General features: G+C 42.4%; 10 protein-coding genes and 7 long non-coding RNA genes across 43 annotated transcripts; 10 read left to right on the top strand and 7 right to left on the bottom strand.

Moving 5' to 3' along the window:
- Window positions 1-25,828: 25,828 nt before the first annotated feature.
- LOC311443267 lies at window positions 25,829-33,569 on the bottom strand. The gene is made up of 3 exons (XR_014697166.1): window positions 33,414-33,569; window positions 32,161-32,299; window positions 25,829-26,258 (listed from the first exon to the last, which is right to left on the bottom strand). It is a non-coding gene; the product is annotated as an uncharacterized lncRNA (long non-coding RNA).
- Window positions 33,570-46,558: 12,989 nt separating this feature from the next.
- IRX6 (iroquois homeobox 6) lies at window positions 46,559-50,281 on the top strand (the record flags this gene model as incomplete). Its single annotated transcript, XM_084533441.1, has 7 exons — window positions 46,559-46,603; window positions 46,920-47,030; window positions 47,518-47,739; window positions 48,282-48,394; window positions 48,479-48,762; window positions 48,842-49,473; window positions 49,581-50,281. 6 exons carry the CDS (start codon window positions 46,559-46,561, stop codon window positions 49,333-49,335), a joined length of 1,269 nt encoding a protein of 422 aa, XP_084389567.1. The 3' UTR covers window positions 49,336-49,473; window positions 49,581-50,281.
- A 47,947-nt stretch (window positions 50,282-98,228) lies between these two features.
- On the bottom strand, window positions 98,229-426,596 carry LOC311443265. 9 transcript variants are annotated; one of them, XR_014697156.1, is made up of 10 exons: window positions 426,484-426,596; window positions 423,044-423,185; window positions 422,549-422,636; window positions 420,362-420,507; window positions 417,165-417,263; window positions 259,038-259,228; window positions 172,299-172,385; window positions 166,535-166,673; window positions 98,634-98,736; window positions 98,229-98,535 (listed from the first exon to the last, which is right to left on the bottom strand). It is a non-coding gene; the product is annotated as an uncharacterized lncRNA (long non-coding RNA). The 9 variants fall into 9 exon arrangements; XR_014697163.1 differs by lacking the exon at window positions 420,362-420,507 and adding an exon at window positions 423,248-423,357 and having other exon boundaries at window positions 426,484-426,534; XR_014697157.1 differs by lacking the exon at window positions 420,362-420,507.
- Window positions 130,140-134,949, top strand: LOC311443659. The gene is made up of 3 exons (XR_014697385.1): window positions 130,140-130,219; window positions 131,177-132,175; window positions 133,167-134,949. It is a non-coding gene; the product is annotated as an uncharacterized lncRNA (long non-coding RNA).
- On the top strand, window positions 198,632-234,104 carry MMP2 (matrix metallopeptidase 2). Its single transcript, XM_084533319.1, has 13 exons — window positions 198,632-198,985; window positions 203,672-203,898; window positions 205,963-206,111; window positions 208,204-208,332; window positions 209,928-210,101; window positions 216,041-216,214; window positions 218,272-218,445; window positions 219,588-219,743; window positions 221,180-221,333; window positions 225,923-226,059; window positions 227,979-228,138; window positions 231,826-231,935; window positions 233,094-234,104. The coding sequence occupies exons 1-13, from the start codon at window positions 198,842-198,844 to the stop codon at window positions 233,195-233,197; spliced, it is 1,992 nt and encodes a 663-aa protein (XP_084389445.1). The 5' UTR covers window positions 198,632-198,841; the 3' UTR covers window positions 233,198-234,104.
- On the bottom strand, window positions 208,203-253,392 carry LOC311443268. The gene is made up of 3 exons (XR_014697167.1): window positions 253,330-253,392; window positions 208,665-208,921; window positions 208,203-208,399 (listed from the first exon to the last, which is right to left on the bottom strand). It is a non-coding gene; the product is annotated as an uncharacterized lncRNA (long non-coding RNA).
- On the top strand, window positions 262,235-291,825 carry LPCAT2 (lysophosphatidylcholine acyltransferase 2). 2 transcript variants are annotated; one of them, XM_084533322.1, is made up of 15 exons: window positions 262,337-262,472; window positions 264,172-264,356; window positions 267,301-267,440; window positions 267,981-268,198; window positions 269,440-269,552; window positions 271,870-271,930; window positions 272,901-272,959; window positions 274,241-274,275; window positions 276,421-276,475; window positions 279,558-279,640; window positions 280,183-280,308; window positions 281,009-281,162; window positions 287,855-287,953; window positions 289,772-289,913; window positions 290,172-291,825. In XM_084533322.1, the coding sequence occupies exons 4-15, from the start codon at window positions 267,985-267,987 to the stop codon at window positions 290,414-290,416; spliced, it is 1,386 nt and encodes a 461-aa protein (XP_084389448.1). In that variant the 5' UTR covers window positions 262,337-262,472; window positions 264,172-264,356; window positions 267,301-267,440; window positions 267,981-267,984; the 3' UTR covers window positions 290,417-291,825. The 2 variants fall into 2 exon arrangements, with proteins under 2 accessions (XP_084389447.1, XP_084389448.1); XM_084533321.1 differs by lacking the exon at window positions 264,172-264,356 and having other exon boundaries at window positions 262,235-262,472.
- CAPNS2 (calpain small subunit 2) lies at window positions 281,176-283,865 on the top strand. Its single transcript, XM_084533323.1, has one exon. The coding sequence runs from the start codon at window positions 282,570-282,572 to the stop codon at window positions 283,437-283,439; it is 870 nt and encodes a 289-aa protein (XP_084389449.1). The 5' UTR covers window positions 281,176-282,569; the 3' UTR covers window positions 283,440-283,865.
- SLC6A2 (solute carrier family 6 member 2) lies at window positions 312,074-379,177 on the top strand. Its single transcript, XM_084533320.1, has 15 exons — window positions 312,074-312,187; window positions 313,956-314,238; window positions 334,240-334,371; window positions 338,153-338,390; window positions 350,463-350,601; window positions 351,442-351,576; window positions 355,701-355,804; window positions 357,546-357,670; window positions 358,395-358,507; window positions 361,815-361,943; window positions 364,091-364,190; window positions 370,339-370,439; window positions 373,815-373,982; window positions 376,534-376,605; window positions 378,250-379,177. The coding sequence occupies exons 1-15, from the start codon at window positions 312,158-312,160 to the stop codon at window positions 378,271-378,273; spliced, it is 1,893 nt and encodes a 630-aa protein (XP_084389446.1). The 5' UTR covers window positions 312,074-312,157; the 3' UTR covers window positions 378,274-379,177.
- Window positions 426,597-435,261: 8,665 nt separating the features above from the next.
- On the bottom strand, window positions 435,262-485,445 carry SLC12A4 (solute carrier family 12 member 4). Of its 4 annotated transcripts, none has more exons than XR_014697151.1 (25): window positions 485,100-485,445; window positions 465,030-465,124; window positions 462,717-462,848; window positions 456,558-456,704; window positions 455,944-455,998; window positions 455,520-455,650; window positions 454,860-455,101; window positions 452,758-452,972; window positions 451,620-451,784; window positions 451,433-451,531; window positions 449,481-449,538; window positions 448,858-449,032; window positions 448,306-448,424; window positions 447,746-447,844; window positions 447,269-447,388; window positions 445,771-445,875; window positions 444,675-444,843; window positions 443,326-443,521; window positions 442,151-442,320; window positions 441,817-441,948; window positions 441,612-441,719; window positions 440,614-440,798; window positions 437,775-437,908; window positions 436,256-436,432; window positions 435,262-435,526 (listed from the first exon to the last, which is right to left on the bottom strand). XR_014697151.1 is itself a non-coding variant. In XM_084533297.1 (25 exons), exons 2-25 carry the CDS (start codon window positions 468,767-468,769, stop codon window positions 436,341-436,343), a joined length of 3,315 nt encoding a protein of 1,104 aa, XP_084389423.1. In that variant the 5' UTR covers window positions 468,770-468,875; window positions 485,100-485,240; the 3' UTR covers window positions 435,262-436,340. The 4 variants fall into 4 exon arrangements, 3 of the variants coding, with proteins under 3 accessions (XP_084389423.1, XP_084389422.1, XP_084389421.1); XM_084533297.1 differs by adding an exon at window positions 468,598-468,875 and having other exon boundaries at window positions 435,262-436,432; window positions 485,100-485,240; XM_084533296.1 differs by lacking the exon at window positions 485,100-485,445 and adding exons at window positions 468,598-468,875; window positions 473,597-473,801 and having other exon boundaries at window positions 435,262-436,432.
- Window positions 478,738-494,824, bottom strand: LOC311443256. Of its 2 annotated transcripts, none has more exons than XR_014697152.1 (5): window positions 494,601-494,824; window positions 491,805-491,849; window positions 489,080-489,146; window positions 487,616-487,713; window positions 478,738-479,517 (listed from the first exon to the last, which is right to left on the bottom strand). It is a non-coding gene; the product is annotated as an uncharacterized lncRNA (long non-coding RNA). The 2 variants fall into 2 exon arrangements; XR_014697153.1 differs by having other exon boundaries at window positions 487,616-487,708.
- LOC311443257 lies at window positions 487,617-491,177 on the top strand. The gene is made up of 2 exons (XR_014697154.1): window positions 487,617-488,578; window positions 490,649-491,177. It is a non-coding gene; the product is annotated as an uncharacterized lncRNA (long non-coding RNA).
- A 2,040-nt stretch (window positions 494,825-496,864) lies between the features above and the next one.
- Window positions 496,865-542,995, bottom strand: LOC311443253 (dipeptidase 2-like). 10 transcript variants are annotated; one of them, XM_084533308.1, is made up of 14 exons: window positions 511,485-511,738; window positions 506,270-506,650; window positions 505,958-506,067; window positions 505,831-505,889; window positions 504,170-504,314; window positions 503,286-503,412; window positions 502,648-502,777; window positions 502,189-502,330; window positions 501,256-501,325; window positions 500,771-500,947; window positions 500,272-500,359; window positions 499,546-499,621; window positions 498,461-498,596; window positions 496,865-497,331 (listed from the first exon to the last, which is right to left on the bottom strand). In XM_084533308.1, the coding sequence occupies exons 5-14, from the start codon at window positions 504,301-504,303 to the stop codon at window positions 497,137-497,139; spliced, it is 1,275 nt and encodes a 424-aa protein (XP_084389434.1). In that variant the 5' UTR covers window positions 504,304-504,314; window positions 505,831-505,889; window positions 505,958-506,067; window positions 506,270-506,650; window positions 511,485-511,738; the 3' UTR covers window positions 496,865-497,136. The 10 variants fall into 10 exon arrangements, with proteins under 10 accessions (XP_084389434.1, XP_084389432.1, XP_084389431.1 ...); XM_084533306.1 differs by having other exon boundaries at window positions 505,831-506,067; XM_084533305.1 differs by lacking the exon at window positions 511,485-511,738 and having other exon boundaries at window positions 505,958-506,166.
- Window positions 504,233-517,305, top strand: LOC311443258. The gene is made up of 2 exons (XR_014697155.1): window positions 504,233-504,361; window positions 516,857-517,305. It is a non-coding gene; the product is annotated as an uncharacterized lncRNA (long non-coding RNA).
- LOC311443254 (galanin receptor type 1-like) lies at window positions 526,364-548,157 on the top strand. Of its 3 annotated transcripts, XM_084533312.1 has the most exons (4): window positions 526,366-526,582; window positions 527,682-528,671; window positions 530,297-530,362; window positions 543,788-548,157. In XM_084533312.1, the coding sequence occupies exons 2-4, from the start codon at window positions 527,964-527,966 to the stop codon at window positions 544,103-544,105; spliced, it is 1,092 nt and encodes a 363-aa protein (XP_084389438.1). In that variant the 5' UTR covers window positions 526,366-526,582; window positions 527,682-527,963; the 3' UTR covers window positions 544,106-548,157. The 3 variants fall into 3 exon arrangements, with proteins under 3 accessions (XP_084389437.1, XP_084389439.1, XP_084389438.1); XM_084533311.1 differs by having other exon boundaries at window positions 526,364-528,671; XM_084533313.1 differs by lacking the exon at window positions 543,788-548,157 and adding an exon at window positions 532,462-532,762 and having other exon boundaries at window positions 526,364-528,671.
- Window positions 547,646-549,085, bottom strand: DDX28 (DEAD-box helicase 28; the record flags this gene model as incomplete). Its single annotated transcript, XM_084533440.1, has 1 exon — window positions 547,646-549,085. One exon carries the CDS (start codon window positions 549,083-549,085, stop codon window positions 547,646-547,648), a length of 1,440 nt encoding a protein of 479 aa, XP_084389566.1.
- Window positions 548,110-571,160, top strand: DUS2 (dihydrouridine synthase 2). Of its 3 annotated transcripts, none has more exons than XM_084533299.1 (16): window positions 548,110-548,722; window positions 549,641-549,780; window positions 551,239-551,284; window positions 553,613-553,704; window positions 554,609-554,652; window positions 555,459-555,519; window positions 557,102-557,149; window positions 559,328-559,393; window positions 561,173-561,243; window positions 561,737-561,823; window positions 563,571-563,739; window positions 564,700-564,821; window positions 567,304-567,447; window positions 568,660-568,747; window positions 569,358-569,431; window positions 570,662-571,160. In XM_084533299.1, the coding sequence occupies exons 2-16, from the start codon at window positions 549,658-549,660 to the stop codon at window positions 570,897-570,899; spliced, it is 1,473 nt and encodes a 490-aa protein (XP_084389425.1). In that variant the 5' UTR covers window positions 548,110-548,722; window positions 549,641-549,657; the 3' UTR covers window positions 570,900-571,160. The 3 variants fall into 3 exon arrangements, with proteins under 3 accessions (XP_084389425.1, XP_084389424.1, XP_084389426.1); XM_084533298.1 differs by lacking the exon at window positions 548,110-548,722 and adding an exon at window positions 549,020-549,357; XM_084533300.1 differs by lacking the exon at window positions 548,110-548,722 and adding an exon at window positions 549,304-549,357 and having other exon boundaries at window positions 549,645-549,780.
- Window positions 571,161-576,716: the final 5,556 nt, after the last annotated feature.

Raw genomic sequence — 576,716 nt, 5'->3', positions numbered from 1 at the left:
TCATATGATCTTTATCTCATAGGCAAAATGTGCTTCGCAATGCCCACCTTCTTCCAGGCAGTTAACCCTTTTGTTGGCTGTAAAGAATCCAGATCAAAACAGATTCAGTGGCCTCATTTCTAAAGCTCCTAAAGAGGTCCTGTCTTTAAATTACTATTCATTGAAAGGAGATGTAGCTCCTCGAGTAATTTGCTTTCCTTTTTTTGATGGCTCATTCTATCCCTCTCATACACATGCACAAGCAAAGACAGACATATGCATTTTAAGTCCAGTTCCTATAACTAAGGTATTTCAAATCACCATTTTCAACTTCAGACTAGAGTTTAATAAAATGTCACTAATCATGTGGAATATTCCAATGCTGCTGTGATTCTGACATACAGAATTAGATTAATGAGACCAACTACGAAAATATTTTATGCTGAACTGAGTAATTGGAGATTGCCATCTTCTGTAAATAAAGATTTCTTCACATTCCAGGTAGCCCTGTTGATTTATGGCCATCTTATTTACGTTATTAAGTGAGCAACGGAGACCAAAATGTTTTCAGTGATTTGATTGCTATCATGGCACATAATGGGAAGACCAAAACTGGAATCTGGAATAATAAATGTGTGCAAAAGATTTCCTAGTATTCCATTTTCTTCTATGTTCACTATTCTTTGCTGACGTCTCTCTAGAACTCCAAGCCATGCATGTGAGAACCCATCTAAATGCCTTGGTGGAAAGGGGTCCAAGAGGTTATGCTTGCATGTTAGGGTGGTTCTCATTAAATGCCTGAAGCTATTTTTGATGGACAACTCTGTCAAGTGGATACCTTTGGAACTATGATGGCAAACACCCTCTCAGTCATTCTTCTTACTAGTCCTGGTAATGTGCAAACACACACAAGTTCTACTGGTTAATAAATCCATCACCAGCTGAGGGCCAACCTACTGCCAAGATTTTAATAATCCAATTTTATCTTCCACATCAATCTTAATATTAAAAGATTATTATGGAGCAAGAAAACACATGAAAATAAGCAATGTATGTAATGCTTTCCTTTTACTAAAACTTTTCATCATTCCCTTGTCTTGGATAAGAGAAGTGGCAGGCTGTCTTGCCCACTTCAGTAAAATAGTTTTTCTTCCCCTGTTTGAAGCATCTGGGTTATAGGACAATTGCATCCCCAATACTGAACAGGTGTATTTTGGTGATGACTAATCTCCTAGTCTTTCAGATGTGTGGAGTTCATGAATAAAATTTCCACCCACACTGAAGTATCTCTCTGATAAGATTTATCATCCTTAGGATAAAACTTACATTTGGAATAGAAAACCTGTGAGCCATCTGTTGGAAACAAACAAACAAAAAACCAACAAAGCCCGTCCTTTTCCTTAGCAGAGGAACTCAAGTCTACACTGCAGATGGAAGACCAGATCCAATTTTTATACCTAATAAAGGGAAACTACCTTTTATATAATTCATTATTCTACTACCAAAGAGAATACTGAACTCAGAAAGTGCATGATCTCCATATCACAGTGGGAGAAAGGTTCCTGTGCAAAGAGATGGAGGTTCAGATTCAATAGCTCCTTACATCTCTCTGGCTTGCAAAGACTTCACAGTCCGCCTGAGCTGGGTTCTCATGCCCATGCTAATCTGCATATTCCTTTTACCACTATTTCCCTGAAATATTAGCAACTTTACTCTAACAATGGAGGAGGCATCTTCAACACAGGGATCAACTCTATTTAACTCTGATTTGAAACTCTCATATGGAATTAAACTGACCACAAAAATATAATAAATCAGCTTTAGTTAGTCATTTAATTACTAAACTTGAAATTACATAATAGATATATACTGTAGAAGATTGATCTAAGCACAAGAAACTGAATCAGAAGCATGTAAGGGGCTAAAAAATGAATTCCAACAAGTTAGTAAAATTCCATTTTTTTTCCAGCAGAAAGGGAGACAGTATCAACCAAGAGGTTAGTCCTAACTTGTTTGTTGTTGTTGTTGTTTTTTAGTTTTATTTTAACTATTTATTAATATATTTCATTTCCTAGAAGTCAAAAAAGTAAGACATCTTTCACACAGTTACCCTCAATCTGAACCAAAAAATACTTAGAAATTGGCTGCATGGACCTTAATTGTGGTCTATTACATTCATAATCGCCAAATCATTTCATTAGTCTTTCACAGATCTTTGCAGTTCCAGTTTCAATTTGGACACTTCAGACCTCAGAGAGCAGCCAAGACCATCTCTAAATGTTACTAGAGGTACTCTTGGCACTGCTGACATGACAGCAGATATATTTTAGGAATGAACAATAATGGCATAAGAAAATTACTTTTTGCACTGCGGTCACATCTTTCTCCATCCAATCAATCTACCTCTACCTTAGGAAACAGTTCATATAAGCAACTGGGATGCATCAAACCTGAAGAAAATGACTCGTCAGAACTTCATTGCCTATGAAAACAGAGCTATGATAAGCACACACCTCGGCCACACACAGAGCTCCCACCTGCAGACAACCACTGGAAGAGAAAGTTTGAAATTAAATTTGGTGGAGCTAATGAGCTCTATATAATCGAATGAAGTAATTCTTCTCAAATAGATCCTAACATGGTAGATAAGAGATCTCAAAGTATAAGGAGGACACTTCACCTCTTTGAGAAAAAAGTTAAAAACAATTCACTTCAGCGACATTGCTTACAAGTCACTGAAGATCACCTGTGGCATGACTGATTTTCTAGGTACCTCTGTCTTTCAGCACTTCCTTAAATTTTCTTTTTTTTTTTTTTTCTTCTTTTTCAATAGGAATTTTCTAAGGTCTTATCTTTGGCGGGGAGGTTGGTTACTTTTGTTGTGTGTAGGGTTTTTTGTTTATTTGTTTGTTTTTTTAAGTACAGCTTTTACTTTATCAAGGCAGGCACTAAGGCCCAGACCCGCAAGCCTGTAGGCCTTGACCTGAGATCTGCCCCAAATTCAGGAGTCTCCCAACTAATTTCAGCAAAGTCTGAGTGTCCATCTGAAGTACATAGCGAGTACACCCACCTGAGTTCTGAAATCCGCCAGATTTCTGCAACACACCTAGGAGCTGGCAAGTCCTCACGTCTCTCCAGGCCCTCATGACCCCACAGGCTAGCTGGGCCTTGCTGCCCTGGATGCCAGAGCACACTGATGATTTTTAAAGCCCCCAACCACTGAATTCACCTTGGATGAGACTTCTCATGTAAATGGCAAGCATTTTAGAGGTTCTCACCAAGATCAAGTTGAATAGAAAGGCTTCCTCACAACACTTGTAATTCTCATCTTCAGTACTTTTATGGCTTTGGGCCTATGCTACTGCAAAGCCCTGTAACGCTGTGTTCTTTTTGGGATACTCTAAGCAAACAAGCAACCGATTCTCCACACCCTCTGTTTCTCAAGACTTTGTATGTAACTGGCTATACAATAAAAATAAATTTCTACCAGAAAGCTGAACAAAATCCAAGGTTTTAGCTAAATTCAATCCATTTAGGCCAATGCAAATACAGGAAATATAATACAGCTTAGCAGTGTAAAAGCACATAAAACCTACAAAATATTTCTGGAGGCAGTGATCCATGCCAAAACGCCAAGAATAATATGTCCAATAATACACATACCAATTTTTTATGTAGACAACGCAGCCCACAAGAGTCGCATTTGTATATCTAAATTGGTATCACCAGCACTGCCTATTCCAGAGCAAAAGGAGATTAGTTAGATGCTATGACATATGTATACATCAACAGTGAATTACGTCTGAGTAGAGTGAAGTGCTTGGCAATAAGATATGCCTGAAGACAGCCAACTCGATAAAAATCATGGGCCCAGATAGCCAAGGTCCTGACTGATTTCTTCAGTCGTGCAACTTCATGAGCATACCAGTCATAATCAGACCGCTGCCTTTGTAAGGAGACCCATTAAATTGAGGGCCAAGACCTCAAGCACTCTTTCAAACACCTAACAATCTGACAGGCTCAAGTAAATAAATGGCCAGATTTCTATTTTTATTTTTTTTTAAAAACGTTTTGGCTTCTGCCTACCTTGTCCCTTGCTTTGCTCTTGGCTGGTACCACACGCCTAGATGCAATAGGCACTAAGTGGGTGCCTATAGTTTCTTGTCCCTGTCCAGGACAAGCAGTATAACCACAGTGCTTGCCTGCAATGTGTCGAGTGTAATCCTGATTTCTGTGATGAGGGTTTAACCAAACCTCTGTGACAGACCAAGATAGACTGAAACACGAGCCCAGCAGTTCTGGGATTCGCAGGCCTTGGCTACGGCTTCCACAGAGCTGTGTGCTCAGACCCACACAGCACCAGCATGCAGGACATAAGCCTGGTTAGTGCTGACTGTTTTCTTACTTTCTTTGTTAAACACTGAATTCCACTAGAATTACAGCCAAAAATAAATAAATAAAATGCAAAAGGCATGTACTTTTGAAACAAATAAGCAAAGTCAAGTTAGTTTTCTGACAGCAACATCTTAATTGCAGTTATCCCATCCAACCTTCTCCAGACTGCCAAAAAACTGTTTACAGAGGCAGATTACACACGCAAAAAAAAAAAAAAAAAAAAAAAAAAAAAAAAAAAAAAAAAAGTGATAAAGTTTCCCTTTCTAGAAGCCCTATCATCTGGCAAGAAGCAACTCTGAGCCACTACACAGAGAAGGTACCTCAGGCATCGCTAGCCTAGCTTGTGCAAACTTCAGGGAAAAAGAAGTAGATGATCTGAGCTCCAAGGTGAAAGCTGCCAACACTTTCTTACCAGGGGGTAGAAAGCCATATGAGCTTAAATACTTCATGTTCAATGAGAGCTATGCCTTTAAACTGTTGGCACAACTGGTCCTTCAGGTTGCTGAAGTTAAACTACATTGGCATTGCCAGAAAGCAGCAGCAGCATGTGCCAAGGAGTCGTTCCCTGAGTAGGCTGATGAAATCCAGCACATGCTAGCAGCAACACCAGCAGGAGTGAGGCCACTGAATGGATGCAACGCTACAAAGATGAGTAATGAGGCTAGAAAGAATGATTTCTCCTGTAATTTCAGGTAATTCCTGGAACAGAAGAAACAACTGAGCATATGAAATAGATGTATGTAATGTGATTGAATAGCATTACTAAGCTACAAAGCTTGCATGCCGAAGGGATTTGAAATTTGCACTGGATTCTGGTGTGGTGCAAAACAGCACGATTGCACAATGGCAAATCCTCCCATGTATTTGGGCTCTTACACTTAAATCTCAGTGGTCGCTGGATAATCATCTGCCTTCTGTTGTTCATATTCATGCTAGAAAGAAATATTTTCTCCAAAATGTCTTTTAAAATGCAAAAAGAATTTCATTTAAGGGCCAGAATTTAGTCTGTAAATAAGTTCAGGCATCTCCTGTCTAAATCAATACAAGTTGAATAAGAACACATACCAAAAGGATTGTCACCTTCCTGCCTTTACAATACCAGGTCCTTTTGTTTTCGTCTATTACTTCAGTTTTTGGTAACCTGATAATCAATGGTAAACTTAAGATTAATCTTGGTGACTTTAAGATTATCCAATTTTAATCGTGCATTTGGATTTGGAGTACCATTTGGACTCCACTCTCCTAAGCCCACCCCTGAAATACTCCAGTGTTTGGCTTTTGATGCAATAGTTTCTTACAGCATAGAGATAATTTAGCAGAGGAAATAAAAGATATTAACATACTCAGTTGGAGATCTGGATGCTCAGGGCTGAGCTCCTAACAGAACTGCACCACCTGTAAATGCAATCCTGTAAGTGCATCTGCACATGTTGTAACAAGGGCAGCATCCTGGAGCAACAGGCAATGTGTTAACCCTTGAGTCCTGCTCCGCAAAATTCACAGGAGAAAGTAAGAGGAAGAAGTTAGGTTACCACGTTCATCAGCATCAAACTGTATATGGACACAGACTAAGTTCTAAAAATTGAGGAAATAAAGACTAACTGTATTTTAACATACTTACACAAGTAAATATACAAAGCATGTATCTCCTTTTTTCTTTTTCTTTTTAACTAAGATTTAAACAAATTTTCTGCCCTGCCATAGGCAAAGACTTATTTTATATTTTATCTAGGAGGCAGCAATGCTAGCATACATATTCGTGTATCTCACTGTATCGCAGAATCAGCTCATGAGGGGAATCCTTAAATGTAGTTACCAGAGCACCACTGGGAATCTTTTATTAGTTACAGTATAAAATTCTTAACTCTACTGAGATCTATCCCCATAACAGACTAGCAAATTTGTTGGGAAGAATGAAGGCCTCATCCTTCAGCAGTGGGTGTTTTTGGTGCAGAGAGCATGGTTACATTCACCCTGCTACCATGTTTTCTTTTCTATAGCACCAATGAACCTGGAAAGATCCATCCCTAAATCATATAGGGAAAACTGCCAGGAACGCACCAGCCCACAAACGTTCATTTTCCTCCATAAATAAAGTTTTCTGTGACAAACAAACCAAAGCATGATTATCAGTTAGGATCTGAGGATCTTCCTCTCCCCACCCCTGCCATCTTCCAGGTGAGGTTTCCACCCCGTGCTTGAATGCCTCGCATGGTGCCACGGCTGCGTTCCCTTTTCCAAGGCCACAGTGCCAGGAACTAACGATATGTGAAATGTTCCATCCCTGCAGGTTTTCCTGCTCAAACATCTTCTAAATAAATAAATAAAGACAGTGGCGCACGCCACATTCCAGCCCTGAATTCCCGAAGCAGCTCAGGTCCTTAAACTGAATAATTTGCCTCAGCTTGCGTATTGCAAAACCCATTCAGCAAAAGATTATGGGCCTTTAAGTGCCATCCAGGCCTGAAATATGACTCTAGGGCTTTAGGATGTCAGAATTGAGAATTGCTAGTGAATATTCTGTTCTGGCAGTACTAAAACTACTGTTATTTAGCAACACGGGAGCAGGCAAATGGGGGCAGGGGAGAGAGACGTTCTGACAGAAGGGAAGGCTATAACTTAGCAGAAACAGAGGTGCAGTTTTCATATGTGGCCACATGAATTCTTTATGGAATAAAATGCATTTGTGAATCAAAAAGCGGATGCAGATTTATATTCCCACTTAAATCTGCCAAAAGCAAGTAAATGAATACTGAGAGCTCATTTTAGTTCAGGAAACAATTTATGAGGATACATGGGTGGGTGCAGGTACTCTACATGAGCAGTCTCAAGGGGAATTAGCAGCTGCTTCTGCTCCTCATAAGGAAGAATAAATAGACTAAACTGAAAATTAGCAGCACCTCATTAAATGCAAAACCATCCATATATAAAGCAGCTAGGACTCAATCTTTAAAAAATTCAGAAGGTGCAGTGTAACATGAAAGCCAAAGGAGCTTTTGTCTTTCCATCACAAATTATTTAGGCTTAGATAGTGGAACCAAGCCAAAGCTCAGAGACCGAGCAGTTTGAGCCACTTTCCCTGGTGCAAGTTGCTTTCTGACCTGAGGTTTTTTAGCCCTCTTCAGCACTTCTTAAGCTGTCTCACACCCACAAGACCTCACCTCCCTTTGCCCTGGTGCAAGCTGCATCCCTACCAAGGAGACCTAGTCCTGCAGACTGCCTGGGTCTGGTCAGTACATAGGGACTGCTGATAACCCCAGTTATCTCCAAGAAGGTCCAGGAGCTCCCATGAAAGTTTGTGCAATGCCTTTGAGGCTCTTCCTGTAAGCACTCATCACTGGAGCTCAGCTCAGGGCCTGTAAACACATTCGAACACCCAACAGAAACCACTTTCCATGGGTGTTGGGTGTGTAAGTGGCAATTTGGTACCAAGAAGTCTGAAAGGATCTGCAGCTTCCACTCTAACTCCTGTTTTCACCCTTTTTCTCCCCTAAGAGCTACTCACAAGCTACGTGAACTCATAGGACTGTCCACTAGTGGCATGGGTGGACCAGCTTGAGGTCAGAGCCACACAGTGACAGCACCAGCATGCGTGCAGTTTTAGTATTATGGAGCCAGAACTTCTGTACAAGTTCCCTCCTGTGCCTTTTCGGATGGACGGCAGACTAGGAAAGCCAAAGCAGAGGCAAAGGGCAGCCAGCCATCCCTCATGAGTTTACAAGTGGAAATCTGTTTTAAGCACACCACACAGCTTCCTTGCTGCCTATGAACAACACTCCTTAAACTCAAGCATCAGAGATTATTGATAGGAAGTATCATGGACGCTACAACATCTTAGATATTCTGCATGCATATCCGTAATGAACAGCGAGTTTAATAGTTCTGTTGCATTACTGGGGTATTGACTATTCTGATTCTACTGACCTTTACAGGATCCCTTTGATTTCTCATTAAGTCTTAATCTTAATAAGGTTAATAAAAGGAATAACAAGTCCAAAAAAAAAAAAAAAAGTTCTATCTAAAATTACATAGAATAGTTGTCTCTCCTGCATGTAAAATGCAACATAAACGTGCTAGTTACTAAGGAATTTCCCTGTGTCCTTAGAGCTTATCTTTAAGAGGGTCTTTATCACTGACTTGCTTTTTAAGTGACTTTTCAGACCATGAAGAATCTCTATTTCCATGCTGAAATTTTCAAATTTGAGCAGTCTTTTCTATCTGAATGTAGGTGACTGGTTTCAAGTTGTTTCTTTTTCTGGAGCTTTTTTTTTTTTTAAATGAGGATACTTTCCTCATTTTATGTTTAACCTCCTTTACACGTCATAGTTTCCATAAAGGAATGGTGCAAATTTTAGTATCCCCATTTTGGAGCCTCCAGCCTAATGGCTACTCATGGGTTGGACTTCCAGTGACCTACAAACACATCCTTCTGCCATCAGGCATAGTATCAGGGATGTCTCTGCTAGGGCTATTATTTTACTGAGGTTAGGTTCAATATGCCAGTACCCCCAGGTGTTTTCTGCAGTCAGATCACAATGCTATCATCACTCAGTTAGAAATTAGAAATACTCTCCAGCATCATACAGGTTTTACACCTTTCCTAATTCCTTGCCACAGCAGAGATTGCTCCCCAGTCTAGAAGAGCTCTACCAGTAAAGCATCTAAGCACAAGTTTTTATGTATGGCAAGCACCAGAGAAAGGGCAGCACCAGAAAAGTCATCTTTGGTACTATTTACTGTTTCATTTTGGTTTTCCTTGGAGAACCAATATCCAACCACTCTGCTTAGCTTATGAGATAGGATAGGAATTACAACCCAAAGCAACTTTTGATCTACCTACAATTATTAGAGCTTTATACAGAAAAGACAGAAATACATGCAACTATCAAGAAAACCTAAGGTAGAGGATACGTTAGGGTTTACATCCAATATTAAATTAATCTTCATAAGAGAACCAGTAACTTAGTTTCATACCCTTATAAACAAGAAAGTCATTAAATCAGCTCAGTTCTGGCTGCATATTAAATTGAAACAGAGAAGATACGATCTTCTATTCAACTTTTCTCCACTGTTGTTTTGAGTTTCCTTTCAACCCCTACAATAGGCTTTTAAGAAGATTGTTTTTTGACATTACTTCCTGACACTGATGCATCAAAGCAGTTAACGTGGAAGAGGCATCAAGGGGAAGGCACATCTTACAACCCCCTAGTCATTAGTAACATCCTCAGGTGACAGAGAAAGCTGAAAGTGTCAGCTCCCTTATGGAGCAGATCCAAGGTACGCGAGTGAAATACTAGTCCAAGGCTCATGTTTTTTATTGGGATGGGAGCAGCAGAGAATTAGATGTGAAAAATGTGAGCCACCATCAAAACCACCTCTCCCTTTAGTAACTGCTGGAAGTTGTAGATACAACGTGTGAGATGACAGGGTACGAATGCCTTTGCTACGGGGCTGTAAAAGAAGGAGAGCTGGGGATTCACGTTGCAGCAGACGGAAAGTTTCTCTCTGGGCCAAAGACATCTTCATTACATGGCTTCATGCTGCATTAGCAGCACATGTCTAAACAGACATGATCAGGAGAATCGAGGCGTAACCTAAAACCAGCCCTTACAAAAAACACATGTAAAATTTTTTGTAGCTTTGTATTCTAGAAGTAAATATTTCAGTTTAAAGAAAGAGTGAGAGATACTTCGGGTTTGAATTTCCAAATATTTGGAGATAACTTTACCGGGCCCTGTGGTTAATGTTACTGAAGCCACCTACTGTAGGGTAACGCACGCAGCTGCCTGAGTGGCTGCAGGATGCGACCCTTCCCTCGCGGCGCTCATAACCGTGAAGGCCAGCAGGGACCATTAGTGTCTGCGCTGACCTCCTGCATAAAACAGGCCTTCAAATTTCAGATGTAATATAATTAGGGTTCTCAGGTTTAACTGATAACAGCAGCAAATACCCCACGGAGACTTTAAAAATGTGTCAGGCAAATTTACACATAGAAGGTATGCTTTGATGTGTGTCACCGAACATCACCAGAGCTAAGCTCATTCATGCCCAGAAGTTCCCATTTCGCTGCATTTTTACTTTTAAAGCTATTCCTGACAGCCTTCCTGCTCCTGCTTCAGGGAAAGCTACGAGGACTGTTTATTGTTCTTGTCTTTCCTTAATATTTTTAAGCCCGTCTCCAGGCAATGGCCTAAGATATTTTTCTCTTTGTTATTTACTTGCCTGGAATGACTGTGGATATGGTGCCTGAGGGTGCTACAGGCTCTCCGAGGACAGAAACTGACACAGCATTTTTATTTTTTAACCCTCACCAATGCCGATAGCCTCAATTATGTTGGTTTCTCTCCATTTTAATTACTTATAGCTAAGTGGGCTTGAAAAATAAAAGCCCTCCAATTAACCCTTGCTAAAATATTTCATTTTTTATTATTATTTAAACCACTGAATCACTTGAGCCATCACCCAAATTGGCTGTGCTATATTTTTCTCCCCAGTGAAAAAAATTATTCCTCTGTAATCATTAGTGTCATCAAATTACAATTCCACGGAGAGCCAGATCAGATGAATACACCACCAAACACAAACAAAATTGCAAGAGATGAATAGCAAGCTGCCTCAGCCTTGGTGAGGTACAATATCCCGTCTATTTTGGTGTATTTACCTATTTTCAGGTAATTTACCAAGATCTAAGAGGTAGTGTTGTGTGCTGAGTTAAAGACAGACTGAAATTTCCTTAAAGAATCAGCAAGTCTTTTTTATTTCCCCCCCATGATGATACTGCTGATGCACAACCAGGAGACTAAACAACAAGCCCTGTGCAAGCAGAGGTCAAAGCCCTGCTCAAAATGTGTCCAGCAGCTCCAGACAGATACCACAACACCGATATTCAGGGTAATCAGTTTGTGTAACACTGCAAGGAATTTATGAGAGTGGGTAAGTGATGTATGTGATAGCGTCGTGAGACATGAGACACTCGATACTTCCACTGTGGAGGCACCGATGCTTTGGGCAAGAATGTGGGAGCTGGGCTAGGGAGCTGAAAGCAGCACAACCATGTGAATTATATTAGTTCCCACCCATTAAATATTCATGAACATGGGCTGGTATTCATGAGTTTGGCTCAGATCAAGCTGCCCTGACTGGATTCAGACTTCTAGCCAAACATTTCTTACAGCTAAACATTTTCCTAAATGTGACGTGATTTATTTAAAGAGATGTTTTCAAAGTGATCCAGTTACTGAGACTTTACATATCATGTTGCAGCTTTAAAAACTTGGCGCCCTCCCCACTCCCCCCAAATTTGCCCTGGTTATGAACTCCAGAAAGTGTGCTTTATGGTGGCACTGCTGAGACACGGCTTCAATTAGGCTACAGCAGTGCTGTCAGGTGCTGCAGCCAATTACCTAAAATGTAAATGTTTTAAGAAAGGCAGCACTTTTTGTCAGGACCAAAATGATTTCCAGCCTCCAGTTCATTGTTTCAGAACCAGAGGCACATAACTCAGAGAAACATTAAGCGTACAGTAAAAACATCACACGTTGATTTACACACACGCTATTGACCAATGCTATCAGTGGAGTATTTACCTTAATCAATACTAAAAGATCACACCGGTAATTTAAATGTTGAGTCCTCTCAAATCAGGCGGTATTTTCATTCATAAGCATATGAATATCTGTGAGCTGCTCACTTTTCTTACCAAATTCATCCACTGGGGGGAAAAACATTCCTACTAAACATCTTATCTCCAATTACGTTCAGGAATCATTCATTTTTTTTCAAAGTGACATTCTAAATATTGTAACCCCTGCATGCAGCCACCCGTGCTGTTACATATAAAAGCATTCTTGAAAGTTACCGCTATGGGTTAGACCTGGGCACTCAGTACTAATGATTAAGAAACACAGAAGCTGCAACAGGCTGTACCCAGGGACAGCTCCCCCCATGTCCCCAGTAAGTGGAGATTTCCATCTTACACCTTAATACAACTCTTCTCCAAAACCACTGCCATGTTTAGTCACTGCAACGTCAGCATTGAAGCTTATTTCAGGTGTGCCTTCTCCTTTCCTTCATGGCAAACCCCATGCAAATCATCACCTGGTATCATTCCTCTTTCTATAATGTCATTTTCCCTTCACTGTAAGTGCTGCCCAAGTCATCAGCCATCACGACTGCAAATACTTTGTCTGAGAAGGAACATAATTAAGTTTACTTACACTGTAGCATCAGATTTTAAAAATTATTTTTGACTAGATCAGCAACCAGGACAGTGCAGCCTCAATTGCTGCACTGGACTACAACTACTCTAAATACGCTATTTAATTTACCTGGCAAATTGTTGGGATTATGTTGCTATTATTTACAAGTACTTAACAGATAAGTTATTCCTATATTGAGAAGTATGTTTGCTTTATGTGCCTTCATATGTTCTCAGTCATAACCACATTACAGAGCTAAATAGTAAGAAACAGAAGAGCATTTTTAACTAGAATTTCACAGAATCACTTGCATTGTCAGAACCTTGCATTACTGCATGTGCGGCCAAAGCTTTAGCTCCATGTTTCCTGATAACCTGCATACACAACTGCATGCCTAGCTAACAGATGCAGATCTTACGGCCAGTGCATGCAGCCACAGCTGCCTCACCACTGGGAGTTTAAAGTTACTGTGCTAAGCTCCCTGTCCCCAACCCCAAATACCTACACTTTGCTTGGACACCTATTTAAAACTACCTATTTTTGCTCTTGCAAGGCAGACATGCATTAAAAAGGCTACTACAACCGCATAGTTTCTTCCACTCTGAGCAAGCACAGATCAACAATATATCCACCTTATGCCTATTTTTTTTTTTATGAATATTGAATCCTGCTACTCCCACTGATGTTCCCATAAAAAATTAATTTGGTCTGTCTAGCAACCAAATATTCCCAAATACTTTGCAGCCCATATGCTTCACAGACCTGGGGTCCCTGTAGCTTCAGGCTGTCATCAGGGTTTAGCCTTATACTCCTGCCTGCCTTTCACAGGCACACTGAAGTCCTTGACCTTGGGCCATAAGAACTCCCCATACCTTCAGGCTGAGGCTGCACACTGGAGTTTCGTCGCTTTGGCAAGTACCCCCATTTTAGAGGAACTCAGAAAACTGATGTCTTTCCTGCCTTTTTGCCTTTTCTCCCCAACTCAACCTTAATGGTGATAAAAAAAAAAAAAAAAAAAAAAAAAAAGTCTCAATATTATTAGATTTTAGGCTCTCAGCCTGACCAGGAATATCTTGCCAAGTAGTATCAGGGAAATTGCTCAACCAATATCCTTACAGCATTTCTTCAAGGAAAGGGAAAGGGAGGGGGAAAAAAAATAATAATAATGTTATTGCCAAAATGTTAGTCCCTCCTGCAGCTCTAGCAAGGCAGGGAGCTTAAACACAACTACCCAGGATTATAAAAGAACCTTTTTGGCAGGACTAGACATTGTACACATCAAAATGGCAATACACCATACTTCTTGTAAAGCATGTCACGCTCCCATCCTTGTGTGAGCTCACTTGGAAGATCCATGAGCCTCAGGACTTGAATCCACACTTCACATTGGGTGATTTTATCCAGTTGCTTTCTCCGACAGCAAGAAGCAGCTTCCTTACAGTACTAGCATTAAACTGCATAGTCTTGCTCCTCAAGCTTCTCCTGTTGGCCCCACTTTTGCCTCTGACACGCTGGTTACAGCCCCCTGGAACCGGCCACCTTCCTGTGCTTCCCGTGGGCGCACCAGGCCGAGCCCTTCTCCCCTCGCCCCGCGGTGCTGAGCGCACAGCTCACCCTGGAAGTTGGGCTCTTGGAAGCAGCAAGGATGCAACACTCATCTCTGTGCAACTGCCCCTTAAACTTCTGCTTAATCTGCTCTAACAAACCTCCTTATTTTCCCTTGATTTAAAGGACTGTTCCGCACTGGAGCTCTCAGATACATTAGCCTGCGAGCGAGGGTAGCGAGGATGGATAAATCACAAAAATGGATTTCACTGCAGGTAATTTACATGGGTGAGGGAAGCGTGCTCCTTATTGTCCTGAAGAGAACACAACGGGAACGCATCATAAATCTTCAAAATGTTTGTTTATGAATTAGGTTCTAACTTCAACTGATTTTACAACTGTAAATTGAAAACTATTTATATGTAATGGAATTAACTCTTGTAAAGGCAAGATTGACTTATTTGTAAATTAGAGTATCCCTTCACTTCACATTGCATTACGTGCAAATAAAGACAATTTCCTGCTCAACTACTGTGCAGCAGCAGGGCCTGAAAATACCATATTTATTAGGCCCAGAAGCTGTGTATATTACAGAGCATACACAGGAACACAAGCTCTGGCCCAGTAAGTCCTTCAGTTTAGTTTTCGTAGAGAAAATTAGGTTTTTGCCATTTTTAATGAGTAAGCTTCAGTTGGGTCTCCTTGCCAGAGACTTGTCACTTCAGTATCTTTGGATCTTTCCTCACTTTTGAGCTAATAGTAGAAAAATCATCCAGATTTAGTAAAGCACACACCAAGAAAAACTAAATCACAGTTTAATTGGGTGCCTATGCTAGATACTTGGCAACACATCGACAAATCAGAAGTCTGAATCTTCAACATCTATACACATCACGAAATCATTCTGCCAGCAGTATGGAGTGAAAAGTGGCCATAAAATGCTCCCATATCACAAAGGTAATAGCTCACAGCACAGCAGGTACTAAATCCAGTATTAACTACTTATTGCATGGGGGAACAGGCTAAAAATACCTTTTAGAGAGAAGCAGCACGCTCCAAGCCCCATCCCGGGGTATGGCCCTAAGTCTGCTCATAGTTACGGTTCTAAGGCAACCAGGTAGGAACGGGATGAAGTAGCCTAGCCCCGGTCATAAGGATTAACCTCAAAAGCAGTTTTGAGAAGGGACGGGATAGAAGGTAACGTCAGGTAATCTTCCAGGTACGAGCATTTCTTCCCATTCAGCACAGAAGGAAACTTGCAGTGCAGCGCAGGCACCTAAGTGGAAGGATGGATTCACAGCAGGGCACACCCAGGGATACTCTCCTTTATTTGGACCCTGGCCCCACACGGACTCAGCCACATGCTTCTGATTAGACATTGGAAATAATCCTTTCTGACCTCAGCGAAGCTGTGCCATGTGTAAACCCAAGGCAAGGCTGCGATCTGCTTGCTGGCGTGCTCATCTCATTCCCGGAAATGTGGGAGTGAGAACTGGGAGAGGACAATTAAAATTCTCCCTAGTCAAAGGGTCTACTTTGTTGTTCACAATTGCTATAATTGCTGTGGAAACATCTTAGACGAATAGCAGTCAGACCTGCAGCAAGTGGCTTTCCCATGCAATGAGGCCGGGCTCTCAGCACCAAGCTCAGCACCGCTGAGTCCCGGGACAGGCTGCAGCTGCACCCAGCCCCCTGCTCCTGCCCCAGGCCAAGCTAAGACAACGTTTTCCCCAGATATCAGGTAACCCCTCAAGTTAGAGGAGATGGATTTGGTCTCCAGACAGAAGACTCCTTAATATGAATAATATACGTGCACCCATTAATAGCAGGTGTTTAATCCACACGGGTTTTTCTGGCCAGTGGAAATTCTATCGCATTCTTTCTTCCTTGTCACCGTTATAATACTTTTAAATGTTGTTTTTCTTTCCCCCATTAAAAGGAAAACATTTCTCAGAAACAGTAGTGGGCTGTTAGGGCTATAAAACAAGTTTGCACAGACATGTAACACATTGAGCTGCAAGACACGACAGAGCGTGTTTTATGGGGCAATTAATACTTGCCTTGGGAGTGCTGTGAGGTATGAAGCACTGTCAAACACACCCTGGTATATCTGAACACAACTGGTAAAGCTGCATTTCCAGCCTTGAAAAATAATTCCCAATTAGTCACTGATTTTTAACTTGCACCAGTTAAAGACCAGTGCCTTCCCCCAGGAGCCGTGCTCAGTGCAGGAGCAGCACAACAGCAGAAGACTGGCCTCAGCTTCCAACCCAGCCGCTCACGTCCATACTTTGAGGTCTGGGTTCTTTGAGGTCTAGATTCCTGTGTCAACATCATTCTGCTGGCAGGCACACCCTCCTTTCCCTAAGCTCCCCTGTTAAGGGTCTTATTCCATCGGTTTGCCCGAACCGTTATAGGAATTTCTTGGAGCATTTCCTACATGCATCTCCTCAGTGCTCATGCACAGGGATGTCTCTTCTGTCTGCAGTAGCTGCAGCCCTGTTAGAACAGCTGGGCATGCTGCACATTCATATTTTGCAGTCCTCATTTTAAAACTTGCTTTCGCTGCTCCAGTAGGCGGCTGGAGCTTGGCAGGGGAATCCTGGAGAGCCTCTCCCTGCACGAGGGAGCCAGGCTGGCACGACCCCAAGCTGCCGCCAGCTGCGGTGTGTGCAGGCAGAGCGGAGTTCCCACAACCGCTGCAAGTCTCCAGCAGCAGCGTGGCCCCGCTGTGCTGCACGGCGTGGGCTCTTTCCACACTGGTGGCATTTCAGGAGAGCCCAGCAGTGCAACCACAGCTGGCAGCACCACCCCACTCATCTCTGCCCTGCGAGGGAACTCAGCAAGCAGCTGGCGTTACAGGGATGGATTCATTACACTAATGAACTGCACACACAAGTGTACAGAGAGCACACGCAGTAAGGCTTCTGTTCCTGTTTTTTTTTTTTTTCTTTACTTACAGTAAGCTTCAGCTTTAACACTGTGAGACTTGGTTCCTCCTCATCACCTCTGTTATAACGGCAGAAGGAAGAGGGAAGCTGTAAGACTAAGTCACAAGGGGTGTCAGGTCTGCACAAGCAGTTCAAAGCTGGAGCCTCCCCTGCTATAAATCAGCATCATTCTACAAAGTTCATATTTACACTGAAACCAAGGTCCTGGGCTTTCCTGCCTACAGTCATGACCCTTACATGCCGGTGTTTGAGATTAAACCTCTACAGCTGTGAAATAAATGGTATTTTCTCCTGGATCTCATCTAGTCCTATTTTTGAAACCTAAACTTTCTTTTGAAAAATCATTGAATACAAAGCTTCTTTAAAAAGTGGTAGAAACAAATGATAGAAGGCCTTTGATATGAGAAAAATAAATCTGCCTCCAACGTTTAATTAAATGCAGGGAAGTTTTTCATCTGAAGGCTGATTTGATGGGCATGAGGGGCAAAATTAAAATATTTGAGTATCAATCACAGCCATGCCTCCCAGCTTCTAAGTTGACCAAATCCTTCCCTTAGTATTTTAGCAGGGATCCTATATCTGAAGTACAGGTGGTTTGCAGTGCAGGTCTGTGACACTTTTCAGTGGCTCCAGTTTCCTGGCTGGCTGCAAGAATCTCCTACAGCACGCACCAGTGCAAATCTCTTATGCCAGAAATGCAAACAGGTGTAAACTCTTTAGTTTACACCACATTTAAGAATGCATTGCTTTGTTTCTCTCAAAATGGAGATCTTTAAACTAAATACAATGTAGATATCAGTATACCTGCATATAGCTTTTAATGATTTTTCATACAAAGTAAAACTTAAATGTTATAAACTAAAGCAGTGGAGAAAGCAAGTATTCCAGAGAATAAATCAGACTTTTTTTTTTTAAAAAAAAAAAAAAAAAAAAAACCACAGTGAAACTTTCTTGCAACTCCTTCCACTCTCCTGCAAAACACACCAGTCCTACTTGTGAAATGGATGTTTGGGAAACACTTGCTAGCAAGGTTACTTATTGTTTTGTCTTATAAAAAAATTAAAAAGAGACTGGTAAACTCCTTTGTAGCTGCATTCCCAACTCAGTTTGTGGACTACCACACGTGTGCATGCATGATGGCTCTTGATACCATCATTCTTTACTGGCACATACTTCAGGGAAAGTTTCCTACGAGCTACTTGCAACTCTGCAACTCCGGCCAGCCATGATGCATGCAAATATCCATATGCCTGGTTAAAGTACAGGAAAGTAAGAAGTGAAAGTATATTTTATTACTGTTTCAGTCCATAAAAGTGAATTATTCTCTTTGGAAAAGCAGAACAAGACCAGGGGTTGGGGACCACACCACCTTCCAGTTCCCACCACAACACTAGAGGACAGACTTCACAGGCAGTCTCTCCCAAGACTGGCTGTTATTGCAGAACTTAAAATACTAGCGCTGACCAGCTGTTCTTGCTCATCTCAGACATTTTCTTTAGAAAATACCAAAGGGCAATATTCGAGTAGCTCAGGCAGAACTCGAACTGTGGCAGGGTCTGTTGTGCTGACTCCTATCAGTGGTTATTTTGTGACTGGGTGCAGGAGATGTTGGCTTTTAGTCTAAGTTTATTTAGCTAATCCCCATCTTTACTTTATTCAGGGCTTTCTACATAGCCAGGAGCCTGCGTGCCATCCTCTACTGGTAATAACGTGGTTATGAAGATAGTGCAAGTTTCCAAATATGGGTATTTGTCTCCATTAATCTGCCACCACTGCTCACTAATCACAGTCACGTTAAATAGATGTCAGAATATCAATTCCTTTGATTTCTGAGATCCAATTAAAACATAAAATGTAGGCATAACAATTACAGCCCTTTTCCATACCAACACAGCATCTCCATTCCGCCTGCATCCTATTAAACGTTTTCACACCTATTAGGGATGACACACTGTGTACTAAGGAGGTCAAAAATGTAAAGGCAACTGTCCAAAAGTCCAAGAACAGTGAAAACACTGGTGGCATTTGACATAATTTATGGTGCTAAAGAGCTGGGGAACAGGAAAAGGTTGATGTAGTAATAACATTAGCAGGAACTATAGTCCATGCAAGCCAGTGCTAAATAAAGTGCCAATCAATAGCTCTTTTATTAGCAGGTACAATCAATGTACAGCAGGCAGGCCTGGCCAATTAAGCTTATCGACTGACCAAAGAGTAGCAGGAAGCATTCTTTCCTCGGTTTTGTTTTCCTTTCTGTGAGAAATGAGCTCCAGTTTTATCACTGGATTCCCACCAAGGCATCTCCAGGAGTTCCTGTAGAGTGGAAACGCTGACAAAAAGCAGGCTCGAGCTATCTTGGTATCCTTTAACCTAGGGTCAACCACGAGAGCCAATACAGTCAAGGGTCACTTACAAAGCAAGGTTTTTTTCCGAGTGACTGTATGAAGTAAAAATGTTGTTGTAGGTGAAGAGGAGAGAACTGGTAAAGAAAGAAGCACAATCCCCCAGCAAGGCTTAACCATTAACAGTCGAGAAAGACCTGAGGAAATTAAGCCTATTTGTTTCTAATTCATGTATGCATTATGTGAACTCAGTAAACCTCCCACTGTGGAGCAACTTGAGTGTCTTTCTTGGAGGAAAACACACCAGAACTATAGCTCCAGTAAAAATTAAACAGCATTTCAGTCTCACATTGTAAAGGCTGCTGAAAATCACAAGGTGCTGCTTTAATATTCCAAGTAACAAGGGCTTTAATATTCAACTGTGACTAACTGTGCAGATGCAACTAGGATATTTATCCACAAAAGCACTCTCCCTCCCTGCTCTGAGCCCCTCTTCCTCTGTTATCTCTTTCAAAAGGGAGAAGTTGAAGCCCAGATAAGATGGGGGTTCTCAGCGCGAGCAAATAAACACTGCGAGGTGGCCACGAGGAAAGAAAACACATTGTAGGAACGAATGGCAAAGATTACATTTTACAAAGAATCCCATAACCAAATTAGCAGCCCAGACGCTGCTTTCCCACCGCTGCAAGTTGGCAGGGAATTTGGGGGCCTGGCCTCTCGGCAGGCCGCGTGCTGCATCCACCCCAGCAGGGCAGGCCGCAGCGCGCTGCTCCTCCCCGGGTTGGAGCCTTCAGCTCATTACTGCAGTTGAGCGGAGGCAGCCGAGCTCTCCAGGTTTATTTTCCTTAAGGTCTGGCACATTCAGAGCTTTACAGGTATCAACACCTCAGACGAGCTGGGGGGAGCAAGGAGCCTCTCAGCATGTTTGACCACAAGCATACGGGCCCTGCAGGATAGGTCAGCTTTCAGCTCCGTATCAAGCAGCTCCCGCAGCTGCATCCAATTCACAAAATATTTTAGCAATCTGCAAAAGCTGCCTTAAGTGTCAGACGATCCACTGTAAAGCTACAGGGAAGTATCCCTCTTGCTATATTTATTCTGTTTGCTGTTACTCACTTGCAGATGATAATTTAATCTAGAAGCCTAAGAAGAGCAAACCAAATAACTTTGCATCCTACCTAAACATCACAAGGTCCAGTCCTCCTGCTGCAACTCAGAATGGCTCAGGCTGTGACTCCACCGGGTGCTCTACAACCCTACTTTTAGCACCGAGGCCTCTGCTAAAATTCACCATAGTCACATGGGCACCAGTTGTTTACATTCACTAGAAAAAAAAACAGCTCAACAGTAACCTATTTTCACAGTTTTGTTCGCCTGCCTTTGAGACATGAAATATCTTAACTCTTGACCCACTATATTATGACAGTTGAGGCAGTGAAATGCAATGCAACACAAAGTTGGAGCCAAAACCAAAGCAAATATTTAGCTTTTTACATGGCAGTTCATGGGAGCTTATGGAAGACAAGGCAGGAACTTACTTGGATAGCACTAACAACCAGAAGTAAAGTAACCAAATTTCAGAAGGGTTTATCGCTCAGCCCTCTGGTTCAGCTTTCCAGGAGCTCAGAGGTTACAGAGCTCCTAACAAGTGCATCTTGCTGCTGCTTTTGGCTGAAGACATGGCTTACTGTAAGCCAATCTGAGAAGCAGTCTCCACTGTGTCCACAAGCCAATTTTGTCCAGGTTTGCCCAATGTCATCCAGAAAGCCTTTCTTCAATCTGATGTGGCTACCAGGCTCAGGGCTCAGCTTGTCTTGTGGACAAGGAGAAGCTAACCACTCTACAGCCTGGGAGAAGTCTGTTTTGCTGGCAGAGAGCAGGCTCATTAACATCGCTAAGCAAGTCTGGGATGAAGATGTACTTCAGGAGTGGGGGCCATGTTTTGAACTGGGAAGAGGGCTCAAATATACCCCACAGCAAGGCCAGAAACATCTCCTGGGCTTCTTCTGATGTAGAAGAATTGCTGAGAGGCAACGTGTTCTCACTACGCTGCAGGCCTGCATCTTCCCACTCAACATGTTCACAGCTAGAATCTGGAAAGCTGAAGCTGGACATGTGCTACAAATCCCACTTGGTTGTTCAGCAAAATCCCATTGAAATTCCCCCTTTATGATTCTGTTTCACTTACAGAGGAAAAAAACAAGGACCAAGATACAAGAGCTTCACACGGAGGCCCTTCTGTGAGCTGGGAAGGAGGAGGCCATGGAGGAGCTCCCCACTCCTCCTGCTGTTTGCCAACCCTCTGTGCCTCTCCCACTGTTGCTTTCCCTTCTGAACCATGCAACAGATGGCAGCAGTTGGTTTTTAAAAGGTTTTTATTTTCTGATTTCAATTTTTCATGTGTTGTTTGAGTCTGGCACAATACCATTCTCTAGTGAAGAGGAGACATTGTGTTGAGCCTAATTATCAAAGGCTGAAACCCAGCAAGCAATCAATCATTTAGTGACACGCTCATGCTTTCACTGATTTGAAAAAATATTTTCTTGTGGCTATTGAAAAAAAAGAAAAAACTGTCAGAGACAAAAACAGAGTCACTTACTCTGCGGCATATCAAAATATCAGGGCTGTGGGGAGATGAGTGAAGAATGTTCATTTGTTTTTTCTGAAACTAAATCCAACCTTTGGCATGTGAGCCCGGAAGTCCCGTAAGATGCCTTTTACTGCAAACAATCTTTCTGCCGAGGCTTGTGTAATAATTAAGGCTGATTTGAACTGTCACAAGACTGTCCTTTCTAAACTACTTTTCTTAAGAGTCAAAGTTGTTTTGGTCTTTATTTTTTTTTGACTTCCCCCCTTTCCCTTTTTTTTTTTTTTTTTTTTGCTGCCAGATAAGTGCTCCAGCAGCTGCATTCCTGGGGAACACTGACATCCAGTGGAGAGCTGGGGGCATCCCCAGAGCCAAGGAAATGGACCCCAAGTCAGCATCTCCTCGGAGAGGAACACCCCAGCAGTCCACCAGCTGGAGATGCCTTGGATCACAAACTGAGCCTCACTGCACAGGCAGCATCACACTTCAGTGGCAGCCCGAGTGACCTCGAGCTACAATACTTATTCTGTCTTCTAAATTCTCATTAAGACGATCACATTTCTAGCCGTGTTATTTCTAGTGGTTTACTTGTGAAGCTTAGATGTGGGGTTTTTTTTTGGTTGAGGAAATGTTGAAAGAAAAACCACTTCTATCCACTGATTAGCAAACACAGCAACCATTGCTCACTTCTGTTTTCTCAGTGATAGAGGATGACATGTCTCCTGTGTTTGGACAGCATTGTATTTTAAATGATAATGTACAGTCAACAATTAACATTGTTTTTCTTTGGAGAAACGGAGCCTAAGGTCACTCATGTTATCACCTAGTATAAAGGCATCTGATATCATGAGCCTGACTCCAACCACCACATAGATGTGTTTGCAAGCTTGCTCAATAAAAACCTACTTAAATGCAAACATCAGACCTAACTTGGGCTGTGAAACGGCTCTGTAAAACCTACAGTAAAGCGTGATCATCTCCCTGCTCCTTTGTAACAGCCCAAGAGATGAACTTTCTGGAGTTCCCATTTTCATGTTCTGCTTTGTTCAGGAGCACAGCAGATCGGCAGCAGTGAGTGACTGCAGGAGGTAGTGCTGGGAACACTGCCTCTGAATCCAAGGAAACTGAAGCCTGAAGAAATAAAACAGTTGTACTGCAAGCTACAAAACAACAACCCTGTTTCACAAGGAAATGTTTGAGGTTTCCAAGTTGGTTTTCACTCCACATTGCATTCCAGTACAAAGCTTCAGAACATGTCATCCTTCCATCCCTGATGTGGCGCATTCACCCCATCATAACCACAAGCCCAACCACAAGCCTGACCTGTCAGAGTCCCACTGAGAGAACTTGAACCTGGGACTCCCACACCCCAGGGGACAGCCTTGAGACTACTTCAAGTATCCATTAAAATGGATATTCCCATTAAAACTGCTTCATCACAACAGCGTTTCCAAGTAAGCCTTTTATCAGAAATTCCCAAGCAGCTCCAGTCAACTGCATTGACCTTCTGGCCAAGAAACAAGCCATGCTGTGCTGTTTTACATTAGGTGGTTATAAACCAGCTCTAAAAAGGCTTTTGCAAAGTTCCTCCAGATTTACACCAGTATAAATGATACCAAGTTGTGATGCATATTTCTTAGCTTGCTCTAATAAAAAAAAAAAAAAGGTGCAATTATCCTTTACATCCTACTCAGCGTGTGCACCACGAGCATCTGTCAGTGTCTCCCTATTGAGAGCACTACTTCGGGATGGCCTAACCACAATCACATTTGCTTCAGAAGGACTTGAGCATGTACTTAAAAATAGCAGCAGGGAGTGGAGACACCCTGGCTGGGGAGGGACGCACCAAGAACAGCAGTGGGGCAAGTCCCTGCTCCAGTGCTTTGTGCAGCTGGGACCAGAGACCATGCCAAAGCAGCAACCTTTTTCTACCAAAAGGCAGGGACCCAGCTCCAAAGGTGAATAGGAAACACCTGTTCATTTCATTCCCAAAGGTATGAGAAGATTTATAAATCTCCCTTAAGTTTATGCTATTTTAACCTATTTTTCAGAAGAACAGAAATTATAACGCTACCAAAGTGTTGCTTTATAATGCTACCAAAGTGTAGCAAACCAGGCAGGCTGTGTCTCAAGGCAGGATATCTCCTTACTGCCTGCTTGATTCTTTTTTTGTTACACAGGTTAAGCAACGAAGAAATACCTTTAAGAACACCGGTTCTTAATGCATCCTTCCAGAGGAAATAATAGGGGATGGCTCTTGTTTCTGCAGCTAGCAAACTATGTGGTTTCTTTTATGAGCTAAATGAAAGGAACATACAAAATAATCATTATGGATTTGTATGAAATTACTGGGTATGGAATGCAGTAAATCCCCAAACAAGCTTTAACTATAGCTTGTAAGATATAATAATCAGGTAAAACTGCACACTATCCTTTTGTAAGATGCAGCAGAAACCTAATATTTTATCGGAAACCTTGATTTATGTTTAATAGCTCTGCTACCTACTAAAAAAGATCTTGTATTAGCAAATGGGTACAGATCCAGTCCATTAGCTTAGGACAACTCAAAAACTCAAGGGTTTTGTGAACTAATGCAATAAAATATCATTAAACACTGTAGCATGACAAGACAGACAGAAGGTTTGAGTTGAAAGTCAGGAGAAGTGTTTGAAATGAAGTAAAACGTACAATAGATATGTTTAGGTACATCTGGCTTACATTTGCAGTAGGTCGTCAGAGGACCTTAGTGTCTGTGATGTAAATGAATAACAGAGCCCTCAACAATTTAACTGTCATCAGTATAAATGCTTTAACTGGCACAGTAAAGCAAAGCTCTGGGCCTCTTTCTAAATCTCCATAAGCTCCTGGTCTGAATTATAAACTGGGGCTGCATTACCTGAAGATGAAAGCAGCCAGGTCAATTCACTTAAAACCAGAGAATTACCACTGCGAAGCTGTGATGAGCAGCAAAGGAGCACGCATGTGCGGTTGCGGTTTCCATGTAGTTTCATGGAGACCAGAGGAACATCTGACTGCTCACAGGGACCAGAGGAACATCTGACTGCCCAGACACTCAGAATCCACATCCAGAGGTCCAATGGGAAGGAAACTGATTTCCAATTAGTCAGCGCTTCCCAACAGCGAGGCCAAAGATAACCCACCAAAATTGAGTCTCGAAGGGGGAAAAGAAGAGCAAGGAGCTTCTGCAGACAGCTCCCAGCCAGGCAGCACCATCACATCCATGGCCATGCACATGGGCCAGGATGGAGCCTGGCTGAGCAAGCTTTGCCACCAACTTGCGTGGCTTGGATCAAGTCCTCTATCTTGCCTTATGTGCCTTTCATCCCTCACCTTCTGCCAGTCTTGAGATCAGCAGCTTTGGGAGAAGGGATTATCGCCCCATGTGCTGTAGGCTTGTGGCACAACAGTGCTGCAGACACCAGGTGAGCTCAGAAGCTGCAATAAGCCATAGAGTAGGTGTACCTCCCCTCCGCCTGCATCACTTTGGCACTCATGGCAAGCCCCACAGAACTGCCCAATATCCAGAAAGCTCAGAAAACCAGCTCCCACACTGCCAAACCAGACAAAACCCAGATATCACTGCTCAGGAGCCTTGCGAGGAGGAAACACTGAGAAGAGCTTAGTTGGGTAAGTAAAGGCAACTCAGCTCAGAAAGACACAAGAGCAGACTGATCACGTTTACTGTGATGTGGCAAAGTTAGCATACCGTCCCCACAACCTTCTGGGCTCAAGATGAAATTGTTTCCCTGCCCCCGTCAACAATTGCATAGGATGTTCTCTTTCATAATAAATTCCAAACAAATTAATGGATTCCAACATGCATCATCAAATTTATATTTCCTCCTCCACAGAGTCCTACCCCTGTAAGTAATCCTTAAAATTCGTCATGAAGCTTTCAAAACAATTTATGCAAACAAACATCAAGCGGAGCTATTTGTATTGGCAGCACATTTCACTTAACAACCTACAACAAGGAACAGATGGTCTGAGCTCTGGAAACAGCTACAAAGAAAACAGTAGGAGCAAGTCCATCAGAAGCACTTTTTTCCCCCAATTTTGTGAAGATTACAGACTTGTTCTTGTTTATTTCTTTGATTAGGCTGTTATTTTATGTACTCATGAATCCTTCCCCTGCATTTCGTGGAACAAATCCACCAGCAGCACATTCCCCAGCCGCGCGCAGCTTCCAGAAGCGCTGCTTTATGAACCGAGCTCTCTGCTCCTCACTGATCGGAGCTCTCTAAAGTGGCAGGGAAGGAAGCAAAACGACATGCAGATGTTATACAAGGGATTGACAAATTTAAGGCAAACGTCTTAACAGCTCATGTTTGTCTTCATCCCTTTGCCCATCCCTTGGTCTCTAATAGTGAAGCAAGCAGAAGCAGATGCCTGGCGGTGCCATCCATTACACACCACTTAGCACTGCCACGGGTACTGTAAGACAACTGCTTCCCCTCTCCCCCCTTTTTAAGGGGGGCTCCATCTCACAGGGATGGCCCGCAGACGCTCAGCCCCAGCAGGATGCTGCAGCATGAGCAAAGGAGGAGCCAGATGAGGAAAACCTACAGTACGCTAGCTGGCGACACATCTGCTGACACGGAAACCTGGTTTGGGCTGGGGTCACGACCGGGGGGCTCTCCGAGGAAAGGGCAGACCACAGCCACTCAGGGCAGTGTGGGAAGCAATCTAACAAGCACACGTCAGTAATGGTACTGGGGAAAAAATTAGAGGTGTCATGAAAGTGAATCAAAAGTGAGCCTGATTCCATCTGTGATGGAATTGCAGTGTTTTTCCTCTTCAAAAGCAGTAGAATTACTATTAGGAGTAGAAGCGATACTCAGCTGTACAGACCTCAAAAAAAAGAGCTGTTCCTGATGACCAGTTATCTTGCATTCCTCATTACCACCATTAAAATCACTGCCAGGTCCACTAGTACCCATGCATAACTTACAAAGACTCCTATGAATTTATCTGCACGAGGACTCTCACTCAGCCTTGGATTTAGTCTGAGTCACATCAGCTGGGCAGCACAGCAGCTGCCCCTTACAGCCCAGCAGCCATGTACACCCCTCCTGCCAGAATTCGGGGAAAAATAATGCCCTGGAGGTCCACGGGGATTCGTATGGACCATACTGCTAAAAAAAAAAAAAAAAAAAAAAAAAAAAAAAAAAGATGAAAAACAAGTCCCTCACTCCCAGAGAGGCAATCATGACATCTTGAAGTAACAAAAATCCTTCTGAAGGGCATTAACCTGGGTGGAGACAGAGGTCAGTCTGGAAGGGTTTGGCTTTGAGAACTGAAACCATGTTAAATTTTGGCAGAGCAAGATCAGGGACAGAGCAGACCAATCTGACAGCTTAACGGGGCCTTTGAGCATCGCAGTAGAATAAACTTTGCTTGACACAACACCATGTAATTTCTGTTCTGCTAACGGAGAACGAGAGCAGCTTGATATCAGGATGGCCACAGAGCTGTTTTCACTGGCTGCCTCGGTGAGCCATGGCTGCCAGTCCTCACATAGCAAACGCCCCTGGTGCTGCGCCATGTAACAGAGTGAGAACACCGAAATACTGCTCAGGAACAAAGCCCAGCGCCCTGGAACAACTCTCTGCCTTACACAGCATCTCGGGCCCAAGCTTTCCTCCTGGAGCACAGTACAGCTAGGTGCAGCAGCAGGAGCCACTGCAGCCAGTGCAGACTCTGGACACAGCTTTTCCCGGTACTCTTCTGGCTGCAGGAAGAGGAAAACAAACTCACTTGATAAAGCTGAGCTAACTGTGCTGTTGAGAAAAGGCGTCTCAGGGAAATCAGCTGGAGCAGAATCTGGACAAGCTTCATCACCTAGGCATTGCTCCTCAGTTTTACTTGCAAATAAAAAAAAGTAAAGAAAACATGAAAGCTGATTTTTCAGGACTTGAGCTGTCTGCCTGCAGTTTAAACCAATTTGAGCATCGGTACAACTCCGAGCGCGCGATGTGACCCTGTAAGGCGATACCCAAACCGAACAACCAGCTTGAGGCTCACTTCAGATTTCTTCATTTGGAGGATTATGATGAAGTGTTTCCTGAGATGTCACGCTTTGAACAGCTAATGGCATGTGACAACCAAGTGCTTTTACCTTTTACATTCTAACATTGCAAACGCCTGGCCTCTCCCCCAAGCAGAGCAGTATGCAGCAGCCCAGGGGTTGACATCTGGGGCCCCACCAGGCTCTTTTCCTCTCGCAGGCACTGGATGCAACCAGGAGCCCATCACTGCACATGGATAAAGCATCTCTCAAGGGGCTACGACACCAAGAAAGCAGAGAGCTGCTCTCTGCCAGTGACACGGTTACACCACAACCCCGGCCCACTCCAGCCTCCCCAAACAAGCTGCTTTGTGCCTTTTTCCCATGGCTTGCTTCATAACATGCATACACAGTGATATGAGAAGTCCTGAGATGAGGAAGAACTCCCAAGACACAAAGAGAAGGTGCCCGGTCCCTCCTGTGCCTCTGGGGCTGTCCCACCCACATCGTAAGGACAGGGAGCTGACCAAATAGAGCAGCACTGGGCCATGCAGAGGACAAGCCTGAAAGAGTCCCACCTGGGGAAGGCTCTGAGTTCTGGAAGCATTGAAGAGTGTACGTATGTATTATGTACATTAAAATAAAAACTAAGCCTCATTGAGGACCAGTAAGGTTTTGTTTGCTTTAATTTTTACCATTTAGTTCCCAAACCTGCACACATACTGCTATTTAAATCAGCAAAAGTAATGGGTCTGGATCACCTGAGACAGAACTATTCCCAAATGCAGTCAAAAAAATCAGGATGCGTGTTATTAGGCTTCAGGTTTCCTTCTCGGGGAGAAGTGCTGCTTCAGCTGAATTTGGGGGAATTGCAGGAGCTGATGAGGTTAACCACTGACTCTTTTTCCTGAAGGGCATCTGAGACCATGCCCTGACCCAAATTATTTAATCTTGGTCCAGATTCAAAGCACTTGAAATTAAGCTCCACAACTCAGGGAAACAAAAAAGATAGCAGCAGTCTGAGAGCAGCTCTCGGGCTTGGGAGGCAGCAAGGGCAGCGCGCAAACCGACTGCTCGGGGCAGCACAAAGCAGCACCAACGCTGCACAGGGTGAAAGACATCAACAGAACAACTTGTGGAGAGAGGGGACAGGGGCTTTAATGCCAGCTCGGCACCAGCTGGCTGCTTTGCAGAATGCTGCAGCTCTTCAGGAGTTCAGCTTCAGGACCCAGGTGAAATTTCTGGCCAGAAGGATGGAGAGAAGGGAAGGGATGCAGGCACAGGAGCCCCTCACTGTGCTCACAGCCTGGGGCAGGGACTGCAACAAGAGCCTCACCCCCTCCACCACCATCTGTCCCCAGCAGAGCTTGGCCATCCCCTCTGCAGTTCTGACCATAAACTCCAGCCTGGCCCCGAGATATTTCCTGATGAAAGCATCATTAAAAGATCCCCCAATTACTTCTGCTCAGGACATTCATTTTTCAGACTGAAGGAAGCCAGCCACACCGTGTCAATAATAATGAACTTATTAGCCTGGAAAAGATAAAGTATTGATCAGCTTGCTCACGCCTTTCAGGAGCGAGCTCAGTAACAGCATCAGGAGATGAATTTAAAGGAAAATACCTCAACCTTCGCTTGAAGGGGATTTAAATAGTGCATGTGAAGCATACAGGAGTATTGCTGAACTGCGCGATGCTGCAGCACACAGACACATGTAGCACCTCGTACAGAGCTCACTACAGTACTTGAGGAGCTGCACAGCCCTGTTAGCAGCATCCCCAGCCCTAATTCACCCAGGTGAGAAGCAACATTCACGAATTCAGGCCAAACAGCCCAATATCTTGGCTGTATCCAGTTTGATACCTTTCAACAACACCACGTTCTGCTACGTACCTTTTAACAAGTGATTCTCAGCTGGGCTCAGCTCGGCACAGCTTAGCCTGGATATTTCCCTACAAGCCCTATGGGGGAAAGGGCCAGGTAAAGGTGGGGGCATTGGCTTATCATCAGCTTATCAGTGCGGGCAAGGGGCTTGGAACGGGATGCTGCAGGCCCCCAAAGATGATGCTGAAGCTCGCTGCTGGAGGACACGTAGGAGCTGCAGCCAGAGCACAGCAAGGTCTCACCGGGCAGTGCTGCCCCACAGCAGCCCCCAGCTCCATAATTACAGCCTGCTGTTAATTACACCTGGGCAACACAGCTCAAATCCTGAGCACGCTGAATGTTTCAGCAAGGGACAGTAATTTTCAGTCTTTCCTCTCAGTCCTTAACCTCAGCCAGGCAATTCTGAAAAAAGCATGTCCTGGCGGAGCAGCCGAGCCCTCTCCCATACACTCCTGACCTACATATATGCTTAATATGTTAATTTCTGTTTTGGTTTCAGAACAAAACCTGTCTTTTAAAGAAAATTTTAACAGATTTTAAACTAGAAACACTGCACTCCCCTGAGGCATTAAAAAATGCAAACTGAAGACTTCCCATGTGTCGAGGTTATTACTTATTTCCTTCCAAAAACAGAAGAAGTGTTGCAACAGTTGTAATGCTCCAGCTCACTAGGCCAAGAAGATGTTTTCTTTCTGCACACTCATTAACCATAGTGTGGAACTCAATAACTGGTCTAATTTCCTACTTTAAATGTTTTTCTTCCCCCCAGTTTTCATTTTATGTTTTCCATTTACATAGGACTACGCTCCACCACTTACCTTGAGAGTCTAGTTGCTGTCAAACACAATAAAAGGAAAGGAAAAGTGTCTGGAATCACAGAAGCTTTAGTGTTGAAAATTGTAATTTAATTTCTAGAAATGAATTTAAGCACTCAAAGCTTTCTTTGTCAGCTGTGGATTAGAAACTGATAGTCTTTGAAGGCAAGCAATGTTGTTTTAGTCGAATCTCTCAAGTAAATATTTATGTTAGATATAATAAGAGATGTTATTTCACACCACAAATTAAATACCGGCTGGTTATTAAATCAGGTCTAACGCTCTGCATCTCCCGGCTCCTGCTGCCCACAATGGGTGCTCTGTAATTAGGCTGGCTCAGCCCCAGGCCAGCTCCTGAAGCCCCCTCCAAACCATCCCTCAAGCCACTTCCATGCCTCAGGAGCCCTCGGCACCGACCCTGCCCCAAGGACAGCTTTACTGCGTGGTTTGGGGAGTTCCTTAAGGCTGCCCTGCCCCTTCTGCTTTTCTAACAGTGCCTTCGGGGGCCAAATGCCATTGAGCCACTCATGGACAGCCCCACTCTTACATCCTGCCGTTGGTGATGGAGCTGGGCTGGATGCAAAGGCTGCTCTTTTCCCCTGTAAGTATCTATCTGGCTGATTGCACAATCATAAGAAAGCTTCAAAGCATGCCAAAGAGTAGGATAACACCACCTCGTAGGAGAAAAAGCATCTCACTCCTTTTCTTCTAACCAGCGCTGCTGATGGACCATTATCTTACCTCTCTCCCTCCCCTGTTGTGCCTTAATGCATCCACTTAAGGAGATTGCTCATTAGGCATCCACCCTGCTGGACTCATAAGGTGAGGTCATTAATTTTGGAAGTCCTGCTTTATCTCTTATTGCTGCCTGCTGCCTTGGCAGAGCTTGAGGGCTGCAAACAGTAGGGCCAGGGCAACGGGACCTGGCACACCACAGCAGCTGTTTTGCGTAGGGTGGTCACACATCATGCCAAAAGGTCGGAAAGGAAAGGAAAAGGTTTGGCTAACAGCAGGGAGGGATGGAGGAAACGCTGGGGTATCACCCACAGCCCTAGCTCAGTGAAGCTTCCTGGGCTGGTTAACGCGCCCGGGGGCATCTCCTTCCCAGGGTGCTGGGACCCAGCAGGAGACAGCACAGAGACATGGGATCGGTGGGAATCGGTCACACAGCAACACATCAGTTCATGATTTGGTGCCCATGAGCAGCATGCTGAGCTCAAAGGTAACACAATGCGCTTGAAACAAGGACAGCAGCTTCCAAATGCAAGTTTAACAAGACAGGACAATTCCGTCCACCCATCCCCTCCAAACAGGAGGGCAAGCACCAGCCTCACCACCACTCCTGCTGGAGAGGAGCACACCATCCCACCTGCAAGCACCACCACCCAGACCATGAAAAGTGACTTAAATCAGGTGGTCATATCATCTCCTCTTACCCCTGAAGCGTCATCAGGCTGGGAGAACTTCTAGACAAGGTCACACAACCCCAAGGGCACACGGAGTTACAGAAGCAGCAGGGAGAGGCGCACGGTCAGGCTCGTCCTGACTCCTGGCAGGCCACTGCAATATTTTCCTCTGTTCATCAGCATAAGAAAACAGAGGGTAAGGCTCAACACACACAAACACCAGGTAGAAGTCTCATTTAAAAAAAAAAGGGGTAGGAATAGTACTGTATTTCACCAAATATCTCCCACTGAAGAATACAAGCACGCAGTTTCTAAAGAAAGAGCGCATCTATAGTATGCTAAATACAATAAGTATTAATTAAATCATTATTAGCAATCAAAATCTAATTTCTTTCTGTCACTTTTTGATATCTTAACTAAAGGCATATTTGCAATACTATTATAACGAGTTACAGCTCAAGCAATAGAGCTGCTTGCAATAATTCAGAAACATGTACACTTTCATATGAATATATCATGCCTAACTAATGAGATTGCTCATTTCATAACTTCAGTTCCATTTTTATTATTTCATAAAACTGGAAGTCCTTATCCATTTTATGAAAAACACCAAACCTTTGTGAAATTCATTAAATAAGCATAAAAAATTCATTAAACAAGTGAATTGCATTCATGGCTGCTTTGATGCAAATGCCCTTTAAGCAATGTAAAACTCCATATTGATTTAACCTTTCATGTTCTGATATTTCCATGTGGAGATATATATACATATAAAAATCTTTATTCAAGGAATGAAATTAAGTGCTGATCCCTTGATCTCCAGCCAGGGTGAGGTAGATTGGTCAATTTAAATAGTCACTGCTGATCAGCAAACAGCTGAGGTTGTATTAAAACAGAGCACTAGTATTTCTGTACCTCTCCGCCGGCAAATAAATACACAGATAAGATCCTGGGCCGAATCAATACGATGCCTGAAGTTTCCTCCGTAGCAGTCAGCTGCTCCTGCTGACCAGTTACACAAGGCCACACTGGTCAATACAAGGTGGAAGAGCTCATCCCAAGTACCCGGTGAGGTTTAGCTGCTCCTTCCCATTGCCCTCGTTCCCCCCCAAGCCTGCTGTGAGCAGCAGGGCCAGCTGGGCTGCCCCCGGACTCACTCCCCATGGCATTTCTGATACATGGTACTACACGGGAGGTGAGGCAAAGATGTGCCCACAACAAAACCATACACCTGCTGCCCCAGATGCCCTGATCAGACCTGGAGTTGGCGTGGAATCAAGTACCTGTAGTCATCCAGTCATCCCCAGCCCCTGTTGATGCATTTGTCATTTCCTCACAGGGTCTGTAGCAGCCCTGCAGCAGCAAAGCAGGCAGAGGTGAGAAGACACCAACCACAGCCCAAAATAACCATGCCCACAGCTGGGCTTCACACCCCACACAGGTAGCACAGGTGCCAGAGCACCCATCCCACCACACATAGCCAGGGCCAGCTGGGAGGATGCTGCACAGCCCTACCACTGTGCTATGGAAATCAATGCAGCTTCAAGGCTGCTTAAATATCATACCAAATGCTCCTGAAGTGGGCCTGAGGCATGAAGGTGTGGGAGGAACAGGCCTTGGTGCCATCTCTTGCTTTCCATCTACCCCAGGTGCCTCTCCCATGCACCTCCTTCTCCCTTGGCTCATTTAGTTCCAGCAGACTGAGCCAGGAACAACTCTATTTCCATTTATAACCATTTAACTTATAAACAATAAATTTTCACACACCAAAACAGGTCTTTAACCCTCATATTTCCCTCCAAAATATACCCAGACATCCCCAGTAGGCTCAGCCAAACCAAACTAATTAAGTTTCTAGCCTGAGCTTCTCACAAGTTAAAAAAATGAGCCCCAAAGCATTAAAATAAATTTTAAAAAGAAAGGTACAGCTAATTTACCCAAAGCATCTTTTTTTTTTTTTTTTTTAAAGTCTCCCCAATTTTTACACAACATCCCAGAAAATACTGCTTCGTAAGGAAAGATACTACAGAGTTTTTCAGAATAGGGAATCGCACTGAACCCCACGGAAGGATTTCCTACTGGCTTTCTGATAATTGAAAAAAGTGCAAGCCATAAAAACCTTGGGAGCTTTTTTCATGATTACTAATTTAACATACAAACTATGTTTTATTGATAGTTCCAATAGCAAACTTGCCTCTGTTACATGCTGCTGCTGATGCCTAAAATAAGATGTGCAAGAAAAGATAATCTTGTGCCTCAGGCCTCTTTTAGGATAATACACAAGGAAAGCTGGCAACAACTCAAGCAAGAGATATTCAATAGAGGAGCGCTCAGCAGGGGTTTAAACCCGTGCACCTCTGGATCAGAAGAGGAGCTCCTCTTTTCTGTGCATGTAACTACTCACCTCTCCACTCTGGTGGGGACAAACTCAAGTGTCAGACCCACGGGTTCGCTCAGAAATGGGGTTCTCATTTCAAAATCCCTTGGTGTGACAGCACAGAGGTTTTTTTAATTCAGCTTTCCACGTGATGGAAACAGAGGTAGAGACTGCAGCACAACCACAGCTCACTTGTCTGGAGCAATATTACTCGGGTATAAAAATTAATTCTGGATGTTTTGAGAAAACATGGTTTTCCCTAAATCTTGCACATCACTACGTGGAGCACGTGGAAGAGCAGACCTGGAGCAGCTCGAGGGCAGTGGGGCCACCCCGGCCACCAGCACGACCTGGGAGCTTCCCAAACCCCCCCCGGGTGGAGCAGGGCCCTGGGGTACCCAGCAACTCTCCTGGGCACCGGCTCCCAGAGCAGCTGTCAGTGGGGAAGTTATTGCAGCTGCCAGTAACCAGCATGCTGTTAATCTGCAAACACAGCTTTCTGCAGCCCTTTCCTCGCATTTAAATCAGTTGCGCCAGAGTAAAAAAAAAAAAATAAAAAATTGTTTGTTTAAGCTAGGCTAACTAGTCAGTGATGTGTTTGGCTGGGAACCTGTTATGTTTTGCTATTTTATCATGTTGCTATTTCCATGTTCAAAGGCTAGTTAAATTATTTACACTACACTTCATATATTGTGTACAACACTCGCCTTGACACAAACAACAGCAACTGCAGAGCCCATTTCCTTGGGCGGGCACTTTGCAGGGCCCCGCGCCTCGCAGGGAGGGACCCGTGCAAAAGCCTCAGCTGTCCTCCCCCAAAAAATCAAGGGCCACACGGACACAAACTGCCTTCAAGGTTTTAGGCAGTGACATTGATTTATTCCTGGAGACTATTACAGAATACGGAGCAGAAGGTGAATAAACTGAGTGTTAGCTCAGTGCAAGAAGGTGGCTACACCTAAAATTCAGTGTGAATGATGAATTGCTTTCAGCCATAACACTCAATGCAACTTTAGGGTGTATATTATGGAGTAGGGACTTGGGGAGGCTCTGGGAGTGTTTTGTTTTACCACCCCAATCACTTACAGCCTGGGATATAAGCCTCATTGCAGCTGTGCTACCTTTAAGGTCTGCCTGGACTCCCTCCCTCTCTATCCATCCATTCACTCACAACGCAAACCCCGGATCCTTGCCCAACAGCAACCAAAATGGGTGCAGTGTTGAGAAGCCCCCAGAACCCCGGCAGCACAAACCCGAGGTACAGCAGGAACCTGAAACCCTGCCTGGTGGCTGTCCCTCGCCTGGGGGCCCTGCCATCCCCACGCACCTGGGCAATCCAGGAAGGGAAGGAGCAAGCCCTGGAAATATCACAGACTCCCCCATGGGTCGGTGAGCCCGGTGAGCATTGAGCCTGGAGCTGCCACACTGAGCACTGAGGATGAAATTCCTACTGAGAGGAGCCAGGTCAGGGCCTGAGCACTGCCTGCAGCTCAAGGCTTGCCATTGCACATGCCTCGCGAATCGAGCCACAGGTACCAGAGCCATTACAAGCCAAATGGATGTTTGATAGCCTCAGCACCCATCAGTCTGAAACCTGATCAGCACGGCGCTCTCAACAGCAGCACTTGCAAGAGCTAAAATAATTTGCACTAATAAGGCACTGACCTGTGCAGTCCTTAATGATCATTTAGCTTCAGCAATGCTCTTTGCCGTTATCGAGTTGCCTGGAGTTGGGTTTGTCAGCAGAAAACTCCTGCATCAGATCGAGGATGTGCACGGAAACCAAACCACAAGGCTCGGGCTTGTTCCTTGTAAATTCATTCCAATTATATAAACTGCTAAATTAAGAAATGAGGTATTTAAAACACAAAGGGGTTATAACAGAGCCACGAATACACAAACAAACATCACAGAAAGTCTTAATTCTGTTTCTTGCCTTGCTTGCTTATTGAAGTGCCATATGTTGCTGCAAGTGCTATGAAAATATCATAATAAGATCATAATTATAAGGTTTGTTGAATTATAGAGTAAAGAAGCCACTTATTTACATTTAAATATGAACACTGGTAATTGAAACGTTACATGCTTCTCTGTTCTTGACTGCAGAAAAATATTTATCTACCAACAGCTTGATGTGCTTTTCAACAGCAGCCTGGATTCATGAAAAGGACTGTTATTCACCCCGGTTTCTTTTTTTGGTTTCCTTCCATTTCTACCTCCTGATTTATGAGCGCAGGCACCGAGGCAGCAGTGAAGACCCTGTGGTACGGCGGGGTCGGTGCCCGGCTGGTGCTCAGTGCTTCCCCGAGCTGTCGGCAGGGGAAGCCCCGAAATGGCTTCAGGGAATCAATTCTAAATCGACCCCATCGAACCGATGCAGAATCCAACTGCAGACGCATTTAAACAGATTAGCTCTTGGTAGAGTTGGTTAGCAAGCTAAGCTGAATCAGAGTAAGGTTGAGTACACATCCAGAGGGTTTATGTGGGTTTAAAGTGAAAACTACACTGGTTGAGCCGGGGAGCACTTACAGAGCCCCAGGGAAGTCCCTGCAGTCCCACACAGGCTTGGCTGCCCCAAACTCACTCATGAATTAGACCTGAAGCTTGGCCATGTCTCCCCTCCTGACAGCCCTGCCCAGGTCCCCAAAAAGCCTCCAGTAGCCCAACTCCACTGAGGGAGGTGAAGAACAGCACAACCCAGGATTTTATTATTTATTTTTCACACAAGCATGGTTTAAAAGCCCCACACCTGGTCACTGAGTTAATGGTCAAGCCCGCAGCTAACTGAAGCAGTTCTAGGCTAATGCCAACCCCATGAATCTCAGTCACCTGCTCCACTTCCCCACACCTTTCCCAAAACACTCATTGTTTCCTGGTTTAATAATTAAATGTCCCATGGAAAAAAAAAAAAAAAAAAAAAAAAAGCTCCAAAAAAGAAACCAGGCTGCTGGAGTTCAGTGAGAACAAGTGCCATTCGCAGGCAAATGGAAGAGGGGGAACAAAACACTTGGGGGCAGCCCCAACTCTCATAAACACCGAGAGGACTGTCCGTGGATTTCATGGGGCTCTGGAGGAGCTGGGCTGTGCTGGGTCGGGTCCCTCGGATGGTGGGAAAGTGCCCAGCAGCAGCGGGGACAGCCTGCCCCTGCCAGTGACAACAGCATCTCCAAAGCAATGGGTCAGCAAGGAGCATAATGAAATGTGACAGTCGCTTCATTTGTAAAATATATGCTACAGCTATTAGGGTAAAAGTGCTAATAGCAAGGGCGACATTTGCATAATTACGCTCACTGGAAGGATCTGGGTTTACATTGACCTAACAGCAGCTCTCAGGGGTGCAAAGCGCAGTCGGCTCCGCAGCTACGGGGCAGTTCCTGCCCTGGGCATGGGCCCACGGTCAGCATCCCTGGGCTAGGGCACAAGGTCTCCGCCCCTGGGCTCGTGAGGATGTACAAGTTTCACACCACAGTACACAGACCAGTGACCAGATCTGATTTATGCAAGATGCTTTTTCGCATCTCTGGTATCAGAGAGCTTGCAAATTACCCTCCCTTTTACCCCTCACATCCCAAACGCTAACAGCTCAGCCCTGCTTCATCACACAATTAGGCTGAAGAACAACTAAGGGACAAATTAGCAGCACAAAAGGAACACAGAGCAACTGTGGGGAAGCAGAGCAGCATAAGACAACCGCAGCTATCTTAAAAAGGACCGTGCTTCAGTGCTGCAGGGACATCCCTCCTGCACCACTCGGAGACATTTCCTCACTCACTACGCCTACAATTAGTGTTTTTTTTCTGTTTGTTTGTTTGTTTGTTTGTTTTTTAAATGCAAGTTCTGCATTTGTTTTTTCCAGCTGCGACCACGCCTGTTCCCAGAGGCACAGCAGGGCTGAGGTGGGAAGGGAGCCCTGGAGGTGCTGAGGCCCAGGGCCTGGCTCAGGCAGGGCCACGTCCCACAGGAGGCTCTGATCCAAGGGGCTGAGGGCATACAGCCTGTACGTGGCATTTAGCCCTTCTGAACAGAATTAATTTAACACTTATTAAAAACCACTAGTTGCATCATGGCACAGCATTCAGCTTTGCTCGCTGCTGCCCAGGGTTTGTTTGTCACAGCTGACCCGAGGCACAGGGACAGAAGGCGGCTGCTGCACGACCCAGCCCCAAACCTGGGACACCTCCAGTGCACAGGGAGGTGAGGAGACAAAAAGAGTACAAAATGGCCAAAATAGCCGAGGTGGCTACAGCCCTTCCCTAGGAGATAGTGAAACACTCACACAACACCTTCATGTTAGCCTCTTCCCTGAGAATAACAAGCATGGCAGCTTCCCACCTGGGTTACATTTCTGCATACTTTGCTTCGCGTCCCCTTTCCAAATCATGAAGGATTCATAGATGAATAACAGACTAGGAATAATATGTGTCTATATTTATACAAATATAAAACCCAGCAGCCTGCCTTCCCTCCACCAGGGCAGGCTGCTGAAGCCACACGTGCCTTTGCCGAGCAGGGCAGCAACTCCTGCCCCTCCTTCCCTCTCTGGGTGGCTCCCCCAGCACAAAGGGGGCCAGGGGCACCCACCACATCTCACCCACCTCAGTCCTACAGCCCCAGCATCCTGCTCCCACATGCACCTCAGCCCAAGGTGCAACAACCCCACCAAAATAAAGACTTGACACACCCCCTCTGTTCAGTCATTAAATAGAGGAGGAATTGCCCTCATCTGGGAGCAAAGGGAAAGGGAGCGGGGCCAGGTCCCAGACCCACCTGTGGCTGTGGTCACTCACATCACATCTGCATTTTAACCTTATTTGCAAAACCCACAGGCAAAACCCTGGCACCTTTTTTTGTTGTTGTTGTTCTTTCAATTTTTAAGGTGAAAAAGAGTTCTCTAAGGTAAACGTGGGTGTCATTGCTCTGGTATCACACACGTCTCTGAAGCAAAGAGTAGCTCAGTGGCAGACCCCCCACACAAGCCGGTGCCCTGCTGGCCTGCTCCACTGTGCCCAGCATCGTCCCAGCGCTGTTTTAAGCCCACGTGGAGCAGCCCTGCTCCTGCAGACTCCCGGATGCATGACAAGAGGAGGATTAGGAGGACGGGTGTGTGAGATGCTGGCAGTGTCTTGCTGCTAGATCCCAGCACATGGCATTCAGCGTGCAAGGAATCCTTCAAAGCATGGCTCAAGTTTTTATGCAAACCCATTTAGGAAACCACTTATCTCCTCCGTAGATTCTCTCCTTTCTGTTTTCCTTCTTTTCCTTTTTTAAGCACTTTTGAAGAGGTGATCTCCACTGAGAGGTGGGTAGGACAGAAGAACAAGCCCTTGGCACACAGATTCTGTGGATTTGCAGCAAATCTCACACCCTTAAGTCACCCCAGGAATGAAGACACCCCAAGGACAGGCCTGCTGAAAAATTATATCCACAGATATTTCTACAAAAAACAGGTCATTGCTGACTAGTACTTCCTAATAGCAGCAATGGAACCTCCGCACTTTGAAAGTCAACTGAGGAAAGCACGCACCCTTTCACGAGTTAAAATGTTTGCAATAACTTTTAAAAAATTACTCAGCTCCTCTGAAGTTTCTTTCATGGGATTGAAGATTTTTCTTGTATCAAATTATCTGTATTTCTCATGGATTATGCATTTCTCAAAAACTCACAGTTTGCAGATTAAAGAGAAAAAGTTAGAAAGGACACAATAGAAAAAAGATCAGTAAAGAAAAATATTTTAAATATTAATGACCAAGGGGGAAATGGAAACACATTAAAGGCAAATGTGAGAGCTTTTAAATATGTTATTAAAATTGATTTATAAATGAGACTCTTCTTTAACCAAGTGCTTCAGCCTTCACTACTTATTTCCTTCTGCTGTCTCTCCAAGCATTGGTGTCACTACCCAAAGCCTGTGGCATTAAAGAAAGGTATCTGCAAAATAATTAGGCTGGCAACAACTATGGGCCGTCTAAACAGGAAAACATCATTACATGAAGAATCTCAGATGGTGAGATGAAACATGGCTGTTGTCAGCTGCTGCAAAACTACCTGCAGGACACGGTCACTGGTGCCCCATGGGCTGCTCCGCTCTGGCCCCTGTGGGAAGGGAGCAAATTTGGCATGAATTTGCTAGAAATTTCCAACTTTGGAAACACCTCCAGCGATGGACCAAAATGGGAGGCTGCAGACGGGTGCTGCTGGCGTGTGGGAGCAGAAGGCGCTGCAGGGGGTGGGTTTGTGCTAGCCCAAACCCAGCAATGAACAGTATTTGAAACCTTCTGACTCCTGGGTCACACAAGAAGCACGTTGTAGTAAAGGACACAGCAGCAGATTTGTATTGCTCAAACTGCCCAATTAATACACCCCAAGTAGTGGAAACTATCCTTGAAAGGAATAAATTTTGTGAATTTGTGTAAAAGGAGAAAAAGTGCCAGTATATATTTAACAAATTAGTCCCTACGTATTTAATGTTCACTTAGATAGGCAAAATGCTTTATTTTAAAGCTGCTATCCATCTTAAACAACCATAAAGTTATAGGTGAAGACTCTAAACAGAAACATAAAACATCACTGGGAACTACAGAGCTCGTAAGTTTGATTTTGTGGTGAGAACGGTCTGCAAGACTCATTCTGAATGTCCTCATAAGATCCTTTTTATAGCAGGTTATGAATCATCACAAGATATCTTTAAATGGATGATCAATACTATATTTTCCCATAAAACGTTTGGTTTGAAATCCGATTTTAAGTGCATTAGAGTTTTTGTGCACTGAACGAGTGAGTGTCATAATAAATTGTCATCAGATACGAAAGAAATATAGCTTAGATTAATTGCCATATTTATTTATGAGTCTATAAAATACATTGTGAAAGTCCTGGCACATTTTTTGGATACCAGCTTGAACTTTCAAGAAAGTTAAAAGCATTAAGCGAGACTGAGAGTAGATTTATTATTGGAATGTTTTTAATTGCAGTTTCAACCAGACACAGGTATTAGAATGGCTGTGCCCTTAATGGCCACGTCTCGTGTGCTTTTTCTTTAAAAATGATATACTTCCCATATTTTTATTGATTTTGTAAGATTTATCGTAGATTAGCGCTGCCTGTGTGTGAACTCACAAGTGGTCCCAGGCCCCGTGAGGCTGCCGGAGGGGCGGCAGCAGCGGGGCCGAGCCAGGCGAGGCTGGGAGCAGAGGCCAGCGGAGGCCCTGCCTCGCTCCTGCTGTGATGGAGAGTGGAGGCTGGTCGGATGGGGGTCCCAGGTTAAGCGGTCTGGAGTTTTGGAATAAGCTCCAAGCTCTTTTGAACATGCAGCAAACACAACTGGGGTTGGGTAAATTACACGTGGAAGTAAATAAGGAAGGGATCCTGATGCCCACGTTTAACGGGGCATCTATGTCGGTGGTAACTCACGGGAAATAAGGCACCGTTGCATGTCACTGGTGCTCTAATTAAAACACAGATCCTGGAAATCACAGCGAGCAGACTAGGAAATGGAATAAAGCTGTCATTCACTGCCACAGAACAAAAATGATGAACGATACCTACGGTAACACTGAATTAAAAGCCCTCAGCTTAGACCCACGCAGGCTCACCCAAACGGACAGCTGATACAAAGGGCACGAAAACCCGAACGCATCGTGCTGCTTACTGGCACCTGGCGAGCCCAATATCCTGCTCAAATTGTGGCAGAAGGGCAACCACTCTAAAAAATACGTATTCAAAATTATTCCTGTTGATTTTACTGGGAGCCCAGTCCACAGAGGGGTCACCCTGACGGAGAGCAGCGACGCGGCCTAGCTCCTGCCGCCATCACACAGCCCCCGGCTGAGCAAGCACGAACGTCCTCAGGGGTGAAGCCCTCCTGTCTGCGTGTGGACGTGTCCGCAGTGTGTGGTATAACTGCTTAAAACAAACAAACAAACAACTGTCTAACACCCAAAAAGCAGGTACAGAAGCTCTGGATCACCCTGCCCCAGAGCGCTCTTCCAGAAGGAGTTCCTCAGTGACCAGCCACGAGGGCAGGAGCTGGGTTTAGGGATGGCCACGGATCCTAGGGAAAATTCCCCCCAGGAGCAGGGGGAAGGCCTGGGGCTGGCCATAGGCCCAGATCCTGGTTTTACAGCGAACACAGCGAGGATCTGACATGCAGGGGGTCCACGGGGTGCCATGAAGGGGGAGCTGGGGCTGGGAAGGCGAGGCAGCAGGGCCTGGCGTGGCACAGGGATAGGCTGCATGAAGGAGTTGGCTGTGGGCATCCCTGTCAGTATTTTTACTGCCCTCACCTCTCTCTTAATTTCCTGATGAATTTTAAATTGATTTTATTTAGCCACCCACCTAAAGGAGAGGGTTAGAGAAGCAAAGCAAGGTTCAGCCCAAGGCCAGCCACGCTGCCCCATTGCCCCGTCAGTTATCGTTCTCCTTCCCCTCCCATGGTACACGGGGATTTTCACAACACTGGATTTTTCACAGATTTTCTCCATCACGGAGAAAACCCTTCACAGACACCACCAACAGAGCGACACGGGGCGGCTGCTCAGCTGAGCTAGCCTATGTAGGTAACTCCCTGGCAGCCGGGTGACATCTTTTTGGATGTTTCCTTCTGGAAGACAAGTGGCCAGCGGCAATCAAAGTTATTCCTGCTGTATTTCAAAAGCGATCTAAAAAAAAAATAATCTGTTACCTCTCGGGTTTTGCCTTCAGCTGACAAGGTAGCTCCCATTATCTCTGCAATTACACCTCGCCTCCTAAATCAGCGTGCGGCCCGGCTGCACTGAGCCAATTCTCCCGTCTGTCCTGAAGACAGTTCTTTCTATTTCCTGCTTGTATGTTAAGCAATTAAAATGCTTTATCTTCCACAAGATATTAATCTTAATATTGTCCTAATTTGTTTAGTCTTTTTCTGCCTCTCATGCAGAAATCGGTCTTGACAATAGCCACTGAGATAAGGACAGAAACCAGCAAGCTTCACAATAAACCATCATATACACTATTTTAGTTTGTCAAAACAATTAGTGTTCGTTTTGGCTTTATTCAGTTAAATCTGCAGTGACTGATCAGTATAAATTATGTATTAGGCTGCCCAGCTGTACTTGTTTATTCATGCATGGACTTGAAGAATTTTCATTTTCTCAGTACAAAAACACTGCAGCCAAAAAAATTCCCCCATATTCTAAAATATAAAGAGACTTTCTTCTCAGCCACGGTTCTGCTCCATGTTTTTGAAGCTGCTTTGTTCCTACCCCTCTTGGAACGTTATTCTTCCTTTCCAGAAATGACACCCTAACGCTTATTTCAATTAACCTATTATTTCATGCACAGTCCGCGGCAGCTGCGTTTGTGTCAGCGCGAAGCACGTAGCGCTACTTCCACCCCGCGCAATTACCTCCGAGCGAAGCAGTGCCAGAGCTAAGCCAAACGATGGTGGTTTTAAAAGCACCAAAAAGCACATTGCGGGCTGCGTCTGAACCCTGCCTCGCTGCAAGAGGAGCTGCTCGGGGAAACGCGGACGTTTAAGCTCTTTCAAGAACCAAAGTTGGTGAATCAAGAGGGATCGCGCTCCGGTTCTGCCCGTGTTTGTAGTCACAAAGTCCTCGCTGGGACGACTCGGTAAAGGCAACGTGCGCTGTGGGTGTGTGATGATGGGGACGGGGATGACACGGGCTTAGATAAAGAAAAGAGAAAAATCAGCAGCGAACTCGTGCAGCATCAGTTACGCTGCTCCGCGAGGCAGCGTACGAGCGGAATGGAAATTGGGTGTTGAAGCCGTCTCCCTGCAATAAAGGCAGCCAAGCACACGCTGCTTCCCCAGACAGGAGGTAACCGAGGTGTCTGCCAGGAGCTGCGGATCGCAGCAAGGCGATTCCACAGCATCAGGCGAGCCGGGGAGCCCAGTGAGGAGCACGCAGAGACAGAGGCTGCGGCCTCCTCGGGAGCTGGGGCGGACGGTGGGACTCGCTGCCTTACTGTCCGCAGCACCCCGCGTCCCAGGGTGAATGGCAAGGGTCACGGGGTGGCTCTGGGGCATGGTGGGTGCAAAGCTGGCTGCAGAGACACCTCCATAGGGCAGCGTGGAGCGAGAGGAGGCTGCTGGGGTGCGGGAGGCCACGCTGCGAGGCTGGGCTCTGCTGTGGCACCCCTCTTGGGGCAGGGGCTCACTTGCAGCCCCCCTGTGCAGCCATCCCCCAATGCCCACCCGGCTGTGGGGTCTCAGTGGAGGCAGGTAGGGGGGCACGGAGCCTCTCTTCGTTCTTTCAGCAAACAACAGCTCAAAAATCTTAAAAAGACTAAATTTTTGCTGAATTTTTGCTTTAGAACAAGCGGGTTTATTCCTTCCTAATTAGCACCTCTCCCCCCGGAGAGATTCCCGCAATTAAATAATTAGCACCCGGTTGCGAGGGTCGGGAGGGGGGGTGGTGGCGGGGGGCAGCGGCCCCGTTCCCCGCGGGGGAGCCCCGAGGGCGCCCGCTCCGTCGGGGCAGCCCCGGGCCGAGCCGGGCCGGGCCGGGCCGGGCCGCTCCGCTCCGCCTGGCTCACGGCTCGGCAGCGCCACCCGACGGGGAGCGGGGCCGGGGCCGGGCCGGGCCGGGCCGGGCCGGGCCGGGCCAGGGGCACCGGGGCGGCCGCCTCCAGGGCACGGTCCCCGCCCCGGGACGAGAGAGCCGGGGAAAAGTTGCTTTGTTTTTCGTTTTTCCTTTTTTAATTGGTACCGAAAGGAAGCCGCGGCAGCCCCCGCAGCAGGGGGGTGGGGGGAAATCCGCGTTTAGCTGCCGGGGATCTCGGCTCGAAGGCAAACCAGCGATGTGCAAGCTGCTGGTTAAACGAGGGCATCGCCGTTCGGTGCTTGGGGCGATCAGGGTCGTGGGCATCCGTCCCTCCATCTATCCATCCCTCCATCCATCTGTCCGTCCATCTATCCATCCCTCCATCCACCTACCCATCCGTCCACCTACCCTTTAACCTTCCCTCCTTTCCCTCCATCCCTCTGTCCCTCCATCCCTCCATCCACCAGCTCCCAGCCACCCGCCGCCGCCACCCGCGGGGCTCCTGGCGGTGCCACTTCGGGGCATTTCGTGCCGTGCCGTGCTGTGCCATGCCATGCAATGCCGTGCCATGCAATGCCGTGCCATGCCGTGCCGTGCCGTGCCGTGCCGTGCCGTGCCGTGCCCCCTTTGCCCCCCAGCCCCACGAAGGGCAGGACAGCAGCAAAGCGGGGCGCGCCACAACCGGCCCGGCGGCGCTCCTCTCCTCTCCTCTCCTCTCCTCTCCTCTCCTCTCCTCTCCTCTCCTCTCCTCTCCTCTCCTCTCCTCTCCTCTCCTCTCCTCTCCTCTCCTCTCCTCTCCTCTCCTCTCCTCTCCTCTCCTCTCCTCTCCTCTCCTCTCCTCTCCTCTCCTCTCCTCTCCTCTCCTCTCCTTCATCCCATCCCATCCCACCCCATCTCCCCCAAGCCCAATTCGCATTGCATTATAAAAAAAAACCCCAAGCAGCAGGAGCGCGACCCCCCCGCGCCCCGCAGCCCTCCCGTGACGTCAGCCCCGCTGCCGGCCCCCCCCGGCCCCGCCGAGCAGAAAATAACACAACTCGCCCCGCACCCTGCCAGCCCCGCGCGATTTTCCGCCCCCCACACCCTCCCCCCTTTGCTTCGGAGAGGGAAAAAAAAAAAAAAAAAGGAAAAAAAAAAAAAGCGAAAAAAAAAAAAAAGCCCCTTTGCACTTAAACCCTCTATACATGTGGGGTGGCTTTTTCAACTCTCTCTATCCAAACATATTTATTGCGAGAGATGGGAAGTGGGGGGTAGCTTCTTTTTTTGTATTATTTTATTTTTTTTATCCAGGCACCGACCCCCCCACCCTCCAGCCCCCCCACCGCCTCAGATGTCTGGCGGCTTTTCTTAAGTGCAATCATCTATAATTGAGCAAAAAAAAAAAAAAAAAAAAAAAAAAAAAGCCATACGTGGAAATGTGTGTGTGAGAAGGTGCATCGTGAAGCGGGGTTTAGTTACAATCGATCTTGGGGGGAAAATATTGCCTATGGTCCAAAAATAAGGAGCGGCTATGTCCTTCTCCCAGTTCGGATACCCCTACAGCACCACCGCGCAGGTAAGGCGAGTGAGCAGCACTCACTTTTGTTCCCGTTCCGCTGCTGCTGTCCAGATGTCTTGTTCCCCCTCCCTTTTTTTTTTTTCTTCTTCCCTTTTCCCCTTACTTCGAGCCTTTTTTTTTTTTTTTTAAAAAAAAAAGGGCACATCTGGAGGCTTTTTTAAAAAATGTGCGTGTGTGTTTCTGTCTCGTTTGTGTCGTGCTAGGCTTAAACAAATACCTCGCAGTTTGCCCAGCAAAAAGGCGCTCAGGAAAGCGGCGATCCCCCCCTCTTTCCCCCCCACCTCCGACCCTCCGCTCCCCTTCCACCGTGTAGTTTGAAGAGCAAAAACCCAAAGAAACCCCAAAAGCCCGGCTCCCAGCGCCGGAGGCGGCTCGGCTCGGCTCGGCGCCGCGCTCCCCGCCTGCCCCCGTCCTTCCCCGGCGGGTGGGGGGCTCCGGCAGCTCCTTCCCACCCCCGTCGGGTTTTAGGGGCACGTCGAGCCCCGATTTCTTTGGGGTTTCTCTGAGGTGTGCCTGCCGTGCTCGGGGAGCTGCTGCCCCCCGCTCAGCGGCTGAAATCCAGGGGCTCCGGGGGCACCCTGCGGCACCCTGCTGCGCCTCGCCCCTCCCGCATTACCCGGACCCCAACTTCTCGCCTCGCCCCCGCTGCGCGCCGGCCGGCCGGGAGGGAGCCTTGGATCCGCTGCCGTTTTCGGGGCCGAGCATCTCCGCCAAGTTCCCACCGCTTTTTTTTTCCTCGCGTTCCCCCTTCCCGGGGGCTCCCCCTTCCCCCAAGCCGGCCTCGGGTCCTCACCCCCCCCTCGGAACCCCCCCCCCCCCCAAAACCACCCCCAGGCGGCTCCAGCCGCCCCCCGACGGGGCTCCCCGCTCTCGGCGGCTCTCAGCGCCCCCCTGCTCTCTCCCCTCCGCAGTTCCTGGTGCCGGGCAGCCCCAGCACGACGTGCTGCGAGGCCGCCCCCCGCCCCGGCCCGGATGCGGCCTCGGCCCCGGCCTCCGCCGCCGCCGCCTCCCTGTGCTGCGCCCCGTACGAGGGCCGGCTGCTGGGCATGTACGGCGCCCCGTACCCCGGCGGCCAGGGCTACGGCAACTACCTGCCCTACAGCGCCGAGCCCGCGGCCATCTACACCGCGCTGGTGAGTGGGGGGGGATAGGGGGGCCTGGGGGGGCGAGCGGGGCCGGGCGGGGGGCGGACGGGGCTCTCCTTCCATCTGGGGTTCCCCCTCCGTCTGGGGCTCCCCCTCCGTCTGGGGCTCCCCCTCCATCCGGGGTTACTCCTCCATCCCCAGGTTCCCCCCCGCCCGTGGCTCCCCTTTCATTTGGGGCTCCCCCTCCGTCCGAGGCTCCCCCCATTCGTGGCTCTCCCCTATCCGGGGCTCCCCTCCATTTGGGACTCCCCCCACCCAGGGCTCCCGTCCATTTGGGGTTACCCCTCATCCCTAGCTCCCCTCCGCCTGGGGCTCCCCCTCCACCTGGGGTTACTCCTCATCCGTGGCTCCCCCCCATTCACGGCTCCCCTCCATCTGGGGCTCCCCCCATCCGCGGCTCTCCCCTATCCGTATCTCCCCCTCCATCCGTCTCTCCCTCTCCATCCGTGTCTCCCCCCCATTTGGGGTTCTCCCCCCCCATTTGGGGCTCCCCCCTCGGTCCGGCCGCCCAGCGCTCCCTCGCCTCGCAGAACCCCCAGTACGAGCTGAAGGACGGCACCAGCGGCCCCCTGCCCTCGGGGATGGCGCAGCCCGCCGCCTACTACCCCTACGAGCCGGCCCTGGGGCAGTACCCGTACGACAGGTAACAGCCCTCCGGGGGGGCGGGCAGGGCCGGGGAGGGGGCACCGGGCACCCCCCGTTATCCCCCCACCCCTCTCCCCGGTAGGTACGGGACGGGGGACTTGGGCGGCTCGGCCCGGCGCAAGAACGCCACCCGGGAGACCACCAGCACCCTGAAGACGTGGCTGTACGAGCACCGCAAGAACCCCTACCCCACCAAGGGCGAGAAGATCATGCTGGCCATCATCACCAAGATGACCCTCACCCAGGTCTCCACCTGGTTCGCCAACGCGCGGCGGAGGCTGAAGAAGGAGAACAAGATGACCTGGGCCCCCAAACCCCGGGGGGGGGACGAGAGGAAGGGGAGCCCGGCGGGGGGCGCGGGCGCAGGTAGGAGCCGGGAGCGGGTGGCAGCGGCCCCGGTCCCCCCCCTGTGCTCCCTGACCCCCCCCGGTTTGTGTCTGGGCAGAGCGGCGGAGCTGCAGGCTCAGCGACCTGGAGGAGGACGAGGAGGAGGAGGAGGAAGAGGAGGATGAAGACGAGGAGCAGGAGGCGCGCAAGGCGGACAAGAGCCGGCCCGGCGGCTCCTTGCTGGAAGCCCCCAGCCCGGCCCCGCGGAGCGACTGCAGCCTGCCCGGCCCCTTCCGAGCCCTCCCCTGCCCCAGGGGCCCGGCTGCAGACACCCCCCTGCCCACCCCCCCGACCCCCCAGCCCCCGCCGCCCCCCTACGCGCCCGCGGAGAAGCCCCGCATCTGGTCGCTGGCGCGCACCGCAGCGCGCAGGGGCAGCCCCGAGGGGGGCGGCGGGGCGCCGGAGCTGCCCCCGACCCCAAAAGCGCTGCGGGGCTCCCCCCTGGGGCTGCCGCAGCTCCCCGCGGCTCTCCGCCGCCCCGGGGAAGCGGGGGCACCGGGGGGACCCCAAGGTACCCGCAGCGGCGGGGCCGGGGGGGGCGGCGCGGCCTGAGCCCGTGCCCGGGAGCCCGGTGAAGTGGCCGGGCCCCCCCCCGCCCCCCCCGAGCTGCTTGTGTCTGTGCAGGCTGCGGGCGGGGAAGGCGCCGGGAGCGGCTGCGGACGGCTTTCAGGCCGGTGCTCAGGAGGTGAGGTAGGTGCCGGTGGTGCCCTGCCCCGCTCCCGGTGCTGCCCCCCCCTCCCTGCATCCTCCCTCCCCCCCCTCCGGGGGTCGCTCACCCCCGCTTCTCCCTCCCGCAGGGCCGCCTGCCCCTTCCCGAGCGCCGCCGGCGGGGTCCCGGCTGCAGGCGGCATGGAGGAGCGCAACGGGCTCGGCCCTGCCCGGCCCGGCTCGGCCCTGCCCGGCCCGGTTTGGCCCTGCCCGGCCCGGTTTGGCCCTGCCTGGCTCGGTTTGGCCCTGCCCGGCCCGGCCCGGCCCGGCCCTTCCCCGCCCCACGGGGGGCCAGCGGGCACCGTGCGCGCCTGGCCGGGGCGGCGGTGCCAAGCCGGGGCTGCGCTCCTCTCCTTCCCCACGTCGTGCTGTCGTCGTTGTGCTTTCGGTTTGTTTGTTTGTTTTGTTTTTCTCCCCCCTCCACACCTCCTCCTTTCATTTACCCCCCCCCGTTTCCCCGTCCCGGCCCCCCCCAGCCCCGGCGAGGAGCAGCGCTGCACTTTACAGGACAGGCGAGAAAGGGAAAGCGGATCTCTGCTTCGTCGCTGTTTAATTAAAAGTGTCGTCAAACACTTTGTGTTCAGACTAATAAACCACGCAGGGATGAGGAAAGAATGTTTCTTTGTTCCCGTGTCTAGAAGCAGTGGCAATAATTTAAATTAATAACTGTGGTAATTAAGAGGTCATCTATAGATCAACCCGATACCTGCTATTTCCAAGTTCACCAGGGTCAACATTTACATTAAGTCATTTGTGGTCAATAGAGTCCGATGAATTCTGCCTTAATAAATCAGGGAAATCAATCTTGACTACCGCGTGGACTCCTCTGTGGTCACCGGGAACGGGGTGCCCGGAGGAACGGGGTGCCCGGTGCTGGTGGTAATAGGGTGCCCAGAGTAACCAGGTGCCCAGTCCCAGGGGTAATGGGGTGCCCAGGACTGGAGGTAACAGGATGGTCGGTCCCAGGGGTCATGGGGTGCCCAGGACTGGGGTCACGGGGTGCCCCGGTTGGCGGTGGGCGAGCATCGCCTGGCGCAGTGCCCCCGCAGCTCGGGCTAGGGGAAATTAAGCTGCGAAAAGCTAAACGTTATTTCAAGGGGGATTTGAAGGATTTAGGGCTTGTCATAAAGAGCATTAGGGCCTTCCGGAGGGTTCTTGCGAGGAGACTTCGCCTCCCCTCCCCTGCCTCTGCACGGCCAGGTACCGCCCGGCCCGGGAGCAAGGCGCGGCCTCCCCACGCGTGGCCTCGCAGCCCCCGCGGCTCCCCCCGGCTCCCTTTGCCCGGGGGGAGGCTCCCGGGGAGGCTCCGGTGGAGGCGGCCTCGGCACCTGCCCCTCGGCACCTCCCCGGCCCTGCCGGCTTCGGGGGCTGTGGACGGCAGCTCAAAGGGAACCTCCGGGCGCCCAAGACTTCATCATTATTATTATTATTATTATTATTATTATTATTATTATTATTATTATTATTATTATTATTATTATTATTCCTTGGACTTTGGGGTATTTTCCTTTTCTTGTTCCCTCGCCTCCCCTTTCATTAAAGGCCAAGCGAGCGCGCTGCAGATTATCCCGCCCGGCCAGGACACCCTGCAATCTGTCGCGCCGTTCAGATACGTATCGCAGAGCTCTCCCCCTATAATCTCCGGCGGGCATCTTCCGAATACCCTTTTGATTAAAACCCCAGAGCCGGGGCCGGGAGAACAGCGGGGCCGCCCCCAATTAGCGGCCGGCCGGGGCGCGCAGGGGCCGGGGCCGCGCACACTCCGCTGCTCCCGCTAATGAACTTTTCTCCAAGACAATTAGGGGCCCCCCGGGGCCGGGGGGGCCGCTCAAAGGGCGGCTTTGTGCGGCCGAGACGGAGCGGCTCCCATCCCCTGTCCCCCCCCCGGGCTTCCTGCGGCCCCGCCGTGACCCCCTCGGCGGCCCGGCCCCGGGGAAGGCTGCGGCTGGGCGAGGAGGTGGGGAAGGGCCGGGGAACAGGGGAATAGCGGAATAGGGGAATAGGGGAATAGGGGAATAGGGGAATGTCCCCCGGGCCCCCCAGCACCCGTGCTGTGAGTCCCCACCCTCGCCATCTCTGGTCCTCGGGCACCTGCTCCCAGCACTTGTCCCCCTGCTTCTCCACAGGATCGTGGGTGGGTGTCGGGGGGCCGGGCACCTGGCTCGGTGCTCCCAGGCCCTTTCCAGCCTCTGTTGGGAATGGGGGAGAGGAAACCTTCTGCTCCTGCACCAGCGCATCTGGAGAGCGGGTCTTCAACAGGGCATCACCCCTTGGCACTGCTGGTGCTTGGCCGACCCCACAAAGTGGTGTTGTTCCTCCTGCCCCGGAGGGACAGAACTGCCCCAGGACAGCAGGACAGCGCTGGCCGTACCATGCTGCAGGACAGGAGGAACCCGGCACCTCCACCGGGTCATGGTGAGGAAACTTTGGGTGATGCTTCCAAGCCAGTTCGACCCATCCTTCCCAGCCAGAAGCCTGACAGCACAGGTCTTCCCATTCTGCCCCGAAGGGATGATGTCTCCTGGCCTGGCAGCAGTACAACCCTCGGAGATCCCGAGGAGATCTCAGAGAGGTGGCTGCAGAAGTTTTACAGCTACGCAGCTGCTGCGGCCATGAAGCAATGGCTTGGAGCAGGCATTTCACAACAATCTCTCGAGCAGCGTGAGCAGCTCTTCAGGCCAGGTGCCATTTCTGGACCAAAGCATCTGCTAGGGGAAAGTCATTTTTGTCATTGTATTACTTTTTTTTCTTTTTTTTAACCTACTATTCATCTGAAAATAAATTACAGGCCAGAACAGGTGGATAACATTCGGGAATGATTTAATGATTTATTTAATCTGGATTCTCTTTCAATCTACTTAGCAGGATGAATACTTTTTTTTAGCCTGAATCCACAAGCTGGGTTTTTCATCTAAAGAAGAAAATACCCCAGCCCACTGCTCTGATGCCACCCAGGTGTGCTCCCCAGTGCCGCCACTGACACCTCAGTAACTTTGGGTCTGCTCAGAGGCCTGAGGGGAAAACCTCGAGAGAAGCAAGCAGAAGATTCTCATTTCCTTTTCCTCCTTGCCAGCTGCCTAGAGCTTTAGATGCTATCTGCCCTTCTCCATACAGCATCCGGGTAGCACACAGCCACTGTCCCTTAAATCTTGGCCCATGCAGGTTTGGGGACTACGAGGACGACCGCCCTCCAGCTCTGCCTTCGGCAGGGCAGCCTCGTGCACCAGCACAAGTGCTGCAGCAAAGCACAAAGGCCACGATTCCCTCCTGCGTGCCTGCCCAGCTGAGCTTAAGGAACCAAATTAAGGTAAACGGGACTTCAGACTCGCTTTAAATCCATCGGACTCAGAATATGCAGCAGCAGAACCCTACTTCCCCCTCCCCACATGGCCACCTCTGGAACTGCTGCGATGGGAGGGGTTGCTGCTCCCCTGCAGGCGGCCAGGTCGGGGCACTGGGCAGCCCCTGTCCCCGTGCCAGGACACATCGTGCATGCAAAGCACCAACAGGCACCGACTGCCCCAGGGCTAAGCACACAGCACGGGAAAGCTGACTCCAGCACGAAGCCAAAAACGTGATGCTACAGTCCCAAGCCCTTCCACCTGCCTCCTCCAGCAGGCTCAGACGAGCCACTCAAGTAAAATTCTCTCCTGGCTGCTCGGTGTGCCCGTCGGCCACACGCAACACCCGAAAGGTGCCTCGGCAGCCAGCTGCTCGGTGAACGCCGTGCGCTCCGCCAGCAGCCCCGACATGAGCAGCGCTGGAGCTCCCTGCTGCCGCAGCTGATCCTGCTGTTGCTCACCAGAGGTGACAGACAAATGCGACCTGCACATCACTGCCTTTGGGTTCTCCCCGCGCAAATCATGTGAGGCACGGTGTTAATGGGGTAGGCACACGAGGGACCGGCCGAGGAGGAGCTGAGTCAGCAGCCTGCCAGGGATTGGCGCTTCCCGGTGAAATCTCATTTCCCTGCCCGTGTGCTCGGCAGCTCCGCGGCTGCTCAGCTCGTGGTCTCACGGCAGCAATTCCCTCCCACAGCAAGGTGAGAAACTGTGCTGCCGGAGGCCAGGGCTGTGTCATGGACTCGTATTTACAGCTCTTACACTGGTGTTACTACCTTGATTTCAGCAACAGTGAAGTATTTCTGTAACGTAACCACTTAAGAGAAAGGAAAAAATGCACAGAGCAATGACTGCACCCATCGCACCAGCAGGTTTCCATCACACGGGTGTGTTTGCACCTGACCCAGCGAAGCCCCCATCACCACACCACGTGAAGCAGCAGCACACATCCCCCAGAGCGTGCAAAGCCAAGAGCAGCACGGCAACCTTCCCAGTGACCTGCCTAGAAAACCAAAATGGGCACAAACCGAGGCAGGTCTCCACCACAGGGCCCATCCCTCCTGCTCTTCTTGCTGCCACCACGGCTGCCCAGTGAAGGGATATCAGCAGTGCCGAGATGCTCGCCCTCCAACTACCTGAGCTCATTTGCCAAGGGCTGTGAGATCAGGGCATCCAGCAGACCTCAAGTGCTTTTCTTTCTAGTTTATTTTTTTAGTCTGTATTTGGCATTGCACAGAAACAGAGGTAGCTGGAGACTTACACAAACAGCGCAATGAGGGGATGAGAGAAAATAATGGTAGGAAAAAGTCCACACAGACCAGGGTAAGGTATGTCCTCGAAGGGAAGTAAGTCCTCAAACCAAACAATGGATTTTTTAATCAGATAATCCTACGCTGAATATTTCTGTGAACCTTCAGTGCTCAGAGTAATTCAGCCCCAGCAGTGCTAGCTGCCTCAGCTGAGGGAAGGGGAGCCTGTAGGGGCAGGAGTTCCCATTTCCCGTTCCTCACCGCCTGCCATTGAGGAGCTGATGGACTTACTGCTTCCACTCATCGTGCCCTCACTGGAGGCACTGCATTTGGGGCACATCTGCCTATCAAGGATTTACCCATAGAAAAATGAATTGCCAGTAAAACTCTCCCAGTATCCCGTGGAATTCAGAAATGTAACATATATTACTCTTCCCCCTGAACTTTCCCATAAAATATTGGCTTACTCAGTATTCCGTGGCAGGAAATTAATAAGACCTGTCCTAGTTCCTCTCAATTACAGCAATAATATAACCTCACTTTCTCTCCACACACATTTAAAACTCAGGCTACAAATATAATACATGGTACTCTATAAATGAATCAGATGTAATTACAGTGTGGGAGTGTAGTCTTGGGGGCAATTGAACTCGGAGCCCAACTCCGAGTTAATAACGGAGACGGTTTCCAGGTCGCTTTTCACCCCAAATCCTGGGGCTGACCTAGCGCTGCACCCCTTCCAGCCCCACTCAGGGTGGCGTTGGGATTGGTTTCCCGTGCAAAGGCTCACATGTGATACCTTTAGGGCTGGGGGATGCAGCAATGATGCTGTCATCCCACATCTTTATAAAGCCACACACCCCACGCGCGCGTCTCTGAGCGGACCAGGGCCGCCACAGCCCAGTGATCACACCTGCAGGCGGCCTTACAGAGTTACCTCCAACTACACCGCTACCTGTGAAGTCCTGCACACCGTGGTGGTCTGCACCTCACTGCTCTGTGGGGCTTTTCCCTGCTACCCACTGTCACTGGGGCTGATCCCACCTATCCCCACAGTGATGTGCGTGGTTTAAAACATAGCCTGGGAGACGTTTTTATACGAGCCTGTGATATGCAACAGTGGGATGGAAAATATTTCAAAGGACTGAAATGATTTTTCAACAAAAATTATTAGGGAGAAGGTAGGGGAAATATGGAGGGGAGCAAGAAATGAAGCTCCCCAAACCAGGAGGCGTAATGAAATCTGCTGCGGAGCTCTCCCATTTTCCTTCTACACCACCATGTCCACAAGACTCTGCTAGCTATGGTTATTAGTCCAAACCCCAGATCACAGTTTTACCCTGTGTGAAGCGGAGAGAAAACCCATCCCTTTCCCTCTGTCATATGCCTGGAGAGGTGAGCATGAGCTGCCACGCTCCCACGGGCTTGCAGCATGCCAAAATCCTGCATGGGCAGCTCCGTGCCCAGTAGCACTGCCTGCAGAAACGAGCACTGCAGAGAGGTCCTACGCAATGCACTGCAAAGGATGTGGCTTGTCTGCTCGGAGGGAGGGTTTCAAGGGGGTTTCAAGAGAGCTGTTTGGCTTTGTGAATGACATACCTGTTTATTATATTGATAAATGACACATTTTTCCTACTTGATTTGTTGGGGACTGAGTGACCTGGCAATAAAACTGACTTCATATCGCCACTTAACTCTTATTGATGTCTTTTCCTGTTCACCTTTTACTTGCATAAATGAGAAGCAGAAAGAAACCCCTGTTCTTTAACAGAGCCACATGGGAATCCCCCCGAGCAGCAGTGGATGTTGCAGACACACCTCTCCCCACGTACCGAGCCGGTCACACTTCTGTCCCCACGTCCAGCTGAGGCAGCGCTGGCAGCAGCTACTCAGACATTGGTTTGAGTCTTTAACGCATGAAGTTTGTGGGGTAGTAACCTAAATATACACCTACTCTTACTCTAAGTAGGCATTTTTATAAAGTCAAAGTCCTGTGAAGCCTTCTCATGATGGAGTGAAAGGGACTGTTTGCAAAACACAGAACAGAAAGGCTGTGGGCGCTCACGGAGCTCAGGGCTGCAGCTGGGGGGTTTGTCTCACTGCTCCAAAGATTACAACAATATTCCACAGCTGTATTTCACTTTATATTTTAAAATTAGAAACAAAAAAGAAAAAGAAACAGTGAATATGTGAACATGAACTTCACCCACCCCTGTCTGCTTCGTGTAAGCGAGACTTCCACCAGGATCAGGATCAGACCAAAATCTTCAGAGACTCTTTCTCAGAAACTTGATCACCACCGTAAAATGTTAGTAGTTGGCCCCAAACACCCAAGATTTCAAACATTTCAGAGCCAGATCCATATTACCCACTCACATCTTTGCAGGAAAATCTTGTGGAATTAAACGGAGGACAAAGGGAACAGATTCATTTCTACTAAACTTCAAGATGTACTCCATGGTAGTGTTTAATATTAGATAAATAAATCTATTGAATTTTATCAGTTCCAAAACCTGAGCAGAAATTCTAAGTGTCTTTATAATTCAGAGGACTTTTTCCCGTAAGGCTTTTCTCTTCCTTTTGTTTATGTTTTGGGAGGAAACGTCAGCAGTACAAAGAAATGGTGCTGCACAAAAAGAGATGCTGGAAAACAACAAAAGAAATTAATACAGCCAGGAGAAAGATCTGTAAGGGGGTCTCCGGTGGAAAGAAGTGAGTGAATGGAGCTTTACTTACGCACACACACTCTTACGTTTATGATAACCAAAAAACCATTGTTTTACTATTTCTTTCAATTTGAGTCCTCTCATCTCTTTTTGTTTTATGCCAGCACCTGCCCCGGGGCAGGCAGGTTCTGCCACCTTGCTCCTAATGTTCAGAAGCTCACCTGATTTAAAAATCAAACCAGGATTTAAAAACCACCACCAAAGAAAAAGCCCCAAGTTTATTCATGTCTTCTGGTGATGTCAGCTTTACCCCGACCCATTTCTCTATGAATGTGCATTTCATACTTATGGGACAGAGGAGTAATGAGCACTGTGACCTCTAAAAAGAGCAAAAGATGGGTGAAAACACCTGCATTTACTTTCATATACATATTAAAATTATTATTTATGGATAAAACGGAATGGAAGGGACTGGGCCTGTTTATAGTTCCCTCCTAGGAGGGCTTGCAAGGATGCAAAAAGGATTTAGAGGGTCCGAGCGCTCCCCACCAGACAGCTCGCTGCACCCAGGCAGAAGCTGCCTCACAGATGAATTCAGCTAATTTAGGATTTATGACTTTGGCACTCTGCACTCATTTGCTATGTCCTTTTTGATGTTCCCCAGCCACATCAGGCGCTGATATTCCAGCGGGAAAGAAACCAGGGGACCCACATCCCCGCCTCGCCGGGCAGTCCCCACACGGACAGCAGAGCCGAGCGATGCGGGGCTGAAAACAGGGGGTAGGGTTTGGTCTCCTTGGGCTTGGCAATGCCGGGAGAGATGTCAGCGCTGCAGCAGGTTGCAGCACTCACTGCACAAGCCCGCCCACCACGCGGCAGCTTCAGCCCTGTCCTTTTGCTGCCTCCGTCGCCTCTGTTGCTAAGTGGAGCGGATTAAAGGCAGCACGGATGCACCGCGAGAGCCGCTCCGATGGCTCCTGGAGGAACCGGGTGGGTTTGGCTGAGCTGGAAAGGAGGCAGAGGGAGCACAGGGTGTCGCTGCCAGGTACCCGAGAAAATCCCAACAGGCTGGGGTTTAGCCAGGCAAGAGGATCTGCAAAATAAGGAAGGCGTTGTAACAGAGGAGTAATTAAACGCTTGATGGGATGATCAAAGGGGGTGGTAAATTCTCCAGTTCTTGACATCTCCAAATCAAGACCAGGGTCTCTAGAAGACGCCTTCCAGCAGCTTCATCCAGCTGCCAGAGCATCATCTGGCCCTCCACCTACACAGGACACAGACGTGGGAATCCAACTGCCCTTCCTTGCCCGAAAATACCTTGCTATCAACTTTTTGGGAATTACTGTTCTTTTTTTCAACCTCTCATCCAGCAACCTGCACATACATTACAAAACACCGGCACTCCGCGCTCATATGAGTTAAGGAAAGATTACTTCGGAGGGCAAATATTGCAAAGGATTTTCCATTTGGCGTGGGAAACCCATGCGTGCAGCTTGATGGACGTTTTTGCAAGGGCTGCAGCAAATGCAAATAAATGGCAGGAATATCTGTGGAAGCGGCGGTGCTCAAGCACATAATGAAAAACCTGAAGGAAAGCAAGATGGGAATGCGTACTTCTGCCCATTAGCCCCGGAGTCATATTTAGCCATGCAGCGAACAAAAAAAGATCGAAACCGATTGTTTACTGCTCAGACGACAGCCTATTAAACCCCCCCTCGTTACTGCAGCAATAACATGCATTTCCAGGGATTGTGGCTGATTCTGATCAGTCATACCAAGCCATGCCTCAACCCATTTCAAAATGATTAGAGTCTGGTCATATTTTAAGTGTCTATGAAATTATGCAAATGGAATCTGTACCAGAAAATCAGATTGCCAGATAATTGACCATTAATCTTTGATAAAAGTTTAAAAAAATTAAAGCAATCAGAAATCAGCTTAGCGTACAGTCTCTTGGGCCTTATTTTGGTCTGGTAAGTCTGTACGCTAAGCTGATTTCTGATTGCTTTAAGTTGTAAAAATTGCTTTTTAACCCACGGATATCAATGAGATTGCACCTGGTGTAAGTCGGGGCTGCACTTGATCCGCTGTGCGCCTTAATCACAGTATATTTTTGTTAAAACCCAGTATTTGTGTGGATCTGGGGATGCTGATTTGTTCAAGCGCACGATAATCTCCCCTAAGCCCGTCAGGATACAGCAGGTTAATAATGCCGTAAGGAGAATCCAATTTATTCATAAAACACGGGAGCGCCTGAACCAAACTGTTCTTTTGTGGCCGGGCCCCTCCCCATTGGCTGCGGCAGACAAAAGGCTCCGTGCGCAGCCAATGGCGAGGGGGCAGGATAACAATAGCACCGCGTCTGCCACGCGGCCGTCTGTCCGTCCGTCCGTCCGTCCAGCGGGACCACGCGCACCCTGTCCTGCTCCGCCACGGGGGCTTCCCTGCGCGCACTGCTGGCGGCAGGACAGCGCTCCTGAGGCAGCCTCCGAGCTCGTTAGCGTCGCCTCTTCATTAGCATGTGCAGCGCTCGCTGTCTACCTGAGCTTAATGAGCACATGCTGAAAAGTTGTGCTCTGCGGGGCCGGGCGCAGCTCCAGCAGGACACGAGGTTTGCTTCGCACCAGGGGTTCTGTCTGGAGGCTGACACGTTGAGGACTGCGAACTCCGGGACACCTCCCGGAGCTGTGCTGCCACCTCGCACGGAGCCCTCAGCCCTAACGAGGGAACAACAAAACCCAGGGAGCCAAAACCCTGAAAGCAGCTAAAGCCCCATAAAGGTCCTCGAGCTGGCGGGGACAGCCAGGTTACCGTCTCATTAAGTTAGCAGGAGGGCGGTTTATGATGGAACTTGGATTTTTCATTAAGCTGGATTTTAGGATATTAACCAAACACACGTGGGCGTTCCTGCGCTGCTCATTCGTATGCGGGGCCACAGAGCTGCTCGCGAGCCGGGCCGCATCCCGCTCCTGTCCCCCTCCTTTTCCCACAGGGGCTGGTGGCAGCTGTAAGTGGCCTGACGGCAGAGACAGGTCCTTGTGCGCTTCTTCAGGCCATTTACTGTTGTCCAGCCCCGGGATGAGTCCCGGGAAGCAATGTCAGGGTGGTGAGGACTACAGCTGTCCGTGTGTCCTGGTCTCCAGGGGACAGGTACCCGGCCCATGAGGGTCATCCTGGCAGAAACACGGCCCCGCTGCTGCGGGCGGCCCTGCTGATATGCAGCCGATATGCAGCACAGGCATCGGGTTCTGCCAAAAATGAAAGCCTCTGATAAAATTACTGGTGGAGATAATTAATCTATGGAGCAGCCTGACCGAGGAGGAGATCGGTCATTCAACGTGATCCTGAATCCCTACAAAATAAACCACCCAGCGTGCCTTAATTCAGCTCAAAGCTGGGGGTGCTCAGTGCAAAGACAAAAGCACGCCGCGTTATACAGATGGCCTGTGGATCTAGGTGCTCCGAGTATTTTCTCCCTGTACAATTGCTGCTTTGCTGATGCGATGAAATTTTTGCAAGACCCAGAAGTCGAATCCCCTTCATCTCCCCAGGATGCTGCAGTAATGAAGTTTGTCACAAGCTGGTCGGGATCCAAATGTGATAACACCGCTGTGAGAGCTGTGCCCAGCGACACCATTGCACCTGGCCAGCATGGGCAAGCCACGAGAGCAACAAAAACCCCAACAAGTCATATTCAGGACAGGCAGCCCAAAGTTTCTCTTAGGTTAAGATCCACTTGTTTCTGCTACTGCACATCAGTAATGGCTTTGAGAAAGATTTCTTTTCCTTTGCATGAAAATAAAAAGAGAGAAGGGGTCCAGATGCTTCCTACAGCACCGCCACTGACCAAACGGGAGGGAAGGACCAAAGCGACACGGGAACGCAAAGGAGGAGCGATGGCTGCAGTGACAAGTACTGCAGTAACTCAGCCACCCATACGGTGCCACATCACTGCTGGTGGCTGCATGGCATGGGTCAGCGAACGCACAGGTGTCGAGAACGTGCCAAAAACGTCAAAGGTTCATTAGAGTGCAGGGCCAGGGGGCTGAAATACTCCAAACTGCCAACTCTGAAAGATTTTAAGTTTGCAGCACCAAAGTGGACGAGTGTTCACCACCTAGGGTTTGCTACGGGGTTTCTGTCCACGTTTCAAATAACGTCTAAAATAACTGTACTACTACCAGAATTTTCTCACATGTACAACAAAGACTAAAAGGGGAAACATTGCCAAATATTCCTGAGACCTCGAGACCTTAGGGTCAGCAACCACTGACTTCAAAGCGCTTTCCCCTTTCTCACTGATATGACATCTTTATTCCACCTCTGCTGGGTTGCTCCTTTCCCCTTCCTCCATAAAATCGTCCGATGGGTCCTGCAGCAGTCGGTCCATGCACAGAACAGGGGGTGACTGCCCACGGTTCCCCCCACCAGCTCAAGCAAGCCCCTGCAGGCAGCACGGCTCTTGAAACAAAGCTTTCTTAGAGGAGAGGGAAAACACAGGACCACAGAGTGAAATTCTACAGGTAGAGGAAAAGGTTCCCTGGATTTACATAAGCCTGCTTGGCAGCCAGTCTGGGGGAGCTGACCGTAAGTGTTGGAGAGAAACAAGCTGCTGGGATGCTGGCAGCAGGATGACTGCTTCATCCAGTTCCTGCCGTGCCAAGCGCCTCCACCCTCTCTCCAAGCAGCATTTAGACAAATGCCAACATTTTAAAATTAAGTGGCCCCATCATTATTAATTCATTCGGTATTCATCGTAACAGCATTAATCATAGTAAACGGCGGCAGCTTTATTACACATGTAATGTGTACTTTCCTTGATTTCCCTGTAAAAATCTCTGACATTGCTAACAACGTAAAGACAATGAGACATTACAACCAAGCAAAACAATAATAAACACACAACTTAATAAATCATTATTCTGCCCGCAAGTGTGTTAAAAAATAAACTCGTTTCAAAACCGGAGGAAAAAAAAAACCAACATGCAATAAGTGACATCAGTGAGTTTGAGGCTTTTGGTTGCAACAAAGAAACAAAACAGCATGCTAATATGACATTTACAAATAATACCTAACCGCAGCCTAATTAACTTATTGTGTGCTTACTAAACTAGCATACATATTATATTAGAAGAAAAACACTTATTTGTTCTGTTGCTAAGAAACTTCAGACATTTGCATATTTAACAAATTGTTAGAATGTTTTTAACCAGAACCCATCATTATTTATAAAAGACAAATTTAAAACATGAGATCAAAGACACAACATTAATTTTTCTTTTGTCAACTGTCTTTGTTCAATGGCTCAAAGAAGCAGTTTTATAGCCAGCTGATACATAATGAAACATCTGGCATTATTCTGAGTTACAGCACAACCCACCAAGAGTCACGGGCTTCTCTTGGTTCCTCGTACACCAGCCAGTGTCCTGCGGGGAGCAACCCTCCGGCACCCACTTGAACAACACGCCTAGGAAATTGGGGCAAGCCTTTTCTGAGCAAGCTCCGGATGTGTCTGCAGACCAGGAATACCCTCACTTTTATTTTATTTTTGCCCTCCAGCAGCTCCAGATGCCAGCCCGGTTTCCTTGGTCTCTCGGAGCTGTGTGATAGCAGGGGAGGAAGCGCGGGACTGGGGATGGGGAGGCTGCGCTCGGAGGAGGCGTGATGACTTGAGGAGATTTAACAAGTGCAAGGGAATCTCAAAGCCACCGTCTGGCAGACTTCAGGATGTCCAAAGCTGCCTTCAGAAAGGAGCCACAGGGACTGCCATCCTTGAGCTGCCCTGTCAAACCAGCCAAGGCAGGGACAGGCTGAGTGTCCCCTCTCTGCTCCACTTCTCTCGCGAAAACTCTGGGAGCAAGGAACTCCCATGGCAGGGCACCATCCTACCGCACCCTTGGGAATGAGCTAGTGCACAGTCAACCAAATACTTCACCTTGCTGCCGTCGGGCAGCACGCAGACCATCCCGCGTTGGCTCAGCACACCACCTGGCTGCATCCCGCAGGTGCTGTGTGCTCGCTGGCAGTGCAGCCCGCAGGGAGCTCGCCTTCTGTTTTTCAGAATGACTTAGTCCAAGTTTTGTGCTTCAAAGAAGTAATACCTGCCCACTGGGGAGCACTACAGGACCCCTAACCTGCCTACTTTACTTGCTTTCATCAGAAAAGCGAGTCAAATTTAGGTTTTGAGCTCGGTGGGCAGCTGGTGGTGCCAGCGCCGCGAGCAGTGCAGTACCCGAAGGGAGCAGAGCACCAGGGGTAACCTCAGCAAGCTGCACGTGTTTCATTTTGCATTGTCAGCACACAGCATACCACACCCTAACAGGTTTCGAAATAAAATAAACCAAGTCAAAGCAGGTCCGCTTCATGTGTGGAGATACAGAGGCAAGCATCCCCCAGGGGTTTTGGAAGGGAAAAGGGGGTGCCTCTTTTCCAAGAGCTCTAATTGCCACCCGCTCCTGAGCTCTCTGATCTCACATCCAGCTCTCCACCCATTTGGTTCCTACAGGAGAGGATAAATTTCCCTTTTTAAAAACTTACCGGATGCTTAGTAGTACAAGGAAACAAGTAGCTACTGACTCTGAAGCAGCCTATGGCTTTCCCTGTCAACAATCCACCTTATCAGACCTTGACTACAGAACACACATCTCACAGAGCTCATAAACATACAGCCTTTAAACTGACCACAGCGGCACCTTGATGATAGCCCAGCTCGGGCGGTGCTCTCTCTTTTGTCAGGATTCCAGTCTTCCAGGGAAATTTCCTTTTATTTTAACCTTTCATAAAGCTCCCATCCAGCCACTGGGAATGTGGCTATAATATAGCCACAGCACTGGCTATAAAGCCAGATTCTGGGGGAGAAGAGGGCTTGGGTGAGGACCCAGCCTTAGCCCTCATTTGGAATCAGCCTCCCCGAGCCCCGCCAGCCCTGCACACCTGCTTCTAGCAGCATTGCTACTTTCAGTTAGAGGTGCAAAGCCCCAAAATATGGCTATGCCATTACTATCTTGCCAGTGCAAATGTATCCATACAGGTATGAAGGAGCTTCATGATATTTCCACTTGTTCTCCTTCCCTTAAAAGGCTATTTGTATGATCAGCTTCATCCCCATCCCAGATTTGCAGCTCTTTACAACCAACACAATGAAACCTCTTTGTGCAAGCTGTGGGACTGCAGGGCTCTTGGGCACACTGCTACAAGGGAAGGGACACTCGCCACCCAAAGGTCTCAGCTACTATTTACCTAACCCTGCCCCATACACCCTCTCATCCTGCCGCAGCGAAGCCACCTTTCTCTTGCAAGCCCCTAATTACTACAGACTAATTGAGGTGAGTCTGCAGGTCTCCGTTATCTGCCCGGTTTTGCAGTAGCTCTTGTACCCTCAGGTGGATTAAGTGCTTGGGTGCGGCGCTGCCACGGCAGAAGAGGCTCTGCGATAAGATCTTCTCGTGCCAGCAGCACGGTTTATTGCTTCTTGAGACAGGAACGGGATGACACGCTGCATTTAATCAACTTTCAGTGAAAGCCCAAAATGAAACATCTCTAAGATTAGTATCAAATACTTGGCCACTTTTCTCCTAGCGTAAGGCAGCGTCCAGTGAAGACAATCCTATGGAGAAACCCACAAATTCTGGGGTCAAATTCAGGCAGCATTATAGGGACATACATTGTCAACCCGGTGCTTAAGCAAATAGAGGCTGGGTCTGCTCCTCCACCCAAGAACAAGAGGAAAACAGTGTCAGTGGCTGGATGGCATCACACAGCTCTCCATGCACCCAGCAGCACGGCCAGCCGCAGGGAAAGCCCGGCTCTCCACCACTGGGTTCAGCCCTCAACTGCACAACCTAAAGCTGTCGGGGCGGGTTTAATTTATCCCTTTAGTGCTAGTGCATAATGCATTTTTAACGGGGGGCAGGTGACAGGGCAGAGAGAAGTGGTGCCGCCCGGTTTCTCCTAGAAGCCTGCCTCTTTCCTACCTGCGCTGAGGACTGCGTGTGGCACCACCAGGGAATCGCACGGTGCTACCTGAACCATCACAGCCCAACACCAGGAGAAACCAAGCCCCTGAAGTCCTTGCACGTGGAGGGCAAAACATTGACAGCAGCACAGAGCGAGGCTTGTGGAGATCAAGACACTTTTATATAGCACGCATAGGTGAAAACTGAAGTTAAAATAAAATCCCTCAGGAGGCTGAGGAGAGAAGGTAAGGTGAAAAGCAGCTCACAAACCCGGGCTGACAATCGCAGGAAAGCTGCTGGGCTATTTTACAGAGGTTCAGCTGTCATCAGCACACCCTGCCTGGTTGAGACCTCCCAGCACTGCTCTGCCTGCTTCTGGGGCCCAGCATCCCTCAGCTCCATTTCCCCACTCCTTATCGCCCTCGTGGAAAGGCCGCCCTTTGGCACACACGAGCAACCCCACCGGCCGTCTAGGTTTCCTGGCAGAAGTTTGGCTTGAAGTCCCTCATGACAGGCTTCCTGTTGCTCTCCATCAACCCCTCACAGGTACTGGATTTTTTTTAATTTATTTTTTAATATGAGAAGCTTCTAAACATTCTGTACTCAAACTGACCTTGAACATTTAAAATGTTTTGTTGTAATTATGCAAACAAAAGCCACTTGATAAACCCCTGAGTTCCTTTCATGAGTTCACCTGTGTCTTACTTTCAAGTGCTGCTTGCACACCCACGCGCACAAGCTTGGGAGCTTGCCTTCTGTAAGCGTTTGGCAGCACACTTTGGTCACTGGACTGTTCATAGGCAGGGGGCAGCAGGGCATCAAGATGCCACAGCCAAGCCCATTACAAATCTTCTTGAATATTTGTGAACAAGTGATGCCGCCAATCAGTCACACGTAATCTCCTTATAATAACCCTTCCCCGTTTTTATTTAGGCAGTTTATGATGTCGTTACGGTTTTCTGATGTTTTGCATTATCACAGGAGCAAATATAACTTTATATCAAATCAATACATTGAGTGGTTACACAACCACTTCCTTGGGCAATATCACCCACACTGGGCCCAAGAGCTTCAAGCAAGCGGATGACACTTCTTGTTTCGAAATGAAAAGCCACGCTGCACATTTACAAATATTTGTAATGAAACCTTCATTACAGAGACATACGTCTCCCCATCCATCATCTCCCAACGCGCGGGCTTGGAAATGAAAACCTGCCTGCGCTGAATTTGATGGGCTGCACGTGCGGTGTTCCCACCCTGCCAGGGGGAGGACAGCAGCACAGTATTTGTTGCCATCCCTGAATGCAGACAGGTAGAAGCAGGAGCATCAGCTTCCCTCAAAACCCTGGAAGCACGTCTCTGAAGACACCTGAGCCACGTGCACTTGTTTCCCACTGCACCGAGGGCTCTGCCACCTGCTCCAAGCAGTGCGGTGGGCTTTGTGCTGTGCTCCCCTTCCACGCTATGCCACAACTACAATGTTGTTTTTCTGTCACTATTATTATTTTTTATTTTATTTCCCCAATTTTGATGCTAATCTCTGTTTCTTTGTGGTTTCCTGGAGCCCTTCTGACAAAGCCACATACTCTGTTTCTGTCCCCCATGGCACTGGAGGGCACCGCAGAACACGTGAGATTTGTTTCTAATTTTACCTCTGCCAAAAAGCATTCCTGGGTTACAAACACAGGCCTGCAAAATTGGTAGGGCCTACCCGCTAATGCCACAAGACAAACAAAGCCGAAAAGAAACCCAAAAGACTAAAATACAGCACAAATATTTTTGCGCTTCTTTTAGTCTGTGAAACTTTTCCTTTCTCCCCTCCTTCTCCCACATTTTACCCAAATTAAGCGTTCTGATGTTATGTATTTATCTGTTTAAATTTAGAAACAAATAACTACAATACAGGAGCATTGGTTAAGCCCTGAGGTTGCCTCCAGCAAGGGCAGCCCCATGGCAGAGCCAGTGCGGCAGCCGCTGCCCCATCACCTCGTGCCACGGGTCTGAAGCACGGGGACACCTGGCAGCTTCTTGCTGCACCCAAATTTCACCCGTGCAGGAGCAGCAGCTCCCAGCCCAGCACAGGCTTCACGACTGTAAATGTCAACAGACCAAGGAACACAAGTCCGGGTTTATTTTCATTAGTAGCAGTAGCACGGTGTCGCGGTATTTCAGTGCTCTGCAAGCACTAATTAAAGACCTTGCCATAAGGAGCTTGACAAGGACGTCTCCAAGCTGCAGCGCGGGGTTATCAGGCTGAACACAGTAGCGCAGGTACGCCGGCACCTCCTACAAACCACAGCAGAGACTCCTGCATTTTCTCTTGTGCACAGCTTCGTGCTAGGTAAGAACCAGCAGTTTCCAACAGCTCTTGCCTGGCACGGACTGGTGGCACCCAGCTGGCTGCCCACAGGCACCAGAGCTGCACCCAGTCTGCGTGCCCAGCAAGGAAAACCTTGCCTGAACTCTGCAAAATCCATCGGCGTGTACACCATCCCCATCCCAACTCTCCACCAAGTTTCCCCAGACACCTGCAGACGTGATCCAACGTCTCCGTTTAGGTTCGGTTCCGAGGAACATGCTGTTTTTCAGACTGAATTAGTGAAATTTTGCAGGGCCAACGGAAAAAGCATTTTTCCCCCCAGTTTTATTTGGCCCTTCATGTCCTATATCCGCTTCCCGAGCAATTTCTCTTGGTGAGAAATTTCAGCTATGCAGACTTGCTAGAGACTGCTCTGCCTGCATGCGCACATGCACAGCAGAGCTTGTTCTGTACAAATGTCTTTTCCAATATGGATTACGGGCTAATAAGCTATATGGTTCTGCAAATCTTCCTGGCCTTTACTTTTTAGCTGTTATAGAAGAGTCATATTTCCTAAAAGGAGAAACATATGGATCGTATCTACCCAGCGCTAGATGATCACAGAGGCTGCTGCTAAAACGTATTTGGAGAAAAATGAAGCCATCTATAGGAGAGCTGGGAGAAGAATTGATTTTTATTTTTATTTTTCCTTTTCTCCTGTCTGGGCTGAAGAATACTGAAGGGAAAGAATTAAAAAAGGTTTGTGTTGGAATAGGTTCACCCTACTCATCCAATGCCTTTACGTCCTTTTAGGAGTATTTTAATTGAGCTTGTTAGACTCTGAAGTGAAAATGTTATCTCAAAATACCTTGTTTGGAAAATACTTCAGGCTTTTAGGAAAAGGCACTTTCTGCTCAAAACAATTCAATAGATCTCCCCCACAGCATTTCTCTCTTCCCCTTCAGTCACCATTGCATTTTCAGTGATTTTACATATCATTTACTGTAAATACAAGGGGAAAGACCACCAAGAACAACCCACCAGCAAGTCTAGCTCCAGTATCTAAAATAAAGATTTTAAAAAGACGCAAACCCCAAGACTTCAGCTAAATTTTTATCAGTTACTACCCATTATATGAAAAGCTGTCCTGGTATGGGCTTCTTATACTAACTTTGACACAAATGTATGCCCTTCTGCTAACTATTCATCTCGATTTTCTGATCCGTGCCACAGGGATAATAATGCTGGCTATACTTGCCTCGGTGGAAGGGATTAGTTGGTATCTGCATGGATCCTGCCCATATAAAGCTCTCAGATTATTGCCTGAACGTTGATAGCTCCTCCACTAGCCTTTGAAAAAGCATCATATGCCTTCTGGGCTCAGTATTCACAAATAATGTCAATATTTAAAATATTTTGGTCTTGTTAGGTCAAAGAAAACCTGCAGCTGCACAGAAGGTGCGTGGGGTGCCCAGAGCAGGAGCGCTCAGCACCCGGGGGCAGGGAGCACAGCTCTGTGTCCAGACACATCCGAAGGGATGGGTGCCAGCCCGCGGCCGCACGAAGCAGTACGCCTGCCATATTTCAGAGATATCACAATGTCCAGGGCTGTCCATTTGGCAAAGAGTAAAAAATAAATTAAATAAATAAAAAAAAAATAAATAAATCTCATTTCCTTCAACGCTTGCCTACTCATCCTAGTTACTCCATCTCTTCTCTAATGACTCGCTTACAACCTGTGCCTAGTTTTGTCTTGTTTAATACCGCTGGGTATCGCTGTGTCTTTTCATCCGCAGCCTTGGTTCTGGATCCCTGGCTTCTTGTCACCTTCTTGCAGCCATGAGACCCGAAATATACACATTTTTTTATTGATAGAGATAAACATGATTTGTAAGATGAGTCAAATTAACAATCGATTACGCACTAATGGGCTCTAATCAATACATTCATTTAACTAAAGGGGGGGAAGGGGAGGAAAGCTGGGAGAGTAATTTAAAATAACAGGCCCGCTCCGCTGGCGCAGGGAAGAAAAAAAAAAAATACAGTGTATAAAAGAAAACCGAGCAGCCCTTTGTGGAAGAATGCAATATCCTCTCGACCGCTGCCTGCCCTTGTTTCTCGCTCATTAAAGCACGAACGCGCCGCTGCCGACGCTGGCGGAGCCAGGCTGCGCCCTAGCGGCTCTTGGAGGCGCGGCACCGGCACCCAACGGGACCCCACGGGCACCCAACGGGACCCACGGGCACCCCACGGGCACGCGTCCCTGCCACAGCACCGGGCTGGGGATAGGGGAGCAGCTGTGGCTGCTGCAAAGGCACCAAGTTGCTAACTCGCAGCATAAACTTAGAGAGCAGGCAGCAAGTGCAGCTTTCATACTGCACTCTGGTAGGGAGAGCACTGTAAAGGCACAGCTAGTCTTTGAAAAAGAGATGCCGTGTGTGATTTACCCTCATGTAAATCAAGAGAAATGCAAGCGGAGCCACTCCTGCTGGCTGATGCTGAAACCTCAAGCCCGGGGCTTCAGCAAGGCAGCAGTAACAGCGCGTCCTCCGGGCACCGGGTCAGGGAACGGGACTCAATCAGCGCCCTCGTGGGCTCTCTGGAAATGGCTCCGCTGATTCATTCTGAAATCTGTCTTCTTTTGAAAATAGTCAACAGCAGCTTTAAAAACAAAAACAAAAATAAAAATAAAAAAACAAAGCCATGAAATATGGGAAAGTGCCTACACAGTGCTACATGCCTGAGCTCTGTTAGAGGCAGCCACGTATTTACTTAGTATCTGATGTTGGTGCCGCACAGGAAAGGTGAAATTGAGGCGGGTGTTCAGCAGCACTGCTGCACCAGGAACGCTGAACATGAGAAGTGGAGGCCTGAAGATGACACGGCAAATTCTGCTCATCTAGCTGGTGAGAACGATACGGTGCTCAAAGTGCAGGTACTGAAGATGCTACTTTTGGCTGAGCTCAGTCACAGAGCAGTCACAGACAGTTCGATTAGGGCAACCTAAGTTTGCTCTGTAGTAACAACTGACCTGATACTCAAATACACCACTTTTACTAATCACTATTTTTATTGTTTGTTAACAACAGGTGATGAAATTCATAAGCTAAACTTAGCAACTGGCTGGTTAGTTTAAATTAACTTACTAATTTAAACTAACTGTAGTTACTAGTACTTTGAATTACTATTAAGGGTATTGTAACCCACACAGACTTACAACCACACAGGCTAAAAACACCGTCTGCCACCATCAGGCTACGTACAACAGCACTCGTGATCCCCTGCCTCCCGCCAGCTCGGCTCGCTGAGCACGTTTTGCATAAACTGTTTTCATAGCTAAAAACCCGAGAGCTTTTAAAGCAGGGAGCAGAAGCCTCTTGGCATGTTTGCTTTACTGCAGGACCTACGGGGCGTTATTTTGATTTGTCTGACACTGGGTAAACTTCAGCAATGTCGGAGAATTCTGACCCTGTGTGTGGGGGTATTTTCAGGATACTCTCACGGTAAGGCAAGTGAGACCAATTAGGACCAAGCGGAACATTATGGCATAAAACCAGTATGCCTATTAACCAATAATCTTCAATTAGCAAAAGAAAACAACTTACCAATATAAGTTTAAAGAAAACTCTTTCTTTAGTACTATTTTATTTACTAATGTATCTTTTCTGATGTATTTTCATGTTGTGCTGAGGTTTATTTTCCAGCAGGGCATGCCTGGAGCAGCCTTATATGTACAGTATGACGGCGCTGGAAAGTTAAATAACATGATTGCGCCCTGCACACCTTGGCTAGGCACCCAGAATATGTCGCCTGCTTCCTAAATCAATTAGTGTTGTGTGATGCCACTGTTACCATCGGTCCCTGCTGGCAGCTCTCTTGCCTTTCCTGGTGCTCTGAGTGCTTCGCAGGCACCCAGCACGTCCCTGCAGGTGCACGGCAGCAGCCCCCAGCTCCGCAGCTCCCTCTGCACTCTGCGTCCCAGCACGGCTGCCTCTGCAGCCTCCTGAGCTCTCTTTCAGAGGTCAGAGCACAGATCAATATAAACGGGGAAAAAAGAGCCATGTAGTGTTGTCAGAAAAGCCAGGAAGTTCAAAGTTATAACTGATGGTCTGGATTTAACTCTGACAGATCTGGGAAACAAAACCGAAGCAGAGTGGTGACGCGAATGAAGGATGGAGTGTCAGGCTGCAAAGCACTCTGCTTTATCAATCTCAGTCAAGCCCTTACAACGATGAAGCCCAAATTTCTCGTATTACACATAAAAAACAAACACAATGAAGAAATAACAGTTTCATAACTGTTTACACGAGAGCCCCACAGCTCTCAAATACACGGGTAGTTCATCCACTTAAAGACACACCGAAGCATGTCCCATCGCACCGCCCACAGCCCGGCTGTGTGGCACTGGCGATCCCATTGGGGTCCTGGCTCCCAGCTGGCCCTGCTCGGGTGCCAATTCCACCCGAAACAACATGCTCAACCTTTCTGAGAACTCAGCCACAGGTCCCCACGTGTGAATTTGTTATTTGGTTTTCCACGGGTAGCCTTTGGGCATTTCGCAAATGGATCATGTATTTATTACTCGGCAAATAATTCCATTGCTATGTCGGTGGGAGGAGATTAAAAATCATCCCAGCTTTTATGCAGCTGCCTCTGTTTCACATGGTTAAAGGAACCTCCTGAAAGAGTCCATTGAGTTTCATGACTCAATGAATATTTATATTGTTTTAAAGAAAAAGAAAACTTGAGAGCCTTGTTTTGCAAGATTAAGCAACAAATGTCTTATATTTCAAATGAACTGCTAAGACTTAATCCTGCAATTCTTTGCTAATCCGAGCACTCCTAAGGACTACCATGAGATCAAGGACTCCTGACAGGAGTGCATTTGCAGGGTCAGGGCTTTCATTTGTGCAGAACGCATGCAGGCAACCCCTAGGTGAACTCATTTTGCCTAATTTCTAATCCACTTGAGTATCGCGAGTTTGAAAGTTCAGATAAAAATAAAATAAAGAAAATCAAACTCTATTGAATTTCCCTTCCACTAAGACAATGAAATACCTACAGAAAAGATGAAACAAAAATATTCAATGAGAGTGTGATGAAAGACGCAGTAGAGCCCAGAACTGGTGGTGCTGCTCTTGAGGGGAAAGCAAGTACAAATCAAGCCCAGACTTTCCCCCCTTGGCAGAACGTGGGCATCCATCCACGTCCACTCACACACTTAAAGCTCAGCTGACCTGTGCAGGAGCCAAGTGCCAGCATCTCCATCCCTGCTCTTTACCTGCCAGCAACCAGACTCGTGCTCCTCCTGTAATGGGAGACCTTCCACAATGGGGCTGAACATCTCCTGTCCTGCCCTGCATTGGGGTTTTTCCTCCTGGGCACAGGGGAGAAGAGAGCAGAGAAGGAAGGGCACCCCCACACACCCCTGTTTTCACAGCAAGCAGCAACCAGGCAGCGTTGGCCAGGCCCCCACAGCTCCCCCTGCCCTGTGGTGCCACAGCAGGGCTTGGCCCCAGGATGGCTGCATGAGCATGATCGAGACCAGACTGGGACAGGAAAAGAGAAGGGTTGGTAACGGGACAGCAAAACCTTACCTGGGGGAGGGTGAGGGCAGACACAGCGTGTTTGGGTAAGTGGGGACCACCCCTTGAGTCGTGGTGAATGGAGCCAAGTCCAGTTGGAGGCCAGTCACTAGTGGCGTCCCCCAGGGCTCGGTGCTGGGGCCGGTCCTCTTTAATATCTTCATCGATGATCTGGACGAGGGCATCGAGTGCACCCTCAGTAAGTTCGCAGATGACACCAAGTTAGGTGCGTGTGTCGATCTGCTTGAGGGTAGGAAAGCTCTGCAGGAGGATCTGGATAGGCTGCACCGATGGGCTGAGGTCAACTGCATGAAGTTTAACAAGGCCAAGTGCCGGGTCCTGCACCTGGGGCGCAATAACCCCAAGCAGAGCTACAGGCTGGGAGAGGAATGGTTGGAAAGCTGCCAGGCAGAGAAGGACCTGGGAGTGATGGTGGACAGTCGGCTGAATATGAGCCAGCAGTGTGCTCAGGTGGCCAAGAAGGCCAACGGCATCCTGGCTTGTATCAGGAACAGTGTGACCAGCAGGGCTAGGGAGGTGATCGTCCCCCTGTACTCAGCTCTGGTGAGGCCGCACCTCGAGTACTGTGTTCAGTTTTGGGCCCCTCGCTACAAGAAGGACATCGAGGTGCTTGAGCGGGTGCAGAGAAGGGCGACGAAGCTGGTGAGGGGCCTGGAGAACAAGTCCTACGAGGAGTGGCTGAGGGAGCTGGGCTTGTTCAGCCTGGAGAAGAGGAGGCTCAGGGGCGACCTTATCGCTCTCTATGGGTACCTCAAGGGAGGCTGTAGCGAGGTGGGGGTTGGCCTGTTCTCCCACGTGCCTGGTGACAGGACGAGGGGGAATGGGTTTAAGTTGAGCCAGGGGAGTTTTAGGCTAGATGTTAGGAAGAACTTCTTCACTGAAAGGGTTGTGAGGCACTGGAACAGGCTGCCCAGGGAAGTGGTGGAGTCACCATCCCTGGAAGTCTTCAAAAGACGTTTAGATGTAGAGCTTAGGGATATGGTTTAGTGGAGGGCTGTTAGCGTTAGGTTGGAGGTTGGACTCGATGACCTTGAGGTCTCTTCCAACCTAGAAAATTCTGTGATTCTGTGTGATTCTTGCAGCTGTAAGAGCTGCTCCAGCTCCAGCTGTGGAGTTTACTGCAATTTATAGAATCATAGAATCATAGAATATCCTGAGTTGGAAGGAACCCTTAAGGATCATCAAGTCCAACTCTTGACACCGCACAGGTCTACCCAAAAGCTTATCAGCTTTTTTTTTTTTTTTCCCATTTGCCACCAAATCAAATTTATTGTCCCAGTTGCAGCATTTTATTTTAAACCCACCATTTGTATACTCTCAGTAGTTCCGCTACCTGTTCCTAAAGTGAAGCGAAAATGATGTTGTAGCCAGATGTAATTGTTTTTATAGGTTGTGGTCTTTTTTAGAGAACTTACCTGATAACCCAAGTGGTTTGCTCTGAATTTCCATGCATGAAATCAACAGAACTGTGGCAATTTGGGAGGTTTTTGTGTTCCTTGGTCTTTAGAAACATTAAGAGGAACTCATAGGTAGCTCATTGTGAAGCCAGCCCCTCGGTCTGTGGGTACAGCTCCGCAGGCTTACCCTGAACACACGCTGGGTCACAGGGTAAATTCATTAATTAGAGTATGCAATAAATTGGTATCAATATCGTTCAGTTGTTTGTCACAGCCCCAGATGGTCAATAACATCAACCACAGGAAGGGGAAGGTGGCACGAGCCGCCAGCGCTCACATAAATTAGCCGAGGAAAGCGCGCAGTCGAAGACGGGGGCAGCCAGGCAGCGAGGGTGGGGGAGGAAGGAGAAGGGCAGAGGATTTCTGCATCCTGAACAACCTCAAAGATAGAAAGGCTTGGGATGGAAGGGAATTAAAGCCCTGCATCCAGCTGCTACCTCGGGAGGGGCTTCACAGGCAGAAGGAGGGGACGGGCACCTCGCGCTGTGCCTGAGGGACGGGCACCTCACCCTGTGCTCCTTCTCACCCCCTTCCACCAGCGATGCCAAAATGCTGCTGGCGGCCCAGGAGAGGCACACACACCTGGACTGGGCCAGGGCTGAGCCCTGAAGGCCTCTGCTTGTCGCTTGTTGCAGGAGCCAAGCGCTCCCCAGGGGCACAGGTGGCAGGGACAGGGAGGGGAACACCACAGCCATCGGCACCAGCGCCGACACTGGGGCGATTTTGCAGCAACAGACAATATCGGTGCCTAGCTTTGTGTTCCTGAGAGCCACAACCAACACTGGGGTCAAAAAAATCAGATTTATGCATTTTAAGTTTACCAAGAACCATTTTTTTCACCCATCTATTACATTCCTTACGGTTCCCAGAAGGAAATGATCTTTCGTACTCAGAAATAGAATAGCCTGTCATAATTACTCATACCTAATGAAGGGTATTTATTGCTGTCACCAGCGGCTTAAGGTCTAACAATCCCATCACATAAAAATAAAAAAAAAGAATTTAATGACTTCGCTGAAGTACATGGGGAATTTGGATTAATTCACACGTTAAAATTGATAAAATGTGTTGGACTGACCTCCGCGGCTGCAGCGGGGAATAGCTGGAATACTGGACATGGACACAAGCAGGGACTTGAGCACAATTTCTCTAACTCGCTGCCAGTTTCCTTCTGTTTGTTCCCACAGAGCTGATGCAAGGCTCGTGATGATGCTAAATGGAGAGTTCAGTAGACCAAACGCTGGGTACTTGGAAGTCCCACCCATGTATTACAAATACAGCCACAGGTTCAGGGGGTTGAGATATTCTGGCTAGAGAGTTTGTGGTGTGTTTGGTTTGGCTGTTTGTTTGCTCTTTGTAAATGGACCATGGAAACTATTTACACAGGTGAAGTTGTTTTGCATCATTTTTTCTTTAGTTAGTAGCAGAGACAAGACTTCCACGGCACCTATTTCTTCTGCTCCCACTTCTTATTGCCTTTTACTTCATTAGCAATGTTTCATTTATACTTTATTTTAGATGATAGCTTACTTTGTCCTGCAGGTGACCAATGGGGGGCCTACGTCCATTAAAAAACTTTAACTCAGCTATCCACACACACACGCAGTTATACAGACACATGTAAGTACTAAGATTCTGCGTCCCCTGAGATGCTGGGGGATGACATCCCCAGCTGGAGGACTTTCACCCTCTTACCCTTGGCCAGCATGATCTACTAACTGGGGGAGTTTTGATGCATGGAAGTCAAAGGGCTTTGGATCAGGACAATAATTTACTCCATAAGTCAGTGACTTCGGTGGACCTGCACTCATTCTCCGTGGGTCCTGTGCTGCCAGGCCCTGAAATACACACACAGCTCTCATCCGCTCTCATCTGTTCAGGATCAGAGCAACACATGAACTCTTTTCATCCTTTTACCATACATGTCATTCCCTTTTATCTCTAAAAAATATTTTCCTGTTATTTTTAGCTCAAGTCACAGCTTAGTTAAAAACAAACAACCAAACAAAAGAAACAGTCTACACTGTTGTTTTTTTTTAGTAGTACCCCAAATTTAATTTCCTGGGCTGCAAAAGCAGGCTGAAAAAGGAGAAAACACCACTGACTTTTGATCAGTTTTAGGTAGGAGCATGCCAGGCTTCTCAGCTCCAGCTGATAGTCCTCCCTCTTTTAAGTACCTCAAGGTAAAGGATGCAAGTCCCAGCTATGTCAGAACACGCTTTGCTCACCTCTTCTCCCTCCCTCAAACCATTTCTGACCCTGCTTTGGGGGACAATATTGAAAACAGTGAAAATATAACCCTGCTAAAAACATGAATCAAAAAGTCACTGCTTGTGGACATGTTTTTAAAATTGCTTAGTTGCATGGAAGTCCCTTTAGTGCTTGAAGGACTTTAATAAAATTGATTTTCTGAGTATAGCCTTTTAGCAGCTACTGTATAAGCTTGAAATATGAACCCTTCATTGTTGAAAGTGTTTCATTTTTGCCCTGTAACTAATGATCAAGGGAAAGAATGTGTTCAGAATTCTCCATGGTTGCCATTTTCATAATTAAATCGTGCTAATAATAAAGCTTTGCAGACTTTAAACAAACTGGCACTGGAGTGGAATGTGGTTTGCGGTGTTTCATTTAGAGACCTCTGCAATTAGCCCTTAATGAATAAGCATACCACAGTGATAAGTAAGACATCTCTGTGAACCGGTTATTTACCAAAGCACAAAACTGTGACATTTCCATTCCAGAGACTGAAAATTATTCACCGGATTTCTTCTGAACAGCTTTCAAGTAATTTGGGGAGTTAAAGCCCATTAATTGTCTTTAATACCTGATGTGCCATGCCAGCAATACGGCAGCAGCCCCTCCATTGTTCATCCTAAGTGCAGCGGCTCAAAAATAAGCAGCCAAGCCAGTGAGACACAGCTGAATACGATGCATAGGTTGCTGCTAGGGTGTATCTACTGTTCTCAGTAAGCCATACAGACCTTGGAAATCCTAGATTCACACTCATCGCAGAAACAGATGCAGGTTATACTCCCTCCCCTGCTCTGTATACTTACTTAAACTTAGATCTACACATTAAAGACTCTCTTATATTTGCTCATTAATAAAATATAATTTCTAAAAACAACCCAAGCTATACCCATCTCAGGACATTTTATGGCAAAGCCGGAGCTCTGCTGACTTCCAGCAGTGACGAACCCGACGCCCAGACCAGGGAGATTCGGGGTGGTGCAGCCTGCACCTTTCTTACAGGAGTGACACACGGCCTGTAGGAGGCACCCATCATTTGCTGACAAAACTCATTTCGGCATCTAAGGAACCAGAGGGAGTGGGCTCTAAAACCCATGCTTTGGCTCCTGTTGCCCAGCAGTATATGGATCCCAGGAATTCTTCCATGGTCTTCAGCAAGTATTGGGTCAGGCCGCAGAAAGAGAAATGCTGCAGTGCTTGCTGATAAAAGGGAGCATCAAGAACAGAGAGAAGACCCGGCCCACTGTCAGCAGACCATTCTCTCACATCGCTATCAGAAGAGAATCAGATGATGATACGGTATTTCTGAAACTAACTGTGCTGCAGCCTGGGTAATCAAACCCAAGTTTTTCTAAGTCACGCCTTCCTGGCAGCATCACAGCCCCGCTGATCCTCCAAGCATGTTTCCTGCCTCTCCAATATTTGGGTAGACAACTGAACTGGCACGTTTCAATTCCACTTGAGAACTTTTTCTTCCTTCACACTGTCACCCTTCTTTTCTTTTGTAAAAAAAATAATGCAGGGATAGCAGGAAAAAAATGGTGCACATAAACCCACCAGAGCCTCTGGTAAGCGGCTCCCCTCCGTAACACTGCTACAAATATTTTCCAAGAAGAAACATCAGATAAAAACGTAGGGGCACATGAAATATGGGAAAGCTGCAGAAGCACAGACTGCAGCCACCAGCTTCGTTCCCACAGCAGTGACCGGGGCAGAAGCCCAGAAGACAGGGGCTGGGCCAGGAGCCCACCGCGTCCCAGTCCTGGCAGTGGTGGGCAGCCCACACTGCCCTTGGGCTGGTACAACAAATACTGACAAAGGCAGGTATGGAACTGTCTGTCTGGATGCTTTCTAAGCAGAAAATGTGAGACCATGAGGTCTCTAGAGTCACTGCTGCCATTAATAACTACTTTAAGGACCTCAGATGAAGCAATCTCATCAGGCTCCATTGGAAACAAGGGATGATAGGACGGAGCGTGAAATGGGAAAAAGTAGAAAAAATAGCTATTAAGGGACACGGTGCAGCTCATGGAGCAGAGACAACCCAGTGCCTCGCTATATTGAGCTCAGGTCCAGCAGGGCTTAATTAGCTGCAGCTCACCACCGGCAGCAGGATGGCTGTGCTCACACCATGGATGTCCAGCCTGGTCGGACACGACCTGGCTCTTCAGAGAGCCAGCTCAGATGCCTCTGTGTCTGTAGTAGCATTGATCTGAAACTCAGATAGTTAACCCGTGGATAACTAAGTTCGGGCTGCTGTTAGGCTTTTTTGTTCCTACTATTCCTCTTGGAGTTATCTGAACTTCATTCCTCAGATAAGGAAAAATCTGCTGTAAGCTTACATCTACACCTAGGTCATCACAGCCAGTTATTATTCTGCCAGTTGTGACATATTCTTCTCCCTTTTCTCTGTTTTTGTTGTTGTTGTTTGGTTGGTTTTTGTTCATTTGTTTGGTTTTTAAATTATATATATATATTTTATTCCCAATATGTTTGAATACAGAAAACCTAAACCACATTTGTTAAATGCTGACTGACGTTCCGAAGCATCTTAGCCTAGAGCACTCCCCTGTTAGATCGCCTACCAGGAGCATACGGAAAGGATGAGCTGTAAGCTACACACCCCTAAATGGGCCATCACTGAAAAACTGGCCATCCTCAATGGAAAAACGTCTCTCCTGATCAGGGGTGGGTCACCTGGTGAGGACCGGGACATTACACCTGGGCATGAGAGGTCGCTCACTTGCTGTGATGGCACGTGTGAGAAGCGTCTTGTCAAACCTGCAGCCAAAGTCCCTCACGAGGAGGCTCCTCTAAGGGGCCGGGTAGCAGTCTCACCAGATGAGCCCTTTCGTGGGCATCTTCAGCTCAGTGTTCAGCAGGTCCTGGGAGTCAGTTGGGTGGGAAGGCACTCCTGGGAAGGGTAATCCTAATCAAAGCTCAGCCCCATTTGCAGGGTTATTACTGGAAGACTGATTCAGCCATTAGGCCTTCAGGTACTGCCTTTGTAAAAATTTTTGTACGAAAGAAAGATTTGGGGAGATAATGAAAACTGTTAAGACTTTGAAGCAACATTCCCACTGTAAAGCTGGTAAAGAAGCAAGAGGCACTAACAGCTATAGTAACCTCTTCATCCCTATTATTATATACAAGGACTTTATTTCTATTTAAACTTTATACACCAGACTAAAATATTTAGCACACAGAAACGGGCCAAGCAGAAGTGCTTTTTTCAAACAGAAACCTCAGACAGTCGTTCATACAGCAAATCAACTGCATCAGGCAAGGAGAAGACAACTTCAATGGGCCCCGGTGAAAAAAGCAGAAGTAATACATTATGTTCATTAAAGCAATATTAAAATTAAATTTAATACAAAGTACCTGAGACAAAAACCCAAAACTATTAACCCCAAAGCCACTAACTATTCATTAGCCAAGTCAATTTTGCATCCCATTATGATTCACAATGTGTAAATTCCCATTGAAATTGATTTAGTAAACCAGCTCTTTGATGGGCCTCAAATTAAAAGGATAGAAGAAAAGATACAACTAATTGAACAACATAATTTGATGCTTGTACAGGGTGTGAAATTCACGGTGAGCAGGCTGGAGCTTTAATTAAAGACAACGGGACAAATTCACACCTGGGATAGCGATGGAGGGATTTTGCTGAGGTCAGACCTGCAGCCACGCCTGGCAGGCCGGATGCTTTAAAAAAGGAGTTTGGGAAAAGAGGTTTAAAAAGGAATCAAGGAATTTCTCTGGTCTGGAAGTTACCATGCCTTGTTCAGTCTTGTTCTGCACTGAGCAGCACTCACTGCTGCTTGCACTCCTGAACTAAGAGTGATGCAGGAAAGATACCTGTCCTTTGCACGGGGAGCAAAGAGATAAGAACCCACAGTAAGCCAGAGCCTCATGAATAAGGCTTTCCATTCCCTCACCTGCTATTTGCTGTTTGAAACAATTTCCTAGCTTCTGTTTTGTCTTTTAAAATGAAGCGTCTGAGCACAACATGGCTCACAGCTGCTTTGTGATTAATATTTCTTACAATATTCCTCCCTGGGAATCTGAAACATTTACTGATTTAACATAATTCAGTTGTTTTCCTACAAATGATCTCACCTTTATGGGAAAAATTAAAATAATAATAATAATAAAAAAGAACAGCTGAAGAAATGAGGATGTCCTGAATAGTTTTGTAGAAGAATATATAGCAGGTTATGAAGACACTTTACAGTAACTGCCAAGGAATAGCAGGACCCAGGACAATATTACAATTAGCAATTTTGAAGTATGAAGACCAGCATTAAAAATTGTAGTTCAACTGCTTCCTTACTGAAAAAGGGAGGCTTAAGGCACACTTACTAGTTTGGATGCATAGCTGCTTATACTATTCATTGTAGATGTAGATGATGAATTCTATTTTTTTTTTTGCAGGTAGACTGTAAATAGGCCAAAATTATCTCTTAACTTGTTTATGATTTATAATTTTTAATGAAATCATGTACCTAAGTTCAGAATTAATCCATGTTCAAATGCTCACTAGCAGAAATCACTATCAATCAGTGCATTGGCACCACTGGTCCCCCAAATCAGCTGAACTGCAGTGTTCTCAGTGAAGTTGTGTCTGGTTTAACCCCAAGCTTGCTCTTGTTTTAAGGTTGCTTACAGCATCCCATCTTGGTCTGTCTTGGCCAGAGGACTGGAATGGTCCAGTACAGACCCGTGGAACAAGTTGCTGAAGAAGAAAGTTCTTTTTAAGAGTGATGCTAAATAAATAGAGAATTATAATGCTGAACTTTGAAATTTCATGAATAGTCCAAGTCTGAGATACTCCACCACATGGTACAAGCTAATTCAAATTCAGTCTTGCCCACATTCTTTTATTATTATTATTTAATTGCCCCCCTTGACATCAGAGCTTGCAGCAGGCCTTAATGACATGCATGACAAGGAGCAATCTGCACTTGTACAAATATGCTCTGTACCTGTCCTGTGCAGCTTTGGAACACCCAGCTGAGTCTACAGAAACACGGCCTTAAAAGTTGGAGCATTTGGAGCACACCTGGAGGGCCTACAGGCTTTGTGGCATGAATCCGTGCTGCCACGTACGTGTTTCTACCTTTATCTGCTGGTGAGGACTCACCTCCACTGTGAAAGAAGGTGTTCTTATCCAGAAAGTATCACCAAAGTTAGGGACGGGCTGAAAGGAAGCCAAATTCAGTACCAAGCAATATCTGTTTGAGCTCCATCAACAACACCAGCATAAAAGCTGTTGTGCAGGAGCAAATAAGAAAAGTTGAATTCTTTGCCTGGTGTAATTCACTTCATTTATTGACTTTTTTCCCTTTCGTTTGTCAGTGGTTCTGAGATGCCTGGCATTCAGGATGATTTGTAATGTAAATTATATAATTGTACTTTCACATATTTTAACATCAAATGGAATGATTGACTACAGAATTTGAGCTGTCTACAGGTGGGGGTCAATTATCATCTGAATAATCACACTGCCACACAAGAATAGCATGGCCATGGAGTGTGACATATTTTTATCTCTATGCATTTCAATGAAGTCAGGCTGGTACATAAAAGGTTATCACCTAGGAAACATATTTTCCTAAGCACAAGTTAAACATGCAAGCGAGATCAGCATAGATATTCAATTTAGCCAGTCAACCCTAACCTATTAATATTTTAACAAAATCCAGTGAGGATAATTTTTTTTCTTTGATCCCATTTCATTTGAGCAGCCTGGAAAGGGAAGAAAAATTAAAAACAAAATAGTCAAGCATACAGAATGAGGTTATGTATTAAGTGGGCTATTTAATGTTTTTGGCATATTATAGCCCTAGGGAAAGTGTGGATGGATTTAACAATCAAGATCTGTGTTCCCTGGGCCCACAAAGTTCGAGAAACATAAAATAATCTATACTTCCGAGCTGACAAATCTTACCTGACACTCCGCTTCATCTCACTGGGACTCTCCAGCTCAGCATTAATCATATGTTACAGGGAGTAAAAAGAAAAGTAAATCACGCTAAGCTGGAAAGTGAGATGGAAGGTCTTTGGGCAAAGCTTTTAATCAATAATATGTGGGATAATAACCAGGAGCTATTGTTTGAATCTTCAGATATGAAAAGGTAGCAATGCAAAACACAAAGCAACTACAAACTGCTGCAGCTTCAAAGGGGACTGATGCAAACAAAGTCAGCTCGCTCTGCCCTAAACCCGCCTCCCCCCCTCCTCCCCCCAGCCTGTTTGCAAAATTCTTTACTCACAGTTCACCGGTATTTTGCTCTAACTCCAAAACTGCAATTAAAAGTGTCTGCCTGATGCTAGAGAGTCAGGGGCTGCGGTGGTATCGGGTGCATTAATTTGGGGGTGTCTAATCCGAGATCCTTTGCTAACCACTGAGGTTCAGAGAATGCTCCCCAAATACTTCTCCTGTCAGACAGCTTGCCTCAGACAGCCTGCCTCTTTCTGCACGAGCCTCTCTTCACATCAGCACTACCAACACCGAGAAGAGGCAGTGTTCAGCTTCAGAGGCTCAATCCCCCCTAGTTTCCCAAGAACTACACCTACCCGCACTGGCTGTAGCTTCCCATCCCTCCGCTCATCCCCATACGTTAATGAAAGTAAATATATCTGTATGTTTCAATTACTTATCTCCTAAATATCGCAGAATCCTTCGGTTTGTGTATTTCTTTATGTATTTCTAGCTATTTACTTTACTCGGTGGGTTCAATTAGAAGAGGCAGCCGAAGGCAGCCCGAGCGGCGCGGGGCCAGGAGCTGACCTGCAGCTCTTGGCGCGGCGCGGTTCGTGCCCTCTCACTTTCCTCACCCCGTCAATAATGTATGCAATAATATTTGGTTTGCTGGGCTATGAACGGGAGGTGGAGACGCTAGGCCTATCTCATACTTTTGTAATTATTATTATTATTTTAGGGGGTGGAGAGAGCGAGTTAGAGCTCAGGGTGAAACCTAACCCAAATCCAGTTCAGGCTGCCCATTAATGCAAACCAGTCCTCAGACTGTGAATGGAGCTCCAGTAATTCCTGCGCTGCTGCTCAGCGGGAGCCCAGCGACACACAGCTTGCATGACCATGTTAGAAAAAAAAAAACGTCTCACAACCATGAAAACATTCAGGGACCGTTTTCACAAACAATCCTATCAGGGAGGCAATTTTTTTATGGCTGAGTGTGTGGTCACATTCTTTTCCTTTCACTTTGTCTCTTCTTCAGAAGACAAATAGATTTGTTCTCCCTTTCATGGTTGTTTTTCTGTTGTTGTTTTGTTTTGTTTATTTTATTTTTTTTTGTATATGAGTAAAATGAAAGATGCTCAGTAAAAGTCCTGCTACAGCAAAGAAAAAAAGAAAAATATTTTTTCTGCTTTAGACAGAGCAATATTCATAGAATTTATTTTTTTAATAGCTCTCCTGTTAAAGTCAGAAAAATATTTCAGTGTCAGGATTTCAACACTTATTTAACCTCTTTGAGGGAGACTTTCTCACTCAAACTAAATAAAACAATAACCAGAATTTCTGAATTCTCTCCAGGAAGCACCTGTCTCCCCTCCGGGACCCCGGCAGGCTGGCAGGTGCCAGCTCTTGCTGTGACACCGCTCCCGGACCAGCTCCTGTGCCCTCAGCCCCGCGAGAGCCCAGGGAACCCGTGGCTGCTTGCAGTAAGCCAGTTTAATGCCCTAATGAACCCACTCCTTCTCAGTGGTTAAAAATAATTCGTACCAAAGCGGTGCCAGGGACTTTTCCTCTGCTCATCATCCAGCTCTGCGAATGAACTCACCTTTGCTGCAGGGCAGATCGGGGTCCCTGCTGGCTGGCTGTGAGCGCTCAGGGTACCAGGCACGGCCCTGAACCACTGCCAGGTGGAATATGAGTTTTGTTAATTTTCCTAAATGAAAATTGGACACAGGGATGTCAGAGGCATTGGGGCAACTTAGAAGCCTCCAGTTCTCACCAGAACTTGCATGGCCTCCCCACGCGTTGGCTGCTCGCACCCCGATCGGTGAGCCACTTTTTTTTTCTCACGTCCCGGCTTCAGCACAAGTTCTCTGACGGTACGTTACAGTAAGAGCTGGCAATTTGGTGGTCACTACTATATATTCAAAGCCACCAGTTCTTGATTTGCTAATAGGTATCACTCCCCTGCAGCCCTGGTCTCATTTGTAAGAAGTCCAGGCTGCAACGAAGCACTCAGCAGGGTGGGTGCAGGCAGTGGGCATGGTCAGAAACCCAGCCTGGCTTCTGCAGGTGTTTACCGTGTGTAAAGGAATACCCAAAACCCACTGATGTATCTGAAGCCATGATGAACTGGTTACGGTGAATAGATACCCAAAAAATCAGTTTCTTTATAACACAATAAGCTTTTGTATACCCTTTGAGGGAAGTGATAGCGCTGCCTGAATTTTGGCTCAGCAAAATGCTGAAGCAGTTGCATGTCACGGTGTGTCCTGCTCCCGTCTCTGCAGAACTGGACCTGGCAAAGACTAGTGAGCAACCCTTCGAACCTCCAAGTCTCATAAGGTTGAATTTTTTATTTCTGAGGGGGGGGAAAGCATGAATAAACAATGAGAATAAGGGACATGGCAAGCAGAGACGATTCGCCAATGCCATTTACATATACGGCACGGCTACCGAGTCCTGGAATCACTCGTTACCATGATACTACAGAAAAGATTAACCGAAGTCCAGGACGACAGCTGAAACCAAGGGGTACTGTAATCCAGAGTTCTTTTGAAAGGCTCACAGTGTTCCCTGATGCTTTTTAAACTCTCGAACATGTAGAGCACAGAGAGTTAACACAGACGGGGGAAAGCAACACCAGCTGAAGCCCGTGCTGGGTTAGCAGTCAAAATTCACCCGGATAGTGGAAAGAGCAACAGAACAACCTGCAGTATTTTTCAGAAAGCATCTATTTGCGGGAAATAAAACTTTCACAAGAACACAGCAGTTCTGGCAATGCCTCTTGCAGGAGGTTTTTGTCAGGACTTCAGCTGAATTCCTTTTTTCCAACCCAGCGCCGTTGTAGCAGTTGGAGCGATTGTTCAAAGCGTGACAAATCTGGGTTTAAGTCCTCGATTCAGACCCGGGACTTCAACTTGGATCTCTCCCATCCTACACAACTGCACCAGCAATCAGGTTTTTGCTTATTCTGGGCTATAACTATGCATCTCTTTCTGTTGTTATTTTTTATTGTATTTTTAACATGTATCTCTGTTCCATCCTTATAAAAAATATCTGCTATTTCAAAATTGTTTGAAGATGAGGAAAGCATTTCGCAGGAAGAGCGAGCAGTGCAGGAAAGGCAGTGCTAGAGCTTATTTTTCTTTTCTTTAAATGCTCTGTGAGGCAGTGAAAAACCAGAACATTACAATAGTGTTGTAGGAAGAAGGCTTTGCACACAAAGCAAATTTTCTTCCTGAAGAGCAGTTTATTGCAATGTAGAAAGCTCACTAATTGGATTTACGACAGGCAAGCAGTGATGGTAAAAAGGAATAATGCGAACAGGGGAAAATAAATGGATATTAAATCTTACAGACACCTACACATTTCCTGTGCTCTCCTGAAGAGATGCTAAGTAACCGGTGCTCCCAGACTTCCCCCGATCCTTAGTTTAGTCGGCAGAAGAAGGACTGTGGTTACACGTGAGGTAAATAACCCGAGAGCAGGATTGCCCACGATCAGCAGAAAGCTTATCTGAGCCGATGCAGCGATCGCCCTGCTGAGCTCTAGAATATGCAGCCCGCCGAGCCGGGAGAGGCGCCGTGCTGCTGGGCCGTGCCGGCTTTTCTGGAGCCGAAGCGTGTGCTGCACCGCTCTGCTGAGCCAGGTGAAATGAAGGATGTAGGAACCGGCTAATTGAAATACCTGAGCGGTTTTAATGAGGCTCTCCTTAGATGGCACTCTGCAAATCTGGTATTTATTTGCTTCACCTAACAAGTCATCTGTACGTTACAGCCTCCTTTATACACTCCGGCAGAACTGCATCAGCTGCTAAAATTTAGCTTTTCATTTGGAGGGCCGCCGTATTTTTCCTGCTCAGTGCAGGGATGAATGAACAGCACGGGGCAGTGTGCATTATCTGGAGCGGCAGTGAAACCTATCTAATCTCGGCAGGCATAAATGTTTTAAAACGTAGCTGAAATTCTGCAAAGAGTGCTACTGAAAGAGTGTTACTGCAATAGTCACCCTTGAAATCCTGCACTTATTTCTCGCTTTCATTTGGTGTCATAAAAGACCTCAGCATCAATCATTAACAAGCTATTAACACATGCAGCTGATAAAAGTGTTCAAAGTCTGGTCAATAACAATGACGGAAATTCCTGTTTTACAGCTGGTTTAATCTGAGCAGAAGGAGCCCACGTCGGTTATTTTCTTGGCTAAAAACCGCTTCTCGGGGCTTTTGCTTTCATCTCTGCCTGCGTAACAAGCACGGAGGCTGCGAGTTCTCCTCTCTGCCCTGCAAACCCAGACACCTCGTCCTGAAAAGAGGCTTGCACGCCAGCACTCAGGAAACTACCACATCCAAATACTACCTTGCAGTGAAGGTGCTATTAAAATCAAAAGAAGGTGAAAGCTTAGCTCCATCTGCAATTTGTAAACACAGGGAAATAGTGCTTATTAATGGCAGTGGCTGGGCTTCAGGCAGCAGCATCCTGAGGAGGTGCTTCCCTCCATTTCCCCAAATTGTACCGAACCCCAGCCACGCTACCACGATGAGTACAGCCAGCACCAGCTCTGGCTACCTGAGCAGTGTGTAACTCACCCTCTCTGATCGCTCATTTAATGAAATAAAAGCTCTGACGTCGTGCAACCTGAGCAGCAGCCGAACTGGCTGCTGCGTGTGCCGCAGATGTCAGCCCGGCTTTGTGCGCGCGTGTGCGGTGCCGCGGGGTTTGTCACCGTCCCCTGCTGCTAGCAGCACTTGTCAATAATTACATTTACCCAGCGGTAGTTTCTCGTCCCTGTGTAGAGGAATTTAAGGAGAGGATCTGTATAAAAGGACTCCATAAACAAAACACAGGTTGAGAAAAACACGCAGACACCCAGCCTCCATCTGCTCCGGTGCGATACACTTCACAGCTCCCATTCCCCATGTAGAACAGAATGTGATTTATAATTTATACCGACTTGGTGCAGCCCTTCTTGAAGAAAAAAAAGATCTTTGATGAAATGCTGGCTTTATGTTATCACAAAACTATTGAGAAAAATCACAGAGCATTTGGCAATTTACCTCCACTACCGTATCTTTGGAGTTTGGGTATTTACATTTCATGCACTTTTCTAATAAAAAAAAAAGTGTATGTACTGCTGAACACAACTGCCACAAAACCCAAGTGCGAGCCCATCCTGAAATGTAATTACAGCATTAGCAGGGGTAAACCACTGCAGAGATTTCTAGCCCTCCAGGTAACATTTAAGGCCCGGCCCAAGCTAAGACGCAAATACTCTGTGCGGCGTGGAATCGGTGCGCTCTCCTCGCTTTCCTGAGGACCTGCAACGTGTGAAGAACTCGCTGAACAAAGGCAGAGGCAGCACAGCCCCTGCCAGCACCACTTACAGTGCTGCTGCTGCCGCCTCCAGCATGAGCCCAGCCCCAGCGAGCTTTCGGTGGCTGCTGCCCTTCTACCTGGGATGCCAGCAGGGATTGGTGGTAAGAGGGGAAATTTGATTCCCGGTAAAATTACCTTTAACAGGTTTCAGTCAGACTTCTGCTAGGTCACGGGCTGAGACTCTGCGCGGAAATTAATTACTGGTCTGAAAAGCCATTTCAAAGCTACAGGATTATTTATGAAGGTAAAAGACACACAGTCGAGGAGCAAATGGGGACGCAGGTCGCTGAAATCTGCAAGGATCAACCTCTTGAGCATATAGCACAGCCACATGATCCTTCACTTAAACTGTGTAATTTTCAAAGCACCTGTCCCGTGGTGTCTGAGTTATCACCTGGCTGCTGGGCTCCAACAGGCAGGGCAGTCAGCGCGGCTCGTCTCTGCCCGGATGGGCTCACCAGCTGAGATCACCGTGCTTCTGCTTCATTTTCAGTCCGATCACTACAGAAATGCCTCATTCTGGTGCGACACAGCACGATACCGGCTCATTTCTAAGGCTGTGCTGAGCATTCAGCAGCACTTTAAGACAGGACCAGGCCGGAGTGGTTCGCAAACACCTCTGCTGCTGCTTGTGACAGAAGGAGGCAGAAGAGCCATTTGGGAAATGTCAAAATATTGTGGGGTGGTTGGTTTGATGAAAAATGGTGTTTTCATACAAACGGCACACTTGAAAAGCATCAATTAAATTTCCTTTAGTGAATCTGCAGATTTGTGATGATGTGACATCACCCTTTAATACACTCACAGGATGATGAACTTGCAGACTGCCAGACTGCCCAAACCAAATTATGTACTGCAGTAGGGAAAGCAAATACACGTTGTAAAAGCTCAAAAGCAAAATTCAAAACATTTTTTTTGGTCTGACTTCACAGCAAATTTCAGCTTTTTCTTTAAAAAAGCTCTTTCAGAGCAGGTGAATTTTTTTTTAAACGTGGATCTTATGCAGCTTGATGGGCAGAGCACAGCACCTGCTCATTTATCAAGGGCCTGATCAGCCCGAAGGGGTGAGGATGGGCTCCTGTCCCCCCTGTGAGCTGCACACTGTGCTCCCAGAGGCACCCGCTCCCTCCGCAGATGCTGCAAGGCTCTGGGCTGAGAGCCACCGGCCCAATTTAGCTGAAGATGATTACATTGCACTGAAACTGTAGTTTGTTCCTGTTTTACAAAAACATCTCTTTATCGATGCAAGGAGTTGAGTAGTAGCACAGGAATTCCTGTTACTTCTGGCAGGGATTGGATTTTACCAGATGCATCCCATCTCCTGCACGGGGTGGGATGGACAAAGCGTCCTGGGAGGACCCAGGCACCCAAACCCTGTCTATGGTCAGTGACCTCTGCAAACGGGCTCTGACAAGTGATCAAATTCGGGTGTCCTCAGAATATTTTACGCATTGTTTAGAAGCTGCCACCCGCTTAGCTGGGGGACAGGGACTGCTTTTCAGGCTTAGTCCATTGCTAGGTGAAGTAAAACAGACTCACAAGTGCTTTCATTATGCTTTGAAATCTCATCTGCAGTCCCCACAAAATCGGTGAAACTCCTTGGAGTTGTAATAACCTAGCAGTATTAAGTGTTAGAAGGCCAGCCAGCCTGGAAAATGAGAAGGTGCACAACTTTTGTAGCCAAGGATTTTATACAAGACCTGTCGGCATTTGCTTAATGACTTGGCGGCTCCTTTGCATGAAGACTGAAGACACGACAGGAGCTGACTCTCCAGACAAGGCTTTGTGGCAAGGTACAGAAGCGATCCATTGCCTGCTGAAATTGTGATGTTCAAACACAAGCAAAAGCAACGTTTAATTCTTTACCTCGATGGGCAGCATTACAGCAAGAGGAAAGGGACTGCAAGGGGGAACTGCTGCAGCTTCTCCTCCTTTTCCAAGTGTTTCAGATATTAAACCCATCGTTCACGCACCCGCGGTGATTCCGCTGAATGCTGCAGCCTTGCAGAGCAGCAGCTTCTTGGAGAGCCTGAGCTACGGTCCTGGGGGCTGCAGCTTCGTGGGAGATACAAACAGCTCTCAAGGGGTGAGGGGGGGACGGCCTGAGGGACAGACAGCCCTCAGGACGGACAGCTTGGGAGCCTTTTGAGCATGTGTCCCACTTACACTGTCATTTCTGGTCTGTGTCAAGTGAGTGTTTCTTCCCCATAAAGAAGCTCCAGCTCAAAATCACCTTCAGATTGCACGGGCAGCTTTCAGCTGCGTGCTTGGCAGCTGGGTATTTATGTCAACGGGAGCTGCAAGAACCATGAAAGCAGCCAAAGTGCTCCCATTGGTGGGCAATGGCTTCAGGAGCTTTGCAAGGGGCTCTGTTTGTTTGCTTCCTCTATAAAGCAAGAATTTATTCATTGATTTAAAGAACCTGAGTGCTAAAGGGTATGTCTGGAGCTCTGCACATGCCAGTAGAGAAAGCAAGGATTTTCACTCCCTGTGCATTTGATGCTGAAGATTTAGCTATAGTGATGATTCTTCAGGGGTTCTTGCTTTCCACTAATACAAAAAGTCAGTCTTGGCTGAGCACGAGATCTCCACCAAAACCACATGGCTGATTCCCTCCCTACCTTCTAATGCAAGTAAACCTCAGTCAAGTCGGTGTCTCGTAAGGCAACGTGCCCGTTGTGGAGGGTGCTGGTCCTGTCCAGCCCCCCTGCTGCCCCACTTCCACCGTGAGCAGCTGGCAACATCCTTGAGTTCAACTTTTGAATCCATCCACAGCTGTGCCCAAGGAGCTAGATTTTTTAGCAAGTTTTTGAAAAGCCAACCCAAAACAACACCAGCTTAAAGACACTAAGATGACATTAAGCAAACTTTTGAAGAGCACATGGTCAGTACTTAAATATTGTTTGTATTTGTATTTCATAAAGAAGGTGGCCTTCAACATTACAAAACCAGAAAGGGGAAAAGGTTTAAACTCACTGTGCTCTTCAAAGCTGTCATGGTTCCAGTTTCCTGGGGACTCGCCATTGCTAATCAGAGATGTGCAAAACTTCTGGATGGAAACTCCAAACCAGGAGAAGGTCATTTAGTTTAAATAAAATGCTATTTTTACTGAACCTGTGCTGATTCATTCTTTCAAGTAAAAGTTATACAGAACTCATCGGTTGCGACACAATTTTTTATTTCTCTTTAAAACAAAAAATTGCCATCTCCATCTTTCATCTCTCTCTCTGCTCTGCTCAGCTGGTTTATGGGGTCTTTTGAGACCTTAAACCAGAACCAAAGTCACGGGGAAATAAAAGCAGCAGTTACTTTAGCTGAGGTTGCCAGCCCTGCTCTGAGACCACACCAGGAATTTTTTAAGCAAGCCAGGTAGCCCACTGTGCCTCAGGAAGAGAGAGCTTAGAGTTATGTACCTGAACACTTTGAACTTAAAAGAGGTTTTATTCAGGTGAAGAAGAGAGCTGCATTTCTGCCATTTACTTCATTTCAAAATAAATCCAGCTACCCAGGGTAAAAATGTAATTTTTCTTATGCCGCTAAAAGCAAAGCGACATCTGAAAAATATTACTAGCCAAAGGCCAGATTCTTTAAATATTTTGTGAGAGCTAATGCTATTATGGTTACTTATGCGAGTATGCTTGTCACAAGGGTGACAAGTTTAACTCACCCAGCTGCATTTCAGCTAACAGTCGCACCAGACAAAAGCTAAAGCCCCAAACCTGCTCTCACATCTCCAGCTCTCATTGATTTTAAATGGGTGCATGTGTAACTAGAGACAGGATTTGCCCCTAGCTGAGGACAACTATAATCCGTACACTAAGATGCTTAAATCATTTAGATCTTGAGTTTAAGCAGCCTCTTCTACCCACACAGATCCGTGCTGCTGTACCGGCGCGCTGCTGCTCATTTCAGGATTGTCATTTCAAAGCCCAGGAGTTCTCCTTTGTACCCATTCCAATGCCTCTAATTTTTTACATTCCCTTCTTTGCTTTCATTTTATCCTCCACCTACACTGTACCTGGCAAGTTCTGTGACACAAACACCCAACTAAAGCTGATTTCATATGCTTGGACAGGGAAACTAAATATTACCAAAAAAAAAAAAAAAAAAAAAAGAAAAGAAAAATCTGAGAAACATCAGGCATGCATAAGCAAAGACAACTGATCTAAGTCAGTCCTTCTGATGCTAATCTTACTGCAAATAATATGCGGGGTACATGAGAAAATGTCAAATCCACGCTACCTCACAATCGCTGGCTTTCACTCCAACTTGAAACTAATCCAAAGAAAAAATACAAGGGAAAGGCTGAAAGTTAGATCGTTATTTAGAAAGTTTAGAAGAAATAAAAATGTAGCTCCCATGAAACTACGATAGATGAATAATCTCACAAACTCCCAAAATAATATCAGTGTCTACGGCTATTAAAGTTTATAGGTGCATAAAGAATGCATTTAAAGCAGGTTATATTGAAATCAAATCATTCCTCCTAATTAAAATGTGGAGAAATATCTTATCCAACAGGGAACGCTCCAGATAATTATTGTTCAAAACTGGAATTCTATGATTAATAAAACAAACCTAGACTTTCACCGAAAAACAAACCCGTCTGACAAGCACCAGCCTCGCATCCAAACCTCCTGTCGGTGTTTTAACGCGATCCCATTCCCCTGGAGTTAAAGGGAGGCGAGTGTCTCAGCTAAGAGAAATCACAGCACATAAAACACTTGCACTTCTGGCATCAAAGATGCGTTTACTGCAAACACAGAAACGTGAGGGAAATTAGGCAGTGAACAGGGTTGCAGCAGTTTTAAGGATTTATTTTTAGACCTCTCACACCAAGACGTACTGGCCACGCAGGCTAGCACACTCCGCGCACACCCGCGTTTCATCTCCCCTGCCAACTGGATGCTCCTGCGCGTTTCCCATCCCCAGAAAGTTTTACAAAGGCAAAGCGACCTTTACGTGACTGCTCCCCTTGCCTTGCCGGGTCCCATCCTGCCGACTGCCCCAGCCCTGCCGGCAGCGGGGGGCAGAGCGGGTGCCGTGCGCCGCGGCCTCGCGTCCCGCTGCTGCTCGCCAAGGTGCAGGATGGGGCCCCTAATCACTAACAGCTCCTCTGGAAACTCTAGCAGAGATAAAAAGTACAAAGACACTGTTGGTTCCAGTCTCCTTATTGAATTTTCATTGCTCCTTTTATTGTAACTATGAATTCAGTCCATAATGTCACGTGTTCTTTGTTCTCCAGCCTGACATACATTTTAATATACAGCACAATATCTATGCAAAGACTAAGTGTGTTCATGTGTAGGGGAGTTAACACTTCGCTACAAACATGGTTATAGTTAGAGATTAAAAGCAACACTTTCAATAACTCTGCTGCTTAATACTTCCAGCTCCCATCTCCTTCTGAAGGTCCTCCTCCTCCTCTCCTCTCCCCCTACAAAAACCAACGCGCAAGAAATGCTGAGCATACAAATTATGTCACTGACATCTGGAAAGAGACATGACTACCCGAGTAAAAAATAAACCCAGCAGAGGTCATGGCTTTAACAGACTGTCGCTCTATATTTAAACTGATTGATTCATACAAAGACATAATTATAGAGAACATTGGAATCAGCAGCTCACAGCGCTCGCGATTGCAGGCACAGTCATGTTTACAGGAAATATGTTTTAAAGGCTACGTCTGGCATAAGCTAATTGATACACTCGACGTTACGATGCACAACAATTTAAACTTAAATTGTGAATAATGCCTACTTATTTTCCTACCTAGATAATAACAACTTTCTTTCAACTATACATGATCGTGTAGCATTTTTTTTCAGGATATTCTTTGCATAAAATCTATTGGTTATGCAAATAAAAGGCTTTGGAGAATAATGTACAGTAACTAATTTGTATAATCAGTTTCCCTCAATTCAGCGTGATAATGATATGTAAAGCACATCACTACAGACTGTCTGTGAAATGAATTCTGTCTTAATATGCTAGTCAACTAGCCACTCGACCTTTGCATAGGCTCACTGTAAGAGGAGCAGAAAAACCCACACACATTCTTTCAATTTCTAAAGGGAAATTCGACTCTAGCCATAGAACAAAGAAAGAAGAAATAGAAGTAAAAGAAAATCAAAGAAAAAGTGATTTGGATTCAAGGGGATCAGATGTTTCATTTATTGCAGGTTGGAGACCTTCAATCAGTCAAATGAAAGACACATTTGTATTAAAATACCTACAAGGCAGAGAGAAAGCCTTGATCAGGTGTATTAGATTTAAGTTACAGCTCTCTTGCTGAGAGATGTGAACCTACCTTCCAGTCTATCTGTTCTCAATATTGAAGGTTTTCTGTGTTACAAACGTGAGATGAAAGGTAGCTTGCTTGCCTTCCCACGTATCTGCTGGATACGAACAGCGCGTTGGAAGGAGGCGAGGTGAACCCGCTGCGTGCCTCGAGCAGCCTCCCCTAACGGGGACACGGGACCCGCGCTAGGGACGTGACACGGGCTGCAGCACAGCCCTTGTTTGCTCAAAGTGCGGCGTTTCTGCAGGTGAGCATCCTGTTGGGGTTAGGAGGAAATGCCTGACTTCTGCTGCCGTGGGGCTGCGGGCCCTCCTGCACAGAGGGCAAAGCAAGAGCATAGAGAGAGCCCCGGCCCTGGCCCCGCTGTGCCAGGACGGCAGCGTGTGGCTCGGCTGCTCGCTGGGTACCGGGCAGGTGGGAAGAGCCGAGTGCTGCCCTCCTGCCTCGCCTTCACAGCAGCCTCTCCACACAGGCTCCTCACCCCCTGTGCTCTCCCACGAGCACTGCCCATGATCAGGCCTGGCAGCAGGGTCAGGGTAACTTTGGATTGTGACTAAACTTTGGGGAATATCAGTTGGGTGCAGAGCGAATTCTCTGGCTTGGTTACTGCCAGATATTTCTCCTCTAGATTTGGGAAAGCCAGGTCCAGCCCTTCCCCTGAGTGAGCCAGAGCCAGGCTTTGGATCCCTCAGAGCAGTGCCAGGGGCTCTGGTCACTGCAGCACCGGCAGGGCACATCCTTCTCTCTTTTACTTGGCAAAAATGAGTGGAATTCAGCACATCCCTATGCAGAATAATCCAAACCCTACACAGCCAGGTGTTTGCTAAAAAGGAGCTCTCCTGCCAGCCAGGGTTAGGATGCTGAGAGCCTACAAGGGGGGCTCAGTGCAAGAAGAAGCGGCCTAGAAGACAGGCTCACGTCCTCATGAAGTGAGGAGGTTTCATCTGCTGCATTCACTGTTCGGCATCTTGACATGCTGTTTAGGAGTGCCCTGTAATCCAGGCAGGACTTCTGTATCCCTGTTATAGTTTAAGGGACTTAAACACCGCACACAATGGAGAAATTGTCCCTCAGCCTGCCCCAGGCCCACCCAGCCCCACACTAGGACACAAACACCCCACGGCGGGGCCAGCCCAGCCCCACGACAAGTCCTTCCTGCCATTTTACAAGCACTTCAGTAACCTAATAACGAGATGAATCACACGGATGCCAACAATGGGCCCTGTGGCAAGAAAAATGAGTGACACAGACAGACAGCAGCGAGAGCCGCTGCCATCCGAGCCTCACAGCAGCCACTGCCACATCCCGGAGAGAAAGAGCCAACAAAAGTGCAGCCTTAGCTCAGGCCCCGGTTTTAAAGATTGGCTCCTGAGAGCAAACTGCCCTTCTAAGCAAGCCCACGGTAACGCTGATCCCTGCTTTCATGTGCCCGTATCTGCAAGTACTGCAGAGAGGTATGAAAATTTTAAAGCCATCCGGCTTGTTAAATAAAACCCCTGTCATTCTGAAGTTTAGCTGATCTTTTTGTTTATATACCCATAAATTCTCCATCAGTCCAGAAAAAAAAAAAAAAGGGGTTATTTTTCTTTTATTCCCTTATTTTTAATATTTTATTTTGAAATAAAAATAAGTATGTTCCCAATAGCATTTGAATAATGCAGCCTATCAGTGAAATGTAGGCTCTGTTTCGGAGCTGGTCAAAGGGTGAACAGGCATAAATAGAGGACTGGAATAAAGTTTATTTTCCTTTTATATCAGCTTTTTTTTTTTTTTTTTTTGATTAAATGAGGGCCTCTAACAGTCTGACTTTTGTGGCTGAATGGGGGAAATCCACACCACTGTTTGTACCCTCCTTATGTACGATAACACATCACACAATTTTCACAAGTGGATTACAAAGCAGCAGCTAGTACACAGCCCTACAGCTGATAGACTAAGATAAATTCTACATCGCAGATACGGTATTTCATGTACAGTTAAAATCTGCTCAAAAGGAGAGGAGCTATAAGGCGAGGCTCCCTTTCTCACAAAGTGAACAAAAGGACCCAATATCGTGCCGTGAATTCCGCAGAGGTTTTGCTCTATTTATAGTGAAATCTCTTTCAGCGCACGGACATTTAGTGGGTTAGCTTGATACGTCTTTTTTTTTTTTTTCCTCCATTTACAAAAGATCAAAACATGCATTTCTCTGTCTAAAGAGCTTTGTATTTGAGGTTAGGGGAAGGAGCCACGAAAGCAGAGTGCAGGAATCCTCGGTGGAGAGCGCCGGGGCGCCTCAGCCCCCCGCTACGCTGTTCTGAGCCGAAACGCGAGATGGCAGCAAGGGCAGCAGCACACCGAGCCCTGGGCTCGTCGCTCTGCTCTGGGCTCTGTACGTGCACAGCACTCCCAGAGTGCTGAGAGCTCTGCTCCATAGCTGGGTAACAAAGGCACGAGCAGCAGACAGTGCTGCTCCCAAAATTAGGGTGTGGAAAGCGGCGCCGTGCTGCCCAGAGGGGAAGGAAAGGGACCCGAGCAGACAGCCAGTGGGATCTCCCCGAGCCAACCAGCTCCTGTGTGATGCTGCAAAGCTCTTGGTTAGAAATGTATAGGGAAACACATGCTCTGCTGTGAAGTGATGCACATTTCTCTAGGATTGGCTTGGCCAGAGCAGGGCCAAGCCCCAGTACAAGCACCGCTCTGAGATCCTCTGCAGCAGCACCCACTCGCAGCAAAACATTCACAGCTCTTGTCATCTGCGTGTGAACACCTGGCTCTAGCAGTAACAAAAGCAGCAATGCTGGAGCTGCATTTAACATCCCAAAGCAGTCTTACTATGTCTTGAGCAGATGCATTATTTTCACTCCACTTCACACCAGGCAGAACTATGTGTTCTGAATACCTTAGGTAACACTTTTCAGAAACGTCTGGAAACCTTACAAGGCTGTTGCCCAGAAAACATGAGACCATCTGCCTGCCAAACACCCAGGGAAGCAACTACACCCAGAAACACCATGCCCTATGAAATCACCATCGAACTGCTGAGATTTGTAAGGAGGGCTGGTGACAGCCTTGCTTCTGAGTTACCTGCAAGCAGCTCCCACACACGAGCCTCAGCTGGCACTACCTATTGAAGGCTGTAGGATCTGCATCCTCCCCTACAGGTAGGAGAGCTGAAAAACAGGTAGGAAGTGACTTCAAACTGACCTTCTGGGTTTGAACAAGGCCATTTAAACCTGTGTTAGGAGATCACAGGCTTAATTGGCTCCTGTTTTCGGTAGGGAATATGAAATCCTGGCTCAGGCTCCACTCACAAAGAGAAAGTGCAGAAAAAAAGGTTTGCCTGAACAGGAACCTCAGGATTTTACTCCACCTCTGAACTTCTCTTGATTCACACTGAGTTCAGTGAAAACAAGATGGTTCTCAGAGTTTTTAGTGGCATAACTGACATTCTGTACCAGTTACTTCACCTGAGGCACCGCGGCAATGTGAAATGAAGAAAGAAGTACAGGCATGGTGTTCATGGAGGGCAAACACTGCTGTGGTGTAGCAGAGAGGTACAGGCTCGCTCCTGGGCTGAGGTTCTGGGTTTATTTCCATCGCCTGCTCCCCCCCGGACAAGCAGAGCTGCTGCCTCCTGACTTCATAAGCAGCATAACATCTGAAGGGGAAGACTGTGCATTTGGCAACTTTGCTTGACTTTCATCTCAGGGGGAAAATCTGCTTCTATCCCATGTGGACATTGATTGCTGGAAGGATGCTCTCATAAACAAAATGCTGGAGGCCATTTAATCTTCTGCCTCCCTTCCTCCCCAGCTCCCAGCAAACCAAATAAAAACACATGAAACAGGGACAGAAGCTGGCAAAATGTCCTCAAGTACAAAGATGTGCAAAAACATCTTTGTGCAAAAACACTAACACGAACCAGCAATTCTTGCTAATCTGCTCGCATTGGTTGAGGGAGGCAGTTAAACGGTAAGGATGGAATAATCATTTTCTAATCACAGCCTGCCCTAACAGGGCAGAACGACAGCTCAGACAGAATCTATCACCTAATTAAAGGTGAATCCAATATTTTATTTTATTTTTTAGTGAATATTAGAGAGTTTCAGAAGGCTGTGACCTGCCCTGACATGTGCCTCCAATTTTTGGTAAATAATCACCGTCATCTTTGCTTTGACCACATGGAGATAGGTGATAAGTAAGTAATATTTTCCAATTCCAGTTTGTTGAAGTGGAAACCAGACTTTCATCCATGCCAAGCTGCTGTATCAGATCATCTCAGAAATATCTCACTTCTTATACTCTAAAGGTTTTAGCTGGACAAAGTCATCATCTCGCTTGTGGCCACTGCAAAAACAGACTAACATGAAAATTAAAAAACAGCGTTAGAACCTTGGACACAAGGGGTGTTAGACCTAAGGAATTCATTTATATCTGAAAAATAAATAAAAGTCCTACTGAGAAGTTGCTGAAGATCACTGCCACCACGCTGCAGAGCAGAGCTATCACATGCTGTCCTGTCACTGCCACTGCCACGCAGAATGTCACATCTCCTGTACTCCTGTACGTAAGAGATACATTGCATAATGTTACAGATGGCACAGCTCATAGCAGTCGGGATTACATTTATTAAAATCAGCTGAGGTGGTTCTTACTCAGATTCTACAATTTCCCATGCAAGGTGACCTGAGCTTCCTTTTTTTTTTTTTTTTTTTTTTTTGAGAAGCACCACAGTAAGATTTATAGAAAATAGCGACAGGTAGACTGGAGCTATCACTGTGCATCGATGCCAACTGCTGTAGGCGTCTGCTATAAAACTACATCCATGGACACTTGAGTTTGCAAATGAACTGGATTCTCAGTGTCACTCTTTTGTTCGCTTTCACCATGGCCATTCGTGCAGCTACAGCTTTATTTATGTGGGGCTGGAGCAGCGGCTGCTAGCTTCACCAGTCCCGCTCACACAGCAGTGCTGTACACGAGCGTCATGGTGGCCTTCGATTTTATGCCATCTCCAACTAACACAGCTGTGGGCAAAGGTGGTGGGGGGAGAACCAACAGAAAATCATCTACAAAATCTTCCATTAGCTTGGACCTTCACCCTCAAATGGAAAAAATAAAAAATAAATTTTTCAGCAGCAAAATATAACCCTAAACATATTTATGTACTAACCAAATAGTTATACTATTTGTATATGTTATAATATTATAGTTATAATATTTGTATAGTTACAGGACAGGCGTTTATGAGACCAAACCCCTTAGCTTCATGCCTGCTGCAAAGCGCTGCCCTCTGCAGCCAGCCTGGTGTCAGCGACCAGCGGCACAGGGCGCACCCCAGCAGCACACAGGTGCAATTCCTGATGCCCTCGTCTACACACGCTGCGTGTAAAACCACACACTGCGTGTATGTTCATACATGCTGCATGTAAAATCACACACACCTATCACCACTGAGTTTTCAAAACCATTGAGTTGAGCACAGAGGAGCAGTTGGCACTGGGCACACACTTACAGAGCTGTGCTTTTATACCAGAGAGGTAAAGGTACAGAGCAGTAAAGGTACATAAACTGCAAAAAAACACCTGCAAGACTGAGACCATGAGCACGCAGCACTGGATATTCTTCTCTGCAAGCCCTGCAACGTGCACTCACGCAGCCCTTGTTAGGTGTGTGAGCATCAATTCACTGCAGTTGCTCCCGAGCAGGAACGCATGCCCCCCAAAAACACGCACTGTGCCCCAGACCAGGGCCTCGGGAGCTCACCGCCCGCCCAGCCCCAGCGCCCCATTATTTTATATTTATATTTTATATTTCTCTCTCTCTCCTCCTTTGTGGTGGCAGTTGTAAATCTACCTTTCTCAGAATCCAATAAAAAATTAATTGGAAAAAAAAAAAAAAGCCATTTCATCCCTAACAATAAAAGACCAATTGACTTCTCAATTTTCTAGTGGGCAGGAGAAGAAATCAGGCATACAGCAGGGAGAAACTCAATTCTCCAAAGCTCTCCCCTTCAGGACTTCCAGAGCGGCAGTCTCAAGGGTGCTGTGTCCCCTGCCGCCCACGCGCTCCCAGCCGGGTGTTATTTTCTCGGTTCTGAAGGCAGCAAGAATTCCTCCTCCATTATTGATGGCTCGGTGCGCCGCTGCTCCAGCAGCCTTTGGCTCAGCGCTTCCTGCTGCCTGCCACTCATCTGCTCCAAACGCCCCCATCCTGCCGAGGCACGCGGCTTGCTCCCCTCTCTCCCCAAACCTCTCCCGAGCTCCCCAGTACCAAACCCCACACCGGGGGATGTGGCCTGGTGTCCAAGCTCTCCCCATGAGCTCGCGGGCTGCAGGCAGCCCGGGGACAGGGATGGTGCCAAGGGAGCGAGCCCTGGGGCTGGTGAGCCAGCAGTGTTTGCACTGATCCCTCTGATCCCTCTTGCTAGGACGCCAAACACAACGCTGAGGCCCCAGCTGTGGGACAAGTGGGTTGAGGCAGCCCCAGTTTTCTGAATCCTTCTAAAAGAAGGAATAGGATCCCAGAAACAGCAAACAGAGGGATGGAGCACACGGCAGAGCAGGAGAAGAAGGGCACATGCTCCTGACAGGGCTGGATTTATCTCTTCCTCCTGCCCTCTGCCTCTTTCCCCTCTTGCTTCTTAGCTTCTTTTGCTTTATCTCTCTCTCTCATAAATAACTATTTCATCGTTTTAACATTTCTTTAGGAAATCTGGGCACGTAACAAGTGCAGAACCAGATGCACCTACAGACAGGGGGGCAGCACCATCACCACAGTGTGCCTCGAGCAGCACTTGGGGGTGCCAGGGCTACTTTTAATTACTGAGCGAGCACCAGATCTGGCAGCTACCAACCACAACTTGCAGCCACAGCCACAGATGGTGCAAAATACCCGCAGACGTTTTGCAGAAATCAGCTCTGTCCATCAATGCAGACTTCGTTGCAATGCAGTTGAAGCCTGGCCCCTACTGTTTCCCAGATGGTCCCTGACCCATCCACGTCCCCATTCTGCCCGGCACAGCCTGCTTGCTGGATCGGGGCTTTGATCCAGGAATGGAGCTGTTTACAACACATATGCCACTTCCCTTGGCTCTAAGAAAAACAAAACCAACAGTTGTCAACAACTTTGAAGTAAGAGCAGGTTCACAACTCAAAAGCAACTGCAATGACACACCTTGTCTAGCCTCTTCATGAATTAAGAGAAAGCTCAAGTTCATTTTCGTGATACGGGTCCAGCGTGACGAGTGGTTTCTTCTGTGTTTTCTTACATAGTCATCAGAAATTTTGGGCGGATAACCTTTATAAAACTATAGGTGGGCAGTAATCAGACAGCATTGGATCTTAAGTATCAAGTACTAAAGGAAGGAAATTAAAAATTTGTATTCAGGTTTACGCTTTTCTCTTTCCTAGAGCTAGGGGCTTTGAGTCACCAGCTCTCCTCCACTGTAGTAGTGCAAGAAAATGACTTTTAAGAATTCTGTAATTGTGTCTTTATTTCTGGGAGCATATTTGCGTCTGCTAAGACAGTCCCTGTGTTATTTACAATCACAAAGGCTGAGTGAGAACAGTAGAAGTCCTCCTGGCTGCCCAGTCTGGGGATGGGGTACATAATTGACTTCTGATTGTTTGCCAGTGAATACTCGGGAAAGCTTTCTGCCTTTTTGCTTTCCCACCCCAGTGTACCCTTTGCACCCTGTGCAATACCTCAACAGCTTGGGACTGACCTGTGAGCCCGTCCTAACTTCTGACATCATCAGGTTTAACCCTCAAACTTGGATACAAAGGGGAGAGGTGGGAGGTATTTGAACTGTTCACCGAAAGACAGCAAATTCAACTTTACAGCGAAAATCTGTCTTACCCCAACAGATTCAGTGATTGTGAAAAAAACACCTAAAAAAAAAAAAAAAAAGTTAAGCAATTTCACACAGTGGAAAACAGCCCAGGGCACAAGAAAACTAAAACCAAACAGTTTGCCGTCAGTGCTGTAGACTGTGTTCAGTAAAAACAAAAGATCAAACAAGTTCTGTAATCATTATATAAAGCACATTTGCTATGGCATGTGAAGAAAACATACTTCCTTCCTAATACTAATTAACATTAGAGAGTTGTGGGCTGAAACGCAGGATAAAAATAGCTGTTTAAACTAATCACTCAGCAAGATGTAAATGTTACATATAAAGTATACCTAACGGGTTGGAATATTTATCCCAGAAGTAAAGCAAGCTTTCACTACTTATGAATTATAAAAGTTTCTCTTCCTGCCTTGCTGCAACAATATATGGGCCCTCTGCAAGTCTGTGACCACGTCTCATAGATTGTAGCAGCCAAAGCTGTGGGGAGTGAAGGGAAGCAGGAGCAAGGGGCATTGCCAAATTGTTGTATAAAGAGCACAAAGATATTCTGATGGGGTACCATACTGTGGCTACCAACCCATGGGTAGGTTTGAGGGTTGCAGACGATGCAGAGGAGCCCACAGCAACACCATCAGCTGCACCTGTGCAGCATTTCCATGCCCCTTTCAAAGCGCATTGCTAACACGCACAAATCAGCTGGCTCTGCCTGACAGGGAACAGCCTTCTCAGATTTAACCAGTTGTTCCTGAAATTATGTGTTCCACCCTTCCACAAACAAATCCAGGACAAATGTTTGCTTCTTGTCCCTCCTCGCTATTCCTTCCCTTTTCCCCATCATCACCTAAATCCCCGCTCACAGGCAGCAGCCGGCACTGCTGCAAGGCACCCATGGCTATCAGGACACCAGGGTCTCCAAAATATTCCCGAGCAGAAACTGCATGAAAAAGTTCAGGATGCCAAGTGTTCTTGAAATAATACTTCAATAGTTTCCTGGCTATAACAGTTTACAAGTTTCTTTTAATTTCCCCTAGCAAGAATTCATTGTAGGGCAACAACTGTAGAAAAGGTGTTGAAAAAAGCCAATTCTTCCGTGTCTCTTTAGAGAGGTGCCGTATTCCCGTTCTCAAAGATTTGTAGCCACCTGAGGAGCTCCCCACCCAACACAGACACCACCGACAGGTATTAGTAACACCGTTGTGCTGCACAACCTGCTGAAAATCGTGAGCACAGCCCATGAAGACGTCCTCATGGTTCCTGCCCCTCTCGATGAGCGTTCCAGCGTTGGGCTGGGCCCAGGAGCACTGAGCTGCTCAGCAGAAATCCACCACAACAGGGTGCACTTGGCTCTGGGGACACCCACCCAACATGAGCCGAGAAGGCAAGACTGTCCATTGTGTGCTAGGCTAAAGAACAAGAAAACTGTAGGGTTTTTCTTCATCAGCAAAGGACCAGGCAAAAAGAAAATCCTCCAAGCAACTTCTACAATCCCAGGCCACAATCAGATCCCAAACTCAAGCTACCTGAGTCTCCGATCTCCTGCTGTGTGTCACAGGAGTACAATTTCAGCCTGCAAAGATTAAATAAAGCAGTCCTGAAGAGACTGAGAGTACAGCCCAGGACAGCAGCTCTTACATCCCGCCCCAGTAATTTGTCAGATGCCTCAGACCAAGGGCCAGCTGCAAAAGAATAAAATAAAATAAAATAAAATAAAATAAAATAAAATAAAATAAAATAAAATAAAATAAAATAAAATAAAATAAAATAAAATAAAATAAAATAAAATAAAATAATAAAATCACTGAAATCAAAAAGGCAACTTGTCATAACGAATCCCAAATTCCCGTGACAGACTCAATGCACTGCAGATGGAACCGTTCGGGGCACCACCAGCACCACCTGTGCTCCACCTTACAACGTGCCTCATCCCACTAAGTGCTTTGTCTCCCCCTTGTAGCATGCAGTGTTTGGGCTTCCCAGAAGGGTCATATCAAACAAACGGCTACCCCTTGACTCTACACAGCGAAACAGAAAGCTGTGTGCCAAACCACGCTCCAGAGGGGACTGGCTTGCAAGCGTGCCATCCTCTCCTGTAGAGTAAGGAGGGGAAGGAGAGCTGTGACCACCTCAAAAGGGCCAGCCCCAAAGCCCACAGCTCCTCCCAGGCGTCTCTCAGCTTGAGGGAGAGCACCCAGGGTGCACCCACAGGCAGCTCTCTGGGTGCCGGGCAGGGGTGCCCGCGGAAGTGCTGGGGGAGCCGGAGATCTGCCCACAGCTGATCCTGCTGCACGGATCAGCTCTGGGACAGGGGCTGTGTGGCTGTCACAGCTCACTGGGTTTCCTCGTCTTCACCTGCTGCAAGTGTTTAAAGACAACCCCGTGTCCCCATGTTTAAAAGCAGTCAGTAAAGCTCGTGTAGCATTCAGCTTCTAATGGGGAAGGAGTGGGAAACAAAAAAAAAAACAAAACTTAAAATAGCATTAAAGATTAGTTTTCTTCAGAAATAGGTTGTGGAGAGGGTGATCTCTATGCTACAGTTTTATAATAGGGCCCTTGCCCACAGGAGGTTAGAGTCCAAGACAGAAACGACGGGAAAGCAGGGCACCAAGCAAGCGGAGGCGAAGCTGCTCAACACGCCGAGCACCAGAGGCCTGACCCTTCAAAGCATTATTTGGGAAAAAAAGGGAGCAATTTTCAACGTAGGAGGATGGAAGAGTTTAAAGGAGGATGAGAGGACAGATTTGTAGGCTTCTGAGGAAAATCCCCCTTACTCCAGCTAGTCCTCGCTCCACAACTATTTCTCCACTTCTGTTCTCCCACCTTATTTTGCCCTTAATCTCACAGTGCATTCTTCCTCCCAACTCAAAGAGCAGCCCACAAGGGAGCCAGATGTGCTGACCATACGGATATAAAGCAGCAATCTGCATAACAACAGGAACCACGTGAAATAATCTCATTTTTACCATCTTGCTTCTATTTTTTCCAGTAGAAAAAATAACACATATATCTAGTTTGGGACTTGTTCTTTTCAAAGCAGTTTCATCTTCTTTAATTCCTTCTTCCACCTTTCAGGGCTGGGGTGCAATGTATGCTGATACAGATAATTCCCATCCACATACACGCATGCATTACTGTTTTGCAGCTATTTTACCTTTCTCTCCAAAGGCTATCATCACATGTGGAAGGGAAATGCCCCGGTAGCAAAATTCCTGCAGGAGCAGCAGTGACTCATTTCTAGTGCTTCTGAGGAGAGAGGATCGAGAAGGGAGGAAAAATAGAACTATGGGTCTGCTAACTGCATGAAGTATTGCTGAGTTTTGATCTGTGGTGGTAGAAGCCCATACAAGATCCTGACTAGAGAGATGGCTCTAAGTCATGACATGTGGATATACAAAGTGAATGCTAGTTTAATGTAGACTCAAAGCTCCTATTTTCTCCCACTACACAATGAATGCCATCCACCAGCTTCCCAACCTCAATGAGCTGAACCCAGGAGCAAAGGGAATCTCCGCCGAGGAGAGTTGCACCCAGGGATGTCATCTGCCTCTAGCAACAGTCAAGAGAGGAAAGAGGCTCAAGAGCAGAACAGAAACTGGATCTTAAAGTCAGGAGCTGTGAGCAGCCTCTAAGCCCTTCTCTCAGTGTCACTTAAGGAGACTGGACCTTGCACATAACTCCCAAGCAGCACCACGGACTCTTAAGTGCTGAGCACCCATAAAAATCTGGCCTCAGCTGCGGGTGTTGAAGACCTACAAACTTATCCAAAGAAAATCTGGCCTGCTGGATCTGACCCAAAGCCAATTGAATCAAGCTTTGGATTGGGCTTCATGAATTTTTCTTAGAAGACGTAAGAAGCTGGACCTTCCCCTCGTGCTATGCACCGTGCAAGCAGACCCTGAGAGGCAGCCAGCACCACAAGGAGCTAGCAGGCTAAGGAGGGATGGGGAGAGAGGGACGAGAGAGTTATGGTCACAGCACACTGGTCACAGGGCCACGAGCAGGGGGCTGTATCTGTTTTAAAAGCCATTAAACATCAGATTTCAGTGCCTCTGATCATTTTGCTGTTACCGATGTGCTGCTTCTACCTCCAACCTATTTTCTTCTGCTTGTTGCTCGGAGCCGACCACCACTGAAGTTGTCATTTTAAAATATTTTCCACTGTGATTAAACAGCTGCTGCAGTCAAGTAGTTCTATCTCCTATCAAAGTTTGTAAATCACAGTATAAAAAGATGCGAGAAGCAAATAATCTGGTATATAATAGTTATTTGATTTTTTACATATGTGTAGAGAAAATAAGCACATTAGATCTCTAGCCTTTAATTAAAAATAGTTGGGGGGAGGGAGTAATATCATAATAAGTAACATCTGACCAAAAACTATTTAGTAAATCATACCCTAAGTGTGGCCAAAAACTGTAAGATTTACTGCAAGTAAATCATTATTGCTATCTGAGTCTGAATAGCTTCCATCTGATTCCATACGAAAATACGCTCCATGGAAGCACAGCCCCGAACTTCAAAGGACGTACAGGATGCTACTAATTTCTGTATCTGACAGTGTGATGCAACGTTTGGATTTGCATCTCTGCACTTCAAAGTGTGCCACTCTCCAGATAAAGTCTCCATTTATTTTGACATGGATTCACAGAGGTGAACGAAAAAGCAAGCACCCAAAACGGACAGTGAAACCCCCCAAAACAGAAACAAAACAAGACCAAAATGTAAAAAGCTGCTCTGTCTGCTTCTTTCTATATTCAGTAATGCCCCAGAGAACAGGGATTACAGAAGAGTACAAGTCATGGTTGCGGTACTTGAAGTAATCTCCAGTGTCCAAAACGCGGTGTCAACATATGGTACTCAAATGCAGATTTAGAACATCTTTGAAGTAATATTGAATCTGACTAACGGGTAAAATGTAGACCTAGCTGCCTTTTTTTTCCTCCCATACTGAGGTTGTCAAAAATTTCAAGAAGGGCAGCTGGAGATTAGTGGATCTTTACTCTGTGATTTACACAGAATTTTGTCTAAAAATCCCCACCAAGATGAATTCTGATGGTCTGCATTACTTTTTTCCTACCTGGCAACGCTAGGATCCTATGTTACGTTGACAGAGAAGTTTCTATCCTAATAACACTATGATGACACTTTAAAATGCATATTGGACACATACACATTCTCTGTAAAGTTCCAGACCTAAAAACCCTAAATGATGGAATATGATCACAATTGCAGCACCTATCTTAATCCCTCCGTCAAAATACATTAAGAAGCCTTATGCAGCTACAGCTCCTGGAACTGTTCTCGCTTCCCTTGTGTAAAACATCAAAGTATTTTCCAATACCAACAGCTGCTGACCAGGAGCACACATACAACCGGTATAATTATTTATTTATCATTAATTAAGCACTGATCATGTTCAGCGTAAGCATTCAAGACAAAAACATATCTTAAAAATCTGACAGAACAGAGGTTCTGGAGGGGCAAAATTGTAAAACCTTCCAGGTGAAAACCCAGGAGGAAACTAGCGGCGTTTCGAAGCCCCGAGTAATGCAGGTTCAAATAGCTGCACCTACACCCGCATTAAATAAGATACCACTGTCACTACAGTTTCTAATTGAGGAGTAATTACCAAGTATCCCATACCCTAGCTATATACTGTCCTTATAATTAAGTTTGCATAATATGCTACTACATTAAAAGGATTGCCTTTGTATTTAATTATCTTTGATTTTTTTTAAGAGAAAAGAGAAAAAAAAATCTATCAAAGCTAACAGGACTCAGAAGATTTGTGCAATAAATATCATATGCAGATTTTTATTTCCCAATTCAGCTGGAGACCAATGTAGTATTTTGAAGTTTGATTAAGGCAGTTCAGCTCCTCCAAAGTTCCTCTTTCAACAAGAAATAGAAGTTGTGTGGTGCTATTCCGTGATTTTTTTTTAAAGGAATAGCAAGTTTCATTTACTTGGTTAAATGACCAAAAACCAAACAGTGTTCAAAGAAGAGATTCAAAATTAGTGTGCTACTACTTGGTTATTATCATTCGGTGCCGTTTGCTCGGTGCTGTATTTACACATACAGCCAAATCCCCCAGTCCTTACTTAGGCGAAAAAGGTCAGCGGGAGTTTTGACTAAGTCCTTCAGGATTTGGGCCATATTGAATTAGAAACCTATATAATTCCAAACATTTTCTCCATTATATAGAATTCTTACATACTTAAGCAACTTTGTATTTAGAGCGAATCTCGGAGCTTAAATGCAACTCGCATCTGGATTGGAGGCTGTGCTTTATATTATACAATCTGCAGTTACTGGAAATGTTTGTATCCTTTACTGAGAAAGAATGATTCATTTCATAGAAATTTTCATCTGCTATTAATCTTCCAGGATATAGTTAGTGTTCTGATATTTTCAGATATTGTTTTATGGAGGGATTTAAAGTAGCTCTCCCTTGGCAGCCTGCAAGATTACTCAGTGATTATAAGCAACTCAATACTGTATGACAGCATTTCCATGCAAGGGACTTACAATCATGTTTCATTAATTCGGCTTGAATGAAGCCTCATTTCAGGCCTTGAGGAGCTTAAGATTTATGTGAAATTAATAACATAACAGATGTCTTCACAATTTGGTTCCTCTGAAAAAAACTGATTACTTTGAAAACTTCAATGCTTTAAAATGCAGACTGAGGGAGTTTTTACTCTAGGGTAAAGAGTTATTCGTTTATATCAACCGTATCTCAGAACTAAGTGGAATTTAAATGTCAGATTTATATTAAATAGTCATATTCACCATTATTACATGTAATAAACAAAAGCCTATTACTTTCATTAATAAGCTGTGTTGGACATTTAAACTAAAGCTTAGAGAGAGGGAGTCAGCACCTTTGCTAAGCAGTAGGAATAAGTGAGACACAAGGGAGGGAAAAGAAGAATATCCAGGAAGCCCTGGTTTTTTATCTTTGTTTCTGATAATTTAATCATCTTTCCCTCATAGGAAAACAAAATGCATCTGTGCTCACACAAAACTCCCCACTTTATAAGAGTTGAAGCTGTCTCTTGTGGATGCACATGCCTAAGGCCAAATGCCTCCTTTCTTCCACAGGACACTTTAAACACCGTCTCTCTTCTTTTTTTCATTTTTTTTTTCAAAAATCCAATTCTTTTATCTAGGCTCCAGCCACACTAGGTGCCTTGCAAGCTGAATTTTAACGCATGCATGAGCAAGGGGTTTATCTTTAAGGAAACTGTCTATGCGATTACTTCTCCAAGTCCAAAAAAAAAAAAATAATTGAAATAAAAATTATCTCTTAGCTTTGCTTTTTGATCCGATATGCTGAAGGGCACGGGGAACAATGCATTTTTGATTCACATACTCAAGTACAGCTGATAGGATAGTGACTGCGATGCTTCGATATGCAAATACGCTACATTAAAGGGCTGAAAAATTGACACAGAGCAGGATATTACAGCTAAGACACTATCAGCAAAATCATAACAATTAGCTGTTTGATTGCCGCAGACACGGTTTGTGCACCAGCCTCCCATTTATAATGAGGTATCCCCCGATCCCTTTCTTGTCTCGCCCCACCCTCAGCACCGTGTCCACATTGATACGATGCTTCGCCAAGAGGTAAGGGCTCCGAGATAAAGACAAAATATCAAAAGCATTAGTATAAATTACAATTGTACATTATTAGCTATTTAATTACATGAGATATCGGAGTGGAGCTTGCTGATTTCATGCTCACGTTAAAAGTTACCATGGCAGTGTTCCTCCCCTGTGAGACGGCATCAGGAATTATTGTTAGCACATGCTAAAACAGACAAAGCAATGTATTCTCGCCGCATTCTCTCCCTGTCTCTAAGTTTAATACCAAGGAATTCCTTAGGCACATAAAAAAAAGCACATGTCTGGCATGGGGCTGGGAAGCAGGAGATGTGAATTTGGAGATAAAGCCGGCATCCTAGGCCTAAGGCGGGCGGCTGCGGCGCTGACTGCGAGGTGACTTGTTGTGCTCTCCGGGAGGGACACCCGCTCGCTCCCCGCGCCCGGCACCCCCGGGGATGGCATTAGCGCTGCCTCCGCAGCCAGCTGCTTATCAGCTCCTCCGGAGGGGAGCGGGGCTGGCAGCAGGCGGCGGGAGGGGGCCGGGGGGAGAGGGGAAGAAAGAGGGAAAAGACCGAGGAAAAGGAGGAATTAATAAGGACGGAGGGAAAGGGGGGAGCTGCGCTCGACCCAAACGTTGATGCAGACAAAGGCCTGATGAGGGAGCAGCGCTGTCGGCGTAACGCTGACTTCTCCAAACACACCAAAGCATCAGATAATGCCTGAATATATATATTGGCATACCAGAGAAGAAAGCAAGGTTTAGAGATGTCTTTTGGTGTCTTGCCTCTTTTTAATGGAGGGAAATCAGCGTTTTATGCAAAAAATCTGAAGAGCTCCTCCATGGCGAACTGCAGCAAAGGCTGGGGTCGCACAGAAGTTTCCCCACCAAATCCCCCCGCTGGCACCACCGCAGGGCCTGTGTGCCACAGCTACACAAAGCCATCCTCAAAGGTGCCGGGATCCTCCCCGTCTGGCAACAGGGAGCTGTGTCAGCGTGACTCCATCGTAAAGGCTCCAGTTTAATGTACGGCTTTTGCTTCTCTTTGGTCTCCTGCATGAGGTCTCCGCAGACGGTTTGGTTAACAAGGCCAGGCGCTGACGGATGCTGTCATGCACCATGGCAGAAACCTTTCTGCTCAGAGACAGATTTAAAGCTAAATTAGCAATATGAATTGAATCAATTATGGAGCCACCGATAGCTGAGATGGGAAAGGCTGTCTCCAGCCCTGTGCCAGGGAAGTATTCTCACCCTTTCCCAGCAGAAGTATGCTGAAGCACATCAAAAACCTCACCTGGAAAGGAATCATTTCACCCACCGCTGAACTGCAGACAAATGGACCCGAAGGTTCAGTTCTCCTTTTGCCTCATCAATTTTTGGAAGGTTCATATAGCATTAGGGAGGAAAGTAACACAAAACTCACCACTTGTATTTGATGTAGGAGCAATATGACCTCAGGTACCTGCTGCGTCAACAGGAGCGAGGCAAAATCAAAGGGTTTGAAGCTGTTGCTGTGATCAGCCCAGCCCAAAGAGGTTGGCAGGACCTCTGATCAAAGCTCTCACCCATACATTGTGGCTGTAAAAGGTAAGAGCAGGGAACATTTCAACCCCAGCCCAGCAAAAGGATGGGGCCTCTGAAGAAAGATGAGCCAGCCTTTGCAGGAAGAAGCTCTGAGGGCCACCGGGTGGATGGGGAGTGTCCCTTGTCCACCCTGGCCACTGAGGCAATGGGCACAGCCAGTGTCAAGGCAAGCAGCACCCCAGCTGGCTCCAGTTCCCTTACCATTACAGAGACGTGGCATGCCCCAGGACAGGGGTTGTCAGAAATCTGCCTTCACCGAAGTGCTCATTTTTGTTGTTCTTGTTTTGGTTTTGTTTTTTCAAACTTGTTTCTCATGATTTACTACAAACAAGAACATTCATTTCTGAGGAAAAAAAAAAAACACAGCTTCTTTACCCAAGCCATTAAAAAAAAAAAAAAAAAGATATTAACTTGTTTTCTGCAAAATCTTCAAACATTTCCAGTCACTCCCAGTTAAAATAGAAAAGTTTAGACACAGGGACAGCTGACATGCTTTCTGTATACTGGAAAGTTTCAGGAGCAAGGCAGAGACTTACCTGATGATGACTGACTGCAATTACTCCCCCAAATTTAAAAACAAACAATGAAAACAAAACAAAACCCACAATGTTTTCCTTCTTGCACATCTATTGCTTAAAGAAGGAAGAAACGTTTGTGTTTTTGTCTTGGCTTTTTGGTAGCAGTTTCTGGTGTGCTTGTATGCACTTTTCGATGGGTTTATCCCAGGAAGTCATCACATAAAAGCCTCTTAAAAGTCAGTAATTTTTTCCTAGCTGCATCTAGCCATTTCACACTTATTATGCCAGTCTGATGTATGAATAAAAAAGTAACAGAAAAAAAACACACTCCATTTTGTATTAAAATAGCCTAATTTTAGTATTTATTCCCCCATCTCTGAGCACATCCATCGGTAGCCCCAATGTGTGTGCACTCTTCCTCTGCTCCCTTCTCCTCACCCTCAGCCTGCAGGTTCCAAGACAGCTCTGTGTGATGGGCCTGGTACCAAACATTCCCATTCCTCACCATTTCCCTGAGTAGTTTCACCTCATTTATCAACTTCTCTTCTTTAAGGTAAACATTTATCGCAAGTTAACACTAAATACAGCAGTTTAATGAAGCTGGCTTTCAGGGACAGGTAGAGCAGCACTATACCTGGGTGTTAGGGTAATCTGGGAGTAAGTCAAAGTTTGCTGGAAGTAGCAAAAAGCATTTAACATGGAAATTGCAATAATAAGCTGTAAGCCCCTCTGCTGTCCACCTCCTGCAATGCAATCCCCATGCTAATGTGATTGCTACCCAGAAATGGTTATTCTTGCACTGGGACTCTGTTTTTCCCACTCCATTCGATGCTGGGCAAACAGAAGTCAAAATTTGGAAACGTATGAATGAATCGTGTCAGTCTCCATGGACAGCTGCACCATTTCATTCATACCGTAAGAATTATCCTTAAATACTGACATATTTTTGTCTCCAAATCTTTTTCACCTAAACTAAAATTTCAACATTAAAACCTTCTTAGTGCAAAAGGAATGGAATACTGAAGACCTTATTCTTCCCAAACCCTCATCAATGCTAACTTTCAATGCTAGCTTTCCCCACAAAGTTTCTGGCTTGCTGAATCAGCATTTTTGGCAGACTCCTTTCTGGAACATCTCCCCTCTGTTACCCTCACCTGTCCGCTCTTGTTCAGAGATTGCTAGCAAGATATGGAGGATGGCTGCTTTTACTGACATGCTCATGAGAGTCTGGATGTGTCTCGTTTCAGCTTGGTCAGAAACAGACTTTAATGACTGAAGAGTCTTAAAATAATAACAATTATGATAATAATAATAATGGCAGGTATCAGTGTTGTGGTCAACAGACAGCTGTGGCCAGGACATCCAGCCTGCCACACGTGCCCCTCATCCTAAAACTTTGCCCCTTCCCATTTCAGAGGCTTCGTGTGATGCTCTGCTAAGGTACACGTTTGAGCTGCCTCCCCTTAGTCCTGGACAGGTATTCACGCTTTCTCACGTTGCTTCTAGGTGGGTTTACAACTCTGTGTTACTCAAAGTCTTCAAAACTCCAGTCAGTAAGCATCCTAGAACTACATTTGTCAGCCCTGCGACATACGGCCCTGTTCCTGGGTCCAAAATGGGACAAATAATCTCCTCTCTCTTGGCTTGCTGGAGTCCCCGGATATTAATGCTAGATGCCAACATGTCTATTTAGAACGAAAAATATCCACAGCTATATCAGTGGTGCAGTTAAATGGAAAAGAATTCATTCAGATCAATATTATCAGGGGAACAACATCCTTTCAGCTCCAACAACTTTTATTAAAAAAAAAAAAAAAATCCAGCAAACAACCACCCCAGCCCACTGTAAACGGAGCCAAGTGATTTCTTCATATAATGCTTGTTATAGTCACTTTAAGGGGAAAAGTAAATGAAGACTATAATAGGAAAAACAAAAACAGGCAGATCTAAGTGTACAATAAATACCGAACGTGGCCTATTTAATCTGCTTACAGTAAAATCCACTGAGCAAAATTATAATTTGATATGGCTCAGCTTAGCCAATAGAAACTCATAAAATGTCTTAACATCATAATACATTGTACAAAAGAATCACTAAGTACCATAAAACATATGGGAATATGGGTCTGTATTCATCCATTACTCTTTGCCAGTGTAGCATATTAAAATGGTTTCTATTTAAGTGCAGAGATCCCTGAAGTATACTACAGTCTTAATTAAAATGTCAATAAAATGCAAAAGTGCATTGGGGACCTTATCTGATTCTTTTTTTTTTTTTTTTTTTTTTAACTCTTTCAGAGAGTTATTTCTTAATGGCTTCATTACACTACTGAGGTTTGGAGCAATTAAAAATAAACACAAGTAAGCTATTTTTAATAATTAGCTGCCGTGAAGTAGGCAGAGCTGAGCAGGAGCAGCATCCTTTCTCTCTAGCACAATTCCCTGCAGGAGTCGCTGGCAGGTTAAGTCAGGACTGAAAAAGTAGGTCCTTGTCTGCAGCCAGGAACCAGCACGTCAGGTATGCTCGTTCCCGTCTTTCAGTTCAGTTCAGCACATTTTTTAAAAAGGACAGAGATCTTTTGTGACCCTTCTGCTGCGGTCAGACACCTTAGCCAGGTAGCAAGGTGCCTGGTCCTTGGTGGCGGGTTGCCTCCCAAGGTCATGGCCTGCCTTCCCATGGGGTATCAGATACATCACAGATGGAAAAAAAGACAAGAGCTGGCTGAGAAGAAGTTATTTATTTTTCCTTTTCCTTTCAATTAATTTAAAATTTCATTAGAAATATTCTTCTCTTTTTAAAAACAAGACCAGAAAAGATGCTTTTCCAGAACTTGATACAAAATTCTCTTTCCAGGAGTAGAGATCCTGCCCTTGCCTTTTTTCATACCAGAAGGATGATATTTCACATTGAAAGGACGTCAGTGCAACAAGTAAATAAGCTTTTCTAGCTTTTCTCTTTCTGTCTGTTCCGTTCTCCCCACCTCTTGCACCAGATGTATTTTCACAGAGAAACCAATTCTCCCCACTTCCCAGAATGCTAAAATAGATCTCTAAAATCTGCGTTCCCAGTTGGAAAGAGAGCACCTCCCTGCAATGGAATTTGCCTCTACTGGCAGAGCGCAAGGCCTCTGCTGAAAACCCTGCCACTGGAACGCCGGCAGCGTGCCGCGCGGGGCCACGCGTAGCATCACCGTCCCATGTGGGGTGAGCCCGGGCCATGGCTGCTTCTGCTCCGAGACCATGGGGGTACGGGCAGCGCTCTCAATTCAGTGGCAGCGTATCATCTGCCCGAAAAAACAAACCGAGGGCTCAGAGCCTGTTCTCAGATCCTGTAGTGCAGAGGCTGAATAAAGCACCGCTGGCTCGGCCACGGCTGCTTGCTCTTTTGGCAGGATGGCAATGACATTCCCTGCACCAGGGCAAGGCAGAAAACAAAACGTGGTTGTGAAAGCTGTGCTTCGTGCCGAGATACAGCACGTTCTTATCTTTTGAGTAGGCTAAAGAGGCAAAGAAGGGAAACAGCAGAAATAAGAAAACCAAAAGCATTTACCAGATAAACACGCCTTCGGATTGCAGCGCGATCTGTTTCTCTTTCTACTTCACCCCCCTCTAAATCCACTTTATGTTAAGTGACAAGCAGTTGGCAGGTTTTGCAGATATATTGACAACAGCAGACATATGATACAGCTGCGAAGATTTGTCTAACCAGGGTTTCAGCTGGTTTCTACTAGCTAACAGCTAACAGCCAGATTTTGGGGGTTATGACCTCCAGTTATTTGAAAGAACATAGGGGGAGGAGGCAGGCAACACATTTTATGCACTACTCCGCTGTTCTTTTAATATTTTTAGGACTTACATAAAATTAACTCCAAATAATGGGGGGGTGGGGGTGGGGGGAAGTAATTGGAAAGGACTTATCTTGTGAACAGAATTGAGAAATTTAAACAATTAAGGGGCCCTACCTTGTATGGTGCTGAGCAAGCACTTCCTGCAGTGCTGGATGTCCTTACCTCCTGGTGAGTTATATGGAAGGAGAAAGTATTTAGCTCTGGATATTGTATTCCCTTTGGTGCAGATAGACCACGTTATGTTTCTCAGTTCCACATGCTCTATTATTTTTTATTTTTCAGGCTGAAATAATGGACGATTTGGACTTCTAAGAGCAGAGATGCTTGACTCTCTTTTTTGTCAACCTCTTGCAGGCATGCATATTCTGTAACCCTACAGGTCCCACTTAACTTTATGGACATCTCTTCAATGTGACACCACTGTAACCATTTGGTGGGCTGGGGGAGATGTTCCAGGATGGACCAGCAGCATCAATCAAACCCTGAATCTAGTTTCAACTTAAAAATAAATCAAAATAAATGAGTGTCAAAGAGGTACAAGCTCCCACAAGGATGTGGATATTACATAATGACTTGACGAGGTTACTCCTGTAAAGTACAGAAATGGTGGAAAACCTGAAAAATATATTAACTGTCCAACAAGTAATTTAGCCTTGTGTTGAAATTAAACACTGGATTAAGCTCAGTGGAGCTCCCTAACCTACTTGGCTCTCCCTGGGGAAACAGGAGAAGACTCAAAATATCTGAATTAAGCTTTTGTTGTGACCCGTCTGGCTTTTAGAAGACATGGGGGGAACCAAAGCTTGACAGAAACAAAAAGGAGGAATCTCCTTGTTGATGTTTGTGTTTTCATTTCTCTCTCTCTAAATCAGCCAATTCCTCCTTCTTTGCTAATGCCAAGAATTTTATTATTACTGGAGGACAAACATACCAAAACCATTACAAATTTTCTATTGAATTAGACGTGTGGAGACTAGCTTATGGTAACTGTGGTGTAATTGCCCAAAGTAACTAGGAATATAAAACTAATATTCACATTTTAAAGAAAATGTACAGCATTGAAGAGGCTTTCAGGGTAGGGTGTAGCTGCATTACCTGAGCGTTCCCTAGGCTCCCAACCTTAGATGCTATCCGATGGGGGGAACCTGGTGTGCTGGCTGTAAGGAACAGCACAGAGCACAGGATGGAGTGGAGACACCGCGGCTAGGCTCTGTACCAGCTGGGGACTCGATTGTTCTTGTGCACACCGAGACCAATAAGCTGCACTTTTTGCTACCCTGAGCCAAGGACATGTCATGTTTTTGACAAGATGCTGTACCCTAGTGTACGTTTGCTCATTATAATATCATTATAATACCAAAACCCACCTCCATCCCAAAAGCTACCCGCCTCCAAGGTGCGACCACCCCTCACGGAGCATGTGATCTGAATTTCTCAGAGCCTATTCCTTTAAACGGAGACGGGAAAACTTTTCACCAGTCATAACTCAGATATGCTTGACTAGAGCCACTCGAGCTCCACCTAAAAGATAGAAAACAACATACACTGGCCCAAGACAGAGGGGATGTGAGGGAAGATATCACCATCAGGGGAAACACCATCACCAAGGAATATACCATCACAAGGACCTCCTGACTTCTGGGATCAGTCGACGGGCTGAGCCTCTCTTCCTCCCTGTTGGGATGCCTTTGGGTGTGATTTGAAGACTTGGTTGTACCAGGTGTCTCCGCAAATACTCAGAAATCTCTATAGAGTCTTTGTGCCTTTTAACACATTAATTTCCAGGCTGTGCACCTGTGTATTTCATGCATGCTAGCTTGCTTTTGCAGACAGTAAATTATTGCCGGCAATCCAAAGAACCCGCGTACCTGTTGCTGTAAAAAACTGCACTGAACTGCATTGCCCCTAGCCATGATAGTTCTCATTGAACGTGACTAGAGGAAGGGTGTGATACATTATTGGTGCATCCATGACCGTGGTAGTTCAGTGCTCTGAACCCAACCAGACCCACATCAGTTACTCTTAATGCAACAGTAACAGGTTTGTATGATTGGCTTCTAATGTTGGAGCTCATAATAAAAATAACTTGCCTGCAGCTAGCTTATACACGCCTATATTTAAATAAGACTTTTTTGGCTTACTAAGAAGTGGGTTAGCAAAGACAAAATTGCTGTTATTTAATGTTTATTAATAAACTATCAAACTAAATGCAGTGTGCAAATCTGTTCTTGCATCTTTAAATACACCACAGTCAAAAGCATTACAGCTAGTATGTACAAAACATTATTCAGGAAGGGCTTGTGTGCAACTAATTTATATCCCATTCATATCTGAATTAACATTCAACAGTAGACAAGTGAATAGAGACCTGTGCTGAAGTCTCATAATCGCAAATGCTGTCTTGTCAAATCACAAAACAAACCGAGGGAGCCCAGACATGTAAAAACCTGCCATTAACATCACACTGATGCTAATCCTGTCTTGAAAGACCTCCACAACAAATACCCAGCAGCGCCTGTTTGCTGTATGAGACACTGTCAACAACCAGATCTCGCCGAAGTTAGCATATTGCTGGGAACCTGCAGGAAGCACCGAAGGAAAACAATGTTAATTAGTCCTCATTCCCCAGTCCCACACGCTCAGAGTGAAAAGTCTGGAATTTGAAGGCCGTCAGCTCCTCCCCTTCCTTGCACCCTTTAATAGAAGAGAGGCAGGTGTATTTTCTTCACCCTCAGTACTGCTCCAGCCCTCCTATGCAGCACTATCAGAGTTTTTTGCCAGCAGGATGCACACATTTCAGAACATGCATTCAGCATCTGTCCTCAAGGAGGGACTTTGGCCACCAAACACCACGGCTGTGTAGGAACAACTCCCTGACCCGTCCTTACAGCAGCTTGTGCTCCAGAAAACAGAAATAACCACAGCTGGGATGCTACAACACTGCACGGCTCCTTCCTGAGTAAACATTTCTTTCACTGCTTCTCAACAGCAGATTTTAGGAACTTTGCACTGATAAATCTGGGGAAGGGATATTTGCACAGACACTTGCCAAGACACACAGTACAGCCGCAGAAAAAGTTCTCACCCACTATCTGGAAAATATGTGACATGTTCCCTGGCCATATCAGATTTTTAGTAGGCTTTGATTTGAAAGGCAGCATCTGTAAGTCAAACACTTCCATTTGTTAAGAAAACAGATGCATTCGTTTCCCAGCAAAAATAAGGAAAACATTGTCAAGTTCAGAGGAAGAAAAAAAAAAAATTGTGAGCATTTTGCCAGAGTGGAATTTCAACATTTTAGACTGCATCAAAAGGTATGAATTGCCTTGATGTGCCCTTGATTTTCCTCCAGTACTCAAATAAATAATTGACAATTTTCCCAGCAGAGTATGTGATGCTCCAGAAAACTATATGTGAATTCCAGATTAAAAACACAAATATTTCTGGGTCTGCCAGCCCTGTTTTGGGAAGATAAGTATATTCTGTCTTTGGTGGAACCTTTATGATGCCCCCAAGGCTGATTTGCTTCTTGGTCTCGAATGCAGGAAGGCTGGAGCCTCAAAGTCCTACAGAAGTCAGTGGCACCCAACTCTGGCATAAAGTCTAACTGAACCTTGTAAATAGTCATGAGAGAAACTGTGACACCTTTTTTCTGATCCTGTGTTACACACTATGATCTGTTGTAGAGCAGTTTCCATCAAGAGATTTGACAAAAGAGTTTAAGGGTGTTGTTTTTGTTTTATTGTTTTGAGAGGCTCAGCCTCAGGCTGAGCTCCTGTTGGCACCAGTGACCACAAAAAGAAACAGGCAATGGTGAATCCAGAGCAGAAAGGCAGGAAAGCACCTGCTCGCAGGGGCAGAATCCTGCAAGATGCCGAGGATACTGTGAATATTACTGGGATTTGCAGGTGTCCTCTTTGGTTAGCAAGGGCTCGGCTGCTTTCGGAAAGCAATCAGATGCCTGGCAATCACTCAGAGCATGGTGAAGGTGGGAATTACATTTCATTTCATGTGCTTCACCTGCAGCCCTTCAGTGTTAAGTAGCAGATCTCTTGTTTGGGTTCTGTTTTAAGGCAAATCACAAAGGTAAAAGAGAAGAAAACAAACCAGAAACAGATAACAAAATCCCTCAGCTAAAGCAGTGAGTCCTAGGTAGTGCTGTTTATGCTACCTGTGCAAGAACAAGAGCTACTGCAAAGCTCCTTGCCTCTCCCCAGCCTCCAGCAAATCTCCATGCAGAGAGGCCAGTGGGCACCCGCGGGTCTCCATGCCTAGGGGCAGGTTGCCAGCCATGGGAACCTGTGTATGGCCTGTTCTTGTTCTCCACTATTGACGTGCCCTTCAATAATCTTTGTCACAGTATCCTGTGCCCATCGGCAGGGAGGCTGTCCCGTTGTGGCACTGTGAGTCTCCGGGAATAAGGATTTCTATTTCCATTCCATTGCGCTACTGTACATCTTGAAGCAGATTGGCAAATTTTAAAATATTTGCATGTATCTGACACACCGGCAAATGCATTTGGGGTGGTGGTGGGGGAAGGCACATCTGCAATCCATGTTCTTAAGTATGAACGCTCAACACGAGGAAAAATATGTTTTTGTTGTTGTTGAGGAAAAAAAGACTGCTGCAGCAGATACAGCTAGCTCCTCCATCCTCAGTCATTGCTAACGTGTAGCAATTGCCCAGCTCCTGGGATGTGCGTGAGTTATTTGTTCTGTACTTCCTGGGAAATCCTGTTCTTCAGTGATATTCTATTTTTATTTTTATTTTTGGTAAAGCCAGATTAAGCAGCACAAAGCAGCCATTAACACAGTATTTCCAGCACAGTTCTCATGTGAGAAAGATCCTCTATGTCTTTTCAAGGAGCCAAAGCAGGTTTTCAGGATTTGGAAGAAAAAATAAAAAGCCACACAAGCCTTATAACAAATTTAGCATGATGATGTGATACATTATATGTCCAGAGGAAAAGAACACAGGAAGAATGTGATCAAAAAGGATGTGAAGTGATAATAGCACTACCACTGACAAGACATTGGTAAGGGTGGATATGATCCCATGTGCACACATCCCCAATTATTCACACCTTCACGTGCTTGCTTGCTGAGACGCCTGGTCCTGCAGCCACCACAAACACATCACCTCCTGAGCCTCTGCCCTTGTGCTCAGGGAGCAGAGCAACGACTGCTCCGGGAGTTCACAACTCCCCCAGAAGACAGCCAGACGATGACACATGGGTGTCTTCTCCATCTGACCATCAAACACCTTATGTTCTAGAAACAAAGCCTTATTTAACTTAAACCTGATGTCCAAGGACATTACACCTTTGCCAAACCTTGAGCTATAAATATTAGGAACAATTTTATCACCTACATAGGAATCCACGTCCAAAAACGAAGCAGAGGACACTGCTCATTGCTCACTCCTCCCCCTATGCTTGCCTGCACCTTGAAGCCCGAGGTCCCTACAACACGACCAAGCAGGACTGCCTCGCTGCAGGCCAAGCTGCCAGCCTCCCCCGGCTGCCACGGCCGTACCGCAGCTGGATGGTCCAAACCCTACACCTTAGTACCTGCTTTCCTGCTCTTTCTAAACATATCCCATTAATGGCTATTTTTAGTAATGGCAATTGTATCTTTTAACAGCGCTTTCAGCCTCCTAACTAAGCGGGCAGCTTAGTGACAGATAAGCATCCATCCTTTCAGAGCACTAACTTAGCACCTCCACGGCCTGGGCTGTGCATAGACCCCAGCTCCAAGTTCTCTCAAGGAGTGCAGCCTCAGATGGGCTGGCTCAATTTCTTTTTCCTACCTGTTTTTGGTGAAAAATACTCTTTCAGCACTTGATCAAACATACCCCCGCACTTTCTACTGCTTATGCTGTTACTGATCAGTACCAGGTTATTGGCGAACCACGTAACTGATTTTGATTTTACTTAAATTGTATGGCGAGGTTTATTAATGCATTATAAAAGGTTTATTAATGCATTATTAAGGGTTTATTAATGCATTCCATTAGGATACAAACTCAAGACTGAGTAGAGTGAACACATGAACAAGCTGTCCCTAAATGACCCTGGTTTTCATACACCATTTTGCTCGCAGACCAGCACGCATTAATTTGGGATGCTCCATCGATCATTACAAACAGCCCCTGAATTATTTATTTACTGCACTTGCCTGCTGTCTGTTCTCTCTCAGCCTTCGAGGAAAGGCAGGCTTGTGAGGAGGGCTGGACGGCTCGGTACACAAGGCTGGTGGATAGGAGACCATGGTTACAGATTCCGTATAACAGCTAATTTCATGTGGCACTTCACACAGGTCATGTTCCTTCTCCAGGCCTTGGTCTCACCTGCCAGCTTCACCCTAAATGATCTCTGGGGTTTATAAATTCTTTGAGGCAAGGACTTTCTTTCAGCAGCTGGGTGTTTCTACTGCTGTGACAAAACACAGAAACTACCACTGTTTGCTGTGAGTAGGGAAATTGTTCAGCATGATATGGCATCTTTATGCAATGGGTCACAGGAGCGCCAGGTTCCTTCTCTCTCTCCCAATCCCTCCTGCTCTCAATCCTTTCAGCCTTCTCACTCTCCTAAGTACGCCTCTTCCAAAAAGCTTTCAGCCCTAACAGGACAGCCAGTTCCTAACCCTGTTCAAATCCATCTGCCTTTGTACCAAAGCACACATAAAATTTCAGGCTTATTTGCAAGAAAATTAAAAAAAAAGCTTTTTACATCCTTTTGGACTGGTAAAGCAATGATTTTTTTATTATTATTATTTTCTTTTTTAACTATTTCTCCTACATTTCCCATTTGTAGGCTGATTTGGCACTATTCAACCCCGACTTTACTCAGTACTTTACACAGTTACTCTTTTACTACCTTCGGTCAGGGAGGCTGAATCAGCCTGAAGGTTAGGGTTTTAAACAGAAGTAAAACGTTACTGCTTGTACGGGGAGCAGAAAGTTACAGACCAGTTGCTAACTGGCCTAAAACCTACCCAAGGAAGGCAGTTAAATGGAGCTGCTGCCTTCCTCCAGCCCGACAGCAGTGTTTGGATGTGAATGACCTGCTTTCACTGAAAATGTTTCATCTCTAAGACTGCAGCTTCCTATTGACTTTGGACCATCCCGCAAGCTTTCCCAAGGGTAAGATGATCTGCACATTAAAGGTTAGCTGTACAGCTTCACATGTACTGATATAATTTGATACCTACATGCACTGAAGGAAAATGCCAGGGAATCAAACCCGCAGCCTCCTAGCCAGATCACACTTACTAAAACGAGTCGTGAAGCTCACAGTCTGCTCCTCTCCTAGGGCACGGGACCTTACAGACCCTGGCTGTGTCCTGGTCATCCTCAGGGGAGAGGCAAGTGAGAAGGGACGGGTTTGCAGGTCCTGGGGAAGAGTAGCAACGCTCAGCTCCTCTGCAGCCCACGATGAAGTGGGAGGTAGGGCTCCAGGACACCAAACCCAGCAGTGATTTTGTCCTCTGATGCTCTGAGCTGCCCCAACTACACAGAGGAAATATGGTTTTCTTGTCTGTGCTCTTCAAATAAGCACTGGGCAGAAGAAATGACTCTTGTTATTCAATGCATGCAAATCTAAAGGGTTATACATAAATCTGAAGGGTTATACAGCAGGGGAGCAGCCGCTGGGTGAGCACCCTGCCAGCTCCCACGACTGGGTGAGGATCTGACCCACTGGCTTTAAAGCTGAAATCTGAAAGCCTGAGCTTCTGCCTTAGTGAAGTAACTGTGCAGTCTGATAATAACGGTGAGAAATACATCAGGTTCTTAGGTATCTTATTAATGAGAAACATTAAGCTGAAAAAGTGATACACTTTAGCTTTTATTGAACCAACATCCACAAATAAATATACTTGTTCCCATTAATAGGGATTCATTCTTCAGTTGAATGAGTCTATAATTTAATCCATTGTTACATCCTAACCAGAGCCAATATTTAACATCTTTTCTAATCGAGCTATAATTTAATATTTTTTAATTTCTTTTAAATTAGTTGAAATCCTTTCATTTCTTCTTTTATGAAGGAAAGTTCTCCTTTTTGCCTATGATTGAGTTTGATCTGGCTTTGTTAGAGCCCTCTTAAGATATACAGTACACATTTTTGTTCTTCTTATCTAAGTTTCCAGGACTTGATCAAGAGTGGAGCATATTTTTCTATCCAAGAACTAACCAAATTTATTCAACAGATTATACATTAATTTTACCATTAGAACATAATATGAACAGATAATCCACAAAAATGCTTCAGATTTTCTGAAAGTGAATTTAATTATAACTAGTAATGTGCATTTGAGAATTATAATTATGAAAAGTCATGTTCTATAAATCTGAAATGACAGATTATATTTCAAAGCCTTATTGCAGAGGAATTAGAGTACCGATTTATTAGTTGTAAATGTCTGATTATTGCAGCTTTGCTAAAAAACATGATCACAGCATATTCTAGCTGGATTTAACACGTTTAATCCTTCCGACAAGAATCATATTTTGAACAGAAAGCAGCACTGTGTTAATTTGTTTATGAGACAGATTTAGACAACTAATCTTTGTCTTATGATCCCTGAACAGTAATAATTTAAAAACACTTTATATACTTGTATTTTTCCAGCTGCAGACTACAGCTGATTATGAAATTTACGTTCCTCTATAAGCACCACGATTACCACTTGGCATGAGGAATGGTGCTTCAGGTTATTTGCAGTTTCCCTGTTGCTGAGGTCCGCCCTGTGCACGCCGCCTGGATCACCTCCACTGCAGATCATTCAGCCGGGTGGAAGGAAAAGGCTGCGGGGAGCAGCCACGGCTTTGGGATGTGTCATTCCTGCCCCACGGACACGCACTGCAGCTTCCCGGCACACCCAGAAGTGACGAGCAAACTCAGTGAGTTGGCATGGACTCAGAGTAAGGCCCTGTGTTTAATTAGCCAAGCATAATGGGGATGGTATAGGATACCTTTCCCTCAAACCCACTAGCGTTAGAGTTTCTAATGAGGTTCCCTCAAGGGAAAGATGTGCTACGTGTTATAACGCCAATTGTCAGTTCTGTGTCTATCAGCTAGTAGAGGTTTTAACGAGGAGAGTCACTGATCCAGACTGACTTGCTACTTAATTATTTGATGTATACCATTCATTGTGGTTAAAACTTGATGCTTTTCATCACACACCTGGGCTGGGGGAATCAACTGTTTCTCCAAATGCTCGTTAACTTTTTTGTTAGGTATTACAATTCATCTCAAAAGAAGTCTGTTTAAACCTCAGTGCACTTGGGAACCCCTCTGGTGGTTATTTCCCTGTCCCTTTGGGTAAAACCTCAGTCACTTGTGGGGAGCTCCATCCCTTAGGTGACCCAGCTGGGCCCAGGTTGCTGTTCTGCAGGGCAGACAGCAGGAACTTGACAGCATGGACCTCCTGCAGGCTCCCTGGGCTCCGAGAAGTTCCCAGCCCTTGTACAAAGCAGGGTGCAATCAGGTGGTGGGACCATGCTAATGTGGGTTTACATCTTTGTTCGCTTCCCTAGGCTACTTCCAAACCCCCACTCGCAATCAATAGCTGCAGAAGTGCTACGTGAGTCTACAAATACTCCAAATTCTGCTCCTTTCTGAACATGGAAAGCACATTTCTGCTGTGACAACTACAATATTGAAATATGCTGGTATAATCAGAATTAAAAACAAACAAACCACCAGACTTTATTCAGTAGGAACTGAAAGCTCCCATTACAGCTTTGCCATTCAGTTGTCTATCAACCTGCACTACGTGGCACACAGTCATTTACTGTCATACAGTTTCTAAAAATAGATGAATAAATAAAAAATCTGATAAGATGACAGCCTGAACTTCAAATAAAACCTCACTTTAAGTGAAATCCGGCAGCACTTGGCAATCATTAATTTTGTTCATTTATCACAGGTGCCACAAACTGAGCTGCCGGAGTAGGAAGCTGACAGCAAGCTACAAGCAATCCAGCACGCTTGGTGGTTGTTGTTGTTTAAAAAAAATATTACAGTATCTCATCAGTCAGCTGTTACCAGTGAAAAATCAGAAGCAACAGCCCATTTGCTCAAGAACAAAACTCGTGTTCTTTCCCAGAAGTCTTTCCCACGGCATCTTTCCCTGCTTCTAACATTTGTCTCCAGCGGAGGCCGCGTTTGTTACAGCACCACGGAGCTGTACACCTTACCATCAAGCAGCAGCCAGCCTGACCACAACCAGCTCTCCTACCAATGTTATAGGTCACCGTCACTGTAGCTAATGTAAATGAAGAAAATCCCACCCAAAGGACAGTACTGACAACCTCGGCTCTCTAATATGGACAGTCAGCCCAAATGGAGGTTGACTCCATTCAAACAGCTCTGTCCGTCCCTGAGAGGGTAACGAATGCATTTCAGCAGGCCTGTTTGTCACCCACAATGCTGAACTTGGAGAGAAGCAGCTTGAAGAGACCATGAGGGACTTGCACCCACATCACTCGGTGCACAAGGAGTTAGAAAGACATGATTTATTTTTTTTTTTACTGAACCCTTCACTGAAAGATTAAGATATACAATAAAAATGAAATACACACTTGTCTTTCACTCACTGATTTCCCTGATGTTTTTATACCCACATATTCAGCCAGAGAGTAAAATAGAAATGCCTGCATCCTTCTCCTCAAGCACTCCTACCGCTTGGAGGAGAGCCTTTCCAGGTTCTCGAAACCAGAGCAAATGTCAGAGCCAGACCTTTTTTCCTCTCTTAACATGAAGCCCTGCACGGCTGCGCAGCCATCCACATGAACATGCTGAGCTCTCTGGGGGTTGCCAGTCCAATTCCTACTAATAAACTCAAGGGCTTCGTTAGCAAAAGAAAAACAGGGGTAGACGGGAGTTGAGCAAGTCTTACAGACCTACTTTTCTGCCAGGTTTAAGGGACGTGCTCACCTACCTTTTACCTTCATTCAAATCTGACCTTTTCTCATGCTGAGAAATTTTGAAATAATTGGTGCGTTGGGAAGCTAGTAAAAATGTAGTGAGCTGATGTTAACAAGGCCTGTATATGGCTCATGTATTACATTCAGCATCTCTCAGAGCTGAAAATAGGACAGAAAAGCTGCTACAGTTTTTCTCAGTCCATGCAATTGGGTTACTCTGCTTCCCTTCAGAGAGTCCAAGTGTATGCATGGCAGGCCAAATTGCTCCCTGGGGTTGTTTTATTTGCTTCAAGGAACAAACTTGGCCAGGAATATCTTAGGACAGCCTCCAAGTACTCTAATTCTGCTTGCATTATGTTCCATTTGCTTATTTCGGTGTTTTCAGTATTCATTTCATCCTTCTCCAGCTTCTTTTTCCAACTCAGCAGTTCTTACACTGATAGGCTACAAATATCCGTGCCCCTGATCTCCTTCCACAAGTCAAGGCCTGTAAGAAGTAAGGATGCTACAGCTTCATCCCCTCCACAGGGGAATTCAAACAACTAAAGCCAGTTTTGTGTGGGAAAGATGGAACCTACGGGGGAAGGGATCTTACGGGTGCCTTTTCCAGCCCTCCCATTTTGCCAAATAAGCCCTGATCCAGTACTAATCCTGGATGCTTTGCTGCCTTTTGTTATTCTGCCCTTACTCACTTCACCCCAGCAGCAGGGGTGAAGCTATACTATACTATTCTATTCTCAGCTTGTGAGCAAACTAAATGGGAATAGATTTGTTGTGTTATCATTTCCTTGAGATAAGAGGATGGTCCTTTGGGACAGCTACTCAACTTGTGCAGGCCATCACATCTGAGTTCTGGATATGAGGAAGACACATTCTGACCTAGGAGCTAGCATGAACTGACATAGTTTTATTGGTTCTCAAGAGTTTAGAGGAAACCATCTATTAGTGTTGGACTTACCACAACTCCCTCTGAGCCTCTGAGCATCTGGAGACCACTGAAGACTGGAGAGACTGATGTGAAGAGCAAAATACAGTCCTTTCCAGGAATTACTTAATAATAAATAAATATGCCACATTACCAGCAATCTAGCACGCATGCCAGGGAATGCCTCCCCTTCCCTCCCCAACACTTGTGAGCAAAGGAGGCTTGTCAGCGTGGCTAAATCCAGACACTGCCTTTAGACACGTTGAGCATCCTGGTTCAAGAGTGGTTTTGATTACTTGATGCATAATAAATTATCCAAAAGCAACCTTTGAAGACATACAACCCCTAACACTTTAAAATTAAGACTAAATTCAATTTAGAAAAATTGTAAAACAGTTTCCCTGAAATTAATCTTAAATGAAGTTTCTTGCTTGGCCTCTCGCTCGCTGCAGATAATCAATCTCGACACGACTGTGTGCGAAACAGAGGCTACTGAAAGGGAGGTGAAATTAAAGAGAGGAGCTAGGCCAGCAACATGAAAAGAGATATCTAATTATCAGCATTTTATTAGAAACAATTAACTAATATTCAATTAGTTGCCATCCCTGAAGCAAAGTGACAGCCAGGAAAACAAAGAATGAACCTTGACAAGGTGTTCATTTTCTAATAAATGGGAGATGAGGGGAATCATTTATTGGTGTTTTACCCCCGGTCGGAGCCTTGGGGCAACTCGCCCAGCGTGAGGCAATGGGGCTGGCTGGTTGCCAACATTAACTGTACTTATTACATTCATCCCATGCAGAACACATCCATCTCCTGCTCTGCCTTGACATCCCATTTATTCTGAGATTCATTTGTCATGTCCCCAATCACCAAAATGAATAGAAACTTTCCAGCATGATGGATTGTGGTTCTAATTAGGACTAAAGAAAAGATCCACACTCAAGTAGAGCCCTTTTTCTTTTTCTTCTTCTCCTAATAAATAGTATTCCTAGCCAACTTTGTGACTAATGTCCTTTTCTGGTGGTTGTCCACCGTAGGTCACCCAGTCAAAAAGAAACAGCAGTCCTTCCAGGAGGGATTTTTCCTTCCCTGACGACCACACAAATTACTGTAGAAAGAAATCGAGACACACTGGAGATCACGCACACACACTTTGTTGATGTGCAGCAGATGTTTAGAATACCAAACTTCAGACAACATTTGTCCCTTTTTGTCCCTGAGTTTCCCTGAACAAAATGCAGATGAACAGATAGCAGGAATAGCCGCCATACCCAGAACGAGGAAAAGGCTATAATTTGTCTGGCAGTCATTAAAACTGCTGATAAAGAAATCTAATTTTTGTTCAGTGAGATAAGTTTGAGGGCAACATTTTAAAGTACTAGCGCGGTGTCATTTCAAACCCCAGGCACAACGCACACTACGCTGTGTCACCCCCCCTCATTACCAGCACCCGTATCAGCAGTACACGTATGCCCAGATGGGATAGAGATTTAAAAAGTGTCCTCTGCAGTCTATCGCATGCTTCTCACATATCAGCTTGCATTTTCAATAGACTTGATGTTAAAATTACTGTCTTTAATCTGATAAAAATGCAACTCGTTTTCATATGAGTCGTAAGTTATTTTCTATCCATTTGTACGTCTCCCTGCTTTGGAAGAATACCAAACTGTGACACCGCAAATTGTTGGGAGTCAATGGAGTGCAGGACTAACAATTTTGCATGAAAAGCTTTTTAAGTTAGGGATAACCTCTTAGAGCTAGTGATAAGCTAAGCAAAAGTAGTAATGCCACAAGCAGAGGACCTTAACCAACACAGCAATTTGCATGCACTAAAAAATCACCCGTGCTAATTTACATTTAAATGTCAAAAGAAAGCAGACTGCAAATTACAAAAGTGTTCAGGAATTCACAAACACAAAGAATATCCAAAATCGTTAAAATATCCTAATGACTATTTAAAATCATTGAGAAGGATGGAATAGAATTACACGTGCTTGTGTAGAGACACTTGGTACAAGACAGACTGTAAGCATTAAGTCCTAACAACCCCCTACAAAATTTCTCATATTTAAGAAGTTCAATATTCTGTCCAATTTATTTTACCATCTGTACTACTTTACGTAGCAGAATATAATGCTTTCATTAGAAACAACAGAAACATTTCACAGTCTATTTTAATATATACTACTTCATATTACATTGAATAGGGAAAAGAACAATTTTCTCTCTCTCGCAAATTAAAACATTTCAATTTATCCTGAAAGTTAACTTAGCCCTCTCTGTAAAGTTGAAATAAGCTAGATGCTGAAAGAAATTTCAGTGCAAAAAAAGGATCCCCTGGCATTTGACTTTGAAGAAGGCTTGATGGCAGAGACCAAATTTCTTTTGGCAGAACTCATCATGGAAGCATTACAACCTGTAATATGCCTAATTTCTCATGACCTTGTCCAGAAGCGTTACGCCTACGCCAGTGTTCCAAGCCAAATAAACTCGGAGCACACGGCAAACCCAATCAGCACTGCTGGGAGAGCCGTGCAGCTGTTACTCGTAAAAGTGGGCTTAACCTTTAGCTTAACCTTTAGCTTGAAGCAAGTATGACTAACATAATGTGCTGGACATAGGCTGATTTTCTCAGCCATAAAAAGCCTACCTGTAGGAACACAGAGCTAGTTGGCCTTCCCAGAGCTCGCAGACACACACCGAGTGCGTGCACATGCAGCCATGGCTACAGACTTTGCTATGGAAAACAATCATCTGCTCACAAGGGAAATAGGTGATTACATTATTGTTTAATTTTATTTGATTTTATTGGAAAGCTACCTATGAACTTGGCTAAGCATTTTTAAAATGTCTACTCTAAACTCACATGCTATTATGTGCATGTTATTAAATGTGCATATTATTAAATGCATAGGGAATGACAAGGTTATTAGGTTTTGCTAAAAGCACAGTAATTTAAGCAGTGCTTGCAATAAGATTTGTATCCTTTTTCCATAGATGCTTGAACCCCTACCAGTACTGAACTGTTTCCCACTGAAAAACCCTCCTGAATCAGGATTTTATTCTATTTCTTTTCAGCTACTCCATGTAACTTTGTGAATATGTCACGGATTTACAACAACGATCTAGAATGCAGCTAGTTGCTGCATCATTCGATATAACGCCAATGTGTTTCCAGACACAGCAAGGCAGTCTGATTTTACACACATTTCAAATAGAAAAAATATTAAAGAATTTTGTCCAAACAGAATGGAAAAATGTATTTGTAGGCCATTGATCTGATCTGTCCTATATTGCAGTTTGAGCAGATCCATGGAGACATGGCATACTCTGACTCAGACTAAGATTAAACAAAGAAAGCAAGGCTCTCTGCAGCCTGTCTATCCCCCCAAGTTAGGTGGTTCTGGAAATGAGAGCAAAGTGTCTACCAGCTGGTAAAGGCACTGGGGCCTCAATGGCTCCTGTGCCGGCTTTAGCAAGTTCCCAAAGCTGTACCCTTCATATATTCTGAGAATACCACCCCTGCATAATTTAAATGAGCGCTATAAATTGTCATTCAAATTACATGAGAATCTGAGATAAGGTTGGCAGAAGATCCAGCAAGAGCCCTTGAGTGTCAGATTAACACAGCAGGCAAGAGACAAAACCAGGCACTTTCTTTTTCTTTTTGACTAAAAATCTTTCTGAGAGAAACTCAAAAGCTTTTCTAATTTCTGACCTTTCATTTCAGTGAAGAACAAGCGATCTGCAGTCTCCTGCTATAATTGATCGTGTTTAAAATGAACAAATTGTAGATTAATATAATATACTCGGGCCAGAAAAGCAAGATCTTGAAGAGCACTCTTCGAAGCAGATCCCTCGCTTCCACAAAGATGGATAAGTTAATCTTTGTCATTGGCCTGTCTCTGTCAAAGAGAACAATGGATAGTCTCCTCGCAATTGATGACTATATAGAAATTAATATTAGTAAAAGGTGTCCATTTAGTGCCTCACCTTCTGCGCTAAAGGTGACATCCATGATGGATGCATCCCAAGACAATGGATTTATCTTTAAAATGGAGTAATTACACAGTGGATGCATGGGTGACATAATGACATTGTGGTTTTATATTAATAAAAGAAAGAAATATTCCTTCTCAAGAAAGAAAAAAATATGACTAACATGGTCATTTACAAGATTTTGGCAGCTACTCTGTAACTGCAATGAGCACTTTTGTTTAGCTATAAATTAGAGTCCTACATGGCTTAAGTAATTCCTGATTAGCTTGCACATGGCAAACCCCAGTTGACAAAATGTAAGGTGCCGATGGACTCGTGAATCTCCCACCTTTGTACTGTGGCCTTTAAAACAGGAGCCCCAAGTTACAGAAATGAGAGGTGAAGTAGGCAAGGTCTGAGGGCAGGAATAAAGGGATGCGACTTTACTTCCAGCTCTACCACCGACCACTGCTTCCCTCACTCAGCAAGTCACCATCTCAGCGCCCCCTCTGCTGTCCTGCGAACCCCAGCCTTGCCTCAAGAGGCGTTTTCAGAATGACGGGTCACTGCCAGAGCCCTTAGGAAATGAACTTGGCACAGCTGCTCGAGGACAAGAGGCATGGGTTACCCATTCAATACCCACCTGTACTAGCAGCCCTGACCGCAGCCTTACTTGTCACCACCTCGTGCTAATGCTCAGAGGACTGACACCCACTTGGCGAGGTGCAGTTGAACTCAGCAAAGTTTATAGGTGATTTTTTTCCCCCTATCAAAACGCCTAAAATTCCCCCATTACCTAACAGAAATCTGAAATGAGCTTGTTTAGAAGCTTTCTCTAGAACTGAAAGCCAAGTTTAGAACTCAAACCAGTCACTTTTTTATGTTGGTCCTGTAAACCAAATATTTTGACCTAAATAAGACTTTCAAATTTCCCCAACTTTGTCCTCAAGAATAACCAGCAAATTGAAACCATCAGAAAAAGTCATTTATACAGATTAAAGAAGCTGTACAGACCGTGGTAATCTCTGGGACTTCAAGCAGTTTAAAATGTCGTCTTTGGCAGGCGCTTTCACCACTGGAATAATTTAGATTCAGGGTTTGATGGGAAGGTTTTATTTTATGCATATTAGAAATATATATCAATTTTAGTGTTTTAAAATCTTAAATAACCTAAAGCAAAGCAAACAAAAACGAGTGCTCCTGTTAGGACTGATTAAAATTGTGTTTAAATTTGGTATTTATTTAAAAGCTAGTAAAATGTCACATTATATTAAACAAGAAGCCAAAATTCCCCCTCTGTAACTTCACTGGGTTTCAGTGAGAATTAAGAGCAAACCTCAGATGCCAAAATAGGGCAATTCTGAAGGATGGGGAACAATATAAAGTTCCTTTTTAATAGCATATCTTGTTTCTTGGGTTAGTGTTCATTTATACACCAAACTGCAATAGTTAAAGAATAGCACACAATCAAACAACAAAATTAAGTTTTCTTTGTACAGTACAGCAGAAAAAAACATCACCTATCTCAAGAAAGTCACACATTTTGTGCATGCCAGTCAAACTGACTGATGGTGCTTAAACAAACCGCTGTTAAGCTAGGAAAGATTTACCTTAGGAGTCAGTCCTTACACTGGACTTCTGAAAGTGTTTGCTCTGGAGGACTCCCGTTCCCAGCCTAAAATGTGTTAAAAAGGCCCCTATAAACTCTCCTTTCCAACTTTTGCTTTCCTATTAATCCACAGCTATAGCCGCCACAGGGATTTTACGAGTTCGGCAATGAGATGGGAGTGGACCATGAAAGACTACATTACGATGCAGTCCAGAGTCTGAAGGCATTTGAAATCTCAGTTTAAGAAGAGAACAAATACTGGCTTTGAGTTTAAAGGAAAAATTCAACACCATTTCTCTTTTTAATTTTAATTAATTTGCTGATCCATGCTTCATATACTTTCCTTTCAAGGCTAACTGTTAATTTAGCAAAGGACACATCTGCAACTGCTCCAAGAGGAAATGCTTCCAACACCAGTTAGACACTCAGCCACCTCTTCCCAGGTCGCCAGGCTCGAGGCGAGTAACTAAACTCATCAACTTACTCTGCTTTTACGAGTTGATGGGCAATGGAATTTTCTTGGAGTTTTTTTTTTCCCCTGAAATGCAGCTCAGGAAGCAATGTATAACACAAGGACCAGCAAGACTGACTCGGTGTTTCTCCAAACAATCTTTCATTTCCTTCATGCAAACAAATTTAAGTACAATTCTGAAATATTTTAGACATCTCTCCTACTTTCTACCCATTAATAATCCTATTAATGCCAGTTATTTAAATGCCACAAAGCAGTTCAGGTCTTTAAAGGAGACATTCAGTGACAGCAACTAGGAAGCAATTTGCAAAGACAATCTGTTAATATTGTGAAGATTATAAACTACAAAAAAAACACCCAAATGATGTGGATTGTACAGCTGTAAGCAATAACTAACAAGACCATAACAAAGGTACACAAGAGGCATCAAGATATCTGAAGGAATACACGAACAGCTTACGAATTCTGGTTCAAATTACGCTGCTCTTATGATGAAAGTGGTGAATCGTGGCCTAATGATTCAGCCAATGCGAGAAAAGCTGTGCCATTAAGCAAGAAGAGAGGAACAAAGCTTTTCAGTAGGGAGAAATCAACTTATCTGAAGGATCAGCCAACCTCCAACTAGTGCAACTGCGGGAAAACTACGAGATGAAATCCAGGACTGGCTTATTAACATCTTCAGCTATTTCTCACTCCCCAAGTTTCTCCCTCCCCAGAAAATGAGGAATTCTGCTCCCAAACCCTGACCATATGTATTGTCAGAAGCAGTCTCTCTTAAAAGGGATACCAGAGCTTGGAGAAGTACTAGCAACTCCACACAACTGTTTCTTATATTTGAAGTTTTATATGTCCAGAGTCAAAGGCAAGGTTTGAACATTTAGAAAGAGGAACCAAGGTCAAGGACGGGATTTTGAGACCTAAGGGACCCAGCTTTTAAAGTTCCATTGAATCAAATTAAACTCAGTGGCAATTGAATCGATTTAATGATAACGTTTAAAGAATTCACCTCAAAACACCTACTCTTTTGAGAGTTTTATCTGAAACCTATTTTATCCCCTTTTAAGTCCTCTGACTGGAGGGCGCCGCTTCAGTACCAGTATTTCAGATATTCAAACACCACACATTTATGCAAAGATCTGCCTCTGCAGCCTTCAGCCATACTTTTGTGTTTACTGGGGTTACATTTTGTTAGTTTTGCCCATTAAGTCACCTACCAGGAGAATATAGAAACCTCTAGGGGACAAGAGATTATTATTTTTTAATTCAACTGTAATATTCTGGATTTTAATGAATTAGCTTGCTTATTTACATGTCTTGTTTAAATGCCGTGCTTCTGCAGATGTTTCTGGCACAGCTGGCAGGATGCAAAGGGCCTAGGAGACCTTGCCTTTTGCATGCAGTTGGGCTATAAAATACTATGACTTTTTCACAATCCAAAACAGCTTTGTTTTATTTGCAAAATAAATCCTTTGAAATGGACTGGTCTTTAGCTCATCTTTTTACTAGACTTTATTCTTAGCCTTTTTTTTTTTTTTTTTCTACTGTAAAAGGAAAAAGGCTAGTGCAGTACACCTAAAGCCTGGGATTAGGATGACAGCGTTGGGTCTCTGTTGTTTTAGGGAGCCGGGCACAGTGCCCCAAGGCCACTGCAGTCCAGGTAGACAAAAAAAGTACCTAGCATTTGGGGGACCCTGCTAGTGCTGACCATGCGCAGACTAACCACGCTCTCCAAATGGCGATAAGCAATCCTTCTGCTTCTGCCTCCTGGGCAAGCTCCTCACATGTGCACGTGCACTAACAGCTCAGGCAGCAGCTTTCAGAAGTCTCCTCCACGAAGGGCACTTTTTTGGAGCTTAGGGCTGGTGCACAGACACTCGCTGTGCCCATTCCCCTAGGATCTAACAGCCCTGGGCAGCCAAGGCTGGAAAAGCAGCTACTTGAGCCATATAACCGGACTGAGCTGCCTCAGTATGCTGAGAGTATGTGCACCCACCCTGGTTTTATAGCACCCTCTGTCCCCTGTAACAGTACAAAGCACTAAACCAAACTGGTAACGATTTACACTCACTTTATCCCAGCGTAATCAATGAAATGAGGTTTAACACTATGAAAAACTGGGGCCTGGCTCTTTTTTCAATTCCATTTTCAGCCAAAAAGATAACCACTGGGAAAAATGCAGTCACTGATGAAGTTCTGCAGTCTCCTTTTACTCACTTCCTTCAAAAGTTTTAATAAAGTTGTAGTTATCACAAACATTTGCCCCACAGAGACTTTTCCCCTTTGAAAAAAAGCAAAGTGCTCCCAGGCTGACTCTTATCCTGATATTTCATATAAACATACAAAGTGCAATCTGTGACACAGCACCAGGGGTCATTTAGAGGTCTTGTGCCATGCTGAACTAATTATAAGAAAAATTGGCAAGAAACTAACACACGACAGGCTTATATATTTCAGAGATACCTTCTGCAGAACACCGAGAAAGAGCCCAAACAAACACAAACCACCATGCCGTAAGTCTACATGGAAAATCTGACTTCTTCTCAAGTTTTCATAATGATTATTTCTCCCCGCTATCAATGTGATGTACTCCTGGGCAGCTTCTCATCCAAGCAGCGTGGCGTTATTACCACCAGCAGCAGGCCAGATCCACGCCCCCACCAGTCTCAGGCACACTGGGTGTAACAGGGAACAACTTGCACCGACTTTGCTGCAGCAAAGGGCCAGGCAGCATGAAATGTGTTGTGCTCTGCTCGTTTCCCACCTCTCAGCCCATTATTAGAAGGATCAGCCTGGCTGCCAGAAAAGCCCTGCGCTGGTCGTTGGGTTACCCCCTCTCCAACAGTCTTGTCACAATTCAGGGCTGCACAAGGCAAATTCTTTTTGTCAAAACACAGGGGTTTGCCTCCTTCCCTTGATTTACTCTCCTTTTAAAAGCCTTCCTTTAAAGCAAGCTCCATACAGAAAGCTGTACCCTCCCTGTTTGGTGCTGCAATGCTCCCAGCCGTGAATCCTGTCAGCTGAGGTGCCTGGCCCTGGGGTCACATCCTGATGGCAACGTCTTCCCAGACAGGTGACCCCCAGGGTTAGGAGCTGCAAAGCCCTGCTCAGCAGTGCTTCGGGGCCTGATGCAAAGCACCTGCCCATTTCAAGGGAGCCTTCCCGGTGTCAGAGGAAGCCTCCTGAAGTTTGGTTGCTGCTGGTGATTGAAGATGTCACTCGCAAAGAACTGAGCGTTTGGCTAATAGGCCCGGACGGACGCTTTTTCTAGGCAATTGCAAACAGATCAGTGTAATGGCCTCCGACCTTCTATTTGCACACATCCATGTATTTTGCAGTGGAGATCCTAAAAAAAACCTAGGCTTTGAATTTGTTACTTGAATTATCTTTTGTGAGCACCCCGGAGGTGACCCAGCCCAGACTGAAAACCGCCAAGTAGACTACATCTACCTCTCCAAATACACTACAGGCTACCTGTATCTCCAAATACTTCCAGACCAGAAACTTCAAATGAGAACCAACCATCCAGCCTGTCTCAAAACCAGAAGGAGGTGTAATTAGTGTGGCCTAAACACTGGCACCTAAACTTTTGATTCCTAAGAACAAAAATAGCAACTTAATCTCTCACACCCATTTCAGCAAAAAGAAACAACTCAAAAGTTGAAGTACCAGTTAGCTGAGAACATAGATCTTTTAAAATGTCTGAGCTTTTCAACACAGATATTCATGAAACTGTAAATGCCTTACCAGCTTTGCAGCTATACGGCCTGAAACCAGAAAGCGAACATCGTATGATGGAAGGGAAAAGAAGGTATTTTATACAAGACAGATGTTAAGACATGGCTCTTTTGGCAGCCTTTTCTCCTGTGATCATGTTTGCTTTCATACCGACAGCTAGGCAAGCCAGCCTTTCGGAATATTGCTCAAAGCCCCTCCTAGGCCTACTGCTACATCTGCCATCCAGAGCAGTCAGCACCTCGGCAGCTATCCATCCCAGTCATAAAAATGCACATATTTCACATTTTCAGTCCTACCAGAACGTACAACTTACATGCAGATGGTTAGAGGAACCCAACAAATGAGACACCCAGGTCCATAAAACAGAAAGCAAACAACCCCCCTGAGAGGAGCGCTTCTTTTCACCACTTTCCTAGCAATTTCCCTGTTCTCTGGATTTTGAATGGATGTGATTATACACATAATGTGAAGCCATACATTGATAAGAGGAGTAATGCTTGTAGAAAGATACCAGGATAGCTGATAGAGATTAAGAAAATGGATAGTCTTCGGGGATAGTCTTCATTCATCTCCTCATGCTTTATACCTTTGACACTGAGTTACAACACCACTGGTACACAGGTAAAGAGCGTGTTGAACTTGGGGTGAAACGTTTATAGCAAGATCTCGGTGCTGATCAAAGCAGCAAAGACCCACAACTGCCCTCCTTCAATATTAGGACTTGGATCAGGGTTTTGATACAGAGCATGAAAAGGATTTACTCACCGCTCAGATACAGATGTGGTTTGCAGAAAGATCACCGACGTCACATATCACTAATTTCGCTGACAAATAAGACTAGCAGCAGCAAGCCAAAGCAAAGGCACACCCATACATTACAAGAGCATCCCAGCCAGACATCTGATAGCTGGATTACACGGTGATGTGGTGTGACCAAGGGCAGAAGCTTCTGTGATGGAGAGCCGATCCCAAAACTGCCTTCCTGCCCCACGGCTGAAAGGCCACGCGTCTGTCGGCTCCTTGTTCAAACACATCTCAGCTGCTGGGTTTCTGCTCAAAATAAAGCAGTACCTGCGCAGCCTTCAGGCCTCACAGCTCCCTGATAATGTTACTTGTGAAAGATGCTGTAATAATCGAAATAGACCTTATAAAACTTATTTACATCCACTTTGTTATTAGATAGAAAGGCTTTTGGTTTACTTGATGGAGATTGCTTGATACAGTGTTTGCATAGCACAAAAAAGCCGCATCAAGCAGTACCTGCATGAAATCAGAGCAAACCCTCCTAACACGGAAGAAACAGCAAGCACTCGCTTCAGCTAAGACCTGCACTCACCAGCCAATTTTATTTTTTTCTAGTTGACTGTCTTAGCATGTGAGACAGAGATACTGCAGGCAGACAGGAACAAAAAAAGCCTTGATCTTGTGTGGAAATGCAAGAGGTACAAGTAGACTGAAGGAAACATGAGGATTTGCAGCATTTGGGGACAGCACTGTTTCACTTTACTGATTCTTTTCAGCTAGACTGCCTGCACAGCAACCGAGCGAGGGAACTTCAAGAAGAGATACAGGCCCCAGCAGTCAAGGTGCAGCATTTGCAGACAAAAATGAGAGCTTCGTGCAAATATTCAAAGCTGCAATGGGGAAATGAGGTTTCTTTTCCAGATGATCCCATAAAAAAAGAAAAGGGTTTCCTTTGAGGAGCGGGTGCCCATCCTTAAGTTTTACCCATTAATAAAAAGTACTAAAGGCTTCGTATTACTATCGGTTGTAAGCAAACTGATGCAGTTAACATTTCAAATATATGTATGAGACATGACCTGAATGTTATCACAGGCACGTCACCTGAATGCTATCACAGTCAAGTCTTTTATGTTTCCATTTTCATTTACCTTTGATACAGAATAAAAGACATGAGCATACAAATGCAGAAATGTACTATTAAATTCATAAAATACCACGCTCACTTTTGGCTGGCTAACATCATGTGCAAAGCTATAAAAATTGAATTAAGACAAATTTGAAATGCTCTTTGTTTTTCTCTTGTTTTAATTTCCATTTTTCATGTTTTTTCCAGAGGCTGGTTTTAGCCTATTACGCACAATACCTGTCGGTTTCTTGCCCTGTCAATCATTTGGCCAGATATTTTACTGTTCATTGATGCTTGCAGATCTTAAGGCTTTGTATTCTGAAGCAAGCAATATGAAATAGATTTGTTGATCTTAAAAAATAAGTCTTTCATAGACATGTGCTCCAGTTAAATCAGAGATACGGTATTAAAATTTCTGCTAGCTTTGTGCAGCAGGGTACAGCATGGGAGTTTTTCAGACACTAATGGGAAGCTGGTGGCAAGCCCTGCAACCATTATCCCCAGCAGATCGAGATTTTTAAACACATCGCTTCTTTTTCAGTCATTAGTGTCTTCTTAAAACAACATCATGCTTTGTTTTCTTGATCAAAGCCCCAGACTTAGGAGTTTGAAAATAAATTTCACTTTGGTGTTTTCCTTTCAAAACACGTCAGTCTCATAAGCAGGTTAATCTTCGGTGATATATTATGATGGATTGCACTTACCCATGCAAATTGTCTAGGTAGACAGCTTGCCACTCATTAAAAGGGACTATTCTCCCCCCACGCCAGCACCATGGGTGTGCTCGCACCCGGGCGAGCTGGCCCCAAATTCTCACAGATGAGCAAACTGCTTCTCCTGGATCAGTCACCAGCAGCCACAGCTCGGACGGTGCTTCGGAGCTCGCTGGCACTTTGCAGGCATCGGACGCCAGGGATAACTCCAACGCCTGCAACGCGCATTGCCACGTGCCCACGGGAACACCCAGCGACTGCAAGGGCAAATCGTGGCCCCGAGGGACAACCCTGGCATCTCGCTGCCACCGTGCCAGGTCCATTGCCTGCCTCCAGGGCTGCCTCTGCTGCACCTTTCCACAGCGATACCTATCCACCAGTGAACTAACGCACTTCTTGTCGCTTCTGGGGCACAAACAATTACGCCTGGACTTTGGAGGGAGGTTTGCAGAGGACGGTGTTACCCCATGGCTGCTGCGGCAGCGCAGGAATGTATCTTCAAATGTATTACAGCTCTGGCTTAGTTTTGTGGGCTTCGGGTTTTGTTACTATTATTTGTATTTTTAAAAAGGTGTAAAGGTTTAAGCTACCTGTATACCCACGTGATTTAAAAATTCTTTCCTTTATTTCATATGTGCTTCCTCACTACGATACACAAAAAAGGACCACGTCGTGCAAATTAGGGCAGAGTTTGATATTCCAGAAAAAGGCAGAGGCCTTCAGCTAGAGAAGGAAAAAAGCTATCAGTGAAATTACTAAATACTGCTGATCTCCTGTTAAATCCCTATGCAGTCATACTAGAACAAATACCCGATTAATTATATTCTTGTGTGCTGTGATCCAGAATACTTTATTTATCGCCTTAAACTGCATCTTCAGCTAGACATCTAATGAGCAGTAGCTTTCCCCAGTAATACAGATAATCTCTTTGCAGAGAATTAGTTCTTGGAAAGTAGATGTGCACCTTTCCTCAAATTCCATTTTATACTTTCAGTTCCTGAGGGAACGGGGAGTGGATCATAAGGAAGGAAGGGAAGAAGGAAAAACAGATTAAGGACGTTACAGTAATATTCTTTTGTTCAACATCTGCATGCTAGAGAGATTACACAATCTTCAGCAGATCAGCAAAAGAAGATTTGAAGCGACTAGTGCTAAACCTTGCGAGCAACAGCACGCTCCACCTTCCTCTGTACCGCCCACCCCAGCCTCTCCACGTCCACAGCTAAGAAATATTCCCAATCCCACCCAACCATAAGAATATTCTTTCCAATCTTCTTTTAAAAAACACCAAAAAGGCCACACACCCCTGACCTCGGAGTAGGCACAGTGGCAGCAGCACAGAGCCTTGGAGAGATCCCCGGCTGGGAGCCCCTCCTCACCCCCAGAGGATCGCAGGCAAATCTCTGAGAGGAATTTAAGTGTCACAAAGCACAGCCAGCATTTTTTTTTTCCAACATCGTAAAAGCAGAACAGTTAACACAGAAGTACAAGTTTCCACGCTTCTCATCAGGTTGTTTAGGTGATGCATTAAAGAGAGGAAATGGCAAGAGACTTCCAGGCTGCAGCTCTCTGCCCAGGCCCATCCAAAGCACAAAAAATGGCTCAGCTGGAAATCAGTGGCTGTGCCCCAAGGCTTTGGTTCCCAACCAGGGAGCCAGCACGCTTCACAGCACCTGGAACAGGGGGGCGATGGCTGGCACTGCGCAAGCATTGCAGGGTAACACTGCCCAGGACGCATTTTCAGGTGAAAACCCATTTTCTACCAGGTTTCTGATGAAGCAGACCTGCTGCTCGCTGGACCACGAAGGACCGCTACGGCTGCCCCTGGACATCTCAGGCCCTGAGATGGCTTCATGCACGGAGGGGTACAGGAGTTAACCCAGGACACCTCTTTATTGCTGGCCCCACGCAGCTCCTGCCAGACCCAGCCAGGCGGCAGGGTTGTGAAGCGTGGCAGCCCCCTAGGGTTGTCAATGGGATATTGTAGAGGGAAATGGAGGGCTCGGGGATGAGGGATGCTCCTTCTGCCTGACTCAGGACAAGAGCCCCTCGCAGCAGGGACGGCAGTGATCCCACACGGGATCTCTCCCCCACCACGTTCTCCCTCCCTGCTTTGCAGCCTGTGAACGCCGCAGCCCCAGCAGCAGGAGTGAAGATTTGGGGCAGAAACCTTCGTGGATCCAGCTGCGGTGGGATGAAGCCCTGCATCACTGCAGCAGCTCAGGCCATAATGCATCAGCGCAGTGACCCTACTTCCCTTAACATAAACAAAGCCTCAAGCCTCCTAAAATCCAGCGAGGCTTGCCCTACAGACACACAAGATTGACTTTACTCTGTGCCTCAGAATCCATTGATTATATTCTGAAAGTGTATTCATAAATGCTAACTCTACCAAGAAGAAATTCCTGAAGATCCACCTCCGAAACGGCTCTTCCACCAATTTTTTTGTGATTTTAATACTTGCTACCTAACGCTTTGCATCCGATCAAAAAAACGTGCTGCTTTGACCTGCTGCATGGTAATGTGGTGTGAAGCAATGGGAGTCAATTTGCCGGGCATCGCTGAGACATAATGTGCTGGAATACGAGGTCGATTTGCAAAGTGAATCAAAATGCCTCAGCTTTCTCTTTTGTGCTATCTGCAAATCGCTGAATAATGTGGTTCACTGACCAAGTGAATTATTTTCTAGGAGTTTGGCACATCTTTAATTACAAGATATGTAAAGATGAAATGGAAACATGCTGTGCATATTTCTGTATGGCTGCTGAACTTTTCTTACGGAAAAGCACCTGTTTTTATTAAACTGTCTCTAAGAGGCAGAAAATGTACAAGGTAGAGGTTGACAACATATTTCTCAATGCATATAACTTAGCAGCTGAGCAAGCCTATAAGGTATAGATCATCCATGTATACATATTGTACCTACACACACAAAGCTACAGATACATACAAACACAAATCTGCAGAAAATAGATTTATTCCTATTATGAATGTGTTTAAATTTAGGCAGCATACCAACAATATCATAGTGTTTCTTTTGCAACTGAGAAAGACTAAAAAAATGCACATCAGGTCCTCTTTACCAAACATTTATGTGCCCTTTATGCTTCAAAAATCAGGAATTTGCATGCTGACAATGATTATGCAAATGCCCTGTTTTGAGAATCAGGTCCCAGAGGATTCCCCAGCTGAAAGCAATTCTCCTTTAAAGGTTTCATCATGGTCCAAATCAGTGGTTCTTAAGACACCATTTTTAGTACTGCAATAAATACCCTGTAAGATGATTGCCATTCGCTTTCCTCTCAAGCTGTGAGCCTTCTCGCTTTGCAAGAGCAGCCCCAGGAAAGGTTTTCCTTTACTTGCTGATTTTGAGGGGCTGTGGCAGATAACACGCGTGTTTTAAAACACCCTGGGTAAAGCCTTGCACTCTGGACTCAGCTGACCAAAACACACAGCAGACCGTGCCTGGTGCACGCAGTGGGTGGAGGTCACCTCCTGCAGTCCCTTGTACCCTGATTATTTCATGATCCTACAAGCCTCAATAGTCGAGTTACCAGGCTCAGGCAGGCACACTGCAGGAACACACATCTAACAGAACTGTGGCCCCTTGGGGAGCCCAACTATTTTGGTCACTGAAGTCAGGGCTGCCAGGTTTTACCTAAACTGAAGGTTCAAAGCACGCATGCCATCGGTGCTATTGAAGCGTGCCTTTAATTTGGTAACAATAAAGATTTTGAAGGAAGCACAATTTCACTGTACTTGTGACTGAGGCACTATGCTTGGAAATGCCTAAACCTTATCACCAAGGCTTTATCCCTACCTACACGCTTAGACCAGAGATAGATGGAGATTCAAAACACTGCTGAATTCAGCAGAACTTTTGGCAACACACTCACAGCTGCATTCTACAAAAGAAGTTTTATACAGAGAAGTTGATGAAATGGTTGTGGTTTTGTTCTTCATTCATAAGGCACCAACATGAGGCACCTAACACAAAAGCGGGCCTCTAAAATTTACCCACGTTCAGCAGAAAGATCACGAGCAATGGATGTGAGAACGGCCTAACCAAACTGGAAGCTGTGTGTGTGTTTTAAGCTGACTGCTGAGTTACCAAACCCCTGTGCTCGGGCTGGCAGTACCTGGCAGGGGAGGCCAGCCCCAGGCTGAACGTGCCCCCCCTCCCTGCCAGAGGCACCACATGCCCAGAGCAGCAGCACAGCGCGGTGACGGCGCAGTCTCGGAGCATCCAGCTCCTGAGCACAGCAGCCAGGCTCAGTGCACAGCCCCCCGTGCTCACCCCAGGCCACGAACAAGAGGGCAGCAGCTCCTCGTGGGCTTTGATTTCTCTTGGATAGAAACCAAGGGGCAGAGAGGCAGGGAACCGCCCCGCGCTCCCGGAGGTGCCGCAGTCAGGTTGGGCAGAGGACCAAGGCTGCCGGCAGCCAGCGCCCCCCCAGCCCAGGCACACGAGCACGGGGATGTGGTGCTATTCCAAGGAATCCTTTTATTCCACCAGCTGCTACTACTGAGGTCTGAAAGTGAGACCCAGTATGTGATCTCATGGATGAGTGCAAAGCTCACAAGCTCTCATGTCTTAACAGAGGAGAAGAAAGGCTCTGTTTAGTTGTGCCAGAACAAATGAAGTGCAAAGGTAGCTTGGATGCATCTTGAAGCTGTTTAGGGCTGGCAGTCAATTTGAATCACTCTGAAGGAAAGCTTAAGATTTCTTAGGCAAAGTACTATGCCTCAGTGACTTTAAACTCTTTTTGTGCTTCTGTGATCCCAGGCTGCTCTGTATTACAAGAAGGGGAACGGCTGCACGGTTCCTCTGTGTGTTTCCTGCACACTTCAGCTTGAGGACCCTGCCCCGAATGGCTGCGGGGCTCTTCAACCTCTCTGCTTTTTCTAGAGCCTGGGCACGGTCTGCAAGGGCTGGAGCAGGGGCCGGGGGGGCTCACCCAAGGTATTTCATGGCAAGTTTTCATATGGGTCATCTGGAAATGTCATTCAAACTGTGCTACTGCTGTGTTCGGACTGGGGGAAAAAAAGGTTAAAAAAAACAACAGCATCTGCGCAGGACAGTGACCAAGTGTTCACGCGAGTTAATCACTTAAAGACAAGTTTTCAAAATTGTTGCAACATTTATCTGCCAGGAAACTAAAAGAAACTGTTTGGAGAACAATGCAGGTCTGCATTTTAAAATTCAGAGTTACAATAAACAACCAAGACCTGTAGAATACAACCTTGTAGCTCTTCATTTAGGAAATTTATTCATAAATATATACATATAAATTCACCTGCATGAAACCTCTGGGTTTGGGACCAACCAGCTCCACACTACGCTCAATGTGACCACAGCACAACCCCTTTGAACCAGTATTAGCACAGCCCAAAACAACCAACGAGCTGTCCCCCTGCATCCTTCAGTTCACACACCCTGCAGGAATTTTTGGAGGAGGTGATGCAAAAGCAATTCCCCCCAGAAGACCGCTACAAAACACGATGCCTCAGCTTCCAGGGCGAGCACTGATAACGATAAAGGCACGTCCTTCCCTCCTCACAAACCAACGGAGGACAATTACTGGGTAAAATAAATTCCTTCATCGATAATGATCCATCAGACATGCTTCCTTCTTTCTTTCTTCCTGTAATTTATTTGTAAAATTAACGGCACCACATACGTTGCCTCCTAGAGAAATAATTGATCCCACTGCCCTGGATAAGAGCCATTTTATTGGATGCTGGCAACGATTACAATTTCATGCATATTATTTCCATGTGCAGAAGGCTGACGCCAATTCACACATGCAGGCTTATGTGAGAAGTTCCAGTGGAAAAGAAAAAAAAAAAAAGGAATGAAAGAAGGAAAACAAACCAGAAAAGTTATCGTACGATGTAAGACTTGTTGATTTCCTCGCCACCTTTTGTGCTAAGGAAAATAAACCATTTACTCAGTCAACATGTGCTACCAATAAGTTGGTCTAATTAATGGCAGACTGCTGCGAAACCGAGAAGTTCAGGGCCGAAGCACAAGCTGGCTTCTGACAGTTAGAGTTCCTTGCAGGGAACTACCACGGCAGGCAGAGCTGCAAACCCTGCCGGGCTTCCAGAAGAAGCAGGTAGCACTGGTTTCACTGCAGCTAATGCCAGGGCACAGAAGCAGCTATGGTAAGAGCTTTGTATGAAGGCAGCATGATGTCTTTGCTTCTTTGCAATGGGTTTTCTTCCCAACACCGATGGCTGATATGAGTATTTCGAAAAAAAATGTTAATCCAAACATTTATTTAGGAGGTTGAAAGCATAAACAGATAGTGTTATACTTAGTTTTTAATTATTCTGCCAATCAGCACTTCTGTGTTGCTTAAGAGCTGCACATCGGGCGATGATTCACAGTGCAAATGGCAGCTGGTACGATAACCTGCAAGTGACACAAATCAGCTACGTACAGGTAGGGTAAGCCTGTCCTTATTAACTATGCAAAGCTCTTGCCAAAAAAAGAGAAGCACAAGCAATTTAATTAAAGTGGTTGTGTCCTATCATCCAGAATCTCAGGTTTATAAAGTAAAGATTAAAATCAAATTAATGGAGTCTTACGGCTGGTTTGCCTTCACACAGTTTGTCAGCACAGCTAATAGAGATCTCTCCCTGTACCAAAATGTGTTTTTCCCCGTTCCCACACCTAAACCTTCCCTACAGAAAGCTATGGCATCGACACTGCATAAGCCTATGCTGCTGCAGACATTCACTGCGGTACCAAGATGCTGCAGGCGTTTAAGAACTTGGCTGGCACAACTTTTTTTTTAGGAAGGGGGAGATGCAAGAATATCAGAAGAAAAGTCCATTAACACCGATGAGTCACCATCAAAGCACCAAGCATCGACAATTCCCATTTCCTGTGGCTTTCAATGAAATTAAAGTATTAACTCCTCAGTTTTGCCTTTCTCTATCTCCTAAAATAGTAGCGCTAACAAAACTGGAACTGTCATTCTGGAGTGCAAGGAAGGAAAGTAATATTAAAACCGTAATATTAAAACCAGCTTTCTCCCCACAAGGTAATGCATACGACTTCTTTCAGGGGAGGATTAACTTCTTCATGCTCAAAGAAAACTAGGGCAAGCAGAAATGCAAGCATCGAAATCTAAAAATTTTCTTAGTCCACAGAAAAATAATTCCATACAGAAGCCGTGGGATGGGAAGTAGAACACCTCCAAAAGAAACTTGCACACGTCGGAGACACGGGCAGAAGTATTTCTTTAGCACTGAAGTAGTGGCTTGAAACCCATATATATATTTAAAAAATATAAATGTTGTTATGGCCGAGTCAGGTATTATCTTGAAGGACACAGGACAGCTTCCCACACCCCACCCATAAATGATGCTACCAGCCAGGCAACACGTCCATCACTGAGCTGAAGCACTTCAGGAGTTTTAACCCCAAGTAGAAGTACTAGTGAGCACATTTTTCCAGGGATTGGAGGAAAAGAAGGGATATGAAACAAGAGGAGACTTCCTTAAAACAGAATTTTCAGTGGAGGTGCACAGACAAAGCTCTTAATATTCAAAGACTCAACTGTGGATCATTACCACCGGAAAACCAATGACCAGAGAATGAGTTTCAAACTGTCCTAGAAGGAGCAGTGTCGTGCTGCACGTCTCATCGGAACCGATACCCGTCCCCTAAAAGCCCGCTCCACAGCGCCTGTACTTCCCCGCGGGCAGAGTGACGCAGGGCGAAGCGTGGCTCTGGCCCCAGACAGAAGGACCGGTTGTGATTAACCCGGAGCTTTATGCAACTCAAGACTGAGTTTTGTCACAAAGGAAAACAGTGTTCTGGTTTTAATATCTGCCTAATTTCTAGTTTAATAGTTTTCCCCTTGAAATAACTTTTCAGTAGATTCCTGGAGCAGGTGTTATCTTTCCTCCATAAACCTTGAGATAATGTAACTATAATGATTTTCCAAATAAAAAGTGAAAGGCTATCAGGACAAATATCTCCATTTTTATTCCATTGAGATATTATTATGGTGATGGTAATAATTCCACAGAGGAATTACTTAGAATACACACTCAGCTCTGACCTGACCCAGCTATAACTCAGATGATACCTTTCCTAAGTTGGAAGAATTTATTTTCATTTTCAACTGAGCTCATCTAATCAAAATGCTTCATTGTGACAAAGAGTTCATTGTTCCTGTGCAAATTGCAGTTACCACTAAAGCCCTGCTATTAAGAACCAGACACCGCTACAGCAAACCCAGCCAACGCGGAGCTCAGGTTGGGAAGAGAATTTTCGGATGAACAAAATAAATACCACATGATATTTTGTTACCAACAACATATGCATTTAACATCCGCTTTGGGTAATTGCTTATGTTAATTGAACATACTGTTGTAGACTGTTACGGCCCCAATAATGAAGGGACACAAGGCAAGGCTGGCAAAGAGCAGAAATGTGTTTTTTGGAGCCGTTTTTCTGGGACACAAGGTTTTTCTCAGTGTTGGGACTTCAGACTTAAACAACAACAACAACAAAAACTGAAGCTTTGTCTATATCCTGCAATGACACCGATAGATTTAACAAGACATTACCCTTCCTATAAGCATTGTCTTATTTAGGTTGTTACCACCAGGTACTCAAGAAGTGGGGACTTGGTTCTCGACACTGCCTTGCTGTCAGTTGGGCTGAGGCGGTTTGTACTACCCGGGCATCAGCAGTCTGCCTGCACAGGGCAATGCACTGTCCTCCAGGAAATAGGTGCAGTAGGTCAGCAGCCACCAACCAAATTGGTCCTAGGAGGGGAAAACCTGTTGGGATCTTATGTGGGGATCTGGACACAGCAAGAGAAACTCCAGCAACACCTGAGACTAGGAAGAGAATAGCTATTTAGGAGGGAAGAAAAATTAAAAAAAAAAAAAAGAAAAAGAAAAAAAACAAGTATATACATTCTTATTACTTTTTCTGCTATTGACTAGTCCCCAGATATATCAATAGACGACCTATAGAAGCCTTGACTGATGTGAACTGGCCTATTTTGCTGCATCCAACACAATGGCAGCTGCCTCTGTAACATAGCACATATACAATCACTTACAGACATACACAGCAAGAGGTAAACTAATTTACAAGTTATTTTTCTCTGCTCAGTGTGTCTGAGCCGCTTCTTTATACTACGGAAATTTATGCTTATGTTTTTGCAGCACTTAAGTTATGATTTGGGCCAAACAGTTCACACAACAACACAACCATAGCTTTTAATAAATGGTATCATGCAATTATGCATTTAGAACTCGATTTCTTTTCTCTTCTTCAGAAGGCAAGGATGTTAACAGCAAAACTCAAAACAATAATCAATAGTTTCAGGGAGGAAAAAAAAAAAGAAGGTGAAGTGTCCCAAACTGCAAAACAAGTTTGCAGTACGGGACTCACTTTGTGCATTCTCTGCTTACTCAATTTTCGGTCCCTAACTGCTAAGTGGGTAGGTCAGAGCTGCCTTGTCCTCAGTGCAGAGGAAACAGGAACGTTACTGGACTGAGTGCTCTGAGAAGGGGACTCACTCCTCCAGATTTGCTCAGTGCACGGGGATTCATTCATTCAGACAGAATCAAGTTTTAAGTCTTGGTATAAGTCCTCACCACACCCCACCCAAACAAAGTCCTGTGCTAAATGAGGTGTGGCAATAGTTTTCAGCTTTGCACAGCTTTTCATAGACTTTTTTTTTTTTTTTTAATAAAAACTCCTTTTTAGACTTCCCTTACAAGAAAGTCAGTGAGAAATGTTCATCCCCTGGCATGGCTAGTGCTGGCCACTGGCACCGCTGCCTCCAGCTGCCACCAGCCGCAGCTTCCTCCTCGCGGTGTCACTGCTCAGCCCCTGTCGCCAACACGTTACAAAGGACTTGGAGACAAGCTACATCAGAGCCTTGAGTAACAGCGATCAGATTCACCATGATTTATGTCCTTGTAATTGCTGCCTATTAAATGGATGCTCTGATGAACCTGCTGGAGTCCAAAGCTCCCGGTGCCGCCACCTCTGCTCCTGCCAGATGGGATTTTTCACTCGGCTGCCACCTGCTGCTCTGAGCTCTGCCACCGTGCCAGCAGCAGGACATGGGCCCCGCTCCTGGGTGCTGATCCCCGGAGCACAGAATACTCTCCAACCCCAAATCGAGCTCATTTTCTACCCTCTGCTCCAGCAGATACGCTTCTAAATGAATACTGCTGTGCTTGCTGATCGTTTTATGGTTTGTTTACTTCTCGAGTATGTAATATTGTTGGGGTAATGTTGTTTTTAATTAGTTGGAAGAACTATTGTTTCAGAAGGCTGAATGCATTTGCTAGCAAGGGGTCTTTATAAATACAATGCCTGTTATTGGTTATGCCTCCGCAGATGGGTACTGACAGCTGCCAGCACGCTCTGCCCACGCTCCGAGCCGGGTGGGACCCACGCCAGCTCCAGCTCTGAAGCCGCAGTAGTTGCACGAGCACAGTGTTGGGCCCCAAAGCCTCTTGGAAGAGTCTAAGCTAAAAAAAAGGAAGCGTTTCATTTCTTCAAAGAAGTCTCATTTGGTACAAGTTATCCCATCAAAATGCCCCAGGTTTTCATCGTTTCAACCATACAGAATGGCAGAGCCCAGAAAATAACCATGAAATACAGAGCCAAGGCAGCACAAAGTTAACCTACAGATGAAGAGATGCCGTAAGCAGAGCCGGGAAGGGCGATGGCATATAAGCAACATATGACAATCTGAACAGGACAGCTGGGCTCCTTCCCTGCCAGCAAAGAGCGACAGCTCTGAGAGCACATCTCTGGCCAGGAGAGCCCTTGGTAGGTGAGAGCCTCCTGCAGGTCATGGGGCTGGCAGGGGAGCACGAGGTCCCCCTGAGAGCACCACAGGCTGCACAGGTCCTCCGGGAGCACTGCACTGCCCCCCATCCTTCTCGCAGCAGAGCAAGGAAAGGTGATGCAATGGTTATTTCCTTCCTCTTGGGTCTGTGCTGCAGGTTTGCCTATAAATACTACTTTGCCCTGGCTCTTGGAGCAGTTGATGTGAATCTCAGTGCCTGGTCTAGCTTGCAACGAGAAACAAAGCAGCAGGAGTCTGAAGCACACGTGTTTTCTTCAGCTCTGAGAATTGTAACCTCTACTTGTTTTGCTCTGGTGTATTTTATATATACAGAAGTGTAGATTATTATGAATAAATACAGAACAGGATAAACTATCCCATGCATGTGTCTACTCTGTTCTCTCTCAGTAAGGAAATAACCCACTGCTGGAGTCCAGACCTTCTTGGCAGCTTGGGAGCCATGATAATGCAAATTCTGTCTAAAGGCAAACATCTGGTATCCTCATTATACAGGGCTTACACTTTTCTACAAAGAGCAGGGATGCAGAAACATGTCTCCATATGGGAAAGGAACTATGACTGAGCGACAGCTCGCTCTTCGCAGGTCACAGCACAGAAACTCCAGGCCAGGACTAATTCTCCAAGAACATGTGTTCGCTCACTGAAAGAAGAGAGCAGAGGGATCACCAGAAGAGGCTCTTGACTTGGAAGAAGAAAGCAGGTGGAAATCCATCTTTGGAAACAGTGTTACACAGAATAAAGTAGACGTGGACAGGATTAACGTGATATTTTCAGGTCTCCAGTTCCCCCAGGTCATTTTCTGTGCAGATATAAATTACAAGGACACCTTGTATTTCTCAAGAAATTAGTATCTTAAGCATCCGGTTCACAGCATTTACGTCACTCTTGCTGCCCAGGAAACATTACATTACTGTCGGCGTTGCCTGGAACATGTCTTTTCCCCTTTCTCTCTGCTAGAATGCTAGTACGGTTATTAAATTCTCAGCATAATATTTCCCCAAATCAGAAAGATAAGCGGAGATAACACAAAGGCGAGTTCCGTGAACACATTCTTTAAGAAAAGCAGTATCCTACAAATCCCACAACAAGCACTTATTGGCACTTCCACTAATGTAAATAAAATCTATTGGGTTCTCAGAAAAACAATCACTTCAGTCTTGTTATCAGAGGACAGAATCTGGGTCAACAGATGCATTTTGGATATGTACCAATTCTTAAATGATTTAGTATTCTGATCTGTGGATACAAAAAGCAATTTCCTACATCAGCAGTACCCTTTGCACAATGGGCAATTTCATCCTACCACCTACACTGTTGTAATCATTAAATGTTCTAAAACATCTCCGATAAAGGAAAAAATTCTGATATATGACTATAATGTAAAATCAGTGCTTTGGATTATGGTGTGATACTAGTTCAGTTATTTATATGTGTTTCAACTAAAAACATCCTACTGGATTTCAACTATCACAAGATTAATCTCACTAATACTTTATATATACAGATGGTCAGACAAGAAAAATTAGACAAATATGAAAAATTAATATATTCTTCTTGTATAATATAAAATATGATTTGTCTCCTAGAAGATTATAGCTGGAGCTCCTAGTACCAAGAATAACCAGAGCGACCGGTGCGGGCCCTCTGCTTTGTGGGAAGTCTCCTGTTCTGCCCTATCTTGAAAGTTATTGTAAGACACCAGAGGTCTGCAGAGCACAAACCACAGAAACACAAAATAAGACACGAAGCACGGAGCCTGCTTTTGCTTTGAGATATCTTATTAACTACTCAGAGTTGTTTATAGCTGGAGACTTACATTCACCCAACAAGTCCCACAGAAGGCAGCAGGACAGGTCCATGAATTACACATTCCAGTGCTGTTGCCTGATGTCTGAAAACACCGTGTGAGCGTCCCCTGGTCACTGAATTTAATTAACATCCCCCATCCAGTAATACACTGCCGAGCAGTGTCATCACCAAGCAAAGGCAGAGGACCTACATTTGGGTTCAACATGGACCACCTACCGTCACGGCTTACAAATTGATTTACATGTTTGAAAGCACGGGGAGGTCTCTACAGAAACAGGTGCCTAAGAGATGTACGTTCTGAAGTTGATCAAATGCAAGACTGATTTTCACAACCTGTGGAAAAATAGTTGATCCGCTAGGAAAAAAAGAGCACGGCCAGAGCAAACATTTCTGGCAGCACGAGGATCAAAGAGGTCTCTGATAGCCAGAAAAAACAAAGGATGCTGACATCAAAATATTGGCAGCTTTCGTTGTTGCTTTTCCTTCCAAATGGGCAAAGAAGCAGACTAGCTTTCCCATCCAAGCTCAATTCTCCAGTGAGCAGCATTCTGTAGCAGTAATTATAATCTTGTATTTGTGTGCACACTAACTAATTTCCCGGGCAAGTTACATTTCAGCTTGAGCTTGTTGGCATGTAGAGACCAAGCTCATAACAAAAATAGCTGCTGAGTTCAGCAACCTGCAGCTTTTTGTGGTTGACCTTGCAGCGCTGCACGACAGCGGCTCTGGGCCACTCGGTTATTTCAGAGAAGGAAGCGTGGCGCTGCGAGTCTCACGGGGACTGACGAGACCCAAAAGATAAGTGGTTTCCTGGCTCAGTTTTTTCAGTTTGTTTTAACTTGGTTGTTCTCATTTTGAAAGTATTCTGGTCCTCCAAATATTCAGCATTCTGCCCCTGATTGGTGCAGCTAATCTCACTTGCACAGTTTAATGTACTGCTTGGACTTGTCCTTAGTTTGTGCAGTTGGTCCTATTTGAACTCTTCCACGCTGCACTCCAGCCCCAGCAAGCAACTATCAGTGCAATTAATCACACTTCAGTTTGACTTCAATCCCCCAAATGACTCCAGAAATAAAATTGCATATATTGACTAAGAACAATGAATAAATGCTAAGCAGTTTCAAGCCAGCCTGATGCCGCAAGTCTGCTTATCTGCTCCACTGTGTGATTCTGGCTATTAGCGTGCCCAGCTGGCTGTAAATGTGCAGTGGCAAAGGAACATATAGGCTTTGGTACGGCTCCTTCCCATTTGCATTTGAGGAGGAAGAAAGTTAAAGAAAGCAGCTTGAACTTTCCACTAGCAGTCTGACTGCAGCAGGAGCGATTTGCTGTTGGTCCACTGCAGGCGTGAGCAAAAGTGGACCAAAAGCAAACCTCAAAGCCTCCTCTTCTCCCCTCCTCAGAAAAGGGGTCAAACAGGAACAAGCCTTGGGGTGCCCACACTCTTGCGCTCACATTTACTCATTCTCACCCCTCTTTTGCTGAATCATTTAAAAAAATATCAAAATAACATTAAACACTTTGCAGTTCTGCTGGTGGCTAGAGAATCCACATCCCCAGCCATAAATGCAGACATCAGTCACTCCCACAAAACGCTCACACCGTGGTGTGCTCATGCTCACAAAACTCCTTGCCTAGAATGGCCACCTCAGAAACAGCACAAGGAAACTGGAAAGGGAGAGGAGCAGCATCTTCTCTGCTTTTTTACACATACAGCTATTAGCAACCACTGCTGCCCCCAGCCCCAGGCCTGCTGGCACTGGATTCATTGTGGACACCCCGCACAGCACACGCAGAGGGCTAACCTCATTGGAAAATAACCAGTCTGCGTGTTCTCTCGGAGGATTACCATTACGAGAGCCCCACTTTGGGTTGCTGTTTATCCAGCACACTCTCTGCCTCCCGAGGAGAGGCTTTCCAGCTAGCAGGGCTGCAGAAAGGCACATTTCCATTGTCCGAGCTCACAATGTTTCATTTGTGTAACGCTGAATCCCAACTTAATTAAACAGCTCCAGAGAGCAGGCAAATCTCAATGTACACGGGCAAGTGGTCGAAGAGCCCCATTTACATGTGTCACAGCTCGCTGGGTATCGCTCCAAAAAGCACCTGCCCCGACAGCCTCCTCTGATTCTTACAGACAAGCTACACTTTGCATTTCTGAATTTCACAAAGATCACACAGCTGCCAACACACTAGCAAGGCCTAAAGACCAAATAAATGTTTGGCTCCCCTCCAACCGTCCTTGCCGTGGTATTATTACTGACAATAGAGCCAGAGCAGCAAAAGCAATGAGATGGCAAATTTACACATGTGCCATGGTTTTATACATTGTCTACATTTGCTGCTACAAGACTCTAAGCAGAGCACTGGTGAGCATCTTCTGGGTGCAAAACGTGACCTATTTCAGGGCTTTCTGAAAGCTGTATGATGTTACTGGTGATTAAAAAAAAAATTGCAGATGGGCAAAATGATCTAAGAAAAACAATTCAAAGATGTTTTGTTTATTTTCCCATGTGGGTATTAGAAATAGATCAGAACTCTGTGTTCTCTGGCTACTTTTTGAAGAAATAGTACAACACCAATAAAAACCAGAGACCTGACAGTCGGCTTTTCCCTTAGCATGTGCATCTCCCCGTTAACACACTCCTTGGGCTTCACAACGGCAGTGGCATGCCTACATCCAGGGGCAGGGCCCACATTTGACCCCCGCAGGGGAGCCTCGCTGTGTTTTGCAGCACAGTTCATCTCCCAGCCACCCTCTCACCAACAGCCAACTCGAGCGGCAGCGAGGAAGCCCTTCCCATGAGACAGCAACACAACTTTTTGATCTGTATTGGATGATTAGGATAGCAAGTGAAGATGATTTCTCCTTTAGCACCTCTCCTATTTGGTGTATTTCCACTGCACAGAGCTATCTGCAGGAAGCAAACAACACAAAACGAAGCCAGAGCTTGGAGGGAGCTCACGTTACCTGCAACAGAGCCTAGGCCTGGACGTGAAAAGCATGTGGGGTGAGAGCCTGAGCGCTCACAGGACCCCTGAGCTAGGGGAATGTCAAGTGTCCAGCCTTCTACTTCCTTCCTCAGCTCTCCTCCTGACCTTCAGATTCCCCACTGATTTAAATTAAGCTTGCCCAAGGCTTGCAAGCTTGTAAGGACCTCAAAAAGAGAGAAAAAAACAGGAACAGTGTTCTTGCTCACCGGGCAGCATTACCCCACGTTCTAGGTTGACTTCACTGCATTTTGAGAGAAGCAGCCCTTGGAAAGAAAGACAAAGAGAGCAAAAACAGACTTGGGTGCTCTTAGAAATATTTGCTTCTGACACCTCGTTATCCCTAAAAATTTTCAAGCTTGGGATCACCGCCCCCCCCCCCCCCAGCTTCTTTTAATGTACTCCTCGTTCAAAGTTTGCAGTATCTGTGTACTTTTTCAGTCGGGGATTAGAGGGGGATTGAACCCTTGCTAGCCCATCCGTCCCAGGAGCAGTGCCTTCACATGCATGTTTCATGCACGTTTCCAGTGCCAGTGCTCACACTTCACAACAGAGGTGAACAGCAGCTTGTGTTATCCACTATAGGATAAAGTCAGGACCTGCCCAACTGGGCACATCCTAGAGCAAGGCTCCACCTAGAGTAAGGTCTCCCTGGCCACCCCACACCTACACCAGAAGGAAACTTCCCCGCTACCCTCCTAGGTCTGTGGATGCACCAAGGCTACTTGCTGCGGTTTGATTCAGATCGTGCTCCCTCTCGCATGCATGTTTCCAGAGAATAACACCAATCAAACACGATTTTGTTTTGCCTCCGTATCTCCTCTATTAAATTTGTGGTACTCTGATTCCGCTCTCAAGCAATACAGAAATAAACAGCACAGAGAATTCACAGGGACAGAGTCAGCTTCACTCCTATCGGGCCACACTTCCAGCTAAGCAAGCAGCTCTGCTCGATACGTTCCCACTAACTCCAGCCAGCCAAAACAACTAACAGTATTAGTGACAAGGCAGTCAAAACATCTAATCCAAGACCACCAGAGTTGCTGGAGCTTACATGGAAGCCTCTCCTGCTATTCCTACATTGCTCTGGTTAGCCACGATGTCTGGATGAAACCTGACGTATCCTTATCTGCAGACATGCCCACATTCTCCATTTCCCTGAGGTTATTCCATATTTCATATCCACCATATTCTTACTCGGTAGGAGCTTATTAATTAGGTGCAATTGGTCAAATAAATTTGCCTTTGCTTATTATTGCCTCTCCTGGGCAGATAAGTATATATTGTTCCTGGACAGCTCAGGTCTGCTTCATATGGAAGTCTGAAACAGCAAATTAAACAAATGGTTACTGAAAATTACCATAAATATTAAAACTGCCAAAATGAATGCCTTAAAACAACCACATATTCATGAAAATATTTGTATTCGCTCACTCTCCTATAGTAGAAACAGTACTAATATGACTGGAGAAGACTACCTGCCTGAAAAACAAAAACTTACGGACAGAAACAGTACTCGCAGGAACTGATGATCATGCACCTCCTCCAAGCTTCTCTATAAATTAACTTAAATATTAATTCAAGAACTCGATGTTTTTAATAGTGCAGGAAAAAAATACTAGTTTAGATCATAAGTGATGGGAGAAAAAAAGTTGCTCTGGTTATGTTGCCCAGACTTGAATTCCTTTATCATTTGAGATCCTTATTAAGTCACTTGCATGGTATAGATTACAGTTCAATCCTAAAATTCCTCTACATTTATGTTTCTTATGTTTTTTACTTTGATATCCTGCCTGTTTTAATGAAGAACAGGATGTGCAATAGCTTGTTACTTACGGCAGTACTTTGACAAGGAACCTGGATCTTAATAAAAAACAGGAAATAAAATCCTTCATATTAAATCAATTCTTTAAAAAATAAGCATGTGAATGTCATATTTAAGATTAAAGGTATTTCTCTTTCCAGGAAAGGATCATAATAAGGTGGGCATGTGGCTATTTCAGAAACTGCACACATTTGGTAAAGAGCTTATAGAAAACAGTGTCAAATCCCATATTGAACCCAGCTGCTGGTACTTACTTTTTGATGTAAGGCTTACTTCCTGCAGATATACATCAAATTAAATTCTTTACTAAGCTCACAATGGTGTTTTCCCTTTAAGCAGAAAGGCAATACTTACCTGAATGAAATATTATCTCTCTTTAATGGGTTTCTACAGTGAAGCCACATTTTACATTTTAAAAGGTGCAGTGACAGTAGGAATGAAGAAGGAAACTTGCTGTCTATTAAACCAGTTTATTTTCTCAAAAATAGCTTTAACAAAGCAAATTGGGGTTCATTACACCAATGATATATCAGTGTCCTAAGAAGAATTTTGACAGGACTGTTCCTGCAATGTACCTTGGCCAACAACACATAGTTAGGAACACTGAAGATTTTAAGATGCTTCTCTAAACAGAAGTGTGGAATGCTGTAATAGCAGACACACCTCCAAAAATAAGGGTAATGGATAACAATATTGAGGCAAAGAAGCAGACAGACTTATATACGGACATTTTTCCAGGTTTTGTTTTGAGCACTAGAAACATTCAACATTTTTGATCACAAGAAATAACTCCTACTAGATATGAAACAGCAAGATTTAGCTTCTAATTTTGATTCGGTAACATCCGCAAATGTCTGTTTGGAGTGATAATACAGTGTCTCCTACCAAGAAAACAAATGAGCGAGGCATAATGGAGCAGAGTCAACAAAGAGATGCAATATGTTATATATTAGGCTCCCTTACATACTGTCAGCCTGCTTTGCCTGTTGGATATATTTATCGGATACAGAATTCTGAGGAGATGTCAGAAAGTTATAAGGTTGTTCAAGAGCAAGTTAAAATACAGAGCAGTGCTCCTTGATCTCTGCTTTATTCAATGCACACACTTCCTGTGGTCCTTAATTTAGGTGATAGCCCATTTAAAGCTCCAGATATTCAGCTAAAATCACCTACCAGTGATGTGGGAGGAAACATGAAAGCAGTACAACAGGGGGTAACAATGAGCTCAACCAGTCTAAGGAATTCTCCAAAATTTACAGCACAGCCTTACAGGGTGCAGAAGGCACTGGACAAAGGTCCCAGTAACTCCATTTTACAATAATGCTTGCCTGAACCTTTTGCAGATGTGGAAATTCAAAAAGAAGATGGCTGGCTGGCGCTATGACCCTTCGACACTGCTGTGTAACTATTAGAGGGGGGAAAAAAAAACAGTGAGAAGTGCAGTGCTTCCACCAAGAGTCTCCCACATGCTGAAAGATTTTAAGAGTTTCAAGGCATGTTCATTTTTAAAGTAGAGTTGATCTATAAAAAGCAAAATAAAGTCCTTTGGGAGATTTCTGCCTAGCAGTTGCTGGTCATTTCTGCTCCTAACAGCCAAGTCTGGATGCAACACTGATAAGTGGGCTCTTCCGAAATTGGAACCTAGCTTGGAAACTCTCACAAATACCATTTTTGGGTTCCAAATTCAGCATTTTGGAACGAAATAACCTCATTGTGAAAGTGCTCATTTCTGACACTAAGTATTCATATCTGGACATTATAGCAACCCATACAAACTGTACGTATCCCGGAACAGTTGCTCAAGAGCCATGCTGTCATGCTATTAATCCGGACCTTTGGATAGCAAATAAATTGCCAACTATTGAAATCGTCCTGAAAATGTTGGGGCAAGCTCCAGTCCAAGGGCAGCTGCCGGGAGCAGGCAGCATGTGATGAACCCCACAGGAGCTGGCCTGGTTTCATGCCCAGCTCTAACTCTCTGCTCCTAGCCCAGCATCTTTCGATTAACTCATTTCACAGGTAACCTCCCTGAAGCATTCAGGCCAACCTCTGTTAAAACAGTAGCCAATGCCTTCTAAGTGAAGGTATCAATCAGAGCTGCTCAAGAGCTGTTCGTTTTCAGCATTGACAAAAAGCCTGTAAGATCAGACCGAAACACAGAAGAGCATTCTGCAAAGCTCTTGCTGCTGATGCCACTGAAAAGCCAGAGCAGAACAAGACATCGTAAGGGTAACAACCAGCAAGGATTTGGTCCAAAGAGCTTTTGCCAGACAAACTGGATGGGTGAAACTGACAGCCTCACTGAAATATATCACCAAGATTCTCCTATCTCACACCCAAGGTCTGGACACACTATTTCAATCCCAGAGTTTGACTTGAACTCTCTGGATCCCAAACAAACGCCACCCTCCCAGCAGCTCTGAGGATGAACCCCAACCCACTCTCCTTTGGAGGCTGCCACAATTACGGGGACAGCCCGTGCCCAAGCCACTCGTGGGAGCACAAAGGGCAGCCAAGGCTTTTCTCGTTACTTTCTTAACGTCACCATTTCAAGAGCTAACTTTTCCATAGTGCTGGCTTCCAGCTGCAGCAGAGATGAATGCCAGCTTGGCATCAGCCTACATACAGAGCCAGGTGGATTTACAAGGGCCTGGGGGCTTTCTGTGGCTGAGCAGCTCTTACTGTAAGCCAGCATCTCTCCCTACTTCCCCTGCACAAATGGCTCTGCCCAGGCTGCTGTATGCAGTTGCATTTCTCTACGATACACAGCTGGGGAGAAGGCTGAGATCTGGCAAAACCAAACACTGGCTTTGCTGCACAATTTTCTTGGGTTAGTTTGATTGGTAAAGCAGACTTCTCCCGGCCCTACAGGCATTTGGCTGCTTTGCCTTGAGGATTTCCGATAAGACTTCTCCAACCACTACTTATCTGCTGCAGACAGCCATTTTTTACCCTCACAGCTACTTTTTTGTCTATTTTCTTTCCACAGACCAACCGTCACGGCTGCTACAATGCCAAAGATGCTAGAGTATCTATTTATTTACAGTTCTTACTATATCTGTGTATACATACACATATAGATATATACGAAATACTGTTAAAACACCAGCCAATGCCTTCTCAAGGTGGTACACATCTGGTTCCCCAACTTCAGCGTAACTTGTAGCATTTTCTTCCAAGCAAGACCCACTCGCTTGAGTTAATCTCATTTCACGTTTTCCAGACAGGCTGCTTGCCATGCACATGCCTGGGCAGAGGCAAAACTTAAAGCTTCTTGTTGCTCGCAGGGGTGTAGGCAAAACCCTAAGCCGGAGCCCCACAGGGCAGTATTAGGCACCATTTCATAGGAGAAGTGTGATTAATGCAACAGTGCCAAGAAAAAAAAACCCTGGGGAGGATCTGTTGTAAAATCCACCCAAAAAATAAAAAATAAAAATGAAAAAGCATAATCTAGAAGAGGATGGGGGCAAAAGAGAGAACAAAAGTAGGACTCCCTGCTAAGCCACTGACACTTCAAAACCGTGGAGGAAATATAATTTTTTTTTATAAACTTGACTTGACCAAAGCTGGTATCAACCATCCCTGGTGAATCTTACTCCTGCTGCGTTTTAGGATCACCAATTCAGATGTGCGCTTGCACCTTTTGCGCCTAAGAATACTTTCTAAGCAGGAGAGGCTTTGGGCACATTGTAGCAGCCCTCAGCCCTGATTTCAGACGCGCTGTAGAACAGAATTCCCCCCAGACACAGTGCTCACAGGGCAGCAGACAGGAGGACCTGGTGGAGCGTGGGGTGCGGGGCCACGAGCTCCACGGCTGCCGTCCCAGCCCCGTCCCAGCTGCATCCACCCACACGGCAGGGGCTGCGTGTGGGGCGCCACATGTGAGGCTGTTCAGCTCCGGGGTGGAACTGCGTGTGAAGCTGCTGCTGCATCACAGGGGTTCGCAGAAATGTTTTTCTTTGGTTCCAATGCATTCAATATGGGCTTGACATCCTGACATTTCACGCCGAAATGAATCTAGACATCCGAAGCAGAGCCTTGCGGGGAAGAGCTCAGCCCAGAGTCACGCAACGCAGGGACAGTCGTGTAACTCGCAGATGGTAAACGTTAACGTCTTCTTTTAGATAACAAAGTGTGCAGAACAGGTAACAGCAGTCTGCACATGATGCTAAGGCAGCTTTGCAAACCATTTGACAAGCTTCAGGAGCCTAGGAGCCCCAGGAAAATATTGACCAAATGCCCTCAGTGCTACCACTGACCTGCCCAACAGCCACTGCAGGAACCAAAAAGAAGACGGGGCGCTTGAAGATCACTTCATAATGAGCGAGTATGTGTGTATGAAACAAAACCACCGCTATCAAGGCAAAGCCTTCAGGAAAAGAGGTTCAGTTCCTCCCAGCAGAGCACTGCAAAGCCAGCCCAAGGACTTCTCCTAATCCCCACGTTGTGTGAATGCTTCTGGACACCTCCCATCTCCCAGCACCAGGCTGGGCTGGGGAGCCTGCTGCTGGGGCAGCACTCGCAGCAACAGCGGCTGAGGTTGGGCCAGATCTACCCCACTCCTCCTCTCCTCCCCGCAAGGCCATCTAAAACTACAACAGCAAAACAGTCCCCGTCCTTACTGAGGATGTAAAGAGGAAGACATGCAGGTCTTCATAAAACAGTGAACAACAACAACAAAAAAATGTAGCTCAGAAACTGAATGTTTTTCCTTGAAATATTTCATTTCAATACCATATTATTAATTTGAATGTCTAACCCCAAAGTTATTGCAAACCCATAAGAGTTTTCCAACATCAGCTGTTTTGAAGCAAAGTTAAACTTATGCAAAACTTTATTCTACCTCCTTTAGAAATAGGAAATTCATTAAGCAAAGCCCTAAAGACTTCTGGTTTGGGTCCTATTATCTTTTTCAGGAAAACACATTCCATGAAATTATTTCCAGCCAATGCTAATTACGCTACAGTTTGTTCCACAATAACACAACTACTCCCGTATCCATCCCAGAAGCCAGCTGTTATGTGGGAAAGAACAGAAAATAAAGAGAATTTTTGCCGCCTTTACTAGAAAGTAAAGCAACCACAACATTAGATCAATCAGTGATTTTAAAGAAAAAAAGTATTTCTACCAGTGTTACTACAACAGCACATACCTCTTCACATGTCTTGCAACTGCAAGACCAACTTCCAAGCCATTGACTGATTTATTTTACTTTTTCCCCAAAACGTAGTAGGGCGAAGCACATTGCTGCAGTTTGCTAAGCTGGCGTTCTCTGTACCACGACCAGTACATGTTCTCAAAACAAAGGCCATCTTCTCAGAGCCTATTTTTTCCTCTTCCTGCATGAGGCCAGGTATGCTCGAGTGTACCTGCTTCTGATCAAAAGATCTTCTCAGCTGAGGCAGGAACATGAAATGAGCCTGACTGATTTTCTGTGTTAATACCAGGTTCTGATCGTAAAATTTGGCAGAGATGGAAGCAGTATTAATATGAAGAACTTGTTCCTTTTCTCAGAAATCTTTGACATATATACACATTTCCTTAAAAATTATTCTTCAAAGGAAAGTGCTAAGAAGAATAGTGCACGGTGTGTGAAGAACTGAAGAGAAGAGTAGCACACTGGGTTAAATTTGGTCTCTGCTATTCTAGAAAAGGAATAAATCCTTCATATGATGCAGTTTCAAATGCAACCACAGACTTGTTACCCAGACTGGCCCTGAGATACTCTATATTACAGTAACAGAAATGCTTTACATTGCTTGTTATCATAGTAACATGCAGAATACTTGAACTTTTGTCAATCTGAATTCAAGAGAGAAACTTACAGAAATCCTAAATCAATGACTTTTTTTTTTTAAACTAAAAAACAAATTGAACATTCAATGCTACCTTTTCTCAGAAAGAAACAGACATTACAGTTAAAAGAACAAAACAGAGTTACAAAAAGTACGGTAATTGCTTCATTTGAAAAGTATTTGATGATCCCTAGATGAAAGGTACTATTTTATATTATGACAAATCATAGCAAGGAACAATGGTTATAGAACCTCATTAAATGTAAATGAAGCCTAACCTTTGATAGGGAAAAAAAAAAAAAAAAAAAGATTTTCCTAGCCTGTAGTTTCCTCACAATTTCTATTTTCACATGCTAAAATAGGTGAAAACTGCAAACTGTATTTCAGCATGTTCGCTAGCACCAGTACCATAGGTGATTGCACTTAATTCCTTCTTATCTGTCTACATTACCACAACAGTGAATTATCATGTTGCATCAGGAAGCCCAGCTATCATCCTAAGTAGGCAGATGTAATAAAAATGTTTTTCTACCATTCTGTCATACAAAATCCCATTTAAAGGACAAACGTGTTTAGCGTACTGCTGGATGCTGCCAGTTGGTGTCCCAGAACTCATTGTTCCCACAATCGACATTTTGTGGAGAACAATATTTGAATTTCTGTTTGTCTATTTGAATTTCCACCGGTTCGTGGCAAATGAGGGGATGTGTGGTGTCTATATAACGGAGTCTGCGAGATGGATTGGTATGGCTGCGCTTCTGGTAGCCTGTTCCAGGATTTGGGTGCACTTGGCCACTAGATGGTGCAATGAAATAAAAATAAGGGACTGAAACTTCAGTGCTTACCGTTTGATAGCATGGAAAAGCCTGTTCCAAGTATTGTAGTACTCATTGTAGCTGATGAACATAATAAACATCATGTAATTATGAATTGCCATACTGTAATTGCTGAGTTTTTTGAAAACCCTGTGGTAAGAATAAATCAAGTTCTAATGCTCCTTCAGTGTGAACACCACAAAGGCTGCTTTTGCCCATTTGAGGACCTCACAAAGTGAACTCTTTGGGCCTAACCTTTAAGTACTAAAAGGCAGCTCTCTAACAGAAAACAGCAAAGTACTTCTAAGGCACTGCACCTCCACAACAAGCAGCACATCTGGAAGGGCTGCCAGCTGACACCTGGCACACGTACTGCCTGCACCTTCCACATACAGCACCCAGGTGTGGCTCAAGGCACAACAGCAGGGATGTGAAAAACATCCCTAACTCTGTTACTGGCATATAAATTAAGCTGCTTGGTCAGAGCTTCTCCATCTGCCTGCTCGGGTGTAGGCAAACTGAAAAGCATCCACCAAATATTTACAAGAATATATCTGGATGTGTATTTGCTTTGTAAAGTATCCCAGTCGGCATCAGTTTTTATTGTGCTGACAACTAGTACATGAGAAAAACAGGCCCTTTGGCATCCCTTTAATGAAAAGTGAGAATACATTTTATGTTACTGCTCTCTGATGCTGCTCAGTAAGCCTTCCCTATCTGTGCGTGCATCGGCTAGAAGCACGGGACTCACAAAAGTAAGCACCTTAAAGCTGCACCAAGTTACTTACTGCACCAAGTAATTTAAAAGGCAGTATGGAATTCAGAGGGGATAACTGGAGGCCCATTCTGGCACTGCTGCCCACAGTGAATAACAACTCTTCTCTCACAGACCATTCAATTCACGGGTGTCACTTCTTGGACTTTGTAACCTATTGTAACTTAAAACTTGTAAAACACTTTCATTACATAGTTCTGAAACATACATCTCTTAAACCTCCACAGTAACGAAGTCAGCTCTCAGAGCTGGCTTTGCAGCTCTGGCACCTGTGGAAAACATGCTCTGGTTTTACACTTACCAGGGGTGTGACTCCCAGCAGCACCGCGTGGCTTCACAAGAACCTGGGAGCTGCTCCAGGCTAAGCGCAGCGCCACCCCGCGTACCTCCCCCAGCCTGGCATCAAGTTTCTGATGCAAATCAAAGTATGATCTTTCCAAACCATACCAGCTGAGGAAGTGACAGCTGTATCTACTTGCAAACTCCTCCCATGATAACAGCCAGAATGTGGACATGTGAAGCCTTGGCACCTCTAGTTCCTTAGTTTCCTTTCCTGATTAAATGTAGTTGCACAAACTCCTTTAGCTACTTCTTTCTAGGTTGTTTCCTTACATTCTCAAACTTCACCAGAAGATACCTGGCAAATATTAGCCCATTCTGACACGCAATCCCTACTCCTGTTGTCTGTGCTGCAGAGCTCCAGGGCAACAGATCTCAGTCATTCTCAAAAGGTGACCCGGCTCTAAAGGTCGCTTCCCTTCCAGCTGAGCGTATTTCAGACGCTTCCCCCAACACACCGTTTGCCACTAGAGGGCACTCAAACCAAGCTGTCATTCACAGTAAAGCGCTTTATAAACGTGGAGGGTTATACGAGGCCCAGCAAAGAGTTCCTCTGGCACCTAGTAAACGTGTACTGCATATCTAATGAACTTTGCTACTGTAAGGCAAACATCAATTTTATTTAGAAGATTCCAACATTTGGAGAGCCAACCTTGATCCAGACTAATGTCCTGCAAGTCTAGAACGAGGCTGTAGGTAGTATAAAACATTTTTTATTTTTTTAATAATTTGCAGGAAAACAAGAACCGAATCTTTCTACTCATTGTCATGTAACAGATTCAGTCTTACTACAATAGATCAGCAGTGCTTCATCCTGCCCTTGGGCAAAAGCTAAAACATGGGGAAAGCAAAGATTCCTTTCAAAGTCCAGATGACATTTGACTTCTGCTCGCTACATAAACAAGCAGCTTATTAGTAAGACAGTAGGGTAGATAGATTACCTGCCAGTCCTACAGAAGTGGGAGTGACCAGCTCCCTGCGGTTTAGTAACATAAACACTAGTTGCCCAGTGGGCTGGAAACATTAAGTAGGCTGACTCTTATTTCTTAAGGAGGGAGGGGGTAAAAAGGGAAAGAAAAAAGTGTGTTTCTCCAGAAAGTGATTTTCTAAGAAGTAGAAAGTACATCTGGAAGCTCAAACACACACATTAGTAAAAAGGAGAACACCATAAAATACACTGAAATTAAACTGGTAAAAGCACGTCTGAAAAGCTCAAAACTGGTATCACTGTCATCCAAGTGGCTTTCTCTTGGTTTATTTTGTAGGGGGACCCACTGCCTTTTTTTTTTTTTAATTTATTTTTACAGTCTACACACAGAACTGGGAAGTGTTCAGTCATTGCTGCTTTTCAGTACTGCAAATTTTGACATGACACCTTTATAAAAATATGGGGCCGAGAAGGAAACCACTGAAATTGCAGTGACAATTTTTCTAAAGTGAATTATGATGCCCTTGGGTGCATCTAAAGTGAGTTATTTTCTAAGTGAGGTACCTTACCTTGGTAGAGCAAACTTGTTTCTCAGCAGCATATCACTCAAGTGCCAGTGTTGATCAAAACATCAGTATATGACAAAACTTGTGTGTGACTTGAGAATGCGTTCTGTGTTTTCAGGCCTTATCCAGAGAATCCAGTTCCCTAGGAAGGAAAACAAAAAGCTTTTTGAATAAAAAAATACACAGGACACATACGGTTGTTGTATCTATAGAAATATTTTATACATTCTGTAAAAATACTCCATGTAGTCATTAATGTTTATCAAATCAATTTCATTTTAAAAGCTCAATCAACACAAAGCATTGTTAAAATTCCTATCTTTCTAAATTATTAAAATGCAAATAACTTCTTAAAATCCCATTTGTGTTTTGCCATATGCTTTGTAGTTGTACTGTTCAGCCTCAATGAATTCCAAAATTAGACTGGTCAGTTTTACTCTCTGGCCTCTAACACCAGCAAAACCGGGCTCAGCAACTGAATAAACATTCTACAGAAGAATGGTTAATTGAAAATGAAAATTAATTCCAACTTTTCATGGCTTAGTTTATTTGGCTTGTCATTTGAAGAAAATCTGTTCATTTAATTGCCAATGCAAAATTTGACTGTCGCTACAGCAGTATTTTTTTCTGAGAAGACCCAGCTTCTAGAATAAAAGTACCACATGAGGCTGTTTTCAGCTGATGTAGTTTTCAAGGCATTTAAGCATCAATATTTTTTGAAAAGCATAAAAACACGCATTGTGAACACTTAAAACGTGAAAACGAATTATGAGATACAAACCCTTATTGCTTTCAAAATCCTATGATTTTTGATGGCCAAGTCACCATTTGTGGATACTCTGGGTTGGCAACATGGACTCCACCACAATGTTTTCTGCTCCTGAGCAATTTATCCCAGACCCACACACTGAATACGTGAGACATGATCAAATTTAGGGGCAGAATAACTTTCTTAGAGACCTCTAAATGGCTGTTCAGTATCTAACTTAAAGATGCTTCGCTTTCTGGTAGCACTTTGTTATAGTCGGGAGTGGATTTGTCTTTAGATTAACTTCTACAAAACCTGCTGCCTACCTACATACCTTTCATCAAGCTCAAAAATAGTTTGATTCTATATGTTCTGCCAGTGCCTCTTTAAGTAAGCATTGCCTGGCCACAAGTAAGAAACTGAGCAGTCACAGGCAAGATGGCAGTACGCTGATCTGATAAGGCTTCATTACAATAGGTAGCTCCATTTGATGATACAAAAAATTAATTCCATTTCTAAATCAAGTCATTCAAAAAACAACAACAACAACAACAAACCACTAACCGTAAGGCTCAGGGGAGATGTGGAATATCAAAAAAATAAAACATTAGAATCGTAGAATCATTTTGTGTGGAAAAGACTTCTAAGATCATCTGGGCCAACCTCTAACTAGCACTGCCAAGACCACCGTTAAACCATGCCCCTAAGCTCTACATCTACCTGGTTTTGAAGGCCTCCAGCGGTGGTGACTCAGCCACCTCCCTGGGCCTGGGCAGCCTTTTTTTGTGGAAGCCAATTCTGTGTGGGAATTTTACAGTTAGCAACTTGGCAGCTATCGAAGAGTAGTGACAAAACATAAAATACCCAGTTTAAACTTCACTTTTTTGAAAACATCCTCATGGAGGAAATATTAACCATCTTCCCCAAGATTCCAACAGCCGCTTGGGCTTCAGAGCCCCTACAAGCTTCCTACCAACCTCCCTTCTTCGTGTCCTTCTTGCCCGTAGCAGGGAGCTGAGAACAGGACCAGGGGACTTCTGGGCTGGGTGCCACCAGGGCCAGCAAGAACCACAGAGGTGGGCAAGCTCAAAAGGAAGCAGCTCTTCTGGAAAGAGCACCTGAAGCCCCTGCAGAAAGCCTCTCCTGAAGGAAAACCTGGGAGGCCGTAACCTGAGGGCGCGTTGGAAGGCCTCTGGGTGTAACTCCCGGCCTCAGGGCCACTCAGGCCGAGTCACTGCTCCCGTGGCCCTGACGCTCTGCAGGCAGGGTTACATCCAGAAACCAAGTACATTATATACTACTTTTTTCCACAGCATAATTCTGGAAGAGCTCTCTCAATAAACCTGCAATACAGTAGCACCTACAGGCTGTTACTTCCTTACATTTCTGCTGCGTCCCATCTCACAAGAGCGGGATCCTGTGAGGCCTAATGGCCGACCGGCTGCTGGCTGAGGAGGTGTTTCACCCAGCCAGCCAGACTGGCACTTCTTCACACAGACGGGAACCACAGGCTGACTTATCATTAGCAAGTCCTTCACAGCACACCCCAGCTTTTCTATTTTAATTACAGATGCTGGAGCTGTGAGTGGAGGTGAATGCTCTCATGTCAGTGAGCGATGCCCTGAGGGAGTCTGGCAGTGAGCTGAGGGTGGCTGCAGCCGCTGCTTGGTGGGACTGAGATGGACACAGAGGGCACGGCTTCGGCCTCATCACATGCAACCTCTGCCACAGACACTAAAGCCACAGCACTGAGCACTCCTCAGAAATTGGGATGGCCTTGCAGAGATCTTTGCAATAAAAGCTGCTTTGGGCTAACAAAAACATCACTGCACACATTTAAGACATGTTGGTTTCTTGGCCAAAGGACACAAACAAGAAATTGCAATTCTAGACAAGACCCAGACTGGTTTGTGCGCAGTTAGATCAGTCCAACTCTGAAATCTGAGTAGCAAATAGCAGGATTTGGGACTAAACACTTGCACTTAATTGTTTTTATGAACATTGCATTTAATGAAGGTTTCTTAAATATAACAAACAAACTAAGGTTAGTTCTATTCCCAGCAGATCTGCAGCACTGGATATGTGTTTCTGTATAAAAGCAGATAGTTTTGGTGAAGCCTTATAAAGAAATTTTGACATCAACCTAAATAACCCCAAAGGTTATTACCAAATCATGCACATTTTCTTCCTGCCAAGAATCAGTTCTACTGTGCCCAAGTTTTTTCCTATGTTTCCTAAATTCAGAAGAATATTGTATTAGACACCATATAAACAACTGGTCAGGCAGACTTGCTAGACATGCATCAGAGATATCAGGATGTTGCTGATGTGCTGGTCACTGAGCTGCCTCAGCATGGAACAGGCATTCCTGCAATTCTCACGTCAGTATAATACTTTGCTCTTACTGCTATTAACATTTCATCTATTTCTAATGCTTCTGATTTTCTGGTCATCCAAGACGCGAACAATTCTCCTGTCTCACCAGCAGTAGGAAATTCCAACTTTGTCTGAATATAACCAACATCTGCATTTAAGTTAGTAATTTAAAATAAAATGCATGAGGCAGATACTGGAGGAACCCTAGACACGTTTCTATCACACACACTGGTCACCATGATCTATCTTCCTGCAAAACCTCTAGATGCCACCTCAGCCTTCATTCAGATAAATTTACTACTTCAAATGAAGCAGGTTTTTGAAGTTATTTCCTACAATCTCGAAAGGAAAAAAAAAAAAAAAAAAAAAAAAAAAAAAGCAGAGATGAACAGTTGAAAATTTTAATCCAAAATTGAACCAGACTTTACCTGCAGTCCAAAATTGTTTAAACAACTACTCTTTAATTCCTCATCCTGGTTGTAGCTAACTCTGTGAGGAAGAGTACCAGTACAGGCTCCAGAAAACTACCAGATTACTCTGGAAGGTAGAAGATATTGGTGCATTTCAATGAAAAGTCCCAAATACTTATTATCACCCCTCCAAATCTGATATTTACCTATTACACCATGACTGTCTTTGCAGATACGTTTGTTATCTCATTATGGTTACTTCAGCTGAACTTGTAAATTACTAAATCCTTAACTTTTGGAAGGAAATCAAGGAAGAATAAAATTAATTTAGCAATATAAATACTGGCAGTAATAAAGGCTTCATGAGATGTTTGACCTCCTGATAAACTGTGCTGCCAAATGACTCAATTTCAGAGCAGTGATAGTAGAGTTTGATAAGTGAGGGATCGCATCTGTAATGTACCCATAGGTGAAATCATTTCTTCACTACATGTGGACTAAAGTCAGGCTTGGGAGAGAGAGCACAGTAGACTAAAAGGGATCAGTTGCTTATACTTTATGTATCTGCATCCAACCCATCATAGAACGCAGTCATTCTTCACAGGATATGACCCAAATGCTGACACACAAATCCAGCTGATATTATTCCTCAAAAATTTATCCTAAATCCCTACAGTACCTAGCTTTCTTATAAGGCTATCTTATCCATCGTGGTGGAATACAGAAGGATGCTTGTGTGAAGTTCGTTCCATCTTTTGTCTACTACAGGCTCTGCATCACACTTCTTGACAGCAGAAAGAGGTTAGAATTTCCTTAACAAGGAGGAAAATATATATGAGAAATAAAAATCAAAACAGCTGGGTTTTCCCCCATTTTTTGCTATCAGATGCAAGTCAGGAAGCAACAGGAAAGGAGAAATCGCAAGTTCAAGAGTATCAGGTACAAAGAATTAGGACATGGGACCAGTAAGTCTAGGGTTCATTTTTTCCTTTAGATTTCTGGAACCAGTAGCTTTGCATTGCCCAGGAAGTCAGAAGCACTCCTTTCAAGTATGCAAATAGCACTTCCACGTGGGAATCAAGTTCAGGAGAAACTTTGGTCCTAAAATGCAGTGGAGCACTGTGTGGGAACTCCGAAGCAATCTGGATCCCAACCTAGGTCTGCTTTGTGCCCAGATCCCTTTTATATCTCCTGGTGAACACAGTTACTATATGAATGCACATGGCAACCCCCATCAGGATGAATTTCTGGTCAGAAAGTCCCCTGTGGACCAGCAAGAGCAGCAGTGAGGTCAAACTTCCTCCTCCTTCCCAGATTATTTTGATTTCTTGCTATTTCAGCACTTCCTGCACACAGATCTTAGGCCTCTTCTTCCCCCAGCTCCATCTAAGAACCAAATTCCAATTGAGTTCAACAAGGACTCTCAATATAACGTGTGATCTATCCTCAACAGAACCAGCAGAAACAAGTCTAAAAATATCCCTTAAAGATTCCCAAGTATTCTCTTTCTGAAGGTTATATAATAAAACTAAGGGTAGTCGAGACTTTTAACCTTTTAAAACTTCTCTCTAGATGTTGACCAGATTTGTCTGATACTATTTATTTGGGAGTTCGTTAAATACTTTGAAACATCCTGTTAGTGGGAGCCCTTGAGGATGTGTGAAGAAGAAAATGGGTTAATAAAAAAAAAAAAAAAAAAAAAGTGAAACCTTTGCAGTTAACCTTTGATCAAATGCTGAAAAAACTCAGTTTCATGATGTTGTCTGAGAAATTACAGTACTTGACATGTGCAGACATCAAATTTTATTCCCTAAGAAGAACGACTTTAATATTGAATTTTACAAATGTTGTGAAGACAAAGTTATGCCACGCTTTGATGTTATCTCTTTGTTATAATAAATTCCCTGAATTCATTTAGGTGACCTTGATTTCTTTAATCTATAAAAAGGGCAAAGTTCCCCCTCCCCATCATGTTTTAGCCACAGCACATAGCAGATTTACATGTCATTTCCATCAAGAATCCTCAGAATACCAAAACTCTTGGAGCTCAAGGCTCAGACATTCAAGGATGTCCTGACCAATTGCTCTTTCATGGTAGGATTTAGTTAGGAATCATTCCACAGAACACCAACTTAGTAAATACTTTAAAGAAGAGTTTTCTCCCCTTTTCTTAATGTCTTTCCCATCTGGACATGCATGTTTTGAAAGCTGGTGGAACGACACATCCTTCTACCTTTATTTCCATTCAGGATGAATCAGACTTGTCAAACTGTAATGAAGCCTTCAGCATAGCTCAGGTAATTAAGGCTAAAGCACAAACCTGAAAAAGAGGAAGGGAAGATCAGTATTAGCATTCTCCCCATGTGCAGGAGCAGCTCTCTGAGATGTTAGCCACCGTAAGTGGAAACAATGAGAGCTCCACTGGACCCATTCAGTGTTATGAGTGCTGGAGCCAGCTCCTGGCAAAGCAGCATCTCTCGTGCCACATCTGCCTCAACACACGAGCACTGCAGTGCTCCTCAGCTGTGTGGTCACTGGGCTTTTAAGGTCACTAGCTCTCTGCCCCATGGCGTTACTGACTGCCACACAAGTTCACAGTGCCATAAAGAAAAGCTTTTGCTGCTATCTGGGGGTCAGGCAGCCCGCACAGAGGCGATTTGAAGAAAGAACATGAAATCCACCCTACAGCCCCCGGCTCTGGTAAGAGCTGAAATCCCACTGACATCTCTGGGACAGACAGCTGTTTAAACACTTTTACACCGCTCCACGATGCCTGGTCGTGTTCATACTTGAGATCAAAAGTCTTCCTAAAACTCTGCTGGTTTTCCAGTCAGGCTGTCTCTGCTTGCAGCCTGAAGAGACCCAGCCACTCACAGAGGGGTTTCCCTGCCACCTCTGGGGCTGGGCCTACTCTGCCCCACCAGCAGCCTGCTATCTCAGTGAGCCCGGACCTTACAGCCACCTGCTCATTACAGAAATGACCAAACAGCACTTAAAATGCAACATCCTTACGGGGAATTAATGCAAGATCCATGGACATTTCCACCAGCTGGCAATTGGAAAACCACGAGAGCAGCCGTGCTGGGTCTGCATGGCCCCCAGGCAGCAGCACATCACCATCACTGGGAGCAGCGACTAACCGGTGCTACCCAGCACTTTTCAAAGCCAGCCTTTGTTTTCTGAATATTTGTGAAATAGCACTGTGGAGCTGGCTGCAGGTATCTGACCTTAGGAAGGGCATTTCAGAGAATTTAAGATGTGTTGAGCAACCCTGTACAGAACTGCCAAGCTGCAGTTTCGCTGTGCTGCACTGGTAGGGGACTCCAAGTCAAATGGCAAAGCACCAGCACTGCTTCTTCCTCACCTGCCTGCAATTCTTATCAGGAGGCTTGGGAAGCAGAAACCAACCACCATGACACAAGCAAAGGAAAAACTGCTGCACTTCAAATATGGTTTTTGTTTTGCTTTTAGTTTTTTGCTTTTATACACAAAAACAAATACACACAAAGGCTCTTCGCTTTTAAAAAGAAAATAAATGCACACAAAGGCTCTTTGAAGGTCTCAGGAAAACACCCAAACAGAAAACAACTTTGGATCATAAATATTTACTAAAACAATTCTGTGCCTATGTAAAGTCCTTAAGCCTGGGATTTGAAAGCACTGGTTCCAGCAGTAAGCGTCATACTCAGCTCTGCTTTTCCGTGCACACCAGCATCCCTTTCTGAGGTCACCAATTTGTACCAAAAACTACCTTAAGTTTAATGTGACCTCGTACCTGCCTCCCTCCTTTTCTTTTGTTTTTCTGAAAGAGCACAGAGGTCACATCAACTGCTCCAAGTAACGAGATGGCACTCGGGTAACGGAGCCCCTTAAATCCTGACTGCCATTGTAGCCATTATGCCAAATATTTTCCTCTGCATTGCAATAAAATATTTAAAGATAGCCTGTGTTTAAAGTCAGGGAAGGGAAGTGTGTAAAATAATCCTGAAGATAAACTAAATCCCTCTATCCCATACTAGCTTTACACCAGAAAAAGCCACATCTGACTTGAATTGTCTGAAAGGCTGCAATAACAAACTCCAGCAGCCTAAGGACAGGCCTAAATCACACGGCTTGGATTGATGTTAAACAGAGCCAAGGTTTCGGGTGTCCATTACGGGACCCTGAACTGTCAGGCACTGACCTACATTTCGGAGAAAAGAGAGTTGTGGTTGTACCGGCCAATTACTGAAAATACACAAGTACTCCAAGACATCTCAATTCCTCTGTCTCCTTCATATGCGAACAGTCATGGAAAAGTGCCATTTAATTTCCTTCACGCCTTTTTTTTTTTTTTTTTTTTTTTTTGCTGCTGTTGATAAAACAGCTTTTAACATTTCCCCGGCTTCGCAGAGGTGCCTTAAATTGCTTTACAGTTTTGGCAAGCGTGCAGCAATTTATTGAGCTAGACATTTGTCGCATGTTGCCCAACACCAGGACATTCCTTCCCAATGAAACACCGTCTTATGCCTCCCACCCCAAAAAGCAGAGCTAACTGGGGGGGGAAACGCTGCCACCTCGTAACCTTGCAGGCTGTGGCACCACCACCATTACCCCAAGCCTAGGGGTGTCTCTGCGTCCTGAGCTCCCAAGTGTTTACGTTTCTGCTGAACTGCTGGGGTCAAATTAAACAGAGGAAGGGAAGGCAACTCTATAACCTAGCTATAGCCTGCAAACAAATACCCAGACTTTCTTAAAAGATACAGCCATTTGACAAATAAACCTTTTTCCCTTTTGACACTGGTTCTTCCTTGCAAAAAAAAATAAAATAAACCTGCAAGATCTGTCACAGCCACTTAAACTCCTCTAGCAGCAGATCAGTAATAAAGCTAAACTAAAATGTGCAAACAGCAGAGTAATTTGTCTGCAGGTCAATATGGATTCACACAGAAAATAGAAGAAAATGGTAAGGTACAATTACAGAAGATAGAAATTGCACAGACTAGCAGCTAGAGATCTAGAACCTGATAAACCTACTTTAACTGGCCCAGCAACAGCAATAAAAAGATGCAAAAAATCACAACGGTCTTAGGGTGCATTGATGGACCGACTGGTTAACTTCCCTAACTGAGCTGACACTCATCTATATCCCCAAAAGGCTACAGCTGACTTTTTAAAATAAATAAAACCCTCTAAAAAAAGTGTTGTATAAGAGTTTGATTTTTTTTTCCTTTTTTTTTTTTGTCTGCAGAATGAATTGCAGCATTATTTCTTGCATGGTTTCAGGGGACTGCTGATGAAAACTTTCTAAAAATTAATGTAGGGTTATGGAAGATTTATGTTTCTGAGCATTATGTTCAAGGAATTGCACCATAAGTAGGCAACTGGGTCTAACGGGGGCGTCCCTGCCCACGGCAGGGGGTTGGAACAAGGTGGGCCTTAAGGGTCCCTCCCAACCCAAACCATTCTGTGATTCCAGGAAATATAATCACCAGCAGTTACCACAGTTTACATTAAGGTATCTGTAATTCCTCTGTGCTGGAATGTACCAGATTTGTTCAGAAATACACAGGTGACTCCCATAAGCTCTGGATAATTTCCATAGTTCCCAGTTACACTTAAGTCCGGGATGACCACGTAGTGCCAAAACAGACAGATCTACCGATCGACTCCATTGCTACAAGATTTGATCACTTAATGCCTTGAAAGACCCAAAGAAAAGAATTTTCTGCAGGCTCAGAAAACTCAGTTTGCAACTGGCAGCTTTCCTAACTTGAAAAACCTCCAGTTGTGGAATTCTCTCCTCTCCATCAACCTAGGTTCATAACTTCGCATTTACACCACCACTTGAAGTGAGATCACTGAGCTGCACATCAGCTCCTAGTCACCTTAACGCTTATGGTATCCACCATAAAACCATACACAAATACTCTTCAAAGCATTCACTGCTAAACTAAACAATATTTTACATCTGCATAGAAATCTGCACCCCATGGTTAGCAGAGATTACTACTTATACACTGTAAATCACAAACAGAGTGGTAACACAACAGTTTTCAAGAATATTTCCAAGACAATGCCAGAACTATTGTCGAAGCTTTGCTTTTCAAACCAAGCCAGCACCAAAGCGTTCAGTTCAGCTCCACAACTGTAGGCATGCACTTACTGACAGGGCTTTAGGTGAAGCCAGCTTCCCTTACGTGGGCATTGTGAAACTGAAAATACAGTCAGGAATCCTCCCAGCTTTGTTCATTTCATGTTGAGAATTTAGGTACTTAGCACCATTAAGAAATCTGCACTGAATTTATGCTTCCCAAAACCCTGCAGTAATTTGTGATAACTTTCTCTCATCAGAGAGCTGAGTCTGGAAGCCAAGCTTGTTCCTAAGGAAGGCAGAGGAGCCTAAATTAAGGTTTGTAGCAGTGGCGGGGAGTTCATCATGGTATCACTTAAGTTGCCTACATAAGCAACCTAGTGGGGATGCTCCTACTCATTAGAAGTAACCCAAATAAACTGCATAGAGGAAATAAGGAATAATGAAAACACGTGGGTTCAGAATCAGCTGCTTTGACTGAAGTCTGAACTTTGCACTGAGATTACATCAATCTCCCTCCCCAGTACAAGACACAATTTTTAAGCAGGACAAAAATACTTGAAACATTATATTTTGTTAGGAAAGATTCAATTTGTTTTCTTCTCAAATGTTGAGAAGTTCAGCTATAGTGTCTGCAGTACCTCCAGGGTCTCCTGGCAGAACTGCAATGTAGGATAATAATCAGCCCAGGCTCAGTTATAAGAGTATTATTAAAATAAATAAATGGCCACAATCATGATTTATCTTTAACAAGACTCGCACACTGCACAACACTTAATTAACCTAATGAGAAAAATTTAAAGTTTTCAAGTTGCCACGTCAGATTTTATTTTCTGAGGTTTGCTTAAGGTCACCCAATGGTCAGGGCAGTTTATCACTGAGACATCACAAGAGCACCTAAACCCAGAAATGCAGTTACTCACCTCGTCTCAGGTTGCAGTTTTGTTTAAGATCTGCTAAGTAGGAGAAAAAAGTAAGATACCTACAAACTCAGCCTGCAACCAAATGCTTACTTTTGAACGAATGACAATTGCTACCAGGAACATCATTGTCCCAAATGTAGTTTATTAGTCAGTAGCCTTACATTAGCAAATAACAATCCACTTCACTTTATAATGTTGATCTATAAAATTTATTATAATGCATTTAGAGAAACATACACAGTTACCTAATTTCTGTGTTTGGGACAAATGTTTGAGACTGGATTTTTAACCAGAATAAACTAGCGTGAGGCTGCTGACCTTAACAAAGGTATGCTATATGGCTTCATTCTCATAATGGTTTTCAGTGTTATATAGGCACCAACTTAATCCCAAATCAAAAGAAAATATTTTTTTCAATTAGTAACTGAAGAGAAGAACTAGCTTCTATTTAAAACCAGAAATACAGAATCTCTCTGTTTGAAATTAAATTTTATTTTAGAGATGTGTAGAAGTCTTTTGTTCTCTAACTGGAGAAAAGTTGAGCAAAACCCCTCTGAAAAATTCTACATACTCATGTTGTCTTTGAGGCACACAAGAAAACTGACACTAAAAAGAGCCATTACTGAATAAAATCTACTTTTAGCAGATATTTTTTTCAAAGGCACAAAGTCTCTCTAACTTTGTGAAGATGAACTCCACCCAAGTCAACACAACCTTTCTGGAAAAAGGAAAAGAAACCTTAGCTCTGCCTAAAATACAGATTATCACTTAGATTTTCAGCTGCTGCAAATGGAGGTAGCTCAAGTGATTTCAATTTCCTTTGACTTTAATGGAGCTCACGTTGAGATAAAGCAGCTGAGGACATCCCTGTAGATGTACTTACTCGCTGAGACCTAATGCAACAAATCACCTGGGGAACAATGGTCTCATCTGCCCTGCTCTAAGTCAGCACAGTGCCATTGTCAGCTACCACAGGGATGTTCAGGAGCTGAAGGCATTCGTGCAGTTCAGTTCTTGGTCATGTTTGGTTTATAAGTGTCTTGCTTGCTTAAAAGTCAATGCTTTGTTGCTTTGTAAGAGAATTGTTCTATTTCTCCAGAGAAACAGATAGCAAAAGAAGGCAAGGAAATCTTAAGCACATCTCCCTCCTCACTGATTACTAAGGATGTGGAGCAGATAGCACAGAAGAGTGCTCTTGGAGACATAAGGCCTCTGTTTGCTTCTGTGAGCTCACTGATAGTTTCATCTAGCCAAACCTCCTTGCTAGGAACGTACCTACCCTCGGCTTTCTATGCCAGAAGTGGCTCCAGACAGGTTTGGTTTAGTCCAGCAAATGGCTCTGCTATCTTTTACCTGGAAAATAACTTGATTGTTTACTTAAGTTACTCCAATAATGCCTAAAAGATCTAGACGGTCCTAATGTTTACATGAAAACTCTAAAAATAAACCTAACAGAGAAGATGTTTTGTTGAATTTCAATAAACAAGAGACATCCAAGGCTGAGTGATCAGCTCTGCCTGCAATTACCCTGATGTAAGTGAAGGAGGGGGGATATTTGGATGATATGACTACAAGCTAGCCTTGATCTCATCAGATGTAACTGAGAACAGAATTTAGCCTAAAGCTACAAATTGTCCAAGTGAAAAAATAAAATCTAACTTTATCCTCACAAGCAGCCTGCACTGAACAGACAAAAGCAATAACATGTAGATTTGGCAAACAAGGTACTACTAGAGAGGGAAATGTCCCAGAGCAGCCCACAATAACAAATTGTCACTGTTCAGGCTAATAAGAACAAGCACTTAGCAAAGTTGATGCAGAGGAGCGGAGTGATCTTTACATGGCAGCAAGTGACTGCAGCAACAGAGACGTTTATGGCATTTGGAACAGTGCAGGGAACAAGGGGACCGCCGTCCTCCCACTGTGCGAGTGCCTTAGGCTGTACACAGAAGCATCAGGCTTTAATCTCCTCCGTCTTGCTCAGAACTGAGGCCATAATCAGACTTAGATAAAGAGGCATTTTCATATTTATTTATGTTCTGGGTGGCAGAGAAATGCATGCCATCATTTGAAGCCTTAGAAATCAGATGTACTGCGGGTTTTGAGTGTGTCACCAAGTATTAAAGAAAAGGATCTCCTGCTAATTTCCTAAACGCTACACTAGGCAGTTATAAAACAATTTATCAGCATCTGTTTGTGGTGACTGCTTTTTTTTCTCTTTGATGTTGCATCCAGATAGTACCCGACAGCAGAATACCTAGTGGGATCATCATCTACCGCATACCTAGGGCTTGTCTGCTTGCTTTTCTATGGAGCTACTTATAAGCTGTGAGGCAAGCCTTTGTTTCATTCATTTCTTGGTGCAGAATGCCTCTCTTCGACCTATAATAGCTATATTTATTATAGGCATTATACCTATCCTCTCAGGTCTGCTTCCAATTTGTGCATTCATACAACAGAAAATGGTCTTGATCTAAAAAGATCAGTGTGGTGGGTTTCTGCTAAGCCTGAGAAACTGAACCTTTTTGCACAGTAGTGCTGCCCCCAATGAAGATCACAAAGATGCATGTAAAAATGTTCCCCACTTCATGCCAAGAGGCATCTCCAGGTTCCCAGTCTTTCTATTCATATCCCTGCTTGGACCTAAGCTTAAATTTAGTGGCACCTTTAGTTTAACAACTTAAGAAATGCTACAATACTTAAAGAAAGTCTCATTTATCTGTTTTGGCTGTCTCTGGTAGTCTACAGCACCTTTTAGAGAAGTATATCAGAGACAAGAAATGTACAGACCAATTTTTCCTCGTACAAACCTTATAGGCTTCTAAGAGTATGGTTCGGGGGCTGCCAGAGCTGGAGGATGCATTTAGACCACTTTGGCAGCAACTGATTGACCTGTCTTACATGGACTCGGTAAGTTTCGCACTGGAGTTAGGATCAGATCTGGCATTATTTATCACAACTCTATGTACACTCATTGACATAAACATTTCTTATCTTACCTGTGGGCTGTGAACACCAACTGCATAGGCTGTATTTCACTGCTTAACAATATATATTCAGCCAGCTCACCTTGACACCCTGATTTTGAGGTGGTTCATAATCTTTCTTTCTCAAAAGAGCTCACAGACCTGTAGTGTCAGAGCTTTCATCACCATACGTGCTCGCAATGAGCAAGTCAAGCACCTGAGAAAACACAGCCTACTTGGCAGTTCTAACCAGCCACCACTCTTGGATCTCCTCATGGTTTGGTGAAGCAGTTTTGCACGCTCACCATAAGACAATCAAAGGAAGCACAAAATTTCCAATGTAGCTTTCAGGTCACAGGAGAGCTTGCAGACCCGAGGGGCAGCAGCAGGCACTGGCTGCTCTCTAAGCGCTTTCCCTTCGCTGTGTGCATGTTTGCGTGAGTCTTCCACAAGTAATTCTGCAGTCAGTGTGAGCGGAGTACAGGTCCTGTTTGTCTTGGACTAACTTTGAGTTTTTAAGAAGGAGAAAAATGTGCAATTTCCTTCTTACACCCTACTCCGTTGTGTCACCATCGTTTACCAAGTCTGATAACACTTACCATGGTTCCTTTCTCCTGACACTTCAGCAAAGAACCTTTTCAGAAGAAAGCGTGACTCAGATGCCTCCTAAGAGTGAAAGCATTAGGGTTTTTCAGCTACACATGGTTCCAGCTGATATGCACTACGCGTGTTGGCAGGAGAGGTGGTTGGTGGCTGAAAGTCACCCACTTTTGGCTGTAACAAACTTCGAGAGATGTTAGCATCACTTCAGATGTTCGTGATGCCTTCATTAGTACTTACTGCCTGTAAACTGTCTTGCACTGGTTGACACAGAGGACGCAAAATAGATCGCAACAGTCAATCTTTAGAAGGTCTCTTTTTCTGCCATTGCTATAAATGATCTCTGGGTAAATACAAGTCTGGAAAATATATATTAACTGTAACTTCAGCAAATTCTAGTAAGAGAATGGGGAAATTAACTTCTACCTTTTTTACTTGCCAACTAACTTCACCCACGTGTTGGAAGTATTTAGATGAATTTAACATTCTTGAATTATTTGGGCTCCATATTCTTATAAATATTTATACTCAGTATGAATCCAAGACAGTGTCTCCATCTAAAAATAGCATTCTGATTTGTGGTTTTGCAAACATGAGATGAGGAGTCAGAGTATTACAAACCACATACAGTGAGTGTGTGTGATTATGTTCATTGAAGTACTTTAAGTGGAAAAATTGTCATTACCCTGGGATACAAGAGGGCTGATAACCCCTGGATCCTGGTTGCAAGCAACTTTTGCCGAGACCGTGGAATCCCTTCCTTATTTCTAACAGTTTGCTTGGACTGTCAGGGACCTGCTTCTAGCCCTGAAGCCAGAGCCTGGCTGCACGTAGCTGGGGCAGATGCACTGCCCCTTCCTGAGTAACCCCTGGATAAGTACTCCGTGGTGTCAGGAAGGCTGATGGGGGAGCTCTGGTCTGGACTTCGAAGTGTCAGAGTTGGAATTTGAAAAATGCCATGGAAAAGCTTGAAGCAGGACATTCTGAGTCCTGCTCTTTCTAGACTTGCTGTTTAAAAAGCAATTTGCTTGACTGTAAGTGGAGTATTAGTGTCTAGTTAGTGTTGCCACTCAATGGATTCTGCCTACAAGTGGAAGCTTCTGGAAGCAGAAGTATAAATGAAAACATCACCATCCCGTAATTGCCATGTGTCTGATGTTCTACAGCTGCCTTCATTAGAACAGACATTTTGTATTTATTCTACTAGTGTCTGGCTTAGCTTTAAAAGCATCTATCTCCAGTACACGTTTTATCTGCCACACATTTAGACTTTCTCTCTTTCCCCTCCAAACACCTTCACACCATTTCCCAATGATCCCACTACAATTCTGCACTATGGAACAAGGGGGACCAGGAGCAGTTTTACTTCTCCAAAGGAAAGCATAGCAGGAAAAGCTCCTGTAGTAATGTTTATTCAGCTGTGGAACAGTCTTCCAAAGGAAGTAGCAGAATTGCTAACACCTGAGTCATTTTATCACAGTGATCCAAAGTCTTGCAGAATGCATGTCCTCCGCTAGCAGGGGCAGTTTTGTACTGTCAAACCCAGTGTGAAATCTGTAACCCCACGCTCCCTTGTCTGGAGAACACAAAATACGACACCAACCAATAAAGCAGAAGTTGTGCATCAATTCTTCTTACTAGGGAACAAATGCTTTGTCAAGCTTCTGAGCCTTGTTCTTTTCCAATCCAGGCTGCATGGAAATGCATTTAACATCTCTCCTCTTGATAGGTGACTGCGCGCAGCTAGCAGGAAATGGACACTCTGGAGAACGCATACTTACTGAATGTCTTAGAGTAATGAAGTGACTGGAATTTAAGACTAAATTTAATCCTTCAGCACACTTGGCCTGTAAGTACTTAGTTATAAACTTAATCTTCTTGGTAAACTACTCTCTCTTCCATTTGTCAGGATGTCAGATACGTTTTTAATATATTTACTCCTTCCACTGGCACAGATATGTATCTGGAGGAAACACGACAGCTACAGCTAAAGCAATCACAGTCCTGGTGCATGTGTTAACTATAGTGCTTCTGCTACATTGAAGGTCTAGTTCTTTGGCATGGAGCAGAAGCAGAGTTGAAAGATGGCAAATGAGGAAACGTGGCTCCATAATTCCCCTTGCCAAACTCCTTCTCAAGGTCTCACCCATTCTCTGCACACACATGACATGGGAGCATACACTTACTGACGGGTCAGCCTGTAGAAGAAGGTCCTGCTTGCATTACTGGATTGCTAGTACTGCTGTGGCAAACATTTTAATGACCTAAATATAAACATTTTGGAATGCATTTCATGTTGATATAAGTGCAGAAACTTTAGATTATGTCTGACTTTTCCAATTTGAATCTTCAGAGTAAGAAACACCACCCACAGTCGCTGAACCAATTCAGACTCCAAATGGTTAATCTCTTCCAAAATAAAAAGCCCTTCTGGGCTTCCTCACTATAGCTGAAACTGAAAACAGAAGTGCCAGAGTACCACAATAAAGGCTGTTCTTACCGTATTTTTGAACTGACTAAAAGAGACAGGAAGATCAAGAAACCCTGTGAGAGATAATAAAAGACAAGCACTTGAAAACTGAATTGTGATGTGGCCACCAGAAATACCACTCTCAGAAGCAAAAATACTTGAAAGTGCATCCCCAGAGAACGGACTGCCAAGCCCTGGCTTGGCAGCTCTGCTCTTTTTTCAAACTAGATTATGCAAGAATTGTCTGCGAGCGCGTGGAAGGAGAGGAGAAAAGCAGCAGTGGCTTTTGTCAAGCATCAGACTATCATGAAAATCTAGGAATTACCATATTAGATTAGGCTGTGCCCCCTATCAAGTTCCTCTTAGCAGTCATTAGCACCAGATGCTCCAGAGGAAGCCGAGACAGTTCTGGTGTATCATATCCCCCAGGAGACGTTTCCCCCTCCCTCTCGTGGTCAGCATTTGGATAAAGCACTGCAGCACCAGAGCACTGCCTCCCTCTGCGCGCAGAAGAGCTCGGAGGAAATGCACAGAACTTGGCCCCTGACTGGTAGGTCTCTGGATCCTCTCAGAGCAATTCAGGGTTAGCTCTAGTCCAAAGAACATTTCAGTGGTGAATGTTTTCAATAAAGTGATGGAAACCACCCACACTCTGCTGGGACAGTACAGGTTTGTGTTTCTGAGCTTTTGAACCTCTCCAGTGAGGTGCTTCCCTTGCAAGAAGCTGCCACACGCTGGCACCCTTTCACATGTCCTATCAGGCAGCAAGGGACATTTGCACGGGGAGCTAATAACTTTTGAATAAAAAACATGCATTAGCTTTTATTTTATTTTTTTTCTACAAACACACACAACAGCAGCCTCAGCTCAAATGTTTATGCAGGATGAGTACACAGCCCACTTTCTTCCCTATTACCTTTTGAGAGGCAGCCTCAGGCAGGCCTCTGTCTCCTTGGGAACGTCACTGGGGAGCTGTACCACTTCAGACTCCTTCAAAATAGGAAAACATTTCAAAACCAACCACACACTTTAATTACTGGCAATTAGAAATTCCTGGTTTTGTGTGTTTACAGCTCAAAAATGTTAATGTGTGCCAGTTGTGTCAGAAAGTTTGATTAAGCTCTTTAAACTGAGCTTGAAAAACTTAAAACGCAACCACTCCGTGATCAGAGCATCTTGGGGGCCTTTCCAGAGTGGCTGGTGGAAGTCAGAGCCGCTTTAATGGTCTCCTCGCTGCTCCCAGGGGACCACAGCGTGCCTGGCAAAGACACACAGCCAGCGTATTTGGCAGAAGACATTTCTATCTGACAGCTTTACAAAGGCTGGGCAACATCTTAATCACGCTAGGGTCGCTATCTGAATGGTAAACTGGAGTGACTGCCCAGGTTCGAATGAGTATACCTGGTGTGGACGGAGGGATAAGCAGCTATGAAATGACCTAAAGGTGGGCTGTACGGGTTAGTTTCTGGTTTTATTAATCTTAGAAAATTAACACTTGAAAGAAACAGCATCATTAAGAACTTGATGTTAGACTAAGTCCATAAGCAAAACACCAAGCGAACCAAAGGTGCATTTGCTGGCCTAACAGGGGTGGTATGTCTGTGGGTATGTAAGGCTGATGATGAATGCTTGCTAAAGAGCTCTCCAAGTGTCATAAAATATGAGCAATAAAATAGAGTCAAAGAATTGAAAAGACAAATGACAAGCCTCTGTGCATCATTAATGAATGATGAGGGGAGAAAGGCAGAAGATAACCCTCCATGCATATAATAACGATGTCTTTGACTGGTGGTGCTTCTCCATGCTCACACGTTTAATAAGATGTGTTAGAATTAAAAATTTAAAAATCAAGTTCATGTGCTCCATAAAATATGAGGGAAGAAGCAACTCCAGGCTCAGTAAGATCTCAGCATTGTACATCTTGGTGAAGAGTGAGATGTACTGATGTATGCAAGTGCTCCTATGTGGAGCATGGCAGCATTCTCTGCTGGTAACACGAGTGACACCGTCAGTAACCTCACGTCTTGTTAAAGAAGAGTTTTGATACACAGCAAAGGGTTGGTAGTGCACAGGAAACTATCTATCACTTCACCTGCTGACATTTTGCCAGTCACTTTATACCCAAAGCCGCTACAGACAGCAGGCTAACTAGCAGGGTACTCATTTCGTCCTGTCCATGCATTAGAGAGTTCCCATTTTGCTTGTAACACTGTCTGATCCTCAGACAGAAACATCTCCAGATGTAAAAGTTTTGGGGACTCCTGAAAAGCAAGCCTTCAAATGCAGATGCCAAAGAACTGGAGGAGCAACGGGCAGATTCCTTAGCACTGCCTCGAAAGGCAAGGAGACATCAGCCATGGGAGATGTACTTTGCTAGGAGGCAGAAGTACCTGCAGCTCTCTGCTGCTGGTGGCAGGGGACGCAGAAGACAGGCAGACTGGGCTGAGATTGCAGATCACAGCGTGGCTAAACAGGATGAAGCCCTGCCCGTTTGCCTGCATTTTACCCAGCACAGCGAGGAAACAGCATCATGAGGCTCAGAACCTATAAAGCCGTGATCTTAGGGGGACAATGGCACCTCTGCAGTGCCCAGTGACAGTGATCACCACCCCCATGAGACCAGTCCCCATCCCACACCGCAGCACCGGAGCTGTTAGCTCCACCATTTACAGAGGGAGAGAAATGGCCTCTTACACCTCCAGTAAGCTGCACAAGTACAGCAGGTATTTTAGCAGCCTGTTGGCTCTGTATTTAGTTCTGCCCCAAATGTTGCCAGTTAGACCACACCAAACAGTACCTGCTGTTATCCCAATCACCCCCTGACCATGCCACGTTGTTTCTGATAATCCAGCACCATGGCATGTCGTGTTTTTTTTCTGTTCTCCTTATGGGTCAGTTCAAAAAATGTTGCGTTTCACGTTCTTCTCTGTCTGTCTTGTTCATCTCCACACAGCTGGAGACATCTCCTAAACTTGCCTTTGTGGCCTGTCATATTACTATCGTCCCTGCATCTTGTTCACTCAACTATTCAAAGTTCAGGTAGGAAGAGGCAGAAATCTCCAGTAAAAACAAATATTTCCTGTACTGTAGATAGCAGGACAAATAAGGGTGTTGGTATTGCTCTCTGGGACAGATTCCACCAGCCTTGGCTGCTCAGTCACCATAACCTCAGCTGAACTGGCTGAATAAATGGCACTGACAATTGTTTTGCATTACCAGGCAGGAGAACAAAAAAAAAAAAAAAAAAAAAAAAAAAAAGAAAAACGACAACAACTTGCCAGATCTAGCCCTGTGTATTTAAAGAGAAAAGACACAGCAGATACTTCCTGCCATGTCCACAGTGTGGGAATGGCTCAGCTCCCCTCAAAGTTCGTTTGATGCTGTTTTCAGACTTCGGGCAGGTATTCTGCAAAGCCTGAAGCACGGCTGGCACCTCCCAGTAACACGTACATTGGAGAAGGAAGATGGGGAGCTTTGGAAATGCCGTATCTGAAGAAAGCAGTGAGTGCAGGTTGTTTAGATGGCTGGGATGTGGCTGCCTTATGGAGTGGGAGGCCGCTGGCTCACCTGGACAACCCTTCAGCAAGTGCTTTTGACTCGACTCCTTACCAACACCCCAGTGGCTGGCCCACAGCAGCTCAGGTGTCTTACAGCCGGTGCAGCCCATTCAGAACAAACTCTCAGGAACAACTGCTCTGAATGCTTCTGTCCCGTGACCTTTGCAACAACAACATAAACGACACATCATAAAACAGCTAACGGAGTAAGGGCATGATGGGCTGTCCATCATGGTTTCTCTCATACCTTGACCTCTTTTTCCCCACAACCACCATTAGCAACTCTTTTTTTCTCCCCTCCAAACTCTGTTTGGACTTAAAAATGGAAATGTGCTTTAATGAACCATTAGTGTCTCTCGATGTATTCCAGGCTAAGTCTACTCAATTTACAAAGCAAGCCATTTAAAGCAAGCCATTTTCTTTTCTCCTTTTTTTTTCCTTCTTCGTGCTGCCAGCTCCTTAAACGTAACCTGGAATCTGAAGTCCGATCCTAAGAGCTCGAGTATCATCACCAATAGTAAAAATCTGGTAACTGAAATCTACCTGAGAGCGATGCTGTTGATGTGCCAGACAGAGCAGAAAACCAGGTCACTTTCCCACAACTCTATTGTCCCTTAATTGTTAGCAACAATAAAAGCTCATCCCCGTTAGGTAAGCAGATATGTCAGACATCTGGGGAGCAGGTCTGTGGGGCTGAGTGCCGCTGCTTTACAGCCAGTTCCCTTGCTGTTACGGCATTTCAGAAGAAGTTACTTGTGGCATGTGAAGGAGAAGTGGGATACGTATGAGGATGGTGTGTCTGAGACAGCTGGACTAAGACAAGCATCTGGCTTCTATATAATGGAAACCTTAAACCTTAACGCAATCAAAGTCTCTAAAGGAAGGGACCCTGTCCAGCTCCCCAGAGAAATGAATGCCCAGCCTTCTGAGGCCTCTGAGAAGAGTCCACCAACAGGGCTGCAAGGACCTTAACACCTTTCTGTTTCACCACACTTTGAAAGTTCTTGGTCAAAACGTGAAGATCTGTGCTGTGAAGAACTCATAATGTTGGGTTCTTCGTTACGCATTTTTCCTGAGGAAATAATTGCAGAGTTCACTACGTAAGAAGAACAGAAGTATTTTTAGTAGTATATTCTACACAAAAACAACTGTCAAAAATCCACTCCCAGACTTACAGAGGGGAGAGAGGAGCACCTTCAGCACCTTTAGACTTGGCAGCCAGTATTAGACAGCAGTAAGAGGGGAATGGCTTTCCAAAGCCTTGCCTACTCGCACATTTCTTTTAGCAGTGTACTACCACTGGACGAGTTGACTTGGCCAGTCCAAATTTAGTGCTCAGCCAAAGCAAAAACCAGAATGAACACAATAAAAATTTAAATCCACTGCTTGGTGCTATGGGAGCGGAAAAGGCAAACTTCTTATTAAAACCAAACAAAACACTTGGAGAATGGTAAGAGCTGTTCTGAAATCGTATTTTAAAAATATTTTCATCCACTGAATGACAGAGCTTGTCACTTCTATACAGTATAAATGACTGAGGAGATGGGATGAGCAGTAACACCGTGGCAGATTGAGTCAAACCAAGATTTGATTCTTAGCTCTGCTACCAGCTGATGCAGATAAATCATTCAAAGTCTTTGTACTTTGACTCTGCCATCCGAGAAAGGAGATATTCAGTTTAGTTCACAGAGGTGTTGAAATGTTGATCATTTTTATGCATACAGCAATGTGAACTCATTGGGTGAAAGGTGCTTTGGAAGTATTAAATATTCTTCGTGCCATTCCGCCTGCTTTGCTCTTCACACTGTTTATGAGCAGTGCTATTCTTTTGACTGAACTTCAGCCCATTAGAAGTTGACAGTAGAGAATTTACATCCTTTGCAGTGATAAATGCATTTAATTTTCTCCCAGCAAATACATTCCAATCCAGCATTTAAATATATGACTGATCTCTTTTGTTTCACATGAGTATTGAGTACAAACAAGCGCCCAAGTGCTCTGTCAAATTGAGGCCATAAGAATAAAGTGCCTTTGGCAGTCAGACCCTGTGATTTGAAAAAAGTTCCAAATCTTGAATAAACTGTTAATAATTTGGTTACCATCCCACAAGGATGGACATGGTGTAGCAAGTGGCACATACCGTTTAAAAAATAAAAAATAATAAAAAAAAGAAGATAAGAAAATAAATAACCAAATTTCCGATCCATCAAAGTCTTGATTCTTCCCCTAAAGCTGCAATATTCCCTGTTACAGCTTGCTAAAAAGTTTGATGGAAGATACAGATCCTTCCCTTCACCATCTTTACCAGGGCTGGGTTTTCTTTCACAGTTATATCAGGTGTGCTGCATTTCCTAAAACTAGGAGAATTAAATACATCAATGTATTTGGCCTTTTCTGCTGCCTGCATGTAAGAAAAACAAGAATTACTGTTGTGTAAAGCAATCCAAAAAAATGAACAAGGATATAAGGAGGCTTGTGCAACCTACGAGGTGTAAAGTCATCAATTCCTCTAGAGACGTGCACTGAAATAAGCCATATCCATGCATGTTTTGTTGGTTCACATCTGTATATTCGCATTAATAACAAAAGATTGCCATGAATCAGTTCTCGTGATAACTGCAATAAAACAGAAAGCAGTGTAAACAAAGCTAAGACTTGTTTTCCTGAATCACTGTATTAAGTCAGAGATTCACTGTGATGAGGGCAGCATCTTGTAATCTGCAACATCACAGATTATTAGAATTTCATCTGACTTCAATATAAATAGTTTTTCTTGATTAGAATTAAATCCAGAAGGCTGAGGATGATCTTCCATTTTTCCCCCATATCAGAACTCCGAAATCCTGAGACATTACAAGCCCCGGCTCCATACACAGTGCTGGGAAGCCTTAAAGAGCATCTTGCAACTATTTCATCAGCTTTACTGGAAACACAAACTTGAGGAGCTTAAGTAAATCAAACAAAAATGGAAGTTTCTGTACTTACAAGCTATTGTACCTATGAAATAGCTTAGTGCAAAGCACTGTAGAAGTAAATCGTAGTAAGCAACATAAATGCAGCTGTTCCTTAAAAGAGTGAATTCTGGGAGGAAATCTGGGCCTGTTTTCTCTGGAGCAAAAAACTGGAAGAGCTCATGTGCACAAATCTCCAGTGGACACAGTGCAAAACCTAGTAAGGCATCTGAGAAGCTGGGACAACTAAAGAGCCCTCCTTCCCCCAAACTCAGGTATCGTTAAGTTGAGCAAAAAATAAATTCTGTCTTCACAAAAGGTATTGGATCAGTTCTCTAAGAAATATGTTCCAGATTACTTTATGCATGACCCCCAGCAGCAAATATGAGTGTCACCGTGCTCCAAAAGGGTTTGGGTCTCAGACCAATGGTGTAACAAAGCTTCTTGTCTTAATTGATGAGATCTCTGTAGACCAAAATAAATAGTCTTATTTAATTCCCAAAAGAAGCCTAAACATCCAACCTTCCCCCTGAGAACACAAGGTTGTTTTTTTAAAGGTTACAGACTTCTGATCTGCGAATTACTCGACAGAGCTTTGCAGAGGGTGGGCACAAGCCACCAGAGCAGTGGACAAAAGCTCGGTAAAGCAGCATCCAGAGTAAAACCAGCATTGGCAGTAAAACATCGTGTCTCAGCCCAGGTGACCTGGGGACTGCTCTACCCAAAGCTCTTGAGGAGATAAGGAGTAGAAGAGGATTAACTTGGACTGCTGAGGCTGCAGAGCCTCCCCATGTGAAGAGCTGAAAGCGAGAGGACTTGCTGGATTTTGAAGCATATCCCTTCCTGGAACAGGAAGATGACTCCATCAATGATGGTAATACTAATTAAAAAATAATAAAAAATAAAGAAAACTTAGTAACACTGCCGCGCCAGCATAGAGGATGGCCTGCTTTCAGTAATGCCTTTTAATCCATCATAGAACACAGAAGTTCCTACTGCTTATTTTACTTTCCTCGGAAAACACAGATTGATTTACTTATGATCATAACTGCTGATACAAAGCCTTGTACATGACATCATGGCATGGGGGGGACCAGAAGAAATAAAAACAAAGTAAATTTCCATTTAGATCACAGAGTAAAACCTTAAGCACTTTGGCTCTTTCTAAACACAGAAAAATGTGATCCAGATTTTGTGTGGAGCAGTAGCAGCATTATTTAAAATTACCTTAAAATAAGGAATAAAAAACAGCATCAAACCTGTGCAAATGGCCCTAGAATCAGTCTCCCTGTCAGGAAAATGTAGACATCCTCTATGGCCCATCAAGTTGCCTCTGGAAGTAGTTTAGCCATTTATTTGCCCTGTATTAATAATGGTCAAGCATGAAAGAAATTAACAGCCCATAAAAAGCATCGGAAGAGTAATAAAAATGTTAAAAGACAAAAAGTTGGAATTTAATCCCTTTGCAGCAACATTCCCACTGCCCATTAAAATGCTGCCTTTATTCCCTTCCCGCATTAAGGGCCGTGCAGACGGCTGAGGGACAGGCAGGTGGTGCCGCTGGTGCAGGCTGTCGCCTGATGGAGGTTTCCTTTGAACTCAATACCCCCCTTGTAAGCAGACGGGGCTCTTAGGCTTTCCTCACTTCTCGCCTTTGGGATTCCCACTGGTCCCTTGGTTTTTTCCTCCTTTTTGGCATCTCTGAGGTTGTGGTGCTGCTCCTGAGCGCTCTGTGATGGACCAACAACCTAGCAGTCTTATTAAAGAAAAATAAGTTGACCTTGATGCCTAATAATACCAGAAAGTAAGTCAGCAAATAAAATCCATGAGCCTCCGTTGGCTAAATAAAATCCACAGTTTACTCACCAGCCAGCCCCTGTGATTTGTGCAATGCCTGCAGCTGCCCAAACAGCCCTGGTACAGACAGCGAGCACACTCCTGCATATCTCATCTGAAAGCAACCCAAAGTTTTTCTAATACAATGCCACGAAACGTTGCTCAATCAGTAAATAAGCTGCAGTTGGATTACACATACTTTAACACAGCAAGCTGCCGATACAACTCAAAGAAAAACTCCAGATAAACCTTTTCCCTCCAGTTGCACCCAGGATTTAGCAGCAGTTACAGCAGCAGGTTGAATTACTGTGTGAGAAGTCAGTAACATAAAACTGACCACATTTTTGCAACATTACCAGGAACAACCACTGAGGAAATCAGGTACCTTCGCCTTTCCAGGGAAGTTAGTTTGTAAGATTTATTTCTATTTTGGTATTTATAACAGAAATTATTGCCGCTGTAAAGATGTCAACTAGAGATGTTTGAATTACGTTCAAAATATATTAAATCCATTCCATTTTTTTTTTATCAACTGTTGAAAAATTATTTGTAAATTGTAGTTTCCTACTGTTAAACCATTTCCATAGCCAGTAATTTCTGCATTTTCGCCAGCTTGCAGTGACTAACTTATTCAAATGCTACCTTTTCCATTATTCATCTCTCAAGGCAATTTCTTCTGTGAAAGATCCTGATGTGACTTATTGATCAATTTCCCTTAAATCTGCTCAGCTGTAAATTCCGTTCAGCCTATTAGCTTTTGTATATGTAACAGGTAGTTTAGGTTTCTTGTTTCTGGAGGTAAGATCACGGACTGGCCTCCATACACAGGATGGGGAAACTCAGCAACCCCAAAGGAAGGCCCACCCCTTAGCAGAGCAGACAATAATCCTTAAAACACAATACTACAACTATAAAATCAAAGCCACAAACGTCCTCTGAATTTTTACCCTAAGAAGGCAAAGAAAGCAACAAGAGTCCATTCTAAGAACTTCACTGCAGTAACGGGACAGCAATGTACGTCCCCTAGATAAAACATACTTGACATGAAATTCAGGTGAATCACAGTACACAGTAAGACCAAACTGAAGCAAATTAACTTGCCATAAGAGAACCACATTCTGTAGCACTACTTATGATCTAGAGGAATGTATTCTGTTACATATTTGCCTAAGTTCAGCTAACATAACATAGGCCAGAAAAAAATGTAATCAATCACTGCACTATGCTGAATTTTTCAAAAATACATTAATTTCCCCTTCACTGGCTGAAAACGGTGGTTCAGTTTCCCTTTATGTGCAATAAGAATTCACTCATTGCCTTCACAAGAGTCCTAGAGTGAGTACCTGATCCATACACAGCATTTTTACACACCATCTGTATAAATAAGGAGAACGTAAGCATTTTACAAATTTATGTCCCTTTTTTTTTTTTTTTTTTTTTGACTAATACAGACATGTAAAATATATGAGGATTTTAGAAAGAGGGAGCAAGGAGGGGGAAATCAAATGACTACAGGCCCCTTGGCCTTACCACTTTCCAGAGTCTATAACAACAGGGAGCTCTCTGTTTTGAAAAAAGCTCATTCTGTTCTCCGAGTGCTGTAATGAAACAGAATTTGCATTCAGCATACAGCGCTGGTGGTCAGAGGGAATCACTTTCTCCATCAAAGATTGTGCACTTTAAATCCTTTGCTAGTTCAACTGCTATATATTTGATTTTAATTAAAGTTCTGCCATGAATTATAAAAGACCAGATCTTCAAAGTCATTAATTAAGGCCCCTCGGTGTCTGAGTCGTAGCATTATAATGACAAGTGAGACGTACAGTGCCTATCAACAAGCGGCGGCTCGGCAGCGGCAGCAAAGCCAGCAGACCTGTTATTCTGACCTGCTCGGGGTTGTTCCAACAAAGATCTCGGCCATGAACACGTGAGCAGTGGGGAACAGCCCAGCTTTGGCGTGGCGCTGTTTGTAGGTAACGTGCACCTTCCTGCAACCTGGTAATTGGGTCACTCGGGGGCGTGCTCCTTGGGGGCTCTCTGAAATTCAAGCAGCCGGAATTACGTAGCTCTCCACCAACAACAAGCCAGCATCAATATGGACAGCAGGATCCATCCCCAGTGCTACTTATGATCACGCTGACTTTACCAAACTTAAGCAAATACTGCAGCATCAGGACTTCGGTCTTGATTCAAAGCTCAGCAGATGTCCCTTCATCCTAGCACATACTTGAAATAAAAGTACTTAAAACATGCCAGAAATACACCAGGAAAATGTGCAGGGACAAGAGTGGAATTTACCCAAGGAGCTGGCATTTTAACCCTTCTCTAGGATAGCTGGCAGTGCTAAGTAGGCACACAGCAGTTTGTATGGGTGACACACGTACGCCTGGGTTTTGACCAAGGTAGTTCAGCATGTCTCTGCTGAACTAATTCACCCAACAGGAGCTTTGCAATGCCAGTTAACACCAGCTGAGGTCCCAAGCAGGAATTTCTGGTTCAGGCAGAAGCATAATGAACAAATGTAGTGCAAAACGCCTTGTCCTGAGGTAACGGATTTACTAAAAATTCATTTCTAATTTAGCAGCAAGCTAACAAACCAAATCCATGTGTCAAAGGAACTTCACGTCCTTAGGACCCAACTTCCCAAAACGGAAGGGATGAGAGAAACAAAAGCAACAATGTAATTGCTACCTTAAATGCTGAAAATCACATCTGGTACCAACTGCTGACCCTTTGTACGTTTTTCCGTGCTCCCCCCTCCATGCACGCACACACACGCAGGCACCGATTTCCCAAGTTTAAAGACTCCCTCGTGTGGTGGTCAGATACGCTGAATTGGATCACAGGGGTTGAGCCAGCCGCTGAGCAGGCAGAGAGGGCACATCCAGATAATAAATGATGTGGATGTTTAAGGCTTACGCTCTGTTAGGATCAACTCTTCACCATACGTGTCTTACAGGAGCTCACTTAACTGCGGTATAAATTAATTCTTGCTGAAGTTATTAATCCCTTTAAACTCAAATGGGCACTGCTGTGACTAACCACTGCTTTCCGGAGACAACTTGACTAAAACAGACAAACTGCTAAGATTGTCTTTCTCTGTTCCTACATGGCCACTTGTCTCCATCAGTCATCTGCCGCCGGCACCCCCCACTTCTTTTCCAGGTGCAGAATGGCAGATGCTTGGAGCTCGGTGCCTTCCCTGTGCAAAACACCAGAGGAATGTATTCCTTGTATATTAACACCACCTGCATAGATGGTCCGTCTTCAGCCGAGGTACTGCTAGGAAATAGCAGCGAGTGGATAAATGAGCCCTGTGTGCCCCAGGTTCAGGCTGGGGGGCTTCACGCTGGCACCACCACGGGAACCTTGCAACTTTCTACTGCAGCACCCCACAAGTCAGACATGTGGCAAGAAGCAATTTAAAACATAAAAACCCACTATGAATAATGAAAAAGCCACTAAGAATAAATCCATCATCCTCCTGTGGACTGTGCTTGCTGACACTCTGCCTAACGTTTGCTCTGAAACCACCAGGAAATCATCAGCTTTTGATATAATTTCGGAATTAGTGACAGGAGGAATTGCTACAGTGTATTTCTGGAAGGTTGACTACTCTGTCAGCAAATTACCCAGGACACCATCTGAAGTCTAATCATGAAACTGTTGAGTGCTCCTGAAACATTTAAAAAATAATATTCTGGAAACAGAAAAATCCTTTGATAAAAGCAGCATGTTCATGCATAATCATGTGTCTCTTATCACAGCCAGATCTACTAAGATATGTAGCTTATGGCTCAATAACACAAGACATCATGATTCCCTTTTTACTGTTATTACTGAAGTATGCCCTCAAGAGAGGCATTTGGCATCTCAGAATGTGTGGTTTCTGCCATACAGTTCCTATTAATGCATGAAAGTAGGCACTTAGAAAGCAAATCTGGCACCTTACTTATAAAGTAGATGGTTTTAAAACCTCAACATGGAGTGGTTCTGACCTGAAACACACACAATAACTGGAGAGCGGCTCTCTATGACTCAGGAGAGATAAATTAATGTGTATGTTGCATAAATGTCTTATCTAACGTGGAAGTTATATGCAACATTGGCATGATTTTTTTCCAGAAGCACATAAAGCTTGTAGATGTGCTTGTAATTGTGTTCGCTCTCTGTAGCTAATCCAGAGGTAGCAACTCTGTGCATGGACAAAAGTATCTTGCAGAGTGAGTATTAAGGCAAGAGATGACTCAGCTCTTCCATGAAGCAGGTAGATGGCCTTATGGTACCTTCTCAGGGGGGCTTATTCTTCTGCCTCTTCATTGGCTTTTTACTGTTTTCCCCTTCCTTTTACCTTCCAGGAATCAGTTCACTAATTGCCAGCCAGCATAAGAGGAAACCTCTTCAGCGCTTGGAACGACAAGGAGTGGTTATGAAGTAAACATTAACAGCAGTCAAACTGTACTCTGTAAATATCAGAATATATCAACTCAGGTGTTTCAGGGCCTCCCTCCCTGGTTTTGAGCTTACCTGAGAACAGAAAACACAGCATAGTGTGCTGTTTCAAATTCAGCAGACTGGTAGGACCATGGAGTAATTCAGGCTGTAAAGCAGCCCAAGTCATCCGGCCCAACCATGGGCTCAAAACAAAGGCAGCCCTGAGGCGCGAGAGCAGCAGGAGCTCCCTGCTCCCAGGACTTAGCAGCACTGCAGTCCTTGCCTGAAAAATCATCACCTCCATTGCCCTGTGAGAACAGGATGGTCCTGTGGAACTCAAAGAGAAGCGTAAGGAAACAGGAAACATTTTATCCCAGGCTTAGTCATATAATGCTAGGACTTCTACTCTTGGCTAGGATCTCGTGAATTGCTTCTGATCCCATGTGATAATGGATGACACCACCTTTCAGGGAACAGTCAATGTCCAGGTTCTCCCCAGTGCCCCTAAATCCAGTATTCCATCGCCCATTATGCTTCCTAATTGCACATAACTCACGTAACTGCTCGCCAGCTGAAGCTGTCCCAGGAAAGCAGTTTGCCAGCAAACTCCAACTGAAGGTGAGAAACACCGTTCCACAGCAGATCCACATCTGTTGCTTTTTTTTTTAAGAAACCGTATTTAAAAGGTGCCCTACACCTACTGCTGGCAAAGATAAGAAACTAAATACAGCGAGATTCTCAAGCTGCAGGGATCTCACAGCCCATTCACAAGTGTCCCCATCCGTTTCCGATTCCTCATTCACTGGGACACGTGGAGAATGTCTGGGAATTCATGAGACTTCAGGGAGGCCTACAAGCACAAGGGGAAAGTGCCAGGACACACTTGGCTTCAAACGGCTTCACTGCAGTACCCTTCAAAGCAAAAGCTACTAAGCCATCTTACAAGACATGAAAGCTCCTACAGAAATGACGTGGCTTGTATGCTTTAAGATTTACAGCAGCCCTCGACCTACTCCACAGCAGAGATAACTGCAGAGCCTTGCAGCATAGCACGCAATATTTTTACTTGCTTCATTAAGGATAAGATAAGAGTAACTTGGCACATCTAGTGAGTCTTTCCTAGCTTTTGCTCTCCTGCAGTTTTTGTGTAGCCAGACCCAAATAGAAGCTGTCATCACAAACAAGGCAGGAGAGCCATTCCCCACAACAAAAAGCAGGGCTGTGGAAAAACGTGATCACATTTTCAGAGCTGCCATTTATTAAGGCAACGCTTGGAAAAGAAGAGGATGTAATTTCAAAGCTGAACCATTAGGGGAAAGTCGTTCATTGTAACTCAGGTGCTTTTAGGATCATATGTGAAGGGTGGGAGAGCTACCTGCTTACAAAGAGAGCCCCACTCATGTTCAAAGCTCCTGCAGCTCCTTCTTCTCCTCGAGCATTACGTGCTGCTTCCCACGGCTGGTTCAGCCAGTGGCTGGCCGTACAGCTGCAGTGCCTGCTTTTCACCAGAGCTGCATGGGCAGCAAAAGGTCCTGGGAATGCTCCTCCCTGAAGTGCTTGGCCCCCAGTTTGAAATCGATCATTTGGTTCACAGGCGATGGGCTGCAGCTGGCAGAACAGCTCCGCGTTAGTTAAGTCGAAGAACTGTCAATATCAAATCCCAAAGTATTGTTAATACATAACCGAACACCAGCAAAATATTTCCTTTTCATTAAGAGCCCTACTTGGTAGAGATCGTTGTATCCAGATGCATTTTGCTCAGCAACATTTAGGGGAAAGGTGCTGCAGCCCTCCTGACATAGGGCTCAGAGGAACCCTGGTGGCTGCACTCGAGTTTAATAGGAACTGCTCCGTGCCAGCTGGCTGGCCAGAACACAGTTTGCATTCATGCAGAATTGCCAGCCTCCCATCTTAAAAACTCACGAGGAAAGCCCCTACGATTGAGGACGTTCAACTAAAATAACATTTAGCTTGTAATAACACCTCCAAGCTGGCGATATTGTGAAGGATGGAGTAAGAAGCTTAGCCATAACAATGGCCATACTTGCACCAAAATTTCAGATGAAGGCAGCTGCACCAATGGGCCACACTCACGCCATAAGCCCTGAATTTGGCACAATTCCCCCAACTCCAGCCATTGAGCACAACTTCTCATTGCAGAATTTGCCCGATTCTCTCTTACCCCACAGAGAGTCAAAGGTGACACACCATGCACATGGTGGCAAAGCCTCGAGCTGGCTACAAACACCGCACCGATCCGGCCCCAAGAGCCTCACCCAGAGCTCGGCACCCACGTTCTGCACCGAGCAGGGAGGGAGCGGTGCCAGTGCCCCGTGCCGGTGAGCCCCACGCACACAGACCTGGGGCTTGTGCAGCAGGAGGGGGACGAGAAGCCTCGCACCGCTCCATGCAGGGGCTGCCTCAAAGTGCGTGATCCAAATGGTTACTGAGCGGTAGGAGTGTAACCACATATATGGCTAAGGCAGGTTGTGATGTCTGTGGCAAGAATATAGGCTAAAAATAATGCAAATGCTTAGGCAGGAAAACATTTTGTTTTGTTTTTAAAACTTAAGATTTACATCGGACACTTCAATATGAAGTATGGTCTTGCCTTTTGCTGCTCTCTGGCATTACTAGCTGCTCTCATACATGCAAATGAGGAAAAAATAGCCTCTTTCAGGAGTAATGAGTATCTGCCTGTTGCTACCTTAAAATCACAGCAATCACATCTGGTAACTGCCTTTTCTCATGTTTCCACTAGTTTTCAGACTTCCTCTTGTGGTAGCTTGAGACTGCGCATCTGGATGTTTTAAACATACAAAGGAATTGCTAGAGCAAGCAAAAGAGAAAACGGTGCAGAGAGTTAAGATGTGTATATAAGCAACTGGTGTACTGTGCAGCTAAAGTAACTGACAGGCAGTCAGGAAAAAGCTTTTTCCAAAGAGGACAGCACAAGTTTAGGCAGAATGAAGACTCACATTGTCTTTGGCTTAGTTTTTAAAGTCCTATTAATCCAAGTGTATCTTTTTAGCAAAACTTTAGCTGCACCGTCACCAATCATTAAGTTTCCGGGAGACAGCACTCCAAAAACAGACAAAGAACTAGCAGTGGTAAGTGTTGGTTTCATCTTTGCTTCAGATTTATATTGTTGTTTCATAAGCAGATGTTTCTTTCTTCTTTCAGCTGGGGCTAGGAAATGACTGCAGCATTCTCTCTCTAGAGTCTCTGGAAGTGCTCGCTAGCGAGCAAAGGTATCAGCTTTCAGAAGGGAAAACTAGAGCCAAGCAATGTTTCCTCTCTTAAAAATTTTAAAGACAGCAAAGAAAGTTGGTTTGTTTTGTGGTTTTTTGTTGTTTTTGGGTTTTTTTTGTTTTTTCTTAAGTCTGAATGTATAACGTACAAAATAATGTCATTAAATCATCATGGCTGTAATCAACAGATTCCAATGGTAAGAGGGGAAAAGAGCAAATAGAAATGTCTGATTTTTGACTTAAATCAAACAGAACGGAGGGCTGTTGCGACTCACTTATGTAAACCTGGGCTTAATGCATGCATCACCCAGCTCTCAGGACTCTGCTCTCAGATTGTTTGCTGTGCATTGCATAAACAGCTTTAAGGGACAATTACAATTGAAAGCTAGCTCGAGTTTCATGAGCCATTATGACTACTTCTGACTTCAAAAACCAAAAAAACTCAGACATTTAAAGAAATAGTCTTTTCTAAATTCAATCTGGAACAAAAAAAAAAAAAAAAAAAAAAGGAGTTTGGATTTTTGAAAGTGACATTAGCAAATTATGGCCGTAACTCTACAGCGTTTTATTCTAACCTGATTTTAGCCCTGTGGACCTTCATAAAAGTGACATTATGGGAAAGTCCATTTAAGGGGAGATTGAGATGGATTAACCTTATTTTGGCATGTAAATTATAGATATCTCTCTTCTTCAGCAGCGATCCCATATTAAGAAAGATTGAGATAAATTATTCTTATTTTAGTATATAGAGGCTTGAACGTTGGTCACTTTTCTTGAGGAGCTGGTGTGCATCCTGGGAAAGCTTGCCAGGTTAAAGAAGGTCTGGGGGAGGGTAGAGAGACTTTCCAGATGGGGGCTGTCGTGGAAAGTTTAAGAAAAACAGATGAAACAGACCCAAAAAGGGCACTCCTCAGCCCTTAACTAAACACATTCACCCAGGCTTTTGTCTTGGCAGCATGGCAGCCAGGGGATGGGGGGCAGCATGTGTGGGAGAGGAGAGTGGGGTCAGACATGTCTAATGGTAATTTAACCACCCTGAAATAATCTATTTTCTTAGACACAGTCAGGCTTTTATTCAATAACAGCAATCCACATCTCCCCTCGTCTCTGTTTCTTTCAAACAACCTATTTATTATGTGTACTCAGAGGAAAATTACAAGCTGCTTTAACACTGCACTTCTTCTTTGTCTTTCTGGTTGTGTCCCTGGGTAAAGCTCACTGGCTGCCTTTCTCTCACCCCCTCCACCCGCACAGCCCCAGCACTCAGCATCGGGACACAAATTGCTATGTTGCAGCTGGACCCCGTTTCATTAATGGGCTGGATCAAAATTCCTCATCACCACAGCTCCCTGCTGACTCTGGGGAAACTGAATTTCGCAGCCTAGGCCAAGATGTGGTTTACACAGACACTACATTTCCTTCAGGATTCTCTCCTCATAGAACAGCTGGTTATGTTCATTTCTCATCTTCACTAAAATCTCCATTTTAGGAAAAACTGAGAGGGGGTTAGCTTGTTATTTAGAATCCTACCAAATACAATTCTTTATCATGCCTCATTTTCTATTTTTTTCATTCTATACCATGCCTGCAAACCTAAAATGGCAAGAGCAGCATCCTGCTTCTTCAGTAAACTTCAGTTCTGATGTACAGTCTGTGCTATGTCATGGTACGTCATTGGCAGATACAAACAGAGGGTAAGACAAAAAATATCAAAACTACATTACAACCAGGATAGGAGCAGATGCTCTAAACAGGTCTGTTTGATCACGTTCTTGGTGCATTGCACAGAAAGCCACAAGGCCCCACTAGCTCTGAGCAGAGACTTACTGGTAGCAATGGTGAAACCATTACTTGCCAGTGCTGCAGCCCTCACTGGAGAAATACCACATCAGAAGACATTGTTATAAAAATCATAAAGTCTTAGTATAGTCTATGCTTAGTCAGGAGGTGACTGGAGGACCTCCTGAAGGAAATGGTGTAACATCTTGATTAAATCCTTTCTCTGAGTAAACTCCGAGCCATTTCCTAGGCAGGGTAGAATGAGGTACTCCAGGACTTAACAAAAAGGTTGGTGCAATCCATGTCCTGACCAACTGCAATCATCAAATATCCTCTCCTGTTTTGCTGATGTAGAGGTCTTACCCCCCACCTTCTGGGTGAAGTTCAGTCAATTAACGACATAAAGTAAGGTTTCCCTCGGAAATAACTCAAATCACAAGGATTCACATGTGCTGTCATTCTGTCAAACTTCTTGGATTCCTTGGTTAAAGATAATTCTCTATAATATTTCAGATACATTTTTGGAAAGTACACCTTTACCTTATCTATTTGGGTTTCTTTCCTGCCATGGATTTGTAGTTAATATGTTGGGTACAGTACCTGCAGCATGCTTCTTCCTCTCCTGTGTTACTGGTAACCTTTCTGTCTAGCAGCATCACCAGCCACAGCATCCCTGAGCTCTGTGCCTCGCTCAGCACCAGTGTGGGATGCCCTCACAGCAGTTTGGGAACACCTGCCATTGGACATGGCTGTAGCACTCCCTTTAGAGCTAGGCACACAGTAAAGCAACCCTAAACTGCAGCCTGCGGTTCCTGAAATCTCTGTGCACATAGAAGAGAATGGCAAAGTTCACTGTTGGATAAAGCCTACAGCACCAGACTGTTAGTCAAGCTGTTTGGACTCTGTGAAAGAAAATTATTAGATGGCAGTAGGTAATTAGCATTCAGGATGCTCCCAAACTAACATCTTCACCTGAAGCCATTTATCTACTCTTCAGTGCGGATGTGCATCCAGCAATCTAAAGCTGTACCTGTGCTGAACAATGTGATTGAGCTGGCCTTTCTAACAGTCCAAGCAATGGCAACAACTTGAACTAGAGGTTTTCCGAAATTCAGTTTGGATCCCAACGCTGAAGCCAACACCCCTAAGTAGCCAGCAGCCTGTTTGGCCATATCTGTTAATCTCCAGTTAGGAATAGAGTTGATTAAGGATTTTACACAGTTGCTGGAGATATAAGTGGAAATTTTCTTGTTTGCTTTGTGTGAGGGGTCACGCTGTTACTTGGAATGGCAATGTTTTCATGGCAGCTCTCACCACGTGCTAGAGGCTGCCAGACATTCCTGCAGGGTTGGTCTCTGCCTGAGGAAGTTCAGTTATTCTGGCAGTCAATGCTGAATTTAAGGAGAAAAAACTACTAAACCCTAAATTGTTTGTGTGAGCTCACTTGTGTACTGCACAGAAGGTGGGGAACACGTATGGATCCTCAGGGCCACAGCTGCCTACCTTCAGTTTAGTTTAACATAAATACAGCGTTTATCAGCACATATTTGAAAAGTAAGGCTGCTGAACTGTAACTGCTACCAGGGAACAGACTGCCCCCCTGCCCCTCTGGGATCACAGAATCACAGAATTTCTAGGTTGGAAGAGACCTCAAGATCATCGAGTCCAACCTCTGACCTAACGCTAGCAGTCCCCACTAAACCATATCCCTAAGCTCTACATCTAAACGTCTTTTGAAGACTTCCAGGGATGGGGCAGCACATCACAGGAGGCAGATTTAACACAAGTGGAACCACAGTGGTGTGTCTGCAAACTGCATCCAGAGGCTCAAAGGCATGAACTGATGCCTCACCTGCTCTTTGCCTCATTTCTTTCTTTCTTCCTTTCTTCCTTTCTTTCTTTTTTAACTGAGCTACATCTCCTAATTAGGTGACTAAATCAGGTGATTGACAATCAAAATGGGAACTGAAAAAGACTTGGGTGGATGTTATTTTGGAGAAGAGATCAAAGTAATGGACTTCTGCTGCCTTTTTAATGCTTTACGACCACTGTTTTCTAAGGAGAGAAAACATGGTCATCTGTCACCACAGACACACCAAAAGGCCCAGCCTAACAATTGCTGGAGCACTCGATGGTTTTTAAAGCATGCAGATATTGTTTGGCCACTCTGTCCAGGCAACTGAGATGTTTCAAAAGTCTTTGCAACAGCTGACTCAAAACCAAACACACACAACATTTAAATAGCTTTATGTGGTTTGAATAAACAATGCTGTTTTGTGTTTGTTTGTTTGTTTTTTCCTTTTCAATTAATGTGCTCTCATTTGTGTGATTGCTTTGATACCTTAACTTGACAAGTTTCTCAATAATCCTCAGAGTCTTCCAGGAAAAAAAAAAATACACCAAATCTAAAACTGTAAGCAGATTTATACATCATAAGGAAACCAAAAAAGATAAACTCATTTTTACTTTGTAGTTTTACATTAAAGCTCTATGCTCTACTTATTAATAAAGCAATTCATTAAGTAAAGGTGATAGCTAAAAGTGGAAATGATTGCTTAATTAGCAATGTTGCGTGATCAAGGATGGTTTGTGTCAATTAAGGCGATTCTGCTGGTATCTCGGTTACTAATAGGAATTTTGAAAAGAAAACTTGCAAATTACAGATGGAAAGCTAACATGGAATCACAGTTTGTATTTGTAATGATTACCTATCACTTTTATGAATCTTAAAGTTTTTGTTCTGTGCCTATTTTTTTTCCCTTCAAGCAATACCTGAATAAGTACTATGGATGCCCAAAAGACAATTGCAATTTATTTGTACTGAAAGATACCTTGAAGAAAATGCAGAAATTTTTTGGGCTGCCCGAAACAGGAGACTTGGATCAAAATACAATTGAGACGATGAAGAAACCCCGCTGTGGTAACCCAGATGTGGCCAATTACAACTTCTTTCCAAGAAAGCCAAAATGGGAAAAGAACCACATAACATACAGGTACTGCCTGACGATGCGGGGTGTTGCTCGTACGTAACCAGAGCACTTTTAAGAAGTAGTGCCTTTGAACAAGGCACTTTGAAGCAGGGAAGTTGTTTAGCAGCCTACAGAGGATTCCTTGAATTATGATCTCCTTGTGTTTGGACAACTCCTAGATGCTTGAGCAAACATTGAAATTTCTAATTGTAAAGGTTCAGGAATAATCATCTAAAACTCAGTTTTCTGGTTCTGGATGGAACTGAAGAGATTTTGGTTTTCTCTGCTCTGCTGCAAGCATCCTACGGGATCTAGAGCAGCAGTCCCATGTGCTTTGTGGGACTGCAAGACTTACAAACTGTAGAGGATGTGGAGGAGGACACAGTCCTCCACATTCAGCAGCCATAAAAATGGAGATCACCAAATAAACTTTAAAATAAAACAAGCATTATTTGCTTATCAGCTTACAGTATTAAACAATCACGAACCCAATGAAATGAAATTCACCTTCTGTGGCCAGCCAATAAGAAAAAAAGTAGTATGCAACAAAGGGAGCAAACAATTCTACCAAATTTAAAATTAAGATCTTTCCCTATTAAACAGATGATCTAACAACATGAGGAACATGAAAACTTAGGCAATATAGTATTAAAATTTAGGCAACATAGTATTAAAATAGTATGCCCAGTATATGCATTATTTCTAAGAGTTCAGAAATGCCCACTTATGAACACAGAAATTTCTAATTGCTAAGCTGCAGTCAATTGCCACAGCCTGGCAAAGCACCACGCTTAATTAATCCACTGTTTCCATACCCTGTACTATGGCAAATGCAAGGGATTTCAGCCCCAATGAAAGAAGGCTGTGCCATCACACCGTTGTTTGGGGATCTAAGCAGCCTCAAAATTGCCTCACAGACCAAGCACATAGATGTGAGCAGCAGTTAGAGGTCAGGTGAAATGATTTAAAGCAAACCTATTGCAATAGGTTCAGCATATTTTCATTTTTAACTCTTGCCCTAGAGGGTTATGGACCAATATAGCTCTTACTGAAGTCCATAATAAAAACATCCCATTGGCTCAAGTGGGCTAGGACAGAACCTTTGGCAGGACAGAACAAACAGCAAATTTGTCTTAGGTGCATGACCTGGTGTGCTGCTGCCTCACGAGTTACGACTCAACACATCCTGCATTCTGGGACCATTTAATGAATGCTGAAAAAACCTGTGGCAGCTCTCACAGCTCCATATGGCTGCTATGCCTCCTCTGATAATGTTATCCCTACGCGTGAAGTAGTTTCATCCCTTACACACAACAGCAGAAAAGGGTCAGAAACTTTTCTTTACACAGCTGTTAGCTGGCTGTAATACAAGGCACTAATAAGTCCAATCAGCACATATAAATTAAAATACATATATATATATTTATGAATTTTCCCTTTTTTTAAGTCAGGTGTAGGGCTTTATCCCACATGCTTTAACCTCGTGCTTCCTCATATATCCTACCACCAGTGTAACCAACGCACTGGTGGAGACTTAATATTCACTTGGCATAAAACAATACATAGCTAGTTATGAAGGTGAGGGAGAAGGGCTGCTTTTTTCTTGATATTAGAGGAAAAGCAATCCAGCCTTGAGACTTTCAGAATTATATTGAGCTTTTTTTTCTGGCAGCTAAATCTTATGAATCAGGGATGTGCTGGTATGTTCAGGTCTAAAGTGAGAGCATGACCTGTGAGCTCATTATGTAGGTCCCAAAAATGTCAGTCTCACATCTAACCAAGTGAAAGAACATGAGGTGTTGTCTTGCCAGCACCGATGCAAATCCCTGAATATTTTGTGCACGGCCAATGCCACGCAACTTTCACAGCCTCTGTCTAAATAATTCATGGTGCTGTGTCGATTCCAAAGGAAAATAAATAGTAAGTGCCACATCTAAACACGCCTCTGAAGCAGCGTGAAGTCCAGACCTCACATGGAGCAGTGTTACCTCTTAACCCCTTTCCAAGTCTGTTCAGCATTAAGATCAGTAAGCAACAAATACTGGGAGGAGGCTTATGTGTTTCTTAACTCTTCCTTTTACCTCGAAGGATTATAGGCTATACCCCGGATTTGGATCCCGAGACAGTAGATGATGCCTTTGCCCGAGCCTTTCAAGTCTGGAGTGATGTCACACCGCTGAGATTTAACCGAATACATGATGGAGAAGCAGACATTATGATTAATTTTGGCCGATGGGGTATATTTTTCTGTTTTTCCATATGTTTTTGGTTTTGTTCCTTTCATTAATCCTTAGTATTGGAATGACTTACCCTCAATAAGTAGTACCCGTGAGCCTTTCTGGCAAACCTTGTCCTAGTTTGCACTTGGCTTACACAGGCTAGGATCTAATTTCACTTTTTTTCTTTTTTATATGAGAGTCAGAGAAAAATATTTATACAATATCCTTATTCTATATTTATCTTTCCAAAAGAGAATTGCTAGGGGCAACGTTTTATTTCTAAATTTACAAATCAGAAATAAAAACAGGAAATATTGGTACAGATCTTCAGATGATGCGAGCTGGCATCCCGCCACAAAAAAGAATGAAAAGCCATCGTAGCCTTCATTTGTAGCTCCATGCTCAGTTTTCCAGTAGTAGCGGCAGAGGTCCTAACGTATGGGACCTTAAAAATGGATTTGATCCTTTCAATTTTAACTCCATAGCTGGTCTCTGTTCTTTAGCATAGCAAACTGAAGACTTTCAATACATTCTTTGGTTTTGAAAAATTTCAAAACATGGATCTTAAGCTAAATTCTGGCTTTTGCTCAGCTGATGAGCAACTTGATTCATTTTAGTTGTACATGCCTTCTCAATTATTTTTGGTTTCCTCTGAAAGAGCATACATAACTGTTCAGTGTATACCTGAGGCATTTTAGCTTCTTACAGGCAGTCATAGAATTTTTAATACTAATGAAGATACTTGTACAGCCAGTCACTTGGGAGGTAGACTTGGGAAGTGAAGTGAACAGTTCAAAGAATAAGAGAGCTCTTTGTAAAAGCCTCCATTTCAAGCTGGTTTTCTTTGCTTTAGCTACTGATGAGTTGACCTCAAAAGCTTCAGAGATTCTGTACAGAACCCAAAACTTCAGATCCTCATCCAGGCTGGCTTGGTTCACAAGAAAGAAGTCTTACAAAAGCAGAAGTGTTCCTGCTGATTTCAGTACTTGCTGATTATACTCAGCTCAGAAATAGTGGGGGAATTTCTCCCACATTCACTCATCCTTATCACCTTACTGCCTACAGATTCACAGGAGTTGGGACATCCCCAATGCTGTTCATTTTTAAGCAAAGCATGGGAGTGAAGTATCTAAATTCATGTCAAAATCTCACTCCCTGAACAACTGACACAGTAGCCTACTGAAATGAATGAACTGAACTAGTATTAAGAGGCTGACAGCAGCATGAAATCAGTGTAACAGAATAGAGAATCAAGCCTGTGTATTGAAGGCTTCTGCTAAATGGCAAGCCATCAGACCAAAAGGCCTGAAATGATGCAACTGGAGATGCTGGCAGCCAGCTTTGAAGCACAGGTCACTGCGGTGGGGAAGCTATGAATACCAGGGTTATGCCCTTGCCAGCCTGCCTTACCCACATGCGGTGTACTTCCAAGAAAAGCCTACAGTGCAATTACAGGAGAGCTACTTAAAATGCTGTTGCCCTGTGAGCAGCCTGAGTCTCGGAGTGGTTGATGTGGAAGAGGGATAGGCTCATTCAGAGGACGCAGGGCGCTGAATAAGAGCTAGCTTTCCAGATGCTCACTGCTGAGAAACATGCAGATCATTTGCTTTCCTGCTTAAATAGTCGGTATCCTGTGCAAAGAAAAGAGCACAGCAGTCTGAGGCACAAAAGCAGCCTGCAACAAGAAGCCTGCCTTTACCCTAAAGTCTGTGCTAGGGACCAAAACAAGTACTCCAAAAAATCTCTCTCATTCACAACATTTATTTTATAGCTCCTACCAGTCTCCACAGAGAAGTAACAGTGTGCATGCAGTCGTACATCCAATGTACTACATTTCACTGCTCTTCTCAGCCTTTGAGTCCCTTCCACAATACTTGTGATATATAAAACAACACGCTCTGACAACCACAGGACTGTCACTTCATGTTCTCTGTAAGAATTGGCTTCCTGTCTTCCAGTTCAGTCTTGCCAGCCCAGCCCATACCACTCACTAGAATATTCTGCTGCTGCCTTGGGTGGGAAAGTACATACGATAATCATTATTCATGTACACACTCTGACAGAGTTGAGGTCATTAGAAACTGCTTTATTTGTCTGCTTTCTCCTGCAGAACATGGCGATGGCTATCCATTTGATGGCAAAGACGGTCTCCTGGCTCACGCCTTCGCGCCGGGGCCAGGAATTGGAGGAGACTCCCATTTTGATGATGATGAACTGTGGACTCTTGGAGAGGGGCAAGGTACCAAACTTAAATGCTTCAGAACATATGGTCTGCTGACTGCTCTGCTTTAGCGCTGCTTCAGGCACTGCATTAAAATGTTTTCATTGACACAACAATAAATGTTAGGGAAAATATTCCTACAGATGAAAATTAATTCACACAATTTAAATTGTTCTCTACACAATGCTTATGTAATTCCTGACTGTTCCATAGGATTTCCCTTTCTGTTCCTGTACCATTACCCCTTGAAAAAAAATGAATTAATAAGAGGCCTGATGCTGCACAAAGGGTGGGAAAAGTACAAAGCCAGGACTGTGATTCTGAATGCTTCAGTGCACAAGCGGCAATACCTTGTTCACTTGTAAGAGGCGTCCAGCGCTTTTCTGCTGACCTTCCCTTTATGATGACTTAAACTGTGGCTCCAGTCTTTAAAAATGGAACCATCTGCCTGAATAAGAATGTACATACTCATGGCGTTTGTCATAAACAAATGAAATATAAATCCCTCATGCCAAGTGGATTAAGAACAACTCCAAGTGTCCTTAGCAGGCAGTTGGCCACTGCCTTTTACAATGAAGCAACTGAAGTCCAGAGACCATCACCTGACCTAGACAAACAAGACCAAGCATTAGTAGTTTGGAACATGTTTTATTCTGCCTAGACTTCACCACAATCATATATTACTAATTATATTTCTCTTACTGTAAAATAAATTGGAAATCTTAGAATAAGAATGCAAATTCATGTTTACTTTTCATTTCAAAATCCAGTTTTCTCAGCTCTCCTCCCACTGAAAAAATAATTGAACTTTAATACCAAAATAGTCAAATTCCCTCTGTTTGGCTTTCTTTTGACTTTAGCAGAACCTCAACTGGTGTCTGTAGTAACTGGGCTGGATTCCTGCCTCAGAACAATAACGAACAGGAGGAAACTGTTTTCTGTATCACTGGATATACTGCTTAGGTAGTTCCTGCTACTAGAAGTGCTATGGATAAGCGAGTTATTTGTACAGTAACGTATGCTAGAGCACCAGTACGGCAGTCTTAAGAAAAAAATGTTTACGTGTGACAAATGGAAATAAAACCTGGGAGCAGGGTGTGCCTGCATTACCACCATATCCCCCAGTGCAGCAGATCTTGTTCAAGTCAAATTGCAAATACCGATGTGGTTTATGAGGCACAAGGCATAGTCAAGCTCATGCTCAACTGGAACCTTTCAAACTATACTGAACACTTTAGACCACATTACCAAAGAGGCTAAATTACTAAATGTATTAATGGCATGTTTAGAAGTTTGCATTGCCATAGTAACAACAACATATATATTTTTCTGGGCTGATTTTAAGGCCTGTTCGTTCTAACACTTCACCATGAGTAATATCTATGTAATTCTCTCAAAATTACCAGTTATTATTTCAGCTCTGATCATCTTGCCAACAGAGAGACTAACAGCATACAGAATTTCAAAGTGGAAATCCACATTACATTTCTGTATCAGTATTCTCCAGGAAAAAAAAAAAAATACAAAAAATAGGAGAAAGAAAAACAGGTCCAAAGACTAATTTTGATATTGGTCAGTGACTAATTTCCCCATTGCATCTGTTCTCTTTGCAGTGGTTAGAGTGAAGTATGGAAACGCAGATGGAGAATACTGCAAGTTTCCCTTCTGGTTCAATGGTAAGGAATACAACAGCTGCACAGACGCAGGACGCAGTGACGGGTTCCTCTGGTGTTCCACAACAAAAGACTTTGATGCAGATGGCAAATATGGCTTCTGTCCCCATGAGTGTAAGTAGAAGTTTTTTTTCAAATGTTTTGCTCCCTGATAGGTTGGTCCCTACTTGCTTTGTTTATCTCTTCTCTCTGTACTTTTTCCAGTTCCTTTCTGGTAGACCTAGATTTATTGATCTTTAGTATCTCCATTTTAACACTCCCTAAAGAATCCCTCAGTGTAGAAGAATTTGTAACTGACAGTGACGCAAGACCCAGTCCTCTCCTTAAAACCAAGGACACACTGAAGACGTGCCTGAAGCACACAGGCCCCCCGTACACATCAGGGATACAAAGGTTCCGTTTCACAACCCGGGAGCAACCAACCACATTTTAAAATAAGGATAGGGACAAACTCAGAGATAAAGCACACTAAAGGACCAAAATCTCTCCCCAGATCACAAGCCATTCCACTAACAATTGCAATGGCATCTCCTTCAAGAGCAGCAACTGAAAAAGCCTGACAGTTCAGGAGGAACCCCGTTAAGCCAAGTCTCTGTAACCTCACGTACCAAGTGACCGGTTTTAGCAACTGCTCGCCCAGGCCACCTGAGTCTGGGAGCCCTCTTTGGGCAACATGACACTGTTAGTGTCACAACAACCCTTTAAATGTCCTTTGACTGCTTTTCAAAATGAAAATGATTGAATTGCAAGTGGATGTCCATGCTGGTACAAAGTCATTAATAAATTGGCGCACTACTAATTGCTAGCTAGGAGAGCACTCACGTTTTGAGTTTAGGGTTTTGTTTCAACGTCTGCCTTAGTACTCTTACTCATGGAGCAGCTCCAGTCGTTCACTTTAGGTACAGGAACACTGTCAGAAATCCTAACTCTGTGTCAGCATCTGTACAAAAAGTGGGTCTAAGACAGCTAAAATCATACTGAATTTTCAGCTTTTTGAAATCTGAACAGAATCCTTGGCTTTACAAGCAATTTATTTTGCAATCGGACTTTTAGGAAACACTCATTTGCAGATTAGACAAGTTGTGTAGTGCTGTCATGCAGCCGTAACTTTATATAAAATACACATAATATCATTAACATGAAATTATATGATAACGTGTTTCCTGCTAAGCATCAGGAGTGTATTCATACACTTGAAACTCTTGATGACCCCACTGGATACAAGATTTCAGCTAATTCATTACTGTGCAAGCATTACTTTGATCTTCTGTATAGCACACAGCAGGAAAACTTTAGAGAAGCAATGAAGTATAACTAGCTGTAGCTGCAGTGCTGACTTACCAGAAGAGAGAAGAGCAAAGACTCGAAGGGGCTTTTAACCATTTGTGCCATCTCCTGATTGCCAGCTCCAGTGCTGGCACCTGCATTGCCGTACACTTCCCATACTGCAGTTTCCCGTATCCATTTTTGCCCTTTGTACACAACCAGTTGCTATCAGCTTTTGGCAGCAGGCAGTGTTTCCTCACTCCTGTTACCTGACGTCCTTAGCAATGGTCCCACAGCATCACTAGATCTCCTGCCTGCTACTGCTAGCGCATAGCAAGTAACAGCAGGGCTATGAAAGAGATCAAAACAGAACAGTGGAACTTCTGTTAGACTTGTGCTAATCCTGGTTGGAATAACAGTGCTAAATTTATTTATAAAGTTATGGCTACATGAAGTAGGAGGAAAGAGAATGCAGATTGCTTAAAGAAAGTTAGTGATGCTTAAAATGCCAAGATAACAAAATGAGACATGGTCAGGGTTTTGCCAGGACAAGAATGCACAAGCACAGCCTGACACGTCCCAGGAAGCCTCAGCAAATACTGTAGAAACACGTGTGTGTTACTCTGCATGTGTCAGTTAAGTACACTTCTTTTTTTTTTTTTTTTTTTTTTTTTTACAGATCACAAATATGCATGTGTAGAAAAAGTTTGCATACCCTGTTTTCAAAAGTTCTTTGCTATCTCTGGTTTAGTGTTGTAGCCAAACACTAAACAGATGGGGAATTTCTCAAGTTTAGTTTCAGGATTGTACACTTTCCAGTATAAGTTTTTCTGTATTATCATGGCAGCAGTTGGCAAAGAAAATCTCTTGTGGAATATAATCAGTCTTCTAGCCCTACTATGATTTAAAAAAAAAAGTTTAGTTTTGTTTTTTATTTCCAAAAACCTGATTGCTCATTATATGTCACACCACGGTAGATCCCAGCTCTCGATAACAGCTATTTAGGACTATAGCAGGTAAACAAGCAGGGGTATGAACTTTTAACAGATTTCAGTTAATCAAAATATATATATGTAATTATCTACATCCCTTTCAGAACTAGCCTCTTTAGCCTAACATTTACTTGAGTACATTGCATGCATGCACGCAACCACAGAATCATTCTTTCCTCAGACTTTGTCATCTCCTTCGTTCCCCATATTTCCTCAACTCTTCCCTCTCAAAGGTTAATCCTTCCAGCTTGAAAAGTGCAGAAGTGGGTTTATTCTTTTAAAACACATGAAATTGTATCTTCATTCCTCAGATACTGTAGGAATGAAGCCCAAATTATAGGTAGCTGGACAAACAGGCATTCACACACCATGACTGATACCTTTGTAAAACCCTAGAACTGGATGAGACAGAAAATGTGAGCAGTGAAGCACTCTCAGTAAGTTGTTCAAGAGTTGGTTCAAAAAATTGGTGTTCCTGGAAATGCTTGTGTCAAGGTTTCTGAAACGGAACAGAAGGGTTTCAGCCTTTTGTTTCTGATGTAATTGTTTTGCAAGATCCTTGAGCAGTTATGCACAGATGTTTCTTATTAAATTCAGAGCAGTATTGTTCACTCATTATTCCAAGACTCCATTTGCTAACCCCTGCTAATAAATTCAGATAGGGAAGGATTTACATCATATAGCCTGTGTTGGGGGCAACATTCCTAGTTGTCAGTGTTTGTTCCTCCGCCTTTTAATTCACCAAAGTTAGTTTCAGTTCTTCCCAATACGCCACACTGCACATTTGGAAACACTTTCCTTAGGGCTGTGGTACTGCACCAGGCCTTTCTAAAGTTAATCTCTGGTCTGCATCCTAATTTTGTAGCCTGATTCAACTATGTTTCCAAAGCAGAATAAGGGAAAGTAGAAAGTTACCCACCTACTACATGAGTCTTACATAGATGTGTGGAACCTCTCCTTTGCCATATAGGATCCAAGGGCACTGAATCACTCTACCAAACTCCACTAACACTACAGGGAGTTTGGGCTCCTAACTTTTGTCCTCCGACACCTACCATTGCTGCTAACTGCCTAACTCCACAACCTCCCCTATGAAGGAGAGATGCCCACCCTAACCCTAATCAGCTGGTCACACATTGCCGAGAGGTGGCTGGGGTTTAACCCAGCTTGGTTTTCCCTGTTATGCCATCTTTCACACCAAGACCTTCATTCAAGGCAGAAGGCTGGCTCAGACCAGTTCAGAACCCCAGGCAGCGTCCTGAATAGGAGCAACAGAAAAAGGTGGGCTGCTGGGCTTGCAGAGGAATCAAATACCTCCCTTGCACTGGACACTGATCGCACAGCCTGGCACTGCTGCTTGCCTGCTCTCCCAGGCAGAGCCCTCACCTCACACAGCTGCAGCTACCTCCACCTTAGGTCTGTGCCACTGGGTTTTGAGCAGCCTTCCAGCCCAAGGTTTCCTTGCATCACAGGAGGCTGATTTTTCTGGGAAGAACCACCAGCACAGCTCACGGATTAGCAGTGTCCAGTCTGAATCTGCTGTCACAGCTGTAGAACTTTACTAATTCTTAAATTGTTGAACTTGGCATGATGCAGAGCAAGAGTCAGGCCCTTTTAAAGATCTTACACGTCACTAAACCTTTTGTAATGTTTTGGGGGAAACTGATCTCGTCTCCTTAATTTTTGTTTATGTTAAAGCAAAGCCTCTTCCAGTTAATCAGGGAGCAGGGGGGCATCTTTGCAATCTTAAACCACGGAGGTTACCATCACATGATGTTACCTCAAGCAAAATTAAAAGTTGTTTTCTGACTGTGACTCAGAAGGACTCCTTGCAAAGCAGCATGAGACCAACTTTCTATATGGTCTCTGCAACTGAGCCATGTTTAAACCAATCCTAAAAAAAATAAGCCATTAAAATGCAGAGCGTGCCAGGTCTCGAGCTGGAAGCAGCTCATGTGGTAAATGAGTCATCTAAACAACTCAGCTTAATTTTGCTTTCCAAATCTATCATTAAAAAAAAAAAAAAAGCATTTTTCCAATCAGTATAAACATAATTCTAGTTAGTATGTTCCCTAACTTGTTTGTATTTTCCTTTTATTCTGTTACATTTGCAGCTTGTTCTTTGAGGAAGGCACAGTGTGTGTTGCAGTTACACTGATAGCACCTTTTGCCTAGAGACAGGACCTCTGAGGCTGCTTCCACGCGAAGGATGCTGGACACAGAGCTTGGCAGGATCAGAATTGCAAACTCACCCATGTGAGCCAGGCCTGCAGGGTCCAAGTCCTCTCCGTACTGGGACTGGAACTTATTTCAGTAGCCTGCTGGTTCATGCCCCTGATGCAGTGGCCAATTACTGATTTAAGTGGAAAAGGCAAAGTGAATCAATCACTCGTGTCACAACATCCCATCATCAGAACCATTCTCAGTTGCCCTTCAGCCTGGAAAGGTCTTGACTTTTTATTTATCCCTACTCTAAAAAGTGAAGCCTGTTCATAAACAATGTCTCTTCCCAGCAGTGCATCAGACTAAGCAAAGACAAAAACCATCAAAACCTACACAAAGACACTGGGGCTACAAGAGCTTTTTGGTCATCAGAAATGATAACAGCAAAGTTATAAACAAATTAGCAAGCCTTCCTGCATATGTGTTTGGGTTTTAGCTTTGGATTTAAATGGGGAATGAGAGAGAGGTGACCCCCTGGGCACCTTAAAAAGGCCACATTAGGTGTTCTTTATACTGGGAATTCATGCAGAGTTATTTCTTTTCAGGGTGCTGTTCTTAAATCTCAAGGAGAATTAGCATATGGCTGTACGGAGGATTTGTTTTGGTCTCAGTTCAGTGCAGGGCCTGACCCATTTTGTTGCCCTGAGGGCTTCCTCCCACCAGCATGTGGCACTCACAGACACTGAGGATTCCTGAAGGAGTGGCCAGGAGAAGAGACAGGCAGATTCAAAAGACATCAGATGCTCTGAGGCATCTGCATTTTCACAGAATTCCCTTTGGACTTTTTTTTTTTAAACCAGTACAGGATTACATGTATATCTGTCTTCCACTGGATATGCCAGAGAATTTACTAAAATCCCCAAACAGGTCCCAGAACTCCTGGCTCAGGCTAACTTATCCTTCTTCACCCACATGAGAGAATTGTGATTCTCAATGGTGAGCCCTGGGGACCTGTCTGTGTATGTGCATGAACAACAAACACCCCCTAGAAGACCTATGGCTGCTTCAGCTACACTGGGGACCCTGACAAAGCAGGAGGCAGGAGGAGCCCCCAGCGTTCAGCTGGTTCGCAGGACTCCTGTTCTTCCTGTCTTGCTTATCTAGGGAGCGCCTGAGCCCAGCTGCAAGGACTCTGGAAGTGAGAAGCAAAGCCTAGGGGAAATGCCTCCAGGATATATCATCTGGCTAACTCTGCCATAAGCCAGCATCTTAAAGAAGCAGAAAACTTAAGCACAAGACAATTAGGAAAACCAATCTAGCCTGTTCATGGTTTTGTACGATGTTTACCATCCTAGCTAACATTCCAACAGCTTAGATTTTCTTCATTCTGAGTTCACTCATAGCGAGGTCTTCCTTTGTGCTCTTTATTCCCCTACTTGATAGACTGTAACAGCCCGTCTTCTCAAAGCATTTCCTTTTTGGTGTAAAATAGAGGTTTTAAGTGAGCAGCACTGCACACAATGCATAACTAATCACTGTCAAGACCTTCACACATCACCACCGGCACATTATGATTCCTTGTGGATATTGAGCATTGGGTATTGACATCTCCACCTTTTGGTTTCCCAACAGCACTTTTTACGATGGGTGGCAACGGCGACGGGCAGCCGTGCAAATTTCCCTTTAAATTTCAAGGCCAGTCCTATGACCAGTGTACAACAGAAGGCAGGACAGATGGGTACCGATGGTGTGGAACCACTGAAGACTACGACAGAGATAAGAAATATGGATTCTGTCCAGAGACTGGTAAGGGGAACGTTGTTTGTGGAACAGTCTCATTTGTCATTGGTTTAAGTAATGAAAATTGAAGGTTTTTGTTGTTGTTTTGTTTTACACATACACCAGAGCATGTAAAGGTCAATGAGTAAAGCACAGTTTACCCATTGGTGGCCAAGGAAGTAACTAAGACAAGCAATCTATTTAAAGGATACTGCATGTAGCATACAGCACTACACCAGACTTACAAGGGACACACGGAAGTCCTTGAACCATAGGAATGTTCATTGAGTAGACTACAAGTTGTTAATGGCCCTGGAAGAGAAGTCTCATGTGACAGAATAAACCATGACTGATATTTTAGCTTATACCTGTCAATAAGTAACACTTAACATTTACATTGGAAAAAAAGGTAATCCTGTTTAGTATGGTAAGCTCCAGCTAATAGATCTTCTGAGCAGTTCAGGAGAACTAAGGGAAATGGTTTACCCAGAAAAATAAACATCTGCTTTCTTCACAGTTTTTGATATTTTGAAACTTGAATTTTACTACGTAGAAGAACAAAAATAATTTATAGCTTGGCAGGTGTTCAATTTAGGATATAGGCTATAGCCATAGCTATTTAGCTGCTGCAGTTCTAAAATCTCAGCCTTTTACCGGAGGCAAGGCACAGCTACGATCGTACGTGACAGACCATAAACTTCAGCCCACCGCTGGCACAAAGGCCAGCTGAGAGCACACAGATGCACCCCGTATTTCAAGTCCTTTGAAAACAGCCTAGCAATTTCAACTGTGGATTTGTATCAGTGTTTGGTTTCTTATTAATTCTGACATCCAGGTTTAACCCTTTAATTTTACCTTACAGATGATTTAAAAAAAATAGAAATATAAAGGATCAAACTCAATATAACTTGCTACATAGTTAGGAAGGTAGAAATCTAAAGCATGGTCCAACAAGCAGAAGAACCAATGTATCTGGAATCAATACATCAAAACTCCTAGATAATAGAGTCTCTGTTACTGGAACAACAAAAGGGTTTAAGTTGTTCCCCTCTCCTCCCCCCCGGTATAAACTGTTATTGGCAGCTGTGCTCATTATTTCCTGGCTTATTAATTAATAGTGATCAATAAATAATAATAATCAGGGAGACAACCAGCTTTACCTTTGTGCTGCTCTTCTGTACCTTCTAAGAAGACAGACTATAATTTGAAAGGAATTGTAATTCCGAAGAAAGTAATTCCTAGGTTGTATTCCTATTTAATTAACTCAATTAAATGAATTTCATATTTCTGTCATATTTTTTGTGATACCTACTTCAACATGTAATTTTTGATTTAGTTTCATGCTCTTCCCTCCAGAAAATATTTGTATGTGCACATAGGCAAGTGTTTTTTCCTATATATTACTGCCATATGCTATACAGCTGAGAAAGCAGTTGCGGGAAAGTTCTGCAAGTTTTTGCATTAGTATTATCAAAAGAAAAAAAAAAAAAAAGCCACCCTATTTTATAACTATTCTGTGAGAGAACGTTTGAATGTTTTTAACTATTCTGTGAGAGAATGTTTGAATGTTGTCTCACTATTCTGTGAGAGAATGTCATCAATTATTAGGAATTGATGACATTTTGACTACTCTTCAGGACACTTTTTTCCTTGAAAGCTAGTACTTCAGTGGGACAACTACCAACCAGTTGATACTCAGTAGCCCTTTAACCTTCCTGACACTAAACCTAGCTGAGACACTTCAAAGCATTGTGAGGAAAGGCATTATCAAAGTGGCCCCACAGAAGTACTCACTGTGCAATCCTCTTCCACAGAACACCACTAACTGCTTCTTTCTCTAAGCTGTGCACCTGGGTCCCGGGCTTGTTCTCTTTCCCACCAGAACTAAAGGCAAGTTCATTGCAGTGGCCTCTTTCCTGTGTCAGAGGATTTTGTTCTTCACTATTAGTTTTAATCATACTCTCTAGTTAAGAGGATTGCAGATTTTCTCTCTCTTTTTCACGTGTAGCTTAGGAGAAGATGCATCAGCTTAATCCTACAAAAGGGATTCCCTTCTCAATGTGTTTTCCGATCGCTTTCCACAGCCATGTCAACAGTCGGTGGAAATTCAGAGGGAGCCCCTTGCGTGTTCCCCTTCATCTTCCTTGGGAACAAGTACGACTCCTGTACCAGTGCAGGTCGCAATGACGGCAAGCTTTGGTGTGCTTCCACCAGCAGCTACGACGATGACCGCAAGTGGGGCTTCTGTCCAGACCAAGGTAACTCCGCTTCTCAGAGCCATGCAATGGGAACAGCACACTGAGCACAAGGACGGCACCACGCTCGTTACAATTTCATTCTCACACCTATCACTCCTTTCTGTTTATGGCACTTCTCCCCCACCCAGTATCTGAGCAAAACCCCTACATTCAAATGGGAGAAAAACCTTAACAAGTCATCCCAGGGCTCATCTGCCTGAAACACTAAGTTTTCCTAAAACTGCAGTGGAAGTGTATTTCCAAAATATAAAAACCACCCTCCCCCCCTTAAAAAAAAAAAAAAAATTGAAAAAGTGTTTCTTTCATGACCAATTTTTCCCTCTAAATCCAAACTCCCAAGGACTATGGTACTTCTCTAGTTATGCAAGAACGGACAAACCAGGAACAAATGCTAAATGTAAACAATGAACACTTGTGACAGATATTGCTAAAGATGAAGAAAAATGTTTAAAAAAAGAGAAAAAAGGAGGGAGCTTTATGTTGTGTCTGTGTGGTGAATATCAGTATTTAAAGTTATTTTCATGAATATTAGCCTTTATTTGTAACATGGATAAAATTAAATAAAGCAAAAGGCATTTTACACATCTACAAACAAGTGCTAGGTTCAGGCTTCTGAATATTTTTCCTTTCTCTTTTAGGAGGAAAATAAATGCCATATTTCAGAGACTGTTTGGACATAATTGATTAAAAGCCATCCTATGATAAAAGATTTTTTTTTAAACTTAGTATTTGGTACAACAGTGCTGATTCAGGCTTTGTTCAGAGACAGAGGTACACAGACCTGTTAAACATTTCAGTACCATTTCAGGACAGAAGAAGATTTGAGATCTAGATTGCAAGTTTAATTCTTCTGTGCTTAAAGAAAAATCTCTGATTTGATACACTTCCTTTTTTCACAGAAGTACTAAGACAAAGTCACAAGTGAGGCCGTAGCAAACATCAGCTACAGCAGAGGTTGTAGACTCTCTCCACTGGAATATTTCTGGGTGTATCTATGACATACATAATTAGAGACTGTAATTACTAATTACCATGTTTATGATTAGGAGATTTTCCTGGATAGCAAGGAAAATAAGACCATGACTAACCTGTGCGGTACATTTTTGACACAAAGCAGCTGATACGAACTCTGTGTTACTCAGGATACAGCCTCTTCTTGGTCGCTGCACACGAATTTGGCCATGCTATGGGACTGGAGCACTCCGAGGACCCGGGAGCTCTCATGGCCCCCATCTACACCTATACCAAGAACTTCCGACTGTCTCAGGATGACATTAAGGGGATCCAGGAGCTATACGGTAAGGCCTTCCTCAGCAGCAGATTCAGCAGAAGAGCACACAGCACAGGCTGAATTTTGGACTCAGAACTTGCAGGGGATTTCATACTGCCCAATATCATGAATGCCACAGACATCCTTTGTTTCACACTACTAGCAGGGCTCCTACTCCAAGCAAGTATCACAGTTTAAGGATAATGAGTCACCAAATTTAGTGAACTATCCCCAGAGCTCCCCTGATAAATTCCCAACTTGTAGATTCCAGTTCCTCTTGCCTCTACTAGGACAATGAAATGTTATGGTTTTCTCTAGCCTGAAATACCCAATGGGGGTGTTTTTGTCTACATCACCCTGAGCTTCCCAGACTGCAACTGTCTGTAGGAGGGGAAGGGGTTTGCTTCCTCTCCCAGCTGGAAAAGAGATCCCATTGACTTCCCACATTCAGGTTGTACAGGCACGATAACGTTTGCAGGTAATGTGTGGAAGGTGATAGATGTATGTAAACATATTTGGCAAGCTCCTGGAGAAGACAGTGTTTTTATGCTGGTACATCTTTAAAATTCATTACTTTCTCCACAGACACACTTATATAAATGGAAGGTACTTTAATCATAATCATTCCTTTGCATTTTACTATCTTCCACGTTCTGAAGGCAAAAATATACTACGGTCAATTAAGCAGCCTAGGAAAATCCATACCATTTCTCTTTCTGTACTTTTCCCTTTTCTACTGAGATATCTTCCTAATTGTGACCACATCCTACAGTATTTAAGACTTTAAAAATGATAAGAATACACCAAAATGATTACCGCAAGAGACCTCTTTATCAAAAATCTGATATCAATCTTTTTTTTTTTCCTCTTGTTCTTAGGTGCTTTAATTAAGAGTGGGAATTGAGACATGGGCAGGGTTAAGTGAATTTCCTAAGCTTGCACAGCATATCGCTGAGAGAGTTCAGAATTTAACCCAATTTTCTCAAGTCACACCTCAAAAACCAAGACAAAACTGTCTTTCATGCTTCTTTGTACCTGAAATAACCCTTACACAAATGGCTTTCTATATAATACAATTGTTTGGGGAAAAAAACTTGGCTTTTTTCCATTCCTATCACCTTAAACCCACTACATGCACATTGTGTTTAGTGAAGTAAAGCAGACTGATGTCTAAGAAACAGCCAAAAAGTAGAACAAAATAAAATAAACCTGATGGCAAAGAGCACGTTCTAAAGAACACATTTTGATTAGTGATAAAGACACAGAGGCCACATACAAATTGTTCCAAATTCATCTTCATAACTTGCAACCACCCTTCTTTATTAGAATTTTTAATACTGAAGTTGTTTCCCCCTTTGAGCACCACCTCAGAATCATTCCCCTTCTATAAATTTTGTGAGTTCACGTGTTACCCACCCAGCACTGCCTTTCAGTGTAGCAGGCTCTCTCTGTTCACCATTACAGAAGTATCCACTGATGTCGAACCCGGACCAGGGCCAGGCCCAGGCCCAGGCCCACGTCCTACCCTTGGACCTGTCACTCCAGAGCTGTGCAAGCACGACATCGTGTTTGATGGAGTCGCACAAATTAGAGGAGAAACATTTTTCTTCAAAGACAGGTAAGTGAGATACGTTGTTTACTGATGGGCCTCAAGCAGAGGAATCTGTCAAACCTATTTGGCCAAATCTAGAAAGTTATCATCAGGCACAACCTCTGCCTTTTCTTCTGTGTGCTCAGGGATAGCAGCGTGTCATAATCAGCTCCTAGGGGAAAGAAATGGCAAATTGTGATGGTTTGATTTCTGGCTTCTGCCTACACTGGGATTGCTCATGCCAAGATGCTATGACAGTGACTGGGTAGTAGTTATAGCCAAGATCAGAACAAAATGCCAGTAGCCTTTCAAAAAGAGTCTGATCTCATGGTATCTTCAACCCAATTTAATTATTAGAGTGCCAAAATAAACCTTGGTGCCACACTCTGCTGGTTTCTGTGGAATCACGCAAGGGTTGCAACCAGCTCAAAAGGGTCAAGTAGCTGGGAAAAGCATCCAAACTTCTAAACACTTATGCAAACCACATCTGACCCCTCCCTCCCCCCAGATCCTTAGAGATTTATGCATCTGTAATATTAATCACAAAATTAGCAATGGAAGAGATGCATTAGTCAGTCTGTTGCCTGCCAAACAAGGATTCACTCCCTATAAAATATTTCCGGATGCTGACTGTAGCAAGAACTGCAAGGACTGTTAACTCGGCACTGGAAACCCCATTACTTCTGGTGAAGTAGAGCTCTGGAGGCACGATCCTTCCTGATTTCATTCCATATAGTCTGCAATCTGGAGGAAAGTTGCAAATCTGACTGCAGGAAAACTTCTAATCTGAACTTCCAAAAACACACCCCAAAAGAAGCACACCACCAAGGGCTAGTGGCAATGACCCCTAATGCCTCCCCCACCAGAGACTGTTTTAGCAAAACTTCAGTGTAGGCATTACGATGGCCTGGCCTGAAGAGGGCCTGGCCTTTTCCTGTGTTCCTAAAGACACAATTATGGACATCTGTCAGCAAATCTTGTCCTTGAATCATTTAATACAGGACAAGTCCAGAAATCATTAACAACAGCATTCTGCAACTCACGGCTCCTGTAACGACACATCAGAGATGCTGATGATTAGGATAGGGAGCAGGAGGGCAAAGGCCCTAAAGCAGAAGACACAAGAGGCTTTTCTTGTGCAAGAGCAGAGGTGTTCCTGAGAGGACAAGGTGGCTGCACAGCTGCAGCTCCTTTGCCAGGGTCCTGTTATTGCCCAGCTGCTCAGCACTGAACAGCTTCTCCTAAAGACTATGAGACTTGGCAGCACCATGCCCGAGAGACACGAAAGCTCTTTCTTCCCTGCCATAAATCAATGCCCAGTTTTATATCATTTACCCTCAGCTGCTCTGAACGTTCTCCCAAAGCAACTGAAGATCTGGGCCCATATTATGTTCAATGCATGTGCCCATATCAAACATCTCCTAGCATATACAAGCATCTGAGGCTGATGGACATATTAAAACTCACCTTTTCATTGCTCCTAGACAGATTGTTTTGGATTTGAGGGTTTACAATCTGTACTGCACTCTTGGTGTTTCAGCAATGCAGAAACCAGGATTCTGTTCTTCTAACCGGGAATTGTTAACGTAACCATTTCTATTACAACCACTATGTGCTAAAAGGATTCATTCAACACGTCCATGGGGACACCTGGGAAACCGTCTGTGCTATTCCTCTGGGCCCCATCAGCAGCAGGCCCAGATTCCTTACAACCCAGTGATCCTGGATCACTAGTAATGGCTAGCAATAGCCCTCTCTTGGCCCAGAAAGGGCCCCACTGTACCAGCAGATCAGCCTCGCAGGAAACCAGTGCTGGGCCCCTCCAGTAAGCAGTGCAGAGCTGGTCCCACCACCCTGGCTTACCAAGTTTGCCAAAAACAGTGCAAAAACATCTGCTAGCGTAGTCAGAGAGCTAAATTATTTACCTTATCTCAGTGCTTTCAAAAGGAAAAACACATTCTTATAACAATAAAAAAGCCTTGCAAGTTCCACAGTATTCACAGCATCCTGATGTCCTTTTGCTCACTCGTGGGCCTTGATTTTCAGCCCTTGCTTCTGCTTTGATAAAGTGGTAACCACGTACAGCCTGATTCAGCAAGGAACCATTTGAAAACTGTCCCTAAATCAGCAGAGCAATTCGGTGTTCCCTGTAATCTGAACAAAACAGAGGTATTTCACATTCAGCTGGTCGAAGAACTACACAAATACTAAACCAATCTGTTCAAATTGGCTCATTCTCTACCCAACGTTCAGCAAAAGCAGACAATTGTTTAATTGTTTTCCTCTGGAATGGGTTTGCCTGTCAGTCTTGCAGCATTCAAAATACCAGGCAAGCAACATTATGACTCACTTTTGGAATCCAAAAAGCAAAATGTCTATCATGTCGTGTGACTTCTATGATTCACTGAAATGACCCCAGCACCCAACTGTCACATTGCACAGCCATAAGGAGCAAGTAGCAAAAAGGAGGTCGGATGAGATGAATTATTTTTAAAATTGTTTTTGTCTTCCCCTCAAACCACATCTCAAACCAAAGAAATCAAAGGGAATACACACCCAACAGTTGAGCCTTTCCACTGGGCACAGGATTCTCCAAGCAACCAGTGTCTAAATACAACCCACTGATTTGGTCCCTTTACATAGCTGCACATAATCATAATAAGTAATAATAACGACATTGATTATGTTACCATATAAAATTAAAAGTATGAATTCTGTCTACAAACCTAATATTAAAATATAACCTGAACGACTTTAAACATTTTAATGTTTTCAAAGTGAAATGAGAAAGCAAAATTTCACCATTTCCTCAGTGGCATGAGTAGAAATAAAAATACCTCTTACCCAATTAAGAAACAAAAGAAAATTCAACTTCGACAAAGCTTCCCTCCCCACAGAAAACCTCACCATTTTAAGAAGTTCCTTGAAATGTGGGCTTTATTGAAAAAACCCTGTGTTCAAGTCTCCATTGACTCCAGAAAGTTTTGAATTCATGCAGATAGCAATTATTAGTGCTGACTCAGCCATGAATCAGGTCCAAACTTGACTGAGAATCCTGTAACCTGGCTTTTCACAGGAGCTTTTTTTTTTTCCTTCTTCCTTTAAGGAGCTACTTTTAGGAAAGAAGTGTTGTGAAAATTTGTTACACAGATATCTATTTCATATATTGGATCTGCTTTTCTGTCTAAGATGAGATGTACAAAATATGTTTTATCATTACCTTTTACAGTGTTTCATGTATGCCGAAAAACTGTCACAAATAAGAGCAATTAGCAAACTGCTCTATTGTCTCTTTTTTAAATGAAAATCATGGGATATGCTCAGATTTTTTTTTACATGTTAAAAATAGATTTGTGCATGCAAAATGAGAATAAGTTTATCTACTATCTTAATTATTAGTACCATATGTCAGGTTAAATTAATATGTATTTATTAATTAAGAGAAAAAAAGATGCACTTTGCCAGTTGCACTCTTCTTCATATCAAACACTGCAGATTATCATAATTCAGTATGCAGCAGCTAATTATACTTGCAAATGCATTTCAAAATGTTTTATTTGTCCTAGCTAATGTTGTTTGTTTCAAGTCAAGTTTCTGTTGATAAAAACACAGCAATTTATTGAATGAATTTAGGACTGATGCTCCAACTTTTAGGCAAAAGCAAAAATCAATTTCAGCTCCTGGTTTCTCAAGCATTTGCTTATTCTAGGTAGGAACGAGTAATGACTACTTGCAGTCTGCAAAAAATAAGGTGCCAGTAGCATCTTGATCTTCAGAAACATAATAATGGTGAGAGCTGTTTGACCTTATAATTTAATAGCTCCAGCTTGATGGTATGACTATACTTAGTGGTATCACTAACCTGCTGAGTTTCATTTATGACAACAGCAAAACTTTTGTTCTTCTGAGGGAAAAAAGTTGTTTGTTTTATGGAGGAAGAAACTGCAGAGCTATTTTTAATACCAAAAGCCCTCAGTACAAAGCTCTGCCACTTAAAGATAATTACAGCTTTTTAGAGCTTAAATCAAATGATGATCCTACTTATCCATAAAGTAGCCAATAAATCACCCTTTGCATTTCTCTAATGAACATTTTTAGAGCTGGCAGTTCCTTTTACAGCCCAGCTCACTTCCAAGCAGTTTGATATACAGTTATTAAATCTGAACTTTCAGTCACTACAACAGCCATTGCAAGAGCAATTCATGGAATACAGATCTCTGCTTTTGTCCAACACTCATCCATCTGCTCCATACACAACAGCGGGAGAGCTTTAATAGTTTAAATGCCCTGTAAATGAGTTTATTTATATAAACAAAGCACAGACTGCATTTTGCTCTGATGCAAAAAGCAATGCGAACTCCAAAGCAATCAGCGTAAGCAATTTCATCCGCAGTCCAGCATGCAGCTCATCGTGCATCGTTTCAGCAACACACATCTAAGTGAATGGTTTGGCTTTCCAGTTGCTGTAGGAAAACAGTTTTAAGTGTGTGTTGCTGCTGATGTGGGCGCGCACACATGCGTGCACGCGCACCCGGCCTTTGCCAGGAATGATGAGAAACAGATGTGCTGCTGAATTAGTTCATTGTAAATCTCGTACAATTTTGTGTTCTGCTCAGATTCATGTGGAGGACTGTAAACCCTCGAGGAAAACCCACGGGTCCTCTTCTTGTTGCTACATTCTGGCCTGATCTGCCAGAGAAAATTGATGCTGTCTACGAGGCCCCTCAGGACGAGAAGGCTGTATTTTTTTCAGGTACTGGTTTTTAGCTTTAAAATGCAAGTAGTCATTTGCATAAGTGTTGTGTTCGGCTTGGCTTCCTCTGACTTGTAACCAGGCCAGGGCACGGCCTGCCTGGGAGCCAGTACAGCCGCTGGTAGGGGTGGCAGATCTCAAACGCCCCGTGCCAGCAAAGGCCGGGTCTAGAGGCTCTGACCAGCATTCAGCCCCGTTACAGCCACAGCACAGGGGAGCCACAGGCCCCTGGAAGGATACATTCACCAACAAACAGAACTAAACAGGGATTAGGACTTCAAACACAAAGCAACCCAACAGCAACAGTGGGAGCTCTGTTTCACCCTGTGTTTCTTCCTTTTCTTCTCATTTTAACCTATTGTCTGTCGGGGTTGCTTGAGAAGACTGCATCCTTTTTTCCCATGCCTCCCCCTGCCTTCTCCTCCTTTGCCAGAGGCTGACTTCTGCTCTGGCTCCCCAGGACCTGCCTCGGTGGCTCTCCAGCAAGGACAGAGGCAGTCATGCTCGCCGCCTCCGCGGGAGGGGAGGAGCAGGGGAAGGGCTGCCCTGGCCACCCTAAAGCACACACATGGTTCAGCTGTGCTGGCCGAGTTAGCAGGGCTGGGAGGCTGCTTTCAACATGACAGACTGAGCCAGCAAAAACTGGGCTGCAGTGTCTCCTAAAAACATGACTAAACATCTCCAGTCATGTAAAAACCACATGGCCGATGCTGCTGTACGTTTTCTGTACAGGATGGAAAAGAGTAATGATAATCTGTTCCACATGGCTCAAAGGCTATTTGCTTTAGTTTACATCGGGAAAAGAAACACTTTAAAATGTTTTATTTCAGCCAAGTCAAAACACTTTCAATAATGCATATACTATACATAACCCTATTACATCTGCATCTCTCTCCCCCTCTCTCACCTATGTCAGCCCCCTTGTTATGTTTTCCAGAAAAACGTAACTAACCTGCTTTAAGTAAATAAGAACTATCAAGCCATCAAAGATTGGTTTGAAAGTCACCTGAAACCCAGCTGTCTGAAAATACTTGCTGGCGAGAGCCACCCTTTGCTCCTGAATGGTTGAAGGGCAATTTCACACCCCGCTTTTTTTTTTTTTTTTTTTTTTTTTTAAAGTATTTCTCCAATCCTGCCCTTTACACCTGTCTCATTAAATATTTGACTTTCCTTCCCACTAACTGTATCGCAGGATCCAAGAGACATCCCTTCATGAACAAATCTTTCCATGGTGTTAAGTGAATCCAGTTGGGGTGTTTACTAAGGAAATTACAATTCCACATAAAGAATGCAAAATCAGACCATCTTCCACCAGTACATATTTGGAGAGACATTAGAAAATGTCATATGACAAAAGACAACAGAAGCAGGAACTCTGGGCAAAAAATTCCTGGTAATTGCTCAATAAAATCACTAAATAAAACAAGACAAGGAGACAAATGGCTTAGAAAAAAAAAAAAAAAAAAAAAAAAAAAAAGAGTAGAAAGTAGTGAGTTTCTGCATTTAACCTCCAGGTGCCCATGTCCAATTTCAGCCCATCTTCACCATACAAAAATTTACCAATATTAACAATTTAGTTTTACAATATGCCAACTGTTGTGTTGTGTTTTGTTTTTAAAAAGGTAAACAGCTGTACTTTAGAAAGACTTTCCCCAAGAGTTCAGAAAAATGAGACAGACAAGGAGAAAGAGGAGGCAAAAGCACACTGAGGTGATATTTTACTAAGATCAAGCAACAATTACAAGGCAAAAGCAGAAACTGTGATCACAGTACAACTGCACTCTAGTGTTTCATAGATGGAAAAATATTAGAGTGTCTAGCATTACAATTAGAACAAAATTTCCCATATCATAGCACAAAAGAAGAAATATTCCTCTGTATTTGATTAATAATTAGAGTTTGTTTCTTACTTTTCTTAGGAAATGAGTACTGGGTTTATACAGCCAGCAACTTGGATAGGGGCTATCCAAAGAAACTCACCAGCCTGGGACTACCGCCTGATGTGCAACGCGTCGATGCAGCTTTTAACTGGGGCAGAAACAAGAAGACGTATATTTTCGCTGGAGACAGATACTGGAAGTAAGAGGCAAAGAAGTGGCAGTGGCGGGACGTTGTTAGCCAAGCTTGGATCTCTAGGGCTGAATGCACACTCACGTGCAGGAGGAAGGAGTCAGTCAGACTCAGGGGTTTCATCCTCCGGGGGAAAAAAAAAAATAAAGGAGGGCTGCTGAGACAGCACTGACAGTGGTGGTGGGCGAGGATGCTGAGGCAGGGATATGGTTGGAGAGCACTCCAATACAACAGTGGGAATCTAGTGCGTATTTGAGCTAACAACTTGCTAGGGAAGAGGAGATCTGGTGTCTCTGCCAGGCTGCTCACCACTAACAACCCATCCCTCGAACCCTGCGTCCCAGCAACTGTCCCACATCAGTCCCAGGCTCCTACAAGGGGCAAGTTGGTCCTATCACCAGCTCATAACTAGGAGAAAGCTCTGAAAGGACTTCAAAAAAAAAAAAATGCTAATCATCAGTCACTTGAAGCCAGATTGCCTTTGAAATTCTTTCACTAAGCCACCAGGTCTGAAGGCGCTGTATGCAAAAGAAACACCAACCTGCGGCTAGCGAAGCTCACTGGAGATGTGGGGGTGACTGCAATCCTCTCGGCAGCTGATGTACCAGTCACTCACTATGAGCTTTACTCATAGAGTTGGCACTGAGGAGATCTGAACAAACTGCAAGAAGGCTGTTAGTACTTCAGGAAAGAAATCACAGCTTCAATGCATTTTGACAGTCTCAGCAATCCTTTTCATGTTTCCAGTGCATGATCAGGGAAGATTTGTTGCAAAGAAGTCCACAAATACCCACAAATGCCTGTAAATGTGTATTTACACTAGGGTTCCTGTTAAAAGACTGTTTGAGAAGCAAAATATGATGCAACATAAGCAACTAAACTCACACCTTTTTATTAAAACAATTATCATATTGCGATGGGGCTGAGACACCCTAACCAGCATGGGATCTGTGTTACTATAATCATCACCCAATAATTCCACCCAAGGCTTTATGTTTTAGATGGGCAAAGCATAAAAAAGAAAGATGCACAGACTTGACTAAGCTTATACAGCAATCTGTGCCAGAGCTGGGCACCAGGCTATATTTCTAAGTAAATTTCAAGATATCTAAACTGCAATCAAGATGCAAGTGACCTGCTACAAGAACGTGCTCTGTCCAGGAAAGGTATCAGTCTCAGAGATTAAGAAGGAATGTCTTGAAAATGCCCCAAGACTACTGCAGTGTTAGAAGTAAATACCCTGCATTGCACCTGATGAATAGTGTACTAAGCTTATTTAATGGAATTTTACCGTCTTAGCTGGCAGGAAGACTTGGCACAAAAGATGGTCTTACAAAGCAGATGTGCCTTGGTGCTTTGATAACTGGGTGAATTACCTCTGTGCTGCCTAGCAGAACAGTGTGAGACCAGAACAGAGACACTAACTCCTGCTTTTACCATTCGAGGTCTCTTCCAGGAACAGGGCTGTACTCCAGGAATACCACCATTAAGCAACAGGCTGAAAATTGAACCACCCATTAACTGACAATTTAAAGGAAAGCTAAAAAGTAGAAACAGCAAGAGAAATCTAAAAGATTCTACAAGCTATAAGGGGCCCTTCTGAGAGATGATCTATATAAAATATCAAAGGAAGTATCAGTAAAATTGAGTCCACTTTATATGAACATTAATTTCATGTTATTATCAAGTTGGATGAATGTCTTTTTTATATCCTAATGGCTGTGGAGTCCTGTAAGTAAATAAAATACCCTTTTACAAGTGCCACTTAATCATAACTTTCTTTCAATTACTTTGAAGACTCTACTCTCCTCTATAATTTAAAGGAAAAAAAAGAACTTAAAAGCTAAAGAACATTATTCATCTTTTAATGTCACAGAGACCATCTTGTTAAATTATTTCAAGTAGTTTTAATACAGCCATTTGCAATACTTCTGATTTCTATCAGAGCCTACAGACTATGAGGTAGCAAAACTGCCGGGCTCCTTTGTACCAACCATTGTTGTGATTAACTGCACTCCAGGGCCTCCACGTAATTCACTACTCTAATCTCAGACCGTACTCCTATGCATTCCAGAACGCATAATTTATTGTTAAAAAATCAAAAGAAGCTTAAGTAATTTCTATATGTTAAAGATGAAAGCAAGCTGTTGACAAATATTTGAGAAAAAAATGCATCAGATGCAGTAACATTGAAGAATGTGCTTGTTTCATTTTATACAAGGACTTTGCCACATAGAATCAAAATTGTTTCATGCCATAATCCTTTCTTTGCTATTATCACACTTGCTTTTAATGGATTTTTGGAAGCCTCCTCCTCTCCCTTCATCCAGCCCTGAGCTATTTTAGCGTTATTGTAACAAGATTGTTGAACAAAGAGAAGTTATGTGAAGGAGAAGCGGAGCTGGCTCAGATTCCACAGCTCAAATTTTAAAGCTGCGTAAGAAGACACTAAGCTTTTCTTTAAATACCCAAAGAAAATATAGGAAGTAATTTAAATTATTTATATAAATTGATTTTAACCAACCTACTGCTCAGTTGTACTAGTGTACCTTTGGATAAAATCCAAGTAGTTTCATAGTGCACTAAGGGAGAAGTGACCCAAGGTACCTACAGATGTGAGAAGCAGAACACACAACCATAACACTTCCCTCCTGCCAGCGCTGGTCCCAGAAGAGCTGTCTGAAGCCTGCCCTTTTTGAAGAGGTGCTGGTGGAGGGACTGAGGTCTCACGCATTGGAAGTCTGCTTCAAAGCATGTCCTGTGTCACTGCTCCTCAGGACATCTCCCCTGCTCCAGCCCAGCACTGACTGAAATCTATACGCCAGGAAAAAGGGGAAACCAGGCTGCTGTCTTGCTGCTTTCCTCTGAACAATTAAGGACCTTGCATCTGTGGGACATTTATTCCCTGTGTATGGAAATGGAGATTCTGGATTACCTGGGGGTGTGCAGAAATGACTCCACACCGATCTACCTTCACCATGTATAGCGGGAAGCAGTCAGTGAAACAACTGATCGTCTGCCAACATGGATGCACGCAGGTCCACTCACTTTTGAAGGACACTGAAATCTAAACCCTAATTCCTCGGAGTTGTGTGGATTAGCATCAGATGAGGTTTTCTCTTCAAAGCAGTGCACCAAAGCCATCGTGTTGTTCAAATAAATGCACCCATTTTAACATGGCATTTACCTCTTGAATATCACAAAGAGAAAAAGGACTGTGAGAAATCAATAGGGTTTTTTAACAAAAAGTTAAGGGAAGAATTAGGGTGGAATTTGTAATTTAATAGTAATCCATCAGTTACATGGACTACAAGCTTAATTTATTTAACAAGTGTTTTTTTTTTTTTTTAATATATTAATTTCTCATTAAAATCTGGTATCTCCATATGTCGGTTGCTGCCTGAAAACAGTCACCTTTCCTAAAATTGTCTTTGGAATTTTAAAGCTCGATTTCTGGAAAACATTTTGCTTAGCAAAATTTCAATGTAGCACGAATTACAGTCCCAGAAGGAAGGATTTCACAGGGTTTAAAAGGAATTAGGAGTAATAATAATAATTCAATGTAAACAATGTTACAGTCTTGGTTATCTTTTCTGTTTGATTGTTTTATACAGTTACATGAGGACTCCCTGAAAAATTATGCTAAATTTCTACATTAAATACAGATATGTAATGCAGAGATATAATTTGCTTTAGGTACAATGAAGAAAAGAAAAAAATGGAACTTGCATCCCCTAAATTCATTGCGGATTCCTGGAATGGAGTTCCAGATAACCTAGATGCTGTCCTGGGTCTCGGTGACAGTGGTAAGCTATAATCCGATCTAAGTCTCTAACAAGGTCTCTTATTTGTCTCCTGTGACACTTACTGGATACTTCAATTCCTTGTGGTCCATAAGAGCCACTGCTGCTCACATCTGCAAACTACTAGATCACACTAACTTTCTGGGCTCTCTCTTTTTCCATTGAACATCAGTTGACAAATACCCTATTAATCACAGCTCAAAATACTTTAGATGAAACTTTTACAGAACAGAACCTCTCCTGGAATACTTTTATACAAATAAATAATAACAGTTTTGCTAACAGCCTTTTTCACAAAGGTCATTGAATTTCAACCTGCTACTCTTCTTTATCATTTACTTCCTTGATGCTGAACACTTCGCAAAAACTTAACAGGGCAAAAATCAGCATTCAGTTGGATTTTTCTCCTTTTCTTCCTTGCTATTTTCTTGAAAATAGCAAAAGAGATAATAAGGCTATGCATGGCTTGTCAAAGCACCTTGAAGCATCTTAGTACTTTCCATTGCTTTGTTGTACTGGCCTGAAAGCCCACTACACAACCGTCAGGCTGTTATGTAAATGGAAAAGAGCTACCGATGACACAGTCACTTGGATCTCCAGACATCACACTCTTCTGTAGGCTGCTCAGGATCAGCACCATTTCAGCATCCTTCTGCTCTAGCATAGCAGGAACTAGAATATGATGTTCACCTTGATCACAAACAGGTGGTGTTTTGCTCTCTCTCTTTTTTTTTTTTTTTTTAATATTTTTTTTTTTAAAAAAAAAAAAACAACACTCCTAGCAACTTCAGCTGAGGGCCTGGCCCACAGCACGGCCTCATATTGTTGCACAGGTATGTGTAGAAGTTTGGAAACATCGCTAATATCACAAGTCCTAACTTGTTTACAGTTTCAACAGCAATTTTGCCAGCAAATATTTCTGTCCAGAAAATTCTGGCTCACAAAATGGTAAAGTGACTTCAGGTTCTATTTAGGACAAGACCTTTGTTCTCCAGAATGGGAATTTCTATTTATTTTTTAAATAAAACTTTTTTAATGTGTGCAAATGCTTCAGGAATAAGCTCTTATAGTTCATTAAGCTTTGTGAAATCAAACAAAGAACCTTTGATCAAGAGTCCTGCGCTCCATAATCTAAGCATACTGTTTTATTTGCCTTCACAGGGTACACCTACTTTTTCAAAGACCAGTATTATCTACAGATGGAAGACAAGAGCTTGAAGATTGTTAAAATTGGCAAGATAAATTCTGACTGGTTGGGTTGCTGAACTGTATGAGATATTAATAACCAAATATTTACTTTTTTGTTATATGCCTTATCTGTAATTAGAAATAGATCTGAATGCTAATTACTGGACCAGTCTGGTACTGGCACCAAAACATTAAGTACCAGTACTGTACACATCAGATAATTTAAAACTGTTTGCCTCCTCAGTATACAAGAGATGTTTACGTATATATTCTGGTACAAGTTTTCAGTTTTTCATGCTAGTAATAGTAATGCTAGTAACAGAACACCCGTCGGTCTTTATTCCCCTGGTGCTTAAAGAAAGCATTGAAACCATTGCAGATTGGATCAGGCCCCTGTGTTATCTTACATACATCCCCAATAGCCTCAAACGAGATGTACCAGCAGTGCACTTTGATATATATTTTTTTTAATACAACTCTTTTATAAATAGATGGTTTGTCCTGATGTTTTTCACCCTCTTGAGAGTTTGATCATTACTTCCATTTATTTACATACTACAGAAAGACTGTCAAAGGCACAGGTTGCCTCGGGATTTGATTTGTGTTGATGCATGATGGAATCATGGCAAGAAACTGTATTAAAGTATTGTTTTAAAGTACTTTTTATTTTAATACCGTAGTTAAGTCTAGCAATTTGCTTCATGCACTTTGTTACTACTCTATAACTTGTTTATATGGACAGAAGACTCAGATTTTTGAAGTCAATGCGTTATACATAAAAGCCAAGTATTATTGTTTAACTTGTTTTATTTTTCCATTCTTTCTAATATTGGGTTTTTGTTTGGTTAGGTTTTCTGCTTATGCATTGGGCAACAGAAAGTGTTCTCTTCCCATTTGATGGAATGTTTCTCATTTAAAAACAAAACAAAAATGTCCCACACATGAAGTGCCAATGATACAAATAAAATCAAATTACACTGTCAACATTTCTCATGGCTATGCTTCCTCGTATCATTTGGAATCAGAAGTTCAGTAGCATGTTACAGTGGATACCGCAAAGGGTGGGCAATATTACCCCAGTATATAACTGTATACTGGACTTATTTAGAAACCTGGGTTAACTTTTCTGTTTGTTCTAAGATGGAAGGCAGCAGCTTGCATTAAAGAGATGATATGGCCCCGTATACCATAAGGTTGGAAAAGACCTCCAAGATCATCTGGTCCAACCATCCCCCTACCACCAATATCACCCACTAGAGAATTGTCACCTGGATGAATCACTACTACTGCCAAAAGAAAAGATGGATATCTCCCTTCTGAGCATCCTTGTTCCCTTCAGCCACCGTTAACTGCCTTCCTAACTAGTTCTGCATCACAGTTAACAAGGTAAGGCATAAATCAGAGTAATTGTAACTGCAAAATGCTAGAATTTCAGTTTTTGCAGACCCCTGGAAACCTTCTCAGGACCACAGGACCTGACGACGCATTGCAGGGATGTATGGTCTGCCACAGACATCTTACACCAGTGGTGGAAATACTCTACTGTGTTCGGACTGCCAGGAATTCCTCCTGAGTGTTGCAGTAACTTCAACCCAGGGAATTTAAGCACTTACTGCTTTAAGCATCCTCAAGTAACCACTCCTTCAAGACTTCTGGGTTCTGTGTCAAGACTGCCCCAAACTGCATGCTCTAACATCTGTATTTAATACAAAGGTTTCCAAACATTGATATACCAGAAGAACACTTGCAATGAGTCTTTCCAGCTCTGAGCTTGCTAAATCACATTTCTACTGATGACTGCAAGAGTTTCCTGTTCGTCTCCAACTTACGTGTATGTTGTGCAACACTGGCTGATCCACCAGCATACCTTCAGCAACAGTAAGACCGTAAACCTACAAAACTCTGCACATCTGGTGGGTTTAAAAGAATTCTGCACAGCTTCTTGTTTTGTTCTTGCCTGTGTAAATCCATTCCCCAATGACTACATCACTGTCAGAAAAACAGAAACAGATTTTCTATCCTTAAACCTACTTACTCTTCTTTCAATTCAGTTTCAGACTGGCAACCTTAAGCTTATCATAGCTCATTTGTAAACACATCAGTTTCTGTTCATGAACTGTTATTTACCTAGGTGACAACCTAGAGGGTATCACACAAGCTGGAGGAATATACTGACCCTTCCCATTAACATTTCATAATTGACCACTGAAATGCCAGAAGTCACAAAACATCCTGAAAAAGTCCCTGGGTTTCATTTCACTTGAGGACAGCCACTTTTAAAACTCACTGTTGGAACCCAAACACAACCTGCTCTGTCTCTCAGGTGTCACCTAGTCATAATCACAGAGAAGCAGCTCTAAACTTACTTCAAACCATTTTCCAGTTAGGGATGCTATTTTCTTCCCTATGGCCAAAACTTAAGAAATCATAAATTTCCTCCCTGATTTTGGAGGTCTTTGCAGTGAGTAAGCCATGAGATAGAAAGTCCTTTCCCAAGCAGCTCTGGCCGTGTCCCACACCAACCCATCCAGCTCACTTCCCTGGTGGGTTTTGGAGTTGCCCCATCCCCATAGGTTTTTCTGGATGTCCCTGCTCCTGGCTGAAGCTGCTTACCCTCACGTGCTCTCTTCACCTTGCTGAGGCACTGCAGGACTGCGCCCTTGGCAGCGAGACCACTGCCCCTGCCTGCCCTGCTGCCACACCATCCCTTAGGGAGCAGCCCGTTCTTCCTGCCCTCTACACTTCTCCTAAGACACTGTCAGAACTGAATCAGCATTCTCACCCTCTTTTTTTTTTTTTTTTTTTTTTTTTTTAAACAGAGGAAGAAACAAATGCTATTCTATTTTTTTAAATTGAAGTCCTGTAAAACCCCAGCACAAAGCTCTATGAGCCCCTTACCTAACTTGCTCTGCTTCCACATTCCCATTAAATGGAAGTCAGGCTCACTTCAGCCTCCTGGTGTCGGGGCAGGCTGCACACGTGCTGCACAGGGGCTCGCTGCTCCTCCAGCTGAAGGCAGTTTTCCACCAGCTGTCTGCAGGGCAGGCTCCATGCCCCCAGCAGGGCAATTCCAGTCCAGTGGAGTAAAGGGCAGCGGTTTGGTGCAATACAATCTGTCACAATACATACAAGGCAGCCAAGGCTCCAGAGAAACACCACAGTCTGAACACTGAATAGAAACCCCAGCCCGAGCCGTGAGTCATGCTCAACAGCTTGTACCTCACTAACCCTCTGGTTTTGTTAAAAATGCATTTTCTTCCTGCTATTTTGCCACGACTTTACAAAGCAGTAGTTACCCATAAATTTAAGCAATTGACAGCAACTGTGCTGTTCTTTGAATCAGGAGGAAGTACGTCCTTCGGGCCTGGTTTAGACAAAGTATTTCTACTGACAAACACAGACGTGCGTGCTTTTAGCAGCAAGGACGGGGTGAATGAACATTCAGCTGCTTTGGGAAGTGACTAAGCCAACACATGACCAGGCACCGGGCTCTGGGGGATCTCTGCAAGTGCAGAGTTTTATGCCTGCAGGGGAAGCTGCCTGCTCCACACTGGTTATGTGGAAACTCCTCAGTGCTGAGGTATTTTGAGGTAGTGAATTGTAGTAAGGGCAAAAACACAGAATGGGAACATACTCCCCAAAATAACAAAACCCAACAACTCAGAGACTGACAAAAAATAAGCCAGGGACAGGGGCAGCAGGGTTGCTGCACACCAGGCCTGTCAGAGCCACGTGCCGTTACTTGCAATCCATCTCCTTCTGGCACTGCCTTTCAAAGTAGAACTGAGAGCAAAAATGGCATCTTCAGGCAAATTCTGAGATGTACATTTGCACACGATGGCTAGGATTTCAGGCACAGCTGGCAGGGAAGCTGGCTGCCACCCCTCTCCCAGTTTAACAGCAGGCCCCTACTTGCAAAGACATGGGCTCCACTTCCCCAGCCGCATGACATTCAGTATAAACCAGACAATTCAACAGCATCCATGCATTCTCATCACTACATGAAAAATGTTTGGGGTTTTTAGTAACATCTTCCATTAGTCTTTTCTTAATGGAAACAAATATCCAGGAACTCACTGTCTCAGAACTTCTTAATCTAATGGAGAAAGATATGACCAGAATCTGAACAAACAACAGCAACCAAAAAAAGCACATTAGAGCTAAGAATAACAAAGAAGAATGACAAACCTGGGTACCAGGCTACCAAGAGAAGTCAATTTTTTTTTTTTTTTTTTTTTTTTTTTTTTTTAATGTCTTTAAATCAAGACATTACTTTTTGGAGAGAATCTTTCATTTAAACATAGTATTTCTGGCATTAATCCAGCATAACTTGGAAAAAACACCTGGCCTCAACAGTCTGGAGACTGAATTCAGTGAACCAATGGTCTCTCCTAACTTTGGACTGTCTTTGGATATAAAACTAATTTGTATATACATCTTTAAGTTATATAATACATTTTCTAAATTATGTATTAAATAGATGCCTGCATGTATACACGCATATACATGCACAAAAATAATTTTTTGCTATACTACGTTCTATTTTATATTAATAGGATAGCACAAATACTTTGATTAACTGCATGCTAATCAACCTTAATGACCTGCTCAGCACATCACACTGGTTTCTCTCTCCTCCCCAGAACACACCACGTGCTGTGTGAAGGCCAACAAGCACACTGATACGGCCACCAGTACTGGCTCTGCACTGAAGGTGTTCCTCCTTGGAGGCACTGGTTCAGATAACAGTTGACAACTTCAGGCTTCGAGGCTCAGTAGTTAATTTGCCCATAGTTGCACTAGCTCAATGTGTAATAGCAACTTCGGGGGCAGCCTAACAAGCCCTGGGAAGGCTTTACCCACATTACCAGCTGATATAATCTTAGGACCATCCTTTCACCTCTTTTTCCAAGTCCCCAAATTCCTGTTACACTTCTAAAGCCATGCTTTAGCCAACCTCATCACTCCCATGCTCGGACTCTAGGAGACAACCAACAACCACTCTGAAAGGACAGGGAGGAATGAAGGCAGCACATCACTCCAGTTCTGTGTGTCCCTTGCAAACCCTGCTGCAGACTCTGCCCACACAATGAACTGGAGGGTGACAAAAGAGAAGTTGGTTGAGCTTTCAGCTTTCTGTTATTGCCCAGCACTTTCCTCTGGGACTTCTTAGAACTGCTTCTGAGTGACTAACCCACTTTGCAGTTAAGAATTTCCTACCATTGCCAAAATAAACGTAAAGTTTTAAGAGGATAATTGTTTTAATTTGTATTCGCCTGGAGCTTGGCAGCCTGTCCCTGGAGTCACTTGGAGGTGGTCTCCCCTTCTAAAAGACAGGAATTCACAATATTAACCTATCCAAGTGGGCTTGTTTTGGGCGTTTGTAACCACTGCTTCAACCTTAGACCGCTTCACAGCTTTATTCTGCCTTCCCTATGCCCCTTAAAACAACCATAACGCTGCTGCCAGAAGGGCTGAAGCTGGAAAGCAGCTTTGCACTTTGTAGTTGGAGGCCAGACAACGATGAAGACCCGGCACCCCCACAGCAGCAAGCTGCTAATCACCACGAGCCAAAGAATTAGGAAATTCAACCGCAGGTCTCCCATCCAGTGTCACATCACACACTCAGTTCAGCCACGAAGCCATGACTTCTCCTCTTGCATTTATAACAGATGATTCTGGCCACTGCCTCCCTCCACTGCTCCCTTTTTCAAGTTCCTTCATCCAACTTACGCTGCGGCAGAGTTCGCTGCCCCAGGCAGCAGCTGACCATAGCATTGGGCAAGCTGAGCTGAAGCAATTCACCAAGAGGCAAGGCTTGCCTGCAAAGGGAGGCAAGTCAGCCTGCTTTCTGCCTGGGGTCAATGCTGTAAGTGTTGAGCCAAGTCTTCTAAAGAAAAGGAGTGATTTCTCACTGTTTGAGGACTAGGCAACTCTCATTACATTCTCCTATCTTGCATTTCCATGCTTTTCTTTTCCATTAAGAAACTCTGCCTTTTCGAGGCCACTGGCAGTTCTCTTCAACAGCTCAGAAGTATGAAGGAGGATGACTTACCCCCAAAACCCTTCTTCCGTTGCTTCCCATGTGGTCAAAGCAGTTTGTATTTGTGTCCTTTTAAAAATGCTCACCACCGCTTTGTAGCACTCTGTTCTTCCTGAATGATGCCTTTCATCCATTCTTACATGTAGATGCCCTCCTAGGGAGCACCGTGTGGCATTCTCAGCCCTCTGTCTCCTCTATCACTGATTACAGATGTCTAATTACGGCTTGATTCTATGCTCAAATAAGTAAATTCCAGTTCCTCTCACTTTCGCACAGCATTTTGAGTCTAGGAACATCCTGAAGCTAAAGGAAATAAAGTTTCCAACCCAAAGGTAGGACACCAACATAGCAGATCTTTAGGCTCCAGGTTTTGCTTTGGCTCTTGCTTCAAGCAAGTCCTTTGAGAAAATGCATAATATATCAAAGCCTTTACAGATTTTGTTTTGGTTTCACTGCACTTTCATCTCCTGTTTACTCTTTTGTTCTTTTACCTTTCTTTCTAATGTAAACAACTGGACACTGGGAACAAAACCAGAAGCTGGCAGGGAGGAATTAGCAATTACCTGTAAATTCTGAGTTCAGACCCACTCTAGGAAACAAGGCATGTCACTCTTGGAGATGAAACAAGTCACCCTCAAATATTTTTGTCTGCAGACACTATTTTTGCATGTAAATTCTGCACTGCAGACAGAATAACTGAGAAAGTAGGGGCAGAAATTGCAAGAAGGGTAGATTCTGTGCTAGATATGCTATATTTTTATTTTTAGTGAACTCATGATGTCAGTAAATAGAGCTTTTTTCATTTAAATCTCAGTATTCCCTTGGCTGTCTTAAGTCTACAACATACTCTTCTACTTTTCATTGAGAGCTCAGAATAAGGGAGTTTCACCTATATGTATTAAAGCCTGAGAGACCATGTAGTAGTTTTAATTACAACTTTTTATTTCATTATATATATATATATATATATAGTAATGAATGTGATGGTATTTATGTATATTTATACTTCCATAAAACATTATATAACAGCATGAGACAGAAATTCACAGTTGTAAGTGGACACTTGTTATGCAATGTAAGGTAAACAGACAGAATAAATGTCTGCATGTCAGAAATCCTGACATCTAAAATAATCAAGAGAAGTAGCATTGCAGGAATAGGAGAAATTAGGTAGTGTAGGCCTTAGATGTTTATTCCATCTAGATCTCACAGAAAATCTGCTACAGGCATTGGAAATCAATAGCACATCATCGTTTAGATCACATACTCTGAAATATTTAGGAGCCAAAAAACTGCAGATTAGCCTAAGCAAGACCAGATAATCACCTCCTGCTTAACCCCCTAGAGCATTTTTAAAAGGTCTGGCAGGTGTCTACCCACATCATGGTATTTTGGGATTTTATACACAATTACACACACTGATGTGGTTGCATTAAACTGAAGACTTCAAAATAGCATTCCGTTACATCCTTTTGAAAACTATTTACTCTTCAACATAAACTGATGCTTTTTGGAACAAGGTCATGCTCCCAGCAGGTACTCTGCACTTTATCTACTATGAACACAGCACATCTTACAAACAATTTGATGGCAAGCATGCTTTTCTGAAAGACAACCAGGCATTTAATAAAAAAAAAAATCAACCAAATTTAAAGCCTGAAATCTATAAAATCGTCACATGAAAATCACAGAATCACAGAATTTCTAGGTTGGAAGAGACCTCAAGATCATCGAGTCCAACATCTGACCTAACGCTAGCAGTCCCCACTAAACCATATCCCTAAGCTCTACATCTAAACGTCTTTTGAAGACCTCCAGGGATGGTGACTCCACCACTTCCCTGGGCAGCCTGTTCCAATGCCTCACAACCCTTTCAGTGAAGAAGTTCTTCCTAACATCTAACCTAAAACTCCCCTGGCTCAACTTAAGCCCATTCCCCCTCGTCCTGTCACCAGGCACGTGGGAGAACAGGCCAACCCCCACCTCGCTACAGCCTCCTTTAAGGTATCTGTAGAGAGCAATAAGGTCGCCCCTGAGCCTCCTCTTCTCCAGGCTGAACAAGCCCAGCTCCCTCAGCCGCTCCTCGTAGGACTTGTTCTCCAGGCCCCTCACCAGCTTCGTCGCCCTTCTCTGCACCCGCTCAAGCACCTCCATGTCCTTCTTGTAGCGAGGGGCCCAAAACTGAACACAGTACTCGAGGTGCGGCCTCACCAGAGCTGAGTACAGGGGGACGATCACCTCCCTAGCCCTGCTGGTCACGCTGTTCCTGATACAAGCCAGGATGCCGTTGGCCTTCTTGGCCACCTGAGCACACTGCTGGCTCATATTCAGCCGACTGTCCACCATCACTCCCAGGTCCATCTCTGCCTGGCAGCTTTCCAACCATTCCTCTCCCAGCCTGTAGCTCTGCTTGGGGTTATTGCGCCCCAGGTGCAGGACCCGGCACTTGGCCTTGTTAAACTTCATGCAGTTGACCTCAGCCCATCGGTGCAGCCTATCCAGATCCTCCTGCAGAGCTTTCCTACCCTCAAGCAGATCGACACACGCACCTAACTTGGTGTCATCTGCGAACTTACTGAGGGTGCACTCAATGCCCTCGTCCAGATCATCGATGAAGATATTAAAGAGGACCGGCCCCAGCACCGAGCCCTGATTATTAATCACAGATTAAGTCACCACAGAAATGACAACTCCAGAGCTTCAGATATCCTACTCAGGGTCTGAATCTGTACTTCTTTGCATTACAACCCCCAGTGACTTTCAGGGGTGAGAACGTAGTAAGGAGCCAGATTGACCAGTCCCAGTGGTTTGCACCTGAAGAGGTGCGGACACTTCCAAACAAAGATGACAACATTAGATACAAACAGATTTTAGCAGGGAAGTAAAGAGTAAAATCTCTTTGCTCGTAAGTTAGCTCAAAGTTAGAGCACTGTGAACACTTCAGTATATAAAAGATATCTATATCTATAAAAGATTTAAACATAGATATCTTTTGTAGATATAACAATGCGCTCATGTACCAGCCCCATCTGAAAGACACTTGCAGATGGCATTCTTAGCAGGTTACTTTCAGTACAATAAATACAATTGATTTTTCCACTGCGTTAGCAGTTCTTCACTTTACATTATTGAAAGCCACACTCACCAATACATCCAGAAAGCTATTAAACATGGATTGGTTATAATACTATCAGATCTTTATTCGCCCACAAAATGAACACCGCAGTGGATTTTAACCTGTTGAAGGCTTTCAGGGCTAATAACCAAACCCTGCAAAAGCACCCAATCTGTTTTCACATGAGATTAAAATGGGAAGCAACTAGACAGGCAGGGTAAAACTCTGCAGGCAAACTCTTGTCCAAAGTGGGAATCTCACCTGGCAGTACTGCCAGTGCTAAATAAAACTATTTGCACTCACCAAATGACTTCAGAGAAATTAATTGCACTAATTGACAGAATACATGACTCCAGCATTTCAGCCTGGTTTCAATTAGGGGGAAAATCCCATAACTCGATTCAGGAATGTGAGAAGTTCCTGCAAACACAGGAAAGAATATTCCTAAAATTGAAAGGTTTGTGGATTTTGCAACCTCACAGGGCCTCTGTGTGTGAAAAATGAAAATATTTCTTTTTAAATAATTCTAGTCCTTGAAAAGTTCTGCTCCATAACTTCTAGCCATGCATAACTGGATGTGGTCTCTGGAAATTAGAACTATCATTATAATAAATACTGCTAAAATATATTATGTTTCTGGGGCACACTGGCAGCTTTTAGTGTTTCAGAGAAAACTGTGTCTCTGTTCAAGGATTGCTGCACACAAGCAGCGAAGTCCTGAATTCATGGGGAATTTTTCTTTTATGAAGTTGAAGTGGTCAAGAGTCAAGGAAACACATTCTTTCTCACCTTTTTAAACCTTACAAGTAAACACTAAGACTAATTCACCTTCCTCATCTCTCTTTGGAATATTTCATTCCTCCTTATTAGTATTTTAATCACTGCTGGCAAAGGCAATGCTCTGTGGAACCCGAAGGGCTTAAGAACACACACATTACATCTTTTTAGGTGCTCAGTTTTGAAATTAACTTCAGCTTTTTTCAGGTGTTGAACTGGCCCTAGTTTCTCTACTTCAGAAATTAAAGATCACGATTAATACCTTGTCTGTAAGTCCATCATGAATCCTACCTAAACTCTTTGCTACCTATGTGCACAGATCTCTCAAAGCAGTAAAAGAATCCAGACTCCCAGCTGCATATCCCTTCCTCAGCACAACGCAGCCCCATAGGAGAGGCACCTTCCCATGTTTCCTAATCCAAGTTTTATAAGAAAAGAGGCCCTCCTGAGTTTCACACTTTGTGGGAATACACTGCAGTATTGCAAAAGGGAAAAAGCACCCCAAACAGACCAACAAGAGATACACTGTTGTTTTCAGGCACATCTGGAACGTGACATATGCTATCTGTAATTAGCAAACTCCTCAGAATTTCTGTTTAATTTTCATTGTGAGAAAATACACCAGTAAAACTAACTGCAGCAGGTAAAGAAGTAGCTCCCAGAAACAACCACTGTTCTAATACCTGTATCTTCACAGAAAACATAGCTCCCTTGCTCACCAATGTTAAAATTATTATGAATCCTATTTAATTAACAGAGTATGACCTGAGCTGAGCTACTATAGCCACCACATGGCCCACCGTGAAAATGCCACATGAACTTCTGCAGAAATTAGAGTGGAAACACTCTCACTGAAGTTCATGCGACTTACACAGCCCTGCTCTCTCCCAGATTTGGTAACAGGCAGCACCCTCCTGAAACCCTACATACAACCCCAAGGTATCCAGCTCATTCAGAAGGGTATTTATGAAATGTGGAAGTAAACTAGAAGTGTTTCTGAAGTTCAAGGCAAGAGAAGATTTTGCAGTGCAGAGAAGCGACTTTACAATAATTGATGGGTTTTAGAGCAAGCCGAGGGAGAGCTATTGCAGTTGACACAGCATCACTTCTAGCTTGGTTTTCTTCCCAGAGCCAGCAAACAGGCTGTCATATACAAACACTTGGAAAGAGAGAGCAATGCTGAAGCATTTCAGTTTATGTAAGGTTTTCAGATAAACCAGGCTGCCAAGTCCAGTAACCGGACAAACAATGCCACTTGCAGGCTGAAATGAATCACTGCACCCTACAGAGAGCTCAGAGCAGTAAGGAAAAGCGCCGTCTTCAAGGCCCAAGCCACACTGCCCCACAGCAAACCCACAGCCCCAGAACAAGCCTGGTGACCAAATACAGCTCAGAAAGTAGCTGCATCCCTCCAAGCCCTCATGCAGAATGAGAGACTGCCAAGCCGAAGACTTACAGGACTTGGGTCTCTTTATGTCACTTTGAGGGAATACAAGCTATTCAGGAAAATAACAGGTATTTAAAACAAACAGAAAACATTTTTTTTTTTTTTTTTTTTGGGGGGGGGGGGGGGAAGTAAGTGTGAAAATGCATTTACAAAGGCATCTCTTTAAAGAGAGGAAGAAGTCACACTATCTTCCATGACTCTCCCATATACCCACCATTTATACTCCATACCTACGTAGGGGAAGGAAGCTGCTTCCCTGAGTTTGCCCCTCTCTCCTCCCGGTTCCCCTCAGGCTGTGCGTTTTAGCGAGCAGCCCTTCCAGCAAAGCAGGAACATCATCCAAAGCCGCACAGCCCTCAGCCAGGAGAGGGGGGAGAGCGACTGAGGCTGGTTCAAGGCATTTCCTCGTTGCAGGAGGTGAGTCCCCCACAGTAATTCCTGCCAGGCTGAAGAGCAAAGATCGTCTTTATAGCAGCACAGTGTGCTGCCAGTAAACCGCTGCTCTGGCCCCCGTCTCAGCAGTGTCTCAGCCATGCACTATTTATACGGATAATGGGTTGGAATATTTGTTCTTCCAGCCATGCACACTGTTAGACTTTATTTTTTTGAACGGGCACCACCTGAATGCATTTAAGTGGTCGTCTTACTGTGATTCTCTATGATAACACAACATATTAAACTGTTTATTTAACTCTGTAATTCTGTTTCCAAAGTTGTTAGGGTTTGAGTTTGTTTTTTTCTGGGGGGTGTGTGTTTTGATTTTTTTTTTTTTAAAGCAGATTTTGGCATGTGACTAGCATGACACACTCTCAGCCAGGAGAACAGTGAATTAGGCAGGCCATGCCTCTACAAATAAAAACCACGGCACAACTATGACACCACGGTGAAAATGTAGCCTGAAATACTTTTGTGTGCTTGGGAATGGAGTAGGTACAGCAGTGTGATGATTGCTGCACATTCACAGCCCTACACATATCTTGGGGAACGACTCTGGAGGAAAGGCAGTGCCAACCCATCCCAGGTTAACAACGCAACCCCAGTGCTACAGGCCAACCACTTCTCAGGGGTGACCGATAGGTGTCGAGGCCTTCAGTGAAGATGACAAGCAAATGGGTGTCAGAGAGAAGCTCCTGCATCTCCTTAGAGATTACAGCTCTGTTGCATCTTTAGAAAGCCAGCACTGGTCACATGCCCCCAGTCATCCACCCTATGCATCGCCCAGCACTCACTGTTGGGTCCTGTGGGGCACCAGCATAGAGTTACACTTGGAGCCCAAAAATCCTTCCTCTGAAACCAAACATTATCATCATTAGAGAGGTAATTTTTCTGCTATTATTTGCAAGAAGAAAAAAAAACAAATCACCAGAGAAGGAATCATCACAGGCCAGGTAAGAGATAAATTATTACTGTAACAGAACTACTGAATTCCATTCCAACACTCGGGCATGTCTCACACTGCCGTGGAAAGTTATTGGGATACAAAATCAATTCAAAACATAGACCACGCTCCTGGCAGGCTCTTTACTGCAGCAGACGTTTGTCAATAAACAGAAATTTAACTGTACCTCCATGGCATTTTGTTATCTAGAGCCGAAGAATACCACTAAATATTTCACTTCCATATAGATTCATCTCTTCTGCCTTAGTTTCTAGTATCCATCATGATCTAATCTATATTGGCAAGACTGCTCCACTTCCCTGATGGGGTAGCTGCATTTTATTAATGTGAACAACTTTATCTGTATCGCAGTCCTGGTGGCTATTTGCAAACGTACTTTTGGTTTACCAAAATACAAGACTCTTATTTATTAGGAGGAAAAACACTGATCTAGAATTAAACACAACAGCCTTACATTACAGATAAGGCTGGGATGTTCTTTTCTTCCTTTCCACTTGCACGGCACTTTAAAACTCCTCCATCTTCATGCTGACTTCGGCGAAGGGAGGGTTAAAGCAAAGCCCCTCTCCGCACCCCAAGTGCTTTCAAACAGTACATGCCCTTTCCAACCAAGTGTGCTCCACAAAATTCTGACTGTGCTTATGCTCAGTATTGGTTTTGTAGCTTTTACTCCTGAAGGAATGCTGTGATAATTTAGCCTGAACTCCTTCAGTCTCCCCTCAAATTTCAGCCACTGATTACTACAGTGCTGTCACTTTTAGATAAGCAACAACTCTTGATTTAAAAGGCTACAAAATATGAAGAATTTACCACATCCCATGACTGTCGTTTTAAGGAGCTCTGTTTCCACAATGCCATGAATGACAGCTTATTTTTTTATCCAATATAAAGGATATGAGGAAACCACAGGACATGACTGGGTTCCAAATCATGCTGTTTACGAGCTACGTGCAAACATACAAACCCTGGTAGCTGAGTGTCTATCCAAAGTCCTGTATCAGACCTCAAAAGCCTAAGAGTTATGCTGTTTATACAGAATTTCATCCCCAGTATAGACTTGCAATGCATTTCACTATAACACTCTTTACCCTTCAAGATAATCAACTGCAGATGTGCTTCAAAACATGCTTCACATTAGTTGGTTGATGGCAACTTCATTTTATAATATTGACTAACTCAGGCTTCCACTGGTGCCTTAAGCAGAAGCCAGAACTACTTGATCTTCCTAGAACCAGGGGATTCAACAGCATTAACTTCACATTGTCAGCTGGGCAGGAGAAAACAGAACCCTATTCCTACAAATTACCACCTGTCAGAAATTCCTATACTACCATTTAAACTTGGATCCTGCAAGCTTGCACACAAAGATCCCCTCCCTTGCAAGAAGAAGTGTTTCCACAGCACTTCCCAAACTACATCATTTCTTCATCCCCTTTGCAGCTTGGCTTCTGGTGGCTGATCTGTGCTCTCAAACCACAGAGGCAGTTGCATTTTGACACACTATCCCTCTACCTTTGTGTGTTAGACTGTGCTATACTGTTACACTTCAGGACATCATGTCACCTGTTATTCAAGTTCGGTGAGAATAAATTAAACAATACAACTATTTCTATTTAAAAAGGAAGAAAAAGTGTGCTTCCACAACGATACTGTGTCCATCTCTTCAGGCAAAGATGTGTATGAGGTCTGGACCAGCCTTCAGAGGCTCAGAGTCCTCATTAGAGGAAGAAAAAAAGAAGCTCCACTTTCAGCAGCATTCAGTGTTGCATGTGATCAACAGATAGCAGAATAAATAATTTCAAACCAGATGGATTGTCAAATGCTTCATGTTAATCCCTGTTCCTTTTATCAGGTCCATCACGTGTCTACAGCAAAGCCTACTTCTCACCTCTCCAATGCTCCTGCTTCAATGCAACACAATGAATCAGAAACACAGATTACATACAAATTCATTTTTACTTTTTTCTTATTACTTGGGGAGTCAGTAGCATTTTCTTTCCAGAGTCTCAACACCAGATTTACTCAAATAAATGAATAAAGGCTGTTTTCATTAAATGCATTATGGTTAAGCAACAGAGACAAACAATTTCCTGAAGAGCTGAGCACAAACACAAATACCGTCTACAGGCATGGGTTTCATCAGTCTAAATATTTTCAGTCAAAGCAGCTCTGTATGCAATTAAAAATAAAATCCAAATAAATCCCAGCATTTTACCATCAAGTAATGTCCAGTCTAAAAAAAAAAAAAAAAAAAAAAAAAAAAAAAAAGCACGTACTTAAGAGTCAACTGGATGGCAACAGGAAGCAGAAGAAAAGCTCACAGGAATTCAGGTAATTCAGTAATACTCATACATTTCTCAGCGTAAGTATTTTTTATAACTAAAACCTGTTTGTCTTGCATCTCTATACCAAGGAGTCATTCAAGAGCTCTAGGTAATAACAACACAACCTTCTTCAAGGCACATTATAAACATGAACTAATCAGTCTACTGAGCATGTCTGGGGGTTTGCTGGGGAGATGAGCCTGAGAAATCTGTTAATCCCCCCCTTGTATGGCAAGTCATGGGTAGGGCACGGTGGAAAGGGCCACAACCCTCATAAAAATGGAGCTTCTACATTTTGGTGCAATTAGGGGTGGCTGGTGCTAGACTACTAGTGCTAGCCCAGAAGCCAGCAGCTTTCTGATCCAGCAGCACCAACAAACTAGCTGGCGTCATGACTCTGCCTTTGGAGAACATGTAGGAGAAAGAAAACTGTCTCCTTTTCAGAAAGACACAGTCAGGGTACCCGGCACTGAAAGTTATTAACAGAAATTGGACTATTTTTTATCGGACTTCTCTCCAGAAAACATGATAGGAACTTCTGCACCTGTGGCAGCACGTTCTAGTTTATTAAACAACACGCTCCCATATGGATGACAATCAATTCAGCATGCAGGAGCACAGCCCAGAATAGCAGTTAGCTTCTTCGTTATGTCAGAGTTCCACCTGTGCTGCACCATGGATATGCTCAGTGGCATTCAATAGGACCACTGTGTCACAGGACATCAGCAATTCTTCACATTGCTTTTTTTAAAAAAAATAAATAAAAGAAGAAGCACAAGCTAGAATGCTGTTGTATGACTGCATGCCAAAATCCCTGATTCTTCATCTGAAAGTTCCTTAAATGTGATTATTCTTCCCACAACAGAGTTTAAACTTGGCCAGAAGCTCTGTGCTCAGCCATGCTGTGGCAAAGGGACCTCCTTATGCTCAGGAGAACCTCTTCGTTCCAGGCTATGCAACCATTTTTAGAGGTCTTGACAGACAATCCCCTGTATATACACAAGGACAGAATGTTTCAGATAGAGAACAGAAAGCCAGAAATCAAGAATAATCTAAGATTTCTCCAGTGTTTCCTGTCCTCCTTCATCAAGCTACTTTCTTCTGTGATTATCTCCAAGGGAGATGCCTTATGTCTGTGTAAAACAGTTTAAAATTCTATTTAAAACACGTGTGTAAAAAAAAAAAAAGTGACTTGGCTTTCACAGATAAGCAGTGCCACTGCCAGTTTTAGCCCCAATAGATTTCCTAAACCAGCTTGGGAACTGATCCAACCTCACAGAAAAAAACACACCAGCAGATTTAACAACATGACAACTCCAGTTTTTATTCTTTTTTTTTTTTTTTAGTCTCTGCATAACTACACAATCCACACAGCACTGAATATAGTACAGGTAGCAATACTAACATCATTATCCTACTCCCTTACAGCGTTCTCTCTGGAAAGAATAAGGAGGGAAAAAGAGAGCTCTGCATGACAGGTAACGGTTTCCTTACCTGAAAAACTCTACCAAGGCTCTCAGAAGCTATGCAGAGGAGGGTAGTACAAAAGCATAAACAGCATATAAAACCGAAGTGGAGGCTATGCCCTTCATTCCAAAAACATTATTCGAGTGATATTTCTTGTGATGGAGTTACAAATTGGCTCTGTTATACTGTTCTTTTTACTTGACCTGGCTACTAAACTGACCTTAAGAGATCTAAGTGAGGCATGTTGAAATGGCTACCAAGGAAAACCAGGCGTATTTGCAACATTTGTCAAACAGTTGCAGATATATTTTCAAAAGTTCCAAGGCTGTAAGCCTGATTTCTGGGGAAACTAAAAGCAGTGACTGCAAAAGTTCAGTTACCAAGGGAGATTTCAGACAAGGACAATGCTAGCCTTGCATTTAAGAAAGGAAGTCCTTTGACACCAGAGATAGCTAGCACTGAAACACAGCTGGCAGCAAAGCATTAACACCTCCAGCACCCAGCTTGGCTGCACTAATGGTTACACTTACCCTCGCCAACCTCTGAGCAGCGTTCTAAGTGATACTTCGCGTCCAGTAAGTGGATAAAAATGCTATCAAGGAGAAGGTGAACAGAAAGCATTCTGATGGAAAAACTTAAATGCCTTCTACTAAGGCGTGATAAGCACTCAGAAATAAATCTTGTGCCGTACCAGATCTGCTAAGAGTGAAGTAATAAAATCTGGAGTAAGACATAAAACAAGGAGGAGGCAAAATGAGCTTATTAGTGCCCTTTTGAAGGTTTTGGCTTCCTCCCTTCTCTCATTTTCAAAGCTTGAAGGTATGTAAAAACATCGCAAAGATCAATTCTCTATGGCATTTTTGCTCTACGGCCATGAATGACAATCCTACAAGCACAGAGAGGTTTTGGAGATTTTATTCCATATCTCACGGCCTCAACTGTGTTTTAGTCTGCTTGTAGGATTTACCACTGTGGTGAGAATACATTTTTTAAAGAAAAGGCAAACACTGCTATTTACATAGAAAACACATTTCCCTGCCTACTGAAACATAAGCTCTTAAGAAAAGTGTTTACTGAAATTTCAATATAATAAGGCAGCAGTTCAGTAGATTTCAGATATTCATGGCAGCACATTTTCCTTGAGAGGTTCTTTGTTTTGCTTTATCATTCTTGACATTTCATATAGCACGTTATGAGCTTTTGCAGAGGAACACCACTTCTACCAGAGCAGCACAAATTGCAGGGGTGGGGGAGGTCCATGCTAAACGTTATTAAAAGATCTTCCTTTTCCAAAATCAGAAACGAATGCAAAGGCATAAAGCTGTCTGGAAGCACAAATCCTTTTAAAAACATCAGAAATGAGGGATACTCTCATTTTTATTAAGAAAGTCACCTGCACACCTGTCCTAGTTCTACTTATTATACAGGTCTTCAATGGTCAGATGGGCACTGCACCCTGATTTACAGAGGAAGTACACAGAGTTTAGTAAAACTTTCTAGATTTCTGTCATTTATATGTCAAAAGAATCCAGATGACATGGTTAGAGCACAGCTTTGCAAGGCCAATTCCAAGGAGTTCAGCCCCACACTGAAATCAAAATCAGATTTTATTTTTAAAATATACATTAATATTCACTTTTGTAGCAACACTGAGATTAACATTACTTTTAAATCATGATAATGGCAGCTTCTGGAAGTGATTTGTTGCTCTGCCTCTCCAGCCCATTTGGTGACTGCTTTGATATATAAATTGTTAGCAGATCTACATACTCTGAAATTCTTCAGAGCAAAAGCCATGCTTCTTGTTTAACTTAATAACTGTCAGAAACATCTCCCAAATATCAATACATATTAAACTACACTTATGTTGGGATAAATCTCCACAAGTTGTTTCCCCCACACACTCCCCCTTTCTTTCTGTTGGGTTTCTCCCCACCTACCATCATTTTTCAATCAGTGGTGCACAATATTTGTAACTTCTTTCATGGATCATATGATACATTTTAATGGCACATCCTTTGTTCCATTAACTTACTTTATGTTCACTTACTGCCAAAATCCCTGGGCTGTTCAAGTGTTCTTCACTTTTTTTTTTTTCCTCCTGTAGATAGCGCTAAGCTAGCAGTTTCCTTAAAATTTTGAGTTAATAAATCCCTAAGTAATTAACTGACGTATCAAGCTGTACTACACCATTGGACTACTGGAGTGAGGACTGGCACTGCGTAATTTAGCCTTACAGAAGTCCCAGATCGCTCGTTTTGGAAACTCTTTTATTTCCCTAAAGCTTCCTGACAAAATGGCATGATCCTCTTCAAAGCAAAGTGACAGAATTGCCACTGACCTCACTGAGGACAAGGTTCCACCACCAACCCAGGGCTTTATGATTTCAGATTGTTTCTGTACAAGTCACGGGCATTAAGAAATGTGTCTCCACCTCAGAACTAAATTACAGAATCACGGAATGCTTTGGTTTGGAAAGGACATTAAAAATCACCCAGTTCCAGCCCCCTTCCATGGGGGGGATACCTCCCACCACACCAGATTGCCCAAAGCCCCAACCAGTCTGGCCCTGAGCACTGCCAGGGATGAGGCAGCCACAGCTTCTCTGGGCAGCCTGTGCCAGTGCCTTGCCACCCTCAGAGTAAGCATTTCTTCCCACTATCTGATCTAAATCTACCCTATTTGAGTTTAAAAACACTACTCCTTGTCCTATCACCGCACCCCTATCAAAGAGCTCCTCCTCAGCTTCCCCTTTCGGTACTGACAGCCTTTGGGTGTGCAGCAGTAGATAAAACCACTTGGTACTGAGCTAGCACTTTTTATTTCAGTGCATTTTACAATCGATTATGCCTTTCAAGCCCTTCTGCAAGACAGCCACACCATACTACAGACTAGAAAACCAGCCCAGAGTTGCAGTCATTTACCCGGGGAAGCACTGGTGAAACTCCAGCACCCAGCCCCTGTGGGCCCATGCTCCTCCGCTGCTGGGAAGAAGCTCAGAGGTCTCCATAACTAATCGCCGTTTCTCTTTATGACAACTGAGCTACAGCTCCATCATCCTTTGTTAACATCCACATTTGTCATCTGATTCTACTGGAGAAAAAGAGGTTGTTATACTGTTCAAGACACAATCCCAGTCTGTTGAACCTGCCTCAGTGCCCCCAGATCTCTTCCAAGCCATCTGGAGAGAGTTTAGGCAGTATTTCTAGTCCTAAAGCACATTTCCAGGCTGAAATCCTTGAGATGAGAAGCTCCAATACAAGGCACCTGCAGCCAGTAGCAGAAATTTCCCTGTCACATTCATGCTCTTCCTCAGAGCTTCCTCTGCCACCAACTTTGGCTACAAGCAACAACAAAAAAAGCCCAAGGTTTATTCTTAATGCCTGACTAGCAACAGGTCCCTACAAAATACCAAGTTTTCTACCAAGCCTTTTCCTTGCTCTTCACTCCTACTTTCTTGTAAGAATGTCATTATTTCCAACCTTCATGCTGTTTTCCTCAGAAAAATAATAATAATAATAATTAAACCCAAAAACTTTTAACCTGTACCCAAATGTTAACAGTACCTCTCTGATATGTACCTGATAGCAAAATTCCATCCTGATCCCTACATCATATCAGCCTTATCTGTGAGTACCTGTGTAGAAAAGATACTGCCGTAGTCCTCAGAGCTCCTGGGATCCCAACTGCCAAACAGCACCTGCACCTGACCTTGCTTTAAATTACCCAGCTTTATCACCATCAGCACCACATTTGCAGCACTTGAGAAGTCAGGGTGTGCTTCAGGGCAGGTTACGTTACCGTTATTTGAGCTCACCCACCTGAATCTTGCTGCTGCCCTTGTAATCTTGCAGCCACACCTGTCTTACTGATGGCATTGTGATAGCCTCAGTGTTAGCACTTTAAAAGGTATCCAGCAAAAGTTCTCAATTTTTTTTTCATCTGGCCCATTGTAAGAAGCCCCCAGACTTCAACAAAACTGCCTGAAGCTGGAGGACATCTTCCTAGAGTTGCTAGATAAAAAATACGTATTGCATATCTTCCTTTCCCCCTTAATCATAGTTTTAACATCTTACTTGCCTAGATGCCTCAAGCTGAGTTGCAGATAGTGAGTTGGTTGGAAATGCTTCTTCTTGATTTTTCCCTCTCAGCTGCTCTTGATGTATAAAAAGAGCTGACCCATCTGCATACTTGATCTCCTACTAGTGTGCTGTCCTTAGATCTTTAAATATGACACAAATAGAATTTAGGTATCTTTCTGATATACAGATGAAGTTCTAGAGGGCATGCAGTCATGGTAAGAATCACAGTTTAAAAATAAAAATAAAAAATAAAAATAAAAATTAAAAAAAAAAACCACACGATCATATGGTTCTGGTATCTAATTTTGGTCTTAACTGAAATAGCCAAAATGCCTGACTGTACTGAGAGAACCTCTGTGAAGAAGATCATGTTTGGAGTTCCGAACCTGGGAACTCCTGACTGTGACCAGATAGCCAGCAAAACCCCTTTGGCTTTGGAGCTGAGAAAACGCAGTGAGTGAAGAGGTCATAGACCTTGTCTGATGATTAAAAAAGGAATGGAGGAGGCTAATTTAATTTAAGCAGACCGAGTGAGATAGGGGTTTCCACCCTAAAATTCCTCTCTGCTTCTCTTCCAAGCTCTGCTCGCTGCCCAGCCACATTGGTGCTTGCATTTTGGTAGCCAGCAGTGCAGACTTGGTGCTATGCTCAAGGACAGCTCTGTCTTTACCCTGCAGAAACCAGCGGTGAGGATGGGTGATGGTCAGCTGGGGAAGTTGCTCTGGGCAGGACAATACAAAAGAAATGAGCTGGGGATAGCCCTGCCTGCTAACAGCTGCTTCCTACCACGGGCCTGAGGTAGTGAGATGCTGGGCAAGGGGCCAGACAAGCCTCTAGATTCCTGCAACCCAAGGCTGCTTAAAGTTGGTGAAAGACAATATAAAGGTGGCTTTGTTTCAGCCATTTGAGACAGCCCCAGAACTCCATTCAGATTGTAGAAAGAGCCCCAAGAGCCTTGGATTTGTCTCCTTATTTAAAAGATATATTGGAAGTCACGTCATTTGAGACACTGAAACTCAGATGGACACTGTACTAACACCTCAAGCAAATGCCTCAGTGTGTTGCTAGAGACTTCAGAGATTTATTTATTTTTCATATTAAGACACAGACTGAGAATATTCTTCAGAGGCCATACTATACCATAAATAATTAAGAATTTGTTCTAATACCGACAGCTTAAAAATTGCATGGGCTGGGTCATTGGAACTTGAGAGCTGGAAGGAATCCAGCCCCTCCAAATAAAGGAGCTGGAAGGAACTCAGGTAACATCAACAGAGACACAGTAATTTAGTATATTAAACCAGTTATTTTTTCTTTCCTTTTTGTCTCTATTCTACATAAAACTCCTGAAACTATTCTACCATACAACATAAAACAGAAATTACTGCAGAGAGGCAATGGATGTGAAGGTGAATAAATATACATACTTAAAAGGATAATAAAGTGCTCATAAAATTGTTTACACAAATAGAGAAACCACAGTGCTAATGGCAGCTCCCCATACTGATATTATCAACACATACAGACTTCAAGTTGTGGTCTTTGCATTTAGATGAGATAACATTGCATTTGGTGGGGAGATTTAACAGAAGAGATACTTTCATTGAGGCAAAATATTAAAGTTAAGAAATAGAAAATTCTGATTACCAAAGACACAGTTTCACCATGAGGAAGAAATATGCATACACAACAACATTTAGGCTATAGAAGACTCTCCTGAAGAATACACTGAAAATCACATTATTTGAGGCACTTGACATTAATCTGAATGTAATACGTGTAAGTATACCACGACAAAAACATTTACAGTAGGGGATTCCTCTCAATAACCTTTCCACATCCAGTTTCTACCAACAATAGGATCTATGGTGCCATGAAAGGAAGAGAGCCTAACCTAAACTTCCCATAAAATGAAAGAAAAGGAATCACAATATTTTATACAAGTCTCTCTATGTATCAGTTATCTAACACCAAGCTGCTTTCTGTGACATTTTACACTAGCCTACTGCTCACTTGATCGCTTTATAGAGGCTGAATAAAGATGACTAGGGATTTATCGCCCTCTTGTGAGTGGAAAAAGGTTGCAATCTCTCAGAAAAATGAACGTGCACAGTTGTTACCACTAATGAATCCTGTGGTAAAAATATATCTGTATAAGTAATAAATATAATTTTGGATTGCTAAATGTAGACTCACTGGACTGCTACCTTTAGCAGTGCAAATTTCTGTTTATTAGCTCTACAGATATAACGGTAAACCAGGGGGTCAACCTTTAGTAACCAAAAGAATTTTATCAGAAAAGGATAGATTACAAAATTAAAAAACAAACTGAAATCAGACCAAACCAGGTATTTTTTCAATTAAGTAGGGAGATAGCAATCTAAATTCCCCAAAATCACTGCCTACAGCACTGATCTCAAAAGGCATGGCTTGCTCAAAGGTGAGTTAACCTTTCCCGACTACAGATGCAAAATATCCTTCAATGTCAAAGCAAACAGGATGATGAAAAAAAAAAACATCTATTTTGCCATGCTGGAGAAGAGGTGGCCTTTCAGTGACAATAAATGATTATGGGTCTGAGTCCACCTTTGTTGCAGTCCCTACTGAAGTCCCCAGAAAGAGGTGTAGGTACCTCTTGGCAGGCATAGGCCCTTGCTGGGTGCACACACAACACATCGACTGTATTAATACAAATTAATTCTACTTTTCTATCAGCACACCAACTAGCCAAATAGCTTTCTTCTGTAGTTCTTCAACAAAGAAATCTTACCAAAACTCTCTCCTGAGATTATTAGCAGGCTGTAATACCAATAAGCCAAGTGCCATTTGATCATGAATAACAGAGGACTCTCATTATGAGAAGCAAAAATAACACTGTCTTACAGTAATCCGAGAGCATGTGTCTTGGTTCTACTGCCTTCCCTAATTTATAATAAACAAAGCATAAATCCTATCCAAATGAAGGCATCCACAAGTCCTACTAACACAACATAATAACCATTTCCACAAAAAGCTATGTATTAATACCACTTAGCATAATAAATATTTAAAGTGTTACTGCAGTAAGGAATACAAATTCACCTATGTCTTTCCTGTTCTTAGTTGTGACACTTAAAAAACACAGCTTTATAGCTACTATATTTAAATGCAATTAGTTCTATATATTTCCAGCCTAATAAGAAATAATACATATTCATTTCTGCTCATTAACAGTCAGTATATAACTCTTAGCTAATGAACATTCAATTACGCTCCCTGAATACGTTGTGGGATAAATTCTCTTTTTGTTGCTCATATCAGTTCACTTCAATTCAGTTGCTTCTAATTAAAATTCTTTTGCTTCATGTAGACAAAACTAGTTTTTTCTGAGTCCCTTGAGACTTCTTTAAGAGTTGTTTTATCTTTATGTACAGTCAGCTCCCTAATTAATGCTTTAAATAGGGTAAACTTTACTGAGGCTCCTGGGTTCAGTTCAAAGGAAAAAAAAAAAAAAAACACGTTAATTTTATATCTCATTCTCACGCAATTCACTGGAGTCTCTCTTTTTCTTGTAAATCTACTTTTTTCTTTTGTTTTCAAGTGAATTCAATAATCAGGGAAGGTACCAGCTTGAGAGCACTGGGAGTTGGAGATCCCCCTTCATCAGTCTAGAGTTTTCCCTACCCAGAGAAACAGAAGAGAAATTCTTGTCAAGTTGTCCAGTTTTGCAGCCACCGCAGGTGAGGAATATTTACAGGAGGATTCTCCAAGGGGACAGCCCCAGTAGATTCCCTGAGATAAATACTACCTTTATTTTCAGCCAGCATCAGCAAGGCCCGATGCTAATGTATGTTTTCCTAACTTGTTAACTGAGCTAGCTCAGCAATCTATCTGCCTGTCTAGGACCTAAAATCTAACGCAAGCCCTACTTACTCCACCAGAACCAACAACATGCACGTTAAGCATCTGCCTTTGCAGAGGTCATTATCAGGTATGACTTGCAAACTGAAGTGGCTAGGTTCTTGCCTCTGATTTTATCTGTCTTCTGTCAGTTAGCAATACAAAGAGAAAGGAATTCAGTAGAAGCAGATTCAGGGCACTCTTAGAGGTTCCTCTCTCTAGTGCAGCATGCCAGGACACATTCTTGACTATTTTACCTATACCAGAGAATGGGCTGGACTCCCATACTTAACAGGCTGGGGATGGCAACTCCCCTCTGACAAAAACATCTAGAAATAACTCTCAAATGCAATGACTCATTTACAAACTTACCAGGCAAACATTGTGTGAACTCTATGTGCACCAATATAAGAGAGAGAATACTAGGACAGAAAGCCCAGTGTTTACTGAACAAGGGAAAGTGGCAGAGAAAGGAATTCCTGTTAAAAGAAACATCTAGTAATACCCAGGAGAATCCTTAGCTTTAGAGGCAGTTCAGTTTTATTTAACATTTAATTAAAACTCCAAGATACATGCACCTCTGCAACTGACTTGAAAACTGAAAAACTAAATGGAGTCAAAGAGGTATTATATATACACGCACGCATATGAATGCACATGTGTGTGTCTGCTTGGATGGACTATGTATGCCTGTCAGCACAACCTCTGGTCCACAACTACATGAGCACTGTGAAAGGAACAGGCCAAATCTGCTTCCCTTGTTTGAAGTAGGAATGAAACAAAAAATTCTATTGAGGGATGTGCAGATCTAGATCCTCAGCAGACTGAAACTGGTTGATGGAGCCCTAACAAATTACACCGTACATTATCCAGCCCATTGAATGTTCCCATGGACAGCATTTTTTATTGAGTAGATATTAGGAATAGCAACTGTTCAGTAATGTTGGTTTCACTTACCTTCCATAATCAGATATATTTTTTTCCCCAAGGTCTGCCACTTAATTTGTCAGTATAGAACTTGAAACAGTAGAGGGTGTTTCTGATCCTCTCTCATGTTACGTATGCTGTCTACTATTGCAGCAGATACGAACTGCACAACAGGCCATGTTTACTGCTGTGGACATCATCAGGGAGACAAGTATGTCCACAGTGCTTAACAGTAAGCCTAAGTCTGCTTGGAGCCTCATGCAATGCCCTTCTGACTCTGAGATACAATTATCAAAAATGTTTGTGTTGTGTGTTTGTTGTTTGTTTGTTTTTGTGTTTTTTTTTTGTTTTTTTTTGTTTTTGTGGCAGCCTGCCACAGTACTATTAACATAGCATGTTACTGAGGTTGTGTGTTGCATGACTAAGGCATGAAGACTTTTAAGGGTATATGGCTTACCAAGATAACACTGGAAGACTGTGCCAGGTGGAGAAAAACAAAGCTGATGTGTCTCGCATTACACTATTTGGCTTCACTGGTCCCTGAAGAAAACATCCCATCAGCTGCACCCAGATTTTCTCTTGGAAGGAATTAGTCAGCATTCCTTCAGGAGGGAAGCGGAGACTGAACTTGCATTAGGGGACCATGGCCTGGAAAGAAAGAAAGGAGAAGTTAAACCAACAATGAAAACACACTAGGAATCTATTTCTGTTCTCATACCCATTTTGCACACGAAGTTCACATTTTCTATCACAGAAAGCAAGCCAATAATCAGGATGCTACTTTGCACGAAGAAATTTTGTCACTTGTTCTTGAGGAAGGGTCGTGGTTTTTTCCTCACGAGCAGTTTACAGATACTGGGCTAAATTTTCTGTGCAGAAATATTACACGACCGTGGCCACAAGAGGGGGCATTTTGGTCAAAAGCAAACGGAACAATTCAAACACGAAGGAGGTTTTCAGTTTCTGTATCAAAGAACGCCTTTGTGTGTTTTATAAAGTTAAGACAACAGGCCTAACTGAAGAATTGAAGATAGAAATGCTAAAAAAGGGCAACTTCATTTAGCTTCTGGTTCAGAGTTGGAATTGCTAGTGGAAGATTTAGTTCACAAGAATTCCTTATTCTGCAATGGATGATTTAGTCTACCACACTTTACAGAACTGATAAATACTGAAAATACTTATAAATTACTGTAGCTTTATTAAGATCATTACGATAAGAAGATATGTTGGAGTATATTTTTACAAATGCAGGGGAGAATAAGCTGTTCCAAAGGCAGTTCTGATGAGAGAAAGATCACAGTCCAATTTAAGCTGTATATATAATTTATACTAAAAACAATAAAGTTCCATAAACTTTTTTAAAAATGTGACAGTTTATATGAAAGAAGAATCTCTGCCTACGCTGTGGAAGTGTTTACTGGGTTGTCCTCTGTCACTGATATGATTCACTTGGATTGCATACAGAAGCTACACCTGCTCTGGAGCCACTATTTTTACAGTTTCTGAGTAGAATCAAGACAGTACTGGGTAAAGCTCTTTAGGTAAATCATATGCTTTCCTACTGACCTGCAAAACTAAAGGTGTGTGCTCAACCTACAAAAATAATTAGTAATAAGCTAATGTTATTGTTCCCACGTTGCCAGATACATATTCCGGTAAAATAAAGATATTGAAACAATTCCAAACATCAGTATCATAATAGCTTGGTGGTATTTTGTGTTAGTGGAACAAGGATCAAAGTTCATTCCACCACAGACTCGCAGACCAAAATGGATTTATTATTCAAAAGAGAAACTGATGTCAGATTAGGCAAAGGATCACACCTTCTCACATTCTGAACGTTAACACATTTTTCTTGCACTGTTTGTATCTTGGTGCTTGCTTAAGCCTTTTTCATGATGTTACGGCTGACCAACCTTAGATGAGTAAATATTTATAATCAATATCACTGTTTCTTAACAAATGTACAAGTTACCAGAAACAGATTATTTTACATAATAAAAGCATCATGTCTTTAAAACTAGATGCTTTATTATTTCCTGGTTCTAGAGGTAAGATCATTACAACCATTTAATAAGGACAAATGCAGTGTTTTATTCTTAGAACTTTGTGTTGTAAATGACAAGTAATTACTCAGAAATGGATCTAAGAGTTATCATGACTTACAGTGTGAGTCACAAGGCCAGGCTACTGCAATAAAAGCAGGGATATATAAATGTGTTAGACAGAAATCAACCCTTCCTGCCCAATCAGTAGCACTGGTCAGTCCTCCTAGTGAGTAGCATTTCCAGTTTGGGTACTTCAAGACAGGTGTGGACCTATTGGAGAAATGCCAGAGAAAGGCATTAAGTATAATCAGATACCTAGAAACTATGACCTGGGAGAGAAAACCTGAAAGCACTGAACTGTTGAGTCTAGTGAAGGCTTGAGTAAATCACAAAAGCACTATACAAGAGTGCAAGAAGTAGCTGCAAAGAGGAAAGAAAACAGTTTTCATACCCACCAAGTGAATAGAAATTGGAAAGAGACTCTGCTCAGATATAGAAAAAATGTTTCATAACATAACCAGAGAAGTGCTGGAACAAATCCGCGAATCATCTGTCAAGAACGACGGAGGCAGAACTGATCTTTCTGCTCTGGGGTTTCCCTCTAGCCTCACTTCCCATGATGATCGTGCTGCACTGGTTCATGCTCTAGTTTTTCAGAGGCTAATTCCAAGGTCAGGCAGTCACAGGGTGACCCTGGAAGCCCGCCAAGGGAAATCCTACATTTGTCAAGTTTCCACTATACGCAGGCTTCAGTTAACCCAAATATATTATTTTGATTATTCCTTAAGCACCTGCACATCAAGCCACAACTGAAAAATAATTTTATAATAATTAATAATTACCATATTTGAGGAAGTAGTCGTGCCAAACTGGGAACTGAACTGTGAGGTTTCTATAACAATTTTTTAAAGGAAATGCAAGCAGTCCAGTGACAGACTAATGTTGTGTGAGGAAGTGTCCATGTTTTTGTGTGAAGAACAGGTGTGAGACAGGAGGGAGTGCCACAGTGAAGTGTCTGAACCAAGGTCATGGCCTGGAGGCCAGGAGCCACCCGTCCCTGAGCGCAGCGCTCTGGGGGCTCACCCTCACAGTCACAGCAGATCCAGTGCAAGAACCCACAGGCTCACCTCCTCAACACCATCAGGCTGAAGCTTCCTTCAGTGCTGAAAAAAGAAGCAGCCACATGAGCATGGAGTAACGTGAGCAGCGGGCAGCACCTCCGCCTCAGCCACCCTGCCTCAGGAGCACAGCCTCCCACCCGCGGCCGTGCCCATGGATGCAGCTCACGGTGTGTCTCCACACCTCACCTCCTCCTGACCTCAGCGCGGAAACGCACCCTCCACGCGAAGAAAAAAAAATAAAAATAAAAAGCCTCCTGTTGTACACCCTGAGCACATTTGCCTCCCTTATCTCTCAGATAACAGCCGTGGTGCTTGCCAACAAGGCACACCAGCCGCCCCTCAGCAGCCCGGGCTGGGCAGGGGAAGGAGGACACGGGGCTGGGGGCGGCAGGGGGGAGCCCGGCGCCTTCTTGCTGCCACCTCAGGAGACGGGCGGCAGGGGCGGGCGCGGCGGCTCCATCTTGCGGCCCCTGAGGGCTCCTTCCCCGCGGCGGGGCCGGGCCGGGCGGGGCCGGGCGGAGGGCTGGGACCGGGGCAGGGACAGTGCCGGGGACCTCGCGGCCCCCCCGGCGGCAGCTCCTGCGCAATCAGCCGCCCGGCGCTGGCGGCCGGAGCATGGCGCCGCGGGTGCTGCCGCTGCCCAGGCAGCACTCCTTCTGCTCGCCCGTCGTCCTCAACCCCTTCGTCCACCCGGGCCGCCTGAGCGCCGGGGACAAGCTGCGGGTAAGGCCGGCGGTGCGGCGTGCCGGGAGGGGAGAGCTGCCCTGCCCTGCCCTGCCCTGCCCTGCCCGGCCGGGCTGGGGAAGGGCTCCCGGCGGGGGGCGGCTGCCCCTGCCCCAAGGCTGCGCCCCGCGGCCGCCATTTCGCGGCGGGGCTGCGCGGCCCTGAGGCGGCTCCCGGAGCCGGGGGGCAAAAGCCAGCGGCCGCCTGAGGGAAAGAGGGAAAAATGGAAGGGCTCCCGGCCGGCCCGGGCTCCCCCAGGGCTGTAGGGCAGCCGCTGTTGTCCCCTGTAAGGGGGGAAAGCCTCCGGGTTAGCAGGGCCTGGTGTGCTCAGCGCCAGGTTTGAGCTCCTGGTGCGAGGTGTGCAGCGAGCTCTTGGCAAGGGTGGTGCTGTCCCGACAGTAACACCTCGCTGCTGGAGGAAACGGGAATCCCCGCGTCCCCACTCGCAAAAGTGGGATGCTGTCCGTGGTGCCAGGCGCCTCTGGCGCTAGTGGGAGGATGCTGACAGCCGCTCTCTGAAGTGATGCACTAAAATAGAAAATAACGTGCTCTTTTTACAATAATCCCCTTCAGACACATAACTTGCTGTAAGCTGATTTTAAGCCTGCTTTGGGGGAGGAAGGAGGCCCCCCTTCTGAGTTCCATATCCCCCCAAAATGGGTATCCCCCCCTCCCTGCCGTACTGCTGCTGTCGCTGGGTGAATTGAACCAGGCTCCTGCAGTCCCGCTGCAGTGCTGGGCTGTGCTGAGGGTACTCGCACAACTCAGAAAGCAAACAGCGTTTCTGGGCGTTGATTTCCAAACATCTCCACTTTAAAAACTGAGGAGATGAACCAGCCATGGAGTGGCATCTCGGTGAGGACGAGGTGCACAGCAGTGTGTAGGCAAACTTTCAGCGCTTTCTGCTGATTGTTACACATACCTAAAGCTGATGTGCAGCTAAATATTTTATGTTCCATGTAGCTCTCCCTCAAGTTATAAATGGTGTTTACCCTGAAGGTAGCTAGTTAGAGGAAATTTGAGAGATGTGGAAAACAGTTTCAAATCTTCTTAACCCCTGTGTTTACCAGCAGCCTGCAGCACAGCTCAAGTGCACCTGAGTCAGAAGCTGTAGGCACAAACCCTGAGGTACCGGCAGCAGTTCCTTAATGAGGTTCCAGAAATGGACAGTTCTCTCTGCTGCCTGCTCTTTGTAAAGGATGCACAAACTACTTTTAAAAGCTTGCAATTTTAAGCTTCAATTACCATTTGATCTGTAATAAATATACCCTTTTTCCTTCAGGAGGAAGGGATGAAAAACATGGTATGTTTTAAAGCAAGATACCCTCTATGCATAACTCCACAATGTACCTGGAAGGAGAAGCAACCTAACTGGGACAGGACCCAGCAGTAGTGAGCTTTGAAGCAAAATTGCAGTCATCACTACTGACTGCAGTAGTGAAAGGTCACACAGTTGTTGTACACAACTTAAACAGAAAGTACCCAGGTGATCCCTAATTTGGGGAAAAGTTCTTCGGATGACTCAGGATAGCTTTATCTTTGTAATTACTGCATATTGAAATGAGTAGATCTGATCCGACTTAATAGTTACTGAACTTTAAGCCTGTCTTTTCTTCTGTACGTTTTTCTCCAGAACTTTTTATTTTCTAACCTACCTTGACCTTTCTCTTTTCTGTCCTTTTCTTACCCTACTCTGCAGCTGATGGAGCAGGAATCAACTCTGCCTCATTACACAGTGACCTAGAAAGCCAATAGCTTGCATCAGCACATCAGTACCACCTGTGCATCTGCCTAAAATAGATTAATGAATTTATTAAAGTTTTGAGGGAGGAATTGTTTTGCTTTTGCTACGGCATCCCTGCATCCTTTATTTTTTCATTGTAGGTCAGTGCATACATTTACTTTTTTTTTTTTTTTTTTTTTTTAATAAAGTAAAAAGGTATTTTAAGTGAAAACATGCTGATTTATGCTTATGCTGCCCCTTCCACATTATTGAATGCAGCTGAAAGGTTGAACTGGGACTCAAGATCATGTTACAAGAGGACATGCATGGTGGAAAAAATAGGGATCTGATTTTGGGAGGCAAGCAGGGAGTCTTGGTTGGTTTAACTTGCTACCTGAATTTTTCAGATTCACTGTGACCTGTGCCAAAAGAGCAATAAATCCCCAGGGCCAAATTTCTTACAGCCAGCTACTGAATCCATTTCTGTGTATCCAGAGTACTGACCTTGAAGTTACTATTAAATTTCCATAACTACTTCTATATACAACTTCTAGGTAAAAAACATTGTATACTTCAAGAAGGATCAAATGATACCTGAATGTCCATCTGCCCTGGAAACGTTATGTGGCAGTGCTTAGAGAACATAAGCTGCTGCACCTGCTGCCTCTACTTATCCTAATTTACACTGCATATCCACTGTCAAGTTTGGTATGTTGTTACCGTACCTTTTGTAACACAGAAGAGAGTCCCGAAGGCCCAAAATTCCTGTTAATCCCTGTCACTATCACAGGTCTAGAGCCTAAAGCCAGAGCCTCTCCTGAGTATCGGCAAGAGGGCAGTAGGAGGATATGACAAAGGAAGAATGAAGAAGTTGGGCAGCCTGCAGGAGGACTGTGTCAATGAAAGAAAAATTAAAACCAAGCTACTGTATCTAGGAATTGGATTAATAATACTTGGATTAATTGGATTAATGTAAAGATGCTTATATTTCAAATGTCCTATAATCATTTGTTCCTTTGGAAAGGAGAGAGGTAATTTAAAATCCTCTTGCTTAATAATCATCGTTCAAGTATTTAAGTACAAACAAATTTGGAAAACTCATTTATTATTCAAAGCCTTGCGATTCCTGTACAGTAAGTAGTCATTGCTGAAAAGATGTCTAGAAAGGCTGAGTTTGCGAGAGGAGTGCTGCTGTGCAGCTGTAGGCTTCCTTTTAAAATAATAAAGCTCACAACTCAGCTAGTCCAAACTCATTATCTGATCTGGCACGACACAGAGAAACTTGTGTGTGCCTTCACATCAAAATCCACTTGACTTGCTGGCAGTTTGTGACTACAGACCATTCAGATTTAAATTCCAAAAGGGGAACTTCGCAGCTCTCTCCTCTTGCAACTATTTATTTGATTAGAACTGGTATTAAACTTAGTGAATCAAATTATTTTTGTAGATTTATATAGGCTGATACATCCCTAAAAGATGAGATGAATATCATGCAGGCTCTTTACCTAAATTCAAAGGTGTGTTATATATTATTAGAAGCTGCACAGAACAACAGATGTTATTACAGAATTACAAGCTAAACACTTATCAAAATGTGTACGCTAAAACTACCACACTTCTTGACTAACTTCTGCCGTGCTTCTGAACTGGGGCAGCTGTCAGTCTGTGAGCACCGCTGCAGCCATATACCAAGTTCTGAGGGACTTTTACAAACACAGCTCAAATAAAAACAATTATTCACTACAATAACTCTGCTTGGGCGTGCGCTGCTGTGTGCGTACACGCGCAAAGCTGATACTCAGCATGCCCCGAGCCAGCCAGGTGCCAGAAGGCGTCGAGCTGCTCGCAGCCTGCCGGGAATGCTGCGCCGGGACTTCCGCAAGGTATCGCAGCTCATCTGCCTCCCAGCCTGGGCTTGCTCAGTCCACATAGGGCTGTTGTTACGCCACAAAGGCCAACCTTCGGGATATAGTTTCTAAATTAATGTGCTGGGGTAAGACAGCTGAGAATTTCTTCCTGCCCTGCACCGCAGGCTGCTACCAACCTTGTGCCAATGCACCTCCTTCCCGGAGCTGTGCGCGGAAAAATGCAAGCTGAATATTCATTAGTAAGGGCTGAGGGTAATAATTGAGGATTATTTGCAAGCAGTGTTATGTTAGGTTTCTCCTTCCCCCCCACTTCCCTTACAAGTGTCTGTAAAGAACTGAGGAAGTGGTGAGGAGCAATGTCAGCTTGGGGCAGTTTCAGACCGGCTTTGCTACCCAGTGTGGTTGTCTGACCGTAGCAGAACTCTCCCAAGAGTTTCTTTGCTTTGAGTTAAAGCGAGCTAATAACAGCTTCCAGAATGTGGGGAGAAAAGGGAACTAAGATTTTTCAATTCATTCTGAAGTATTCAAGGAGATCCCGGCACAGAGTTAATAGCCAGGATGCTTCACACAGACAGGAGGCAAGAAATTAGTCCCCATCATCTGAAGGGCCCTGCTGGATGTGTACTGCAGGCGGTGAGCAGACGACTTCCAAAGGCCGTCAGCCTTGAGCTGCTACAACAGCACTGTAAAGTCCGAACCCATGCCTTAAACCACACGTATAATTTTACCAAAAAAAAAAAAAAATGCCGAAGTCCTAACTAGGGGCAATGAAGTTATGTGGCCTCTGCACTACTCCAGGCAGTGGTACTGAGGATCACTTGCAGCAGTCGTGTGACTCAGCACAAGGTCTGTCATTTTTAAAGGAGCAAAAGTACATTGTGATCATCTTAGCAATCCCGCTTGGCTTGTAGACAGGTGGCAGCTGGTGACAGAAGGCTCTGGAGTGGAGATGCACTTCAGCTGGTCAGATGAATCTGACCTTGTTGTATGCTGCAGAACAAGCCAAACTATAAACTAAGGCAGGCAAACTCTGTTTACCCTCTCTGTCTAACAGCATCCGAGCTAAAAACCCAAACAGTCAGATGTTCTAATTCCAACCGAAATGGGAACCCAAAAATATTTTCTGAAACACTAAAAATGAGTAATGTAAATATTTCACAGTCCATACAATGTAACTGCATAGATATCAGTAATTCCTGTTGATGCTATTTCTTGAGATTTTCCCCTCTTTTTTCAGACCGTTCTTCTGGGGATTATTTTGCTACCTCTCCGTGTCATATTTATTACATTCATTTTATTGCTGTCATGGCTGGTTGCATCAATTGCAACTTACCGTCACCAGGGAGGAGGAGCTGTGCCATTAAAAGGATGGAGAAGGTAAAGCGTGACCAAGATTTATAAAAAGTCTCTACTTTTTTTTTTTATTTATTTTTTTTAAATAACACAAGGCCAAGAGATTATGGGAAGTCCCACTGAGGGAACATGTGCCAGGAATGGGAAGATTGTCATTTAATTGTTTAAAACTGATTTCAAAACAAAACAAAACAACAGTATCAGAGTGATAAAAGTTCATAAAAAAAAGACACTGCAACTGCTAAGTACTCTCCCTGCCCTCCCAGTAGCATCATGCTAAAATGCTATAAAATATGGCCAGAGAAATAGCAGAACTTGTTGGGGAGGGATGTTGTTAGGAGGTGCTGTACATTGCCTTATCTTTAAAATTGTATCTGTGAAATTGTAAGCTCTAACACAGAAGGTGATGGACCTTCCCTCACCCTGCTTCCTCCCCTTTAGCCCACGCTCTCCTTGTGAGTAGTGTTCCTACCCTGTGCCTGGCCACAATGCTGGTGAGATCTATGCATTTGTTTAGAAAATGAGCTGTAATTTGGATGATATTTTTGTGTTTCTGTTTACCAGGAGGATGATCCAGACAAGCCTTTCATGCCTAACTCGTACCTTGTTCTTCATAATGGGGTTCCAAGTTGAAGTAAAAGGGAAAGTGGCAAGTCTGCTGGAAGCCCCCATCATTGTTGCAGCTCCTCATTCAAGTTTTTTTGATGCCATTGTTTCTGCCTTAACTGGAATGCCATCGATAGTATCTAGAGCAGAGAACCTTTCAACTCCAGTATTTGGCAGTAAGTATTCATGAAAAAATAAAATGTTAAAAGTCTTATCTGTGAACCTGATTAAGGGACAGACTGTTTTAAATCCTTGAGTTCCAAAGATACTGTCAGATTTTCAGTAAAATCACTTGGGGCAGCTTATCTTTCAGAATTGGTCAAAACATTTGAGAGTATGCTGTTTCCTTTCAGGCATGGAAGATAATACCACTTTAAATGTGCTTTACATCGAAAGCATGTTTCCTAGCTGCTCAGAGCACAAAATTTATCTGAAAATTCACTCAGTAGGTAACTTGAACAATCTGTTCAACTGCTGTCTTTTAACAGTATGGCCCACAAACACAGAACGTGTTTTGATAAAGGTTATTTCAAAACAGCCCTGAACTACAGCAGTCTGGAAAATACCATATTCATAAACTTAAACTTGCAGGCACTGTTATGGATATTTTTTAATGGGAGTCAAACCAGGAAGGAATAAAAGAGAAGTTACTCAAAAAGGAAATGCAGAGAATGGGAAAGATAGATGAGTCATGCTTCTATTATTTTCTCCTCCTTTTGGCACAGAAAGAATCCCAGTTTGCATTATTCTTGGAATCAGCAGCAGCCTTTCTGCTGGCTGTATCTCTCTTCTGTCCGTAGGACTCGTAAAAGAACAAGCCAACAGACAGAACTCAGTAGGCAACACAGACAAGTAGCTTGGTAGGAAATAAACTAACTGGTGATATAGTGATCTTGTCTTAAAAACACAGGAGTGGGATGCCAAAAATAGTTATTTCCCCAGTTTCTCATCACATTTCAGCATGTCCACACATTCTGATGTAGAGTTCTGATAAAATCAGTTTTGTTTTGTTTTTTAATTACTCACAAGCTGTGTCTGCTCCATAACTGAAAAGCACTCGCTTCTTCAGCCTGGGCTCAAGGTACTTCTTCAGTGCAGTCTGGATGCGTTGGGCCCCAGTGTAGCCTGTGAGCAGATACCTGAGCAGGTCTCTTTCTTAGAACTGTGTGGAAACGCTCGGTGAAGGATAACAGTAATATTAGTAGAATGGGTGCACGTGAATTTGATAAGTTCATATCTACTGTCAAGCTCCTCAGCTTGAGCACAATAATGATACTCTTATCTATTTAGTCTGAAAGCTGTTTGTACAGTCTGTTTCCTAGTATGAGCATAACAAGTTTTTGTTACAGGAGAGCCCTGAACACGTGTTTTCTAGGCACTAGTGTAAAACAAATGAACATCTGGATCTCTTTCACAGCAATTTTAAGTTCCCTTCAGCCTGTAGCAGTTTCTCGTCAAGACCCTGATTCACGAAAGAATACAGTCGCTGAGATAACAAATCGGGCATTATCAGGAGGCAAGTGGCCACAGGTAATAAAGATACCACTACTCTTCTGTAATATATCCCAGATACACTGTGCATCATAATGTCAGGCAGTGCCCAGATGAATAGCATTCTGTTGGCATATAAGGTCAGCTCTCAGATCTGTAACAGGTTTGGGAAAGGAAGAAAAGAGGCTGGTGCCCAGAATGAGTTTTGTCAGGACAAACGAATCAGTTAAATCCAGACAATACCAATTGCTGTTCTAAAATGCAGATGCTCTTGGATTTCATGCCCTATTTTAATACTTAACTTGCTGTCCTCGGGGTAGTAGTTGACTTGTATTGTTATATGTGAATCACTTTTCTCAGCCAAGCTCATGTGTGAAAAGCTGTGGTGCAGAGCTGCGCTCACAGTGGTTAATGAGTAACCCAAACTGTGTGAGCTCCATCATAAACAGTACTTAAGCTTAAAACATTCATTTCACAGGTGGAAAATAGCTGAGCTGAAGGTCAGTTCACTCCTCAGGGTAACAGTGCAGTAAGAACAAAGCTTTTAGATTGGTCTGGACACAATAGTTGGTGATTCTGCACATTGCTTCCCACGGTCATTCCTCAGCAGCAAGCTGCTGTTGTGCTTCTAGGCCTTGGGTGGCTTTCCATCCTGAAAACCTAATGGGGCAGGGGCTGCTCTGAAGGAGAAAACAGTTGAGGCAGCAACTCTGCTGCCTTTGGACAGGCAGAAAGCTGGGATAGAAATCTGCATCTACTGGCATCATACTTGGCATTGCCTCTCCACTTTCTTCTGATGTATTGGTTGTGGTTTCCTGTCACCTCTATCTTTATGCATTTATCAACTGTAGGGAAGATTTTAAATATGCACTTGTGAAAGCTAGCAAGGCTTTTTTTTTTTTTTAATACTATGCTTAGACTCTGCATTGATGCTTATGACTTGTTAAACTGTTGTGGATAAAGTGATCCCAGCAAGGTCCAAATACCTAACCTCTGCTGAAAACAGCAAGGGGAGAAAAAGGAGAATTGGCTTTACACCAATTCTGCAGCTATGTTATGGCACAAAGAGCCTATGAGTCAAGTAATCTGGGAATCTCCGAGACTGAATCAGCTACAGCTGGGGGTATCAGAGGGTGATTCCTAGTCCTGTGCAGCGGCCACACCTTCCTCCTTGACCACAAGATGATGTCTCTGATACCCTCAGCAGAGTGCCTGGGCTGCATTCTTTTAGCACAACACAGAGGAGTAGCTGGATTCCCAATTCCTTCCTCCTGAAACCGAAACACGACAGGCTGCTCAACACTCGCACTTATTAATAGCATAAGCTCCTGATTATTGCTTCTCCCAACCCTGTACCAAAAGAAAAGGGGAAGAAGGGTATGATAGCTTACTGCTTGGGCAGTCACTAATATGTTTTCTGGGGCTTATGATGTATGCTGAGCAGAAACATGCCCATTTTTGTGCCCATAGCACCGGCATATCATATCTTAGAACGGCCTGTGTCTCCTGAGCAACAACCCCTCCTTCATCTAGCCTTGACCTGTTAATTCGGACTGAAGTGGGAGCACACCTTGAGCCCTCTCAATCCAGACCAGTTCTTGTACTGAGATTCTGTGGAATGCTGCTTATAATCCTATAGTGATAGGAGAAATACAAAGCTTCTTTGTATTCCATAGGGGGCTGAATTCAGTGTGTCACATTGCAGCTCGCTATACATCTAATCTGGTATTTTTCAGAAGCTAACTCAGAGTCCTTCTGGGTATTTGCTGTGTCTGAATCATTCAGAGGCTGTGTAGTGGTGTGTAGTGCCATCAGAGCTCTGCATCAGAGATACACCTACACTCTCTGCCTTTTGCTGCTACCCCTTAAGCTGTGATCTTCTCATCATAGCTGGCATCTTGACTCATGTTGATAGCATCTGTGCCTGTAAATGCTCAAGTGCCTCACGCACTTCATGTCAGTCCAGACTCTTGGTGATAATACGCTCAGCAGTTCAGTAAGAAACTGCTGGCAGAGAAACAAAGAGAAGCAATTCTCCTATCATTACCAAAACTAAACATCTCGAGTCAAACACTGGAAACATTTTGTACTGTATTTCTGAACTGATAAAGGCCTGTCCCCAAAATTCCTCTCATACAAAGCATTTGTTTCCAAATCAAGATGAATCAGGTTGTTATTACTGTGGGCATCCTTTACTAATTCATTCTATTCTTGTTGAAATAGTAATGGTATTCTTGTGATGCAGTGTAACACGTTACAGACCTGGCATAAAAATTCAGCCTTCATATAAACTGATGCTGAATTATAATCCTTTTATGATGTGTATATATTTGCTTTCTTTCTCTTTAAATCCAAGATACTGATTTTCCCAGAAGGCACCTGCACAAACCGATCTTGTCTGATCACATTTAAACAAGGTGAGAAATTTTGTCACATCTTTGTTGGAAAACAATGTATGAAATACTAGTCTGGTAGCTCTGGTATGGCTTTCTGCAGGTACATACCCACAGCAGCATTGTGGTGATGTGTTCTGTTGTTAAAGTTTCAGTGCTGCCTTACATCACTGATGTTTCCATCGCTCTAAACCCGCTACTGTATATTATCGTTTGACTTTTCTCATTTTTGGTATTTTGTAGGTTGCAAAATATCTGTGCTGCATACTTGTTTGTAGTTTTTTGTTGTTGTTTCTTTAGTTACCCAGAAAAATGACTGACTACTATGACATAAACTACCAAAACGCATCCTACTTACGATGTTCCTTTAACTCAACCTACAGTTGTGTGAACTTAGTTTCCTGTAAATTTTGTCGTGCAAGACTTAGCAACTAAACTATGAAATCTGTTTGTGTGTGGCTTAGCAAGATAGGCCAATAGATTATTCTTAACACGGAAAGGGGCTTGATAGCATCACTGACCATTAGCCTGTTGTGCCGCACTTCAGTTAAAGCCACAGTGCTCTCCTTTCTTACTGTTGTACAGTGTCTTTGGTAGCAAAGTTGCAAAACCAGTACTAAATGCTCAGATTCCTATCACTTACCAAGATGATCAAAACAGAGAAGACTTCAGGAAACACTCAACAGCCTTGTGAGAATCTAATCCTTTGAAATAAATGGCAATCAAGTGGAGGAAATACACAGAAAATCAGTTTGAACAGTCCAGGGATCTGAGACAGCTTTCTCCTTGCTTTTTGTCTGTTCTGACATCTTACTAGTTGCACTGATGATTTTATGGGAAAGAAAAAAAAAAAAAAAAAAAACAAACCTTTTCCATTCCTCTGGCCTTGAAAACAATCTTCTTCCAAATATCCTATCTTACTTGAATCTCTTAGAACTTCCAACTGCTGTATGAAGCTCAGTCTTAACAACCCATACAACTTTTTTGGTTGCAGGTGCATTCATTCCACGAGTTCCTGTGCAGCCTGTGCTGCTCCGATACCCCAACAAGCTGGTGAGCAGAACATTCTTGTATCACTAACTGGTAATCTGGAAGTCAAAATACTGACTTAGAGTGTACCTAGGCTAAATATTTTGCTTTGTAACTGAAGAATCTATTGCCCTGAGCTTATCATTGGAGAATTCCAGGCTTCCCAAGAATCAGCATGATGTAATTGCTATTCTGATTGCGAAAAACTTACTTCTGGGCATCTTAGCTGTACTTCAAGGAAGAGGAAATGTAAGAAAATATTGCAGCGGAAGTTAGAAACTTCCTGCAAAGTCACAGAGTCTGTGCTTGGAAGTCTAAAATGCACACAACTTCCCTACTAGTTATCCTTTTTTGGTCAAGTTCTCTTACTGCAGGCAGGCTTTCTGAACAAAAGCAAAGCTGAACCATGCACTACTTCCAACACCCCTTTCTTTCACGCAGCTCAAGAGGGCAGCTTTGCAGATGGTTCTTTTTGTGTAACTTTCATTTGTTTTGCTGGGTAACTGTTTACACTCCCTGCCAAGTATAGGGGTAAAGCCATATGGCTCCATTTCACTGACAGGTGTAATACTGGGACACAAGTCTAGCGACTGTTAACGTGTTTTTTTAATTCCCTGCTCAACACACAAATCCAGAAAAGACCAAACTTTTAATTTATTATTTACAATGATTCCTATGTAAAATCCTTTTGCAGATCAATTTCAAAACAGTGAACCACTTAACAGGGACTGGAACTGCATTTCACTGATAGGATGTAAGGATCTGCAGCACACGCTGTAAAAATTATATATAGGAAGTAATAAACATAGAATAAGAAAAAAATGCAAAGCCAAAAAAAAAAAAAAAACACAAAGAAAAAGCATGATAGATTACCTATGCAGAGATGTCCTTGAAAACACATTTAGGGACAATATAACATATATATTTACGTCCTTGTCCAGCGTATTTAGGAGGCTGCCTTTCTAAGTGGACTGTGAAGTCCACTTCAGAAGACTTATCAGATACTTTTTTTCTACTTCTGTTGTTTAGATTAGAATGAATGAGAATGAATGATTTAAAACATCTAAATAACCACTGAAGTTTTATTCCTAATTGTTGATAGAACACAAGTCTGCCATGCTTATTTCCAATTTTTTACAGCAAGAAATCCTAGACATATGGTCACCTTTATTTATTTTCACTACAGCACTATAACACCATCATCTGCTTTTACTAAACTTGTGCCTGTTTTATGTTGTAACCTATCTGCTCTCTAACTTTGATCTCATTTTGTCATACATTTCTGTGTTTTATTTTTATCCTTAGGATACTGTGACCTGGACATGGCAAGGCTATTCACTGTAAGTTTCTTAATCCTACTAAAAATTACACACATTTTTTTCCCCATTGCTAAACAGTCTGCCAGACAGATTGGGCAAAGTTAAGACTCATGATCCTCTATGTGGCTTTTTTTATGAGGGGGAAGTTCTTGGAGATAATGCTGTCATGCAGTAGATTTCATATCTGAACGGGTAGAGGAGGAGTTTTCAAACAGGAAAACATTATTTCCATCTCTGCCACTGCTTTGTTTAATTTTCTCCTATGTTTTGCATATTACATTAGACCAAGGGAAAACTGGAAATTCTTTTTCTTTTGGGAACAATCAGTGGCCATCAAAGACCACTGATATTAACAGTTTCCTACATGGTATAGAAAAAAGAGAAAATAAATGTTATTTTATCCCCTCCATCTATTTTTTCCACACTTTCCTTGAAGAATAACATGACAATAGGTGAAGAAGACAGGCAAAACAATTATGTTTCCCTGTCTTTCTATTCTGACATGTAGGATTATTTTTGCTTTTACCTGACTCAACAAAAGCAATTGCTTGAGATGCCAGTGATGAGGCTAAATATAGTTTCTGACAATTAAACAATGAAAAATGTTTTAACAGACCATTTTGGCTATGGGTCTTGTTTTTTTGTTGCTTTTTTTTTGTTGTTGTTGTTTTGTTTTGTGTTTTTTTTTTTTTTTTTTTTTTTTTTTTGGCAATACAAGTGGTCTTCTGATATGATAAAATATTTTATTAAAAAACTTCCATAAACTGTACTGAAAATACCAAAACTACTGTCTGGGAAGCACTTTTCAGCTCATAAACACTCACTAGAACATTATGTGGATTTGCAGAATTCATAGACCATACTTTCATGTGGAATATGTAATGCATCTAAGTGCAGCACTACTGATTTACGATGTGACTAAAATTTTCAGACAACTGATTTGAGACATATCTGAACTAGCGAAGTGGAGCATTTTAAATGCTCTACTTAAAAGTGTCTTTTAAGCTATCGTTAGTTAATCCTACCACTCACAAACTTATAGAATGGACATTTTGAAAGCTGACTTAGATGAAAATACCCATCTTCTTTAGTTTAGATTTTTCTTGTTATTGCTGTCAGTTATCAGCACGCTGATAGTAATATATAGTACAGATTCAGTAGCATGCTATAGATTACTCCAACGAAGCATTTATACTCAAAGATTTAAAATAATTGTCTTTAGTTGTGAGGGAAAATGCAGAACTTGCAGTCTTCATAAAACATCTTGGGTATTGCAGCCAGAATGGACAGTACCAGTCTCCTTCTCAGAAACCTCCTGACCCAGTTTCTGCTTTCACTTGTTACTTTTCTATTTTTGTGTTTTACTGAGTGTCATGCCTAAAATTACATACTAGGAAATCAAGCATTAAGGGTGGATTCCTGCAGAGAGCAAAAAGGATCACTTAGTTCTGCATTTTTTCTCGTTTTTATTTTTTCAAATTCAGGAACAGAAGAAAGATTGCTTTAAAGTTTCCTACTCTAATTTACATGATTTAAAGTGGAGAGCAAATGTACATTTCTGCTTAAAAATCTCAGTGAACAAGTCATAAATAGAAGTGGATATGCTTATTCTTTTTCCCAGCTTCTTCCTCTCCCTACCTGTTAAAACTTGTCAATTTCTTAAAGCACTGAAGGTCCTGGACACACTAATTAACATATTTGTGTAAACATGACTATAATTTGCAAAGTGGGTAGCAAATAGTTACAGATCCTTGCTTCAGTTCTGCAGAAGGAAGTTACTGGCTGTTTTGCAGATAAGAGAATAAAAGATAGGGAAGTAAAGCTGCTTCTCAGAATCAAAGCTCTTAAAGCTTCAAAATCCGTTATGTGTTCACCTCTTTAAAGATAAAATAACACATACACGTTTTGCTAGCCAAAGAATTGTATAGTATTGTTAATAAGTATGACAACTGATAACAGGATGCCTGCCCAGTGAGCAGGCAGCCAGTGTATGCAGAATCCCTATAGAAAAACATTAAACAACATTTCAGGAAACTTTACTGCAAGGTACTTAAAAACCTCGCCCAATATTGGCTGTGTTTTCATCAATGCTTCAGAATGTTTCATCTGCAAATATTTTTTTTTAAAATAACTGTCTTTTTTTTTCTCTCTCTTCTCCACCTGCAGAAAAGAGCTATTTGTAATGACGATGTGTCAGCTCTTCACAAGAGTAGAGGTTGAGGTAAGAATTAAAAATAATCTTATACTAAGATTCAGTAACTCCTACTGAGTTCGTACGTCAGCATAAATTCACGTTCTTAGTCACTGCTAGTGATCTATAAACAAATGTCTCAGCAACAAGAACAGTACCACGGTGAAAATATATTCAGATCTGTCGTCCGCATCTCTGTATCACTTAACCTGATGCGTTCCTAAATGAAAGCTGGCAGAAAAGCCTTTATTTTTAAAGCACTGTGAAATCATTGCTAACTTGCTATGTCCATTTAACAATTATAATACATACTGGTAAAGGTAACTTGTCTTTTTTTTCCCACCTTCTCATTTCCCTGCTGCCTTGAAAACCTCTTTGTCTTCCTCACCACCTTCCCAGGCTGAACTCTAAAAGGCTTTTGCAACTAAGAGCTCAAGGACTCCGGTGTTTGTACTGTGGAGAAAGCTGAGCCTTGATCAGTAAAATCAGTAGCAGAGCACACAGACAGACGAATGACAACTGACATAAAGTACACACTTCATAACAGCAGTACACGTACTCTAACAGCTTGCTTCCTGTCAGAGTCAACGTTCAGAATGCAGTCGTGAGGAGCCAGATAACAGCTGTGATCACTTTAAGGGTTGTACTTCACATTCCATGACAGACCCCAAAGATTGTCAGTATCAAGCAATTTGGTTTAGGGACCTGAGTAATGGGAGAAATTCAGACAGCTTTTGCTGCTTATTTGAAAAATACAGAACTCACAAAGTTGTGCAGAGCTCTCTGAACACAAGCAGTGTTGCTGCTACTAAAATCTAGCAATACAGTCTTTGTTGTCAGTTAAATTCATTTTAAGGGAGCATCTTGTATACTATAATACATGCAGTAAACAGTTATATTTATGGAATGTGTACTAAAGATAGAATTCTCCCCGTGATTTTACACAGAAGGACATACCTGTGTAATTCATATACGTGGGAACAAGAAGTAATTAATGTAGCCCTTCCAGTAGGAGGTTTATTTCCTCCTACTTCAGAATGGAACTCAAACTTGCCTGTTAGAAAATAAATTCTGTTCCCAAAGGTGAAACCAAAACATGAAGAAATACACAGCTTTCACAGCAGCACGTGTCCCCAGGGTGAAAATAATTGCAAATCATTGATGCAAAAGTCCTACCAAAAGACCAAAGAGAAGGGGCAGATTGACCTGCAGAGGGAGGAAATCAGACTACTCCTTTTAGCAGTGGACTGCCACATGCTGTGAACAAGCAGCCTCTCCATTCCCATCCGTACTGCTCTGCCTCTTCCTACAGTGCATCAACCATGATGCAGAATTGCAGTCCGAGGAAGTATCTAGCCAAATTGTGTATATTGACAATTAAACAGTGAACGTGGCCGTGAGTTTTATGGCTGCAAAAATTGCAGCATTTGGAAAATTCTGAAAGAAGATAGACCAGGTCAAAAGCAAATCAGAGAAGAATTTTTGATACTGAAAGTGCTGTGAAGAATTTTTCTTATAGGATTGCAATTTGACAGCAAAGGTATACTTAGTAGTCATCACCCGATAAGCAGCTGGGTGTGTGTGAGATCATGCATGCCTCCTTGGGAGGCCAAGAAACCAAATTCTTTACCTCCTGTTCTGGTTTCTGGCAAACTGGTTTTATGAATAATTAGTGGTAGGCAGGTTTTTTGAAAAAGAGGTGGTGTTTCACCTACCAAAAATCTAAATTGCTGCCTGAGCAAGACCTCAGCCTCAAATGATATAATGACCACCTACAAGACCATAAACCATGTTTACACAGATAAACTTCTCAGATTTGTTTTCTCATCTTACCCAGTGATAACACTGTTCTCCATGTGTGTACAAAGTATCTGTGTTTCCTCAACCTAAGGGTTACATGACTTCTGCAGGGGAGTTGTAATAAGCAGGGACATGTGTCAGCCTTGAACAGAGCTGGAAGCTCCTTGTAGAAGGAATGAAATCTCAAAACTTCGTGTGAACTGCTGGGCCCCTGCTGTCCTTCCGGGAGAGAAAACTCCTGGCTGTAAACAGAGAATTGTTATGGCTATTTGACAGATAACTTGTTCCATGAACTTACTGGTTTTGGTCATAAAGAGGCAGCATACTTTAAAATCAAAGACAAAAAGGCTGGTCAGGATGGACTGTATCTATAGTTACCAGTTGGATGTAGTTACCATTATGGTAGTGTATCACCAACAACTAGATAAAAAACTGAAGAAACATGTTGACAGCTATTTAGCAACTGTGTCTGCTAATGAAGTGTGCAACATCTTACACTTCTAGCATTGCTGTAGTCTAGGATTGAAGGGCAGGACTGCGGGATTAGAGGAGCGTAAGTGAGATAACTGATACTCACAAATGAGAATTGGTACAGGAATCTGAGCTGCAGCTGACCACTCTGTAGACTGAAGGAGGAAGAACAGAATACATACCTGCACACACACCTGCTGTAATAGACATCTGCTTAGATATCTGCTCTGTTTTCCGAGCTTGGGAAAAGAGTGGGTTGTTTTGTTGGGCTTTTTTATTCTCTGCTTGGGGTTGCACAATTTTATAGCATCAGTATCCATTTAGCGCTCTGTTGGTAATTCAGAGCTAAGATCCCATTTTTACCACAGAGGAGAAACTTACAGGAAACTTATCGATCACATCCTGACAGATACAATTAACAGGTACTGGGTGCTACTGTGGCATGTATGGAAAAAAAACTTACAAATCCTACACATACTTTTCCACTAATAACATCATTTATAAGGAATCTTTAAAAATGATTGTACAGGATTTCAGATGTGCATTCTTATAGACACAGCATTTAATTTTCTAACTACATATGTATTTAATTTTCTTCTTTGGAGTTTTAATTTTTCTTTTTTAAAACTGCTTCTACCAACCTTTAAGAAGCAGTTTGGACTAATCTTGTTTGTGAGCCCGAGTTGTTTCTAAAGCAGTTGAGACCTCTAGTGTCCAGTTCTTTCATTGCATGGCTGACCTTTTCTCCTGTTTTTCCCCTATTCCAGACAATAATAAGAAACTGTCCGTGTTGTTAATAAAGTGGTGACTCTAAATTGATCAGATAACTCCTTTCTTTCAGTTTTTGCCTGTTCATGTGCCTACTGAGGAAGAAAAGAAAGATCCCGTTCTTTTTGCCAACAGAGTCCGACAAACCATGGCAACGTATGTAATGTCATAAATAAAATCTTAGAGAACTTTTCTTTCATATCTATCCATATATCCTTTGATATATGCTCATACACATCCTAGCCACGTACTCCAGGTACACTGTCACACAGTTAAGTCCTATGTGCTATACATAGGTGTCAAATTCCTATACCAAAACACCCTTGGATTGCTTTTATGTAGAGCATAAAGCAGATTATGTTGGAACATAATATGTTCAAAACATGTAAAGCTGAAGTAAAATCCTGCCTTACTTGCTTGACAAGAATATGTAAATGGTTCTCTAAGGTTACTGGAATGCATTTACAAGACTGTAAATCTTAAACCATCATGACACTGCCATAACATTTCAAAGTATGGCTTCACAAAATGTATTGCTCTATCCTACCTTCAGCAAAGCAAGAATGAATTATCGTTTTGTGTTTTGTATATTAGCAAAGCCAAGCTGAGGTGGTGGGAACAGGAACAGTCAACTCAAGGTCATTTTTATATAATAAGTTGATTTTCTTTTTCCTTAATTTTCTTAATTTGTTTTTCAGTGCTTTGAACGTGCCAGTCACTGATCATACTTTTGAAGATTGCAGACTGATGATTTCAGCAGGACAGCTAACTTTGCCCATGGAAGCAGGGCTGGTGGAGTTCACCAAAATTAGCAAGAAACTCAAGTAAGGGAAGTTAAGCTGTTGGTGATAATAATTACTTCCACGTTGCAGTTCATTTGTCATCTATAAAAAGAAAAGTGACCTGACAACTGACCTGGCATGGCTGTGGTCAAATATAAAGTCTGTGCACTGTGAATCTAGACTTGTTACATATGTGCCACACACTTATTTATACAACTCTGTCTGGAAAAATCTTCAGTAGTTACATGGCAATCATAATTATTCTTACCAAAGTACAGAGCTGTAATTTTATAGAGAGATCAGATGCTTCCCAGGCTGCAGCAATATTAGTGTTTGGGTAGAGAGTTAGCTAACAGAGTTGCGATATATACCCTTCTGTTAAAGAAATATTCACAGTAACACCTAACGTAGCAAAATAATGTTATACCTGAATTTATGGCAATGAAAACAAAACATCTCCACTGGACTAGCCTGTTGATAATAGGTTTGGGAAGGTAATCTAAGGAATTCTGAAATACCCAAGGATAGAACTGGCTGCTTTTAATACTAGTGGCCATGGGGGGGCAGTCCTTAATTGCTGATTTCATACAAAATATCAGCCTGGAAGTACAGCATTTCCAGTGCTGTACACTCACACTCTTGGCTATTTTTTGTCTTTGAACACTATAATAACTCCTACTGAAATTCCATCTGTTCAAGATCTGCTGTATAGAAAAACCTCCTTTCCTTCATGTTTGCATAGCCTAAAATGGAATCACGTCAGAGAGCAGTTGGATACCTTTGCTGCTATTGCAAGTGCTTCCAAAGGGGGAAGAATTGGAATTGAGGAGTTTTCAGAGTACTTGAAGCTGCCTATTTCAGATGTCCTCAGAGAGCTGTTTCACCTCTTCGATAGGGTGAGTAGTCTGTTACCTGGCTGGAGATTTGTTGGCAATGTTTTGTTAAGAACTACATCCCAAAGGATATTTAATTCATTACATCCAGCTTAGTAAATGCTTCTTGGTTAGCAATTCCACAAGCTAGACGGGTGACTCATACAGTTACCATTTTTTGTTTTGATGGAAAGAAATTGGTCAGTTTGGAGTTGTGAGTTAACAGCCATGTCTTGGAACAAGTTGCTGCACCACCATCACCAGATGATAATCTCCACGCTGGTAGTGGCTGAATATTTGCTTTTGCCTACTGAGATTTTGCTCTCATTTACATTCTGACAGCTTAATTAAGTGCTGTAGTTATAAGTAGATAATTTAAGGCAGATTGAAGCTAACTAGAGTGTGTTCCTGCTGTGTTTGTGAAAGGTGCTATTAGACACTGTAAAAACTCCTTTTGCCTGTCTCCAGCCATAAAGAAGGCATGTGCCAGTGCTAATCTGATCATCTAGGCTTTTCTTCAGATTTTATACTTGTCCCTGAAGATAGGGAAAATTGCTGTGTGGATGTGCCCCTCTGACTACACCAGAAACCTAAGTAACTAGAGTACAGTGTAGAATTCATCTTACTGTATGTGTCCCATATGTGCTACACTGGAAGCAGCATGTTTTACTGGAAGTGCTTATGAACCAGTTTGTTTCTCATCTTGGGAGCTTTCCTAATGCAGCATCACTCTTCCTAGTCAAGTTAGATCTAGCAGTACACCTGTCCTTGGGAGGGCAAGTTGTTGTGTTGATTTGAACTTCCAGGATTTTCCCAAATACAAAGGATTTACAGACTTTAAAATAGATATGTCAAATGTATTTCTGTAGTTGCTGAATGCACAGAAGCTCTAGCAGATAAAGCACTCATCCTTTTTCCATTCCTGCCTCCTCGCCTTGGACTGTTGGCTCCTATGAGCACATAGCTGAGTTCTGAAGCACAGCACAAATGTAAGAGAAGTACAGTGTGGCAACCAAAATAATTAAAGGCAATCAAGACTCTTTTCACCTCCCCTTTCTGGCACAACTGCTTCAGTGACTGGAATTTGCAACATAATGCACAATTCACCAAAAAGTTGAAGGCATAAAATATTGCAAGAACAGTTGAGACTCTAGTAAGCTTTCCCTGTATTCATCTTTAGGAGAGAAGCTTTACAGAGAAATGGTCACACTAAGGTGGAGGGCTCTTTTCAAACTGCTTCAGTTATGAGAATATGTTTCTTGAGACTTGTCCTTTCTGGCTTTCAGTCTCTTCAGGTTTTTTGCTAAAAAGATTTATCAAATCTCATAAAGCTAAATATGCAGACAAGAAGAAAGAAGCAGAGGCATATCAACGACTGGCAGAAACTGCTGAGATCTGCGATAACTCTGGCAGCTGAAGACATGCACAGACATGGTAAAGTCTAAGCACGCAGATAAGCTGTGTTCTGCCCACACCCAGCTCAGACACAATACGGCTTCGGAGAGTTACAGAAGCACTGGATCTCTGAGTAACTCCCTTCAGAAAATCTTTGCAATGTTCCTGGCTAAAGCTTTGCTGAGTGGAGGAAGCAGTAGTGGCCGTGGAGGAAGCCTCGCACGTGGCCTTGGAGGTCTCCTCACAGGAGGCGGACATGGAGGGAATCTTGGAGGACTTGTTGGAGGTCTTGTCAATCTCATAAGTGAAGCAGCAGCTCAGTATAATCCAGAGCCACCTCCACCTCCTTACAACCATTTTACAAATGTTGAAGCTCATGAGAGCGAGGAGATTAGACGGTTCCGTCGCCTTTTTGTCCAGCTGGCTGGAGATGATATGGAAGTATCTGCTACCGAGCTAAGGGACATCCTGAACAAAGTGCTTTCCAGACATCAAGACCTGAAGACAGATGGCTTCAGCTTAGACACATGCCGTAGCATGGTAGCAGTCATGGACAACGATACAAATGGCAAACTGGGCTTTGAAGAGTTCAAATATCTGTGGAACAACATCAAGAAATGGCAGTGCGTATACAAGCAGTATGATACCAACCAGTCAGGCACTGTTGGGAGAGCTCAGCTGCCGGAGGCCTTGCGGGCTGCTGGGTTCCACCTGAACGAAGAGCTCTGCCAGGTAATCGTGCGCAGATATGCCAGCGAGGACGGTAGCATGGATTTTAACAACTTCATTAGCTGCTTGGTGCGCCTGGACAGCATGTTCCGGACCTTCAAGTCCCTGGACCAAAATGGAAGTGGGCAGATCAAAGTAACCATTGACGACTGGCTGCAGCTGACCATGTATTCGTGAAAGCATAGCAAAGAAGAATAAGCTTTATCTGAAAGATCCACATGGAAGACTGCAATCCTGTATTATCAAGCTGTAGTCTTTTCCTTATTCTAGGGTAGATGTAGGTAGAGGTACTTAGCTTAGATTTAAGTGCTGTGATTCCTCTTGTGCATGTGTTAGTCTGCTATTCTGGAGGGTTTGTGCAAGTTATCAGTTGTGCAGATGCATAAGTCTGTCTCAGAAAGCTATGTCTAGACTCTGAAATGAGGGAATATGTTGAAGGATCAAAGCTTAGTTATTTCCTCACATAAAGCAGGCTTGCATAGGAATATAGCCATTATTTAAAAAGCTCTAAGTTTGGTGGGGTTTTGTGATGTTACTGTTCCAATTTGTCAGCATTCAGTAAGCTGAAATAAAGCTCTGCTTGCCTGAAGGCAGTCACCAGTAGAGTTGAATGAATTCATAAGTTGTGCAGTTATTTCTAACAAGGGAATAAACATTAAAGTTTCAATGACTATAATGATCAATGAATTTACATAATCATATTTTACTTCCTTCGTATTTCTGCTTTTTCATGCTTGTCTGCTAAACAAAACCTGAGTAGAAGCGCCACTTCTACCTGCTAGCCAGGGCAAAATTGAAGGCATATAAGGCTACTTTTACAACCTTTTTCTCCTTCCTACGACTCTATTACCGTATCTTTTCTCTCTCTCCTTGAAACCTTATTATAGTTATAATGAAAACAACTTAAAATATTACATTTATATTTAGAGAAGCTTGCCGTAGTAATGCAGTCACACAGCAGCCAGCCAGCCAAAATCAACCTCTGGCTATCAGACATAACTTTGCATCAGGGTGCAGCATCCCACTCAGGCTAATGGCAGAGTTTCAAGATGTTGAATTTTGAGTAATACAACAAGAAATAACACCAACTGCTAAAGGTGTATTTTTCTGAATTAAGGAATACATAGTTGAGGATAAACAGTTCTTGTTCTGCGAACTAACGAGGAAGATTTCTCAGCAGGGTTGCTTTAAAAGCAAGTTGGCTAGGGTGTGTGCTGCCCGATGGGAATGTGATACCAGGAGTGGAGCAGGCAGCAGCTGCGCACAGCCTCCATGTGTAGGAGTCCAATGCCCCTGCTCCTTGCAATGTCTCCATCGGTGACTAACAGAAATACCACACAATACCTGCAAGGCAACTGGATGCTAATGCAGTACTGAGGTTTGGTTTGGTTTCTACATTCCCATACTTTTGATTTTTAAATCTTAGAGTTGCACTCGGCCAAGTATTTTCCAAACTGATCAAATCTCCTCCCTGGTATGCTTGCAACAGCTTTTTACTTGCAACTTAGGAAGAAACTTACAGCTTTTGCTCTTTTTTTTTTTTTTTCTTTTTCCTCCTGCACTGTGTTTAATACCAAGCCAGGTAACACAAAGAGTAAAAATACTTGTGTTGGCTCAAACTGTGATGAAAGAAGTCAGTCCCTTTCAAATGACATTCACCCTCACCCCAGGTATTCAATGGAAAAGTGCAGTTATCCACAGGGGCATTTGGGCTCTCTGAGTAACAGAAAAGTGGGTGTTGAGAGAAAACGTGATGCCTCCAGGGGAGCACCACCCTACCAGGTTTGCTTCAGAATTCCCTTTCTGACAAGATACAACTTGCATGTAGCAACAGGCAGTTGAAATTTTTGACTGAGAGCAAAAGCCTCTTATATAATGAGCCTGGGTGTGAACACGAGCCATGCAAGTGCAGTTCCTCTCCAGGTGGTCCAGTTGTGGCTTCTCTCTGGTAGCCCTGTAGCCAGCTCGAGGTTTACTTAGCTAATCAGAACAGGAATGACCACTGCACATGTGCACTTCATTTTTCCTGTCGCCTTTGTACAATACGAGTTTCAGGGCAGTAGTATTTTGAATTTTACTGACTGCATCTGTCTTGCAGAGAGCTTTGCCAGCTGCCTAAAGCTAACTGGTTATCTAGCTTTGATCTCCTTGCGCAGCCATAAATGGAGACTGTTTATGGCAGTGGAAACTTCCTTCTCCAAAGAGTAAGGTTCATTATATTATATAAAAACTACATCAAAACCCTAGTTACCCCACATGCTGTAGCACAGATAGTAGCAGAAAACTTGTTTGCTTTAAGAAAACCAGGGCTGTTGAGGCTACACTCTTTTGGTTATTTTAATAATATAATTAAAAACACATAAACATGTTCTACTTTGATATTTAGAGAATTGGAGCTTAGTTCACGATTCCTTAAAATACGCTTGGGTGTATCGGCTGCAAACACAGCTAGGTATGTGTACAACAACTGTTGTAGTTGCTCTTTTGTGCTGGTGCTACAGAAACATGGAAGGTTTTCCAGTGTTTTCAGTTTTATTTCCATCTCTCTTCCCAGGCAACAAACCCTATCATTTCTCCTTAACCAAAATGCCAGAGCATATGGAAGTTAGCCAGCATCCTAGGGCTTAGTAAACCTAGTCACAACATGATCTTACAAGTATAGTAATTTCATTTCATACTCAAGCTGCTGGCGTTCTCTGTATCAGATTGCTCTCAGTTTTGATTATTGGGTTTTAACACTTTAAGTAGAGTAACGTGAGCCTTGTTAGCTCTTGTCATTTTTCCATGTGCAGCCAAAGCTGTGTTTACCAATTTCAAAAGTTGTTTTTGAATTAATTTTAAGTTTACTGTCCAATTCTTTTTCTGTGATAAATATTCTTAACTTTGTGTATGTTTATATATTCTAATGCCATCAAACAATCCTTTGCTAAGAATGAAATCTATAAAACTGTCCAAAAATAATATTCCAAAGCCCTTTGGACAATTATTATCTACATTGTTGCTTCAGTTGTCTTAAGAGTTTAAGTTTATAATGTTACATTTCAAAGCTAGGGCTTTTATAATTAGGAGAACTGCGACACGGCCAAAATACTTAAAGTGAACCTCTGCTGCACAGTGACACAACTGACTATTAAATAAAACAGCATTTAGGAGAGAATACTGCCCTTTTCCAACGATTAAAAGCTGACAAAAGTTGTATCCCTTGACACGCACCAGACTTAAAACTATTAATATTTTTGCTAAACAACTATCTTAAGATCTAATCCCACTAACAGAAATCCCTGTTTTCTAGAGCCCAAGACTTCCAAAGCACTCTACAGAGCAGCCTTAGCATTTCTCCACTGGGGAGCTCCATATTCCACTAGTCATCAGGAGAAAACCAGGAACAGAAAGGTTAAGCGTGGTATGCTGAAGTGGGCATTGGAAGCTGGTGGGAGAGCCAGGAATAGAAGCGAGTTCTGGCTGTTCACTACAGATTTACCCAGGAGACCACCCCTCTTTCACTTGGCTGAAATGTTTTGTGCTGTTCGTTCTCAGACTTAGGGAGTCCACTTAAGAAAAAAAAAAAGTCTTGAAATGTACAGCACATTATCCATGAAAGGAACTCTGCTTTACATTTTTGTTTGCTTTTCCAATGTTTTTGACGAATGTCCTTAACTGTGAATGTTCCAAACTATGAGCTGCGAGTCATCACAGCTATGCTTTCATTAGCTGCTCTGGGTCTCATCACCAACGCTAACATATGGCTGCTTCCCTAGGCTGGATGTTTCCCAAAACCATCAAGAAAACTTTCAGTGTGGTCACAGGAACATTACTGACTTAAACATGTATTCCAGTGGGCGTCTACTCTTTTCCCTGTCTGGAAATACAATGCAGCTTACATGGAATTAATCACAAATCCCATCAACGAAAGCTCCAATTGAAAGAGCTGTGTAGTTACCGTGTGGAAATGTTCATTCAGGTCAAAACTGCAATTATCAGACAGGCTGCTACAATTAACTCATTGCATTTCTAGCTTACAATGTATTTGCTTCAAAACAGCATGTAGGGCAATGCATTTGCTTCAAAGAAAAGCTTAAGATAGACCATGTTGATTTACTGCGTCGTCAGGCTGTACTTTTGCTGGCGTATATTTTATTGCTGAAGGTTCTTAGGAAGAATTAACTCAAGGCAACAGCCTCACTGCTGCCCTTTTTATTCTAGGATGTTGCATTAGTCTGAGATAGTGCTACATGAACGGTTCCATTTCCCTTAAGCACCTGTATTCCAGTTCTTGTTAGGGGTTTCTTGGAGGCCATATGCAAAAGAAAATCTCCTTGTTTTAAGTTGTTTTAAATCTTTTCACTTGTGTGTTTATAAGATAGAAATTGATACCTATTGATGCCCCAAATTGGGGATCAATTTCTATTTTGCTACTTCATCCCTATGAAGGGGATGAAAGTTTGAAAGCTGTTAGTATTTTATCCAGGAAGAAAAAAGGCCCTTAATGTTGTAGCTGTCTTAGTGCATGTTGCATAGTTGATTAGTACAACAGCTTTTAAAGTGATTTGCACTATTAGCCATAACTCCTGCCATATATATTTTGGTTTCAGAATGGAGATGGCACCATCGACTTCAGAGAGTATGTAATTGGTTTGTCTATTCTTTGTAACCCAGCCAACACAGAAGAGACTATTCAGATGGCATTTAAGGTAAGTTCAATTTAGTGTAAATCTACAAACCTGACAAATCAAGACTGACTGTGAATCTGTTAGTTTTCAAATCATAAGTTTATAGCTTCAATCTGTTATGCAAATGTGAGTAATTCTCTTAAACCAATTGACATTTAGAGTGTGAAGGGGAGGGCGAGATTTGCAGGCATCAACTTCATAGAAAAGGGTTTCAAAAGCCATGTGAAGGCACTAATGAATATGTAACTTGGCAGGCTAACTCCAAAAATGATTCAGCAGCACTTGCAGTTTTTTCCCCTGAGGTTTTTTTCTGCTGTGATTCTTCAGTGTCGCAAGTAGACAATAGTTGGAACACTATTGGAACAATATCCTCTTGAGTCAAGCACTCAGTAGAGTCCCTCTTGTTAACAGCCTAGGAGGTTGGGGTGAGAGGAATCAAGAAGGGCTATTCAGGACTAGCACATCCAAAATTGGGCTGCATCAGAGATCATATATTTGCTTGTCCTATGGTTTCCTGATAGTTTGGGCAGTTGAGGAGTGGTAGCACCTTTCACATCCCAAGTACAAGCATGCAGCATGGAACCAGAGATGCCCATTTTTGAATCTTTGAACACAAAAATGCCTAAGTGCCTTTTTTTTAAGTAGATATTTGACACAGATTCAGGTATTTTACCCACCACTGTCCTCTTATGAACAGCATTGAACATTGTATTAAGATATTGATCATATTTATCTTAAACTGTATACATTTTAATATTGATTCTTATTCAGGAAGTGCCCATATTTTTATGGCAATCCATTATTATGGTTGTTTTGCAGATAAGTGCCACAGCTGTTCAAAGTTGTTGATGCTTCTGGAGGATGGTTTATTACTATAGATTCCTCAGAAGAAGCAAGCCTTTGGTGCTTTATTCTTTTGTTTTCTAGACTACACTCTTCAGTACTGTAACAGTTGCATTGATTATAAAAATTGTAATTCATTGTCATTCCCAATTTTAATGTGAAATGACTGGTTCAGCTGGTAAAAAGTCCATTTTGTCCTGAAATGGCACTATGGGTTTTCTTTTGCTACTTGTTTTCTTTGCCACTAAATGTACTGTCCTTCATAATGGGACTCTTTGCCTGTAGCAAGTGCTTAAGAATTACAGCCATCCATCCCTTGTATTTCTCAAGGGGGTGATTCATAGCAGATGCATATTGTCGCTGTGCTGGGAAGGATGGTATGATCAGTGTACATGCACTGCCTGCATTCCAGTCACCAAAATTCCTCTTAATTATAATAATTACTTAGTGGGTGACAGGTCAGATATACTAGAAGTTAGGTATTTTACATCAGAGCGTAAACTATGGCAGGTTTATCAGATGCCAGATGTGCCATAACTGGAAGACTAAATTGGAAGGCTAAAACCTAAGATATGCTAGTATAGAGTGGTTGAATCCAACAGACCCTCAGTATAGCTCACAGTGACAATTATCATAAACCTTTGTTTTAAAGTGTTGTATAAGTTCTCTTACAGAGCTAATGCTGTGAGATTTCTTTACTCTCACAGGTTTGCTGCATACTTTTCCTAGTACAGAATATTCTAATCCCAACTACAGCATGTACATTGCTCTTCTAAATTTCTGCTTAGTATTATTCCAGAGAAAATACATAAAAGCTCTTGTAAGAGAAGGTAGCTGAGGTGGAACCAGTCAGCTGGTCAACTTTTCAAATCCCAGGCATTGTTCACAAATCATCTCTTGAATACTTGAATACTTGGGTATGGGTGGCTGGTTTGTACGCAGAAGGTTCACAGGCATACGAATGCTAAAGCATTTCTACACCTACATCTTTTCCAGCTCTTTGACTTGGATGAGGATGGCACTATAACGGAAAATGAGTTTGCTTGTATCATTCAGTCAGCTCTGGGGGTTCCTGAACTTGATGTTTCTAACCTCTTTAAAGAAATAGATGCAGATGAAACTGGGAAGCTGTCCTACGGTAAGTTACATCCTTTTATAATGAAGAGCACTCTGGTGGTCATACCAACAGTGACACCTCTTTTTCCCAAAAATATCTGCTGGTTTACATATAGTTTCTGGGGAAAACTGTTGCAGCACAGACCCAGATACTTTGCATATGTCTGAGATGCTTCAGAAAAACCTAACTGGAGATCACCTTCATTAAAAGGAGCAGGCTCTGAAATTTTCTTTGGTTCTGTTGCCACACTGTAGTATCTGTGTTTTTTGTATTTTTCAGATGAATTCAAAGACTTTGCACTCAAGCATCCAGAATATGCCAAGCTGTTTACTACATACTTAGACCTACAGAGATACCAGCTAGGTATGTTGGAGGAAGATGACATTCAGCCACCTGAAGCCAAATACACTCCAGTTGGAAATGCAGTCCCAGTCTCAGAAACAAGACCAGTGGCAAGAAATAAAGTCTGTCCTGCAGACAACGAAGAGGATAACTCAGGTACCTCAGACAAAAAGGATGACTGAGAACAGTTGAAGAATTCATCTCTTGAATTCTACAAGAATGTTTTCCCTACCTATTCATAAGCACAACTGAGAGAAAAAAGAGATGAAAGTTGCAATTCAAAAATATATATATATATAGTTTCATTATTATTTTTTTTTACTTTTCGTATCTCGAAGAGCTATTCCTGTTTGAGTGTAAGGGAAAAAACACTGTAATTATTTTGTCCTCTATGCCAGTATCACACCATTGGGAATGGTTGCTCACTGTCTTCCAAGTTCATGCTTCCACAAAAGCAACAGATGTACTAAGAGGGTTAAAAGGCTCCAGCACTGACAAGACCTTTCACAGTAGAGACTGAGGAGTCCCAATGTATAAAAACAGGTAGAATTTTTGGTGCTGCTCAATTCTTCTACATCTTTGACACGTCTTAAGGCAAAAAATAATTATACCAGAGTGTTTTAATTTGCAAATATCCCTTAGCCTTTCTTCAGAGAGACAGAAATTAGTTACAGGAAGCTGAGAGTTGAAGCTGGTGTTTTCTTTTAGTTGTCCTTAGATTTCCCTTAACTACTTGTGAACTGTAAAGCCTAACCTTCTGAACAGGACATGCTATTTCACTGAGATGTTAACAGTAACAGCTTTAGGCTTACAGGCTAGTTAGAGATGGAAGTGGCTGCATTTCTATACAACAGAAAACTAATCAGAATTCCAAGATAGCAGTTCACAGACCACAAGAAAATGTAGACAATAAGACCCAAGAATTAATGGACTATTTCAAAATAAATAGAATATTGCTTACAATAACAACTGTTCAGGACCACATTAGGAGGAACATTTCAAAACTCAGCATATTTTCATTCTAATAGTTATCAACAGAGGAATGTGACCTTGCTCTGCAAAACTTGAAAGGTAAATATGCTGTCAAACCATAGTTCCAGTAGTTTATACCTACTCTAAAATGGTCTCCTAGAAACCATATTTGCATTACTGTGCCATTACTCATTATGGTTGTAGGGTCTGATTCAAAACCAAGCTCTTTCTGGTCAATGATTTGAGTATGTTTTGCCTCAGTCCCGTCTAGTGCACTGGAAATGGAGCCTTTTCCTTTTTCTGTCCTTCACTTGAATGCACTTTATACAGCATTTTAAATATACAGGTATTTATGCAAATAGCTTCTAATAAAAAGTTGGAGTGGAATGACAGGATATTTTCAAACTAAAATTGAGGTGAGCGAAGTCTAGAATGTCTAGTACCAAAAAGAACCAATTTTCAGCTGGTTTTCATATTTGAAATGTCAAGCTTTGCCTCTAATTTATTGTTTGCATTTTCTGGCTCCAAGTGTATTGCCACATTTAATCTTTTCTGTATTTATAACTGTGCCTATCCTGATGTTTCACGTGCTTAAAATAAATCTATATTTTTACTTGAAGACTTTACTTGAACAATGCATGTCTTCTTAGTACAGTCGGAAGGGCACTCCATTGTGAGGTGCTGGGGGGATTTCCAGGAAATCATCCTTATGATGTCTTACTTTGCTAAACACAATGCAATTCCAAGTGGGTATTTTCAGTTCGGAGTATGAAGGCACTTTTCCTTATGCTATGGCTAAAAACGTAGGACAAGACTGATGCTCTTCCAAAGAGTTACTTCTGCTGACTGCCTCAGCAAGAAGCGATATGATACAAAGTAGACTTGCAGGTATCTGGAAAGATCTCCCTCTCTTCTGGCAGAAAATAAGGCATCACCATTTGTATGTAAAATGAGCGACTCCAACCACAGTTACTGAGAAGTAACTAACATGGCTTTGTGTGATTTGAACATCAGGAGAGAATGAGAGGCAGGGGATACCCTAACCTGGCTGTACAGTTAAGTGAAATGCACGTTAATTCCTTGGCAAGGATGCTTTTGCCTATCACTTCAAGTGAATTCCTCAGCTTCTCAACCAGCTGTAACCTTTTCAAATAAGGCTTCTGTTCCTGCCAGTAAGAAAAAGATGGGTGGGCAAAGATAACAACTACTCTTTCTTACTGGCAGCATGACTGCTGATGCTGCCTTACACGTGTTGCTGTTGAATCCAGCCACGTTAAACAACTGGAGCACTGTGCTGCCCACTAGTGCAGCACATTGAGGACTGGTGATTTTATAAATACATGCAAGTCACACAAACGCCTGGCAATTAAAGCTAAAAATACCGTATATATAAATCTACATCTCTCTATAGTTAAAGGAGGAGAGGCCACAAATGGGTTTGGTACGTAGCAGTGATTCAACTATCCTCTGGAAAGAACTCAGCTAAACGTTAGAGACACTAACTCAATATACACACATCTGCTTGATGTGCGGGAAGGGAATACATTAATTTCTAGGCATCATTGTGCCTCAGGAAGCTTTTAAAAGGACCAAACTAAAAGCAGGCTGCAACAAACAGGCATTGCATTAAGTGGCAGAGCAGGAACTGAACAGAAAGAGAAGGCTAAAAATACTAAACAGAAGATGGTTCTTCATCAGGCGCTGAGGAGTGACACCTTTCTGCTCCTGCACAGAGCGTTGCCTCGCTGCCTGAGACTTCCTGACATGTGAGATCCCGTCTAAGCAGCCCTGCTTAAGGATCATTTTGAGTCCCGTACAGTAGAGTTAGAAAGGTGTCTTTGGTCTCTTGCCACCATAGGAAACATCATGGATTTAAATCAGTACTGCTCTGTCCTTCTGTAACATGGATTTGATGACAATACCTTCTCTAAGTATGACACTGTGAACCTTACACAAACTCCATCAGTCTCAGCAAGGGTGAGAATCAGACGAGGACAACTGTCCACTGCAAGAGGAAAGAAAAACTAATTCCCAAGAACAGATGCCCATGGGCTGCTGTTTTTCACGTTTTCTGATAACAATGTGCATGCAGTACATACAATCAGTCTGAAGAGATCTTATTTACATTTTTAAAGTTAGATTCCTGCTCCTGAACACATGACAGGCAATGGATGCTCACCCAGAAAATCAGACCTTCCTTGTTCACCTGGAAAGAGAGAAGATACTAATACCATAAATCCTGACTAACTTGTTTAAGGAGGGTGAATTAATAGGGTCTCTACTGGCCATTCCAGAGGCTGATTTATTAGGGAAAGGTCTGATCTGAGAAAATTAAAAGTGAAGGGTTCTGTTATCTGCCCTAGCAATTCTCATCTAAAACAAAGCATTTCCTGGGTATCAGAAGTCTCAAAAACATTTGTTGAGATCTTTTTTATGGTGGTCAACAGACCAGGGCCCTACTCCTGGGTAATCCCTCAGGCACTATGCCAATGCAAATACATTTACCATTCTCCTGCTCCTGGTGGTGGTTGCATAGATGCCAAGGGCTACTCCAGATACATGGATGTGGCAGATCAGGGCCTGAAGCTTAGAAACTAAACACGACAAACACACAGACTCACACTGCTCTGTGGACAGCCTGAAACATTTGAGCACAGCCTTCAACAAGCAAAGCAGCCCTAAGTTGCGTGCTGAGGCTTACAGACTTCTCACTTTGAGCATGCCACAGGAAAAAAAATTACATCATTTTATTTTGTGAAAGGCTTGGGAGCTTTGTGGTTACGTTCAGTACGGTTTGCTAGGACAGCTGGACCATGCTCACAGCAGCCTTGGGCCTCTGTTTTGCCTTACTTGGAACAGCCCACCTTTCCCTCTACTGTCTCCCTCCACATTTTCCCCCAAAATATGGGCACCACCAACAAAAGCTGTATTCCACAATGATTAAAGTTAAGAAACTGTGAGATGAAAACATGAACCATTACTGAACGGCGTGAGATCCTGGCTGCACTGACACAGCACTCAGGTAGCTACCTTTACTGGTCTGCAGTGAGATCAAACTTGTCAAAGGTTGTAAGGGATTGTAATGACATTTAATTAATTAATTTTAAATCTTTACTCAATGAAATAACATTTATTAGACCGACTAGCAGCAGGGAGACGTTTGTCAGCAGTGCTTAAGTTGGCAGACTCTCTGTTACTATACATAGCCAGAGAGGCAGAAAGTAAACATTTTATAGGATTAGCAGCTATGTTGATAGCTGAGATGAAATTTGGACATTTCATTAGTATAAGATTGATTCTGACATTTCCTAAAGCCAAAATGCAAACAAAAAGTGTGTCTGATATAAATACAGTATGCAGCACTCATTCAGATAAAGTTCAAGAAGCACAGCAGGTTTAGTGCCGTGACAAAGGAAACAGAGAAGGGTCATGTAAGGACCCAACTTCTGTAAGCACTAAGTTTATGCTTATCCTGTGGCCGTCACTGAGACCCTCTGAGCTTATTAAAAGCACACAATACTACTAATAATTAGAAAACATGAAAAAAATCGATGTAAGCCATTGCTAATGGTGGTAAGAATTAGATCCCCCTCACCAAGGAAAACAGTATCACCATTAATTAAACTTTATGAAAGTTTTCATTTTTTGTGCCATCCTCCTAGTTTAAGATATTCACAGCCTGACTGGTGGGACTGTAGAGACACGGGACATGTTATAACAGGAAATCGTTCATTACCTTAGCTAGACACTACCTAGTGTTGTCTTTGTTCACACACACGAACCCCAGTGCAACAGGTTGAAAGAAATATATGTCCCTTCTCTGTTCTCACATTACAGTTACTTTGCATTTTAGTATTAATAAATCCTGAAACAAAATACTGCACCCTTCAAGCCAGGCATGACTTTTATACAGGAGCTAAGGGAATCTGTGTTTTCTAGGAATTGCTAGCAAAATTGAGGCATTTTGGAAACGTTACACAGCTTATTTTTCACTTACTATTGGCAAGAATACCCAGTAAACATGTGCAGAAAATCATTCCCTTCCTATAACCCAGCAAACACAATTTTTCTGCCAAAGTGAAAATTCATTAGGTGAAAGCTGTCACTAAAGACCTGCAGAGAGGACGACTGCACAGCCTTGCCAGCAACCTAGTGCCTTGCATAACCACTTGGGCTGCTAGAAAAGCTCTTCTCAAGGTCAGGCCTGAACTCTTCTGCACTGAAGGCATGAGGTCTTGTTCACACCCTGCTCAAAGAGAATCCATTTTCTACTTCATTGCAGAGCATCTTCCTTTATATCTCCGTACATCCACATATTCAGAGATTAGCATCACGCCTGTTCCACTCTTGTATCTCCCAGCCTTCTTTTGCTAAGCCAAGAAGAATCTCCTTCATTCTTCCCTCACAGCTGGCACTTTCCAGACCTATGTTATTTGCATTTAGGTTTTCTGGAGATAGCACTTGAGCTCTGGCCCTACCATTCCTAGGTAGAGGAGACAGATTTCTTTACACTCCGTACAGTTTGCAGACAACATCTCTGCTTCTGCATGCCCCGTGTAAGGCTTGGCTTTGCTGAAGCAACATGGCACTGCCCGCTGACGTACAACTACCATCAATCTGTGAGCCCCAGATCCTCCTTGAAGGAGCTGCTACTCAGCCACAGTCCCCTTTCTCTCTTCTTACAACCGCTTGTTCCTGCTTAACTGCAGTGTCTTAGCATTGTCCTTACTGAATGTAAAAGATCGGCTTATCGAGAACTTTTTGATCAGTTCAGATTATCATTAAAGAGAGCTCTCTTCTAAATATGTATTTTTTTTCCTTTTGTTAAGGACATTATCTTCCTAAACCTTCACCAAGCATCTGACAGGGCACTAGAAGCAAAGCGCTACAAATTGGAAAGCCATGATGAAAGCTTAGAGTCCAGAATTGTTCAAAAAGAATAATTTCCTTTCCAAAGGTAAACATCAGCCTTGCAGACAAAGATAAGGCCAAGTGCACAATTAGATACACAAGTCTGTGTTTCTGCTCGTATCTCCCGATATCAAAGATTGCAGGAAAATTCTGAATGTTTTCCTAAAACGTAAAAAAAGAAACGAACAGGAAAAAGTGCAGGAGACTAGAAGGAGTCAGAGCAGCTCTGCCAGCAGCTTTTAGGAGAGCTGTTTTCCTCCCCGACGGAAGTCTTTTTGAAACTGGAGATAACCAGCCAGGACGGACAGCAGCTATTCAAAGCAGAAATCAGTTCAGTGTTTAGATTTGGGACGCTGCTGTTTTGAATGAAAGCATGCCAATCTCCATCATGTTATTTAATTACATTTCTTTGACAGCCTGTCTCTTGTAAGCAGAAGAGTGCATTGTCAATAGGCGCTGCGGAGAGCGACGCTGCAGCACTTTCACCCCTCCCAGTGCAAGTTTGGACTGCCACTAACCCCAAACTAATCCTAAGCCAGCCCTTGAAATAAATACAAGCAGGAGCTCTTGTCTCTGCCTTTCCTACTGCCAATTTTGAAGGCCAAATCCTAGGCTTTCTATAGTGGAAACTTCTCTTTTAGTAGAAATATTGTGCTGTGGAGAAAATCAAGCCAGTTTCTTCAGAAAACACCTAGTAATGGGAAAGACACCTCTGACAAAACTCTTGTATTGTTTGTTGTATTACAGTGGGCCTCAGCATCTCTAAAAGATGAAACAGCCACTGAACTAAGTACTGTATAAAACACATAAGAAGAGTTTCTATCCCTCCTGAACGTTTACCAGTTTACAAATAGGCAAGGAAAAGGAAAGAGACAACCCTGCCTAACGCTACTCGTGAGGGTATGTGGGAGTGGAGATGGAAATCCAGGTGCTCTGACTCCTCATCAGGAGAAGTACCCACAAGTGCTCACCGTGCCCCTAACCCAATAACCGATTTGCTATTCTTTGCTTTAACACTCCCACTGATGGCTCTTTTCAGAGGCAGAAAGGCGAGCTCAGCATCCAACCATGAAAAGAAATGCCGAAATAGATGTGACGGGTTATTCAGGCCATGCCTTTAGCATCTGTCCCCATGGCAATGCTCGTACTGCTCTCCTGCAGCTCTCTCAGACCTGCTTGCTATCACCGAGCCTTTTCCCTGATACCAAGCCTGATTCTTACTGGCATGACTGTGGTGCACACCCAGATGCAAAAGCACGCCCTGCAGTCTCCATATGGCCATCTCAGAGGGCACACAGGCAAGCCCTGCTCTTGCAGACACGGCCCTGCCAGCACCGTCAGTGTCTGACCTTCTGCTGGAGTCGGTCAGTCTCGATTTACTCTTCTTCCAGCCTAATGTGAATAATTTCACAGCAGACAAAAGACCCTCCCCTCCACCTAATCGCTTATTATTCTCCCAAGTGGAGTTCATCTAGCTCACATCAAAGAACTGCTCTCGTTAAACCATTGTTTTATAAGTCTGCTAATATTTTCCTGTCCATAAGACAGAAGACACCGCTGATAGAAATATGTCAACAGGAAAACAAACAGGCAGCATTTGACATGCTATTAGTCCGAGTCTGGGCAGACAAATAAATCATAGATCAAATATTCATGAGGGGGAGAAATGGTGTTTATTTCCATGGGGTTCATTACGCACACATCTCCCGTACAGCGTGGTGGCAAACACATTTCTCAAAAAGGATGTCACGACGCACCCAAGGAAGGAGTGTTGATGCTGAGAGGACAATGTATTCCCTCATTAGAAAGCATTTCAGTCTCTTGGGGAAATACCAGGGTGGTCATACAACACCAAGCCAGCTAGAAGTGTCTCTAGCTCAGGCGGGTGCAAGGCAAGGCCTTGGGATGAGAAGCCCTCCCTGCTCCCATCGCCATCCCTGCACAGCCCCTCTCAGCTCACCCACACCGGCTCTGGGGCTCTCTCCTCCTCTTTCTGGCAATCCGTGCCCAGGCTCTGGGTCTGCTCTATCCTTAAGTACTACTTGCCCTGCACTGAGAAGTCCAGCTCAAAGATAAAGCCCTCATCATGCCCTGCAGTGCAGAAACCCCAAACAAAATTACAGCCTGGCCCAATTCAAACAAATAAAGAGCACAAACTCAATCTGTTGAGACAGTCAGAGTTCAAAGTAACAGCAAAAGGCATATGGGGGTAAGCGCTGCCAGAGATGCATCTGTTCTGTTGCACAACATGACAAATTACACTTTCTAAAGTAAAATGCAGATATGGAGGAGAAAAGGAGGTGGAACCAGCAGGCTGCTGGGAACCAGGAGCCTGGGAGCACCTCCTGCTTACTGAGAAAAGAGCCAGCCTTGTCTGCTTGTTGCCAGAGCTCCCCACCTGGCTCCTTACCTGTCAAACTGACTGGTCTGCTGGAAACTGCATCTTTCGCCCCCAGCCCTTGCACAGAGACACGGGACTGCTGGGGGAACAGAAGGGGCCTCTGGAGGTGACCCAGCCCAGCCCCTGCTCCAGCAGGGCCACCTCTGCCTGGCTGCCCAGGACTGTGTCCAGACGGCTCCTGAACACCTCCCAGGAGACAGAGCAACACCCCCACTGTTCGAGATGAAAAATGTATTCTAATCCTACCCTGGTCCTACATCTGGATAGTCCATCAAGGTATCCAACCTTCTTCCAAACTGAGAAAGTATAAAAGAACAGAGAAATAAAATAACAAAGAAAGAACAATGACATTAAGGTGTTAGGTGTCTACATATATTTTGGCTCACAACGCTCTCCATGTTATATTATACTTGACATAGCAAAACTGAACCCAATTTCTTCTGGTGATGCTACCTAATTAAAAAAAAATCATTAAAGAAACCACCTTGACAATCAAGTGTGTTCTAGCTGCAACCTCAACTGTAATAAAGACAGGATGATCAGGTTAGCATCTCTTCTCTCCCAGAAATGCAGTACAAATGCAGGTCACTCAAACAAACTAAGGAATAAAACAGATACAGATGTCTCCCCAGTTACTGGAGCTCAGTACAGCTCATGTCTTTGGTGGTGAAGCAAAGCATCAAATGAGAGTGTTCACTGGGTCAGAAGTTTGCAGTTCTTTCAGAGGAAGCATCTCAGGTAGGTAAAGACTTACCCAGATCTCTAGATAAATACCATACGGAAAGCGCCCAGAGACAGAAGGTCATTTTGTTTAAAGCTCAAAGGTATTTCTCTGCCTAAAGCACCATTTTCCAAAAGCCACCAAAAGCCACAGTTCAGAAGACCAGGTGTCATTAAAAAGTTTTTTTTGCTCTGATTTTTCAGCACGCACAGCCCAACAAACTGCAGAGCATGAAGAGGTGGAAGCACCAGGCTCTGGTTCTGGTAAGCAGGCCCAGCAGCAGCGTGACACAGCCCTTCCGACTTACAGGTGCCTCCTCCTGCCAAATGCCAAGGGATTTCTAATCAGCATTGACACAGGGAATATGGCAGGTGCCTGGCACCCAGCACAACAAAGCCGGTGTGTGTTCTGCTCTGAGAGCCTCCTTTGAGCCCAACGAAGCTCTTCTCACTTCCAGCACAGCAGCACGCCACCTTAGTGAGTGCTACTGCAGGCTGCTGCCTGCGAGGAAGGCAGCTCTGTGTACGTAGGCTTTTTTCCAACAATGGTGATTTCTGTTCCATTATTTTATTATTCAGGGCTGGGTGAGAGAGCACGGCCACGGAGCCATATTTTATTAGGAGCTTCTACTACCACTGGTGAGTGTTCATCATCATACTCACTACAACCTTGGTCTCTCAGCAATTGATAAATAGTCCAAAAGCCAGTGATTATTTTTTTATAAACTACCCATTATTAGAGAGCATCTAACGACTAGTTCTAATCGAATGCATTCAGCCCCTGGTTAACCTGCAGACCTTCTTGCACAAGCTCAGCCCTATTTACCACTCCTACCACAGGGTCCTGACCCCATGGTGTGCTCCCTCCTCTTTGACTGGATTAAGCTGTTTAAGAAAACATGGACAACCCCAAAAGAGGAGGGAATACAAACCACCAACCTGAACAGCAGCTTTCCAGGAAATATAAATGCTCTTCCAGAGAGTATTAATGCTAAAATCAAGGTAACTTTAGTTGCGTAACTGTTTCAATGAATGTCTGGCAACTAGCAATATGAATCTTGTTTGTATCTACAGAGTATAATAAAGTGGATTCAGTTCTTTTAATTGCAAACCACCCTTTATTTCTCCCAGATTTACTCCTCCCAGATCTAGTCAGCTCTCAGTCTGAAGCCACAAAACCATTTAGGTCGTGCCTCTTCCCCTTTACCTTTACTCTCTCTGTTTCCGCATCTTCTCTGCACAGAACATTAAACACTGGAAGTCACCCAGACATGTTTGCATTTCAAATAACTACACTTGAGAACTGGAGGCAAAGAGTATCTAGTCTCAATAAAAGAATGGCACAGGTCAAATCTGTACTTCATAACATCACGTGAAAAATGAAAAATCAGTGAATCAAAAAATGCAGCAAAGGCTCCGCTTAATGTGAATGTTCAGTGTGCCCTAATACCCCCTCTTTGCACCTTACTAAATAAGTTTCTGGAAGAAGTGAATGGGCTGGGGGTTTCTCAGACAGATGAAATCAGATGTGCTCCCTCCAGGAACAGGTCTCCCTCATCTGCTGGTTTAAGAATCATTATGCAGTCCTAAAACTCAACTGCATCCTTCACTTCCAGGGTGATTTTTTCTCTTATTTTACATAGTACAGGCAAATGCTCACCATTAATAACAAATGCATGGGGATTTTTCCTAAGAAGCCCCAAATAAAGTCTTACATCAAGTATGTTATCAAGGTTGCAGGTCAGAGAAGGATGCATTCCCAACAGCTGATAATGCAGCAGATTTTAACAAATTCAGCAAATTTCAGGGGAGATTCAGAGAATGGCCACTTAATTCCTACAAGAGGAACCAATTAAAAGCGTGGTGCCAAAAGGAATTTTGAATGTATTGCTGTTGAATTAAACAATGTTTGAAGAAGGAAATGAATTTGTTTATGAGAGGCATTGTTGGCTTTGCTGAGTTTTACCACCGCAGTTTTCCTCCAACAGGAAATACATTATTAAACAAGAGGAAAGCCTCTATCAATCCCAGTAAGGCAGCCTGAAGTTAATGTCAGCAGTGACATGATAAGGCTCTTCTACCAGAGTTTTATTTGGCATTTTTATCTATAAACCCTCCAGAACTGCCAAGTTCCAATTTACATCCAAATTCCTTCAAAAAGGTTGGGATTTTGACTTCAGCCTATTACATACTCTTATCTGTGTGGGATTTCATTTAAAAAGGAAAAAAAGGCTTGAGTTCTTCAAGGCTTGGGCTGGCTTTACATTAGCCATTTTACAGAGCCTGTCGTAACAGAGCACCAAACCCCACCAAACCAGAAACAATAATTTATTCAGCAGAGCGATCTGACTCTTTAATGTACATTTTTTGAAGCTGCTATCAGATATATCTGCCAAGAAACAGGCCCCAGAATCTAGGTCCAAGACTACAAACCTTACCAGAATCGTATAATTACATTGCATGATAATGAACTAGCACAGTTAAGGAAGCATCAGTGCTGCCTTCGTGGTTGCTAACAGTGAAAGCAATGAATCAGTGTGCCCTCAGAGCTGTTACTGTACCAGAGCACTGCAGTGCTGAGCTCCCAGCGCTGCTCTGCTGCTGTCCTCGAGCTCGTTCCAGGAAGGCGGCCGTGCCCGGCTCTGTCCCGATTTCTCCTTTCCCCCCCAGGGGATGCAGAGACCTGTGCCACAGCGGGGACCAGAACGAAGCTTTGCTGATACTGACTTGGAAGAGGGGAAAAAAGAACGAGGGTAAGAGAAAATAGGGAAAAGCATAAGATAAATAACATGGGAGTGAGCGGTCGGCGTTTCTGATCGTTTTTTTGAGAACACTGAAGTGCTACAGCTGCATTAAATCCTGCTCACACCTTACAGACACACTGACCTAGAGTTGCAGGGGCTGAAGGACCCTCAGATGGAGTTGGTGAAGACAACTGCAGCGATTCTGGAGCTGAAGAAAGCAGATGAATCAGCAACTGACCTGGACCTAGTGAAAGACCCAGTGAAGATGTTTTGCCTTCAGTAGCTTTCTCCCTGATGAGGCTACTACCAGCCAGAATAACTTAATTCAGCTCATTCTCCTTATTTTCTCTCTTCCAGTCTTGTTAAGTCAGCATGTGCAGACCTAACTAAATGCACAATATTCCTCCAAAGTAGAATTTGCCTTTCTGATTTTATCTAGGATCACCTAGAGTATTGCCCTGATCAAAAAATGATGCACGAAGCTTCAGAGAAGCCCAAAATGAAAACAATCCATGCTCCAGTCCTCAAACTCCCCCATGATTTCCTCTGTAGTTGTCAATCTGTTGAACTAGCTCCCGTGCTAACCAGAGATCACAGTCCAACAGACGCTCCAGCCAGTTCTTGTATCCTGCACAGACCAGCTCTCAGCAGCCAGCACATCCTTGCCCTGACCCAGCAGCACCTACCTCTTTTTCTCTCTCTCTCATAACGAAAAAATAAGAAGAAAGGAAAGCCAATTTCCTAACTTCCTCTGAAAGTTTTGAGTCTCACTCAATTCACTTGCCTCCCTGGAAGGGCTCTGAACTCCTGGCCAGAGCTTTGCAAACCATGCAGCTGGGTGGCCCAGCAGGACTCTGAGCTGCTGGTAAAGAGGCACTGAATACATTCTGCACTCCCTGCACCGAAAATCTGCAAACTGCTAACGAGATGCAGACTTTGTGGATGAGGCTGACCCCTTGATTTCCTTCTGCAGCTTCTACGGAAGCTCAGGCAGATCCTTGTCCAAACCTCAGAAATAAAATTATTAAAAAAAAAAAAAAAAAAGGCAAATACAGAAAACCCTAGGATCACCAGAATGTGTTAAGAACTAGAACTGCCTACGTTAATAACATGCAGACCAATAATTAACAGCAGCCTGCCACTAACAGCAAAAAATTTGGGGGGAATTAGGAGTGAGCACAGAACAATGAATTATTCTGCTCTGTCGATAGCATGTGCTGCTCTGTTCAAGGCATGCATCACTTTGCTTTTGCCCTGACATCCTTTCACACACACCCAGCTCACTCTCCCCACCCTCCATTTTTTGGCTTTTTAAAACTTCCACGTGCTCTTCTGTGCAGGAAATGTCTGCACTGCTCAGCTGCAGGAGAGCACCACCGAGTAGGGCACTGTGTAGTTAGGGCCCGATCCCATTTGCTTCCTCACATCTACCTCCCTCCCACGGCAGAGCTACAGAAAGTGAAGGATCTCAGAAAGCTGCAGGGATGTCTCCCTGAATGCCCGGAGAAAGATGCTTAAGAAGTTTCTCTCTCTAAAAAATACTGAAAAACACACACACACACAAAAAAGAAAAAACTCTTAAAATTATGTTTGTTTTTCTCCCAAAAGATAGCAAAGCATTTATTCTTGTTCTCCTTCTGTTTCTGTGACTGTACGATGCACATTTTCAAGCCTACGGGCTAGGAACGTCTCTTTCCTGAACAGAAGCTGGGTTTCTCATCAAAATGAGTGCTTTATGAGAACACCCCAATACCGTGAGGTGCGGGCAATCCCAGCCTCGGAGGAGGAGCTGCAGCAGAGCAGCCCTGCTGCACCACCACCACCAGCAGCCCTCCCTCCCCAGCTCAGCTCCGACCCAGCCCCACTGCCAGCACGCACTGGGGCTGCCAGGCTCTCATTCTCTTTCGAAAGAGACACCCTTCAGCAGAAATCCCTTCTCAGAGCATGCAGGACTGTTCTGCCCTGCACTCGTTCCTCTGGGCTCCTCTGTATGGCCAGAAGAGCAGCTACAGCTGTCTCATCCCCATTCCTCCCTGCACGCTGGGAAGGCAAGCCCAGGTCCCGTCGATTCTCACTGCACTGCCCTTCCTGCGTGACCAGTGTCACTTGTGTCACTTAACCAGGGGAGAACAGTGTCACTCGGGATCCCAAATGTGCCCGAATCCTAACACAACGGTGGCTGCAGCTCCCCAGAGGCAAGGCACAGCTGAAGGGTGGGCGGGCGCGCAGCACCATGTTCTGCCTGCAGATCAGCCGTGCAGCGAACAGCTCGGCCTTCCCAGGGCACAGGCACATTCCCTATGCCTGAATTTGCAAAATCCAAATTGCAGACGTGGGGAAGGCAGGCAGGAAACTTTTCAGCTGAGATTACATGGATTAATCCCAGCTAATAGTGATCTGTGAAGGGCTATCAAAGGCCACTGGTGGGAGAGAGGAAGAGGAGACTGGAAATGCAGGTGTTCAGTAAGGCAAGGGGCAGAGCTGCCCACTCTTCTTAGCAGGGCGACTTCTCCTCGTGCCTCACAAAGTGAAAAGGGGCTCTGGTTATGAGGGGTCCCAGTGTTACCCTACTTGCCACCGTGAAGCCTCCTGGGAATGACAAAAATTTGGTACCTTAATGTGTAGAGGAAGAGTTACTCCTGGGTGTTGTGCCACCCAGGAGACGGATTTCAGGTAGAACAGACAGCACGGGCTGCAGACACCCTCTGTCTAAAGAGAGGGCAGTAATTACCATTCAGGGATCTGATTCTGGTCATGGACTTACAGCTGACCTCACCCAGAGCACAGTCTGAGCCAATTCTCCTCTCCTTCTGTTTCCATCGTGATCCTCGGTCCCTGTCTCTAACCACACGTGGGCACAGGACCAAGTCCCCTGTGGACCTGTCATTACAGTGGGGCTCTCAGCTCTACCGTCAAACAAACCATGACTGTCTCCCAGAAACAGCACAGCAATTGTTAACAACCATACAGAGCTGAGAATACTCGACCTCCCCATCTTATTTCCCCAGTGGGAGGTCCTTTCGGACCCTGACCACGAGGAATTATACCCTCTCTCGTTGTGACCTGGACACAAACAGAACGCAACGTGCAAAGCTTCAGAAAGCAAGAGAAATGTTTCTAATGTTGAAGATGCATCTGAATACCCCATCTCTCCTTCAGAGCATACCAGCTCACAAAGAAGCTCTCATGCTTATTAATCTTCCGGTGTCACTGCTCTCTGAGTACATTAAACCTGAAGCTTTTGCTGGTCAAAGTATCATATTTTTCATTAAAAAAAAATATGTTCATCCACTACTATGCTTATGTTTTATTGAGATGCAAGTAATACCAAGTAGAACCATTTGAAAACTAAACAATCGCAGCAAGAAGGGGTGACTGCGTGCTTACCTGCTGGTTGCACCTCAGCTCATTCATTTGAAACGAACAAAGAAACCAGTTCTCCAAACCCACATCTACCTTCAAAATCTGAGTTCTCATTCCCCTTCCCTTTACCTCAAAGGTTCTTGTCTGCTCAGGGCAAAGAATGATCAGACGTGTGATACCGGGTTTAGGAGATCTGTGGCAAAGCCGTAGGTCCCAAAAACTTGGTTCCCTGGAAAAGGCAGAGAGCCAGAAGAGGGCAGGGGCTGACGGCAGGGCGGGCAGCACGGGCACCTTCTGAGATCTAGCACCAGCTCTGCCCCCTACTTGTTCCAGAACAAAATCTTAGCTAAAACACAATCTTGATAGCATTTCTTACACTTTGGTTGCTTGACTTTGCAACAGGGACAAGCTTTTAACCTTGCCATTCGTAGCTCTCAGACACATGCCCTACATCAGCGTATTTGCTGCATCACTAAGGAAACTTGTGTTGTCCTTACCTTCCAAGCAGGTGGCTTGAAATTCTCTAGAAAACCACTGAGCTCTGGTTGTTTCTAGAGGTCTACAGGACTTCGCAGGAGCAGCAGAACAGGCACACCAGCCAGGATCCCACTGCTCTTAAACGAGGTTTCTGAAACGCAGCAGCTGAGCAGGACGGGACGGGACGGGACGGGACGGGACAGGATGGGACGCCTGCACCCCGCCGCTGGCAGGGAGCATCCAGCAGGAGGAGCGTCAGGGCAACGTGAGCCAGACCTCTGCTCAGAAAACAGAAGCCCAAGTACAGTAATTAGGATCTCTCTGAGCACTTGATCAATAACCCTGATCTAGACGAATGCGACTCATCCTGGCTCCTGTTTTTGCCCATTTGCTGCCTGTCTCCTTTTCTCAGTTTCAGAGCCATGCAGCTGTAAGGTCCCTTTACTGTATGTACCCCCGAAGCAATAATGTAAGTGCTTTCTCCATGTCTTTTCATTTTTTCTTTGTAAAACAAGGTTAATGTTGATGACTCCATATGTGCTTAGTCTGAAAATGTAGAAAAGGGATCAGAAGTTGAAGTAATGGTGGAGAAAGCCTGTCTTCTGCTACCTTTCAGTATTGCCATCTACATTACCACATACACGCACGTCTGTCTGACGTTGCTCTCACTGTGTAGCTTGCCTCTGACTTTTCAAAGAACAGAAATAGCTACAAAAGTATGTTTGCCTTCTCTCTGCTCTGTAGCCTCCCACCCCTGTACAGCTCCACCTCTTGGTGCCCAGACACCGCACATCTCCAGGTGTCATTTGCTGTAGCCTGTGTTACCAGCCAACATTTGGGCTTTAATCCTCTCAGATACATTTTACTCTTAAAACATCTACTGCTCGGTGCAGCGGTGGTGTCACACTGCTGCCTCCCCTTTCAGTCCTCCAGCTGAAACACACTGACACAAAGAGACATAAATGTGTGAGCAAGCACCCTGTGTTCCCCACAGTTTTCAACATCTGATGATTTTAGATGCACAAAGTAACAGAGAAGGGTTTGTTTGTTTGTTTTTGTTTGTTTTTGTTTTGTTTTGTTTTGTGTTGTTTTTTGTTGTTGTTGATTTCCTCTCCTCTTTCCCCCACTTAGAAAATATGTCCCTTTTGCAGGGCTGGGCCATTTGGTGCCCTGTCCTCTGCTCTCCTCAGCATTCCACTGCTTTGGAAACTCACAGCCAGTGCACGTACAGAGCCCAGGTGGGACTCACAGTCCCTGCCACATTTAGGACCTAAAAGTTAACTTGTTTCACCTAGACTTGCTTTTTCCCAGGTCCACCTTCCTTCAATTCAGCTTCTTGCTTCTAACCTTTCAGCTTATCAGCATTGATTTATTTAATACAAAGTAGTGAGGTTACCTTAGATCAATTATACCTTTTTTCTGTGCAATTTCCAATGCTTAATACATCTGTTACTGCTCAGCCGCAGGGACAACTTGTCCAGCTGGATCCTAAATTATTTCGATCCTTAATTCAATTGTATTTTTGCCACAGCCCAGCCAATGAGCATAATTCTTTTATGGCTAAGAAGCCTCTTTAGAAATAATCCAATAGCCCATATTAAAATATAGGTCATTGTGAAAACTGCCAAGTGCCTGACTTGTCATAACTTCGAAGAGAGGCTCCGAGTCTCCTTCGGCATTGTTGATTCTTTCGGTGCTCGGAGGCTTAATTTTAAAACAATCAGCTCAACAAAAACAATTTACTTATAACTGTCCAAACTAGTCAATGTTAGCTGGGGAGCTAATCTGCTACTTGGTGCTGCGCCTGGATAAATGCTACAACTGAGGGCAACCGGAGGTTTCCGAGTACTCAATCAGTTCACAGCTCAAGGATTTACACGGACCTGTTGCTGTAGAACTGCAAAGGCTTTGAACAGTAAAAATAAGTAAAATCCACTCAAACCTACACAAGATGGCCATGTGAAATCACCTGCAAAACCAATGTGTAAACTCACATAAGGCCAAATATATAAACATTGTTTATTTATAAACATTCTTAAACATTGAGAAGAAATTGGTTTTGGCTCTTCAGCTAACACCCATGATGAGATTTGGGTCCTTTTCAGCATGTATATTTATACAGATTGACTTTGCTTTCAAAAGAAATAAAGAACTGGTCTCATTCGGGGTTTAGGAGGAGACTACCTTCAATTATCTATTGTTTTTTTCTCCTGCCTCACAGACAGGGAACCAGAACATACCAAGGAAAGCTTAAGGAAATCAGTGGCTTGTCTATGAGTACCCTTAGGAAAAAAATAAAAATAATTAAAAAAAAATGACAAAATGACAAGTGGAATTTGGATAAGTGAGGCTTTCATTTTCCAAAATCTCCACTCCAAATCCGTGCACACATTCCATTATCACCGGCCACAAAGGGAGTACTGGTTCTATACCAAAGAAAATAATTTTGTCCCAAATGTTAATATTAGGGCTAAGAGAAAGCTCCACCATCGAATAACTGAAATGTCCTCGCTGTTTGGTTGGGCTTTAGTGCAATCAGTGCAATCAGATGTTATGCGTTTGGAAAAAGAATGACCTGTCTGTCCTATTGTGCCTTCAGATACAGCTGCACGAGGACTTAAAACGAGTGAGGTTATGTAAAGACTGGCTTAGAATGCCTCCAATAATCACTGCGGTACACAATAAACTTAAGATCAGAAACCAACATTAAGGTGCCTATTTCTAATTAAGCGAGATATCAGTGCTCATTCTCAGCCTTTTTTGCAGCCCGCACGAATGGGCACATTTTACGAGCTGTACAAGCAGAGATAGCAGCGAGAGACTGGCACCAGGAGAAGGGACAGGTTCTCCCAGCACGCAAGGACAGATTGCTTCTGGGTTTTTGTTTAGTCTTCTCCACAGGAGAAAAATAATATCCAGCACCTTGTCATTACCAGTACAGTAAAAAAAAACTCTAGCCTTAGGGTCAGCTGAAATTCAAGGAGTTTTCATTAGCAGGATATATTTTGGGCCACCTCTCAGTATGGCTTTGGACATTGAGCGAGGTGTCTCATCCAGGCACTGCAAGAAACTGACCTTATTATGTATTTTTATGAAAGCCTTGATTTAGGGAGATGCAATAATCTCCCAAAAATTAGGAAGGTGCACGTGGAGTTCCCGCTATTCCTACAATTAAGCGGTTAAAACCCTCTTCACATCCGCAGGCATATAAAACCAGAAGAGTTGGACAAGCAAAATGAGCTTCCCAAGGGAAGGCAGATTAATCTGGTATCTTATTCTGATAACTGCCTTTATAAAGGCAGGGAAAAGGGGGTAGATATTAATCTCTCATCAACTCAGAAAAGCAGATGCTACGGTGACACTTGTAATTGTAAACCTCAGCAGAGGAGATAGGATAAATAAAAGAATTGTTAAGACAGGAAAGGAAGTAACTAAAGAGGAAATAATAGTGTTGTACTGTAAGTATAATTATCAGCTTGGAATGAGGTTACACAGCCCGAAATATTTGCATTTATAATACGCACACATAAAAGTTAGTGTTTGCTAATGAAATGTGGAGATGATGAAGTTGGCAGGTAATATTAAAACACAGAATGGGACTCACTCAGGAAAAAAGGATGTTCTTAAATCCTTGAGATACAGAAATGGGATGGAAGTGAACAGGATAAAATGTTAAACTTGGAATGAACCTGGGAGCGCTCCCACTTTCACCCAGCTTTGCAAATTGCTCTGACTCAACCATCTCCAAGACAGAGTAAAGCAGAGGTTAAAGCAGCAGCAAGAGCTAGCCTAGAGATTCAAAACAGGTAACGACAAAGAACATCCTTGAAGCTGAGACAACTAATTCTGGTTTGAAAAGCCCTAAAGCAGATTTATAATATGAAAAAGAAAGTAAGTGCTAGTAAACTGGAAAGGGAGTGAAGTCAGGTGAAGATGGTGTGCCCACACAGTGTTGAATTGTGAGGGCTAAACCCAAAACTCTTCACCATCATCCTCTACACACACACGTACTTTATGTGGAGGCTCCGACCACCTGATTTTGGACCCCTGCCATGGGTTTTCTCCACAGAGTCCCCACCTGGACCTAGCCAATACTTCTAAAATGAAAAAGATGCCCCAGGGTACCTTGCTTGGGTCACCCTGGTGCTCCCTTGAAGAAGGCAACCTGACGCCATGGGTAGCAGATCCCAGGTAGGCAGCTTGGGAGGCGCGTGGTGGTGCCAATCTCAAGCAGCTTGGTCAGGAGGAAGCAAATACTGCCATTGTAAGAAAGGGAGGAGAGGCCTTGTCTTCCCACAGAGCTTGGCTTTCTTGTGTAAAAGGAATACCAATGCATCATGGAGAGCTTTGGTAGTACCTGGTTGCAGCGTGAAGGCAGTTTGTAGCACGGCAGGCTGTCAGACTGCTGGCTTGGACCAACCTGAACGGGCCCTCTCGTGGAGATGTGTTTCTTTGGCTCTAGGGAAGAGATACTGTGAGAACAGCCTCCTAAACACAACCCAAAGCTTTAAATACTAAGTAAATGCTACATTTGGAATAGCGACGTGGTTTTAGAGATATTATAAAGCAAAACTGCCCAACTCACTCCTAACAACCCAAGGAGCTGGAGCTGACACATCTGCTGTCATCAGATGTCATCAGTCTGGTACAACACGGTGTCCTTTCCCTGCTAACCGAGAAAGATGGGCACCCCTGCCACTGCCATGTTCCTAGCACCAGGAAATTGCTTTAACATTGATTGGGTAAGAAGGCTGTCATCTACTTTGCTCCCAGTTCCTACAGCAACTGCCTGGTGCCCGAGTTTCTTTTGTCACGGACTGACCAAAGCTAACTGCCTTCAGCTTCTGCAGTCCGTGTGAAAAACACGGAGTCTTTCACTGCTGGTCAGCCCCACGGCTAAACGAGCTTAGAGTTTCTGTGGATATACCAGGATGTGAAATTACGGAGGTGGTTTATATATCCCCTGCCTCTTTTTAATCTTTTTATATGTGTTGAATTACAAGGAAGTGTTGTCCTGGGCCTTGGAGCCCAAAGCCCAGTTCTCACAGGCAACTTTACCATACAACCTCGTTTGTAAAACAACATCCTAAAGCAGCAACATCCCTCTTTAGTTCCAACCATACTCCCTGCTCTGATAGTTAGCACTCTTCTCTTTGTCCAGCTAAATTTATATTTTTTTTCGTTTGCACTTTGGTTGAATGCTGCTGTTCTGCTGTTCGTTTTCTGGTGACATTTGCCTCCCTTTATCACGCAGCCATATCCCTTCAGTCACTGTTTTGCTTGACTCACGTGCCGAGCTCTCCCACCAGGAGCTCAGAATCAGCACTAAGCAAGACCTTTTCCAAAAGCACCAGGTTCTGCACCCTTGGACACGGTTCCCTAGGGCCCTCCTCCGCAGGTGCTTTGTAGGACGCCGGGCAGCCAGCGCCTGCAGTTCTGTCGGCCGGGTGGCAGAGGGCTGTGCTGTGCTGCTGAAGGCTGCGAACACAAGCCCTGCTGCCAGCGAGCACAGCCAGCCTTCGCACCAGCAGCTAGTGCAGGGCTGAGCTGGTGGTCTTTGGGGTTTTTTCCTTCGTAGACACTAAGGTATGAGAGTGACAATCCCAGCGTGCTACTATAGCACAGAGGGGATTCTCCCGTACCTTGCAAAGAGAGCGATAGATGTGAATTTGATTGGTTGGTGACTAACCCAGCAACACTGGACGAGTTTCTGAAGATACTGCCTGTCTCCCAGCCAACTGTGGGACAGCGCTGACGGCCTGCCATCTTGCCTGGCTCCATTGAGGTTTCGAAACACAATATTCCCTTCCCCGCCTGCCACTCTACCCGCTGTCAGGCTCCATTAGGCGTAACGAGATCCAGACAGATTCAAGATTAAGCAACTTTTTTATAAAATCCAATTGAGGACTTTCTTACCTTGAGGGTGCAGCAGATATTACATTAACCAGATTGTGCACACTTTCCATGCAAGAACTAAAGGCAAATATATATATATATATGCACAGTGATTTAATTCTCTTCGGAAATAAGCTGGGGCTTTCTAGATTCCTCCCACCACCGACATGATCAAGCTCGGCTAATTGAGACCGTTGTGGGGAAAGGGTGTTCCTTAGCAAGGCCTTATTTTCCAGAAGCAATCTGTGAGCACTGCTGTCTAGCATAGGAAGTCCGTGCAGATTAAGACAGTGATAGTCACGTGGAGAGAGGGGAGCCAGGTTTAAAAAGCTCCTTAGTGCATAGGCTACAGCTTCAGCTCCCAGCGAGGCTGCAGTCCCGGAGCGGTGGAAGAAGGAATCCCCCTCCAGTCACCTGCCCCTGCCCGTAGGTGCCAGGGAATGGGACAGAAACACCCCCAGTGCTACCTGGTGAGTCCCCCGGGAAGGTGGCTTTGGGGCTCGGGGCAGGGAGAGGGGCTCTCCCGGGACCAGGCACAGTGCCCATCCTTGGTTTGCCATGCGAGCTCACTGAAAGGCAGGGGAGCGCAGGCACGCTCAGGGACACCACATGCACCTGGAAATGGTGTGTTTGTGTGTGCATTTAGGGGAGGTGACTGAGGGGTGCTGCGAGGAGCAGGCAGCAGTGCATGGGGGTAGAAACATGGGCACAGGCAAACCCCGGGTGTTCACAGAGCGCCGTGCAATGACCGTGCACAGAAGTATTTGCAGCGTGCACGGCCTGAAGTGTCAAAGGGATACAGAAAATGGCTTTCCGTGGTGTATTTGGAGACGCATGAAACCGTGGAGTGACGGAAGGAGAGCAGAAGCCACGTGTTCTGAGAATGCAATTGCTCTGAAACAGTCTAGACACTGCTCAGATGGTTTTTCCAGACAAGAGCTTTGGGAACCAAGTTGCAGCTGAGGAGCATGAGAAACCCAGTAACGCCAAGAGCTTGTTGTGAAGGCAGAAAATCCCCAAATTATCAATAGCTGTCTCAGTAGCAGCTTCACGGTCTGTGCTCTGGAGAGGAGGGGAAGGTGCTGATTTAGGAGCTTAAGTCTCAGCTGAGACTCTTCTTCACACTGCAAATCTGCAGGGGAACAGGGGATTCCTTGCAAACTCTGACTAGCACCTTTGCACCCGTTAGGGTTATAACAGCAGAGTTTCAGTCCCAGCAGAGCAAGATCATCAGGCTGTTAAGGGACTTTTCTGCAAGCTGACCTGTTCTCCCTGATGCCGGGCAGAAGAGAAGCTATTTGGTACCGCTGGTGGGGAGCTGCCTGGTTCTGCCTTCTGTGCTCAAACTGCATTGCTTAGCGAGCAGCCAAGGGACAGTTTCTGCTCACAGCTGTAACAGGAGGGGCCCCGAAAGCCTCCTTCTGCAGCTGTATTTAGCCAGCTTTTGGCACCAGGCACTGTTGATCTGCTAGCTAATTATTTGCTCATTTTACACCTAAAAGAGCCGGGTCCCATTTGGAACAGCAGTAAATACTTAACGCCCTGCAGATACCACAACCTGACAGCTGAACGCTACCAGCCCGCTGCTTTCCAGGAAAGAAAGAAAAGAAAAAGAAAGCAAGCGCCGGGCATCCACCAGCTCTGGCGCGGGACGCCCAGCAGCGTCCAGCCCCTCCGGGTTGCGACCCCCAAAGCCAAATTGTAGCGTTTAACCCGAGGCAGGCAGGGGAGCGCAGGCTCCCTCCCGGAGCGGAGCAGGAAGGGGAGGATGAGGCAGAGCCGGGCGGCACCTGCCGGGGCTGCGCCTTGCACGGCACGGGCAGGCAGCGCTCCGAGCGCCCCGAGGGCTCCGGCAGGATGAGTGCCGGCGGGGACAGGGACAGGGATAGGGATGGGGACGGGGCCAGCAGCAGGACACGGCCAGAGGCAGGACAGGAGCGCAGTGAGCCCGGGCAGAGCCGCCCCAGGTGCGCCGCTCCCCGCGGCGGAAGGGCGCGGGCACCGCCGCTCCCCGGGGGCTCCCCGGTTCCCCCCCTTCTCCCCCGCCCCGGTCCCCCCCTTCTCCCCCGCCCCATTTGCACGGCCCCTTATTATTCCGGCTCTGCCGCCGGCCGGGCCTCGCTCCTGCCTCTCTGCAAGCGCGGAGCCGCCTCCAGCGGGCTGAGCTCTCCCCCCCCTCCTTCCTTTTTTTTTTTTTTTTTTTTCCCCCCCCGATCCTCCTCTCCGTGCCCGTTCCAGGCGAGGATGAACAAACAGAGCCAGCCCGAGCGCAAAGTGTCGGTGGTGGCCCCCTTGGCGGAGCGGCCGGGGCCGCGGAAGGACGTGGAGCTGCTGCTGGTGAAGGAGCACAACGGGGTGCAGTACACGGCCAGCACCATCCTGCCCGCCGCCCCCCGCTACGGCGGCCCCGAGCGGGAGACGTGGGGCAAGAAGATCGATTTCCTCCTCTCCGTCATCGGCTTCGCCGTGGACCTGGCCAACGTCTGGAGGTTCCCCTACCTCTGCTACAAAAATGGAGGGGGTAAGCCGCCCGCCGCGCCCCGACCCCAAAAGCCGCAGCCCCCCTGCCCCAGCCCCAGCCCGGCGCCGGGCGGGTCGGGGGCTTCGCCTTCCCCTCCCTGTCCGCTCCACCGGGCTTTTCGGTGGCAAAGTGCGGTGTAGGAAAGAAAAAAAAAAAAAAAAAAAAAAAAAAAAGAAAAAGACAAAAAAAACTTGAGCGGTGTAAAACAGCATCTAGAAAAGTTAGCGCCGGGCTAGGGAAAGGTGGATCTGCGGTGATTGCAATGGGGGATTGGGATGCGCGCACTTCGGGGGCTCTTTCCCCTCCTTTGGGTAGGCAGGGGACTTGTTGCCGACAAAGCCTCACCCCCTGCACGCCTGGGCACCGCCGGCCACAAAAAAAAGCTGGCCCCGGGTACCCAGAATTAGCCCAGCTCGGGGCCCTGCGCTCCTGCAGCCCCTCAGCCCCTGCAGGCAGGGCCCCGGGGAAGGGCAGGTGCCAGGAGCAGGGGTGGGCAGGAGCAGGCAGGAGCCCCCCAGAGCCCCCCAAAATGGAGAGCCCCCGGTGAGCCCTGCGTGGTGTGGATGGAAGCTGCCGGGGGGCGAGCGGGTGCTGTAGGGTGGCCGGGTAGGGCTTGAGAGCGTGGTTGCCTGGTGATAAAGGCTGAGGGTTCATGCTTGTAGCATGGGAGACTTGCTGCCCAGGGAGAGAGGAGGGTGGGATGGGAAAATCCCTGGCAAGCAGGGTTACGCCGGTCCTCAACTTAACGGGGTGCGAGACGGGGCTGGTGCTGCAGCACTCGGTCTGAGCTGGGACCTCCAAACTTCTGAGGAGGGGCAGAAAATCTCTGCTCACCACCCAGACAGGCTGCAGGCGGCCAGTACCGACACAAACCCTCTCCTTAGTTCATTATGTCCAAAAATAATTCCGGCAGCTCACGGTGCAGCAGCACAACGCAGCAAGAAGCCGGCAGGCTTCCCTGTCAAGCGCAGGTGGAGCAGGAGCATCCCTCACACAGCTCCGTGCACACACACCCCTCTGAGCTCCCTCTTGCAAAGTTTAGGGACACGGATATGGTGCCTATATAGAAGTGACGCTCACGGTGCTCAGACTTTCTATCATTCTGGGTCACTTTTAATCACAGTCCTAGCCTGCTTCCTTTGTAATCTGCTGCTAGCTCAGGCACAGGAGGTGACAGTCTGCATTTTGTCCATGCATTATGTCAGTTCAGCTACAGAAACTGGGATATCCATATCCACTCGCCTCTTTAATCTCAACACTTCCGAAGGGAGGTGGATAGCAAGCCACCTACTTCACACCTGCAAGAGGCACCTTTCTCCTTTGCACCCATTATTCCATACTGTCAAAGGGAAATCAGGCCCTTTACTAGCAAAGGTAGAGGGGCCCTGTGCTATCAAAGTCTACACAATGACCGAGAACTGGCTATTGGTGCAGATTATAAACGCTTTCATTTAATCTGCTCGTCAACAGAGAACAAACAGCAGCAGGAAGCATCACAATCAGTACCTAGGATGTCATTCTTGAGCACACAGATAACGTAACAACACCCTTTGCTAGCACTTAAGAAGACTTTTTTCAGTATAAAATAAAAGGTGGGATAACCCTGATGGTCACAAGTCAGCAGCAACAAATGAGGTCAGGAAGACAGAATGAAGACACATTAGCTATGGCTATTTAAGGACAAACTAACTTTTACAGTTAGCTTGTGTTTGGCTTAATGAAGTTTAATCATATTGAGATTGTTTTTTCCTTTTCCTATCTATTTGATAGACCATGGCCACCACCACCTCAGTATTTAATTAGGACAATTTCCAGGCCAGACCCTGAGCTGAGAAGTAGGGAATGCAGATACAGGCAGGGTCACTGACTCCCTTCTCTCTTTACAAGACTTGTCTCTATGCTACCTTGAACATCTCCCATCCACTGCCTCCATGCTGTAGGTATATATCAGTTTCATTTAGCAGAAACTCCTGTAGGAGATTCAGCCTTTGAAAGTGCTTTACTACATGCCATAAAAACAAAGGCACTACCAGACATGGAGAAAATTTAATTACATCGTCTTAGTACTTTTGTTAGTAAACTTTGCCAACTCAAGCTAGTCGAGGATGGGGTACGAGCTTGTGTGTCTTTGACAGATTGACACAAAAAAGGCAGTGAAAAGGAAGCATCTTGTGATGCCACAAGTTCTAAACCACGAAGATATTTTAACACTTTTGTTTTCAGCATAGCTGGTGCTATCTAGTAAAAAAAAAAAAAAAAAAAAGAAAGTGTTATCCTTCCAAAATCTACACCCACCAAGGTTCTACAACTGCTTTTAAATATTAAATACGAGTGTTTAAGGACACTGAAGTGGTAGAAAAGGGCATCTCCCTCTACATCTGAAAAAAGTGACATGTGGACTGCTATGTTCCTAAGACCAGCTATGATTAATTAGGGATGCCAGCAGACACACACACTAAGGGCCTTTCCATGCTTGTAAAAATAGGTGGTTCTCAATCAAGCGTGAGAACTTGCAGGACCTCAGAAGGAAGGTATAAATACACACTGCATTCCCTCAAAGTTGAATTTTACAAGGAGATAGACGCATATACACACCCACGTCTTACTAGCCAAATCCTCGAGTTTCTTTCTTTGGTAAACTCCAGGGAAGTTTCCTGACTAAAAACTAGAGACAGAGGCTTTTGTGTTAGATCCTGAAGTCCCACACAAACAAAACTCCCATTAGTTCACTGAGTTTTACTGACACAAGGCATACACTGCCCAGTGGTACCTTTATAGACATTTTTATGGTATATAACTTCAGAGACAACACTGGTTATGGTTAAAAATATATAAATATGTATTTGTATTTTAACAAAAACAACTGTTTGTGGCTCCCAGTAACAAAAAGCTAGAGAGTAGGAAGCATCCAGCAGCAGTAACCGCTGAATGAATAGCCAGAAACATCTGTGTTTTGGGATTTGCCTGCTGGGACACCCCAATGGGACTTGTGCACAAAGATAGATGGCAGAATGTAACCCTTCTGTGAATGACTGGGATTTTTGGAAACAGTCTTCAGCTATTAAGAAAAATAATCCCAAATCTTAAGTAAGATTTAAGAAGCTAGAGTGTTTATCCTTTGTATCAGCTACCTCCTTCCATAGGAGTTGCCTGCCTTACCGGGGCAGGCACAGATCCAGTGGCTGTACTGTAACATGAAGCCACAGGAAACTTCCAGGACAGTTTTGTATGAACCAACTGGACGAGACCTTGCCCTCACGCACTACTTGGAAGCAGGATATGCCCACTGTGTATCCTGAGAGACCTTATAAAATGACAGGGAGGCTCCGTACAGGAGGTGAATTTCTGCAAGCTCTCATTAAGCAGATAAGGGGATACTCCAGAAAGGGGGGAGAGTCTCAAACATTGCCTTGTCAGTTTGGCAGATGACCAAACACCACATCTGACACATATTCCGGCACCCCTCACAAGACAAAGGAAAAGCACCCTTTGCGGCAGATCAAGGACTTGTTGTGCAGTCCAGTCCTGAGAGTTCAGAGCAGCAGGGCATGTCACTGGAGAAATCAGCAGCCACGGCTGTTTCTGCTGCCTGTTCTCACAAGTGCTCTTCCCTCATTATAAGACATTTCTGGCAACAGCCCCTTTGCGGTTTGTGTGGTTTTTGTTGGTTTCAGTAACAACGACAAAAAAAAAGATTCCCTAGCTCTATGAATCTGTTTGTAAGTGGACAACACAAATGCACTCAAGACAACTCCTTTATAGCATGTCCAACCTCATGAGTGTTCCCCCGATCAGTACGAGGCGATGCTGAAGCACAGAAGAAGAGCATTAAAATTAGACTCGTGGCAGTTTAGGGAAAGATTTATCTCGGTAATTTGGATTACATCTAAAACGGTACTGATGCCAAGTGAAGTTGAGTAATGCCTGGTATGATTAACTGATGTGCTCCCTGTGGGGGAGGATGATGCTCAGCCTTAGGTAACCACGCTATTGTCGATTCTGTAACAGATACTCTTAGCATTAACATTCTTCATTTTCCTTCATGGTCATAACAAAAAATAATATTTCCCACTGAAATTTAGGGAAAAAGAATTTACCAACGTAAAATAGTCCTTTTTGTGAGCCAAAGTATTTGCAGTCATGTTCAGACTACTCATTAGGAAGCATGTAATTGTCGGATTAGTCACCAGAGACTTATTGTATCATAAGAATCAGATTAAGCTTTTCATGAATTTACAAACAGCTGCAGATAAATATTTTAACAGTTCTCTAGCTGTCATAATATACACTTTTAATCTCCTCTGAGATGTTATTTTCTTAAACGTTTTTAGACCACATTATTTCTAGGAGAAATCGTTTGCTTCAAAGAACAGCTCACCAGCAATCAATGCACTTCAGAAGAGAGGTATCTTACAACTTATCCTAACGCTCTGTTGCTTATCCATACTTCCACAAGCTCTAGTGCGGGACTTAGCAATCCACAAGCACAGGTAGCACAGACAGCATACAACCAAATCCAAATATCCCCTACTGTACAGATTTTATATGTATATATAAATAAGTATGGCTAGTGCACCATTTGACGAAAAGCAAGATCTGATGCTGACCTGCAGCACCTTGCTTTTCAACCAGGCTCTGCTCCCTGCCTTACACCAAGTGTCTGCCAGTAAATTTAATCACTAATTTGAGAAAGAATACAATCTGGCACTTTACCTTTCAAAGGTGGCTGACCTTTGCCTTGTAATACCACTGTTTACATTACAAAATAGCATTGATGATGGTAATAAGTGAACTTTGAAGCAATCTCACAGCAAGGACTATGCCAAGAGTATGAGTCATTAATCAATCAAAGCATCGATGCAAATTGAGCGATTCTGGTTTCCTAATTCGGGTTTTCAATTCCCATTATCGCATCGAACCAGGGACCTCAGACAGGTCTTGAACTATTACACTGACCCCCATGCCATGGCTAAGAGCTTTGTGCTGCAGGGCTTCGTGTGACATTTGGGACAAACTCTGCTGTGCCATGTGACAGTCCCTTCCTCCCACATTCAGTGGCCAGCTCACAGTTGCTCTCTCCTTTTTGCACATGACTTCATCACTCCTCTTTCTTCCCCATGACAATCATTTCTCAGCTGGTACATACAGAGCATGGCTTCAGTGAGGCTCACCAGCGCCATAGCTCACATGCCAGCAGCTTCTCTGAAATTCCCTCTTCTCCCTCACTTGTCCATCAGGCTTGCTGGCTCTACAAAATAATTCTTCAAAACTGTAATTTCCCCAGGGCTACAAGCTACTGTATTTTACACCTACTGCATATGAAGCATCATGAACACTTGACAAGGAAAAACTGAGTATTTCTTACCCACATCTTTTATCAATTCTAAAATTGTGGTTTCTGGCTCTGGGGTAAGATACCATGAACCAGCGTACAATTGGTGCACTGTATGCACCCCCAGCTAAATACCTGGCTTAACAGGAGTTCTCTGTCCCTGAGCAATTCTAACAACCCTTAGCTTGACAATTTTACAAAGGTTCTAGAGCAGGTTGCTTGTATTTAGCTTGAGGTCAGACCACATGAGGACCATCCTGTGGTTAGTGCAGGGCAAGCGTTCAGAACTGACCTAAGAGATGCTCTGATCAAACTGGTGTTCCAGCTTCGCTCCTCCTTCTGACCAAGCCGATACAAGAAGCTGGTGTGACCCAAATGAGCTGGTTTTCTGACAAAAGCAAAGCCTTTTTCTCACCACGAGGAATGAACACACTTTGATTACCACTCAGAACTATTTTACTCTGAACTAAGAGGAAGAAAAGGCATCAAGTAGCAAACTGCTATCTTAGTCCAGTTGTTTGGGAATCTAAAATCTGCTTAGGGCTTTTTCTTCCCCTCCATTTCTGGTGCCCTTCTCAATTATGCTAAGCAGCTGAAGTTGTGAAATACCCCTGGAAAGCCATTCTGCCAGGACAGGTATCCTTCCAAAACAAGTTCTCTAAGTCACGTTAGCAAGCTTTCAATGTTCCTATTAACAGATCCACGAGTTTCTTATAGTTTGCCCAGGGATACTCAATCAAGCTGAGACAGCAGGCATCCAAGCTTCATCTGTTCCTAGGCTGTTTCTCACTGACATCTTTTTAAGCTCCTTACTGACTTCACTAGAAGCAAAGGAAAACAGCAAGGCCATATCAGGAGAGCAGCAGCCAACAGCCCGTCTTTACCAAAGAACCCAAAATGTCACCTGTTCGGTGAAAATGTGAATGCAGCTACAGCAGCCTAAAGAGAGTTATTTCAAGGCAGATTACTTTCCTTTCCAGACTTAAGTATGAAATATGCAACAGGATGCTAACAGAACTACTTACACGTAAGATGAGAGGGAACATACAGTTTTAGCAAGTGTTTAGATATGCTACGAGGGAAATTATGATTAAAATCAGTCCACAAATTACTGAACCTCTTGCTGTGAATTGAAATGGAAACAAATAGTTTAGGGAAATCGGAGCAGTTCTGAGCACCAACATCAAATAGCCCATGCCTGCAGTTCTGCTGTGTGTAGGGGGAGTCTCTTCAGCTGTGCTCAGCTCTGAAGCCTTTGTCCCAGGTTCACCAACCGATTAAAGTTAACTGTAGGGTGCGTCTCTATTACATTTGTACTGTGAGCTCCATAGCATTTAAATATTACAATTACTAGATGACATTGTACCTAATTGCTCTCAGCGATGTTATAAAATAATAAAGCACCACTCTATACTTAGAGATATATTTATATTAACATACTGTAATTCAGGAGGCAGGAGACAAGTTTAAATGGAGTCTTGTTGTAAGGCAGCTCCAGATCTTTTAGTCCTACCTCACTCTTTGTATCTCCCAGCTGCACTGTACGTATCCATCATACAGAATATACAGAACCGTGGTACTGGGCTTCAGGGAATCTCACACTGACAAACAGCTGTTGTGATTAATTTGCAGCTAACTCTTGTCTTCTCAACTTGAAATGTGACAAGAAATTTTTATTATTATTATTGAAGTTGAAATAAGTTCATTCACAACAACTCCCCCGCCTCAATCCAGTTTCAGTGAAGATGATGTAAAGTTTCTGGGATAATCACACATACTGTAAACCTTCGGTTTCCCTTTCTCAGGACGTTTGGAGGCAAAGCATCCATGTCAGCAGCTTTACGCATATCTTGACAACCAATTATTCCCTCCTCCAACTCCTTAATCTTCCCCTTTGCTGCCTCTGAGTTGTCTTGGACGTGGCACGGCAGGAGTCCATCCTAATTGCGTACATCTTGTGCACTGGTGCCCAGCTGAGAATAGTTTCCTATGAAAGGCTCTCCTGCCACTCAAAACTCTACTTCCTAAAGATGGACATCTGGGTCTGTTGGGAAACTAGCACCAAAAGTGCCCAGCCCAGCCCAGTTTTCGTGGAAGTCCTAGAGAGAGAACTGTTGTATAATTCAGCATCTCAGCTTCTGTAGGGATTCACCATACTTTGTTTAAGCCTTGCTGATTTTGAAACTTTTATTTCATAAAGGTGGGGAAAGGGGATGGTTGGAAAGGAAAGGAAACAGTTAAGGTCCTTGCACTGTGACATATTCTTCATGATGACCATAGGAAAAACAAAACTCTAAATTACTTCTCAAGGGTATCCTTTGTTTTACTCTCACTCCTCCTTCTCCTTTCCCCTATTCTGTATTTAAACAAGTTTTGCAATCTCCCTCTAAAGCATGACAAAGGTGACAGCACTGACTCCGAGTTGAGAACTAGGATCTCCCATTCAAAACCAGAAACTGTCAGCAGGGACTCCTGGCTACACCAGCCACACGTTTCTTTGCACCCATATTCATCCACAGCACACTCCCAAGTTTCCAGCACAGAACTCCGTGATAACCCGTTAATAAACACAACTCAGACAGGAGCGGGCAGGCAGTTGTCTCTTGCCAGTCCATAAATGCTTTCTGTGACTAGCGTCCTGACTGCTGGTACGCAGTAAAACAAGCTGCCCTTATTATACAGGAACACTTTTTATAGAAGATTGTAATTTTTCCAGTGCTCCTGCCCTTTAAGGCTTTATGAGCGCCATCACTCACTTCCAAAGGCACAATTAAGTGCAGAAGCTGGGCTATTAATGTAGACATTAACTGGCTGCTATTATCTGACTATCTCTATTGTTTAAGAATACATGCTAATTTAAGCATCCAAAACAGGATCCAGGGCTATCAGACTGGTGCTGCCAGACTACGCAAATATGGAGCCTTTCTTGGTTTGTTTGGCTATGAAGTGCTTCCCTAGAACACGCGCCTCACACTGGCCTGGCAAACAGCAGCAGAGGAGCAGGGCTTGGTCCCACCCCACCGAAGTACACCGGAGTTGTGATTCCAGCAGCAGCATATCGCTCTTTCACAGTTTTATTTCAGAGCTGGAGAAAAAAACGTGTGATTTCCAAGCACTGCAGTTAGTGACAGAGCGAGCAAAAAGCCACGTCTTGCTACAGTGCTCGTGCTAGTTGGAGAACCAGCGTTTGTGGAAGGATCAGGGCCGGGCTGTTGCATGGCATCTGCCTCTGCTGAAGGCTGCAGAAGGGTGGGAAGCGAGCAGCGGGTTTCTGGCCGCGGGCAGCAGGCAGGAGGACAGGCTGCCTGCCTGCCTCGCTGACCGTACAAACAAGCTGTTACCAAGGGCCCAGCATATGCACTGAAATACGCAGCCGAGTGCTGGGTATCTTATTTTGGGCTATTTATAATTTATTCTGCACCTTCTGAACTATGCATACTAAGTAGCACTCCTCACTGATTTAACTTTTGTTTCTCCTTCTCCCTTTCTCTCCTCTGTAATCCAACTCCTCTTGCAATGCCTGTCCTTAAGTACACCAGAGATGTCAGCCCGTTAAGATCTGCATTTCTTGAGGGAACTACCATACTGATGTCAAATTCCAGTTTAATTTTAAAAAGAGAGAGAGAGAGACAGAGAGAGAAGCTGGACTTTTTCTGGCTGGACTTTTTCACTTTGCGTAGCACAATGACACAAACTTTCTTCAGACCACAAGGTGGAGCAGTAGACCCTTACAGACCTTAGTAGATCCAAACCTGCCAATTCACCTGAAGGCAACCTACTGCATTTGTAGGAAGGAAAATAACCGGAGGACCTAACACGGTGCTTTGTGACTTTCAGATACAGAGCTGCCCAGTACCAGCAACGATCACTCCAAGCAGATCCTTCTTGGATGTCCTGATCCATTTCATTTAGCACGCAGTTAATAGGAGTGGCTTTTAGTGATGCCTGATGCACACCCAGGGGTTGCCCTGTCAGCACAGCCACGGAGATGGCAAGGAGAGTCCAAGGAGGAAGGAGAGAAATGAATGCAACATTAAAACAGAGATACTATCCATTCCCTCCCAGGAATGCTACAGGAGAAAACAATCTCTCCAAGTTTAGGGGGCTGTTTGTTCTTTGCAGTACCCCCACACGATTTAGCTTTGTAAAACCACCAGGCTCCACACAGGCTGTCACTGCAGTAAGAGCTGGTTTGGGTTTTCTGTTCTAGTATTAATGTAACACGCCTGCCAGCAGGTCTCAGTGCCTTGCCTTCTTGGTAGAAGTATTTCAATAGCAGTAACAGAAAGCACAGAACAGTATATTGGAATAACTATGATATTACAAAGTTTAAGGCCAAGCGTTAAAAAACACTTATCAAAACATCAAGATCACAGGTCAGGACTACTCAAACAGCTGCTATCAGGATGCAGGACTGTCTGTCCACTGATAACCAACGAGGCTGATGCTAGAGAAAGCTCAGAAGTTCGTGCCCCCGGCCAAGGAGCCATTCTATACGCACATGGGCATCCTATTTACTGGGTTTATCACAACACTGAGGACTAGCTCATGCTGAGGAGTGCTTTTGTCTCCTCTCTAAAGAGAAATGCAGATGTGTCAATGAGATCATGAGGCAGGTGTTGGCGAGACCAGAGACACTCCAGGATTTTGTTTTGGGGAAGAGTTTGATCATTTGCTCCTTTTCTGCAGTTTGTTTCTCATTTACGTATAGTTCCCCAGCCTTAGTTAAAATCAATAGATTTGTAAACCACAAGGGAGAAATCCTGACCCAGCTGAAGTCAATGGGTGGTTTTTTTCCATTGACGTCACCAGAGCCAGGATTTCAACCCAAATAACAGACGTCTCTCTCTTAAGGACTCCTAAGTAGACAGAATTTCCAGACTAAGAATTATGTGAGAAGAAAAACAGAGGAAAGCAATAAAAAACTATTCCAACTAAACTGATACAGGAGACTTCCACTGACCAGTAGCTGATCTGCGCTCAGTGCAGCAGTACAGCACTTCAGCAGGCATGCAGCACGTCAGGGCTTCCATAGATGATGGTCATTAACACACACAGCAAATTTACTCTGAGACTGAGACTGTGACCTCGGCATTCTCCTGCACAGTGCTCCAGCGGTAAAAATGCACTATTTTAAGAAGTGCTTTTTACTCACAGTTTCATAGAGACAAATGATTAGGCAGGAATCTTTTTCTAGCTCTTGCAGCTGAGAAGAAGAGCTGGGAAAACACAAAGCAAGCATGAGACTGATAGACAGAAGGCAAACAAAAGGAGTGGACTAGAAGATCTTACATTTTAAGATACTTTGACCTATTCTGTAGCCTAATGCATGGTTTGGGAATTTTTTGATTACCAGCTGTAGGAATAGAACTGGCATTGGTTACTCTCTCCCTCTGCTCTTCCCTAAAACAAAGTGACAGAAAAGTGTCCAGGCTATCTTTAAATTGCAGCGTGACCCTTCACTGGTGCATATAGAAGCTGCTGACAAAATCCCTGTCTCTAACTCAAAATTAAGATATTTGGACATCTTCAAGATCACCAAGTTTCCCTCCTAAATTCTGTTTTACGATCGTGGGGTATTACGTGCTCAAAAGCTGTTTAGAAACATGAAAAAAAATAGAGCTGTGATCCATCCAAACCACCAAACTCTGCCACGCTGATCTCTCATGAGGTCTGTGTAACCGGTGAACAAGATTGTCCCCCAGCCTGCAGTGACAAAACAAGAAGGATTTTGCTTCAAACTGTTCCTAAGCCTCTGCTTCACCTGGGCAGCGAGCTGTGATGGGTCTCAAGGTCATGCTCGCCCTCTCCCCCAGCATTTCAGCCAGGCCCACGCAGGACGGTAGTGTTGGAGTGCCCACTGCACTGCTTGGCCTGAGGGGGAAACTTACTTTGCTGCTTGGTCCTATGTCAGGAATATAGGCCCTTAAATGAGAACCACCCTAAAGCTTACATTTCCAACTTAAATAAAAACTTTAGGATGATTGACGGCCACAGAAGAGGGAGAGTTCTGGGACAGAAAACGAAGGATGTGGCTAGCCAGTACAGCAGGACTGATGTAGCAGTGTGGTTTGGTAGTGGTTCCCTTTCAGAGCAAGGGAACATCTAGGGAAGCAGTTCCTACCATCCTCCTGTTGCAGTGATGTTACTGAAAAGCTTTGCTTTGTGCCCGCAATGCCCAGATTCTCAGAGAGGCCGCTTGCTGGCCATGCCTTGCATCTGGAGTATTACCAGCATTGCCTGAGACCAAATGCAGTGTGCTTTTTGGTTTTTCCCCCAGACGGAGAGGTTTCCCATAAAGAATGTTGTGACACAGCTTGTGTTTGTCACTGCTTACAGCAGGTACCAAGTAACGAAACCGCAGCCACTAGGGAGCCACCCTCATCTAGGCCTCCTGAAATGTTAGCGCAATCTGATAGCAACCAAAATTTTGGTAAGAGGGCAGAGGTCTTGCATTGCTCGTGGCAATTATGCAGTAGCATCCATCACTGTAATGGTAAATATACCCAAATATTCAAAGCATCACACCCCCATAAAGGTTTACAAATAGTGATGCAGCACAGAGCTTACAAACAAAGAAATATTATTTATGGCTAGACAGCACACTGCGTCATTTCAAGGCTGGCTGTGTGAAATACACAGTTTTACACTGCATACAGCATGCCTAGTAACTACGTACCAGCAAACTGTAGGTAAAATAAACACCTCCCAGTAGTGCTGACAGAAAACATAGGTGGGTTTAAATACAACACAGAGAACAACTTTGTACTGTATGGAACTGCGTTCGCCTTCTACTTTCAAGCCCCGTGTCAATATGCATTATAAATAGTTTACAGTAAGTTATTCCGCTTCCTCTAGAGGCATGAGGAAGAGCATTGATCCTGAAGGCTTTGTTTGTAATGGCTGAGAGTAAAGCTTGGATTGATTAGATTTCTTAGAGATAGGAACGCACAGCGCTGCTATACCTCTGCTTTATTGACAAGGAGAATTTAGCAGATTCTGTTATGCAAGAGTTCATAAAAGGTGAGATAGCACAGAAAGTATTAACAATAATAAAAAGTATTCTAAATAAATCTCTGATGAAGCCGAGAAGGAAAAGAGCACTTTGCTTTGGTCATTGTGCCCCAACGAATTGGATTTACAACCTCAGATTGGATTAATCACTAAACGGTACACCAAGTTTTAAGCGTACCTCAAGATGTTTATATTTGATTCTTCTCTAGCAGAATTTTGAAGCATTTACCTCCTGTTGATTCACACATTAATCCTCTCGAAAGCTGCCTGGCACTTGTCTAGAGCTGATTTAAGATGTCTTAAGCATTTTGTTTCACCTTGGCACAATTAGGAGTCTCATGGTGCCTAAAACAGGTACTGCATCCCCTCCAGAGGGTGCTTAACCTGGGGCTGGTTTTTATTTTGATGACTAAAGGCAACCTGCAAAAGAGAAGCAGCCTGAGAGGAACACCCCGCATTTGAGGTTGTGCTGTGAACCATACACTGTACTGCTACCCACGTAGAGCAAAGTACACTGAAGATACCCCATCCCACGGTGTACATCAACTACTGCTATGGCTCTAATCACTGTGGCTCTAATTAGCACACTGGAGAAGTCCTGTCACCTCCCAGCAGGCACCCAGTGCAGATGCCATAGGCAGGAGATGAGTCTCCCTTTATACACCCCATAAAATGTACCCCAAAGCAAGCAGCTCCCACAAGGGCATTTGTTGGCTGGGTCTTGACTCCAGACTGGAAAGACCAAAGCAAGGACTAACAGCGCCTAACCGAGGGGCTGGAATCCAGCAGCTTCATCCCAGGCTCTGGAAGCAGGAGGCACATCTCAGGGATGTAATTTGGCACATGTGCAGCTCAGAAAGTGGGGAGGTAACATGGGTACAGGTGCCCACCTAACTCTTCACCCTGTCAATACGCAAACCTGCTACACCAAGAAACACCTCTAAGTAAGGAGGGAATTTTAGACAGAAAAGCAAAACAAAAAAATCCATGACATTAATTCATCAGCTTAGTTTACTCGGTCTGTTCAGACAATGAGAAGGCTGCAATGCTTGGATGCAGCACTTGCACACCTTCACAGGATGAAAACAAAGTAATGCAGGGCGTTTTAATTTCTCAGGGAAAGCACAGGTAGAATCAAATGTCATATATAAAACAGAAATATTATTTTATTTTTTTTAACCACCAAAGGTGAAGCAATAAAAGGATCTGCCTGGTGTCTTCCAGTCAAAACTGTACGTTTCTCTGCATGAAGGTGGCTTATGTTTTTCAGGAAGTTGGATCAAAGTACCTAACAATCCCTTCCAGAACCAAAATCGGATCCGTGGATACTGAAAACATTCATTTCAGTATACAGCACACTGAAACAAAACAAACAAAAATGAACATAGAAGTTCATCAAGGAGGGAGAAAAAACCATGACTAAGCCCGTATCTGAACCAAAGTAAAACAGTAGTTGCCAAAACCTCCCTGGCACCAAGCAAGGCCTTCCCTACACTTAAAAGAGACAGCTAAAGCTGAGGAAGTATTTCCTCTCCTGCACATGACTGTATTCTGCACATTACAGAAAATTCAGCACGTTTCAAGGACAACTTGTCACATGGGGTTATGTTATTAGGGATTTTCCAGTGCAGGAATCAAGCAAAACCTGCTGATCTTGACCTATAAACTCACAGCAAATAGCTTCTGATGTCTTCAGTCAAAAATACTCTTAGCCAAGGATGTTCTGCTACTGATAAATCAGAGTACATTTTGACAAACACTTTGATTTTCTACATCTCGAGTACAGCCTACACCTTACAAGGGTGGTTTTGTTGATATGATTCAGTTGCAGGTGAATATATCCTTGTGTCACACCTAATAACTGCAAAGTTAGGAAAAACTGCCAGCAGTGGAAAGCCAGTAAAATGACAGATAATTTGTCCCTTGATTTAGCACCTCTTAAGCTTCTAGTCATGTCTGTTACGAAGTAGTGTCCCTCTCCAGCTGGGCATCTGCAGGCTGACCCAGCAGCTCCCCTGACCGGCACCATCTGCCCAGCCTGGGAACAAAACCCCCATGTTTGCACCTCCTGCAGTCACACTCCTGGCAAATGGCAATGGCCAAATCCTCTTCCCAAGCCAGCAGCAGTGAAGGTCAGCAGCAGAAATCCCCTCCCAGAGCCACCCTGGACCAGCCTGACTTGCACTGTCCCAGCCCCATCTTGTTTCTTTATTGATTCTTTCGCTTCCCATCCAAGAGCACAGGCCAGGGGTCTGTTCTTATACCTCCCTGTGATTATCTTTGAACTACACCCTGTTGTAAATGTGATCATTTCATTAATTTATGTAAATAGGACCTTAGCCAAGGTCTTGGGTGTAATTTATGAATGAATCATGCTGCTCTGAGTGGCTGGGTATATTTAACTCTCATTAATTTGTTCAAAATAGCTACTAATGGGTTTCTTGAGCTCATTACTCTTGTAACAGAAGCCAAAGAGATGACTGGGTTTGCATGGAATAGTGCGGGTAACCCTTTCTGTTACATCCCAGTGACCAGCTTATAAATAGACTGCACTTCAAGTTGCTTCAAGTGTTTTCAAGGCAGCAGCAGGTTAACAGCTCAAGACAAAAATAAATAAATAAATAAAAGCAGGCTTCAGTTGACATCAGCCCGTGAACAGCATTGAACCATTTCTGGAAACTATTTGTTTTCGTTTTCTTTGAGTGAAAGGAACACTATTAAAATTGGAATTATGGAAAAACTGAAGGGTCTGAGCCCAAACAGAGCAGGAATATAAATAAGATCAGATCTAGCAATGGTTTTTGTTAGAGGGAGTAGCTAAATATAAGGGCTTCAACAGAAACATGCCACTCACCATGGTATAGCTCCACTGGTTTTATGGTGCAGAAATACTTCCCATAAAAATGTTGCATACTTGAAGATTTTATATGTGCAAAGTGCTGCTGAAGTTTTTATAGCATGCCATGCGATCTGTTTTGCAGAAAATTGTTATTTTTGACTACTATCATCTACCACTGGCAGGGCTCAACATCATCATACAGCTGCTGTTAAAATCATATTCTTGGCTTTGACACAGGGGTTACGTCATGCTCCTCCGCATCTCTGGCTTCTCTCTGTTGTGCTGTGCAAACCCTTTTTGCTTTTACTCCGGTCAGTAAACACTTGGGTCTGCCTGCCCACCCCCAGGAAGAAAGGGGCAGGCAGCAGCAGCCCCCGCCAGGGCTCAGACTTCAGCTGTGACAAATCCCAGCCTGCTGCACGCTGACCTCCCCCGGGGTGCTCTCTGTGGCTGTGCTAGCCAGCTGGCAACTGGTCCCAAGACCCAGAAGTAATGTTTGTGTGCTCAGAAATGCCTACAGTTACCTTGTTTTTCCATCTCTGGTGGTCTTGTACAACCTAGATTTTGAGATCTCTGCACTGGGGACTTCCTATTTTATTCACTAGAGGCTGCACGGATTAGCTGCCACCCACCTTGATGTTGTCCAAGCAAGCTTACTGCACTGTCAGCTGTTGGCTGATGTTGTTCCAGTTCTGTTTACTTACAGGTTGAAAAAAGCAAGCGGGGTTGATACAGAGATTAGCTTGTATTTGAATTCACCAACTGGAAGATCTTTGTTTTTAGACTCTATTCTTGCAGAAATGCTGGCAACTCTCCTATCTGAAAATATACTGCGATACTTGCCCAAAGTTTGTTGTTTTAGCAGACATCCCTGCCAGTTAACGTTTTGACTCAAATATCCATGGTAACAAAGGCAGAAGGCTAATAACAGCCTGGCATGAATAGTTCAAGATTGTTTCAGCTAACCCTGGCCCGGCCTCCTTCTTGTATGGGCATCGGCAAGTCCTTTTAGGACAACAGCAGCTGTTTGAGTTACTAATGATTTAAAAAAATCATTTTGTGCTGCTTCCTTTCTGATATTCGGGAGTGAGATGAGTCCTTGTAGGACAGGGGAGCGTTTAGGGCTGTCTTCCTCTCTGCTCCCTCCTTAAGGAGGTTGCAAAGAACAGAGGGAGGAGACAAACTCTTCAGGTGGGTTCTGTTCTATCCAAATGAGGAAGTCCATTTGGCACTGAACTCAAGAATGCAAAGCCTGTCTTGTAATTTGTTAATGAAATATAATAGATTTAAAAAAAAAAAAAAAAAAAAAAAAAAGCAAACTTGTGCAGCTTTCCACACGAAGTTTCACACTGATGGTTTTGTAGAAGTGGAGAGTCATCTCATCTAGTTTTGCCTGAGACATATGGTTTTCTAACTCCATATATACACTGGTACCTTATGGGAACGAAGCACATGGATCTCGTGACATCTGCTAACAGAGACGTAGCGATGTGCAGCACTCAGAGGCCCATGTGTGGCTTTTGGGCTGCACGTGACTCAGTAGCAAGTCAAATACAGCTCTCATGCCAGAGCTGTACCACAGATGTCACTTACTCCAGATTTTTAGCTGGGAGGGGAAACCAGGACCCTTTAGGGATTGCTGAGAGCAGTATTGCTTCCTGGGGTGCAGCTGTGTGCTCAGCCCCGTGCCATCACACCGTGGAGGAGTGCAATCCCCTCGAGCGCTATCAGCACCTTACTGCCATTGCAGCAGCCCCACAGCTCTGTTCCCCCAGCTCAGAGGTAGGTAGGCAGCTCTTGGCAAGCTACTCAGCTTGTCTGAAGTGTCAGCCAAACCGTGCACCCCTCAGGAGCTCGGCCTTCTGGGCTATGCAAACCTGCCCGGCCTTGGACTCACGGAGATCAGAGCACAGCAGTTCCCGTGGCCAGTGGCACAGGCAGGGGTTGGCATCACGTCACCCTAACGTGCTTTGGCTTCACAGCCCAGGCAGGCATTAACTCCTTTGGAGAAGTCTGGTTTGATGCCCCAATTCACAGCCGTGTACCTACAGCAGGAGACCCACCAGGACGCTGGTCTGCCTCTGCAACGCCTGCGGGATGCCAGAAACAAGCATGCAGGGTGGTACAAAGCCTCCTTTCAGAACAGTAGATGAAGTCAAATGAGAAGAGCAAATATCAAGATATTGACAAAATATCTGACTTCTGGTATTTGTTACCTAGTGAGAAGCAGCTAAACAAAAAAGGTCCAGAAATCTCTGAAACGTTTTTGAGTCGACTTATGTCAATAAGAACCCTTACTTGGGGTGCTTTTTATCTCTAATTTTTTTATCTCTAATCTATCTCAATTTCAAAATACTTCACTCACCATCCTAGTCCCCTGAAGGACAACCCCAGCTACCGACCTGTGCAACTGCTCCATGCTGAAAACTGCACCACACCTTGGTAATCCCTTCTGGGGGAGGGAAGGAAAGGCAAAAAGAAAAACCTCCTTTAACTAAAGCCCGGGATGATTTGGAGCCAAATATACGATGTTTAAGCAAGCATGCGTAAGTACAGTACACTTCACAGTTCATCACGCTATTAGTCATACTGGAGAACACATATTTTAAACTACCATTTCATATGCGTGTCCGCTACACATCTCCACAATTATCTCATACGCAAATTTCCCTATTCAATTGGTGGCATCATTTTTTCCACGGCCTCTCGATATTAAAGCTGCTCTCTGCACCAACTCTGATACATCCCAAATGCAACATGCTAGGTTTGTGAGTCAGCTCTGCACGCTGTAATATTATTGAAGCAAGACAAGGGAGGCACTTAAAAGGCTGTCACTTACAAGACCTACAAAGTAAGCCCACCTAAAATCGTTTTTCTGGATATTGCATTTAACAAAAACAATACGGGCTCTCCCAGCTTGAATTAGCTGAGTGTTTCAACACTGACCATAGCTCAGAACAACGGAGTATCAAGTACGTTGAAAAACAAATACTTTTTCCTCTACAGTATTTAAACAGTTCAAGCAGTGCAATAATAGAAGAAGGCGTATGTGTTACACTGAAATGTTATTGAAGCACGCACCGTTTGTACTGTAGCAGCTCCTGTGGGTGCAGGTTGCAGTCACACTACGCTCCTTATAAACAGCACAAAAAAAGAAGGTTCCTGCCCCCCTCAAATGATACAACCAATCTATTTCAGCTTTTTGACTACATTTGCCAAGTTCTATGCTACTCTTTATTTCTGGTGATACATTGCGTCACTGTTTCATGGCAAGATTTCAACTTTCAAATACCCGAACTTCACTGAATGGTGAACTCGTCTTTACCATTAGGTTACAGGACGTTACTTTTAGAACGTGGATTTGTGGTATGAAGGGAACAGAGCTCGGTTTTGCATTCTTATTCTCCAGCGTGTACTCCACATTCCCTCTCTGAACAGTCACGCTGGGCAGCTCACACTAGGAACATCTGTGAAAAGCAGAGCTGACAGGTAGAGGAGCACCAACTGTTTGGACAGCATGGCAGTAAGTTCAGAAGTAATTTTATAATGCCATTCATTCTGCTTACTGGCCTCGTGTAGATAGCTACAGTCAAACTTAGCTTTTATAGACTACGCATACCTTCTCTAAGTTTAGAAGCAGGGCAACTTAATTTCCTTTTGCAAGGAAAGTTTTCAAATTACTAAACCACTACAGCACACTTTAAAGGTTTGCGCAGGCTCCTACTACTTGCTGCTAGGAGAAAGGGAAACACAGCTGCTGCTGTTTCGTTTCTCTTTTTTTGATTTGTTTCTTTTGCTGAACGATTTTAACTAGGATTTACACCTAGTTTCTTTTCAATAAGTAACCCCAAGGAGACCAACCAGTCATTTACAATAACTATTCTTTCAGCTCCTCATTCATCACAACAATCCAGTCATTTTAAACAGACATGATACGTGAACTTAACTCTTCAGAACCAAGTAAACTGTAATAAAGCATATAACTACAGTTTTGAAGAACCTTAAGACAAAGGACTGACCAAGTAACCAGTTAATCAGCACAACACCAACTGTGATAATTTCTATCATCATATACAGTCCTGCGTTTTGGGGGAGTCCTCTATCTGTGACTTGGATTGTATAAAACAGCTAAGACATTCTCAGATAATTTCTGCATTAGGTGATCCTTCTGCATTTCACTTGGCACAAGTGTTCACTAGGTTGGAGAACAGGTGTGTTGTCTAATGCATTTCATAAAAAGAAGGGAATTTATTGTACCACCAACCCAAATATGCCACAGAAGCTCCATATGGTGGACCAGCAGAGATTTATTTTCGAGCCAGAGGTGCCAGCAGACAGCTTACACAGCATGATTTAAACTGCACTTAGTGGAGCTTGCATGGCATTTTCTTCTCCATTGCTGGCCTCCATATTCTGTCCCTTTTCAACATACTGTGCTAAAAGAAACTTAACAGATTTTTTCCTTGTCCCTTTCCCTTGTAGCTCTGCAGGTGTGTTCTGCATCACTTCTTCAGTTAAGGACTCATTTTCAGGGGCAGTTTTTTTCTCTTTGTAGTCAAAATGAAGAGGGAAAATTGGGGGGAAATAGGAGGCACACTGTACAGCTTTGTTCAGGGACGCTACCTCTGCGACTTTAAAAAACGTACAGAAGGACAAGAGAACAGGGGTTCTGCTTTCCTGATATTTCCCTTCTAGCTCCCAAAAGCAGTGGCTTTGTCTTTAGCCAGTTAGAAGCAAGCAATGGATAAAACTTTACTTAGAGAAAGTAAAATACACCCAAAATCCAGCCTACAACGTCTAATCACTCTGTTTCCAGGTGCTTTCCTTATTCCCTACATCCTCTTCCTAATCATTGCTGGGATGCCCCTCTTCTATATGGAATTAGCCCTGGGACAGTACAACCGAGAAGGAGCTGCCACCGTGTGGAAAATCTGCCCGGTGTTCAAAGGTAGGTGTCCCTCTGCTCAGGGGAAAGGCACCCAAAGGTAAGTGTCCCTCTGCCCAGGGGAAAGGCACCCAATACGTGCTCCTCTGCTCAGGGGAAAGGCAGAGCCAGGGTGCCGCACGCCTGCACCAGCAACGGAAAGGTCTCTCTCATCTCGCCCCAGACAGCCTGATATTTGCTGACCTTTCCCCAACCCTTGGAGTCAAGAGCCTTTTTGTTATCACACGTGGAGCAGAAAATGAGAAAAAGCCAGAGAAATCATTGTCAAGGTTATTGCTGAGGAGCACAGTGAGCAGGAGGAGCAGCTCAGCCCTGTGCCCCTTTCCCCTGCCTAACAGGGATGGGGGCAAATGGCTTTACCTAGGGGGAGGGAAGGGCTGGCAGTGCAAAGATTAGAAATATCAAATCCCACCCAGGTCAGTCCTGTGCTGTCTCCCTACGACACACAGCCACTGACCCTGTTCAGCTCATTTTGTGGAGCTTTCTCTGCCAGAGCGCGAGTCGAGGCAGGCTGAAACACTGAAACGGAGCTGTGAAGGCTTCAGTTCGGCCACTAGACCTGTGGCACTGAAGCTTGGCTTTCCTGGCTATGAAATGAGGGCAATGATTATGATAGCTTTTTTAAACTGGTTTTCAAATCCAGCAACGAGAAGCATTTATTAAAACCTGAGCATTATCGCTACCAAGTGCTTTCCTCTAGCATTAACTCCCCAGCATCACTGAAGTGAAGGCTGCGCAGTGCTGCTTTGTGCGCCGAGCTGCAGTTGTTGTGCAAGGAATAGCTGGGGATAGGTGTCCGGGGGCACCGAGCTGGGGTAAAGGGATGTCTCTGGGTGAAAGAAACCGTATATGCTTTCTGTACATGAAACGTATCCTTTAAAGAGCCTCAAGATTTTTCTTAAGCATTGCTTACCAGCAGAACTCGTGAGCTACCCCTCTACCAGATCATATGTAAAATCTTAAGCAAAATCTTTGACACGGAGCTCTCTGAAATAGCTGGAATGAAACCACTCAAGCTTGCCTGATCCTAGAAGCTTAAAATTCAGATCATGTTCATCCCGTGACTGACAAAAGCTGAAGAGCTTAACAATGGCAATCCAAACTTGGCCGATCCGGTGCATGGATATAGGTTACACTGAGTAAATGTTAGACTTCTTCCTCAAAATAAAGCTTTTCTCTTCCAGGAGGCTAGCTCTGCGCAACAGGAGAACTGCATTTTTTTTTCATATCAGTCAAACCCCAAAACATTAAATTAGAGATATAATAAAAGATAGATAGGCAAGCTAAAAAAAATATGTGCCCGTAAATTTACAAATGAATTCACCTAGGTTTACCTAACCCTTCTGTAATGCCTTCATGGGAGCCAAAATTCATCCCAGCTCCCAGGAACATGCAGCCCCTTGCTCAAAGCTCCTGGGGGTGTTGGTTAATACTTTTGGATAGCAACAAGGATTTTGAAAACCTAACTACAAAAATTAGACCACAAGAATCTCAAAGTGTTTGAAAAAGAAAAGCACTGTGCTCAGAAGTAGTCAGTCTGTTGACTTCAGGACTGAAAAGATGAAGAGAAAGGAGAATAAAGTGCATTGCACGTGTAGCCTTGTTGACATTCCAGCTGTGTTTTTAAGCGGACGTATTCAAGGTAGACTAAACATACCTCACTGAGAGCTTTCAATGGTCTTCAGAGGATATAGAATAGCATCAGGTATTTGACTCCTTAAGTGTTGAATCCTATCTGCATCTCAGCACTAGTATAAACTCAGTACTGTTAAAAGCTCTGGTCAAATCTGATAAATTGCCAATATGTTCTACTGCTAAATTCTACTGCTTTTGTATTTTTTCTGGTTTAATTCAAAAAGCAAGCACAGTCTACGCAAATTTGTAACACCTCCTCTAAAAGAACAGCACTGTAGTGCTAATTTTAAATATGAATATTATTGCTGTGAACTCTAAGGACTCAACTACTGCTCTCCTAATGCATGCAATTAAAAATATACCCTGTAACCTTTGCAGCAGTGTTTTCATCTCTGCATTTTTCCAAGGCCTATTTTAGAGTGTGGGTGGTGCAGCACTACTTTAAAATAAAAGTTCATTCCTGAATATTCTTATGATTTCAAAGAAGTGACATTTAAGATACAGTTGATCCCGTATTTTTGAATCTTGATACCAAATATCCATCATTGTCCTCCTGAACAGGAAGAATTTCAGCAATACTTTCTTGAACAGAGATCATCCAATTTCAGTGCAACATACAATATTCACACTTCATATTTTACCATTTGTGTTAAAATTTAAGAATTACCCTCCTGGCTGATTTTTTTTCCCTATTGTTATCTATCCCTAGAGTTTGAGTGTTACCCCACTGGCTTCATTTAACCACCAAAGATTTTAAGATACAGTTTCATCTTTATTTACGCCATCTTTTCCCAATATTAGGGATGAGCAAGCTGGTTTATCTATTTCAAAACTCCCAAAGAGTTGGTGTATAGAAGTCTCTGAACCCTTTCAGGGTCAGCATCTGTTTCTTACACAAATTGCAGCCCGAGGACTAATAGACAGTGTGTGCTGTTTATTTGTTCTATTAGGGAACACAAAAGCCTAATAACACCCAACTGTTAGGCCCCCAGTGCAGTATTTCTGCATATCTAAAATGGAGAAAAACAAAAATAAAGGTTTACACTAAGGTGCCGTGACAGTGCAGGGGTGATAGCCATAAAGCAGATGTAGTCTCTACCTGTAACACCAAATACAAATAACTTTGGGACAGGATTCAGGGATCAATGCTGCTCACACATTAATAATAGAACGCATTCAGACAGGGTAAAACAAGCTTCCCCAAAAAATCTGGCAATAAACTTTTATTCTGTTCTAGCATTAGTATCAAAACTTCCTCCCAAACTATTTTAAAATGCACATTTTATGAGGAGAACGTGCACTCTCTGGGATTCTTTCACTTAAGAGGCGCTCCGAGCACACCTCACAGCATGCAAAAACACAAAGCAGATGCTCAAAGCCAATGGAGAATGCTTACGGGGGATTCACCAAGTGTGCCACCCAGCATTTACTAACCCTAAACCCATGTTTAGGGTTACATTTTGCGATTATTTCAACTCTGTAATCCTGGGGAGGCAATGAATTGATCTGAGGGTCCATGCACAGCTTAGCCCCAAGCCTGATATTCACTAGGATTTACTGGCAAGCTCCTAACCCATTGGAGCCCCTCAGTGGAACAGCAGAGGCTGTTCTGGGCATGTTTTGAACGTAGTCACAAGCTGACGGACGCCAATCTGGACACTAACACTGGGAACGAGGCGGGAGAAGGATTGGTGCCTGTTCCAAACTAGCTCGGGGTAGGAGCATGAGGCACAGGGAAACCTCTCGTGCCTTCAGCTTTACTTTCCAAGGCAAGTTGCCAAGGACTCTGACATTATGAAGATGAAGCAAGTTTCACTCCTAACATGGGCTTGCAGTTCTGTGCATTGGAAGAAAAACAGCAACGGAGTTGTACAAGAGCAAATTTTGACATTGAGCTGCTTCATTTCTTTCTCTGGCAAACACAATTGGATTTCCTAACGGCTGCTCATTTTCCAGCCTCGTTCATGTAATTATTTGGTTTAAGGTCAATGACTCGTGTATGTAAATGACAAAAAAAAAAAATGTTTTATTTGTCTGAAAACTTGCAATGAATTTGCAACTATGTGTGTGTGAGTACTCCACTAGTTGTGTTTGCATGTGCTGTTGCATGTAAAATGCAATGTATAATCTACTTCTCCTTTGTCTTTAGGTGTAGGCTACGCAGTGATACTCATAGCTCTTTACGTGGGTTTCTACTACAACGTTATCATAGCTTGGTCTCTGTATTATCTATTTTCATCATTCACATTTGAGCTCCCCTGGACGAACTGCGACAACAGCTGGAACAGCCCAAACTGTACAGATCCCAAACTCTTCAACGCATCAGTGCTTGGCAATGGCACCAAATACTCAAAGTACAAGCTCACTCCTGCTGCTGAATTTTATGAGTAAGTGTTGACTTGACTTTACTATTTATTTAAAATTCTGTGTCTCAGTGTGTTTCCTCTGGAAGGTAAAATAGGATAGCGTCCAGCCTCTAAAACAAGCATCAGAACTAATCCACTAAGGTTAAAATGCAGCTGTAATGTTCATTTGTATTCCTGTGTGATTAAGCCCCCTGCCTCTGCAAGCTTTAGTTTCCCTGGTACAAATGCAGCATTGGCCACTGAGCAGTGTGGGGTTCCTACAGGAACCACAAATCAAGTTTGCCAGGGCAAGGAAACAGCAATATTGTGAAGACCACTGAGTGCCAAACGGAGCTGGCTCTCAGGCTTTAAAATAATGATTCATTCAATAGACTTTGCCTGGTTCTCCACTTACAAAACACCTCAGAGCAGACCTGTTTGCTCAGCTGCCTCGGCAGTTCAATGAAGTGAGATGCAGCACTGAGCAGACGGGAGAGCACCACAGTTAGAAAAAGCCAGGCTTCTTCTAAATCCTGAGTGAAAGAGCATTCTGCAATATGGGCCAAGACAGGCAAAGACACGCTCAAATCAAACATTCGAAATCAAAAGCAAAAAGGTATACGAATAAGTATAAAACAGTAATATTCTGTGTATAAATAACTGCACTGTGGGTCCCCAGAGAAAGGCAGCATTTGGTTAGGAGAAAGAAATGAGGGTGGGCATCAGGCTAACTGAATCAGCTGTTGAATAAATCCCAATAATCACTATTTCAGTGTGGGGAATGGAAGGCTATCAGGGCACACATCTGCTGAGCAATGAGCCCTGCCTTGCAGGAACAAAGGGACACCACTGTTACCATAAACGTGGGATTCAGCAGGGAACTTAAGGTCTGAGTTCAGAACTGTGAAACGCTTGTGGCTGCTTGCTCTTTGCTGGACACAGCACAGTCCTCAGGAGCGGGACACAACCTGTTGGCCAGGCCTTGGGTAAACTAAATTACGTGCTTTGAAAACAGTTAATAAGGGGATTTGAGTTTAAAGGAACTCCCCAGAAGGACAAATAATGACTGCTAAAAAAAGTCTACTGCCCTTACAAAGACAATGTATGTGCTCATAAACCAAACGTAAAGAGAGCATTTAGAGCAAGAGGCGGTGTTGTGTATGGACAAAGAACATGACTTTGAAGTGAATTATAAAAAATTCTTCAAAAAAGTAACTATTATTAGAGAACTTTCATGTGAATGGCTTTTTTTTTAAAAAAAAAAAAAGGTTTTCTTTACAGTTTTCTTGTGATTAAGCTTTTTTTAAAGCAAAATGCAATCCTCATTGTCTTGCTTTGCTCGTTTACTCTTTAAAGTGGTTCTCTGCATTTTCAGTTATCACATCATGCTTGGGGGACAATATTGTGTTTGTACTGGGTGGGGTGGTGGTGGAAACTATGCCCAGCATTTTAAGTTCCACTGATCTGGGAACAGCCCAGTCTGGGATTCTGCCTCCGCATCAACACTTGAAATATCAGGGTTCTTTCCTGACCATGAAATATTCAAGGTGCAGTTTTTAGAAGGTTAAAATAAAAAGGGAGTCTGATGTTTCATTATGATTTGATCCCTGAATTTTGGGGCAGTTCTTAATTCCCTAGGCCCCATACTCATAAGCAACTAGATTACATAGCAAAAATGAGAATAAACACCCAAGTAATGCAATCTATGACATCTGCTTCCCCATCTGTAAAAACAGGGAATCACAAGGGGCATTATGCTCACTTTTCCAATATTTGGATTAGCTCATCAAGTCCAGCTGTAAAGCTCAGGTGTGGACCCAAACACGCAAAGTTTGTGTGTTCGGATCGACCCTGAGAAAGCCAGCCCAATTCAGAAAACAGTGTTTCATCTCTTCTATCAAATAACTGCACTCACTCCCGTCATCTTTTTACAAAAGGGAGAGCAGAATCTTCCCATTGCAAAGCTTCATATTACACACAACAGGGTCAGGAAGTAGGAGCGATGATGTACATGTTAAATTTGCATCAATACAGCAGGCTTACAGAACGCTGCACCATTTCTAGATGCAGTAGATAAATAACTGATCCTTCCTCAATAATACTGTGGACGTGTAAGAGGTTTTGTTTGCTTGTGTTTTAAATAACAGCATCATGAAGACACTGCTTTCCAAATCATAGAATTGTGTTTACTTTCTTAATGTCCATCCTGCTATCCAGTCTTGTAGGATGTAAGCAAGAGCAGAAACAATTACTTTGGGGGCAATAGATTTAACAAGGCTGATTTCAGAATTTGAGTTTTTAGTAGCTACATAGAGAAACAAGGAAACAGAACAGCTACTTTTATACCAGAGGGAAATCATGACAAACTATGCCCCGTGAAACATCAGTGGGATACCTGTGGAAGCCTGGCCTCTGCCCCCACACAACACAGCACGATAGCCAGAAATACCAAAACAGGGCTCAAAACCAGCAATAGCACTGGTGCCCAGAGTGAAAATGGCAGAGAAAAGGAGTGATTTTGTCCATGGGTGTGAAAATACTGGTCTGTTACTTTTCTCGGTATTACCCAGGTATATGGGAGACCCCCCAGCTGGGAGCATTCAGGGGTATGTTTTCAGCTGTAGCAAGCAGCAGAATAAGAGCACGCTGCTCTGTGTTAGAGGGATGCACCACAGCCTGTGGGAATCGATATGGAAAAATTGTTAAGGATGCTAGATGCTCAGGCACTTAAACCTTCAGCCTCAAGACTTCATGGGAAGGGGCACAGCTTGAACCTGTTTCTTTAGGTTGTGTGCTTACATCAGGAATATATGCAGAGTGATGTAAACAGGGCGATCTGAAACACTAGCCATCTATTTTGCAGTGGGAGGTCCTTCCAAAACAAGCCCCACGCAGACAGCTGGTGTGGTTTCACTTACAGGGAAACAGAGACTTGTTCTCTCTTTGGGATGTGAGTCCGTCACAACACAAAGCTGTTCTGACCGCAGAAACAGAGTAGATGACTTCCTAAAACCATGCAGCTGCCAGGGCTGTCTCTCCTTCTCTACCTCCACTGGCGCAGGAAAAAACTGTAGGAAGAGGTGGGAGTGCTGTGATACAGCGTTTCATCCAGTGCTTCAAGAAAAGCACCTCTAAGTTCAACAGGCACACACTGATTCTCACCGCTTGTATTGAAGGAGAGAAGGGAAAACTTGCTAAGGAGCGAGGCCAGACCTCTCAGCTGTCCCGTGTTTGGCAGGGAGGGAGAGCAGGGAGAAGCCTCTAAGCCTCAGACTTGGAAGAAACCACTCCAAATTGTAATTTCCGTGTCAAGGCATGACAGAAGCACTCTGGAAAATGCGTCTGGATTTTGTTTTCAAGCCGTACGAGTTGGGCAATAATTCGGGTCGAAGCGGTTCTACCCATATGCTTTCTAGAGAGCATTTCGTTCCCCTGTCTGGTTTCAGTCACTCGGGCTCTCTCCAGGCCAAGATGCCATTGACGTCAGTGGACAGTTGCTTCAAGCAGGAGCACAGGATGCAAGGGGACCTCTCCAATACCTCATCAGGGACCGTTAAAATCAATTACAAAGTATTTGCACACTGCAAACTTAGCAAAGCAAAAACTCCAAAATCTGATAAAAACTGGTGCCCTTCTACTCATAACACTCAGTCATAACAAAGACCCAGCTAGGACTGAAATGCCAATTCCACGTTTCTTTGAGATGCACGTTAATTACTCCCCCTTTCGTGGTTTGGAACTAAACACACACAACGCTAAAGACATCCTATCCATTCAGTACATGTTAAAGTAATTCATAAAAAAACATTTTTGGGAAAACCGAAAGCCCATCACTCAAAAAACCATTCCTCTATCTGTTCCTTATCTCTCCTGTGTAAGTATTTGATCTGAATATTGGCATACTTTATATTTGTTCTCCATTCTTGTGCCAAGGAAGATTTTGTTACCATCTTGCTTTCATGTATGCAATCAAACAACGCCAATCTGGAGGAACAAAAGCACTATTCTGCTCACGAGGCACTGTGCCTGTTAAAAACCCGTCATCTGTTGCAGGAATGAATCCGGACAGTTTCTTAAACAAAATATTAAAGTAATCACCAAATGCATTGAGCTACAGCTATTTTCCTCTGACAGGACTTTTTCTCAGCACTGTAATCCATTCCTCCTGCGTAAGAAATAAAACATTTTTATAGGGAAATTTTCCTGCCAGACTCAGTAAAGGAAATTAGCAGAACTCACAAATGTGCCCAGATGTGAGTAATTGCAAAAAGGCTATCTAAGAACAAGGAACAGACAACATTTAGTCACAGCAGTCATATCATTTATAAACATTAATTTCTGGGGAGCGTGTGAACCAAGAATCCCTGCAAAGATCCTCACCGTGTCCAGCAAAGGTTACTTTTAGAGACCTTGAGCTTTGTGCTTTGGGGCACCAGTCTTCCCAGGGATCACCACCACCGGCCAGCCGTCACTCAGTGCTCCAGTGGCAGACACAGACATCTCCCTGTATTAACTGGGGGGCAACTGCTCCAAATGAGAGAAAACACCAGTTCAAGAGCAAACATAAACAATTCTGCTTAAAATAAGAACTGAATCAAGGAAGACCTAATGACAGTGGGTAGCCCTGTATCCTACTAATGATGTCTGGTAAAGAAAGACAAGCTTGTGCTAAACCTGACCAGCAATTCTCAGTGACGTACTGCTTCCCAGGACACCAAACCTCCTCTGACTACATCTGTCAGCTCCTTTAGGAGGTTTTTCAGGCAGCACCCACACCCTATAGACATGTCTGAGAGCTTTGGTAAGCAATGAGAAAGTAAGAACCTCTGCAGCCATCTAGGCTTACTCATCTTTTGAACCTTAATTGCAAGAAAAGAGTCATCAGATGTTTCTAATCTCTGGGTAGCAGTCATTTGTTTACTTTTTCTCTGAGATCACGCAATCCAAGGCTAATGATAATTCTAGCCAAGCTCTGGGCATTCACCCTCAAAAATCCCCTGAACGTAACTGAAGAGCTCCTCTGATTTCACCAGGCTTAGAATCAGTTACACGTAGGCAATATATGAGCCCATCACTAAAATAGCAATGGACAAACTACTTTAGATATTAGTGTATTAGCACTACGTTAATTTCACAGGTATACTTAGGAGGTGTTAGAGTGCCTCGTTTATATATCCGTAGTCTGAGACTAACACCCGTGCATCCCTGCACATCATGTATTTGCTTTTTGGCTGTAGATGTTTTTGGACTCAGCTAAGTAACTCAGCAATCTTTCTCTTTTTGACTCAGTATACAGAAATTTCTGGTGCAAGTATTTATGCAAAAAAAGGCTTATGAAAAAAAGGCTATTCCAAAAATATTTACATGCGCAGCTTTGAAATTTGCTTTTCATGTACGCTCACATCTTCTCCATTTGTTGACCATTTACTTACACAAAGAGAAAAGAAATGAAATGTGAGAACAATGGGAGTCAATCCGTGTAAGTGTGTACACATGTTCTTAGGCTTTGGACAGCTTTATGGAAATGATTCCTAAACCACAACAAGCCTTTTTACAACAAGTCCGGAAGACTGGAGGAATAACAACTTTGCCAACTTACATTTCCAGAGAGTTTTCTTGAGATATTGCAAACGTCAGGAGCAGCACTTTGTGCTGCATGCAACCGGCTTGCTTTGTGCTAGCTTGTAGGGGGATTTCTAACAGCTCATCTGCACACAGAGAACCCGATACAGCTTGGTGGGGGTACCAGACTCTGAGCAACAGCAGCTGAGGACACTGCTGCAGCACCTCTCCCCTAGATTACCTTGCATTTGACATCCTGGCAAGCAGAGGCAGAGCCTGTGGAATATTTCCATCTGCGTGTGTGTTGCTCAAGGCAAAGGCAGCAGAGGTGTCTCCTCCAGCATCCTACATTTTGCTGTCTGTAGGGGAACAGAAATGCTGAACCTGCCAGTTAGGGACTCTGGCAGCTGGGGGAGCATGAGTGCTCTGCTTTGCCTATAACCTCAAACAACAAACATTTTTTTCAGGAGTTTTGTACTTGCTGGAGCTAGGAAGGGGTAAAATTCAAGCCTTTCCATTCTTTATGCAAATCTTAATATAATGGGTAGGTTTTGGAAACACCTTCTTCAGAGCACTGTGCGGACTTGAATGTGCTGAGCTGTGGCACAAACAGCAGGGGAGGTCACTATCATTAGGTTAATGGGAGAATTAGGTAGAGTAAAGGCTTCAATGAGTGGAGATAAACATTCTCAGGGAACGAGGAGTTTAGTCCTGGTGGCCATTTATAATTTCAGAAGTATGGTGATTCAAGAAGAATCACAGTTCCATTCAGTTCGAATCACAATGGGCCAACGAGGGTTCCACTGGCAAATCATTTGTTGTAAGTGATTCCCCAAACCTAGCTTGAAGTCCACCATAAAGCTCCATTCTCCAACACAAGAGGGAGCTGAAATATCTTGAGGCTTTGCTATTGGGCTTTGCTGACTTCACGTGGAGCCATTCACCTCTCCCTGCACCGCACTGTAGAAGTGCAGCCCGCAAACACCCCGTGTTCAACCTGGATGAAGCCAGCTGAGGCCAGCTGAGGTTGTAGCAGAAGCTCAGCCCCACACAGCTGCAGATGTCTGCCTTGTGGATGCAAACTGCAGCAGAAACTGTACAGCTGAACTTAAGCAGTGCTGTACTTGAAGTTGTAACACCAAGAGCCTGGCTAACTTTGTGCAAAAAGAATGCCATCCAAGGCTGCTTCTGATAGCCTTCCACAGACAGAAGGAAAACCTGTATTTTATACTCTGAAGGAAACTGGCAGCAATGATGATTGAACCATGGTTGCACAAATATATAAAATGCAAGAGATGTATGTAGGAGAGCCTTCTAAATGAGCCAATTACCATGCCTCAAATTGCTTTCTAAATCGAGTATGTATTTTAATTTCTATAGATTGCACACCGTATACACTGTCAGTCCTTCTGGAATCTTCAGTCTATAAATTTGCATTAAGTTTTAAATCATTAAAACTAGCCTACCTACTGGAATAGAGAACAGAGCTCACGAGATCAGGACGGTATCTATTTATAGCTCAGCCAATTTTCTGCTATTTATTCTATGCAAGCCATTTGGGTTTGATCCCTCAAAAGTGACTGCTAGCTTGTAAAAGTACTTGGCCAACTCCCTGCGTTTTATTTTTGAAAGCCATAGCCCATTTATTTTGCATTCACAGGTGTTCATGTCCAAAATGTTCTCATCTAAAATTGTGGGCTAGCAGTCATTTCTGAGACAACCCTGCACTCAGAAATGATGTCTACAAACACTAAAACCAAAAGATTTCATTTCTAATCAAAGTTTTCTGTTGGAAGAATCTCAGTTTGCCAGACTGTAAAGTAAATCTGTAACTTAACTTACTGATTTACTGATAAATCAATGAAGTTTTTCCAGCTAAAATCTGATACAACACATTTAGAACTTGTTTGGATGAATGACACTTCTATTGATCCCATCCAATTGATGCAAATAATTTTTACATTAACTTTAAAAAGAAAGAATGACCCTATAGAATTGTGCAATCATATTTGTATTGAAACCTAAAATTATATTTGATATGGGATGAGAAGAAGGCTTACTCCAAGACCTTTAACTTGACCTGTTTGTATAAAACCTTTTAAATTTCCACAACAGTCATGGAAGTCTCCCCAGGGATGAATTACATAAAAGGCTCCTTAGAAAATCCTTAGAAAGAATCAATCTGACAAAGTAATGTAGGAAAATGCAACATCTAAAGCTCTTACCCTGTTTTCTGGCTATGGATTGCCAGTTTTGGAGTGAACAACACAGAGGAGTTTTCAGATCAAGACCCTTAGCATTTCTTTTTCCTTTGTGTGGTTCCTTGTCGATACTTAACATTCACCATTTCCATATGGAATAAATTCTAAATTGCTGAGAGTGGAGACAAAATGAAGGATTGTTATAATCCTCATTCTATAGAAGGGAACACCAAGACATGGGGAAGAAGTGGTTTGCTCCTAGTCAGACATTATTGTAGCTATGATTCCATCAGTTACCGAGTCCCTCTGAGCAGCTGCCCGCTGCCTCCTTGATGATTTGCCTTTTGTAGGGTTTATATGTGAATACCCCACAGCTGTTGGCTCTCTGGGATCTGACACCAGACTAAAGAGGAACCAAGCTCTGCACAAAGACAAAACAGAAGACAGGGATCCAGCAAACAACCTGCCATTTGCTGATTTCAGCAGAGGTGAACTACTTCCCTTTGGCTGAACGTGGTGTGAAAGGAACGCAAGAACTGGTGCCAGAGCTGTGAGCTGGCTTGGGGAGCCTTCCCAGCAGGGAGCACTGGGCAAGAGAGGACCAGAATAAATCTCCCAAAGAGAGAAGCCAGAATGCAGCTTCAATCTGAAATGCCTTCACATTCACGCTCCTCTTGCAGATAGGCAGACAGACTCTTGGGACCTATATTTACAGTGATGTACAGTCTCAAAGTCATTGCAAATGTAATTTACACTGCCTTACAGGGAAAGTGGTCTTAGCATAAATCAGGCTCCTATGCACAAATGCCTGATTAAAAATTTTTTTAAAAAGTTCATTTCTTACTAGCTCCTCTTTTCTTTTGCTCAGCACTGTACGTCCCTGTTCTGTTTTCATGAGCTCATCTGTTAGTGGCTGTTCTCCATCCTTCCCCCTTGTAATATTTTTTGTCCTTTTTTGCATATATGTCTCATCTACTTTCATTCTTCTTCTCAACAATGAAAATCTGCAGGCAAAATACTAATTCTAGGTACCTTACTGCCTCTGTTTTTGCTTTTTCTCTGATTCAGAATTATTCTAAATTCACAGATTCTGTGAATTACGAGTTTATTTTGTTAGCAGATGTGGACAAACTCTCTATGAAACAAGAATCTTTACAGCACTGGGCAATGGCACAATCCTGCAGTAAGACAAGCTCAGTTCAGGAATGGACACTGGCCGCCTTGCACCATTCTGCTGTAATACCAAAAGGCTGAAATCTCGGGTGTTTTGAGCTCAGAGCTTCAGGAATGGAGAACCTTGCAGTATCCCTCACTGCCACTGTCCTCTTTGGGGCCAGTACAGGGGAAGTGCCTGAGTACAATCCGAAGGAGCCTGCCAGGGATCTATCACTCCACCTGCCCTAGCAGAGACAGGGCAAAAGCAGCTTCAGCTGCTCCTGAGATAAAGTACTACTTGACGTGAAACAAGAATAACTGTAGCATATCTGAGCTGCTGACTGGATTTTCTCTAACATCACTGATATCCAGTAACTGATGAACATGATGAATGCTAAGCTCTTTTCCAATTTGTCCTCCTCAAAAACAAACAAACAAAAAACCCCACTGTTTTTCAAAGAACATTACAGAGCTATCCTTCAAGCCAAGAAGGTTTAGTCTAGTAGTTTGCTGCTTCTCTCCTCAATCTCTTCAGATGTCAGCACACCTTAACCCAAATCACAGTCCAGCACCAGACTTCTTTGCTTTATGGAGCAACTGGAACACAAATGTAGCCTCTAATGGGTAAGCACTCATGAACTACTTCCCAGCAATTCTCAAAAAAGGCAGCTTTCAGAGGTCACAAGGGAAAAAAAAAAAAAAAAAAAAAAAAAAAAAAAAAGGAAGAGGAAGCAAAACCTGCCAGGATTAGAGCTCAGACACAGCAATTGTTTATGAAGATTCCTTTGCTTAGCTGCTCAGTTACACAGCTGTTTTGACTGGTTACGAAAGTATTTTTCTCTTCTTTTTTTATGATCCCTTACCCTGATTACGGGAGCAGACCTCTTATTTTGGAGATTCTCCTGAAAATCCTGGGAATCCCACACTGGAAATGGCAGTTCTGGCAAGTGTTCCGAACAGCAAGACAGAGCGCTAGCTGCTTCTTGGAAAGCAAACAGAAGGAAGCAGGCTTCTTTACGAATCCAGAAAAATATTTGGGCAAGAAGAATAAAAAGCTAAACGGGCACAAAGTATGCAAGTGCAGATTCAGTTTTTCTGTGGGTACATCTACACAGTGTAAGCCAAAGGACTTTCTTTACAACCTCCAACTGTAATAGTGATAACGGTGTGGCTGTGGTAGCAGATTGCCAAATCCCTCCCAAGACTCTGGACAAATGATCTTATGTGAGGTCTGTGAAGCTTTTCCCAGCTTCACATATTGTTGCCAGCCTGGTTAAATGTAAAATGGAATCAGGCATCTGTGCCCAGAACCCATTTACACCTCTGCATCCCCCATGAAAATACACCTTGCTAGTAGAACCACAGGTAGCTTCTGTTCATACTAAGGAAAAGCTGAGCAACGTCCACCTACTTATTTACATGTAAAGATACAGGTTTCTGGGTGAGATACCAAAAAGCCTGGCTCTCTCACTGTTTTACTGTTTCCACAGGTACCAGTTGGTGACAGCTGCAGTGTTGTACGAGTTAAACTGCTCTCATACCTTCTAACCAGGAAGGTTCTTTGACTGGATGCCGCAGACACATGGTCATTACCCTTTTAAAGCCTCACGTGTTATTAGCCTTACAATGCAACAGAAACATATCAGCTGCCTAATTTAGGAGGATGCTTTCTAAAAGCATCTCTTATTCAACTGGGGATAAATAATAGAAACAGACCAAGAATACAGCATTCCTTATTAAATGTCAAAAACTACAGAAGCAGAACTCTTACAGTTCTTAGCTGATCGTACCTTGATACCTTAGGGATGAAACAGGAATCACACACAACTACTTCATATTACTAGATGGATGGCACCAATAGGCCTTTATTTTCCTAGTGTGTTTCTACAGTTTCAGTAGTACAGAAACATTTTTGCGTTTTTCCCACTTAAGTTGACACAGGTTTGGCTCTATCTTAGAGCTCATTCAGCTCTATTTGACTCATCTCTGGCTCGGTAAGACAAGTGCTTAAGTTAACTCTGAAGTACGTGGACAGCTAGTGGGGTGGGAACGCCTCAGGCTTTACATGTCTGCAGTAATGCAGGGTAAGTGACTGTACTTTAGTTTCTCCAAACTGTAATTATCTTCATAAAATACACCGGAGTCCACTACTGAGCAGGAAGTCTTTGACTTGTGTCGTCACAGTGCTAAGAGAAGCCAACAGAGTACAACTGTCTATTTTACCCAAGCAGTGCATGGCAAGTAAAGGTAACAGAGACAGGAGAGGAGCCAAGGTCACAATGATTTGTTCTGAATGGGCACTGAAACACTAGGGATTGCACCCCCAAGCCAACCTCAACTAGATGCCTATCAGAATTAGATTTGAATAAGCAGCAAGAAACCCTTCAAGTGCATAGAAGGGAGTTGAAGGGAGATCCACTCTAACATCCCACTCACACCCCTCAGCCTGTTGCACTCAATGTGTTTTGACATCTCTTGTAGATGTCACCAGCCCTCTGGAGAAATACTCCTTTCTACACTTCATTTCACACTTCATAGATCCCCAAAGAATTAGCCTGCCCTGGTAAGCAACAGAATTTCTTCTACTGTTGTTCCATTACCTCAGCAAACAGCACAGAGCACTAATACCAATTTTAGATTTACCAACTGTTGCTTTTCCTATCTGACCACTTCTCCCACTTGCAGCCTTACAACAGCCTATCCAAGACATTGAAAGTAACTTCAGAACTGCCCAAGGTGCAGAAAGCCAGCTGCTGCTTATCTAGAACCACAGAATATTTAGGTTGAAAGGGATCCGTAAGAGATTTCTAATACAACTCCTTACCCAAAGCAAGGTTAACTTCAAAACTGAAATTACTCTGCTCAGGGCCTTTACTGGCCAATTTCCAAGGGTGGAGATTCTGCAGCCCCTCTGGGCATCTGTTTGGTGCTCAAGGAAAAAAAAAAATAAAAAACAGAACAAAAAAGAGAGTGACACTTCCAAAACGATGGTGCTAAGCAGACACTGATGTGCCAGTGATAACATAAAGGCAGCACAACACCTGGCTTCATAAAAGAGATTTCTCTAACTGCTAGCAGTGCCAGTAGGGCAGCTACTAACACAGTGCAGCAGCTATTTGCACTGCTCACAGGATGCGAGAGATAAAAGCTTTTTCCCCCAGTGACTTCGCTTTGTTTCTGTGTATCTGGTATGTAGGCGAGGAGTTCTGCACCTGCATGAAAGCCGTGGAATCCATGACCTTGGCTTGCCTCGCTGGCAACTTTCCCTCTGCCTCTTGGTGGTGGTAATCATTCTTTTCTTTAGTCTGTGGAAAGGCGTGAAGACTTCAGGAAAGGTAGAGATAACATTGTCCTTCTATCTCAACTACATTCTTTGTCTCCTTTAAGAAGTCTCCTTATTTTAGGAAGCAAGACACTAAATCACTGCATCTGAGGGATCCTCAGGAACTAAACCATGTGAGAGGCCTTGGTATATGTACAGTGTGAATACACAGTCCAGATTCAGCCTTTATTTTATCTACAAATTCTGGTTGCATGATGTTCTGACTGGGAATGTTATTAGCATGTTATTCTCAATTCAGCATTGGTGGTCTCATCTAGAAAATACTTGGGCAGACAAAGATGTTTTGCATCGTTTCTAACGTGCCTCCAATTCCTAGCCAACGTGTTCTGTTATTCATAGCTAATGGGATGTTTTGTTTGTTTAAGATGCTTTATTACATAAAATGCCGTGGCCAGAAAAAAAAATATTACCTAAAGAAAGGAATTTGAAATTACTCTTTGACATCCCTCAGAAACCTCACCTCACCAGAAATTCTAGGGTTAGATAGCTGAGAGCTCTGTGTACAGTTTCATGAAAGTAGCACCTAACATCAGGCAATGACTGCATTATTTGGTAAACTAATAGATGGCTGAACAGCTAATGAGCAGTCTAACACACACTGGTAACATATAAGCACTCCAAGTCTTCTGCTAGTCAAAACCATCTCCTGCTGTAAACACAGATACGTAGACTCTTTGTTATACTTTTTGTTATATTTCCCCCAAGGCATCCTAAAAAGAGCTACTGCATAGAACTGAATGGACAAAACCAAGGAAGTCCCTGCTGTATTTTTCACTCATTCCTAAATCTTCTGTAACAGCTCATTAACCTCTGGGATCTCTGTTGTCTGCAGGTTGTGTGGATAACAGCCACTCTGCCTTATGTTGTACTATTTGTCTTGCTAATACACGGAATAACCCTGCCCGGTGCATACAACGGAATAAATGCATACCTGCACATAGACTTCAGAAGATTAAAAGAAGCCACAGTAAGTGTACTCTTCTGCTTTCGTTCCATGTTATTGTTAAACCTGTTACCCTTGTTATTAAAACTGAAATTATTAGAGCTAAGTTCTGAAGATATATAGCCACACTTACAGTTTTGCATAAGCACTAGCCCGCTGTCTCTGATAGCACAGATTTCCAACGCTCTCCATAACAGGAGTATCTCAGCCTGAACCCAGATTATCCTGATTGCTAAAAAAACTGTACGAGGGCAATGTCAGGTGTGCCAGTCCCTTAAAAAGTCCATGCTTTGACTGTGCCCCCTGTAAGTTACAGTATTGTTTGCACATGGAAATTGAGTCACATAAAAATTCAGCTCTCCAAAGGCTCAGAGTTACCTCAAGCAAAAAAAAAATCCTTTTTAAATCACTAAGCTAAACATTTACTTGGTAAACAAAATTCCAGGCCTATGAACACAGTAGTAAACATACTAAGCCAGGACCATCTCCGTTCATCATTGTCCTTCATATGAACAACAATCTCAACACTATGGTGCTCTTACCTTCCTATCAAAGGCAGTGTACATTTCACCATGTCATGTAACATTGCAAGATATTCTCATGAAATCCATCCAAACCAACCCAATTTGTGGAGTACTCTGGAACTAAGGATTGAGTTATTTTATCCTTTGTAAAGCAAGACCTATGAGTATAGGCATTACTCACAAAATCAGCAGCATTTCAGATCTACAAAGAACAGTGATGTGGTTAGTAGAGATAGATCGTACCATGGTTCTACTACAAAAACATCTCTGTCTTATAAACAACTCGTAGTATCTTTGTGGATAAGTCTCCAGACCATTCAAATAGATGCAAAACTGAAAAGCAAGGACACAGTTTTACAAGTATGACATGAATTCGTGAAAATTCACAGCTTTCAGATATGCCTCTTTAGTCTGTACATCCTTGCACTACACGTTTCATATGCACATTCTAACTGGATCTTTCTAATTGTTCAGCAAAACCCACTTCAAACACTGGGCTGTGATCCCCCTTTGCCATCAAAGCAGCAGCCACCTCAGTTGCTCACATTTACGCACGTACATAAATAAATACAAAGACGTGAGGATGAACAAAGGAGCTGCTTAACTTTTTCTTATATGTTCTAAGTGCTGCTCAGAAAAAAACATCACATGTTCTGGACGTCCATGGAGCAGCGCCAGCTTGCATCAGCTCGGAGTCTAGGCCTCCATGCTCAGAGCTGCCTCTGGAAGGATACTTCTGTGCACTGCTGGTTCTTGGCTTAATGTTTCTGCAGCTGCTACTTGGCTGACCCTGAAGCTATTTGTTGCTAAGGCTACATTTTTCAGATTACTTTAATTTTTATTTTGTTTCTCTAGAATAATAAAAGTCAGAAGATCAATTATAAGAAGTTTCTCAACCTGCTTATCATGTCAGCCTTCCTCCTGCTCAGTACCTGGGCCACCTGCTGCTGCAATGGCTGCGTGTCTAATCTTTGTCTTCAGCCCCTACAGTTCCACGTCAGTGTCCCTGAATCTGATTTATTTCTTTCACCCAAATGATTAATCTAACCAAAAAATGCCATAAGTCACAGTGATGACCTGCAGTGGGCTCTGCTAATGCTCTCATAAAAGGCATTAGAGCATCCTGATCAATGTGAAAGGTCCCCCATATTTTCTAAGCGCACGTACTGCACAGCTCTGAACAAGCCCTAAGGCACCTCAGTTTTCAGAGATACTGTTCCACAAAGGGTCCCTCTTCCAAAGAAGGGAGAAGGAAGGCGCTGGCTCCTTCATACGCCTTAACAAGTCTTCTGAAGATTATGTAACATCTAGGGGTGCACACGTTTCCTCTCCACGCAGCACAGAAATTCTTTAAATCTACATATGTGAGAAAGAATAGACACAGAAGATATAATGGTATAAACAGCCACTCAAAAAACTAGAAGGATTGCTGACAACAAACTGTAAAATGTTTGTTTCTTCATTTTAATGCATATAAAAAACAGTATCTAACAATATATTAGATTGTGTATTAATCAGAAGATGTTCAGCTGAAGAGAACAGAGAATATGGACGTAAACTGCAGAAGAGCCAGCCCCACTGACCACTTCCCATCGTGTTTTGTTACATCAAAGGGAATGCTTTGCATTTAATCTTAGTTCTAATGGAACTTCTGGTTTCTGCTCTTTTTTTCTTTATCTTCAACTTCCTAGGAGCTGATAAGGAAACAAGTTATGAGCCAAGGCTCTTACTGAGCAGACATAGTCCAGGATCTTAGACTTAACAGATAGTTTAACATCCATGTAGCTCACTTGCTAGGCAGCAGGTGCTAAACCCTTACTTGAATCAACAGAATTTAGGCAGATACTTAACAGTGCTTGAATAGTAAGAGAGGGGAAGTATGAGCACAACTCCATTGGCAAGACACAGAAGAGCTAGAGAGCCACTAAAAACAAATGCCCTGTGATGGAAACACACATTTATTTATAGTTCAGGCAATTTTTTTTTTTTTTTTAAATCGTGTACTTTAGCAACACAACACAAGTTTTGTGGGTTTTGGTGGTGGTGGTCGTGGGTTTTGTCTTTTAAAGAAAAAATATAGGAGGTTTTACATTCCTCCTGAACTCTTATACATATAAAACACACTTCAGATAGTAAAGCCCTATTTGATCTCCACTTTTGTATGGAAACAAGGATGTAGCTGGGTATAAGAGGAATGAACAAGGAACACAGTTTACAGAATTGCACTGCTATTTAGTAAAAAAAAAAATCTGTGATCCTAAACTCTATTTGAACAGAAGCTTGAGAAAAAACATATCCACCTATCCAGTGGTTTACAGTAGATGCTCTACAACTTGTTGTTCAGTTCATCTTTCAAATCATTGTCAACTCTAATAGTTCTCTCCAAATCCTGAGTTCAATAAAGAGTTCAATCTTCAGCAAGCATGAGTTGAAAGTATCTACATTGAAGAAAAATAGATCACCAGTATAAATGCTTTCATACATCATGTTAAAATGGGTTAAAACTCCCTTTCTTTGGAGTAGACCAAACACGAAAAGCTTAGCATTACCATTCCAAGGCAGGTGGAGCTTGCACCTTAGATCCCTTAGATCTAAGATCCCTTAGAGCCTCTGCTGATGCATTGGGGTCTGATTTTACAGAGATGGATGGCAATAAAATCCAATGCTTATTGTAGCCTCAAGCACATGGGAGATTTTGCCAAAGCTGAAGATACCATTTTAAGAAAAGTTGAGGATTATTCACACCATTGACTGTTACCCTTGTGGAATTTAGAATGAAGACGTTTATTTAAATAAATACTTCTGTGTAACAACTGAATAAATGAAACCCTCATTAACCAGGGAGGACTATTTTCAGGCTTCTGATTCAGCAGACCAGCACCGTGGCATCGTTCCTGACTGCTGTCTGCACATTGTGAGTGGATGTTGGGCTGGAGAGTCACTTTAGAAAATGTTACAGCATTGAAGAAGTTTTCCCTAGTGGCCAATTCTTAAAATGACTGAGCTGCGTCTAAACTGACATTTAACAAAGTTTATCACAGGAATAACTCCTTCTCCAACTAAGGGGGAAAGAAGGTGACAAAGCTCGAATGGTTCTGTTCACAGCATGCAAGTCCTGCTTCAGCTTCTGAAGCAAGAAAGAATCGTATAAAGTGTAATTACAGTCCCATGAAGAAAGCTCTCTTATGGGAAAGAAAATGTCCTGTAACTCCTGACCTGCAAACTATTTTTAGGTTTTTGGTTGTGCATTCCAAACTAACTTGGAAAAAGAGCAAGTGGAAGTGTATTTCTGTCAGCCAGAAGAAAACTCGTGTAATCATTTCAGCACTCAACAGTTGCTCAGGAGTCCAGATCCAATCGGTATACCCCCCAGACACAGCAGCACGCATGCACTGCAGGCCTGTCCACCACTTTGGCCTTTCCCAGTTCCTGTTGAGTGATTTCAGCCCAGAAGCGTGCTCCATGCAACACTTCATGGGGGCTGCACAGCGCTTACACTCCCACAACCACGAGTACTGATCATTTATTTTCAAAAGCCAGTTTTGCCTTGTGCCATTCTCTCATTTCCCTGCTGTATCTTTTGGACTGAACTGACCCTCTGACAATGTTGGTGTCATTATGCAGGTATGGATTGATGCAGCCACTCAGATATTTTACTCCTTAGGAGCCGGGTTCGGTGTTTTAATTGCATTTGCCAGTTACAATAAGTTTGACAACAACTGCTACAGGTAAGACAGCCTAAGCTTTCATTACTGCTTCAGAATGATGCTATTTTACTCGATAAATGCAGCTGGAATAAGCAATATCTTTTTATCTTCGGTCGCTTATTAATGATGGCCAGTCTTGCGTAGACATAGCAACCAACCAAAACTTGAAACAGTCTTACTGAAATTTTGGCAACAGGAACCTGCCAAGATATCTGCTGCACTGCAAAACAGAATGGGATTAGGCTTAGACTTTAGACAGCTGTGTAAACTCTGCTTGTGTTTGCCTTTCAAAAGTACCGTTAAGAGCAACAGTGAACATGGGATGAAAGCTTATTGGTCCAGGAACTAAAAGCAGAAGGATTCCAGTTTTTAGAACTGTTTTTGTGCTTTGGGCTTACGTTTCTGATATTTTATGTTGAGCTCCAATTTAGGAATGTATTTTAAATCAAGTTGGTTTATAACTGTTTTGCTGAATCACCGCCATGGAAATTCAACCACAGCCGCTCTGCACCTTCTGAGAACTTCCAACTTCCAGAAGGTTTGTTAACATAACGCTTTGGAATGAAAACACTTTTATTTTTTTTTTTTAATTTCCCATGAAATATAAATTCAGAAAGTAAATGTAGTATAAATACATTGTGAACTGATGGATAGCAAAAATGTTCCAGTGAAAAGATGCAAGAAAACATTTAGATTTGAGCAGCTTTAAATGGATCAAAAGCCAAAATCCTTGAATACTTCCTTCCACTGACTTGAGAGAACTTTGTACTCAACACAGAATGACTGCAGAGCCTCTGATTATTCACAGTAGGTGATGTTACTGGGTTTGAGAACTTAGAATGCTAACCCCAGCAATCTTCCAAAATAACATTTATTGTCTTCTGCAGATTTTGCATTAACCTGATATAGCAGCTTCCTGTATAAATGTTTCCTCAGTCTATATCCTCAGTAATTTTGCTCCAAAATGAAAAAAATACACTTGAAATCAAGAAAATGCCACAGACTATATGTGAAATGGTATTAGTTAGTTCTTAGTTTACTGTATTTGTGCAGTGTTGCTTCACAAGACTTGCCCTCCCTGTAAGGCAAACTCTTCAGGGTTTTCAGATTGTGGCAGTATCCAGAGGAGGGTAAAGTTTGGCATATGGCACCTGTGGTTTTGGGTAGTAGAAACGATGAAAGGAAACATGCTTACTCTCTTTAAGCCAATTTGGCTTAAAAGGTTGTATTATGTAAAACGTGCATTTACAGTAACATTTGTAGAGACTGATAAAGTAGTATTTTTTTTTTTTCTGAAAAGCTGAGCCAGCTTCATAGATGAAGGAACCTCAGTACTGATTAATGTGTCATCCACTGCCATTACTGTGAATGGCTACGCAGCTTGCTAAAACCACTCCTGGACCTATCTGAAAATATTCCTGAACACCTACACATGTGAATTGCTCCTGACTAGTGTAAATACTCCTTAGTGAGGCTCTTTCTCTACAAGCCACTTCTTTGCTATGTTATGGGTACCAGGTTGATGACATCATTCCTTGATACCTTCATATAATTTTGTTCATCTTCTTTTTGAGCAGAATTTAGTTTTAAAGCAAATCAGTGAACAGAAGTAGGTCCTTTCCTAACACGGTACGCTGATACGAGCTTTTGATCATCAGGATAACTGCAGAAATAGCATTTTCACAAGAATCTTCCTATCACTATAACAATCCCCACCATAATGCTCTTGTTTTAACCGGGCTGTTCTTCTTTCCATCACTAGGGATGCTTTGCTGACTAGTACTATTAACTGTGTCACAAGCTTCATCTCAGGATTTGCAATTTTCTCCATATTGGGCTACATGGCTCATGAGCACAAAGTTAAAATTGAGGATGTAGCCACTGAAGGTAAGAAGCGAGTTTTATACTACTTTTACTCCTTTTCATTCATCATTTCCTTGCAAATATGCTTATATTTGTTTCAAACAACTGTTAAAAATTTCATGGAAGTGACCCGAATGAAATTCCTTGGAACTCAAACTACGTAAGAGGGCCCCGCTAAAATGTGAACTGTAAATTATATTGATTCATCTCAGCTCTTCTGACTCGAGATTCCCCAGCATCGTGCCCTGCACAAGTTCAGCCTCTGCAGCAAACAGGCATTTACCACTGCCTAGTATCCTGGGGACGTGTTGCTTTTCAGTGCCATAGATAACTGTTTTGAATGCTCCTGGGGAGCCCAGCTGTAGTCCTTTCACTGGTAACAGGTGACCTGTGCTTTCAGTTCCTGTATCTCCCTTATCACATCCAAGAATTCTACTGCCAAACAGCAGAGTCCCTATCCACAGGGATCTTTCTTTACTACATAGCTGAAAAACAGCTAGAAAGATCATGAATACCATAAAAGATTATTTAAAGTGCAAAAGGATGTTATAGATTTTATATGCAAAACTTTCATGAGTACATTATTAAAGTATTTTGGGTGTATTTTTGGTATAATGCAATTTTTGTTCTAACAGCTACTCAGTGTGATGTGGACTGATGTAGGAGTCAACTTAGTCATAATCTATCTTATTAAAATACACACTTCTGTGAAACACCTTTCAGTATTACTTCTACTTTTCTATTTTAGGAGCTGGTTTAGTCTTCATCCTCTATCCAGAGGCAATTTCAACTCTTTCAGGATCTACGTTTTGGGCTGTGGTATTCTTCATCATGCTTCTTACCCTTGGCATCGACAGTTCTGTGAGTAGTTTTTCTTTCTAACTTTGACACTTTTCCTCAAGTGTTGCAAAATATAACTGGAGAAGTGTCAGCCTTAAATAAGGGTTTTGTTGCACTTCAAATAAACATTCTGTACACTCCCTGAATCTGTTTTCAGTCACAGCCAACATACCAACAGCGTTACTCCTTGCAGTGTATTTAATTAAAGACTCACAATATTTAAGAGGTTTAGGAAGAGATCAAATAATTTACAAGCCAGCAAACAATTACTCACCTCTTCTTTTTTATGACCTTAGGGAGGGGCTGTTCATCAACTTTTATTATTATTCCAAGGTATGACCCAACACCACTGCTATGAACAATTACTACTAGGAACCTGTGATAAGATTTCGGACCCAGCTTGCAAAACACAAGCCGCAGTACAGCACTCAGTAGAGGGGTTTTTAGAAGAGATTTTCACATGTGCTGAAATTCATTAATCTGTTCAAGATAATGTCTGATTATAGCCTGGCTTTTTTTCTTTTTTCCTACAGATAGTGAGAGAAAATTTCCTGTAAATTTAATTTAATAATTGCATCAGAATATTTCCATAGTCGTTTGATATTATATTACAATATAATTCCTAACTATACAAAATGAAGACTGGGAAATACTGAAACACCTCTGTTTTCACAATAAGGACGTAACAATTAAGAATGAGCAGTGCTGTGCTTCTCTCTGCAGCTAAACTCAGTATTAAGCTTGGCTTTTTGGCTGTTATTCAACACTAAAGGAGTGCATCTGGTATTTCTAGTGTGATGACTTGGTTTGTACCATGACATTCAGGATCACAGAAACTTCAGCCCTACAGAAAATATCCCAATGTCCCATAACAACACTTGCACTGCTTTGTTCTTGCCAAAGAGGTGAAGACATCCCATTATATTTAGCTTAAAAGTTTATTAATTTGGGGGAAAAACAAACAGGATCTTTGAAGAATAGTCAACAATGAACACTCATCATTTTTGATAGCGTGGGGGGTTCTGTCTAAGGCACAAAGCACTGCAGTTCTGAACATGCAGAGCTGATCTAGGAATTTACTGCTGGAAGTGACAAGTTCATTTTCAAGGACAAGAAAGGCAAAGAATGAACTCGCATGGAAAAGAGCAAAACTATGATGAGATTACAGAAGAAATCCATGATAATCATTGGCAAATAGCTGAATGAGATCTTATAAAGTGAGATCTGAGTTGTAAATGTCAGATTCCGGTCTAAATGTTTCTCAAGTGTGTGGATTTGAGAATTCCAGCTCAGGCTCAATGAAGTTTATCTTAACCTACACACTAAAATCTCCTTTCCTCTTTAAAAGTTTAAGGCAAGATTGCAGCTGGTTTTGTAGCTTGGACATTTTTCAACTATAAGCAAGCATGAAAGAAAGGAAAGCTTCAGCACAGTGGAAGGACATGAATGACCAGTAGAAACAGGGCAGTATTGAGAAAAATGCACATAAGAGTTTAGATCCAAGACTATTACCTGCACAACAGTAGTAAATTCAAGCAATGTTTAGAAACATTTGGGTGACAAAGATGAGGATTTAGATTGCAGAACACACTCTTCCTACAAGTGGAGAAAACTGTTTCTTGGGGAGATAATTAAAATACTAGATGCTGAAAACCTGTGGCCAAGTTAGCTGTGTCTTCCTAACAAACAGGTTGAGTAGAGAAGGAAGAGGAGGGATTTGCTTGTTCATACTTTGCTCTTTTTTTTTAATCATTTACCTAAGATAACTGGAGTCACGCAGTATCTGTTATGGGTGGTCTTCTCAACTCTCCCCCCACTTGACTGATCAAGCCCCTGAAGGGAAAATTAATTTTTTTAAACCTAAAAATCAAATAAGCCCAAGAGTAAAGACGAAGAATTACATACGACCACTTGTATTCATGTGCATAAACCTGCACAGGCACAGAAATGCAGACATCTATACAAAAATGTAGCTGTCCAAATGTTTAAGGAAAGAGAAATCCAATCACGTAAGCTTCAGCAAGCAACAATGAAAAGGACAGGAAATGGAAGAAATGTTTGCAAACACTTTTTGGAGTATATATCTAGCTTGACACGGGGAATTAACCAATGGAATAAACAGTGGCACATAAAGAATTGGTTCTCAGCCAAAATCATCCAGACCATCTCTTTCCACTTCAACTTCTCCACTCTCATTAAAGTGTCAACACAGTAACAACATCTGAGCCCAGCAAGCAGTGGCTGGGCTTAACAGCACAGCGCTCCATTGTGCCCCCCATTCCCTCCCCGAGAACAGTAAGCACAAGCCCACGCTACGATTTGTGACCTTAGTTGTGAGCATTAGTTACCTTTAATAAAAAGTGCTCCACCGTCCCCAGCAACTTGGCTTTGAGTGGAATCATTCATATTCCATAGAGAAAACTCTGCTACTGTTTGAACCAGAAATGCTCATTTCATCAGATTGTTATAGGAAAGAGACACAATATGTCAGCACAGACTAACTCTCACATGGCACCAAGCACTCCAGGTTTTGCTATGATCTTTCAGCATAATGAAAAGCATTACCAAGTTTATTTACAAACAAACTTATCATGACAGGACACTGGGATTCATTCCCCCATGACTTTTTGGTTGAGAAGAATGCTTTCATTAGTAGAAAGAAATTAAAATTCATAGTAACCTATATATATATATATAATTCAGCAATTTCCGTGGAAATTTGGAAAGTGCATTTCCTACATTAAAATACAACAAAACCAAATCAAAGCTAATATTCAGAATTGAATTCTACACAGGAACAAATTCTACAAAGAAACAAAAATTCTTTCATGCTGTCAACAGAAAAACGACGTGAAGCTTGCTATGCAGTGAGGCTTCCAGGTCTGTAAAGATTTCTATCAAACTGGAGGTGGTTAACCCATGGCTAACCTGAATCTTTGTTCAGTAGATCTTCCCTGGGTGTGTGTGAAGTACGGTGTCTCTCTTTATACCTAAAGTCTCTTAGAGAGTTAAATTACTTCTGATAAGACTTCTTCCCGGATTTTATATGAATGGATGTTATCTTTCCCAACATACTGCCTTACTATCTCTCTGTCCTGGTGAGGCAGCAGAGGATACAGCAGTCAAACCACCATGGCTCTAGATGGCCAAATCCCTGCCTCAGTTCTGTACCAGGGGACAATCAGTTGTACCTCTGAACACGTACAGCTGAAATGTCAGCAGCCATGCAGTGGTTGGGAATGAATTACACAAGCTGCCTATATCCTTTGCTCTGTATGTAAAATATGTCAGCACGGTTTAACGAGAACTCCTGCCTTCCCTTCCTCAGATGGGCGGAATGGAGGCTGTCATCACTGGCTTGGCGGACGACTTCCAAATTCTGAAGCAGCACAGAAAGCTCTTCACCTTTGGTGTGTCATTTGGCACTTTCCTACTTGCCCTTTTTTGCATTACCAATGTAAGTACAACAAAAATTTCCATCACAAATACCTTTAAAATGCAGTTAACCTCATCAGCTGGAAATATCAAGGGGCTCAGGTGGCTCTTTTGGTTATAGAGAAATTTTAATTCTTAAACAACCTTATGGTCAGAATGTTACTTTCAGTCTTACCTACACGATGCTTCTCTGCTCTTTTTGGACAAGTTTATTAGCTACCATCTGAACCTACAAGCCTCTGTTTCAAAGAACTGTTTGTGTTCTTAGTGTTGGGGAAAGGTCATATTAAACAGAATTATGTTGAATACTTATTCCTCTGTGAGGAACTAAGGATTTTGCATGACCAGTCCATCAGACATCTGGCTATTTTCTTTGTGAAGCAAATAAGAAGCCTTTGCTTCAAGCGAAGGGACTTTAGAAAAATGATCTCCTCCCTCCATGTGTTTCTTAATGTTCCTAGATCTGATTTCTTATTCTGAACATCATAAAATGACACATAACTTACCCTGAACATCTAGTAAGCTGTTTTTTCACACCACCACTACCCTGAGATTTCTTCATCCTGAATGATTTGCCTCACCAGGCTTTTGACAACTAACTGAAGGATGAGAACCACAGTCTACTAGGTTGGATGTCCTGCAGTAAGAGAACCTTCTGATTTTTACCAAAAAGCAAGAATTTCTGTAAGCAAAGATATCAAAACTGCCAGAGAACGAGGAAAACATGAGGTAGCCGCAATGAAAATAGATGTGCTAAACCTCTCTCCCTCCCTAGAAATGGTTTCCAGACATATTGAGGTTACTGAAATGGCATTAATTTAAGATAACAAAGCTCTACGTACACCAGAAGACTACCCCAATAATTTTACCCTCATTTTCTCAAACTGGAAAATATTGGAGACACTAAAAATACGTGCATTTCAAGTTTGTCCTTTTAAAGCCACGCCATCTCCATTGTTACCTAAAGACCTCAACATGCCCCTTCTTCATCCTCAGTTTTGATTGGAAAAAAAAAATTTTAAGTGCAATATCAGAACAATCTCAGTGGGTAAGAACCGAGGTGCCGATGGGTGCGATCCCAGTGCCTTCAGGCAGGCTGACGCGGTTCCAGCCAGCAGCCTGGCTGCTGCTTTCACATAACGGCACCTGTTTGGAATGAAGTCCCCCCGGCAGCTGGAATGCACTGAACTGCCCGCGCTCATCCAGATGTCTGGGTTCACGTGGCCGGAGAACATTTCTAATGTGCTCAAGTTACGAAGAAAGCCCCTTGTGATACCATCACATTAAATTGATTGATTTTGTGCTCTGAAAACTTGAGGCTGTATTTTCAAAACAAGTCTCTTACAAAAGCATACTTGTTGTTCGCTTCGCTAAGTTTTGATAGTGAAGGCATCCATTTAGAGCAGGTGTAGAACAAAAACAAGAGGTCAGGCCGAAATGCCATTGGATAAACAACATTTTATTTCTCACACAACAACCCAAGTTCGTTCAGTTTCCAGACAAGTCCCCACAGAATTAAAAACCTAGACAAAGCCTAAACAGTGGTCTCTCCCATCTTGCAAATATGCACAGCTGTTTTGGAAAACCATGGTTTTAAACCAGGGAAAAAAGAAAACTGCAGAGCTTAAAACCACCTAAACAGCACACATGCTATTTATCCCATTGGGAATAGCATAGAAAAAATTCCTTTGTTCCCTCCCCTTCTGAACAGGCCTAGGCAAATTGAGTGTGGTTGTGAAAAAAAGGATTTTAACTGAAATGCGCTGCAAATGCAAACATTTTTGTTGTTTACATGTGAAAAGCGTGGCTTGAAACACTTAATTCAGTTTCATTTTGAAACAAGTAAACAAACCATGCTTCTCCATTCCTCTGTAGCCTTCCATTGCCACAGAAAATACGGAGTGCTGAGAGCGCTCCTTAATCACACGGAGGTTTCTGTTTCCTCTTTCAGTTAGGGCAGGTGAAAAAGATTTGCCACCCTTCTGAAGAGCCTGGTTCCACTGTTTTGTGTGTACGTACAAACGTGTGTCTGCAGCACCGGTTCCGTATTAAAAGACTTGGGTAAAGCGATTTCAAGCAAAGCAGATTTCTGTTAACCTGATGCTGAACTGCTGACATGACTCCACTTCTAACTTGTTTCTGTTGCATCTCTCAACTCCCCCACGCTAGGGTGGAATTTACGTGCTCACACTGCTGGACACATTTGCAGCTGGGACGTCCATACTGTTTGCTGTTTTAATGGAGGCAATTGGAGTTTCCTGGTTTTATGGTAAGCAATTCCCTTCACACCTGCAAAGCCTTTGATACTCAGAGTGAGCTTGTGGCAGGCTCCCACATTGTCTTAAGGGGATTTAGTGCGGCACTGTATACACAAAGGCATGACAGGATGGGTTTTATGCAACAATTTTCACCTGATTTACAAATAGGGACGGGAATGCAGATGTTCAGTGGGCTAAATTTTGAAACTCCACCTAAATCCAAAGGAAATCACCTTGTGAAGGCTACTACAACAAAGTGAGAATGCAACCTCTCCTGGCAGTATTCTGTATCTGTTAAGGCAGACCATGGCTTGCAGTAGCATGCTTATATCTCATGCTTTCAAAGCAGATTAGATTAAATACAGATTCCCCCTGTTCCTGCTATCCACAATTTCCCCAGGGCCAACCCCAAGCCCCCAGGGCAATACTAACAAAGGTCGTTTGTCTTAAACTTGTAATAATTCCCACATTAGCCACTTCGGTCTGAGGCAACATTCTAATTATAAAAACACCAGCAGTTTAGAAATTGTTTCTTTCACAGCATGGCATGGAATATCCAACATCCTAGAAATGGTTAAAAAAAAAAATCAATGATTTATGCCACAGAAAGGGTGCGATAACTGGCTTTAACCTCAGTATAGCTGGCTCTAGGATAATTCACTTCATCTCCTGCACTAGGCTGGAATCTGTGTGTGCCAACGCTATCCGTTATCTCTTTCCAGACAAGATTTGTGAAATTATAAGGACTTCAAAAAGAATAGCTTTTTTTTTTTTTTTCCAAATAACAAAAAGGAACCTTCTAACTTGAAAAGACAAACTGTCAGCACAGCTGCCTTTGCAGCCTCACTGACCGTGTTTCCAGCCACCTTCACAGATAATGTAAGTTGTCAATACATGCTTCCAAATTATTTTCCCAAATTCAGTACTTATCTCTGACCACCAGTTACCATTAACAGCTAAGCTTATCCACTTTCAAAGCCAAATACACATTCAGGCTCCCTTTTGCAAGGCTTGCTTTTAAATTTGTTCCCTTGGTTCTACAAACTACTTTTCAGAAGACTGTTTGCTGTCAGCTCTGTCAGAGGCACTATAAATGTTTTGGCAGCGTGATGCAGAAAAACCCCTCATCTTTTGGATGGGTAAGAGATAATCAGTTCAGCAATGCAATATTAATCACAAACCCGTGATTAGCTCAATCACCCATCTAGGGCTGAAAATCTTAGATCTTACACAAGTCACCTCACTGCAGCAGTCCAAGTTATCTTTGATATGTGAAATTGCTGGCTGCTGGATTAATCAACTTTCTTGAGCTGTTATTTTTCCCTCCTGATCTCCCCTTAGTTCTCATGTCATACTTCCTGGTTTGCCACAACTCTTCATTGTTATTAGGGTTCAAAAGTCACAGTAGCCAGCATTATTTATTTTTACCCACTGAAGTCTGTATGGAAATAGCTGCCCTGATTCCCAATAAGGTTGTCTTACCCCTAAAGGACATTATCTTTCCTATTTAGAAATTATGCTTACAGCTGACATGATTCAGAAGGTTTCAGCCATCATCATCCTTACTGCCATTTACCTCCCTCAGTCAGTAATTTACCCACCCGTACTACGCCACCACATTCTTCTAGTCATTCTCTCAATTAAAAGCTAGTGATGAGCACATGAGGTGAAAGAATGGCATTCACATGTAAAGCTGTTCAGCCTACTAAAGAAAAGGCTTTTAGCTTTAAACATCTCCATGCTGATGTTGGATGACAGAATTAGTAAGCAGCTCATATGCTGCTCTCAAAATACGTAGACGCACTAGATTTCAGAGGTTTTTAATCCCTGTAAAAGCTGAATGCAAAAGAGTTAGCTCAGCTTAGCAGCAGAGGCATGAAAGTATTCTTTGGTTAGTGAAGGCAAGTTATTATTTGCCCCTGTTAAAACAGGATTTACTGTGCTTTACAACAGCTAGGCTTTGGATGCAGTTCAGTCTAAACCAAGCTTAGCCAGACCTGAAGTGCTCCAACTACTGCCCTTCATCATCCTTTCCCTTCTCCCTCCTGCCTGCCCATAATCAAGAAACCATCTATTCATTGTCTTAAGCAGCTGACAGATGCTTCTACTGACACAGTATGACCTGCTGCTTTATAAAGAAGAACTTATTACAGCCCCAGGTGCTATTTATACTGCTTTGACTGATTCAATCTGGCATGGTCTTGCCTACCTTTTTCCTGATAGACCCCAGCTGCCTTAATGACCCAGCAGAACATTAAGCCAGCCTGAAGGCAAGCATTGACATTTTGGCACAGACCAAAAACGTGGCAGTTTTAGATTTAGTTCAAATTATGCTTATGCCCACTTACTGGGAAGTTTCTTCTTGCAAAGAAGAAACCTGAACATGCAAGGGAGGAGGGGAAGCAAGTTTGTTTTAACATATGGATCCATTTGGGTTGTGACTCACCATTTTGTCTTTATGCTACACTGACACCATTCCTCTGATGCATATTTTAAGAGAAGCCAGACACCTCTCCCTCTGACCCAAATCCAGAGGCTATCAAAGAAAGAGCCAGGCTTTTCACTGAGGTACACAGTAGGAGAAGAGAAGACAGTGATCAAGTTGAGATTTTTTTTTCTATGTAAAGATAATTGCACACTGCAACAGATTGGTCAGAACCAGACAAAGCCATGAGAAAGCCGTTCTACACTGTGCTAGCCTTGCTTTGTGCAGGAGGTTGAACTGGAGACCTCTCAGGAACTACTCAAGCACAAACAATTCAATGATTCTGTGACTTACTGTAATTCCCATGGGCCAAAATATAGGATGGTTCAATGAAGCAATGTTACACCAACCCTTCATTTGCATGCAAACTGTGTTATCCCTTATAGTTCTGTAACTGGACAGTTACTAATATGAGGAGACAAAAGCACCATTTACATGGAAAGCGAATTTAGCTTAGAATAGGCTAAGTTGATTCAAAAGCCCTTTTTCTTACTGCTTTTTTTATTTCAGCATAGTTCACTTGATTTCTTGGATTCATTTAAATCAAATATATGGCATTCAGGGCATTATTATTAATCTTTACTTTCCAAAGTAAAAAATAATAATCCAAGCTTATGAAAGAATACTACACATCACATAGGCATACAGAGTTAAACAAGACAGGAGCGGAAAACACCAAATACAGGAAATGCCTCTAAGGCTCCAAATGGTTGTTGTAGCTATAACACTACTTTCTGGAAACATGCCCCTAAAATATTCCAGCTATGGCCAGTGAAGAGTTTCACCTCTGCAAATATGCACAGTTCTTAAGCCTGTATAACCAAATGACTTCGAGGTCTAGCACTCAGGGAGTGCAGGAGGTACTGTCAACATGTACTCCAATTCTGTCTGAACTCAGATCTCTGCATTGCCAGGATGAAAGAAAACATCCTGTCCTAATGTTAGGAGGATAACTTGCTTTTATAGTGAAATCTACTTTACAACTTCCACCTAATCTGAATTTTCACATTAATTCCCTTGACACCCCGATACTATGTACATGGAGAATGGGCCAAGTTTTCTACGCTGATTAGCAGGCAACTGCAGTGGAGACATTCCCAGGCAGCTACATAGTTTATTAGCTCAGAAACTACACTTAAATTCTCTTTAGTGTATTTAAGTATGGGGCCTGGTCACAAATTGTACATACATCCATCTTGTGTTTCAGTGAAAAGGCAAGGAAGTTATTTCTCTACTTGACCCCAGGTCTCCAGCAAGTAATCAGGAGTTTGGTTTGTGGTACCAGTTCTGTCCTGTGACTGAAGGAATCACACCATTTAGGTTTATTCTACTGAGTTGCCTATGTTATCCTACAGAATCACAAAAGAACACTGTTAATGCTTTCAAAAACTGCAAAAGAAAAAAAAAAAAAAAAAAAGCCCTACAAGTAGTGTCATAGATAGCTGTAGCTAAATTCTGCTTCACACATTGATTCTTTGAATAGTTATTTGAAGATGTATAGTACCCAAAAAGCATGCTGTTGAAAAAGCAGTCTGAGAACATGGACTATTTATCCCTTATTTTCAGTAGATATTGAACACAAAGCACTGTTTGAGCTGTGTCTGCCATCTACAAAACTTTTATTCAAAGGTTATCTAGTCCTTTGACCTTCTGCACAATGATAAATTTCACTCTCCGTATTCACAGCAGTTGAAATTCAGTCACTTTAAAGTTCACAGAAGGCACTGCAAATAGAATCAGATTAAATTCAAAGAGCATTTACAGATCCTTTCTTAAATTTGGCTATTTTGCTTCACCTGTATGTAATACTGGGGGAAGAGGGAGCAGAATCAAAGTTCACATTCAAGTGTCCAGACCTTGTAAATACATTTCCTTGGCTCCATGCAAACCGCAAACTTGAGCTGTCCTAATTATTTAAATTAAATAAACTCTACTGAATGGATCCACATGAAGAGGAACAATTCCGACAAACTATACAGCATCTCTAACAAACATGTGCTGCAAAAGAGCTGCCTTTTTTGCTGTTTACCTATTGGGTTCAGGAATAAAATCAACCTTCTTGAAAACATTAAATAGAATTATCAACTACAAACCAGCAGTCTGCCCAGACAGATGGAGCTAGAGAGAAGTACTTATCTCTGAGCCGGTATCCTTAAGGCATGCAGTTAGAGACTGTTTCCTTCTTAAAAGACCACTCTGAAAAGATATTTTTCCCACTTTTTGATATCAGCAATAATCACCCCATTATAAAATCCATTGCTGCAAAGCATGGAAATGCCTTTGTAAATTACTCAAAATCTGTAGCCAGTTGAGGCTAATGCCAAAGTATTTGTCCAAAGTAAGATTTCTGTTTACCATTTCAATTTATAGCTGTTAGTGCTTAGACTGTCAGAGGTACTAAGTGCCAACACACACGTGAAAAGTCTCAGACCATACAGATGCAAGAAACACTAAAGACTGAGAACCAGATACTTACAGCTCTTCTTCCCTCTGCTCAAGTTGCCGAGACTTTTTGTCTGGTACCTCCATTTCTCTACACTATGGTGCAGTGAATCCCACTAGAGGTAGCTAACTTTAGTGATTTGAATGGAGTAGCATTATATAGTGTTGCTGGCAAGGAAAGCCTCATACACTATTTCTTGCATGCTTAATATACAAATGGGAATGGAAAATACAATGGAAATATTGTAGATTACTAATATCAAGGTCTTGATACTAAGCAAGCAAACAAGTCACCCCTTTTTCTAAATCCATATTATACATTTCTGGCATAATGAGCAAGACTAATTTTTGATCTCTCTTCATTTAATGATTTTCTTGGTATCCTCTGCTGCCTTAACTACTGGAATAGGTAGAAGTTCTGACTACTCATGGTTTGTACTCACACGAATAGATCATTTATCTTCTAGGGTATCCACAAAAGCTGTATGAAATTACTGAATATTTACATGCATAGAGGTAACAATTTCAGAAAATTCTAGATCATAGCGTTACTCACAGACTCACAGAGGATACTCTAAAACAGGCCAGCAGCACCTTGCTAGTTTATTTTGTACATGTTTACAGTGAGCAGAAGCAGCACCTACCCCATTCCTTATATAAGTGATGAAAGATGAAATGACACTTGTCATAAATACAATGAATGTTCTGTGGTAATTAATGAAATGTGGAAAGACAAGTGAAGCATGCCAAGCAAAACAAATACAGCCGCCTTTGTAAACTTAGGAATCATATGAATCTATCTCATTATCAGAAGGAGTTTGTGTGAGTAAGGGTTTGGGTCTTCCTTTAATATACTCATAATGCTGCTGAGTAGTTAGGTTACAGTAGTCAAATATTAGAAGAACTGTACATCCAGTTTACAAATTAATTGCTAGGTATTTCTTCAGTGCCCCTACAAATTAATTGCTAGGTATGTGATTCTGTGATTCTGTATTTGTTAAGTGCCCCTTTCCAATGGTAAAGCTATTTGCAATAGATATCATGTGCTCACAGGTATTTAATTCTTGGATATAGCAATATCAAAGATGCACCTACTCATTGAAAGGAGATCAATTTTATCTTGTATTTTTTCTGATTCGGAAGTCTTTCTGAAAGAAGACCACATATTTTGGGATATGCCAGCATCTCATCAGTTTAGATTTATGCCGGTCTGATGTCCACATCCCTTCTAGGTGTGGACAGATTCAGTGAAGATATCCAACAAATGATGGGCTTCAAGCCAGGCCTCTACTGGAGATTGTGCTGGAAATTTGTTAGCCCTGCTTTTCTATTGGTAAGTGCTGATAATTATTTCATCATCAAAAGAATTCTAGCATGCCTTTCCTAGAATATGCCATCAAGTATCAAGGTATCAAGCAAGGTAGTCTTTGTTATGCCCAGTGTTGCCAGGATGACTAGAAGGCGCTCCTATTTAATTCTTTTTCTCCTTCAATATCATAGGGGGGATTTTGTATAAAATATTTTGGTTGTGAAGGAGCAGCTAATTGTGGTAGAGATCATCTTCTGTTCCTTCACTTCTTCAAGATGTAAAGGAAAGCTTTTGTTAGGGAACACAAAGCATGGTTTCAGGCAGCGTCTTCCCAGCATCCTCCCAAGCATTAAACAAAAATCTTTCTGTTGGGAAAATAATCTAGCCAGGGATAAGAGTGTGCTGGAGAGAAAGGCCAAGTCTGTCTATGATTTAGCTGAACTCATCAATGGTGAAATTCCCTTACTACTAAAGCTTTGCTATCAATAGGAAATCAAATTACGTAAAGTGTATCAGAATGCATCAGGTTCACCATCCCTCACCATTCTCATTTTAACTGATATGGATTTCAGTTTAAAAACTGCCATATACTGTGGCTAACCTCATCTTTGAAACAGGAATAATACAGTAATTCAAAGAAAGTTTAATTTAGAAGGCCTTAAAACTGTACAAATAGGTTAATGAAAGTGAAAAACAAAGGAAGACTTCATGAACTAAAGGTCACCATTTTATATCAAGTCAGATCAGACACGTTATTTGGAATGCAACTCCTCACAGAACTCAAAATTACTTAATGAAATCATCATTATGTACCTGCCTTATACAAGCACACATCTTTGTTACCTAGACCTGACAACGGAAAAAAAAATAAATCACACACAGACTACATGTACCCATGTACCTGTGTAAACAGCAGACTGATCTAAAGACTTCGATCTTTACCTTGGAGCCATAAAATTATTCATTTAGAATAAATCATTAAAAGAAAAATTCACACTTAATTACAGCAACCAAATCCCAGGTCAACCTTTCCTAATTCCAGTAATTAGATGTTCTGCAGACTCCTGCTGGGGTTCCGTGGTTACAGAGAAACCACGTTCAATCCACTGCTCTACAGTCTGGATCTGCTGTTTGTTACTGTGCATTTGATCTGCAGCTCCAAGGCTTACTCACCCTGATCTTACTAGTTGCCCAATCAAACTGTAAATAAAAGCTCTCTGCCTTTCCACAAAGACGTGCACTGGGCAGTGTTTCCAGCTGCTCAGGTTGTTGAGGATTGCAGATATTTTTCTTGAAGACAACTAATACAGACTTTGCCTTCATGCACTGAATTAGCAGCATACTAGGATGGCTGACTGGTCCACATCCAACAGCATCCAGCAGATGTTTCTGCCAAGACTTGGAAGCATTTATGCAATGATTTACCCAGGAAGGATTTTTTTCCCCTTTAGTACAAAATGTGAAAAGCAATTGAAAAGAATCAGTATGCGTTACATATTGTACTGTTTTTTTTGTTTGTTTTTTTAAATCGGTCAAAAAAAAAAAAAAAAAAAGCCAGAATTTCAATGTGAAAGTGAAGTGTTGGTTCCATCACTGCAATAGTACCACAGACACAACCGTATACACTTTTTTCTTCCCAACCTGATCTCTGGCTGCTGCAGGTCTTTCACTCTTCCAGTATCATATCAACAGCTCAACGCCATGTGCTGCTAATTATATCAAGCAGTTCATGAAGGCATTTTAGAAGTTACTACTTAGAACTTTATAACTTACTACTAGATTTACCTTGTCCCTTTCTCTCAAAGCATATACTATGTATGCCACCTCTTGAGACATAAGTTTTTACCTGCGTGCTTTGTCTCTGAACCCAGAAATTGCAACAACATCCTCAAGAGCATTACTTGATTAAAAATCATTGCATTTGTAACACATTTATTAGAACACACCTCCCACTAGTAATTCATTTTTTATTGGAGGACCCCAAGATGCCCAAATGGTAGAATGACAGCTTAGAGTAAGTAGCATGCAATTATACCCAGTAATTATGTGAAACACCAAACATGTATTAAATGTACCTTGTAAGCTGCCTGATCTGTAGTGAAGCACTTGTGTTTTTCATTTGGGAAAAAATCCCAAAGAGTGAGCACTGCTTTGTGTAAAGGTTAGATCCAGAACAAGACTACAGTTTTATATTGGGATCTTCTCCTACGCTTATTTGTAAATCAAAAGGTCAGGATGAATAATATGGAAATTGGACCTTGCTATGATTTTAGAAGACTTAATAGCATAAAAGCTGTGCATTCTTAAAGCAATACTTTTATACAAATAAAAATCTGATATCATTTTGTGATGTATGTAGTTTAGGATAATACAGAAAAGGCTATGCAATTGTCAGACTTCAGTATGACTATTCCTTTAACAATCCCGTATTCACCTAGCAGAGGTAGTCCTCATTTATGATGGGTGTTGTATTACAGCAGGTCCTAGCAGTAAACACAACTCTCCACAAGAAAGGCAAGTTGGGGTCATCCAGATATCTGGTGTTAGGAAACATCCCCATGAAGCTTTTCCTCTATGCTAACTGCTGCTGGGTACATCATGGCAAGATAACCTCTGAAGGAAAACAGTATTTGTCTGATGACTTCACAGTGTCAATTTCCTTTAACCCACACCATTACTCTCCTTGCACACGTAGCCTTTGAAATCCTAAACTCAAAATACTACAACTTGGCATTGCTACGTGGAACAGAACATACAGGTCCAGAGAATCAAATATGGAATTCTGCAATCCATATGGAAATAGCAAGAAGCAAATAAGGTGGTACCTTACTCTTTCCTTCCTACCTCCAGTTCTAGATAGGGTAGCACCAGGAGGTAAAAAAAAAAAAAAAACAAAAAAAAAAACATTATTTTTCAGGCCTCAAGGCAGCACAACCTTTACTCAGTAGCTCTATTGTGCTGGAGTTTACAACATGCTTCTCATGGGGAAATGGGTACAGAACTCCTAAGGAAAGGAGGCCTAATGCCCCTGGGAAACAAAGATCCTGAATAAGTCTTTCTCAACTGCAGAATCTTTTTTTTTTTTTTTTTTTTTTTTTTAATATCTCTAACACTAGTTTGAGTGAGACAGTGGCAGAAAACCACCTGAACTTCCCACCAAAATATCAAGTGCTCCATGGCCAGAGTAGCTGAAAGGAGACGGCTGTTAATACTGGTAAATGCATCAAGAACATCAACAGTTTAAGCAGTATGAGGCACACTATAAATAGGATGAAGGTAAATGGTAAAGCTGGGTTGAAATATTCCTTAGGGTGGCTGCCTAAGCAAACACACGAGATCTGTTTTCCAGCCAAGCTTCATGTCTCAAAACAATGATGCGTGTTATTTTCTCTTCCCTAGTTTGTTGTGATAGTCAGCATTATAAATTTCAAACCTCTGACCTATGATGACTACACCTTCCCTCTCTGGGCAAATCGCATTGGCTGGGGAATAGCGTTATCCTCCATGATACTCGTGCCTGCCTATATTATCTATAAATTTATGAATGTGCGTGGGACCTTTAAAGAAGTAAGTGAAATGCTAATAAAATGTCATGAAATGTTGCTATGAAATGAAACGGCTGGATCGAAGTTGGCAGTTTGCTTCTCTTGCTCCCCAAACTTATTACTTGTGAGTGACCTTTTGGATCCAACTGGCTGATGGGTTGGGGTTTTGAGGCAGAATTACTGCATCCTGTTCTACTTTCTAGAGAGAAATTAGCTTTCCAGAGAGCACCATAATCATTTTATAAACTGTTTTTTGATGCATGCAACTGATCTGATTTCTAAGATCTTGTCCTCCTTAACAAAAAACATACAAACCATGGTATCTTCATGTTCAGCTTTAACCGACAGTCTTCATGGTGCACTACCTAAACAAAGCCCCAAGTATGCTTCATCACTCTACAGGAGAGCGTTACAGACTTATGTACAAAGTTAATTCAGATCTGCTGTTGTAGCACTGCACCCATCTCTAAAAGCTACATCCAGGTGCTGGGAGGCAGGATGTGCCCCCAGCATAGCCCTGGGTTCAGGAGTGCCTTTGTTCATTTAATGAGTATCCAGCAAGGACAGAAGGAACGCTTCACTGGGTCAGAGCAATAGGTTCCATTTAGCCCAGCATTTTATCTTTAACAGCAGCCACTCAGTGTTTGAATTCCTCTGTCAAACACGTCCTTATCTATTATGGAACTACTCCAACCTTTTGCTGAGGACAGAATCAGTGCAGATCCTTCTACTGTATTCATCACTAAGACCAGAATGCTTGAAACTTTATATTCAAGAGAGACCAAAGTGCCGAAATAGATCTGGAAATCAAGAAGCACTCCTAATTCCTATAGTATGGGCACTGCCTATGGTCTCATCATCTGGACTCTTGCTTCTGTACTGCTGTAAGTGAGCCAGGGTACTAAGTAGCAGCATCCTTCGCCACATAAACCCATTTTACCCATAATATACATGCTCTATGCACTGCATAAAGCAAAATCCCAAGGAGCAATAATTTGTGACCATATTATTAAAAGCAGTAGTATAATAAAAAGGCAATGACTTAAAAAAAAAAAAAAAAAAAACTAATTCAAATGATTTTCATGACAGTAAAGAATTTGACAATGAAAGCTTAATAGTTTTTTTTAACTTCAGTTATGTTTACGTGCATTATACATTTAAAAGAAACCCTATTTCCATGTGAAAAATGCATTTTTTTTTTTACAATTCATTCCCCCATACTTTTCTTAATTTATCAGTTCAGCATGGCATAGGACCCAGGTTCACTGATCATATCAATTTTACCATTGCTGTCATTTTAAAATCCTTATCTATGGCCTTAAACCCTCTAGGCTAGAAAGTAGAACTCTTCACTGCAATACAGCATCAGTTTTTGTCTTTGTCCCCTCACAGGGCCATCATTTTATGACCCAGTCAAAGCTCAGACTTATAGCTAGCTCTAAGGCTTTCCTTTCCTATAGCTAGAGTTATGCAGTGCTGCAGCAGGACATCGAGGCTCTTAAACACCAAAACACCACTACACAGAGAATTCAGCAGAAAATAGCATCTCACCCTTTATCTGGGTAGGGCACATCCCCCTTGCATGGCCCTGACAGTCCCAAAGGGATAAGGCTTATTTCTGAAACACTACAGTCACCTCTTAATGTTCCCATCAGAAAGGCACCCCAAAGTGGGAACCCCTCTTGCCCTGCATCTCACTTACATCACACATAATGTCTAGGTTTCATTACTGGCTATTTTATTAGCCCTTCAGTTCTTTCCATTTCTGTGTGTTTACAATTCTATTTTCTAATCATTTCTATAATATATATATAATATAAATATTTCTAATTATTCCACTGCGTAATTCATACTAGCCCAACAGGCTTTTGCCAGCTTGCACAAGCTTACTGACAGCGGGATGCAGAAGCCAAAAACAGTGAAAAAAGAGCCTTCATTCATTTGGTAGTGTTCATAAATTTTTATTTTTACAGCTCTTGCAGATAGCAATTCTTCAGGCTCCTCATGAGAAATACGGCCAAAAGCTATTATATTACACCCAAGTGACTACCGTAATACCATAAGTAATACCCTAAATCACGGCTCAGAGCATGCACTTAGTCTAACGTGAAGTCCTTAGGTTAGTTGAAAGTTCCTGGTAAACCAAAATCTGCGTGTGATCCAAATGGCACAGTGGTGGGCAGATGAGGGAAATGAGCAGGGATAATACAGTCAGCACCTCCTGCCTCTCCCATGGGGCCTAGCCAACCCCATTTCAGCACTAACATCAGAAGTGTGACTTTCAGGGGATATAAGTCCTGTTTGTGGTGTTCTTTTCCATATGCTTTTGCTAAATATTTGGACTCAGTATTTGCATAAACTTTCTACTGTCGCTTCTTATATTAAATGCTAATATCAAGGGGCTTAAAAGGAGCTTGCTCTCTGTGACCGAGGTAAAGGCACGTAACAGTGATATTAAAGATTTAAGTTACTGTTTTAAATAAAGTTCACACTTCCCCATTGTAGACTGGGGACTGCAGACATAATCCCGCTTCATACGTCTGATGTTTTCCTCTTCTTCCTCTCTGGTTTAGAGACTAGCTTACTGCATCACACCTGAAAACGAACACCAACTCGTGGCCCAAGGAAATGTCAGGCAGTTTAAGGTTTGTACTCCTTTCACCACGCTTTGTCTACTCATACCAACCCTTTCCTGCCTTCAGCAATAACTGCAGGTTTGCACTGATCTCAGAGAGGATCCCCCCAGGGCTGTGGTTCTTTATTCCTGCCAGCACGGCACCACGCAGGAGGCTCAGTACTACATGCAGCAGGCTCAGGACGATGTGCACTAACTGTGATGGAAGGCTTTGGCACCTTCCTTCCACTTCTGTAAGGGAATGACTAAGCAAAACAGACAATGCTGTACATTGCTTAAATCCGGTATCCTAGGTCATAATGTCTAATCACAGTGAGATCTCACCAAGAGATAAATGTATTTCCAGGCTATCGTGTGCATTTAAACAAGTCACATCCTCTCCCTCAGTTGTTAGCAGCAATCCGAAGTCATATTTTCTACATTTCAAGTATGACAGGGTAAACAGCAACCAAAAATGTGGTGTCGGAGCTTAGACATAACAGCCATAAGGAAATCCTGTGCTAGGCTGTGTGGAATAGGCTCTCCCCACAGGCCTACAGTTGACTGAAACACAGCTGGAGACTTCTTAAGCAGCCATGAAATATAAGCTACAGTTTTCCAAATGCTGCTTTCCTTTTAGCAAATAAAATGAGCTCATTGAAATAAAGTCCTTTCTGTAGAAGATAAAAAGGATGCAAATATGAAACTTGTTACTCTTATCAGCGTCCGTGCTGGACCACTTTCTGCCTTCAAAGTTGAAAGCAACTAGAATTATGCGCACCACCTCAAAACATGACCCAGATTTTATAGTGCTGGTTTGTACATTGGTATTGAAAACAGAAGTTTCCCTTTTGCTTACTCTGAAAAATACTAAGAAAAAAAAAAAAAACTGTTTGAAGTATATATATTTTTTAATTTTAGATAAAATAATCCCAGTGCAGATTTATGGGGTGCAGAATGGAAGCAGGAAACAAGCTTCCTGTTCCATGACCACAGTTTATGTGATGTGGCCAAGATTCTGTAGTAACAAAGCACCTCTTTCTGCCTTCTCATTCCCCTATTCCTGCCCTCGGTTATCCAAAGATTTGTAATGCTGCAGCTGTAAGAAATAGTTTAATTTTTTCCAGAGTCAGATGTTCCTGTGTGACTGGGATATGCACAGCAATTCCTACATAGCACTGGTCTTCTGAACTCAAATCCATAATGGCAAAAAAGAAGCAAAACAGACGCCACTTAAATTAGAAATAAGGGTGTATATTGAAGCAAAATCCTAATGACCCCTCAAAATGTGTTAAACACAGGGCACATTATATTAATTTGTTGGTGCCTTCAGCAAGCAGCAAGAAATAGGTCTTATCACTAAAGTGTGGTTAGTGCTTTGTTATTCTTTAAGGTTGTAAGCAAAACGCTGACCAAAATAACCAAGCAGGTACAAAAGTTTTCTTCACGTGTGTTTCCACAGCTCTGGATATTAAAACTAAGCTGAGGGCTGAATCAATAGCCTCTATATTCAGCGTGTTTCTCACTGCTAACTGGAATCCAATGAAATTTAGTTGTGATCTATCGGTTGTTCTGAGACCTCTTTGTAACTGAATTTGTCAAGCAATCTACTTTAAATCTCTCTAACCACCACCATCTGATTCAATGTTATTAAACTACTTCTGTTCCCTTACAGCTTCAACACTGGCTAACAATATGACAACCGACAGGTTGAGGAAAAAGCCAATAAATTAAGCTAAACTGGGAATACAGAAAAGTCAAGTTCAAAGCTCCCTCAATGACGCTTGGACCAGGCTGGCTCAGAGCTTACCTCCTGACTCTTTGAGGGAAGACATCTGCTCTCTGTTCTCAATGCCTCCCTTCTATCACTTGGCTTCAAATGATCTTTAAAGACTCCGTTTAATTTTTCTTATCTCCTTTGGTGCCATGAGATCCCTACATGACCAAAACTTGTGAGTTTTGCTATTAGCAGAAGTGGAGGAGGGGGGGAGCAGAGAAAAAAAAAAAAAAAAAAAAAGCAATCAACATATGTTAAATGCTCTTTTACCATGAAGAAGCGAATTAAACTTTTCAGACAGTAATAATTACTTCTGATACTCATGCCACGACCTGCTTTAAACCAACACCACCTGAACATTCTTAGATCTAAGGAAAAAGTACATCTCAGTTATGAGGAAAGAGCAACTTTAACTATGTATTAATGTCACTAGCTTTCTTGCCATACTATCCTTTGGGATATGAGTTTGCATCCTTCTGAAATGAAGACACAGTGCTTCATTTTCAGTGGTTTGTTATTAGTTTCTTCTCTTGGTGAAGAAGGTTGTCTTTACTGTACATGTCTGCGCCATTTTCTGTCCATTTAATTCTACAAGCTGACAAGCAACAGGAACATAATTCCTGGTGTGGCTACTAAATACAGAATACGGATTATACCACACTGTGCTTACTCAAAAACATATTCCCTTCTGCCAACAACTAAAATAGCTTTATCACATGATCCATACTCTACAGACTTGTCCAGTTAATTGTAAAGAGTCACGTACCAATAGTCAGACTTTCATCTTTTTGTTATATGCCAAATAAAGAATGTACAATATATAAAATATATAGAAAATTATTTTTAGAATTATTTAATTTTCCCAGAGGCAACAAAATACCAAACTTTGGTTTTATTCTGCTATCATAAGCGTGCTATTATACTCTCACCTGGATTCACCTACCAAAACATAGTAAGATTGTGTTGAATGAATTAGACGGATGTTTTAGGCATACTCAGTTTCCTAACCCTGTTCCTGCTCTCCTCTTGGGTAGCATTATGCAAGCTACAAGATACAGAACAAACTCTGCATTTGGGTGCTGTTCTTACTCTCTGTGGTCACACACCACTCTAGTATCTTCCCAGTGATCACTAGATCTGGTAGCTTTGAGTTTTTTCCTGTAGGTATTTATCACTAGATCAATAAGAAGTAATTCTCAGAAGCAGTAGCTTCTGAGCTAAGAATCCAGCCTCGAGTTTACCTCTGGACCTTACCTCTGATTTTTTTCTTCTGTTTTCTTCTTTTTTACCTCTATATATTCAATTCAGCTCATTTTTTAAGTTTATGTAGAGCTTCTTTTTAAAGAGACCACTTACAAGGATGGGGCTTTTTATTCATAAAACAACTGTATTGTTTCCTTTTCCCTGTGTTCTCCCCCACCCACCCGCATTTTACATAATCCAATTCAAAAGTCCCAAGTGACGTTGGCCATTTTTGCTGAGCACTGCCAGAAAATTTCTTTCCTTTTTCTTCCTTTTCCTCCAGTGGAATCAATACTTCAGAACAAACCAAGTATTGTCCCATTTTCTTTAAAAGACGCTGTGACAAAGCAGTAGTTTTTATTTAAATAGGGCTTTAAACCCAAAGGACAGTCTTCTGATTATAAAGGCGGTCATATCTTCTGGTCCAGCTGATGGCCAATAGCCATTTAAACCCTGTTATTAAATATATTTCAATAGTAAAGGGGTTTCAAAGGTTACTGTTTTAGTTCTGTAATTACAGAAAAGTCCAAATGGTGACAATATGGTGAGTGTTTCAAAAAAATCCCACCAACTTTATAGCTAATCCCATTTTTATTGTTTCCATAACTACAGGGGAATCTTTTCATTGTTATAAAGCTTTTTTTTTTTTTTTCAATAATACAGCTGCTTCAGTCACAGGTTTGGCACTGCTCAAAAGCTTCTTAGCATAGATATAATTACCAAGTTTTGAAACTCCTAGGGGCTTTTTGCTGGGGAGTTTTAACTGCTTGTCACGTTATATATTGCTTGGTTTGCTCATGTTTGTAAATGTTAGCAGCCTGCATCCACGTTCACTTATGAAACACCCCACCACCACCTGGGTAGCAAAACCCATGCAGGAAAAGGTGTTTCATCACCACTCCGCTCTGAAATAAGGAGAAAGCTATCTTAACATGGGAGTGGAAACAGCTTTACCCAGCACATAAGGGTTTGATTGTATTTTAAATACCAACTCCCGAGGCAAAGACCCACAACATTATTTTTGTTACTGTTTAGCTTCTTAGGTTTAGTGTAATATTTATAGCTCAGGACTCCGCTGCACTTTTACCATCTTGTTCTGAGGTTTTACAGACAAAACGTGCAATCTACACAGAAGACAATTGGCAAATCAGAGATAGCAGGAATCTTATTACCAGGAATAGCCCTAATGAAAGAGATGATGCATGATTGCACAGCTGGGCTTTAAGTTCAAGACGTCGCCCAGAGGAAGTCTCCACAAAATAATATGACTTACTTCTGTCCCAGAAATGGAGAACGTGTCCTCAGTTCTCCACAGAATAAGATGCTCAACTACCTCATACCTCCTGGACGATAAATGATGCCATTAGACTCAAATTAATGCCCTTTCAAGTAATAAAAACCCTTGTGAAGACAAGATTTTATTTCCAGTGTTATGGCATAGACAGTAATAAAAAAGCCACAGCTCTGGCACCCAGCTCCTTTTAGGCTCCCACTTTAAGCTCCCTAATGCATTTTCAGTATGGAAAATAGCAAATGCCACCAGGATCCTCATCCCCCTTCTGTTTGACCACTGCAGATAAACAGATTACCCAGTCAGGATCTTATCACCCAGGGGGTTTCTAACCTGCAAGTCTTCCTCTGTCTTGAATTTTCAGCCAAGAAGCAGCTCCCCCTTTCCCTCACCCACATCTACTGGGGGAGCAGAGCCACTCAGGGGACTGGTGCTCCCCCAGATCCCCCCTGCGATGACAACTATATGCTGACGGAGTAGACAGCCCGCTTCCAAAACCAAAAAAAATTTGGTTGCAAACTTATTCAAGATGCAGCATCATTAGCCTGCTAATTAAGTTGGCTGTTTCAGTAGCAAGCCAGTGGGGAAAATTAGGTGAAGTGATTAGGTTGCTTATTTCACAGTTCTAGAAAAACATGGTCTTGAAAGCCTTTTTTTAATCTGATAAAGGAAGCAGCTGTTGTACGTTAGCATCTCCCTTTCGCCACCCCTACCTTCTTCTCTGTCACTGAAGACCACCTGCCTGTGACCCACGTTGTTTCATCAAGCCACAGAAAGATAACTAACACCAAAGAGAGGCTCTCCATTTTCCTTTGTACTCCCTCCGTACGCACTGCAGGAACATTGTTCACCAGTTATTGTTCTATGGCTACATTACTAAAACTCCAGAGACCTATATTTCTACTGGAAAGACTAAGGGTCCTCCATGGGCAGCTGCCCAAAAAGCACTTGATGCATTTAGTGTTTGGCCTCTGTTTGAGTCAAACCTTTTCTGTTGGTCTTTCTTGTGCTCTGTCATGTCCCAAGGCACACACACTGGCAACACTTGAAACGTATCTTACCCTAGTGAAGGAAATCCAGGATCAAACATGGTATTTTAAATAGAGAACGTAGGAGGAAAATTACGTGGCTGTTACTGTTGTACACGTCCCCTAACTGCACGTGCAATGTATGTTGTATGTAATTTTCCCAGAGGAAGTTCCCTATAATTGGCCGTTTTTTTCTCAGCAAAATGCCTTTTAAATGCTATTACTAAAACGTCAAGCCCAAACATCTTGTGTATACATCCACTCTCTACTCTATTGTTTTGACATGAATCAAGTTTATTTTGTACTGCTAGGTTGTAGGAGGAGGGCACGTAGAAAGTTATTTTTCTTTCCATGTCTATTTTACAGTTCTTGTGATTCATACAGCAATCATTAACAGTTATTTGCTTTTGTGGGGGCAGGTAGCTGTCATTCACGTCCTGGACTGATTTCACTGAGCTTTACAAGGCATTGGCAAGCCTTAATCTCTTTCCTAAGACCCAGATTTAAACCTTCGATCAAGGATCTTGAAAGAGGCAAGACTTAAAAATAGCTTATTTGCTTCACCCAGTTAAAACTTTTTAAAACGGGCCTGAGGTCCTCAGACATAGCACAGTTATCATAGCTCAATAAGTGACAGCATATATTAGTCTACCTGCAGGAATTGTGTGCGTGTTCTGAGCCTCTCAGAGCAGTAAAATGTTTATTCCAACAGTTTTTTCAGGGCTGACATGGGTCAGCCGATGTGCAAGAGCTTGATCTCCCTACAGTAAAGGCCAACATGATGCTTCAGACTGGAACTTCGACAAACAAGCTTGGCTGTAGCAGTGGTAGACAGATCTTCTACAAAAACTTTTGGAAGCTTTGCTCAGAAAGAAAATGCTTTTTCAGCCTACCTTCCTCAGACTCACACCCATGTTCCTGTTGGGGACTGTGGCCTGACCTAGCAAAGCAGTGGCAAGCTAAGTTCTTAGATGAAGCTAAACAATTGGGAGTACACTGCAGAAGTCCAACAGGATCTTGATGTAACCTTACTAGGTTCATATCTATATACAAGCTGAGAGCTCACATACAAGCACATGAACTAGTTTAAGCAAAGCTGGCCAGAACTCACCATACAGGACTGAATTAGTGAGCTGCTTGGATGCAGGAATTGTTACAGACCTTCCTTTACCAAACTGATAGCGGTTGGTACATGAGAACAGTGTGAAATTGTTTGTATTTGCTCTGTGTCAGAAGACTAGCCAGCACATGCTAGCTTCCTTTAGGAAAAGGTTACACCCGTACAGGACATTGCAAAGCAGTCAAGAATTATTTTTTTTCAAAGTACTTGACATAAGTTAAGCAGTCAGTTAAGCCCTGTTACTTCGGTGACCTTGCATCACTGAGTTTCAGAGAGGATCAGATAAAGGAAATTGTTGTAGCTCAAGGGTCCATTTTGAGTATTTCTGTGCTATGGAAAATAGCTTTTTTGTTAAGCCATTTCAGTCCTTTTAACGCAGACTTCAACAGGAACAATTCTCCAAGCACCTGCTCCCCTCTAATTCATACTCCTGAAGGACAGTTTTTGCTGGCTGTCACCCAAGAGCACTCAATGACCAAGTAAGCACACACGCGTTCTTTAGCTGTGATTAGAAGTACAATTGCTCGTTTTTGCCTGCTTAAGCTTACCTGGGGAATGAGAAGCCCTGCACACCGTGCCATGAATAGAGAAGCTTTTCCTAAGAGACAGTATTTCAGATATCTTGCACATTGTTCTAAATAAAAGTTCTATCTACCTAGGCCCAAGATCCTTAGCAGGTAATTGGTAGAGCAGTACTGTTCACTGCCTGACAACTAATTGAGATGCATCTACATGCATTGGATATTGACTGCTGCAGAGAACTAGACGGCAGGTGAGGACATGTCAGCCAGCAGAAGAATGTAACCAGCTGCATTTAGTGTCAGAATTTTATCAGTTTTCCTTTGCCATCTAACACAGTGCGTTTAGACAGCTTTTAACCACTGTATGATTGATCTAGTGGAAGCACATAGAGATTGAACTCTGAGTAACAGAAGTCCCAAGTACTGGGTGAAGCTGCCCTCCTTAGAGGGACGTGGAGATACCTGGATGCTAGCTTTTGGGGAGGAATGGGGTCAGGGAAAAGGAGAAACGGGCAGGGCAGGCCCACATAAAAGTTCAGCCTTCAAGTCAAGGCCCCATTACCACCAGCGGGCCTCCCCGTGCCTCAGCACCAACAGCAAGCCCAGGTGCTTTGCTCTCCTTCTTTCTAAAGGTGTTTCTTTTACTGCCATGCTGACCAAAAGTTGCTTAGTTTCCTTAACGAGGGTACAGAATAATTTCAGTGAACTAAGAAAATCACTAAGCCTTAAGCCAGCTCTCTTAAAGGTGTCATGGTTTCGTGGTCACCAAGAGCCCTCCGACTTGCAGGTGACCTGCATTTGCAATGACTTACGGTGCACTCAGTGAGCCCATCTGCAAGACGTAGCCTTCATGCGCTATGTATGGATAGTGTCACTTGTAAAGGGAGAGTCTCCAACTAGTACATTTTGAAACTATCTCCTAATAGGCCTGATCAAGATTTGCCTTACAGATAAAAGCTTTATAGTGAGTGTTTACTTGGTTTACACCAGTGTTTTCCTTAATTTGTAATGCCTTTTTATAGCAGTGACTAGACGTTACCTTAGATAAGGGTATCTCTGTATAAGAAATATTTTAATATTTTTACCAGTTCTTTTTAATTTTCATAGAATATAAGTGTATATTGTAAGGCGAGAAACTCAACTTTGCTGTAACAAGGTTATCACACAGGACCTATTTCTCCATTATAGGATTTTGTAGTCAGCCAGTTTAGTTCCATAGCACATTGGCCTTTGAGTATAAATATAAACACGCAATCAAGGAGAATAAAACATTATCTACAGCTAATGCACATTGTAGCACAATATTCTCCATTGCTGCCTTAATATCATATGAACAAGTCGAATGTTTTTTTAATTTATATTGTAAAAGAAACAGAGCATCCTTTGGCTGCAATTTTGTGTTGTTAGACAACTTGACATTAAACCAAATTAGTGTCCAACAGGTCTACTTCCAAAGCAAGAGATCATATTGCAGTTTTCAGGAATAAGTTTACATAGGAGTTCAGAACTTGCCACTAGTAAAAATACTCTCCAAAGTGCCCCAGTGACCAAAAGTGTCCAAACACAGCCATGAAATTTCCACGCTCAATTCCATTAACTGTGCAATCTGCAGGTCTGTTCACCTCTTTTTTTTTCCCTGTATGTCTTTGGTTATCTGGGGAAATGGCATTTCAGTATTTTTTTTTTATTATTATTATTTTTGAAAGGGAGACACCTACATGCCCGTGTGTAATTAGAAACAACTACAATTCTTATAAATATGGATATGGATGTGTGTGACGTGTGCCGGTTAGCTATACTTAAAATGCTGATAAAGATGGTGAATGTAAAGTATTTGTCCTCATTCTTCTGTCTGTGATCAGTGTAAATAGAACTGTTTTAAGCTGTGCATTAATGTAACAGATTATTCCAATATTGTGTATAAAATTATTTAAATAAAATCTGAGAAATATGCACATAAAAAGGAGTATAAAGGAAAACCTTATGTACCAAGAATTTACTTCTGGCAATTGATTAAAAGCTGAACTGAGAACTTTGCTCGTTGTCAGTCCTCCTCCCAGCTGTGATGGGCAAGATGCCCTTTGCACAACTCTAGCCCAAGCTTCCCAGCAGCTGCGGGGCACCGGTTCTGCAGCACGCTCCGTGGAGGCAGAAGGTTGGCCTCGGAGGCCAGCAGGGCTGGAGCAGGAGAGTTCGCAGCCCTGCACCAAAGGCCTCCACAAGTAAGGCTGCGCCTGGCTGTGCAGCCTGGCAGCCACCTACAACCCAAAGCAGGAACTCAGTGCAGCTCTCAGCCTTCAGGAGGTGGGTCACAGCCTGGTAGTGCCCTGTGGGTAGTTTCACTTCCACAGGTGAATTCCCTTCAGGAACGTAAGTACAGCAAGGCAAATCAAAGTCTCACAACCAGACACTGGAAAGTAAAGAAAAAAAAAAAAGCCTTCAAAAAACACAAATCAGTCTAAATGCAGAGCACAACAGCTGTAATTTCCCTGAGGCTACATAGTTTCCCTTTTTCCTTCTGTTCATCCATTAACTTGCCATCACTAGCAATAGCCATAAGAGCATTATTCTTAATTTATGGATCAGCCAGGAAGAAAAAGCTACTCATCTGGCATGGAAAAAATGGATAATGATGATCTGTTGCTACAACTTAAACAATTTGCTTATTTTCCTGCATGGAACATCACAAATTGACGCGACTCTTGCAGTCAAATGGAACCTTCTCTTAAATAATCTGAATTACCTACACACAGATTTCCTGTCAGGTACAGAGACTCATCTATTCCCCTCAGCTACTTTAAATACATCAGTGTTGTTAAGGTACAGCCTTCAATTGTCTATATTCCTCTATCTTTAAGCAAAAAAAAAATAAATTTAACACAGCTGAGAACTTGGAATAACAGAATTTGTACCAATTGTTAATGATGCAAAATATATAAAACCAAAAATTAGTATTAAAATAATTCCAAGTTGCTTCATTAATATACAAGTACTTCACAATTTTTTCTTTAAACCAATTCTGCTGCTCAGCAAGTCTGTGTATGATATTTCCACTTTTGGCTACCCTGCGCCCTCACATTTACCACATTGCCATCTTGACCTCATTTCAGTCCTTTTGCAAGTCTGACTCAGCATTAGCACACTTTGGAAAATAAAATTAGGCAGGGCTCACTTAAAATAACAGAAACTTTGTCCCCTCTTCAAAGTACCATAGAAAACAAGTTTATTGTCTGCATTTGGATAACATTAATATGAATTTTTCTAGTTATTTCTCTATTTTGCTCAAAAAAGAACCTAAATTATAGCCTTTTCCACCACACAGGAAAGCAACAGCACATCAGGTACCAATGACACTAATGGTAAAAACCACCAGGAACAGCAGTACTACGCTTTCCTATCTCTGATTCTTCAACATCTGCTTTTCTTACAGCTAAACACAAGATTTCAGTTTGCCCTCTTACCTGAATATTTACAACCTAAATTAACTTAAAATTCTTCTTAAAGCTTCTGCGCTTTATCTTTGGAGTGAATATTGGAGGCTGGGGAAAAGTCAGAATGCACCTAATTTTTCCTTTCAAAAGTAATAGCTACAACTAATAATCTTTTGTTTAAGGACTTTGAAGAGGAAACAATTCAGCTTTATTTTTCTTAAACCACAAATATACTGCTATATTTGGGGAAGAACTAGAAACACTCACTTGCATAATCCAATGGATAATTAGAGCAATAAATCAGAAGTAATTCTTTGAGAATGGAAAGTCCCACTGCTTCCTCAGCAACAAAAACAGTGATAGTACAGCACAGCTATGGAAAGTTTTGCAAGACCTCAGAGCAGAGCAACGGCACACACTTTGCATTAGAACTCTTCACTCAGTTATTAAAGCTCACTAAAACACCCAAAAAAGTGACTTAAAATTGCATTTAGGGAATGAGTGGCATTAAGCACAACTACCAGTTCTCTTCTTATATCAAGATGATCTTTCATTATTTTATCATAATTTATTGCCTAACCATTTCCTCTAAAATCATCTTTAATGATTTTATTATATAAAGATAAAATGCTCTTGCTACTAAATTAACTCTTTGGTGTGGCAGAACAGGTCAGTGCCCAAGATGTTCCTTCAGAACACATGACTAACAGCACGCTGTACGTGTATGGAGATGTATGCCAGAGCAGCAGATCAATTCCAATTTTGATTACTGAAATTATTCTAGCTATATAAAATTATGTTTAACATGAGCGTTCTGAAGCATGGTTCTCCCAAAGTTCAGCTCCAAGTTCACAGTAAGCAGACAAGGAACCAACCTCCTGGCCTTATGAACAGCTCAGATTTAGCCAGCCAGCAGTGAAAGCTCTGATCCAGCACAGACCCAACAAAAGCAGCAACACCTATTCTGCTTTAGAATAAATCAAATTGTAAAGTTCACTATCATTTCAGGCAAAAATCTATGGTCAAACCATTGATTTCATTTTCAGTAAAGAGACTACATGGACAAAAATCAATTTTAACCCAAGTACATGATACCACGTACATTTTCAGAAGATATCGATGCTGGTGGTTTATTACTTGTAGTCACTAAGCCTGAGAAAAATGAAACACAGTTTAAGACACCTACATTAATAGTACAATAAATTGATTTCAGTTTAAGTGTTTTGTGATTTCCCTCCTTTCTGCCATAGCCATAAAATAATCAAGCAGGGTACAGTCAGACAAGACTTTTTTCCTCCTAAACTCCCGATCACAAACTGTTCACAGACTGGCCTGGAGTTCCAGTTGTCTCAGCTAATTGACACAGAATTCCAGTTCTTATGAGTTTGTGAGATTAATGCTCAGAATTTGGTTTTCAGCTTTATCATCCCCCCCCCCCCCCGCGAAAAGTATTTGATTCCAAAAATTCTAACATGAAAATTATTGCTTCTATTATTGCTTCTAGAGACATTCCTGCAAGCAACTATTTGCTACAATATTACCAAACGTGAACATGAAGGTTTGCAAACAGAGCAAAACTACAACTGACATTTTTGGTCCAAGCAGTTATTCATGAACAGTTCTGAGAAATATTTGCTCAGCTGTGCCCTGGCAGCTCACACAGCTTGGAGCATGACACCAGCCTGCTCAAAGCTTGAGTTTTGGTCCTTGTGATTGCATGCACAGTTGGGGTTGCGTTGCCAGTACCACAGAGGAGTGTTGCAGTCCCTTGAGATCTTCCACACTGCATATGTCTGCACTTAAACGCTCCTTCACACATTTTGTAATGAAGTTGACTTTCATTACATGCTCCTTTTTTCCTCTAACACATACACTACCCTTTATTATTAAATGATTTGATGATGACTTGGTGTCCTACTCCTATCAAACCAAATACTCAGAGTTAAACCACTTCTGTAAAGTCACTTCTGCAATTCACTGATTCTGGGCAACTGAATAGCAGGGAAGGATTCAGAGTACCTTCACGTGGGGCCTTCATTCCGTGAACTCAGATGGAGACCAGGATTTTCCCAGCATCCAGCATTACTGACACGACCATCACTGTGTTCTCCAGGCCTGTTTGTAAAGAATGGAGAAGCCCAGTTGCTGCAACAATTCCTGTACACCACTCAAGAGTCTTCGAAACTGCTTACACTTCCTCTGTCTCTACATTGGTGAGCCTCAGAGAACATAAGGCAGGTAGAATTCAGGCCCCATTTGGCCTACTAGCTCCCAATTTTTCTGCTTCAAAGATTAAGAGTGGAGCGGTAACATGTTTAAACAGGTTTCCTTTTTAGCTCAGTGTAATTATTTCAGGAGAGAGAAGAGATCTATGACTGAGTTGAAGTCAGACGGAAGGAACAGTCACAACATCAATGCTTCAATTCAGTAATTCCAACCCAGTTTGTGTAAGTGTCTTGGTAATATTTGGACATTAAAAAAGATGGATTTGCATAGAGAAGCTTGCATAAGAACCTGGCTTGCTACTTGACTCTAAAGAATAAATCCAGTTCACATCACTGCTTTGTATATTGTTTGAACAGCACAAAGGGAAAGGAGCATGTCTAAAGACGGGTTCGTAACAGCTTGCTTGTGTTACTTCCAGAAGATGATTACGCAGACGTTCATGACCCACACAAATCATTCTCTTACTGAAAGACGCACACCATCTACACGTTCACTACAATGACCTACTCGATCATTGTTCAACAAGTAAGTCATACACTTTTCTTGGCCATGAATAATAGTTCATCATATAGATGCCAGCAACGAGTGGCTTTTCATCAAGCCGTTCTCTGAAGCTGCAACAACCAATTCCGAGGTCCCAGGGGATATATAAACCTTGTGCAATAATCTGATGGCAAGACTGCTTACAAAGCTAATAGCTCTATTATGCTGCAACAGATGTTTTAACAAAAACAATCAGAATCTAAAAAGCAACAATCCTATTTGCCAAATGATCAATTAAGTTTCAGACCAGCAGTTTCATTTCCTTGCAAATACATAAGAATACCCAACACTAACATATTTTTTTATCCAAAAACTATTTTCTGTTAAGTATACAAATCCCTTGAAAAGCAAAATCTTTAAGCACAGAGTTGAGAACACACGTGCCGTATGTCAGATGAATACTGAATCATCATGTACTGTTGTACAAGCAGTACCTCTCAATTATTTTTGATATTTAAAGTCTTACTTACCTGTTGGAAAGAGACCATGGCTTTGATACCCACAATGGACCACAACATGTGTTTGGAGCTCCAAGTTTGAGGAGTTACAGCTCTGGACACATGCCTGTGCCAAGCATTTCCACCTGGATGACAGCATTTTTGGAACCCACAAGTCCCCTACTCTTCCTCATGGATGAAATGCAGAATCCTCACTTCTGAGCAACAGAAATGAAACAGGCATCTCAAGTCTGTGCTTTGCAAAGCCTGACTTATAGGTTCTTCATTACGCCCTGTCCTTAATAATCACAGACATACCCAATACCAATACTGCACTGAACAATTATATTCCTAGGGAAGGACATGAAATATGAAACAAATTTTAAAGGTAAGTAATATACTTCCAATCCTCAAGATTTCCCCCCCCCCCCCCAGATTTGTCTGAGCACCATCAAAAAGTATGCTTTAAAGGCAGCACCAAGCTATAAAGTGACCACCTTCTGAAAAAAATGCGACTATTCATCTTACTGACACCTCAGCTTGGCTCAAAGGAGACAGGGTAGAGGAAATTACCTTCTGCTGTTTCTGAGTGTGTGAGATGGGAAAAAAAGTCTGAACTCTGCGCACAGAATTCAGTGATGCTGTTGAGTTAGAAGCTCAACAGTAACTCCACATTTCTAGGTGCCAGATATTTAATCCAACAAGGTTGAGATCCCTGCAGTTCCATAAATTTAATTTCCAAAGGGATAGCTTGCTTGAGGTAGGTTTGATAAGCAGCGACAGTTGTGAACATGTGTCCAGAGCTGTCCACATTTTGTTTTCTGGATGGCATCTGGCAATCAACTGAAAGCAGATCTGACATGCACGCAAGGCACTGTTATAATGCAATCCAGAGAATAAGATTAGTGCATCAGTGGAAGAATGTACTTGGATATAGTCTAAACAACAACAGAACAGCAGTATACAACATGAAAAAGAAACGTATATCTGAAACAATATATGAGAATTATAAGTAAAACCCATGGGATGATAACATCAAGAGATGAGAAACAGGGAAATGAGAAGCATTTACCCATGTAAACAAATGCTCCTGTAATTGTAGACATGCATCTACAGTTAAACAACTCTCTACAAGTAATCTCCATATGGAAGTGAAGGTAGACACTGACATGAATGACAGTTCATATGCAGGTATATACATGGATTTAATAAAATACAAACTGGAAAAATATTGTTTTGATCCTTGAACAACAGGTTATGAGATAACAGGATTACAGTTGGATCCAAACTACACCAACCTTGTCACAGCCACTTAAGAAGCAACATTAAGGCAACCTGGTAAGAAAGATTACAAGAACAGAATTGTCACCTTCAGAAAGTTAGTAAGGAGCTTCTCACTAACTTTTCCAAATACCATAAAATAAAATTTAGGAGATCAAGGACATGAAAATAGCCTATTTAAGTGAACACAGAAAGGTAGTAAAATAGGTTAGTCATTAGTGCTTTTAGAATATTCCTTAGTTTCAGTTTTTCATGCACGTGCATACTTACAACACAAAGAACAGGCAGCCTTCCTCCCTGCAGCCAACTGATAGGCAGATGCTTAGTGCAGAATTCATTGGATCTAGCTTCAAATCCTATTCTAATTCAAGCAGACCTATTTTTATCTCACTTTCTTGCTGAAGTGGTTAGTCTAGCCATCTACAGAACATCATTCATTGTGACTCAGTGCCACAGGCTGGCTTTCAGCCCAAATATTACCATGAGCTGCTCCTGACCCTGTTCTGGTAGAGCAACTGTGCAGTTTAGGTTACTGATAATCTGTCTGTAACTTTGAGTGGAAATTCTATTTTCTTTGAAAGCTTCACCTACATCTACTCCACCAAATTGTATATTTTTTTAATTTTGAGATTTGTTACCTTTTCCATAAACCTTTCCAGAGAGTTAAAGGAGAAATAAAGCATACAGGGAAAGCAAAATAAATAAATAAATCAAAGCTGTAATATCAAGCAAAGAAATAATACTACATTTCAAAGAAGAGGTGCTTGTCATTTCAATTTGTAGTTCATATGAAAGCAAATCGTAAGAAATTTCGGTATTTTGACATTCATCACGACTGAAAAATCATCAGTTACAGCTACTGAATTGCTAAATTGAAAGCTTTGGAATCAATAGCACGTATTTCTTTGATTTGGAAAAGTGAAAAAAATCATAGACAAGCAAAAACTTCACAAACTAAAAAATGGTGTCTCTATTATAATCTCCATCCCCTGTAATGGCAGAATTCTCTCTGACAGCCCCTTAGTGAGGGCTGCCAAGCTGAAACTGTCTGCAGAGAGGCTCAGATGCCATCACTCGACATAGAAGACATCTCCCAAAGATTCAAAAGATATAGGACAAAATATGGGACTAAATTCAACCATCTTTATAGTGTCCTCTTGCTCACAGCCTTAAATGTTTTGTATCTACCCAGACTTTACTTTGATATCTTATGGTTTGAACAACCCTTACAAATTACAGAAGGAGATCATTCAAATGTAGGATTCTATACAATAAGAACACTACCAATAATAAAAATGATATATTAACGGTCTTTTGTGCTGGTACTGTCAAAATTCTTCTCTCCCTTCTGACAGAAGGATACATGATGCTCCATTAAGCAGTGATTCTACTATTGTAACCCAAAGAGACAATTCTGTGAAACATCACAAGCCATTTGCTGTCACTTGCCATTAATACAGCCTCAGCCATCAATACCCCAAATACTATCACACAGCCTAAGCTTACTCACAGAATGGGATTATCAAGCAAGTTTTAATAATAAAAAGAACAAAACCCTACACATGGTGGCACAACCTTGCAGAAGGCTTGAAGCAGCTTACCTTCACAGGCTGCCTACTGCTGACCAAACTCAGTGTAAACCACCTATCATTCACTGTTTATCTGCATATAATTAACAATTATAATAGCTAATAATTTTAAGAACTAATTTGCAGATAGATGTGTCATTTTTGTCCTTGCCAAGCATCTTCCTTTTCTCATTAGTGCTTGCACCTGAGCAGCTGTTGCTTATGAACAAAAGGCCACTTAAGAACATGAACTCATCTATCTTTAAACAAGCAAAAACTTTACAGCTAAGGAGGCTAAACACCTGACAACAATTCTCTGGCTATTTTACTTCTGATCCTTTGCCACAACAGTTAAATAGTGATTGCCTAGGTATGAGTAGTTTAAGCATTTTTTTTCCCCCATCTAAAAGTCAATGCTTTTTTGCCCAAATGGTGGTTTTCGTTTTGACAGAAAGATGAAAATTCACACACAAAAAAAGCACAGTTTTTGCAAAAGATGTTTCAAGTCAGCAAGATGCAGTGGAAGATGCTGACAGTCTTCCAAGACAATTGCACCCATTGCCCAGTGCATATAAACGCATACATGCGCATATATATGGATGGACAGAAGGAACAGAAATTAGGAACTTTTACAAGGTCACGAGGTTCTAGAACATCATTATGACCATTAATCCCTCAAATCAACTTTTAAGTAATGAGCTTAACCAAAAAAATTCATCCTGTCATTTCACCCTGTGGGCAGACAGCTGACATGGAAGTAAAACCACGGTTCTTGCAAAGCTGCTACAGATGGATGAGCATCAGGCCCCACAAACTGGAATACAGCAAAGAATATTAGCTTCCTCCTAAAGAAAGGAGGTGACAAATCCAGCCCATAGGAAAGCAAGCCTTTTTCTCCAGTGCTGGTGGCTAGCTCACAAGCAAGGGGTGAGGGTCACAAACCTCCCAGGGCAGGTGGCATTTCATCAAGTGGCAAATGCAAGTGGGGAGTAAGCCAAAACTTTTAAAAATACTTTGAAATAGTGATGCTTTGTTTTTATATGGGAGAAATCAAAAAATCTGAAATAAGAACAAAGATCTCATTATGACTAGTAACCATGGTGTACAAGTCAGTCCTAGTACAAAAAAGCTACTGTTTATGGGGCAAGAATCAGGAAACCAAGAGAGGTTTGGGGCAGATCTCTAGGCACACCTGACTCACAGGATATTCCACATGCACACGGCTGAGTTATACAGAAAGCTCATGTTCCTTCTCAATGTGAGCAATGAAATAGGGAAATCCATTCAGTATGCACTTAACAAAAGCTAATTTCTCCCTTCCCAAGAAGGGAGAAACTTAATTCAAAGCTTAAAGGAAATCTGGGTGATTTGCTGGCAACCAAACCTGTGTGTATCTAAACCATTCCCTCCTCCTTTCTAGAACACACACCGAAGAGCCACAGACCAAAATGTTTGAGCCTGAGGTGAAACAGGCACTGCAAGGTAATGGATCTTGTCCGGTGTGCAGTTCCTAGAACCAATTGATTTTTCTGCCACCTGTCTTCATTAAAACTTTGGCCCACAGAGCTGAACATTAAGTCCTCCATGTTCTGCTAAGAGGTCACTCACAGCATCTATTCCCTACGCTTCTGCTTTCCCAACCTTAAAGTTAATAAAACCCGATTGTAATGAGTACATTGGTTTAACTTCACAGCTTGTTCTCAGCTCTGCTGTCACAATCCTTACCACCATCGATAATGAGAATTCTGAAGGGACAGAGGCATCATAGGGCTGCTATGCTAGCTCTATGCTAGCTGGGTGGTTTACACAGGGAAAGGACGGCCCTCTAAAGAACCTACAGCATTAGCAAAGGCCATGGCATACCTTGACCAGCACCAGTTCTGCTAGCTGACACCAATACTTGCCCCAGCTGCACTGCACCATGGTACAGGTTACTGCCTCTCCTGCCATCTCCCGTTTGCTGGCTGTGCAACCTGCCTGTGGGTTTCCTAATCATCTCTACTCAAAATGCATTAAGCTACTTACAGCATTTGTAGCTCATTTGGTTCAGGAAGGGAGCAGTCATTGACAGAAAAGTAACCTGCCGTCAGGTAAGAAGAGACCAGGAGACAGTTGTAACTGGAGAAGGATGTTTAAACTACCACAGAAAAATGCTTTTTGTTTCTACAGGTAAGATTAGTACTAAAGCTCACCTAGGACAAAAGAAAGATCACAGCATTCAAAGGTTGTGATAATTAAGCAAAAGGCAGTGAAGCGATTCTAGACTAAGAAACTCCCTGGAAATACACCAGAAGCTTGAGGAACTCAGGATCTGAAATATTGGTAATTTGAAATATTGATAATTTGAAATATTGATAATAATATTGGTAAAGCATCCCATGATCTGCAAAAGCACAGGTAAGGGTCTGCATTTGCAAACTGTAAAGCTTGAGTATTAAAAAGAGCTGGTCTGATTTTATTATGTGGTTATGAGATTTGGCTTCTGGTTTCAGTGGGCTTAGGCCCATTTCTAGTGTTATGGTAACAAGGCTGAGAACTTCAATTTCCCAGTTTTGTATGAGAACAAACTTTTTTTCATCCAGAAGAACTGCAAGAAAAGCTTGGGTGCACATTGGGTGTCAGTGCACCTCCCTAGAAAAGCCAGCAGCCCATCTCCTCACTCTAGCTTGAAAGGAACCTAGGAAGTTCCAACCCCATCTTTAAGCCACTATTTTGCTCTTTTGCTTTTTATTAAGTATGTGACAGAGCAAATAATTGAATGTATCTAGTGAGCTGACCCTACATTCCTTGAACTATTTTGTTCTTCTTTTTTAAATCTATTTATTTAAAAATTAAACCTGAAATATTAGTGTCCCTCCTAGGCATATAGAATATTCTGTTATCTAAGAACAGAAAGAGCTGCTTTCTACTCCTGACTTGTTTTTGTTCTTGCAATATACCAGTTCAGTAGTTCACATTTTCCACTGACTTTTCAGTGCTTCCAAAGCCCAGATGGCATTACCCTTTAAGTACACAAGGCTGTTGTCATCCAGAAAGAGGCAGCACAAAAAGTCACTGCATACAAAGCTAAGGTACAGTGAAACAGCTGAAAAAGAGAAGAAAGGGAAAGATCAACCAATTGTGCTCCCATTCACCCCTTCCATGCAGAGCTATATTGGAGATATATCGGCTCTGACACAACTCACAACACAAATCAGGACAGCAGGCAAGTTCTGGGGAGAGAACCCACTTCAGGCCCTATTCTATTCCCCTCCCCAGGAATCTCATGCGTGACAAAACTTCAGAGACACCCCACCACCTCTTACAGATGTTTTGCTTCAAGTCCTGAAGCATCTTTTCAGGCACCATCCCACAGAACTGGGACACAGTTGGTTCATGTTTTAAGGGGACACCTTTCATTTCTCTCTGCATTTGAGAAATAGCCTGTTACAAAGGAGATGTGGCTGCTTTTCATTAGCTATCATCAGCTTTCATTAGCTCTGCTCTGTAATAAATACCAGCTTAATTTCCAGGATTATCTTCAACCCAGCTACATGTATTGTAGGTACACCAGTATAGATTTTTTGGATTATTTTCATGTTTGTAACCTTAAACTTCGTAAGATTAAAATTAGGATTGAACAAGTGAGGGCCTTATAATTTAACAAAAACTGCTTAAGAGCTAGCTATTTTGAAAAAACAAGCTGTATTCTTCGGCAATAAATTAAAGCTTTTGTCAAGAGAACTAAGTTAACCCTCCTGAAGTTGTTTCATTTATTTTATTTTATACAAAGCAACAGACAGTTTACTGCTTTGTTTCACATCATTTTGCTGCAATTTCAGCAAAAAAAGCATTTTATATGTATTTTACATATATCTGTTAGGGACATACAGAAGGTGGCTTTTAAGACCAGAAAAAACATTATACAGAGTAAACATGGATAATAGATGGAAAAAGTGATTTCATTGACAAGCTCCTGCATTCCTTCACTGATGCTACGTTCCCATTTCTGAGCTTAAAATGAAATTGTGACTAATTAAATTTTTTATTAAATTGCAAATACAAAAGAAACTTTTCCATCTGGATTTTGATCCTGTACAGATCAGCAAGAATTTATTACTATGACACTTCACTGATTTTTCCACTATTTGTACACGTTTCAAACAACTCTGGAGTCTCACTCTGGGTTTGGACCATTGTACTGGGTCTGGCTGGAATGTTAACTTTCCCGGCAGCAGCCCATTCAGTGCCGTACTCTGTACTTGTAGCTGGAACAGCAGTGTTATCACACCAGTGTTGTGTCTACTGCTGAGCAGCAGTGGCACAGCATTGGGCCTTTCTCTAACCCTCCTAGGGGGTGGGCAAAAAAAGTGAGGAGAGAAACATCACTAGGGCAGCTGACCTAAACCAATCAAAGGGATATTCCATACCATGTGGTGTCACACTCAGCAATAAAAGGTGGAAACAGGAAGAAGAGGGGAGGGGTGGGCTCTCGTTGAGAAGACGTCGGTCCTCCTCTCGAACACCGGCTGCGTGCGTTGAGGCCTTGCTTCAAGGACGTGGTCAATCATCGCTCATTTGTGGGAAGTAGAGAGTAATTTCTTTCCTCTGCACTTCCATATAGCTTTCATTTATTTTGTTTGTTTGTTTTCCTCCCTTTTTCCCCTTTCCCTTTTATTTCCCCTTAGTTAAATTGTTTAGTTCATGGTAGTCTTTATTTAATTATTATAATTATTTCCCTTTAATTAAAGTATCCTTATCTCAACCCGTGAGTTGTTCTTTGCTTTACTTCTCCCCCTCCTTATCTAAAGGAGGGGGAGTGAGAGAGCGGTTGTGGGGTTTAGCTGCCCAGCACGGTAAAACCACCACAACCATCCTTAAGGCAGATACAGAGATTTAAGTATTTGTCACTTGACTTAAAATGGAAGTAAGAGTTCCAGAGAAACTGTCAGACATTCCCATGAATTTCCTTCCTTTCTCTTTCTGCAGGATGTTATTTAACAGTTTTAGTATGCAAGCAGAGTAAGTAGTTATTAGCTAGGACAAAAGCATCAGGAGTACATCAAAGTATTCAGAGTAGCAGATACCACCCACTATTTCTTAATTTTTTATTGCATGTTGTAAGTGAAGCCCTGCAAATTGTCGGGAACTAAACACTAAAAAAAAAAAAAAAAAAAAAAAAAAAAAAAAACTTTGGGAGTTTTCAAAGATTTTCTGCAGTTTTAATATAATTCATCTTCAATAATGATTATATGCTTGAGAAAATCTGACATTTCTTTAGCCAGTTGGTTTCCTTCCAAGCTCCTGCTGCTATCTGATGTTACAAAAGGTCAAACCTACAAAATTCCTTAAAATTTATTTAAATAAGAGTCAGTAAACTGGCCACAAACCACCACATAATTGCTGTGACTACAACAGTTTAATCCAATTCAAGAGGAAAAAAAATTTTTGTTAGCTGTCTGGTATCAAACACATTCAGACAATTTCAACTCTAATCTAATTCACAAAGCATTAATCTGTCTGGCTCCTGATCTAAAAGCTACAATTCTTAAAAATTTACATCTGATCTGATTTGAATGTTTTTGAACCGTGTAAAAACTGTCAAGCATCTTCCAGCAGGAAAGAGTTTGAGCAAACACTCATGTTTTCAATCTTGTACGAACTTTCAGAAACATGATCTGTGATTTTTAAATGTTAAATGTTAAGTAACATCCAAAACTCGAGGTAGATAGGAGATCTACCAAAATGCAAAGTAACTCCTGAAGCTGAAGTTCCTGCACTATTTCTTCTATACATAAATATCATCTACACTATACATGTATATAGCTATTATTTATATTATAAATTTTGCAAATATTTATACAACAAAAAAATACAATTGTCTGATGTTATGCAATGCCACGTACCAATGTAGAAAAAGCTTCATTACCAGAGAAATTCCACAAAACAATTTTGGAAAAGAAAAAAAACAACACATCACAGCCTCAGCTCCTGGTCCAGCTTTCGCCGTATCTCAGAACAGTCTATTCCAATCCTGTCCCTAGTACAACTCAAGTATGCAAAGCTACAGATTCCTTCTTATTTCTTGTTTATGTACTGTGTGTGCCTACCCAGTGGCAACTAGATTGATGCATGTTTACTCCGAGCACAAATTCTTATATTAGACCTGGCTACAATAAACAAGAAGCTCATCCACTGGCCAAAATTAGGGTAATCCCTAGAGAAGGGACTTTCATTATTTTCTAAAATTTCCACAGCAGCAATACTTGCATGAAATAGCCACCCAGAAATATACCCAGACTGAACTGTGTGAACTAGCCCGTATCTGTCTTGCAAAAAGCCTCCAAAAATCTGCAGAGAATTCTGCTGTTTGGTGGATGACCAAGCTTGAATCTCCTCGGAAGTGTTTACAGACAAAACAGAGGACAGAGGAAATACAGGGGAACGCCTTGTATGTCCATATATTGGAATGCAACATGAAATTTTGAAGTGACAAGCCTCTGCAAACATGAAAAGGTTTTGCTTAAAACCCGAAAGCAGCTCCTGAGGGGCTGAATTCCATTCTGCCAGTAACACATGAAGCTCTTACAGAATAATTTATGACCACAAAGCTGTGCAACCAACAAGCTTAGATGACCATGTAGCTTTTCTTTGTTGTGTCATGTTTTACTTCAAAGCCATAGGAAAAAGATGTCTAATATATTACTGAAAATGGTAATCAAGACCTTCTGGAGGCATGACCACAGAAGGTAACATGCTGGAGACTGCGCCAAGATTGTTCCATGCAAGCCAAAATGTGAGGCCGTGTGTGTTAAAAGCACAGTCCTGACCTGAATTTAAATACTAATGTAAACACATATTTAGTCTTCCTCCACAACCAGAAAAAAAAGGCATCACCAAAGACCATTAAAGAATCAGATCTTTAAAGGACTCAATTGCTCTCTGGAATCTGTGTCTTTGCTCTTCATCAAGAAGTGTCTACAGAGCGAAGATCCTTTAATTATGAGCCTCAGTTAGGGTACGATGGGTTCACAGTTTATATGGAATAACATCCTGTTAACACCACGGTACAATCCCCCATGAAAGAGCTGGATGTGCAGGCAAGCACTGCTTCCAGGCACCACTGGATTTTAGACTTAGTTGTGTGTAGATTGGTTGTGGGTTGTTTTTTGTTTTTGTTTGTTTGTTTTGTTTTTTAAAAGACTTCTGAATTATAAAACAGGTTTTACACAAATATGTGAAAGAGCAATCAATTCAAGAACACAACAATGAATTTCTGAACACTTAGTCTGGAACCACAGTTGCTCCTACAATTCCAGGCTAAGTGTGCCTGTATTCTGCAGTATTTTAACGTAAGCAAGCTTACATTGCTAGCTTGTCAGTTGAGGTAGTGGAACATCTGTAATTTATTCCATGCTTCAGTCAACTTCTGTACAGGCCTTGGAAGGTAAGTGCACGAAAACGTTCTCCAAACGTTTCACGGAATCACGGACCCTGTCTTCATTCCCTGAAGGAGACAGGACAATGCCCTTTCTCTGAGAAAAAACAACTGGGCTCTTGTGATCTCACAAACCAGAGAAAAAGCATACATAAGTTGCCAGAAAAAAGGCTTCTGGCACTTGCACAAGCATCAGGATGTTGACATGTAGTTGTGGTACCACGCAGACAAAAAAGTTCATCATAATTCTGGCAACAAGTAATTAAAAACCAATAATTTGGAAGAGCATTATTAGTATTCTAAAAGGGAGCTTTCCTTTCCCCATCTGAGTCATGTTAGACTGTGTTCTCTACTAAGAAAAAACTTGGTCATTTATAAATATTATTTACTACAGGGTATGCAATACAACTCCTATAAATAGTACTTTTCTTGTCAAATATCTATCAAAATACATTACCGAAGCATTATTAATCGTTCCCAAGTCACCAGATTAAAATATTTAAAGGGTTTAGAAACAGAGGAGGAAACGGTGCTCCTGCTATACATGGGCAAAGAATTCTAGACTTCTGTGACCTGACAGGCCAACGTCTAAAGCACCAGAAAAGCTCCAACCTGTAAACCCAAGTGACCACTCCCTCCTGAATAAATACGACTTGTGTGCAGATGTAAGGACGACCACGTTACCAAGGGCTGTGCTGAGCTTTGCAGGCCTGTTAAGTAGCAAGGAAGGTTTTCCTGCCCCAAAAAGAAGCACTGGCAGTGTCTGTAAGATGGGTCGCCATCACAAGTGGGGTGTAACTGACCTGGACCAGGACAGAAGCAGCGATCCCAGAGCCCTACAACCCCTACACACACAGCACTGTGTGATGTGCAAGATACGCAAGCATCGCGACTTGGGTCTCCCAGCACTGAGCACAGGTCCCTAAGAAGCACGCACACAAAAATAGCTCACACTGTGCAATTCTGCTTCAGGTCCTACATCCCTTTCCCCAGGCCTTGCCAACTTCAAGCCAGCCACGTGTCATTTCCTACGCAGCAGGGTTTTTCAAAGTTGCAAGTGAACCAGAGGAGGGTTCCCAACTTTAGCGAGTCATTGCCAGAGAAGCTGGTATTTTTCCTAGAGGCAAGCAGATACACACATGCTTTTGGAACATAACATGACCATAAACAAAGCTCGCTCTATATATTTTCTGACTCACAGACCAGTACCATGCAATTAAATCATGTCAAATTAACTCGCATAGCAACTCCGAGGAGTTTTCACGTATTTGGAAAACAGAGCAATTGTTGTCTGTTACTAATTATTTAAGGCTGACTCATTTTCAGGGTTTCTTAGCACCATAGGGCTCCAAAGCGTTTTTGTCACTGCTTGGCTTTCATGAAGATAACACCAGAGAAAACTTAGGGACAGTGATGATAAACAAGCCTGGTGTGACTTAGTGGGGGTTAGTACAGAAACTATTTAGACAGTATGTAAAGGCAGAGGGGAACGCTTGAGAAACAGAGTATTACTTCTGAGCCTCAGGAAGCACGGAGTACTTTGCTTTTATAGCTTATCCCACCCATACCTAAATTTGGGGTTAGGAAAGAATAAAGATTATGAAATTTTAAATGCACATCTTATATCAAGTCTCTACATCACCAAGCTCCACAATATTACCCGATGGCTCATTCAGACCCACAGCATAAGTTCAGGTACCCCTGCCATGCCTTACTCCTTCCCTATCAGGGGAATGCTGTTGGTATTAAATTCCACCACAGAGCTGAGTTTACTTGTACAGGTTCTGTGAGCCCTCCAAAGGAAAAACAGTCGAAGTAATACACCCATGCAGCTCTTCTGGTTAACATACTATATACACAGTTGTGACTGTTCATACTGCACATTTCAGCTGTAGCCCTCTACTTGGGTAATATTGCTTCTCCCTCCCATATAAACTACCAAAGGCAACAACAAACATTACTATTTTCCATATCATTAACAAGCTTGGATTGCAAATATCTAATTTTTTTCCTGATGTAAGCCTACAAGATAGAGCCTAGCTCTACCTTCAGCACAACCACAGAAACACCAGCTAGCTCCAGAATTACAGAAATAAAACCAAAAAGCAGAATTAGGTCTAATGAAACCATACTCAGAAGCAATTAAATATATTAAGAAGTAGGTTTTACTTAACTATAATGCAAATAAAATAATAATATGTAATATTAATAATAATAAAACAATATATGTATATATTATATGCAATATATCCATAATGTAAAATGCCAATGTATAAACACATGAAATACACATTTAGCACTCCAGGAAAAACTTAGAAATAATCCAGATGTACACCATATTTTTTTCCATGTGGAACAAGCTGATAACTACACAACTTCCAATAAGAAATAATTATTATGACTAATAGCTAATACTTTCTGAAAGCCAGTGGTGCTCATCTTCTGCAATTCCATCTGTGATCGATCCAGCTTGAGAACTACGCCTCAGATTCAGAGATTAAAAAGGAACAAAACACACACAGCTTGAAGTCTCTGGATTTAGAGGAGTTCCATACAGGGTCAATGAATTTATATCCCACCCAAATCTAACAGACCTCTAGCACATCATAGCTGCTTCTCAATCACTTAGTATTTTCCCTTAGTAGGCTTCCAATGGGGTAGAATTATTTACTTAAAACCATAAACCATCATGCTTGCAGCAATTCAGACATATCCCTTAAGTTATAAATGAGGTCCAAGATGCGTATGCATGCACAAATAAATCATTCTTTCATTGAAAGTTGCCATAGAGGCACACAATTTAACTGTTGACTAGGATGGCAGCTTCTGTAAAAGTAAACAAGACAGAAGACTAGAAGATAACAGACCCTTAAATGCAAAAGCTACATCCCATTAATCTAGGCCTTTAATAAAACTCGTTAGTTACATAGGGAATAATTCAGGACTGAATAATCCTATGGGCTATCGTAACTCAGATTTCAATGGAGTTAGCTCGGGGATGAATTTGCCTCTCAGTTGTACTGAGGCTTTCAGTTCCTGACAAAGCTTATCTGCCACCATGCTGCTGACCAGGAGGACTGGGTCAATACCAAGCTATCTCCTAACTTAAACTGGAGTAGCAGCTCTCCTGGACTAAATGAGAATCCTCAGCAAAAGGTGTCAGAATGCTTCACTGTCAGAGCTGCTGGAAAAAGCAGGGACAGTTGTTAGAACTCATGAGTTCTATACAAAAACCATTTTAATCACTCCTTGCAATTCAGCAGATGATTTTATACATATGTGTATATATATACGCACTCATACAGCCTGTTACAGGCTTTAACTCCTAACTTTCAGTTCCTCACAAGTTCTTTGTTAGCTTTGCCAATAGCCTACATCTCTGTTCACGCTTCAGAGTGTTCTCGTGTTACCAATGCCTTCCCTCCTGGTGGATTCTTCAGAAGCCTTCCTCTGCCTGGCATTTCTGACACTATTTGGCTACAAAGCCAGCATCTTGAGGAAAACAAGACTAGATCAAGATCATTCTATTCAAAATAAAATCCACTCCCTCTAATAATGCAAGTGAGAAGCAAAAGCAAAAAGCAGAAAGCTAATTCACCGTCAGCTCAAAATCTACAGGTTTGATTCAGACTAGTAGGAGTCCTCATTTTAGTAAGGCATATGCTGATCATATCCAAGCCACAAAGAGGAGTTTCCTGCATGATTCTAGATAAACTGATTACAGAAGGAACACGCAACTTCAGAACAAAGTAGTATTTATCATCAGGCAGGTCACAACTTACCAGCTGGGTGAGAATAATGGTAGGACACCCTGGTCTTTCATACACATTAGGAAATTAACATATAAACAATGAAATAGGAGAGCGGGGACTAATCTGAACACCTATGGATCTACCACATCTCACTTCTGTTTTTTTTTCTGCTGCAGTGTTAGAAAGCAAGCCACCCTCCTCGGTATTTTTATGCCAGGATAGCTGAGCCTTGAAAGCAAGGGAGAATCAAAGCGTGCATGTAACTAAGTCATTGTCTGCTTCCTTTTCCTTTCTGCACATCTATTCACTACCAGGGCAAATAGCATTAAGAGAATACCAGACAAGCATCAACATACTTCGCAGAAAATAGCCGTGACAGGACATCAAGCAAAGTTTCTCAGAACTCAGACACTGCTGAAAGAATCCACCTCCTCTGCCAACATTTGAAGGCCTTCTGAAGGTAGATGACTAAAGCAGCGGTTGATATAAAACAAATTTATTTTATTGTGTTGCTAACAGAAAAAAGCTGCCATAGCACCTCTAATACAAATAGAATTTCATTCTGAAAAATAACTGAACAGCCATGTCCATAAAGCATGACAACAAAATATGATTGAGTGCTGTCATAAGATTTGCAAAGACATTAAAAATGGATAATCCATATCCTTCAGATCTTTTGTAATACTTTTTGAATAAAGAAAGCTTTATTTGCTCTTATATTCTGATTTTAGTATGGAAATTACCATTACCAAAGCAATATTGCTATAATGCACAGAAAGCTAAGCAAAAACGTTGCTACTTCAGGCTGACTCTATCCAAACTGAAGTCAGAAGAATGAATAATGCAGGAAGATATGGGTTTAAACATCAGAAGTGCACCCTGAAATGGGAAGTTTTTCCAACATTCAGTCCTAGTGTGTTCAAACTTGCTTCAGTTTTATGAGTCTGCATAAACAGAGCTTGCTGAGTACTACATAGCAGCCAGAGCTGTAACTGGTAGTTCCCCCTTCTGAAAAAAGTCATTTATATGGTCATCTGTTAAACCACAGACTGTAAATAGTTTTGCTAGGGAAAGCCATTCTAGGGCAGTTTAAAAACACAGTAAGGTTTGTGACTAGTTCTTCCTGTCCTAGTAGATCATGGAGGTGTTAACATCATCAGGAGCTTGGCTTCAAGTGTCTTTGCTCCATTTCTAGATCTTACAACCAAAGACAAAACAAGTAAATAGGCATGTGTGACGCACTAGAGCTACAACAATAACCTTCCAACGTTAACTCCTTACTGAAAACCACACCACATCCGAGAGATGACCATAAAAGGCCATCTTTTTAGCCCCTAGGCATCACTGAGAAATCATGGCACTATTTACAGGATCCCGCAGGAAGATAATAGCTCATTAAATACAAAAAGAAGCTGGAGAACAACCTTATCTACCAGTTCCAAAAGTCATCGTGGGGCATGTGAGGTCAGTTTATAGCCTTATGTCATGTGTCTTGCAGCATTAATCTTTCCATGACACACAGAGACTAAAGCTGCTGGGAAAACCTGCAGGCACCACAGCGTCTCCAGCAGCGTTTCAAGGCCACTGACATGGCACAATTAATCAGTGTGTGCATAAGTGTGTGCTGTAGGAGCTATTCTTCTCCATCTTTTACCTTATTTGTTCCCTTTATAACCACAAGACACCCACATCTACGATGCAGCACTGCTGTACTGGCTTCCAGACTGTTTGGAAAGGTGAGGAATAGCTGTATGAAGGGAGACACAGCATGAAGCAGATGCACAGCTACAGTTTTTCCTTTGAGAAATGGCCCTGAATGCCCTTCCTCCCAGGACACTGCACATGCACACTGCCCCTTGCTCACACACCAGCCTCTCTGCAGACTGCACAGAGGGCATGCCACAAGCTTTTCTTTCCTCCTCTTTTCCCTTCAAGAAGCACAGACTAGTTGAATTTGCTGCAAAGATACATAGCTCCCATTTCAAGACTCCTATGGTCAGTTATTTAATATTTCAAACAGAACTGCAAGAACTGTGACATGGCACCAGAACGTTGTGATCTCTAAATCTAAAATAGCCCCTTAAAAAGCTGTAGAGACAGAAACCACAGCACCACACTGTATATAAGAGGGAGGACACCAACTCAGCTCCCTTCTCTTGCAAAGGAATTAAAGGATTGTTGTCAGGATTTGCTTCTGATCCTTTCCACCGATCTCATGCAGAGAAGTGGCTCACGGATGGCCAAGTCAGTCACCTGCCACACTCCTCTACTGCTCAATGCAGGTTCTCCCAACTGCCTCCTCTGGAGCACCCAGAACACTTGCCTCACCTCATTTTTCCTCACACACCTTTCAATTCAATTGTCTGGTGCAATATATAGTATGCCAGAGAACATAAAGGATTTCTAATCCTTTAGTTCATGGAATTGGAGATAGCTCACCTGGGCCCTTTATTAAATAGCATTCATCTCAGACAGAAAATAAATCTCAACTTTTAACTTCATGGGAAATATTCTGAAGGCTGAAATGTTTTAAGATCCAAGCTGAGCACAGTTCAAGAACTTCAGACTCCTCTCTGTAGGCATGGATGCTGGCAATTCCTCACCATACATTCTACTGAAAGAAAATCAGTGTATTTGGCAGCATCACTTCCACAAAGACTCCAAAAGCCTTAGAAAGCACTGGAAAAAAAAACCTCTAGAATTGTAACAAAACAGAAAATCTCCATACCACATACAAAAAAAAACATACTTTTAAGAAAAAAATAAGCCACTACATTTATATAAACTATAAGCAGAATCTATTTGGGTTCTTCAACTATTTTTATAATCAAGAATTTTAACCAAGTAAATATATTTTTAAAAGATTCACAGCTGACAACATCTCAGCTTTTGTTTAGCTGCAGTGCTGAATTTTGGGATTAAAACAGCAGTAGGCAATCTGTTTTCAGTTCATCACTATGGTATAGGGTCACAACGTTTTTATAATTAGCAGTAATAGCTTATGGTGTGGCTTATGATTAAAGCCAAGAATAAGATGACTAACATACACATACACTATGCATTGACTGCAATTTCTCATCCTACAGACAGAGCTGAAACACAGCAAATTTCACTAGAATAAGTATACTTTGGCAAGCTTCAAGTGCAGTTTGCTTCAGCCAAAAGGCATTCAATTGAACTTAGCTTCAATTCTCCATATAAAAGGGAGAATTTTGATTCCTTTTACTGTGCACGTGGTGCAGATTGTATGAAACTTTGTGGAACAAATCCCTGTACTGGGCTTTTTACTTTGGGCTAAAATAGGCACGCAGGTGCTCGTAAGATCTATACTGCAGAAACTGGACTAGAAGTGTATGTAAGGCAAGTATGTGTGCAGGGAGTGAGAATACCATGGAATGAATTGTTTTGCTATGCTGCTTTTTCCAGCATCTTCCTGGCAAAAGTGTTAGTTCAATGTCATTTATGGTCAACATTCAAGCAGAAAAAAGCTCTCTGTAAGCCCTTCGTTAGTGGCCATAAAACACTGAATAACTGAGCATAGATTCCTAGCCCTCTATAGGGAAACCACAACTGTCATGTCCTAAAAGAGCTGAAGATGCTATATTCTCTACAAATGTCACAGAAACCACTTCCTAACACTAACCTCGGTATGATTGTTTTAAAAAACCATCATCATCATCCAACCTCTTACACCTTAGAAACCAAGGCACAGAGGGATGGGATTTGCAAAAGCCACCCAACCTTCCAAATTCTAGGAGGAACAAGGTTTGCCAAGGCCCAGTCTAGTTTTGATCCTTAAAAATTCCAATACACATCAATTTTCAAGAAATTAGCATTCCACCTCTTGAATTTCTCTTCCTGCCATGAGCAAAATGCAAGTGCCAGAAGTAGGAAACAAGTGCTCATTTTTATGACTGACCTTCTTTGAAGGGCTGTCACCATCAAAACCAGGGGCTCTGGTTCCCCAATAGCTGTAGTCCCAGAAGAGGCTGCCACCTTTCAAAGATGCCCAGCCTGACAATAATTTGCCAAAAGAATTTAAGCGAAGCATTTAAAACAAACAAAAGCTCCAGTGGTCACTATTAAAATGTCAGAACTCTACAGTAAATGCTGAAACTATTGACATTTTAAATGTCAACTATTTTATATTTGCAACACTACAGCAGTAACCCTTTTAAATATAAAGGCATTGTTCATTTTCTAAAATCAAATTCCACAGGCATGAAGCTTAAATTTTCATTAGTTCATTCAAGAAAGCATTATGTACAGTTTAATTCAAGCACGTCTAAATCTCGATTATTTTATTTATTTTTCCCTTTTGTGGTAGTCAGACATAATTCAGGCAAAGTCCATCAGGTACTATTTATTACAGCATCACTTACCTTTTGTCTGTCTAGACAGCATCGTTTCTGTAGTGCAGAACGACAAATGGGCACAGCTACTGCCAAGCTGGTAGTAATCTCTCCAACAGCAATGTGAGAAGGCAGTGATATTTCTAAAGTGATTCATTCCAAACTTCACCTGTTTTCCTTCAGTTCATTGCAGCGGGATGAACAGGACAATACTGATCATGTTTGTGAAGTGCACCTCAGTGATTTGGGAAATATCAACAACCACTAAAGCCCCCTGCTTAGAAACACTACATAAATTAATCCTTGTAGTCATAAAGGCTCCAAACCTGGGAAGTGCTCTGCACAAGCTGCTTGCCTTGCATGTGTTCCATGGAATGGACACGCACAGGCCTCCAAGGAGAAGACTGCTTAAGCTATCTATAATATTAGCCAAAAATAAGGATATTTGCTTATCCTAAAAATAAAAACAATCCCCAAACCACTTTCATATGTGAAGGGAGGTAGATAGAGGAGAATACAATAAAAACTTGCCCTCAAAGCATTCTCAGAGGGGTTCATCTCAACAGCTCTTGGGTCTCAAGTGAAGGCTCAGTAACAAATGGTTGGGAGTTCAGAAGTGCCTTTGCCATGGATGTGCAGCCCCACAGAGCACCCAGTGACAGCCAGCTGCATTAAAGCTCTAAAGTTTTTTTCTTAAGGGTTAGAAGAGCTTGTCATACATTTAGTTAAGCACCTGAGGGGACCTGCAGCTGGGGAAAAGGAGAACTAGTCCTTTAAGGCGCCCTGAAACAGACCTGTAGGTTTCAGGAAACAGAATTCAAAAGATCCCTTTAGGCATGTCACAAGGCACTTAATACTTGTCACCTGCAACAAGTGACAATGAGCAATTCCCAAGCAGCACTCTGTGGGAAGGCAACACAAGTATAGATCTTCCATCCTTTGACAGATCTGTTTGGAAATGCCCTCAAACCGCTCTGATGTTAACCAGTTCCATTACACATAGCATGCAGACACACAGGATTCTTGATTATTTTTGCATGGTTCTTCCAACAAAACTTAAGTTTTGCTTAACTATCAGAATCTCAGTAAAAACTTTTGGATTAAGTCAAGCAAGTGAACAGTACTCATGCCTTTGTTTCTCAGGAATCTGTATTACCTATTGGCTACAGAATCAGTCATTAAACCACCTCTACCTCTGGTCTCAAATGAAATCCAACACAAACCTCGAGCGAGACCAAGCAAGCACAGTCTGACCACCTTTGGTAATGCACATGACAAGGTTTTAAGTGAGTGGAAGAGTATATTAGCTAGTCTGCAGGGCTGGGCTGGCACCAAAGCTAGGAAACAGGCTCTGGCCTCCTGTCAACCATCTACTCCATGACCGTAGAAAGGTGATAAAAGATGAGGTTTCCAGAAGGTTAGCTACCATTTAGACAGCATTATAAGAGAGCAAGTTTTCAAGCAGCCTTAAACATGATCAGATACTGGCTCCAAATCTCTGGTTGTTGATATGCATGCTTAAAATTCAAGTGTTTCATCTCACTGCCAGGTCTGGTCTGTCATAACGCTTCATGCTGTAAACTTCAGAGACTCTTGTTGTGCATTTGTAGCTTTGCACAGTGCAATGAGCTAAGATTTATTAGAACCTCTAGCCATTATACGCAGAAAACTAAGAAAGCCTCTAAAGAAAATTCCCTTTCTCCCCTTCAAGTGGCTGCTTTACTTCACTCACTGACAATACAACCCCAGGAGAGAGGTAATAGACAAAGGAGAACAAACACACAAAAATATTTGCCTTACTTTTTCAAAGCAGTAACCAATGTCCCACTGTTTTCATAATCTTTGCTATGTCAAAGGCCACTTATGTTTAACTAATTAAAAATAAAGCCAAGAAAGAACAAACCAGCAGGGTAAAAGAAAATGAGAAAAATAAAATAGATTTGGGAAGTACAAACAAAATGGAGTAAATGTGAAAAAGAAAAGGACTAACATGACTCAACAGCACAACTCTCAGATGACCTAGAGAGACATTTTTGGATATAAACGTATGAATGAAATCACATTAAACAAATATTACCCTTGACATTTTTCACTCATCATTTTACACCTTTTCCTGGAATTTTCCATAGCAGCTATGCTTCAGTCTGCAGCCAGTATTCATCAACCATTTGAAGCAAATATTTGAAATTTTTTAGTAGTAAAATATATCCCTGTTGAGAGTAAATAATTGCCCAAATTATTGCTTTCAGTAATGTCATTTCTAAGTTACTGTCATCTCTGTAAGTCTAAATGTGAATTTCAGATGAATATTTAATATGTTAGAAGGGCATTTAAAGTTTGGGAGATGTTTCAAAGAGCTACCAACTCTGTAGCAGATCACAAACAATATTAGAATTATATTGGAATTACTGGAATTATATTGGAACACTGGAATTATCGATACCACATACAGAGAGAAAGAGTGGAGAAAGTGAGAGGTGCCCACATTGATCAATGAAAATATCTTCCAATTGAAATGGTGACCAGCACAGTGAGTGGTGTAACAAAACAAGAAAGCTCTGCAGGAGGATCTGGATAGGCTGCACCGATGGGCTGAGGTCAACTGCATGAAGTTCAACAAGGCCAAGTGCCGGGTCCTGCACCTGGGGCGCAATAACCCCAAGCAGAGCTACAGGCTGGGAGAGGAATGGTTGGAGAGCTGCCAGGCAGAGAAGGACCTGGGAGTGATGGTGGATAGTCGGCTGAATATGAGCCAGCAGTGTGCTCAGGTGGCCAAGAAGGCCAATGGCATCCTGGCTTGTATCAGAAACAGTGTGACCAGCAGGGCTAGGGAGGTGATCGTCCCCCTGTACTCAGCTCTGGTGAGGCCGCACCTCGAGTACTGTGTTCAGTTTTGGGCCCCTTGCTACAAGAAGGACATCGAGGTGCTTGAGCGGGTGCAGAGAAGGGCGACGAAGCTGGTGAGGGGCCTGGAGAACAAGTCCTACGAGGAGCGGCTGAGGGAGCTGGGCTTGTTCAGCCTGGAGAAGAGGAGGCTCAGGGGCGACCTTATTGCTCTTTTTAGGTACCTCAAGGGAGGCTGTAGCGAGGTGGGGGTTGGCCTGTTCTCCCACGTGCCTGGTGACAGGACGAGGGGGAATGGGCTTAAGTTGAGCCAGGGGAGTTTTAGGTTAGATGTTAGGAAGAACTTCTTCACTGAAAGGGTTGTGAGGCACTGGAACAGGCTGCCCAGGGAAGTGGTGGAGTCACCGTCCCTGGAAGTCTTCAAAAGACGTTTAGATGTAGAGCTTAGGGAAATGGTTTAGTGGGGACTGCTAGCGTTAGGTCAGAGGTTGGACTCGATGACCTTGAGGTCTCTTCCAACCTAGAAAATTCTGTGATTCTGAAACTGCTGCGTAGTAACATCAAACGGCAGATACTGAAGAGGAAAGCTATTACTGTGAAAAATCTCAGTGTAGCAGAACAGCCAGCACATGTAATTCAAGATACCCCAGCAACCTAACCAATGGCAAGTCACAGGAAAATATGGGCAGTTGTGGGATTTGTTCCTTCCCACCAACCTATATCATCGACTCAATTCTTTCTGCTGCAAGACTTCTGTCTTCTTGTATCCACCTAATTTAGCATCCCTGAGCATATTACAATTCAGATAAGCCTTTAGCTCTAAACAAAACCAACTTCTACACCTTATTTCATTGAGTTCCACAAATTAATTGAGAATTAAGCCTCTCATTTAAACCATTTGAGGGGTTAAACCCTTTGAGGCTTGTAGCCATGCCTTCTTACTGTAGTTGCAGCCAGAATAAGGACAATCTTACTCAGTGCCTTAGAAGAAACGAAAAAACACAATATTGTAAGCATCTCCTTCAGAGCACAGTGGGGAATCTAGGCCACATTCCAGGATTTGTTATTTCTGTAAAGCAGGCTTGCAGGTCATTGTCTCACGCATCCTCCACAAATTGCAGCCCTCCAAAGATTTCATTTTTGTTTAACCCTGATCACGTTAGTGATCTGGCTTCAAGAGTGTTCCCAGAAAAATATCCTCAATGGAAAATGAAGGCAGTGGTGAGAACTCGCAGCATGCTGGGGGTGGGGGCACAGCAACATTTCATAAGCTAGTTTCCTAAACTATTTGAGTTACCACATCAACAGAACAGGAATTTGTGGAAAAAAATCAGTCCAAGCCAACATAAGATACTTCTGTGATACTTCTGATTAATCTGGTCGCTCTGGAAATAACTTTAAAGCACCAAGGATAACACAGCATAACACAAACTACTTCATGTAAGCTTTTGATAGCTCACAGCTCATTTGTGAAGCCATATAACTTCATCTTCGAGGTGAGCTTATCAGGGATTGTTCTGCCATAACAAATGGCATGTAGAGGTTGACTCTGAGCTTGATTATTCAAAGCGTGAAAGGTTTTTATTGCAATACCATTAAAGATATCAACAGTAAATATTAAAAGACACTAACACCAGCATTGGCTAAGCAGAAGGGCCCACTGACAACTCAAGGACTACAACCTGTGCACTGTGAAACAGAACGTGGGGGTACCAAATGAAAGTTTCCAATCCATCACTTGCAGAAATTCCCTCCAAAGAGGTTCTTCTAGAACTAAGCCTGGAGCCTCACCATCACCCCTGCAATTACAAAAATTAACACTGGGCTATACAGCTAGTTAACAGTCCCACTCTGTCCTTTTCTCCCACCCACCTGATTTTGCTCTACATTTTTGTCTAACTGTCCTTTCTGCCTCACCTCTTTGCTCAACCTTCAGTCCAACAACACTGCACAGAGGACAGCTTACCCGACTCTTGCTGAGGAGTGACAAGGAGAGGTACCAACACGCCAGCCAAATGAGGGAGCCAGCTCCAGCCCCAGACACCACTCACTTCTCAAGTGCAAGCCAAAAGCATTCATCCACGAATGATGATAGCTGCTATCACAGCCTTAACGCTTTCACTTTGGGCTGGTTCATTTTTCCTGAACAGAATACTAATTAACTCAATCATAAACCAGCAAGAAATATCTTCAGCAAAGGAACTAAGCCTGATGAAGTCTCGTTTCTTAAGATCCTGGAGCACAATTAATGGTTCTGCATCACAGTTGCACCTTGTTCTTTAAGGCATTTTATTTCATCAAAACTAACCCACCACTGCCTTACTTACACTCAGCTGCAAACAGTTGAGGGGAAGAGAAAGTCTCTAGATTGCCACCAACAGATGAGAAAGAAGTGGGTTTGTTTTTAAATATGCCAGCTCTGGTCCTGCATATCTCTCCAAACCAGAGTGTCCATAAAGAATTCTAACTTTGCTTTTCAGCAGTGTCCAACCTCCTAATCCCTGTATTGATGTTTCCTGCCTAGAGGATTTAGGAGGAATCTCATTATTTTCAACTGCAGCATCTAATATGTTCCCTAATTTCATTCTTTTTCTTGTATGTAAACAAAGTTACATTAACAATAAGTGAGTGCATTAAAGAGATCGGTTTGGTTTTGAGCAATGGAACACCAAGATAAAATGAAACACCACCATGAGACTGTACTAAAGTGGCTCATTTCCTTTGTCCCAACACAATGACCTGAAATAAACATCCATTTTCTCTAGACAAAGAAAGCACCGTTAGAGAATCGTAGAAAATCCAGAAGTGGAAGGGACCCACAAGAATCATGGAGCCCAACTCCAACCATTTCAAATTTATTTTGAAGTAGCTGTTCTTTAAAAAAGAAGACATCTGCAGCTTCTGACAGTAAGATACCTACATGACATTATGAAGTTTCACAAGATCCTCTACCAAGATACCTTCATAAGTACATTTTGAGGCAATGCAACACTTATCTTAGCAAATGAAATATCTCCGTGTCATTTGAAGAGAGGAAAATCATGTTTTCTGTATTATCTACTTTTTCACTGAAGCTGAAAAAGTATGAATCTAATGTCCAGTATACAGCAAAACTGGTAAATAGCACATTATGTAACAGGGAATAAGATTTGATGGCTTCCAACATTCTCCAATAGTATTAAAATAAAAAAAAAATGGAGGAAAAACAACTTGCCATGGTAAATTCACTTCACTTTCTAATTTGTAGAGGTGAGCATCAAAGTTCCGAACCTGACTTAACACAAGCTTGAACTTTTGGCTGCTTTCTGAACAACTTAAAACCTCAGGAGAGCAGGCATTTTCACGAGCTAACATCTGGGGCAGTGGTTGTGGGAAGAGAACAAAAAAGAAAAATAACCTCTTTTATTGTCACAGCTATGGATCTCCAAGCCTGGATGCGGTCTAGAAGAGAAACTGAACACTGGAATGAACATAGTTAAAAAGGAAAAAGAGTATTTTAAAAGCTTTTAATGTCTGTTTAGTGAGGTCTGGCCAGAAAACAAGAATTCCACAAACCAAAAAGCATTGTGGTTTCTGCAATTTTTTTCCTGCATTCAAACACAAAATGAAAACTTTCAAAGTAAATTTTATAAAACAGCACAATTAAAGAAGCCAAACCTAACTCAGCAGCTACTACCCAGCAGTAGGGCACTCATCTTACAGACTCGTTTCCTTGTTGCAAATCTAGAAATGCAGAAATTTGAATCCATGTCCACGGTAAAAAATAAAAATAAAAAAATAGTGCTAGATAATGTGGAAACATATTTTAAAATTGTCTCTGCAGTCTTCGGAAACGGAGCCTCAATTTATTTCCATTTTATTTCTTCCAGTCTATATAGTACATGAGTAACTCAAGCTCTTATAGGGATTCAAAACATTCCCAACTACAACAACATTATAACTCCGGTCTGCTTACACTTATGTCTATTTGAGAAGCACTACATATGCATCTTTGAGGGTATGCATCTTTTGGAACCCTAATTAGTTCCCTGACAGAGCTTTTGGTAGAAAACTGCGTTTTAATTAAGTTTGGGACTATTTGGGGGTAAAGGTCTTCCTCGAAACTTTTTAATGCATCAGAAATGTTGACTTCTTTAAATTGGTCAGTCTTCTGCTGCTGTTTTTCTGATTTTACTTTGGTTGGAACTGCTACCGGCTGCCTTGCTAGAGTTTCTTCTCAAGTTAGAATAGGTTATGGTATTCTCCTTTCTTGCATCTAGTGAGGGTCCATTCAAGCCACACCTATTCTTTAGGTATCTCTTCAGGAAAATACTGCAATTGAAGTACCCACCTGCCAATGCGTTTCTAGGTCATTCCACTTCCAAAACATGCCACCAAACAAGCATTACTTAACCAGGTACATTACATTTTTCCTTCTTCTACATGTGATGTCAGTAACTTCCTTTTTAGAAGGCTGCAGAAGAACTAACATGACACAAGACTCTTCTTGTAGCCAGGTAGTTCAGCTTTTGTATGTCAACAACTGAAGGTTGCAAATGAACATTCTAGGAAACTTCCCACTTCCAGCTAGAGAAAAGCTTATTTCAAAGAAAATATTTTGCTTTGACTTCCCAGCACTTGTCATCGTCAGCTTAGCATACTTGATGGCTTCTCCAGTTACCTTGTGTGGAGCAGGAGAGCCAAGAGGCAGATTAATTTGAATGAAAGCTTGCACAGAAGATATTGGTTCACAACAGTAATGAAAACACCTCCAGCCATATGGAAAGAATAGAAGTTTAAGCGCAGACCTCCAGGACCCACAGCACAACTCTGGTAGAAGGATCAGAAATCCAATCCTCTAGCCTAATACCCAGCACAGGGCTTTCTCTACTAGACTGCTTAGCCCTGCTGCATGACTCACAGATCAATACTGTGTTCTATACCCACATTTTCTAAGCAAGTTCTAGTAAAACAGCACATACGTCCAACCATAAAGTCTGTTTCATCTCCTAATCACTTTCATCCATTTCTTTCACATATTGCTCTCCACTGGTTTTTGTACTGAAGGCATATCCATGAAAAGGTGTTGCTAAATATTTCAAAATTGAAGGGAGCAGCAAACAACTTAGCTTATAAAACAAACCGGACAGAAGAGTTGTTATACACAGAGCTCCTGAGGTAAGCTTATAGTTTGGAAAGTACTGACAGCCAAGGTTAATACTGTTAGTGGAGAAAAACAGCTTTTGGAGAAACAAGCAGAAAAGTAAATAATGAAATGCCAAATTTTGAAAGTTAAAGTCTTAGTAACAGTTACTACTTTTCTAATAAAATCCTTATGTGATGTGAGGCAGGAGTCAACACTATGCTTGACCAACACATTGCCATTCTTGAAAAGAAAGTCAAAGACAAAGTACCTTCTGACCATTTAGGAAGACATAGCAGGTTAGTTTCAAACCATGTTACCAGCTTGGCAGTTGCAATCTGTCTCCATACTTAGTAATTACTTACCATACAACCAATTCTCAGAGCAACAAAAACAGTACTTTCTTACATTAAAAGCATATAAACCATTCTATGATGAACATCGACTTAACATGACCAAAAGTATATCCAAAAACAAATGGCATTCTCCCAACAATATGGTGCATGTAGCTTTTCAGAAAAAAATACATGAGAACTATGCCACCCTTAAAACTGTTTCTGCAGTCTCAGCTGCAGGTGTGTCATGTGTTGCCATCCCTCCATGCATGACACCCCCCCAAGTATATGTTTTCAGCTTACCTTGATGACGTGATCATTTTAAGACGTTCTGATTCCATCAGGTCATAGGCTTGAACAACGTGGAACAGGGGTAATTCTATCATGGTCTCAGCAGTAAAGCTAAAAAAAAAAAAAGTTAAAAACTCTTTAGAAGTCATTTTTAGCAAACAGCATCTTACATAAAAAGGCAAGTTCAACATTTCCCATGTAATCACAAAAATTGAAACAATACAACTCTGCAATTGTAACTTTTAACTTTTGACCATAATTACGTAGAATGTTAATGTTCTCATTATATGAATTCAAATGAATGGGGAGAAGCAGTACCAGCCCACTAGGAATGCTATATAACCACAGTGTCCCACCTTTTTAAGTTTCCTTGTTCCACCTTCAATCAGATGGACTTAGAAAACTTCAGCAGATAGTACACCATCAATTAACACTAACTCCCCAAAGAATATGATATTTTCTAAATGACGAGAACTTAAGTAAAACAGGTTAAAAAAAACTTCCGGAACTCATGAGCAAGTCTGAAGAGCTGTCAGCAAGCTTTCTTGTACAATACCACCTGCAAGAGCAGCAGCTCAGATGCACTGATCCCTCCACTGCATCATTTAGTACAGAAGATTAATATATTACATACACAACAGGTTTTGAATGTTCTGCAGTAGATACAGCATTGCCGAAAGGTGTACTATATGCCACACAGAAATAGAAAGGCCTTTATTACTACAAAGAAGTGTTGAGGATTATATAAAGCCAAACAGTGAAAGAACCTATATGCTACTTCCTTTTGATATCCGAACATACAAGAACAGCAGATTAGGTCACTTCTTGAGCATAGGCATCTCCAAGCAAAGAGGCTAATCTGCTACAAAGGACTCCCATAACTAAGCTTCAGCTATGTTTTGAGAAAAGATTACTTAAAAGGAATATAAAATCAACATGACATTTGTCAGCCAGTAGACTGATTCATATAGCAGCACGCTGTCATAAAAGTCTTATTACATAGATTTTGTTACAATCGTTCTCCAGCATGAAATTAGGTGAGTTCACCAGAAAACATTTACGTTTTCACTGAACTTTTATAATTATACATCTAGAGCAAAGATACAGACCGCTGCCATTAATGCTGTGCGCTTCCTCAGAGATCAGACTGGGGACAAGGCCGTCAGGGAGATTTGCTCATGCATGAGGATTACTAGGCCAAGATAGCTGTTTTACTAATCTTTGCCTATTAAGTAGATCAGAACAAAGCTCTTTTTCTCATTCTTCAAAAAGCAGCAAAAGGATGAATTCCCACTGCAGATTTCACAATCCAGAACAGAAGCCTCTTGGTTCCTGCCCTTTGGAGAAGCTTCAAAGGGACAAGGACCGCACAGACTGCCCTGCGATATTTGGGCTGTAGCCACTTGTAAACAACAGGAGATGAATTCCAAGTGCAACAGATCAGTTTCTTAGCCCAGGTCCTAATCCCAGTTCCTCATCTATTAAAGGTAACCTCATCTATATATAACTTGCTAATTAGAAAGAAACAAGGGGCTTTTTCTGTGGGTAGGAGTTGGATAAGAAAAAAAAAAAAAAAAAAAAGCTACTCAGTCTGTCTCAAAAAATGTCTCTTGGCTCATTGCAACAGAAAATAATTGAAGTAGTCCTAAAAAATACAAATAAAGTTTTATACAGTCACAGAGTTATCCAGCTAAATTTGATGGGCAGTTGAGCCAGGGCTAATTTGTGACCAAATCCAACAGTAGGCCCTCACTCCGGGCTATAGTTTGGAGCCTGGATTCCAGTACTATGCGCTCACCACTTTTGTGCACACAAATATACCTGAGGCCCTAGTTTGGGGCGAGATATTTGTTCAGAGCTCAAGCCATCACCTTAATCTTTCTGAAGGGTTTGGCCACCACAGCAGCATGGTGCAGTTTTGAGGAAAACGCTTGATGAAACAAACACACAGGTGGGCCCACGGCAAGCTGCATGGCACCTCACAAGACAGCTGGAGTTGCAGTGAGCAGCTGTACCTGAAATTATACCTACTAAAAGAGGAAAGAGTGGCAACTTCATGAGGTATTGCAGTCACGCATCAACTCTATTTCTTTTGTCCTGAAGGGACGAAGGCAAAAGCGTGCTGCCGCCTGAAGCTGAAGTGATTTTACCGTATTTTGAACTTGGCTGTGCCTTTTTCTGTCTCTCCAGGGCAGCCCTGGCAGCCCCCCGGAGCACACCCGCGGTTTCCCGACCCCCAGCGCCGCAGGCAGGCTCCCGCTCTGCCCTGAAGCGCCCCCAGCCCGCACCGCCCCTCTCTGCCATCCAGTACCCAAAACCGGCCGCTTATTTTCGGGGCAGGAGCAGGGCTCGGCGAGAAAGTTTGGGGCTCCGCCATCTCGGCAGCCTCCTCTGAGGAGAGCCCCGCGGCGCCGCCGCCTTCGCGCCCTTTCCTGAGGGGAGCGCCCGGCCCCAGCGGCCGCCGCCATTTCGCTTCTCCTCAGGCGGCTGCCCCTGAGGGTGGCCGGGCTCCCTTCAACCAGCTCCCCCACCCCAGGAGTGGGCCGTGACCGAACTGAGGTACCTGTAAGCGGTATGCTATAGTTAAGTGAAAATAATAATCTTGAATTCGGTACTATTTTGCTTCTCCCCACTGCTCTGGCACAGCAGCACACCATGGATGCGTGCCTGTTATAGTCCCCACTAACCCCAGCAGGTTGACTCCAAGTGTTCGTATCCTGCAGGACTGCCCTGCTGGGATAACAAGGCCTGTGCATCAGCTCTGAGCTAAGGTAAGATCAGCAGAAAGCTAAATGCTCATTTAAATATCAGAGTTGATGGAAAGATAGTCACCCAGCAGACACCCAAGGAAGGACAGCCTCCAAGGACCTCACTTACAGTGACAGAAATTTACTTGTATACAAGTGAATTTTAGCCAGTTCAGAGGCATGTGACAGGCTTTTCCCCATCCTCTGAAGCTGCCTTAGATGAGGAAGGTCCCACACATGACAACTAAAAGACTGCAGTTCTTCAATTTTGAGTGTTTTAACGGATCTTTGTGTAAACAGCATCTGGGTCCTCCCTCCCACCAGCTGTAAAGAGCAAGAGACAGGATGAAAGAAGAGGATGACAAGTTCAAATCCAGGTCCTAGTGTTGTTTTCTTAACCATTCCTGTCTAACTAGGTGCCATACATAACTAAAAGTCAATGACCATCATCCATTTAAATACCTGGAAAATAACACGCCTAAATCAGATGCCTTTTTGTCAGCATACAGAAAAACTGAAGAACTGTAGGGGTGACTTCTTTCTCTTCAGTGCTTGCAGGCCTGCCTTGGGTTTCAGCTGTAAGAGTGTCCACTCAGTAGCACTTAGTGCTGAGGGCAAGATGATAAATAGCCACTTAGTACTGGAAATCCATCAGTAACAGTAGTCCAATTGTCTAATTTGGTAAGCTTCTGGTCAAACATCAGCAGAACTAGAATGACTGTTTTCCCCTTACTAATCAGATTTCTGAAATGATTTTATGCTGGAAAACACCAGTACTACAATTTTTCAGAAAAATGTTTTTACTAATTGAGTCATAATCAAGCAATCAGTAAAGCATAATCCATTATTTAGAAAACTGGAAAATTACTTATGCCTTTCTATGCAAACAATTCAAATTAAGGTGGCCTTCACACTTGCTGCTTGCATTGTCTTGTCTCAAAGTATATTTTGTGCTACAATATTACAAGTCTTGGCCTCAAAGAATAAGTGTTGCAAGAGAAATTAACTTTATATTCACTCTTACACCAGTACCTTCTAATATGATTTCTCTTTAGACAAACCTTTAGGAAAGCCTGCAGCCACCAGAACTGTGCCTACACACAAGCTATGAGAACATAGGCCTAGTTCCATGCTCCGAGAGCACCATTTCCATGGTGCACATGAATAATCCTTTTCACAAGGATGTAAACATTGAGTATAGCTTGAGCAGGCAATACTTCCAATTCAGTTAAAGAAAATAAAACCTCACTCGCTGAGCTCACTTTCTGAGTGGCATCTACCCTGACAGCTTGTTGTCTGTTCATAAACTAGAGAAAAGTTTTGCTCTCGCCTGCCTCAATATGAAATGCCTTGTTTAAAGAGTAAGGAGCAGAAGCTTTGGTTGTGGTCTGTAGTTATGCACCCTCATTCAAGAGCGCATGGCTTACCATTTTTATTAATCTATATTGTGAAGTTTTCTGAGTGCTAGAAAGTTTCATACAGTGAGTGTAATTATTAAGCTGTTCTGAGGTTGCTTAAAATTTATGTTCAGTTGATAAGACCTATTATGTATCAGGGGTTAGAAAAAAAATAACTCTCCTTAGCTCACTGCAACATGAGGAAATAGATTGTGAGAGAAAGTAATGCCAAGTTATAGCAGATATATAATATAGTTCATCCTTTTCTTATAGGCTGTGCAGCATGTTGAAAAGCTTGAGTCTTCTGAAATAGATGCCTTCTGTTTGTGTCTAGACTTTCAGCTGAATGATTTAAGTTAGTGCAGTTACACTCTCAGTCACATTCACAAGAAACAAGCAAGTCTGTACAGTTTGCCCAGTGTTGGAAAAGCAATCGAGGCATGCTTGTTGTTGTAGAGTTGTTTAAGACAGGCTAGAACTTGAGTATTTAGCCAGAGCTCACCACCTTTTACTTCCTTTGTGTTGCACAGAGTCTAACATGGGAATAGATTATGAAATAAGTGTTTGGAGGTTAGTCAAGCAAAGGACTGCTGGTTACTACACTGTTGAATGATAGAGTCTATTGTAGGAAAGAAAAGTTATTTCCAGTTCGCCATTTTAGTGTCCCTGCAGAACAGCTATGTACAGTAAATCTTCAGTGACACAGCAGCTATTTCTTGTGATCCTGGCAACACAATAAGGCATGAAAAACTCAGCTAGATAAATGAGATAGCACATCCTTAAGTAAAAGTTGCCAGCTGAAGCCTGTCAGCAGGCTGGGCAGATTGCTCTAGTCCCATCAGATAGGCAGAAAGATAACCTGCAGGCTCCCTACTTTTAGGTGGTCATTGCTATCTCACCAGGAATGGAGGAATGCATACCCCTATTGTTCCTACAACCACTGAATGACAGAAGGAACATTCAATTCCAGAAGCTTCATCTTAAATCCTTTGTAATTCCCTTATGGCTCATCAAACCTCTTTCATAAATCTCAGCAGAACAGCAGCAACTGCAAGGACTAAGACCAAGACAGAATCGCAGAGAAAAATGGACAATGCATGCTGCTGAGAAGGCTCATCAGCACCATGATCAGATGGATATTCCTTACTGCTTTTCCATACTGAAGTGCTAGGTCAAGTGTTAGTGCCAAACACCAGGTCAACTTCGCAAATTGTTGCTAAGATGTGGGTAAAGTCAGTCTTTGCATTTTTACCAGTATTTTTATCTCTTCTTAAGCTGATGCACACCATGAACTCTCTTCTACAGAGTTCTTGTACTCTCTTCTCTCTTCCTTTGCCAGCCTAGGAAAAACAGTCGAATTAAAGCTAAACAATGGTTCTCTTGTCATCTGCAAATATTAACAGGAACAAAAACACTAGTGAGGGCGAAGAGTTGTTTAAGCTAAAGGGCAATTTTGTTATGAGATCAAGTGGCTATAAACCAAGAATAAATCTAGGTTATAGATTAGAAGGCTGGGAAAGTGTTCCTGAGCAAGACCTCATATCTCAGTTAATGACTGAGATAGGAAAAAAAGAACAGACACAAGGTTTTAGCAAGTTAAACCTCAAGTTTTAAAGGAACACATCTTATTTTCTCCACACTCACAGAACGATTAAATTTAATTTGGTTCTACCATCAGCTGTAGCGTACTAACTTCAGGGCAGACCAATATGCTTGCTGCTCTAAACTCAATTTATGAGCCACTTACTTCATATTTCTGGTGCTCTGAGAACTGAGGCTATTCCCCAGCTAAAGGGAGTCGGTCATTGCAAGTCTAGAATCCCAGAGACTGCATCTCTGCCATTTCAGGGCATGAGCTGCGAGGTAATCCCAGTGGAATATGAAGACTCCTGCGAGGACAAGAAATAGCTTATTTTGCTAGTAACACTAATATAGAAAAGGACAAACATACATATGTGCTGATGGAAAGCCTCATTCCATGAAGTTCTTCAGACACTGCTCTGGATTTTGTCCTTTAGTGCTCCCCCAGGACTCTCCACTGTTCTGTAGGGCACAAAGTTCCTAAAGGCAGGGAAGGACAGTGCTTTATCTTACCTACTTCTCCCATCATCTCATTAGCACTGAGGTTAGTATAGCAGTGTATCCTGGACAGGTAATAGTACTGTTACCTGAACATCACAGATGGGCTAAGCCTGAACAGAAGTCACTGTGGTTGACAAAAAGTACTCCTGGGAATATTTGGATACTTCAGGAAAAGGGTGGAGCAAGCATAGTCTGAGAATTGGTGAAATCTGTCATGCAGTAAAGAATCCTTTTGTACAGGGAAGTGTAGTACAGGCACTCAGAACAAACCTACAAGCCTCCTGGAGGCAACTTGGTGCTCAAGCAAAACATGAGGGTGCTTAGTGCTGCCTCCTGCTCTACCAGAAGCCAGGCTTGTTTCACATTTCTGACTTACATCATGATTTCTTAGGAAAGAAGCAAGCTCCGTAAGTGAGAGACAGGAGGTTATAAATCCACGTTCACTGCAAGCTTGCAGTTAATACAATCTTCATCCCATCCCTCCCTTTGTTGGGAAAAAACACTCCTCACCCCTCAACACAGAGGTAATGAGATGAAAATAAACACTACACAACTACACAGAAATGCAGCCCTGCTTTCCCCTCCACACCCTACATAACCATCATTTAGTTCCAGGTTGTAGGCAGCAGCAGAATTGGGAGTTATCCACACTCGGCAGAAGCACGTTCCCTGCTGGTCACATTCTGACTGTAGCCCACTGACAATAGGCTCAGTAGCTCTCAGCTGGGCTAAGATACTGAAAAGATAGGCTGCTTTTGTAAAAGGGACAGCAGAATTTGTCTTCCACCTTCCTTTAGCTCTTTGATTTAATACCTTTAATTCAATGACATTAGTAATTATATCCCCACCTTGTTAACCATACAGGTGTCAGACATTCACTCTTCCCAAGACCGAAGTACTACCAGCTCCAGGACTGTGAGTTTTGCCTCTCATCCAGCTCTTGTTATGGTACTCACACTCCTAAACGCATCACAAACATGTATTTTGGAAGAGTGGTAGTTTTACCCCACCAAGTGTAAAGAAGACATAATCCTGCTGGCTTGGAATATCCCAACTCCACTTTCAATTCACTGCTCTTACTGTTCAGCTATAAAATTATTTTTTCCTATTAATCGGACTGCAGAGAGATGTCTAGATTTACTAAACTCATACACAACACTTTGTCCTGCAGGTGTCCTTCTAGGGAAGAAAGAAAAAAACACAGACACGCTTAAAGTTCTCTGAAGAATTAACTGCCACGGACAGAAGTCCATGCTGCAGGTAAGGCTTTTTCTTTAAGGAGAGCAGAAGCAGCCAGGAGGGGGCACCACTGCTGGTAGCTCACGGATCTGTGACAGCCTTCATGCCGCTCTGAACTAGCTTGCGTGCCTCGTGTTGCCAAAGAGGAGCTGCTCCTCCAGGCTGTAACCACCAGCTAGCTATTTGCTTGCCAAATCTTTTATGCAGGGCAACCAAAGAATACTTCAGTAAAAGCTCTGCATATGCACCATTTGTCTCTGCATATCCCTGCCTGCACTGCAGAACAGGTGTACAGCTCTGAGATCATTGTGACGTGCTGAGAGAAAGGACATTCCCCATGCTTTTTTTTTTTTTTTTTTTTTTTTTTTTTAAATGGAAAACGAAGCTGGGTAGGAGCCTTTCCCCATATACTAGCAACCCTTCCTGCTTACTTCTAGCTGCAAAGGGCTACTGCAACAGCTCCTGATTGAAGGGCACAGGAATGCAGGGTGATTCTAGCTGGGCACTGCTTTTTCATGAGCTGCAATTACTGTGTGAGTCTTGCTGAAGTCCTCTCATATGAGCAAAAGGAAGACAAGCTCTGGCTGCGTGAGAAGAGTAGGTGACAGCAAAAGGAATCCTGCCTCCCCATGCAACACAAGTAGTATTGTTATTGGTACAGAGAAAAAGGGAAAGCAAAGCAGACTGATCATTTGGCAGTTATCAGAGGTAATAGCCTGCAAGTTGTCAAATGGGGTCCAATTCTAGAAACAGATTATTTCAAAGTAACTTTATACAAGACCACGTACAATACTCTCAGGGAGAGAGAAGACAGGAGCTTCTTTCTTCTCTCTTCTGAGCTGTCTACAACAGCACAGTCAAACCTTGGATTTCATACAGGTTATCTATAGCACCATTTCAAGACCACTGTGGCAGGCCAGTGTTTCTGCTCAGTAGTTACACCTTGTTTACATATAATATCTGCATTCTTGACTAGTCAGATTCATTGTCTCCAGTATGTACTCCAGAAAGGAAAATCTGCCCACAATAAAGGCTTTCTGTTAGCACACTGTTGCTAGTAAACAGTGCAGATATCTGTTCTCATAACCTCAGAAGATTTAGGAACTGATCCTCTAGAGAGCGTCACTGCATCAGAGAAGTCCTTCCAACATTTAATCAGTTGTCTCTAAGATAGTCCCTTCACATAAAGTTAAAAATCTCATTTACCCTGAAAGACTCATAAGAGTGCATAGTCTCTTGAACTCCTAGAGAGATGGTGCTGAGGAGGGCTGGTCAGCAACATGCTATCTCCTTGCCCAAAAGCAGTCTTATTAGTAGGCTGCAAACACTGAGCAAGGGAAGGGTAAAGAGAACAGGTACTTTGTTTACAGTAGTCAGCAAATCTCACCAAAGCTTTCAAGACTTAGTATCTTCACAATCAAGACTACCCAGGAGACGTGCATTGGCACTGAGATTAAGTGACCAGTTTTACAAGTTAAAAGGCTCAAAGATAATAATAACAAATCAAAATAACAAGTAACTGCAGCAGATTATTAGGACTGCTACCTACCAGAGAAAGGCTAATCCAAATCCCAAATCACGCTACCCACAAGCCTTCCAAGCACCAGAGAAGTTAACACAGTGAGAAGTAGGGTTTGTTTTCTCAAGGAACAGCAATGGAGACAGTTCTTTGCAAGCCCCAGACCATAACCAGTACTTCCAAAGACAAAGCAGCAGAATATGCTCACCACCTGAAATGATGGAGATGCTAGCAGCATAGTAGCAGATGGAGCTACTATGCTGCTAGCATACTGCTCCCAAGAATCTCAGTACCAGGGCAGAAACAGCTACATGAGACTCCATTTTAACCAAGACAAAAGCCCCTACCTGGTACACTGTAGTTAACACAAGGCAGAAACTCCAAGAACACAGCTAAAACCTTGAGAAAAGGAGGCTCTTCCTCCCTCAGGTGCTATTAATACTCATTAGAAGCTCTGCAGATGTGAGTGGCTGTCACTGCTGGCCACATTGCTAATGTAAAAGGTGTGAGCACACCTGCACGTGGGAGTGAGGCTCAGTAATACCAATCTGTGGCCAGGGAGGCAGGTAGTGATTTTAGGTGTTCTTCAGGTCATTCTCTTGTTTCTTTGTTAACACAGGTGAAAGGAAGACCAGACAGATTACAATAATATGTGTTCTAGTCTGAGAAACAGGTAAAAGCATCAGGTTCCCATAGCTTGATGCACCAGCATGTTTGCTCCTGCTAGTTTGCAGTTACAGATGCTGTCCTCTGGCAGAAGGAATTCTGCGTTACCTGTGGTGCCCCCATGTACCCTCTCTGGGTACTCAGGACTCGTTTCTGGATCACTGATAATAACCTAGCGATGAGTTTTGTTACCATCATGGTCCAAAACATCTGGAGTAGCTGGGAGCTACAGCCAAGCAGTATGCCAAGGGCAACCTGAAGGCCAGACTGTAAAAGCCTTTGTCTCAAAGTGTGTGTACACACAATGTGGAGGAGGTACTGGAGGGGAAACACTGAAGGCCCAAAAAGGGAAAATGTGAAGTAGAGGAGGATCTGTCTCTTACAGAATAGAATCCTTTTCTTAACATCATGCCGGCTGGGCAGAGAGCTAAATGTAATTAAGTCAAACTGGGGCATCCAGGCCCATAACAATGTTACGGAGTGGCAATCCTGAATCCATCTGTTCACATTTGATCATAGCAGTATGTTGAGCATGAGGCAAGTTCTGTTTAAAAGATCTTTCATTAGAAATGTACCAATTCTGGGGAAAAAAAGCTTCTTCCTGAAAGCACATGTTCAGTTTGAAACTGCATGGAGGTTTCAGCGAGCACACAAATACCACATTTTAAAATGAGGAAGAATAAGCGACGTAAAATTACATAATTCCAGTTGTGAACAAGAAATTGCATAAACTCCCAGAGCTCCTATTCCTACTGCATGTCCTGAGAAGCATGAAGTCAGCATATTGAGCACATCCACATTCTCTCAGAATTCAGTAGGCTCTCAGAAGTATCTAAAAGCTGCTGAAGATAAGTCATACCTGCAGAGATAAGACATGCAGGATGTCACTTTCCCAGTGACAGTAACAGAAGTGGTGTCTATTCACACCATTTGTAACGTTTATTAGAAAAAACAGCAAGAACTGAAAAGCATGGGGATTTTCCCCACTGCTAAGCCTGGCTTATGTCTCATATTCCTGCTGACTGAAATAGAATTTGGATTTTTATATTGCTCTCCTGTTTGTTTTGCAGTGTTAAATCAAACAGTATGTAGAATCGTGCATTTGTGCTAGTAATCGAGTAATGCAACTCAAATGTAATTCTGCTGGCAAGAGGAGTTCCATATGAGAAAAGCTCTAGCCTCTTCTCTTGGCTTAGCAGAGCTGCCTGAGCCTAGTTAAGGTTTCTTCTTAGCTTTTTCTGTGGTACTTGAGTAACCTGTAGAGATTCCCGAGCCAGAAGCATGTTCATCCAAATTCCATTTTAATCCGGCGCCTCAGACCCACAGTATTGCACTTGGTGGAATTTCTGATTTCAAACTGAACACCAAGAGTTGCTTTAAAACTCCCAAATTAAACCCCAGCACGATGACATCTGAGGCTTTCTTCCTGAGGACTTCCACAACTTCTGAGAGCTCTGCTGTCTCCCAGGAATTTGCAGATGTCACAGGCCAGGCACCCTACTGCAGCAGGCTGGGGGTGTCTTTATGAGTGTTAGACACAAGCTTGTTTGATTATAGCAATGTCTAAAACAACTTGGGCATTTGAGTTTGAAGCAAGTTTAATTCTTTAGTTACAAAGGTGAGATCGATTTCTTGGCCTCTTTCGGTATCTGTGAGATACCCCATAAAGGAAGAGAAATGTCAGCATCAAGAGAAGATCAACTTTGCCAAGTATGTACACATTTTCCTCTAAACCTCTTATCTGTGGGACTATTGACTCTAAAAAGAAAATGTTTTTCTAATTTGCCTTCTCCGCTTCTTAGAAAGTCTGCCACTTTTTGCCCAATTGAAAGACAACGAGTTTCCCTAAAAATACTGACAGGCAAGTTGTAGTACCCAGGCTTCATTGTGGAAATATGGTTAGTAACTGGATTCTAATTAGATTTTGATACTTAAGCCTGGTGTGAGAAGGGTCAGGCTCTTAATCGTGTTAGACTTTGAAGAGATTACAGGAGTAACTTTTCCCTCCTCGCAGACTTTGCACTAAGAGCCACCTCTCTTTAACTGGATTGAACCACTACATGTAACTTGATAAAATGCTGGTACATTGTGCTCTATTAGCTATAAAATCACATACACAAATTTATTCATTTTGCAATGCCTGCAGCACTGAATTGCAGTGTGAAAAAGGGCACCCCACACATACTTCTACTAGACTCTTGGCATAATCACAGATGTCCAATTAGACAAACGCTGTGAATTCTAACAGGATTTTTCCTCTCTGCAGACTTCGCTGACAGAGGTGAACAAACACAGGAGTAAGACTGCTTCTATGTTCAGCCTCCCAGTGAGTTTTCTTTGACTTACCGTCGCTGCGTAGGTCAGAAATAATAGTTAAGAGCATCTGTGTCGCTTCTACTGTCATTTTTGTTCTGAACTCATGCACAATGAGGGTTTCAGGAGAATGACCACTCCTGTTATCAAGGAAAAGCTAAAGCCAGGGGTTGAGGGATAATGCACAGGGATATTAAACCATGGAGGTTATGTAGCCTAGAACTGATGATTTGATGTTCTCCTTTCACACACCTGTCCTTCCACCTCCTTCCCAGCAAGTACTAGTCCTTACAGCTTGAGACACATTTCAAGTAATTAGTTCTGTCTTCCACAGTTTTCAGCAGCATTTTTTAATATAAATTAAAAATTGACATGTGCTTTAGAGCAGAGGTTGAACTTGGAATTCATCTCCCTGATTTTGCGTATAAGTTTACATCCATGGGATCAAGGAGCCTTCAGAATTAAAGACAACCTCTAACTCTCACTGAAATAACCCATTTTCTCCAAAGATGTCATTCTGGGCTGCTGTTTTTCCCAGCGGCAGTTCCCAATGGCTCTTCCCAGTGTACAGACTATCCAGGAAGGCAGAAATAATACTGCACGAGGCAGCAGAAGATGCTGTTGTGGTTTAACATCAGAACCAGATTTAGCCATATTAGGATGTAGCCATACTGACTTTCAAGACCATGTTTTGTGCGCACAATATGCATTCTTAAGATGTACGGCCTGATTTTACGGAGCCTGAGCTCCCTCAGTTATGTGCGTTTTATGCCAGTTTCCATTCATTACTGACATAACAGCTAGCAGGCAGAAAAAAGTAGATGAAGGGTGTGTTCTGTCCCCAGGCGCGAGGAGTAAAACATGCCTGTTTAAAAAGAGATGTTTTTAAAAATCTAAGAAAAAAAATACATTGTATTAACCATGCAGCACTCTGGAGACAACTTTACTGCTAAGCTGTGGTCACTGCAGGACGCTGCACAGCTTTAGCTTAAGTGTGTTTAAAAACAGGGCATGAGAGCTGAACTGAATCCACCTAAGGGACAGGGTGGAGGCAGGAGAAAATGTAAAGCTCATCTGCTTTTCATTTTCAGTCTGTTCATTTTCGTTGGCTGGCATGGCTGACCACTTCAATAAACTCTTCTGAGGTGAGAAATATCTCCATAAATGCAAGTAAGTTGTAGCAAATGGTAAAGAAGAGAGCCCAGCCAAGCACACTTTTATGAAAACCAGAGCTGAAGCCATTCTGACGAGGCAGGAGTTGTGCTAGTTTAAAGTCTATAAACAACAAACAGCGCAATGCTTCACTCCAGCACAGCTGGCCTCTGAGGAAGCTAATTGTACTTGTTCTTGAAAGAGAAAAGAGCAGATAAGCCACAAAGAGTTATATTGTGGGAACAGCTTGTATGGACGCTGGTGAAGGACATGAAAGGAACCAACTAAAAATACATTTGTTCCTGATTGTAGCCAGCTTATTTTGATGGGGATAATTTACATATCTCATTTAGATAGTTAATGTTTTTGTGGCAATTTTTTTTAAACCTCAGCAATGTATTCATTATTTTTTTTTAAGTCTAATGGAAAGCGGATCAAGGTATTTAATCATACCCATACATTTAAAAGCAGAATGAAATTTACTGTTACACTTAGGGAATTGTTTCAGATGTATAACAAGAAAATCCTATATATGTCACTATGCAAAGCAGGCAGCTTTTGCAAAGCACCCCATGGTCTGCTGGCTGATGGTTTTGCTCATTGATAAACAAGGGAGAGGACTATGCTGTCAGAGAGGGTCTGCACATCTTAGCGTTGAAAACGATATGTACAACAGCTGGATGTAAGCTGCAGTCCGTATAATAGACACGGATCCTCTTGTATTAAGTCACACGGCAACAAGTATTTGTTGGGAGAGCCTCACCTCAGCTCTTACATTTCAGTTTGCCGGAGGGAAGAGCTTTTCTAAGGTAACACTTTTTGAAACGTCAGTGGTCTGTTTGGAAGGAAGAACTCGCCTTCACTCAGATTCACTGCCTTGACCTCCTGCAGAAGTGCCAAGGACAGCCCAGCCCTTACAAAAATACAAAGAAGCCTGCCAGCTGTGTAGCAGTACGTTACCTACACCGACACCCATCCTTCAGATCCCTCCAGTACCTTACTTTATTTGAACCTCGGAGCTGACTGTACATCTGGAGGGGATGGACGATACTGTGTTCTGCTAGCAGCAGTATTTTATTGGCAGTGGAAGAAACTACAGCAAGAGGACACCTCCCAGCTTGGAGCTGGCAGGGAACAAATATGGTGAATTGTCTACTGTGGGACTTCTTAAAAAGAATCATTTTATGAAGACTGACTTTGCCAGACAATTAACTTTCATCTCACATCCAACACTGCAATTTAACGAGAAGTTTAAATGTGCAGAACATCACTGCTGGTCCCACAGACATGGTCCCATCCCATTGCTACGTGGCTGGATGGATGCATAAAAAGAGGCAGAGGGAGAAGACAGAAGAACAAGAAGAAGAGAACAGGCAAGGCTCCCTCCAGCAGCAGTGGCAAGTTATGGCAATTAAAAACCTTTCATGAAATTCCCTAGATTTGAGCTAAGAGCAACACTGAGCAATACTTACAGGGTTGCATGTGTATCTGACAGCAGAAACAACAGGCACCTCCTGGGTTTGATGAAAGGAAACAGATTAATACTATCCAAGCACTGAATATTTATGCATCAAAATGGTAGTTTGTTGCTTTCATCTCTCTTTTGCAGCTAACACAGAATACCCTGTGATAGGTTCTGACTACCTTCACCTAGAAGATTGGTGGTCCAGCTGGTATTTTCTTCTTCTAGCAGTTCTGTATAAAACACTTTCTTTGGTAACATAGTACAATTCTTTAATAATGGATCCCATGAACCCAGGAGATTTCTACAGCATAATCTTTCCCTCTCCCTATTGCATTGCTTTCAGCATCATAGCCTCACTGTCAGACATCTACAAGTTCAAGACCTCTGCCTGACTTTGCTATTAACCTGTTAGCGATGCCATTTCTGTGGGCAATGGAAACATCCCGCCACCTATTTTCAGTAATGCTGTCGATATTATTGGCATTGCCAGGGAATAGTAGAAATCATTACAAGCTGTAGTGCCTCAGACCTCATCAGGTACTGACTGCCTTGGGTGTTCTACAGGATGGGATAGGGAAATGAGAGAGCCTCCGACACACCACGCAGAGGTAAGTTAGGGGCACTTCTCATCACCACTCAGCATTAGCCAGCTTCCCCTTATTTCTGAAATTGTCCTGGTTGCTCACCCTAGCACACGTTTCTCAGCCCAACTTCACCCTGTCATGCACAGGAAGCACGCTGGCTCTCCAGCCCTTCCTGAAGCACCAGGACAGGCTTGCTGCAGGAACTGATAGAAGAAATGAGTGCCAAGCCTGCCAGGCAGCAACTGCCTGAGGGACAAACTTCTTCCCCTGCTGGAGAAGGAGACATGCTCTGACGCTTTTCCCAACAGCGAGAGGTCTGCCTTCGTAGTTTTCAGGGCAATGAGATAACTTTGGACAGAAGTTGCCAACTATTGCTGGTTTCCCATAGGCGGGGGGCATTCTCTTCAAAGAGCTGCCAGAGTTTGCAACGTAGCATGTGACCATTAAGGGAAATTTTCTTCAAAAATCCATCATCTGCTAGACTGCACCGTAGTTCTGAGTGCTGCTGTCTGACATGGCAAAGCCAGGATGATGTGGTGCCTCTCCCAGGGGGAAAACAGGCTTGGTATTGGCAGGATCTGCCTGCAAACCTGGGCCAGCAGCAATGTAAGGGGATAATTACTCCAGAACAGAATGAGAACTTTTGAACTCTAGAGCACAGCATGAGGCAGTTTTTTCTGTCCCAAGGGAACTACTGAAGAAGCAAACATTATTATGGATGACGCAGATGAGAAAATGAGAAACGGGGCAGGGGAGGAGGATGTATTGTTTAAATTGAAATATTTTAATTTATCACATTTCATTTCCTATCAGTGCATCAAGAATTCAGAGATGTTCCGTTTAAATGAATAACATGAGAAATTACCACTCAACATCAATTTACAAATAATCTGGGTAACTGCTGTGGCATTTCTTCAAGCCCAGGGAACCACCAAATGAGGCGCCCTGGTGCCCTCTTGTGGATTTTAGTGTCTAGAGAGAAAAAAAATTAGAACATTTTAGTGCTATGAAGGCTAAGGTGCTGCACAAGGAGAGTAACATTACAGGTCCACACAGAAAGTAAAACAGTCTTTTGATTGCAAGTTTTTTTTGCTTGCTAGTTTTCTGAAGGTGAAGGCTAAAGCAAGCAAAAAGTACCTTATTTGTTCTACAGTACGTTTTTTTTTTTCAGCGTTCCTAATTATTAAAAAATTATGCCATGGAGTTTTTAGGTATATATGCTTCTGTATACAGGCAGTTTGTATCAGCTTAACCTGGCTGTATTTTAATAGCAATGTTCTCATCTCCTAACAAAAAAAGCATTCAAGAGCAGGGACGGGAAGGGAAGATGACCTTACAGAAGCTCAGCGCTCTGTTTCTCTCAGCTTCTTCCATGCTACTTCCAGTTTTCACCAACATGCAATCTCTGACTCTGCACTTTGATGTAAACTGCATGTCAGAGGAACTTATTTTGAACCCACTGAATATAAAGATACCTTATATAATTGGAGCCTCCTAAATCCTTAGTACCCATACACTGCTGAATTATTTTGTATCCGTATTGCATAGAACAAAATCAGAAAACCCCACCTAATGTATCTGTAAGGACGTTCAATCATGTTAAAAACATACTAAAGCCACAACAGGTTACTTAGGTCAGGCAGCAGGTGGCACTGAAATCCCTTTATGAGATGGAGTCATCATCCAAATGCACATTTCATAAGGAGTAAGGGTATATGTTTCTCAGCATGTTTATAAGATCACATTTAGTGAAAGAAAATAGTTAATATCTCACAATTTGATCCATGAAAGAGAAAAAATTATTTAGAAAAAATGATTTTGTAACCTATTATTTCTATAGAATAATTGCAAATAAGTGCTGTCATGGTTGCTGTACACTTACTGTTAATCAGTCATCTGAAAATGTAAAAATGATCTCTTTACAAGTAGCCTACTATTTACAAACAAGAGCTTTTTTCTTTTTCATTTATTAATGCTTTCCATTGTCTTTAAAATGTGAGTGAAATGAATTTTCATTTTCAAAACTTGGTCAATGCAAAGACTGTTCTTCTTTGGGCTGCCCAGGGAATTGGTTGAGTCACGATCCCTGGAGGTCTTTAAAAGACATTTAGATGTAGAGCTTTGTGATATGGTTTAGTGGAGGACTTGCTAGTGTTAGGTCAGAGGTTGGAGTGGGTGATCTTGGAGGTCTCTTCTAACCTAGATGATTCTGTAATAATCATCATCATCCAGCAGAGCACACCCTAGTGTTGTTTCCTGGCAGTACTCTTGAAGGGGTCTTGTATGTACTAATACCATCCTGCCTTCAGGTATGTCCTGTTCTTCAAAGAGACCAAACTTAGGCCTCAACTATAACACTCTTATAAAAACATTTTTTTTTGTAATGTTCTTATTCAAGACAGAAGTCTGTCTAGTTTTTCAGATTTCTGTCTTACAGTTGGCCCTGCTGTAGTCAAAGGAACCAACCAGGCAGATTATCATGACAGAGCTGACAGAACTAGCATACCAACTAGCAGGATCACGTGGGTCAGGGAAACGTGTCAATCCCCACCTTTTCTTACCATACTACTAAATCCTTCCAATAGAGGATAGCTCACAACTGTCCTTTATTATTACTGCTTTTCCAGACAGCTAGAAATCTTGAGGGGGTACCAGCTTGTTTGTTTTGTAGTCCATAGGCATGGAGTTGTATTCAGCTAGTACATGGCAGTAACTCCAGCCCCAGGAGCCTTTACTCACGTTAGCACAGCACTGGGCTTTTGAGACGAAGCTGGCAACTCCACAGTGCCCTACTTGTGCTCAGCACATCACACCTCTGCACCACGTTCCCCGCACATACTGGATGCACCTGTGCAGATGCACTGAAATCAGACCACAGTAATTCTGCAAGATGAGGAAAAATACAGGATTCCTAAGGAATTCACTACAGCACACAGAACAGAGAATAGGTTCAAAGTGTATGCAACGTTTTATTGAAAAAATACGAATGTTCTGTACATAAAGTACAACTCGATGGGCTTGACAAAATCCAGAGACTTATTGGTTAATAAGGGTCATCTTTTCTTCTTTTTCCTCTAAGGACACAAAGCATAGAATGAAGCAGCAGGTCCCCTGTACTTGCGTAAGTGCAATCCCATCGCTGTGCGTGCAGCATAGCGCCTGGCTCTACACACGGGACTCCAACATGCTCAATGTACTTTGATGGATGGTCTGCAAGAAATTTAAAGCATGGAAGAACTGCACAGGACTGGTCCTTCAATCCATTGATCATTCCAAATTTATTGTGAGATCTCTGTACTCCTAAGCAGCCTGCATCTGCATACCCAATATTTCTGACAAATAAATACAAAAATAAATAGGGATCTGGCCTCACAGAACCTCAAGTCTCAGAAGCAACACAGTTTGTAGCAAGCTACATACATAATTTCAACTGTATCAACATAATTTATTTAAATCTCTATCAATAAATGTATTAAAAGTATAAATTCTTATCCAATACTGAGAGTTTAGTTCTGGAAATAAACCCAGAAAAACAAAAGCTTTTTCAGTACTCTCTTACAATTTAGTGTGCTCTTAGAAAATGCTTTATAGCTGAACTTCAGCAGAAACTAGCTGCTATATAATGTAATTCTATCCCCCCAAACCTAATATAAAAAGCTTTTTAAATCTTTTTACAGTAACTGGCTTTCATGTCCTAACTTTACATACAGTTACTAAAAATACTGCATATAGCAGTGTTGTCTAAAAAAAGGTTTAATGGTAAAACTACATGCACAAATGCTGGAGTACCAAAGCAGAAACTGAATAATGTGGCAGCTTCACAATTAATTTATGTTGCTAATTGGATGGTGTAACAATACTGCAATCCCAAAAGATATGTATGTTGCAAATGGAAAGACAATGATCAGGACTGGATGAGGAGAAAGTTAGGCAAAAAACCTTTTTTTTCTTCTCCATTTAAAACTGGAATGTCCGTTATCACCAAGAAGGTAAATGTAGGCCAGCATTAGAAACTTATACTAAATCAGGAGTAAATGGTGATGACTTCTCGGCCACCTCCTCTGACAAGTAATACTCTCTCCAGACCCTCAGTCAGGACTTCAAGAAACTCCATGTCTGTTTCAGTAAAGTCAAGGACAAAGAAATGTCAAAACCAGAATACAGTGATTAGCTCCCCCTTACAGAATTGTAGTAAAACCTTGGATTTGTAATGCTGTAGGCAATGAAAAAAGCGATCTCTGAACAATCCCCCTAGTTTGTACTTATTACAACCCAAGACAAGAGGAACTTTCCTACATGCGAATTTTGAAAGACTTAGGGAAATGGAATTTTTCCAACTGTTAGCATATGCTACTTGTGGCTGAATGCATTTCTACATGCTTGTGTTGTGAAATGTCTCACTGGGAAATGCCAAATGAGAGCTGAGTTTAAACTGTATTCCTTGAAAATTTGACATATCTGTATTTATCTTTCTAAACAGATACAGATGGTGGCAGTTGCATAGGACTAATGACAGTTGTTTATAAATGCATCAAACCAATTATTTTATATACAGAATTTAATGTTACTAACAGAAAGATACACTTAAGAAAATCCCTAGAGGACTCAGTTTTCCCCCCTTTTTTGCCTCTGACTATGTAAAAGAGGAATCAGTGCTTTTAGACTGACTCAGATGCGGTTACAAAACCTACTTTTTTGTGCATGTCAGCAGTACAGCAAGTTGTGTTAGTGCATGGTTCAGCATGAGCCATAGATGAACTCTAGTCTAATGTATTTTCAGAAATATTGCTCTTTTTCAATATGAACTGCTTTCATCACAAAGGCATCGGGGAGACAATACAAAGAACATACTACCCCAGAATCTTGTACCTACTACTTAGTTCTGAATAAATTCTGGGGTTTGGGGAGGGCGAGGCAGAGTAGGAGAGGAATCCAATGGATAAAAACAAGCTTCGTAAATTTTCCTCAAGCTCACTCAAGTTCAGACACTGCCCTACCCAGAGCACTGACTGCAGTGATGCCTCCTTAAACACTGCCTACTTCCACTACTGAGAATTAACTTCCAAGTCAGTGTCATGGACTTCATCCCCACAAGCAGATGCCCAGCCTTTAACTAACCCTGCACGCAGGATAACATTGTCCATACGCCTTTCAGAGTTGGCCTTTTTGCTTCTGCCCTCAACCACGTTACATGTTGTCAAACCATTGTAATGGCAAAATAATCACAAACGAATTATGCCATTTTTGCCAAAGTGAAACTTTGCAAGGAGTTGGTAAATTAAATTAAGAAAGAATTTAGACAGGACTGATTTCAAGGCTTCCAGAGCAACCAGTGGCAAATTTTAAGCAATCATTATATAGCAGCCACAGGCGAGGATTCTCCACTCAGTAGAAACCTTGTCACATGTGATGGCCTGACACCACTTGTGGCAAAGCAACTTCAAGCCTGAAAGGATACAGTTTTCATCACCATCGGTATTCTTTGGAGGACCAGGCATATTGAGGAGAACGAGTCTGGCATCGTGAGATCTATTAACAATAACTTCATTGAGCTTCACCGCTGTGTGCATTCTTCGAACGTTAGATTGGTTCCTGCGGAGAAAGCACATTCAGACGTACTGTTAGAAACACAACCCTGAAAACTGAGATTAAGAAGTCCTTAAAAGCATACCCCAAGTCTCCTAAAAACCCTGTTAAGCATTAGCACACAGTATTTTTTTCAAACAATTTTGAAGGTATTAGAAAGATTTCACAGAGATCTTCAGGTTCCGCCAGCCCATTGGTTTTAAGATCCCTGGAGTCAGGTCTCCAGCTGTTGGTGTTACGCTGCTCTTTACAAGCACATTCTATAAAGATGATTTACAGTCTTTCATCAGAAGTTAAAAACACCTTTGCCCAAGGACATTTGAGACTGCCGTCTTCACTTCTGGCAGCCCTCTCCAGATGCCCTCACTCCCATGGGGGGCACAGACAGAGCTCTCATGGCTCAGTACCACAAAACTCAGAGACCCATCAAAGCCCAGCAGGAGGCTGGCAGCCCCTCATTCTATCCACACACTCCGTGAGTGGATTTGTCTTTGTGTTGCACAGCAGCTGACATCTCCAGAGAAAGCCTGGCTTCCTACAGATTTATAGGCTACAAGTGGCTGGATGCCTGCCTGCTTGTGGTGCTTTACTGATGCTTACCATCAATTTTAACCTCTTCTTCACTGGGACACTAATCAACCTTTGTGCCTGGCTGTTTGCAAGATAAACTTATGATCTTTAAAATTTCAGTTGTGCTTTCTAATTAGAGCAGCCACGTGATTCAAAAGTTATGAGAGAGAACATTACAGATGCAGCATGATCTCACAAGCCTCTGTTCTTTAAGAATCCAGGTTAATGTAGGTACAGGATTAATTTTTCAGAATATATCATCACATAATAACATCAATTCATGTAGCAACAGAACTGAAAAGTATCTTTTTGGGGATTCTGAGCCTGGGAATGTTTCCTTCCTAAAGGAAATCAACCATTATTTTGGTACTGTAAAAGGAAAGCAGAACAGAAATAGACTTAAAGGGAGAATAGATTTGCAGCTTTGAGTATTCTCCACTTTTTTTCTTCAATTTAATACATTAAAACAAGGTATTAGTAGAAACAAATGGAAGATGAATATGCAGTTTTTCTGATGCAGTTTTACATGTTATGAGTTAAAGTTTTTAGTAACCTTGCTGCTCTTCCAAATACTTAGGTTTGCAAATATATATTTTACATATTTTATATACACAGAGAACAGAAGATGCAATGGTACAATTAATGTTTGTTATACTAACAACACAATTTATCCACTTTGAATTACCTCTCTGTTATTCCATGTTATTTAATTTAGAGCAAGGACACCCTCTGTCTTTACCACATCAGTTTCAGAAAGCCAGGGACAACAAGGAGACGTGCCAAATTATGTTTACAGGAAGTAAGGAAGAAACCAGCACCAGAGACAATGTACTGTTATTAACTATGTACAATTTTGGAAAAGTAACTGAAAACTAAAGGTTTGGTGTTCTCTAAAGTGACATTTAAACTTGGCATCTCCCCAGTCATTTGAAGTCGTAGGCTATGAGAAACTGTTTGTTAGTGTCCAGAAACTGCCAGAAATAACATCATAGCAGTGTTGTAGAATGAGAGCTTCTCTAAATGAGTAATGTTTCCCATATCTTATGTCATTCTCTACTTAAAAAAATAGGCTCAGACCTGTAACTGTTTTCTTTCATGATTTGTCAGGATAACTTGTGGTTTGTTACACGCTATTTATAATGATACTCATCTTAAGTGGCTAATCCTATTCCCTTTAAAACCACTAAGACTGCTCAACTCTAACTCCTTTTCTTTTCGTCCATAATTACATATGGTTTTCCTGCTTTTTAGTTGAGAAAATGAAGTCTTCCCTCTCAACCATCTTAAGGCACTTCTATGTTAAATAACAAACTTACAAGTTTTCCCATTCTCTGAAAGCATGGAAGAGGAAAAAGTACAGGTAATTAACACCAATTTCAGCAGAATTTCTACAGTATATGAACTATATATGATTCATCCTAAAGCCGATTCAAATTGTCACTGTTTTTTTGGGAAGAAAAATCTGTAACTTTGCCAAGTGTGCAAAGCTGGCCAAGTGAACTCTTATGTAAGATGCAATACATCAGAGAGGTCACAGGACATTCACACATTTTTATTCAAAGCCACAAATAGAGCTTTATGTCCAGCTCTAAAGGGTGCACACTTGGCAATATTTAGGCTGTTGTTATGTGTCAGTGCTCCTTCAGAAGCAAATCCATCTTAGAGAGGTTTAATCAAACATATCTTCTATTCACAGTCATTCATCACCATCTCCACAGCCTCTTCCTTGCTGCATTTAACATCCACACTCCACATTAGATCAGCAAAATTATCGGTCTTTTATTAATTGTGATTTGATCAGTAAAATTACTGGTCTTCTATTAACTGTGATTAGATCAGTGGAATTATTAATCCATTTTTTAAATTGTGTATCTTGATGTATTTGGGAGGCAGGAAGAAAGTTATAATAGGCTTTAACATCTCCAGTTTAGAACTCAACTATACCAAGTAAAATAGTGAGGCATGTGTGCCACATTTAATCGGTTAGAGATTTCTCAGGAGGCTAACTGCTGTCTTTTCAGTAGTCTGATCTGAGTGCTTATTGCACAAGTCTAACCAACCTTTAGGAGGGACAAGACAAGAAATGCAAAGCACAACTTGATTGTCAGGAGGTGCAAACTGTTGACTCTGACAAGACTCACGGCTTAATGCTGATGAGATCTCTAAAGCTTCCCACAGCACTGCCTCGGTTCCGCTTCTCAGCATCACATTTCTCTTTTGTCCAGGTCATCTGAATGTTCTCAGGAACTGGGTCCCCCTCATCTTCTTCATCTGAGTACAAGCTTTCCAGTCGTGCTATTGAATGTCTGTCTTTTACCAGCTGAGCCTAGAGGGCATGCGAACAACAAGGTGAACTTAGTTTATTTTGCCATCTGGGGTTCTTTTAAGCAATAAAAAACTTTTTGTTCTGTTGTATCCTTTATTCTGTACAGTCAATTTAGTGTCTAGGACAGCTCAGATGTCAAGCATCTGCCCTAGCTAATAACCTTACATACCAACCTGACTTTAAACTGTTTAGGTGAGTGTGAGCCATGCAGAATTTGGACTAACAGAGGCCTAGGTCTGCATATATACAAGAAAAAACGAGAAAAAGACTCCATGTCACATTGTGATGTGGTCTGAAACAATGGATGTCTGACTCAAAATTGATGATAAAAAAGTTGAACAAATGCATGCACAAAAATAAGACAATACGCTTGGCTATGAAAGGTGCAGACTAACAGTCCAAACTAGAACGAAATCTTCAGTAGGAAAACAGGATACTCTATAAATTGAGACAAACCCCGGACATCCCATAGAAAGCAAAACCAAAGTTAAAACAGGGTTGAGACTTACATCCTCATGTCACTGAGTATCATTTACACTGCAAAGTAGAACATACAAGTTGTTTCTGCAGCTTATATGCACTGCCATTGTTTTCCCCAAAACCAAATGATTTCTAGCATGGGTTTGCAAGTGCAGCCAGGCTATTCAATGACTATATGCAATTTTGGGAAACAAAAAGCTACACTAGAAGAATTTCCTTATAGCTTTAGAGCACAGGACTTAAATTTAGAAGCAGCTATATAAAACACCACCAGGAAGGAACTTTGTGTCATCCAGCTCAGCAGCCCATAATAATCAGCCACAAATGACATACCTCCCGTTCCCTCTCTGTTTTTGTCAGCCTCATTTGCCTCAGCATCTGAGATCTCTGCTCCATCATAAGAGTTCTCTCGTAAGTATATGCTGAGATATCACTATTGTGCTGTGGAGATAAGAAATACATTTTGCTCTTTTAATCAAGTCATAATCAAACACCACTGTTTTTCCCTCAAAATGAAAAATGGGCTCAAATTTCTTACCATTTCTACCACTTCTACCTCTGCCTCTATTCGGAGTTGATAAAGGAAAGTAGCCAAGTCCTTCTTCATCTGGATGCTGTTATCATCCATCTGAGCCACAGTAAAAATTCTCATTTTGCATTTTCTCCAAACCTGGAGGGAGGGAACATAAATTCTCAGAACCTTTGAACCAGTAACACTTTGCTATATGAAACAGAAAACTACCGATATAACTGCTTTTTTTTTTTTTTTTTTTTTTTTTTTTTAAATCAGCACAAGCTCTGCTCCTGAGCCTTTTTTCTTTACACTAATGCACACCAAAGTGGTTGGTAACAAAGTCTCTCTAGCGCCTTACTTTGTGCTGTTTGAGTAGAAAAGGAAGAAGCATCAACATGCCCCCGTCATGTACAATCCACCACACATCAATGTTGCCTTCATTGTAACGCTCATGGTTGCTGGGGTAGAAAGACACATTTTTGGGAACCAGTAGAGCCAGATGGGCTGCAGTTGTGCAACGAACAGTACCTGCCAGATGGGGGAAGAACAAACAGTTAACTCTGATTCTGCAAGAGTGATCTACGGTTTAAAAGTTACTCACTAGGCAAACGTCAGCAAACTGTAAAAGTCACCACTTAAACAGAAAAGAAGTACAGAAAGACTTGTACGGACAGGTCAGGCCAAACGATGCAGCTAGGATCAAACAAACTTACAGGAACACAAGCCCTGTTTCATGTCTGAAATAAGAGCTGCAATCCTCAAAGCTAAGTGCAAGGAGGAAGCATCTGCTTTGTTCTAATTTTACTGTGTTAAGTAGTTGAACCATCCGAGATGACAGGGGAACAACAGGGATATAGCAGGACAGTGTTAGCTCCAGCAGTTAAAATGGATAGATTAGCAGCTATGAAAGGACAGAGATTATCTAGGAAAGAAATTATAGTTTGCCACAAGAACAGTACCCTTGAACTCTGTAATTTTTAAGCATTCATTAGAAAGATGAACTTTAGCTGCTAAATTAATCTTTGGAGATCTTTCATGGGCCTCCCAGCTACAAGTGATATTTCAAACATATTTCAAATGTATTGTGAGAAATCATCTACAGGAAATTTGCTTATTGCTTTGCCTGAAAGCATAGCTATATTTTTTCCCCTTTCTCCTCAACTGTATCAGCTGGTCTCACACGAGATTTTATTTCCCTCACAAACTTTGCCTCAACTGCTGTACTCACTCCGTTTGTAATGCAATTCTAAAGACTTCAGATTATCACATTTATTTAAAACAAATCAAAAAAAAAAAAAAAAAAAAAACAATCCACAACCCCAGCACTGGAATGTAAATCTATAAGATTGCACTTATTTTCTAAGACTTAGCTCCATCAGCTCAAGAATAAATCCATGATCAATAGTAGAAACAAAAAATTATAAAAATAAAACCAGTTTCACAAGAATTCTGCTGAAACCCCCAGTGCGTACTGTGTATGTAATAAACATCTTGGTGCACAATGTTTGATCACACAGAACCTTCGAAACTCACCTATAAATGTCTTCCATGACCTTGGATCTTCACTTTGCCTCCAGCCATACGGCCATCCCAAAACCACCGTGTTATGTTTCATGCCACCTAGCCCACAGGACTGGATCAAGTGGGCTATTCCTTCTCGAACTTTATTGGCTACAACTACCTGACAGAATCCTTTCACCTTCTCAATGTCCATCATATTTTTAATAGTCTGGAAGACAGACAAGGAAAAACCTCACAACAAAGAGAAACTCTATGTCTTGGTCTGTCATTTGATTACAGTGTAAAATCTTGGTGTGTATGTCCACATGTACAATACGTTGCAAGGCAAAGTGGATGAGCAGATTCTGCTCATCTGCTTTCCTTAATAAAACAGCAGAGAGAGCATACACTCATTGTATATAATATCTGCTGAAAACACATAAGGTTCCCTTCCAAATATAATTATTTCTAAGATAGAAAGATAGCTTTTTTGTTTGTGTAATAATCTCTTACACACAAAAATTGTAGCAGTTAGTGATATCTGTGTTCCTATCTCACTTTCCATTCTCTAATTTTAAAACAACCGACTTACTAAATACACTTAATTAGCTTCCCTTGGATTTCCAGATTCAGGTATCTATGTAACTTGCTGTGTTATTATATTCAACTTACAAATATGAGCACTAAACCCCCACTCAAAAACCACTAACACCCCACACAAGAATACCAGGCCCTTTATTTGTTTAAAAAATAAACTCGCTCAACCACAGGCCTATGAATTAGTTTTTCCTTTGTAACCATGTTCCTGTACAAAAGCCCTTCAGGGAAAACAACAACGATGGGCAGATGCTGCACAGATGTAAGCAGGGCTATGACGTCATGTTTTACACATTAAGGAAGATGAAATGATTTATTAGCAAATTTTCAAGACTACCCTTTAACGCTTTTTGTGATAAAATTACCACCATACAGCGATGAAAAGAACACAGCACATTTGCTAAATTTTTAACAATTTAAAGTCACTGAAATGTTCCTTGGTGTGTTCAGAAACTAAATAGTCGCCTTCCCTCCATTAGTCAGCATATATAAACTCCCACAGCAATTATTTCTTATAAATGAAGAGCTTTATGCTTTTTTATTATTTCTTATAAATGAAGAGGCTTTTTCTATAGGTTGCAAGCATTTATCTTATGTTCTCAAAGCTACAACTGGCAGCTGAAACTTTTGCAAGCTCTTTACCAAACAAAAGTAGTACTACTCAACTAGTACTGTATTTCATGGAAGTCTTACTGATACGCCTTTCTCCAAAAGTTTATTAAACTTTTACATTACCTGCCCACTGACTCCTCTCTTTCCTTTAGGAATTTGTTTAAAGCACTGACCTGTTCAGCAGCCTGGGCTTCTCCATAAGTTTCCAAGAAATTCCCTTGGATCACTGATCCTATGATAGTTAAACCTTTGCCAGCTTTCAGCTGGGATGCAAATGTTAACAATCTAGGGTATTTCACATGCAAATCTTCATCAAGTTTCAGAAGCACCAGCAACTGAGGCCTGGATAAAATAAAAAGGGAATGCATTTTTGTATTAATGCTTTGCAAAAGCACTTCTAAAAAACTGTTTCTTTCAATACTTTAATTGTGCTTGAATATTAGCCCTGATACAGTACACTCTTTCTATATCTCCTACATTTGGAGGGTTTTAATTAATATTTTCTTTCTCTTGATTTGAAGCCGATTTGAAGCACTGAGGGAATTGTTCTGCTGTATTGTTTTGACAGTCATAAAACCCATTCACGTACTCAGCTTAAGAGACTTGCATTAGTGTTTTATTACATGGTTGATTTTTCAAGGCTCTGTTAGGCACAAGTAGAGCACATGCTGTGTTCAGAAGAGTAAGCCTGTCCCTGCAGATCTGTCTTGAGCCAAAACATTGGGAAACATGAATACTTTTACCTAAACATAGATCCCACTTGCTCTCCGTCCCTTAAGATATCATTACACATCTGCTACACTATTTTCTCTTTCTCTCTCAAGCTATGGTTAAGCAAGTTCCAAAAGATTTATAGAATTCTTAAGGTAGATGCTTGTCCTCTTGTTCAGAGCCTAACAAGAATTTTGCAATGCATAACTGTGAGGAGGATTCTGTAATCTGGCTTGACACAAAGCCAGAGGGAGAAATGTAGGTTATTCTTCCAGTTTTTAAGTCTAGAATGATAGCAGCGACTTCTTCATGCCCCCAGAGCAAATTACAACGGCCCTCTGCTCTCAGCCATCTTTACAGTTTCCCCAATTTCCACTTATGATTTTACATTTATATATATATTTGATATTATATTATGATATCAATGTATTGCATTTATTTATTTTCTTAGCATTTAGATTCAAGCACAGATTCCCAAAATCTGTTTGGAATCCCGTTAAAACTTTACATGTAAGAAGATAAACACAACAGGGCACGTTACTAGTCTAAAATGAGTACCTCCAGTTCTTTGTGTGCGGAGGGCCCTCCTCCAGTCTGAGTAAGGCGTATCTTGCCGCGCTGAGCGAAAGACCCCGGATACCATCACCCCATTCCTTCTCTGCACTGTGAAGGACATCATTTAGCCATCATTCAGTTTTATGAACATTTAAATTATTTACGAGCATTTAAAGGATCATCCAAGTTCCAGCCCCCTGCCATGGGCAGGAACACCTCCCACCAGCCCAGGCTGCCCAAAGCCCCATCCAGCCTGGCCCTGAACACCTCCAGGGATGGGGAATCCACAGCTTCTCTGGGCAGCCTGTTCAGTGCCTTAACACCCTCGGAGTAAAGAATTTCTTTCTAATATCTGATCTAAATCTAGTTTCAAGCCATTTCCCCTTGTCCTATCACTGCGCTCCGTGACAGAGTCCCTCCCCAGCTTTCCTGTAGATCCCCTTTAGGTACTAGAAGGCTGCTGTAAGGTTTCCCCAGGGCCTTTTATTCTCCAGGCTGAACAACCCCAACTCCCTCAGCCTGTCCTCATAGGAGAGGGGCCCCAGCCCCTTGATCATCTTTGTGGCCCTGTTCTGGGCTCATTCTAATAGGTCCCTGTCCTTCTGGTGCTCAGACCCCAGAGCTGATAGCAGGGCTCCAGGTGGGGTCTCACAAGAGCAGAGCAGAGGGGGACCACCCCTTCCCTCATCCTGCTGCCATGCGGCTTTTGGTGCAGCCCAGGACAAGGGTGGCTTTCTGGGCTGCAGGTGCACTTTGCTGGCTCACGTTGAGCTTCTCATCAACCAACACCCCCAGGTCCTTCTTCTCAGGGCTGCTCTCAATCCGTTCTCCATGGATTGATACAGCATATGTCACATGCACATGTATCAGGTACATATATGTATGTGATACATATCACAGAAGCAAAACGCAAATATTTCAGTCAGATCTATAAGACACCACCACCTTCCTGGATTTAATTTGTAATCAACACTCTGCTCCAGAGGTTTCCCAAGCATAATCAAACTTGGAATAAGGAATTTTAATACATCATTTGTTAAAATCAGGTTATACAGCCATACCACAGCCAAACTCCATCACATATTAACCATCTCAGGCAACCTAACCTGCAGAATCAGCTTTTCAATGCCTGTTCTAGACAGACCTTTGTGTCAAATAAACTGAAATAAGATGGCAGCCTTCAGGTGTTCTGGGCCTGAGGTAATTGTGTGTGATAACAGAAATAAAAGACCATAACCAGGGTTTCTGCTTCCTGTAATTCACAAATTTCACCAAACACCTTCAGGGGCTTAAAAAAGCATGTCCCTGAGATTTCAGGGGCTTTTGTTTAGCAGTGACACAATAAAACAATGAGAGAAGAAAATAAAAAAAGTATTGCTAAGGGAAACCTTCTAATTCAGATCTCTGGAGAGTGTCCATTCCTTCACTAATTGTCGTAAGATAATTCATAAATAATAGATCCAATCTCCTTCCTACGCTCTTCTGTTCATTTAATACTTACCCTTGATATTCAATGTACTTGTAAATCATGCCTGCAATAAGCATAGCTACCAAAGCATAATACCAAGATGAAATGAACATCAGTGCCAGGCAAATACTCATGCCTAAAAATGAGAGAGCCCTGAAAGAAAAAGCAAAGATATTAGTGAGTAGTAGTGCAGAAAAGCAATTAAATAAGTAACTTCAATTATTCTCTTGTTCTTTTTTCTTTAAAGTTGTCTATTGTGAACTGGCAAAATAATATTTCCATTAAATCTCCCTCATCCTCCACAGTTTTAGTATCCTGTTGTAGGAATAAAACTCTCATCCCATTAAATATTTGGGTCTGGCCCACTAAGAATATTACACTGATGTCTCCTTGTCTAGAACCAATATCCAGAGAAGCAAGACATGTTCACAGCCTTCATGGAGAGGGCTCTCCCCAAACACATGCTGCAGATCACAGACGAGGCACTGAACATGCTGGCCTTTTGCTTACCAGTGATAGTATTTAAATCGGGGCCGCCAGTTTGGAGTTCTGAGAAGTGTTTGTACTGCACATGCTAGATTAACAAAGAGGTAGCACATCAAGAAAAACCTGCAGGAACAAACAAACAAACTTTTTAGCATACACATTTACAGATTATAATTACAATAATTATTTAGTCAAAATATTATGTGTGCCTACCCATTAATTTTCGTTAGTCTGAAATATCAGTATAAAGTAGTTAGAACTTTTAATCGGATCAAGCTAGGTGCATCTGCAACATCAACCGTATCTTTTACATCATTCTGTGTTAAAAATAATATTTTCCTGCATGAAGTAGCAGTCTACCCATACCAAAAACCTTTTTATTCAGAGAATATTCCAAAGCAGAAACAAATGGATTTATATATAGAGCCACAGGTCAGAGAATTCACAGAAACAATAAAAGTGGAACTCAGAAAATTAAAAAAAAAAAAAAAAAAAAAAGACAAATCAATCAAGATAGTAAAACTAAAAAGCATATTTTGGGGGTTTTGTTCATTTGTTTTTATAGCATCCACCCTGTTCCTTACATTGAGAGAATTGGAGCCACCATGTCAAGGGAGGCAATAAGGATTCCCAGCTCAGCAATTAATGCTGTTAACAGAAGAGCCCATGTTGGTTCACCATTTGCTTTGCCATGACCAAAAACCTGAAGAAACATAAACATTTTCAGCTTTTATCATTAGATATTAAACATATCTTCTAAGTATCTCAAAGTTAAAATGAAAAGAAAAAATAAATCCATTTAGATAATAGTAACTTTCCTATGTATTTTCTTCTTGAGCAAGGAGAAAATTCTAATGGCTTTCTCTACTTCACTGAATTAGATGTTAGATTTCTTCATAAAATTACCAAATATGTTTATTCAAAATCCTTCAAAAATATTCCTAGTTTTTAACAAATGAAAACAAAGCACTTAAAAAAAAAATACAGACCTTCACTTCAACGCTGGGCAAGCTAAGGAGATCTAATGGATCTAATAATAAATAGATCTAATTTCCAAGAGCATAAAGTCAAGTAACTGGTTAGTTAGTAACTACGTACAGAATGCCTTTTATTAAAAAAATAGAAAATGTACAAACCCAGAGGAAAGGAATAATGTTGTCCTTTGCTATTGCCTGCAGCAGCCGGGGGGCTCCAGTAAGGCTCTGTAAACCTGCTCCACAGGTAGAGAAGAAGGATCCTATCACAATGACCCACGGCGAGGGCCATGAAAGGGTGCCCACTACTAAGTTCTTGTTCACTGCGTCGCCGTACCTGCAAAGAGGAACAAGACATTCATGTTTTAAAAAGTATTTTGATACTCATATTTGATTTTCTTGGTCAATTTTAAGCTGTCATTTAAATACTATTAAATATTCTCTACAATAGGAAATACGGGAATTTGTAAACGATCTTAGTTACTTCTAATACACACGTAGGAAGTGTCTGCAACCTGATTTAAGCCATTTGAAATGTTTTCTACCATTTTTTTAATAAAATTCTTGTTTTATTATCAGAATTATGATTCCATACTTTCATCTGGAATTACACAGTTCTTTTAAAAAAAAAAATCAAAGTTTTAATGTTTAAAACACCCAACACAAACCAGTATCAGACACTCCTACAGATGGAAAGGCATCCAAAAGTAAAGGAAAAAATAAAAGAAAAAAGAAAAGAAAAAGAAAGTAGAGCATTGAAGCAGGAAAACTTAATGGTTACTTACTTATCTCTCAGGACTACACCTTCTATGCAGGCTCCAAATAATAATACACAACTGAAGTCTTGAGTACAGAGTGTGCTAAGGAAGTAGTATTTATTTAAGCATGGCAGATAAAAACAAGAAGTATTGTGAAAAGTTCAATCTCTGCCTCTGTCCTACAGCATTTGCACTGCAGCATCTTCAAAAACACATGGCAAAGCTGATGAGTAAATTAATACCTCACTGCTCATATATACCTTCTACTGTTAGTGACAAACAGTTATTATTCTAAGCTTTGATTTTTTAAACTAAGATTGCTTTAAATGTTACAGTAGAGGAGATACCTTCAAATACAAGAGAAGGAGAGAAGTAGGAAAGATTTCAATACCAATTTCTGTTCTACAGTAGCAGATCAAATTGATGTTTACATGTAAACCACTTCCTTTGAAGTTATTTTGAATGTACAGCTAACTATTACCTTGCACTTTCTCATTTTCCAGTCTGACAGCATTCACATCACCAATGTATCTTTGAATATTTGGTTTATTATTAAACTGTACTATTTCTGCATCAGGGAGTATAAAATAATTCAAGTTTCTTAGTTCTGGCATTCCAGTAAAGGTTTTGATCTTGTGATTTTAGTTTGATTGTTTAAATTCTAAGCTCCACCCTCCAATTCCAAAATGTAATTATGAAATAAAAGGAATAATAAAAGGGGAAAAACGGATTGCTCCTTAAAATTATGGTGTGAGCCTTCCACTGGGTGGCGTATTAATAGCTATGTATAACGTTATTGTTCATGAAAAAAGTTTTGAGCTATAAATATTATAACACTAAAGTCAGGGGTTACATCTGTAACCTGTTTTAATAAGTATTACATGCAGAGGGAACAGTTTTTATGGTACGGAGTCAGTTCCAAGTAACATCTGGAAACGCCTGCACTCCTAGGAAAAGCCTGCGCTCCTAAGAAGCTGAGACAAGTGAGCTGGGATTCTGACTGGCAGCTTTGCAAGGTTTGGCAAAAAAAAAAAAAAAAAAAAAAAAAAAAAGGTTCCAAACAGCAAAAGTTCCAGAAGAGGCACCTTCTGAGCCAGCTGACTTTTGGGTGGGATTTATTCAGAAAGCTCTTTATTTATTTATTTATTTATTTATAGGTCTTGCTCATAATATGTTTTTTGTTTGTTGTTTGGCTGGTTTTGGAGGGGTGGGTTTTTTGTTCATTTTCTTCAGAAAACCCCTTCATAATTGGCTGTTTAGGATCTCAATGGCTACCTGAAGCTGAAGACATCCCTCTAGCAGGAGGGAGGAGATTAAAAAAAGACTTTTCTAAGCAGAGCTTCTGTGGTCCTAAGCCCTCAAGAGTTTAACCTGCCATCTTCAACTGTGACAAAGGTTTTTCCTGCGAGTACACACTCAGCACCTGGAAATCTGGTACGATCTGGAACATCCTCATATTTTGCAAATTAGGTGCTCCAGTCTCAGTGGAAACAGGCTGGAAATGGCGAGTCATTCATAGCTACATGGAGCTCGCTACCGAGTGTTTGTAACACTTCTACACATGCCAGCTGGGGGTGTGTGCTAAGCATCTAGTGTAAGTCTGGTTTGTCTTGCCTTAAAATGTTCAAGAAAGCATACGCTCCTTCTTGTCATTTAAGCTAAAAATACTTTTTTAAGGACTTAAAATTTGTGATCTGTGTTTAAAGCTTTCCCTAAACTTAACAGTCCACAACATCCTAAGCTAGATATATACCCATATTCAACCAGCCTGAAAACCTGCACACCCAGATTTTATTGGAAAACAACAGGATATCAATTCAGATGCTTTCAGCCCAAGAAGTGCTTTCCTTTTTGGTTTTGTTAACCAATCATACTCACAATAATTTAGTCACCCGAAAGCAGTCCCACAAATCAAACACACAATCATTCAAGTGAGTCAACTATAACACAGTAGGACTCCATGAATTTTAAAAGGATACAGACAAGTGATGTGGTGACAATAGCGAGAATTGTTCCAACAGGAATGGATTTTTGTGCATCTTTTAGGTCCCCTGATCTATTTGAACCAGCCATGATGCCTGAAAATAAATTTTGGATGCAAGATCAAGGGAGTGAAGAAACTTCAGAAACCCAAGATGCCCTCTCCTCTTTTCCCAGTATTCTCACCGGTCACTGACGGGAAGAAGATGCCAACCAGCACCATGAATGAAGTAGATATATCCGAAAGCACATATAGATGAAGGTTGTTCTTCTGGCCTGTTGCATCAACAGATGGGTGATGTTCTTTCTCCAGTATCTCTCCCTTCTCCAAATAATTGCTCCATAAATTGTCTTCAAACATCCCAGAAAAGAAAAGCATTATTTTGGTTCAAACTTCTCATTATAATGAGTCTAAACTGATGACTAAAAATGCAATTCATGAAATTTGGTGATCAACACAAATTAAGACATGCAGGTTACATGACAAAGTTTCTGTTTCATGCTTTCAAGGGAATCTGTACCAAAAATAAATATATGTGAATGATCTACAGAGGTCTAGGCACTTTCTCTCCTTTAAAATTATAAAATGTAACGTTCTTTTAACTTTATATCTATTTTAACCCCCAGAATTACTCTGAGTATTTTTAATTAACTGTGATATCCACACACTCCTGAGAATCCAAAGCAGCAACATTAACTAGATTTTTGGACATAAACTTTTCTTTTTGAGGAACTGAGAGAAAAACAATTGTCCTTTAGACAGTGGAAGAATTATAAAATTAGATGGTTGGGATTTGAAATTGCACTAATAAATGCTAAGTCCACTTTAGTAATTAGATTACCAGTTCCTGTGCAAACAGGCACTCGGCACCTACACACAACATCTGTTCTCCAGAGTTCATTTCAATAATGAACACTTTTCAATTGTATTATTTACAGGACTAGACAAAAGAGCTAAACTAATTTTTAGACAAGTGTTCTTAATCCTTCAGGACATAGTTTTAACCTGTCTAAACTGGAGAGTCTACAAAGAGTTTTGAAAAATTGTAACAATTTACTCACATTAGTATAGCTCTAATTATAGTTGACTTTTGACTGAAATTATGAGATGTGCAAGGCAAATTTAGTTTTACAGCACACAAGTACTGTATATCAAGAGCTATGTGTCATCTGCTCTTTTAAGGATTATAAGCCTTTGGTTTCTTTATTGAAGATAATGTTCTTTGCCATAATATTATTTTTTCCATTTTTCTTTCCGATCCACCAGGGAACTGTTCCAACTGCTCTGGATGCCTCCTCTTTAAGGGAAAAAAAAAATCCATACCTTTTAAAATACCACTAGCAGCTCCAGGAATTCCTGCTATCTCGGAGACATTGTTTAGTAGGAAATATTCATCACAGTTCTCAGTGGTTAAGTTTGTATTGTGGCAGAAGTTCTCCCAAAGCTTAGAAGCCACGGTAATGTTATCCTTAACTATGGTTTTGGCACAAACATCAAACTGATCTCTTATTAAAGTCCTGTTGCCCAACATGCAAATCCTGGAAGGGAAATGTAAAAAGCAGTATAATTGCATGGCACCCGGAAAATGAAATACATCTTTCCCCATCAGCTGCCTTTCCTATCATGGAAGCTTCAAGTGGCTTTAGTCTGCTACATTAACTCTCAACTTCAGAAAGGTGGTGGTAGCACGATGGAAACTAGGCATCTGTTTTGCTTGGAAGTCAGAAATATAAAGCTACTTTTTCACTGATTCTGGGAGAGGTATAGCAAGCTACATAAGAGTGATTCAAAGATTTTGATGTCAGTGGTAAATTTACCTTAAACAAAGGAAGTGAAGTATTAAGCAATATTTTAGTTTCCAGTTAAATAAAACTATAAGAATGGAAAATATTTCACAGATCTAAAAATATTTAGAAAAGCATTACACCAGTTTCTGTACAGAAGCACTTAAATAATCCCTGATAGCTTTTAGCTTCAGAATTAGAAACATGCAATTCAGTCCCAATAAACAAAGTTTCTTCTTGTCAGAAGATACTATGCATCACTGCTAAAATCATCCAGTTCCTGATGTGATTCACCTATCCACAAACACAGCTTTATCCCAGCAGTGGAGATTTTTAACCTGCATCTCCAAAGATGGCTCCACAGAGAGGGTGATGCAACATTACAGCTTGCTGCCACTGAAAAGTTCATTCAGCCTCTCCTCCTACTGCCAGGAAATGCTCAAAAGGGGACTTAAAAATAAAAAAGTTTATTATTTTCAGACATTTTAATAAGTTACATTGATTCACAGGCCTCAACAAGCTGTAAAGCCAGGAAAATGAAAGAGATAGGGCCATTCCTTTAGGATTGGTAAGCCTGTGAATTGTAACTTCAGAGAAGCCTTCTCCTCCAGTATTAAAAATAAGTACAATATCTGATTACTGAAGCAAAAGAGAAAGGAGCACAGCACAAGGAAGAAAGATACGGAACATTCAAGAACAATACAAGAGATAATGAGGGGGAGGTAACGACACTCTTATTTTTACTGCTGTAAACCTGCTGCTGTTGTAAAATATTATAATCATTGGGCCCTAAATATCTAAAGGGAGCACTTGTGGGTTGTGACTGCTTATTTATGGTCACAACATTTTGAAATGTGAATAATTATGCAGACTCAACTCCTCTATTTCCATTCCATTCTTTTCTTGTCAGCAGTATCAGGAAATATCGTTTGCATTTTTGGTACAACACGTGTATCCACGTAACCGCTGCTCCAGCTCTGAGTTTAAGAAACCTTATTACACGTTTAACATGCCAAGGAGCGTGCGCTGTGTTCAGAGCAGAGCTACTCATACAGTAGACTAATCTGCCTTCAAACCAAGGGGAAGTTCCACTGGGGCTCCAGCACGGCCCCATCACACCTCCCACATTCCTGAGAGATGCTCTGTTTCTCAGGGAGCAGCAGCATCACACCACCAGTTTCCAGCCACGAAGGCAGCACATCACGTCTGACTGGCCTGCACAAAACAGAGCTGCCACGCTGCTTTCTGCTGAGAAGGGCTGCATAAATAACCCAGCCCAATCCTTGCTCAAAAGTAACTCAGCAGCCGTAGGCTAAATGGGTCTTTGTGGGAAGCAGAGAAATGTCAGCCTCCATCAATCTGGTACACTCACGAGACTTTGCTCTACTGAAGCAGTTAAAGAATGTGACAATGCATTTGTTTTCACCCAAGGAGTCTCTATTCCATGAGCTCTGCAGGCAGAAGGCTATCAGTGCTACTATATACAGCTAAAAATCTGAAATAATTCAGACACACAAAAAAAAGAAGAGCTTTGACAACATATTAGGCACAAGTTTTAAGTAACTTCTATTGAATCCCATCTTCCAAATCTGTAGTCAAAGCTATACCCCCACCCCACCCCAGTCCAGAAATACTACTCACGGAAATTCAGGTGGATCGAAGATGGACTTGATAGCTCCAGCGTAAATGGACAGTATGGATATTACTACGCAGGCCAAGAAGAGGGAAGCAAATTTGTTAACATATTTCACACCTACAAAGACCACCACTGCCATTAAGATGAGGAATACAGTTCCATACACCCTCATGTTGTTTAGCATAGCACTGGATGCATCATGGGCACCGGATGGATAAAAAATTGCTGCTTGTGGCACAATATATGTCTGAAATAAGAAGAAAGCAAGCTGAAGGAGCACAGAACCACAACTCTGTCTACACTACTGTAGTGATCTTGTCCCTATACAAGAAATGCAAATCACTCTCCAATTTCACCAGGAACCTTCAGTTTATAGGAAAAGTCAAAGGGTAACAGCTCATTCTATTTCAGTAGTACAACTCAGACAACTTTATCAACGATGAGCACATATATTTGATTAAGTCATGCTTCTGTCCACATTTCCATGAGAATTTGCATTCTAGATACCCACAGAGCATGTAACTCTTAAAGTGCAACACTAGCACTACAGAACTGGAGACCTTCTGGTCTGACATGTGAATGTGCATATGAATACGGGACAGGAATACTGCAGTATTTCTATTTACCAGTTGCCTTAAAAGCACGGCTGCCCCAGTATTACTCACCAATAAAATCTCAATGGCACCAAGGATATACATTGCTCCTGCAAATGTTGTTCCCAAATAAAAGCACAGCCCTACAGCTCCACCAAACTCTGGGCCTAATGACCTGGATATCATGAAATAGGAGCCACCAGCTATGAAACAAGAAAAGAGAGGGTAAAATTGTCATTTGTTGGTTGTTATGTATTTTTAAACAATCACAAAAAGAATGTACCAAAACTACAGTGTGTATCTGCTTTTCTAGGGCTTAAATTAAAGCATCTTTTTGTTAGTAAGGTGGTAAGTAAAACCAAAAAAATATATAGTATTTAGCCTAAATGATATTAAAGTGAAATACTAGATATGAATTCAGGCTTTGTAACCTGGCTTAAACAAGTTTCTCTGGATTAAAACCATATTTTAGTAGTAGTTTGCTAACTACACTTACCTGGAACAACGCCATTTGTGGCAATAGCACTCATTGAAATGGTTGTCAACATGGTCTGTGAGAACAAGAAAATGGAAGCAATGGTGTCAACAACATTTTTTAAAATTGTAACTTATTCCTTGTTAGAGTAAACCTGCCAGGGAACAAACAATACAGTATTTCTATTTATTCTGCCCTGACAGGTCATTATCTGAAAGAAAACAAGGGGAGCAGGAATTTAATCAAGCTGTTGAGACTTTTGCCTGAGAGATGGCTGCTTTATCAGGTCAAACAATGTCTGTCTGCAGACAAGGCATGATAAAAGAGTGCAGGTGTCACTCCCTCTGCAGAGCTGAAATTCCAACAAAGGCTTGTCCAGCAAACCAGGCAGCCGTGACCTAAAATGGACACATAAAACAGCTTTTTGCTGAACGAACACCATTTTTCTGACTGTATCTACACTAGAAATGGTTTGCCAGTTTAGAAATACGATCAAACACGAATTTAAAAAAAAAGTCACATGCCTACAAAAACGTGGCTGTTCATTACACATACAGCTACAACGCAGCCTCTCCAAGTGTCTCACTAGTTTCACAGGTGTTATGTAACAGGTGTTATTTTAGCTATATACTTACACAACAGCAGCAAAGTAATACAATCAGGAAGGACTGGAGAACTCCGGCCATTCCTACCATCCATGTCAGCCGAAGGAAGAGAATAACCCCAAAGATATTCTGCATGCATGGTAAATACACCCCCATCAGGGTGCCCATGCTGGGTGACTGAAAAAAAAAAAAAAAAAAAAGTATGTTGGCATTCATTATCTGGAGGTATTCAAAGCATAGGTAATCAAAAAACATACAACTTCAGTTTTTTATATGATAAAAAATCTGCAAAACATAAAGTATGCACACACAAGTACTATTATCCTCCACTTCCACAAAACATGAAGCAAACTGCTAACACCAAAACCCTCAATTTATAAACAAGATGCTGACCCTATCACATCTTCATGTTTGAAGTCATTATATTCAGCATTTAACACTAGTCACTAACAGCTAACCATATTCATCTGTTTTACTGCAGAACCACAGAGTTTCTAGAATGGAACCAGGGGAGGGCTGCAGATTCAGAGTAGGACATAACCTACCCTACTCCCCAGAGTTTATAAATTATCTTCCTGGAATATATACTTTTGTGCTGTTATAACCACAAACAATTTGGAAGCAATCTACAGGCAATCTTAGTGTGTTAGTTTTTTGTGTTTTTTTTTTTTTTTCATATTCCATATAAAAGGAATGATTTTACCTTTCCTATACTTAAATAATAGTAGCATCAGACTCTGAATTGCTTTTGACAGTGACTGTGAAAATGAAAATTGTTTACGTGACTTCACAGTGACTGCACACTACTGGCATTCAACACAGTATCTTCCAGAATTCTCCTTTGCCTCAATAGTTATTGTCAAAGGACAGTCAGGTCTCACACAACAATATCGAAGTGCCACTGGGAAAGGCTTAGTTTCAAGGAATAAAAGTGGTCCCTGCATTGGCACACCTGCCACTGGCAGCAATTCAGAGTCCAAAATCTCTGTGGTTTCCTGCCAAGACATTTCATTGTTTCCATATTTTAAGGTTTTGTTATTCATTTAAAATCACACAGAATGCTGAAACATAGGGGGAACCTAACTTCTCAAAGGTTCATCCCTTTTCACACTTCTTTGCATTAATAAACTTGAATTCCAAACCATATTACCGACGGGCAGCATCCAAAGAAACCCATACATAATCACCTAAATGACAAGGATATTAAGGGGAGGTAACAAAACTTGTTGACATTTGACTCCACATAGCAGTAACAAAATGCAAAAGTAAGAAGCCATAACATGCATTCCTGTAAACATATCGGTCATGAATCAAAAGCAATGGTACTTAGGACATGCATATTTCTATCAAAGCAATAAAGCAGCTAACTTCATTCTTGCCTTGCCTTCACTTAGGAAAGAATGAATTAGCTAAGGTAAGGCAAAAGTATATTTTGGCACGCAAAGCAAAATCCTAGAAAATACAGTGGTTATAGTATCACCAGGTTAAAATAAGTATCCGAAGGAATTCAGTGCAACTTGCAATTGCATGTTACAATTTGGAATTTCCTCATCTGCATTTGTAATTTGCTGTGTCTGAGATGAAAGAAAGCCGTACTTCAGAACAGGATCCCAACATTTCATTGTTAGAAATACCAGGAACTGCTAACCAATTTTATTTTTTATTTTTTTTACGTCAGCTTTGAATTCCCTCTGTGACTGAAGCTAAACCTCCTGAAATAAAGTGGGCAATGGGACTGTGTGCTGGTGGTCAGCAATGGGCTTACCCTGCAGGACCAGAAGGGTCAGAATGGATCCAGAGCGCTCTTACTTGGCTGCTCCAATGCAGTACAAAGAAGTCCCTAAATTTGCCATTTCTACAAAAATTACCACCATACAGGACTGAAAGCTTTCTCAGAACAATGTACAAGGATGAAAGGAATTGCTGTCTTCTGATACTACCAGAAATGACACTTGTACAGAAGTATTTTGATCAGGGTAAGGATTTTGAAATGAGTTGTTCCAATGACTCAGCAGAGGAGAATTTTCTCAGGCTATTCTTTTTAATACCACCCTTGTTTCCTCAGAAGCCCAACTTATTGCCATTACACAGCAGGGGCAGCACAGCTGTATATTCTACACACAGTGTGCCAAGCACTAGCAAAGCAGGTGAGTTTTCAGCCTGCCTGTTATACATCTCTCAACATCTGTTTCATTTGCATAAGAATTTGCCTTCACTCATCTCTTTCTTATCTGTTCTACTTGGCAGTTTTGCTCTAGTGTTCATCATCCCTTCCCCATCCTTCTGGAGAAGCCCTTTTTGTGTATCAAGTGACAAGCCAGCTCCAGCCACAGAGGAACTGCGCATTAATTGCATAGCTATGAGACTACTGCAGAGCACAGCAGCCTAGCCTAGGAGATGCACCAGCGTCTGCCAGCAGATGAAACCCAAACCACAGCATTACTAAGTGCACCTGAGGCATAAGAGTTTACTCTGTATTTTCTTACCCTGTGGAATAAAAAAAATACAGCCATGAAATGAATGATGCACAAATATTGCTTGCACCAGCTTGTTCAGAGAAATATTTAACGCCAGTAATCTTCAGCAACTTAACCCTTTTTATCCATTTTTTTAATCAACATTAATTGGAGTAAGTGATACTAAACCAGTACTGAAGCTTTAACAGAATGCAAACTGAAATAAGAAGGGCATTACATTCAGCCTCTGCAGCTGTCAAATAAAACTAATTAAACAACCCAGGCTGCACAAAGGAAATAAAACAAAGGCATTCTGAAAAACACTGGTTTAGTTTAGTTCAACTGAGAAAGGACAGAAGAATCTCAAAAATCTCAGTTTCAGTGATGCAGATCATGTTTCTGCATGTGTGGCATTCTCTCTTATCAGCTGCAGACACATAATTGATACAAATATTGATCTGAGGCTGAAGGACATTATTTCCATTGTGCCAGTATGACGGGTCATCAAAGCACTTGCCTGCAGGGCTCAGGGACATTGATCAGTAATGACAGCTCTTGGGGCTGCTCTGTAGCATGAGGACAAACAGCAGCACAGAAATGCTCTGCCTTGTTAAAAATACATGAGCTAAAATACTTAATCTAATTTCCACCATGAGAAAGGGATATTTTATAGCACTGTGACTACTAAGTGCTTTAATACAAGACTGTATTTATAAAACAGAAAAAGCAACCCAAATATCTACCCTGTTACAATGCAGTAGCATCAATTTTTTTCTGATGTATATCTAACACAGGATGATACCATCAAAAATATCTGATGGGAATGCTGAAGCGGGGTAATATATTTATATTGACCTGTTTTGCACTGAAATTGTCCTGATCTTTACTTGTACCTTCCACAAACTCTGCATTAATTATTCCAAGAGACTAGAAGGGGGATTAGCCATTTTCCAGAGTTCATAGAAATAGCAAATCTGTTTTGGTCTTGTCACTTTGGAAAGCAGGAGTCGGTAACAATAATCTTCAACAAGGCAAAGCACCTCATTATCTACTCATTTAAACTTAAAATTTGAAGAAAGATCTCACTTTTTTGATACCCACCACTCAGAGATTTCATCACTTTATGTGTGCACAACTGTGTGTGCTCTCTCATGCTCTCCTCTTTAATTTGAAAGGATCTGATCGGGGGGAGAGTGGTGTGCCAGCTCACAAAAGAGTTCTCATTCAGAGACCTGCCTTACCAGCTCAGATAGAAATATATTCACTTACTGAAAGGACTGCTTTCTTCTTTCAATTTTTGAATACCAGATCTGGAGTCTGCTAACCCTCCTTGCTCAAGTTTTTGTCAATAAGATGCCAATTCAGTAAGTAACACAACAGGACAGGCAGCTCACCTTTTGTCAAGTTAGCTGGGCATGTATCAGCTGAACAAACCCAGGAGAACATTCAGCAATGAGTCAGTTACCAAAGCTGCCACTCATAAACTATATGGGCCACCTGCTCCCGTGCTAACGCTCAGATAGGAAGAACAGGGTATCAGCAGTGCATCAGTTCATGCTTCAAAAATGACTAAAACCAAATGTTTTAAGAAGTTCTGAAAATCCATGGAAGAATCTCATTTGTACAGTGTCTAGATAATTTCAATGCACAGCGTTGTACAGTTTCCCATTTTTAATGATATAATTATTGGCCGAGTTATTATTTGACTTCATTATACTCTATGAGATGTTTGAACTTTTGTATTGCTTATGGCAAGACAGGGAGAAGAAATTCAAAGTACTGTTATGATATTGCAATTGATGTAATTTATCTCAGAGACAGACATGCTAGGCAAAGATTCACTTAAGGAAACAGCAGTGTTTACACAAAAAACACTGAGATATTAACACAGGGTAATACTATCACTTTTGGAATAGTTACCCAACTCATTCGACCAAAAAAAAAAAAAAAAAAAATCTGAGAAGTCTATAAACACACATTTTAGGGGCATAGTAAGACAGAATTCTAGACAATTAGAAGCCCAAAGTGCATTTTACCATAGAAGCATAGCTTTCATGAGGACAGTATTTCTTTTTTTTTTTTTTATTGCCGTCAACAGTTTCAAAATATTTAAGTGTTTACATGTATCATGTGTAGACACAGAAACACTAACAAACTTTACATGTTACTCTACTGAGGAGTTAGAACAACTTCTCACTTTACTGTTATTTGCTGAGTTTCTTCCATAGGAAGCTATACTGTCTTAACCAGTATTACACTGCATCACCAAATTCTCTTAATTCTTTCTCAACAGGGAAAGAAGCAACTGGCTTTCAGATCTGACTGCATCATACGCTGGTATCCTCCCTGGGCAATCAGTAAGGAAACTAATAGCAAAAATGATTAGAACTTTATCTGAACAGTAAGGACTTGCCTATTGCATCTCCTTCCACTCTGTCTTTGCTAGGATAACAATCAATCTGCTTCTGGTAACAAGAGGTGGAAATATTTTTTTTAGCTTATGCAATATCACCAAGTTAACAGCAGATACCTCACCTTATTCCCCTCAACAGCATGCTAAAACAGAGATACAGATGAGATTTCATATTAGCAATGTCAAGGTAAAAACTTTACATAGACTCAATAATTAGCATACTACAAATATCATGCAAAAGAAACTTACAGTTAAAAAGTTTAAATTACTTTTTTGATTTAAGGTTGAAGTACCAAATGCAGTACAGCACCTACACAACCTTCACTCAGTCTTGTAACAATGTCATATTAACCCCAACACTGCAGCACTTTAATCCCAGATAAAACTGAACTTTAAGTTTCATGTTGACTAAACAAGCAGAGTAAGGAAACAGTGTGAGCAAGAGAGCTGGAATCCAGCATTCAGCATGGCGTAATGTGCATTCTCTTTGAGAACAATGTGCTGTTTTTCAGCATTATCACTTCCATCTCCTTTTGAAATGGATCAAAAAATTTTGACAGGACAATATTATGAAATCTGTAGAATTCAAACACTATCTTCATTTTCTGGAAAACTTTCCTTTGAAAAAACTGACAGGCCTGCAAGTGTCATAAAATGCAGCCCTACCACTTAGTTTTAGCACCAACTAAAACACTTGCCTGACTGCCAGAGCACTGACAACAGCAGTTAGAACATAGCCCTTGCGATAGAAATCAAACTACCAACAATCCAACCTCACCTTCTACTTACTTATTACAAGGCCAGCCCAAATGGGCTAACCATCTAACTGCAGATCCTTTGGGGTGGAATTCAGTTGCTTAAGAGCCTATCAACCACAATGACACTTGAGCTGCCCTGGGGTGTCCAATCTGACCTCCACCCACCACTCTTTAAGGGTGTTGTCTCCTTCAAGCCCTGTGTCATACCTAACAGGCTTGCAGAGATCTCTGATATTACCCAGCACCTCAAACAGCAGTAGGGAAAGCCGTTGGTTTTTGTTTGTTTTGTACTTCGATTCACAGCTAAAAGCTTACCCTACCTAACCCCATTCCAAGTGTATATAACTGCAGAGTAGCGCACCCTCCTCAACCACTGGATCAGTTCCCATTTTTTGATGCCATCTGATTACCTACCACTGAGTTCTACAGTCTTCTTGGCAACACTGCCACAGCACCTCACAGCTACAGAAGTTAAGATAAAGTGTAAAGGAATCCAGCTCTCCAAATTCACATAGGGAACTATTCAGTTTGTTAGCTGGCCACAGAGAGAATTTTTACTTACTTTTGATACTTTCTTCTTGGAGCCATCAGTGCTTTCTGCTTCTTCGTGTTCCTTAACACCCTGGGTAAGGTTTGTGTAGTTGACCAACTTGCCAAGCAGAGATGACACTTTTGGTCGTATATCGAGTTCTTCCTGTGGAAGAAAGCAATAAGTCAGCTTCTGCAAGCCACAGCATTTGTGGAGAGGAGGTGGGGTCATGCCTTCCTTGGCATGAGGCTGCCAAGGAACACACCAGTAAAATCAACAAGGGGAGAATGGAATATTTCATTGTGCATGAACCACTGAGGAGAGGGCTTATTTCTGAAATGAGAGCAACTGACAGGAAAAGGCCATAGCAACAGGTATGCACTGTATGCACCCTTCTCCTTATGTACTGGAAAACACAATTTACAGCAATAAAGCAGAACTTTGAGCTTCAGGACTGTACAAAAATGAACATGTGCCTTTCATGAATCTCTAACATTAACGTACAACAACAGATATAGTTTTAAAAGATTCAAGTTTCCGAATAAGCCAGTCTAATACTTGAAGTCCAGTCGTTGCACGCACATTTGAATTCTGAATCACTTTATGACACTTTTCAACTGTGTAATCTAATTCATGTGGAACTAGATAAAATCCCAGAAGCCATATGTATAGAGCCTCACAGTTTTAGATTCTTCCCATCCAACCTCTGTTTCTGAAAGTAATTTCAAGAACAAACCAGTGGCTTCCCCATGCAAACAAATACTTTCCTCAGACAAAGATGGAAAAAGAAAAAAAAAAAAAATCTGCAGCTCAATGAAACAGCTAGCCTGCAAAGAAACAAAAGTAGGACAAAGTCATTCTCTTCCCTTTTCTCTCTGAAGCTGAAATGCCTTACATGTCTAATTGCACAATAAGCAATGCATGGCAAAGAGAAACAGCTTTCTACACAGAAAATCAAAGCTGATTATGAAAGATTTCACTGTCTGAAGTTCTATCATATCTTCATGTATTGTCATGAACAGTTTCTGGGAGGATCAATGCTTTGCAGCTGATGCAGAAACTGACCCCAAACAGTAAAAAGGTAATGCCATGAGCTAAGCATCCCTTTTCTTATTCTTTCCACAAATCTTATGTATGAGATTTCCTAGAGATGCGACATTTCCCATCTTTAAAAGCCTGGTTGGAGTAATGTGCTCCCCATTCAACTGAGCAGCATAGCCTTTGTGTTACCTGCTCCTCCTCCTCTTTAGCACTACAGAAACAGCCTGCAGCATTGGTGTGGTACTGTGCTATTGCTTAGGAAGGAGGCGGGCATGTAAGTAGCAGCACTAATGCCACAAATGGCAGACTAACCATGACCTGCAAACCAGTTTATCCTGGTCATGGAATCACTGTGCCTTGGAGGAATGAGACACTGGAGCTGGGAGCGTGCTTCCAAGTCTTTAGCTCAAGCACTCTGCCATGCAAACACTTTTGTAGGAATTCCAGGGTGAGTTGCTATCTAGCAGGCTAATTACACATGTCAGGCTCTATGCCACACAGCTGGACTTTGCAGGGACCAGCCTGGCTTCATGTAGTTAACCAGGATCACTGGGAAGCAGTAACTCAGGAGCCCAGCTGGAAAGCAGCTGCAGAGCCATGCATAAACTCTCTGCACCACTCCCCAGAACCTGAGCTTCTGAAAACATTTTTTAGAAGCTTGGTCTTAGCACACCATGAGATATTTTCACTTAATGCAGTGCCAATGAAATGAGAAGGAGGATTCTGCTGGGCTTGGTGTGGGTCCAGATGGCCTCCTGTATAGGAGTCTGGTCCTCCTCACTTCTGCATGGAACCAGTCACCTCTCTCTGCCCCGCAGTATCTGAGCTATTCCATCCCAGAGAACGTCCCACCATTACCTCAGACAGCAAACACATACCCACAACCACAAGTGGTGAAGAAATCCCTATTACTGATATACTGCAGGTGTAACACAGGACACCCGGGCTAATTCGCATACCTGAATTTAGGCACACTCCTGCAGGACAATGCAGTGATTCTCAACACAGCAAATCAGCTGAGTCTCATTTTCCACACTGCTCAGCCCACAGAGCCACAGCTTCACTATTTAAATTCCTCAAGTCACCTCTGGTACCATTATACTTTGCTGCGTTATAGACTTACCCTTAAACACACCGACAGGTTTTTAGATACCAGACTCCCACTGAGTGAGAGTTAGGTACCAATCCACCTGGATCTTTGCAATGCTCTACCTTCCACTGAATGATAAATAATATATATTCAACCCCTCCCAGCTCAAAAGATCACAAATCACATCAAAAGTCTGAAAAACACTTAGAAATTACCTCAAACAAGGCCAGATTTCTGTCATAGTAATCACCTCCCTTGCCAGCTTCTGAACTGTTGAGGAAAGGACTGTTTTCTTTATGGTTGCCATGACCTGCAAAGAAAAACGAAGCAGATTTTGGTAAAAAAAAAGATAGAGAGAAATCCCAAGGAAACTTCGTAACCTTGACAAAAAAAAAAATCCACAGGGAATAAACTTGTTTGTTCAACCAAATCCATTTCTTTCAGTATCTAATGTTATGCCACGATATCGATATCAGAGACGTGACTCTGTCAGGGGAGGTTTTGCTCTTTCTATTCCTCAGTTTCCATCAAAGCAGACTAAAAAGTCACTGCAAAGCAAAACGTACAAGTAGGGTCCCAGCTAACCCCCAGCTGGGCCTTTGTTCTCTAACGTTTCCTTAGATGACTACTCCTTACACCAAACTGCGACAAGTCGAGATACAGTACTTCTGCACCCGGAAATCTCTCCTAACACTGAGAGTAACTTGTGAGCAGCATGTCCAAACAGATCGGGTCAATATAGTAAGACTGAACAATTCAAAAACTAGACTCTGTTGCTACAATACCGGAAAATATCAACCAAAAAGCTCCTCCACCCCGCCGCCCACGAAGTCCTAGACATAAAACCACACAGACTTCACGAACCCTTACCACTTTTGTTTTAAACAGACCGTGCATTCTTCAGAGTCCTCTTACGCTTTTAAATTAAAACCTAACAGCAGGTACAGTAAAAACAAAGCATTCACATATGCAACAAACCATGAAAATAAAAAGACAATCTGGGAGAGCAGAAACTTTCTTTAGAAAGTATAAATTTTAAAATTATAAAAGGGCACTATAGTACAAAATAATTTCTGCCAAATGAAAAAATAAATAAATATAACAAAATTTAAAATGAAGTCTATTCCAGCAATCAGAAGTTCTCTGACATGTGGCTCCCATTATCATCTGCTTGACAAACAATTCCTTTCAGTTCCTTTCTTTTGCTTATAACTCTTCACTCCCTGCTCTTTCAGCCAACAGAAACTAAAGAGATTTCCAAAAGTATCTCCTTAAGAGAAGGTCAATCCAAGGAATACTCTCTCTATTTACCAAGAAAAAAAAAAAGTAACCACTAAAGAAACTGAAAATGAAAGGAAAAACAGATTATCTCAAATGAAAAGATGGCAAGTTCAAGAAGCCTTGTACGCTGACTAGGAAAAAAAAAAAAAAAACGAGATTAAATAGCTGGATTTTGGGGTGCATATTTTCACTGATTAAAGTAATCAATTCAACAAGGCTATGCTAAATTATTTTAATACCATGGAAGTGTAATTATTTCTGCATTGTGAGAGCTGAATCAACTTACAAAATTAACATGGCAGGCAAGTAGAAGACTCCTCCCCTACACACACTGATCAGCACATACCCCACCGTTACCAACATTATTGTTTCTAGCAAAATAATATGAGAAATTTCAGTGCTATTCTTGCTGAAGGGAAGCAATGCACATGAGGAAGCACTGTTTGCTGGAAATTGCTCACAGGTGCTTCGAGCAAAACTGGTGGGGAAAAACTCACAAACAACAGATGTCTTTGTAAGTTTCTGGAAGTAATCACTTAGCAGACTGAAAATATTGGTAGATAGCAGTCGGCTGTTTTTACATGCCTACTGCTTTTCTCACTGCTCTGAGGATTAACACCGAAGCATGGATTAGCAGCTGCCTTGCACTTGTCTCAGCCTATTTGCTGACCCTACCTACACGTAAGGGATGTTCACATTGCTGTATATTGTCAAACTTTTGCATGACTAGGAAAAAAAGTATCTGTAGGTTTAACAACACAATCAAAATAACATGTTTATTTAAATAAAGACAAATACTTACTAAACAAATGGTAAGAACTACTTGCTTTCTGTAAACATTAGGTCTTTCATTGGCAGAGGGAGTGTACTAGACCAATTTTATTGCAGTTCATATTGCTTGCTATTCTGCAGTCCATTCTATTCTATTTTGGTCAAAGTACATTTGCAAGTCTTGCTGAGGAAATTGAGTCATCTGCCATAGATTTTACTTATGAAATTGAAAATAGGCGGAGTGTGTTTGACCACAAAAATTGAAAACTTTGGTCTATGCAGTAGCTCCTCATTACACTTACCAAATGTAGCAGGGTCACAATTAACATGTTTTTTTTGTTTGTTTGTTTTTTCCCCCTCTCCTTCTTCTTATCTCCTATATACTTGCTTTTACTTGCTTTGGTAATTCAAAGCTTAAAAAAAAGTCAAACAATGATTTTTAAATTAATTCTTTGCTGTTGTAATTTTCTTTGTTCTTAGCTTATAGAAGCAGTTTACCACTTCAAAAAAAGTATAGTGGGTGTTCCATCATTTGTAATGCTTACACAATCTCTCTCTTTTTATGTATAAAAATCATACTGTTGTCAAGATAGCTCATACATCCAATCCCAGATTTTTATAGAAGATGACAATTGCTTTGCTCTTTCAAAATGCCAAGCCTCTCATTACTGTCATCAGTGTAACTTGCCCTTGGTTAAGAAACATTACTTCATACCTTCTCCCTAAGCCTGACACAAAGACAGTGACTTAAGATCAATCAAGATAAGTGGCATTATTTTTTAAATGGATCTTCATTTTACTGCAGTACATTTTTCATCACTGGTCTCTTCAAAAGCTCTGTGTCCTTCTCAGAAAGAGCACCTGGCTCCTCTCTCAGTCACCATTTGCATTTTCCAGTATCACCAAATTCCTTCCCATTGGCTTCCCTTCTGAATTTAAGTCCTTGGTGTGCTTGCTCTATACATCTTCCTGCACACAGGAAGCTCAAACAAAGCTAACTGCGAAAGAAAATCAGCAACACTAGTGACTGGAATTAGAGCATTGTTTTTGCGATTGCTAGGGCACGCTTTTCTCTCTATAGAACAGTTCAGATGATAGAGAGATACAGCTGGCTTTTTACCACATTCACAGCACTAGCTCCATTATCCTGGAAGTACGTACAGATTATGGATTGCTGCCAGCTACTCAAAATAATAATGAATTTTCAAACTCCATGATTCTACCAATCCAACAAAATACCACATTAAACCCCCTCTCAAACACTGGTCACTTATACTCCACTGCTTGGCACTGTATGTTTACATTCAAGTTCTTTCAAAGAACATATTTTAATTTCACCATTACATGGATCTGGGTGCTACAGAGATGCGCCCTGCATCAAGAGGAGTAGAGTAGTACACTGAATAGTTAAAAACAGCTACTTAAATGATAGCCAAAATCACCTTCACTACAGTTGTATGTTTGGTGTAATCTCTACTTTTCATACATGTTGTAAAACAACACCAAGGTATTAATCTCAGCTTCTCTATTTCTATATTCTGTTCCTGATTTCAGGAATAAAACCCATGGTGGATGACTCCATTTGCTCAACAAGAATCGCACAAGAATCAACAGGTGACCACACTCCAACAGAACAGAGTACAGCACAGCGTGACACATATTGCAATAAAATATTTGTACGGTATATTCTGTCTGCCAATGAGCAACAGCAGCATCTTCACACAGACTTACTTGAACAGGAAGAGCTTGTTATCTCCATCAATTTTGGAAGAGTGCAGAGGTGACCTCGGAAAGATACTCTGGGGAATTCTCGCCCCAGCTTCTCACGAGGACAGTTTACACTCTGAAGCATGAAGTCTCCTGGGCAAGCACCATCCCGTGACATGGGCAGAGTTTTCCACATTCTTAGTTATCAGGCCTTTGGTCTTGGACAGCAGCTATGTGATGTTAGTTTTCATGATGCAAGATTGTTTTGCAAGGAACGTTTCATAAAGAGGGAGCTATATACTCTGCAACAGAGAATAATTTATTTGCCTTAGTCCCTAATTAATCTCAATTTGTGAGATAGGAAAGCTGTACGCCAAGCAGGCTAATGTTTCCTCCTCACTTGTTTCACTGCTTCTCAGTCTTCGTTGTTTCAATAATTAAGGGTTCTTAATTATTAAGTTATTATTAATAACTTCTGAATGCTGCCAATTCTCTTCCAAACCAAATAATTCTATTTACAGCCACCACTACAACTATGCAGTATGGCTAAATCTCCAGCATACATGTAGATCCCTGCACTTTTTAAGGCTCCCTGACACAGGTACAGGCACAGGTCTAGAGAACAACATTCACTGTGTGGTTCAACTGGGTTCCATAAAATAGCGAAGATACTCCATGGAACACCACCTAAACACCCCGACTGTGCATATATGGAAGTGTGCAAACACACCAGCCCAGGAGATAGGATAAAATGATAAATGCGTGTCCAAACCTTTGCCTTGCTTTTATCTTATTGCCAGGAAAAAACACGGTAGCAAAACTGTACCAGACAGTCTGTGGGCTGGTTGTACTGTGTTCTCCAAAAACTTTAGGTTGTCTTTAATAAAAGCAAAAAGACAAAGAACAGAGGACAGTGTTCACATAACTGCTTTCTTTTTGGAAGGTGGTTAGGCTAGAGAGCCAGCTCCCCTGCTAGAGCACCGTGTGTGCAAGCCTTCCATGCAAGCCTGCAAGCCATCCTGTTTTCTTTGCTGAGGGATGAACACCAGGAATCAAGGCAATTTACAGACAAAACACCTACTTTAAAACAAATATAAGCAAGCCAGATTAGTGAGGATAAATGAAAGCTGAACAATTAGGCACGGCACAACTACTGTAAAGGCAGACCAGGAAGCTTTGCAGTGGTAAGGTGTACTCAGCCAGACTAGGACAATAATCATCCCTGGGAGAAGCCGGCAGGAGCGGCTGCGTGACTCGACCTGTCGAGGTTTTGTTCCCTATCGTCAGTTTCTGAACTCCCTTAAAGAAAACTACCACTCCCGTTCTTCATCACGCTTGGTTAAATAAGTGGAAATTAGTACATCTTAAAACACCCTCAGATCTTTCCATTTGGACATGACTAAGCCAGATACTCACTAGTTCTTATGGAGGCTTTACCTATGTGACAAGTTAAGGCGTGCTGAAGGCACGGATGGACAGGCTTTCGTCTAGCCAGCACCAACAACAGGAAAAATATAGTAATGCAAATTAAGCTGCAGTTAGGCTTAAAATGTTAAAAAAGGATTCCCAAGAGGGCTGTACTTTGATACAGCCTGTGACGATGATATGTAGCGTTCCTGCAGCTCCCTGCCTGAGATATTCAGACCTAAACCTTAACTACATCCCTTCAGCTCAGGGACAGAGCTCTGAGCAGAGATTCATTAGAAAACCAGACATTCAAAGAAAACCCTGTGACCCTCCCCACAAGATAACTGAATTTCTGGAGCAGCGTAGGAGCTAATATCTTCTTTGTAATTGCACTGTGCATGCACAGCCTCCCTCGTGCACACCACAGTAAAAATATTTTTGTAATGAAATTGGCTGCAAAGCAGCTAGCACCACGTTTTACAAGCATCGCTGGTCACAAAGCCTGTGACAGTGAGGGACAGGCTGAGAGGTTTTCATGCACAGAGAACATTAAAAATAAATAAATGTAACTTAATCTAAGATTTAATAAAATTTTACAAATATTTTTTAATATTCCATCATATTTTAATATTCCATCTACAAATGACACTGGATTTGAACATTAAAAGGTAGAGTGGCTAATAACCCTGCAGCTGCTGAGGGATTCCTTTAACCTAATTTCAGCTCTCTAAGCAGTAGGCAGTTATGTTCAACTAATCGTGTCGGCTTGCTCTTCAGTCAGAAACAAATGGCTGAATTAGCAGATCCCTGAACTATGTCTCCTGTACATACATCTTGGCATGCTGAAAATTACACTGGTGCAGAGAACCTTAACTTCACTAAAAACCTAATTTAAAGATTGAAGACATGCAAAGCTGATCCCCCAGCAGAAAACACGTTTGTTCTGTTTGGATGATCCATTTTGGCTTTTGTAGATTTTTGTGTGTCAGGATCTTCACAAACTTCTATACAAGAGATCATGAGGCCTGAACTCAGTTTGAATTTTTGCCCATAAAACAAAATAAGTTTGCTAGACTTACTGTTCTCACAAGATCTGGAAGCAAATGAATACACACAAGACACATATTCTACAGCAGATTCTACAGCAGAAAAAGTTGCAGGAACAATGGGATTGATGCAAACATTATTTTCAGGTCAAGTATTTCTTTCTTGCAGAACCAAATAGTTTCATTAGTCAACACATTTTAATGAAGACATCTGTTCACAGCCTTAAGGATCAAATTTTAACACAAAAAGCTGCCAAGGCCCATTTTCATTATACTTTGGGGTTTGTTTGTTTCTTTGTTTGCTTGTTTTTACAAAAAGGAACTGTTGTAACACAGTTTTTTGACAAAGCACTGTCCAGATGGTAATAGTGATATTACTTTTCCAAACACTTGCATCTTAAGATAAAAGGTGGTTCCCTTGAAAAGGCTGTGCAGTGTTCAGATAGCATTCTTAGCAGAGACAGTAAAGTTTTGCAGAACTGAGTATTGCTGAAGAATAGAAAGCCCTAAATAAATTTATTGGCCTTTCCTAGTAGTTCAAGAACCCTGATATCTCCACATTTGGCAGCAAAGCATTCTAGAGTATTGTTGATGTGTATCAAGAGACCACCATGTTTAGATAGCCTAAGAAAAACGCAGATGACGGCACTTCAAATACATTCTAAATCTGTTTATGTTCTTTACTTATGTGGCCCCTCACATGGGCTCAACAAAACTTCTGCTCTTAGGACTGTCATGAAACCTCCTTCTTAGAGAATTTGGGAACTATAACAAATAATTCAACTTACAATTATATATTTTGTTTTTGCACAGATTATAACCCGTAAATTTCATAAATAAAATTCAGATATGGGTTCTTTTCTTGAATCACTCATGATCAACTACTTCGCAAAAATCCTAATCCAATGTTAGATATAGTCCAAAGAGATCTTATTCAAAATAATAGTAATAGAGACAACCTATTAAAAATGTTTGTTTCTCCATGGACAGCACACAGCTAGCCAGAAGTAAGAAACATTTTTTAAATACAAATTCTGATTATAAACTCATTCACTGAAGTAGCACTGGCAGCTCACATCACAAATCTGATAAGGAATATTAATTTATTTGCGCTTTATCTACAAAGTAACCAATATTATCTAAAAGATTTTTTTTAAATGTAAAAAAAAAAAATCAAAGGACACTTTGTAATATTCAGCTTTTAATATATAGCTTTTTAGTATGTATTTAATATTTAGCTTAAGTTTTTTTCAAAAACTGAAAATGAGAATGTCATTGCTTTGCAATAGCAAAAGGTTTATAGTGACCTTCCCAGATCAAAAAAAAAAAAAAAGAAAAAAAAAAAGAGAAACAACTCAAAGTATTTTGAAAACCTTGCTAAATTTTCAGTTATTCTTTTATTGTTTGCTTGTAAGTGTGTTGTTGTTTTGTCTGGATTTCTTTTCTGTTCATTTTTTCCTTTTTGAGTAGGAGTACATTTACATCAGAAATAGGAGAAACTGGAAAAAAAACGGCATTGTATCAAGTGAGAAAAAAATCATTCACACTACAAAGCATGCATTGGCAGTGAAATAACTGATAACTGTTAATGCCAGTTCACTTAAGACCTTGGACCACTGAGTCGATTTTCACTGCAGGTGGCAGAAAGCATGAGCCATAAATCCCAGGCTGCCCCAGTATTTTATGAAAATAAAGGCAAAAGGCACACTAGGTACCAAACCATACAACAATAAGTTCTGTGAGAGGAGAGAAGAGCAGAATGAAAGTGCAGATTGATTATTTTAACCTGGACAGCTTTTAGGCAGCAAAAAGACCCTCTGTACTTTAAACACAGGCTCAAACTATCACTGCTACACTGACAGCACTGAGCTCCCACATACCACAGCCAGACAAACGCTTCCATCAAAAAACGCAGCTTAGGGCCAAACTACTGACGTGGATGGGGATTTTAAAAACATAAGATGCTCACTCACCATTTTAAGACTAACGCATAGCATTTACTTCACTGTGGATTACCACTGTCATTAAAATTTTGCGTTTACTGGATTTTACCCAACAAGTAAAGCGTGTTTCTTTGGCACTACTCTGCAGATACCATGCACATGCTTACAGTCAGCAACAGCTTTGGCATCTGCAAAAGCTACACAAAGCATAGTTTTACCAAAATAAATAAAATTCCATATTGTTGATAATATATTAGTTCCTCTAAAACACTTCAGAGTTTTGGTTGTGCTCTGCATGAAAGAAACAGCCAAAGCTTACCCAGACAACGGTTTGTCTGTAGCAGAGTAAAGAATTAGATGTAGAGCTAAGCAGAGATCTTTGATTTCTCCCTAAATAAACATCCATGAAGTTACTATCAGACTTTCACTGTACTTTGCAGAACTACATTAGGGAACAGCTTTACCAAACAAGTTGACTTACACTACACAACTCAGAGGATTTAGCAATTTAATAATAATAACCCTGTTTCAGAAAATGCAATGATTTTACTCCTCAGTAAAGATACGCTGATAGCTTCATAACAGTGTAATCCTTTGTGGATATTAACACCAACATGAAGTACTTACCCTTCAGCAGTAACTCTTTGCCATTTGCAGTTATTTGGTTTACCATTATTCTTCCTTCTGCTCTTAGCACATGCTCTAGTAAACGCCTTCTCTGTGAAGTCCTAAGGATCAGACAAGTTTAATATCGTATTCCCAAAAGAACTTTTCCTACCTCTGACAAACTGACTGCTGGCTGCAGTGCTCTGTGGGACTGATCTCTTTCAGGAAGCAAGAGGGCTTCTTAGAGAAAGCTAAGCCAACATTGATATACTCCTGGCATTATAATCCTTTCAACACTGAGAAAATATACAAATGTCAAGTTCTCACTGAAAATGCTGTTCATGAAATCCGAATCCAGCCACATCTAAGAGGCACTTTGCCAGCTGTTTGCACACTTACTCAGAAAAGCGTTTGCCACAGATCTGCTGCTTGCTGAGTGCGGAATCAGACAGCATTTTAAAGCTGCTAATGCCGTGAAGAGTATTGCTCTGTGACGTTTGCCCTCCAGGCACTTCAAGTGAAAACAGTGATGTATTTCTTTCCATCTTCAATAATTTTTTACTATGATTACCCATTAGTGGATGAATCATATGGAAGATCACATACACATACACACAGCATCTGTATGATGAAATGGAGGTTTATATAAGATACAGAGGCAGATACTAACTTAATGATTCTAAGTAGTTCATAATTACCAGAACGCTATACATTCTGCTTGTTTAGAAGGAGGTCCTTAAACCACACACACCACACTGAAACTATCTACATTACCCAGTAGCTGTAACCACCAAGAACGCCTCGGCGATTAAAAATGCCAAGTCACTTTTGAGAAATGGATTTAGGAACTCACATTGCTTAAGAGCTTTCATAATATAAAACTCTTCATCGCCAGCTGAAAAACACTATAAAAACAACCTTTGTACTTCACTGTAATCCACTTCAGAGGTTCTTTCATGTGGAACAACTCCAAATCGTTTCTCACGACTATCCTCCCTGAAACTCAGTCCCCTCGCATGCATGAAGGCATCTCAGATAAGACACGCCCTGTGTCAAAACATAGGAAGAATGTTTTTCTGCAGGGAAAATGCTAAAATACATTCTGAATTTCTCTGAAAGGCACCAAGCTACGTCTACGAGTCTGGCATACAGCTTCTATGGGATATTCAATGCACTTTTCTCTCTGATATCAAAAAATGGAAATGGTTTCTAGCCCTGTACCCATTCCGCTAAGCGTGTCTGTGCAGTAAGAAAGATGAACATACATTAGAAAGAAAGCACACAAAGAATAAAAGCCAACTGCACAAGCCACTAAGTGAGAACAAGCAGCTGGGAACAGTGACCATTAAGTCAGTATTGTCACCAGCTCACAAAATGTCCTACAGAGAGCAAGTAGAACTGGAGGAGATGGAAGCAAGAGTGCTAAATATCTCCAGACATAGAGAAAGTAACTGAAAAAAGGTTTCAATTAAAGGTTTAAATTACTTTGAGAATTTCAATGTATGTATACATTACACATTACATACTACACAATGTAACAGACATTTACTATCCATTCCTGGAAGACAATGAGAAGATATCTATTTTATCTGTCAGTTTATTGTGAACCCCTGAATGCTTTATTTGTTGTCAGATAACTCATACAGAAAGTGGAAACTATTAGATTTTTCTTGCATTTGAGTAGGACTTTGTTCCATGTGAAAACAGAGCATGCAAGAGACTTTTTTTTTTTTTTTAAACTAAGGGAAAGAAAAAAAGGAGAAAGACAAAAAAGATGTACGCATGTATATGCTCCAAGGATGAAGAGTTGATCTTTCAGTGTGAAGTGCTGCAAATGTCCAAAACTCACTTGCAACCATGGTCACATTACTTAAAGAACTCTGAAAACATCAAATTCAGCCTGAGACTTTCTAAACAAAGGAAGTCACTCCATCCCAAACAAAATTTTTGGGGGTGGAGAGCACTCTGGCATTGCACATACGATAACACATAGGATAAATAACAAACTGCGGTTATTCAAACACACAATTATGAACAGCTCACAGGTCTTCCAAAATAGCACAACATACTGCACACTGTGTAATGCAGCACAGAGCAACACAAAGCCAAATACCTGGAAAAGCCACAGTGGCTTTTATTATCATTTTACAGGAAGTCTATCAGTTTGCAAAAGCATCAGAGCAAAATAAGAACAGCGCGTAGCTCACCGAAATTCTTCGTGTGGCAACAGGTAACGTGGGATCACTTCGCTTCTGCTCCACTGGTCAGGAATTAAATAAAGCACAAGCAACAGAAGGTAAGTCAGAGGAAACTCACGGACATCTAACAGTGAGCTTAGCCTACCTGCCAAACACGTGCTTCCACCACAAAAGATACTGTGTCTTCAAAAGGGCAAGGGCAAAGCACCACCATTAAAATTATTATCTGTGTGTTGCCTTCAGTTACAGCTTAAAGCTCCCTGCATGTACACTAAAGGGCACTGTACAAAAAGGCAGATAATCATCCCGCCGTCTGGTTAGACAGCATTGGGATGTAGCAAATAAAGCTCAGCTAGACTTCCTGACACGTCCAGCTGCAATGCCCCTGAAACTAATCCATGACATCGCCCCTACATTCTCTGGGACATATAGCCACATCAAAAGTAAATGGTTTGTTTCTGCTGGGGCAATATAACTTGGATTTAAGTTACATTCATGCAGGAATTGAATTTGGCTAAGGTTGGCAAGGTTTTGCTGATGATGCTCTAGAAACAGCTCTGCTCTGGAGATCATGTCCCAGTACAGAGTAAAGAATACAAATTACGAATGTAGGGAAAGGAAGGGATCCTGGAGGGAGGTGATAGAATACCCTAAACCAGTTTTGGTGCTGAACACTTCATATCATAAGACAACAGCCTGAACAGTGATAACTGGAACAGGAAAAAAAAGCAGAAAATGTTTGTGAACAGTAAGTTCTGAAATGAGACTTGCAAATCGGTTAGGGAACCCCTACTTTATGTCCTATGCATCAAGTTTGAAAACAAATATATACTATGGCAACAGCAGTGAAAGGGAAGTCAGATATATTACTTAAAGGTGGATCAGGACTGCAAAACTCCTGAATACAAAGGTAGAAAGCAGAAGAGAAACAGTAATGTGCTATTCTCCATCAGAGAGGGTGCAGCAGCTACACTGTCACCTTGAATTACTCCAAGTCCCAACCCAGACCTGACTTCCTCCATGAAAATCCAGAGGTGGACTTTGCACACAGTGATTAAGCTCAGGGCTGCTCAGCCTGCAAGCACAGACAGAGTCATGACACAAGGTAGCACTGCTATAGATAATTCTATGAAAAGCAATTGTACTCCAGGGCATAAGATTTGTGTTTTACTGCCGCAATCAGCAATTTAAAGTATGCAAGAGCAAGCCTTAACAAGTTTCCTTAGGAGTTACCCTAACTCAGCAGATGGGCAGCTTCTAATGGCACACCAGAAGAGTGCTTTTTTCCCTTTGACACGGAAGTGAAAGGCAAACGTTCACCCTGTTGCCTTACCGTAAGGAGATAACTGTGAAGACTAGATGCTGTTCTAAACTCTTCAAACAAAAAATTGCTGGATACTGGAAAAGGAAAAATGAAGGATAGCAAATAAGCTGTAGAAAACAAATACAGTTTAATTCAGGCGTAATTAGCTTGAACCTGTACGTAGTACTGCATGCCTCTGTCCGAAACAGCCTGCGTCATCCCTCCTCTCCCAGGATCTTGTTATACAATCTCTGCTGCAGTTCCCTGTAAGCCAGCTTCCAACATCAGCTTGCAGCTTTGATTCTAATTTTCTAAGTGATCAATGAATTGCATCCTAGTTATATGACAGACCACGTGGCAGTCAATGAGAGTTCGGCTACTAGGAGAACACAGGTCACTCGGGAGGCAAATTAAGGGTTCTGGATTCAAGTGGATAGACCCACGGGGCACATTTCCAGGTGACATCAGGCAAAGCCAGAACCTGAGTAGCTCTGGAAATGCTGTTATGGCATGCCCTAAGCAGACCAGCTTCTTGCCATTGTACTCTGACCACCAGGACAAAGCTGGGATGATGTCTGTCCTCTCGCTAGCACCGGCATCTTCTCCCTCACCTCTCCCCCCAGCTGCCCTGCACAGCCTGGCACTGGCCTTGCACCATCTGCTTAGCAAAATGCCATTTCACTTACATCTCCAACAAGTCTTAGGCTGCCTCCCATGAGCAAAGACAGCTAACTTGGCAGTTTTGCCAACCGATCAACCTTCCCTGTTCATCCATAAGCTAATGAATGGAGCCAAAGCTCTTTTTGGTCAATTACTGCTTTATCCTGCACATCTAACCCCACCTCTCTGTTCTACAGAGCAGAATGAAGATCAAAAGATGATTCAAAATATTCCACCAAGTACCTTTAATAGCAGCAAATATTTCAGCAAATATTGGAGGGGGGGGGGAGAATTCCTAGCGCTGTCCTAACCCACACCTCTGTTGCTCAGACATGAATTAAGACTGCTAAGGAAAAAAAAAAAAAAAAAAAAAAAAAGGTTTATTTTTTCCAGGCCAAACCTAATACCTACCACAAAAAAAAACCTACCCCTTTAACTCACGAACTTCTTTTTATGGCCCAAAAGAGACAGTTTGAAAGGGCCACTCAGGACAAAGAGGCAGTTTGCAGCCAACAGAACAACCTTATCGCTCTTTTTAGGTACCTCAAGGGAGGCTGTAGCGAGGTGGGGGTTGGCCTGTTCTCCCACGTGCCTGGGACAGGACGAGGGGGAATGGGCTTAAGTTGAGCCAGGGGAGTTTTAGGTTAGATGTTAGGAAGAACTTCTTCACTGAAAGGGTTGTGAGGCACTGGAACAGGCTGCCCAGGGAAGTGGTGGAGTCACCATCCCTGGAAGTCTTCAAAAGACGTTTAGATGTAGAGCTTAGGGATATGGTTTAGTGGGGACTGTTAGCGTTAGGTTGGAGGTTGGACTCGATGACCTTGAGGTCTCTTCCAACCTAGAAAATTCTGTGATTCTGTGAACCTCTGGATAGGTGTGCACTGGATGACAGAAGAGAGGGCATCCGTGCCACATAACAGCATGTAAGATGTTATCACATCCAAAACCCTGAAGAGAAGCTAACCACACATGGATTATAAGATCTGTATTTTTCCTGGTCATGTAGCTATTTTATATTTAAAGACAACATATTTAATGTATCTCAAATATTTGATATTGCTGGTGTTTTTGGTGTATGGTGTTGTTATTTTACATGCATCAAAAGAAGGTTTTGTCGTCTTTGCACTGACTACAGCAGCCAGCGGGAAAGATGCAGTTCTCCATGTGTGACAAAAATCCAAGTATACTGAAAGAAGTCATCCAAAGCAGCTCAGCTGAATGAACAAAAGATAGTACTACTCACCACTAAGGGACCACTTGGCATCACTTAAACGGATGCCTATTGAAAGCAAATAAGCAGGAAAAGGGATTTACAAAATCAAACAGCAAAAATACTGAAACTTTCTTAACTGTGAAAATGCAAATCAGCTCAGTACAGCACGACATCCAAAATTTCTGATTCAAAGGTTACTGAAGACAACACAAACATTCCTAAAATGTAATTCCAGTAGGCTTCAGATCATGTCTTAAAATGGTGACTTCTTTTTTTTTTTTTTTTAAGTTATCTGTAGCTCATATAACAAAGTATTTCCAAAAACAAATGAAAAAAAACTTTAACCAATGGGTTAAAGATACAAAACCCTTGATCAAGTAAGTCTTGCACCAGTGGATTGGTAATAGCAATTTTGCTGAAATACAAAATCAGTCTGCATATTAAGTTATTTCTTACATTGTAGTCAAGAGCAGATGTAAATTTTTAACCTGGCCTTGGAATGGAAAAACTCACCAAATGCAGCTTTGCTCTCTCTGTGGCACTGTGTGTCCCCATTCTCTTACATGCACTTAAAAAGAAAGCACTGATCACCAAGAGTGATTTTCTTCCAAGTTTTTGTTCTTCTACTTCAGTGAATGGCACTTAGTGTGTTTGGCTACATTTCCTCCTCAATGAAGCTGCAAAGTTACTTAGTCACCATTCCACATGTAACTTTAGAGCAAAAGTCAAATTTAAACTTTACAGTTAAGAGCATGCAGAAACGTATTCTTTCATTTTGCTGTAGCTGAGGACTGGGGGAGAAAGGAAGAGTCACTATTTTCTTTAAGGAAGTGAAATGCTGCAGAAATTTGCAAGGGCAAATGGAATAAACAACACAAATCAGTTTTACTTGTGAGAGAGACAGGTACCACAAATACAATGGAGGAAACCCAAAACCTGATCTGAATTCCATTAGGAGAGTGCAGAAATTGAATAAAAGACAGAGCTCCAGCACACTGAAAAAAAAGGTTAGAAAAAGAGCTTCATTGAGACTTAGTTTGAAGCTCAGCAAGTCAAAAGGAGCAAGCATTTGCAGGTAAAGATAGAAAATCCACGTCTTTTCATGTACAGCTGCTTAGCCTTCTGATACAGGTGTTCTCCTAAGCGCAAAAATGTCAGCAGCTACAAAAGACGGTTGGTGGCTATTTTTTTTTTTTTTCCTATCTTCTCTTATTTTTTGCGACCTACAGACCCACACACAGCTACAGGAGTTGCCTTCAGTTTACTTAGACACAGCCTTCACTGAGCTTTTCCAAATAACTCAAATACCAGAGAACCCACAAAAAGGGCTATGTTTTTCTATATTTAGTTAAAGTCTCCTGGCAGCCGGCAGCTAGCACCAAGGTCCCTTTAGTGCCGGACAGCTGCTGCCTCACCAGCTCTGTCTTAATCACGGCACTAGTTGGAGGTATGAGAGACACGCTTAGCAAAATTAAAAGTTCATGGAGTAATGTGAATCTTTTCTTTCCCTGGCAAGCATTTTTTATGGATGAGTTAAACCTGACAAGACCACACGCTACTAAAAAAGATCAAGAAACTTGAGGCATCCACCCGGAACTCCATGAAAACAAGTCACACCAGATTTCACAGCAAATCTCAGAGAAATGGTTTTGCTTTCAGGTTGCAATCCCTTTCACCCACCCAAGTGTTATACACAGCTAATCATCTCACAAAGCATTTCTCCACTTTCATTTTTCACATTCCACATGCTTATCTTTTCTTATCTGAAGCAACAGTCCACTTATCTATGCACCTGTATACTGAAAAAGCACACTGGAGTTTGGCACTGCTATCTGTGTTGTGCTAATTGCCAATTGCACAAGCTGAAAAAAATACTGGGCTTCACAAGGATAACTGCTGCTAAGACCCCTTTCAGGATCCATGTTTCCAATGATAACAATTGCTGTGTATCCTAATTATGTTTATAGTAGAGGGTAATAACTCATCTCAAAACCACTTTTAAATAAAAAGAACAAATACCAACATATTCAGCACTCATGAGAGACCTTTAAAATCTCCAAATTCACACAGAGAAAGAAAAATGTGATGCAAAGCTTGGCAGAACAGGAAAAAAGAAACAAAACCACCTTTCCTCATCAAAATACAATTAGATTGAATAAGATACAGAGAAATCTGTATCATTTTCATCAGACAATAGTGAACAAATCACCAGAGAAGACAGATGACTGACATTGGTGTATTTCTCTTCTCAAGTGACTTTTCTCCCAAACTGTTATGAGTTTCTGCCTTGACTCCTCCCCAGGTCCCCTCTTGCATGACTTCTTTCTACAGTTTAGAGGCAACAGAAATAACGCTGAAGATGCACGTGTTACAGAGGTTATGCAAAAATACACTGTTATGTCTACTGTAACAGCATCGTTTACCCACAGTGCTACTAGCACAAGTCCTGGTTTGAACTTAAGAGAACCTAAAATATATTTGGACACATATTTTTATCACTGCTGTTTAGCTGCAATATCTAATTTGTTATTGACTAATTTTATCTTGTCTCTGGACTTTGCCAAAACATTTATGTATAAGAATTAAGAGCTTTGCACAGGGATTTTTGAATGATTTATGCATCTCCATTAAAGGTATCTTTAGATATACTTTATGCAAGCTTCAATTCAACTCTTGCAAACAACTTAAAACCTTCACTATTCAGTTACCACATATTAAAAAGCAGTGACTCGGGAAGAAGTAAAAATTCACTGCTTTCACAGCAGAACCTCCTTCATCCATCTACTCCGGTTCCAAACCAGCCTCTTAAAACTGGCCAGCATAACCTGCTGCTGCACAAGGATGCTGTACGTACCGATGCAGACTGTAAGCATGAGGAAAAGGTCTCAAGTCTAGTTAGAAAACCGTGGGCTGAAAGAAAGCCATGTGATAATTGGAACATAAGCAGAGCAATTCATTGGCAAAACCCAAGGGTGGCAGCTGACCAAGGCTGGTTAGTGACACCAAGCTGATTAGTGTCTCATTTCCACAAACAAAAGTCACAGGAGGATAAATAACTTCCCTTGGGCCACATGACGCTGTTGTACTTTGGTTAACATGGTGTGCAACCACTGTAAAGCTGAGATTCCTGTTAAAGCAAAGCTTAGTTGTTTTTTGTACGGTTTTTAACCACTATTCAGTGCCCCCTTCCCTTTTCTTACTCTGTGTACCCAAGCTAACACGCTTGCGTTGTTTCAAAGACTGAAGAGATGCCAAATTCACATTTCTCATCCCTGTCAAACCATAAAGCAGGATTCACATGTTTGTCATAGGATCACAGGATAATTCTTTGTGCTTCTTTTTCTAAATGGAAGATGTCAAATTCTATTACAAGCACTAACTGTAGGAAGGACCTGCTTAGAAGAAAAATGCTGGTTTTACTCACAAGCCAGCAGTGAAGCTATCTGGGAAGGGTGAATTGTTATGCACTGTTGTCTTATGCAAGGGTTTGATGAGAAATTCTTATTGCAGAATGGCTTCACCTCTGTGTTGCTTAGGTGACACCACATCACTTAATATCCCAAATAATGCAGAACTCAGAGAAAAAGCATTCACAAACAAGACCATGAAAAACGTTAGAGTAAGAAGGTCAGAGGGAAATGAGAATCCATCAGAATTGTAAGCTTACGACATTGTGCAAGGAGTATCTGAACAGATCAGCTACTTTGCGTCTAGAGACCAGCTATAAGCAGTTATATTACCGTGATAAATCACAGGCTTGAAGGGCCATATCATTACTCAGTCACTTTAACCCATCCCCAATCAACTGAGCAACCCAAACAAGTCTTTAAATGTCTTGAAATAATGTTCTGAGTAGCAAGCCACTTAAAGATTTCCCTGAAGAAAATTCAGCAGTCCCTTATACTGGCTGTGGCACTACTTGACTGCAGATAAAGCCTGGACAATTGGCGTTGTTCGGGCAGCTCTGCGTGCATTCTTGCAGTGCCAACATGAATCATGTGCACTTTGATGGGGCCACAACCCAGAACTGACAACCTGCATTTAAGTCAAACAAACTTTACCTTATCTAAAATCAGAGAGATCACCAACATCAACCGGTCCCACCGTGAGTCCCTCAATCTGCTGCCACAGAAAGCTCTGGAAGGTCCCCCTCTTTGCTCCACAATGCAGGTGCTAAGCAGCTGTAAGATATTTGGCCTCCAACAGGAGTTTCCCATCCCTACCAGGTCCTATTTTCGACTCTTCCCCCGGTAGGCGAGGCTCCTGCTCTCTGCATAGGATACGGAAGGAAGCACCAAGAATAACACGGGGTGGGGGGGAGTTTAGATTCCCCTCTGCAGAGCCATAAACCCAGGAAGCCTAGGAGGAGATCGACAAGGCAGTGGGGAAGAACACTCTTGTCAGTACAGGTAGGTACGAAATGTATCTGTATACGCATACCCTGAGGATATGAAACAACACTTAATTACTGTGAAAGTAAATTAAAAAATAGAAGACAGTTATAGTTCAAACAGAAAGAGGACTTAACTACCGTACATTAATGGAGATGTTACCAGATATTTATCGGTTTTAAAATAAAGAGACTGAGCTAACTTCCAGCAGCGTGGCTCTGTGTGCTGCAGAGACCAGAGCTTGCCAAGTACCAGCAGACTGGGACAGGGAGCTGAACATCTTTCAGTGCGCTGCTTGCCCACACCCTACAGGCACTCTGATAGCCAGACAACAGGCAGCTTGAGCTGACCTTCCTTTATCCCCCACGGCAGCAGCTTCCACAGGTCCCTCTTACCAGCCAAAACTAATGAGCAGAGAAACAACCTGCTCAGATGGGTAAAAATCATCTATTATTGTCATACACATTAACTATATGTCAAGTAACCCGGACTTCAAGTACACCTGTTTATAAAGTGAAGTCAAGGCCCTACACAGCCTTTAGGGCTAGCATCTCAACTTGTCTGTGAAAACTGACAAGTCAGGAAGGACACTTGCCTTCCACGAGCCCAAAACATGCATGCTAGAAAAAAAGCAAACATAACAGACATTAGATCTATATGAAATCTAAAATTCATTTGAGAACTATGGGGAAAAAAAAAAAAAGAGACAAGGTATATATTGGAGATTGGATAACAAATTCACAGAGAACCAAAGAGAATGCCAAGCCAGAAACTGGATATTGATCTCATGACATCTGAGTATCACTCAGCAAAACAACCCTTTTCTCCTCCTTGAGCGCAGGCCTGAATAGCGCAGGCTCCCTTTAGGGATTATCGTGCATCCCATAACATTTGTATTATGAAAGGTTTGACTGCACAGGCAAGGAGGAGCAGGCCAGGTGTTTACTGATTTTTCTTTTGTTGCCTAGAATCCTGCGTGATTCACAGAGGGCAAGTCAGATTCACGTGCTGAGCCCATGGGAAGATCCTCCTCGCAAAGGCTACAAGACTAAACATAACTAAAGCAGAGAAAACATTACAGACACCACAAAGAGCTGAAATAACCTTTTAGAAGAACCGCCCCGCTGTCCACATCTAAGTCTTCCTTTGCTGGCTGGAAACACTCGCTGCACTGACAGTAAAAAACACCACGGCAGGCTGAGCGCTGCCACCAGTTACCCAGATAACCAACCAGGCTGCGCACCGCCCCAGATCCCTTCCCGAGACACGGCTCCCTTCTGCAAGCGGAATGCACGAACCGCTAACAAAAAGCTCTGCCCCAGCGCAGCCTCCCCGCCACCACACACTTGCTGTAGCATCCAGGGCCCGGTGTCAGCCCTCGCTGGCCAGGAGCCTCCCTCGGGGTGCCAGCAGCAGGAGAAGCGGTGCCCTCGCCGCGTTCCCCATCCCTGCTCTCCCCATCCCTGCTCTCCCCGGGACCGCAGCTATCGGCGCCTATCTCCCCGCACCCTCATCGCCTGCGGGAGGCCCGATAACGGCGGCGCCCCGGGCTAGCGAGGGGGAGCCCCCGGGGTGGATCCCGAGGGTGGATCTCCCCGGGGAGGATCTCCGGGGAGGATCCCCGCGGCCGGCGGTGCCGGAGCAGCCGGGGGCCGCCTTTGTGTGCCGCGGCGAGGCGGAGCCGGGCGGGGGAACCGCGCTCGCCCCGCCGAGGACCGGCAGCGGCCCCGGCAGCCGCAGCCCGGCCCTGGCCGCTCACCGTCGGAGCTGACGGTGTCGTAGGAGTCCGCGGCGGCTGGGGCGGCGGCCGGCTCTCGGTAGTCCACCCAGCTGAGCCCCTCCACGCTGTCGTAGTCGGCGCGGTGCTTGTCCTCCACCGGCACCACGGTGAAGTGCGGCATGGCTGCCGGGGCTCCCCGCGGCACGGCGGCCAGGCAGGCGGGACGCGGCGCGGAGCCGGCGGCGCATTCCTGCCCCGTGCGGTCACTTCCTCTCAGGAAACCGCGCTCCTCAACTCCACCCATTCCCCTCCGAAGCGCCGGGGCGGCGAGGAGAAGCGAGGCGAGGAGAGGCGAAGCGAAGCGAGGCGGAGCGGCGGCCGCCGCCCCCGGGGCCGGCGGGAGGGCCGGGGCCGCCCCGCAGCGAGGGCTGGGCGCGGAGGAGGGGCCGGGGGCGGCGCGGAGGAGGGAGAGGAGGAAGAGGAGGAGGAGGAGGAAGAAGAAGAAGAAGGGGGTGTCCTGATAGGAGCCGGGCCCTGAGGGCGGCGGGGCGCGGTGTGGGCTCGGCGCCGGGGGCGTTTCACCGCCCCCCCCCCCCCCCCCGCCTGGCCGCCATTCGCTGGGCGGGAGCCATGAGGGGAGGGCGGCGGCCGGCCCGGGGGGCGGCTGGGGTGGAAGCCGCGGTCCTCAACCCATCGGCAATGGCTTAATTAAAGGCATCGACTTAATTAGAAGCACATCGAGAGCCTCTACAGGAGCTGTCGCCAGGCACGGATGCGGCAGCTGTCCCTGTCCCCGCTTCCTGTGCTGGGGGTGGCCGCGGGGTGGTTCCTGGGCTTGCCCCTCTCCGCCTCGCTCCCTGCTCTGGCTGTGAAGCGCTCGGAAATAACGAGGCAGGCCCGAGGGAGACGGGAAGCATGACTGCACAAAAGGGGCTGGAGGGGCCGAGCAGCGAAATACTCCCCTTGGGAGAGCTGAACGCCAGCTAGACCCAGCGTATTTCCAGCCACATGCAAAGCAGACAGTTGCTAAGGCAGCAGACTGCCGGGGCAGATGAAGTGTGGCCCCGCTGCTGAAACAGGGCCTGGGAGCCAGGGCTGCCCCATTGTTATGTCCCACTCTTGGGGGCAGTGGGGTCTGCCAGCCCCCCGGCAGCCCCGCCGGACGCCTGGGTGGCGGCAGGGGCTGTAAAGCCCTGGGCACGCCTGCCCCTCAACCCCTCGTCCCTCAGGGAGCAAAATTCAATTTGGCCTTCACATTTGAAAGAGCACTGGCGCCAGGGCTGGGTATCTTGGCCTTCGTTTCGCATAGGGCAGCCTTCACGTGGCGTTTAAAGATGAATTAATAGTTGATAATGCTATTTATTGTCTGCATTTGAGAGCTAGCCTTGAAAGTAAAAGGATCCTTTCTTAATGCGTTATGTAATCACCGGAGGAAAAAAGCTCTAGAGAACAGTTCGTGCATTTTTCTCTGGGCTATCAACTCAAACTAATTCTGTAGATTTTTGATTAGCAATAAGCCTTATTCAAGAAATCTGTGTACAGTGACAAGTCAGTCCAGTGCTGATGGAAGTTTTGTTCTCAAAATGTATGGGAGTCTCTGGGAGGATATAATCCCTAGAGCAGAGGAAGAGGATAAGACTATTTCAGAATTTCCTGTACTCAAAAGAACCTTATCTCTAGCTTTTGGAATTTGTCCTGCCTTTTTCACAAAGCAACCCCCAGGTCACCTGGGGAAAGAAAAATGTGTAATGAGCAAGAGAGAAACAACCAAGAGAGAAAGTGCCTTGTTCACAATTAATAGGTCTACTCTCAATTAGGTGGGGTTTGAAATAAAACAGGAGGATCCGTGCTGTGGAGTGGCTGCTGCCAAGAGGTTACAGGTCTCTCAGTTCACTTAGACCACCTCTGGGGAAAGCCAGAACAATTACACCTCCTAGCATTGATCAGACAGGTGGAAAGACTTCTAAGACTTCTGTGTTTTTTCATATAACCTACATTTTACTGGTGTCTTTTTGCTCAGTTAAGAAAGACAACGATGTATCTTCATTTAACTATGTATACCAGTAAAAGCCCTGATAGTTTTGGGGGAGAAACAAAACATTTTCTTCTATTCAAAACTCATGATTATCTCTATGATCAAGGGTGAGATTCTTTTTTTCCAGTAGCCCTAAAATTAGTACATCTGTGAATATGATCGCACTGAGGTCTGTGAGGTTTACTAGCAATTTCTGTGGGTAGGCAAGGTAGACCAATTTTGAGATTTTAGAAAGCATTTCTGTTGATGTTAGAAGCATTACCACTGACAGGCTGGAAACACACTGGTGTGCCACTTAGTCCACTGTCTTATTTCCAGCAATATTTTTTCTCTCACAGGAATGCAGAACAATTGACCAAATAGTAACATTTTCTGTTTAACACCCTGAGGCTGATTTATGTCTCATTAGTGTTTGTAAGTACAATATAATAATCTAGAGTCCACCAAGAAAACAGGTGGAAAAATTATTACTTGATAGGGAACAGAGAAATTTATATAGATAAGCAAGATGAGAACTTACCATTAAGCAACTTAGTTCATGCTGAGTCTTCTGTCTTCTTTCCTGTTTTCGACTTTCTAAAGCTTTTGAGTGAAAGGCTCTGGTCTTAGTAAACTGCTCTAGAAAAAGGAGACAGGGATTATAAGAAGCTTGCCTGAAGAGTTAAGGTTTTTGCAGTCATGTTTATTCAGGAGGAAGAATTAAACTGGGCACTTCTCATCTTGCATGTGAAAGCAGGTTTGGCAAGGAGCTGTCTGTCTTTGGGTACCAAAATGCATTCTGGCCACTACAGATTAGTTTAGTATCATGAAATCAATAGAATTGTACCCCATGAGGAAAAAAAAAAATCAAGCTTCTCCACATATACTGGCAACTCCCCTCTCTGGAATGGAAACTGTATCCAAATGTCTTAGGAGAGAATTTGGCCCTAGGAAACTATTCAACTTTATTGAAGCAAAATATTTCTTTTGTCTAAAGACAATGACTCTTCTGGCTTGTAGATGGTCCATATTTAAAGATGAGAAGTTATCTGTCCATATCAACTTTGGTTTTTAGTATTTGGGTTGCAAGATAAAAATTTCAAGTTGGATAATCGACTTTTTTTTTTTTCTGAGTATGAATACTGATTGTTACTTCTAAATAGTATGAGTAGCCATCAAAAGCTTAAGAGCCCTCTGATGCAAACATGAACTGGAATGAAACAAGGTAATCTAGAATTCTACAGCGTTTACATGAGACAATGTTGTTATCTTCCATTAAATAACGGATTAAAATTACCTGCTTGCAACAAAGCTAAATAGAATTTGGGATTACAGTTTTGGGTACACACTGGTCAGTGAAAACAAACCAAAAAAAAAGAGCAGAGAGAATAATATTAATTTCCCTTCTCTCAATGAAACAGAAAAATTGTTCTGCTGAAAAACAGTCTGGTGGTTTCACTGGGAAAAATGTTGAGACCGGCACAGCAGAATCAAGTCTCATTAGGTAAGAAAAGGCCTGAATTTTGGTACTCTAGTTAACAGCATCAGTGAAGTCAGCAGCCTTAAGATCAGCAACTCCATGATCATTTCCTCTGTGACAAACCATCAAGAACTGCTTTTTGAAATGATTATCTACAAATTATATAAGCAGAGACACTATATAGTTCCTGTTTACTAAGTCACTGTGTAATCATGAACTACTTCAAGAAGGTATAAGCTTCCAGCTGAAAGGTCACTATGCTTTCACAATAAAAACTGTTATTCAACTCAGAAAAAAGCTGTATGAGAAACTCTGAGTCTTCTGGAAGGGTAGTTTAGTAAACTGCTGAAGACCCTGCTATAAATCCTCAGGCTGGCAAGCAAGATACCTTGAACACCTTTTATTACAGGTGATACCACTCAAGTATTAAAGAAAAAGGAGAAAAAAAAAAAAAAAGGCAGTCAGCTTGGCCTTTACAGCCCAGCATGAGATAGTGGCTGCACACCATGCTGGCAGTTGACTTACAAGTTTTTTATCCAGTCCCTGCCAGACGACAATTCACAGGTTCTGGTGTGGTGCTCCTATAGTCATCCTAGGAGAAAATGAACACAGAATTAATATCAGCTGAAAATATTACAGACAGTACCAAATAGTCTGACTTATTCCTCACAAGGGGATGTAGTACATGCATTGGAAGGCCCTTATAAATGAGCTCCAGAGTATTGGTAGCTTACAGACTTTGAATATGTGATGTTAACTTCAATTAAACAACAAAACTTAACACTGTTTTGTCTCCTTGTCAATGAAAGTGATTTGCAATTTATTTAAGGATAAGAAGACCCAGCATTTGAAACTACGTTTGAGGACAACTTTTCTTATCTTCCCTTTTTCCTGAATTTAATTAAAATACATACATAAATAAATGTTTCTAGCTAGGAAACTCAAGGCCAAGTGAAAATTATTGTCATATAAAAAGAAACGTGGCATGCAATTACAATTCAAATGATGAAAATATTTTAAATTAATCTGTAAAACTATATTACTTCTAACATTGTTCAGATTGCTTTGTAGCAATGTGATATCGCAGAAAGCTGTGTAGAAAGTTTAAAGGAACTTTCTCTAAATGAAGCTTTGAATGCCCCATTGGTACAGTAACCTGCCTGATTACTGACATTGCTGTTGAGTCTTGTTTGTGTCCCCAGGCTGAACACACAGCCTGCTAGAGCTTCATGCGCAGGATGCACTGGCCTAGAACCTGAGAGAGAACATCCATAACTGTGTTATCCAAAATACCTAAAACTCCTTGAGTAGAATACCTGCATTGGGATGTTTTAAATAACAACCATACTGTATCCCTGTTAATGCAGACCAGCATAGTGCATCGCTCTTCTTTGTCAGTGGGACAAGCTCTGAACCTATATTTGGAACTACAGGAAATTTCTAAACCATATGTCATGAAAAGTATTTCTGAGATATCCTAGATCATTGAGATAGTAGCTGGATAGTGGCCCAGAAAAAATATATTCCAGCTAGAACAGAAATAGGGTTTTGGTTAGAGGACACACTTGCAGATCTGTACACAGCACAGATCTAACAATTATAAAAATAAACAAACAACAATTTGGATAACTGAAGGCCTACTCAGATTATCTCCCATACAGCTAGGGCACAAAGCCCTGACACCCGGAAGAATTAAATACTTGCAGGTTTTAAAGCCAATGACTTTTTAAAAACACAAATACAGATATTTAAATCTTGCAAACGCTGCTCCACTACAAGCTAGAAGTATCCTACTGGGGCTCTGATGGTGTTTGCTCCAAGTAATTTGAACAGTTATTGAGGGAATCCAGATGCTCCCCTTCCTGTTGGGCTGGAATACACACAGTGGGTCCATAACTATTATTTACTGTTTAAAAGGATTTTTTCCCACTTAAGTGGAACTTGGGTGACAAGTAGCCCAGAGCTGACCATCAGAAAAACTAGCAAAACAAAAAACATGCCACTGCCAAGGTACAGCTTCCCCCAACAAAAGGCTTGGCAGAAGTCCTGCAAGTTCATGGCCAGGATTTCACCCCCATGAACTTCCATTTTCAGCACATTCCTGCTCCTCCACATCCGAGGATCAAACCAGCTTTATGAACAAAGCAGGCCGGAAACTGGCAACCTGGCTGCAAAGGTTTCTCCCCAACAAAGACTGGCATCTAGTTCGTCCTCGACAAAGATGAGCAGTCACTGCAAGAGGCCCTTTGGAGAGGACCACAATATGTACATCCATGTGTGAAGAACTGGGGACACAGGAGTAAGAGCTCATGTGAGATGCAACGTACAATCCTCTGCATGCCATTTCCAAGAGGAAGAGAAGGCAAGAAAAGGTCACGTTATATTTATACAAGAGTTGGTGTGTTAACTGCAATTGAAAATTTTGCTGTTCTCCTAGAAAATACACCACAGCTTAGGCATTAAAAGACCACCAGAGGACACTATGGTGCCACTTACATTCAAAAATTATTTACTTCAAGAAACTTCTCACCTCACGTTTTAAAGTTACTCATAACTGTATTTGGTGCATCAAATAGACATTTTCTACAAAGATGCATTAAACTCATCTTTAGACAGTGAAAAATGACCAACTTGTTTTCTTCTTCCCCTCAAATTCAGGTTCTGTACATTCAAATAGGAAGAGATGGATCAATTTTTTCGCTACTAAAACTGCTAAATATTGCAGTAATTTTCAGGGTAGGGTTAAGATGCTGGAAAAATGTTCAGGGTTTGTTGCATTTTTTTCCTTTTTTTTTTTTTTAATGAGCATTTTTCAGTTCAGTTACATTTTTAGCATGGATAGATTTGTCATGATCTATTTCTTTTTAATAAAAGGCTCAAAGAAGAAACTGAGCACAGGCTTACCCAAGATTCTTTAGATGTTCTGAGTTTATCTACAGGAGGATACTCAGGAAAATTAATCCAAATGGGCTTTTCAAACGTATATTAAACTTTTTTTTCAAAAATTTTTATTCATACTAAAGGCACCTTCATTTGATTTGTCTGGCAAAACTTGCCTTAACTTCAGTTTTAATCTTAGCTATTTTAAAACCTATTTTGTTTCTCAGAAAAACCCATGGGGGAACTTGAATTCATGCTTTCTTGGCACTGCTTTTCTTTCATTGCACTTTGGACTCCATGGGTGAAAGACATGCTTTATAAAAATACTGAGACCAGATGCAGAGAAAGAATTTCAGAGAAAATTACTTACCCATTAGAGGGGTGAGGATTAGCCCAGTGAAGGTTACAAAGCAACCTGGGGAGAATCAACAGAAACAGAGCAAAATCAAGCGTCTTCTCACTTGGTTCTGGTCATCAAGGCCTTGCTTATAAACAGCAACATTTATGTGATGTAAGCTAAATGAGGAACTTCATGTAGCATCTTTTACAACTTTTACAACAGATTTTTCATGACAGGAGCTGCTGAGCCAAATCTAAGATCTTCTCTAGGGTCACAGTTTTAAGGATATGATGCATGCCATAAGGGTTGTTTGTTGATTTTGCTTTGAATGAAAAAAAAAATTATAAGTGGCAATAATTTCTCAAACAGCATAAACACTGGGGAAAGAATTGGCGCCTTTGCAATTTGAGTGGTAGGAAGTGAAACAGGCTGTGAGCAGCTCTCATCTGTAATGCTAGACCAAGAGACTGAGAGATTTTAGCTGTCACCAGAGATTCTGACACCTATGAAATACAAAACTGAAACAAAAATGCTTCCTTTTTTCCACAGAACTTTGTTTTTCCTCTGATATAAATTATATAATCAACTTATAAATAAATATGATGGTTAATAAAAGATTTTACTTTCATCTGGTTTAAAAAAAAGAAAAAAAGAAAAAAAAGGCAAATTAAAGGAACACCAAACACCCACCACCACCTCACAGTGTCCTGTGTAGTTGTTAGGCTTGTAAGTAATCTATCAAGTTAAAAAATAAAACCAAATTAAAGAATATATACAGTTCCTAAAATACTGACTCAAGCCTTCCAAAATGGCCCAAGAAACATTATCCCATGTTAGTCTATCCTGAACGCAGCTCCGGAAATCCACTAACATACCATTCTGGGTCTGTGAATTAAATCCAACAAATCTAAAGAGCAAATTTGAAAGCCATTTTGTTTTGTTTTGTTTTGTTTTGGGTGGGGGTGTTATGTGCATGTTTGTAGATTAGATGTGTTTTGTTTTCAGAATCTGAAGTAAGTTGATCATTTCCATATGTGTAAATCCAGGGAAGTTCAAACAGACAAACTGCTGCTTCCAATAGCAAACATAGGGAAAAAAAAAAAAAAAAAAAGAAAAAAAAAAAAGCCTCAGTTGCTGCAGTCTTGCTCTGCTTTTCTGCTTCTCCTCTCCTCTAACACTGAACATGGGTAACCCTGAGAGAGCTGATCAGCAGAAAACCTATCACTTGAGGGAGGAAAACAGAGGAAAACAGTTTTCGGCTAGATCAGCCCCCTAAAACAGCTTACTATGTAGTTACACAAGCACCAGAGTTGCCACAAGGGACAGGGGAGACAACATGCAGACCAGAGGCAATGTAGCACTGAACCAGTCAAAGCTGACACTGGCATGAACTGCTATAGCATTGCGGCACAGCGCCTTACTCCAGAAGATGGTTGAGATGTAATGATGCCCAGCTCTTCAAAGTTGACTCTGTGGTGCAGATGGCCACTCAACTTTAAAGTCAAACAGAAGTTAATGGACTTAATATAGGTGGCCTGAGTAAATGTATGAAGTTTACTGACCTTGAAACATAGAAATATGCTGACATATTGCTTGAGCAGCTCAATGATATGTAAGAGGGAATGCACATGTGGAGCACTGATCAACTTCAGTACTGCATATCCAATGTAAAACTTGTGAAAGTCCTTTCATGGCCCATAAAAGTCACCCACTGAGTGAGGGTTAGATGCATGAACTGAACTACTCAGATCTTACCTAACAGATCAGCTCTATGTGTAAAAACAGCAACAGATTTTTTAGGCCTCGTTTCTAGCATCACCACATACCCAGATGAGACAAATGAGAATTGCAGTTATTTATTTCTGTGGATGCTACAGCCCATTAGTCTAAAAAGGGACTTGGGAAAGGGTGCTGGCACAAACCCTTTAGAATCAAATCAATAATCTGCATTATTTTGTCTGGAGTTTTTGGCTGTGCATATATCGCATGTGAAAGCACAAGCCTTGGATTTTTAAAGAAGTCCTGAAGTTTGGCTCTTATTTACACCACCAGCCTAAGGTACCTTGTAGTATATACATTTTTATACTTACAGAAATAGTAATAGCTGTTTTCAGAATTCACATTAGCACAACTCATTATTTAGAAAAGGTAAACAATGAATCCTTCATTTGGCAACCAACAAAGTCTATTACAAAGTTGCTATCTTAATGATATCTGATATTTCAGTAATACCACCAGCTGTAACAGAATCAGTCAGTTTAGCTATCATACATTGCAAATTACCAGTGAAAATTGCTCTTATTAATCAGTGTAGGGCAAAGGCATTCAGTTTCTGGATGAATCATCCTATCCATTGGGAGACAAAAATCAGAGTGCAATCATTTTATGCTTGAGCTGTTGGAAATGCAGTGTTGTGACTGCTTCTACAAGCTGCTGTCAATGGGACCAGAGACACTAGCACTCAGACTAAAGGGACACTACAGTTTTTCAGACAGCAGTCACAGTCATATCTTGACATGATTTCACTTTTGAAATGCACTTTTACTGAGGTGCCTTTCTAACGTGTTTCAGTTCACATCGTTATGACTTTAATTGTTTAAGAAAAATAAATTGACCACATCTATTAGATAAGCTAAATAGCACGTGTAATCACTGCAAGATGCCTAAGATTCCATTTCTTGCTTGATGATTTTGCACTTTCATGTTGGTCTCACACAAACAGCTTATTTGACATTTTGTCAATTAACATTGTAACGAGTAATGGAAATGGGGACTTCAGATCATTGTACATCTTTGAGAAATGTTGTGAAGCAGAAGTTAGCCTACCTTGGTGCAGACAATCTGTCTAGTTCCCCATAAGCCTTGTTGTCTACAACTTGACTTGCTTGACCAAGTGATTCGCTACAGGAAACACTGTCATCATGGACTTGCTGCAATGACTTTGAGTTATCCTCCTTCTGTCTTCCTAAGTACCTGCTCAGACTTCTCTCCAGGTTAGGCTGCATTTGAACAAAGATGAAGCTGACTGCCTACATCTGGGATGCTTCAGGGCTGAACCTACCTGACTTTCTCCTGCCTATCATGGAAGAGCTATCTTCCGATGCGGAGCACACCTCAGAGGCCTCACAATACCGTGGCCTTCCTTTGCAGCAAAGTTGCACAGTTATTTCAGGGTTTCCTGCAGTTGTGAACATTACATTGTTTTGTGAGATTACACCAGTATCTAGACATTTTTAATCAATATTTTATTTAAATTTCATGTATATATTTTGCCACACGATTACAAATTACACATTATACAAAGCAATCCAGAATAAGTGCAATACACTACAAATAAAACAAGGAAGTAAACTACAAATATCTATAGCATAGTAAAATAGAGTAATGTAAAAATATTATCCGTATCTTAAAGAAGAGGAATGTATATTAAATCCATGCTACGATATCAAAGGAAAGTACAAATTAGGCAGGAATGTGGCAACACACTAAAAATTATAAGTCTGAAAGGAATAAAGAAGCATCTTACATTTTAAATATGCATTAAACTTAATATAATGGTACTAATTTTGTGAAAAGAGACCATGGATGGCAGTTTTCTAACAGCTTATGAAGCTATTAGCAGAAGAACTGATGAGAAGTAAACTGATGATAAGAAGTAAATATCTGCAAATATCTATTCCATTCTTCATTTTACCAGTATCGTGCACTTACAAAACAAGTTCTGATGCCAGTTAGGCAGTATCAGGAAGGCAAGACTAGTGCTGTAATTCTCTACTGTATCTCTATAACTGGGCTCAATATTTGTTGAGAAACTGCTTTTAAAAACTTGGCTTGTATGCATTAGAATATTCAACATGGCTTAGAGCCTATTAAGAATATGCTCATCAAGGTGACCACCTTCTCAGAAGAGCTAATGAAGCTTCATTTTGAAGCAATAAAAGGAACTGTCTTCCTCCAGAAACCCAACTTGCAGACGAAAAGCAGGAATGGATGGCAGGAACAATCTCAGGTGACTCTGGAGAACAACTGACTTGTTGTTTCCATTCTGTTTCTGCTTGGCATTATCTTTCAATTGCTAAATAACTTGTGTGTTAGAATACAGGACTTTAATTTATATTAAGGTTATATTATGCAGATGTTCCATCAGTAAATAAAAACATGTATCACAAGATAAATTAACAAGTATCATGAGATGGTATTTACAAGCAAGAGGTGGGAAATGATCCTACAGAGATTTAGTGCTGCCATCTTATAATTTCATGATGAATCTCAGACTATTTGATTAAAATTCCAGCTTTGAGCCTTGAGAACCTGACAAGAATAGGCCTTTTGCACAAGGACAATTCTCTTCTGTAAAACAGGAGCTGCTAACCTCACATACCTTGTGGACTTGAAAACAAGTTCCAAAGATTTCTTTCTAATCTCATGTTTTTTAATCTTTTGATGATGGTCTGATTTTAGCATGGATAAAATTTTATTTAAATACTTCTTTGCTTTTGATACTGCAGTAAAAATAACAGAACAATATCTTACTCTCTGAGTAGCCAGAATTCCTGCTTTGGCCTGGCTTACTCATGTTCTAACTCCATGAACATGCAGCAAACAGCAGTTCCCAAATTATACAAGGATATCTACAGCACTATCTGGACATCTGTTCCTTTATTTTGCTGACACCTGAATATAAGACACCTACCTTCTCCCTTCATAAACTCTCCAGTTGCCCATTGTCCTGGTCAAGGTTCAAAAATAAGAGTTTAGTATTGCAAAACAGATGCCTAGAGCTAGTGGCAGGCATGAGAAATGAATTCAAATAGTCATATCATCCAGTTTGTTGTCTAGAACACATACACACACACAAATCACACACAACCACTACTCTACACATACCAGAGTGGAGGTGTCTTCTCTGACCAAGCCACTGACTGATGACGAAAGCTGCATCACGTGAAAAGAAGTAATATCTGAAAACATCCCACTACAGATGTCTTAATGTCTTAGTCGCATTCTCTCATTCCTGTGTAGATCTGCTGATTCTGGACTGACCCTGGTATTTACATCAACTGCCACAACATGGGTACCAAAAACACAAGTCATGTATTAGAGGATTTATTCATTAAGTGTGAATACTTTCCATTTACAGTGCTGGTCCTGACTTGGCTGAGATGACAAAGAATTTACCACTTCAAAGCCTAAATGCTTTTGCCACAAGACTTAAAGTCTACATTAACTTTCAAGTATGTGGGTAAAAGTTTAGAACTTACACAAAATATTTTAGCAGAGCTCTACATTAACAACCCCCAAAAAAGATACTAGTGGTATTGCAGGTTACTCCATCTCTTTCTCTCTCCAGGCTCCATAAACTTTATGATCCATAATACAATATTAAATACGGTACAATTACAAGTGTCAGACTAAAAGACTGTGCCACAGAAGAAAATCCAAAAGAACTGATTGTCTCAATCCGATAATTATGTAGGTCTAGGCGACAGGAATTTTGTACTTCTTTGTGCAGGATTTCACTCTCGCCTACATCCATTAGACCACTGGAGTTCCGCACCTAGAAAAATGCAAAAGGTTGCACCTGAAAGCAAGGCTGGCATAACAGCAAAAAGCTTTATGTAGCTGGTAAATTCAATGCCATGTCAAGTGAACAGAGTCAAACTGTACTGCAAAAAAAACGCAACTGAACTTGGGGAAAGCAACACCATTATCCTCATGTTTGCATTCCAGTGAAGTTTTTCCCAGAATTAGTTACAGATAAATTATAGCACAAGTCACAGGCTGTTCTTTGTCTCGGCTCCTGCTACGTTTGAATGCATTAACTGGAAAACCTTTAAAAAAAAACAACTCATGAGCATTCTTCCCTGAAGTCAGCTCACAATCTTAAAACAGAGCTCAAACCTCTCTAATTTAGAAGAAAGATAATTACTAAATCTCACAGATTGATTAGGTGTGATGAATGTCAGCTTCTTTATAATGTCAGTCTGCCATGTGTGCAACTCAGCATTAGGCAGATATGTTGGCAGAATGACTGAAACAAAAATTCCCTATTTCTATTCCTCTAACATATCCTAAAAAGGCAACTGGAAACATATATGACCTATATACATATGTTGCCTATACGGTTCTGTTTAGGGTATCCTTACTGTCATACAGTCTCTCTTCATCCCTCCGCTCCACTCTCATCCTTCTCCACTACTTTCTGTCATTCACACGTAAAGTTTGTTGCGATCTAGATGTTATGTTTACAATTTGTTAGTGTTCTAGTCATGGCAAGAGCCCTTTGGATAGGAGCCTGATCCCATGACAAGAATTCAATGGATTTGCAGCAGTCAGCATTCCTTACTGCACCAGCGAACACAGCTGGAGCAAGGGCTGTGACGCTGGAATATCCGCAGCTTATCTAAACCGTGAAGTGATTCCATTTAGAAGTCAACGATGTGTATTTATCAGATTACTGTGGAGAGAAAAAAAGCAACACAGAGTTCTGTCCACTCTCTCTCACTTTCTTTTATTTTGCTAATATTCCCTTGACTTCTTTGTTTCTTTCCTGGCATTTGGAATTAATGCATTGAGTGCTTAAGCTCCCTCATAGCTCTCTCATTGCGCATAAAAAAAGCAAGACACCAGCATTTTCTTTCTCCCCTTTAGTAAGAATCAAGATTCAGTTTAGTTTTTAATCTTACCTTTTCCACTTCCCTGAAGACACGCAGGAAGTTCTCCCTTAAGACCGCTTTTAGTTCAGTTTCGCTCCATCCTCTTCTAAGAAGTTCCTCAATCAAATAAGGGTATTTAGAAACGTCTTCCAGTCCCTCAGGGAAACTGTTGGCAAGAGTCACACAAGAACATTCAGCACAGGTCACTCACTGAAAATATGTAGAAAAAGATTTATTTTTTTTTTAATCAGTCTTTTGCACACATTCACTTTTAGAATGAGCTCATTTGGGACCCACTTCTTCCTCTGAGAAGTCAAAAAAATGATGAATCCAACTGACATAATCACAAGGAATGGGACACGATGCTTTTTCTGCACAGAGTATCTCATTAGCAAAACTAAACTACGTATGAAGATGCACTTACATGCAGGAAGGACAACAGCATGGAGCAAACAAACCAAAAAAAAAAAAAAAAAAAGAGTAAGTGAAGATTCAGAATAAATAAAAACCAAAAAAGGCTAAGGGTTATACCAGTAAATGCCACCCAATAACACAATATGCATTTATTTTCTGTGCTGTAATGTAACATTTGCCCAGGACTGAACAGGAGAGAGTTTACGTTGTAGGCTGTTCCATGATCTGCTTTCCTCAAACATATGCCAAGGATAGCTGTCCAAGCCCAGAAAGCAGGAGTGGTTTCACAGCCCCAAAGCGCTTCGGGCTTTCCCCACTAGAAAGTAACAGCAGAGGAAAGAGTTTTACAGCAGTCCTGGGCTAACACATTTACCATCTGAAGGACGAAGCAGCTTTACTGTAATTCATCATTGTTTTCTGGAAGAAGGTACCCTCCATCATCATTTCTGTATGCAGAAACCACTGCCTAGAGACACATTTGCAGAGTTCACAGGATGTTGGGACTAGTTTCCACATTTAGAGTACTCCATCACAGAGTTCTAAAAATGAATTATGCCATTCTTTCCCAAAGCCTGTTTTAGAGCGCTCATCACAAAACAACTTGCTACAACTCTTCTTCGTCTGCCTTCTTCTGCCCCAAAGAATGTCAACCCCCTTACAATCTAGGGGTCAAAAGTCAATGTATATATGATGTTACCAACCGTTCCACTCCATCGTAGTCACCACCAATTCCTATCGATTCTGGACCTGCAATTTTCTTTATGTAGTCAAAATGATCTAAAAGAAAATACCAAAGAAGGCAACATCTAAGCACAAGACAAGTAGGAATAATCCAGTTCAGACATATTGGTTCCAGGCTACTGTTCTCAATCATGGATTCATAATAAAATATATATTTTTTTAAATAAGTCAAAAGGCATCCTGATAATATAGCTTAAATTTTAATAATCCAATTGATGTATTCAGGATAATTACAGGTGGTTATCTGGATATTTTCTGCCACTGAGTGCATCAGGTAGCAATCTTCAAAATAACATCTACACAAATGAGATGTAAACAAAGAAAAAGACATGATCATTACAGCACGTTAATTTCCAACAAATAACCCACATATGCCAACAGAATTTTCTTTACCATTAAATAGCAATGTTTTGCACTCTTAATTAGAAAAGTTTAAGGTGTTTTCTAGAAAGGAACAATTGCTTTGGGATTAATTGTTCTTTATTTCGGTGCATCAGTTCCTCAAACTATGCACTTTGTCCTCTTGTTATTGTGTAATGAATAATAGCTCCAAAATGACTCAGAGCTGGGTCAATGTGGAGAAGGAAATAAGCAAGTAGTATAATTTACACAGTCTGAAAAATGATGCAGACAACAGGAAATTCTTAGAAGACACCCACAAAAATCAGAATATATTAACTTCAAACCTGCGAGGGTAGAAATATTAACAACTTCTCTGCCACAGGCCAGTACATCTGCATTGAAAGTCACCATGATAATTCCCCTGTTCCTTTTCTGAAAGATAGGAAGAGACAAGTGATGAGCGTGCCCTGCAAACTTCATGGGTACCTTATATAGATCGTTCCCTATCCATCCACCAGTGAGCACAACAACACTATATGTCAAAGTTTAGATGGCAACACAAGGCTTTGCCTTTATGCTTTACCCTGAATTCATTACATCCTCATGTGGCCTGGATCAGCAGAAGCCCAGTGGCTACATCAAGGAAATTCAACCAGAATTCCAAAGTGTTTGTAGCCAAAGACAAAACACAACCAAAAGAAAATATCTCAGAAGTGATCATGTAACTTGCTGCTCAGGGATCTGCTTATAAATCCAATTCAGAGATGAGAGAATCAAAAGTAAACACTCTGATATGCATGCAAAAATTTGCTTCAGACTAGCAAGTTTTTAAACAACACTCACCAGTTGCTGGAGGATATCATCAGGAACATTTCTCGAATGATTACAAACAGAAAATGCAGCAGAATGGCTGAAAATTACTGGTGCTTTTGAGATATGTAGTGTATCTTTTGCTGTGGAATATGAGGTATGAGATAAATCTATCAGCATACCCAGGCGATTCATTTCCTTTACCACTTCCTAAAACAGATTTACAGACAACAGTGTCAGTATTACATTTCCTTAAAGGAAACTGTTCAGCTGATGTATGTAAGCAGATAAATAAATTCTGCAGCTGTCAGCTAGTTATAATCACACTGCGTCTTTATGGATTTCTATTTACCTATTAAATTAATAGTGATTTATTCACTCACAATTAGTTAGCATACCATCACATGCTCAAACCTTTGAAATCTTTGTTCTTTGAAAATCTTTGAAAAAAGATAAGGTCAGAAGTTGTTAGTTGCATAAGAGATTGCTTAGATTATCACTCAAAAAGAGATTCTTACTTGGCCAAAAGCAGTCAGACCAGTAACACTAGGATAAAAGTTGTGTATTCCTTTAGATGAAGATTCAGACCTTAAAAAGGGAAGTGAGAGAAGAAACATCATATCATTCTGGAAACTATGATATCAGCACCTGAAACGTCTTATGCTATACACAATAAAAGTCCTATCACTTAGCCAAATTTAAGGATAATGAACTGCATAATAAGAATCTTGTTCAAACAGTGCTCTGTATAATCATAACTATTTTGTGGATCATATGTCTTCAGGTTTCAGACTGCTGCATATTTGTGAAGCAATGCAAGACAAGCAAAGAGACACTTGTCAAAAATTTTCCAATTAAACAAACCTTCATCAGAAAACAAAGATAAACTGAAATGTCCTTTACCTGATAGACAGAAAGCTAGATTTTCAGTCCTTTCTGCATACAATTCTATTTTGCCTTAGTCAATACAAAGGAAGTTTGTCAATCCAACAAAGAGTAGGTGCTAACACTCTGAGAGAGGAACTGAGTACTCATTTCTGTAGCCAAACATTGGACCTGTCCTGAGCTGGCCAGAGAGGACAGTGTTAAAGGCTTCTGACTGCCAAGTTCTTAGATAGCATTTACCATCTTTGAGCCACATCATAGCATCTTCTTTTGTTTGTTGTTGCCTATTTTGACCTATGTAGCCTCTCTAGTAAAGCAAAGTGGGAGGCAATTTTCCAATCTTTCTGTTGCTAACGAAGTTTAAAAGTTCCCAAACTGTCAGTGTAACAAGCGCTACATAACAGATCCTTCAGTCTCCCAAGTGATTTACCCCCCAAACCTGTCACTGTTGACTTGGTTTGGAATGAGTACAGCACAGGTGAACTGTCTGAATCCATACTTTCCTCATCTTGGAATTGCCACCGCTTTGTATTATATGGTCACATAAACACAGGCACATCAGTTACCAAGGTGTATTGCAGGAATGTGTTAAGGTCATGTAACGAACGCCCAGGTCATAATACATCCTCAGTGTCGCCAAACTGCTGTCAATGGAGTGACCGCCTTCGATTCCAATCAAACATGCAATCTTCTTACTGTCAGAGATACCTGGAAACATGAAAGTACGATAACTCCAAAACAATTTCATGACAGATAAGAAGCCTGCACCACTGAGCAACAACAGTTATTGCAAACTGCAAGCAGTACTACTGACATTTTTGTAAGATGGGAGGTGTGTTTATACGGCAAATTATCTCATGGCTGCAGCGGGCCATGACTGTGCACAGTCAGATATTGTAGTTCAGTAGAAAAACTGAAGTTACTCTTTAAACCAGGATACTGTTTGCTTGCTTCCAGTTTTCTCTCTTTTGCATATACCTCCAGAAACCCCAGTAAAAATATTCTGTTACAAGAAAGTGTATCACCTTGGGAAGTCGTCACAAGTTCAAGCTCTTCATAGCTGTTACACATCCTCTTGACAACATCAATTTGCTCTAACGTCAGACGCACAGCATCCTTATTCTGAGCGCTGCAAAGAACATACACTGACCAAAACTGAAAGAGACATTGACAAGTAAACTAGATAACTTCTGTTCCAACATGGAAGCTGCAATTTGCTAATAGTGAAGTTTCTGAGTACTACCAAAATAATTTCCTACAGTTTACAAGGGAGTTGCCACTGCAGTTTCCCCCCCCCCCCCCCAAAGGAAGCATTATGCTCTTGCCTTAAATCATCTACTCCAGACATGATTAAGGCCTCTTGACACATTCAACTATTCTAGGCAGAAGTGCAGGCAGGAAAGCAGATGTATGTTTACTTTAATTCATTTATCACAAAACAACAACTGCTGTTTTGGTTAAGGGTACCTGGCTTATAAAACACAAATATTTGCAACACAAATGTCCTGGAAAAGTGTCTGTGGCTTTTCCGTTTCATTTTGTTTTTTATCTTTCAATAGCAAAAGCCAAAACCAAGGCCACTAATACTTCTGTGATTGGGAAGGGAGTGAGGCAAGTGTAAAATTGTGTTCTCAGACAGTCTTATTGCCATGACAGTACGTACCTGAGCTCCCACATAACCAGCCTCAAGTTTTGCAAGGTTTGTATGGGTCTTGTTGATCTCTCTTAAGTTGACCTTGCTGAGTCTATTTTGGTAAAATATTCTCAGCCGTAGTACAAAGTCGTTGTGGCTAGAAGAGAAAACAAGTAAGGCTTGTGATAGAAATATGCTGTTACCTTCTAATACAAATGTCATTTCTTTAACTCTTCTTAGTCTCTCAGACAATTAACTGCCAATAATCTTTGCTGTAACATATACTTAAATGTCTCCTTCCTTTCACAAAAGATCTTTTTTTTTCTTAAAGCTCTGTCTAATCAGGACAGCAAGAATCCCTTTTGCTTTTCCCACTTTTATAGCTGTTGTGATTCTATATCTATTTTTCTCCCTATTATTTCTGAAGGAATAGAAGAACTAAGATCATCCACCATGCTCCTTAGAAGCAAATACTCACGGTAGAACAATCAGTGCTGCCTGTGTTAGAAATAGTCAGTGTTTCTCCTCCCAGGTCAAAACACATTCACCACAGGCAGCATTCCTTCAAGTTGCAAGGGTAACCTTTCAAAGCATGGTGTCTGGCTTCTAGCTCTGAAACAAGTCATGGCTGCCAAAGATGCCATTAAATTAAGGAAAGGACACCATGAAAAGGGAAACAATAATTAAGTGGTGAAACCTGACCAGAAAATCACAAAGGCATTTAGAGTAACCTAGTCCTACAGTATGTACCCAGTGAACTGAAATTCCTTCTCGCTGACAAATCTGTACAACGGTAACTAACTGCTATGTGCTAGGCACAGTCTGCTGTTTCTACTCATCCAAACACACTGTGGCATTTCCTCTTCACTTATCAAGATTCACTGAGAGGGTTTAATCAAACATATTTTATATACCCATCGATTAAACGCGTATCTTGCATCAGCTTGATAGCTTGCTCTCTCATTGATTTCTCGTAGGTGAATGGCACAGAATCGGAGAGGAACATCAGCCATAGCAACAACTTTGTTGGATTTCTCTTCATTTCCATTTTCAAGTTTGCTAAAGCAAAGAGATACCACAATTATTTGCTGAACATGATGAAACAGGTAAGTTTCCAGTCTGCAGACATTGTGGATTTAGTAATATAAGCAGAGGCAAAATGCCCTCTTTTCTGGTAAGGCTGGGGTGAGTTTGTAGGAAGAAAGACCAATGAACAGAAGGGAAGGCAGCCATGGGAAGTGTAAGACTGCTACCTTTTCTGAAAGATTTGAAGACCTCTGGCTAGTGTGGTTTTGCACCTATAACTCCATAAACACTGCTGCTGCCACCAACTGACTGCTGAAGGGAACCATCTTATTCAGAACTAGCAGGGTGAGGGTGCACCTCCCAAAACGCTGCAACAAGATTGTTTTCTCCATTGGAACAGCTTTAATTTGTTTGTTCCCATTACTGGGGAAACCTCAGGCTGAAATGAACACTGATACATTTTTTGAGAAATTCCAAAAATCTTCTCCTTTCTGAGTAAACTCTTCATTGTTAAAACACAGAGTATGTGCCAGAGAAAGCTATGGAAACCCTACACATTTTTCATATTTTAACAAGTACAGAATGTGCCAAATTTCAGAGTCACTTTATTTTAATGAGATCATAGGTATGACAACTTCAAGAGTAATCAATGTACCCCCTGTTCTTTTTTAAATATAGCACTCAAGCACTTATACAACAGCCTTCTATGTGTTGGACAAAAAGTATTTTACAAACAGGTTAGAATTACCTTCTGTTCTGTGTAAAGTAGTGTAAGATGTGCTAGGAGGTGAAAGTACCTTTGCAGGGAAGAGAGTTGTTTTTCCCCACATTCAGAGTTACTGGCAACATTACCTATGAAGTTGAGAAGCAGTCACCTCCTTTGCTTATTTGAGTGACATCCTAATCTAGAGACACTTGCCCTATTAATTCTTTCAAGTCAAAGGAGTTCAGCAAGTGGGCATTGTTCAGCTCCTATTGTACAGCCAGTACTCAAGTTTTTCCAAAGGACAACAGAAGAAAAATAAAGTTGACTTTCCATTCATTGTCCACTATAAGTCAGTGAAGTTCATGTTTATAAACCTTCTGGCAGCAGAGAAGTGTTTTTGTTCTTACTGATTATGAAGGTTGTTTTGTGAATTTCTTGTTCCCAGAGGTAAAAACAAATAGCAAATATCCAAGATATGATGAAATTACAAGGCAAAAGAGATTTTGAAATCAGTGCACTAAGAAACAGTAGAGTGAAAAAAACATGTTCTTGAGATTCTTATGTTTCCAGGCTATACATTACACTGTTTTCCTGTCACCTGCAATACACAGAGTGTAAATCAAAGAAAAGTTTAACTGGATTATTTACCCTGCCTATGTCTGAGAGAATGTAAATATGCTATAAAAGGAATTTTGATTTAATAAGCCAGTATAAGTTTAATTAAGTTGCATAATTAAAAAGTTTTAAAATGACAAGTCATTCATTTTGCACATATTTTCTCTCTAAATCAGCATTATGTAAAAAATTCAAAAATAAAAGTAAGATTAAGAAATGATCTCTCACCTTGGGTTCAGCAAGGTGTAAACTGCTATTCTAAAAAGTCCTGTAATTGAGGAAAATTCCTGAGGTTCCTCTTTGGAGAAACTGGCTCAGGACTTTTCTGTTCCACAGGATTTGGGAAGGTACTCACATGTGGGACCATCTGTCAGGAAGTGGTACTTCAGAACAGCGGGAGCATAAAAACTTAGGCAAAAGGCAGTGTAGAAGGGGAAGCTGGTTTAGAATCAATGCTGAAGTTGTCTAGGAAAGAAGCACTAGGACAGCTGAATAAACACAGTAGCATGTATGTAGGCAGAAGTGAAGATCCAGTATAAACATGACACAGGGTGAGCTGTATTCCTAAGGTTAAAAATAATAATAATAATAATAATAATAAAGTAATACCACCCACCCAGTGTTTTTCCTGAGAAACCCATTACATAAGGATTGGCCCAGGCAGTACCTGTGATGTAAAGAGATCTGTCTAACTCTGCACAGAGAAGAATGCTGTAGAAACTGATTCATCCCTTTGAGGATGCTTAGCAGTCTTCATTCATCAACAAACATAGCAGAAGCATGATTGACTCCATCAAGTGTCTTCTCACGTACAAAACTTAAGAGGTTTTGGCTAGGCCCTTAGGACAATGTAGAAATCAATTTACATCATAGTCTGCGCATCTGGATTTTATCATGGTAATGGTTTCCTTCAGGCCAAAGTACTTCCCCTAGCATCAGGATGAGGAGCAGACCTCTCAAGACTGGGATGATCCTTTCGGGCTTCCCCTTGACAGAGCACAGCTGACTCCTATGCAACACTTTGGTTTGTCCAGGATTCATACCATACCTGATGGAAGAAGCTTTTTTTTCCTCTTATGCCTGCAGAATAACCAAGGGAAGTGTTCCTCCCACACTAACTGAGTAAAAGGGAGCTTTTCCACTTTTATTCATTGCCACAGGTTAATGCTTGTATACAGGGAAAAAATATTGGAAAAGTAATTTTCTATCTTGTGTGTGTGTAACACAGCCTTTACAAGACAAGTATTTGAATTGCCATTGGTAACAACTAAGCCGTGTCAGTTCTGAACAAGTTGACCTCTGTTTTTACTTTTACTAGAGGAAATTGAATATTTATGTATTTGGCCAAAAAATGAGGCACTGCAAAGATACGTGGTCTTACACATTACATCTAGCAACAGGGAAATCCTTGTCCAGATTATGAGCCCTGCTGTGCTACTAGGACCCGCTGTTTGGTTTCTTTCTCTCATTTATTTTCAATAAAATCCATTTACTGAAGAAGGCAGTTTCCAAAAATAAAAGATAAACATGACCACAATGAAGTCTTAGATGCCTTTAAAACTGCAGTGGTTCTCTTAAGTTGACTTACAATTAAGCTGGTGCAGGAAGCTGGAAGGTGCCATGCAGTGGGGAGGTAAGGTAAAACAGGCCCTACAGCCTCCCTGCTCCTTTCCCTGACCAGGCTTCTCTCTCTGAGCCCTGGGGCAGGTAAAGCAAGTATCATTAGTTCCCTTGGGACAAACCCAGAGGCAGCCTCCTGATGCTGCCCCAGGGACTGAAATAGGGCCGTATGTCTCTCCAGTTGTGAGTTCAGCACCGCAGCTGAATCTCCCCCAGACCAGGGTCAGTCCCGGAGAAATACGTGTACCACTGCAAGGGACAACGAGCACAGAGGAAATTTTCTGCTGACTTTCAGCTCCACTGCAGCTACTCAAAATATCACAGGCTTGCAACACACAGACACAAACGCTGGGGAACAGATAAGGAGGGTGGTGCAAAATGCAGCGTTATCTGTTCCTCCACATTACACTTCAGAGCTAAAATGCCTCAAGATCCCCATCTGCTTTTGCACCTCCCATTAAAAGCATAACTGCTTTCCATCCCCACTATTCTTCTACACGCAGGGTAGGCACAGCAATTTGGGGGCACCAAGCTTAGAAAAGCCACCAGCACAAAGTCCAGAAGAAACTAAACAATGGTCCCAAAAGAGCTGGACTGAGCACAGAGTCTTTGCAGATGCTCGCTACAGAAATGAAGCTTTGCTACTTCCCTGTATTTTGCTTTTACAATTGCTTTATGTTCTCCAAGCTCTTTACAATCATCTAGGAAGTTACTATCAATAAAGCACGAGTGCTGAGAAAGCAGACTTTGCAGTGAGTGTTCCCACGTCAGGGAGGACATCCCGTAACAGCGGGATGGCCAGATCTGCCTTATAAGGCTGGGACGAGGAGGGGGGGGGTTGCTCTTTTAAAATAGATGTATTTCAATGGTAAGTTTCACAGTAAAAAAGGAAAGCTTTACTGCATGCCTCTGTCATTTACCATCTTCGGAAATTACAGGCAAGCGCTGCCTGGCCTCTCTTCTCCTTTTCAGCAGCAGGACAGACCTCAGTGCAGGGCATTTAGTAAACAGCTGCTATTTAAGTGCAGCAAATCTCAGTTAGGAATGGCGTTCCTTTCACCCATTTGATGATTTTCCATCTTAATCTTTATTAAAACATTTAATGACAGCCTTGACATTGATACCAGAGTTCATTACATTATTATGCCCGATCAAGTGTAAGAAGTGCCATAAAACAGGGCTCACAGCTCAAGGTAGTAACAGCCTAGAGATGAAGAAGGCTCATGCCCTGCACGGCCCAGTTACGCTGGGAGCTCATGTAGATAATACCAGGGTAGCTCTGAATTAACTACCTCAAATCATGGTAGCAGCTTCATTGCAGACAGCACAAACACCAAAAGATGACTGGGACCCTTGGTGAAAACTTCCTTGCTGATTTCCAGCAAAAGCTTGGATTTTCCCTGTCTCTGAAATAATAATTAAACATGATTAGCCATATGTAAATAGTGAGCATGCTTCTGGAAGAACACATGCATCAGACTGTGCAGTATGTTTTTTACAAAGGGTAGGGATCACTTTGAAATTCCTCTTGTCATCGAGTCAGTCTTTCAAATCTTTCCATATTTTTTCTTAAAAGTCCTTCCACTGTCAGCAGCTCAGAGCCACATCAGGTTTAGCTGTTCATCTGCTCAGAAACCTCCTCAGTGCTGTCCCAGTGCAATGTTTACAATTTATGATTTCCACATGCTGTTCCTTTCCTCTTTGTGGAGGTACAATGAAACGCCCCCAAGCACTGAGAGAACAGGGTGTTGTTTCACTTACTGCTCAAAAAAAGGGGAATAAATACTGTAATGGTTTGAATGCATGTCAGGTTCCCTAGGGAAGAGGAAGCAACAAGCAGGATAATACGTCCCAGACTTTCTGGGAAAGAGGAACCCCGTAGAGTAATTACAGTACTTATCAAGTTGTGCTTAGCTTTCAGCCTTGAACATGAATGCATCCTTGGACATTTCACATGCTACGCAGGTGAACTGCAGGTTTTTCAGAAGCAACATAACCTCAGTGTGCAAGACTTTTTTGCCCCTGAAGTACAGGAGATTGGTTGCTTTCTATGATATAACTTCCTAAACGCATAACAAGCCAGAACAGCCTCCCAACTACTTCTATAGCACTGTATCACAGCGCACATTATCAGGCAAACCTTGCTTTGGTTGAAGAGTGCTGACTGACCTCAGAGGAAGGATCAGCTGGAAGTGTTTCACCAAGAGAGTAGCCTGGTGACAGCTTCTCTGTTAACAGTCTCCCCTTGGTCGGATCCAACAGTGCTGCTTTCGTAGAATGCAAAGCAGAACCCTCACATGTACTCGAGCAAACAGCTCCTCCAGGGTTTCCCTCTGCAGCCACATTCCTAACTGTACACACTATAGCAGGCTCCAAAGCTACAGACAGCAGGCTGCAGCTGAAAGGGATGGTTTGCCTCACAGTCATCCCCTCTGGGCCCTCTGCCTCATGCTCCTGCCCCTTGGTTAACCAGCATCTCTGCCCCTGTGCTTCTCCATGCCAGGAGCAGTGTGAGCCAAGTCCCCTCCAGACTTCACTGCTGACAGAATCACTCTTTTTGGCAGGGTTTTGTCAAGATCTAAAATATTCCTAATATTTTTAAAATGTTTGGATCCAGCATTCAAAAAATAATGCTACAAAGTAGTGAGAGACATAAAGGCCAGGAGGATGAGCATTAATGAGATTTAAAAACTGATTTTGACCATAATGGATGTAAATGCTGGGGAAATACTGCTCTTGCAGAAGGTAATGACCTTGCTTCAGCACAAGAAAGCCTATCTGAATACTTGCGTTGCTGTGGAGTTTATCCTCACCACTGGCTAAGCAGCGCACTCGATTATGAACCTGCAGCAGAGATGATGATGGACAGTTTTTCAAAGGAGAGTGTTCTCAAACACACCACAAGTTGTTTTGTTGGGTTTTTGTTTTGTTTTGTTTTTTGTTCTGCCCACATTTTTGAAGCCTAAGAGAGAGCACACTTCTGTTATCTTCTGATGGTGACACATAAAGGAAAGATTTGGAGGAACAGCAATTACTGAAAACACAACTGTTGCTGAAATCCTTCTTAAATGGGTATGCAATCTTTGAGAAGCTTTGCTTCCACACAATAGCAGAAATATATACACAGTGTAAGATCCAAAAAGCTCTGGTGAAACAGCACTTCTGCAGAACTGAAAAGGACAGAGAGCAGTTCGAAGTGGCTTCTTTTCTGCTTTGTGACAACCACAAACGTTGCCCTCAAATGTAAAAAGCATAAATGTAGACTTGGTTACCACAGAAAAAAAAATCTTTCTCTCTCTTATCTAGAAAATGCTATATTTGATCTTAAGAGCTAAGTGTGTAAGATGCTAAACAATAAAATGTCAAAAAATTGGCCGAGCATCAGAGTTCTGGCAAGCTGGCATTACAAAGGCCATTTAGCTTTTGAAGGCGACTTTCAGCTTCAGTTTCCACAAATCAAAATACAGCTCCTATGTGCAACCGCTTTCTCTAGAACTCCACGAGTTCCTGACAAAATGACTCATAAGGGAACACTAAGGTTTTATGGTTTATTACAACTCTGTGGCATAGTCCAATATAACTGCTATTCCAGAAATTCACGTAATTTGTTGCTTCAAAATCCTTAATGGGAATGTAGCAAGCCTTTTTCACACAATAACGCTGTTCTGATGCTACATAAATCTGTTACATGCTAAATGTTGATCCAAATATTTACTCTTTTTTCCATCAATATATGTCCATAGTGATTTTCAGGAAGATTTTTAAGCAGAAAACGTAATTGTATGTTCTTCAAGCTGTTCAACTAACAGCAATTATTTATACATTACCAAATCTCCATTCTGTGTATTTATACAAAAATAATATTATTGGTAGCTATGAAAACTTCCTACTTAACATTGATCTGAAGTCACTGTGCCCCAAGAACATAGAATAAAAGTACCTTCTAGGTTTCATCCTGTTACAACCTATGCAAAATATTCTTTACACTTTGACAATAAGACTTATTTGCCTTTGAAACTATTTAGGTAAATAAGACACTCGCTTGTATCATCATTCAGTAACCTGTTCTTGAAAACTGAAGCAAGCAGTAGACAGAATTAAGAACATGGCATACTAGGCACCTCTATTTAAATGGCATTTAACATAAAGTACAAAAACCATACAGCTTTTTTCTATGCTGTCTGAGCAGAGTTGAGAAATGGAAGTAAACACGAGATTTATACTTTTTCTTGTTTATCTAAAGGCTCCTTGGAGCAGGTTACCTTCTTAGGGAAATGCAGCAGAGACGAAATCCACATACCACTGCAACAGTTAAAGCTTGGCACCAGCTCCTCCTGGCATCAGGACAGCAGCCAAGGAATGTCCTCTATTGCTGTAGCTCACACATCTCAGGCTTCACACTCAACAGGCGTTCGGAGATTGCCCCTCGCACAGGAATAAAGTCAGTGAGAGAACTTCCAGCTCAGCTACCGCCCACCCCTCAACCCGCAAGCCTTGTGCTGTGCATGTTCAAAATCCAGCGTCTCCTCCCTCTTGTGGCAGACTTTTGTGCAGTCCATCCTGCATCTGCTCACTAACAAATGATGTGTTTAACACTGCTCTGTTTATGTGGGTTTAGAAACAGGTACCCCTCATCGCAGAATAATTTCGGTTGCAGGGGATTTCTGGAGGGATGTCATCTAGTCCAGCCTCCTGATTCCAACTAAGCTAAATTCAAAGTCAGATCAGGATGCTCAGACCCTTGTCCCATCAAGGTTTTGATGTCTTCAAGGAAAAAGATTGTACAACCTTTCCAGGCCTTAAATCCACTGGAATCTCCCTTTCTGCACCTCGTGATGGTTGCATCTCTGCCTCTTGCTGACCCACACTGAGAAGAGTCTCCTAAGAGCTGAATTTGCAGGAGAACCAGGTACAGGTATGCACCATACCACTGACCGAATTTAGCCACACTGACCACATCTAGCCCTTGTTACCATACCTGCCAGGTTTTACGCAGAACTTACATCACCACTCTGTGATATTTGTAAAAGCCAAAATGCTCACAAGTTACAGGCGACCTTTTCAAATACACTTATCTTTCTGAACCTACAGGGGCCTTCTGTTCCCTTTCTGGGAGCTGACAATTTGGATATAGACAAAGAAATATGTGCAAAAACATGATTCTGGAGTTTTGCAGGAAATAAACTTTGCTTATCATCATTTTAATTTTACTTCATGCTTTGAAAAACACAAATTTAATTTTACTTCACTTTAAATTTAATTTTACTTCATGCTTTGAAAAAAGCAGAAGGCCTTCATGCTTTTGGTCACGATTCCACTTGCAGAGAAGAAAACAAGCCTCCCAAACAAAACACTCACAGGGCTGTTGCACAAGGCACATCTTAACAGGAATATGCATCTTTCCTCAATCCACTGGCTCTCAGTATAGGAAAATTTAAACAGAGACCCTTACATCACTTGAAATTCTGCTGCACATTGATAATTTGACGAACTTCACATACAAACATTTATCATCAACTCAAGTGGACTGAAGCACACTACATGGAACAAATATTTTCTTTACGAAATAGTTGTTTCTTCATCTGAAGCCTAATCTAGGCCAGGTCCACTTTTATGCCTATGGCAGGAAACTGTCTCCCAAATTTAGTTTAGACTGGTAACTAACAGGCTCAGGTTAACTTCTCCACACACACTCTAGTTCTAGCTCAAGTTTCCTTGTTAATTCTCAGCCTTTCAAATTCCCATCTCCTACTTTCAAAGTAATTAATAACCATCACTGCTTGTATTTTGTCACCCTATTTTCCCAGTTTTCTCTCCTAGCAAAGCCAAGTTTCACCCCCAAACTGATTTCTACCTAAAACTATTTCCGCGTGCCTCTGGAAAATTAAGCTCACCAACTTCTTATTGAAGAACAACTTTTGCTGAGTGACTAAGCTCCTGCTCTGACTTTTAAGAGTTCAGCCCTGTAGGTTCTGAATGCAAACTGATTTTTAAAGCTGCTACAAGCCAACTTCTTTCTTTGGCTCACAGTCAGCTTTCTTCTGTAATTTCATTTCAATAGCCCTGGATGAGCCTTAGCGGCTGTTTGTGTTTAATAATTCTTATAACATGGCATTTGGGAGGTATGCCTTTCCTGCAGAGTCCATCTGGCAGGACTGTTCTCTTAATAAATATCCTGTGAGCTTTCTTTATTGTCCAGAATGTAGTTACACAGCTGTCCCTGATAATAGCTATCGCTATGTTTATATCATGTTATATTCATCTCAGACGTATTTTGGAGCAAGCTGAGAAGCTATAAACTAACTGCAGCACTTACGTTTGTACCAGCTGCTGTCAGAACACAAAGGGAGAACATTATGTGGGGGAACTATTTTTCACAGTAGAAAGGCCTGGTGCAGGCACAGAGCAGCTTCACTGATTTCAGTGCTCACAAGTCCAAAGTGTTTTCGCTGCCAGCACAGATTAACTACCACTACCACTGCTCAGAAGGTAAGGATTTGCAAATGCAGACACCTATTGTGGCAGCAGCCATTTTTAAGGGAGATGTGGTTTCTCTAAAACCCTTGGACTCTGCCAGCTCATGGAACATCTTCCCTACATACCAGCTGTCCCAACTAGCATTTGGCATGGATGTATTTCTGTGAATGAATCAGCTTTGAAACCTCACCACTGCAAAATGGCTAAGGCCATTTCCAGGCCAGGCTGGATGGGGCTTTGAGCACCCTGGTGGGATAGGGGGGTGTCCCTGCCCCTGGCAGGGGCTTGGAACTGGATGACCTTTGAGGTCCCTTCCAACCCAAACCACTCTATGATTTTATGATGACGAGCCCCACTGACATAGTACTATAGGTGCTGCTTACCACGTATCGGAACTTGGTGTCTGTCTTCCAAGTAAAGATTGCAATCTCAGAGGCTGTCCCTTTGGCCTCTCTTGTGCACAGCCATCACTATTTTACTTAGAAATCATTATAACATGTTAGGAAGAGGAAGTCCTAGGTATGGAAAATTTTCTTTGCATAAAAATAGCAACATTGGCAGTCTTAACTACTGCAATGAAATTCTGTTTCTTCTACTGATCTCAGGATTGTTTTCAGGTCCTAAAATGGAGTGAGTTCATACTCGGAGCGGGGGAGGTTCATTATCTGATTTAATCTATTTAATCAGCATAGTTGCAACATATTTCTCAGATAAAACCTAACAAGAAATATTAATCTAAGGTTTGGAATCAAATGGGTTGTGAGCCAAGTCTGTAAAAAGTGTATTTTTCCCCCATTTTGCTCTGTCTTGGTTTTGTGGTCGGTTGAAGCTGCTAGAGTTTCACGACCCTAGTTTGATCATCATCAGTGAAAACATCAAATGCTGGCATTTATTCTCAGGATCTGTACATGCGGAACCCCCGTAGTTGCCACTAATACCAAATACAAAAGAAACAGGAAGGAGTACAAAGATGAACATTTCTTACCACAGATACTGGTTTTATTTTCTCATGTTCTGAACAGGAAAAAAAGGCCTTGAGACGCACGCTAAGGTATCACAGAAGTTTGTTAGTCACTGAAGAGGAACCTACAGCTGTATGTTTCCTTCAGTTGGAAGTAAATAGTGCAATGAGGCCAGGTATGTTATAGGATGGACACAGATGTGCAATCACACTGACACCCATCAAAGACTTTCATCAACAACTTTTTATACAAATACCGAAGTTGTTGGAGGTTCTCTTGAATAAACACTGTACTTCAGCAGAATTTACAGTGTGTTGGAAAGAAAGATAGAGCAAGCAGCTGCAGGAAAACAAAACAAAACAAAACAAAAAAGCCATGAAACTTGTTTAATAAGTCATAGTCTACCCATATAAATTTTCCTTGTTTTAAAATACTACTCAGATTTGTAAAACATAATGTCCAAATGCTGAAGCAAAGCAACCAAAGCCTCTGGTCTCCCTGCTTTCTGTTTGTTTAGCTATACGTTTGTGCTACAAAGGTAATAATTACCCATTTTTCTTCTCTTGGTTGAAGAAAAGTGAATGTTCTTGCCACGAGGTGGCAGGAGCTTTCCAATTAGAGTCTAATCAAATCTGTGCTCTAGGGACAGATTGCTGGTTGTCAAGACTAAAGGCCGTTTCCATGAAAGTCTCAGAAGGCTTGTGGACAACAGTTGTTGTTTTCTCCTCATTCTGGGAACTATAACTAGAGAGGCATCCTGAAACACTTTAAAACAAAACAAAACAAAAAAGTACTTGGAAAAATTACTTTCAATTCTGGATTGATTCCGATATCAACACTCTTCCTGTTCAAAAGCAGAATCCTGAAAGTTCTATTATTGTCACTTCCCAGACCAATTTTCCACCAGGAACAAAGCCATCCACATCTATTTAAAGTAGCAGCTGCCCCTCCTGACATTTGGCACCCACAGCCATGTGGGGCAGCAAGCTCCACTGAGCACCGCGCTTCCAGCTTGGCACAGATTTCTGAGAGAAGCCAATCCTCCTGGTACCTATAAGAAAACCCAACATAGGGTGAGTCTACTTAGATTCATTTCTGCCACCTAATAGAGGGTGTTTTTTTGCTCTGAGTATCAAAGACTTAGTTTTGCATTTTTGGGGGGTGCCTAGAAGTCATCGTTGTTTTCTCTGATCTGCAAAAGATGTCAAGGTCACCCTTGATCCAAGCCAAAGACTTCCTTATTCCTTCCTTTCCTTCCTTGACTGGAAGCATATGTCCTGAAATACAGCAGCTACACTGTTCTTGGAGGTGTTTTCCCCCTGCAGTTCCTGCTGACACCTGTGCTGCTGTAATTCATAAAATGGTTTGGGTTGGAAGGGACCTTAAAGATCATCCAACTCCAACCCCCTGCGGTAAACAGGGATGCCACCCTCCAGATCAGGTTGGCCAAGGCCCCATCCAGCCTGGCCTTGAGCACCTCCAGGGTTGGGGCATCCACAGCTTCTCAGGGCAGCCTGTTCTAGTGCCTTACCACCCTTACAGTAAAGAATTTCCTCCTAATGTCTAGTCTGAATCTATCCTCTTTTAGTTTGAGACCATTCCCCCTTGTCCTATTGTTATCTACCCAAGTAATGAGTCCTGTCTTTTTTATAAGACCCCTTTAAGTATTGAAAGGCTGCAATGAGGTCTTCCTGGAGCCTTCTCTTTTTCAGGCTGAACAGCCCCAGCTCTCTCAGCCTTTCTTCATGGGAGAGGTCACAAGGGCAGAGCAGAGGGGCACAATCCCTTCCCATCCCTGCTTCCCACCCCTCTTGATGCAGCCCAGGACGCACTTGGCCTTCTGGGCTGCAAGCACACACTGCTGGCTCACGTCGAGCTTTTCATCCAGCAGAACCCCCAAGTCCTTCCCTGCAGGGCTGCCCTCAGTGAGTTCTTCCCCCATTCTGTGCTCATGTCTGGGATTGCCCCCACCCAGGTGCAGCACCTTGCACTTTGCCTTGTTGAACCTCATGAAGTATATAATAATTATATCTATATGATTCTGAAGTATAGACCTAGCCTAAAGCTTCCAGAGTTGCTAACTGACCTATATTCATGAAAGCAGCACTGAAAATTATATTTCTGTGCCTTGGCCCATGCAATAGTTATATTTTACTGGTACATACATATATATATTTACTTTTGCTTTCCTTCAGGATGATTCTGGGGAAATGGAAGATTATGCAGCTCAGGAAGGACACAAGTGTTTTGTCTGCTGGAGCAGCTCACATCATGCCATCAGCAGCAAGGAAGTTCCTGGATGTGACCTTCGTGTCAAAGTGTTCACTGCTGCTCACGACCGACTCCACAGAGTACTTCAAATCTATTGTCACATAACCACGGATGGACTGTGGTGGTAGAGAGCGTGGCACACCCTGTTTTTGTTTGGTTTTCTTTTTAAAAAAATATGGTAGAATAGTAAGATAAACATTCCAAGCATTCTGTTTTCCACTGACTAACAGTTTTCCTTTCATATCACTGTTTTTACGCTCGTATTGTTTGCTACTTTTTCAGCTAAATTTTATTATAAATTGTGCTCCCAAAACAGAACAAAATCCAAAAGATATTTCTCCATAAACATCACTAAAGTTGGATATAGTAAAAATTGTAGATTGTTATTTTATTAACAAGAAAAATTATATTTAGTTCCTGGCAAATTCCATTTTAAGTTAGAACTGGGACTATTGCCCTTCTCACTCCCCTTGTGTCCTTAACAGCTAGCCAGCTACCGTCAGCAAAACAATTCAGTTTTGGGAAACAGGCATTTCCACCAAAAAAAAATCATTGAGCAAAAGCTCCCAGCAAGCTTTAACTGCAAGCTTGTCAGCATACTCCAGGATATTGGAAGAGTCTAGGTGGTACTGATTTATTGATTTTAATTTTAGTGTTCTTTCCTCTGTTTAACACTTAACACTTTGTGTGTTTCATTAACTCAGTGCAAAAATCAATTCCATGGAGAAAGCCAAGCCAGTTATTCTGTAAGATGCTGGTGAGCATGACAGTAAATCAAGAAACTTGGTTCCCTTTTTTTTTTTTTTTTTTTTTTTTCCCCTGGGAGAGGCGGTGCTGGTTTTGTTTTGGTTTGGTTTTCTTCCATTTAAGCCCAATGTATTCAGACAGTCAAGATTTTCTAAAAATCTTTCCAATTTTAGTTCCCTGAAATTAGCATTCCCAATGAAAAAATAGCTTTTGTATTTATACACACATATACACACACAGAGACAAACTAATTATTTAGAGAAAAATTCTAACTAAGTGAATCCTCATCCACTCCTGCTGTCCACCCCACCCACACCAAACCACTTCAAGTCAGCTCCAGCTTGCTTCTTTGGAAGACAGCAAGAACACATCAGCTCAGACACCAGCCCTCCTGCCCTCCTCTTCCTCCCAGGAGGTCCCTCAAACTATCTCCCAATCTGTGGTCCCACGTGGGCACGGGACAAGCAAGAACTGCCCTCAAACAACCTGGGGGGCTTATCTACCAGAAAGAGCTCAAATAGTTGAGAGACATTACAGAAGTCTCACTTCCATCTCTTTTCTCTATGCTTTCTGAAGTGGCCCCAATCCAAAATGAGACATTTGGATTCTGCAGTAACATATCTACCGTGACACTTGCCTAAGCCTAAAAGTTGCAGGACAAAGGAGAAGAACAGTAAGCTAAATAGAAGCAGGGCCTAATACTGATTGTTATATATCACTGTACCACAACATAGCTACAAATACCGCAAATGTCTGTTTGATGGTAGGTTTCTACTGTGTGTACACTGAAATATATGACTGAAAATACCCACCTGTATTGGGTGCACTCACACGTGGTAGATACTTTTCTATATTACAAGTATTAGTACTAGTTGTGCCATTTTGTCAAACAACCTGGAAACTACATAAATTTCCTCATTCAGTCTCTATCGAAGGTTTTCAGAGAAATCATGATTAAATCAAATCTAAAAAAAAATCTAAAATTGGCTGCAAGTATTTGAAGTCAGCTGCTTTAGAATCTGACACGAAGCATAAATGCGCTCTTAAACATTTGTAGCTATGTGCAAAAAAAAAAAAAAAAGAAATCCTATATACAATGTGTGTGTATATATATATATATCCAAAATATTTTTAAGAAACTTGGGTGTCTTGTTAGATCAGAAAACTTGCCTTAGGGTGTCTTTGTTAGATCAGAAAACTTGCCAACTGAAGATCGACTGTTTCTGAAATACTTTATCACCCATACAACATATTGTGATACATAAGAGTAAGTTTCTTTAATTAAGGAGTTTGTCAGCAGTATGAATAAGGCTGTAGATAGAAAGCTGCCTTGGTTCTATTGGAAAGAGAGCTTTCTTGCAGCAATGAGATAAAATCACCATGGAAACGTTTTTGCTAAGATGACATTAAAACGCAGCACGGACACTTACATCTCTCCTTTTTAATAAGCTGCATTTTGTGATGTGGTCTGGAGTGACTGGGTAAAAGGTCTATTGGCATAGCAGGAGACCAGGACTTATTCAGGACAATTATTGCAGAATTTTGTCGTGCTCCAGAGCTGGCCAGTTGACTGCGTATCTTGTTACAGAAATGGGAGTACTGGGAGATGACCCAAGCAAGTTACCTTAACCAGCCAACTAGGTAAAACAAGTTAGTAGACACACACGACAAGCAGGTTTGTGAACTGGCCTTAGCCTAGGCTATGAACTTGGGAAGCTACTTGAAGGTATTCATAAAAAGAATCTACTTTTTAAATCAGGATGGACCAAGCTCATAAACTCCAGTGAAGTCATCTTAGCTTCTCACCTTTTGCCATCAAAACACCGGTAAGTCTGCTATTTAACAAGGGGAACATCGCTTCTCCCTGAGGTTGCTCTCCTTCTAGTTTCCACAACACCAGAACAGCTCCTCAGGCCTTGCACCGGGATTCGACTACACTTTGCATTGAGTCACACATGCATTTACAGACAGTTCACATATGAGGACCTGTATCAAGACATCTTTTTCTTCTGTGAGAGGCCAGAATGTGAGACATCATTCACGTCACTTTGACCACACTCAGTTGACAAAAGGGCTGTGTACAAAACCACAGGAACACACAGGAAGAAACATGTCTTGAATCTGATGACACAAGTGAAGACACGTTACTTATTCTCTACTGAATAAGCAAAAAGCATCGAGATGCATCCTGTTTTGAAGTTTAATATGGTTTTGACATCTGTTCTAGTTTAACATACATTTGCCAACACTGTAGGCCCCATAATCTCTTTTCATAGCTTTATTCCAACATGAGTTCTATTAGAGCCAAAATCATAATTCAATACTCAGTTGCTCTGTCGAAAACAAATAACAAGCTTAGTTAAACAAATCTACCTGCCCCATCAAAACTGCAGAAGGAAGGCTGCAAACAAAGCATGGACAGCTTAGCTTTTGACTGTTTAAATGCAGTCGTCTTATTTTAATTTAAACTCTAAGAGAGGCAGAAGTAACTTGTATTTGCGATCAGCAAAAGCTTTGATGTGTCCATCTGACCAGAAAGGAAAACATGAAACAGTCACGGGAAGGATTTGCCAAGGAGCACCTACATTGCTGGGTGTTAAACCAGACCTACCTTGTCATGCCCCTGATAGAGCCAGTTTAGGAGAGAGGGAACTCACTGGTTCTTACTCCAGATAACTGCTTCCAAAGGGGTTACCAAAGCGCCTAGAGCAAAATCAATGGCATCACATGCTTCAACTTACACAGAAGGCCAAACACTACAAGGAGAAAAGTCACTGTCTGAATTCTGATTTGTTGCAGTTTTCAAGCTGCCATTGCCTTAAGAGAGGAGCTGATGAAGCTTTGACTGTTCACTACGTACCAGCTAAAGTTGAAAAATGTTCACTGAACCACTAATTTCATTTCTAATCTAACTAAAAGTTTCAGTCAATAAATCAAAGATAGCCAAACAGTTCAACTGCATCTCACTCATCAGTCATTCAGCTTGGACGCGTCTGCCAACAGGGCTGAGTTAGATCTCATACTGAAAAGACTCTTCACAGAAGAATTAACTCAGAGTTCATGTCACAGGGGTATAGTCAATGTAGATAATCTCTAAATTAAATGTAAAAATGAGACCTTGGATTACTGGGTCATACACAGTGGGAGTTTGAAGATTTCAAACAGGTAAAGGTAAAACTGATTTTTGAGAAATTAATCATCATATTAGCTAGATCTCCTGCAATGGAGAGAAAAGGATGCTGATTATGTTATTCCCCAGCAGCTTTGAATTACATGATTGTCTGTATGGAACAACATGGAGCTTAAACAAAAACATGCTCACACAAATCTAATTACACAAGACTGAATCAGCTTAGACATATTACTATTATCACTCAACCTTCCCTGACATGAGCATATACTGCCCACTGAATCAAAAACCTCTATTATAGATCGGTGTAAGTTTTGCCTTTCTCCTGTTACTGAAGAACTTGAAGTAAGACACAGCATTAAACTATACAGCACAACTGAATAAACAAAACAAAACACGTTTTGAACACTGAACATTCAAGTCACAAAAGACAGGGAACAAAAGAAAATTATATTCTATGTTGGTTTTTTGTTTTCAAAAAACAAAGTGTCTGTCCAATGTACAACAGAGATTTAGAAAAAAATAGCAGATAATGTATGTAATCACAGCATATGCAGTGTGCAAGTGTTATTGAGACTCTTAAGACTTTTACCACAACGTGTATTTAATTTTCCCTCTTTAGCAAACCGTAGGCTCTAGCATTTAGACAGAAAGTTGTCTCCTTAGTCTACAACATGAAAAAACACCTCAAGAGATAAGAGAACTTGGCAAAGAGATTATTGTGAGTTGTTTTAATAACTATATGGCAGACTACTCAGAGGAAGATTGGACAAAATATTTCTGCTCCCTTTATCTGCATCAGGTTGAGTATGATCTGTTTATTACTATCATCATTTCCTATCTTGGAGACTGACTTTATAAGTCATTATAAAACAGCTCTTCAAGGACGAGAAAGGCAAAGCTCTGATTTGTTTTGAAGCTTTCTAAAGACACTGTCTTAAAGACAACTGTTTGAACACAGCCATGTATGTCTACAGTTTAGGTGACTGAATTTTGTACACGCTGTAATTATTTAGAAGGCTTTAGTTTTAACCTGTTCCATAAGTTTTTGATCAGCAACCTGTATTCAGTGACTGTGTCTAAGCAAGTTGGGCAGTCAGCAATGCAGATTACACATTCAGTCCTGCGAATCTCCTAAGGCGCCTCCTCAGAGTTTTTTAGAAATACTTCCTGTCCTAAGGAAAAGAGTTATCACCAGAAGATAATTTTTTCATCCTAATAACATGTTCAGATCAAGTTAAAACTCTTCAAAAGGGACCAAGTGATTTATATTCAGTACCTGTGACTCTACTTGTCTGTGTGCAGCAGAGTACCCTTTCAGTCAGCTGTCTGGCTGCATCCCTTCTGTGTGCGAGGGTTCTCTTTCATGCATACATTCAGGCTTGTGCCAACCAGGCAGCTATTTACCAAACTCCTGTCCAGCCCTCTAAGATAAAGTGAGAGAGAAAAGCTCTTTGTTACCTCTGAGGCTCCAGTTTAGCTCACGCACTTGTACATAGGGCATTAACAGTTTCAAAGGCCTCATAAAAGATGTTTCTATCTTCTCTTGTAATACAATTTTCATCATTTTCATTGTTTTCATTGTTGAGACACACAGGTTCAATTCCAATCTTCCACCTGTGAGACTTCAACCTTACCACTTGTTGTGGTTTAACCGAGCTGGCAGCTAAACACCACACAGCTGTTCGCTTACCCTCCCCCCTCCCTCTCTGGGATGGGGGAGAGAAATGGGAAGGTGAAGCCTGTGAGTTGAGATAAAGACAGTTTATTAAGACAGGAAAATAATAACAATAATGATGATAATAGTCCTACTAATAATAATGCATATGAAACAAGTGATGCACAATGCAATTGCTCGCCACCCGCTGACCGATGCCCAGCCTATCCCTGAGCAGCCGACCCCCCCCCACCCCAGCCAACCTCCCCTATATATTGTTCAGCATGACCCCATATGGTATGGAATACCCCTTTGGCCAGTTTGGGTCAGCTGTTCTGGGTCTGTCCCCTCCCAGCTCCTGCTGCACCCCCAGCCTGCCCGTTGGCAGGACAGAGTGAGAAGCTGAAACATCCTTGGCTTGGTGTAAGCACTGCTCTGCAACAATTAAAACATCGGGGTGTTATCAGCACTCTTCTCATCCTAAGCCAAAACACAGCACCCTACCAGCTACTAGGAGGAAAATTAACTCTGTCCTAACTGAAACCAGGGCACCACTCAGAAAAGGTGAAAGGATTCAATTAGTTAAATAGACTTTTTAACCATAGAACTCATGAGGCAGAGAAGTCACACTCCAGAAAGCCCTCTTCTCTCCACTGAGTGCCTTAGCTTGAACAGTCAGTTAATTTCTCTTCTAGTTCTGTGATGTTTGTACTCACGGCAGAACTTCAGCATAGCTCCCACATGAGCCCAACTACCCCATACAGCTTGGCCAATGGTCTGGTAAAAAAAGTAACTGTTCATCTAAGGGATGTAGGCTTCAGTTCCTTTATGAAAGGGATTATGCAGGGTCGGAAATGAATTGAATCTGGGCTCCCATTTCTTGAGCCAACATATACAGAGCAGGCAGCAGGACCTCCTGCCCCTCCTGGGGTTGTACTTCAGGAGATAAAGGGCACTGCACCTTCTCACCCCAGGGTACAGCCAGGTTTGGGACCACAAGTGGAGAGTGGGCTGTTGCAATCTCCAAGTGCAGACACTTCAGACCTACCATCGCTCGTTTCCTTGGAGCTGTGTTTATGTAGCGCATCAGCCTAAAGGGCTTTTTGGCCCCAGTTAGCCTTCTGAAGAGCACAGTACATAAAGACAGATGCTGAACTCAGGGCTACAGAGTGGACTTTTGGGGCTAGATGCCTGCTTGTTTTCCCTTAAATGGATCCGGGTCTGAGATGTAATCCACTTTCTCCAGAGAGAGAGAGAAGTGTGACAGTAAGACTGCTGACTGTGAGGCTTGAGTGGCCTCCTTCCACTCAAAAGTCAAGAGCCGTAGAGAGCTAATGCAGAGGTATCAAAAAGCTGAGCCATGATTATCAAAACAGTAAGTGATTTTTGCAACAAGCCTGGTATTCAGTATAATTAGGAGCTGAAGCACCCATTAGCAATCAGAAAATAGACAAATTGGTTTGTACCTAAACAGGCTAAAAATGTTACCATTTAAATATTAGCATCTGATGTTTTGTTCTCCTTCCCACCCCCCGCCCCCTACCCTTGTTTCCAGATCTGACTTCTCCCTCTATTCTCCTTGCTGTGGCTGTGCCAATCTATCCACAGAGATCCACTGCTGTCCTCCATCTACAACACCTCTGATGTCTGCTAACCAGGGACTCAGCACATGAGGCCAACACTTTCATTTATCCCAGCATCAACTCAGACAAATGGCAACAGCAACTGGCTTCCATTTGTCTTGATCTTCACAGAATCACAGAATTTCTAGGTTGGAAGAGACCTCAAGATCATCAAGTCCAACCTCTGACCTAACGCTAGCAGTCCCCACTAAACCATTTCCCTAAGCTCTACATCTAAACGTCTTTTGAAGACTTCCAGGGATGGTGACTCCACCACTTCCCTGGGCAGCCTGTTCCAATGCCTCACAACCCTTTCAGTGAAGAAGTTCTTCCTAACATCTAACCTAAAACTCCCCTGGCTCAACTTAAGCCCATTCCCCCTCGTCCTGTCACCAGGCACGTGGGAGAACAGGCCAACCCCCACCTCGCTACAGCCTCCCTTGAGGTACCTAAAAAGAGCGATAAGGTCGCCCCTGAGCCTCCTCTTCTCCAGGCTGAACAAGCCCAGCTCCCTCAGCCGCTCCTCGTAGGACTTGTTCTCCAGGCCCCTCACCAGCTTCGTCGCCCTTCTCTGCACCCGCTCAAGCACCTCCATGTCCTTCTTGTAGCGAGGGGCCCAAAACTGAACACAGTACTCGAGGTGCGGCCTCAAGTCATCACCTGATCTCGGTGATGTCTGCCAGATTTCTGTTTTTTCCTTACTCCTACAGAGAATATCCATTTTCCACTTAGTTGTGTTTAAACATTAGTTGTCTTTGTTCAGGAAGCAACACACTGTTTCTAAAGAACTGCAGAAGTTGTAGTTCACGTGGCTCAATCCACACTGAATTCTTTCTTCTGGATTTCAGGCGAATCACCTCAGATTTTACTATACCACGCACCATGTGGACACTGCCAACAAGTCAGATGTGACGGCTCCCATGCTATTTGTGCTTCTGCACTCAATAAAGTGACTTGATTTCCTCCACCCACCTGGACTAGAGGATTTGACTTATGGCAAGTCCTTTGTCTCAGCAGGGTCAGCGTCCAACCCACAGCATTTGGGCTGTGAGTTCTCAAGGACAGAGGATTTCTCACTGTCAGAAACAGACTATTTAAAGCAGGTAGGAAATGGCAGAAAGAGGGAATCAGAAGAAAGAGCCTTTACCTTTTCTGGAACTTTCAAATGTCACAGTAAACACAGTTCCAGGATAAGGTTTTGACAAAGCCTGTAAATTACCACTGAAAATCGTTTCCTCCCAAGTAAGACCAGACAGGAATACTCCCATAGCAGCCAGCTTCTGAAGTCAAATTTGCAGCATCTCAGTTCCCAGCTGAAAGCAAGCTGAGTTTTTGCACCTAATTTACTGGATGTCTAATCCAGCATGTCAGTAACACGTTCCACCCAGAATATTCACCCTCCTTCCCAATCCCCTGGTCACAACACTCTCACTGAAATACACAAATTCTAGCAGGCTAGGGTGGTTTGGTTGGTTGATTTTGATTTTTAATTTTAATTGTATTCTGAAGATAGAAAAGCTAGGAACATCCATTCTGCAAGAATTCAAGAGATCTTTGAAAAAAAATGCATTCAGATCTAAAGAACCCTAAAATCCCTCCCTACTCACCAGCAGAACTGTGCTTTCTTCTGCCTATTTTCTGTGTAGTGTACCATGCAAGCTTTCAGATCTGCAAAGCTGTGTTTGTTCTGCAGGTGACAGACACGCAGTTCTCAAATTCCTGCATGCATTGTCTCAAATCCCCTGCAGGAGAAACCACTCCTGTTGTAGTCATTTATTATTCTGCTCAAATCCAATATAAGGAGAAAAAAAAAAAAAAAAAAAAAAAAAAAAAAAAAAAAAAGCACACTCATTTACTGTGATTGCTGTGGGTTCTTCTTAAATAATACTTTCTGGCATGACTGTCCACTTAAAAACAAACAAACAAGAAACCACAGATCTAAAATACAGAGATAACTATTGAACCAACCTCCAATAGCTTTCTTTGAAAAGTTTTATGAAGTTACATGAATAGTAATTACAGAAGGGACATTACTAGCAACATATCAACAAAAGGAAAAGAATACATATTTAAGTTTCCTGATTTAAGGATGTATGTGTACTCAAGGACGAGGGGAAAATACTAAAACTAGTTACTGAATGATGGGACTGTATGTTCGAGGGGGAGGAAGGACGAGAACCGTCAGAGCTGTCTGCAAGCAATTAAGGAGATGAAACACCAGCAGATGGCACTCAAGTCTTCATTATAACGCCAGGCTTCGCAGGGTCCCAGAAACCTGTGTGCTGAAAGCAGCTGTCTGCGAGCTGAGGGCACAGATCCCAGCAGGCAGACAGATTTGGGGAATTGGAAGGTTTAGAGGTGTCTGAGATGCTGTGCCACAGGACGCAAAGCAGCCGGGCTGCGGAAGACCACGAGTGGCGCAGGTGGCATCCAGAGCGGGCTGCAGAGAGGGGACCATGTCCGGAGGTGATCTGCTCGTTGGCACACAACAAAGGTAGATGCGTTTTCCTTTGCAGCTCAGACATCCTTCACGCTGTCTGCTTTCCATCTCACCCCATAACCAGCCTCAGAACTATATCGCATGTGTGTGTGCACTCTTCCATGCACGAAGCTGTCCTGCAGGCACAAATCACTCTGCGAGTACCGTTCATCTTTGCCTAAAAACTTTTTTCTTCCCTACTGCCTGCCTGTACAGTTCACAGAATATCTTCAGAAACACAAGGAAACAGACCATCAAAACCAAGTTGCTTAGTGCCTTCTAGAACATGCATGCTGTTTCTAGAAGTAAGCATCAAGAACATGACTAGCCATTAATCCTTAATAAAATTTCTTAAAAGGAAAAAAAAAAAAAAAAAAAGGCCATCTCTCTTCCCTGGTAGGGAATATTACAGCTGCTCACAGCTACCATGACTGAGCCTTTCCTTTTCCAGTGCAGATGCTCTTGGCACTTCTGGGCTGAACCCAGAACTTCCTTACAGCTAGATCAACAAGAACCACAAACATTCAGGCACTAAGGAATTTGGACAGATACGAAAGAAGTGGCAGAAGCCAGCTGCTGAGACTAAGGCTTCTCCAGGCTTTTGTGCTGAAATCACTAGTCTCCAGATTGTTTTGTGCTCTAGCATGAGCACATTAGAGACTGAAACAAAACAACAAAATACTGTTCTGTTGATTTAAAAAAAAAAAAAAAAAAAAAACAGACAAAAAAAAAAAAAAAACAACACACATTTTAGATTTTCTCCTGTTTCTGTGGCCAGCTCCAATGATGCTCCTTATAACATTGCACAGGATATCATTCAGCATCTGCTGCTCAATCCATCCCTTTGGGTTAAAACTCGCTTTCACTTTGTTCTCCCCCTCCTCGCGAGTAGTAATGTATGGGGACAGGTAACATATGGAGACAAAGCCGACCAGGGTTATTCTTCGAAGGGCTCCGGTCACAGACAGCACTTGTTCTCACTGTCACAGCTCCGAGCAGAGCTGGAGAGCAGGTACAGCAGCTGCAGCTCTGGGGACTGGTGTGGGAGGGAAGCTGAAGAGGAGGGGCATGAGGAAACCAGGCTGCAGCTTCTTTGCCTCTGCTTCATCCTCAGCCCTTCTGGCACAGACTTTTCCTGTACCACAAGAGCTCCTCCAACAGCAGCTACCAAACCCCTTGGATGAGAGCAATTTCCTAGACCTCTTTTTGCCAGTTCCTGGAAGAGACAGACAAGACTTGGAAGAATCATCCAAAGAAAATTGCTCCCCAGAGCAAAGGCACAGAGCATTGGGAAACCCAAGCATCCAGCTTCTGGCCACCATCAGCAAACACAGAGCTGCCCCACAGCAGTCAGGGCTGCAGCGACTGCTCCCCGGTTTCCAACCAGCCTGGCTCCATGGAGGAGCAGGAAGAGAACCTCGCACTTTCCTTTGGAGCCAACGCCAGCAAGTGCAGCCTTGAGACTAACCAGACAGGGGCCTCACCATGCTGGTCAGGATCAACCAGAGGTGGCCCTGAGGTGGTGATAGTACCGGTGCTTTTCGGCTTCATTTTTCTCCTGGGAATGGTGGGGAACACCCTGGTACTGGTTGTTCTGGGGCGCCTCCGGCCTGGGGGACGCCCATCGCGCAGTGCCACCAACATCTTCATCCTGAACTTGAGCATTGCAGACTTCTCCTTCTTGCTTTTCTGCGTCCCCTTCCAGGCCACCATCTACTCCCTGCCAGAGTGGATCTTCGGTGCCTTCTTTTGCAAGTGGGTTCACTACTTGGCCATGGCGACAATGCTGGTCAGCATCTTTACCCTGGTGGCCATGTCTGTGGACAGGTACATCGCCGTGGTCCACGCCAAGCGTTCCTCTGGCATCCGCAGCAAACGCAACGCTGCCCTCGGCGTGGGTATAATTTGGCTGCTGTCTCTACTCATTGCCATCCCCGTGGCCCAGCACCAGGCTCTTGTGAGTGGTCACCAGCAAGCACCCAACAGCTCCTTCTGCTGGGAGAACTGGCCAGATGGATCAACAGCCAAGCAGACATACAAGGTTACCATCCTGCTGGTGGGATACCTCCTGCCCCTGGTGCTCATCACCTGCTGCTATGCCAAGGTGAGTAAGAGGGATGTGAGTAATATTCAGATAGAGGAAAGGATCAATCCCAACCTCTTGGTGGCTTAGATTCACACATGCAAGCTACCCAGCCAAGAAATAAGGCATTCACAGTGCTTCCTATGTTCCTCCTCGAATAGGATACTTCTCTGGGACAGGGGGAGGGAAACAAGAATGAAATTACACCATCTAATAAAGAGGAATGAAAAACATTTCTATTCAGGGACAAAGCGAATACATGAAAGTTCAATCCCAGCCTGACGCCCAAATCTACTAAAGATTCCTGTGGATTTTTGTAGATTTCAGTTTGTCCTTTCTTGATAACAAATCTTTGCTCCATGCAAGAGAAAAACACCATGGAGGATGAAGCTGTGCAGAGAGTGTACAGAATTAGTATCAGAGACATTGCTGCCCTTTTTTTTTTTTTTTGGACACAAATCTCAGACTTCATGTCTTGCAAAGATTTCTAGAAAGATATCTTAGGATTTAAGTTTTCTTCAGCAGGGAATTTCTTCATTTCTTCTTGGGAATTGCCATTGTTCAAGTTTTTTCTCTCCTTTTACTGATCTTCAGCATGTTTGAGGCAGACAGTAAATCTATCAGTTATGATGGACTTCCAGAATGAAGTTTCTGTGACTTTTGAATTAATCTCCTATTGTGTAGTGCCTGGTGACTGCTAGGGAGTAAACTTCCTTGTCACTAGTCAGTTGCATGTCAACTCCCCTGAACAAAAATATATTTTCCTGGAATTTAAGCTCATGTCTGTTTAATCAAAAGTTGTGATACTTTCAACACTGATTTATTTTAGTATTGTCAGTGCTAAGGACAGGACAAGGCACTTAGATTTAAGCTAAAAATCTTTACATCTCAGGCCCTGCTTGTCACAAGAGGAAAAACCCACTAGACTTCACAAATCCTGTCCCTTTGGCTCCTGTTGTTTTTCCCCTCGCTGCCCTTGATGAGCACAGCAACAAATGGAAGGGGAGCTGCATTTAACAGAAGCTTTATTTTGTTCATTAACTGCTTTAGAAAACTTAGCCTTTTACCTGTAAAGGCCAAAGTATAAATATTGCCAGGTTACAGCTGTGCTATAATCAGGTTCCTAAAGGTTAATCTAAATATTGTTAACTGAGAATTTCCTGACAGGGCTCTAACATTTCTTATGACTCTCCCTGTGAAAGGAGAACCCACTCTGACTGCCCCAGCTGTTACTGCTGCAGTCAGGAGTGGCGAAGCAGTCACACAGGGGTACAGTGTTGGCAGCCTGTTCTCTGTCCTTCTAAGTCCTTCTAAGTAATCAGCCCAGAGAGTAAATGTGGATAATTTTAAACACAATCTAAAAATCAAAAATCCATGGAAAGTCTCCTCTTGATTTCAGCATAGTGTCAGCTGAGCTCTTAAATAATGCTGAACTAAGTCTTCTTAAAGCTTGCCATTTTTTCCTTCAAGAAACAAGCTTTGAAAAGAAAACTGGGGAGAGCTTAGAATTAAAAATCTCAGTGCATCAGATTGACCCCTGACGTCATGCTAGAGCAGTTCTTTTAACGCCTGGTGCTCATTCAAGAGGTTCAATACTAACATATACAATTCAATTTCATATTCAATGTATTGCTCCTTTTTTCAAGGTTCTGTATCACCTCCATACGAAGGTAAAGAACATTTCTAAGAAGTCAGAAAGATCAAAGAAGAAGGTAAGCATCTTTGATTTGTACACTGATATGTCAGGTTTATAAGATAACTAGTAGTCTTTTCAAGTTTCATTCACATACAGGTGTCATTCGTGTCTTTCAGCTTGAGTTCAAATTCATGTTGACAAGTTGTTATATCTTTATAGACACTGTACAAAGTGAGGCCATTATTGAGTTGCTCTATTGATCTCTACACACATATCCGCTGGACTGCCTTTTGATTTATTTTGCTATAACAGAAGTCCCACAAGTACAATGATTTTACATTGACAGGCAGAAAGATATTCAGGCTATTAGAAGATCTAGGCATCTGAGCACACTTCAGCAAGCTAAAAGGAAAACACGTGAAGAACCCTGAAACTGCAGTACCTCAGTTTTGCTGCAGTTTGCGTTTAAGATCTCTAAGGTTTGCATCTAGTATGTGGTTGATTTTGACCTTGGTTGGCACTTTGACCTCTCTGAAAGTCAAACATCAGCTTATCCCTGCTCAAGCTGTATGAAATAAGCAGAATTGCAAGAATTAACTGAGGAAAATACTAAGGATAGATTTCTTTTTTCCTCAGTGTAAGAATTTTAGTGAATAAGCCATAACTAATAGACGTTTTTAGGTAACAAAACTCATCAAGAGCAGCGATGCAACATAAAATTTACCTGTCATGAAAAGAAAAAACACTATTTCAGTCAGAAGAGTTATAATTGTTGTGTGTACAGTGATGAGTGAAACTATAGATTGTCTGGCTGGTCACAGGTGGGAGGTAACAGGGCCCTACCATTACCTGCTGATAGGACAGTCACAGTCTGTGCCAGTGGCACAGCAACCGTACAACCCAGATGAGCAGCGTGCATGCCACCGAGGTGATGTGACAGCCAGTGGAAATGATGAGGCAGAGCTTTGATTTGCTCTCAGCCCGGACAGTTGGAAACTGGACAGTTGTATGACCAAAATGAGGGTTATTACAGCAAACACAGACATTTGATTGAAAAGGGTGCAAGACACGGAAATCAAAGCTTTCACATGACTCCAGCTGAGGGGTGGCTGGAGCACAGACACTGGTACCACAGCTGCATGAAGCTACGGAAGTGTTAAAACACAAACCTGCTTCTGGGCATAACAAACTGCATCCAGGGGGTTCTTCACTGGTGTTACTGGACCCCCTCCCCCCCCCCCCCCCCCCCACCCCTGTAGAGTTAGATCACTCACAAGATGAGGAATTCAAGGTACCAGATTTGCCAGCATACTGATGTTATACAACAACATAACCGGATCCTGTACCTCTATTGATTTCTTTTTCCACTAAAGGGACTTCCTACATTGGAAACCAAAAGGTCTCTCTCTAAACATAACACAGCCACCTGTTGCCTACCTCAGAGAAACTAATCTGAGTAAGGTAATATTTGCACGCAGCCAAGGTGTCACAAGAATGTACAGCACTGATCAACACAGATATCTTCATGAACATCCTATTTAGGAAAAAGCAGATGTACTTGAGGATGCTAACTGTGCAATCTGGATGCTGTGGTAGCATCTCAAACAGAAGTCGAGGGTTTTCAATAGAAAAATACACTTCAGCTATATCCTCTGTAACATTATGCTACAGTTTTTCTAGTCTGCTCTATGCTGGTTTTAGTTGATTTTGAGCTGTTACAGAGATTTTTCCAGTCTTTTATGACAATGAATCCTAAATAGATTTAACTATAGATTATATTTAGTTTCTATGACTTCATTACATACACTCAGCTTTGTTGGTAACACACACACAAGTATCAATCCGTAATCAGTCTTGCACTCACACTGCCTGTAAGGTTAGAACTCAGCTGATATTCCTACGCTGTGAGACAATATTGCAAAGACCGCAGAAGTTATAATACACAACACACATAAAATTTCACTGATATTTTCTGCTCTCCCTTAGGGTGTTTTTGATCCTGTTTTCTGTGTTCAGATGCTGAGTTCACATAGTAAACATACAAAGCCCTACAAATACTTTGCTCATCTGCTTGTTTTGCTTGTTTCTGAGCCTTACTGAGATTCATTTTATTAGTCCAGCTCATCTCATTTCAAGCAGGTTCTGACAAACAATCTTTCTATCACATTTTCTAAGGCAATAAATCATGCAATAACCAGCTGCTGTGTATTGCCTTCTACATCAAACCACCAAGCCTACATGAGGCAGGCTACACTGAAGAACACCATGCCTTATTCTGCCTTCTGAATTGCTGTTGAATGCTGGCACTGCTACAGATACAATGTGAATTAAAACTTGAAGACCAGGAGTGTCATTTCTGGGCAGGTTGACTACTTTCTGCTTTTTATCTGCACTGAGTCTTGTGTGCTTAACAAAGATATGAACAAAGCCTGCCCAGCAGCTACCATGACAAAAGGCAACCAAGATCTGTTGATGCTTATGTTTACTTCAGCTATAGCAAATAAAGTGCTAAGAAGCACTGTTCTTTGCATAGAATAATCTCATAATTCAGGAACATTAGCAACACATCCCTAATCCCTAAATCTGGAGGCGAGAATGCTCCAGGGACACCTCATTGCAGCCCTCCAGTACCTAAGGGGGGCCTACAGAAAATTTGGGAGGGGAGTGTTAGGGAGTGTGGTAACAGGGTAAGGGGGAATGGCTTTAAACTGAATAAGGGTAGATTTAGATCAGATATTAGAAAGAAATCATTTACTCTGAGGGTGGCGAGGAACTGGCACTGGCTGCCCTGAGAAGCTGTGGATGCCCCAACCTTGGAGATGTTCAGGGCCAGGCTGGATGGGGCTTTGAGCAGCCTGGGCTGGTGGAAGGTGTCCCTGCCTATAGCAGGGACAGGGAACTAGATGATCTGTAGACGTCCCTTCCAATCCAGACTTTTCTATGATTCTATGAAACGCTTTGGATGGTGTAAATTCCACTTCTGTCTTTTCCTTACCTATACAAAAATGGCCCTATACCTATTTCTTTCCTATATTTGAAGAGAATGCTACCAACTGTCAAAAACTGGTCTCATCTTCGTGTGAAGCACTGAAGTTACAGATATGTTTGTTTGTTTTTTCCATACCCATTTCTTCAAATATATCTGCTTGCATCGTTTCCAGATTTGACCTGTAGAGTTAGATGAAAATCAGATCTACAGTTTTTTCAACTTTCAGTTTCCTGACTAGATACAACTGAGAGGACTGATCATAAAAAATACCTTTGACTTTGCCTGTTCAGACAAGTTAATGACAAAACATTTCTTCCTCTCTCCCCTTAAGTATTTCTATGGCCATAATTCTGGAACACCTGGTAGTGATTGTTGTTCCTCATGGCAGTTAGACCCAAGATAAAGGGAAAAAAATGAATCAAATACATCCCTCCACATACATACACACATCTTCCACAATTTGTCTCCTGCCAGCGCTTTCTGTTGAGAAATTTCTCATTTATTTTTTTGCAGGCCAAACAGCATCTTTGACATCTCTACTGCAATTACTTTTTGTTTACTTCTCTTCTTTATAAGGAATCTTTCTTGTGCAGCCTGCAGACTCGCTCCATTCCCAGATGTGCTTTCATAGTATCCTCGAAACACACCGTGTGTCAATCATTTAAAGCAGATTTTCTTAAGAACACTTCACATTAGAGCCTAATAGAAAATTCATATGTGCATGGCAATTCTGTTCAATTAGCTTCCTTCATATGTACTTAATTGGTCTATTAGGGACAAGTAGTTTTGTTTGGTCTTAAACCTTAACAATAAGGCAACCAGCTTTTGCTTATTTCACTCAGATGTTTGACAAGTGAATCTTGCTCCATGTTTCAAAAATTAATTTAGCAAATACAAAACATTCAGCTTTATGAAACACACACAGTTTCAATGGCCAAGCCCTTATCACCTTGGATCCACCAAAACATGAAAACAAGATCTTTCAACATGAGGTGATAATAATCAGATGCGAATCAGGTAATTTTCAGTGTGCATCTTGACCACACTAATATGGAAAACAAAGTGTCATATGAGTACACAAATGAAATCAGTCTGGAACTATGATCACTCAGCACTTACTTCATTCCTTTAATTTCAAGAAAACAGGACAAAAAACCACACCAGTTTTTATCCTCCTTCCACCCCTAAGGGAATGGCTTTGGAGTGTGGTCTTCTTTTTCTTTTTTAAAGAGATAAGCAGTAAATTTTGCAAGCAGCTATTTGTACAGACCTCACTATGTTCATCTAGGCTATATAGGGGAGTAAAATTGTTCAGAAAATCAAATTGCAGACCTCAAATCCATGTTGAACAAGAGTTGCCAGTGAAATGGATGCTGGCATTGCCACTGCAAACAAATTGCTTTGCCATGAGCTCCAGAAACTGTAATGCCTTTTCTTTGGGCATTATCAGACTCTTCAAGATAGAATATTTCCAAGATAAAACAGTTTAGAAACAACGTGAATGCCACAGAGTGAGTGCCAAATCAACTTGTGAATCTGGATAAGGCTAACATTTACAGAACAGGTGAGAGAGAGCCTGCTAGATGCAAACCTAGGGTAGCTTCTAAAAAGATGATGATCACACAGGTTGGACAGTTCCGGCATTGTGACAGCATACACCTGACTTTCCGAGTTCTACTGCTGCAGCAAAGAAGGCAACAGCAAAGTCAATTTAATTCTATCCAAGCATACAGAGTACATTAACAGAACACATGCTTAGTACTTTAGTACTGTAGTTCAACTTCTTCCTTTAAAGTTTTTTTTTTGTTTGTTTTGTTTTTTGTTTTTTTTTTCTAAATTAGGATACAGAACTCAAACAATGAACTACATTACTAGAAATCTGTTGTTTTAAGAACTCTCTTGCTTATTTCCTCCACTGCTTTGTTCTGCATTTTTCAAGCACAGCATGGCTTTCCTGTGCCTGCTGCTGCAGCAGCGCTCTCAGCCTTCCCTACAGGCTTGTTTCATGCGTGGTACCTGCACCCAGCAGAGGATCACCAGCTGCTCAGGGACAGAGCAGAGCTGCACACGCAGACACACATGCCTACTGTCAGTTAGCTGAGGAAAGAAACAAAACCACCTCAAAAGTTAAAATGATTGTTACAGTTTTTAGCTACCTGCCCAATTAAGAGAAGCTCTGACACATACACCTGAAGTAGAGTGGCACTGCCACTCCATTTGTCTCAGCTAGATTGTGCGTGCAAAAAAGGCACACATGCCAGTTTCCCCATTTAACTTCTTGCTAGCTGCACAAGCTTGCCAACATTACAATTGAGATGGTGTGATACTGCAGGAGTCGCCTTTGTAATTTTGGTTAATCTTTTGTTGAGGCAGGACAGCAAGACAATGTGCTAGGAAATCCTGTGCACCTCTCAATCAAAAATAAAATACATTTCAGTCCTGTTACTTCCAGTATGCATAATGAAGAGCACAGTAAGTCTTTGGCTCCAAGGAAAGTTAACGATTCCCTATCTGACAGTGTTGAAAAAGTGTTTCATGAGAGCCCAGCCCTAGGAACTCCAAATATACATTTGCAGTAAATAACATTTTAATAATGGAAATGAATGCAAACCAAGGTCTAGTCTGATCATGAAATGGCCCTGTGGTGTCTTACTGGCTTTTGCAGCACCCCAGGGTTCCTCAATGTTTACTTGGTTTTGTCCTATGACATCTTTAAAGAACAATCTGAAATGCTTTGTCAAGCTTTAAAATGGTTCTGAGGCCATGAATTTCACAGCTATTTTGCAAGATCCCTTGAAAGGAAGGTAGGAGCTGTGGAATCTTTAGAGGCAATAAAAGTCAGAAGCTCCAATTAACAGGCCAATTGAAACATCTAAATCTAACAAATAAGTACTATTTTATTTTTAGCTACAATAGAAAGGTGAACCAATCTTACCTGGTGGGAAAACACTCTTTTGTTCTCTCTTCTTCTCATAATAATTCCTAAAATTTTATTCCTTTTTTTTTTTTTTTTTTAATTATTTCTCCCTCTTATAACCACTACTTAAGAACTGAGCTAATGTGTTCACAAAACACATAAACCCAAGATCTTGCTCCAAAATTGTAATAGTCAATTTAAAACACATCTCCCTCTTTGAAGCTAAGATTATTGTCTTCCTCAGTTCATACATTCACAACCCTATACTTAACCTACACACAAATTCATTGTTTTTTGAAGGTCATACCACAGCTTGAGGCACAATGTACAGATTTCCTTCAAGGTAGATGGGTATTCTTGAGCATTTTGTTCAAGAGAGGCAGACAAAAGTTTCACTGCAACTGCTTTCCTATATGCTTGTGAAATGTGTTTATTACACGCTGAACTATTTATTTGACTTCTATTCACACAGCCAGAGGGTTTTCATATAGACTTAATGAATGTGATGTTCAGTGCTTAACCATGACCAACACTAAGGACAGAAAAGTAGCATGGGAGATCTTGGGATCCATCTAACAAAAAAATATTAACCAAAAGTGAAATCCTGCAAGCTGTTTTGCTAACAAGAACCTAGGGCAGCAAGAATAGAGTGCTTCATTACCAATTAGTAGATAATAAGAATATCATAATGCTTATAAGCATTTCTGAATACAAAGTGAGTCAGTATTAAGAGCATCAACAGAGGGGATTAGCGGCATTATCACAGAATCAGAGACATTCAGGGGAGTAGTCAGACCAGAGCAAACAAGCTACTGGGAAAATGAAGAGTTCACCACTTAGGAAGTAGCCAAAATGGGCTGATTACAACTGAAAGTTTATATGTTTCAATCCCTCCTCTTCTTCGTGACAGCCAACTGCCATTTCTGACCACAAGGGGAAAAACAATGGGGAGGGAAAAAAAAACAAAAACACTTTCAGTGCTGTTTTTAGAACTACACTCAAGAGTAATAAAAGAAAGACTGGAGGACAGTGAGAAGTGCTTCATAAACAAGTAACAAATGAGTTTGTTCTGAAGCAGAGGAAGCTGCTGTCCAAAATTTAAGCTGGCTAAGACTAGATATGGATTTTTCTGAAACACCTGTTTGAAACCTTGTGTGTTTATCATGAAGCTATAAGCATATTTCTGGAGTTCAAATTGTGCTTTGGTACCTTTCTAGTGTTATAACTTGACAGGCAGAAAAGGATGCTTACAAATGCATCAGTGGGTGTCAGATTTGTGAACACAGTAGAGAAGAACCTGACACCAGGAGAGAAAAAACTGACAGTTTCTGCACATTGGCTTAGAGAGACCGAGCAAATAAATGTTCAGTTATGTCTCTCTTCTGAAAACAGAGGATAACAGTGTCTAGGGCTGCAAAAATTGTTCTCATCAGGAGAAGTTGCTAAGTACCTCCAGCAGTACATCAGGAGGTTGTGCTGAGCCATGCATCCTTCCTGGGTACTGACACAGTGTAGTATCTAAAAGTAAAAGCTTAGAGCACCATGGGTCACTAGATTTTGGCCAAGCTTTCACCACACTACAAGTATAGTATGTATACACATATAAAATAAATAGCCATGGCTGACACCCAGTAGCTTACCCAAATCAAATGTTGGGCAATAAAAACATGTACCAACTGTCTCTCAAATATCAGGGAAAACGAAGATGCAAGCTAGAGATAAGCATAACAAAATAAAATAATTCAGAGAAAACACAATCAGACTTTTTATTACAAGTCAGGAGAAAAGTATTGGCCCCCACACAATGGCCGAGGAAGTATGGTATGGTGTGAAGAAGCAGCACTAGCTAGAGTAAGGCTGCCTTTGGCATCACAGCAGTGTATTATTCATTTAAACTAGTTTAGAGGAGTGAAGGGAAGCAAGACTCATAGTCCAGTTCATTATATGCCCAGTCCTCCTACAAAGCAGTAATAAAGAAAGAGGTGCTATTTGTTAATGAGACAGCACAGAAAAAGAGGTATAGGTTTCATGCTTCTTTCTTCAAAATTGTGGAAAAGGAGGAAAAAACCTCCACCATATTCAGAAAACAGTAACTGTCCCACTAATGAAGCCCAGTTTTTCTGCAAGCTAGTGAGAACATACTGTTCAATAAAAGCGTCATTGAATGTTCTTTCCCTTTTCTGTTTGGCTGAGGTACAAATGGATAGTCTGATCAGCTCTGAAAAAAAAATATATCTGTGTCTAGACTAGATGAGAGAAGTGACAGGCTCTCTACCTTTAGACTGTTCTGTCTGTTGTATATTTTATCTCAAGACTATTTATTAACCTAATGCATCAGGTAGTTAGTTCTGCACAAAAAAAAAAAAAAAAAAAAAAGCTCACGGGATATTTGCCATGTAATGAACCAAATGTTTCAATCTTCATTTGCCTTTGACAAGTTGAGACAGCTTCATTAGAAGCTTATCAAGAATGACAACTCCAAAATCAAAACTAAATGCTAAAAACTTCATTATCCTGCAAAAATTAGGTACTTCCCTAAAAAGGGGTCTTTAAACACGTTTCAGCATTGCTTTCTGAAGGACAGGGGAAGACTAAAAGCAAGACATAGCTCATTCAGGGCTGAAGAAAATCAAAGGAAAAAGAAAACTGGGAAATCTATAAATGAGGGTCAGATCACATATGACTATAACAGAAGAATAGGTGAGTAAATTCTAGGCAATCCTGCGTGGCAGAAACATTAAGGGGGGAAACAAGAAGTTTACCTGTTTGACAAACAAACATTTATTATTTCCCCCAGTCTCTATTTCCCACTCTGTCATTGATTCACTGTATAGCTTAAACACTTTCTTTGTACAACAAATAATGCACTAAGCTGTTTCATGGAGCTTCTCAAAAGAATTCTAGGAGTGCAAAATATTAATAAGAGTCAGTTAAATAATCCAGTGGTGGCCATTGTACATGCCTACTATGGACCCACTAAGACTTCAGAAACAAACCATAGGGTTAGCATTAACTGGGCACAGCTGGACCAACAGTAACCCATTAATGGTGCAAATTATCACAGCTCACTGAACAAACTCAAACTGTACACAAGCGATTTGGATCCATCCTCTGCAGCTGTTCACAGTCTATATTAGCACTAGTTTTAGACTGTTACTGTCCTAAAAGTAAAACAATGTTTTTTTTCGGTTTCTTCTCTTGGCCACATATCCCCCAATTTGAGGGGAAAAAATAGACAAAAGTTCCATTTCCAAAACACGTTCTTTGAGTCCTGAATGATGTAGGTTATTGATATTATTGTCTATATTCTCATTTGAAAAATCCCAGGTAGCTGGATCTCAGAAACAGCTTTGTGCTAACACACAGCGACTGCAAATCCATTTTTAATATCCATCCCTATGCTGAATGCATGGTTTGCCATTTCACAGTAAAAAGAAAAAAGAATCTAGGACTATATCCCCTATTCAAAAGAATCTTTCAATGCTTGTAGCCCCCTAATTTAAGCAGAAGGATGCTACGAAAGGTTGCCTTGGTAACATGCCGAAGCTATTTAACATTGTTAGAGGGTAAAAAAGTAGCACCATTAATGCTGGTGAGAGTTCAGAACGGTACCTGCTATTCATCATTTCTTTAGCACCCATCTTACCACAGTAAGCAAGCTAGACCACACAAGGCCACCACTTTTGTGTCTTTCAGTTCCAATTGTACCAGCACATTACCAAGGACAGCATCTGTTTCCCAGTGTGGTTCAATTTTTAGGAGTTCAAGAGCAAAGGTTGTACACTCACATGGGAACACGCTTTGTCACCTAATATGTTAAACAGAGCGTTTTGGTATGCAAAACAAGGAAGCATCCAAAATATGCCACGTACCGGATGAACCTACAGGCCTTTCAAAATTAATACAAATTTACCTGATACATCTATTTGGCAGAAAACGCCCTGCTCCCCATGTTTTTTTAAACTTGTTTCATAAGCAACTGTTTTCTCTTATCTGCACAGAAATCTTGATCTGATACAACAACATCTTCCTAGAGTTTAACAGATTTTAACTGGCTTGTTAATGCAGTTAAGGCAAGCAAAAGTGACACTGTTGGCCCTCATCCAAAAGCATTTTTCAACTTCAATGACTGTCTGTTTTTATTGCAGGAGATCATTGCTGCAGGCCCTATGTAAACAGAGGAAAGATGTTGCCTATCCAACACAGCAAAAAAACCTTCTTATCATGCAGTAGACTTTTCTGCAGGGTTAAAAAAATAGGAGAGGGAAAACAAAAACAACAACAAAAAACCACAACAGTTCCCAAGAAAGCACCTTTAGCCTTCACCCACTTTATTACTGTCAGAGCAAGCAGAATATACTTGAAATATTTTAGTGCAATTCATTCAAATATAAAACATGATTAAATGTATGTTATAAACAGCAATTATAATTCTAGTGTCCTCTCATGTTCAGCAGGTTTTAATGCTACTATTTAGGAAGGTCCAAACAATATGAAAGTCCTGATCTAACTCCATTTGAGTAGATGACATTAACCATAGATTTAATAAAGACCTATATCTGAACACATAAGCTTAACATTTTCTTAGAACTGCAAGTTGGTTTTGAAGTATTTTAATGTTTAAAAAATAAAAAGGATTTTAAATTCCAAACAATCTTATGAAATTTCAAGAGCAGCATAGGGCTGTTACTAAGGTGAAACAAGAATCTGGAAGACAAGTGAACTTCCTGTAATTTTGCCCCATATCTCCAACCCCTTCCAACAAGCCAGTTTATAAACATTTAATACTTGTTTATAAATATTTTAGCACTGCCTCCCATAGGTTCTTATGTATAGGACTGCAGTCTTTTGTTATGATCCCAGACCTTACACACCAAGATCTAATCACCTTACCTTCTTTCTTCTAAGAAGTATTGCCACTCCGCTCTTCCCTGGAGCATACTGCCATCAACTTCAGAACATGATCTTTGTAGTTAGTCTGCAGCAGAGGAGTCTACTGTTAGCCAATAAACATTCATGAACACTATACCTAACTCATTGATATAGGAAACTAGAAAAAAACTCTCTGAAGTAGACTCCAGAGGAGAGAATTTTTATTACGTTTTTATTGAAGTGCCATTGACAAGGGAAATACAGCAAATACTCTGAGGAGAAATATTTAATTTGTATCACCACTGTCTGTTAGGGTACCAGAGAAATCAACATGATCCCTTAAGAAATCCAGCTTCATTAGTTCTGTGGCTCTTTGAATAATTTCCTTGTTTTCCTCATATTACTCTTCACACAGGGTCAAGCATGTGCCTTAGATAGTTACTAAAACAAGTTGCAGTTTCCATCTCACACAAAGAACACAGAGTATACAGACAAGTGCAAGTCACAAAATGTTTTCCCATTTAAATGGAAGTCCAAAAAATTATCTTCCTCAGCCCATCTCTATCCTGCCACCTTAGTCACCACTGAAATATCGCCAAGGAGATGTACTTAACTTGGCAAGTCATGCCAACCGTTGTGGTGCTACAGAAAAGTCAGAAGGATATGGAGATTTTGCAGCAGCTATTTTGTTTGCTGTATTGTGGGGCAGGGAGAGATTTCCCTTCTCCTAGAAGAGGTTCCAGCTTAGGTGTTTTATATACATAACCCTGACTCTTTATAGCTTCTATTTATAAGTTTTAACACAGCGATTAAATAAGTTTTTGTTCACTAGTAAATTATCTCTCTTGTGGAGAAGTAATTGCATCCTGTTCACCTGAAATCATGGAAGTTACTGACTGAAAAATTAGCTTAGACCTATAGGGCTGTAAACCCTAATTTGAAATTAAGCCCAACTTTTCAGTTTTCTTCAACACTTTTCCTTGTACAACTCACATTCTTCTTAGGAGAAGGATAATATCTGCATATTCCTAAAATGTTGTATTTATTTAAGTGACAAAATACAGATGATAAACACTAAAGTTGAAAATCACACATTTTGCTGAGAATTAGGCAAGGGGAGTGGACGGAAGTCACCTGCTGTGCATCTGCTACAATGCTCCAAGAAGAAGGAATTAAATGGGTAAAAAAAAAAAAAAAAAAAAAAACAAAAAAAACCAGCATTAATGGCTCTCTGGGCCTTGCTCAGTGTTCCCTGCATGTGCTACAAGTAGAAAGTGAGAGAAAAGCAACCCTCTCATGATGCTTAAACTTGAGTACATGGGTACTGTCCACACAGGCCTCAGGGACTTGCAGGAAGGTGAGTTTGATTCAATTCATTGTAACTTACAGTCAGTGAAAGTCATACTTCATATTCTTCAACAACTTCTGAACAGAAAAAATAATATTAATAAAAAAAAAGTAGGTACTTTTTTTGTCAGACAGATCCCTAACCATACCAGGTTGAGGCTTTGTTCAAAAGGGGATACGCCTTTTCAGTAAAGGCTAAGTTACTTCTTAGCATGCATCTGGCAGGTCCCCTCAACTTTAGCTTTATAACATTTATGGGGAACAGGACTTTTCCTACATTGGTGTGGATCTCCTCTTCTGGAACAGCAGACAGCCTTAGCTCACTGCCCCAAAATACAGACACGCTAGTCTTTACCTTCAACCCACACCACCTGGGCTCCTCACAGCCCGAGCCCTTCTCCCCAGACTACCATTTCCCATCAACAAGAACAAAACCTCAAGAAAGAGCCAGCTAAATTTCACACCAAAATAACTCAAGCAGCTCCCATTACTTACCTTTGCTCCTGGCTGCCTTTCCCCCTACCCTTTCCACTCAGGTAGCCAAGCCCTCATGCTGCTCTGCCATTTTGTGCAGCCCTCCTGAGGCATTGCCTCAGCTCTCTTTCCTCTTCCCCAGCCACAGTTGTGAGAGACCACCACAGCTGTCGTCAACAGCTCACCTCTCTTTAACATTTCTTTTGGATTATGACTTTCAGGAACATTTTTCTGGAAAATTTTACCTCAGTTTAAAGTTGATATGGTGCTGACAAACAATGGCTTGTGAGGGTGATGGCCTAGCTGGAGAGCTGGTGCTGCAGGGTCATATCCCCAGCACACAGCCCACGGGCAAGCTGGGATCCTAGAGGCATATTGTCTAGCTAGGAGTATATCCTAGTAATATTAATAACAAAAGAGCACTATATATTTTTTAAAAAGCCTCTCTACATTGGTTGGTGTTTTTTTTCTGTTTCACCCGTAAGAGAGAAGCTGCTGGATAAATTTTTCTCCTCAGAAATGCAGAGGTGTCCCTGTTGCCCCTCTCAGTGACCTATTTCCAAGCAGACAATTTTCCCCTATGGTTATTTTCAATACTCTTAATGTTCCTCAGCCTTCAAACGTTAGAGAATATTATTTCAATTTTTCCATGTAATGTGGATAGCATTAGTTAAAACTTCTTGTTTGAGGTTTTATGGCACTATCTCCACTGTCTTTAGTTGCCCAAGAGAAAAACTGAGAGCCAAAATTCTGTTTTTACAGGGAGGAAGGCTGCATTTTAGCATCCTTTTTCATACTGTCATAGTTTGCCCACCTGGCAGTGGTCACCATTGCAGGTCATGCTGCCTCACTTGATTCACATGAGCATGGCAACAATTTAATACTTGATCTTGTCTTTCCAGACAGCGCAGACAGTGCTTCTTGTGGTTGCTGTGTTCCTGCTGTCCTGGCTGCCGCACCACATCATCACAATGTGGGCAGAGTTCGGGCACTTTCCCTTGAACAACATCTCCTTCACCTTCCGTATCATCTCCCATTGCTTGGCCTACGGGAACTCCTGCATCAACCCCATCATTTACGCTTTCCTCTCGGAAAACTTCCGCAAGGCCTGTCGGCAGGCCTTCAACTGCAAGTTCTTCCTGAGGCCGGTCCCTCCTGAGAAGCTGGTCAGAATACGCATGGAGAACTTCTCCACCACACACTCGACCACTAATGTGTAAACATGGCTCATAAATACGTTTCAGGAAGGAGGGGAAAGGTGGTGTCTGGGGAGACCAGTTATACGGAGGCATTTTAGGTACCTTGCTACTAGACACTGGGCTATGTACATCAAAAGTGTCTGAATGTCCTTGCAGTACCTCTAAGATAAAACTCATACGCTGTTGTTTTTATGCCCATACAGGCTAATATGTGAGTTTACACAGAAGGTGGAATAAGGATAGATATAAAAAGAGCAAATAAACAATTGTGTGTGTAGACTGTCATTAGGATGTGAACAGTGAGTAACATGACATTTAGAGACAGCGCTAAGAAGCCAAACTTTAACCAAACTTCGGTTAAAGTCTAGCTAAGACGACATCAAATATGTCTCTTCCTTAAAAAAGAGTTTTACCATATGTGAGCTACATACATTTTTAGCTCACTATCTGTGATGGGGTCTCTAAATCTCTTTGAAGGCTTCGCTATAGTATTTACTTACTCTAGTAAAACACGACATCTCACTGATGCGGATGTCTACGTTTGGTGGCTCTGTATCAGTTTGCATATAGCAGGATTTGAATGTTTGTGTATTCCTGAATGTAATCGCTGCTGCTAATGACAGGCTGTAATAACCATCTCTTTGTGAACAACAGTAGGAAAGTGAGATTTCTCAATATACGCTTAAAAGAACTGCAGTTCTATTTGAAAGTAATGTTTACAAAAGGCTTTATTGGTAAATGTTTATGTTCTCTGAGCATATCTACCCAAAGCTTTTTATTGGCCACTTTAGAATACAAATGTCAAAATGTCTTTTATTTTTTTGATAAACTGTTTTGATCAACAGTGCCCTAGCAACAATCAGTTCAGAGCATTTGCGCTAAGTTTAAAGTTACTGCTTGTAAATATATAATGTGCATGTTACTTCAAATTTAAGAAGCATATAGCTGAAAGACCTTTATAATTTCACTGTGTTGTTTAATTTGATTTTCTATTGTGTACTTCAATCCAGAATGACCTGGCATGGGACTCACTGTAATATTATTCCAGATTCACAGACTATTGCAGAATTTTTAAAAGTGGGTTATAGAAGTTACCCTAAAATTATACATCTAAAGACCTTAACAAGAATATGCAAATGTAACCTTGTAGAACATCTTCAATGTCTTTTGTTATGGCCATTAGAGGATATATAATTCATTTTTTATAACATATACATAGTACACCAATCATTCATTTTTTAACATGTATATTTAATACCTCAGTAAGACTACCATTAGCTTTTATAAGCTGATTTTATGGTGAATTGATCAGAAATCAACCTTCCTCCCATCTTCCTTTCCCACATTTTAACTCAGGAAAAAATATACCTTCTTATCACCAGTGCCACTTAGTTACCAATAAAAAATAAGTGGATGCATTAATTATGAATGAACATTGCCAGGTAGTTTTGACTGTGGATCCTGAGTCAGAGGTTATGTTTACATGACATCATTTAACTTCTTTGGAACTGTTTTCCTGCAGGAACCAAACATAAACTCCAAAAAGGCTGCATGACTTAAAATCAGTCACACTATTTGCTCTGCTACTAGCAGTTTCTAGCTAAAGAATTATAGCACATATCTACAACAGTTACGAAAGTTTATCCCTAATTGTTTGATTTAGTCTTGTATATTTATGAGAACATGGGTCCAGGGAGTCTAACACCCAAACTCCTAAGCAAAAAACTTCACTCCAACTTAAAAGGGCAACTCTGTATATTGAGCAGAGAAACACAGTTGGCATCACCAGCTGCCTAATAAGAGGAAGACACTCAATGGAATAGATAGTAACTCGGTATTTATGCTAAAATGGTGAAGTACTATGGATTTGAAAACTGCCTTGTCTTACATCAGATTCAAATTATATGACACTTGAAATGCAGTCAGCCTGAAAGCAAGCAAGCAAATATTACTTTTTTTTTTTTTCTCCTTGGAGTTTAATACAGTTTACTTCATTTAAGGTAACTGTTGTGTCCACAGTTGAAGGAAGCTGTTTCTCAGCAGTTCAGAAAATCTCATAAAGCCTAGATGCATCAAATGGAAATAGGATTTTCTGTAAATTATACTACACACTACCCCTAAATTTCTGCTTAAGTATTTACCTTACCGCTCATACAAAGTATACTTCTGCTTGTGGGTGCATGAAATGCATGATTTGCAATTGAATGAACTTCAGATATTAGGCAAGTAGTCTATGCAATGAATGGGTCAAAAATATGAATGTTTTTACACCTAATTTAGAAAGTTGAAAGCTTTCCACTGAATAAAGTAACTTTACTATAGTTTGTAACTTCCCCTAAGAGCCCTTTAGCTGTGGAATTGAACAGAATACATGCGCACAATTTCTAGTTTTGTTTCTATGCTTTTTACTCTCATACTCAGAATGCAAGTAGCTCCAGTGCCTTACTTGCTTTGAAACCAATGATTTAGAGACATTCTGCTGCAATCTTCTAACAGCTTCCTATTCCTGCATGCTGAGTTTTAGCACAGGCTGAAAAAGTGGACAGTGTGAGGAAAAAACAGCCACTAAAAGAAGAAGCTGTGATAAGTCACCGCAACATAAATCAGAGCTAAAATACTCTTTTTGTGTGATTATTTACCATGGATACCAGCTAGCAGCTAGATATGAAATAACCTCAGCCTCATTTTAATCCTTTTGCTTTAAAGCAGAAGAGAACAATGACATGATACTCAAAAGAAACCTTATGCACCTGTTCTGTTATGATAGAACTTGTGAGTCAAAACACTTTCTTTCCTTGCCACAGGAGACATTTACTTTTTTTTCTTTTTAATGCAGTACAGACAGCAGACATCACTAGAGCCCGCATGAAAAACAAGCAGAAAACATGATGCTTTTTTCTTTAATACAATGAAGCAGCACAGATGTCTGTTCCCACTGAAAGGCAACTGTAAGATGATAAATAAAAGCTTGAAAAAGCCTTGAGTTTTATCGTACCTTCTCACTCCCACCTGTCTTTATAGGTATTTGGTCTAGAATTCTCTGAATCAAATGCTACAAGAAAGTTTAATGTAATTTACCATTTAGTCTTTCCACACATAGCTAAAATTGGGTCAAAGTTACAACAAAGTTAGGAAAACATTCTTTTTTTTTTTTTTCTTCTGCCAGTAGACATTCTTAAGATTGAATAATATTGTTTAACTGCTGTTGGTGGGAAGGCATACATTCACTCTGATTTGAATTTAAGTTAAAAGTCTCAACACAATTAAGCAAATGCAACAGATGACAGGATTCTTGGGTCTTCTCCAAAGGTATTTTATTATTCACTTATTAACCTCCTTTTGGGAAGCTGTGAGTTGTGACGCCTTTGGAAGTGACTATCGCCTTTGGAAGTGACTATCGCAGCTTCCAGAACAGTGCACAAAATTAACCCCATCACCTGGTTATGAACCTCAATTCTATACTGTTTCAATGGAGCTCACACACTTGAGCTCATATGCTCTGCCTTAATGGCTTCAAGCTTAGGCCCTGCCAGGCCATTTATTACTGCCTGGCAACACAAATCAATCTGCTTTAGGCGGAGGCTCATTAATAGAGGAGTCCATGCCTGGGAGACCTGTCCTTTTCCGGGCTGCGGTCTCGATTTTCCGCACCAGGTCCACATCCCACTTATGGGTGACAAAGCTAACCACAGCTCCAGGGGTCTTGCTTCCGACGCGTCCAACCCGCCCCACGCGGTGCAGGTAGTCCTGCAGAGTGTCTGGGAAGTCGTAGTTGACCACTAGCTGCACGCTGCTGGTGTCCAGCCCCCGGGAGGCCAGGTCAGTGCAGACAAGGACAGAAACGTCACCCTTCTGAAAGGAGGCAAAGATGCCTGCTCTGGCAACAGCTGACATCTGCCCCTGCAACCTCAGGTGCTTGATTTTGTGGTCATCCAGGATGTAGCCCAGCCAGTTGACGGTGCTGGCGCTGTTGCAGAAGATGATGACGGCCCCACCGGACGCCGGGTGGTCCTTGAGGAGCTGCAGCAGTTCCGGCAGCTTGTCCTGGCCCTTCAGCCGGACGAACTTCTGCTGGACGTGGGGCGGCAGGCGGTGCAGGCCCTGGGTGGCCAGGCTGGCGAAGCGGCCCACGTCGACGAACCTCCCCAGCACCTCGCTCAGCCCAGCGGGGAAGGTGGCTCCCACCACCACCACCTGCGTCCTCTCCTCGCGGGGCCCAGCCGGCCCAGGGGCCCCAGCAGCGAGCGGGGCGTGCGCCAGGATCTCCTCGATGGGCGCCGCGAAGGACTCGTCCATCAGCGTGTCCGCCTCGTCCAGCACCATCCACCGCAGCCTCCCGAGGCTCAGGAACCTCCTCCGCAGCGCATCCCGCAGCGCCCCGGGGGTGCCCAGCAGCACGGCGACCCCCGGTCCCCTCAGCTGCCGCCTCAGCCCGCCCGCGGCGCCGCCGCCCGTCAGCCCCCGCAGCCGCAGCCCCGCCGGCCGGCACAGCGCCGCCGCCACCGCGCCCACCTGCGCCGCCAGCTCCCGCGACGGCACCACCACCAGCCCGCGGGGCGCCGCCACCTTTTTCTCCTCCTCCTTCTCCTCCTCCTTCTCCTCGGGCCGGGCGAGCAGGCGGTCGAGCAGCGGCAGCAGGTAAGCCAGCGTCTTGCCGCTGCCCGTCTCGGCGGCGCACAGGGCGCTGCGGCCGCGGAGCAGGGCGGGGATGGCGAGGCGCTGCACCGCCGTGGGGCGGCCGACCTCCAGGCGCTGCAGGGCGGCCAGCAGCGCCGGCTGCAGCCCCAGCTCGGCGAAGGACTGGCCCTGAGGAGCCGGCGGAGCCTTCAAAGCGGGGGCAGCCTCCTGAGAAGGCTCCAGCTGGAAGTAATCCCCGCACGCCTCCCGGTGCTTCCAGCCCGCCGACACCAGCCGCGGCCGCTCCCAGCGCCCCACGATCTGCCAGCGGGGCTGGCTCAGCTCCGGCCGCCGGCTGCGCAGCAGCAGCTTGCCGGAGGGCATCGCCGCCTCCCCGGGCCGCCTCGCCTTCCGCCGCTTCTCCAGGCGCTGCCGCAGGGCCCAGGGGATGCGCACCACATGCTCCGGGGGCTGCGAGCCCACCGCCGCCTGGGCGGCCGCTGCCCCGCCGCGCCTCAGCGCCATGGCGGCGGCGCCGCTCGATGACGCCGTGAGGCGACGGCCGGGCCGCCCGCCTTCCTCACCGCCCCCCCGGCGGCCTTCCTCCTTCCCTGCCTCCGTCCCTACCCCTCCTCAGCCGGCTCCACGCGAGGAGGGTGAGGAACGGTGTGGGGGGAGCCCGGCTGCCGCCTCATATCTTGCTTTCACCTCCCTCAGGGTGCTTTCAGCGCCTGGCAGGGTGGTGCCGCCATGAGGGGAGCCCCCCCACTGTGGTGGGCTCAGGGCTTCTCTCACCCTGTGGGGACGAAGCACCCAGCCTGCGAGCCGCCACATGAGGCTCCACAGCCTCAGTCCCCCCTGAGGAAAAGTTCTGGGAGTTTCCTGGAAGGAAATAATATGTCATAACCCCCCCCCCACATCCCCTGTGTTCTCTTTCAGACAGTGCTGCAACAGGAATGACGGTGAACACCCCGCTGTGTTTCAGAGGGAAGAACATCCTGGCGCCCATGGTGCGAGTGGGAACCTTACCGATGCGTCTTCTGGCCCTGGACTACGGTGCTGACATCGTGTACTGTGAGGTACGGAGGAGGAGCAGATGAGGCAATTTGAGGACAGGGTTACTGAAAAAATGGAAGGAAAGGAGTAGGCTTGGCTTACTGTGGGACTCTTTCCATATACTTTTCATTTAAAAAATGGAAAAAAAACAACAGAGTGGCTTGAGAGAACCTTTTGAGCAGTCAAGTTTACGGTAGGCCCATCCTTTAGGACTGTTTAATTATTTCAGTTCATTTAGATGTCAGAACAATTTCTTCATGCTCTACTGCTGTTAAGACTACCGTGACACCCACAATAAACAGGGTGCTCAGCTTCAGGTAGCTTCAAAAGTGGCCAAGCAGCAAGACTGGCAGTACTGTGTAAGTACGGATGTCCTGGGACAGCGGAGCAAAACTGGGTGAGAGGGTAGGTCATTCTAAGGTTACAACTCAACCCCAATAAAATGAGATATCTGTATTAATAGAATGGGCTGAAAGGAACTGTCAGAATCAGTCTGAGAGGATCTTTGATCTCTTCTCAGAGAGACAATATGCTGGGTATGATACTTAATTAGTTGACTCTGCTCCATTTGAAAGAACAGTTATTGCTTGATGATGCGGAAGAAATCTCAAAATCCAGTAGTATAGTTAGCACTATGTCAAAATTGGGGATAATAGTGCGTTTTTCTTTTTTGACAGGCAGTAGTAATTTCCCACTTGTCTGTTTTACATTGGGTTAAATGAGACTATACGTTTATTTATTATTATTATTTTTTTAATTTTCTAGGATGTCAACTATAGATTGTATATACAGGAATCACAAATTTACAGAATCTAGTGACGATGCCTTTGACATGTATTAGTATTTGCAGTTAGAGCTCTGTCTTAATAGATTCAGGAACACAGTTCTATCGATTTTTATTTTTTAAGAATTTACTAGATAATATAGAAATTATTTTAGGCAATTGTACGGCAGTTGTGTAGCAACAGAACAGTATTGTGTAGCTTTGTTTTGATACACTGAAACAGAGTTTTCCAATTTTCTTCAGTAAGCTTCAACACAAGGTTTCATTTTAACTTTTAGTAAATTTAGCAAATCTTTAAAGCTTTTGAATTAAGGTAACACAGTCCTATAAACCTTATGTAGGTATTTTGTTTACCTGTGGGTGTAGCCCAGTGGAAACCCACTTCAGTTCTTGAGATGTCTTCTTATAGTATTGTTTTCCCTTTGTTCTCTGGACAATTAATTCTGCTTTTATTTCTAGCTTGGTAGAGAGATATTTGAACTAAATGGATCTTCTAGAACTGTATCAACGTCTCACCTTTCATATTTTACAACTTTGGTTGAGCAATTCACAACAAATGTAAACAAGTATTTAGTTGTTTCCTTTTCTGTATTTGGTATCTCTAGATAGGTATCTTAATAAAATAGAACAACTGTATAGAGCTGGATGGGTTATGTGCTTTTACTTATAATCATTTTATTCCACCCTTTGTTCTCAGGAGCTGATTGACATAAAGATGCTGCAGTGTAAGAGGGTTATAAATGGTAAGCATAGCATTTGTTTTGTTAATATCTGTAAACTTTCTTTCTCGAGTTGAGAAAATAATTACTTTGCTGAAGTAATCGCGTAGGGTTTACAATGAGGTATCAGTACAGACGTAAAATAAGCTTTTGAAGCTCCATTCTTATGCCTGGCTGCTGCTGTACAGTTTCAGACTTTGTTTTCCTTCTTAAGAAATTTTCAGTAGTTCAGCTAATATCCCTCAGGAAAACCACAAACCTTCTGAGGATAGGACTAACCTGTTAGTAGCTAGTAGTTTGGTGTTCTTTCTGGGACCCTAACACAAGCTTCTTCCCTACCTTGTACAGAACAGCAAATATCCACCATTCACTTACGCTATTACAGGGATTTGGTGAGTTTCTTGTAAAGTTTTTGGCTGAGGTCGGGTCAGTGGGTGTGCAGGTACAGGCCTTGGAAAGTTTAGGATGTTAGAATTCTACCTCCTAGAATTATGTCTGTCTCTCTTAACTAAGAAAAGTGGCATTGTTGTTGGAAATCTTAGTAATGTTTCAGCATCATGCTTACTGACAGCAGGTGAGAGAAGTAGCTGGAGTAGGAAGGACAATAAAATTCCAGTACATTGGATGAAGTGCTGAAGGTTTTATCTTTGTGTGTCAAAAAGGCAAGTAATAAATTTTTAATAAGCAGATAACTTTCCTCATTTCTGTGTCTATATGCTGGTTCTAGTATCTAATTTTCTGGTGGTTACTTATGCCATCATAAGAAATAAACAAGCCAAAAACGCTTGTGTGCTTTTGTGTTGTTTTTTGGTTTTTTTTGGTATGTGCTGAAATAAAATCTAATTTCTGGAGAAAAACTACTCATTAGTTACAAAGCACTTTAATTTTTTCAGTGAAGTGTGTCAGCGGCTGTGGTGGTTTCACAGTGATGGCTAGTGAAACTCCACCACACTGCCCTGACACTCCCTCTCCACAAAGGAACGGGGGAGAAAATACAATGAAGAAGGGCTCAAGGGTTGAGATAAAGACAGGGAGATCACTCACCAATTACTGTCATGGGGAAAACAGACTCAGCATAGGGAGTTTAATATGATTTATTGCCTCTTAGTAACAGATCAGAGGAGTGAAAAACTAAAACCAAAAAAAAACCACCTCCCCCCCCATACAGGTCCATATGTACAGCACAGGTCCCTCATGGGTGGCAGCTGCTACCAGACCTGCTCCACCGGGGCTCCTCTCCATGGGCTGCTGATCTGGCCCCAAGTCTGCTTCTGTGGGGGCTCTCCATGGTTTGCAGCCTTGTTTGGGTCACATCCACTTGCTCCACTGGGGGCTGTGCCATATGGTTCATGTTCCATGGCTAACCATGGCTGTGGGGCAACAGCCTCTTCCACCATGGTCCCTTCCCCAGGCTGAAGGGGGCCTTTTCAAGCCTTTGCAAGCCAGTCAAGGGTTGTTTCTCTACTGTTTGCTCACTTTCTCCCAGCTGCTGTTTGGCAGCAGTTTTTTCTTTCCCTTTCTTAAATCTGCTCACACAGAGGCACAAGTAATGTCACTTGTTGGCTCAGCTTTGGCCTGTGCCAGGTCCCTTTTGGAGCCAGCTGGAACTGGCTCTTACCTGATGTGGGGCAGCTGTTGCACTCCTCTCAGAGGCTCCCCCTGCAGCCCTGTTTGCTGCCAAAACTTGCCATGTAAGCCCAATATTGTGGCTAAGAAACACATTAATTTAGACTGTAGTAGAGGCAAGTGCCAGTTGTAAGTCTTTATAAATGTTAGCTGGGACATTGTAGTGTGTATATATATATACTTTAGTCTACTCCAGTAAGGAAACAAGACATACAAGACCTCATTGTTTGCCATTCTACCCTTAAGTTGAAGTCTGTGGACTAGTTTTGGCCTAACACTATTTTCACAGGCAAGTTCTTAAATGGATATCTTTTGAGCCCTCCATAAATTTTAGAACAGCTGAGTGGGATGAGAAACAGTTGTTGTGTCCCTGGCAGGGAACAGAAGCCAACCATAAATCCACTTTCCATTCCAGCCCCTTCCCAAAAATGGTAGCGTTATGTTCATTCATCCTGGCTGATTCATCTTCAGATATGTTCTGGTGCTGTTGCTTCCCAACAAACAGGCTGTGGGGATGATTAGGGAGTACTATGGGAGGGAGACTGCAGTGTGCAAGAAATGTGTTCGAAGAACTTTTGGGAGATAGGGTGCCATTAGTTGGACTGTACATAGAAGTTTTATTTGATAGCATTTCATTTATATAGATGCTGTGTTGTCGTATGTCTTCCTTTATGATTACATCTGTATATTATATTTTGCCTGTTTTGTGTTTCTCATTTCATGTAGAAGTACTTGAAACAGTGGACTTTGTTGCACCAAATGAAAGAGTTGTTTTCAGAACTTGTGAAAGGGAGAGGCACTGCGTTGTCTTTCAGATGGTAAGAAACCACCAGCAGGTACTCTTTTAATACCAGTTAAACGAGGTAGCGCTAGTAACTCTGTAAGTCTAAAAGAGCTGTCTGTAATTCACCTATTTATACCTTGATGCTTCAGCTGGAGATAAAATTTCACACCAAATATGTTGCAGATTTCTAATCTGTTGGTACACACACAGTCGACGTGCTGCAGTATAAGTTCTCTATACAGCTGGTTTCAGAAGACATGATTAAGATGAATTATGTGCTCTGTGAAGGCATCTTGGTTTTGTAATCAGTATCTTTGTTATGTTTCCAAACATATAAGTACCAAAAATAAATTACCCTGATGCTTGATCACATGCTTAAATCTTACACTGTGAAGAATTTCACTGGAAAGACTAAAAGAAATGACATTGTTTAGTCTGGATAAGAGAGTATTAGTATCTGCATTAATGTTGCACAAATAGATTAAAGGCTGCTAGAGGGAAAAACAATTTGTTTCTTTGAATGCACTGCATATAAGACATGTTGGAGGAAGGAGCATTAGACAATAAATGACTTTTCTCAATGGTAATGATAGCTCTGGAATAAGCTGCCTGTAAACGCTATTAAGTCCTTATTAGTGGAAATTTTTAAGAACAGGAAAAATAAATATCTATTTGGTGATCAGCTAAGAATGTTTGATACTGTTTTAGGTCAGGAATGTGGACTGACCACTCAAGATCTCTTTTTGTGTCACTTTTTGTTGTTCAGTGGTTGACATGCATTAGCTGAATGTTTTTGCTATCTGTTGGGCTGTGAATGAGTCTATGTTACTTTGGACTAAATGCTTAGAGCAAATAATAGTTTTATACACATGGAAGTGAACTTATTTTTTATTAATTTGATGCTATTTTATAATTATACACTCTTGTTTTTCCAACAGGGTTCAGCAGATGCTGAAAGAGCCTTGGCGGTAGCTAAGCTTGTGTAAGTCATCTTCTCTCAGCCCTTTCCCACTCTGGGTTTGCATTTTTTTTTGTTGGTGATTGTGGTGTGTTTTGTTGTTGTTGTTTTGTAGAGAGGAGTTATTCTGGAAGACAAATGGTAATGATTGAGAGGATCAGGGTAGATCTTGATAGGACCCTTAATATATTTAAGAAAAGTTCTGTAAGACTGCAACTTCTATTTAAAATAATTTGTACTCAAAGTAGCAGCTGCATAATTTCTATACTGGGATTGAAGGCTTTCTTCTAGTGTAGTAGCTGTGTCCTTGATTTTTCCAGTGTGAAATTTTGCTGGGTTTTACACACCCGCTAACAAAACTAATATGGCTCCTAAAATGGCTTCTGTAAATGGCTCCTATTTTTTTATATTTTGAAGCACACAGTACTGTGCATAAATGCAAAATACATCTCCATCCTATTTGAAAGGTATTTTGAAGCCTGTGTTTCAAAGAGATGAAACTTTTAAGACTTATTTTGTTGACACTGGTGAATTTGGTGGTTGATATGGTGAGTATCAATTAATTCTATGTAAATGCATTTAAGATGAGTATTTGCAGCTTCTGCACAACCCTGGTCATTGAAACCTGTGGGCAGATGGTTGTTCAGACCACTGATAAAGTAGATAATTTACATAAATGAGAAGCTGAAAATTCAGAAGATCAAATAAAAACTTAACCTTAAATTCACATTTAAGCCTTATAACGATGAAAACAAGCTTCCCAGCAAGATACCTGTTTCCTGATCCTTGTTCTCATACGTTGAAATACATTTTTGGTTCTTCTCTTTCAGAGAGAGTGATGTAGCTGGCATTGATATCAACATGGGCTGCCCAAAAGAATATTCTACTAAGGCAAGTAGCTTTTGATTATTCTTAACTACTTTTCTTCCTTGTGTGGGGTGTGAAATAGACGTACTGGTTTTCTGAGTTGAACAAATTAAAGCAGTAAAATTTTCATGCACATACTTATCTGTATTAAAGAGACAGAAGGACAGATTATATCTTGAAATTTTGGAACAGAAGAACCAAAGAGCTGTAACAATTGTAGGTAGAGTATATAAGAGATGGCTGAAGTATTTTTTCCATCACCAAGATTGCTTTTTGTTTGGAGCATATAATGAGTGTAAGAACAGTATAAGACACGTTTCAGGTATCTTGTATCTTCACTTGAATAGTTCATACTGTTCCAGCCTGGATCTAACAGTGGTCGATGTTGAATGTACCAGGAAATGGTACAAGTAAGTCATAAGATGAATCAATTCACAGAGGAATTTTCTCTTTCATTACTTTCAGTTTTGTAGATTGGCTTGCACTCTGAAGAAGAATTACTTTTACTCTTGTAATATTTAATTTAACTTGTAACTTCACCCATGTAGATTTCTAGTTTTTTTTTCCATTTGAATCCCATTAACTTTTTTTTTTGTTTCAATGATAATGTCTGAAAATGACATAGTGAGTTATGCTGAAAATAAATATTACATTCTTTTAAAACTCAAATTTGAATTTCCCCTTGTTCTGGACCTTTTTATTTATATATTTAGATTCTGTTGCTTCTGAGCTTTCCATGTATTTTGCCAGATGGCACTACAGTGCTTTGGTAACACCATTTTATATCCAAAGCCATCTGACAAAAAAAATGGTGTTACCAAAGCACTGTAGTCATGCTGAGGACATGTTAAATTTGTAGTGATCTGCTGGTATTTCCAGTACTGTTTTAGTTAGCCTTTTCTATTTTCTTTTATATTGTAGCTAAATAAATGGAAGATGATTTTATCTTTCTGCAGAGTCATAATTAAGAACAAAACAGCAAAACAACCGTCCTGCATTAGGGTGAAAGATCAAAAATTCTGCCAGTAGTATTGGGTCAAAAAAAAAGTCATGCAATTTTTAACTTATTTCTTATGACTGCCTATTGACCTCCAGATCTATGCATGCAGATGGAATGTTGCAGAAAGAACAGCCCAAATATTAAATTATTAAAGTGTTTCTAATATATTTAATCCAGCCACTTAGTTTTTGTTTACCTGCTTTTCTAAGTTCAGAGTGTGTAGGCAGAAACTGCTGACACCAAGACCTCTCAAACATGAAGTGGAAAGCTAAAACAATACCTCTGTCCTGCTGTGACTTAATGAGTAGAAAACAGATAATTAAAATTGCTAAAAATGTCTTTTTGAAATCCTGTCTGCTCCATAAAGTAATGGGAGCAAGTTGGCGTCCTGAATTACTGCTTAATTATCCTGATACATTTCTAGGAAATGTTTCACCAGACTGTTCACTAATGCTCCTGCATTTCGTATTTTGCCATTTTCTACTTTCTTTGGCTAATAAGCAGTGGATTTTTGCTGTGATCTGCTATTAGGTAAAATAATTGAGTTGAAAAACATTTGCGTTTTTCATGTTCCTAGTGTGTAACAGTTCCTGTGTGTTTTCCCAGGGTGGCATGGGGGCAGCACTGCTATCTGATCCTGACAAAATTGAGTCTGTAAGTATCACCTTGTGGGTTTTAAACTGCCTTGAAAAGTGCTACATGTAGTGCTTTACTGGAAGCAAGGATGAATGCATAGAAGACAAATTTGTAAAAGCTAGAGTAGAATAATCAGTTTTGAATATTAAAATTAAAAAAATATATATTAAAATAGATGTGTGTATGTATATTCCTAAGGACTTCTGGGCTTCCTGATACTGAGCAGTCTGCACACTGCTCTGGGTTTCCAGGGTCGTTCTCAGCAAGTATGTTTTATTTTCCTTTCTCTTTAAAGACTTGGTACTTCCTAGTTTGATGAGTAGACTGCTCACTTTGTCCTGCTTCCCTATAGCTTATGGCTGTATCCACCTTCAGAGCTCCTGAGGGCAGTTGTAGTTTACAGTTCCCTATCTCTTTTTTCCAAAAGCAAAAGCAGAATCGGGTAAATGTTACTATCTGTGGAAAGTCAGTTAACAGGACAGGCAACAGAACTGGAACCAGAACCTAAATTTTTGAGACCTATATGGTATTCCATGAAGTAGGTAACATGGATGATACTACCTAGAGTTAAATTGGAATTGATGTACGAAGTGATGAAGCCTGAATGAAATTTTTAGGAGTGGGACCTGAGAGGAAAGTATATGGCAAGCTGGAAGTAAGTCTGGCAAAAATACTTCTCATAGGAGTGAGAGGCAGTTGGAAAGATAATTGCTAACAGATTCCCTTCCACTCCTTAGCCATTATATTTTGTTTTGGTATTCTTCAGTAGAACAGGAAGCTTGAACTTCAAAAAGTTGGAAATATTTTTTTTAATGTAAGGTGTTAATAAGCAGCAAAATCATAGTACTGAAATTACTCTTAGCCACATGCAAAGGGATAACTAAGCTTATAGCCTACAGAAGATGTTTGAAATTGCAGCTCCAAATCATTAATCTATGTGAATAAAAAGCATAAGATGTTTGTTCTTGTATCAGAATCCTTAATGAGACTGACACTGAAAGCTTATTACATTTAAGATAAGATTGTGAAAATAATATACTGAAAATGTTTGGAAAATGAGGTCATCTCAGTTTCATTTATGTGTAAAAACAAAAAAAAAAAAAGAAAAATTAAAAATACTGAAGAGGTTTTTTTTGAGAGCTTTCTTATTTATTTTTTTTTAATCAAGAGAATGCTATGGAGGAAAGTTTGGAAAACACTAATTACTTCCCAGCTGTTTTAAGCATAAGAATTTGCATGTGCTAAGTATAAAAGCTCAATTCTGTATTGGGAACCTAATAAGTACTGTAGCATTAAATAAAATTCAAGTTTCATTTATATGCACAACTCTGAAATAAATAATTTACCTGCAGTTCAAGCTGTATTATACAGGGGAATTGCACTCAGTAAAATCACATGTATGATAATATCTCAAAAAACAGTTAAAAAAACCAGTATTTTTTCAGTAATAGCCAGGATCAGCTGCTTTCCACTCTCCTGTCTAGGGAGCTATTGAGTTTCTGGTGCCATTTTCCCATAGAATATACTTGCATAAATCAAAGTACTCCTTTATAGTCATATAGTGATTTTAGATGTGTATAGGCCGTTACGTGGCCCTTTTGTTTAAATATGGTCTGTTGGACTTGAATTTAGCCTCTGAAAATAATATTCTTTCCATAGCTTAGTTTTTTAATAGTTAAACTAACAACTACTCAACTGTTCATTTATTCCAAGTTTGTTTTAATGAGTAAAATGTGCTTTGTGTTAAGCATGGAATTCGGTTTACAATTTTTGTTTTTATTAGAAGATTCAATGACATTGCTTAATTTTTTTCCCCTCTTTTTTTTCCATCTTGAAGGCTTTCTTCTCTCAAAAAAAGCTCTTTTTAATGAATACTCACATGCAGTTTTCATAAACTTACAACTCAAATATGAAAAGACTATGGAAACAATCTCATGAAAATGAAATTTTGCACTTCGTTTTGAAGTGATTGGTGTTTACAGTTCACCTATTAAAAGCAGCATTCATATTTACCAGCTAAAATGTTATACTCAATTAGAGATTGTATGTGTTCTTTAAGCACTTAAGATTCTTTCTAGAGGTACAATAACTAGTGTTATATTGTTCTAATTTCATTGCATATTCAAGAGAGAAGGAAGAGTTTTATTCATTACTCTTTTGGAATCACATTTGTCTTTTTTTTTTTTCCCTTTCCAGATACTGACTACTCTTGTTAAAGGAATTTGTAAGCCAATAACCTGCAAAATCCGCATTTTGCCCTCAGTAAGAACATAAATCATCATGAAGTTTTGTATTTTTGTTTAATATTACGATGAAAAGTCAGTTATAATATATGGAAATTTAATATGTTGAAATTTTAGCCCCATTATTGTGAAACAGCTTTTGGAATTATAATTTGTTTGGGATGCCAAAGTTTCTCCTCTAATTGAAAACCTCAAGACAACATTAGATGTCTACACACAGTCTTATTCTACTGGATTCCAAGCGCGGATACTTCTATATAACATACACGTATCTTAGTCCTGTTTATTGTAACCCACTGAGTTAATCCCAAAGCCTTTGCTGATGGATAAGCACTGAAAGAAAAATAAAAAGGAAAAATGTACTGTTATTGTAGAAGATTGCCAAATATGGAATTGATTGAGAGTAATATCGTGTACATAAGCACAGTGTGGCGACCTTTGAATTTCTTGACAGTCTGCATGAAGTTTAAACTGAAGGGGAAGACAAAGCCTTACTGTTACTTCTCCAACTTCCAAAATCCACTTTAACAAAGATTTCACTAATGAAATTGTTTGCAACAGTAACTGCCTGTGCTCTAGAAACTACTTGTATTTTATGCTGCAGGGAGACTTTTAATGTCTTGATTCCTGATTTACTCCACATGTAAAGACAGTAATAAGTACTACAAATGATACCCAACTTAGAAACAATTCCTGCAGCCTTTTTAGAAGCTGTTTGATAGATTGAGCACTGAAATTGCTAGTTTATATGAAGAGATTTATAATCTTTCCCGGAAGCACTGTCTCCATCACAATTTTAGAATGACATTTTCTAGATAGATTCTTGGGTACAATCCTTCATTTCAAGAAGATTGTGGTGGGACTTTACTTTGTTAAAGCTGTTGCATTTTGCACTGTCAGTGTTTTTCTAAAATGTAACAATTAAGAATAGAGCAAAAATACCTAGTTCTTTTTTTTTTTTTTTTTTTAATAGCTGATATAGTTCCATTATTACTATTTTTTTGTTGAGTCCCTTTCAAAGTTTGTAAAGCTCCAGGAGATGATTTGCCTTCTCTTTAAGTGACTGATTATTTTTAAAATCTGTATGTGATTACCTGTTTATTTACTTTGCACATGAACTGGAAAGATAGTTCTGTAGATGGATGAACTGTAACTCAGCTAGCTACTGTTCAAAAGTAATTTGCATGTGCACTTAATTATATGAACAAATGAACCCTGTGTGAAAAGAATCACTAACTCGGTGTAAGATGATTATTTTTGAAGTACTGCCTAATAGTATTAAGCCAAAAAGCTGGCACCTCTCCTTTACATTTCTACAGCCACCACAGGCTTTGTTTCCAGCTGCTTTTGCATAAGGTGTCTCCAGTCAGAACAGCAGGTGGGCTTCTGTCTCTATATCCATGCCACCTGGTAGGTGTCGCATTTTTCAAACACTGCTATTTTGTGATGGGCCACAGATTGCTCTCCAGCTTTTGAAAAGAAAATTGGCCTCTTTCCGCCCCCCCCCATGTCTCCAGAGCTGCAGAGTTATACAAGACAGGCTAATTCAGCAGTGTGCCAACTTTTTCTCTTTAAAGATGTACTTACAGCTTCCCTTTCTCCCCTGCATCTCGGTTCTTTCATTGAAGTATGTATTAAATAGGTATGCATATTGGGAGATGCTGTTGAAGTACAGGAATCATATCCTTAATGAAAGAACAGTATTTCAATATTTGTTTGTGCAATAACATGATGGTTATCACATGATAATTGTTTCTTCTCTGTAAACTAAGATCATGTCATTCCTCTTATCCCTCAGGTTGAGGACACCGTGAATCTAGTGAAGAGAATAGAAAAAACTGGTATCGCTGCCATTGCAGTCCATGGAAGGTAAATGTGTTTCAGGAAAGTGTGTTACATTTTTACTAGTTTTCTGGCAAATGTAGCACAGTAAGGTATGACTCAAGTAAAACTCTACATTTATTATGTACTTCTGATTTCAATTGCTAGATAAATCAATCTTTTAGAAAACCAATACAGTAATTAGGGAATGGATCTATTTGGTGCTATTGAACTATTTGCAGCTATTTTCCTAAAATTTTAGACTCGGTCAAGACCAAATAAAAATAAAATTATGTGTCTAAAAACCCTGCTTATCTGGATATGGAATTAGAGTAGGAACATTTTAAAATGCATTTGATTTAAAATAATTATATATAATTATATAAACTTATAATTTTTATATATAATTTATAATAAGATATACATTAAATGAGTACAAATAAGTACGTCCAAGTAATCTTTGAGTTATTTCTGCTGTGAGCTAAGTGTGTACAACTTCCATAGGAAATCTTTGGTCTTGTCTTTTTTCTTTTTTGGAAAGGAAGAAGGAGGAGAGGCCTCAGCACCCTGTCCACTGTGATGTGATCAAAGCCATATCTGAAGCAGTCTCCATTCCAGTAATAGCAAAGTAGGTTGTACTAATCAGCTGATCATTACAAGATGCCTGTACCTAACATAAGTTGTGCTCGTGCAGGAAAATGAAGGTTCTTCATGTGGAGGCAAACAGAAATATTATCTCTAAATCTAAATGCAGTTATCAGTGATGGAACATTGCCTTGGGAATTACAACTGTATCTCAGGTTTAGTTTTAAAAGTCCTTGTATGCTTCAAAAAATTACTGCTTTTCTGCGTCACAGCCTATCCTATGCAAGTTGTTTCTAACTGCATCCAACAGCTGAATTTTCTGTGATTTTTAAGCCATGTGCAGTGACTGGTTATAACCATACCACTGTGTGTCTTGAACACTTTGCACAGTAGAGCTCATCTGTCCCACTGCTCATAAAGTGTTACATATTGTGGTGTCACAGTTTTCCCTAACACCTGCTTAGCCTACAGGCCTGTTGGCACCGAACCTGACTGCTTTTATTGATAGATCCTTTGGTTACTCTGATGATAAAATGAGGAACTCATTCTTATAAAAGTTTAGCCACAAACAGGTATCTCCTGCTTCCAAAATTGCTCTTAAAGGTAATGAAAAGCACCAGACTGCCCTGATTGTCTAATTGACATCTTTGTATGTTTCACCTGTTTGTTAGTGGCAGTAGAATCTCCTTGGCCAGAGCAGCTGTGACTTAAATAAAGTTCTCTTGATGTCACGTTTGCCTGGAAAAGCTGTGACTCTGCAAACCGTACACTTGGATCAGGAATTTGGGAGTAGTTTCCTTGTTCACATGTCTGTGTAGAAAATAAATAGAAAGAAAAAGTGTTTGCTGTTGGAAAGTCTGTTTGTGCACTGGACAAAGGAAATAATCCATGTTAATAGTCTTTGCTATTCCTCTTTTCAGTATCTCACCCCCTTTTTGAGTTTTCAGAATAATTCTTTTAAAACATGGAATTCAGAAGAAAGCAAAATTCACATTGAGTGTTGCAGATAATCATTTGCATGCCTGATTAAAAGATGAGGCTAACAATTTTTCCTAGATTTTTTTGCATGTCACAGATAAACCAACTCTGTATGAGTACTTTCCATTATGAAGAAGTGTGCCACTGAGATGCAAAAAAAACAGAAGTTTATTGTTGATGAATTGCTTCTAATTAGTCAGTGTATCAGTTTACTTTCGTGCAAGTGTCCCAAGATGCTGAAATTACCTTTCTATTTTTTTTATGGTTTATCTGAGAAGAAGGATGTGATCTTTGTTTTAAATCTACTTCCTTAGACTTTTGCCTCTCTAAACAAATATAAATGTGCTACTTAAGAATCCTTCTTATAAAATATATATATGATCTGTGATACTTGAAACTGGCTGTAACTTACTTGGCTAGTATTTTGAGTGGCTTAAGTTTGGTTAGCCAATATACAAAAATTAATAAAAGAAATTAGATTGGTGAATAATTAGATTAGTTTTCAACCTTTTAACATTGAAGTGCTCTTTGATCTGTAAGTACTACTTGTAGCTACTCTTCTTGCATTATTACTAGAACAAAAATAGAAGGATGCTGTCCATACTAAAAAAAAAAATTGTATAAAATCAATGTGTTAATGATCATTGCTAACTTAGGCCAGACCCATTTGTTTTCTTATATTTGAGATGGTATCCTTGAGCACAGTGCTGCCATTAACAATGTAATGTCCCATTTGAAAATATGAGGTATGTTATAGTATATATAATAACAAATAAAACTTTCTGGAGCATAACACTGATGTTTGTTTGTAGTGGAGGCTCTCATGACTTCATCAAAGAATATATGGACATTGAGACCTTCCGGAAAGCAACAGATGCCTCATCCGTAATGATAGCTCGTGCTGCCATGTGGAACCCATCCATTTTCAGAAAAGAAGGCCCTTTCCCCTTGAAGGAAGTTATGCAAGATTACATCAAATATGTATGGTGGTCTTCTTTTTTTTTTTTTTTTAATATTTTACTTGTAATTAATATTGTTTAGAATTTATTCCAAATCTTACCATGGTATCTTAACTCCTCTTATTTTTAGAGACATAATCTCTGTTAATATCTTAACATACTGCATATGATGTGAGTCTTGCAAGTGAACTGCTGCTTCTTCTGTTTTGATGTGTTCAGTAAAAAACGAAAATCCAGAAATCGCTCAGAAAACAAGTTTTCCTAGTGGTTATTTTCTTACATACCACGCCTTTTAGCGTGGGAATAGTTTTTTTGGGAACAGTTATGAGATTTACCTCTAAAAATGTCTAGAAATTTGAAAAGCCAATGATAGGTATGGCAACTCTTGATGCTGTTAGTACAATTAATACTGAACAGAAAAGTGAAGGAGTATTAAGTATTACGTTGCTGTTAGATTCGTTTTTAGAAGTTAATTGCCTATCACAAATACTGTCAAGAATGTTTAGCAGCTGGGAAGCAAAGGCAATGATGTGTCAAAGTAATGCTGTATTGCAGTATTATAGCTTCATTAATTGAATCATCTATCACGCAAAGTTGCTGGATCATTCAAAATAGAGTGCTTTTAATGGCAAAGCAGGAAATAAATTGAAAATCTGCAGATTTGATCATGTCATCAATTCATTTTTTTCTGAAGATATGGACTGTCATTAACCAGTTACTTATTAAAAATATTACTTCACTAGTCAAATCTGTTAACTTATAACCTGTTTCTTCATAAGCATATAAATAAGTTGAATTTCCTTTTGTGAGAACATGCCAAAATAATCAAGATATACTCATGTTAATTAAGTTATCTTGAATTGAGGAAACTCTACACTGCTTTTAATTTCAGAAATAGTTTTGAAGTTCATCAAGTGTAATGAGGATTACACAAGAGAAATTTGTTTGGTGTATTTTAATATATTTTGTTTTTCTCCTTCAGGCAGTGAGATATGATAATCACTATACCAACACGAAATACTGTTTGTGTCAGATGTTAAGAGAACAATTAGAAACTACTCAGGGCAAGAAGCTGCATGCTGCACAGTCCACACAGGAAATCTGGTAAGCATGTACTTCTGAAATAGGAATTGTCTCTGCCAGACTTGCAAACCAGTTCTGTCTGTAGCACTGTCTTGGCATATAGACCCTCAGAAAAAGTTGGGGGAAAAAAAAAAAAAAAAAAGCAGTTGCTAAAATGTGGAGCACTACAGTAGCACTTTCCAAGTTTCCTCCATTCTCAGGTGTTAAAACTTTAACCCTAATACTGTCTATATATTTGGCATACTAATGTGAGAGGCACATCACTGAGTGATAGGAATTTATCCAATATTTGCATGAACTAATTAATTCTTAAAAAAAAAAAAAAAAATCTAAAAAAATTAAGTTTTGCTATTTTCTAGAGGTAGTTTGGAGGTTAGTAGGTTGGAACTTCTGAGATTTTTATAAACTTTTCCTGTGCAAGTGGGGTTTTTAATATTGATGGGATTTTTATGGTGAGATGTATATCTTGAAGGACCACTTAGAGATGATCTCAAAGCAATATATGAAGGTAGCCTGTATGACACTTGCATATATTTTTTTTTGTGCTGCTTTGCATACCTGAAATACCAGAACTGAATATGACCTCCTTTTTGAGGAAATACAGTAGCTTTGTTGAAGTTCTTTGTCCTAGATTTCTGAAATGATCTCAATGAAATTTCTGGAATGGGGAGGCAAAAAAGGAAGAAGGAAAAAAATGTGAGAAACAATACAATAGATGTTAAATTCACACAGAATGGAGGGGAGTTCAAATTTGGACCCACTCGAACTGAACAAAGTAGAGGTCTGAGCTTGCCTATGTCATATCCACGTTGCATGCCACAATTATTCTGCTGATTGAAGGAGGGGAAGTTTTTTGGTTTTTATGAAATACAGTCTGAGACTGTTTATCTTCCATGTAGGAAACTGGAAAGAAATGTTGAAAGCTTGAAATATTTTGCAAATTGAATTATTGTTGTCTAGTGAGACCTAATCAACGTTCTGTTCGCATTTAAAATGAATGTAAATGTTTGCAGTCCTTCAGTCTGTTTACTGTGATTTACCAACTCTATAAACACTGCTGCCCACAATTGTTCTGTATAAAAGGAGCTAGCCTCTGTTAATCATAAAGGAGCAGTGGAACGTGTAAACAACACTTAAATTTTGCAAGATATTTTTCACTTTTGCAATTAAGTAGTTGAACAATATTTAGTATAGTAACTTGCTGTCTTTTTGCATATAGTTTTATAATTCCGTTAAAGAAATGTAGCATAGATTGCAACTACCTTCTACAACTTCAAATAAATCATAGTCAAAAGGGTGGTGGGGTTCTCTACTGCATTAACGGTAATGCATATTATGTAAAGAAAAGAAATTGTAAAGTAAGAGTCAAGCCTTTAAACAGGTAATTAGAAGAGGTACAGTTTATGCACATAAATACTTTATGGAGGTCTGGGGTAAAGTTTTTGGTTTTATTTGCTATGCCTAGTGATGCTTTAGGGGCTTCCAAAGTTGAACACAAGCATTTTTGTACATGGGATGCATTACCATGTTCAAAATTGGCTTAAGTAGCGCTGACTGCATAAGAGAGGGGCAGAAAAGAGTGCCTCTTAGAAACTGGTTTTATCAATTTTCATCTGCGGACTCAAAGCCTTCTAACCACTGTTTTAAATAGTCTGTTTAACCTTCAGATAAAAGAATAACTTTCAGTTATTTAAGATTAGCCTATAGGTTGCCAGACAAAAATGTTACTTAACACTGCTGCCTCGTGGTGGGGATAGTATGTTACAGCCATTTGAGATTTTAATCTCAGTACTGAACTCAAGAGAAAACCTGCTGCATTTCAGACAAGTGTTTGCGTACCAGTACATAATGAGCTGCCTTCTCTTCACTCATCAAGCATCACTCAGCATTATTCAGCTTCAACACTTTTCCATTTAGAGCGCTGACAATGGTCTAGTGTCCAGAATTCATTTTATTGTTGAACAGATTCATACCAATGAGTACTCTCATAACTCATAACATTCAGCAAGTAAGTTTGCCAGTGCTGCAGGTTATATTGTTCTCTTTGGAAAATGAGGAGTATCGGTTTTTCAGCGTAGATGGAGCCTGCCATGGATGTAAAATTGAAAATTATTTGAGGCACTTGCCATTGACCCAAATCCTAGTTTCTTCCCTTGCTTTGGGACTTGCAAATAATATTCAAATTGAGCTAATAACTTGAATGGACATTGCAGGACTTGTATTTCTTATGGTTCTGCCAGAACTTTCAGATTGCTAATTAAATATATAATGCTGGAAATGACAGCGTTCTGCTTGTAGCTCAAGTATGTCTTAAGAGACATGAAGGAGAAACAATATAATGTCACTGAACAGAAAATAGCCATACTTCCATGCAATTCTCTGTACATGTATACTTTATTTAAATACAACTGGTTTCTATACTTTTTTTTTTTTTTTTTACTCTGTCATAATGGGGTACAAAAAGCAAGCTGATCTCCAATACAAAATAATTCTGTTTCAATAGCGAAGCCTTTGAAATGGCTGATTTCTATGAAGAAACAACAGCTATTTTCGAAGCAAAGAAAACATCTCTGGAAACTAAGATACAAGATGATGATGACCAGATAGAAGATCCAGATGTAATAAAAATGGCTGTTAGATTTGACAAGTAAGTATGCAAATTTATTTTATTCAACTTTTTTTGCATCTGTAAATAAAAAGTATGAATTTGGCAACGTTTTACAGTTTCTAGGAAATAACAATTTGTATAACAGCATGTACTGAGTGCATTTTTATGAAGCAATTAGTGTACATTGTTATGTAATCACTAGCATCACTATTCTTCCTGTGCTATTTGGATGTTATGAGTTGTTCGTGTTTTTTAGTTTCAGGCTTCCCAAGACTCAGTAAATTTGTTAAAAGTGTGAGTGGCTTTAAGAAAAAAAAACAAAACATCTGTATATAAAAAATTTTGAATATACAAAGGCATAGAGTTCATTAATTGTTTTGTGGAAATTTGATTAAAACACAATTTTTTAATAGAAAAAGTCCAGCATAAATTTCAGAAGTCTATTCCAAGCAGATAACTTATCTGCAGCCTGCTAAACATGTTCCCATCGTCAGTTATTCATTGAGAAACTAATTCATGAGATTATGTACAACATTATTTTAAGTAACTTCTGGCTATAATCTGAGGCGTATAGAATTGCTGTTACTTTACATGTTATATCCACCCTGCTATTACGTCTATCAACCTGCTCAAGAAGAGTACTATATAAAGTGCTCCACAAATCCATTCATACTGCATTAATAGTTACAGGGTATATTACATGGCTCCCTTTGGACAGAATACAGTGTTTTACTGTATTTTTTCTGCCAAGTACAAGGAGTATTTTGATATTAGCAACTGAATCGATACCTACCTTTGCTACGATTATTTATTTGATGACTGTATTATTTTGTAACAGAAGCAGTTTTTGTTCTTTATTTTAATGTTTCATATTGTGTTGTTGCTTATAATAAATAGTATCAAGCTGTATTTCTACTCTGTATCATAGATTTAGTTAGAATTTCCTTTCTGGTCACTGTTTTTTCTCCTGTATTATTACAGGATGTGAATGTTTAAGAAAAATAGTTAATAGAAGAGTTTAGGTTTTATTTTAGGTGCTAGGTCAGACATGCTACTTTAACTATCTAATAAGGAAGTGGTATTTTTCTCATAATTTGAGCTGTGAAAGTAAACCACAAAGAATAATGTGCAGAAGCAATATAATGAGTAGCCCTTATTTTGTTTAATTATTGAGCTGTCTGTTTTAAAATAGATTTGTTTAGTAAGTAAACTCTAGGCACAGTTGTTGACCACAATTTTTTTTCTGTCTAGGCGAGAATATCCACCGCAAATTACTCCAAAAATGTATCTTCTGGAATGGTGTAGGAAAGAAAAGCATCCTCAGCCTGTTTATGAAACTGTGAGTCAATCAAAAGAACCCTTTCAGCCCTCTTCCCTGTCTATAAAATTGTTATTTTAAGACTTGGGGTAGAAAGAAATTAGCTTTATAGTGTGACGTAACTATTAAGTAAGCTGCTTCAGAAACGGTAATAAATACATACACACACGCACATATATATACGAAAGTAGCTTATTTTATTATAAAAAAGTGAAAGCCAGACCTTCAGTCCAGCTTCAACTGAGTTGTGAAAGAAGTTGCTGTAGTTATAGCTTTTTACACAGGAGTCTGTGTCCAAGTTTCTTTTACTTCTGTGAAGTAAAGAATTTGGTTTCAGGATGTTTTCTTCTGTTACTGGATGCTGTTATAGGTAGGAACTAGACTGTATAGAAGCTTGGTTGGTTTGTTTTTTACTTGTTTGTTTTTCCTGTAAAGCAAAAGTGTTTGCAGTTTGGACAACTTTTTTTTATATATATGCTAAATATACAAGATTAAATTTTTAGTCTGAATTACAGTAATTTTAATGGCTTTACTTAATGTGGTCTTAAGAGTAACAAAGAACTTTGACAACCTTTGTTGTATAAATGACATGACTGTTTTTGACACATCCCTTTTGATTCTTTATCTCCAGGTTCAAAGACCACTGGATAGACTGTTCTGTTCAGTTGTGACAGTAGCTGACCAAAAATACAGATCAACTCTGTGGTAAGTCATCCTTAATGTTTTTTTTTTTGTGGCTGTATTGTAACTGTTTAATGAAATACTGCTTAAAATTTGCAATGAAAGGCTACTCTGGTTCACAGCTGTGACATTAGTAAAAGTCAGCTAAACAATACCTCTTAAAGCTACCTGTAGGAAAAAAATTCTGAAAATTGAATGTGACGAGGGAGTAAGCTCAAATAAACCATTACTGATTTTAATTCACCTATTACATTAGCCCACAATTCTAGTGGAAGGGGAGCACATAGGTGACCCAATTTAATTGTGCCTATGAAGAGTGCAGTGACAAACCAAAGGTGGCAGAGGGGACATTTGGAGGAGGCAATGTCTTCAGCCACTACAGCAGATCCATTTTCAGTAATAAGTCAGGATTAGGTGTCCCTATACAGCAAAGTAGAAGAAAGTTCAGTGGCATCTCAGAAATCACAGTTGATCAACAGTAACATCCAGTGCTGATCTAAAGTTTCATGGCAGTATTTTATGCTGTCGTCTATTAATACTGGTGTTGACTTCAGGCATTTGCACCTAAGTTGAACTGGATTTAAATGCACAGTTAGAGCTCCAACATTGGACATATTAAGGAAGATAAATGCACACAACAGTTACTGGTGTTTCCAGGATTCCTGTTCAGAGACTTTAGGAAGCTAAGCTCAGATGATGTGAAATGTTGAGAAGAAAACATTTTCAAATTCTGAATTCGAATTTCACAAATGTGTAATCTGCAGTCAGTCCCTCATGGAATTGAGAGAAGTTTTTTTATTACGGAACAGTTCCTTCTTATGTCAGCATCAGTGAGTGAACTTGTATGCCTACCAGAGATACTTGGGCCTGAGTGTCTTTTCAGAAAGTGATCCTTCAGTACTCAGTTTTGTTTAGAGATCATATTTGCAGAAGTCAACTTATCTGAGGATTGCAACCGCTTGGGCCAAACACGTGTTGACTTCATATCTTTGAAATGAAGAGTACTTGAGACACAAGACCTGATGTAGTATTCCTAGAAAACCTATTACTATCAGCAGTGAGAAATCAACATTGACACCTAGCAAGATTCAAATTCTTCTTCTGGAGCTGATCTATTTTTTCTTCTGCTGTGAGATGACTACAAATACTGTTTATTTCATGATGTTGCATCAGAGACAGGAAATGAATTGTGTTTCAGGAGTGTAGAGACTTCGGTTTCTACTTTTACCTGTGCTCTGTCTGCTTGCTCTTCAGGGACAAGTCAAAGAAACTAGCAGAACAGGCTGCAGCTATTGTCTGTCTGAGAACACTGGGTGTCCCAGAGGGAAAGCTGTGTGAGGGAGAAAACCACCTGATAAACAAACGCAAGAGGGAAGACCTGGAGCACTTGAATAACAGAGACCATGGAAAAGATCTTGCTGAGCCTTCCCACAAAAAAGCTAATTTTACTGAAGAAACTTCTGACATGAATGTGCCTCAGATGCCACGGTAGCATGGAGATCAGAGGTTTCAGGCAGCTTCACAGAAGCTACAAATAAACTCCTGTTTGTATATCTTGCTGTACACATTTCGTTTGGATTCTCTGAGAGATAAATTCCCCAGGTGTGAAAGATGCCAGTAAGATGTTTACTATTCACCACCCACTGTCCCTGTGGTGCCTTTCAGACTGGATAAATTAGCAGTTTGATTTTAGAGAACATTGAGAATATTATCCCAAACAATAAATTTTTTAATATCAGATGCTTTCAAGGCTGTGTTTTAGTTGGTTTTATTATTTGCTTGTTTATTTTAAGACGTCTGTGGTGTGCTGGTAAGAGATTTCTGAATGTATCGACCAGAAGCAGGTAGGTTCACTATGGAACTATGTATTTAAAAAGAAAAATTCATGTTGGAAAATGCTAGCAGCTAAGTAGACATGTTTTTTTGTCAAATGAGTTTCATGCATGACTTGAGGCTTTACTTACACCCATCATCTGTCAAAAAGGATTTTGCAGAAAGGAGAACTTGGAAATTATAACACTAAGCATGATAACATTTTTTCTTTAATAACTTCCACTACATTTTACCTTCCAGAAATATGATAGCAACAGAATTAATCATGGTTTCCTGGTCTTAGGTATTACAATTGTCTTTTCAGTAAGAAACTGGAGCCTAGTAGCTGTGAATTATTTGATTTAAGGCACTTTGATCTGTTTTGTTCTTTTGAACTTGGAAGTCCTAGTAAGCATCTACATGTATATTATTTGCAATATAGGCATTCAAATATGGCCTTGTGTGTTCTTGAAATGTGACCTACTTTGCCTCAGTATTTAACTGTTGATGATACTGGTGGTCTTAATCAAAAGCACATTTGTGTTTTTTTTTAATTTATTGTAATCTTCAGATTATCAGTACTGGTCTGAAAGCAAAATTACAGGGACACCATGCCATGATCTCTGGAGTATTGTGCATAAGTAACTTTAAAAGTATAATTTATTTGGATGTAGTTCATAGATAGTCTTCCTATTTAAAACTTTGAATCTTTTTCACAGATGATGGCATCAGCATTAAACCATTCTTTTATAATGGCAGAACAGTATCTCATCAGATAATGTTCAGACTTTTATGTATACATTTATACATATATGTATACATTTATAAGTATGTGTATACTTATATGTATACATTTATACATAGAAATGTATACCTACGTAATTTTAAATGACTGCTGTTCAGATCATAGAGTAATTTCTAGTAAATCTATACAGTCTAAGAAGAAAAGTTTTTCTTACTCATTTTGTATGCGGCAATAAATGCAGTTCAGTATACTTAAATTTGATACAGTTTCAGTGTTAGAATTTTACTCTGAACTTGCAAAAGAATTTGCAGCATTAAGCAGAAATTTTAGAAGTAGCCTTTTTCCTGTTGGAAGTACTATCTTGTATCTTGCTTCTGTTCATGTTGTTGGCGGCCATCACAAAGGAAAAAATCATTTTTTTTAGGTCCTGCTAGTGATGTGGCCTGCAAGTTCTCATAATATCATAAAACCATTGGATGCTTGAGCTTGGAATGGATGTCTGGAGATCATGTCCCATTTGACTCCATGAGGTCTTTAGCTTTTCCAACCACATCGCTGTGCTCAGACAGCATCTCTCTTTCTCCTGGGACACCTGATCTTGCTTTCACCTTTTGTTCTTCCCGTGTATATTTAATTTTGACTTAAAATGCTAGTCAGAGCACTTGTTTATGGCAAGAGATTGGTTAACTCCAGTGGCAGTTATGAATGTGTAAGGTTTGATTTTACATTGAACAACTAAGCAGATTTCTGCAGTTCTGTCAAAAAATCACGTGTAACTATACCTGGAAGAACTATAGTTGGAGAAAGATGCCTAAACAGAGGTTGTACGAAATACTGTAGCTCATAAAAGTTTTACTAATTATCTTATATTCTAGAATATGTGCCTTGTTTTGGCTAATGGAGAGAATTGACTAATACTGAGTATATATTCCTCTATAAGCTGGAAAAAATGTTACGTCAGTTTAGGACTGCAATGTGTATGTATTGTATTTTTGTTAAATCAAAACTAAAAGTTTCTGGAGGTTGGTTCTGTTTCCTAGTAAGAGCATGTCTTCAAATCCTAATTTAAATTACTACATGGTCAGAAATGCTTACATTTATTCCTCATAATTTGTTGTAATAGTCGTATATGTTGATGAGGTGGTCTGTGTTGTAGTTCTGGATGACCACAACTAGGCCAAACAGCACGTGAAAATGGGAGTGAGAGTCACTCTGTTGGAATGAGCGCTCTACGCTAAATATAGAAGTGCTGTAAATTCTGGCAATTGGCTCGAAAGCATAGCATATGTTTGACATCCTTGACCCGTGTCAAAAGGGAAACTTGCAATTGTGTGTACCTGCACATGTCAGAGTGAAAATATTTTTGCTTATGGTTTGTTTTCTGTTCATTCTTAACTCTATTGCAACTAATGTGTGACATTGTGCCATTGCTCAATCCAACCTCATTAGTTCTACAGTAAGTAGAATTTGTATTTAACGTGTGTATTCCCTCCCAAATACTGGTTTTAAAGTAATTCAGCACTGTGCTTTCCTTCTAGAGGCTGTTCTGTTCACATTAGTTTGAAAGAGCATTAGTTTTAAAGACTTTGTTGGACAGTTTAGCCTGTGCGTCTCTTTTCTGCTGTACCTCTCATAAACAGAAGGTGGCAGATTTTATTGCTCTTCTCCAGGAAAATCTGCTGACTTCGGCAAGATTTGGCGGTGCAGCCATTGCATTTCTGCATTCTTGCATAGGGTGGCAATTGAGACCACGGTTGGGTTGGAGGATGTTTAGCCTCACTCGTCAGAAATACTTTTATTTTGCCATTTTTAATATGGTGTGGATGTGATACTTGGTCAATACAGACTGAAGCTATGCTTTAAGTATGTAGTGGGGAAAAAATTCTATTAATCCAATGGAATTCAGTGAAGCAATCTTTCTTTTCTACAAGGCTACAGCAAGTAGATGAGAGAGCACTTGTGTTTGGTTCTTGGTATTGCTGCTGCAGGAACTGTTCCTAATACCTGCCAAAGGTGATCCATGTGCATAGGGAGCACTGTGACACCCCCCTGATAGCCTACATGTATTCTACTTACCAAAGCATGAATGGGAACGCAAAGATACGCTTACTGGCCTTTTATCATGGATGCGCTCAGTGTGGGCTACCTCTGGGGCCTTGCTGGTTGGAATGCTTTTTGGAATGTCCCAGGCTCTGAGCCCAACCCCGCCCTGGAATGTGAGGTTAAATGCTGGCGGTTCAAATCCAGAGTTTGAATATCAAAATCCTAGAGTTCCCCAGTGCTGCAATTTCAGAAAGCTGGCAGGCGAACCACATGTCAGCTCAGCTGCTCTCTGATTCAAAGAGTAGGCATGCCTTGGGTTGCTGGGGGAGGAGGGAGGGAGGATGTTTTTTGTTTTGGTTTGGTTTTTACTTACCCGTTATGACCTGCAGAAGGGCATGCTTTTCAAAGACATTAACTGGCAAGATCGCAGGAGGTCCCAAACAGGTGCTAGCTTGAAAAAAAGCCTTCATTCACACGAGTGTTTTATCGCCACTTCTTTAACCAAACCTACGAGCTCAACATACGTGGGAGCTGTTGCCTTATCAAACAGGAGTCTGCTGATTCTTGGACTCAGACTCGAGAAGCTGTACTGATGCAGTGGCCCACGAGGCTTAAGTTGCCGTCCATCCAGAGTGCAGGAGGCCGGCCTTGCAGACTTTTAATCTGAGTTTGATGACAAAGCTGATGAAAAACATTAAAAGCAACATGCAAGGCCTTTGGTGAGGAGGGAGTGCCTTGTGCATTGTTAAGCAGCAGTTGTCTAGGTCAGTTGAGGAGAAGAACTGATGAGCTCCAGAGGGAGCCTAGTCCAGTATCCCCACTCGGAGTATTAACCTCAGGGTTTTTATGAGGGGAGGCTTGAAAAAATAGACATGTTTGTGGTGTTCGCTTAGCTCCCAAATGAAGTTCTGTTGCAGGAGTTAATGGGAATCTGCCTGTTAAATAGCTATTAGATAAATAAATAAATACTTTTCCCTTGCCCCGGCATGGTGGGAGAGGCTCTGGTTTCCTTTTTTAGAACGTTCTTGTCTGACAGATATCCTCTTGTGAGAGTTTACAAAGTGCTGCAGTGCAAAGCTGATGTTTTACCTATTTGGACTTTATTTTTCCTCGATGGTCTCCATAGATTGAATACTTGAGTTTGTACATGTGTGTAATATGAAAAATGGGCTTCCTGTTTAAGTGCCTTTAAAAAATATTGCTTGCTTGGTTCTTGCAACTGAACTAGTTGTAACTGTGAAAATGGATTTTTGACTAGTGTTCTGTGGGGTAGAGCTGACGGAACTGTATTTGAGAACTGATCTTCAATATGTACTTTTTATACAATTTTAAAACAGCTTAAAATTTTACCTCTCCTGTGAAGGTTTTCTGTTGATTGTGAAGTTACCTATGCCATGCTAGGAGGCTGCACATGCCACGCATGTCTGTTTGCTTGCTGTGCACAGGTGTTAGCAGGGACTGTTAGAATGCTGCCGTAGGTCTGTATCTGAAACTTCTTAAACTGATAAAATGGTTTCCCCCACTGGCAGCTGAGAAAAAACAAGGTTATAAAGATATTAAACTAAAAGCTAATACCTTTTAACCTTTTTTTTAGTGTTGGAAAATGTTCTCCTTTTGACTTAGAGAAAGAAAAAGGCTCCCATCAAGCTTCCATGGCCCGTGTGATTTGATTCAATGCATGTTTATCTAGAAATTAACTACTGCAATTTTCTTTAAGTTTCTCAGGTAGCAAAGACATGTATACCATTTAGTATTTTACAGTCTCTCTACCTGTCTGAATAATTACAGAAATGTAAAGTAAATTTCATGGCCATCAGTATATCTGCTCTAATTGCATACTCAATACACGTCCCAGGCAGCAAACAAAAGTTAAAACCATTGTTTTCTGCTCACTGTGCTGAAATAAAGCAAATCCTGGACACCAGACAGAATACAAGTAAACATGTCTGGGTAGATGTACCTATACGAACCACAAAACCCATGAGATCTTGAGTATGTTCAAAACAATGTGGGACAGTTTCACTTCAGCAGTACCATGCATTTATTTCCCCTGTATGGCATACAGTGCTTTTTTTGCATATTTTTTTTTTTAGAAGTTAATTGAACATTAAGCATTCTGGTCATTAGGTGAGAGGGAACAGCAGGTGTTTGATAGGTGCATCAGAATGACAGGACTTCAGAAGCTGGAATATTGAAATGTCAGGATTAAGCAGGTAAATCACTGTACAGTTAGACCATGATGCTTGCCTGTTACATCTGTGGCATGTAGTTCTTTTTTTTACTGTCCTACTGCCCTGTGACGTTCGTTTATTACAGCTAATATCAGCTTTCCTGTTTTGCACTGCCTGAGCCTGGAAAGCAGTTGCAGGACTTAGTGTTTTATAGTACTTAGGCTATAAAAATACTGCATTATGAATACTAAATTAATAACAGATGTAATAAATTATCTTCTTTCCCATTAACTTTCATCAGTAGGCCAAATAGTACAATGTAGACTTTAAAAATCACGTGTAGTTTGCTGACTTGTAGAGGTAACATTCAAAGACTACAGTGTGACCTTAGATGCGTGCACATCCTATAATGGCAGTAATGCACCAGGGGTGAAGGGATGAGAAGGGCAAACAACCCAGCCCACCAAATCCCCCGAAACCAAACAACAAAAACCTTACTCACTGACATCTTACTGCACAGTAGTATTGCTTCAGTATT

This window comes from Aythya ferina, assembly GCF_964211825.1.
Source record: "Aythya ferina genome assembly, chromosome: 12".
NCBI lineage: Eukaryota > Metazoa > Chordata > Aves > Anseriformes > Anatidae > Aythya > Aythya ferina.
This window is presented reverse-complemented; position numbering and strand designations above follow the sequence as displayed.

What these genes read in the sequence shown, in the direction of transcription:
- LPCAT2 (XM_084533321.1), top strand. Translation starts at nt 262,365, where the DNA reads ATGGCGCCGCGGGTGCTGCCGCTGCCCAGGCAGCACTCCTTCTGCTCG. An exon ending in ACATGGCAAGGCTATTCACT is followed by an intron (nt 274,276 to 276,420) that starts GTAAGTTTCTTA and finishes CTCCACCTGCAG; the next exon opens with AAAAGAGCTATTTGTAATGA. An exon ending in TCACAAGAGTAGAGGTTGAG is followed by an intron (nt 276,476 to 279,557) that starts GTAAGAATTAAA and finishes CCTTTCTTTCAG; the next exon opens with TTTTTGCCTGTTCATGTGCC.
- MMP2 (XM_084533319.1), top strand. Translation starts at nt 198,842, where the DNA reads ATGAAGACTCACATTGTCTTTGGCTTAGTTTTTAAAGTCCTATTAATC. An exon ending in TGGATTCTGTCCAGAGACTG is followed by an intron (nt 216,215 to 218,271) that starts GTAAGGGGAACG and finishes CGCTTTCCACAG; the next exon opens with CCATGTCAACAGTCGGTGGA. An exon ending in GGGGATCCAGGAGCTATACG is followed by an intron (nt 219,744 to 221,179) that starts GTAAGGCCTTCC and finishes TCACCATTACAG; the next exon opens with AAGTATCCACTGATGTCGAA.
- LOC311443253 (XM_084533303.1), bottom strand. Translation starts at nt 504,303, where the DNA reads ATGGAAATGAAGAGAAATCCAACAAAGTTGTTGCTATGGCTGATGTTC. An exon ending in GATACGCGTTTAATCGATGG is followed by an intron (nt 503,413 to 504,169) that starts GTATATAAAATA and finishes TTTCTCTTCTAG; the next exon opens with CCACAACGACTTTGTACTAC. An exon ending in GACTACGATGGAGTGGAACG is followed by an intron (nt 498,597 to 499,545) that starts GTTGGTAACATC and finishes TCTTGCCAACAG; the next exon opens with TTTCCCTGAGGGACTGGAAG.
- SLC12A4 (XM_084533295.1), bottom strand. Translation starts at nt 485,364, where the DNA reads ATGGGTGGAGTTGAGGAGCGCGGTTTCCTGAGAGGAAGTGACCGCACG. An exon ending in GAAATCTGGCCTTGTTTGAG is followed by an intron (nt 462,849 to 465,029) that starts GTAATTTCTAAG and finishes TTTCTTCCACAG; the next exon opens with GAAGAACTCGATATACGACC. An exon ending in GTGCCATTGAGATTTTATTG is followed by an intron (nt 455,102 to 455,519) that starts GTGAGTAATACT and finishes TTCTTATTTCAG; the next exon opens with ACATATATTGTGCCACAAGC.
- LOC311443254 (XM_084533311.1), top strand. Translation starts at nt 527,964, where the DNA reads ATGGAGGAGCAGGAAGAGAACCTCGCACTTTCCTTTGGAGCCAACGCC. An exon ending in TCACCTGCTGCTATGCCAAG is followed by an intron (nt 528,672 to 530,296) that starts GTGAGTAAGAGG and finishes CCTTTTTTCAAG; the next exon opens with GTTCTGTATCACCTCCATAC. An exon ending in CAGAAAGATCAAAGAAGAAG is followed by an intron (nt 530,363 to 543,787) that starts GTAAGCATCTTT and finishes TTGTCTTTCCAG; the next exon opens with ACAGCGCAGACAGTGCTTCT.
- CAPNS2 (XM_084533323.1), top strand. Translation starts at nt 282,570, where the DNA reads ATGGTAAAGTCTAAGCACGCAGATAAGCTGTGTTCTGCCCACACCCAG.
- SLC6A2 (XM_084533320.1), top strand. Translation starts at nt 312,158, where the DNA reads ATGGGACAGAAACACCCCCAGTGCTACCTG. An exon ending in TTTGACAACAACTGCTACAG is followed by an intron (nt 355,805 to 357,545) that starts GTAAGACAGCCT and finishes TTCCATCACTAG; the next exon opens with GGATGCTTTGCTGACTAGTA. An exon ending in TGGAGTTTCCTGGTTTTATG is followed by an intron (nt 364,191 to 370,338) that starts GTAAGCAATTCC and finishes CATCCCTTCTAG; the next exon opens with GTGTGGACAGATTCAGTGAA.
- DUS2 (XM_084533298.1), top strand. Translation starts at nt 549,150, where the DNA reads ATGCGCACCACATGCTCCGGGGGCTGCGAGCCCACCGCCGCCTGGGCG. An exon ending in ACTGCGTTGTCTTTCAGATG is followed by an intron (nt 553,705 to 554,608) that starts GTAAGAAACCAC and finishes TTTTTCCAACAG; the next exon opens with GGTTCAGCAGATGCTGAAAG. An exon ending in AAATCCGCATTTTGCCCTCA is followed by an intron (nt 559,394 to 561,172) that starts GTAAGAACATAA and finishes CTTATCCCTCAG; the next exon opens with GTTGAGGACACCGTGAATCT.